General features: G+C 39.1%; 16 protein-coding genes and 3 long non-coding RNA genes across 22 annotated transcripts; 8 read left to right on the forward strand and 11 right to left on the reverse strand.

Moving 5' to 3' along the window:
- Positions 1-147,590: 147,590 nt before the first annotated feature.
- LOC109030696 (PIH1 domain-containing protein 1) lies at positions 147,591-156,251 on the reverse strand. Its single transcript, XM_019041784.2, has 7 exons — positions 156,012-156,251; positions 154,818-154,905; positions 152,932-153,117; positions 151,663-151,806; positions 150,564-150,871; positions 148,978-149,121; positions 147,591-148,328 (listed from the first exon to the last, which is right to left on the reverse strand). The coding sequence occupies exons 1-7, from the start codon at positions 156,072-156,074 to the stop codon at positions 148,299-148,301; spliced, it is 963 nt and encodes a 320-aa protein (XP_018897329.2). The 5' UTR covers positions 156,075-156,251; the 3' UTR covers positions 147,591-148,298.
- Positions 156,252-156,565: 314 nt separating this feature from the next.
- Positions 156,566-160,710, forward strand: Spase22-23 (Signal peptidase complex subunit Spase22-23). The gene is made up of 4 exons (XM_019041804.2): positions 156,566-156,890; positions 158,537-158,699; positions 159,172-159,275; positions 160,295-160,710. The coding sequence occupies exons 1-4, from the start codon at positions 156,748-156,750 to the stop codon at positions 160,422-160,424; spliced, it is 540 nt and encodes a 179-aa protein (XP_018897349.1). The 5' UTR covers positions 156,566-156,747; the 3' UTR covers positions 160,425-160,710.
- Positions 160,711-162,287: 1,577 nt separating this feature from the next.
- Positions 162,288-175,399, forward strand: Pex16 (peroxisomal biogenesis factor 16). The gene is made up of 6 exons (XM_019041546.2): positions 162,288-162,757; positions 164,200-164,446; positions 168,663-168,838; positions 169,427-169,536; positions 170,732-170,838; positions 171,614-175,399. The coding sequence occupies exons 1-6, from the start codon at positions 162,634-162,636 to the stop codon at positions 171,867-171,869; spliced, it is 1,020 nt and encodes a 339-aa protein (XP_018897091.2). The 5' UTR covers positions 162,288-162,633; the 3' UTR covers positions 171,870-175,399.
- Positions 165,254-167,914, reverse strand: Mpv17 (Mitochondrial inner membrane protein MPV17). The gene is made up of 4 exons (XM_019041550.2): positions 167,529-167,914; positions 166,663-166,766; positions 165,996-166,217; positions 165,254-165,572 (listed from the first exon to the last, which is right to left on the reverse strand). The coding sequence occupies exons 1-4, from the start codon at positions 167,608-167,610 to the stop codon at positions 165,408-165,410; spliced, it is 573 nt and encodes a 190-aa protein (XP_018897095.2). The 5' UTR covers positions 167,611-167,914; the 3' UTR covers positions 165,254-165,407.
- Positions 175,400-175,545: 146 nt separating the features above from the next.
- LOC109030546 (ras-like protein 1) lies at positions 175,546-298,094 on the reverse strand. The gene is made up of 7 exons (XM_019041547.2): positions 297,874-298,094; positions 205,993-206,172; positions 184,306-184,442; positions 181,118-181,279; positions 180,225-180,377; positions 179,576-179,735; positions 175,546-177,392 (listed from the first exon to the last, which is right to left on the reverse strand). Exons 2-7 carry the CDS (start codon positions 206,114-206,116, stop codon positions 177,136-177,138), a joined length of 993 nt encoding a protein of 330 aa, XP_018897092.1. The 5' UTR covers positions 206,117-206,172; positions 297,874-298,094; the 3' UTR covers positions 175,546-177,135.
- On the forward strand, positions 239,036-268,782 carry LOC109030547 (protein takeout). The gene is made up of 6 exons (XM_019041549.2): positions 239,036-239,225; positions 245,582-245,686; positions 261,250-261,397; positions 261,742-261,881; positions 265,858-266,010; positions 267,399-268,782. Exons 1-6 carry the CDS (start codon positions 239,129-239,131, stop codon positions 267,548-267,550), a joined length of 795 nt encoding a protein of 264 aa, XP_018897094.2. The 5' UTR covers positions 239,036-239,128; the 3' UTR covers positions 267,551-268,782.
- Positions 298,095-298,479: 385 nt separating the features above from the next.
- Positions 298,480-300,465, forward strand: LOC140224280 (uncharacterized). The gene is made up of 2 exons (XR_011899579.1): positions 298,480-299,732; positions 299,953-300,465. It is a non-coding gene; the product is annotated as an uncharacterized lncRNA (long non-coding RNA).
- Positions 300,466-302,692: 2,227 nt separating this feature from the next.
- LOC109030549 (uncharacterized) lies at positions 302,693-314,858 on the reverse strand. Its single transcript, XM_072298499.1, has 5 exons — positions 314,494-314,858; positions 313,447-313,638; positions 309,680-310,023; positions 307,536-307,924; positions 302,693-306,587 (listed from the first exon to the last, which is right to left on the reverse strand). Exons 1-5 carry the CDS (start codon positions 314,551-314,553, stop codon positions 305,578-305,580), a joined length of 1,995 nt encoding a protein of 664 aa, XP_072154600.1. The 5' UTR covers positions 314,554-314,858; the 3' UTR covers positions 302,693-305,577.
- A 4,860-nt stretch (positions 314,859-319,718) lies between these two features.
- On the reverse strand, positions 319,719-322,239 carry LOC140224281 (uncharacterized). The gene is made up of 2 exons (XM_072298500.1): positions 321,669-322,239; positions 319,719-320,926 (listed from the first exon to the last, which is right to left on the reverse strand). Exons 1-2 carry the CDS (start codon positions 322,070-322,072, stop codon positions 320,899-320,901), a joined length of 432 nt encoding a protein of 143 aa, XP_072154601.1. The 5' UTR covers positions 322,073-322,239; the 3' UTR covers positions 319,719-320,898.
- Positions 322,240-330,527: 8,288 nt separating this feature from the next.
- LOC109030593 (uncharacterized) lies at positions 330,528-336,108 on the reverse strand. Its single transcript, XR_002008729.2, has 2 exons — positions 333,555-336,108; positions 330,528-331,533 (listed from the first exon to the last, which is right to left on the reverse strand). It is a non-coding gene; the product is annotated as an uncharacterized lncRNA (long non-coding RNA).
- A 3,759-nt stretch (positions 336,109-339,867) lies between these two features.
- Positions 339,868-344,523, forward strand: dbe (KRR1 small subunit processome component homolog dbe). Its single transcript, XM_019041631.2, has 3 exons — positions 339,868-340,531; positions 342,091-342,318; positions 343,408-344,523. The coding sequence occupies exons 1-3, from the start codon at positions 340,010-340,012 to the stop codon at positions 343,657-343,659; spliced, it is 1,002 nt and encodes a 333-aa protein (XP_018897176.2). The 5' UTR covers positions 339,868-340,009; the 3' UTR covers positions 343,660-344,523.
- An 852-nt stretch (positions 344,524-345,375) lies between these two features.
- cnir (cornichon-like protein) lies at positions 345,376-350,897 on the reverse strand. Its single transcript, XM_019041633.2, has 5 exons — positions 350,663-350,897; positions 349,481-349,549; positions 349,009-349,121; positions 348,057-348,197; positions 345,376-346,892 (listed from the first exon to the last, which is right to left on the reverse strand). Exons 1-5 carry the CDS (start codon positions 350,732-350,734, stop codon positions 346,829-346,831), a joined length of 459 nt encoding a protein of 152 aa, XP_018897178.1. The 5' UTR covers positions 350,735-350,897; the 3' UTR covers positions 345,376-346,828.
- A 1,777-nt stretch (positions 350,898-352,674) lies between these two features.
- Positions 352,675-357,872, forward strand: LOC109030661 (protein D3). The gene is made up of 5 exons (XM_019041738.2): positions 352,675-353,098; positions 353,680-353,815; positions 354,261-354,404; positions 354,777-354,858; positions 357,711-357,872. Exons 1-5 carry the CDS (start codon positions 352,865-352,867, stop codon positions 357,817-357,819), a joined length of 705 nt encoding a protein of 234 aa, XP_018897283.2. The 5' UTR covers positions 352,675-352,864; the 3' UTR covers positions 357,820-357,872.
- A 3,196-nt stretch (positions 357,873-361,068) lies between these two features.
- Positions 361,069-382,870, reverse strand: SPARC (secreted protein, acidic, cysteine-rich). Of its 4 annotated transcripts, none has more exons than XM_019041734.2 (8): positions 382,766-382,870; positions 371,225-371,319; positions 369,872-370,085; positions 368,069-368,184; positions 366,071-366,217; positions 364,161-364,363; positions 363,046-363,193; positions 361,069-361,905 (listed from the first exon to the last, which is right to left on the reverse strand). In XM_019041734.2, the coding sequence occupies exons 2-8, from the start codon at positions 371,300-371,302 to the stop codon at positions 361,858-361,860; spliced, it is 954 nt and encodes a 317-aa protein (XP_018897279.2). In that variant the 5' UTR covers positions 371,303-371,319; positions 382,766-382,870; the 3' UTR covers positions 361,069-361,857. The 4 variants fall into 4 exon arrangements, with proteins under 4 accessions (XP_018897279.2, XP_018897282.2, XP_072154602.1 ...); XM_019041737.2 differs by having other exon boundaries at positions 361,783-361,905; positions 369,872-370,082; XM_072298501.1 differs by lacking the exon at positions 382,766-382,870 and adding an exon at positions 382,352-382,533 and having other exon boundaries at positions 361,783-361,905; positions 369,872-370,082.
- Positions 382,871-386,623: 3,753 nt separating this feature from the next.
- LOC109030715 (potassium channel subfamily K member 12) lies at positions 386,624-394,512 on the reverse strand. The gene is made up of 4 exons (XM_072297604.1): positions 394,497-394,512; positions 393,361-393,726; positions 392,365-392,590; positions 386,624-390,803 (listed from the first exon to the last, which is right to left on the reverse strand). Exons 1-4 carry the CDS (start codon positions 394,510-394,512, stop codon positions 390,440-390,442), a joined length of 972 nt encoding a protein of 323 aa, XP_072153705.1. The 3' UTR covers positions 386,624-390,439.
- Positions 394,513-449,773: 55,261 nt separating this feature from the next.
- Positions 449,774-473,303, forward strand: LOC109030675 (lambda-crystallin homolog). Its single transcript, XM_019041763.2, has 6 exons — positions 449,774-450,099; positions 464,924-465,111; positions 469,405-469,613; positions 470,709-470,866; positions 471,436-471,578; positions 471,953-473,303. Exons 1-6 carry the CDS (start codon positions 450,065-450,067, stop codon positions 472,171-472,173), a joined length of 954 nt encoding a protein of 317 aa, XP_018897308.1. The 5' UTR covers positions 449,774-450,064; the 3' UTR covers positions 472,174-473,303.
- On the reverse strand, positions 450,003-455,182 carry LOC140224282 (uncharacterized). The gene is made up of 3 exons (XR_011899580.1): positions 452,096-455,182; positions 451,505-451,736; positions 450,003-450,141 (listed from the first exon to the last, which is right to left on the reverse strand). It is a non-coding gene; the product is annotated as an uncharacterized lncRNA (long non-coding RNA).
- A 16,930-nt stretch (positions 473,304-490,233) lies between the features above and the next one.
- LOC109030500 (uncharacterized) lies at positions 490,234-504,017 on the reverse strand. The gene is made up of 4 exons (XM_019041494.2): positions 503,809-504,017; positions 498,214-498,397; positions 496,511-496,929; positions 490,234-492,947 (listed from the first exon to the last, which is right to left on the reverse strand). The coding sequence occupies exons 1-4, from the start codon at positions 503,821-503,823 to the stop codon at positions 491,871-491,873; spliced, it is 1,695 nt and encodes a 564-aa protein (XP_018897039.2). The 5' UTR covers positions 503,824-504,017; the 3' UTR covers positions 490,234-491,870.
- Positions 504,018-517,165: 13,148 nt separating this feature from the next.
- Positions 517,166-522,359, forward strand: LOC109030522 (uncharacterized). Its single transcript, XM_072297593.1, has 3 exons — positions 517,166-517,289; positions 520,305-520,469; positions 521,217-522,359. Exons 1-3 carry the CDS (start codon positions 517,277-517,279, stop codon positions 521,771-521,773), a joined length of 735 nt encoding a protein of 244 aa, XP_072153694.1. The 5' UTR covers positions 517,166-517,276; the 3' UTR covers positions 521,774-522,359.
- Positions 522,360-534,115: the final 11,756 nt, after the last annotated feature.

Here is a 534,115-nt window from a genome sequence, read left to right on the forward strand (position 1 = left end):
GGTCCCCAAAAGACAAATATGAAGTTTCAGCACCATAGCTGAAGTCTACACTTTCCCCCAAAGCGATGAAAATTTTGGGAGCAATTACATTGGTTTAAATGGGGAGAAAATAGGCCGATTCGCGGAATTACGTTTTTCGGTCGTAAAATGCGCCGAAATGATTTCAAACCTGACCATCTCTTGAAAAGTCGTCCAGGGGCCTATTTTGAATGAGGAAATTCCACTTTTGACCCAGAGATGGGGGGAGGGGGGGTCACGGCGCAGTTAGTTTAGAGGCGCTGCGCGCAGCAAAATGATAGCATTTGACAGTTTTTGATCAACCTCAAAACAGGCTCTCCGAAGCTGAGGAGGCTAGTATATCTCATAAATTGTAATAAAATAATGTACCAGAGTTGTTTTCATCCTTCAGAACTATTTTCGACCATTTACACAGTTGCCAAAATTTACTCGAAACTGGAAGGAAATTAGTGTATATCATGTTCTGCACTTGAGTGATTTTGGCAACAGTGTAAATGGTCGAAAATAGTTCTGAAGGGATGAAAACAACTCTGGTACATTATTTTATTACAATTTATGAGATATACTAGCCTCCTCAGCTTCGGAGAGCCTGTTTTGAGGTTGATCAAAAACTGTCAAATGCTATCATTTTGCTGCGCGCAGCGCCTCTAAACTAACTGCGCCGTGACCCCCCCTCCCCCCATCTCTGGGTCAAAAGTGGAATTTCCTCATTCAAAATAGGCCCCTGGACGACTTTTCAAGAGATGGTCAGGTTTGAAATCATTTCGGCGCATTTTACGACCGAAAAACGTAATTCCGCGAATCGGCCTATTTTCTCCCCATTTAAACCAATGTAATTGCTCCCAAAATTTTCATCGCTTTGGGGGAAAGTGTAGACTTCAGCTATGGTGCTGAAACTTCATATTTGTCTTTTGGGGACCAAAAGGAATGGGAAAAAGCCCGGGGAGCAAGGTTTTGAGATGGTTGTCTAAAAAACGGAACACCCTAACGCCTCATCGTTGATTACGATCTATTTACATAGGACGATATAAACTGAGTATCTAAAAGAAGCAGTGTAGTTATACATGCAACCAGGGGAAAACGACACTCCCAAGGAGGTGATTATATAATTAGAAAACTCACACTTCGTTTTCGATGTAAGAAACTCATAACCACATTTTCTTAATGTAAGAATATCCGCACCTAGTTTTACTCAAACCAAATCTAAAAATATTTACTCTCTAAATATTTGATGGAAAAATGTGAATTAATAGTTTTCTTCAGAAACAAAAATTAAGCGTGGATATTATGCAACAATGCAAACGAGACAAATGTTTGTCTAGTTTTAATGGCGAAATATAATGATATTGAAATTCGGAACTAGAGATTCTACCTACAAGACATATTTTCATTTTTAAGAAAAATTGAGCGTAGATTCACGAACGTAGATGAACGGATTGTGGTCGGGTCGCACAGTCAAAGGACAATCAAAAGTAAAATATGGGCAATATTTAGCTCAAGAGGAAGATCCACTCAGACGTTTATGATGTGAGTTATTTTCTCACATTTCTCACCAGTCGCTCGCCAGGGCCACGTTTAATCAAACGTCTTTTGCTACTCAGCTTTGATATCATCTTGAGATTAATTTATTTCCCGAAAATTTTCCCGCGCGATTCGGACAGAGAATAAATGTAGGAAATATAGCAAGGCAGTAAAGAAAGCGGGGGAGTTTGAATTTTTAACTTCGCCATGGAGACCCTTGTACTTAACCTTTCTATTGTACACAAAAGATAAAAGATAAAGTATAATACGTGATTAAAAATCTATAAACAATGTCGGCCATTTTTGCAGGCGTTCTTGAAGCATGTTCCTGATGAAAAATGAATTTTTAAGAAAATTTTTCCTTCAACCCTTTCATAAGAAAATTTTATATTTCAAGTCTGTGGCAGTGGTATATGGGATAATCCACCACAAGAAACATTGGTTTCTTAAAACGCCCTTTGGAGGCAGCAATATCCATCTGAACAGCAAGCTTCCCAAGTACAGCTGTGAACTATAGTTTCTCCTACTATGGACATAGGAAAGCTTGTAAAATATTTCCTTTCTTAATTTTGAATATCAATTGATAGAAAAAAAAGAAAAACATTCTGAAATCATTACAGACATTTTGTAGTGGAAATTCTGTTAACATTTTAAAGGAAAGGTTATTATTCGTCCATCTTTATGAGACCTACCGTATATGACGTCAGCAGATAGGTGCTGCTAGGGACTCTTAGAACTAACCTTTCAGGAGGATGAGGAAAGAGAGGGCCTGGACAAGGGAGGGGATGAAGGAAATCACGGTAAAAAGTATCTGACGGAACAGCGTCATTTATGAACGGCCAAAATATGACGGGGACGTATCATATTTTAATGGCAGCAAGGAGCCAATCTATCTCCATACCGTGTCCGCGGTGGCATCAATGACTGAGCTTACGGCTTCAGTCGAAGCAAACAATCGTAAGACCCGATCCAAATTTAAAGGTATCGCAGTACATCTCAGTCGGAGCGCCTTGCGAGAGCGCCTGATTTCGCAGCCGATACCACCCGGCAAACGCACCGCCCCTTGACCATTGACCCGCACGAGGACGGGTCCCACGAATTTTTGGACGGGAAGAAAAATAGGCAATTTATTTACGCGAAGATTTGTTATTTTTATTGGCCCGTATTACACGACAGCTCGGATACTACGGGGACTAATAGACCTAGCCGCTGCCTCCTTATGATGAATGGCGGCCGCCTCAGGATTTTCGCTCATTTGCATGCCGGTTGATGAATCCCCGGGCTATTCATTTCGCGGTCATTGTGACGCAGCAGATAATCTTCATTAGCCTTTATACGTAATACATATATAAGCCGGGAGTGTTCGCAAATGCGTGGCATTAGTTCCAATCCCGGATTAATGACTTGCTCACGGGAAGCATTCGATTAATCTCGAAGAGGCCTTGCCAAAATTAGAATACGCTCCTCCTTCCTGCCTCTTTCCGCGGATATCTCGAGGAGTAATATATGGACGTGTTCCATTATTGTGGGTGGATCTGGAATTCTATGAATTAAGATATGAACGTGGGTTGTTTTGGCACGGGACGCCATTCGAGAATTAGGGAACGTGCTTTGCAAGTTTTTTGACCTCACGCCATTAAAACGCACACGCAACGCAGTCTTTTGGCTTTACTTGCGGATTATTCAACGGCTCCTCCCCATTTCATCGGAAAATTGATGTGAGGATTATATTCTCCATCCCCGGATCATTAATTTTAATACGAAACTTCTCTGAAAATTTTTAAAAGAGCTCTTGGGCTCTAAGTCAACCCTCTTTATTTTGGATTTATTTGAACTGCTTTCTCTTCTCATTCCTCTTTTGCTTCTATGATTCTCAAGATTTTGCTACACTAAGTGATACCGATTCCACAACTTGCTCTTTAAATTGAACCTAATAACTCTACGGTCCCTCGTGGTTTTCCGTTGGTTGGTCTATCGTCTTACTTCCCTTGGTCATTTTAACCACCCAGTTCCATAGATACGATCGCTCTATTTTCTCCTTGCCTCCTTTGTCTATCGCTATTTCTATCTATTTCTGTAATCAACCATCTGACATAAATCAGTCTTTCTGACGGTATTTTAGACCTCCAGGCTCCACAGCTCCAACTTATCTTATTTTAAAGGCAAATTTTCGCGTCAATCCGATTGATTCGTCATAGATTCTATGAAATCGCTGACATCGGCACCATAAGTGGGGTTACAGACTCATCGGTCAGGACGGACCGATCACAGAGCTTCCCGCGCCAAATTCAACACAGACGATGTTTCGCGAGTGGATTTGGTCGACTTTTTCAACCAGTTCGGCAGGGTTACAAACCAGAGGAGAAAAATAATCTGCTGAAGTCAAGAACAAATACAGCCGTTAGATGAATTTTGGCCAACGTTTTCATCCATCCACTTTTCAACCCTGCTCGGGAGGTGAGTCGAGAATTTTGGATGTGGTCGTCATTGCATGAAAACCAAATGTTGTCACACGGAGGGAATTTCGTTTTGTTGTGACGGAGGTTGGCAGTAAGTTAAATATTTCAACCAAATCCACTCACGAAAATTCATCTGATGTCCTTTGTATTTCACGAGGCACAGGTTGGATCCCAACGATGACCCCGGTGAACACCAACCATCCGTTTGGCGAGCCTCGAAAACAAGGATCGAGCTCACGCAAAAATATGGATTCACCGGATTAGATTCAAACGATTTATCCGACCCAACGCAAAAATACGCTCTAAGACCCCGGGTCAAAGCCCTCGCGATACTCTCATCAAGAACCAACCAATGTCAGCGTGAGGACACAGCATCAGGCGTGTCGCGAATCCCAATGGCAGAGCAATTAGATAAATGAGTCCCGACTCTTAAGCCGAGCTCATTTCCATGGCTTTTGAAGACACGGCGTGGGCGAGACGTGAGGGGGGGGGGGGCTGGGGGCAGCCTCAGCTCCAGAGCGAGGGAGGGCGTCCGCGTTCGTCAAGACAAGCCCAAGCTCAACCCCTTTGAGGTCGGTCCGAGCCTGGAGCCCGGAGCTTACTTCGGCCACGGCCGTATCGTATTCATTAGCGCTGCTCCGCGCTCAATTGATGAGTCGGAAAGTCCGTCGCTCGGACGTGTAGCTGTACCCCCGCCCCCGAGGAGGCTGCGCTAATGGCCCTGTTGCCGCGCCCCGCGGAAAAGCTCGGCAAAAGTAACGACTTGGATCTGGGTTCATGGACTCCGATCGAAGACCCCGATAACATGAAATATGGTAATTCAAATCCTTCTCGGTCAAAAGTTAGTAAGTATACACCGAAAGAAAAATAAGATACGATTCAACATTCTGGATGTGAAAAAATGTGCGAGAACCTACAAAACGCTGAATTAACCGCTACAGCAGTTATTTCAGCAATGTCAAGAAGTTAAACTAACTGATGTGGTGGTCGATTCAGCGTTTTGTCAGTTGTCGCGCACTTTTTCACATCCAAAATGTTAAATCAGCATCCTTTCTTTTTCGGTGTTTGCGCCTCGTGTTTGCAGAAAGAGGTAAGAGATATCTTTTGGTCTTTCTCTCCTCTTTTTCACCATTTTTTCATCCTTTTCTTCCTCTCCTTCTAATCTTCATCAATAACGGAACGGCTCGATGCAACGAAGGTAAGAGCCACTACTTTTAAGTTGTACCCGGAAGTTTTTTGAAGGACTAAGTATCATAGTCAGGCGAACAAGCGTGGAATCACTCCTCCCCCCCTTCCAAAAAAAAAAGGAAAACCCAATGGATTGGGTCGGCTTTTGATCGAGCGAATATGGCGAAGAAGTGCCTTCCTTTTATGGTTTTGAGTGCAACTTCTTTAGCGAAATTGAATGTAAATTATTACTTCATTGAAAAGCTTACGCAAAGAAAAATAAAATCCACATTGCCACAACATTCAAATGGTACCCGCCGCGTGTGCTGAGGTACAGATTCTGGGGATCAGCACTCTCTCACTTTTCTCAGTGTATATTTTGTAGTGAAAGTTGTAAAATTATTGAAAATAGTACAGGTCTTATAATTCTCATGTGGCCGAGAAAATCTTATAGGGCAGAATTATTCTATCGTAAGATTTCCTAAACTCACGAAAAGAGATCTTTTTCGTAAAATTTGAAGTCATAATTTTATGCTGAAAAGTTGAAACTATTTGAAAAGTTTTCTGACTTTTTTGGAGCTTTGAAATGAGAATTGAGAAATTTCATTATACTTTACTGTGGAATTTTCAGCCGGCAACAGAGGTCCATCCCACAGAAAACGACGGGCCTGCCCGGCCGCCCACACAGAACACAGGGAAGCGATGCGTCGCATGAATTTGAAAACCGAGTGGCGCGCGCCCTCATGATGAATATTCAAGACTTGCTTCTTTTTCTTCCTCAAAAAACGCTCTTCATCTTTCGTCCAGTGTCCTCATGCCCGCCCCGCCGTCCAGCAACCCCTTTCAACACACTTGACACGTTAGCTCCAGAAATATGCCTTTAGAGATATGCAGTGAAATATTAGATTTTAGGTGCGGTATGCCTGAGGTCCACTGCCGTGCTAAGGAAGAACCCCGTATGAAAATTCGAGAGTTGCCACATTTCCCTTGATAAAACATGTATTTTTGACAAGATTCATGAATACTTTTCCTTGAAACTTTCAATCTTTTTAAATGAAATTCCGTACAAAATTCTCCGAAAATTTTGGAAAATATATGTAATATTCACAATTTCGACGAAGGGGACGCCCAGTGAGAGGGTGGCGACAGGAGGTGTTAAATAAGATGAAGGAGTGTCAACTCCCTGATGGATTGTGGGAAGACCGAGTTTTGTGGCGATTAGGCGTCGCAAAGCGCCAGAGAGCGCTATGAAAGCAACTCATGTATGTATGTACCTATATTCAACATTTTCCCGGTAAATTCGGTTTTTATTGGAGGAAACTTGGCAACGTCTGAAGGCTCATACGGCGTTCTTCCCTAGCACGGCAGTGCACTGAATTTGAGAAAAAAAATGACAAATTAATGAATACGATTCGTATGTGTTTCAGAGCGGAGCCATCAAATTTCACGCCCTACGTATAACTTTGTCTGTGTCAGTAGATTTGTAGAATAACATTAAATAAATGAATCGGAGGTTCTCTAAAAAAAAAACTTAAGCGTCCGATATGAATATTCGAGAAAAACTGTGAAAACTTTTTAAACCGACGCGTTCTAAATCTCGGAGGTCAGAAAAATGAATAGGTGAGAAGATTTCAATTTAAAATCGTATAGTCGTTGTTTCAGAAATTGTCTCACCATTTGAACGGATAAAGACAAAACAAATCGGTGCTTGAGTCTTTTTGAAAATGAAAATAATTAGATGTAATAACCAATTTCCATAATTAAAACAGAATTTATTTTGAATTCTCCAGGACGTATTTCCTAACCACGTCATGTGTTGTAATCGACGGAGTGTTTACATGCGTTAAATTAAACGGTGTTTACATTTGCGGCGCTATTCGAATTGGACGCTATCAACTGGGTTAGATAACGATTTGATATCATCCGGCTTATATCTCTAGTTACTGAAAAAGCAAGTCGCGCAGTGGCGTGGCGTGCTTTGAGATACATCGATTACTGTCATTGAAACGTATGGAAAAGGATCGATAGACGGGTGTTCGCAGCGAAATCCTACGATTCTTTAGCATGGCTCCAAATGGAGAAATATCGAAAGTCGATCACTCACACCTCGCTACAGAAGTCGCGGATAGGCCCGGATCAATTTCAAGCCTTCCAGCTCCTCGATTGTTGAATCGTTATCGAATGACCTTGATCGATGTATAGCATTGTTAAGATAGGGATTTATCGATCAGAAGCATTCGATAACGATTCAACAATCGACCCGCTGCTATGAATCATGGAAACTATGGGGTAAGATAGACCCAGCCATACGTTGAACTTTGCGATGCACTCAAGCTGCAGTGCGATATGCGCCTGTGGCGTGGAATCTAAGAAGGCATTTTGCATAAAACTGCAATCCCCCTTTTCCTGTTGCATCTTGTTCATTTCAGCGTTGCCATGATTTGACGCATATAATCTTTCAATTAATGAAGGTAATCACGGGTACCTCCCGTACAGAGTTGCAATGCAAAAAGCGCATCATGCATCACTGGAAAAAAAACACATTGGATCTAGAGTCCAGACTCTTTAAAAAATCGACAAGAAAAAATACTCTTGATTCAATCAGATTTAAGCTTAAATCAAGAACCAAGCCTCTTAATTTGAGCAGATTTCCTTTTGAATTAAGCTTAAATCTGATTGAATCAAGAGTCCTTTTTCTTGTCAATGTTTTCAAGAGTCTGGACTCTAGATCCAATGCGGTTTTTTTTCCAGTGATGTTTAATTTCCAACAAAGTTACCTCGGGAAGAATTGGATCCGTCGTTGTTTCTCAAGAACAGTTTGTTACTCTTTTCGGAATGGGCAATCGCTAAAAATCCACCAAAGATCATGAAATACTTGCATCGTTTTGCGATTAACTCCTTTGCACATTTAACTTAATTCACGATTACTGAATTAACTGTGATTAAGTCAATGTAATATGCCCATCAAGCTATTTATTTATTCATTTCTTTACGTATGTATCATGTCAGGGATAATATCAGGTCACGCCCCCCCCCCCCCCCCAGGATTTTGATAAAATGACGTTACCAGCTAACCCGCTCCCAATTTATTTTTTAGGATGCTGTGGAGAGTTTCCTGTTCGTCGGAAACTCGGAAATGGATTTCTCAACACAATTCAACAAAAATCGATTTACTAAAAATTGGACTGGTATATCCTTTCCCGTGGACGGGTACAACTGAATTGCACTATCTCCGATGGTTGCAGTGCTTATGACTAATTTTGTGTAAGAAGCGGCAACACTGCGTTGCACCGAGTAATTTGCATTAAACAGTGAAAACAGTCGAAGATTTTTGTGCCGCGACTTCTAATTTACCTCAACGCCGCGGCACGCAAACTTTGATCTGAGAGCCGCTTCCATCCGCGTTTGCCAGAATACTCCTAATTTCCAGGATTTCCCACAGTAATTTCCCACTTAAATCGTCGCCCGGCTGACAAAAGGGCGTAACTGAATGCATTGATGAGCCCGGAAAAGCATTGAATTGTGTGGATGACACGGTTCATTGCAGAATGTGGCTACGCCCTCATATCAAGAGGGCGACGAAATGTCCCTTGAAATTATAAACTCGATCGATGACTATATTTGACCGTGGTTTTCCAAAGGTTACATTTTTATGATTCAGATGGCGATTTGTGCATTTGCGTAAGAAATGGATTACATTTTGCGACGAGGAACCACTATTTCTGGCCCATTTCAGTAATAACTTACATGCCGTTTGTTTCTCCATGCAGGTATGTGCTTTTATGGGAGAGTCAGAGATGGTGGTTCCTTATTGCATAATGTAATCCAGATGAGTCTCGCTGTCTTGGAATTGTTTAGAGATAGTAATTTAAACGATGCAGCCTTTATGGGACACCTTGTGGCATTCTAATCATTTTAATCAATTAAAAGTGATTTTAATATCGTACAATCCCTTGAATATAGCACATCCACCATAAAGGAGTTTCTGTCCCTACTTGTGTGAGGCTCGCCATTTTGTGGTTCCTTTCTGGATTTCAATGAGAATTGCAGACTACATAATGGAGAACAATTATTTGATAAGTGAACATGTCACATGGACTGTTAGGCAGCCATTCATACGTCTCTCACCATACTACAAGAGGAGGGGATAAAAAAGGAAATCAGGAAAAGTGCGCCAGCTCTCTGTGAAAGCACATTATGTAACGATCAGTGGCGTGGCGTGAATTGCGATGTATCGATTGTTATGCCATTTAAACCTATGGTAAAGAATCGATTACTAAGGTGTTCACTGCGAACACCCTGTTTATCGATCCTTTTCCATAGGTTTAAATGGCAAAACAATCGATATATCGCAAAGCACGCCACGCCACTGGTAACGATAACGCACTTAGCCAGATTTTTGACCCCTTCTTTTGTAACGTAACTGAAAATTAAACCCTAGGGAGGTCCACCGGTGGATGACGGTGATCGACGGGGAAGGAGGGACGGGTTAAGCCAAGGATGACGGGACCTTTCCGAGGGCAAAAAGGTTGAAAACGCGTGCTTGAAATTTGACCACATCTACTGATATTTATCGATTTTCTATGTTTTTCCCCAAAAAAGGGGAAGACCACAACATATCGATAAAAGAAATTAATCATGCTCCTGACGCTGCAATCTACAGATTTTTATCGATTTTCTACGTTTTTCCTCCGAAAAAGGGGAGGGGGTACGCAAAGTATGACGTAATTTTTGGGGGGCCTAGCAGTGGATAACGGTTGGATACGATGAGGGAGGGAGGGGTCGAAAAATTGAAAAAAAAAAACTTAGTGACGTAACATATGGATGGCCCCTAATTGCATACACTGGTAAAAAAAAACCTCTTGATTCAAGAGTGCAGTTTCTTGTCGCCGGATTTAAGAGTCTGGACTCTTGTTTCAATGCAAAATCCGCTTGAATCAATGCAAAATCCGCTTGAAACAAGAGTTCAAGACTCTTAAATCCGGCGACAAGAAACTGCACTTAAGTCAATGCAATGCGGCATTGGTCCAAGAGGTTTTTTTTACCAGTGTATAAAATGTGTATGCAATGTGGGTATTACAGTTAGATATTCATAGCATCACCTTAATCAACCACGTATAATAATTACATTATCATCGGAGATAATTATGATATTTGTGCCCAACTTGGCAATATCGGAGGGAGGATAGGTCGGCAAGTGCCGATCAAGCGCTTCATCGGCGGATCTGCTTTTGCGAGCTATCTCCGGCCTCTGTCGGCGAGTCCATTAGACAGCGCGGCTTCGCACATCGGCACATCGTAGCTCTCACCTGTAAATTATTATTAATTTTTTGCAATCATGCATTCATGCACTCGTGACTCTCGCTTTTCCCTACGTGCCGGCCTCGTCGACGCAGCGCAACGCTATGCTCGTCTAGTCATAGTCGTGAGCATCCAAGATACTCCGCTCCAGTGCCGAGGCGTGAATTACCTACTATCGATGTTTTTCCATTTGAAACTATAGTAACAAATCGATTATTAAGGTATACGTTGCGAAAACTCTCGTGATCGATCTTTTCCCTTAAGATTAAAGGGTAGGATAGATGAGTGTAAAGCACGTAGCGTCACTGCTTGGATCAGCTCATCCCAGAATTCCCACAATACAACGCGTCAATATTAGAGTGGCTATACTGCTGTTTTACTGAAGAAAAAGTTATGAGAACATTTATTTTTCCTGGCTGTCTCCTCCAAAATTCCTTCAAAACGCTAAGAACGTACACTTAACCATATCCAAGGTGTTGCAATAGTTGCGTAGATTGCCTCTCTGTTCTAAACGGTACGGCGAAATGGATACAAATAAACGTGCTCCTAGGTCAAGAAATTGCCTACTCGTGAAAATTGAAGGCGTTTTGCGCGGTGAAACGCGTGACGCGTCAAACGTGTTGACATGTATGCTCTTGTTTTCAGATATCGATTCGCGAACAGAATGTTTTCATGGAAATAGCAAATTTCTCCTTACTTGATGAATCTAAATGTTGTTGAAGAGTAGTGAAAGCGAAGAAATTTGGGTCACTTTCTAGGAAATAGCAGTAGGTCCACCTCGTTCTCAAACATGGAGCTTGACAACATCATACGATGCACTTGGACATCCGTTCTACAGGCAAAACGGCACGGCGAAATGGATACAAATCAACGTGCTCCTAGGTCAAGAAATTGCCTACCTAGGAAATTGAAGGCGTTTTAAAGTATCGATTCTCAAACAATATCATTTCATCGAAAGAGCAAATTTCACCGCGCTTGACGAATCCAAAGGTTGTCGAAAAGCAGAGAAAGCGCAGAAATCGGGGTTAGAAAATAGGAGAAGTAATGCCAATTTCCTGTCTCAATACATTTCAAAGTAATGAATATTAGTAGCATATTTGTTCAAAAGTCAAGTTTCCTACACGTATGGGTATAGTGAGACTTTCCTTCTTAGATTAAGCACAGTGTCTTAATTGCACAACCTTTTCTCACAATTTATTTAATTAGAACAAGGCAAGTATAAGATTCTTACTTCACCACACCTCCGAAATACATAATGGTTTCCTCATCTCTTTCCTTTCTTCCTTTCTTTTTGCCTCATGGATAGAGTTTCACGTACGGGAATCGTTCACCTCACAGGCGTCTTTCTCCCATCCGGAACCATAATTCACCTCAGAGTTGAGAACTTGTGATCTATGCCCTGCCCAGCCTCGTAGCTTCGCAGCTCAGGTATACTCGGTCCTAGACAGCTAGACCACGATCAGTCTAATTACTGGAGATAATCCAGATTAATCGTTTTTCGCATTGTTGCCAAAACCAAGGGATCCTTAGACTTATTCTGCCGTCCTGAAGAAAAACACCCTATGAACATTTGCGAATTGCCAAATTTCCTTCGATAAAATGTTTATTTTTGAGGAAAGCTACGAACATTTTTTCTTGAAATTTACAGGAACTTCGGGTAAAATGCGAACAAAATTATCTGGAAAATTGTAAGAAAAATATTCACAAATCCTCCCGAGGATTCATGATTTACCAAAGGAAATTAGGCAACGTCTGATGGCTCATGCGCAGTGGCGTAGCGTGAATTGCGATGTATCGATTGTTCTGTCATTTAAACCTATGGTAAAGAATCGATTATTATAGTGTTCGCTGCGAACACCCTGTCTATCGATCCTTTCCCATAGGTTTAAATGGCATGACAATCGATATATCGCAAATCACGCCACGCCACTGCTCATACGGCGTTCTTTCTCATCGTGGCAGTATTCTGCACTGCAATTTTAAGTTTAGGGGTACGTAATCCCTTCCAGTCATATCGTTCTCCATCCGGCACGAGATAGGGTAAATTTAAACTCAGCGTGGAACCATCCTGTCCCAGGTCCAGATTTTGTTGGCTGCAGCTTCTTTCGCATCGTTAAACGTACCCTCAACGTCAGCTAATCAGAGAGCGAGGTCTGATCTCACGGACGGCTCCTATCTGCAAACCACACGAACCTCAACAAAAGGCCGGAAAACATAATTCGGAGCCTTATCATCAGACTCGTGACACAGAATTGCGATCAGTGTGAGGAGGCAGCCATTATCAGCTACAGTTCGTGGGAATAATGCCGTGATTCTCGAAAATTATGTTTTTAATATTGAGACTCTTGTATTATAGATGCAAACTCTGATGAATGCTAAAAAAAAGAAATGCACCAGTGGGTCAGTTGCGCTAGTTTTAGAATCGTATTTTGATGGTTGAAGCTTTGGAACAAGTGTCTTTTGGAGACTCAAACGCAAGGTAAGAAAAGTATAAGCCAGCCCTCTTAACGTAGCTCTTCCCTTGCAGTGCAAAGAATAAATATACATTAGGATTGACTTTGATAACAGTTCTGTCTTTCCATTTGAGTCTCTGTACTTTACGGAAAAAAGTATGTTTTAGCTTGTCATAGCTGGACCGTTACCGCTGAGGTCCAATTAACCACAGTTTACAAGACTGAATAAAATTCCATCTCTAATTTATTGGGGATGGATCTTAACTCAAGTTGTGGCTTGACGGCCATTAACTGTGACTGGGTGTCTATCGTTTCCGGCTGAATCCCAATACATAAGAGCTCCAGCCTTGATTAATTAGGAATGACCATTTCATACACTAGACGACTACCACTATCTCTGTTTTCAGTGTCGATAGTATGTAAAATGTAAAAATAATATCCTCGAGGTGGCAGTGATTTTCTAACGTATGTGCAGAAAACGACATCAGACCAGTACATCGTTTTTCATGTATCATACTGAACTGCATTTTGCGATAAGGAAGTACTATCTGTACTACTGTGCTAAGGAAGAACACCGTATGAGCCTTCAGACGTTGCCAAGTTTCCTCCGATAAAAACCGAATTTACTAGGAAAATTGCGAATATTAATTTCCAAAGTTTTCAGACAATTATGCACACAATTTAATCTAAAATATTTGAAAATTCCAAGGAAAAATACGCATGAATGCTGTCAAAAATACGTGTTTTATCAAGGAAAATGTTGCAACTCTCGAATGTTCATACGGCGTTCTTCCTTAGCACGGCAGTGTAGCTCACACTCATCCACTAAAGCACTTGCCTGCATGGAGAAACTAATAACGCATCTGCTGCTGCTAAAATGAGCCAAAAGTAGTAGTTCCTCATTACGAAATGTTGTCCACCCGTTTTGAGCACCTCCGACCAACTCTTCACCTAAAAACCAAAAATCGAGTTTACTGTGCTTTTCCATTGCACGAAAGAGCTACGGCCCCCAAAGTGGCAGCGCAGGCCGAAATTCACCAGCTTTAATTGCTCAACCCCCGAACCCCTAATCGGGGACCCAACGGCGGAGGACCGTTGGCCCGATCGCTTGGAGCCAGAAAGGGTTCGAGCCTCCCGTGCGCTGGAACCATTTACACGCTACCATCAATTATTCTCGGGGCCTGTTTTGATTTATGGCCCTTTACCAACACGTGGTATTTTCTGCTTTTAATGACCCTGCGCCCTGCGCTCCTCGCTCCGGAGAGCCCTGGCCCATCACAGATGTTCCGGACCAATCTTCCACGTCCCTGCGTGGTTCAGTCACGGATTTTATTGCCCCAACGCCCCGGTAGAATAAATAAATTGCCCTCTGAACTCGGCGTCGCCATATGGAACCGACTTGCCGGGAAAGTTCGACGCTGATCGAGTGGGAAATTGCTCCTGGGTGTTCAATTATTCGCCAAGTAGGAACGCGTTGTGTTACCAATAAGTCTAAGTAAAAACCGCTATACTCGGCGCAACCATATTGTCCCAACTTGGCCAACATTTGAACGCCGGAGAAGTGAATAGTTGTCTCCGTGTGCTCAATTTTCTTCAAGAAGAAGCGTATGTTCAATTAGTTTGGATAGCATTTTGGATGAAATTTTTCAGAATAAATCCGAAGCTCTTTTGCTTTTTTGAATACAGCACCCCTTGCCCTCAGTGCAAGATGTTCTATTCTGAAAACGATTTACACGTAATCACTATAATAACATAGTGCGACCTGGAAATAAAATAAATTAAAGCAAAAAATACGTTGATATGCATCAAAAAATATCATGACATGACAAACAAGCGCAACAATAAGGCCAACAGATTGGATTTTTATTCTACACAATAACACTGATATAAAGGCTGAAGGTGTTCCAAAACAAACAACTTTAAAAAACAGTTAATGAAGCGGTAAATGGGTGTTGGACTGAATATGATCATTGTTTTTCGCCCTTATTACTTCAACCTCTCATCTTTCATCAAGGAGAAATTAGCTCACCTATTATTATCAGTCTCGGAGTTTAAATCAAGTATCAATTTTTCTGAGTTATATTATAATTAGGATTTGACGTGAGATATTGTTTAATCGAGGATGCAGTGCAAGAATTTACGCCTTCCTCGGCAATGCAGCAGCCAAGAAGTACGGCTCGGTTGATCTATCAGCGGTGATAGACAAAGCGATAGATAAAGAAGACGTAGGAGGTTTGGAGTGATCCTATTGGTTGAAATTGACGGTTCCTGTAGACTAAGGGAAAAAATGATGGACTGACTACAGCGTCTCTTGTTGGTTGCCGTTAGTTAGTCTTTTACTCACCTACTTGGTCCATAACCACCGACTCCCTCCGGTAAGATCCCTCCATATCCATTTTGTCTATATCCTTGTCTATCAATTTAAAAAATCAGCCCGCAGCCACCTTGCCACTCGAAGAGTAACAAGTGAAGAACCTCACTCCTGAAAGTAGTAAAGTTGCCTCAACTGGCAACGTGGTAGTGCTGAGAGTACAAGTTGTCTTTAGAGAGCGGTCATTAAATCACAATGCATGTCCGCGATGATAATTTTATAGCTATTAAGCTCCACTTTATAACGATGCTTGGATGCAGTGCACCCATTAGAGCCAGGTATAATCTTGGCTTGTGGCTCTGGAATTATATCATTTCGTGAAACATTATACATTCACGTTTCACGCTGAGTTCAGACTCCGATACCGCTCGTAGATTCAGGGTCGAAATACGTAAATTTACCAGTTTTTCAGTTTATCTCTCGCACAGGTATGGGTGGGGAGTAATTGGGTACGGAGGATTATTAATCAAGTAAAATGTGTGGCGAGTACTCACAGGAACACGGAAAAAGCAATTTAGCACTGAGCCCTAACACATTAGATCAAATGGAGCCAACTCAAGGCAGTATGGTGCTGAGCCCTATAACTTTAGGGTCCAACTCTACAGCTTTATAGGGCCCAGCCTTACAGACTGTAGGGCTCAGCCCTGCTGCCTCTAGTTGGCTCCATTTGATCTAAAGTGATAGGGCTCAGCGCTAAGTTGTTTTTTCCGTGAAGTAAACGCTTGGATTTTCTCTGCATTTTTATATCATAATAACAATAAATTTTATCGCCCACATACACACCGACGAAATATGGAATGCATATCCTTTTTTCATCTGACTAAAAATATTTTTCATGATGTCACTTGAAAAATTTCCGCCACCGGAAAAATTACATCAAGCTAAAATTGCATTGATCATTAATACGTTTATTATTGGAATAACCTTGACTCCTCCTCCTCTATTCTTTTGTAAAAAAAAATGTTTTTCTCAACATCAAACAATTATTTGCTTGCACAAAAAAATGAAATGGCTCCATTTTCCAGTGCATATGTTTACATTTTCGCGAAAAATTGACTGCTTTTTCCAGTACTTTACCGAGATTTGAACAAAAGGACGAGGCATTAACAACACAAATGTAGCAGGCTGGTGGAAGCACTTAGAAACTGAGTATAATGTATCGTAAAAGCTTGTACATTTACGTGTTTAAATGTTTACCTCAGTGTTTTTACCTCTTGATTTTTATCACTACAATTCATCAAATTTACGCCGTAGCATTAAAATTTGTTGTTGTTATTTTGTCGGTATGGTTGAACAGATTATTCAGTGGATTCTGACTTGATAAATACTTTTTCTAGTGTGATTGAATTTTCGTTTTACGCATTAAATAATTGCATGGGAAAAAATTGGCCGATAACTGCCGAAAATGTGCGGCCTGTTGACTCTCAACGCGCTTTTGATAAGCTAATCGTAAGACCTCAATATTGAACATGTATTTTAATGAGATGAGATTGGTCCTGAAGTAGGGCGTACTCTACTGCAAGAATGATCGAAAAATCAAACATAGCCTCCTCGAAACATCCATTTCTGCATCAAATTTGTCAACTTCGTCCGCTCCAATCGGCCTCGCTTATCGGACAAGTAGACTTGTTCCGCTAACCTACTTAGAAATTTGAGAAATTACGTCTGATGATAATATAGTCTCCCCCACTTTCCGGAAGTTGTCGGCTCCACCAATGGAAAGTTTTTCATCGGTCTGACGGTAAATATTTAGTTTTTTTACTTCTAGAGCAAAATCATTCCGACGCCACTCATTAGCTTAATTAAGTAATTTATCAAATAGAGTGTCCTACTTAAATATTGGAAAAAAAACAGTTTTCGACGTTTTAAGATCACGTATACAGCAGCAGCAAGTAATTGCAATAGAAATATACGGGAAACTCTTGATAATTAAAAACTTCTTCATCACACTTAGTGAACAATGAAGAAGATGGAGATCGAAAAGTTCATTTAAGTTGAAAAAATTAGACTTTTATTATCGTTCTATAGTTTTGATACAATTTTAAAAATCTTGATTTTAAGATTTTTTTCCGTAAAATTCTCCCAGGAAGGTTTGTACAAAAGGATGAGATTTTCTTTTTCCTTATAAGAGGTAAGACTTTTGGGCATGTACCAGAACACATGGGAAAACTCATGGCTGATTGCAGGATGATATTTCAAGGATCATAAAAAAAAACAAAAAAATTAATTACACGGATTCAAATCTATATGTATGGAAATTTCGTATAAATTGACCAGTGGGACTTTGTGATTCCAATACAATCAAACAGTAGTTGGAGAATCCAAATACCTATGCATCAGTTAATTCTCATAACATGAAATAAAGCAATTATTTCTGCACCGAAAAACCATCTCCAGGACTAGCTTCTATAATGGCAACACCTTTATTTTGAATGGATACAGTCCCAGAATTGCAGGACTAAAACGGCAAAACAGAGCTTGTCCCTCCCAAAATCTAGGTTATGCCCTGTATCACCCTGGTAAAAATTGGCAGTAAAATCTGTGTTCCAAAATACCATAGACCTACAGCCGGCTGTAAGATTTCCAATAGCTTCTATAGCCGGCTACACAATTTCTTATAGCCTTTTATAGCCGATGGCGATTAACCAACAGCCACGCGACAAAGTGTATCCTAAACGTTACTAATTACGGATGCTAGGACTTAAAGAGTTTTTGGACTACTGCTCTCTTTTTGGGCCGTAGTATCTTCATTTATTTATCAGGAAAGCTCCGTACTTTTGATGGATGCCTGCCAATCCTAATATATTAGTGCGCCTTCAGTTTCGTATGATACTGTGCAATACCTCTGGTGTGAAATAGTTGCTTTAAGCGCCGTGGCGTGGCACGCTGCGGCGCGGCAGGCGGGCAGCTAGCGCGAAACGCGCATTGGCGCCTACAAACCTAACAGGGATACTTCACGCGTTGCGCAATGCGTGAAGTATCCCTGTTAGGTTTGTAGGCGCCAGTGCGTCGCCGCTCCGCTTCGTGTTTGGCTCTAACATTTAATCTGGCGGAGCCAGCGTTATTCAACTCATGATTTTGAAGTGTTTGCACATCCTGTATGGATTATTCTCATTTTAATCGATGAAAATAAATATGTATTAAAGGAAAATATAATGTGTGTTTTGTAAATGTTAAGGTGCTTCCGTATCAAACTTAATGATCTCCAAAGCACACGAATTTCTACACAATTTCTTATAGCCTTTCATAATCGATGGCGAAAAAGCAACAACCAGGCGATAAAGTGTAAAGCTCGGCTATAGGAAATATAGCCCGACTGCATAATTTTTTATCGCTTCGTATAGCCCGGCCGTATGATTTTCTCCACATTCTACAGCCAGCTATATGATTTTTTGTAGCCTTCTTTAGCCGGCTATACAAATTCCTATGGTATTTTGAAACGCAGCTCTTATCGCCAATTTTTACCAGGGCAGCTATACCAATTTAGGTAGGGACATTAACTTAGTAAGAATTCTTTGTACACTCAGCGATTCGAAACATCTCACCTTTGCACCGAAAAAAAGTGACGCTGATTTAACATTCTGAATGTAAAAAAGAGTGCGAGAACTCAAAAAACACTGAATAAACCGATACAGCAGTTACTCTAGCAAATGACAAGATGTTAAACTAACTGCTGTGGCGCTTAATTCAGTGTCCTGTGAGTTTACATCATGAATGTTATAAATCAGCATCACTTTTTTTTCGGTGTGGTTATAGTTTGCAAATATGGGTGGTAATAAATTGTTTCTGAACAACTAAAATCGTCCTATTGAGGTGTATGTTTTGTTAACTGTTCCTCTTCTTTTTTGCTTTAAAAAACTGTGTAAAATTTAACATTAGACGTTTTCACACCAGCTCGCCTAGAGGAAGCCCATGCTGATTCAATAAGCCAATACCGATTGACTGACTCACACAATTAGTCCGATTCAACTTGGGAGATAGATGAAAAACGGGGGAAAGGTTAACTTAATTATAGGTTTAAATAGTGAAGAGCAGAGATAGAAATATGAAACGAGAGATTTATGACTACTTTTTGAACGGGTTATAATTAGTGGTTCCCGTCTTTTGTTTCTGTTAGAGTTAATTTGCTTTCGAGTTTAATTGCTCTTTCCGAATCAGGGTTGCCAGAATCTTGGGAAACAATTGAATTCACGGCATCCAATCACGGAGGAAATGATACAATATTGCATCCTCTGAGACCTCTAATTCGGCGTAAATTTAATTTCGATGCCACCAGTCGAAGATGGTGCTGGATTAGCCCTACGCCTACCGTTTTATGTGCGTCTGCCCTGTCATAAAGATAATGGTCATTCAGCGGAAATATTAAGCTTGATTAGATTAGCGACGGCTAATCCAGATTCGGCAAAGGAACGCCCTCTATATTTTCTAGCTAGTTCAATTCCGTCGTAATCCGCTGATCAAAAAAGTTAATTTTTTGCTTCGATATCGTGGTGGTTTGAAACATTTTGCGATAAGGCACCGATTTTATTTTCATTTAGAAATATTTTAAATTAACTTTCTTTCTCTCGGTTTATACCTCCTCACAAATTATTCGTGCAGATAATTTCAAGAGGGAACAATATGGCAAATTGTAAGATACACAAATGACCACTCATAAATTCCTAATGCCAGACAGGCCGAAAACTCTCAATTAATATTATTCCTAATTTATGTATGCGGTTGTAACTGGATTTACAGGATTGATCCTACTCTCTGAAATTTTTGCTAACAATATGGTCCAGTCCTTAGATCTTGCTAGGGGAGGTGCAACCCCTGACCGCCTGGCAGTCCAACCCTCCCCCCGCCCGAAGTGCTTCGCGCCTCAGGGTTGTGTATAATCCGTTGTGTGTTTCCTCCGTAGATTTCTCTTAATTTTCACTATGTTTTGCTTTATACTAATGAATAAATCTTTTCAGATTCAGAGTATCTTTCTGTTACTGTGCTATGCTGGTAAAACTGAATGCAAAAATACGAAAGTCAGCAATTTTGTTTAAAATCAGTTTGCAACTTTCCTTTGAGAGATTCTTCCTCTCCAAAAATATTTTAATCGAAGACGCACAGTACTTTTTTTTCTAATCAAAACACCAGTATAAAATCAAACACTTTTCAATTTCATGCACGAAACGGCAACAGATTAGAGAAGGAAACACCAAAGTGATATTTTAAAATTGAAGAGGTAAAAAATGCGAAAATGAATCGACACTGCTGTAAGAGAGATCCTGCCTGTTCTCTTGTAAATTAGTGGAACAGAAAATAAACTCAAGAGAGATTTGTACGTTGATTAACTATTGGACAAACGAAGACAGCGATCGTCACCGACATTCTCATCCCTTTCGGATGCGTAGTGTCAAGCATTTTCCTTTCTTTCTTGTGCACGAAATGCGGTTGTAATCAATAAAAGATGGGAGGAGAAATCCAATATTTGAACTGACATTGCAGTGAGTGAGCTTTTGCCAGTACTCTTGCAAATCATTGAAACAGCAAATAAATTTGGGTGGAATTTTTAAGTTTATGTTGATTAACGATTTAAATAAGATTTACTTAGACAACGATCGACACCGATTTCTTCGTCCCTTTTCGTGCTTGGTGCTAAGCACCTTGTGGGGGGAGGGGGGGGGGGGGCACGATACGTTTGTAATCGATGAGTGATGCGAGGAGAAACCCAAGATTTCCACCTGTGCCGAACGTGTTGAAACTTGAACACCACGACCAACCCCATGGCCGCGGAGTCTCAGCGGCAAAAAATCCTGGGGCGGCGAAATCAGAGTAGGCAAGGAGTTGCGACCAGATTCGGGAGCACAGGTGAACTACATCATAATAGTAGCCAACTCTTGTGTCAATTGTCTTCCAACTGCAACACAGGCCTCACAAAAGACAAAACGAGGACAATAGCACGAAGAAGACGCTTTGTATTCCTCGCAGGTCGGATCAGGAGAGGGAGCGGGGGCTGCAGAGCAAGTGCAGGACCACAAAGGAACATTTGGGCTGTCGGGGTGCAGGAGGAGGGGTAGGAAGAAAAAAAATAAACGAAGGGGATACACATGCAGACGCGAGGGTGAGACGAAAAGGACCACGTCATGTTGTACCCACCTACCTGCACCCCAAACATGAACCCAGGGATGCATCATATAAATGGGGGATAGAGCTCAAGAAGGATTTGAGGAACGTCCTGCCTGCAGGAGCGCAGTGAAAAGAGACGAATAATGGACCAATCACGGGAGAAAGAGAGCGAGGTTTAATTTCTAGTGACCTGCAGTCTATTTTTTCTCCAAAATTGAATCCACCCGGGCACAAAAAGGGTCCGGATTAAGGGTCGGGGATGGCCAGGCCCGGGGCTGGAGCGAACATCTTACTACTCGTGACTCACCTCGCTTGTGGGGCTACGATTTGGTGGGAGGAGGAGTGAGGGGGCGGCGGGGGAGGGAGACGAAATACTACGAGCGAGTGTCGAGCGGCGTGTAGTATTACTACCCGACGCGCTCCTCAGATTTGGCGGGAAACGCCGAGGTAACTGTCCTTCGACCAGCGCCCGGTTGCCTGATGGACAGCGCGTCCAGCACGGCTATTTCCTCACGCGGTGTATAAATTAGCACATTGTGAGACTAATACGTGAGGTCAGTTTGCTTGCGATCGTTTGAGAGCGCCACTGTAGTTATACGCATTGGTGACAAAATCTGTTCACTGAAAAAAGCGTATGGTAGCATCCACTATAACCCACTTGCTTTTTTAGGCAGTGATACTGTTTTGTGAGAATAACCAGAATTATAGTATTGTTCACCAGAACTCTGGTGATATTGACCAAAATATGGTGAATGCTACCATAGAGTCTGGTGTTTATTTCCGTACTCCACGCGGGGGGCGCCACCGCTGCGTTTTGATTTCGAGGGTCACACCATTAGAGTTCGTACAGCTCGACGGGAGTCCTCGAGCTCATATGAAAATTAAAGGAATTGATGTTAAAATCCGAGAGTCATAAGCTCTAGCTATGGTATATTCTTCTTCCTTATGACACTATAACAGATTTGAGAAGTAATTTCTGGAACTTAATAACTTGATCCCAGCAATAAGTGGGGAAATCACGAGTGATCGCTCTCAGCAGTCGCAGATTTCTCTCTCCTGTCGTTAACCATGCTTAATGCGTGTTATTCGAGTAGATAACTAATCGCGCTTCCCGGTACGTTTGTTGCCTACTCGCCAAAATTGCAGGCAACTCAAGTTGACACATTTTGCCAATATGTTTACTCTAGTCTGTAAAATCTATCGAAGAAATGGAGCGACACGTATACTTGTGCGTTTCGAGCATCGTGCGTACAATTATTTTCGCTCCTCAGTACGATATTTGCATATATGTGGCGAAATTGAAGGCGGACTTCAAGTATGCAATATCTGCCAACAGATTTACGCATTCTTAAATTGGTTTATCGGTGTTCATGTAACGACATACGTAGGTTTTTACATCATATTTTTGCCACTCAGGACGACTTGAAATGGCGCATGGAATTCATTTAGTCACATAGTTGGAATGGTTTCAGAAAGGTAGCGCGTCTTAAAATTTCTCCGATCCACAGGGCAAATATTTGAAAATTCTAATAGAACTGAAACCATAAAACTTATTAGCTCAATATACTAAAAGGAGATGCGTAAGATACAGGGGTCGTTATCCCATCCGTCAGGGCTGGATTAAGGGTGGCGCATCAGGGGCGGCTGCACCAGGCGCCGTAAAAACAAGGGCGCTGAAATGAGAGAAGAGATAAAATAAAGATGAGGAAGAGGAGGTGAAAATTAATGGAAACAGGGTAGGCGGGAGAGCGGAAAAATCCGAAAAAGAGCTTAAAGTTGGAAAAAACGCCAGTTTGAAATAAGTTGACGAACACATTTATCTCTCTTCATGAATATTGACGAAGCCGATAGACAATGCGTAAACCTACAGGCAAACACCGACAATTTGATGAACGCCTTCAATTTCACCATATAGGCAACAATACCGAGTAGTCATCTACTCGAAAATCCTACATATGTCGTTGCCTAAACATCGATAAACCTATTAAAGAATATGCGTAAATCTGTTGGCAACTGTTGTATACTTGAAGTTCGCCTCCGATTTCGCTACATATAGGCAACAAACAATACTGAAAATCGTAACTAGTTGTATGTTCGAAACACACAGGTATAAATCTCTCCAATTTTCTGATTAAGTTCATACACGAGAGTAAACATATTGGCAAAATTTGTGAACTTCGGGTTCGCCTTCAATTTCAGCGTGAAGGCAACAAAAACGTACCGGGTAGTGCGAATAGCTATCTACTCGAATAACACGCACTAATCCCGCTCCTTCACCTTGGATACTTTGATTGAACAGGACTGTAAACTTTCCATCTTCAATGCAACTCCATAAGGAATTTCATTGTAATTTATGAGTATAGCCAACTATTAAACTGAAATTCCTATTGAATCATTCGTTTTTAGGCGAGAGTACCTCAGAATAATAATGAATTATTATTATTATGTTCTCGTATCTCAATTCACAGCTCGAGGCCGGCAGATATTTAGTCCTCCCCCGGCAATTCAATGCAAAGGAGAGTCCTTGAATTTAAAATTGAAGTAAAAATTTAAAATTGGGATTAAAACTTTAAAATTGGGATTAAAACTTTAAAATTGAAGTACAAAATTTAAAATTGGGACTAAAACTTTAAAATTGGAGTAAAAAAAACTTAAAATTGGGGTTAAAACTTTAAAATTGGAGTTAAAACTTTAAAATTGGGGTAGAAATTAAAAGTTGAAGTTTAAATTGCAGGTTAATCTATCGGTCGGTCTAATCGGTTATTATTATTATTATTATTATTTTTTTTTTTTCAGTTTATTGAAATCACATGTTGGACGGAAAGCTGCGTTCTTAATCATTAGTTGTCAATAATACGATTTTAATGTCAAATTGACCCGGAGTTATGGCAGTTTAAAGTCTGCAGTTCAAAGAACGTAGCTTCGAAAGAGAGCTATTTATAAAAGTTGCATCTCAGTTTGGAGCGTTCAGGGAACGAAGTTGTTGAAATATAAGGCACCATGGTCATTTATTGCCGCAAAAATGAACTACGTCGATGCTTACTCTTCAGGACACTGAAGAGTGATCTCTGTAAAAACATTGAAATCCAATCCTTCGGTTTAACTTGACAAAAACCACTCTACTAAAAGTCGTTCATTATAAACGTGATGCTTAAAGTTCAGAAGGTTCTGTTTTAACCGCGGGTGCGTTACAGGAGAGGAGGATGAAGTTCAGCACTCCACCAACGGGTCGAGGCGCCAATTCGAGAGTCGAAAAGTGGGGTACGTCAGTAAAGTCAGCAAATGTAGACCTGTGTTGAAGGTGCGTTACGGGGGCGGGGGGGGGGGGGGGGGTGTTAGCGAAGGATAGGATAATTCGGGTTTCATCAATTAATATTTTTTAAATGGTCCCCAAGGTCTGAGCTACCAAGTTCACAATATTACAATAAATTTAAAAAATAATAAAAACTGAAAAAAAAACAACATCGGAATACATGCGGCAACGCAGCCGTCGAGAGAGCTAAAATTGGCGAGATACGAGCTTTGAGTAACGAATACGAGGCTGCCCTTCACCTCCTCACCCCACTCCCCCCCCCCCCCACAGACCGGCGGGGGGAGGTGGGGTTTGCCGTGCCCCCACCATGCCCCCCATCGGAGCGAGATTGGAGGATGGGGTAGGTAGGAGGCTGTCGCTGCCCACATCGACCGGGGGGGGGGGGGGGATGCAGGGGGGCTTCGGAGGGGGGGATATTGGCGCGGCCGGCGTCGTCCGTACGCGAGGTCCGTCGACCTCTGCAACGAGTGCGCGAACTTGACTTCCACGCCCCGCGCCGCCCCGCGAGTGCGCGCAAACTTGACGGTAGTACGACGCATGTTGCTGCCCAATCGCGTGGTCGCCACTCGAACGACTCGCTCGCGCCTGGAGACGCATTTAAAGACCGCATCCACCTGGATGATTCCATCCGAAATAAAAACAAGCGGGAAAGTTCTAATACTGTCGTATTAGAAAAGCGCTCAGGTGTTAGTGAATGTATGCAGTGAAGAAAGGAAGTATAAACTCCGTCGACTTGGCTGGGAAATGGAAATAAAACATCAGCTGATAGCAAACAAAGGTTACCAAGGAAACCGTAAACGCGTTTTTTTCGTTTCCCGAAAATGATAGCCACCGTTGAGCTCATCAGGCGCGTTTTTTTAGGCTTCTTTTATTTTCAACGATCAATTTCGATAAGAATTACTCTACCGCTAAGGAAATTTCTTACGGACAAACGATCGTAACTACCCGCGCATTACGTTAAAAGCATAAAATACGGTTATCACAGCTTTATTTATTTTAAAACTGGACCCCCCCCCCCCCCCCCCAAAAAAAAGCGTACACATCGATGAGCTGGTGCGCCATTTAAACGAATTAGCACTAGTATACTAGTATTCTAGAGGCAAGTCTAAATCAAAAAGCGCTGCCTATCGGCTGAGCGCTTAATAGCCTGAATCTTGAGTTTATCGGCAGATGCGATTTTTAGATGTGCGCATAGGAGGCACTGAATTACTGATTTCCCTTAGAGGAGAGAATTGCTATTTTTTTAAATGCATTTTTTATCAATCGTAGACTAGAGTAGATAAATAGAATTCGCATAAAAACCGTCGGTCAGGTTGAGTTGTGTTGTGGACAGTCTGAGTTGGAGTCTAGATTCACACGCAATACGCAACACGAGACACAAATATGAAGAAATAGATAATCGCGCGGAGGATGTTTTTTGGCCTAAGTCGAGAATTGAAGGGTAAATTGCACTTTGCGTATAATCTTCACTCCCCTTTCGCCTTTGAGTCCATTATCCTGCTATCTTCGGGTCGAGAAGCGCCATTTTCCGTAACAGAACCTTACCTCGATTGTAGGGAGAGAAAATGATGATATTTGTCTGAAAAAGAAAGTAAAAAAAAAAAAGTGAACCGCACTTTCGATGTTGAGTATCTACCTAACTAATCTGTTTGATTAATTGAACTTTTTGTCAATCACAAAACACAAACACAATTCAGTAACAAGTGCAGTCTTCCAATCTGAAGTCATCTATGAAAGTGCAGACTGAAGTTGAAACTTATTCTTCTTATTTTTCATTTAACTTTTTCAAACCGTGAAGAATCAAAACGAAATTAGCAAAACAGAAAGAGAAAATTGCGCAAGAATCACATGGTTATATGGAACTTAAGTACCTGTTTATATTTTGATGCTTATTCAACTTTTACTTTTTTCAGTTTGATCAACGAATCTTGATATACCCGCATACATCAAAGTCTGCTGTCTTATTGAAGCTGTTGTCATTGGAGAAACTTCTGCTTTCATAAGAAAACAATTTTTCCCGTGAATACGAAAAAACCACCAGAGACACAACGTTGGAATGAAAATCATATTTTTAAAATTGCAACGAAAAAAGATAATAATTAATTTTTTACAAACGATGCGTCACGTAGGATGATAGTTTCGATTTTTAACGTCCTTTATCTTTGAATCGTAGGCCAAATTTTGAGGAAATGACACACGAAGTGTTCGCCAGTGTCAGAACTCTGTATCGATGATGGCTCGGCCTTAGTTTCCGTTGAGCCCAAGATCGCCTTCATCTATGAGTGATACCTAAAGCTAAACACCAAAGGATGCGGTGCGCGAGAAGCTAGACATGACTCAATATCGAGTGGTACAAGGAAGAACACTCTAATCTACCATCACTCTAATCCTTCATCATCTTTTTATTTCCCTTCAACATAATTTCCCTCTCCGTCTTTCTTCTTCTCTCTCGCCTTCTTCTACTTCTGTTTCTCTGTCTCCCTCTTTCTTTTACTCAGCCTTTTTTGCCTCTTTTCCGTCTCCATTTCCTCTTTCTTTTAATCTTCCTCCTCTCTCTCTCTCTTTCTCATCAAGTTTTTTTCTTCTTCTTTCCCTTTCTATTCTCTTTTTCTTCTAATGAATAAGGGACAATTTGGTCTATCTGTATCAAATAAATGATTTGTGCGTTATTATAACAAGCGCTTCAAAGTGAATTATAATCACTTCATAACTATCCACTTGTCGGATTATTACTTTCAAGAGTGGTCTTAGGATTTTACACGTGCTTCACACGTGTTTGAATAACGGCCGAGGAAAAAATCGTAAAAACTCGTGATGGTCCGACAGAAATTTTTAACTGTAAGTGTTGATAAAATTCAAGAATACGACCGTCGTAATATGCGCATGATTACATAAGTACGATGCAGAATTCTTTTGTAACTGCGACTCTAAAAATGTTGAACTATGAATTTAAGTAAAGCTACTAGATACATATTTCAATTTTCAGAATAATGCATCCTGCATTATTATGCATTATTTTTGTCTACAATTTCAATAGCAATTTTCGCTTTCTATTCCCGAAATTTTTCACGTGACATTTATCAGTTCAGTGAACAGAAACTTAGAAGGAAAAAATCAATTTTTTTCTGTGTTTCCTCATTTCAGTTGAACTTAAGATTGAACAGATATAGTTCTCAAAGAGGCTTCGTCGCAAAGGACGGTCGAAGTAAACGTTTTAAAACGAAGCAACGTCCTTACGAGAAAAATCGGTCATTTTTCTCAGTCTACCAGTCAAAATTAAGAGCAGAAATAATCGTTAAAAGTTTCTAAAAGTTCCCGACTAGCTTGCCGCTGACTTATAGTTCAAAAGTCTGAAGCACTCATTCCTTACATCACAGAGCGGTGCGTTACCTCATGACGACGACGTGGAGTAACAAAGATCAGTATGCAAAATCTGAAATTTTTTCCACGTTAACAAGACGCACCAATGTCGCCAGATTTTCGAAGTATCCCATGCTGCCATATTAAAAAATGCAACTTTTTCCCACGAAGTGATAGACCTGGATTGGGATCGCAAACAACCTGGGACATTTAACCGTACAATTACGCAAGAGGTTCCGTTTATCAGGTCGTTGGATGCCCTAGCGATAACCTCACCGAAACCATAAATACGAGCAGTAAAGGAGTAAAATACTTAAGATTCAACGGTGTAATTGATTGGCGGCTCTGTGCAATTTGCCCGCAGTAGCACATAGGTCATTAGCTTAATCACGCACTTCTGAAGCTAGTGAAAGTAAGAGAGCCGATGTATGAAAACAAAGTGAAATGAAGATTACACCGGTTGAACTTATATAACAAGTAGGTTGCAGACTTGTTGACTACAAATCGTTGCAATTTTACTACTGTTCGAAACTCACCTTTTTTTCAGGAGCCATGTGGCTCCTGAAAGCTCCTGGCCCATCAAGCTCGATTCTTAGGGGCCATTGAAGATTTTCTAGGGCCAAACTGACTGTTTGACTATATATCACGGCGTATTTAGTGAAAAGTTAAAATCCGGTGTCGTGCGTCGAAATTTCAAAAAATCACCAAACAGAAAAATTAGGAGATTTTTCGAGGGGAGAGGGCAATTTTTAGGGGCCACGTTGGTGCATAGAGTCTTCATTTTTTAGGCACCATGACCGATTTCTTGGGCGGGTTTGGCACGTTGGCGTAATGTCATAATGGATAATATACCAGTATTTCAAAAATTTCACCTATGCGAAAAACCTTTTCACCTTTCACCAAAAATGCGCTCAAGAGCTCAAGTGTTCGAAAATTAAACCCTGGGGTAAGTCTTATTCAAAATACGAACTAATATATCAGTCTTTTTAAAGGATTTACCTAAATATCCTTCGAGCGTGATACCCATGAAATCCAAAATTTCCTGTCTTTATTAAACCAATCTTATAAGTTCTTGCTCAGTGCATAAAAAACGCCACCTCAACTTCTTAGCACAAAAGGCACTAAGAATGTGCAGCAATGAGTCACGGTATGAGTGCGTTGTGCAATACAACGCAGCTGCATGTGCAATGGATTGCTTCCTCGAGACGGAAGAAAAGGAGTGTTTGACATGCCTCTGTGTAAAGTCACCCCGTGTTCTATTTTCGACAGTCAAATTGAATGACTTGATCGAGTAAGAGCGTAAGTCTCATAGGGTCCCTTAAGCTCTTGCGTTGTTTTTCAAAAAGAGCTTCGAGGGGGAATGCGAATGCCACTCTGTCGAAATTGAATTGCGGTGCAAGTGTGACGCAAGAGATATGCCGTATCGAGAATTCGAGAGGGATTAGTAGCGCAGTGAAAATCATATGCGGAGCGCCCCTCAGAACCCCCCCCCCCCCCTACCCGATCCCCTTGTTATAATTTTAAAGATGCCTCGTGCTACGTGAACGCGTGCGTATTTTATTCAAAACCGGGTCGTAGTTCTCCTCGGGGTGACAATAAGGTTAAGGTTGCGCCATAAGGTGAGCTCGATTTTGTAAGATCAGGGTTAAGTTCTTGCGGAGGAAAGGACATGCATGAAGAAAGGGTTGAATGTTGAATGTGAGGGTAAGTGCAGCGTGGCTTTTGAATGACGAAATGTTATCACCACCGTAAGGCTATTCTCAAATGGATCGTATTCGTTAGTGGTTCACTGTATATCGTTGGTTCATAGAACGACAGAACGTAACCTCAAAACAAAAACTGTGGGAACTAAGTTAGAAAAGCTGAAAAAGAGGACATTTCTAACGATTTCATTTTTCATTGCTATGTAAGCACTCATAAGAATCAAAAGTCAATTATAAAAATCCGTTCCCTTATATTACTCAATTGACTTTTAAGGCTATGCTTCTATGTTGAACGCCCGAGATCAGAAGAAAAATGAGGGAAGTTTTCCGTTCGAAATGCCCGAGATTTCCTCGGTACAAATTGAGTTTGCGAGAAAAAGCTTCGCAGCCTTGAGACGTTGTTACATTTTTTCAGAAAGTAAACGACACTCGAATTAAATCCTATCGCATTTAGAGTCCAGACTCTTAAAAAAATTAACACGGAAAAATTCTCTTGATTCAATAGGATTGTTGCTTGAATCGAAACCCAAAGCCTCTTAATCTAAGAAGATTTCCTTTTGATTCAAGCAAAAATCCTATAGAATCAAGAGTATTTTTTCTTGTCGAATTTGTATAGTCTGGAGTCTGGATCCAAGAGACTTTTTTCCAGTGCGTCGTCTCTTTTACAAAAAAACGTAACTATATATCCAGACTGCCGAGCTTCCCTCAGAATTTAAATTTGCACTGGAAAAATCTCGGCATTTCTAACTGAAAACTTCCCTCATTTTTCTTTTCCCTGGTAAAAATTGGCGATAAGAGCTGCGTTTCAAAATACCATAGGAATTCTTGTAGCCGGCTGAAGAAGGCTACAGAAAATCATATAGCTGGCTGTAGAATGCGGAGAAAATCACACGGCCGGGCTATACGAAGCGATAAAAAATTATGCAGCCGAGCTATAGTTCCTATAGCCGGGCTTTACACTTTATCGCCTGGCTGTTGTTTTTTCGCCATCGATTATAAAAGGCTATAAGAAATTGTGTAGAAATTCGTGTGCTTTGGAAATCATTAAGTTTGATACGGAACTACCTTAATATTTACAAAACACACATTATATTTTCCTTTAATACATATTTTTTTCATCAATTAAAATGAGAATAATCCATACAGGATGTGCAAACATTTCAAAATCATGAGTTGAATAACGCTGACTCCGCCAGATTAAATATTAGAGCCTAACACAAAGCGGAGCGGCGACGCACTGGCGCCTACAAACCTAACAGGGTTACTTCACGCATTGCGCAACGCGTGAAGTATCCCTGTTAGGTTTGTAGGCGCCAATGCGCGTTTCGCGCTGGCTGCCCGCCTGCCGCGCCGCAGCGTGCCACGCCACGGCGCTTAAAGCAACTATTTCACACCAGAGGTATTGCACGGTATCATACGAAACTGAAGGCGCTCTAATATATTAGGAATGACAGGCATCCATCAAAAGTACGGAGCTTTCCTCGCAAAATAAATCAAGATACTACGGCTTAAAAAGAGAGCATTGGTCCAAAAACTCACTAAGTCTTAGCATCCGTAATTAGTGACGTTTAGCATACACTTTATCGCCTGGCTGTGAGTTGCTTAATCGCCATCGGCTATAAAAGGCTATAAGAAATTGTGTAGCCGGCTATAGAAGCTATTGGAAATCATACAACCGGCCGTACGTCTATGGTATTTTGGAACACAGATTCTACTGCCAATTTTTACCAGGGTTGATCTCGTGCAAAAATCAGACAAATGTTTGGGAAAAATTGCACTGGTACATTCCTGTAAGAAATTGAATTTTTCGAGTGAATTTCGCAACCTCGGAATTGAGTTACGTTCCTTCAGTGGATGCTTTCAGCGAAAAAATGAGATGAGATACAAAGAGGAAGAGTGCTAAATATGAAAACCCAAAGGAAAACGGCTCGCAACTTTATCCCAGGTCACCAGCGACTGCAGCCTAGAATCAGGCGAAGATGGCACCAGGAACACGGGCTAATTTGAGGCAAAGGACGAGGACAGGAGAAAAGGGGAGGAGGCGTGAAGGAAAGGGGAGAGAGTAAATTGATGGGAGCAGGAACAGAGTGGAGTGCCGAGGTGAGTGACCCAGGATGAGCTGGACGACCCGCTCCGCTCGCGTTGCCGATGCTAACCTCATTCCCAAGCTCGAGGGTGGCTCCGGCTCCTCGCCGGGTATTTCGGCCAAGTTTGGTGGCCGCGAGACCAGGCCTCACGTCCAAGCTCGCGGCCTAAACCTCCACTCGCCAGGATTCGCTTTCCTGTCCTGTTTGTTTCCATCGCTTAGCGCTCTCTCTGCATCCACGCCGTTTTCATCTCGGATTGAGACGTCGCACACTCTCTCGATCCACGCGTTTAACTTGATTGCTTGCACTGCCGGGCTAAGGAAAAACGCCGTATGAGCCTCCGGACGTTTTCAAAAATCACCAATTTTTGGGCACATTTTTGAGTCTTCTACATGCCCGTGAACGTAGCCTCCCCCCCCCCCCCTCACCTACCACCCCGAAAAATAAAATATCCATCGTCAAGAAATTGCTCAGAATTTGCTCAGGTGAAAAAACAACTTTTTAGCAATTGCTCACCCCCCTCCCCAAATTTCAATTCAAAATTACCCAAACCCGAAAAAACGCCAGCCCCGCGACATCGTCCGATCGACTTTAAACCGGAGCAAACAATTGCTCATAAATTGCTCAATTGCTTACTAAAAATTAGGAATTGTTCACCCACCGCTTCCCCCAAAATTAAGTGCCACCTGGTACCCTTAAAAATGCCAGTCCCCCGATATCGTTCGATCGACATCGAACCGGTGTCAAACAATCGCTCGTGAATTGCTCACCAAAAATCAGGAATTGCTCACCAAAAATCAGGAATTGCTCACCCACCATTCCCCCCCAAAATGAGGGTACCGCCTGTTTCCCCAAAAATATCAGCCCCCCGGCATCGTCCTAATTTTTAGTGAGCAATTCTGATCAATTCATGAGGAACAGTTTTTTGACACCCGTTTGAAGACGATCGGACGATGTTGGGGGGCTGGCATTTTTGGGGGTACCAGGAGGCACCCTTATTTTGGAGGAAAATGGTGGGTGAAAAATTCCTAATTTTTCTCTCTCATTTGTCCCCCTCAATATTCAAGGTAAAAAACTCATAGACATTCCTTTGAGCGTTGATAGCATCATGCGCTCAACCGCTGACCTGACCTCATCAATAAACACATTATGAAGAACCTTATCATGATCACGCGTATAGGTGTTATTATTATTCAGCTACTAACAGCTAATGAGATAGAGTGTTCTTGGAATGAAGTTGTACAACTTGATTCCAGGCAACATTTTACGCCACGCCGCCAGTTCCCGCTCTCTGAAAAGCAATTTGTCGCAATTTGACTACATTTTGCAATTAGAAAATATGATATCTGGCTCAATTTAGAAACAACTTATGTGCCAATAGTTTCATGTATGAGCTAGAAATTGTAGTTTCTTATTGTTGTAAAATGTGTCCACTTCTCCAATTCACTGTTAATTTTTTTAACTCTTGGTTCTGGGCGATTGATTTGTAGATTTAAGATTAAAGGGCGAATTCTGTTGCAAACAGATAGATTCGTCTATCAAAAGCTCTCACGATAGGGACTTTCCATCCCACAGTGGTTACACGAGCCGAAAATTTCAGTATATGGAGGCTTTTTGGTTTGGTGGACTGAGCTCCTACCTGAGCGAACCGCTAGCTTCAGTTAACAAATTGAACTTCAATTCAGTTAATCAAAGGTTCAATTCAACGAGGCGAAGTCTCAGTCCACCAAACCTAAAACTTCGGTCGATAAGGAGCACTTTTCATGTTAACCAACATTTTCCGGCTCAAAGAAACTGAAGCTCAGTTCTGTCTAGTTTGCTCCCCAGTAGGCGCAGTACTGCATATTGTGCAAAAAATGCCCGCAGCTAAAGAAGTTAGAAAAGACCGTGGTTTTTTTCTATGTACACAGAAAGATTCGATCATTCTGAGTTCAATCATCCGCAACCACTCTGCGAATCCTTAAGTGTCCAAGCGTGTTGACGATGCCAATTAACGTCCGCAGAAAATCAGCGAGTTACGAGGTTTAATTATTCGTAGAACAAGAAATAGGACTCTGCCTAGGTTGATTCTATCAGGACAGAGGGCTAATTAGGCCGAATGGTAGATCAGTTACGTCGAAGCGCGCTTGGGGTAGAGCGCGCTATGCTAGAAATGTCTTTAACGAGGAGCGCGTAAATTCAGGAGTCGTTCGTGAATCCAGTCCAGACCTAGGTGAAATTTTTCCTCCTCGAATTTTTTCGTGCTTCGCCTAGCAATGCTGCCGTTTTGCCACCTGGCTTCCGCACATCAATCTTGATTTTTCGTGATTCGGATTATTATCTGAGGTGGTTTCTCAGCACTTTGCAGAACAGTCGATTGATAGTTTCGTGTTTTAAAACTTTCTTGAGAACTTCCGAGCACCATATCACGCTGTAGTACGGTAGACGGTTGGTATTTGTAAACAAAATTTGACTAGATCACAATTTGCATTAGCTTTGTAAGTACGCCCAGAGTGAATATTGCAAATCGAAAAGCAAAACGATCTGCAATGTTCCCTCGACGCGACGTATATTGGGAGTTATTTGGACCGCATTTAACAACAAGGAATTACTCTCCTGGCTTATTATAGAAACAGCATATGTGCCGTTAGTTTCCTCGTAGGGGTTCCGCATGGGTACTTTCGTGGATAAGTTAGAAATAGTGATTCCTGGTTGCAAAATGTAGCCCATTTCTTAGTGTTTTTTGGTCAAATTTTGTGTACAAATACCTGACGTTCTACATCTTGGAAAATTTGAAAAATGTCCTTAAATTCAGACATTTTCAATTGATCCATCGGCAGGTGGAACATCGTCCAAAGCGTGGAAGTTCCTTTCTTGAAACTTTTGCTAATTCTTTAAAAGCTTTAATGAAACATGCATGCGTAACGTAGCTTTTTACAAAAGATTTCCCTCTTCTTGACAGAACTTATGTATTTCTACTGTATTAGGCAGGGGCGGATCCAGCAATTTGGCAACACAGGATTTCTTCCATTTAAATCAAATAATCGATTTTTGGCCCTTCAAGACCTGGCCCTTTCAAGAATCGATACATTTCCATAGGTTAAAATGGAGAAAAAGCAATGTTGCCAATTTGCTGGATCCGCCAATGGTGTAAGGTCTGTCTAAGTAATACTGGAAACAGTCAGTAGCAAAGTGGATGTATGTAGCTATTTAATTTACCTCATTTTCACATAAATCCTTTTAGCGTAATTACGTATAATATTACTTACCGACAAGCTTTAAATGCGTATCCCTCAACTTCGACACTGTGCTCTTGTCTTAGCTAAGTTACCCTTCGGAAGCGCAAAATGAGACCGGTAAATATTTGACGGGATTGAAATTCTTTGGCGTAGTATGTTATTAACCGAGACGTAACTCTATTGCCTACTCCTTGTATTCTTAGAATTGGACGTATTTCTGCCAAACGGAACTATGTATATTATGACGTGAGCCCTGTTGCGCATGCATTCTTATGGGTATCAGAGCTCATTCCTTAATGCACATAGTTCCGTTTGACAGAAATACGTCCAATTTTCATTGCGGATCCTCTTCAGGATGCGTCTTGTCGTGGCTGAGTCACAGTCGTCGTTGGTCATCGTAGTAAAATCCAGTGCACTGCCCCTTCACGAATGGATCAATAACCTTGGCGTCTCTTCGACGTCTGCGGTGATGTACCGAAACGTAATATCTTCAAATCTATCCTTGTCGAAATATGCTATTGTGATAGGTTGACAACCCCCGTCTACTTCCAGCAGCACTCCTTCTTTCGTGTGCTGTGATATCAGGAAGAGGAAAGAGTGAGTTCCAACACACATGACAAATGAAGAACGAGAATAGGGGAAGTTATGGTCATTATGGGAGTTTGTTACTTTACACAGTGGGAGAGAATGATTTCTTCTTCACCTGTCATCGTGAGACTAAAATATAATGACTGATTTAACTATGTTTGACAAGACTAAAATTGGATACAAGGTAATTTGGTCCAAAAATATACGTATGTCCAAACGCTAAATTACTCGAGGATTAATGTCCAAATGTCAAATGATCCCAAGTTTTCAGCCCAAAAATCAAACTACCCGTGATTTTTGTCGAAGGCTCGAAGGAAAGCATGTAAAGGCCCAATAGCATCAATTAATCAATGAAAAATAAATGTCCCAGCTATCAAGCATTTCTGTTTAGGTGGACTCATAGCGCTTCCATGCTTTGCGATTTTGTTTATGTCGTTGTCAATGGATTTTAAAGAAACTCCTTTGATTACTTACTGGACTGTTAGACACTTTTTTTTTCTTATTTTTGTCGCTAATAAGCCAGCATCCAAAAGACACTGTCAACAGTTCTCTTGAAGCGAATGCAGTTTATGGCTAAACTCAATCTCGTGGAGACTTAAACGCTGCATAAGAAAGCAAGGCAGTCTCGTATTGCAAAATTATTCTCACCATGGATATGTTTGTGCGGGTGCTTTGCATGCGTTTCCTCTTGAAAGCAGATTAGAAATTCCCGGAGACTTAAACGCCAACATAAGAAAGAAGAGAGACTTAAGTTTAAAGGTTCCTACTGTGTCCCGGCATATATTTTCATGGCGTTCACCTACGAGGTGTATGCTTAACTCTAACGTGCAACTTGGACGCTGCTGTGCTAATGAAAAACGTCGTATAAACATTTGGATATTGCCAAATTTCCCTTTGAAAACATTCATTCTTAAAGGCGGTCATGTATATTCAACTCTGAAATTGGATACCGTAGAATGAAATTCTCTGAAAAATGTCCAAAAGTCCCCCTAGAAATGCGTACTTTATTGCAGGAAATTTGGCAACGCTTGTAGGTCCATACGGTGTTTTTCCTTAGCGCGGCAGAACATACTATGACTGCAGACGATGCTCGGTGAAAGACCCGACGAAAAACTCAAGAGGCGGACAAGCACACGAGGATGCGTTTCCCGTCGTGAGTTTTTGTGCACTCCAGGCACGGACTCCGAACTGCGCCTGCAAAACTCCGGGGGGAGGGACTGCGGGGGGAGGGGGAGTCCGCGAATCCCCTCCCCAGAGGAAGTTGAGCCCGACCGAAGAGGAGGATCGAAAGGTGAAGTTATAAAATGTAAACACCATTAAAAACTTCGACTTTATAAAGTGGTCGATGCGCGTATGTGTACGCGAGCGAGGGAAGGGAGGGCGGGAGGGGGAGGAAAAGAGAATGGGAGGAGGAGGAGGAGGATGAAAACACTGATGGAGCGGGAAACAGGAATCCCGGGTCCAACGTTGATCGGTGAGGCGTGGAGTCGATGACCCGGCCGCAAGTACGTTGGCTCCTCGGTTCTTCGGGATCTCCTCTTCCTACCATTCTTCCGAGGCGAGCCCGGGCAACTTGCAGGCTTCCAGCTCCCATGTACAGGGTCCACATAAAGCTGGCTGCGCCTCTGAGAAAGCTCCACCAGAACAGAGTTCCTCTCCAAGCTCAAATAATATCGACGGTCACCATCAAGCCTTGTCTAACGATAGATGACGAACAACGATTTGTGAGCTTTTTGTTTGATATGCAAGTTGAGGTAGTTTGACAAACGGTACTGATAAGTGGACCAAGTTTATCAGAAAGGAACCAACCAACATCAAGTTGAAACTGAGGAAAATAGGTTTTAAGTTTTATTCCTCCATAAGACTCAATGTAGAGAGTAAACACTAACTCCGCTTTTAACGAACTAAATTTTTTTCCAACTTTGATTTGCTGGCTGGAGAAAATACATATACATATGCAGCTAGAGGAACTCAAAAAAATTCTCAACTCAATTTGTTTGAAAATGTGGGCTGGTTCCTCTCTGATGAACTCGGTCCAAGTGGTGATGGAATGTTACTTTTTATCACCGGAAAATATTGACCTCTCGGAAACCAGAAATCTTAATGTGCAATGTGTGGTGTATAATGCACTTGACCTTAATCGTAGAATGTGAAGATTAATGCCGATCACAAAAATTTCAGAGTCAAATATTCTTGTTTTAGGGGGGAAATTTTACGATACTTGGAGCGCACGTCAAAAATCGAAAGCTTTGATACTTTACAGGAATTTCGAAACACGGTTTCGGAAAAGATCCCAGGTGTGAATGTGAAAGCCATCCAGGATGGATTTCTCATGATAGATAGTGAGCATTGGTCACCAATCAATCGAGGAGAGAATTTGATGCCGGAGCCTTTACATCACTTAAAAATCCCAAGTAATGTGAATGTGAGACGAAAACGGCACTATGAAAGGGCATGACACCCTGCAAAGAGAATAGATGCCACTCCGCAATAGTATGAGTCATTCCGTAAAGATCCGGTTACACGATCAATTTGAGCCATCAAATTGGGCCTCTCATTGGTCGCATCCTCACCGCAGGTCTTTTTCCACCAATCAGAGTTTCAGTTTGATGGCTCAATTTGATCGTGTAACTGAACTTTATGGAGAACAGATTCCGCTCCTAAGTCATATCACCTCGGTTTTTGGGCGCTTTACAGACCCCGGCACAGAATTTCACTCCGAAATTGATACCAAAGTGGGATTTTCCTCATAGTTTTGGTGGCAATACGATACCTGTAGAAAAATTAAAACACCTCTGATCACTGAATTTCAAGAGGGAAGATGGGCGTTCAGAGTGATGTATTGAATAATCGAAGAAAAGGATCTGATAAGAAAAAAATGAGACATCCCCAATTAATAAAGACCGAAGAAACTACAAGCTTTGCAGTTGAAAAACGGCTCATTTCGAGAGAAATATCCTCGTTGCCGTAAGAGGTGCGTGGTGCGTGGTGGTGGGCAGGACGCCGGGGTTTGAACTCGGGACTCCTGGCGAGAAGCCAAGAGCACTGACCGGGAACCGGGCTCGCTGGTCGTTCAGCTTGCAGCTCAGGTTCAAGCTTGAAAAGCTGCAAGCTGAACGGAGGGCAGAACCGGCCGGGGAGGGGGCGGGGGATTAGTCACCACCGAGCTCAAACGACTTTCATGAAAACAAACTTGACCTTGAGGGAGCGTGCGCATACAGGGTGTCCGATAACCCCGCTCACTTGCCTCCGATTTTCCGCCATTCGCTGTAGTGCAACTGCACTTGGAACGATTCGTGATTTCTCTTAGTTTTGCCGCTGATTTCCTCCATTCGAATCGAGAAAAAAAAACATAGAGAAAAAAAGGAGGTGTTCGCATCTTGAGGATTGTGTACCCTGTGACGTAGGTCGATAGAACCTGATCAGCAAAATCCGGAATTCGAAGTACGAAAAACGGAGCATAACGTCCGATTTTTTTGCTTAAAGCAACTCATGATATAATTTCAAACACTTTATGTAGTATGCATTTTTTCCATACACTACACCATTTCCAAAAAAATCGATGATAAACATCTCCACACCGACCTACGTCATCAAAAAAAATCCAAGATGCCCGAAATGCAAACACCTCCTTTTTTTCTCCATGAGAAAAAAAGTCAACTTGATTTGAGCTACTCAACGATTACTCGATTTTTTTGTGGTATGGAAAAATTCATCTTGAATGGGTTCCTAAACAAGTTCACGGGAAAAAAAGTATCGCAATTCCAACTATACTCCTGGCTGATTTTGGCGCCGCAGATATAAGAGTAGTTGCACCAGTCAAAGGTATAGTTGAGTCTCCCGAAAGTATGGTTAGATGCAACTACTCATTATATCTGGAACCTAAATCAGCCAGGAGTATAGTTGGTATTGTGATACTTTTTTTCAGCATTCTGAACTATTGAAAAACGTCAAATCTATGGCTAAACTGCAAAACTGCGTATCTTCATTGTGGTATTTCAAAATATCTGCTCCTATTTTATTTTATTTCTTTTTAAGAAAAACAAATCAACTGTGTAACTTGAAATTTCTATGGAATATTCTGCTAAGAAAGAAGAATAATCAAGGGAGATTCTATGGAATTAAGGTGACTATTTTCAAATAAAAAAATAAAATAAATATAACAGGAAGTCTACACGGTGCAAATAGAGATACGTGGTATCGCATGCACTTTGTCCATCGAAATATTTTCACTTTATATCTTAAAGAAAAAATAGCGACAGATTATCAAAACATCTCGTTATAGTCTGACAATACTAACTTCAATTGTTCCATGCCTAAGGGTTTCATGTGTGATTTTTCAACTATAAACATCTTTTCTTCGGAATAACAAACATGTCAGAGTACAATAAATGTCAATTAATCTGGCATTCGCCCAGGGTGTAAATTCCTTCATGTCCCTGCCTGAATGTGCGATCTGATACAGACGTTCTCATCGCATTGCAACCTCCTTTCTTTAACCGTTTCAACCCCGAGGTAAAAGCAAGGCTCCTGCATCGATTAATCTTAGGAAGCTCTCCAAAAATTTGAATTCGACAAGCGAAGACGTCAAAACTGAACAGAGGTATCCCGAGCCAAGATTCGTATCTGCAGGTGGCACGTTGGTCTAATTAAAACCAAAATCCAACACACGGCCATACAGGGGGAGTGACGAGGGTCGATAAAATATTAAAAAAGGCTGATTTCCAGTAGGTATGTTTATTTTTCGAATATTTAGATGACAATATGAGATGAATGATGCTCGCGTTGCGAGGATAGAAATCACGGTCTCGAGAGCGCAGATACCCCGATAAGATCAGGATATTTTGACGTTTAAACTTCTCCTCTTCCCTCTCGCATTCAGCAAAAACCGCGTATTTGGGTGGGGTTGTCGTTGGCGTTAGGAGGTTCTGGCTCGAAGGGTCAGTTCTCTCTTATTATTCCTTCGTCCCGGCTGGCATGGAGTTGGATCCTGCGATGGTGCCCCGTAATTATGAGTATACCTTCTTTATCGTGCGTTTCGATCTCTTGCGTGCGGCTCAGTGACGAGACGTTTAGTGTCACAGTTGCCACGTCTGGTGACATTTCGCCCCGAGATGCAATTTTCCGGTCGCTTGCCGAGGGCCTGTAACTCTATCGTCCGCACCCTTTTCGGCCGTCGAGATGATCGACGCCGATTTTTGGCCTGGGTCTCTGATGGGGATATCTTCGCGAATGTTTCAATTCGGTTCGACAGCGAGAGAACGATAAACATGTTGGAAATCCCGATCAAGTTTTACGCAACGAATTGAAGGGTTTTTCTCGAAAAAGTGCCGATTCTGCGCGGAAAAAATTAAATGTTGATTTAGCATTTATACTTTTTAAAAAATGTGCGACGGGTATCGAATGCTGATTTTACATTAAAATAGTGCTAACTCAACGTTGAATTCGTTCATTTTACCGTGGACGTAGTTAACAAAGCATTTTTTTTATTATAAAATCAACAGTTACATACTTTCTACATTTTTTTGACATTATAATAGCGAAAGCAACATTCAATTTTTTCCCGTGTGAAAACAAAATGTGCAGGAGACAAGAAACAAGTGGGAAAGCTCTGATACGTTCGTATTAAAGAAGTGCTCAGCTTTTTTCAATGAAGGCGCGTTTTTATTCTCCGAAGAAGATGAGCACCGTTGAGATGAAAGAATTCGCTTACCAAAATGTCAACTATCAAAATTAAGAAAAGTACACTTCCGCTGAAAAAATAAATTATAAAAAAACGATGACGTCGGAAGCATTAAATAAAGCTATCACAGATTAATCTATTCTAAATATGTCAGGCCCATCTTGCCATCATCATCTCCGCCATCTTGCTGTTGAGCTGGTGCGCCATTTGAACGCATTGCTGCCTGCCGACGGAGCAAATATACATTTTAGGATTAGGAGACATGAAAAACGACACAGGTGGCGGAAAAAATTCACACAGTGAAAATGCTCCCGGTGTTAAAGTTCGATCGTTGAGAGGATTTGCCGGCGCAAAAGTTACAGGACGTCCGCCGTCCTTTCTCCTGTAAAAATTGGATTTTAAATCTTCAGAATTGGTGCCATCTCGAAATAAACGAAATCGAGGCACTGAAGTTTTGTCAAAAATTGAGAAAATAGCTAATGCATGCATTAATGATGTTTATTTCTTTAAGAAAATTTTGAATACATCAACTAATTATACAAAAAAGCTTGAATAAATATCAAACTAGTCCAGTTAGTGTAAAAAATCTCCAAAAAAAACTTTCAACTTTTTTTTATTAGGTATATGTTTTTTTTTAAAATTAAAACCTCAATTTCGGAAAAAATTCGACCTGGCACCTCTTCAAAATAACGCTTCAATTAGAATGAGTTGAATACTACTTTGATTATACAGACAGATTTTTGGTTCACACGAAAGTTTTTCGTTCAGATAACCGAATTTTTTGGTTCAAATGACTAAAGTTTTCAGGAAAGGGGAAGGAAAGTTTTCAGGAATACTAAGTCTTGCGTGGTACATCTGACAAAGCTAGGCCTGATCTTCCATATGAACTGCGAATTTTGTTTTCTCCTCTGTGTGTGCATCAAAGCAATTTTCTCAAAAACTCACGCACTTGGTATCATAAAATAAATTAACAGCACCTTAACTCATCACCGGAAACGTTGAATCTCTCCATGCAATGCCGTTGATAAAAATCAAAGTTGGTGAAATGAAAGTAAAACAACACAAATTCTATAATGTGTACTAATTTTGTTGTAAAATTCATAGCAATAATGAGCTGTAACTTCAAAGAGGGTTTCGTGAACCCCTAAAAAATTATCCTCAGACCACGAGCTTCCCTCACAATCGCGCAACGTGAGGTTTTTTTTCCTCCAACACCAACAAGGCTGTTGCTACCCGGATTGATGGGTCTGGTCTAGGCTAGGAGCAGCTAACTACAACTAGCGTCCAACGCTCAGGTTTCCAATATTCGATATTTTGTCCGCCCCCAGGCGAGGAGAGGATAGAATATCCCGGTATCCATCCTCCGATGAAACTTAAACTTGCCGAGGGCAAAGCCATGGGGTGGAACGAACAAAAGGCAACAATGAAGCCTATCTTAGATGGTAAGATCAAGGAGCAGTATATTTCACAGAGTTAAGCTTACACGTTTTCAAGTCATTACACGGCATGGCTCAACAATGCAACAGTCTTGCGGATCATAGAATCGTGATCAAATCTGAAAGTTAAAGAGAGGATGGGTAAGAAATTCTATTCAAACGTTTAGTTTCTAATTTAGCTACGAACAAAGTTGTGACTCTCTGCACTCTCAGTTTGAAGAGTATTTTATTACATTTTTAACATTGTCAATATTTCGGTTCCTGGGAGTTTCACAATCAGGCTGATGAAAGCCAATCTTAACAATTAATAATAATAAAACGCAAGTGATTTACATAATCCAACAGTTGTTAATTTTTGGAGATTCACGCATCAGCCTGATAAAGTCATGATAGAAGAATAAGATAAAGTACTTAGTTATATCTTAATCAGAAGTTTGATTCTGGCTAGTATGGAAAAATCCATACAAAAAATCCATGGCTGATATCTCAGAAAAAATCGTTATATCTGAACATTCATTCCGAACTGATGGGTCAGTTTTTTTGTTAAATCCATGGCGGCGTATCGTCTTTTTTATTATCTTCGTACAAAAATTGCTGAGATGCATCCGAAAGTCCAATTTTCGTGAGTATTGCATCTCCCGAGGAGTATTATGATGTACTCTGTACCAGAAAAGGTTGCAGGGACCAGAATCATAATGTTTGCACATCAAAATCCAAAAAATTCTGAAATTAAGGGAGAAATTGATGAAAAAAAGTTTTAGAAATAGGATGCACATTTTCCTCATTGAACTGAAACTCAAGAACGAACACTGAGAAAAATATGGTAGATATTACTACATCTAACTGTGTCCAAGTATGGTAATGATAACACCAGACTATATGGTAGCATTTACCTTATCGTGGCAAGTATCATCAGAGTTCTGGCAAATACTACTATAACTCTGGATTTTTTCACTAAAACCATATCACCGTGTAAAAAATCAAGTAGACTTACAGCAGATGTTACCATATTTTTTTTCAGTGAATCTGTTGAAACGTATGTTTGCAATTAAAAAGAAAAACGATTGTCACGTTGGAGAACTTAAATAGGCACAAATCCCTTACATTTGCAACAATCGAGGGTGGAGCTACACATTAATATTCGAATGTCGGGCTTGTAAAAATACAATGCGAAGTCATCGCGTTTTTCGTCGTTTGAATGCATAAAATGTAGGTTGCGTGCTAGGTTTATTTTCCGTGCGACCCGTTAGCAGAGGGTATGTGAGAGGAAAAGAAGGAGAGAGAACGAGTTTTCTGTGGTATCCATAACCGGATTGGCATGCGAAATACGTTCGGAACCGTTATTTGGATGGGCCCTAACCTTATTTTATTCGAAGATTGAGATTGAAATCGCATTTCGTTTACTCCGAGAATTCTGTGTTTCAATCCAATCTTTTACACCAACCGAAGTTATTGGGCTCGATTTCTAAGTTATCAGCATTCCTTCCCGAGTTTTTCTCTTTTTTCGAGTCGAAATTCAAGATTCTACTTATTTTTAGTGATACCTTTTGGATGATAGGAATGGGTGGCTGCATAATCCACTAAATAAATAAACGCGTGCAAATAGAAGAACTAACGACTCAAGAGAAAAGCACGGGGCAGCTCTGTGGCTTGTGTGAGACTATGATGTTCATGCTTCATCTTGGCTGCATAAAAAATGACCTTATATGCAGTAGCACATATAAATAGGATGTTCTTGGATTTGAAGGGAGGGTCAAGTCATTCACCTATAATTATGATCCATTTTCTTCTTAATTTTGTTGGGGAACCATTGTTAAAATTGAGCTCACCATTTAATTTTAAGCGCTCAGCCAATGGGGTGCGCTTTTTGATTTCCAATTGCGTGGAATTCTAGTATACTAGAGGCAATGCGTTCAAGTGGCGCATCGGCTCAACAGCAAGATGGGGGACAGGGACCCGACTTATTTAGAATAGATGTATCTATTATACCTTTATGTACTGCTTCTGTTATCAAAGAGCGGAGGACGATAATCATTTTTCTGCAATTTATTTTCTTAACGGTAGTCTATTTTTCTCAAAATTGATAGTTGAATTAACGTAAAAACGCGGCGACATAGAAAACAACGCACCGCCTCTCTAGTACAAACGTCTCAGATCTTTCCCAGTTTTTTTTTTGTGACCTAGACCTCGGATCAGAAGAGGAAGTGCTTCCAGTGATCAGTATTACTACCAGCCCATTTCAATCGAAAATATGCCAGTAGATTTATTCAAGCTTTTCTTCAAAAATTCAACTTGAACTGAATTCAGACACAGGAAAAACATGAAAAAATTGATGAAAAACTGAAAACTGCAATTGCAAGCAATATTATCCATCAATATTGAAAAACTACCTGGCGATACTAGTCAACGACACATAAACAGAGTAGACACTAGATAATTTATTTTTTTATTTTTTTGTAATTAATGTCTTAGGGGGTCGTTGAATCCCCTACATCTTCAGGAGCTCAATGAAGATAAATATCGTCAGTAAATTCAAAGTGTCTCTACGCAGGCCCCCCGCATTGCGGGCCTCGAGGCCCCTTCATTACGCCACTAGGCCCGCGCAAAACTCACCGCAGAATTTTAAAACATTTTCCCTCATAGTTCATTAATCCCCCGCGCTAGCCATTACGTGACAAGCTGCCGAGGCGCACCTACCTCGCCTAGTATTCTGTCGAACCCGAATTTTCGGCAACTTAATGAGAGAGCGGATCATAGTTGCGGTATTATCGGCATGAAAAATAACGTCGGGGTGGCTGAACTCGCCCGATAGACTGACAGCTCGCGGAGTAGATTAGCTAGGAAGACACGGAGCCTTCGATGGTCGGGAAGAGAAGGGTTACCGGGACGTTGACGGAGATGGCATGGCCGCCTGCCTATCTCATCTTTCCGCCCATTTCGCCTTTGCGCCTATCGCCGGACACGTTATGACAGCCTCCGTCATAATTGAGCGACATGACACGGCCGAAATCTGCGAGGTTCCACAACAATAGACTCGCCAGGGTAGCCACGTGGCTGTCCAATTCGGAGCTTCCTGGAATTCCGATCACCGGGAAATTAACTTGCTTAGAGAGAGGGAAGACTTGAAGACATTTTTTCATGCTTCATGTTTTGCAGATATCAAAGATATGAGCTTGGCGGTTTTTTCTTCTTACTCGTCATAGTTTGTTTGAGAGAGACAATTTTCACGATTTGTTTGGTGATTGGCAATGACTAACCTCTGAATGAGCCAATTTTCTCCAATTTAAAAAATGGTCTGGTAAGCGTTCAACAGTTAGACAGCTTGGTGGCTAGGGGACATCCTTACTACATACTGGAATAAGTCTCAAACCCGGTTCATGTTCGCGCTTCTAGAGAGTATTAAGATTTTCTCCTCAAAATCTCTCCAAGGCAGTAAAGAAGATTCCTATGACGCTTCCTATGTCCAAGTCTTGGATTTAGCTACATTTGCGTTCAAAAGTGAGTCGACCGATTTAGGAAAGGAGAATAACATTTCCGCAAAAAACCTCAATATTATGGGTTCGCCAATTATTGATAGAGCTCTTTAAAAAAGCGTCTCTGAATTCTGGCAAATGTACTTGAAACAAATACGAAAAAGGAAGGAAAGAAAAACAAAATCGACTAAAATATACTTTTTTTAAGAGTTCAGAAATGTTTGGTGTAAAAAGGATACAGTAAGCACCTTTGATGATGGCTGTTTTTTTCAATCTTTACAGATGGGCTTCTTTTAACGTTTGTTAAAATACTCTCATTTTCCTCCGCTTGCTTTTTTTTAATTAAAAAATTTGAGTGTAAATGTGCAACACTTAAATTTTTCGAATTCGAGAATTTCTCCCAATATGCTCAGAAAAGGGAGCAAAGAAAGCTAGATAACAACACAGTTCACTGGAAAAAAAGTCGCTTGGATCTAGAGTCGAGACTCTTATAAAACATTGACAAGAAAAAATACTCTTGATTCAATCGGATTTTTGCTTGAATCGAGAACCAAGCCTCTTAATTTAAGCGGATTTCTTCTTGATTCAAGCAAAAATCCGATTGAATCAAGAGTATTTTCTCTTGTCAACGTTTTTAAGAGTCTGGACTCTAGATCCCAGCGACTGTTTTTTTCCAGTGTTCACTCAAAAATTAGAATTTTTTCTCTCGCGCAAAGTGTAGTTGCTTTACCTGGTTACGTATCCGTCATAAAGCTATGAAATATTATTCCTATGCAATTTTCTCAAAATGAGAAGTGATTTTATTCTCGATACTACACTGGAAAAAAAACACATTGGATCTAGAGTCCAGACTTTTAAAAACATCGACAAGAAAAAATACTATTGATTCCAATCAGATTTAAGCTTAAATCAAGAAGCAAACCTCTTAATTTGGGCGGATTTCCTTTTTATTTAAGCTTAAATCTGATTGAATCAAGAGTCCTTTTTCTTGTCGACGTTTTCAAGAGTCTGGACTCTGGATCCAATGTGTTTTTTTCTTCTTCCAGTTTAGATCGAGGGTGCGTTGTCATGGACTCCAACATGGCAACCTCGCAGCCTAAATTTCGGTGAGTTAAGAGCTCGCGAAAAACACATCAAGCGAGTTCTAGGCGCGGTGCCGATGCCACGGGCTAGAGCTATCCATTAGTGCTTACGTGCTTATGGCTTCCATCTCGCGGCTCCTTCGCGGTCGGAGCTCGATGGGTGGGGTAATTGGTTCCGAGTCCAAACTAAAGTAAGCTCGCTTTTTCGTTTTGGGGGAAAAATCTGGGCCCCGGCGAAATGAGTTCTTTGAAAAGCCACAAAATTTCACGCTTTGGAGGTGGCGAATTCGTAGCGCATGAAAGGGGTCGATGTGCTTTGTTGCTTGGACTCAAGATTTCACGGTCGGACCTGAACTCGGTCGCACATTATAAAACCGCGTATCTACGTATACAGTTTTGATTCGATTTACGCTGTTTTTTCACCGGACCGTTGGATTCTTGAAATTGTGATGCAGGTGAATACTCCAGGAGAGAATTTGGAGACTGGTGTCCTTGCAAATCGAGTCATTCAGGGCCAGAATTTGATCAAACTTGGGGTATGCTCACTCTGACCACTTTGCAGTAGGGGTTGGGTCGAGAAGTGGTCAGGGAGTATAGCCCCATAGTTCTATATTAACTAACTAATGATTGACACACCATAGACACCCTTTCCTCTTGTAAGAAAAACGAGGTTTTTTCCTATACTTGCGTTCAAGTCTCTGAGGTTTTTCGTGCTCAGTGCATTTCTCACTAAAGGTTAGGGTGACTATGGTGTCGGTACGGCACGGGTGGTGTTTTATCATTAGTTAGTCATTAGATTTAGTATAGAAATAAGAGGTACACTCCCTGATTGCCTCGCAGTCTAACCCCCCCGAAGTGCTTCTCACTTAAGGCGTTATACTTACGTTACGCGTTAGACTTATGATTTTATATTATAGAGTATAATATTAAAATGGCATATAGAACAAAATTTATATTGGGTCAGTTGCGCTCGTCATAGATTCGTGTTTTGAAGCTGACGCGACAAGTCTATTGTTTTCTACAAGATAGTACTGTTTTCTCTCATCTGCATAAAAGCGCGGCTAAATTTTTCAAGATCACTTGAGATTTCCATAGTTCTCAAAGGTTCTGTTGAATTGTTCAAAAATTTAAATTGTGATAACAGTTATTTTCCTCGTCGATATCATTATTGAAATGTCTGCACTGAAACGGAGAGATTCATAAGTTAATTCTAATAGTGGCGGTGTTATTAAAATTTAAAGAAACCGTATTTTGAGACACAAAATTTACATGGTTTGTTTTTCTTTTTTTTCTGCTAGAGAAATGGCTTATGTTTCTTTAGTATTCTACCTTGAGCTCTAGTGCGCCTATTTATTGCCCCTCACTAGAGGATAGGCACATCCATGCTGAAGGCTATTCTGCAGGCATACAGACCGATTTTTGGAGACCGTTTTTGCAGATGCCCTCTTCATTTCGTGAAAATTTGTCACCATTACCAGAATTCGATCCCAAGACCTATTTTGACCAACCATTAGCTGGATCGTATTTAGCAAAAAAGGACCATTAAAGTGTGATAAAAATTTTGTTCCTTCATAATTATCTAGAAAATCTTTCATAATAGCGAGTAGTTTTTGCTTTCTACCAAAAAATTCTTAATTTTAAAGGAAAATAATCGTGTAAATTTTAATACCGCACAAATATTGAACATTTTTTAAAGAAAAGATGAAGTTTCACGATTTTGTAAATACAGTAATCGTGCTGGTTCCTTTTTCTTAAATTCAATCCAGTTATGAGAATGGCAACAAAGCAGAGGAAAGACAGTGGTTTGCAGTCTTTCACGGTCCAGTGTCTTTCGCGGTTTGACCGATTCTCACACATGGTCGGTGTAAACTGCAATTTTTACAGTCCTCAATTATTTGAATTCGTATTCGACTCATCCTCATTTTCCTTTTTTCCAGTATGCATGGCGGTCACAGAGTATCATAAATTACCTTCATAGCTGCTGTCTTTCAAGGTTCGTCTTCATTTTAGCGAGGAGTAATTGGACGCTTTGGTTTATTTTGCATCCTGCGGAACAAGTATTCGGTCCGCGGTGTCAGCGAAACCTCAACGTAACATCCGTTGAATTGTAATCCTCGATTTTTTGCGGATCGGTCGATTCCTTACGGTTTCCGGTCCTCGCTTTTTTTCGATTTCCGTTCCCGTATTCGCGATGCGGTCTTCCTGCCGAAGACCGAACCCTCCGGTGGGGAGAGGATCTGCAGATATGGTGAGCTTCGAAACAGTTACAGATAATTGTGAACTGACAGTTGTGGGAATTGAAAACAGATTGTTAGCATCATCAATAATTACAAGTTTGGGAAAAATCACCCTGTTTAGTATAGCAAGTCGGGTCCAGCAAAATTTTCAGATTGATTAAAGGAAATACACTTATAACGTAGGGATGTGACCGCCCACGGGAAAATGACCGAAATCTACGAACATTGGATCGTATAAGTTATTCATTTTTGGGACTAAAATGCCAAAGAAAAAAGGTGAAATTACACCAAAGTCACGGCAGTTTGAAGTCAGCTATTCAAGAAACTTAAATGTGCGAATGATATTTCAAAATAATAAGTATATATTTTTTTCTTTCATTCTAAATTTTATTAAAATGGTACCACACCAATCCGAGTTTAATTTAAGGAACAAAAATTCAGTTCAGAAAACATTACCATTGTTTTTTTCTTGCTTGAGTTAAAATATGTTCATTAATTTGGAGAGGAAGAATTTTCTCTTGGGTCGGTAAAAGCTATTATTTGAAAAAGGAAATGATAAATGTTAAAAATAACCATTTGTTATTCGTCGATAAGTACAGATGGAACAAACATTATAAAATCAAAACGTAGAAAGGAAAGAAGATGATGAAAATATTTTATCCTCCATTAAACCGAGAAACCGCAAGTCTAATTAATATTTGTAGTGTAAAATAGTTGCTTCAAGCTGCATTTCTATTTTTCTTGGCTGATACTGGCAAGATTTCTCTCTTGGAGATTAAAATTGTTTTTCGCATAATTTCTTTTCTCGATAAGTCGCAACGGAGGAAGATGCGAGTTTCCCCTATTTATACCGTGAGCATGCGGATTTTTCCGAGGAAGGTGAAATATTATAATATTCTACCTAAACCGACCTGAAATCCAATAAATAGGCGCGGAGCCGTGACAAGTGTTGCACCAAACGGCGCATCTCTTTGCGGGAAAACTGTGCTCATATGAGCTTTTTCCCTCTGTGTTAAGAATTTCACATTTATGCTGATTTTTAACGCACGTTGGTCACATCACCAACTTTCTGAATAAATAGGAGACGCTGAGTGGTTGTGATCCTTAAATCCCCAAACGAAGTGACAAAAAAAAGGAACTATCAGTTGTACGAACCAAACGCAGGCTCGAAAAAACGCGGGAAGAGGGTCAAAAACCCATTTACGTTCGGCCTGCGTTTTAGTCTTATCTCACCTGAGCACACGTTCGTTTTAAAACACCACTATAATCGGGCGATTTATAGTCCGAACGAGTTCTTTTCAATTTTTGTGTACATTCGTATCACGCACGCATTATGACGGCTCCTCTCCTTCCTTAATGGACAGGTTCTCTCGGTCGTTTTTCTTAGTCGTGCGTTCGAGTCACTCAAGTCTCCGATATATCTGCCGCGCTCAACTCACGACTCGAGAGGATCGATTTGGCGAGCACTGCCGCGCCAAGTAAAAACGCCTTATGAACATTCGGATGATGCCAAATCATCGATTGAATTTGAATTTTCTCGAAATTTGTTTTTCTCAATATTTTCAGAGTTTTGTAAGTGTAGCTGGCTAATATAGTCAAAGCAAGCTTTTTGTTTAACGCCTATAGGCAGTAAGTCAATGATTCCAACTTGGTATTAAATTTCGGATATTTTTCCTAATTTTTAATGAGAAAATGCGCTTAAAACGTTGATAAAACACACAAAAAAAATTGCTGATTCAACATTTTGGATGTAAAAAAAGTGCGACCCTTCACAAAACGCTGAGTTAACCGCCACAGTGGTTAGCTTTACATCTTGACATTGCAATAGCTATTGTTGTGACGGTTAATTCAGCGTTTTGTGAGTTGTCGCACACTTTTTTACATCCAGAATGTTAAGTCAGCATCCTTTTTTTTATGAAGGTCTTTGTCACATGTTCGATCAATTCAATGACTATTTTCAGAGTTTAGCACTGAATGAACATTTTGTCTCAGTATTCACCGATACTTTGTAAAGCACAGATTATTTAAAAGCGATCAAATATGACGCGACAAATTTGGCTTACTCAAATTCAAAGAAAATTGGAGCTTCGATCGGGGTTTCCTTCCCAAGAACAAAAACACTCAGAAATCTTCATCAAAACGTGCAAGACTTGATAGGCCCTTAAGGCACTTTCTGATCAAGCAATTTATAAATTCCTAGGTTTGACCAATAGAGTGAGAGAAATGAAATTGCACTTGTTAAATTTCAAAATTTCGAGGCAAAATATAAATAATTTTTTTCGAATAGTAAGTAGTTCATCTAAGAAAATTTGAAAACTTTAGAATGCACATCCGCCGTTCTTTCCATAAACACGCAGAGCAGGCCTCACTGTCAACATTTGCTTTTCAGCGGAGTAGGGAGGGGGAAACGAGACATTAGAGAAGAGTAGGGAGGAGATGGAGTGAAACCAAGACATTTCAGTTGGGTAATTTTCCCTGCGAGCGATTATTAATGCACTGCTACTGGAAACCAAGTCGAGATCTTGCCTCGACGAGAAAAAAAAATAAAGACTCAAGCACCGAAAATACTTCAGCAAAGAATTTATCCTAACTGAAACGGATTCTGTGGCTCACGAGTTTCTCTCTTCTACAGAATTATTCATCGCCACTTTTAGAGAAAGAAGGGCGGAGGGGGGGGGGGGGTTGGCGAATTGCCGGGGCTCTCCATCATGACGTATCGTTATTACTCGAAAAAGTGAAGGCCAGCACGGAACTGGGGAGCCCATTTTTTCCGAGAAAGCAGCCAGCGAAGTGGGGCTGAAGGAAGAGAGAAAATAATAAAAATTTACCACAATACGCGAGTGAAAAGAGGAACGAAAAAGGCGCGAGAGAGATTTTGAGGGGAGATTATACGCGCGAGCGCAATTTACTCGGAATAATTTGCCCCGGTCGTCAGCTAGTCATGACCACACCTAACATAAATATAATCTGCCAATGCACAGATTTGTAACAAACTAGTAGCAGCAGCGATGATGCCAAATCTGAAGTGAAATGTGAAGTGTACTCCCATAAGTTTTACTAGGCACGGTGGACAGCGTTCCTAAAAGTTACAGATAAGCACCGACCAAGAACTTATTCCTAGAATTATGATTCAACAAGACGCATATATGATAATTTAGACCACAAAACATGTATTTTAGAGACCCTCGCACTACTATCTTTCCTATGGTGTATATCTCTATAGTGATTGACCTTTGAAACTGATCGAACAATTCCGTAATTTTTCCTTCTTTCTCCAGCTCAGTCCAGAATTTTCGAGGCGGTTGGACTGATGGTTAGACCGAAGATTAGCGGATGGGGGATAGGAGCTAGGTTGGAATTTCACAGGACCCCTGATCATATGAGCCTTATAATATTAAAATATGACACGTTCTTCATTATGACGGCTCATCAGGCCTTGTCCACAAGAAGACAGTTCGTGGAACTTACTCGACGAACTGCTCAGTTTGCCAAAACTTGTTCCACAAAACGGGGGATGTTGTTCACACGACTCAAGTTAAAAAAAAGTAAAAGCGAAGTTCTGAGTTTGGGGCAAGTTCCGGGACTTGGCGGAGTAAGTTTTGCCTAGACTAGCTACTTCTGTTCGCTTCGCCCACCTCCGTACTTAGCCAGGGGCTGCGTCCCCTGGACCCCCGGTCACTCGCTTCGAGAGTGCGCGGAAAACTTTAAAGAGCGGATATTGAAATTTTCGGATTTTTGGTATCATCTGGACATCAACAGCTTTCGTTTGCAGTAAAAATCAAGGAAATCTTCAGAATCAAGGATCACAAGGTTTCGACCCTTACAGTTTTATTTATGTAGACATGACTTGTCCCGGGAATCGCGCTCGTATGGACATTTGGACAGGTATTTACGAAGAGTCTAATTCCATAACTGTACCAATCGCAAAAACTGCATCAGATCCGGACGATCCGGAAAAAAAAAATTCACTTGGGACGTTACCAAGAGCATCGGCAACGTTGTGGCAAAGACACGATGAAAACGGAAAGGTTCGCGGATCTCATCAGAGCCTGAGACGAGGTTGGAATGGCTTCGCGCGCGCGCATTTACACGCTGCGCCGGTGGCTACCGGTCGCACAGAAGCGCGCTGAGCGGCAAACCGCAGAGCCAGTATCTCTATCTACGCTACACTCTACTCGCATTCGTTCCAGGTACAAGGAGTTACGCGTTACGCACCGTCGATGCTAGCTGAAAGCCCCGCGAAAGAAGAGGTGAAAAGTTTATGCGAGTTTGGCAACAGGAACGGTCTTGATGCCTCATGATTTACAGCTATCGGTTGAAAACTCGCTAAATTATGAATTATGTTACCCGCGCTACGTTCAAGTGCGCTGGAGGCTGTATATCCACCTACGACCGCGGACTACTTGCCTTAAAAATACGCACGAACAGGGTGGATATGAAGTAAATTGACCAGAAAGATAGTCCCTATGGGGTTGGTTTTCGGCCACATCACAGATACTTTTGACGCACGAATTATCAGATTCAATTCTCTCCGGTGCGCACTGAGAGAATTTAGTGGTTATGATAAATATAAATATTCTTAAGTTCCTCGTGGAGAAAAATAAATTGTTATTATTCAATGATCAAAGCGGATTCTAAGTCTTACATACTTTTCCAGTCGTTATTACAATGTTACTCTTTTAGTAACAAATATTTTGATTCCGGTAACAGTACTGAATTGTCACCGGGATCAAGATTAACTTTACCGCAAAAGGGGCATTGTAACTCAACTAGAACAGAAATTTGGGCCAGGAATCCACTGTTAGCAATGTAATAGCAATGATATAATTTTCTTCATGGTTTATGAACTATTCATTAATGATGCTTATAACCAGTAAGAGTAGTATTTTTACAATGCAAGTATCCCTGAGTCCCCATGAAATTCTGAAAAATAATCGGAACTAACGAAAATTTTACCCCGGTCTCTCCTTACAACTGCAACTAAACATAGGTATCCGTAAACGCTTACAATGACTTCAAACTTAAATTAAAATTCTTTAATTAAAAAGTTCAATGAATTTCAGTTTTTCGAACTAACGCATTGCCACTAGTATACTAGAATTCTATAGGCAGGTCGAAATCAAAAAAGCGCTCCCTATCGGCTGAGCGCTTACTTGTAGTATAGCACTGTTTCAATAACTTCATGCCCACCCTGTACCTATATTTTTATGCTAATCTCTTTTCTATAGCCTTGCGCGGCCCGATCCGGTACAATCTCAATTTGTTTCATAATTAAATACAGAAATTTTCATTTTTATTTTACCCTCCGTTTCTGCGTACGCGTAATCCGATGATTCATGACCCATTTCAGCCACTCCGCAACAAGATAATTAAGCGTAGCACGTGCGCTCCTTGCAGTGTCCAATGCTCAGTAATTCTATGCAGAGTTTTAAGCGTTCAGCAGATAGGGAGCGCTCTGTTATTTCGACCTGCCGATAGAATGCAAAGATGATGAAGGTACGCTACTCACCTGTACTTCATGAAAGTTTTGTCATTTCGTTGCATGTATTTTAATCTGACTTTGTTCAAAAATAGAGTAAAGTACTTTTTTATGATTTCTGTCTCGGCATTCTTGAATACTGATGAGATACTGATAATGATGCTGCAAAATAAAATCCATAGAATAATTTGAAATTAGAGTTGAATCACACTCATTCCTATGCGATGATTCACCTAGGCTGATCTGTCAATAACATTAAAATAATTAAGTTGGTCGGACCAGTTTTTTTGAATTTCTGGTTCTTGCTCCCTTTGCGGTTCAACATAGGATTCAGTTCGGAGAGGGTTTGCTTAAATTATCATAGACCTGAGAATTTTCCTCAAAAAAGAAGAAAAAAAGCCATTTTAAGAAAAAAAAAAACAAGAAAAACTCCCGAGCAATGATTTTATATGACTTTTGATGGTCCGCGTTTTTCTAGTTTCCCCTAAAACTAGTTCTCTGGCATGAAAACGATACAGTCATGGAAGTAATCAATAAACCGACAGGCTGTATATGTGGTCCCCAGAAGATTCACTAGAAGCATGGTGACACTTTCTGGAGTCAAGTCGTGATTACTAGATTTCCTGGAGATCATTCATTGTCAGCCAGTCTTATAACCGCTACCATCCATTTTTATCCGTGCAATGAATATCGATGGCTAAAACCGGGACAATGCTACCACTGATTGCGATGTTGCAAATTTTCTCTTGAGTTTTACTTTTTTAAACGAGAAAAGCGATTAGTACTTTTTTAAATTATCTGTACATTCAGTCTTTTAGGAATATTTGAAAAAATTAAAATAAAAAATCAAGTAGATGCTTTGGACAATCTTCTTAAAAAAGGTAAACACCATTGGGGACTTTTTCGCAGTTGAGGCGCTTGGAGGACAAGGCGCATAAGCGCAATTTTTGAAAAAAATTGAGGTGTTGGTGATTTCAAGTAAAGCTGGTCCTGATGCATATTCTGAGAAATATTTGCTCCCAAATTCCAATTTTTAAGCATCGAAAAGTCAGTTTGAAATTTCATTCCTCCATAAGGATCCATGTAATTTCGAAACTTTCAAACACGTATTTTTCGAAATAGCAAAAACTGCACTTTTGCGTCTTGTCCTCAAGCTCTTCAATTAAGATATGCATTTTTCAACTTCAGCACTGCAGCACTTATTGAATGTTGAGAATTGGTGGTTATCGATCCACGTTTGCAAATGTACTATGTCATAAATGTATCTGTCAGAGTGGCCATGATGCATGAGTCCGGAGACTTTAACGAGCGGATAAGAAAGCAAAACGCATAATGCAACTATTCGTGCTCAGTTGTTGTCCGTATTGCGTCCTGCAAAATTAAGGCGCTTTGACTTTCCATGATTTTGTCCATCTTGTACCCTGCTCTCCTCTTTATTGCCATTCAGTTTTTTTAACAGCCGATTTGCCTGCAGTATGGCACTCAGGTAAGCAAAAGAAAATCGATTTCATAATGTCCACTTAAATTTCAAGTTTTTAAAATCTAATGAAAGTAACCAAAACATCTCCTTGAAATGTGCTACGAATATTCTTCAATGAGTGAATTCACAGAAAATTTTGAGAGTATTTGTTGCTTAGTGCTCTAGTTAAATTTTACAGAAAATTTCTAGAGGATGTTTCGGTTGCTTTCATTATATTTTTTTTTAAAAAAAAAAAAAACTTGAATTTTAACCGGATATTTTAAATTGATTTGCATTTGCTTTCGCCTGAGTACTACATTGCAGGCAAATTGCAATGACATGACACTCGAAAGTAAGAAGGACGAGAGAGGATGAAAGATGGAAAAAATCACGGCAAGTCAAAGCGCCTTCAGTTTTTGAGACGCAATGCGGACAACCACAGAGCACGAATAGTTGCATCCATCGTTTTGCTTTCTTATCCGCTCGTTAAAGTCTCCGAACTCATCACGGTCACTCGCCCAGACCGATTTTCATCCATTCTCTACGTTGAACACAAGGGTATTTCTTTTAAAATATAGTTTGACAAACTTCTCAAAATATCTTTTGTTAGGCTGCTCTTAAATCAGAGAAATATTTGATTCATAGAAGCAAGAAAATTACTCATTGTAGTGCTCGAAAATTTCTCATTGCCTCGACGGAAATATTCGTTGCGCCAAGAATGTGACTCGTTGCGCAAAATAAAAATTCAAGCACAAAATCTTACTTTCCATGACATTTTGTTTCTTGTGATGAAATTATTCGATTATGTCTCATGCTTTTATAATCGGTATAGGTTATCTGTGAATTCAGCCTGTCAGAAATATTCAAAGAAAATGTCAAGTGGACGCATTGGTTAATTTTCTTTGAAAAAAGACGGAACAGTATCAGAGATTTTTCCACAATGACAATACGCATTTTTTGACTTTAGCTTTTGTTATGTTCAGGCGAATAAAATAATCTGCAAGTGTTCGTGTCAAAAGATCCGGTTTCTGCCTGAACTGGCAATGAGAGTCGCATCCTGAATTTTCGCCAAACGGGTTCGATTGACCTCAATTTCTCTCTTGAACCAGTGATTCACCTGAAGAGAGATTTTTTGTAATGCGGCAACAGAGTGGTTGTTAATGGTCATGCAACGAATGCCGACGACACGGCGCGGCGCTTGGCTCGCTGGTGGCGCCAAGGCGGCGTAATGTCACGGGACAATCCGAACGGCGCGGCGGCACGGTGGCGCGACGCCGCTCCTCGGCGCCTTGGCGCCGCGGGGTTATGCAGCCCGCGTTTCAATACAACCAACTCCAGTTTTCTTATCCAAGGCCAACGGAAGATCTCACTGCAAACCTTTACTGCCGTGCTAAGGAAGAACGCCGTATGAACATTCGAGAGTTGCCAAATTTCTTTCAATAAAATTGTTATTTTTGAGAAAAGTTATGAATATTTTTCCTTGAAATTTTCAGGAACTTTAGGTGAAATTGCAAACAACAATACTTGAAAAATTAAAATAAAAATATTCATATTTTTACCAGGAAATTCGTGTTTTACAAATGGAAATTTGGCAATGCCTGAAGGTTCATACGGCGTTTTTCCTTAGCACGGCAGTTTAGATGGATCCTCAGCTATTGTGCAATGCATTCTGGTACGACGATATATTCATTCTTAAACCTCTAGTTGGATTATTTTGGGAAAGTCGAATTTCAGTCTGCAGATAAATCCTTAAGGAATTCTCGTGCCGAAAATCATCTTCCAAAATGTTAAAACAAAGCTGAAAGCACTGTCCCCAATCAACCTATCTTAGTAACAATACCAGAACATAGGTGAAAATTTTCTATTTCGTATCTATGCTTTCTTTTCCTCGTTTATTCTTGGTTTTCTCGAGATTAACATCGTAAGTTTTTAGTTTATATGCCCGTAGGAGGGCCTGTTCTGCGGGCAAAGAGAACTTGAATGGAGCTCTATAAATTCTCATAGTTAGTCCTACCTTTCAGCTCCCGATGAATTGCCAAATTTTCGGGGAAAAAGCAAGTCATAATTTAGAGTTAAACATAGTCCAACTTTCAAAGTCGAAAAAAAGTCTGACTTTACAGACTTACCGGATTTTTTCTGCCTCACCATTTTTCCTTGTAAATTAAAATACAATTCTCATAGTATAACCATTGCCTCCTCCGATTTCTATAATATTCTCTTTTATATTAATCAAATTTGAAATCAATTAAATCCACACTGTCCCAAAAATCTATTTCTCATATATATCAAAGAGAATTGGCAACTTGGCCTCAATAATCCGGACGTTCGCGAAGCTGATTTATGATGACCCTAAATATGATCGATATCTCGAAAACCGCTCCTCCGTTTTTATTATTTATTCATTTTTAATTTAAACCCTTTTTTTCGAGTTGGCCCACCTAATAGTGGAGAGAAGAGAAGCCGGAGGAGTCCACTCAGAGGGGACAGGCGGGGCTGATAAATCAAAAACACGGTCTCCCGCTGAGCAAAATCCGGCAAGGGAATATGATTAATTTGTCGCTAGGTATCAAAACGAGCAAGACGAAATCTCGATGACCGTCTCATGGTTGGCAAAATCGACAAAAACAATGTAGGGTTTTGGTCGAGGAGCGTCAAAAGGACTTTATGGAGAGGCGGGGCAGGTGTAAAGTGTCTTTTTATGATTGCAGGGGGAAGATGGCGCTTCGAGAATTATCATTATTATTCATAAAGTGAAAATCAATTGACAGAGTGTATTAAAACCGTCCGAACGCTGTTGTGTTTTGATCGCGGAGAGCACCACTTATCAGTACGGTCCTGCGTTATAAAAAAGAAGAATAAAAACGTGGCCCGGTTGAGACAATGTTTCTTCCCTTTTCTTATTTATTCCGTCATCAATTTGTAAATTTATCACTTCATTTATTGTATTTTAATACCAGTCCGCGAGAGGCGAGGATTTTGGGGACTCTCGCCGATGACATTTTTTCAACATAATGTCAACTCACGGATTTTATCAGCCTTGCACCCTCTCGCTCCTCAGGTGCAAGGACGGACAAGCATAGGAATAAAATAATACCCCGATAAAATTTTACGAGGTTTTTTCTTCTGCTCAGCGTTTCCCTTTTTTCTTCTTCCTCTTTTTCGAGACTTTCTCGTGCAGTACACGAAATGAAAAGGGAGAAATATTAATGAAGGGTTTCGATATTTTTACGATTTTTGGGCAGCTACGTGCCCGACACGCATGTCAAAATTACCCTACGCGATCGTGGACCCGGCGAGGAATAACGTGCGTAGAAGGTTCAAAAATGATACCCTCCTCAAAATTAAGGAAAAAGGGGACCATAATTTCTTCGACGCAGCTTCGCCCTCGCTCTCTGAGACGTCGTGATAAATTTATACCTGCGGAGTGTTCTAATCGTGCATCTTTTACCTGATTTTGTCGCTCTCTTGAGAAAAGAACGTAACTCTAATTTCTAATAAACCAAGAAAACCATGGAGTTGCATTTATATCAAGTCTCATCCAGAGGTTCAGACCGGTTTTTTGCCGTTCGAGCTATGATTGGAGGCGCTTACAGGCGAGCGTCGCGTTCGAAGCTGAAATCCGTTAAAAATTCGTCGGAGGAGTTATTACGGCAGCGTTTTGGATGGAATTAAAATAAAGAGGATCTAGGAGAAATGGTGGAGTTAGAGTGGACCCTCATTAGACTAAAACGCTTTTAAGGATAAGAGAACCAGACAAGTAATGAAATGAAGGACTTTTTTTTCCACCTTCCTCGCACACTGTCTCTCTGTATTTTTATTTGCTCCCTTCTTAAGAGTTATACCCATCTTCTGTGCTTATGCTCTGCCGTTATTATATCGTGCCTAAATCTGCTGTCAAAATGATGTCGATAGACGAGGGGGAAGTTAAACATTTCTGGCGCCTGCAGAGCTTAGAAAGAGGAATAAATAAGACAAATACTGTCATTTGGAGCATATGCTATTATTATGAAAAAAAGGGGTTAAAGTATTACATGTGCTGATCTATTTTTTTTAACAGCAGGACCTCACAGAAGCATCGGCCGCAAATGCTCACATAACATATCATAGTAAATATGTACATTAAAAAAAAAAAGTAAGGTCGTATGATCATGTGAAGAACAATTGAACAATACAGGGATCAAAAAATGTTCCCTTCAATAATAATGTAACTTGCGATACTAAGCACTGAGTCAGTATCCAAATTACTATATTTTTAAAGGTTTGGATGGAATATTAAACCAACGCCTATTGGATATAGCAACTCCATGAGCTTTCACTAGCATTTCAAAGCTTTGATTCTTTTTTCACATCAAAGAAGATTATACTGAAATCTCCGATTGTGCATAAAAAACTGATTCAACTAGATTTAAACCAATTGCACAGTGGCGAGGCGTAAATGGTCGAGTTTCGATATTTCCCAATTTGACGCTATGGTAAAGAATCTATTATTAAGGTGTTCACTTCGAACACCCTGTTTATGGATCATTTGCCGTAGGTTTAAATGTTAGATCAATCGATATTTTGCAAAGCACGCCACGCCATTGATTGCACGTTTCCTAATTTCCATCCAGATTTTTACTCAGGGCCGGATTTACCAACTTGCTGCCCATGGGCCACCTGTATTATCACGCCCCCTTCTCATTTGTTTTGAAACATGAATAGATCGTATTCGACAGTGGTTCGATGTGTCGTTTGGTTCAAAATAATAGAAAAAACCTCAAATAAAAATTTTTGGATTTAATTTGGAATAGCTGAAAATGAGAAAATTCTTAACAACTTCACTTTAAATTGCCATTTGGTACTCGAGAGAATAAAAATTCGATCACATAAGACCCGTTACCTCAGATTTCTAAATCAACTTTTGAGGCTGCGGTTACATATTGAACCAATCGATATCAATATAATCTCACCTGTGTATTCTATCAAACACGATCTATAAAAACCATCAAGTGAACGAGCCGGTGGAGGAGGGGTGCATGAGAAGCGTTTACTCGTGTTGGGCACATTTTTGTGAAAGCCCTGTCAACGCTGACAAAAGTTCAGTTCCGTAAACCCATCCCTGTTTGGACAAGGCCTTCCATTTATAAAAACGAACGAAAAAATTATGAAAGAACAAACATAAATGTGGTTAAAAATTTCAACTTCCACCGCCGCGGCGACCGCACTGTGTTGGCGCAACGCGTGAAGTATTCATGCAGTCTTGTAGGCACTATGCGTTTCAAGCCGACTGCTGCTGACCGCAGTGTGTTTGACGCAATGCGTGAAGTATTCATGCAGTCTTGTAGGCGCTATGCGTTTCATGCCGACCGCCGCGCCGCTCCGTTTCAGGTCAAATTGCGTGTTTGGTTTCTCTCTTAACTCAACTAATTAAAGGTGTTGTCTCTTGTATCGCCGAAAGACGACAAAATTAGAAATTACTATACATTTACTCTCAGGAAATGATAGATTTTGTCGCCTTTTCTCGTTTGTAATTTATTTTCTGAATCCGATTTTTTTCTCTCTTTTTTTGATATCTACATTCAAAAAGATTGCAAAATTTGCCGCCCCCTAAATTTGCGCCATGGGCCGGCCCATGTGGCCACCCCTAATCCGGCCCTGTTTTTACTTATTTTTATTTTATAGGGAACTAAACTACACAACGCCTTGAAACTTTCTTTGAATCCCCTTTTGTTTATAAATTATATACCTACTCAAAAAATTTTGAAGAGAGATGTCGCTGGGCTTTCTTCGAAGATACGAGAAGAAATTTGGCAACACATGCTTATTTAGACTGATTTTGGTTCATAACGTATCCGTATTATAACCATAGACATCTATGAATCAACAAACTCATTACTTAACACATACAACGTGAATCTTAATCTAATGAAGACTGAAGAGGAACGTGTTGAGGGATTTTTCGTGAAAAAAAAAACCCTACAATCATAAACTTGACTATCTGCCAAACGCCACCCATCACTAGCCATTAAATGTGCCCTGCTATCCATAGAATATCAACATTATTCGTATAATGTGTAGTATCAAGAGTGACTTCGTCTCCACAAGATCTACGCGAGTATTTTAATTGTCGAAGCTTCAGACCGCAGATATATAATCTCCGATACGGATCGATAGAGTCGGCGAATCATTAGCTCGATTCCTCATTTTTGATTGGACAGCTTTCCCGATCGTCCGGGGAGAAAATTGACCAATAATCAATGACGGATCGATCTGGGTCGATTCATTTTCTCGGATGGATATGCCTTGTAAAATCTATAATCAACGGTCAATGATTGTTGTTTACCTTATCGAACGTATGCTGCGGCCCCCCTGCCCCGCTGTCCGGCGAGGATCATCATTCAGTATTTACTTTTCACGCAAACTAGTCCGAGCTTGGATTGATATTATGATACCTCACGTTCTTTATTGCCTATCATTACTGGTCTTGATCGCTGTTATTCCAACGAATAATTATAGCGCGATTTTGCTCCCATTGGAGCGAACTCTTCGCGCGGTTCTCCGTGTTCCCATGCTTCTCTTTTTCTAGTTTTTTCTTCACCATTAATAACGAAAAGGGGCAGGGAAATCTAGCTTCTAGCCCTCCCAGACGTCCGAAAGTGTCTGTACAAATCCCTCCCACGGAATCTGCCGATGGAAAACACTTTTGCCTCAACAGATTCAAGAATTTCCATGGAAAAATCGAAAGAATTATTGTTAGCTTATAGAAGCTGGCTTTAAGAACATATTACAAATTTTGCATTCAAGATGGTTCTTTAAGTGATGAGGTGGCTTCATGAGAAGGAGTCGGAATGTCAATCTAATATTTTGCTTTAAAAATGAGTTTGGGCTCTTTCACAGTACATACAGAACACATTTCATAATTCAAGGATCCCTGCTTTTGAATAGCCTATTTTAAAAGATTTTGGACGGTTCATGGCACTGAGAAGTATACTACGAATGAGGACAAAGTTATAGAGGGGTGACATCGCAGCAATTTGATCAGCGAATTACAGTGCATTCATTTTACTTCAGACTGCCTATTCTCCGTCTTTTGACAACAAATGGTATACTCGTGAGACAAGTTTATCTCCTAACTATGGTTACGGTTTTTTCTGAGAGAATAGCCCAATCAAAACTAGAAAACTCAATAAATCAAACCAAGTTTCCTAAACGTCAAACCAAGTTTGATAAACATCAAACCAATGCCTAAAATCACATCAAACGCTAGATCAGTTGAATTTTATCATTCCAAAACTTTTGGAACGGCTGGAGCGATCGCTCACTAAGTGGAATGTACGGCAATTTTAGCAATAATATTATGCTAATTTTACATCAACGTGCAACGGCTAATACTTATCAAACTAATCTTAATAGCAGCTCAAAGTCAATTGCAAAAGTTCTTTTACACCATAATATGTAAATTAATTTGATTTAAAGTTTGAGTAAACGTTTAGGGTGATAAATTAATTTATCGTTTTCGTTACTTCGTTAGAGATAGGTCCTACGATGTGCTTTATGTAACATTTTTTTTCTCCCCCCCCCCCTTTTAAGATTTTTTATGCCGAAAAAAAAACATCATTGCATCAAAAACTTTTAAGAGCTAAACTCGTGAACATTTTGCAAAGAATTTAGTTAAAAGGAGTCATCCAAAAGAAAAGTAAAATAAGAAAAAGAAATCCACAATATTTGACTCGGACACTAAATATCCGAAGAGACGACCAACCAAACCAAAGGAGTATCCGCCCTAATCATCCAATTTAAAAATTATCTTTTAGTCTGATACAAAGAAATTCCGATCGGTCATCTGGAGCGCACCGCTACTAGACAGTCACCGTGATGTGATATGACAAGCCATCACCATTACCATAATAACCATCATTCGCAATTTTTACTCGAATCTTGGTCGGTATCGGCCAGTAATAACCAGGGCTCAGTCATGGTGAAATCGATTAAAATATCCTTTACATGCTCCGAGCCCATCGTCAATGGCGGAGCACGGTGACAGTCACAAAAAAATCCCTTGGATGAACCTCCTCCCGTAGCGGCCGTGACCAATAAATAATACGCCGTGACATAATTGACCACGAAAATATTTGTCACGAATTTTGAAATATAGGATTGAGGGTGACTAAAGAATCCCAGGTAGACCCTCGTGGAGGAATTAAAGTATTGCGCGAGGTAAATCTGGCAGATACCTATATTTACGGCGATTTAAGTGGGTCCCGAGTCTTTTCTTTTATTTTTTTTTTATAATATTAAGATTATTACCTCCACCTTCTCTTTTCATGTTAATAATTTAGCCTATGAACTGTATGCTTCACCTTTCGCTTTTTACCTCGTTCATAACTGATCAAAAATTAGGATTCCTCGAAAATATTTCATTTCAAATGTATTCATTTTTTGCCCTGGGGGTCTTGCGGTATTATTAGAAAAGAAAAAAAAGAAGAAAAAAAGCCAAATGCTCATAGAATACAGCGAGGACATCTCCTATGATCCAATATGTATTGCGCACGGTTGCCGTGTTAAAAACCTATCCATTGGGGGGAAGGGCTTTACGCCTCTGCGTATAATTTTAATAACCTTCAGTGGAATTCTTGTACTAACGAAAAAACGTGTTGCAACAGGTTCTAATTGTTTGAAGCACGAATAGTATAATCGTTGAGATGAAGGAAAATTTTGGCGCTCACACTGTGAGGATTAAAATGAAATATATGCTCAACATTTTCTTTCCGATTAGTGTAAGAAGTAAAAGAGGGTGCGACTCCGAGAAATCTAGGTCCTTTTTTCCATGATCCTATTTTCACCGCACCATTGTCGGTCAAGGTAAGTTTGAGGCCCCTAAAATGTATTCCAAACTCCACGCAGTTGCTTGAGTCTCTCTCTCTTCTCCATCCATGGTTCCAATGGAAACCTCGACAGTCCCCAGAGACGGGGGAAAGTCAAGGGTTGATCGAACCCCACGACCACAGACGTTACGATCGACCTTGAGGGAAGGGATACAAAGAAAGAGAAGAAAAAGTCAATTAAAGGAGTGACCAGATGGTATCACGGTCTCTCGAGACGGTAATGTGCCGCGCTGCCGGTAGATCTCACCGAAAAGCACCAACTCACCGACAGCGTCATCGGTTTTTTCAGCTCTGAAATGGCAGCATCGGCTGGGTTGGGGTTGTTTTGGCTTCGGCTGGTCTGGTACTCCCATCAGGGGTCTCAGATTAGGCTGCCCCACCCCTTCTTCGAGTCTGATGTATCTTCGATCGAGGAGTGAGCGAGGATGATAAACCACTCGCTCAGGTTACTTAATCTGATTCCGGATACAACTTATGGCCGGGATGGGTGTGTTCACTGCTCATCCAACGGGAACTGAACATAATCGAGGGAGCTTAAAGTTTTCGAAATCAGGATGCGGCGTGTGACTCGAAAGTATACAAAATGTACCTGCAGGTCATAGAGAAAAAAAGGAGGTGTTTGCATCTTGAGGTTTATTTAACCTGTGACGTAGGTCGGTACAACCTGGCCGGCGAAATCCGGAATTCGAAATATGAAAAACGGACCATTATGTCCGATTTTTTTTCAATCAACTCATGATATTATTTCAAGCACTTTTTATAGAATAACTCTTTTCCTTAAATTACACCATTTCCAAGAAAATCGACAGGATAAACCTCGCTGTACCGACCTACGTCATCAAATCATCAAAACAATTCCAAGATGCCCGAAATGCAAACACCTCCTTTTTTTTCTCTATGCCTGCAGGTTGGCCCTGTATGGCATAGTATACCCCACATCGATATCAATATACTGAGGGTTGAAACCGAAGACAAATCGACGCTCCTCTGACGTAAGGGCGTATCCTGATTTCCACATGTTTACATATTAAGCCACGCTTCCCGGGGATTATGCGGAAATCAAAAGTACGCCCTTACGTCAGACGGGCGACGAAATAACTCCCGTTAGGCCCTCCTCTATAGCGTGTTATAATTATTTACCGAAAATCCATTAAGGGCAGCAAAGCTCAGCTTGCCTTCTCTCCCTCATTACAATGACCAGTAGAGCAGTGTTAAAGTACTACTTAAACATTCGAATGTCTCACAGATATTTTAATGGAGAGTGGAACAATGTCCTATAACTCTCCAAAAAAATCAACGCGTGTTAAAAAGCATAAAGGAGCATGTTCATACTATTTCAACAACCTTGGCTTTCAAATCAAGGAATTGCCGTTGAGTTTTCGCTGACTCGCAATTGCATTTCATGATTTTTGATTCATAACCATCGTTAAGGCACAGAGGATAAAAACCTGCAATCTTCCAAATTTTAAAAGTAAAGTTATGATAGTTTATTATTGCTTTGTATGTTAAAGCCTTTGGGAAATAGATCATCTTGTAGGACTAAATCCAGTAAAACCCTCGTATTTAAATGATTGTTTGAAGTGATACAACTTGATACAACTATATACTTTTTATGATACTTTTAGTTTTAAGACCAAGAATAATCTATTTAATCATAGCCTATCATCAGGCATCATTACGAATATTATCATTTGCTGTTGGTTATAGTCCTGATAAGGACAAAACAGTTTTCTCGCGACTTTCCAGCAATCACCTAAGTCTAAGGGTCCGTTCAGTATTACGTAACGCACTTTTTCCGATATTTTGCCCCCCTCCCCCCTTGTAACGCAGCCTAATGTAACGTTAGCATGCCCCCCTCCCCACTTTAAAAATCAAGAAGACGCTGAGAAAACAACTTGAAAAAAATTCGAGTTTTTATTTTTTTATTTTTTTTTTGAGATATTTTACTGAAATACGACGGGATGAGCAACTTCGTCGGCTTACGCGCCGAAAATATTAATTCCTCTGGATTTTCAATTTTTCCACGTTTTCTTCCAAGTCTCCCCCCCCCCCCCGGCTCGGATTTGTTACGTAACGCTGTGCTTGACCCCCCTCTCCCCCCCTTAAGTGCGTTACGTAATACTTGGACGACCCTTAGGTTAGAGATTGCTCTAAGGTGTCCCGATTTCAAAGGAAACTAAGATGCCCTAAACTTGAATTTTAAACCTGAAGTGGAAGAATTTGTCTTTCACCCGCCTTAGAGTGCAAGATTTAACGGTCGGTGAAACAAAAGGAACCTGATTGAGGTGCAACAGACAAGTATTCCCAGTTTAGTGTCTCCGAGGGCGTTGCCTTACTGAAATTCCTGTCGGATCCCCGTGCATCACTCAATCAGAACTCGATTCCAAATCATCGTGCGAATCGATAACTTCGAGCAGCTCCACCGAACGCAGAGCGATAATCGAAGAGCGATTCATGTTGCACTTCCTTACAAGGATCGTTGGAAGAAGTCATTGATTTCGTGGCGTGAATCAAACACGACGAATCGAATTGACGCTGCAGTCAATGAACACACTCTACCGAGAGTAATCCAGGAGGGAATGTCATTCACCCGTCCGACGAGACGTCGTTGAATTTCAATAAGGGAGAGAGATCTTTAGGGGCCCAAGCCGGAACAGACGCATAGAAGTCAGATTTGAGGACCAGGGGCCGAATTTTGTTGGCTTTTTTTCCATCAAAATGCAATTTACGTTGATGAGCTGAAAATGCACCGCCGGCAAGGCCCTAAAATAGACTATCAGTACACAGTATATTTTCTTCTCATGCATACACTTTTTCTTTCCTTTTTTCCTCCCTTCCCCTTCATAGTTTTTTGAGGAGTAATCATGGAGAAGCATACGTAAGCAGAGACTTATAACCTCAACCTAGTTATAGCCTCAACGTCTGTCAAAGAAAGTGACTCAAAGAGATGTGAAGAAAAATTGGAAGTAGTAAAGGAGAAGAAGAAAAAAACATATTTTGGAGTATCTTATTATAGCTAATCTACGAAACAATTACATATAATTCCTTATTAAAAAGAATAAATAAAAACTGGATAAAAAAATTGGCTCTGGTAAAGAAAGCTGCGAACTTTTCGTTTAAAATCTGCCATAAACTGCGCTTGTACCTGAAAAAAATGATCCCCAAGGAACCTATACGTATGAGGACGAGTAGTTTATTTTCTCTCCAATTATTTGAATGGGCTCTGAAGCAGATATTTTTTCACACTAAAACCGTATACCTACCCGATCAATGAAAGCCAAGAGAATTTTTTGTCCTTCTTTTGATATTATGTCAGAACGTCAAAAATACATCGAACTTTAACCAGTAAGACACTCGAATTTGTTTCTCTTCAGCCCTAACTTCAAATTTGAGTATTCCCCAAATCAAGAGGAACATATCTGTGGAATGAGCTTTCCAGGATACTGGTGGATGAGATATGAGAACCTGCGTTTTGACTGAATTTTGTTGGGAAGAAAACGAGCGTACTTACGTCCATTGTGTAGCTTTAGAAGCCCAGCACAATTTGGCAACTTCGGATTTACCTCTTGTTCTTGCAGCAAAAGGACAGAGGACAGACCCCCTTCAGATGCAAGAATGTTAATCTTTACAATGAGCGGTCCCCATTCACTGACAGTGCAATTTGCTTGCCAATTCAGTACCTAATGTCATTCAAACATGAGTGCGAAACTCATCAATGCTTCGTTCACATTACCCAAAAAGTAAACTTGTTTCGATGACTGTAGATGCTGCATATTCTTTAATTAAATTTATACGATGAGAGATGAATGAATCGCCGAAATTCATTCATTGCGGTGTTATTCCTTAAGGGATTGCTGCCTTATTTGGCGAATGTTGATCCAACTGATCCTGATCCATCACTGAGTAGTGTATCGGTGTGCCTAAAATTTTTGTATAAATTCTTCATGTAATTAGTATCATGCATTTGCTCAGAGGGTTGCATACTCTGATGTAGATTTAGGAGCAGTGAGTGAACGTCCTCCCATCATGGTTCATATCACATAAAAGCAATCATTAACGAGGAAAATCAACCTCTTCCTTAAAAACTTTTGATATCGTCTCTCATTCTTACATCTTATTGAAAAGGTTCCGTAAAATTTTCGTAAGAAAAAGAGTGGTCCTTTTCTTCCGAGGAGAAACTTTTATTTGAAAATGTGAGTGATTACCTACAAATCAAGCATTAAACCATATTATCATTTCTGTGCTGAAAAAAAAACACAGAATGAACATTAAGCGAAACCTACCTTTGCAATATCAATTCGTCAAAAAGCCATGAATACTTTTCCTGAAGATGTTCATTCATCACAATAGAAAAGTCTCTGTGTAAAGTCAAATAAATGAGGGGAAAAAGGTGCAAATTCCACTTTCCGATAATTCAGAGCATTACATTTCCAAGTTTCTAGGGAAAATCACATTACCATGACTAATAAACAAATAAGTCGGAAAATTATCTAATTTCTTTTACGGGCAGCACGAAATAAAATTCAACTGTTTTCTTTGAATTCAACTGGTTAACACTCAATTCCTGTGCGAAAACAGGTAATTTTCCTTTAACCCTTCAAACGCAATTGACGTTATTTTGTTTCATTGAACTTTATAAATACCTAGATATTGATCTAAGCTTACTTTAGACGATGCCGATGTCAACTGCGTCTTTGAGATAAGTCGACTTATTTTTCAACAGGGAACTAGATCAAATAGCACAAGAAACCCACGCCGCTCTGTGTAAGGTCAATTAAATAAAAAAAAAGGTGCAAATTCCAGTTTCAGATAATTCGATCGAAGAATTTCAAAGCGTCCATGATCCTGATGCTCAGCTACTTGGCAGAGGTTGTTCAGTATAAAGGTTTATTTCAGCAGGGCTCCGAGATATGCGGCTCTGACGGTTTCGCTCAAACGCTGTAACTACCACTCATCGATTAGCTCAGCGATGAGATGAGCGGGTGCTGGCATCGTTGAAATTCCTCATCGATAGCTGTAAAAGTGCCGACACTGGATTTACGACTGGGCAAATCATCCGAGCGGTCTTTTCTCTCTGTGCTACAAGAACTTATCTGAGGCATCCCAAGTCATTAGCGCCTCATTGCCAAGCCAATCGAGTGGAAGCTACCATCCAGACAATAACGACAGACGCTGTCAGAAAGTTTTCCGGGAGGTGGTAGACCTCCGTCTTATGAGCCGTTTCTTCTATGTCCCAAGCAGTTTTGAATTTTTCGATGCAAGGTTTCGATATATTTACAACAGAAGTATTGGAAGATGCCAGGATATCATTTGGAGCCTATTTAATGTACATATGTGTTACTTTTTGTTAATGTAAGATCCTCCAAACGAGGTAGCAACCGAATTATATATTCTAAACTTCAGACTCCAAGAAAAGCCGCGATTTCTCATTTGAAAATTATTTGATTCTTTTGGGTAGTCCTGATATAAGAATCCAACAGATAGCCTATATTTGAAACATTTAAGTTCACTTGAATTAAAGGTAAAAATTTAAAAGCACTATCGAATTTTTCTGCAACCATGTTTGAATTTCATGCGATAGCCAATTTGAAAAAAATTGACATGTCATATTGCTCAAATGCAGACCCTAGTCTTTAAGCATGACGTATTATCTTCCTTTATACTAAGAAAAATAGATAAGTCACCAGGGCCGGATTTAGGGGGTGGTCACATAGGCCGCGGCCAATGGCGGCAAATATAGGGGGCAGCAAAAGGGGGCGGCAAATGTTGTAATTTTTTCAAATGTATGTATCAAGAAAAAAATCTGATTCAGAAAAAAAATTACAAACGAGAAAAGGCGAACAAATTGCTCATTTCCTGAGAGTTAAAGTATAGTAATTTCTAATTTGTTCGTCTTTCGCTGATACAAGAGATACCGCCTTTCATTAGTCTAGTCAAGAGAGAAACCAAACACGCAATTTGGCCTGGAGCGGCGCGGCGCGGCGAAGAGAGCAATGCTGACGAGGACTTGAGATGGAAAGGAGAGGCCCTCGGCAGGTCGGTCAGCATGACATGAAACACATATTAGCGCCTACAAGACTCCATGAATACTTCACGCATTGCGTCAAACGGAATGCGGTCAGCAGCGGTTGGCGTGAAACTCGAAACAGGTAGGCGTGATAGTGCCTGCTAGACTGCATGAATACTTCACGCATTGCGTAAAAAAACAGTGCGGTCAGCGTGAAACGCATGGCGCCTACAAGACTGTATGGATACTGCACGCATTGCGCCAAACACAGTGCGGTTGGCGCGGTGGTGGAAATTAAAATCATTAAACCACATTCATGTTCATTCTTTCATAATTTTTTCGTTCTTTTCTTATAAATGAAAGGCCTCGTCCACACAGAGATAGGTTTACGGAACTTAATTTTCGCGCCAAGTTCCGTGAAATTTTGCTAGTGGTTGAGAGGGCTTTCACAAAAACGGTGTCCAACACGAGTAAACGCGTCTTATGCACCCCTCCTCCTCCGGCACGTTCACTCGATGGTTTGTATCGATGTTTCAAAACGAATGAGAAGGAACGGCAAAATACAGGCGGCCCATGGGCGGCAAGTAGATAAATCCGGCCCTGTAAGTCACATGAACCATGATGGTGTGTCCCATTTCGACTGCAGTAGACAGTGCCTCTCGGTTCGTGTAAACTGAACTTCAATAAGAGTACTTTAGCATGATGTATAGACTGTAGGAAGAGCTCGGTTGCACCCTCTGAGTGTGTATACGAGGTCTGTTAGATTAGAAACCGGATTTTGGTCATAACTAGCCTACTGTGCGTCCAAATTTAGTTTTCTTGATCTTTTCTGATAGCTGAAAATATACTTAAGAACGCTACGTCCACAGATTTGAGAAATCTGAATTAGCTTCGTTGGTATGTGGCTTCAAGTACGGCAACCTCATAGGTGTTTTGCGATTTTTATGTTTGACCGAACTTGTCTCTCTTTTTTCGGTCTTGCACTACATTTTTCAATCCACAAGGATGATTGGAGTTTCGTCTCCGTATCTTAGCCGTACACTCAAGTATTATCACCGAAAATTATCCTATCCAAAAATGTAGGATCATTGTTAGCACGTTCAAGCAGCTATAGGGAAATTAACATTTGGTTGGATTTTGTTCAACGGACAACAATCAAGGGGCAAGTGTACCTGAAACTCGATGCATGTCTACATATTCTATCAAAATTGTATGTACAGAGCCTTCAGAAATATTACACTGTTCAGCAAGCTCGAAACGACCATTTTCGAGACTTTTGCCCGCACTTCTTCCACGTGACAAATGTTAGTTGCCGTTGATGGTCGATTCCCATGCTCCTCATCTTCAACGAACTCCTGACCAGTTTTGAATCGTTTAACCCACTCAAAATAGTGAGAACAACTCATATAATGATCTTGGTAAACTTTACTTAGCATACCAAAAGTTTCGGTACAAGGTATACCGAGCTTAAAACAAAATGTAATGTTAAATCTTTGCTCTGTCAGTGATCGCATAATGAAAATCGCAAAACGCACCTGACTTCCTCGTATTCAAGATGACACAGAATAAACACTGATCAACATAAACAAAATCTGTGAACGTAGCGTTCTTTAGTATGTTATCAGCTATCAGAAAAGTCCAAGAAAACCTAATTCGGACGCACAGCAAGCTAGTTATGACCAAAATCCGGTTTCTAATCTAACAGACCTCGTATAGTTATCGAAACCGAAAAATGTGGTTACCAAAATAAAGCGTATGGCCACCAAAACTGAGAATACAATTACTAAAATCGAAGAAACCCTCACATAAACCGAATTTACAACATGCTGGAACTTTTTATCTCGGACAAGTCTTATCGTATGTTTCACGCTGAAAAAAAATATCGGACTAAGGAATGTTCGGTGTTCCATATCACCCCAACTATTCGATTTGTGTAACCGAACATTCGATTCCTATGATCGAACTTTGTTGGTCAGTCTACTTTATCGTTAAAGATCGGCTACACGCAGCGAAAGTTCAGTTTGACGAACCGACTTTGTAGGGATGATATGGAACACCGAACGTTGCTTCATACGACCGAACTTTTTTTCAGTGTGCTTCTTTTCCCTGCCCCTTCTTTGGTAGAACCACCATCGCTTACAAACATTCAGTAAACATTCACAACACGCAATTCTTGATACGGTGCTCATAACATACGCATGAATGGGATAATTGAGGTGCTTATAGGACAAGGTGGATAAGTGCAGTTTTTGTTTTTCCGAGAAATACATGTTTAAAGTTTCGAAATCACAAGGATCCTCACGCGGGAAAGAAAATCCAAACTGACTTTTTTGATGCTTAGTAATTGAAATTTGGGAGGACTTTGTCCCAAAATATGCATTACGACTAGATTTACTCCACCATTAATATGTAATTGTTTCAAAATCTGCACTTAAGCGCCTTAGCCTCTAGGCCTCTCAATAATTGTTGTTTGAAAATCTCTCTGAAAGTTTATCATCAGACAATATGGTTAAAATTCAACGAAATAAACTCATATTGAACGTGTTCTACCGTATCAGAATCAAGCGATAGGATGGATCCCTACCATGACTCAATGGTCCATAATACGCCAGTGGATGCCTCCAGCTTGAGAAAATATTTACCGGTCACCGATGACCAATCCATCACTGGCACTACTAACAGACGACCGGAACGTGACGCTGGAGGTGTAAAAATGACTTCCACAATCCAGTCAGATCCGCTCTAACCTTTCGACTCTGTCCCCGCGGACGATGCATTTAAATTCCCTCAAATGAGCTGCATGCTATTATCGCCTTAATTGAACGGCCGCTCCGCGTCGGGTATTGTCGTATCATTTTCCAATTTCCAACATTTGATTTCGATAAACAGTAAATAATGCGAGGTCATTAGCTTAATTAGATTAGAGGCTCCGTGCAAACCGGTCCAAAGTGCGGCCGGTACTCTAGCTCGACCTCTCGGCGACTGTCCAGAGATGAATAGCTGACTCAAATAACCCGAGAAAGATACCACTCCGTGTGATGCACATGCACTTCAAAGAGGCCGCCCCAGGTTCCCAGCGTCAGTTTCGATGGTGTGCTATCAGATTGAATTTTTATTCACTACCTGTTATGTCTCGTCGGACGGAGGAATTTTACAACTCTCGGTCTAGCATTTATTTTTAGTCGCTTTTTCTCCGGAGAGCAGCAGCGTGATGGAAATAGCCTCCCATTCGACTTTGGAACTAATGGCATATGAGCTCTAATATCCCGCCATAGTATTAATTAGACTCGTTTACACGATAAGGAGTTATCTGTGTATCGATCTACAACTTTGAGGAATGCTATCAAATGTTTTTTTTTTTTTTTTTTTTTTTTTTTTTTTTTTAAAAACGTAACTTTGACTTTATAGTCATGATAGCATTGAAAGAATACTCGAATACTTCACGTTTGAAAGATGGAATATTTATTAAATGTGTCGAATTCACGCTTAATTTGAAACACGATGAAATTAAAAATGTTTAGGAAAAGTGGTATCAGCCTAATTTTGATACGTGATGATGGATGAGTAACGAGTTGCGCGATTGGAGGAATAAAATTCAGTTTTAAGGGGGCTTTAGACAGTCGAAGTGACAGTGTTAGCTGCCATTACAATTCTATATTGGGTATCCGATGACCTTTATTGGGTGAAAAGTATACTCGAATTAAAGAAAACAATGGTAAATGGACCCGGGTAGATTGTAAGATGAAGTTATATTCGAAGTCTTGATAACAGTTACCATACTGTTATATAAAATCTGTCACACGTGAATAAACCGTCCATGGGGTGGATAGTCGCACCCTGCACAATTTCATTTGTATATATTGCATGTTACGCTTGGGTCTTGTTCTCCTTTTCTATATTGAGATTATATTCGCTCCTTCGTCCTTCCAGTTATTTGTCCTCATTCCCATGTCTTTTTCCCTTTTCCTTCCAGTTATTGGTGACCCTAACTTGATGATGGTTCAGTGACTCTGGTTATGTCATATCTGCCAGATGTGGTGGACTTTGATAACATACATGCGAAAATATTAAAATAATTTTTCGTTACTCTTTTGCAGGGCCGGATTTACCTGCCGCCCATGGGCCCCTGTATTTTGCCGCCCATGTGCCGCCTGTATTTTGCCGCCCATGGGCCGCCTCCTTCTCATTCATTTTGAAATCAATAAAAACCATCAAGTGAACGTGCCGGAGGGAGAAGGGAGGGGTGCATAAGACGCGTTTACTCGTGTTGCACACATTTTTTGCGAAAGCCCTGTCAACACTACTAGCAAAAGTTCACGGACCTTTGCGCGAAAGTTAAGTTCCGTCAACCTATCTCTGTGTGGATAAGGCCTTCCATTTATAAGAAATAAACGTAAAAATTATGCAAGAACAAACATAAATGTGGTTTAATAATAATTTTAACCTCCGTTGCGGCGCCGCGCTGACCGCGCTGTGTTTGACGCAATGCGTAAAGTATTCCTACAGTCTGGTAGGCGCTATGCGTTTCACGTCAACCGCTGCGCTGCTGACCGCACTGTATTTGACGCAATGCGTGAAGTATTCATGCAGTTTTGCAGGTGCTAATATGTGTTAAATGCCGACCGCCGCGCTGCGCTGAGGACTTCTCCTTTTCATCTCAAGTCCTCATCATCATTGCTCTCTGCGCCGTGTCGCTCCATGCCAAATTGCGTGTTTTCTTGTGTCACCGAAAACCGAAAGACGCTTTTCTCGTTTGTAATTTTTTTTCTGAATCCGATTTTTTTTATACCTATATTTTAAAAAATTGCAAAATTTGCCGCTATTTAAATTTGCCGCCATGGGCCGTGGCCCATGTGGCCACCCCCTTAATCCGGCCCCGCTCTTTTGCGGTAATCTTTTAGGTGAGACGCGTTTCAGAGCTCAGAGCGCCATCATCAGTCGGCAGCGAACTAAAGCCCCCCCCCCCCCCCTCCACAAAGTTTCTACATGCAAAAGTTTTAGACTTACTAGGCTCTCTCCGTGCACCGGTGACACATGACCCTGCCCCCCAAAAAATGTTGAATCCTCAAAGGCAACAAGGCTACACTCCAGGAGAGTCCCTTCATACTGAGAGTCAAGACAATGTGAATCCATTTCTGATTGGTTCCCGTATTTTAGGCCTTCGCACAGTGTCACAAACGAGAATAAATATTACATTTTCACCGATTGCAAAGAATATAATCTGGAATGGACCAGGGAATTACGGGTTCGGCAAGGAACAAACGGAATGAGAGAAGGAACGGAGAAAGAAATTTGAGAATGAGCCGATCAAAGATTACGAAAAACGTTCAATTTGTGTAATCTTTATTCCCGTTCGAGACTCCATGAGGGGGTGTTGTCTTCACTCTCAGTATAAAGGGACTCTACACTCCAGGAGTTTCGCGATCACCTTGGCCATGCTTGGCCTCAGTCACAACTCACAACTTGCCTAATTAGTGCTCAATTAGCGAGTTGGAATGGTTGACACTCCGCGTCAGACGCATCCCAATTTTCTCGCTTACGACCCGATGCCCGTCCAAGTGGCGGCGATTCGGAGGCGAGGAGCCGGCGTCAGGTGTAAACAGAGGTGTCGGTCCACCGCGTGCCGTCGCCGCTGCGTCTTGAAAGGTGGCAATTTGGCGGGCGGCATCTCTATCTGCGAACGGTCCACTCGATCCGAGATGTTCATCCTGGACGGGGAGCTGGTTTGGGGAGCACGGAATGATAAGTCCGATTCGGAGTCCCACGGTGAAATAATTGGCGCTAATTTCTCCGGAAACGCCCAACGGTTTTGACAGGTGAATGCTTGAGAACGATTCATTGGTCGGCTTCCGAATCGAGGTGCGCTGATTTACTAAATTGGGCGTGATTTGGTTTCCTGGCTGTTTTCAAACACTCGTCGACTGTCTCTTTTCTTTGTATTTTTATTTTTCTTCGTCTCTAGTTTATTTTTAAAAGCATCTCTTCGGCTCACTGTAAAAGAACGAACAGATTAGGTCAATATTTCTATACTCTGATACAATTATATGAGTGTATAGAGATCAACAACAGAGGCTGCTTTCTGTACGAGGAAAAAAATCTTTGATTCTAACTAAGCACCATTCTACATTTCTGATACAATTATGCGAGTAGGGATAAAAAACAGGAGCTGCTTTCTGGATGGGGGAAAAAGCTTTGGTTCTCATGCTGCCCAAGTAAAAACGCCGTGACAGGATTAGATGTATATTTTAGAATTTTGGAATATTTTTCCTTGACATTTTCAGACTTTTTAGACTGAATTGCGAACGAAAATCTGTAAAAAATCGGAGGAAAAATGTTTACAGGTTTTCCTGAAAATTTGTGATTTATCGAAGGAAATTTGGCAACGCCTAATGGCACATACGGCGTTCTACTTAGCACGGCAGTATGAGGCACCAAAGTTTTCGGCCGAAGCAATTAAAAACCAAACCTAGCCTCGAGTGCCTAAATGTTATGTTACCTTCACTAAAGCTTGTTTTTTTTTTTGCTAAATATTAGATTATAAGACACATTAAGTGATTTTCAGGAAGTGTAAGGTACAAAGGTAATAAGGACGGCACAACACCAGGAACGATATCTACCTTAATCTCACAACGTCGCGTCGTTTATTGGCTCTATCAGAGCTCATGGAGCGATGTAATCACGTGCCCCTCGGAGAGATAACTATTCGCGCTCCCAGGTACGTTTATTGCCTACTCAGCGAAATTGAAGGCGAACAGAGAATGGCTAATGTCTGCCGACTAGTTTACGCGTGGCCAATTGATTTCGCAAATTTCATGGAATTAGATTAATTTGTATGGAGTAGATTGTAGCGCTATCATGTTGCAAAGATGATGAGCCTGACTTACCTTAATATATTAGATATATTATGAATTGGGAATGATAGTGCTTGTCATGAAAATCGAAACAACATTCACAGGAAATTTCCTCCTGTCCAGTCCATAAAAAAGGGCAATTTGATTTTGTGCACTGATGAACACAATGCATGATCTAGGCCAGTGGCGATTTTGGAAGTTAGCAACGTGTCCGTTTAAATGTATGTAAAACAATCGATTTTTGGTGAGGTTATCTGCCTCACCTAAAATCAACATATTCGATGGATATAAATTGAGAAAAAACAGTGTTGCTAACTTCCAAAATCGCGACTGATCTTGAACACACCTGATGGCGCTTACGCACTGTGTTATGAATCTCCGTTCTTTTTTACCACGCGCAGGAATAAATTTAACATCGTAACAACAAACAAAATAAAATTATTATACCGTCATGATATTCTCTAAACTCGAGGAAGTAAATGTCTCAAATTAAGAATGGGATTTACAAATCCTTAAAACAACAAACCCTAGAGGGCTTCGATATTATATCGGAAGTTCATACTCCAGTGGACGGGCTTCTTTATGGCTGCAATTACTTTCAATTGGCTCTGAACAACACTTAATCGATTTGGAGAATCAATCCGGGTACACGATCTCCCCGGCCCGCTGGGTGGCGCCAGAGGCTCGGGATCGACCGGCTGGAAAATCTGTTGCGGTAATTACACTTATCATAAATCTACTTACACCCACAGCAGCGGGTCAGTACGCCAAGGAATGCCCTCTTGATGTTGCTAAATTGTTTCAGATATTATTGGCGAGCACTATGAGTCCTTCTTATGGGATTGTATCAATAGTAAAGAAACAATCAAGTTTATGGGGCCTGCAGAAATAAGACTGATTTTAATATTGTGAAAGTAAATGATAATGAGACATCACGTAGGATTAAAATAACAGGTAGATGCCCAAAGGATCGATTTTTGGCTCTAAAATTTGGAGAGCTCGAAAATGTATTTCATGCGTAGCTTTACATTTTTACTATCTTTACTTGAAGGCTCTGGTCCAATTTTGAAGTTCTGTCAGACAAGATATAGGTAGTATTCAGTGTCGGAAAAAGGTTCTCTCTCCCTTCCTGTTTTTTCCCCTTGGGAAGTTGTTGAATAAACTCACTTTTTTTGCTTGTTTTTGCATCAGCTTGACTATGGGTCCAAAATTATCTGTTTTGCTTCTTTGCGTATGTTACTTGTATTAAATTACAAGGAATAACATTCATCAAAGTTATCAAGAGGCAACTGCGTGCTCAGAATCATCTCACAGCAAATGTATCGGAGAACCATTTTCTTAGCACAAATCAATTTTCTGCAAAAAAAGAAAGAAACTCGATGTTTACACGGAATACAAGCTTTATGGCATGATATCACTTCGAAAATATTCCAAAATAAAAAATTAATGATGAACAATTAAAATTTTAGGTAGGCATGCCTTGAAGATATGAGGGCCTTTACCAATTTTAGGGTAAACATTTTATTTTTTGGCGCCTATCGGTACTCGTAGAGTACGAAAGGTACAGAACTGATCCTTAAAAAAGAGGAAATTTCAAATGAAATGTATTAGCACTATTTTTTCCTGAAATTCGTCTAAGATAATTCTGATAAAAAAAGGGATGCACCTGATACAGATGAAAACACAATACCAACATATCATTGCGCCCATTTAAAAAACTATGACCGCAAACTCCCTAATTATAAAATACTTGTGCACACACAATATATACCAGAGCCCGAGTCCACCTAAATGATCATCATTATTTCATCACAGCATTGATGCCTTTTATAAAAGGTTCCTATCACTTCAATCACTCAAATTCAGGATATTTTTAAATGATGATTCGAACTGTTCTCGTCCCATCCGAATAATCAGGCTCTAAAGTTTATGCATCCATCAAAAAGGATTCAGCGCTCAGCCTTGACCCTGTAAAACCTTTCCTCCTTTCTTATACAAGGCATCACGGTAATGAACGATTGGAAAGCAAACAAAAGGGTGAGTGAAAAGAAAGAGATCACGAGCTCAGAACTCAAAATCCGAGTCATTGTCCAACTTGCACGTGTTCGACCAGCATGCGAGGGTATTACGCCTGCCCCCCTCCCCCCTGTTCGGACCCGGGGGAAATGGGGAGGGGGCAGTGGCCAATCACCGTCCGATTGTTCCATCTGAGTAACAAAACCATTTTCTTCTTCCTCCTATTCTTCCATGTGGATTTACATATTTACTGAAATGACGACTTATAGGGTGCACCTCTCTGGATTAACCCTCATCTCCCGTCCCTTTCCGCCCACTATACGTCCTCTACCTGGGGATTATTACTCCTCTCGACTTGTTTACCTCCGCTTTATTGACCCAATTTATTCTTCGAGTGGTTTTATCTTGATTACGATCGTTTTGGAGAAGGTTAGCGGGTTGAATCCTTTCTTTTTGTTTTTGATTCAGCGCATTGGGATGGTTACTCAGCACTCGGCATTTAGGACTCTTCATCTGCCACTGCATCGCTACCTTTTTTCATTTTTTTATAATTAATGTTGTAGTCGTTGGAAAAGAACCGATTCAGTGCCTATCACTATGTTCGACAAAACCAAATCGAATTTGACGCGAAGCTGCACGGTTTGAATCATACTATTTCTTGAAATTATTTCACCTAAAACTTCACTATACTGCCTTGCTAAGAGGAAGAACGCCGTATGAACATTCGAGAGTTACCATATTCCCTTCGATAAAATGTTTATTTTTGAGGAAAATTATGAATATGTTTCTGATAAATTTTAAAGAACTTCAGGTAAAATTGCAAACAAAATTATCTGAAAAATTGGACGAAAAATACCTAGAAATTTTCCCGGAAATTCGTGATTTACCGAAGGAAATTTAGCAACGCCTAAAGGTTCATAGGGCGTTATTCCTTAGCACGGCAGTATGTACCAATATCAATCATATCATCACTTCGCCGAAAATTTTAAATATGACAATGTCATCAATCGATGGAGAAACTGCAGAAATGTGTATCTCGGTTTGTGGCGTTGCGAACTTTCTGTCGTACTTCATTTTCCGCACGAAAAACTACTAAACACTGGAAAAAAAAACACATTGGATCTAGAGTCCAGACTCTTGAAAACATTGACAAGAAAAAATACTCTTGATTCAATCGGATTTTCGCTTGAATCAAAACGAAATCCGCTTAAATTAAGAGGCCTGGTTCTTGATTTAAGCTAGATTCTGATTGAATCAAGAGTGCTTTTTCTTGTCGATGTTTTTAAGAGTCTGGACTCTAATCCAATGTGTTTTTTTTTTTTTTCAGTGAACGTCATTTCAATGTAAAAAGCAGTTAGAGAAAATTTCAATCCATGATGTTCACTCAGTATCCTTTTGGAAAATAAAGATGTTGAACCACCACAACCGAGTTACGTATTTTCGCAGTTCTCTCCGTCGCAATGCCTTTCGAAGGAGAAACTTTTTAATAGGGGAAACTTTTGGACAAGAGAACCTCTTAACAGACGTGGACAACATTTCTCCTTTTTTCAACCAACTTTGGAGAGTTGGACCTGAGGTTCGGGCCTTAATAGCCACGAAAGGACCATGTCCAATTGGTACCGTGTAGGTTGGTCAATAAGTACCATAAATGAACGAGGTAAATTCAGAAAGACCAAAGCGCTCTGAGATGTTGCAACAGCGGCACACAACTTTTCCTTCCAACAACTTATAAATATACCTGCGGGTTATTTATCCTTACCACGGATTGGAGCAACAGGCCGCAGGGATCATACAGAAGATGCCGCCAAATTGCACGGTTTTAGAGCATTCCTTCAAATTCAAACGTGGCTCGGTACTTAATGCACTCTCGCCTTTAAATTTGGGGTGGAAATTGGATCCGCAGCTTACTCCTGTACGTACCACTTTAGGGCCTGCACCTAAACAAGTTTTGGACGCAATTTTCAGTGACTGTGTTAAGGGTTGCAGAAAATCGTGCGGTTGTAGAAAAACAGGCCTGAAATGTTCAAACGTTTGCTTGCATTGCAACGGCATCTCGTGTGATAACTCGCTTGTGCTTAATACAGACGAGTAAGGAGAAGAAGAAAAGGTCAATATGGATGACGTGAGGGCAACACTAGAATTGAGCGGCAATAAGGCGGAAGAAGAAGGAGAAGAAGATAAACAAGAAAAAGAGATGGAAAAGAAGAGAGAAAAAGTTGTAATCAATTACGCACTTAGGCCAAAAAGACGACGATTATTGTAAGACTTTTCTCTAAGTTTTACAGCTGGACATTCCTTCAAAAAAGTTATTGGGCAACCACTTGCTCTCGAATAAGTAATTGTAATTAATTAGAATACACTGCTTTACAATGATTATTAAGTGAAACATATCGAAAATATTATTTGTGATTAATATACTGATCATTTGTTCTTTAGCACGGTTTTATAATTGACTCTATTCAAGCTCAAAGTAGTACATGAACACCTTACGCTTAAAAAGATAATCGTTCAAAAAATCTGAGTACCCCCCCCCCCCCCCCCCCGCTTACAACCATCTGTACTGGAGCTGGAGGTATCGAAGTGAAAAAGTGAACATTTAAAAATGTGTTTTATTGCTTTACTAGAGACAAATCGAAGTGAAAAAGAGGAATCATTTAATTATAAAATAATGCTCTATTTCTATTTTTCAGCCCCCCCCCCCCCCCAACTCTCAATGCACAATTTCTGTTTTCTGGATGGGAGAATCCCGACTCTCCTCCCTCTTCAGATGCATTACGCGATAATTGAACGCTTCCTGCTACCAGTAAACGTAAAAGTACTTACATACTGAGTAAGTACCCAGTACTTGATTTGTTAGGCCCGGGCGGAAGAGCTTCGATATATCGTATTTCGTAGATCTACTGTGAGTCTAAAATGATCGATGTTAATCATTTCTGATGTGAAATTCAACGCTCTTTCAGAATCCGCCATGAACATTTACATGAAAGCAGCCGTTTCAAAGAAAAATGGGCATTTTCGGGAAAAAAACTGAAATTTCCGTAAATGCCCGTTTTTTCGGCGGCCATTTTGAGGGGTTCAAAGTCGTTTTACAAAAAAATTCATAGAAGTCATTTTTATTGGAAATTTTATGAACTTTTATTCACTAGATAACTCATTTTTCGCTAAAACCAATTCTTTTTGAGATATTTACGAAAAACCGAGGAAAGGTCGATTTTTTGGCGGTTTTGGGGGGGCGGGGGGTCGAGCGTACAGGGGATTCTTGGGGACTTTTTGCTGGGAGTCCCTGGCACCCCAATGAACAACTTGGGCACATAAAACCTTATATATAAATTTTTTTTTCTATTTTTCCTATAATGCCTGGACTAAGTCTCCTTAATTTGACCTCAACCAATATAATGCAACGCAGAAACTCAAAGTATATGAAGAGAATCTGTGACGTTTGCTCCAGCTCCGCCATAAAGTGCGTGCATATCGATCGAGGATGCCGCAGTGTTTGAATTCCTCGATTTATTCAATTTCCCGCTACAAAGTTGAATTATTCGTGCAATTTGACAGCGTCGGACCCATCGACAATTGCACAGCAATGCCAACGGAGCTGGCATCCGATTTACGGCCAAATTCCTATACGGGATCGATACATACCACGACGGCGATGCATGCCGTCGAGGACGGTATTTTGAACTTCACCGCGGGAAAAATACCGATGGACGGTTTCCAACTAAGTTACATCAGAAACCACCATCGGAGCCACCAGATTCACCGATTATTTGCTTGATTTCGGCTGCGACATTTGAACTGTTACACTTTGAACCTTTGTTTGTCAGAGTGCACAAATTCTGACAAAGCTATAAACTTATTTTTCCTCCTATCTCTCTTATTTCCCCTTTTCATCTGCTTTTTTTCACGTTCCACAATGGTGGCCATGTACAGTCTTCGTGGGAGCACTGGAAAAAAAAAACACATTGGATCTAGAGTCCAGACTATTGAAAACATTGACAAGAAAAAGGACTCTTGATTCAAGCAGATTTAAGCTTTAATCAAAAGGAAATCCGCTCAAATTAAGAAGCTTGGTTCTTGATTTCAGCTTAAATCTGATTGAATCAAGAGTATTTTTTCTTGTCGATGTTTTGAAGAGTCTGGACTCTAGATCCAATGTTTTTTTTCCAGTGGGTGGAAGAAGGCTTCCGCTATAACTCGAGTAAAAATGTATATTTTGCGCATAAATTTAAATGGTACAGTCTATGGGTCCTTAAAGACTGGTCTCCTATTGAATTAAATTAAAATCGAACAACGCGTTTCTTAATAGAGACCATTTTGTTGAAATGCGATTAGGTATAGACACTTTTTTATACATTACTGTCACTGCACGGAGTATGTTTTCTTGCCTACTTCGAAAATTGAAGGCGACATTGCAGTGTGTGCGATGACCATACACGTCATTGCTTCACCTGAATTTCTAATCACAAAACATTACATGTTTGAGGTGAACTTAAAGCAACAGCGGAGTTTAAAATTCAGTTGAAGCCGCTTTGACGGATTAAGACTCACTTTTCTTCCCAGATAAAACACTGGAACAATTGAAAATGGGCATTTTATCATTAGTACTCTTCCCAATTATTCTAAAAAGATTTTGATCGAAAAACTACGAAAACGCCGATGATTGAAACATATGAGTCACATTGAGCCTCGGTTAAAATATCACGAAATCAGTTTTAAGAGTTCCCATTTTAGAAATGCTTGAGGTTATTGGCGTTCAATCAAGTCTTTACCTGTCACTGCTCTGATTTTTATCTGGCCCAAAACTAAAGGAAAACGCTGATGATTGCATTACAAAAGTCACGTCAAATCGTGGTTAAAAATTATCCTAATTTTGGTCTCCAGTGTTTCCTTGACAAAATTGATCGGGGTCATTAACGTTCAGTTGAGTCTCTACCCATCGATGTTCCGATTTTCGTCAGGAAAAAGTGGCGAATCCACGAGTCCAGTAAAACGGGTTCGGCCGACTCCGTTATCTAGATTTTGCCATATAGTTATTTTAAGGTGAATCTTTACTGGATGCTATTAGATATCGAAAAGAAGAAAAAGAAATAAAAAAGAGGAAACGGATGGAAGAACCATAATTCAGCTAAAATACTGAAAAAGTCTCTCATGAAAACCTAATTTAAAGTCAAAATCACTTGAATGAGACGTGTGGTTGGACGTGGTACCTTCTGCAGGCCCGCCACATTCGGACCCCGAACCCCCCCCCCCCTCCGTGCTTGGGGCCCGGACCTTAAAACTGGTACCAGGACCCGAGATGGGATGTGGCGAGCCTGCATAAAAGCTATTTCCATTTAAATCTTCCGTCACATTCATACGGCGGCGCAATGATACAACTATTTGAACTCTCCGGAATGCGTGAGGTATCACGCCGCATTTGAAGGCGTTTTCAAAACAGCCAAGTTCCGATACCCGGATTATCGTTTTGCATAGTTCATATTCTTTTGTTATATTCCGTACCACTCGTTTACTTTTAATCCTCGTAGAAAAACCACCCATTTGCTAAATACAATTCTAGCTGGAGCGCACTTCAGCTATGCATTCACCAGCAGCAAAATGTCAAAGGAAATTGACACGCCCAGCGTGCATGGAGGATTATGGAGGCATTTCAATTGCAATCTTCCGTCGCATTCTAAGGCGCAATGATACAACTATTTGAACTCTCCGGAATGCGTGAGGTACCACGCCGCATTTGAAGGCGTTTTCAAAAAACAGCCAAGTTCCGATACCCGGATTATCGTTTTGCATAGTTTCATATTCTTTTTTTATATTCCGTACCACTCGTTTATTTTTTAAATAAACTCCGTGCTTGGGGCCCGGACCTTAAAACTGGTACCAGGGCCCGAGATGGAGTGTGGCGGGCCTGACCTTCTGAGTCCAATGTATTGGGAAAGTGCGGTTTGTACCTCAATGTTCGTTAACGCCTTGTTTGGTGTACATACATTTGCATCGTGTTCCATAGAATATGAAACGTGATTTTACCACTGAAAGAGGGAATACATAATTTTGTGAACGTATATCCATTCAAAATTGATGAAAACAAGGTAACGTTCAATACCAACTACCAGAAATCTCTTTCAATTCCTAATGTTTCTTGGGAAAACTTGAAAAAACTGCCGTAGAAAAAATCTGATAGATAAAATTATGTCCTTGCCTGATTTTGGTGCCAATTAAAAGAGATTATGAGACATGCATATTTTTGATAAATTAGTATTTAACTCTCCTTACATACTAATAAACTCTGGACTAGAATTAAACTATAATATTTTTGATCGGTGCCAAAATTAGGTAGGAAGATGGCTATGTGTACTTTCCGTGATAGCTAGATAGACAATGCCTCAAGGTTTAGGTCCATAAAAAATATTATTTTCAGGAGAAAAGAAAAAATCCATTTAATGGATCACCTCTGCATACTAATTAATAATTCTCTACATCTCGATCGACAAAACGAGGTATGTTGCTTACTGTTGCACATTTCTACCGACCAACAAAGTAGCAGATCATGACGTAATGTCATTATTTAAGGCAACGCTGGAAATATCTGAAGCCGAGCCGGTATGCAAGAAATGTATTGGAACATTATAGTCAATGTGAAAGAACGCAAACTACTTGAAGGTAATGACTTGATGTTTACGGAATGAAAGCTACGTTCAAGATTCTATGTTTTCCTCGTTCTGAGAGTGCTCTCATGTCGATAATTTAAAACGCTGGCCTCGATGTAAGTGCAGTATTTTTCTCTTTCTATTCGAGATATAGATTATAATGTTCCCAATGTTATAGACATATGTAAACACTATGTTAACGTGAGTACCCAGAGTGCAGGTTATTTAATTGATTTATTTAATGCGTCCTCAGATATGAATTCACCTTGAGAAAAAACATACCACAAGCAAAAATAATCAAATTTCTATTCAAGAAAGAAATAAGGAGATGCAAAGGAAGCGGGGAAAATATTCAAATGACGATAGCGCATGCATATTTTCTTCTTTGATATTGTTTCAGTTATAATTCCATTTAAATATTATGTATGATGGCTTATCTTGCCTACTACATCTACAAAAGCATGTTACGAAAACATGCAATTTTACGATACTATTTTGACATTTTCATTGGATGTAATTAGGTCTATAGGAAAAATCAGCAGTGTTTTTCCATCAATTTATCGGGGTATGATGAATGGCCAAACCAAGGTGGAAAACACTCACCAAATTTCTTGTACTAATAGTAAATTTAACAGTTGCTGAGGAAAGCAAACTTGGTGCAATATGGCACGGCTTTCAGAGGGACAATTTTGTCAAGGTGTGTAAAAAATTTAAAACTGAGTTTTGCTCTTCGCTATTTGTCAAAAAATTGCGATTGGTATGTATGTCTGCATGTGTAATTGCAGTGTATCGTCGTAATTTTGATGTTGAATGGATAAATAATAAAAAATCTGAAGACATTTTTCTGAGAACAGTATTTTTGCGATTATATTTAAAAAATAAAGAAGCGCTCTATATCAGCTGACCGCTTAAAAATAATTGAAGCATTCAGGTGTGTAAGTTTTTGTACAAGCACACTCATAATATTACCAACAGTTGTCTGCATTCGCTTGAAACTTCGACCCTCGAGCTGGCTCTTCAGCTTTCTTATCTTATTTGGACGTATTTCTGTCAAACGGAATTATGTGCATCATGACGTGAGCCCTGTTATGCATATATTCTTATGGGTCTTAGGGCTCATGTCCCAATGCACATAGTTCCGTTTGACAGAAATACGTTCATTTTACAGGCTGTAAAGTAAGTTGGCAACGTGTAGTGAGCAAACATAATGCGCCTCTAGAGAGCAAAACAAATATTGATCCACAGTATTTTTACCAAAGTGGCAGAGCTAAGAGAATAGTTTTTAGACTATTTTTTTATCGAGTGCAAAGAGTGCTGCCCTTTTCAGCTGCCGTGACTAAAATCAGCGATAAACCTGCCAAGATTGATAAGTAGCGCTATTTTCGTGCCTGGAGCTTTTATCGCAGCTTTTTACGCAGCATCCACTCGAAACTTTGCATGTATCGACATGTTAAGTGCAGTGTACTCGTCTACTCATTTTTTTGAGGACTCCTCTGCAATGGAAATAATTCCTCTTGTTTTTCTCTTCAGAGTATCTCTGTGCATACATAATCATTTAAGTCAGTATTAATCTCTGAATACTAAACACTCCGATAACTGTACTGCATTTTTCTGAGCTCATCTGTGCGTCTCATTAAAATATGCCCAAAGAGCTGAGAATTTTGTTGGGTCATCGATAACGCAAAAAGGGCACCCCTTGACCAATGAGAAGGAATATCGATAACCAATGTTATTTGACTCAAGTTGTTAAAAAACTGACTGCGTCGCAAAATTCTTGAGGCCAAGGTTTCCAATAATTTCAGCTACTTTGCGCGCGCAATAAAAGGCATACGGTACATTCGAATATCGATATTGAAAATTGATAAATTTAATTAAGAAATTTAATTAACAGCAGTTTACCAAATTTTAATTGGAATGTGGATAACAGGCCTTTGGGTCCGTTCTCTGTCGAGGGTGCAGGGTGTCTATCTAAAAAACAATTACATATTCACCATGGTCAATAATTGAACCGCGTTAAGCAGAATGAAACCAAGCCACATCCGTTATTGCCTTTAATCGAGCAATTTAATTTTTCACATGAAAACGGTTGTGCGGGTTTTAGTACAAATTTCAGTAAATTTTCTGTATGATACGGAGCAAATTCTTTAAATTTTCAGAAGAATCCGCACAAATGTCTTCTTGTAAAAAGTCAAATCGGCAATGACTGATGTGGTTTGGTTCCTTTCTGCTAAACCCGCTCCAATTGTAAATTAACATTGGCATTTTCTTTAAACTATATAACTCTGAACGGTTCAGTTTTACTTCAATCTCCCTGAGATTCAAAAATTTTGACGGAGCGGCGGCAGTCGGAACGGCCGTTTATGCAGTTTGAGCAATTCGTAACGTTATCACTTTACTTTGTCGCCGATTATTACATAATCACTGATAATCTATGCCATTTATCTAAAACGCCACCGAAATCCAATCATATTTGGAAGCAAGCACAACATCCTCTCTGTTAACTGTAACTCTAAGTAGGCGCATTGCCCAGGCTGAAAAATTACTTGTCCCATTGACGGAATACAAAATTCACGGAAGCCATGAATCATACTACAATCTACGTTATTCCGGACGTGTAGTATTCTGGTGAATCGGCAAGACCCTGGGTGATTGATCTCCCTCAATTCTGCGGAGGAGGAGTATAAATTTCACATCGAGAAATTAGTAGGTTTTAGAGATCCGGAAAAAATTCGAGGAAGCCATGAATCATACAATACAATGTTTCTTGACGCGTGCTATTGATTCCGGTCAATCAAACGCTCTTTCAGGAAATCACGAATAAAGGCATCAAGTCTGTCGTTTTTTTTTCCAATCGAACTCATAATTTGTTTCTTGTCTCTTAATACCTCCCTTTGGTACACTCATTATAATTACAGATTTAGGAAATGAGTATTAGGCATTGCCGAGAAAAGAATTCAAGAGCAGATGACACATCGTGTGAGCAATTCGCGTAAAATAAGCAACTTCTTCGCTCCTCCCCCTCGTTTTCAGCAGCATATATTTTGGTTAAAATAGTTTCGTCAAAATAAGTAAAATTCAAAAGAATTAAGAAATTACTACTATGAAAAAACAAAGTATTGTCGTCCATGCCTGAAAGCATGTCAGATCTCAGAGCGTCAGACCTCTCTTCAACAGAGTAACATTTGCCCTAGACATGAAAAATAATCAAACTCTTGGGTGAAGCAGTTCTTTGTAACGATTCATCTGACGAAACAATGTAAGCAGGGTTCCAATTAGTGTCGTCAGAGGAAATAGATAGAAAAAATACCCGGAAAAATGGGAGGAGGAAATAAGAAAGGAACACATAAGCCGGTCAGGAAAGAGCGTAGACATGTTGCTTTTTATTTTCAATAACCATGACCTGGTATGGAAAAATGGCATGTAAAAGTTCCTTCAAACTGTGGGGTAGACTCAAAGCGCCATCGCTATGCACGAATAGTTATCGATATTATCTCTTTTATCGCCTGCTTTTCAAGGAACGTTTTACAGGCTTTAAACAAGATAAAGTCTTCAAATCGTCAACGCAGGGTTTCCTCTGTGAAAGTAATATTATAGTCATATCTTACTCCTCATTGAACATGTGTCCCCCCAGAATTTAAAGAAAATACCGGTTTCATTTCAATACCCATACTCGCTCATTTTTATAATTGATGAGAGAAAGTTGCAGTAAAAAGTTAGAGATTTGCAACCGTACAGATGGAATTTCGTTCGGTAAACATGCGCTTATTACAACTTAAAATTAAGTTGAGGAGTGAGTATTTCTTCGGATATGACGTAACGTTTAAAAAATTTCGTCTTACTCCTTTCTGAACTCGTATCTATCAGAATGAGTGGTGCGAGAGAGAGGGATGGGAATAAGAAGAAGATTGAAAATCGTTCCGCAACATTTTTGCTATTTGATTTGCAGTATATTTTTTTGAAAAGAAAATAAAATGTAAAAAAAAAATTGACGTCATTATAAATTATCTCACTAACAATAAGTACCAAACTTATGATATTTTGCCCTGTTACCGCTTTCCAGACATAACGTATTTTCCGAATGGCTCTTGCGCCTTTTAATTTCAAATAAAATAAAAACCAAGTGCCATTGAATTGCGGCGCGGTGTCCATTAAACACAGTAGCCGAGAATAATTAAGAGTGCACAAATGTGTGATTTCCGAGTATGAGTGAGAGCTTGTAGTATGTAAACGCTCTAGAAAACCCATCGAAGGAGATAAAGAAATCACTGATAGTGAAAAAACGCAGCAAAGTTCAGCGATTGGCGTTATCAGGGGAAATAAACCCGAAGAGATAGAGGGAAGATGGAGTAGCGACTCGTCGTACACTACGCGATGTGAGTGCATGTTGGCGGGAATTCGTCGCTGATAAAACAGAACTGACCATGCTCGTGTAAAAGCCACTTTGCGCCCTCGTACAAAATGAGCCTATCTATAGGCAGAGAGGAGGGAATGAAGTAGTGCCTTTTTTTTGTTCAACGGTCATTTTTTTCACCATTTGGCGGTTGAGATATACTAATTCGATGAAATGCCCGAATTTTCCATGAAATGGAAAATTTTACAAATAATCGACTAACATTTTACACTCTTAGAGTGCACTATGTATTTAAAAGAGACATGCTATTTTCTGACTACAAAACTATGATGATTTTCTTTTTCAAGCTTTTATTGATTCTACATGTCTGCTGAAGTACTTAAAAAAACACGAATTTGGGGTCCGAGGATCATCCTCCTCTGTATCTATTTTCCCTTTCCTTCTCCTGTACCTCCTATTAAGAGTGCAGGACGTAATTCCGTAACCATATCACATTGCATTACCACCAAAATGTCTAAATTTTTATGAATACACCAGAAAAAACTGCGTCAAAATCTCAAAAAAAAAACAAAAAACAAAAAAAAAAAAAAACTTGTGCGCTCATTGTACACATGCATCAAAAGCTTTAACGGAAGGGTCTAAAAATAATAACACGGTGGAAGTACCTGCATCGCTTTGCAGTGATGGTAAAATACGGAATTAAAAGTCGTCTGGCAAAGTTTCCTGCAAATTTTTGTCAAAATACGTTATTTTCAATTCATCGAGAAAATACTTCATCAATATAATGCTAACAGTTTCGATAAATGTTTTTTCGCCTTAATGCAAGACAATATTTCATAAAGCAAAGGAGGATTCTGCAAGGCAACTTGTGATACAAATATTTTAACTCTGGTGTGAGCAAGTAAGTATCGCTCGAAACTGAAGGCGTTTTCGACTAGTGACAACTGTTTGACGTGGCTCACAACAACTTCAGCGCGTAACTCGTATGCGGATCGTATAAACCCGTATCCATTTATTTCCAGGCGAATCAGATTCACCAAGATACAAGACATTGGAGACATTTGGAAAAGTCTCAAATATTATCTTATGAAACGTTAAAAATTCCTCCGACCTCAGAAATTTATTTTCACAAACTCTCTGAAAAATAACAGTAAAAACGCAGCTCGTGTGAAAGATAACAAAAAACCAATTTCATGGAATCGAAATTTGAAGAAAACTGAATACTTTGAATACAAATCGATTTCGATAACAAAGAAGAATTTCAGTTTCATTTTGTTGCGTCATTGTTATTAATTGCAATGTTTTTCAAATCATTTGCCCTCTTTTGGAGGTTATTAAAGACAAACTTTAGCGGGAGATAACAATTTAGAAATAGACTTACGCATCGTTAAAATGATGTCGCACCTGATGTACACGTGCTTTATTTTTTCTTCTTCTTCTTTTTAAATTAATTATAGTTTGCTATGATTTATTTACTGTATTTTTGCACTTCATTGCTGCCAACCTATGTAAGTAATTGTGGTTATTTTTAACACTTATAAAAACATCACCCTTTCCTGTTCAGAATTCACAGAAGCTACTTCTGATCAGGGTCCATTTGTGTGGCTGTCAGTTTTCCTTCTAGTCTTTTCCGTTTGTGCACTAAAAATAGCCTCGTCGTATTGCATCATGCCACCTTATCCAGTTTTGCGTATTACGTAATATCTTCGGTAAATATTTTTACACGAGATGCCAGTATCCGGTAGCAATTTTTCGTACGTAGAGCGATATTATTAGCACCAATGGCACATGCTTGCCAGCTTATTGCTTTGGAAAGACAAGAGTGCGTGGGAAACGGATAATTACTGAGATTAGGCAGCATTTGAATCAAAAGATTCCACGATAATCATGTGCTGTATACAATTATTGTCCTTAAGCGCATGGCGCAAAGTAGTTAAATGTTTACGAAAATTAAGCACGTGATAGCAATTTTTCCATCTTTATCTTCGAAAATGTTCGAATTTGACAGACTTGTTAAAAGTCTCAGATAATGCAGAAAAGTTTTTATTTCATTATCATTTTCAATACTGTCAAATTGTTTTGCCGGTCACCGCTTCCTGTTTTGATTTTGCCTTATTTCCAGCTGAAGATATCTTTGAGAGCAGGTCAAGCACACGAGAAGGGTGCCTTTAAGTCAACGTCATGAACACAGGAAAAGGTCCAGAACCGAGCGAAGTCTGTAAAAAGTAAAAATTGACATTCCAATTTCCTGCAGAAAGTTTTTATACAGAGCGCTATAGTGAATTTTTCGCGGCTTGTAGGTATCTAATAATTTTGATTCATCTCTCTCTACATCCTAGCAAGGGTGAAAGAGGAACTTCATATTTCTTTGACCAAATCATTTTTTCCGGAAAAATTTATCGTATTTATTTGTATTCTTTTATAATTGTACGTATTCGATGCTGATGGAATCAATTTTTCAGTCATTTGAGAATCTCGGTTTCGACGGTGTAATGAATGTATCCAATGCAACTGAAATTTTGACATCGCGGCAACAAGCCACAGTGACGTAATTTTCTCTCTTGCTTTCCTTGAGAAAGACGAAAGTGAAGCCACCATTTAAGACTCTTAATTAGAGAAAAATCTACTTGTAACCGTCAATTGAGCAGTTTGTTTCCACAAGAACCTAAGCACGAAAAGCGATTTAACTCTGGAGGTCGTATAAGATAAGGAAAACCAAGGCTCACCGTTGTCTAGTAGTCCGGCGCCTCCAAAAATAACCCGGGCAATTAAGAGATAAGCTTCATCTACTTGGGGAGGGGGGGGGGGACTGTGCGGAAAGGCGGGAGAGAATACTCGTAAAATCAAATAAATTGTTGTAACGGCCGGACATTGCTTCAGCGTCCACTAAGCCGTCTGCGATGTCGGCTCGCCGACGAAAAAATTCAAGAAGAAGAAAAGTGAGATAATAAAGCGATGTGATTAACTGCCTACCGTTGGAGCTATGATAACAGGGCCAATTTGTATATAATGTTTAAGTCTTGACGGGGGAGCTCTGAATTCGAAATATTTGAAAGTGACGAAAATAAAATTTTACCGCCAACCGCGATCTTATCGGAGGCATGGGGAGATCAAAGCTCTGGTATTCGTCTAGGCATACCTTGTCTCGGTCACCACTCACAGAGAAGGGGGAAGGGGATCCTCGTAAAGAATTACTGACTATTGTTCTTTGTAAATGACACCTGCTTTCCATGGAGCTACAGATGCAGACAAGAAGCTTTTAGCCTAGCGCGGCTCCAGATAGACCCAAAAATTTTGAGTGCTTAAAATACCTTGATCTGTCTTTGTTCCACCGATGCGGTGATAGGACGCCATCAGGTGGCATATCGAACAAATTCATTTTTTATGAGCGCGCTTGTTTATGGCATCGGCTAGGATGGAGACCTTCAAAATTATTGTCGATGTCGTCCGCGACAAAGCCTGATATTGAGAAAACTGGAACGATGGTATGCAGAACCTAGTTTTGGTGGCATCCAAAATTGAATTTTTCTCCGTCTAATGGATATTCTGTAAGCTTGGAGATTACTGATGATATTCATGATTTATTTGAATTTGTTCTATTATTTGATGCAGGCAGTGTCAAAACTGCTAAAATACCGAGGGGAAAAACACCAGGGAATAATGGAGCTACAGAGTTTAGAAGTACTCATATTCAAGGAGTATTTCAAAATCAAAGACAAGTCCAAAGTTGATTGATGAAAAGTAAACCCTATTCACAATTCTTTGAGATGAATTAAAAACAAGATATCATAACTCTGAACTTACCTTAAAATGATTGATACACTTAATTTTTTTCAAAGTTCCAAATTGAATGAGGATTCCACTCAGGCTTCCAGTGAACGATTGCTTTTAAAGCGGGACTAAGCGTCCTGAAATGAAAACTTGAAGTCATAAAACTCAAATTGAATTTGTCATAAGCGATTTTATGCCGACACATTATTTCATATTTACACACACAGAATATATGTTAAATAATATATTTTAAATGTTATTTTCGCGCACCCATCACCAACTAGCTAAAACTACACGTGGTCTGATATTAAAAGTTTTCATAATTTTTTTAATGTTCTGCAGTTTTCCTCCTTCATTTGCAGTGCACCTGAAACATTAACTCAATTTTTCCCTCTGGAATGTGGTGTAGTTAATTCATTCAATGAACTGATACTTCGAAACGCACTGCAATACGAGAACATACGGAGAAACCGAATGCTGACAGAAACAAGGCGCTCCTTCAAACGAAAAAATACCGCATTTATCAACGAATAATTGCATCTCTCTCTACTTAACACAGAAAGTGAAATAAGTAGAACGCATACGTATTTGATTGTTTCTCTTAGCTTTCGTACAAACGTCGGATAATGATCACGACTCATCCACTGAGGTTTTGGAACCCACTAACTCTGAGCCAAATTGTGAGTGGTCCAACGCGTTAGTCATCATACTTGCAAGTTGCAACGTTTGACTGACATCGGTGAAATAAAAGTACACCAAATCAGCAGGACTTTTCTTCATCCCCGGTTGTTTCAGGGTAACCTGCGGTTGCAGTCGATGACCAAAAATATGATCGATCAACCGAGTCCTTTCAAATTAACAACTTAATCTTGAGAAATACTGTAAAAAATACAGAGGATAAAAAAATCCCCAAAACTGGGACCTTTCGAAAAAATAACAACCTCGGTTCTGCGGTTGCAGTCGATTTAACCAAAATTTTATCGATCAACCGGGCCCTTTTGGCTCATCTGATAGAGAAAGTGACACAAAATGACTCGGCGTTTAACTAAGGCTGTGGACCTTACCATCTCACTTATATTTACCATTATGGTAAACAGACGATTAACTTACTAAAAACGTAATTTGCTTTATTAGTAAACGACTTATAAACAATCCGGTAACTTTGCCATATACTCAGTAATTCACCTCAGTCGATAAAGAAATATTGCGTTTAACCGAGGTCATAAATACCGGCTATTGTTGCCGAGATCTCTAGTTATACCATTCCTGAATGGTAATTACCAGAAAAACTGGATCAAATAGACCCGAATTCTTGTAATTTACTTTCTGGAAATATATCGAATTATTATTCAGTGCAACATGATCCTACACCACCCATAGATAAAAAAAAAACCATTAACACGCAAAATTTTTACTGTGTATAAAAATGACTGTGACTGTGTAATAATTAAGACACCCACAATGAACGACAGAGTTCATCAACGCAGGGCGAACTTGTCAGTATTGCTGCAGTATTCTCATCCGTAAGATCCTGCAACATAGATTCACGGATTATTCTCACGCTTGCCCCCTGCGGGGGTGGGGGTGTGGGGGGCGGACTTACTGAAGGCCTTTTTTTTTCAATTACCCTTCCGCTCCTCCTCCGTTCCACCCACATCATCCACTCGTGGCAAGACCGGAAAAGGTTCTGTCTCCCATGGTAAAATGGGCGGAAAAGCCCTCTAGATGCTGCAAAGATTCTTCGTCTCTCAGATGAAAGAACGTATCTACGTTTCTACGTTGTAAAATTTGAACTTGTAAATAGTATTGTTTGAAGTTAATTGTTTGCACTGGAAATTTTACGAATTTTTCCTCTCATTACGTGCAAAAACCAGCTAAATTCTGTACAGAAATCGCGTAGTTGTGCTCTTTTAAAAAGACCTGACATTTTTGAGTGAACTTTGCAACCTTTCAGTAGAGTCACCTTCTTTCGTCTAATTTACGACGGGTTGTTCAGGAATTTAAAATTTCTTTCCATATCGTCGGACGTCTGATGTAACGAAGTATCTCCAGTGGCGTGGCGTGCTTTGCGATATATCGATTAATCTGCCATTTAAACCTGTGGTAAAGGATCGATAAACAGGGTGTTCGCAGTGAACACCTTAATAATCGATTCTTTACCATAGCTTCAAATGGAGAAATATCGATAATCGATCATTCACGCCACGCCACTGACATGAGCCCCGGAAAGCATAGAGTTATATGAACAGCAGGGCTTACGTGAAATTTAGATGCGCTCTTACGTAAAAAGAGCGACAATAAGACGTGTCTTCCCCACCCCTGTATACGGGGAATCGTATTTGAAGAAGGATTTTCTTTCAAAGATCGTTACAAAATTGAGCAACTTTCCATATTTTCAGCATGTTCATCTCAAGCGTTCTCTTGGCAATAGACAAAACGAGTATCAGTTAGTGTCGATCCCATAGTTGGATCCTTGTATTTCAGAATCATTCTTTTTATTTAATTTCAAAAAGGAAACTAAACGCGCGAAAAGTCGCGAAAGTTTCATAAGATTTTCTATTTTGGATGAATTTGGTAAAAATGTCATGAAATAATACTGATTTGAAAAACTAATATATGGCAAGAATTCCGCAACGAATGAAATCGATCTGCGTGTTTCTTTTCACTTGCACTATTGGCTAATGACAAGTCGCAAAACCCCAGTCTTTAGACGAGGGACATTATTTTTGTTTCAGCATTATGATCTAATATTTTTCGTCGCAAACCTGGTCGAAAGACGCGACAAAATTGAAAATGTATCGCATCTTGGACTAACATTAAGTAAATTGTGCACAAGGGAATGTGTATACAGGGCTCAAGGTAATTTTTGTGGGACTGCAAGTATACTTAGTTCGTTGTAGGGTCACTTCCGAATTTTGATGATGGTACCCTCTAAATCGTTGACCCCACTCATAAAAATAAGATTGCACTAAAGAAAAAAATTCTAAAAAAATTTTTAAGGGTTGCGCACGGCCAAAAACTACCCCCCGGAATAGGGCAAAATGCAGAATTTTGCCCATTTTGACGATTTTTTTAAACAACATTGTAATTGAGCTAGGGTTCTGAAAATTTCACAGTAAGAGCATATGTTAGGGTACTTTAAAGAAAAAATTTTGTTCATGTTATCATGCGTTCCCAATTTTTGCTAAAAATCCTCAAAATCGGCTAAAAACGCGATAATTTCAAGATTTTGTATTTTTGTCTCATGACGATTTTTTCAGCTGACAAAGTCAAATTAATCATGAAACGTAACATTAATTGCATCTTTATACTCATTTTGACCAAAATTCATACTTTACTTTATTAACCCCTCCCCCTCCCCCTTCTTTATAACCGTAAATTCAGCGTTTCCTAAGTTGCGATAGGTGCATGTGATTTTTTTCTTTTTTCCATCAAAGATAATACTTTTATTCATATTCTTACATTTTAAATGTCGACGTAATGTTTCATTAAAGTGGTACTAACTTATATACAATGAGAGAGCATGATGTGAACTTGTTTTTTTAAAAAAAAAAAATAAATAATAACTTGTATTTTCGAGAAAAAAAATTAATTTTACCAAAATAAATGGGAATGGACTCAAGCGCCAAACAATTAGAAACAGCATCATTCCTTTCTTCTAAAATACTTTCACAGAAGCTCCGTAGAAAAAGAAGAAACACCGACTCAATATTACTTCAAAACACGAGGTGAATCTTCCAAAAAAAAGTGGCAAGGTGCCTAAACAGTAGAGGAAATGCATGATTACTTGTTTATTTCTTCTGTGCAAAAGATCAATTCTTAGCGGTTTTCGTTGGACCAAGAGCTGAGCTGACCACCACCAATTTTTTTTTTTTTTTTTTTTTTTTTTTTTTTTTAATTTTTTGTTAGCACAGCACACACGCTTTGCATGTATCAGCGTGAAAAGAAACATTAACAATGAACGCAAGAAGCAGACTTTACTGCAATCAAAACTAAGTTGAACGTAATTATTAACACGGAGGGATGATTCTTATAATTAACCGAAGAAATTATATATTCCAATCAAAAGAACCTGGCTGACCCTCCTCTTTTTGAAAACCCAGAGACTTGAAAAGGGAAGGAGTGTTGAGCAGTGCGTGGTCTGCAGACGGAGAACACAGGCCGGGGCGATAAAAATTGATCAGTCTGACGAGTGGCTTGGCTGCTCGGTGTCTCCGTCCGGTCTAATCACCCATAATTTACTGCTTTTAAATTGATTGTCTTAAATCTTTTTGTGGATCGAGAGTCCCAACCCGAGACTGTTGAGCCGGAACGATCACGGAAAGAAATAAATACATGTTCTGGCTCCGGCCGGAAACATCCCCTAGGTGGAGAGGGATGGCTGGGGGTTGGTGCGGGGGTGGGACGGGAAAGCTGTAACATGCCATGTTGCCGAGCAAAAAGAAGTCCTCTCGGTAATCCTCTATGATCTCGGGAGGTATATCTTCTGCTTTTGCTGCAGACCAATGTTATTATAGTTTCGGTTACTTGAATCCGAATTTTGTTTCTTGTACTGAAGGCTTTGGTAGCCGAAATTTAATATCTAGATTTTGGCTTTTTAAATTCACTTACATGGTTTCAATTAAACCGTAATCGTAATTAGTGAAAGCCTTTTTGAAATCAACAGCCTGGGGGAGAGGTATACTCTTAATTTCAATCAAATTGTTTCATGGATGGTTTTAGACTGATATTGATGCACGAGATGAAAGCGATCTTTGCAATCAAACTTTCATTTAAAAAATCACACAGTTCATTGACACAAAAACATTTTTCGCTGCAGTTAAATTTTCAAAAAGAAGAAACAAAAAAAATTGGTGCTGATGAATTCATCAACATCAATTTTTAAATGCGTAAAGAATGAAATCAATTCCATAAAATGAAAGCTAGATTTGTCACCATCTCCAGAATCGGTATTTATTGTAAATGAATTTGTACGCTTAAGGAATAAAACAAATTAGAAAGACGACAATATGATTGATATTAATTTGCTTGTCCAAAATGAAAAAACAATAAATTTGCAACACATCACCTAAGATATTTTTATTTTTCAATTCTTACCTTTGCTTCCAGCTTTGTCACACTTGTTAGCTGCATTTTAAAGTTAAAACTTCATGTCCCACAACGTCGTGGTCCAGAAATTGTATTTTTTTTAGCCTTGTAAATATTCTTTTATAACCGTTCTCTGTAATTTTCTCCTTGAGTACCTTCTTCTGAAGGCGCACAAGCAAAACTTAAGAGCCAAGGACGATTTCAGGGGTAGGTGCATCATGAGGTGATTCTTATTAACACTTTTCTCAACCCAACCCGACAATCTTGCAGCGGCTGTCGACACGTTGAGAAGTCAAGAGACTCCTGACCCGACCTAGCGCCGCGCAGCCCAGACGGATTCGGACATAATTAGAGACCGATCACCTGATGTGATTCCTCTGCGCCCAGAACTGCGATGTGTAGCAGGAGGTCTATAAGGCGATTATAGTCCGATGCGGAAGGAAGATAAGCTGATACCACCGCAAAAACAGCGTCCTCCCTCTTTATTTCCACCCTGGCCGGAGCATTTACAACATTTTGGGGGTAAGAGGGTGTGACCTCCATTCATTATAGACGGGGCGTGGGGCTGTCCTCTAATTGATTATTCTAGTACACCTTTCATTCCACGTGTGCTTTATTGTCATTTATTATCCACATCTCTTTAAATCGTTTTTACCACGGAGATTTGTCGTCACGTTGATGTAGGGTTCAAAAGCCAAAGAGTAAAAGTGGATCTTGCCATTGTTTTGCACAGACTTCGAAGGTGAGAGCTCCCTGCTCCTGAGCTCCAGAGATCTTTCACGGAAAAAAAAAGAATGGACCACTAGACAAGGTACGAATTTCAGCATTCTGCTACATGTTTCTTAACCAAAATTTTACGTAGAACACGATGCGCACAACGAAAATTACTGAAATCAACTCCTTACGAAGATATTCAAAAATTCTTGATACGTGAATTAAAACCACCCGCTCATGAAAACTCAATGCTCTACGTGTTTCACATCGCGCGCTAAACGTTTATCATGACAGTCTCTGCGATATACAAATCTGGCAACCTCAATCTTGACATTTTGGCTCAGCTGTTGCAAATTGCTTATAGTTTGAACAACACACGGTGGGAAATGAACATTACTCGATTGAGAAACTTGCTAAAACCGTTGTAGTGCGTGATTTGAATCACGTTGAGCTTTGAGTTTCTTGTGAGCGGGCAGTTCAAATTCCTCGTAACCAATGTGAAATAAAAACGTTAATATCTTCGTTAGGAGTTTAATTCAGTAATTTTCGTTGTGTAAATCGTGTTCTACGTGAAATTTTGGTTGAGAAACATGTATCAGAATCCTTTAATTCGTACCTTGTCTAGTGGTCCATTGCTGATTCAGCAATTCAATACTAAAAACAGTGAGTGCAATGTTTCAACACAGATTTTACAACAAAAAAATGCTTCTTTAACCACATTGTAAACTAATTTAACCACGGGGGTGGTTAAAGTAGCATTTTTTTGTTGTAAAATCTGCGTTGAAACATTGCACTCACTGTTTTATGCAATTGAATTGCTGAATCAGCAATTCTTTTTTTTCCGTATGGCTCGTATCAAGTGATCATTGTAGCTGAATTAAATCCTTTTTGCCTTTTGATTGATAAAAAGGCGACTGGCACGAGTAGACATTTCCAGCGCTTCAGTGGCGTGGCGTGCTTTGCGATATATCGATTGACCTGCCATTTAAATACATGGAAAATGATCGATAAACAGGGTGTTTGCAACGAACACCTTAATAACCGATTTTTCACCCTCAATTGGAGAAATATCGATAATCGATCATTCACGCCTCGCCACTGTAGCACTCACATAAGGAAACATAAGTGAATGATTTCCGTCAAAAACTGCAAAAACTGGAAATTCGAATTTTCTAATTATTATTGGCTGTATTATACAGGCTTGTAAGAAACACAGAAATATACACTTCGAAAATATGCCGAAACACTTCAAATTTCACTCCAAAATTTCTGACATCATACTTGGGCCCAAAATCAGGGAGACTTGAAATTATACTTTCCATACTAGAATTCTACATACAGTGGCGGATCCAGCAAATTGGCAACATTGTCTTTTCTCAATGTAAACCTATAGAAATGTATCGATACTTGGAGGGGACAGGTGCTCCGACAAGAATCGATTATTTAGCATAGGTTTAAATGGAGGAAATCCGGTGTTGCCAAATTGCTGGATCCGCCTCTGTCTACATACCAAATCTTTTATTTTAAACCGCAAAATGTTTTCGTCTATACCTCTGATTACAACGTTTTCCTCGGGGTCTTACTTATTCGTCATCTCTGACAACCTTGGTTCTCGATATGAGAGCACCGAGCGAATCTACGGGAAATTCACGGAGATAGGCGTAGAGGGTGCTTGCAGAAGAAGAAAGGCTGGGACGACGGGGAGGGGTGGGTGGGGGGCAAAGTGCAAGTGCACGGGGGAGGCCGGCCCACCGGGTACAGGTTCCCGTGGGTTTAATGGCCGGCACCGGGGAACAATGACTATGGGTACTCTGGAAAGGCAGCGCATGACCGATAATTGGGAGCTTTCCAAGTCTAGACGTCAGGGAGACGGCACTTGAGGGGGCAAGAGGGAGGGGGAGGGCAGATAAATGCATCGTGACGGATAAAGATTCAGATTAGCGTGGCTAGGTGCATCTCCGGGAGATCCGAGCTGACCTGTTCCAGGCTCGCTCTGACAAATTGGCCTTCTGTAGGGGTGTGGGGTGCCTAGCTTGCGGCGTTTTCAGATTGTGAGACTTGCGCTATTTTCGATAGATCACTCCACTGCCGTCTAAAAAAATGCCGTAGCTCCATTCACGCATTTTCAATTTCTTCCTGACACAATGCTGTTTAACAAAAAACTTAACAGATTTCCACAATTCGTTTTTTCAATACAGCTCCGCCACACCATGAAGAACTAAAAATTAAAAAAATAAACCCTTGTGGCAATTGCATTTTTGTTGCAATAGAGCAGTAGGTGCTGGAGAAAATGAGTGGAAATGAGCAAAGTTACGGTCTTCTCTTTTTGCTGTGGACGGTAGTTCAATACTGGGCTGTTTAAAACCTAGGAGTCAGATTCGGAGTACAACTCGATGGCCCAACTGCGAAACCACGTATCTGCATTGCGGAAAAGTTAAGTTCCGTAAACCTATCTCTGTGTGGACAAGGCCTTCCATTTATAAGGAATGAACGAAAAAATTATGAGAGAACAAACAAAAATGTTGTTTAATAATTTTAATGTCCGCCGCCGCGCCGCGCCGCGCCGCGTTGACCGCACTGCGTTTCACGCAATGCGTGAAGTATTCGTGCAGTCTTGTAGGCGCTATGCGCTTCGTGCTGACCGCATTGTGTTAGACGCAATGCGTGAAGTATTCATGCAGTCTTGTAGGCGCTAATATGTGTTACATGCCGACCGCCGCGCGCTGCGCCGAGGGCTTCTCCTTTACATCTCAAGTCCTCGTGGTCATCATGCCTCTCTGCAGACCAAATCGCATGTTTAGTCTCTCTCGTAACTTGACTAATAAAGGTGCAGTCTCTTGTACCACCGAAAGACGACAAAATTAGCAATTACTATACTCTCACGAAAAAGAGATTTTGTCGCCTTTTCTCGTTGGTAATTTTTTTTCTGAATCTGATTTTTGTCATACCTGCATTTAAAAAATTGCAAAATTCGCCGCCCCCTAAATTCGCCGCCATGGGCCGCGGCCCATGTGGCCACCCTCTTAATCCGGCCCTGCTTAATTTATAGGAAAATCAATCACCGTAATTCCATGAAACCGAAAGTTTGATTTATCTTCAATATATGAAGAATATTTTTCGTAACTTTACTTCCCAGCGAAGAAATTTACTTATTTTCTATAAAAGCAGAGAGAAAATTTTGAAATGCCGCACCTGCGATACGTTTTTTCGGGGGTAGTAAAAGCATTATAACTATTTGTTCATGAGAATGGCTCATATTAATGGGGTTACTTAATTTGATATCATACAGATGGGAAACCAAGAAGTACTTATCTTGCCAGTGTAACTTTGCATTAAATACTCGTAATGGGATTAAACCTCACGAGAAATGTCTTTCATTTTGTTTCTTTTCAGAAGTTAAGCCGGGATTAGAATAATTCAATCTTCAACCTATGCATTTTTCATGTTAATGAGCTTGAACCGAACTCATGACTTTCTTTTTCTCCCTGTGTTAGGCCTCACCATTTTAAATACATTAAAAACACTATTTTTTTTAAGTCAAGAAATGCATTAACGCTCATCTTGAAAAGTTGCCCGAGTGTACAAAAAGCCTCTATGCGGTTTGTTAAAAGTCCGCTATTTTTCACTGATTTCACACTAACGAGACTGACTATCTGCTGAGCCAATTTAGTTTTTCTGCTTTTCTTATTATAAATAGAAAAATCATTGAGTCCGAAATGTCCTTTCATTTACCTGATCCTAATCAGAGGCTATTGTAAAAAAATCGGGAAAGTGCCTCATTTACATGCTAGGGAACATGTGTTTCTGTTCTTGTTAGTTGATAAACTTGCAATGAGAGGGAAGTATCTTCAACGAACTATTATTTTGTTTTATAATATGACTCATATCGTCGTTTTCTTCACGAAAGAGCGTAACTAAATTTCAGTGTTGCCAAATTTACCCCCACAAATTGCATTTACCAGGAGAATCTTGAGTACTTCTAACTGAAAATTACCGATTTTTCTTCTGATCTTAGACAAAAATCCGAAACAATTTCGGAAGAAAATCATGTGGATACATTTTCGTAAAAAATTAAAATGTTCGACTCAACTTTGTAACTTCGGAATGAAGTTACGTTCCTTTGTGCGGAAAACGACGAGATCCACTATTACTCATCACCCATCGCTAGATATTGTCAATGCTGATAGTCATTTTCGTGGAACTCCGTCCAAGTTATCATCTTTTGGGTAGATTAATTCACGCAAGCTCAAGTCAGACCTAGATAGATAAGCGCTGGAAACTTGCCCAGCCTTGGTAACGATAAACCACGTTTGTTCGATGGGAAAATCGTATAGTTAAGTTGTTTTTCCTCTCGTTGTTTCGAAACGAACAGAGAGATGAGATTTTTTGCCCGGAACTCATAATGAGCGGGAGTATCGATTAGTGGGGAGCTGGTCCATTGGATTGTGATCCCGGACAAACGGCTCTCGGCAGGAGTCAACTCATCGAGTGCTAAGACGTTCCGGAAATGGGCAGACACGGCTTATAGGGTTGTGAGCCCGGGGAGGGAGGGAGGGACGGGGGATGAACGCCTTTTGTGTCGATGCCTGCTCGAAAAACGGGCATGAACGATTTGTGGTACAATTCAATCCTCCATCCACAAATTGATGCAGAAGGAAGTGCAGCAGCTTATTAGGTTATTTAGGGTGTCCTTGGATTAAACCGGCATACAGGATGATCCGGGGTTAAGCGGACGGACTGCAAGAGCGTGTTCTGTGGGTCAAAATAAGACTTTTTTGTTGTTTAAAGTTGTTTCCAAAAGTGCTCCCAGTCGGAGCTACGCCCCTCCCCTCCCCTCCCCCCCCCAAAAAAAAAAACAAAAAATTCGGAAAATAAATAATTTTTTCCGAATTGTGGCAATGGTCGTGAACCAAATTTCATTAAAATGTGTACTCCCCTGTATTTTATGCCCTGGATTTAGATATGGACAGAGTTTTTCAGAAAGGAGCCAACCCACATTTTGGAAAAAATGGAGTTACGAGTGATATTGAGCTCAACTAGTTGTATATTTCTTTCTTTTAAAAATTCTTAGTCCAAAACAAATATTTAGTTTCTGAAAAAAAGGGGATAAAATTAATTTTTTACATTGAGTCTTAAGGAGAGACGAAACTTTAAACCTTTTTTTCTTAGTTTTAACTTGATGTGGGTTTGTTCGTTTCTGATAAACTCGATCCATATGACCGAAGGAAAATCGAAATTTCAATTTAAAAAGGAGGTTTGGAGGTGTTTTGGCTCTTGCAGTCTGGCCGTTTAACCTTGGAACACTCTGTACACTTCTGGAGCGTGTTCTGCAGGTCAGAATGGGACTTTTTCCCTCATAAAAGTGTTTTATCCAAAAGTGCTCCAGTTGGAGTTGCGACGGGGTGGTTTTAAAAAAGTATGCTGTTATAGGTTGACATAGGTAACATAAGAACGGTGGCTAAGGATGGAGAACAGTTTGAGAGGAGTGAAAGCGATCGAGTATGTAGGAGTAGGAGTGCTAAATCAATGCCGCCTAAAACCACTCAAGAGTCCATAAGAGACTTCATTCTTTTATGACTTTTCTTCTCGAAGCCCATTGAGAGTCTTCACACTTTTGCACTAATAATTCTTGAGAGTTCATGTGCCTCTCCTCTCAAATAGTATACGACGATACGAGATCATTCGATACAGATGAGGCATGCCGGTTTCACAACTTCACTCGAAATCAAAGCTGCTATCATGTATATCAGCTTTTTATTCAAACTAAATAATATAAGAGGCGCCAAATATTTATCATTGCTTTTAAAGGTACAAGGGCTTTTCTTGTGCGTTATTTTTGAGGAACGGTCACACATGACGCTGGCTCTTGAGTTTTTCGCGAAGTTGTGATTGATTGCCCGGAGCAAATATCTTTGTCACAGTCTAATATTCAAAAGTGGGAGGCACAAAAATGCAAATTTTTTATGTAGACTTATGCTTCCTCGATGTATACTTTTTTTTTATTTTATTTACTTTTTTTGATCCCACTCCGTCAAAAGCAACGCTCCTTTTCGTCAAACTAAAGTTTTCAACAGACCCATTCCGTTCCATACCTTAAACGTCACGACGTTTCGCCTATATACACGCATTAGACCTACGTGGCATTTGCCCACAACGTCAGACTTTTTGACAAAGAGAAATTCCCTGCTAAAGTCCAATTTTAAGCACCAAAAAGTAAGTTTGAGCTTTCTATCCACCGTAAGGCTCCATCATGTAATTTTAAAACTTCAAACAAGTATTTCTTGAAATTAAAAAAACTAAACGTATCCCACTTGTCCTCCAAGCCCCTCAAATGACGCTCACATACCCTCAAAAAAGACGGAGTTGACGGTCTTGCCCGAATTCGTTGTGCGTGCAACTCCACTTCCACGCCAAATTTTAAGATAATCGCCCCTCTTTTTTATGATTTTCCTTTTTCCCTTTCTTGACTAAAACAGGATACAAAGGATACACTTCCTGACCCGTGACCAGCTAATGCGACAGAGAACTAAAGCTTATTCTGATCCCATTCATTGACCCCTATTGTCCCTTTTTCCCCTACCTCTTTTACCGCGACTTAGCTGTTGAAAATTGACTACCGGTTCGTGTCTAAGGTAATAAAACGGACCTTTCCTTTCTCTCTTCTTTTTAAAAAATGAAGATCGCGTCGTTTTTTTTTTTGTTTAGGTTTACCAGTGACTGAAACTTGCTCTGGCGAGAAGGTGATGTAAATGTCGTTAAGGTTTTACAAGCTAACCAAATTATAACCCAAACCAAAAGGCAAATAGTAAGACCGAATCTCGCCAGAACACCAACGTTGTTTTTTTATACCTCTGATTCTGAAAATAAATGTAAGACCGCAAAATTGAATCTATGAGACATCGTATTTAATCTTTGAGATCCAAACTATCATCGATTCATTAGGAAAATAAAAAGAATAAATATGTAGCTCGCGGCATAAGCACTTGAATCTATCCGGTGCTTGCGGTTTGGAATCTTTGTTTTTACATTATGTTTTCCGCAAAAATTAATGTTGAATGGTAACTAATACCACAAAAAATTTGAATAAATCTATTTTCAGTTGAATGCTGGTTGGCTAAATTTGACATTTACGGATGTTTTGTGACATTTTCCGTTTTTTCGAAGCTTTGAAATTGACAAATATAAAGTCACTGTATTTCACTTGAACGTATCCAAAAGAGAAAAGTTAGAGAAGTTAATTTGTTCATTTTTGATTTTCATAAATTGTTTTCTACGCAGAATGTTGCAAAAAAATCAGAATAGGTTGAGAATTTTTATTTAAATTTTTATTACATTTTTTATCATCATTTTATAATTTTTTTACAACAGACTTTTTTGACACCTGGTTTATTTTGCATTGTCGTGTCAAACTTGAATGTAATTTTGAGTTACCTACTCTGTTATACTATGACAAATTAGCATTTGGCAAAATGTAGTTATGAATTTTAAAACTAATCGACGTCTCTGAATAAAGTCTCAGTTTCCAAAGAACTAATCAAACTGAATCAAGCTGGTGCTCCATCTAACAATCGGATATTTGGGACTAAATCTAACCTCCTTAACTTCGGAGACTTAAACGCAGCGCGAGAAAAAACAACCATTCAAATTCGAAAGGCTCTCGTTTTTCAAGTTAACGTTAGAATGGCAGTGAATTAGAATTACGTCTTCAACAAACGAGTCAAATTATGCCTTCTTCTTGGTAAACAAAAGTTAAGAGAGTGAGGTTGTAGCTTTCTTTGAATACAGCCACTATCGAAAAGAATATAAGAAATTAGTAATAAAAAAGTTGATATTTTAGGAAATAAGAGAAAAAGTAAATAGTTATTTCACACTATGAATATTTTAATTAAAATCATGTTCAATATTGAAAATTTCATCGGGCAGCGGCCATGAGATAGTTACCAATTTGGATTTTGAATAATAACTCTTATTTGAACCAAACTGTTGTCAGGCTGGAAAATCTAACCTAAACTAGTCCTAGATTTCTGTCAGTATATTATCATGGGCTAGTGAACCCTGGTCTTCTAATTGTTTGAACAGCCACTATGAGATTGTCAGTTTGTGTCGGAAAGTGTTGAAAAAAACAAAGCGCGATGCCCCCCCCCCCCCCCCTGCCCCGCCCGAACCGCCCTTGACTATTGAATTTTTTTTTGTGCAGCTTCCAAAGTAGCCATCACGAATGTGAAAGTATGTACTGGCAGTTACTTAATTTCTGATTATAACTGGACGATTTCAAGAAATTTTAGTAGCCAGCACTAAATTTCTGTCAGTGAGAATAATGCGTCTGCAGGCTGATCACTAAAATTAATGGACGAATCAATATACAAAATGACAAAGATCAAATGAAGCGATTTTGTTGGTTGAAACGGGTGGTTCTTTCAGACTACGGGGCAAATGATTGACTAACAAAATGGTCTCTCGTGAGTTGCTATTAATATTGGACCACATTTTGCGATAAGGAACCACTATTTCTGGCTCATTGTAGAAACAATATATATGCCATCGGTTTCCCATTGCAGTAAAGTGCCTTTATGGAAGAGCCAGAATTAGTGGTTCCTTGTTGCAAAATGTAATCCAATGAGTCTATCACTCACCTCCTTTGACAATTGCAACAACCCACTTTTACCAATATAGGATCTCTCAATTTTCTATTTGTCTATCATTTTCAATAATAAGCCGCCTGCGGGCTGATTGTTGAAATTGATAGACAACGCTATCAACAAAGAGGACATAATAAGTATGCAGAAATCCTATTGGTTAATTTGGGTGGTTTTTATATGTAGATGAAGGACTAACCAAAGGGTCTCTCGTGAGTTGCCGTTAGTTAATCTATCACCTAACTCTTTCGTCCATCCCAACCTCTTGCTTCATCAATAGGATCCCTCCATATCCTTTTTGTCTTCTTTGTCTATCGCTTTGTCTATCAATTTCAACAATCAGCCCGCTGGCTACGTTAACCAGCCGCGTGATAGGCACAATCAGAAATCTAGCACAGACCTTCAGATTTCCCGAGGATCATTCGTAATCACACTGAAAAAAAATTCTCGGCGTTTCTACCAAGGTCCGTTGGTACCTTTACCATCTCACGTTTTTTACCAATTATTGGTACTTTTACCAAGACAGACTGGTAAGCTTACCTAAAAACCGGTATTTTTACCGTTTTTTTTAAGGTAAGAATACCACTTTTATTGGTAATCAATTCTCGGTAACTTTGCCATTTTATCTCGGTAATTCTACCACAGTCGATAAAAAATATTGGCGTTTTTACCGGGGTCCAGTAAAATTACCGAGAAAGTCAATAATTTTACCGAGATTTCTCGGTAAAATTAGGTACCAATACCATAAATGGTAATTTTACAAAGAAAAAACTGGGATCAAATAGAACCTCGAATTCTTAGTAATTTTACCCTTTTCTTAGTAAATACACCGAGATTTTTTTTTCAGTGATCAGCCCGCTGGCTACGTTAACCAGCCGCGTGATAGACACAATCAGAAATCTAGCACAGACCTTCAGATTTCCCGAAGATCATCCGTAATCAGGAATTCAGTAACGTCTAGTACCCTTCCCTATCCTTGCCGCAGTAACATCGAGCGGGTTGAAAAGAACCTAATTCCCGTACAAGCGAGCAACCGTGCTCCCGGATAACCTCGAGAAAAGGCTACGACCTTGGGATGACCGACCTGCCACTGCTACCCGTGTTACAGCTTTTGGTCCTTGCCCCCCCCCCCCCCCCCCCCGCGTCCCCGACGCGCGGAGCGACGCCCGACCCCGAACCGAATCCCCGGCTCGGAGCACCCCGCACCCCCAGACAAGACGTGACGTAATAAGAACGTGACCGCGAACCGCAGGGGTAAGCCACCGTCTACCAGACACTCCACCTTCTTCTTCCTCCTCCCCGTCCCCAACCCCCCGCTCATCTTTCCTTCTTTTTCTTCTTTTTATCCGTTCCGACATCATTTTAGAGTATTTACTCAGGCTACCGTGGAGCCGATCCCGGGTAAGTACACCCCAAACACGTCCCTCCGACGTAAGGGCGTATCTCTACTTTCGAGTGAGCCCTGCTGTCCGTATACCGCTCTGCTTTCCAGAGCTCATGTGGGGATGGAGGTACGTCCTTGACGAATAGACGTGCTGCTCCTGAGCCCCGAGCAGAGGTCTGCCTCTGGGAATCGAATCCCGACGGCTCTGAAGCGTAAACGCATGATGGGATCATCGAGCAGTCATGCTTGTATTTCTCCAGTCAGCATGGAATCGACTTGGAGGAGGCGACGCTAGTGGGTTTCAGAACGTCTATCTCTAGTTTGGAACAAGTCGACGTAACGATGCATACAGAGTTAGAAAAAATACCAAAAAAAACCAAGAAAAAATAGGAAAAAAGAAAGAAAAAATAGGAAAAAAGAAGAAAAAACACATGATCTGATGAAAATTTTCTAAATCGGAAGAAAAAATGTATTTTCATCGTTTTACCATACGTAGAGACCTGCACAACTTGTTGATGAAATGGACCACTAGACAGGGTACGAATTTAAGCATTCTGATACATGTTTCTTAATGAGAATTTCACGTAGAACACGATTCACGCAACGAAAATTACTGAAACCAACTCCTCACGGAGATATTAACATTTTTATTCCACATTGGTTACGAGGAATTTGAACTGCCCGCTCACAAGAAACTCAAAGCTCTACGTGAGTCAAATCGCGCACTTCAACGGTTTCAGCAAGCTTCTCAATCGAGCAATGTTCATTTCCTACCATGTGCTCTTCAAACTATAAGTAACTTGCTATGGCTGAGCCAAAGCGACAAGATTGAGGTTGCCAGATTTTTTTTATAGCAGAGACGTTCATGATAAACGTATAGCGCGCGATGTGAATCACGTAGAGCATTGAGTTTTCATGAGCGGGTGGTTTCAATTCACGCACCAAGAATCATTAAATATCTTCGGAAGGAGTTGATTTCGGTAATTTTCGTTGTGCGTATCGTGTTCTACGTGAAATTTTGGTTGAGAAACATGTATCAGAATACTGAAATTCGTACCTTGTCTAGTGGTCCATTGAGAATTATCAGTCCTTCAGTTCTCTCAAAGATTTTATTTGAATCAATTTATTGAGAGCTCTCTGATTGAAAGAACAACGATTGCAGTGGCGCGGTGAGTTTTGCGATGCATCGATTGATGACGCATTTAAATCTATGGAAAAGGATCGATTATCAGGGTGTTACCAATGAACACTTTAATAACCGATTCTTCGCCATAGCTTCAAATAGAATAATATCGGTAGGCGATGATGCACGTTTCGCCGTTTCACAATTGGTCTATATTTTGCTGTTTGAAACCACTATTTTGGCTCAATTTTTGAGAAACATACAGGGTGATCCAAAAGTTCTGCGCCAACAGCATTACGCATCACCTCTCTAATACTTTTGAACATAAATCAAGGTGGAAACTTGAAATTTTATGAGTGGTCTTAGGTCGAAGAAAACGACTTTTGGGACCCTGTAACAGTTTTGAGGGGTCCACTTGAAAAGGGACAAGACTAGGGGCGGATCCAGCAATTTGGCAACGACGGATTCCCTCCATTTAAACCTATGTCAAATAATCGATTTTCGTCGGGGCGCCTGGCCCCTCCAAGAATCGATACATTATCATAGGTTTCAATGGAGAAAAACAGTGTTGCCAATATGCTGGATCCGCCAATGAACAAGCACTCTTGGGGTTATAAGGGGGGTGCAAGATTTTTGGATCAATCTGAATACATATTCTACATTTTACAGATATCATATTGATACTCTAGACCTGACTAGTTTCTGCCGAAAATGAACGAAATTTTATCTCGAGAAGTTGTTGTTCTTTTTCTCTTGACTTTTCAAGAGAAAAGTGAAATTGTCGAAACTATGACTTCTTAATGGTTAAAGAGTAACCAAATCCCGCTGGTCATTTGTTTCGTCTACACAAAGACCGTCAACGGGACCATTGAGTTAATACTTACTGTTGTCTCTGAAAACAATGAGCGTCAAAATAACGCGCACCACCCAAACAAATCAAAGATGAAAGATTGAGCCAACGAGACGCAGCATCCAGAGGGACCTAAGACTGCTCGATCGAAGAATAACAGTCCAAGACGGCTTTGGCGCCACCTACCCCAGTTCTTACACAATTAGTGTCAAAATAAAAAAAAAGGAGAATATTAAAGGAGGGAACGAGGAAGAAGGCTTTCGCGATCCCCTGATTAGTGATCGGGCAATAGCGTTAGCCACCGTCCGCTAGCCCGTTTTCGTTCGAGAAAAATTATCCGGTTTCTTTACGGCTTCGGCCTACGGTCCTCTTTCTTCTTTTTTCTCCTGGGGCCTGGAGGCCAACGCAACGGCTAATGAAGCCGCGCTTCGAATTCAGGTAGCGACCAAAAACACTTTGCTACCGACTACCGATCCGCTTTGATGAGTCTGCGAGATGATAGCCGGCCACCACCCCCTCCCCCCAGCGCCCTCTGTGGGTAATATTGGCTTCATCTCGATTCAATTGCGTATGCGGTTCATTGCTTTCTGTTATTCTTCGCGAGAAAGCATTCTTAATCTCATATTCAATTTGCGAATCGCTCGCGATTTTCCCCTTGAAGAATCTCCAGCCTGTTGTAATCATAGACGGTTATTGTTCCCGAGTTCACTCGAGCGAATGATAAAAGTCGAGCAGGAGGGCATTACCATCACGACTGCAAGTATCGTCTGCAACAATTACTCTCAATTCTCAATTTCGCCGTGAGAACGAATGAACTTCTCAAATCATGATTGTAGAGGAGCAACATAGTGCGATGCAAAAATTTACGAGAGACACGATTAAATGGTGCTAGGTCATTTTTCTTAATTTTTTTTTCCTACATCAGGTTTTCTTAATACTTTTTTCCTATTCGTTTTTTGTCCCATTACAGTAAGTCCTACGATTGAGATTTCCCACTGGCTTTTTTCCTAAGGGCGTTTGTCCTAATAACCCAATAATAATTGAAACGTAAACATGAGTAGAGTAGAGGGAAATATTTCAGAAAGAGTAAAGTTTTCTCAGCGAGCCGAATATAAGCATAAGCGCGTGAACAGGAGACATCACACGCTGAGCCTTCTATACCCTCAATATAAGGAGGAGGATGAAGCTCCACTACTTACGGGCATGCGGCCACAACTTCAACTTGTGAGGTACCTATGTTGTTTTTTTACTTTCTCGATCCCCTAGTTTTAAAATTGAATTTAGGACAAATGCCCCTAGGAAAAAAGCCAGTAAGACATCTCACTCGTAGGACTAACTGTGATGGGACAAAAAACCAGTAGGAAAAAAGTATTAGGAAAAATTGCAGTAGGAAAACATGTTTTAGGAAAAATGACTTGCCACCCGATTACATATACCCCTGGATTTCTCTAGAATCCAATCTTTAGCAGCTTATCTGAAGTTTTAAAGTTGAGACTCGCTACATGAAGTTTAGACTACACTTTGCGATGATTGAACATTATTTCCAGCTCTTTTTAAAGACAAACGTATTCGTGTATTAGCCTCCTTCAGCACATAGGTGCTTTTACAGATGAGCCAGGAACAGTAGCTCCCGATTGTAGAATTTTGTTCATTTACGGATCACTCTATGCTTGTTATCATTCTAGTTTCTAACCGTGTACGCAGAGATACAACTAAAATACAGGAGAGGTAGAGCCAAAAGAGCAATCCAAAAGAGCTTGGTCTCTTCTCACTTGACAAACATTTTACAACGACAGCGTTCACACTTTCAGCAATACCTTTGAAATTCCCACTCTGAGAAAATGCGTATATGGCTGCGACCCTCATGAGCTTTGGAAAGTTCCTAATCGTGCCAATTCCTCATTTCTATCCTTCTGCTCTTGCGTTTAAGTCTCTGAAAGTATCTGCGCAACACAGCATTTATAAACCACCAAAAATACATTTTATCCTAGCTGCCACTTCCTATCTTTCTGCTCTTGCGTTCAAGTCTTTTGTAGTATTTTCACATCATAGCTTTTATAAATCGAACATATATTAAGTATGACTAACCGACGACGTGTTTGTGCTTATGCGTTCCCTAGAAGCTTGCGGAGTCAAACTATGCACGTCTATGCACTTACGGTTATGGCACTTATCTTTGTGCACTTACGGTTTTCACATTTGTCTCGTCTTTATACAATTGAGATGAGTTTTGCTGTTTCGGCTATTTCAGTGATTTCATCTAAAAGAGATAAGGAGAATTTTGAAGGAAGCTCGATTTAGAAAATTTGACACTTACTGCTCTCTTCACTATCAGGGCAAAGTATTCCTGCGGTAATAAACTTGACGATACTTGTAAGAAGACGGAGGGATGCCGCGGAGGAAGAGGTGGTGGGCGGGCAAAGCGTCGAGAGCGAGGGGGGGGGGGGGGCGATAAAAATTGAGACCACCTGAGAGCTGGAGAGGAGCGCAGAGCGTGAGGCTCTCCGATCAGAGATCACGATATCAATAAAACCACCCCCTGTTCTCACCCCCCTCCCCACCGGGCGACCCCCGTTGTCGTGGCGTACAAGATTGTAATTGGGCTCAAATAACTCTTTTCAGTGACGGTCGCATACCCCGCTCTGCAGCCGATGAGGGATCCGCCCCTGATCACGAAAAGCCTTGCACCGCTGACTAATTTGAGCTGGATGCAGAATCGATCCCTAATTGGTCGGAGATCGATAGATTCCCTTGATTTATAGAGCAGGTACCGACTCCTGGTGTATACTATTGAAATGTATCGATCGGGAACTATTGCCGGATGATCTTGCGCGGAAAACCTGCCGACCCTACTCACGCGTCGCAGACTCACTATGTATCTCACGAGTAGCTAATTACGGATATAGATCATGGTAAATTGATTCTTCGGTGCATTCCAATGTCTAGCTTTTTTGGAGGGACTTAAAGCAAATTTTCAGGAACAGCAACCGGTTCTCTTTTCTTCTAACACACTGAAAAAAAAATTCTCGGCGTTTTTACCAAGGTCCGTTGGTACCTTTACTATCTCACTTTTTTTTTACCAATTTTTGGTAATTTTACAAAGACAGACTGGTAAGCTTACCTAAAAACCGGTATTTTTACTGTTTTTTTCAGGTAAGAATACCACTTTTATTGGTAATCAATTCCCGGTAATTTTGCCATTTTATCTCAGTAATTCTACCACAGTCAATAAAAAATATTGGCGTTTTTACCGGGGTCCAGTAAAATTACCGAGAAATCTCGGTAAAATTACCAATTCCATAAATCGTAATTTTACTAAGAAAAAACTGGGATCAAATAGAACCCTGAATTCTTCGTAATTTTACCCTTTTCTTAGTAAATACACCGAGATTTTTTTTCAGTGCACGAAAAATTTCACACGAAATGCTATTCGTCGGAAATTTAGCAACGCCTAACGGCCCATACGTCTTTCTTCCTCAGCACGGCAGTTCGGGCCCCGGCATCCGAAGTGTTCGGTCTTAGATGCCGAACTTCGGAGCAGGTAACCAATGCTTCCGTCACCCATTCTAAAATTCGTATTCTTCACAAGAAAAAAAAAAAAAAAAAAAAAAAAAAAAAAAAAAAAACTTTGGTTACCCGAAACTAATTTCAATTTCTACGACCAAAAACTTCGGAGTTCATATGCGCAAGAGTTTGGTCCTTGAACTTATTCTCTGTGCAGAGCCCCGATTGTAGAGATAAGTAAAACTCTATCCCTTGATTTTTTCGATAGATCAGCCCGATTCGGTCGTGTGACGTCAGCGGCCCACGAGACCCCACGGCGAAGCGGAGATTCGATACGGGGTAGCCCGCTCCGTGGGGCGAGGGCAAGGGCCGAGGAGAATTCGAGCCGGCGGCTCGATTATCGAATCGATCGAATGACCTTGATCGATAAAAAGCATCGCTAAGATAGGGCTCTCGATCGAGATCATTCGATAGGGATCCGACAATCGACCCGCTGAGGATAAAGTTGCGGAGGAAGTGCAAACAGGTGTACGCGCGTCGCATAATAGCCATAGAGCACGACAAGTGTGTAAGCCTCCGGAGGGTGAAGACCCCCATCCCCCCCCCCCCCGGCCGGGCCCCGGAAGGAGGGGAAGGACGCGAGTAACAAGTGTAAAGAGCGTTGCCTTTCAAAGCGAAACTGCAACAATGAGCGGGGGGTGCCGGGAGAGCGAGAGGGGTCCGAGGATCGATTTTCAACTAATCCCGAAGAGCCCTAATTTCAAATCTGCTCGCCCCCCGAGAGGAGCTCGTGAGGCTTATGCTTTTTGTGCGATTTATTACGTTTCGATATGAGCGGGGCGCGTTGAACGGTCGCCGATCGATCTTTACTGCTGAGAGAGGGCAGGGAGGATGCATAGGGTGACCAAGAAATGCGGTTCGATGCAGTGTGGATCATCCTCCAAGGGTCACCGAAATCGTCCTCACGTGAAAGTACCTCACTGGAAAAAAACACATTGGATCTAGAGTCCAGACTCCTAAAAGTATCGACAAGAAAAAGTACTCTTGATTCAATCAGAATCTAGCTTAAATCAAGAACCAAGCCTCTTAATTTAAGCGGATTTCGTTTTGATTCAAGCAAAAATCCGATTAAATCAAGAGTATTTTTTCTTGTCAATGTTTTCAAGAGTCTGGACTCTAGATCCAATGTGTTTTTTTTCCAGTGATTGGCAGACTCTCCAAGTTTCAACGTTTCGAATTTTCATTCGTCTGATTTGAGCATAACATTTTTTTCTATTGTCTCTCGAAGAATTTTAGATACACACTTCATTCAGATTATCCACGACTCGCCACTCTATCAGGTTCAGACGGAAACGTAAAGATGCAGACGCACTTTGCAGCCTCAACTCATTTGATTTTCTTATCGAGCAAGGTTGAGGGTTTAAAAAGGTTTCAACCGTCCTGTATTCGTCTGAAAGAGAATCAGAAAAGGAGTCCCCGTTCACCCAACTCGAAGGAGTGTACCCTTCGCGTGGATTAGTGCAGTGTTGGCTTTGCAAGGAAAGCCTATAAGCCCTCGATTCAGGTGGAATAACATACCTCGAGAACTTTTCTAATTCTGGCCGAGAAAAGAAATCCTGAGCCAACCTCTCACTGTCAATTAGGCCACTACAATTGGTCTAGTTCCGAACACTGATCCCTTGAATAATATTTTACACCAGGATAATTTCCCCTTTTAGAGCGCAAAATCCGTTGAGGCTGTGATTATTCAAGGATTCGTCTTACATCTCTCCTTTTAAACCCCGACACTTGCCCGCTCTTTCTAATCGCAGTCATGCGAGCGAACATTCAATAGAAATGCTCTTCGATCCTTCTTCTTTCTCCTTTTTTTCGCCCGCCCTTTTTTCGATTATGCCAGCGAAAGGTAAGGCTCAGAAAATTCGAGGAGAAAGGATTTTATGTAAAATAAATTGGTCACATTAAGCCGTTTGTGTGCGACGGTGTTTGACTGCTCTCGTGGAAATCGTAATCCTTTGCTTTCAAGAGGAACTACAAAGGCTCGGCATCACCATGTTGCATCGGTGTTGATTACTTGGGCAAACCTCAGATGAGACCGCGAACTGATGACAATTTTTAGGCACACTGATCCTTTTTAGGCCCCAAGGCACTGGCTATTAGATCTTTTGGAGCGTTAAATACTCTCTATGTCCCCCCCGCCATCTCCCCTCACTTGATTTAAAATAACGTCTTGTTTTTTTTTTTTTTTTTTTTTTTTTTTTTTTTTTTTATAAGGAAGGTAGCACAAATTGTCATCAACACTCCATTTCAATAGAAAAATTAAAAACAAATAATGGAAAAAGTAAACCCCCGCTTAGTAAAGCTTACCCCCGGTTGAACGTATTTACTGTACCTTCATATTGTTTCTTTTTTTTAAATATATATATATGTTAAGGTTTTAGTCGTAAATGATATGCGTTACTTGATAAGGTGGGCAAACTTTAATCCATTTGCTGCAGTTAATTTAGTTGAAGCCAGAGTTTTCTTGTAAGGGTGCCCAGTTTTGGTTTCAACGGTCAAACACTTGGGGATTCAAAACCAAACTATTCCCGTTTCCGCTGACGCAAGTTTGAATTTTCAAATATCCGGTGCGACCATTTTTCTCATAATTATAATTAACACAAGCAAAAGTAAGAGATACTTCATGTGATAGATTATATGATCCTGATGTATTGAAGGGGAACAAATAATAAAAATCGTGAACTACTTTTCTACCCGGTCGTTTAAGTCTCTGGTCATTTAAAAACCACGGCTGCGATAGTTGACATCAACTGTGAATGCGCGTCAATGCCGTTATTTTAATACTTTCAAATAAAGAGTGTCATGTAAAGGAAGAAAAGGAATAGGTTGCTAGAAACATGGTGGTTACATGCCTAAACTCTTGGTAACACCGACAACGATTCTGGGGAATAGTCAAAATCCTGTACCTCGAAAATTTCTCACGCATCTTGGAGACTGCTCCTGAGCATCTGAATCTTGGCGCATGGAAAAATATCCTCTTCCTAACATGCACTGGAAAAAAAAAATATATTGGATCTAGAGTCCAGACTCTTAAAGACATCGATAAGAAAAAATACTCTTGATTCAATCGGATTTAAGCTTAAATCAAGAACCCAGCCTCTTAATTTGAGCGGATTTCCTCTTGATTTAAGCTTAAATCTGATTGAATCAAGAGTATTTTTTCTTGTCAATATTTTCCAGAGTCTGGAGTCTAAATCCATTTTGTTTTTTTTCCCCAGTGTGGGTACATGCTTTCAATCAAGACGGTAGGGGTGAAACGTTAGTGCAGATGTAAATCTTCTGTATTCGGAAACTGGCGGGACGCATGAAACTGCCGCCATCAGAACAAATTGCAGGTAATGATATTCCCCAACAATTGTGATAGCAACCGAATTGGAAAAAAAAAAAAAAAAAAAAAAATCAATCCTGAATTTCTCACGCTTGCTTTTTCCAGGATTTTCTCATCTCCGGAACCGAAAGAAATCTATGGTTAGTTGTTAAGTATTTCGGTATGAAACACCGCCCTAGCTAAAAGATACAGAAGAAAAAGATAAGTCTGTGCTTTTTCCTAAAAATAGGGGACAATTTAGAATAGCCGAGTACCCGTAGATGTTTCGTGGTGCTTCAGAGTAGCTGCCTCGAAAAACGGAGGAGCCAAAATTCCTGCGGTCATAATTTTCGAGGGCATGGAAAATCGGATGACGTGGTCATTGTCTTCTCTCCCGAGCCAGAGTGTGACAGGACTGTCTCCTCTATCAGCTTCGATCCTCGCCTGTAGCACGGATCAGGCACTCGGCGCGCCGGCCAGATTAAGAAAAAACTACACCTAAAAAAAGGAATTAAAAAAAACCAGTCGTTGGGTTGCACGTAGGCCGGGGAGCGGCGGCTGGGGGGCAGCGGGGGGTTAAGATGCTCAACTCCAGTAGCCGGGATGATTTTTTTTCCTCTTCCCCTCCCGCCGGGTTTTTTATCTCCTCCATCGCGAGTAGGTAGGCTGCGGGTATATATTTACTTTTTATTACGAAAAGCGGGGTCGGGTGGGGCGGCGGGGAGGGGGGAGGGGGAAGGCGAGCCCCTTGTAAAGGAATATATTCAGGTGCGTGGCGTATTCGTATAAAACGCGACCGGGATGTATATCTTGTAATATTATGATGCTTCGCGCGGGCAGGCGAGCCCCGGAGCCGAACCGGTTTCCGAGTGGGCCGGCGGTGCCGGTTCGCGCCGGGTTTTCCGGGTCGGTGGACGGTGGATTCGTGGGTGATGCTGCGATTTGGTGGCGGTGGACCCCGGGCTCTGAAATGAACGTTTTATTTGTTTCCATTAAGCCGGAGAGATGAGATGGACTCAGCGTCACTTCGACCACGGGTTGAAGGGTACCAAGCCTCCACCGACAGGTAAACAGATCGCTCGCGTCAAGCGTCCGGACGACTTTCCCGTCCCGAAAGTTGCCTCGCACTTTTGTCGAGACGTTTTCAGCTTTCAGGATTCGAAAAGTCGAACAAGATTAGGGTCAAACAAGAAAATTTCGTGATTTTAATGCCTGACAACATTTTGGGGGAGTGATGATGTTGAAAAGGTAGATTTTATTTAAAATCGGATGAGGATGGTCTGTGGATCTCTGGGTATAGTTCCAACTTAAGGCGAAGGTGAAACTACCAAACCACGTATCTCGTTAGCGGTGTCTAAAAATCTCTGCTTCTATTTTATTTCTTTGAAGGAGAACATATCAATGATCATTACGTAACATAACACATTATTGAACCACGTTTCGCAGAAAGGAATCACGCCACATCAGCTACTGCCAAATTTAATTAGGCAATTTAAATGTTTGCAAGAGAACGTTTACGTGGATTCTTTTAAAAATTTCAAAGGATTTGCTTCACACTATCCAAAAAATTCACTGAAATTTGCACAAAAATCCGCACAGCCGTTTTCATGTAAAAAATTAAAGGCGGTAACTGAAGTAGCTTGGTTCCTTTCTACTCAACGCGGCCCAATTTAATTTTGGATCTGCACGCGCACTGAGATTCGAATTCAATCCAAAATTCAAAATAAAAACGCGGTTACAACTCGGCCCTAAATATGATTTCACCGGAAGACGTCAGACACTGAGCAGCAGAATGAGATGAATCCAAACGCCTCCAGATCATTTCCAAACTGTAAATTGAAAAACGCACAGTTATCAATTATTCCGAGCGAGTTAGTAATGGTTTCGCTCTGCCTCTCACCGTAATTTGTTCTTATTTATATTTCTCGTTTGTTTCCCGCAGCTTGGCTTTTGTGTGCCTTTGGGCCGCAAATTATGGCTTGACCCATTTCTCCTCGTTTCCTATCAATAGGAATCCCTAATGAGCCGCTTGTGAGCCGTTGCCGACACGACGGGAGCGAACTCGCAAAAGAAAAGGAAGCCAACGTGTTTTGATGTTTTTCGGCTGCTCCTGGTGCTCTTCCACCGTGTGTCCGACTATTCATCTTCCTTTGAAGGAATCAATTTGTACGGGCCCCGATTTCGCGCAGTGGGCTTCTAGCTGGAATACGGATCACTTACAAGTTCAAACTGTTGAAAATTGTCCGTGTACTTCCGTGCGGCCGGATTTCGTATTTATATGGACTCTGTAAAAATCAGAGACATCACACTCTAGAGACTCCACGTATCCACTTCAAGCTATGTATAATCACATTGGTGAAAAACTGGGTCTAAAGAACCAGTAGCAGTAGCACTAAGCAAATAAGGCGTGCCTGTTTTGAGAGTCTTGAAAAAGCATATGTGGATGATCGAAATACAAAACGACGTATCTTCATCGAGGTGTTTCAAAATTTCCGCTCCAATTTTATTTTTTTGAAAAGGAACGAGCAAACTTTATACCACTTGAAATTTTTACACAATTATATTCTGCCTGCAGAGAAAAGGAAGTTTGCAAACCCTCCACTCTTGCTGGAACTACAATCCCAAATGACTCACTCAAAAATGCTAGTCGTATAATCTTGTATCTCCGCCCTCGGTTTGCTCTAAATTTTATTGAATATTCGGTGGGAAAGAGGACTCAATAATGATTCACGACAGTGCATACGCAATTACTGTGAGGAAAAAACAGAATTTATCCATGTAGATTACTGAATAATCCATTCAGAAATGTTGTTAGTTGGTATTCTATACAAAGTCACCTTAACGCGAAGGTCGTTAGACTAATTTTTTCTAACATACCACTGATTTTTGGAATTACGATATTGCATTCTAAGGAGTATTTTCATTATTATTTTTATTTGAGCGTAATTTGTCTTCATTTTTTAACTTTGGCCCTTGAGGCCCGTGAATGCAAAGTTTTCTCGGTATACGGTGTGATATAACTCAAAATTTTTGAGCTTGTGGCAAGCTTTGAAATTAGGTATTCCCATGGATTTTTGAAAGATTCGTTTAAAGATTTCTTGGTCAGAAAATAGCCGGGTGGGCCCACTGTGTTATAAACCAACGGAAGACGGGTGTGAAACGTTCGCAAACCTGAGCTACCCGCAGCTCCCAAAGAGTGGTGAGAAATCATTATTATTCTCCATGAAACGGTGTGAAATGGACTGATATCATCGTCGAGCTGGCAACGCTGATGCGGTTTGAGCCCACGGAAGTAGGAGATAGTTTTTCCTTTTCCTACCTGAGTTTCCTGTTTGTTAATTAAATATAACCGAGGTTGCATTGATTTCTGTGCGGTAGAGGATAGGTTCGAAAAGTAAGCTGGGATGGAAAAAAAATCGTTCGAAATCATGGGAAATAAGTATGCCGGTTCAGCCGCATCAAAGGTGCTTGCTCTTGTGCGTTTCAATAGATGTGTACTCCATATTTAATAAGGGCCGACCGAGGTAAATAATAATCGAGCCTTTTTTATAATTTTGCTCTGGTTTTTGGCGGGAAAACGCGGTGCAGCTAACATAAGAGGGCTTAAAGAAATCATGACAAACAATAACTTTGCAAATGGCGTCATCAGTCATAATTTTTCAATATGAATTCTCATTCCTGCAATTATAAGTTGTGGATGAATTTAATTCCCATGAATAGAGTAAAGGATTACCATAAATTATGGCAAAATAAACGATATTTACACAGTTTGTAAAATTATAGAGATCGCAAACACCGGCCTCGCCGTTTGGACGCGTTAGGTGCGGCTGATCAAGTTGCTTACTCTCTCGCAAAACTATTTTTTGAGCCTTCATAAAACGCCCTACTTTAGGAGAGTATGCAACCCCGCACGACATGTGCCGCACACGCGTAAATCGTTTGAATTTATGGCTCACTGAGTTTCTCCGAGACCCACCCATATTTCATCAATAATTTTTTCCCCGCTCTCTCTATAAAACTAATACAAAAAGTACAAAAAACTTACGGTGGTATTCGTAGCGATACAGCCAACGAGTAACGTCATAAAAGGCGAACAACGATAATCTTCAAAGTAAACCAAACGCGCTTCTGTTTGAAATATAATTCAAAGCTGATTGATACGTTCGAGGTGCAGCTATAGAAAAGCGAGCGCAATATTTTAGGGATATAGGGATTTCAAAATTTTCAATGATCAACTTTTTTGTGACCATCAACAGAAAAAGGGACTTTATTGGTTCGCAAAACAGTAAAATTTAGTTCTTAAAACCAAAGCATAAAAGCATGTTCTTTTAACATTTACTGGACGATACACGCCCAAAAATTTCAAATCAAACCAACATTAAATAAATTGAAATTTGTAATTTAGGCCGATTTAATAAATAAATAAATAATAATAAAAAAAACCAGAATGCTTATAGAGCATAAAATTTCCAGAATGGGTACAAAGCATTTTCATGCCTTAATAACTCAATTCCTTCCTTTTCGATTTCTTTTATGTGCACCCTGCCTTGTGTGTTTCTGTGCAGATTCTAAAATTACACTACAAAATCCAATCGGCAGAACTTTCAAACAACCTTCTTCGTCGAATTTCAGTATCAAACGAGCCGACTAGAGGGGGTGCGCTGCCATGCTATGGAAGAACGCCGTATGTTTATTAGAGTTGCAAAATTTCCCCACTTAATTTTTTTTTAAATGCATATATTTTTTCTTGGAATTTTCAGATATTTTAGATGAATTCGCGAACAAAATTGTCTGACAAATCTGAGGAATGATATTCACAATTTTCTAAGGAAATACGTTTTTCATCGAGGGAAATAATCCAACGTCTGGAAGCTCTAAGGGGTTTTTTCCATAACACGGCAGTATGTATGTGCATGAAAAATATACACTGTGATCGACCGATGCGAGAGGAAGCAACCAGCGAAGCCCTATTGTTTCGCAGCAATTAATACCTTTCTCTTGTTCGGTTTGCAAATCACGTACCTTTGTAAGAAGCCGGTCCAAGTGCCGATATTCGCAGAGTTTATGCAGGTGGGATAGAGGTGCATACGTTCAAGAAGCACGCAAAGTACCAGGTACCTATACCAAAGTATTTGCCGACTTCCGGTCACTCTGTGTATTCGACGCCGACAACTTATGATGCAGAATAGCGCTGCAACAACAAACAGTGCCGCTCATTGTACTTTCACGGTTTTCATTTGTGACGGCAAGATGACAGAGCTTTTAAGTTGTTGCGCGTATTACCATCGGCGTTGTGAAATGAACGGTGATTGCAAAATTGTCGCCTGAAAAAATGCAAAATAGTAGCTCAAAACTTATCGTACCCTCTTACATATACTTTAATATTGATTGGGAAGTTAGAAATTGCGTAATTTCGGTCTATGACCTTATCAATTACCTGTCATGCACTAAATTTTTTGTTGTTCACGAATTTTTTGCCGTAATTTAATTTACAGCTGGAAGTCCAATGATTTTTTATTCGTAAATGTTTTGAAAGTCTTGTTTTCTTCTAATAATAATATCGATGACCGAAGTGCGAAACCACACATCTCCGTTTATGACGCTCAGGTTTTCTGTCTTACTTTATTTTTTCTTCGGAAAACTATTTAACGTAAGTGTTTGAGAACTTCCTCAATTTCTCCTCTCTATTATAGGAACATTAGGTATACAATGTCAAGCTATTAGGTTGACTTGTTTCCCTGCGAAAAAATGAAATGAAACCGGAAATTTTGAAACACCGCAAAGGAGATACGTGGTTTTCCACGTTGGTCATCAATTTAGACACTCTAAAAACGGATTTTATCCACTTTTGTAGGAAATTTTACTATGAACAGGTTTTTTTTTTTAAACTCGCCAAAAACTCAATGTTGAAGAAACGTATTTTTACCTCTTCCACCCAGCAGATGCTTTGACGGCGTGTTACTCAAGTATTTAGCACCTTGACTCGCATTTGAATCAGTGAGAACGAAAACACACCAACTCTTTAACTCCAAAATGCTCGATTTTCATTAAAGACAGTCAATTTTCATGTAGGTCATTGAAGTTGGCGCATCAGTTCCAGCTTGGACCTTTGAAAGGTCCTTTAGTACTTGTCCTTCGGCACCAAAAATCTTCTTCTTAGACTAACTTATTAATTTACTGTGCAGTTTTACGTGAGTCTTAATTATTTTCATTTTTTCGAGTTGGTGTGTTTTCGTTCTCACTGATTCATTTGTGCTTACCGAAATTTCCGTGCTTACGTCATTTAGGCACCACTCCTCTTTAATTGTCATAGGACGCTGGCCTCGCGTATAGCTAATCCACGTTTAAATGTGTCTGAAAAACAATCGCAGTATTCACCTTAGAATGCAGAGGAATTGTAGTTTTTATTTCCAGCGGCGGATTCGAGGTATTGGTGGTAAGAATGGAAGCTCGGATTAGATTACTACAGTGGATGCAATACAACCCCGTAGACTCTTATCTCCTTGCGTACGAGGATAGCGCGACACCGTGGCAAACACAGGTGTTCGTCCAGGAGCAAAGGTGAACTTCGAGGGGACACAGTGTTGCCATTTTCTTCGATATAAGCTTCGACTTCGTTGGAGGACGAATGGCCGTATTCATAATTGTTCCTTGACGGGTCATTTCCTTGGGGAGGTCCCATTAAATTTGCATTGTAGTCCGAGAGAGTTCAAAGAGGCTTTAAAACTAGCTTCATTTTATTTTTCAATTGCAAGATTTTATATAGAGACATTGCATGGTGGCTTAAAATGGAAGACATTTGAAAAATTAGGAATTCTCATAAAATATTTCATAAAATAACTAGGCTAAAATTTATGAAAAATACGAACTATTCATTCAGGAGCTGGGTATGCAAAGCGTACTAAAAACATTTAATGGTGCAGCAAACCTCTTTTTTTTCTTTTAAATTTAAATTGAGGTGTTCCTTTCCTTTTTCTGTGATCCAAACATAGGTTTTACGATTGAATGAAATGATGGCACCAAAGAATTTAGAATAGAGTTTTGATGATTCTTTGGCGTTGGTTTGATGATCGGTACAGTTTGAAACACATATTTCATAAATTTCTGAAATTTTCAGAAATATTGAATCATAAAATTTAACGGCGTTAAAAATCATGAAATTTTATCAGTTGCACCGGTTAGTGAGTATTGCCAATAGAAAAGAGGCTTATTCCAGTTTTGGCTGACAAGAGTTCTAAAAATCGCACGAATTATCACACAGCTAAATCGTACGTATTAATCGTGCAGCAAAATTACCTTAAAATCTTATAGAACCTCAATTGAGGGGCTTGGAGGACAAGGCGCGCGAGTGCAGTTTTTACTAATTCAAGGAATACATATTTGAAGTTTCGTAATTTTATAGGCCCTCATGACAGAAAGAAAGTTCAATCTGACTTTTTGATGCTTAAAAATTGGAATTTGGGAGCAAATTCTTTACAGAATATGAGTCAGGGCTAGTTTTACTTGCAATTACTATAATATCTTAATGTTTCCAAAAACTGCACTCAACCGCTTGTACTCCAAGCCCCTCAATTGATCATTGACGAAATCCACTCGACACTTAAAAGAATTTCGCGTGAAGCTGGTGCAGACTGGTGATGCAAGCCTCGGATCACAATAAGTGGTGTAGTTGGTGTTATACATGACACCACTGGAGGACTAAGATAAGGATGATCGTAAGTGCAGACGAGGGTAAATATATTTACTCATAGTATTCCGTATTCCAGCGTGAGTAAATATACGGTAGAGCGTAAACTCCACGTGGAGTGATCCACGATTACACGTTACAATTGATGACTCTTGGATGGGTAAACAGGGATATAGAAGAAACAGGAGGTGCCTTGAAAAGAGCTCGGCTCCAATCGCAACGGGACCACAGGTGAAGGTCCAAAGATCAGCATCAACTTGCAAGAAAACGTAAAACCTGTCGCTCAGACTCATCAGAAAGAATGTTATAGATGCTTTTGAAAAAAAAAAAAACCTTTAGAAACGTATTTAAAAAGTCAATTTCTTAAACTGTTAAAAAGTTAAGAGTAAACTTCAGTGCCGTAGTCTATTTAGCGCCCAAAAACCGTACAAGATATGAATGGCAATTTAAAATGACGTGGCAGCCAAAATTGAAGGAATCAAGCAACCATAGATTCCTGAGCATAAAACACCAAGAAAATCTAAGCAGAATCGTGCTTTCCTGGCGTATTGTGTACATGTATTAAATTAGTCCAGAGCGATTCCTTCAACCTCATCGACCTCTAATGGGGTACGGACTGACAGTATTAAATGCAGTAGCTCTGAACCAGACAAAATGCCTTCAGATTTCAGGTAGGCAATACCGCATTACTCCCGAGTTGAAATAGTCGCATCCCTCGATATATACACTAGTCCAGACTCATTCATCAATCCCACTAGGGCACGGATCAAACGTATTGAAAGTAGCGGCTCTGAGTCAGACAAAGTGCCTTCCGATTTCGTGTAGGCAATACCACATTACTCCCGAGTTGATATAGTCGTATCCCTCGAATTATATGCCAGTCCAGATTCATTCTTCATCGCTACTAGGGCACTAATCGAATGTATTCAAAGCAGCGGCTCTGAGCCGGACAAAGTGCCTTCAGATTTTGTGTAGGCAATACCGCATTACTCCCGAGTTGATATAGTCGCATCCCTCGAATTATATACCAGTCCAGATTCATTCTTCATCGCTACTGGGGCACTGATCGAATGTTTTCAAAGCAGCGGCTCTGAGCCGGACAAAGTACCTTCAGATTTTGTGTAGGCAATACCGCATTACTCCCGAGTTAAAATAGTCGCATCCCTCGAATTGGACATAAGTCTAGAGTAACTCTTAATTCGCCGGCCTCTGATATAGTACAGATTGAGGGTATTCAGAGCAGCATGCAGCTTGGAGTCAGACAAAGTGCCTTCAAGTTCTGTGTAGGCAATGCAGCATCGCTTTCGAGTCGGTAAACCCGCATTACTCGCATTCGATCAATCCGGACTCGAATTGTCGAAGGCCAAGGTTGAGTAGACACCTTTTTCTTTTTTGAGAGGGAAGAGGAGGAAGGGTCGATGTGTTTCTACTTACCTACAGTTACAGAAAGTTAATAAAGCATCGCATCTTGGCTGTCATATAAAAATTCCTTTGACTTGATTCAGTGGCTGAAAAATAGCTGTTTACTCTCAAGTCAAAATAATTTGATCTGGTCTATTATGAAACACATAATCATAATTACTTTGAGTATCCTGACTCCCAAAATTTGTTTTTTTCTTTCTTGCTTTTTTCTTTTTACCATAACTTTGTAAGTACAGTTGTAGATCAAAAGGGCCGATTTTCATGATTTTTGGCAATGATAATCATGCGATTGGCCCTGCTGTGTTCAAATTTTCGATTAATGACCGAGGCCGCGCTGTACACGCGTACGCGCAAACGCTTACGGAGGGTTTGACTGCGTAGCAGCCCCCGGGGGAGGGGGGGGGGGGTTACCATAAACACTTCCGGTCGAGACGTGATTCTGGGCCGGGTTGGGAGTGAAGTCGAGAAAAAGCGCGGGAACGGAGTTTCCACGGAGCGGACTTGAGCGGCGAGTACGTGCTATTGCCGTTACCGCCGGAACCGAACCCAAGGACAAATCACCGGCCTCGACGGAAATGACCGTAACATCCTTGGAAGGTAAGTCACTTCTGCAAGTACTCGCCCAGGACCAGGTCTCAAACCCTCCGCGGCCATAAAAAAATATTTCTCTGCAGTCGGAGCCCCTCTCTCGGTTTCGTTCTCCTGAACCTCAACCTCTCGCGATACGACCTCCCAACGACCTTTGGTTGGCGGATTGCTGCTCGCGTAACATTCGAGAGCGTTTTTTTTCTTCTTCTCCTCCTCTCTCCTCGGTTTTATTTTCCGGCCGCTGATTTATGAATTTCTCTAGGACGCACGTTCCGGGCTTGCAGCATGAGTGTAATTGCACTTGGATCAACTACCTCGCGAGACAGTCGTAAAAACAGAAGTCCTCTGTTTCGAGAAGAGAAAAAGGAAACGAGCGCTTACGCTTTCATCTGTTGTCGCGTTGGTCGGAGGTCTCTGGTCTACTGTTATGTTGCCGGATCTCTGCACTATCTCTGGTTGTGGTGGTGATTTTTACGATGGAATTTTAAAATAAATTTTGTCAAAATTGAAGTTTAAGGACACGCTGGAAAAAAAGTCGCTTGGATCTTGAGTCCAGACTCTTGAAAACAATGACAAGAAAATGTACTCATGATTCTATCGGATTTTTGCTTGGATCAACAGGAAATCCGCTTAAATTAAGAGGATTGGCTCTCGATTTAAGCAAAGATCTGATTGAATCAAGAGTATTTTTTCTTGTCATTGTTTTCAAGAGTCTGGACTCTAAATCCGAGCAACTTTTTTTCCAGTGAAACGCGACGAGACTTCTATAGTGCCTAACGCTTGAACAAAGATCAAGGTTTCTCGAGAAAGTCAAAATCCACAAACAGGAAAGTTCTCACGTAGATTCCTATGCCAAAATACAACTACCTATATTACTACTGAATGTCTATCTAAGTTGCGTATTGATGATTAAGGTCGAAAAATCCGTACTTTCATGGCAACGCATAAAAATGGCCGATTACCTGAGTTTAATTTTCTAAGAGAAAACTAACCAAAATATCTCCCTGAAATGTTCTGTGAATATTTTGGAATGAGTGATGAATATTTTAGAATTATTGGTGGATATTTTTGTAAAAAAAAAATGAGGCAAATTTGTAAGGTCACAATCGGAAGTACGAATTTTTCGACTTTCAGCATGACCCTTCCCTCTCCTCTTCTACCCCAAAAAAATATTAATTTCCCATCATCAGCGTGACTTGATCATGAGCTAAGTTTGCATCGCCGGCAAACCATATTGATCTCCCGCTCACCTGCCTTGTCGCCCAGTGAAGAGGATCAACTCGATACCTGTACTCCAAAGCCATACGTCTCAAATGCAACGTTCCAAAATTTCCGCATATGATTTATATTTTAGAGAGAAAACCTACTTACACTACTGCTTGAAATTAACTTTCACTGTTCATCTCCAATCCATGTTCATCGAATTTCAGGACGGTTTTGGAGTTATGTCGACGCGTGTTCATAGGCGGTTCTACACTACACCCTCAAACTTGTGGGTGCCGAGCTCAGAACTGCATGTAGCGCGCGTGAATGAGGGGTATAAGGGGACACACACCCCCAGCAATGAGGCTTCCGGGGGTCCTTACCCAAAACATTTCTAGAATAGAACTCACAGATACTATTTTAAACCACTTGATTTAAGCAAAAATCCGATTGAATCAAGAGTATTTTTCCTTGTCAATGTTTTCAAGAGTCTGGACTCTGGATCCAAGCGACTTTTTTTCCAGTGAATAAAAATGCATTTTTGGGTTTTTGCAGTGTTGACGCCTCCCCTAAATTTTCCACTTGCGGTTCCACGTGAGCTCACGCGGAACCCCCTCATGCAAGTGTTCACTTCCTCACTTGCTACTGACTATCCCAAGTACTTAGCAGTGATCGTGACAAATAACGATTTTTTTGGTTGATTAAACGCGATTATATTGCTGACAGTGTATCACGATATTATCGAATAAAAAATTGCGATTTATGGCAATTAAATTGCTATGCATCGCAATTTTTTGTCCGATAAAATCGCGATCAGTTTTCGTCGATAAAATAGAGATTAAATCAACATATGATTTTTGTTTCGATAATATCGCGAAAAAATCACGATAAATTGCCGGGAGATAAAATCGCGATTTTAATGCAAAAAAATCGAGGATAATTGCTCAGATGTTGATGATCCTTGCGATTTTATCGCCGATAAAATCGCAATATATCGCGATTTTTCCGTTGAAAAATGCTTCCGTTGAAAAATGCTTGGGTAAGTCTGTTAAGTTCTGGATCGCGGTGCATCGGAGGAATCGGCAATGGTGCATGTGCCTACTTCCAATCATGTCGCTGCCCTGTTTTTATGGCTGCTTGTTGCCTTGTAGTCGTTCTTCGGTTCGTCCTTGAAGTCCCTTGACATTGGCTTGAAGTAACTGCATTCGATCTGAAGGTCGAGAGAGCCGGCTTACTCGCGACAGCTGCAGGAGTGATTGACGCATGCACCAGAAATGGAATGACACGGCCATTGGGTCGATTATTGCATCGTTGTCCAATGACCAAGTTCGATAAATCCCTACTTCAGCAATGTCATCTATCGCAATAGTGAGGCGTGAATGATCGATTATCCATACTTCCCCATTTGAAGCTGTGGTAAAGATTCGATTGTTAACGCCTTGTCTCCACGGGACGTTTCATGGGATTTGTCCCAGGGAGAAATGTCACCTGCGAAGTTGGGAAAAATATTGAGTTAGTTAATGTTAATCCCAGTGCCAACTAAGAGTCATTGCGGAGTCCCGGGAACGACTTAAATAGAAGAGGAAGACAATTTGTCGTGTTGTTTAACGAGAAAACAGCGCAGAAGTTTCATTCCTGCGATTCGAACTTGGGAAAAATCCCGTGAAACGTCCCGTGGAGACAAGGCGTAAGGTGTTCGTTGCGAGGCACCCTGTTTATCGCTCTTTTTCCATAGGTTTAAATGGCAGATTAATCGATACTCCGCAAGGCACGCCAAGCCACTGATCGAATTCTTCGAGATCATTCGACCTAAATTCAACGATCAAAGCGCGGTGATGACTCTCGAACGATGCGATGGTAACATTAATTTTAGTTCGTATAATGTACATTAAAAACAGTCTATACAAACCGAAGGGAAGTTGTCTCGCAGAGAATCGATTATTTATGATGGATGTGAATGGTGGGTGCGCCAAATTGCGAGAATTACCATGAATGCAGCACGTTGAAGAAGGAACAGTAGCGCAGGCACAGTTCTATGGCAGGGCCGGATTTACCTACATGTCGCACATGGGCCGCATGTATTTTTCCGCCCCACTTCATTTGTTTTGAAACATCAATGGATCGTATTCGACAGTGGTTCGATGTATCGTTTGGTTCAAAACAATAGAAAATAACCTCAAACAAAAATTTAGGATTTAATTTGGAAAAGCTAAAAATAAAAAAAATTCCTAACAAGTTCACTTTTCATTGCCATTTGGTACTCGAGAGAATAAAAATTCGATCACACAGATTCCTAAATTGACTTTTGAGGCTATGGTTACATATACATATTGAACCAATCGATATCAATATAATCTCACCTGTGTGATCTGTCGAATACGATCTATAAAAACCATCAGGTACGTGCCGGTGGGGAGGGGTTTGTAAAGACGCGTTTACTCGTGTTGGGCACATTTTTTGTAAAATCCCTGTCAACACTAACAAAAGTTCAGTTCCGTAAACCCATCCCTGTTTGGACAAGGTTTTCCACTTATAAAAAACGAACGAAAAATTTATGAAAGAACAAACATAAATGTGGTTAAAAATTTTAACTTCTACCGTCGCGCCGACCGCACTGTGTTGGCGCAATGCGTGAGGTCTTCATGCAGTCTTGTAGGCGCCATGCGTTTCACGCCGACCGCTGCTGACCAAGTGACCACACTGTTTGGCGCAATGCGTGAAGTATTCATGTAGTCTTGTAGGCGCTATGCGTTTCAAGCCGACTGCTGCTGACCGCAGTGTGTTTGCCGCAATGCGTTAAGTATTCATGCAGTCTTGTAGGCACTATGTGTTTCATGCTGACCGCCGCGACGCTCCGTTCCAGGTCAAATTGCGTGTTTGGTTTCTCTTTTAACTCGACTAATTAAAGGTGCTGTCTCTTGTATCACCGAAAGACGACAAAATTAGAAATGACTATACTTTTACTCTCCGGATATGAGATATTTTGTCGCCTTTTCTCGTTTGTAATTTATTTTCTGAATCCGATTGTTTTCTCTCATTTTTTGATACCTACATACAAAATTGCAAAATTTGCCGCCCCCTAAATTTTGCCGCCATGGGCCGCGGCCCATGTTGCCACCCCCTTAATCCGGTCCTGTTCTATGGTATGTTTGTCCAATAAAAAGAAAACTAGTGTCGTTTTCTACATGCATATAAAATTCGGGGGGTGCGACTATTTCAACTTGAAAGTAATGAGGTATTGCCTACACAAAATCTGAAGGCACTTTGTATGACTCAGAGCCGCTGCTTTTAGTTTCAAATGGACTCCATTTTGCAATATGAAACTGTAAATTCTGGCTCTTCTGGAAGAACACTTACGTGCATAGGGCGGAAAGGAATGGCACATACGTTGTTCTTAAAGCAGGCTAGAATTTATGGTTCCAAATTGCAAAATGTAGTCCAATTTCAATATGCAAGGTAAAGGAATCGGTCTCACAGAGAAAAAAAAGGAGGTGTTTGCATCTCGGGCATCTTTGATTTTTTTGATGACGTGGGTCGGTGTGGACGAGTTTTATCATCGATATCTTGGAAATAGTGTAGTTTATGGGAAAAAGTCATTCTATACAAAGTGTTTGAAATTATATCATGATTTGAATTGAGCAAAAAATCGGACGTTATGGTCCGTTTTTCATATTTCGAATTCCGGATTTCGCTGGCCATACTGTACTGACCAACATCACGGGGTAAACAATCCTCAAGATGCAAACACCTCTTTTTCTCTCTATGAATCGTTCAGACGAGAGACGTGTTCGGGCTTCGTGTCTTAACTTTTCTCCCGAATCTGAGCGACATTCCATGGGCAGTACGAAACGGAGCATTGCGAGTTCACGCCTCGCGACATCGCGCCTTCAATTTTGCAGATGCCGCACGGACATCCATTAAGCACGAATAGTTGCATCTCTGCGCCGTCGTCAACGCAAGTCCTTTTCCTTGCTTTATTTCCATATTTTGATGTTCGATTCCATTTGTCTTGTTTGTGATGGTGCTTCAGCTATGTGAGCAACATAGCATAGAGACGTAATTGGGCCTTTTTAACTTTTATACCGAATCTGAGCGACATCTGAATGCCAGTGGCGTGGTGCGCTTTGCGTTATATCGAATGATCCGTCATTTAAACTTATGGAAAAGGATCGATAAACAGGGCGTTCGCAGCGAACACCTTAATAATCAATTCTTTACCATAGGTTTAATTTACATATCAATCGATATATCGCAATTCACGCCACGCCACTGCTTAATGCCAGCATCATACATAGATATAACACAGATAATACTTCAAAAATTATTAAAAGCCTGGGTGGTTCCTCTACTCCTTATGTGTGCTCAGTCTTTCATTGCTTACTTTTCTTACTATGCGTTTAAGTCTCCAAAAATATAGTCGAATCAACGTAACACAGATAATACTTAAAAAAATATTAAAAGCCTGGGTGGTTCTTCTACTCCTTATGTGTGCTCAGTCTTTCATTGCTTACTTTTCTTACTATGCGTTTAAGTCTCCAAAAATACAGTCGAATCAACGTATCTTAATTAAGGGATTCGGCTTGACTTGGAACTATGCGTATTGAGACAGTCTTATTGGGCATCTAAGGGTTAATATCGTAATCCTAAATTTCTTCGGGACAAGAAACCTTAGGAGCAGAGGCTAATTCGGTAGTGCAATTATTTTCGTCAAGTCGAGTGAAAAATTGGAAATTTTAGTTTGTAGGTAAAAGGATTGTTTTTAGCTGGTATCCCAAGAAGTGAATTGCGGGTGGTTCAGATGATTCATATACCAACCGGCAAAAGACACAACATTGTAAAATGTAAAATTTTGCGCGAAAAACATGGCAGATGAAAACTTGAAATCACTTTTCGTAGGACTTCGCATCCTGAACTGCTAACCTCAGACCAGCATGACTGCAGTTCTGCAGTTTGACACTTTTTCAACGTTGTTATGATCCTCCTTACAGCGATGCCAACTATTCAGTTTTCGCAGTTTTTTGGCACTAGAGTCCGTGTTAAATAAAGTTACACGCTTTTAGAGTGAAACAGAATATCAGCTGTATTTAGTTTAGCAATGAGAGTAGATACAAGATCCAAGATGACGGAGACGGATCTTTTGTTTCACTCCAAAAGCGCGAGATCTTATTTGGAATGGGTTCAAGGGTTCTGTTTCCCGAAGAACATATCAATAATATTTGTAATTGAGGTTTTCACGAGCAGAACAAGTAATTATTTTTTTCGAATTTAATTTATTTGTTTAAAAACGAGATGACTCATGTTTTATAACATTTATGATTAACTTATTTTGAAAGCTGAATTAAATAAATAAACAAGAAGAAATATCCAACATGAATATGTTGGAAAAGCGTGCCGAATAACTGAAATGATGAGCACATACCTACTATTTTCATGTCATTACTATTTGTATCAATTGGTACATTTTGATAAATCTGGGAGAAAATATTGATTCATGAACGTTAAATGAAAATTAATTTTAAAGATTCCGTCCGGTTGTCTTGTTTTTTTTTTTTTTTTTTTGATTTTTTAAGCTGATATGCGGCGAACTACCACGCATCGAAATTAATATATAAAAACAAAATACTATGAACTGTACAAAACAATTATTCCAATAACGGAACTTGGCTAATTTGAAAACGCCTTCAAATGCGGCGTGATACCTCACGCATTCCGGAGAGTTCAAATAGTTGTATCATTGCGCCTTAGAAATGCGACGGAAGATTGCAGTTGAAATAGCCTCCATGCACCCTGGGCGTGTCGTTTTCCTTTGACATTTTTGCAGTGGTGAATGCATAGCTGAAGTGCGCTCCAGCTAGAATTGTATTTAGCAAATGGGTGGTTTTTATAGGAGGATTATAATTAAACAAGTAATTAGAAATGGAAACAAAAGAATATGAACTATGAAAACGATAATTCGGGTATCGGAACTTGGCTAATTTGAAAACGCCTTCAAATGCGGCGTGATACCTCACGCATTCCGGAGAGTTAAAATAGTTGTATCATTGCGCCTTAGAAATGCGACGGAAGATTGCAATTGAAATAGCCTCCATGCATCCTGGGCGTGTCAATTTCCTTTGACATTTTTGCAGTGGTGAATGCATAGCTGAAGTGCGCTCCAGCTAGAATTGTATACAGCAAATTGGTGGTTTTTATAGGAGGGTTATAATTAAACAAGTGGTTAAGAATAAAAGGAAACAAACTTTATTCGAATTTAAAAAGAAAAAAAAGCTGGAATAAATGAGCCAGAACATGAAGGTACAACATCAAGAGAGCTTTTGTTTGGCGGAATAAGGGACAAACTTCTTAAATTATACATATTTTACTGGTGCGATTGAAAACTTTATTGATTTTCTCGTAGATGGTAACTAAAATCTTATGAACTTTTCTTACGACATATGAAATTGTGTATATTGTATTCCAGCTACAACCAAGTTCTGAAACATTAAGAGCACTTCTGTTTTTCTAGAAATGAAGTGTCAAGTTACGACAGAGCAAACTTTCCTGAGAGTAAAAAGTATGGTTTTTATTGTATTCTGATAGGTACACTCTCAAAATCGAGGTACTTATAATAAGAAATTCTTGTGAGAAAAAAGTATAAAAGAAAATAAACTTTAAAAAGAATACAAACATAGATCAATCAGCAGACGAGCTAAGAATATTCTTGCAGGACTTGCACCTATTAAATAAATAGTTTTTTATGTGTTACTTTCTTGTTTTATTTTTGCTTATGAACAGCCTGCCTCTACAAGTCCTAACATTCCACTGTTTAAAAAATTCAAAGAGCAGTGGCCCAGTATAAATGAAACAAATTATACGTCTATAATGACGGATAGGAAATTGTGTAAAATTTTTGACGGTGATCGCGAGAGTATTGTGGCATTTGTTGAAAGCACTTTAACCAACCTTCAACCGCAGGAAGACTATAAAGGATTTTTACAGCTAACAGCGTTGTTTTTGGGAAAACAATTTCCTACTGGATTCAATGTGCGCGCTCCTGGAGCGTACCTACCATCGAGCCAGGTGGATGGCTGAAAATTGTTTTATTCAAAAATCAATTTGAACTTCCTTCTTCAGAATCAGAGAGTATCCAAGCATTACATATTACATACATTAACATACATTTACGTATACAGACTTTTATCTAACCCAGTTATTAACGGGACATGGGAACTTTCGACACTATCTCTACAGATTTAAACTGGCCCAAAGCCCAAATTGCATTTTCTGCACCAAGGAGGTTATTGACTCGAGTCCAAGTTATCGGAGGGTGGGCTGAAAATTATTCCATATTCCATTCCCTGCTGACTGCAAGTTACCGTGGAATTTTATCGAAAGGCACATCTATGGTGTGCCCACGGGAGTAAAATATCCACAAGTTGAGTCAGTCCCCACTGCATTGGAGCATTGTGAGGAGTTGAAGTCATAAATTCATCATTTTCTCTCTGATATTTATTCTTATAATTTTGCTTTTTCTTTTTATGTTAAACGTATCTCATTAGAATAATGCTTCCTTGTTTTAAGTGTAAAGAAAAGGTCAGTTCACTTGAAGAGCTGTTCTCGCATTTTAAAGACAAAAGAACCGGGCACAATATGTCAAAACATGACTCTGTTACTTGTCCCATTGATTCATGCAGGCGTTGTTTCACCAGTAGAAATTCTTTTCTGTAACATTTTAAGCAAAAGCATCCACGGTTTCGTACTTCTGCAGCCACTCTAAGTGAACAGTCTCGTGATGTCGAGATGGTAAATGTTGAAAACAAAACTGTTAGTGAATTCTTCCAATCTTTTTTTAATTCTAAAATGCTGACACTAAGATTGTAATATGCAATTTTCTTTGCCAGGAATTATTGTAAAACATGTTCGTTTTTTTTGCACGACCTGCAATATATAAAAGCTCAAGAATTCTGCTTTTTCCTATTTTTTATTTTTATGTAAGTATATAATTTCAAGGTTCGGGCTGAAGTTTGCACCTATAAGTGTTATGGCGATGTGCCGAATTTGCGGAATTGTCTTTTTTCAGATTCATGGAACAATCTTCAAAGGAAAAACGTCCAAGGTTGTCAAATGTGATACCTACACTATTAAAATAGGAAATGAGATTTTTTAAGTTTTCTCACTCACGCCAGTATTCTGAGATTTAGACGAATTTCAGTGCCCGCGAAAGTTGGTATTTTAGGCTGAATCTTATCCGAAAACGAAGAGCAAGCCGAAGAAAGTTCCATCCTTAGCTCAAAAACAACTCTTCGCTGATCAGAACAAATTCGCAACACTTAGCGATGACAAGGACGAAACTCCAGAAGATGACAACGACATCACACTGAGCTCGGTCGACGAAGTTTTCATTAACCCGGGTAGCCTCAATCCAATTGTCAATTCAGCAATAAATAGAATTAAGAAAAGTAAGGCGATAGCCGCAGCTAACAAAATTAAAGCTCCTGGAGCTCCTTCCCGAGTCAGGACGCAGCCTAGGCTGATAAAGCTAATCCAAGCGCTTCCCTTGAGGCAACAACACGCTCTTCCGACATTGCCGAAACACCTAGCAGGGCCGTGTCACAAGGTTCGGGTGAACACCGGGAGAGCAAAGCCCAGGAGATCGCTTCCACCTCCACCGACCCCTCCGTCAGCAAAGAACCTGCCAATCAGGCCTCTAACGCCCAGACAGGACTGGTCCTTGGGCTTCAAAATCCCGAAAATGAGTGCTCCTCCAAAACAGCCAACGCTCCCTAGCCTCATTGTGCAAAACTCAGAGGCTTGGACACCCCCCAGGCTGCCAACACCACCTCCTGACGACGCCGATTTCAGCCCTCCTTCCTCACCCGAGCAAGAGATTCCTCACTTCACAGACCCTCCCACTCACGGAAGGATCTCTGGCCACCTGGAGAAAGCACTTTTAAAGGGTTGGGACTGTAAGGCAAAGCCAATGATGTAAATTGTATATTTTAAAGAAAATTTTGTATGCTTAAGGAAAGGAACGGAACTCGAGCCCGTGGTTTTTTGAAAATTGGAAATCCAGCGTCATATCGACTTCAAATAATTTGATCTTCGTTGATAAGGAGTCATTCTCATGCTTAGCGGAGAGTGATGTTAAAGGCACAGCTGCAGCAATAATGAGGAAATTGATGACAGATGAACTTGCAAACAATTTTTGCCTTGGCAAAGCTCCAAATAAATTGAAATTTGAAGGGGAGGAGATCTGTAACGGGGAAATTTTCCCCCCCTTTTTAAGTTTAAGTTTGTAGATAGTCGAAAAAAAAACGAGGAGTAAGTCCCGAGCCAACAGGGAGCGCTGCGGCAACTCTGTCAATTTTGGGACATTTTCCATTATTTGTAAAGTTTTAAAAAAAATGCAATTTAAATTCAGATTGTATAGATCGATCAGAGAAGTCAAGGCAAAGCCAATGATGTAAATTTTATATTTTTAAGAAAATTTTGTATGCTTAAGGAAAGGAACGGAACTCGAGCCCGTGGTTTTTTTGAAAATTTGGAAAACAGTGGGGTCCCCGGCCGTGCCCGGCCCGATGACAGCTATTCTGATCTAGCAGACTGTTAGCGAGTAATCGGGTGCGTCGATCGAGGTGCGGCGAGATGAACCTGCATTTCTCCTCTAACTTAGTGATTCTGGCTGTATTGTGGCTTTATTGTGTGTGAGGGTGAACAAGCCTATTACCTTCGGACAACACTGACTGGTAACGTATCGAAGTATTGGAACCTGCGCGCAATTAGACCGGCTGCACAACTAGAAGCGTGTTATTCCCTTTTGGGAGAACTACCAACAACGGTTTCACAACGTTACCCCTCGTTTTCTCTTCGTGAGTTAGTCAGTAGCACTGAAGTCGCAATGACATCGTATAGTGCCGCTAGATCCTCGATCTACGCTTAAAACACTCAGTTTAGTAAGTAAATGGAACAACTTGGTACCGGGTTTTGTTTATTCCTTTTTCTTTATTTGCAGCCTTTTCCCCAAATTAAGTTGTTCTTTTATTATGTGTATTTTGGCTGATTAAGTTGTTTCTCATTCTTTATTGTGTCTGCGGATGGAGTAAATAGGCGGTACGGTGGATAAGGCTTTACCGAAGATTAACTCCAGCTTTGGACCTCTTAAGGTTTCGGTTGCGTGGGACGTGGTGCCCGAGCTGAGGTGCATTACCCCTGCAAACGTGATCTAAGAGTAGCGGCCTTTCCTCGGTGGAAAGCGCGGAGCGAGGTGCGCGAGTTGAGCTGCATCTCTCTGCGAGTTCTCCTGAGAAAAGTAGTAGACCTTACCTTTGGTTGGTAAAACTAATCTTAGAGATGCAATTTATTTTTCATACCTTCCGAACCATTTCCCCTCGAGTTTCGATCAGAATGCTTGTAGAATTTTAAGAATTAATTATATGTGGAAATTATTGACAAATCTCAAATTAAATAAATACTTGTAAGTTGGAAAACACGCTTTCAACCTTTGACGAAAGTAGTGAAGTAGTGGTGCGCGAGCTGAGCAGCATCAGACGGAACTCTGCTAAATTCCCTCTCCAGTTAAAATTTTCTCTCTCTCAATTTCGATTTCACTCATTATTATTTTTTCTATGGCGCCCGAATCCAGGCATCCCACTGAAGTTATCCGGCACCTCAAGTAACGTTGGCATATCTTATACCAGAGGACGTATGTGCCTCTGATGTCCTCGACCTGCTTCGCAGAGAAGGGGGATTTGCCTCGTTACAGGGACCTCCAGAGCCTGATGGGAAAAATCTCCCAGTAGAAGCGGAACAAGCTCATCAGAGCCATCAAATGGCGACAGGAAAAGGAGGCTAAAAAGGCCAGTCGCTACGATTTCCAAAGACATTAGTTTTTAATATATAGTGAATTTAATTAATTCTGGCGCTTCTACGATGCTCATTTTCTTTTTAGCCAGAATTGGGGTCATTATAAGTCACGAGAAAATAAGGTCTCTACTTATTACCTATTAGACTACGAGGTAGCTTCAGTTTCTTTCCGTTTTAAAAGCCAGTAGTTATTGAATGTGTCTTAATATTATGTTTATGAGAATATGTTTCCACCGCGTATTATGCTATATCTGTTCTTTTTTCTGATGATATTCCCAAATTTTTCTGTCCATTCTTTTTCTTATATATGTATTGTGAACTATTTGACCTTGCCTTCTAAACGTTTAAAAGGTTTTGTGTTATTAAGTACACTGGAAACACTCGGTACTGACCGTAGACGAGATGGTGGAGTTGTATAATACCGTATTATGCAACTCCACTGGGACCTAGGACCCATACGACATTTAGAATACTTGCGCATTTGACGCGGTCACTTCAGCGATCGTTGTAGCCTTAATCGAACATCGAAGCTACACCAAATATGTTGAGTCACTGCAAACACCGTTTTTCAAATTCTACCTAGAGCTTCGGCGAACAGGAGTGACGCGTCAAATTAAGAAGCAGCGGTTTCAACTGTTGAGGCAAACATTCCCCTCTAAAGAACTCAAAGGTGGAATTAAAATTACAGAGATTGATTGCACTTGAAACGTTTCATTTGGAGCAGCAAACAATCTGATGAAAGAGGCTCCATCATTGACAGAGACTGGGCTTTGCGACTCATGTCAATTTTCAAGAACAACAACTTCGCCGGTGCTTGACATACCGCTGAAGAAAACAAATCCGGGGGGCTTCAGTAAATTTCCAGAGGATGTCTATTGCCATTTCCAGCCGTGCAATCTTAATTGTAGAAATAAAGATTGCAAATTTGCTGTTGTTACCACCAGAACTCCGGGGTCTCATCTACTCCTGAACGTGGATGATTTCTGCGAATACGGAATAGCCAGGAAGTGGAAACGCAAAACAACATGTTCCCTTGGAGATATTCCGAAACAACTAATCGTTCACTGCATCAGGTAAAAATAATCATTATTTCATGATGAGATTAATGAGTAACTCTTGATAATACTAGCGCAGGATTAGCCCTTGTGGGCTACTTGAAGTGGTAAAAAAAAAAAAAAAAACGGTTTACAAAATATTTGTCAAAGGTCAATTGCATGCGTAAGGGATTTGCAATTTAAGTACTTTTTCTTGCTAGAATATCGCGGAAAACACGATGCTGCCACTAGTTTTCTATGAAATTGATTCAAAATCACAAAAAGAGCTCTGAAAGTTGAGGCCATAATGGGCATGTTCAATGCTGCCTTAAAAGTCCATCTCTATATCAAGACCATCTCTCTACGTAAAGATAGGGAGCAAATGTATTAGCTAGGAAGTTCCGTTTCATATCACCAGCGGCTCCCAACCAAGGAGGTCTGTGGGAAGCGTGCGTCAAAAGTATGAAATCCCACCTGAAACGCACGTTGGGAAACAACGTTCTCTACTTGACGCAGTTTGAGACGTTGGTCCTTTATAGAGACTTTCATGAATAGCAGGCCTCTGACCCCGCTGTCCAGCGACCCAAATGACCTTAGGGCCCTAACACCGGCGTACTTTCAGATAGGCGGACCAATCACGGGCCCTCCTGAACCTGACTGGACAGGCCAGCGCACCACCGCTCTCAAACATTGGCAACAGGTTCAAGAATTCACGGAGCACGTATGGTCCAAATGTCACCTAGAGTACCTGCAAACACTCCAACGCCGCCTGAAATGGAACGGTAGCGACAGACCAAACTTGGCGAAGGGCGACTTAGTTAGAAGGGCGACGGGCCCCCCTCGGTCGCCTGGGAAACCAAAATTTTAGTATCAATCCAATCTTTGCCTCTTTTCGTGTGTCCAAAATCTTCATCAAGAAAATTCGATCTTAAATCATGTTTTGTCCTTTTCCGTCTATTCTTCTTCTGCTAAATAAAAGGTAAAAATTCCAAAACTCAAGTAGTTTCAAGTTAGCTCTGCTACACGACCCTTCAGCCCCTCCCTTCCAATGGAAGTATTGTCGGGTGTTGGAAACTTACCCCAGCCAGGACGGGGTCGTGAGAAACGTAAAGGTTAAGACACCCACAACGGAACTCGTCCGTCCGGTGTTAAAGCTTTATCCACTTCCAGACTCCAACTACTAATTTTGTTTTTCTTTCCTGTAGGATGGAGCCGGCTGACGCACCTTAAGCTCAGTGCAGGACGATGTCAATCTCAATGGCCTGACTTAAGAGCCTCATCTCGCGTCAAGGGCTCCCTCTCAAATGAAAACCAACGGCCTCGCTTCTGCAGCTCCTTCCCGAGTCAGGACCCAGCCTACGCTGATAAAGCTAATTCAAGCGCTTCCCCTGAGGCAGCAACACGCTCTTCCGACATTGCCGAAAGACCTAGTAGGGCCGAGCCAGACAGTCCGGATAAACACCTGGAGAGCAAAGCCCAGGAGATCGCTTCCACCTCCACCGTCCCCGCCGTCGGCAAAGAAACTGCCAATCAAGCCTCTAACGCCCAGACAGGACTGGTCCTTGGGCTTCAAAATCCCGAAAATGAGTGCTCCTCCAAAACAGCCAACGCTCCCTGGCCTAATTGTGCAAAACTCAGGGGCTCGGACACCCCCGATGCTGCCGACACCGCCTCCTAACGACGCCGAATTCAGCCCTCCTTCCTCGCCCGAGCAAGAGATCCCTCCCTTCGCACACACCACCCCCCCCCCCCCCCCCCCAATCACTGAAGGATTTCTGGCCACCTGGAAGAAGCACTTTAAAAGGGTTGGGACCACCAGAGCCTGATGGGAAAAATCTCCCAGCGCAAGCGGAACAAGCTCATCAGAGCTATCAAATGGCGACAGGAAAAGGAAGCTAAAAAGGCCAGTCGCTCCGATTTCCAAAGACATTAGTTCTTAATATGTAGGAAATTCAATTAATTCTGGTGCTTGTACGATGCTCATTTTCTTTTAAGCCAGAATTGGGGTCATTATAAATCACGAGAAAATAAGGTCTCTACTTATTACCTATTAGACTACGAGGTAGCTTCAGTTTCTTTCCGTTTTAAAAGCCACTAATAATTGAATTAGTCTTGATGTTATGTTTATGAGAGTATGTTTCCACCGCGTATTATGCTATATCTGTTATTTTTTCTGATAATATTCCCAAATTTTTCGGTCCATTCTTTTTCTTATATATGTATTGTGAACTATTTGACCTTGGCTTCTAAACGTTTAGAAGGTTTTGTGCTACTAAGTACACTGGAAACACTCGGTACTGACCGTAGACGAGATGGTGGAGTTGCATAATACCTTATTATGCAACTCCACTGGGACCTAGGACCCATACGACATTTAGAATACTTGCGCATTTGAAGCGGTCACTTCAACGATCGTTGTAGCCTTAATCGAACATCCCAGCTACAGCAAATATGTTTTTCAAATTCTGCCTCGAGCTTGGGCGAACAGGAGTGACGTGTTAAATTAAGAGGCAACGTTTTGAACTGTTAAGGCGCAAACATTTCCCTCTAAAGAACTCAAAGGTGGAATGAAAATTACCGAGATTGATTGCACTTGCAACGTTTCATTTGGAGCAGCAAACAAACTGATGAAAGAGGCTCCATCATTGACAGAGACTGGGCTTTGCGACTCATGTCAATTTTCAAGAACAACAACTTCGCCGGTGCTTGACTTCCCGCTGAAGAAAACAAATCCGGGGGACTTCAGCAAATTTGCAGAGGATGTCTATTGCCATTTCCAGCCGTGCACTCTTAAATGTAGAAATAAAGATTGCAAATTTGCTGTTGTTACCACCAGAACTGCGGGGTCTCATCTACTCCTGAACGTAGATGATTTCTGCGAATATGGAATAGCCAGGAAGTAAGAAGCAACGTTTTGAACTGTTAAGGCAAACATTCCCCTCTAAAGAACTCAAAGGTGGAATGAAAATTACCGAGATTGATTGCACTTGCAACGTTTCATTTGGAGCAGCAAACAATCTGATGAAAGAGGCTCCATCATTGACAGAGACTGGGCTTTGCGACTCATGTCAATTTTCAAGAACAACAACTTCGCCAGTGCTTGACTTCCCGCTGAAGAAAACAAATCCGGGGGGCTTCAGTAAATTTGCAGAGGATGTCTATTGCCATTTCCAGCCGTGCACTCTTAATTGTAGAAATAAAGATTGCAAATTTGCTGTTGTTACCACCAGAACTGCGGGGTCTCATCTACTTCTGAACGTGGATGATTTCTGCGAATACGGAATAGCCAGGAAATGGAAACGCAAAACAACATGTTCCCTTGGAGATATTCCGAAACAACTAATCGTTCACTGCATCAGGTAAAAATAATAATTATTTCATGATGAATTCATGAATAACTCTTGATAATACTAGCGCAGGATTAGCCCTTGTGGGCTACTTGAAGTGGTAAAAAAAAAAAAAAAAAAAAACGGTTTACAAAATATTTGTCAAAGGTCAATTGCATGCGTAAGGGATTTGCAATTTGAGTATTTTTTTTTTGCCTAAAATATCGCGAAAAACACGATGCTGCTACTAGTTTTCTATGAAATTAATTCAAAATCACAAAAAGAGCTCTGAAAGTTGAGGCCGTAATGGGCGTGTTCAACACTGCCTCAAAAGTCCATCTTAATACAGGCTTTTAATAGAGGTTGGTCCTTAATAGAGGCTCTCATGAATAGCAGGCCTCTGACTTCGCTGTCCAGCGACCCAAATGACCTAGGTGCCCTAACACAGGTGCCACACACCCTGAACCTGACTGGACAGGCCAGCGCACTACCGCTCTCAAACCCACAACGGAACTTGTCCGCCCGGTGCCAAAGCTTTATCCCCTTCCAAACTCCAACTATTAATTTTGTCTTTATTTCCTATACAATGGAGCCGGCTGATGTACTTCAATGCTCGGTGGAGGACGATACCAATCTCAATGACCTGACTCAAGAACCTCATCTTGCTTCAAGGGCTCCCTCTCAAATCAAAATCAAAGGCCTCGCTTCTGAAGCTCCTTCCCAAGTCAGGACGCAGCCTAGGCTGGTAAAGGTAATCCAAGCGCTTCCCTTGAGGCAACAACACGCTCTTCCGACATTGCTGAAACACCTAGCAGGGCCGAGCCAGACGGTCCGGGTGAACACCTGGAGAGCAAAGCCCAGGAGTTCGCTTCCACCTCCACCGTCCCCGCCGTCAGCAAAGAAACTGCCAATCAGGCCTCTAACGCCCAGACAGGGGTCCTTGGGCTTCAAAATCCCGAAAATGAGTGCTCCTCCAAAACAACCAACGCTACCTGGCCTCATTGTGCAAAACTCAGGGGCTCGGACACCCCCCAGGCTGCCAACGCCACCTCCTGATGATGCCGAATTCAGCCCTGCTTCCTCACCCGAGCAAGAGCTCCCTCACTTCACAGACCCTCCCACTCTCTAAAAGATTCCTGGCCACCTGGAGAAAGCACTTTCAAAGGGTTGAGACCTCCAGAGCCTGATGAGAAAAATCTCCCAGAGCAAGTGGAACAAGCTCATCAGAGACATCAAATGGCGACAGGAAAAGGAGGTTAAAAAGGCTAGTTGCTCCAATTTCCAAAGACAGTTCTTAATTTGTTGTTAACTTATTTAATTCTGGTGCTTGTAACGATGCTCATTTTCAAAGTTGCCAAAGCTACCTAATTGTGTTCATAGTAAAACTACTTCTTTACTTGTTCAAACTATACTTATAATTAAATTAGGTTGATATCGTTCTTGTCAGTTTCGCGACGCGTCGATGGTGATAATAATGTTTTAATTTCCATTTCGTTGTAATTTTAGTTCGTTTTTCGTTTTTAATCATCTGATGATGGCTGTGAAAGCCGAAATGGCCATTGTGTTTTAGTTTAAGGTTTGACAACCAAAATCTCAAATCGGGCAAAAAAGAAAAAGCCCAACTGAATAAAACAGTGGAGAATATCATGCCACTCTTACCTATCAGAAACAAACTTGATGTAGTTGAAGGTATGTATGCTACAGCGTTAAAAACATCAGGAAAATTCAATACCATAAAAGAACAGCTCACTTTTCATGAAAAGCTGAGCCATACAATTCTAGAGGGAAACACCAACGGAACGAAAAGAATTCAGGAATTGGTAAAAGATGCAGATTTTACAGCAGAGTCATTTTGCGAGTGCTGGGCATTATTCTTCTGGTGCGGGTCTGACATCATACATAAGACAACGAAATTAGATACATACACTGAGGAAAGTCTTACATCCGCTTTAAACAAGACTCGAACCATCCAGAGATACAGAGATCAGTCAGTGGAGTAGCGCTTTTGTTAATACAGATTACACTTTCAAATACAAATCCCATAGAACTTAATTTGTTTAACAGGATGAATTTTCATCACTCAAGGAACAGCTGGCGAAAGAAAAGAAATTGACACAATCTCTCATGAAACGGCTTGCTGCCAAAGAAAAAGAATTTTACGGAGCTCTTGCCGCCAAAGAAATAGATATTAGCGAAGCAAATAAGAGGATCATAAGTCGTAATTTTTACGCATTTCAGCAGATTATTTTCAGTAAATAATATTACTCGTGTAAAGTTTATGAGTCGTCGCCTCTAGCCAGTAATACCTAACTGTTTTAATGATATTTTATTCCATTTGTGTATTTCTATTCAACAAATTTTTAAGAAATTATTTTTTCAGTTTTTGAGTCTATGGCATGTAAATTACGAAAAATAACATACAATAATGTAGAAGATTTTTCTTAGAGCTTCCCTCCCACATTTGCCTAGATGATCACAGGGGTGCACATTTGGACATTTTGCATTCACGACCAGTTTCCGTTTTCTCATGCAATTGGAGCTATAATTGTCAGGACCTACAAATAAAAAAATGAAATTAAGTTGAGTCAAACAAAGAGCAGATATGAGGGGAACAAAGAAAGAAAGAAAAGAACTTTAAATTTATGTACATGACTGCAACAACAGTAATTTGTAGTTCGCAATTTCAATTGAGAATACTATGGCATAGAGATTGATTGATTGCTGTTATTGACCCAACCAAAGCAATTTCTTTCAACTAAAATATTTTTAATATTTGAATGTATGGAGCCAAGTAATAAGTCACTAAGCGAGATACTGTTTAGAACACTGTATTATAAATTATCTCTTTTAAGTCTTCCATAGATTTGAATTCGCACAGTAGCAAGTTCAGAAATCAACTCCAAATCAAGAACTTTACAAGCTTGCTTGAAATCGATGAGATGGAACAGAACTCATACAAATGATATAATTTGCGTTTTTCCTACTTGTTTGATGTGAATTAGGTATAGATAAATACATCACATATAAATCTTGATTATTGAATTTCTCGATACCAGCATTACTCCTTACTCAAAATTTTGAGGAGAAAATAAGAGAATTCAAATAATATTATTCAAGCTGAAATTGTGTAGTTGTGGAGGACGAGCTTCCATAAAATAGTTCTGCAAGGAGGTGGAATAAAGAAAAGTTCTATTGTAATCTTACCTGACATTTTGTGTTAAATTGACACCGACACTCGTTTGCTACCACATTGGATTTGAAGAAGGTATCGGCTAAAACTGATCCTTTTTTGGAGTTGACAAGAAGTCTATCCTCTCCAATATTGAGCGAGATTTCAGTGCTGTCAACCTGAGAGCAATTTACACCATCATTAGAACAAAAACGTATTTTTCTCTGGCACAGAAAACAGGAGGAGCACATTTTATACTAGTCAACACGTATTACTAGTTCCAAGGCTTGGATAACATGTTGCATGATGGTTTCAAGAAACAGTGGAAGTACTAATTGAGAACCAATAAAGTCCTCAATTACTGTTTTGCATTTTCATGATACACTAACAAATTTCACTTACTTATGTATTTAGCTTAAATACAACTGCTAAATACAGAGAAGTAATTGAAAGTTTTAAGTTTATCATTAAAATGCATACAGTAGCTGGGGACTGTTTCGGTCCTCAAATATTACAGTGTTCAAAAACAGTGAGCATATTTGCCCACACACAATTTCAGGCCTTGGTCTTGGACCAATGAAAATTTAATTACTGTAGAACAAATTGATCGGTACCATCAACAGACCTGAGGTATTTTTACCATAATGCTTGGACTAAATTTAGACTTAGACCTCAAAATTGTTCTGAAAAACAATTTAGTCAAAATGAGTCCGAGATATTATAAAACCTATGTCCTAGTCTCTCAATGACAGTGGATTTCACCAAAGAAATTAACACCTAGCTGAATTTCGCATGAAAAATCAAAACCAACGATTTTGGGAAAATGACAGTGGAAACAGAGTAGTCTTTTTTGGAATTTTTCATGTGAACTCATTGCTCTTCAAACCTGTTGCTCCGCAGTGAAAATTGGACCGCGTTTAGGAGAAAGGAACCGAGCCACGTCAGCTGTTGCCAAATTTAACTGAGTAATTTAATTTTTTACAAGAGAACTTGTGTGCAGATTCCTTTAAAATTTGTATGGAATTTGCTTTGTACCTACAGTGCAGAAAATTCACTGAAATTTGCACAAAAATCAGCAAAACAGTTTTCATGTAAAAAATTAAATTGCCCAATTAAATGTGGCAATAGCTGACGAGGCTTGGTTTCTTTCTGCTTAACGTGGTCCAATTGTTCCACAATCACATTGATCCCTTCAGGATCTATCATTCTTCAGCACATTTATTGCACTTAAAATAAAATAAGTTTAATTTCCACAGTAAAATATATTTTCAGCAATTTTAAAGTAGTCACAGAAGTTATTTAGAACTTCAAAATTGTTAGGACCAAAAATTATTCACTTGACAAGTATTTTCCCAGTTTTATTGGTAACTTGATTTACTAGCTATTGTTTTCATGCTCATAAAATTTGCTAAATTCATTCCCTTAGAATGATTTAACAAGGAAAACACAATTACATGAAAATAAATGATATGTCAGTTTTTCTGGTGCCTAACTATTTAACTTTGTTCTTTCTTCCGATTTGTAAACATTAAAAAAAAAAAAAAAAAAAAAAAAAAAAAAAAAAAAAAAACCAATTGTTATTAAGTAATACGGACACCTTCATTTTTGTTTTTTAACTTACAATTTTAGAAAAATAAGCTTCCACAATGTAATATTTTTTGCCCTCCACTTCTAGTTCCAATATTCTAAAATTTGTTCGGGATTCCTTTTGGGGAATAGGTTGGTCTATGCTTCGCATCAAGTTGAAACCTTCAGTTGACTGAGAGGGTGAGATTTCTCGGCCAGACCTCTTCTTGTCCACAGAGGTAGTTGGAGGGATTTCTTCTATGAGACATTTCTGTTTTTTCTCCTGTTTTTCTGTCTGGGTCTGCCTTATTCTGTGGTACTGTAAATTTCCGAGGAACTTCCTGTTTTGTAAAATGGTGTAGTCTGAAAAAGAAAATGAAATAAAATTAAATTCTAAATACTCTAAGCACAGCAAAAATATTTTTCAGGGAAATAATAAGCGCATTCAGTGTTTTAATGGAGCAATATTTTTTAAGAAAGGTGGTAAGGTCATGCCAGCGAGCCACAGAGGCATCATGCAGCTAAACGTACATTTAAAAAATTTTTATGGCTAGCCTTGAGAATATTTTAGAAAAATTTTTGAGCCTTGCTTATCAGATGCTGTTTAAAATACTCTCTGATGCAGCTATGCAAAAAAGATAGAGTTTTTGGGCGATTGAATTCTTCATCCCAAATTGGGAACAGTAAAATTTTCAACTCTAAATAAACTGTTTAAAAGGGCATTGCAATAATGCAGCACTAGCAATGCTTTACCGTCGAATACCGAGAATAATTTTCCGCAGAAATTTCGCATTTATTTCCATGTCTGCCTTACACTCAAAAATAAGGTTGGTTCAATTTTGGTTTAGGATTAATAGGAGCACAGGAAATACTAAAGCTCGCAAGCTCTTTTTCTTGAAAGGCAAGGAAATCCAGGAGTATATGAGGAAATTATTTGATAAAAGCTTTTAATTATTTATGATTTTTCTTTAAAAACAAAAATGAAAAAAAAAATCAGAAAAGGAAGCTGATTTTTAGAATTCAATTTGATTATGTTTTTTAAGCTTAAGTTCATCATCTTCAGCACACAAGAAAAATATTCTCCGACACAAATTTTGCTTTACACTCATTCATAAATATAATTCTACAGAATGGTAAAATAAAATTATTCTCACCATTGTTTAGTTCAATATTGAACTTGTTTTCTACACCTTCTATCGCGATCATCAAAAACAAAAAATTAAAGGACTTGCTGTCCTGAATTTTTTTAAAAAATTTTGAATTAATAGCTATGTCATATGCAGTAGCAGAGCCTCCAGCTGAAAAAAAAAATGTTACAGAAGAGATTAAGGTATGAAATTTTTTTAAACTTGTAGATAGACTTAAGATTTCCTTCAATGGTTCAATGAATTTTAAACAAGAAACATTTCTGAACGATTCACACTAAATATAATAAGTATTAACTGGCATCTTTCACTTAGGCAGATTTAACTAGAATGTAAATTTCTCTGCAATTATGTATCAATACCACACTGTTGATCAGGTAGTGTTCACTTATTTTTGCAAATGTTGCACATGAAATTACATGTACCACAGCCACCAAGGAAGGCTATATGCATGTATGTATATACATTAAAAAAGTCTGATTCTATGAACAACTAAGACATACGACCACTATTTGTTCATTCTTAAGGGGGCTAGTGGTATGCACAGATGCTAAATAGTAAGTTTTCCTGATTCTCAGCTTCTAATTTTTGATCAGCTTCAAAAGATTCCTTTGGGAGGAAAATGTGAAATTATTACTTAAATATTGATGATAAAAAATGTCTGTTCCAATAAAACTGAACGAACTTTTCCAATTCATAAGTATAACAGTTTGAAAATTTTCATAAGACTTGTAGGAAAATACCTATACATATTTTCTGAGTACTTCTTAGAATTTTAGTTCCAATTTTTCAATCGAAACTAATTTAATTCACACATATACACACTGTCAAGATAAAAAAATTGCTATAAGTCAACATTTTTGTAGAAATGTACACAATCAAATCTGAAAAAATTCGTGAGAGCAATAGCTTTTGTCGACTAAGTAACTGTATAACTAAGTATAACTGTGTAACTAAAATAATTGCTTGGTTGCAAATTTATATTAATATGCCATTCTACCAAGGAAAACAACTTACATTAGATTTTAATATCATTTCTTTAAATATTTTATGAACTTTTTCCGGAGCACAGCAAGTAAATGAAGAAGTTCCGCTGGATTTCTTGTAAAAAATGAAGACTCAACTTGGGAGAAATTTGAAATTTTGATAATTTAGTCGGTATACCTGATTGTTGTGCTTTAACATCAATTGGTTACTGACACAATCTAATTAATTACTATTTTAAAGGACTGCAAATGAATACAATTAGAAAAGCAAAACTTGTGAGAAGTAACTTACATTTGTCCACCTCCTCATGTGGGTCCCCTATACTCATGGGGATTTTGAAGTCTGGAATCTCTTCCGATTGAATGATTTCTGCCAGTTCATCTTCAGAGATGTCTCTTGGCGCAGGAAGTTCTTCCGTGTGGCAGACATTGATAAAAACTTTTCGATTGTCACGTACTCTGAATTTGACACAAAAACCTATGAAGAAAAATATGAGTAGTGAATTAAATGACTTCTTGGAAAGTTCAAGCAAATAGGTACTGCAGACGAATCAGCATAAACAGAACTACTCACTTTTACATGGCACTGGATGAGCTAGGGTTGATTTGGCACAGGTTTCATTTTCCAGTATGTTTTCCTGGAATTGACATTTGAGGGGAATGACAGATTTACTTACCCTATTTAATTGCATAAACCTGATGAGATGGAACCACATAAGAGGGTACCGTGGTGAAAGCCCACATTTTCCAGCACACGGAAAAATTTTACTTGAACCAGGAGATTCAGTGACCATTATTTACTACTTGATATGATATTCTTTACAACCTCCTGAGAACACCATTTTGTAAATAAAATTTACAGTTCGCCAATGAAAGGAAAGAGAACTTAAGGGTGAGTTTTTCGACATTTTCGCTTGTGTTTTCGTACGGAGGTATGGTAATACCACTGTGTCAGATCTACCGATGAGCCTTTCATTCAGCAGCTGACATTGTGCTTTGCTGCACACTGTTATCCTTGAGGTGAATTCTGATTGTACTTTCAACTGTTGTATCATTCGATTGCAGGAGTGTGGCATTGTGGTATCAGCTTCATCTCCCTAGCGGCACTTTTCTAGCGTTTTTCTTATGGGAAGGTTAACTGTCTTTTTGGGCCCTAAGCACTGTATGTATTGAGATGTCCATACACTCCAGTATCTAGGTACTCTAAGGCTAAGTAATGAGAGCTGCTTGATCAAAGATCTGATGTGGCAACAGTAATAATCATTATAATGATTCAAGTACTTATTGCTACTGATCAATTGGACTAAGTTAAGCAGAAAGGAACGAACCCACATTTTGGAAAAAATTGAGTTATAAGTGGTTTTGAACTCAACCACTGCTCTACTTACTATCTATCGCCAAAAATTCAAAATTTTTATTGGAGCAAATTTTGCAGAAATTGAACTTGAGGTTTATCTTTTACATTGAGTCTCATGCAGGAGCCAAACTTTAAACCTCTTTTTTCCGGTTCGATCCCGATGTGGCTTGGTTCCTTTCTGTTCAACTCCGTCCAATTCTTCTTCAGCCTTGTTTTCCTTGATGCACACGGAAAGTTCATTTCTTTGAGTTTATTGTCCTCGTTGGACATAAATAATATCATATCATGTGTGGAATTAGTGACAAAATTTAGCTAGCATTGCATTCTTTCATTTTGCATCAATCAGACATCACTTTTCTGCCGGGTTACAGGACAGAGCTGTAAGTGCAGTCTGGTATGAGCCTTGAGACTCATACTGCCGTGCTAAGGAAGAACACCGTACGAGCCATTAGACTTCGCCCCTCCTTTGGAAAATCACGAATTTTCAGAAATTCTTTTGAATATCTTTTGGCAATTTTTGAATGCTCATATGGCATTATCAGTTGCCATGGCAGCATAAGTCCATGTGCTAGCTAACTATGGCCTATACAGAAATGCACTTAGGGCCCTCTTATCATGGCAGTCTTGTTTCTGAATACGTGAAAAGCTTAGATTTTTGTCAGACCATGTAGCTTCCATACTGCAACTGGTTCTTCAACTCTAACCCAGCTTCCCATATGTTAAGAAAATGATCCTCCTCACTTGTTTAGGTAATTAATGCTAAAGTTCAATGTGACAATCACCTGGACCAATCACAAGATGAAGATCTCATGAAAACGTACCTGGATTTGGTTTAACTAGTTTGAATGGTGAACTTTCTTGATTTGAGAAAAGATTCAGAGGATCATCAGGCACATTTAGTAGGTCTTCCTGGAATTTGAAAAAGAACAAATGTTTAGGGTAGGTACTTCCAGTTTGTTGCAAATGGGTGATTTGGTTTTTCTGGGATGCATCATTCTTGAAACTGTATTACTGATTAACCTTTGTCAAAGAAAGAGTGAAATATGTATTAATTGCAATTTCAATGAAGACAACCCTTTAGAAGGATTTCATGTAAATGTCCGAGGCACTACTTTCGATGCTAAAACTAAAATAGTATCTAAATCTAAATTCTGGGCAAAGATTGCTGAAAACCAACTTGGTTCAACAGTGATGTTGTACTTAGTTGATATCTGATTGTAACATTAAACACAATGTTCATGCCTCATCCCTACTTAAAAACTTTTGAAAAATTACACAGATTTTCTGGAAAGTTACCGGTAATTTTTCCAAATGATTTCAAATGAAAGCATAGAAAATTCCGATACCACATTTTCATTCAATCTGTTTTCTTTTCCATTTTCCACTTAGAGAAATTAAGCATTGTCAGAGTCTCTGAATCATTTCAACAAGGGTGCAGAAAGTTCTTCGTTTTCAAATTTTTTGAGGTTGCATTCACATAAAGCTAGCATGCTTCACTGTTTCCTTCGCATGCAAAGTGCGCTTCACCATTCCATCAGCAGAAAAGTGCGTGTTCCACTATTTCCTTTGCATAAAAGCGCGCACTTAAATATTTTCTTTACTTCGGAGGGCACATTATTCAGATTCTATCTCAAAAAGTTATGCTCTTAGCTGGTTCAAGCCTCCTGCCTTCACATATGTTCCAAAATCGGCAGATCAAGCACTCTCTAAACCCCTGCAGTAATGAGTTGTAGCGGATGCGCTGCATTATGTCTATTGGACACTAGACCAGCCTACACAGGTCAGTAATTCCCAAGGACGAGTTTAGGAACTCTACTGCGCAATGATGTAGTATTGGGTGCCTGCAATGTATTTCTTATGGGAGCACCTGATGTGCCGTAGCATTGGGTGCTACCAAGTTATGGCCGGGCAGGGGAGTGGATTTCAAAAAGATGCGCAAAGACTAACCTGTGTAGATTGGTCTTGATTGGACATTGGAAACCATGCTTTAATAGCTAATGCACTGAGGTACTTACATTTAACATGAGATTTCTTTCCAAGATAGACGAGTCTATCTCCAAGAGTTGTTTCGAACTCATTTTAGAGAAAGTGAAATGAAGTGACTAACAAGATTAAAACGATATGTGATGGTGAGAAAGAACAGATAGCTGCGGCGAGGATACAAAGTCCGAGGTCCGAGGATTGATTAAAATTAAATATTAAATGTGCAATGTGCTTTACTGGTGTTACTTGAGAAACCGCGTGTTGTTTACAACAAGCCGCATCCACTGTTACCAAATTGACTCAAATTATATTATTTTATTCAAATAGTTCCAAATGCGGCCACTAGCGGCTCATTTGAATTAACGCATGGATTTCGGACGAAATACTGGAATATTACTGTGATTAATTGAAATAAATTATACAATAATCGTTCTAAGCTACAATTAAAGATTAATGACCATTTCTAGACATAAAACAAACTTACTTCAATTCTATTGTTTCAGCAAGGTTTCAGCGTGACAGTCGCCAAATGAGCGACGTGTTCTTTGAATTATTGTTGACGTGGGAAAATTGATTATTATTTCCCAGTAGAGGTTAGGTTTTTCCTTGTTTTCCCTTTTCCGACTTTAGAAGTCGGTGAAATTTAGGTATTTTCTATTAAAAACTTAGTATAAGTGATATTCGCTCTGAAAAATCTGTCTCCGCACGAGTTCATTGGCTGAACCAGATGTGTTTGAACCGTGAATCGCATTATTAGTCAAATTAAATATGCATTCTTTCCTAAGCCGGGGTAACGCGATAATCGCGTACTCATTGAGTGTTTTAGCATTATTAACTTTCTTCTGCTTCCTCTCAACAGAATTCCTAGATTACCGAGCAAAAGCTAAAATCAGCACACCGAAGATACTTGTGTAAGTATGAATTTCTCCAGTATTTATGTAAATAACTTTGCTTGATGCATCACCATCATAACTAGGTATGACGGTATCGAATCTCTAAACATCTGCAGTCTTTGAACCCATTTAATGTTTGGTAAATGATCAGGCTACCGTAATGTTCAGAATAGAGACCCTCTACCTGTAGTATGACCGCACGCTTTGTATCCAAACTTTTATTGCAAGTCTAACCGTAGACCTATGAGGAGCTAGCATATGTAATCAAAGCTGAAGTGTCAGCGTAGCTTGGTGGACTTCAGCATCTCAACGGTGCAAGTCTGCAATTACATTACTCGGTTTGCGACGTTGCAGACTTCCTGTCATACTTTATTTTTTGAATGGGAAACTACTCAATGGCAATTCTTTAAAACTGCAGTTGTTTTTCTTCTCTGTGCGAAGCAAATTCTGCAGAAACTTCAAGGAATGATGTCAATTTGTTACATAGAGGCGTAGATTTTCAGACACCGCAAACAAAATATGTGATTGCGGACTTACGCCGCCGATTTGCTTTTTATCAGGCATGTGTCCTGTCAAGTCGACGAGTATTCATCTGAGATTCTGTCCTGAGCTCCGAAGGTAGGGCTAACAATAAATCCTGCCGAATTTCCATCGAAAACTGTCGGGTGCGCAGTTGGGAGCATCTGTGTTCCCTTTTTGCAGACTCCTGGCGCTCCGCACCCGGAGAAGGATTTTCTGTCAGCCCTCGCCTTCCGGCAGAGATCTGTCCTGTGCTCCGTAGGTAGGACTGATAAAAAATCCTCCAGGCCAAGACGGAATCTTTTAAACTGAAACGCCTTTTTTTAAAAAGGAAAATCTGCACAATTTCTCCTCTTTTTTTTTATAGAACAAGGACTTCTAAGTAAAACGACCATAAGGAATACAAAAAATACTAAGTACTAAGAAATGTCAAAATTACTCTTTGTAAAGGTTTAAACCTTTACGAAAACATTTGCGCCTGCCTGGACAGCAGGCGCAAGTTTACACAAGGTAAAAGAAAACACACAGAACGTAGTAAGATTTGAAGTAGACTATCATACTTTTATCCACCAGCTGAATGAACCTCATATAGCCTTTCAGACAAATATTGTTGATGTTAGCGATGGAAAATGGAGCAATGTTCGTCGAGCAGTTTGACCCATTGTTTTCCGATCGAGTGGATTTGACCATCCTGGGTTCTTTAAATGATCTGCGATTTGTATTTTTTTCTCTAAGTACAGGAAAATTCACCAAGTAAACAAAGTTTACAATTAATAGTTAATTCGGTATCCTTCTCTCTCTAAGCATCTTGGTTGTGCTAAGAAGGCGCTAAAAACTAACATATATAGCGTAATAAAACAACTACATCAAACTGAACACAGACAGCGTCATCAGCAAACAGTAAATATACCTACTTGCATTTTAACTCATTCAGAGATTGATGAAGCTGGCGATGAGTGCAAAGTAGATTGCTATAATCTCTTCATATTTATTCACCTTATGTCTAATCATTGCATCCCAGCATGTCTAAGCATCTCAGAGGAAACTTAAGTACTTAAGGAACTAATATATTAGATAATTATCCAGAGGGAATTGTGAAAATCTTGTTTTGTAAAATAATAGCTAATTTTTCTTCTTTGTTTCAGAAAAAATGTTCCTGATTATAGTGCATCCAGGAGAGAAAACGATTTAGGGTACCTGACGTTTGATCTTCAAGCTGATCTGACACCTTTATTCAATTGGAATGTAAAACAGTTATTTTTATATCTCTCAGCGGAGTATTCTACACCAAACAATGCTTTAAATCAGGTATTCTTTTTACTCTGTCCTCTGCCTCCCGCTCCCCCTCCCTTACTCTACAATTGTTTGAGTTCTAGATAAATGCAAGATTTTACATCAAATGGTTTCCAATACTTTATTAAGGCTTCAAAATTTGTTCTGAGAGTAATTCATCCCACGAAATACATGCCCACTAATAAGTGTGATCAAGCTCAATAACTACACTAAAACTTGAAAAAACACAGAGCACAATAATTGTGATGTTTCATTTTGCCCTTTTTTTTAAATGGTATTACATGACATTTTTGGTGATTATTCTTATAGAGGCATTAAAAGTTTAAAAGTTAAAGTTCTTAATGCTTCACTCTTAAAAGTTGTTCAATAATGGTGATCATTCACCCTTCAAAATGAGTAAAATATGACGAGAAATCTGCAGTGTTACAATCTGAGATACGTTGTTTTCTTATTTCATTTTCATTCATTTTTTTTTGTTTGTTTTCAGGTAGTACTATGGGACAAAATTATTCTCAGAGGTGAAAATGCGCTCCTTGATTTTAAAAATATGAACATAAAATATTACTTTTGGGATGATGGTCATGGACTGAAGTAAGTTTTCATTGCAATACACTCAATTTTAAAAGTCAACTTTCTCACGACTTTCTCATTATTTATTAAGGAGTATTTTTGGTATCATGATGCATAGCAAAGTAAATAATTTTTTTAGAAGGAGAGGTTCTAAAGACTTTTATTGGAACCGCAAAGAGTCTAACCTTACTGAGCAAAAGCTAAGACCTTTTTTCTCAGTTCAAAGTCCATCATATCATATTTTTGAGAGGGACCCTAAGGCATTGTAAACAAATTGATAAGAGAATTTGAATTGATAGGAGTCTACATCAAGTCTGCAAGAGAAATAAACAAGAAACTTTAACTGCGCCTCAGTGATGCAAGAGATACAGATATGTGATTAGACTTTTAAAGGTGTATTCACTCAAAAATCCTAGCATCCGCAGACACTTCTTTCCTCGTTGTCAGCAACCAGGTTTGCCGAGAAAAATGTTATATCCACCCTAAATATGCAAACAGTCTACAAACTGTTATCAATTACTCCTTTCTGTGATTTCTGCTGTTTCGAGTAAAGAATTTGTGTCCTTTTCATAAGAAAGAAAGTAAAATCAGTATGGACTTGGTAAAAGGTCCAACAAATTTTGCAAGATTGTTTGCATATTTAGTTAAAGTTTTCTTACATTGCTCTTAAGGCAAGCCTGTTTGGCAATAAGAAAAAAGTGCCTATAGACATGCAGTAGGATATTTAAATTGAAAATGTGTCCTACGGACTATACAAATTGTGCATTCATGAGTGGAATTTCGACTTTTTTGACAAGCCCATTGTCCTCAAGAGATGATTTCACTGTTGAAAAGTCCGATCACCCATCTGCTGTATCTCCTGGACACAACTGACTCATTGAGCCAAAGCAGGCTCAAATTCAAATACATACTTACAGCTGGAATGATGTCAATCAAACATTTTATATCCTTGTCAAATTTAGTATTTCTCTCTTTTCTGCCTTTTTTTTTGAAATTTGTGTTATATTTTATGTTAATTCTGATTTCTTCTCCATTTTCAGAGGAAATCCCAACGTTACCCTAACCTTGTCATGGAACATCATACCCAATGCTGGGAGACTGCCCATTATTCAGTCAATTGGATCTCACTCATTTAAGTTCCCGTCTGAGTACACAACTGACAGACTTTAATTTGTTACTCTTTTCTTTCTCTCTTTTGTCTCAATCTTCAACTTCCCCTGTAATTACCTCCCTATCCTAATATTTTTTCAGTTAGATAATTTTCTTCTTTTATAAGGTGTTTTTTTATAATTCTAGGTGTGTCTTTTGTTTTAATTTCTCCAACTTGTAAACTAGGCATTTCAATATTTCTATGAGTGAATTTTTTTTTAGTGTAAATCTTTTGACTTTTTGAGTGTATGAATTGTGGATGAATCTTGTTCTGCTGAGGAAACGTAAATAAACAGTGATGAAAGTATTTATCAAAGTCATTCTTTCCCCTGCACATGATTCTCATTTGAAATCAAATCTTCCAGATTTCCAACATTCTCTAATAATTAAAACCATTTTATACAAGTTTTTTTAAAGAATAACAAGTGATATCTTATTAGAACTGGTTAAAATAGTTATAAAAACACAATTCTCTCAAGTTTGTGGGGCCAAGGCGCACAAGTACAGTTTCTGCTATTTCGAGAAATATGTGTTTGAAGTTTCGAAATCACATGGATCCTTATAGCAGAAAGAAAGTTCAAACTGACTTTTTGATGCTTAAAAACAGGAATTTGCTACTGGATTATTCACAGATTATGCATTAAGACTAGTAACTAAAATCATTAAGTAATATCTCAATTTTTTCAAGAATTGCACTTATCCTCTAAACCCCTCAATTCTAATTCCATATTATTTTTTCAAAATAGCGTTTTAGTGGTTGTAGATCTCATGTCTTTAAATTTTGTAAGCTGATTATTGAAATTGTATGCCAGTAAAGTGAAAACAGGGCCTTGTCTTGCCTTGTTGTGGTGAAGTAGTTTCATTGTCTCATTGGAAACAGCAATGGCTGAAGTAAAAATTAATTAGTAACCCATAGCAAGAAGTAAATTCGAATTATATGTTATACGCCAGAACTTTTCACTGTTCCACAAAATGAGGCTAGTTCCTTACTAAAAATTAAAAATTGGTCAAAGGTCCAAAATTACATATGCAATTCCCAGGTTATTCTGAATGTATTTTCAGTGGAATTGGGTATTCTCTCAATAACATTCAGTTCCTTCTTTCAAAGCTGCAAACAAAATTTTATCAGAAATGCATGTATTAAGTTCTTTATTAATTTCCTGAATGAGTTTGAGCTTGTAAAATTGCTCATTACCCATACATTTAATGAATAAGTTGGACATAGTGCTCCTCTCTAATAGACGTTTTTGCGGAACTAATCGCCAGCCCCAAGTTTTCGGATCGGTAGGTACAACATCTAGTATTCCATCAATCTGAAGAAGAAATGAGACGAAACTGTTCAGCAGCCCTGAAATCACATATCTCTGCTGGCGACGTTTAAGACTTCCTGTTATGCTCTATTTTTTCTTTGGAAAACTTGTCAACGAAATTTTTTGAAAGCTTCCTTGATTTTTTTTCTCTGTCAGCAGAATATTATCTGAACAAAAAAACTAAAGGATGCCTTATATTTCTTGAAAAATCAAAATAGAAGCAGAAATTTTGAAACTTTGCAATTGAGATACAGGGTTTCGCACTTCGGCTATCGACATATGGGTCCCTGGGGCTGAAATCCATGGGGCACCCAGAGTGACCTGCGGGAACCTTCAGGGTTTCCAGATAGTTTGGCAGAACTAATCATTTTAACGATTTGAACTGCGCGCTGCACATTAATTTGCATGTTTTTCAATGTCTTTGATGTTTTTCCATAAGTACCCACTTGCATGCCCAGAGGTTGTCTCATTGGCCGTCGAATGGTCGTACTGATACATGATTGGCTTCTCTGAAGAACGTGCTACGATTTACGAGTACCCATTTCCTTGTTTTTTTTTTTGTCTCCGGCTCACTTCCGTCCATAACCTCAAATTGTGTTGCCAAATAAAGAAGTGCGAAATTGTTTTCAAATTTCTCTGTTTTTCATGTAGAATGTTGACTTGACAATTTGTCTACCGTGACTTAGCGTAATTTAAATTCCTGACTAAGTGGCTACATAGCGATACTGTTTCCTTTCCATCATCTCACCAGGAAGTCTCTGCTCGGCTTGTAATGCACAGCCAACTTTAAGCTCCTCCGCAATGACAGGATTCTTGCAAGCTCCTAACGCGGTCAAAATCTAAGCTACATCTATTCAACTCATGTCCAGCATCTGAATGTTTCTAAAGATCGACAACCTCCTCACTAATTGTATACCATAATGGCTGAGTCTAATTCTACCCTCGAAAAGTTCTTCAAGAGCTACCGAGACTATGTCAGTCAGAATCCGCAGCTGACATCAGATATTGAAACATCAGTGAAGTGGATCTCGTACATTCTTGCAGGTAAATTTTTCACACCTCATCGATTTTCTCTCTAAACTACTCCTCTCTGGTCTCAGCAAATAATCTGCTTACAATGAAAGTACTTTACAGCACCAGCTTGAGTTCTAGACAGCTCCACTTCTGTAAGTATCATGATTATGTTCATCCTATGACTTACTGAGTCGTAGATTATCACACATTTATACCTGTACCTGGTCTAATTTTTCATTCAGTTTCTCCATCTCAAATAAGGATACCTGCTTTATCTATCAGGAGATAAATTTGGAGGAAATTGATATGTGCCATTGACCACTGAAGAAAAGGATGATAATTCTAAAAATCTAGGGTAGAGTCCACACCAACAAAACTAATGCACTTTTGGAGTGAGGAAATGTCATGTTGAAGTTCGTATTTAAACCTATGCTAAACTGAGGATGGCTAATCTTTAGTTGTTCTCCAAAAGTGTGTAATCTTACATTCTCAACGCAAACGTTTTCCTTTCAAGAGAGTTGACAAGATTGTCATTGGCCCTTCGATCACCACGGACATTTGGTTATTCGTTGTTGCAATGTGCATCTGTTGGACCCCTCAACATAAGTAGTTCAGTCTAGACTCTGCATGTGGCTCTTTTAATGAGGTAGTACGTCTGCAACCCTGATTGCTTATAGCATTAAAAAATTTGTGGAAGCAGCAATAGCGATCTGGATGACAGCCAAATACTCAGGTGCAAGGCATTTGCTTATATGCTTGTAGTTAATTACTTACATAAGGGCAGGTTGTAACCCCTTAAGCTGTCTCACCTCTCCTGCCTTTGGTCAAGTCTTATGCATAGTCGGTATTGTGCTACTTAAGTCTATGGTCAGACTGCCTGGCAGGAAGTCTCCCCTCTCTGCACAGTATTCATTTTAAAGTTATGAAAGAGACTCTCTTTTAAATCAAATCGGATTGAAATGTTAATAAGGGCATAATCTTCCTCATGTCCCAAATGAGGATAAATTTATGTTTATCACTTTCCATTGCGTATCTCTGAGAAGAAATAATTCCAACTCACCTTATTTTTCATCTGTGCTGCTGGTCAGATCTATTCTCAGTGATAAGCCAGCTAGACCATCTAATTGAAGGGTCTGCATAAGTACATGGGGGTTTTAACTACTACTCGTGGCATGAATTATTTTGGAGCTTGCATTCTGGGAGCAACAAATCTGTGATGTAGCTTGCGCATACTTAAACACAGAAATTTTTTTCTCAGAATTTCAAATTTTTGCAATAATTTTTTGAAAAAAGAAAACACTGATAAAAATTTGCAAGATCATGTCACATAGGAAAGTTATTTTTGAAAAACCTTATTCTAGCTTTAAAAGCATCAAATATCAATTTTCCATAACCTTATTTAGACTTAGTTAAAAAACAAAAAAAAAAAAAAAGCTATGTTAGAAATTGATAATTTTTTCTTTCTTTTTCAGCTCGTATTGATGATTCAAGCGTTTGGTCAGAACTGGTATATTCGCTATCAAATCTACTTGTTCTCTTCAATGATCGGATCATAGCAAAATCTCGTAACCTAGCTAGTCCTACCATCACTAGTGCGGAAACTTTGAAGACATGGTTAACAGTGTTGGAGTACTCGGAAGTTTTCATTGAACTGTCTTGTTACAAAGTGCTTGGCAAAAGGGGCAAGTGGGCCATCATCTTAAGCACACAGATATTAAAGTAAGTTTTTATGTTTAAATACAACTGCTACTTTGATATTATTTTTCAGCAGAATGGAAAAATCCATTGATAAGTTCAAGTTATTTCTTTGTTTCGGTATTTGTTAAATCTTACGTTCATGCATGGAATACAACTTGCAGTTTTATTTATTTTATTTCCAAGTTATTGAAATTTTTAAACGTCGCAAATTGATTAAAAAGCTTTAATCAAAATACTCCAGAAATCTTTAACACTCCATATCATTAATTAGGTCTTCATAAGTTTAGAGAATTAAACAATTTATTGACAAAGAGGATATGAAAAGACCCTCAAAGCTCAGAAAAGTGCCACCTTTTCAGGCTACCTGCCAATTTAAAATGGTGGTGTAAAGAGACCTGCAGTTTGTCAAAAAAAAAAATTGTTTTTCCATGTTCTATCAAACGACGTGCCATAAAAAGGAGGTCTTAGTATGAAATTTTCCAAATTTCGGTGGCTTGCCCCTGTCAGGGATCCCCTACGAGAGTTGAGAATCGTAATCCCTCAAAAAGTTTCCTCCTTAATTGTATAAACAAAAATTCAAACTGAAACGCTTTACTGTACGGGTCAAGGAAGTTTTTTGCCCATCCCAATTAGTATGCCAAGGCGTAAATCGACCACTATTTCACCTTTTAATTTTTCATAGCTTAGAATCTTTCATTCATTAAATAATTGTTCCACTGCAGGGTTTTTCTTTAACTTATTTCAAAATCATAATTTTTTTGTTGCAATTTCTGTCTGTTCAAAATGAAAAATACCTAGTGAGGTAAAGGAAAAAATAAGAAATTTCAATTCAAAAAATTAAACCTATAATCAATGTATCATTCAAACAGCTAATAAAATAACTTATAATCTAAAAAGTAAAAAAAGGCTCAAGTGGAAAAAGGGGGAAAAGATTAAAACCATCTTTTAAGGAACAATAATAGCAAATATACTTTTGCTGTATCTAGTCAGGTAGGATGACGGGAGGCTCATTAGAAGAACTAGGTTTATCTGCATTGAGTTTCCAAGACAAGTACATGTTCCAAGAGACTGCTACCATCTGGACGACAGGTACTCGGTAGGCTAAAGGCACAATGGAAAAGTTTGTGAGTTGAACCCATGGCCACAGCTAGAACATAAAAAAAATCACAAATGAGCTTTTTCTTTTGCAGCAATGGAAGTCAGACACTGAATCTGAATTTATTAGGATTGATTTTTTTGAAGTGAGAGAGACTGCTCGGAAGCTCTTAATGTGATAGATATTGCTTGCTAAGATTATATGGCAACAACCATCAGTTTACCTGTAGATACTTACATCCAACAAATTGTAAGACCAATTATCCTCCCAAGCATAGATTCTCTCCAAGTATACTTATCTGACAAGTCATGAAAATTACCATCGACAAAATCGAAATTACTTAAATGAAATTGTCTCAAAATCGCTTTCGGCTGATTTGTCTGAGTGTTGGATGATGAATTAATTTTTGAATAGGGAGCTATGAAGGAAATTGATATGAGAAACAACTTGAACTGCAGTTAGGAACCAACTCACCATATAATTAGCCATCAAGATGTCAAAATAATTTGTCTTCAATTTATTTTTGGTCTCCTCCAATGACTTCCCCTGCGCAGTATTCACAAGAGATACAACTATGGCTAGAAAACAAGGAGCAAAACAACACTGGTCTATGGATACCTTGATAACCAATTTCTTGAATCCTCCTCTTCCAATCTGTTTCTCTAAAAGTCCAAACCAAGTTTGAAGAGTTGGTCCCTGCGAAACAAAGGAGACTCGTCAAAAAATGTAAGGGTTAAATGGAAATCATATTTAAGAACCCTATCAAACTTGTTTCAATTTGGGGCCGTATCACCGAGAAACGGTCCTCTGTGAAAAAAATGAATTATCCATCCCTTCAGCTTAGTTAGAAAAAACGGTTCCTTTATGAGTTTTTTTCCTAGCTTCATGAAAAAGAAAGCAGAGAGTAGCCAAAAGTAATTTGAAATAATTACTAATTCATATCTTCTTAGGCTTTTGTTTTCTCAGCAGGTGGACATTTTGTACTGACTCTAATTTGACATTAAAATTCTCATTTTATAGGGGAGCATGATCAATGCTGTAATTCTTCACTTCTCATTTTGTAAAACAGAAACTACCAGAAAATTTAACCAAAAATAGACTTTATCATTTTATTATCATAATTATTGGAGAACCCTCTTACAATAAACAGTCCAACACTCCCATAACGAACGGTCCGCTCTATATCACACGGCTTCTTTTCTATGACTGCTTGAGAAATGAGGTCTCCAAATCCCATAAGAGCACCTGAAAAAAAAAAATTAATTTAAGTAAGCCAACTCATAATGAGTCCTGTCAAATCAAGCATAAGAAGTTCAATTGCATACTGCATCAGTTCAACATCAAATAAACCGATAGATTATTAACATTTTACATGTTGCTAAAGATGAATGTGTGAATTAAAGTTTTCTCATCAATTTATTGAAATTTTGCGGATATACCTATATTTGCAAATGCTGTTCATAAATGCCATGAAATACTTGACAAGGAATTATAAAAATCTTATCAAAGGCAATACGTCAATGGCTCAAGTAAAAAAATACGTACCTCCAGCTGCAACACTACAAATATCCGTTCTTTTTTCATTTTTTTTTAAAAGAAAAAAAAAGAAATTTTTATCTCTTAAAAAAAAATTGCTCTGTAAATCTCCCTCCCTAATTCAGAAATTATGGAAAATGTCAGGTAGGTATTGTGGTCGACTTTCTTATGAAAAATGATACATAATTCGAGATTTTAAATTTTTGCAATGGAAATATATAATTTTTGATTGCAGTCATCAATATTGTGATGTCTAAGTATGCACCAGCAAATAATGAAGAAGTATTGATACTTATTTTTCCTATCTAAAATTGAGAGTGGAAAAAATGTTCAAAATGAAGTGTCTAGAACCTGCGACTGAGCAGGGAGTGAGTGAATCATGAAAGTCTTAGAAATTAAGTCAATCCCCTAACATAGGTCTCAAAGCGTACTTCACCAAGGATCGGTTATATAAGATTATGTAAGACTTACTTGCTTGAACTGCTTGAGTCTTTAGAGGATGATTTGTCAATATAGTCTTGTAAGCATTGTATATTGATTTGAAAACAGCCATACTTTCGGATTGATCACTTACTGACAGAAACTGCTCCCGAAATCCAAATATCTGTCTATCCCAGTGACATAACAATCTTCCAGTATCAAATTTCAGCTTAGGTAACTTTCGTTCAATTATCCACAGTTTTTTTCCATCTTTACACGAAGGTTAATTTTGCGGGCCGCCCGCAGATACAATTTAGTAGAGATCCACTAATCCACTATGCTGCCACAGCAGTTATTTATGGTCTTGACTGATAAAAACTCACGATAAATTGCTGATAAGGAGACCGTGAAAATGTGGGCATGTTCACATTCTTTACATCAATCTCGAAAAGTTAGGTTATGTTGATACGCGGTTACAAGGTTGCCAAGCGTACACAGATATTTAAATCCTCGCTTTTGAACTCAAAATTAAACAGCCCTCACCATAAGGACACTGTATTTTGCCTATAAACTAGTTAATTGGTGATATGTTGTGCCAATAATTTTTGGAATACTCTTCGAAGCACGTAAAATTATTCACTGTTCAGTCGAGAAGCGAGAAATATGAATGAAATTTAGCAACTACGTGGAGGCAGTGGTATGCGGCTTCCTTCAGCCAATCCCAGTCGTCGACGATAAAAGGCGCCAAACACCATTCGTTTGAATTCAATACCTGGTGCCTCGATGACCCGTATCCGTATGTCTGCCGGTCGGTGTGGCGATAATAAGGTTTTACCGTGCTCCTGCATTTGCCCCGTCATTGAACTTAGTGCGTCAATTTACTCAGTAAATCTCTGTTTTTATTTTTCAAAGTCGTTGCACTGCAAATTTATCACGCAATTATTACTGAATTTTAAATCTTAAGTTCAACTGCTTTATTCTAACCATCAAACAGTAGAAACACATTACCCTTTTTCTCCTCATGATAATTTTGTGAGTTTTATTTTCATCGTCTAGGTGAAAATAGAAAGCTGTTGCTCACTTTCTATGACTAATTTTTTACCCGGATAAGAAGCTTCTGATGGTAAACATATGTGTCTATGTGTGAGTGTACTTTACTATTCAATGTTCTTTTGTCATTTTCAGATGTTTGGCCAGACTGAGGCTCCTATTAGCCCATAAAGAAAACATCGTTGAAAGTCCACTGATTCGTCCTCTGAACAGGAACAATCTAGGAACAGAGCAAACTAACAGAAGAGTAGAAAAGAAAGACGCAGGTTTCAGACTGAAATCTGGGAAAGTAATTAGGAGTTTAAGCTCAGGTGAAATGAAGCAAAAATACTCTCAGCTAATTACTTTTAAGCAACGCCTGGATTGTTGAATCTTTATCAAATGACCTTCATCGATAAGAAGCAATGCTAAAATAGAAATTTGTTGATCAAGGGCATTCAAGAATGATTCAACAGTCAACCCGAAATTGTCACTTAGAACAACCCCAACGTCTTATCCGAACTAATCCAATTTTATCTGAACTTTATAACTTTATTTTTCCTTTAAGTGCTACATCAGATAAAAGTGAAAAATGCAAACCCTTAAATTTTTTTTGTCAAACGTAAATTTCATGTCAACTATTGGCTCAACATTTCTTGTAATTAACACCCTTTAACCCTTATGTGTTAAAGAAAAATTGATTATTTTGGGTCCCAGAACTGAAAGAAGCAATCTTAGCTTGGCTATGATCAATGAAAGGAAGGAATTAACTGATATTCATAAGTTTTGAATTACAGAGTTATTGCAACTATATGTAAGAAGAAATATTAATCATCTATAAAGAATCAAATTCTATCTTTATGTTTGGATTTCTCTGTTTTTCTTTTATCGAAAAATTCCTTCTTTTTCTTTTTATTCAGCGGCAGATCCACGAAATGCACATTTTTCAGGACCTAGACCTGTTGTCAATGGAGGAATACCGCAGAGCTCAAATGCGGTATTGTATGAAGACAAAGCTTTATTAGGGGAGGTATGTATGTTTAATGTCAAAGAATGCACTTTAAAATTTAGGTATGATGTACAAAAACACATAAATTGACTGTGGTGTCCTAAAAGCTTTACTTCTTCTTAATTTCTTGAAGAGCACTCCTAGATATTTTTCCTCAAAATTCATAGAGTTCATTTCTGAAATGTCTCAGATAAATTAAAAAAAATAAAATAAATAATAATAATAAATCAATAAAAAAAAATCATTTATCCTCTTCAGAAGGGAAATGTGATAGTGAATCTGAAATGTCACAAAATGAAGTACGTGATTTTGAAATATCACCACCATTATCTAGGTAATCTTCGTGCTATATGTAGTAGCGATAATTTATGTATAACTAAAGATTCGTTTGTGGGCAGGTGTTGGTTTGATTTTGATTCATGGTCACAAAATTAATCTTTGTCTAGTTGCCATCTTTGCAGATGAAAGTTTGTGAGCAAACTTGGAAATTTTAAAAAATGAAATAATTGAGAAGATCAAATGCTTTTAGTAGATCAGAAAGTAAGTTTCCACCAGGAAGCTTCTCAAAAGATGTTATCAATATTGTCTATCAGGCAAATAGTAGCAGAAGTGAAGAAGAACGAAAGAAAAAATCAGCCCTTTTTTTCAAAATGCTGACTTGCTCTGAATAAGTGGGTATTGTCTCCTCTCTTTTAAAGTGTATCAGAGGCAAAAAAAAACCTTTTTTAATCCATATTCACACTGATGCTCAAGGTTACAAAGAAAAGAAATGCTAGAATAGGATGACTAGCTATTTTGTTGTTTGAGTCCTCGGTAATTTAATTCTTGCAAGTCGGCAACTTTATTTCTCCTTCATTTGAAACCATTGTAAATCATCAATCCTATGGGGCAGCCTTCTGAAGTTATATCGATTGTTTTGCATACTGTCAAATGGAGGAATGCCAGTTTTATTATTACAGTAAGACCTCGATTTATCGGATATCACAGGACCGGAGGCCAAATCCGTTAAATCGCGGAATCCGTTAAATCGCGATCCGATAATTCGAGGTCTTACTGTATTTTGAAAGAATTGCTGAGAAGCACATTTTTCTGGTGCAGTAGGTAGTATCAATCAACATGAGCAACAATGGCAGGCACCATATTCATTTTCTTATCTATCGATTAAATTTTTACGTTTGTATTCAAGACAATTGATCTCAATTTTTCTCTCTTTCAGATTCTGTACATACTCAAACCAATAGTCCACCTCAGCACTCTTATTGCGGTTGGCAATAAAAAATCTTGGAAGCCGTATATAACTTCTTTCGTTTTTGATGCTTTAAGGTGAGTGTTTAAGTATGAGAATAAGTTTGTAGTTTCCATGAGATAGTCAGTTAGATAATATGACGCTGTTTGGAAATTATTTTGGAACTCTTGGAGGTTTCTCCATTTGAAGTTTTCATAATGAACAGTTATCTTCATTATTGCTTGAAATTCTGAATGAATACATATTATTCAGTTAAAAAGTCATATTCATTAAGCATGATGCTTTCAACTCCAAAGAAATTATTTTGTCAATCCTCAAAGCCTATAAACTTTGTGTTGAGGTAGTCATTTTTAACCTATTCAATCCTTGTTAGACACATCGCAGCTGGCACCTCTAGCCCAGGTTAGAAGTTTAAATCATGCAAAAATAATCTCAACTCTTCACTAATTTTTTAGGAACCAAGCCAATATTGAATTTGAATTAGCTTAGAAAAGACATAAGGGTTGGAAGAAAAAAAACAGCTAATGACTAAAATACAAAATAAGAAGCAAAATCAAGTTTAATTTTGACAATGAAAGGTGTGAACAGCAATTTTTGAGAATTTTAATTAAAGCTGTTGGTCAGTTTTTATTTACACAAACAAAACGTAAGCGGAGACTTACGGCCCGAGATAGGCATTTTGAATTTTTAGCCGTAATGTCTAAAACTTTCCGCCAGTGAACCAAAAGTTGTTTTAAAGCCAAGTAAAATCCACTGATTGTATTGATTCTTCTGTAAAATCTCTTATCAGGCAAAATCTTCAGTCGTAAAATGTCCAGCCATTCCATTTAAATCCTGCCATTTCTTTTTCAGTATCTACTTAATCAGATCGTCAACCGACCCACGTCAACTAACAGTCAACCAAAAAGTGGAGCTCTCACAACGAACGATATCACTGCTCATGTATCTGCTGCGCTCTCCGTTCTACGACAAGTATACGAAAGCAAGACTCAACCGACTCCTACTAAGCCTCGCTAACTCGATCCCTCTCTTCAGCACTCTCCTCAGGCCTCTCGCTGAGTACATTCCCAAATGGCAGGAAACCTACTTCTACATGTGGTCAAATTAGTCTGTTCCATTCAGGTATTGGGTTCAATTTTGGAGCTAACTAGTTAGCTTTCTTCCCTCCAGTGATGCTTCCGTTGGAATGTTCCTTTATTAGAACTGTTATACAATATCCGAAATGAGGTTCTTCAGGACACCTTAGAGTCCCTTTATACTGAGAGTCAAGACAATGTGAATCCATTTCTGATTGGTTCCCGTATTTTAGGCCTTCACAGTGTCACAAACGGGAATAAAGATTACATTTTCACCGATCGCAAAGATTATAATCTGGAATGGACCAGGGAATTACGGGTTCGGCAAGGAATAAACGGAATGAGAGAAGGAATGGAGAAAGGAATTTTAGAATGGGCCGATCAAAGATTACAAAAAACGTTCAATTTCTGTAATCTTTATTGCCGTTTGTGACTCCATGAGGGGGTGTTGTCTTGACTCTCAGTATAAAGGGACTCTAGGACACCTCAGAAAGAAACCTTTTCCTGCCAAAAATCTGTATCTTTGAACTCTGCTCGTTTTTTTTACCTCATTGTGAGTTGCAAAATATATTGTTTTGCTAACTTATCTCGCAATCGTAGGCAGTTTACCGACCCTGGTTTTGCTCTTTTTCACTAAATTTTGAATACCCCTAGAACTCATTATTCACGAGGATTGAACATTTTGAGTGTCGTGCTGTGCAAAGTAACATTTTGGTCTCTCTGAGACAGCCGGAAAGTAGTTGGATCTCGAATTATTTGTCCTGTGAAACGTTTATAGATTTTAGTTGGGGTGGAAAATTGAAAATAAGCATTTGAAATGACTTTAGAGTGACGGTTGGTTTCTCTATTCTCTGTCTAATAGGACAATCACTTTTGGTTCTGGATCTGCACTCAATGACTCAAAAGGTTTACCTTGATAACGCCAACATTGATGGTGCAAGTCCATTGTAGATGGATTAAGGTCAAACTGTTTTAGTTGAGCTAAAACCGACAGACTGATTTTGTTAAAAAAAATCAGTCCTATTAGTGGGTTTTTTCAGCATGACATCTTTGTTGTTCAAGTGTAAATGAGAAAATAGCCACTCAAAGCTATTTACAGTCATTTTATTAGAAATATGGTTATAGTAAAGCTGTTCATGTGTTATCCAATAATCTCTGTAACTCGGCAACTTTTTAATGTCCATTAGAAGATTGTAAGTTGGGCCAACTTACTGTCTTACGATAGATAAGATAATTAGGCCATATTATACTAAAATAATCATGTGGAGTTTTGCAGTGGCTTCTCGTCGTAAAATGACTCACAGACTCTTTCTGAACTGTCGGAGGCTGTGGATTATTCCACCAGATGGTACCCAAGCGTTCATCTGGTAGGACATAATCTCCTGACAAGTATTCGTCTTCAATTTATAGGGATAAATACCGAGACTCGTACATAAAATACTCGTAAAATACTCGTACTACTGAGTTTCAAAATTTCATTTTCTAGATCATGATCTTCTTTTCGAATCACAATATCCTCTTCCAGAACTACCTTTCGTGAGGGTTATATTCCAAGAAAACCTTGCGACTGGCGGAACCTTGTTCTTATGAGATAACAGGGTTTAAGGAAAAATCTTTGTTAATCCTACCTATTTCTTTGCTCTAAAAAACCCTTCCAGTATCGTCCATCTCATTCTATTGCAGAGATCCTTCTGCAGTTTGATGGACGTTAGGAGTGTTTTGGACTCTCGAAAAATTTAAAATTCGAATATTATCTCATGATGGCGTAAGCTTTCTAGCAAGTTTCTAGGGTACTAACCTCTTTTTCTTTTTCCAAACATTCCATTTTTTTGTTTTTTAATTTTGTAATGATTCATTAATTTTTAAAGTAATTTTAACAGTGGGGTACAAGAAGTAAAGGACCACCGTGCTGGTAAGGGTTAAGGTAAATCACCTACATCTTTTCTCAAAACATGTTTTACATGTTAATTGGTTTTGAACCTGCATTGGTGTTGTTAGGGAATGGTTAAGGGAAATAAAAACTTACCAAAAGATAAATAGAAGAAGAGATAGTTGTTAATACTCCAACAAATATAATCAATTGAAATTGGAAAGGGAGTGGGAGTTATTGCTTATTAGTTAATGAGCAATATGCAGATTGAACATGGTAGTTTTTTTCGAAACATTGTAAGGCTCATTGATGCTGACCAACCAATGCTTTTTTCTATTAAAAGAAGATAATAGAACTTCTTATGTGCTTGAAATTTACCTACTCACCCAAGAAGCACTAAGCATTCTTTAAAGTGTTCGGAATTCTTTTACTGTCAAAAATGTTTTGAATTATGATCATGAATAGCATTGTTTATTTTAGCATTTTTAAACTAATTACATACATGGACTTTAAGTTATGAAGACATTTTATTCCAAATTCTTTTGACAAGGCAATGCAAGATTTTTCCCATCTTAAGAGTATAAGAAACAGGTAACTTTTATATTGAGAGAATAGCTAAAATTTTTCATGCCTAAGTAATAACATGTTTGATCATTATATTTAGTCATATATGGAGTAATTTTTTGTATTATTCTTTTGATACATTTTTCCGTAGGCATGACGAACCAGAAGGGGGGGGGGGGGGGCTTTCAAACGCCATGCGAATCAAACTTGCATTTAGGAGGTACTTTTCATATCGTATCTCATTGTTTCAAAAGGAGCAATGCCTTACAGTAGAATCTTCAGAGGGGTACTGCTACATCAAAAATTCTGAATCTCTACACTGTGGTCTCTTATGATTTTTGGTAATCTTGCTTTTTACAAGAAACCTTTTTATCTATCCCCTTAGTTAGCATCATACAAAAATGGAAATACAATCTAAAATTTTGTTCAGATGTTTGTGCTAGGAATACCTAATTATGCATCTCATTTTTCTTTTGAATTCCTGTGATGTTGGGTTTCATATACCTAATTTTTATTATCTTGATGGTCTCTTTTTAATATCTCTGTCTTTAAGCTTTGCACCCATTTCCTTTTAAAATCTACCTATTTCAAAAGAAGATCATGAAATGACTTCTCCAGAATTTTTTGAACGCTGCAATTAATAGAAAAAGTTTTTTTATTGGTGGGAACTGAATATTTTGGAAACTTGTGACATCATTATAAAGTCACAGATTGATGGTTGCACCCGAAACGGACCTTTAACTTTGCATGATATTTTTTCTGATCTTCTGTGTACGGTCTCTTGTTTTAACACATTCAGTGTCCCTGATGCTATGTAACAACATCTCTCTGTAATTTTTACATCCTCATGATTTGTCGGGTTTTCCTAATTTACAAAGTGCATTGAAACTGCAAATATAGTTTCAATTCTTAAAGGGTGCGTAAGCTTTATTAAACCTGCAGTTACAAGTCCACAGGACAAAACTGCTATCAACGGTGATTTTTTTTTTTATACTCATCTATGAATGTTTTACAAACATAGTTTTCATTATTTGTTGAATTTTAGATTTTTAATCAAATGGTTTTTTTGTAAATATGTATCTGACTAAAATTAAGAAAGTAAATATCTCTGGTTTTTTGGTAATGTAAGTGAATGAATTTTTTTCCGTTTTTTTTTTTTTTTTTGCACTCATTACACATAATAGTGCAAATGTTGTTTGACTGAAAAATCTCCCAATGGTCATTGATTTCAAGGATTTTGGAAAAAAAACAGGAATAAAAAATAATAGAAAACATTTTAAATGAAATCCTTAAAGTTTTTATTTGACAAATTACCAATTTTCATTTTATGTACAAGCACATACAAAATTTTGTTCTAACATATTTATAAAAAATATATGATTTCCGCTCAACTTTTTAAAGGTTACACATCATTATTGAATGATAAAATGACATTGTTACCCCTTCAATAAAGTTCTGGTTACTCCTAAAGTCAACCTAGATTTCTCTATTTCAACGGAAAGGGATAGTTTGAAACGAGTTCAGTGTAGTGCCACTAGTAGGGTATACGTTCAGAGTGGATATACCATGTTCACTAATTTCTTAAATTGCTCCATCACTCCTGTTATTAAATTTTTGGAATTTCTCTAATTTCTGCAGAAATAATTTTAGTCATGTCATTTTGCAACGTAATCAGAAAACATTGATAGCTGTAAATGTACCCTTTGTTTAAAGAGCCGAAAAAGACATACGTATCAGATTTTCTGTCGGTACTTTAATTTAAATCTCATTCTCCTAGCCCATTTTTAAATGATCTGAAGCTACTCAGTATCTCAAAGACCCCCTATCGACTGACGCAAGTTTGGAGGGCACACTACATGATTCTCTCATAAACATGTCTGTTAATAAGACCAATCCACACAGGTCAGTTATTGTAGTAGATGAGTATGGAAAGGGAAACCCTCCTGCAAAGTAGTGGTGGGAAATTCGAAGGCAATGCTTTTCTTGTGAAATTATTTTGGGATGAGCTAATTGTGTGTCATATCATATGACTGTATCATGTCTATGTGCGAAACCATGTATTCCCGTTTTTCCTCGGAACAAACTTCCTGTCTCACTTCATTTTCCTGTGGAAAACTAATTAGTGTTTTTTCTCGAGATCTTCCTTGTTTTTTTTCCCCCCGTTAGCATAATATCCTATACGAATTTCAGGCTACAAGACTGGCTTGTTCCTCTTCAGAAAAATTAAATAGCGGAAATTTTTAAACTTTGCAGTGGTTTCCGCACCTAGGTCATTGATATGAGCTGTAGTGAGGTGGGGAAATGAAGTTGAGAATCTGAGGAAGATACGTAGTGACAGACTCAAGTAGAATAATCTGGGACGGCCACTTTTTTTTCTGAGAATGCCCTCCGGGACTTCCTCGAGATTAATGCTGTTAGATTCTAAGCCCATGCAGAACATGTCAACCCAGCCACGAGAGAAATATTTAAAGTAAGACAGGAATTACATCACATTTTATCAATGTTCTCAAGTAGGTAAATTAACCTACTATACTCTCTGATGTTATTCGTAATCATTTATTCTACTCTAAAGTTTAGCAAAAATTCCAAATGGTGTAATTGAATAGTTCTTTCAACAGACGCACCTAGCTTAGCTCATCTGGCGGTACTGACAATTCCTTTCTTAGGTACTTGCTCCATTAAAAAAAAAAGAACAAAAAAACAAAAAAAAAAATCTTGAAAAGTTATCGAATGGAATAGAGCTCAGGTTTGTCAGCACTTGGAGGCAAGATCATATCAAGCCCTGGTGCTAAAACTTTATCATCAGACTCTGGTCTCGGAAAGATTAGTTTTGGCAGTTTCCTTATCACTTTGATTTGTCCCTCTCAGTAACTAGCATTATTTCCCCTCATGGAAATACTCATCCGGCGATCATTGTGTCGGGTGAGTATGGTGGGTGTTTGCGCAATGAGTGGTGGGTGGCGTAGTCTGCTCGGCCGTGGGATCAGGTTCCCGTCAGTAGATGCGCGACCTCTGAAGGGCAATTCTAGGAGCTCTGACTCAGTTTCTTTCTCTCCGTTTTTTGCTACAACTCCTTTCTCCTCCTCCTCCTCGTCCAGCTCCACCTCTGTCCATCTTCGCCCTAGTAACATACACATATTTCTTAGTCAGGTAGCATAGTTATCGACCCTGAACTGCAAATCTTTAGATCAAATTGCAAACTAACTTCTCTGAAAAATTGGAAGAAAATATTCAAAAATTTCTAAGGAAGTGTGTGTTTTATCAAGGCATATTTGGCAATAGCCGAAGGTTCGTAAGGCATTTGTCCAGTTTTTATCCCTAAATCAATAGCATAAACATAGATTTATTATAAATGTTGGTTTGATTAATCTTATCAAAAATTAAAATAAAGATAATTCAAATTGACAAATCAAAAGTTCAAAACTATAAATCCTCCTCATCGCAGAGCGTGGATGACGGTGATGAATTTGTACAGCTTGTCAGTTGGAGTGGCGCACAGTGGATCGAGTCAATTAGAGAGGTCGTACATAAAATTGTTGACTAAAACTGCAAATTTTGATGTTTATTTCGTCAGATTTCAAATTTTGAGGGGTGTCACTAACAGAAAGTTTTACAAGAAAACCAATGGAACCACTTTTAAAACCTCAAAGTTTTGTTAAAACAGAGTTACAAGCTTTTAAAGTTTCCAAATTATGGCCGACCTGTACCGTTGAGTCGATCCACTTGGAAATAACGAAATCGTAGGCAGTTCGCCTTCAAATTTGGCGATGCAACCCAACCCTACGCCGAAGTTAATTAAGTTGCATCCACCGATTGGTTGTATTCTGATTGTTTCTGCGTATCCTGAGGACCTAATTGGTACCTACATTTGAGGAATTATCAATGAACTGACAGACACTCACAGCCATGCAAAGCAAAAACGCTGTATGAACTTTCGAATGTTGCCAAATGTTTTTCGATAAAGTACTATTCTTAAGGAAAGTTATGAATATTGTTTTTTGAAAGTTTCAGATGATTTTGATCAAATTGCGAACGAATGTCTCTGAAAACTTGGGAGAAAATATCTAAAACTTCTCCACGAAATCTGTGTTTTATCCAAAGATTTTTAGCAACAGCCGAATGTTCATATGCAGGGTTGCGAAATTGAATCAAATTTCCTGACTTTTTGAAAAAATTGAAAAAAATGTTGGCGCTGAATTTTCTTGACCTCACCCTGGCATTCACAAAAAAAGAGAAGAAGTTTAATTTAAAAACAGTGATGCAAACGTTGAAGCAAATGTTTGTAGGTATGATCAGTTGACCCTGGTAAAAATTGGCGATAGGAGCTGCGTTTCAAAATACCATAGGAATTCTTATAGCCGGCTAAAGAAGGCAATAGAAAATCATATAGCTGGCTGTAGAAAGCGTAGCAAATCATATAGCCGGGCCATACGAAGCGATAAAAAAGTATGCAGCCGGGCTATAGTTCCTATCACCGGGCTTTACACTTTATCGCCATCGGCTATAAAAGGCTATAAGAAACTGTAGAAATTCGTGTGCTTTGGAAATCATTGTTTGATACGGAACCACCATAATATTCACAAAACACACATTATATTTTCCTTTAATACATCTTTTTTTTCATCAATTAAAATGAGAATAATCCATACAGGATGTGCAAACATTTCAAAATCATAAGTTAAAAAACGCTGACTCCGCAAGATTATATTGGAGCCTAACACAGAGCGGAGCGGCGTGCTGCCAGCGATAAGCGCGCGCCAGCGCCTACAAACCTAACAGGGATACTTCACGCATGGCGCAATGCGTGAAGTATCCCTGTTAGGTTTGTAGGCGCTTTTCGCGCTGGCTGCCCGCCCGCCGCGCCGCAGCGTGCCACGGCGCTTGAAGCAACTATTTCACACCAGAAGTATTGCGCAGTATCATACGAAATTGAAGGCGCTCCAATATATTAGAAATGGCAGGCATCCTTCATAAGTACGGAGCTTTCCGCGCAAAATAAATCAAGATACTACGGCCCAAAAATAGAGCGGTAATCCAAAAACAGTCCTAGCATCCGTATAATTAGTAACATTTAGCATACACTTTATCGCCTAGCTGTTGCTCAATCGTCATCGGCTATAGAAGGCTATAAGAAATTGTGCAGCCGGCTATAGAAGCTATTGAAAATCTTACAGCCGGCTGTAGGTCTATGGTATTTTGGAACACAGATTCTACAGCCAATTTTTACCAGGGGAAGTCTGATAATAACTCGAATACGACCGACAGCATTATGATATAGAATCTTACATGAAATAATATACAAACCAAAAATAACGGATATGAAGGGACGTCCATTTGGAGTGCTAGCTTGATGTGGCGTCAAGGGCAATTCCGGGCTATTCATCTCACTTGATGACCGTTTGATTTTAGGAAATTTTGTGTGCACTCGCCAAAACTGACAAACATCTCTAAAGACACACCATACCTGGAATGAACGTCAAGACATTACAATTAGCTCTCGTAGGTAAAAATTTTGAATTGAAGGAGTTGAATTATATGACTGATTTTCTAGTTTTTTATGAGGTACACATCCAAAGATGAGAATTCAGGATACTTGTTTATTATTTTTTTATTTTTGATGTTTGAAAAAGATTGCAATAATATGCTGCTGCAGTTGCAGATAAATTGGATGAAATGAAGTTGATGCTTTCTACTTTCACACCTAACATCAGTAGCAAGGTAGTCTTGAAAATCATATGAACTTCCGGGAAAAAATCTAACTCATATAAATGCTCATAGAAGAAAATCACCTCCCTCGTCGGGTCCTAAAGTCTCAACACTCTTTTGCCCTTTCATCAAATGGTTTTATTATAGCGATATAGTTCAATCCCGTTCAGCATCGCATACGGAAGTTCATTCGCGTTGAATAGGTACTTTCTATAGATTAGATTACTCGCAAAATTAGGTGACCTACCTGCTCTATACTTTCCCTGACGGAAATTTCATGGAAACACACACATCCTATTTCACGGCTCCGTCGCTGACCATCCTCTAGACTGACCATCCTGTCTCCTGATTGGTCAGCCTTGTTGCCTACTAGAACAACTGGGACCTCTGACAGAGCCTCCTGGAATTAGAAAATTTATCAAATGAAGGTCTACGCCGGGTAAAAAGAGATGGTGTCAATTTCCAAAGTCGTTGCTTTTACAAAATGAAAAAAAGTAGAAAAAATTGTCAATATCTTTACAGTGCTTTTTCATTGCTTTTTCCAACAAGGAAGAACGGTGTAAAAAATACCTAAGGTGACGCGTTAAGTTTAACGGTGTCGGGCTACAGCACATAAAATGAAGCTACCTGATTTATATAGATGGTAAGATTTTAGAAAAACCTGTTGTGTGGTTTTTTCCTCTGTTATATCTTTCATTTCAAACCAGTAAAATAAATAGAATTTAGATTTAGGACATTTCAGAAAATTTCTCCGTGCCAGCAAGTGTTCTCTAATATTTTCATCAATTTTTTATCATTTTTCCTTCTGTTATATGAAACGTGAAAGAAGAAATTGTGTACATATGGCATCGAGACCGAGGACTGATTAGTTCTTTCAAAGGTACTTATTGAATTCCTAGGATTGCTGATTCTGAAATGTCTCATCAAAATAAGAGTTCAATAATTTTAAGTTGCATAAAACAGTTGCGAGTAATTTATGAAAACTCTTAAGAAAATTTGACTGCGGAAATAGAAATAACAATCCAAGTACCTAATTATTGGTAATTATTTTTGTCGAGAATCTCTGCATGAATTTTCATGACATTAAGTACTTTTTTTCACGAGTACTCCCACGGCAGGAGGTCAAAAACCTCTACTTACTTTTGTTGAATTTGTAACCAAACGACGTCTCCGTTTGTTGTAGTTAATGAGAAATTTCAACCTATTACATTCATCAAATGAGCACTTGTCGGTTACGGAATACATCAAGATAAATGCCTCTGCCCACCGAATGTTCGGCTCTAAAGTCAGACATTCTGCCTCCTGAAACAAAATGAATCGAATACTAAACATTATGCCATAGTTAAACACTTTAGAAAGGCTCAGAAATATACCTAATCGAAATGACGAAAAACCACCACTTTTGTAGCAAAACTTAATCGCCTAATTCAATCTAAATTGTACTAGAAACGTATACGTAACGGGGTACGGTGGCCGCATTTTTCCAGGTATATCCCCTTTCCCTTTCTTACATCCATATGAAAAAATAAATATAGTCATAGTCAACCAACTTTAAAAAGCTACACACAGTTTTTCTGAAAAGTTTCCACGAATTTACCTGAATGATCTCAAATAATTTAAAGTATCGAAACGACGCGATATCTTTGTTCGTTCTATTTTTTTAATGTAATAAAAAACAAAATAAAACAAAAAATCCGAGTTTCTACTATGAGGATACACATTTTCCCTCTAATTATGGTAAAAACTGGAGCAAAAAGTCATAAATGATGAAACGCAGTCCTATAGCAGTGCTACAACAGTCTTGTCTCATGCAGGCGCTGATACGCGCTTCACGCCAACTGACCGACTGCACTGCGTTTGGCGCATGCGAGAAGTATCCATGCAGTCTTGTAGGCGCTTATATGGACGTCAAGACGACCGCACTGTTTGGCGCAATGCGTGAAGTATTCCGAAAGTCTTGCAGGCGCTAATATACGCTTAACGCCGGCCGCACCGTGTTCGGCGCGATTATTCGAACTCGTGCTAGAATAATCGCGGCATCGAATAATAGAGCTTAAAAAGCTCATGTTGTGTTTCGACTCCGTATTAGTATTCCGACGTTGCCTCGTTCCGCCCGATTAAATATTTTTACCGAGGAAACTTAGGAAAGTTCTTTATACCCACGACCATTATCCAATCTTTTCACTTCATTTATCATCAGAAGGGGAGACGTCGATGGATTGTCAACATACTAACCTGAACTAGCGTTAACATAAAAATGCGTTTATTTTCCAACTGTTTCCTGGTTTGCCAAACTTCTACCTCAAATTAACTTTATTATAAATTCGCGCATTTCTGTAGCAGATGTTAATGTTTCTATTCGCGCAATCCTGGTGCCTTTTCCGCGCAATCTTTCTTAGACCTTTCCTGCAATTCTGGATTACCGCTGAATAATTAAATCAACGACGATGAAGAACACTCAACCCATCAATTTACTACCCAGGCATTTCGTGTAATTGCAGATCAATTAAGTATTGTCCAACTTATGTAGTTTGCGCGGATTATATCACTCTTGTGTGCTCTGATATTCCAGAGTAAAAATTGCAAGCGTGTGTACGTTCGGGCCGTCCATAGATGACTTCAGGCACAACTTTCGGTTTATTCCACCTCCCATTCCACGCATACTGCCGTGATAGCGAAGAGAGCAGTAAGTGCAAAAATGAAGTTTTGAGAAAACGGGCTCAGAAGCGCTTGACCGGAAAATTTTATTGGGAGAAGTCTCTGTTCTCTGTCAAATTGCCTCCGAAAGACTCTTAGACATCATTTGAATAATTAAAAATTAACCAATTTTCAGGCCCGCCACAAAGGGGGGGATACTGGGTCCCTGGTACCGGGGCCCGGGCTCCGGAGGGGGCCGTGTTACCCGTGAAAAACCACTACGAATTCACATGCAGCCGTTGTTTCGTAGGAAAAAGTGAAAAATTTACCCTAAAAATTTCGCAAAAGGTGAATAGATTTTCAGCAACACGCTGGGACACTGTAGAATTCTTCTTAAATTTTCTAAGAAGTATACTTCCTGGAAAATTTCCATCTATTTTCAAGATTTTCAGTACAGAGGGATATTTTTAGTAACTGCGTTTCATTTTCTTCCGTCATCAGATGCTAAGAGTCTCCAGTCTGGGCATCCTCGACTTCAATGGCTCATGGCTCAACTCCCTTGCCATAGACAAACGAAGGGGGAGTCCAGGGGGGCCTGGCCCTCCTAGAACTGAAAATAGTATCTTATGCCCCCCCCCAAAAAAATGAAAATTTTCCAGATGTTTTGAATGCAACAATTCGCAAGTATTTTGTGCTGAAAGTAGAAAAAAAAACATAATTATTCCGCAGAAATTGATGGAAAAATTCTTTATGGAAGCTTCAAAATGCATCCGATTAGTCGTATAAACTCTAAAATTTCTCGGCGGATGCCCCTCGGACCCCCCCCCCCCCTCCGTGCTTGGGGCCCGGACCTTAAAACTGGCAGCAGGGCCCGCGATGGGATGTGGCGAGCCTGCATGAAGGCTATTTCCATTTAAATCTTCCGTCACATTCATACGGCGCAATGATACAACTATTTGAACTCTCCGGAATGCGTGAGGTATCACGCCGCATTTGAAGGCGTTTTCAAATCAGCCAAGTTCCGATACCCGGATTATCGTTTTGCATGGTTCATATTCTTTTGTTATATTCCGTACCACTCGTTTATTTTAAATCCTCGTAGAAAAACCACCCACTTGCTAAAAACCATTCTAGCTGGAGCGCACTTCAGCTATGCATTCACCACTGCAACAATGTCAAAGGAAATCGACACGCCCAGCGTGCATGGAGGCTATTTCCATTTAAATCTTCCGTCACATTCTTACGGCGCAAGGATACAACTATTTGAACTCTCCGGAATGCGTGAGGTATCACGCCGCATTTGAAGGCGTTTTCAAAACAGGCAAGTTCCGTTATCTACTACAAAGTAATTCAATGTCGGACCTTATTAAGCAGAAAGGAACCAAGCTACATCAGATATTGCCGAATTTAACTGGGCAATTTAATTTTTTCCATGAAAATGGTTGTGCAAATTTATCTGCGAATTTCAGTGAATTTTCTGCGTAGCACACAGCAAATTCTTTAAATTTTTCAAAGGAATCCGCCCAAACGTTCTTTCTTAACGCACGTTAAAATTAAATTGCCTAGTTAAATTTGGCAGTGATAATGTGGCTTGGTTCCTTTCTACTAAACGCGGTCCAATTCATGATGTATTTGATTTTCCAACTAAAAATATATAAAAGCATTATGAAAATATGGGAAATGGGACTTACGTGCGGCTGACCAGCTGTGTCCAAAATTTCAAAATATACCATCTCGTTGTCAATGACTGTTGAGTAGGAATAGGTTTTCTCCAGCGTGGGGTCATATTCTCCAATGAATCGTTTTGTTATGAACCTAACCACCAGTGCTGTAACAATACGAAAGGACGGAGGTAGGTAATTAAGCAAGTTCCTCGAAAATATAAGTGCCAGCTGTTAGGATCATAGACATAGCAAGAGCAATTCCTAGGGGACAACTAGGTCCCGAACTATTTAAGGACAGTCTGAATCTTCAAAAAGGAACCCTTGGATTTCTCTTAGTAGGTGCATTTCAGAGCTGTCCCGATGCAAGTTTCAGCTGTGTAAAAACTCCATCAATAATCTTTAAACACTTTCTCAAAACTTTTTCTTTATCTAACCATGTTTTTACCACAGCTAAGAAGTATCTAGATTTTCTATAGAAGAGGAAGTGGCAATATATGTTATTTATCTATACGTCAAAGTGTACTTCTTACACGTACACTTCAAAGAGGACGGCAGGAGGGTGCGGGGGCTTGGTTCAGAAAATTTTTCGAAATTTTGAAGAACATACTGGGCAGTATGAGTCAATTTCGTCACGAATAATTACCAAATATACGCGTTCTTCCTTCTTTTTCCTCCATTCCCTTCTTTTAATCTTTCTCCCCTTTTTCTTCGTTCTTTTTACGACCAAAAGATGGAGGCACACAGCACACCCCCCCCCCCCCACGCCCCCCCCCTTGACTTCATATATGCATTACTCAAATAATTAGACTTTATGAAGTGCGAGGTATGGTTTGTTGTCTCGCCGTCTCTTTTCAAACCCTGATTCTTTGATTGAATCAATTTCCTGAACTAGGAGCTTCATGTGAGCGACTTCGATGATCGTTAAAATTGCGGATGACATCTTTGTTCGAAAACGTCACGAACAATTTGTTCCGAGTTTCGCTCCGAGATTCACTTTTCATTCTTCTACCTCCGTTGGGATCGCAAAATAAATGATGCCATCTGTTGGTGACAACTTGAAATTATATGAACGTGAAAAGGCAAAGAGCCGAAGGAAGCTTTAACCGAACGTACGTATTCCGCACAGTATGCTGCCGGGCCAAGGAAAAACGCCGTATGAGCCTCCAGACGTTGCCAAGTTTCCTCTGGAAAATCACTTATTTTCAGGAAATTTTCGGAATATTTTCCCGCCAATTTCTCGGATAATTTTGTTTGTAATTTGATCCATAGTGTCTGAAAATTTCAAGGAAAAATATTCATAATTTTCCTCAGAATTAAATATTTTATCCAACGAAATTTGACAACTCTCGAATGTTCATACGGCGTTCTTCCTTAACACGGCAGTATGGTGACTTACCAACTTCTGCAATGCCAAGAAGTCGTTAGTGCCTACGTGACATATTTCAGCAGAAGAAATAGAAGGGGTGAAAGAGACGGAGAAAAACTCCGGAACTAAACGAAGACGCTTTGTCGCTCATCAATCGGAGGAAATTATTTTACGAGAGGTATATTTTTTTAAAAGGCCGAAATCAAGTGGTGAATATTTGTTTCCAACGCGCACATTTCTGAACAAAATGAATGCCTCTTAAAATTTATATTATTATGCAGCTTGATTGGACCTCAGCTTTATCTTACGTCCTTATCTTTTAAAAATCGCCAGGACACCATTTTTCATTTATATTATGTAGGTATTTTAACGTCCTGATTTTTTACTCTTTCAGTTTTATTTTATTCTTCTATCATATTTCCTCTGAAATAAATGAAGGGCAAGTACATTGAAGAGGCTTAGTGACATCATATTTAAAAAAAAGGAAAAAAAGACCGAATTATTTATTTATTGGAGAAAACAATGAAAGCCCAAAGTATAACATTTAAAAAATGGAATAGGAATTCTTATGACTTAGCTCAATTTTTTGGTTCACATAACAAAACCAAAATTTTTAGGCCATGAGACCCACATATTTTTCTTTCAAAAACGTTTTTCCTGAGAGCACTAAAACGTTACCATGCTCATTCAACAAACTTTTAAAAGCCTCTGGAATTAATCATTCTTCTTAACGAAGGCTTTTAATTTTTTGGTCACTAAAATATCTGTAAATATAACACACTCCAGCATGAGCGGCAATATTGCAGAGGATCACGATAAATCTGCCTTGCGTGTTGCTTGTCAGTAACATTGAAGGCGCGACATCATCTTATCGCTTGTCGAATGCTGCGTGTAGGTTACTGTCGTAGCTCCGTGTAATTTTAGACTACACGGAAATAGCGGAAGATGAGAAGTCGTCAAAATGTATGTTTTCTTAAAAATAATCGTGGCGTCTTTTAGGCACAAGAAATCACCTCGATTCTCGTAAACTTAATTTCTTTCCCATTTCCAAGGAGGCAATCAAATAAATCCTATACCTCCCTCACTTTTTTTTGGTATATTGCTCGACGACAAGGCAAATGGAGCCCTCACTTGGGTGGGAGATATTTGATTTAATCAGCTATTACTGTGTGACATCTCACGAGAAACGCGATGTTGTCACTATGATTTTTGGTTGGAGCCACTTTCAAACTGAAAAAAAAAATCTCTTAAAGTTGAGACCGTGACCGTGGTAGAGAACTTGGAACACCCTTGTCATGTAGGAGAGTCACTTTTTTAATCAGTAAAATTCTCCACGCAAAGGTCTCTCGCAAGTTTCGCCAATTAGTCGCTTGGGCTTACGAAAAGGCTTAACTACATTCATTAACGTGTTTGCAAGTTTAGCATAACTGTTTTTGCCCCTCCATTTATATCCATTGAAAATATCGATTTTAGATGAGGCGGCTGTCAAATCAAGAATCGATTGTTTTTCATGCATTTAAATGGAAGACAAATGCCAACTTTCAAGAATCGCCGCTGACTTTCCTTGGAGATGAGCCCGGGTAAGCATGAAAGTTTATGAATGACATGGTTCATCTTGGAGTTAAGTTACGCACTTATGTCAGGAAGCCGACGAAATGACGCACCTGGATTTCCACTGGTTCGCGTATCGCTTCATGGTTCTAGTTTTAACGCTCACGTCCCCTATCATTGCTCCGTAACGCTGAAGAGAAACGCTGTATGAGCCCTCAAACGTTGCCAAAATCCCTCTGATAAAACATGAATTTTCAGGTAAATCCGTGAATATTTTTCCTTAAATTTTTTACATCATTTTATTTGCGACCAGATCTAAATTATCTGAAAATTTCGAGAGAAATTGTTCGTAATTTTTCCAAAAGAAATTAAACATTTTATTGGATGCATTTTGGCAATGCTCAAATGTTATAAAAAGTTTTTCCTCAGCACGGCAGCGCACGTTAGCTGGTGAATTTTAATGCGGAGAAGAGGGGGTGGGGGTGTAAGTGCAAAAGTACAATGATGGAGAGTGAGGAAAAAGGCAAAGAACCTTAGTACCTGTTCAATGCAGAAATTTCACCGCACGAATCTTCAGACGCTGCCATAATCCCTTTCATAAAACATGAATTTTCGGGCAAATCTCTGAATATGTTACCTCAAATTTTTCACATCATTGTATTTGCGATCAGATCTAAAGTATCTGAAAATTTCGAGAGAAAATATTCGTAATTTTTTTTTAAAAAAGTAAACATTTTTTCGGATGAATTTTGGCAACGCTCGAATGTTCATAAAGCGTTTTTCCGCAGCACAGCAGCGCACGTTACCTGGTGCATTTTAGTGCAGAGAGGAGGGAGTGAAAGTACAATCACTGGGAAAAAAACACATTGGATCTAGAGTCCGGACTCTTGAAAACATTGACAAGAAAATGGACTCTTGATTCAATCGGATTTAAGCTTAAATCAAAAGGAAATCCGCTCAAATTAAGAGGCTTGGTTCTTGATTTAAGCTTAAATCTGCTCGAATCAAGAGTATTTTTTCTTGTCGATGTTTTTAAAAGTCTGGACTCTAGATCCAATGTGTTTTTTTCCAGTGAGTGATGGAGCGCGAGGAAAAAGGCAAAGAGCCTCGGTATTCAATGCAGAGATTGCACCGTATGAACCTTCAGACCTTGCCAAATTTCTTCTGATGAAACATGAATTTTCAAGTAAATCCGTGAATATTTTTCCTAAAATTTTTCATATCATTTTTTCGCCATCGGATCTAAATTATCCGAAAATTTCGAGAGAAAATATTCGTAATTTTTCCAAATGAAATAAAACATTTTATCGAAGGAATTTTGGCAACGCTCAAATGTTTATACATCGTTTTTCCGCAGCACAGCAAGCGCACGTTACCTGGTGCATTTTAGTGCAGAGAGGATGGAGTGTAAGCACAATGATGGAGGTAAGGATGAGGAAAAAGGCAAAGAGTCTCGGTATTCAATGCAGAGATTGCACCGCACGAACCTACAGACGTTGCCAAATATCCTCGGATATAATATGATTTTTCAGGGAAATATGTGAATTTTTTACCTCAAATTTTTCACACAATTTCATTGGCGATCAGATCTAAATTATCTGAAAATTTCGAGAGAAAATATTCGTAATTTTTCAAAAAAAAGTAAACATTTTATCGGACGAATTTTGGCAACGCTTGAATTTTCATACATCGTTTTTCCGCAGTACAGCAGCGCACGTTACCTGGTGCATTTTAGTGCAGAGAGGATGGAGTGTAAGTACAACGATGGAGGTAAGGATGAGGAAAAGGCCAAGAGCCGCGCTATTCAATCCAGAGATTACTCCTGGGATTTACAGATTTTCCGTCCACTGCGCTGGGTTTTTTTTTTATTTTCCTTTCAACCTTACTTCGTCGTTCTCTTTCAATCTCCTTTCGCTTGCAGTGTGACTAGACCGGACCGGAATAATAATTACTTGACCCTTTCACCGGTACATTGTTGCATGACCGCGCGGGAATACATATACTGAATCGATTGTGTACAGGTTATCGTAGGGGTTAAATAGCAAGAATACAGGAACGAACAAACGACAAGGATTTTCTTCCTCCCGGAATTTTTCTAATTGTACTCCAGTCGGGGCAGTCAAAAAAAAGGGGTGTTCGCATTTCGGGCATCTTAGATTTTTTTGATAACGCACAGTGGACCGAGTCAATAGGAGAAGTCGGACAAAATCTGGCAACTTTGAAAGCTTACATTATCGAAAATACGAAGCAAAAAAGTTTAAAAGTGGCCTCATATTGGTTTTTTCATGAAATCAACTTTCAGAAGCACCCCTTGAAATCGAATTTGTGACGAAATAAACATCAAAGTCTGTTTTAGTTCAAACATGTCCGACCTCTCCTATTAGCTTGTTCTACTACGTGCATGACGTAGGTCGGTACGGACGATTTTTATCATGGATTTTCTTGAAAATGGTGTAGTTTAAGGAAGAAAGTCATTCTTAACGAAGTGTTTGAAATCACATCATGAGTTAATCCAAGCAAAAAGAAAAAAAAAATCGGAAGTTATGATCCGTTTTTCATACTTTGAATTCCGGATTTTGCTGAATATTGAGCCCAGGCCGATTTACATTTTTAGCGCCCTAGGCTAAACCTAGGGTGGCGCCCCTAAAAGTAGGCGCTCTCGTGGGGGCGGGGGGGGGGTGGTCCCCCAGACGCCCCTCCCCTCCAGATCAGAAGAAGGATGTTAGGAGTCCGGAAAATGTTCAAATTCACCTTTAAAAAAACACCTTTGTCAACCACAATTTGTAGAATCTGTGTCCCAAAATACCATAGACTTACGGCCGGCTGTAAGATTTCCAATAGCTTCTATAGCCGGCAACACGATTTCTTATAGCCTTTTATAGCCGATGGCGACTAAGCAACAGCCTGGCGATAAAGTGTATGCTAAACGTTACTAATTACGGATGCTAGGACTTAGTGAGTTTTTGGACTACCGCTCTCTTTTTGGGCCGTAGTATCTTGATTTATTTTGCGAGGAAAGCTCCGTACTTTTGAAGGATGCCTGCCATTCCTAACATGTTGGAGCGCCTGCAATTTTGTATGATACTGTTCAATACCTCTGGTGTGAAATAGTTGCTTCAAGCGCCGTGGTACGCTGCGGCGCGGCGCGGCGCACTTCACGCATTGCGCAATGCGTGAAGTATCCCTGTTAGGTTTGAAGGCGCCAGTGCGCCGCCGCTTCGCTTTGTGTTAGGCTCTAATATTTAAGCTCGTGGAGTCAACGTTTTCCAACTCATAACTTTGAAATGTTTGCACACTCTGTATGGATTATTCTCATTTTAATTGATGAAAAAAAATATGTAGTAAAGGAAAATATAATGTGTGTTTTGTGAATATTAAGGTGATTCCGTACAAACTTAAGGATTTACAAAGCACACGAATTTCTACACAATTTCTTATAGCCTTTTATAATCGATGGCGAAAAAGCAACAGCCAGGCGATTAAGTGTAAAGCCCGACTATAGGAACTATAGCCCGCCTGTATATTTTTTTATCGCTTCGTATAGCCCGGCCGTATGATTTTCTCCGCATCCTACAGCCAGATATATGATTTTCTGTTGCCTTCTTTAGCCGGCTATAAGAATTCCTATGGTATTTTGAAACGCAGCTCTTATCTCCAATTTTTACCAGGGTTTTGAATACATTCTCAAAAATTTTGCGCCCCTCAAAATGTTGCGCCCTAGGCTATAGCCTATGTAGCCTATTGGTAAATCGGCCCTGTTGACGCCGTGTCGTACTGACCTACGTCACGGGGTAAACAATCCTCAAGATGCAAACACCTTTTTTTTCTCTCTATGCAGTCGGGGCTACAACTCTGCTAATGTCGGTCGCTTACATTTCTAGGAGGAGTACCTGAAGAAAATTCATTCTTGAGCTGCTCAGAATTTCAGTAAGCATTTCGTATAGGAGGAAAAACAAAACAAAAAGTCTGAGCCCCCAGAAAGAGCCATGCACAAATTCGCCCGTTTTTGGGCCCTCGAAATTGGGGTCGGTGTGAGGTTTTTTTTCATCTATAGGGTGACCCTTTACACATAATAAAATTTCAGATTGAGTATACGCACCGTTTTTGAGATATGGGGGGGCAAAGTCCCCGATTTTTACTCATATTTGCAGGTATTTTATAGTCGAACTTCGGCTGCTACAAGGTACCGGATGTAGATATTGAAGCGCGGTTTGCGGTGATTTGTCAAGCTATTTCTGGATTATTTTTTCACATCTTTTACAAACCCGCAAATGGTTTTTCGGGGGGGGGGGGGGGGGAGCTTTATTCATATTATCATGACCGTTCGTATACGTCTTACTGGCATTAATTGCTTCGTTCTCGACTCCTCTCCACGCCGTAATCATGATGGTATTTTCTGTTAGGAATCTTTCTTCTTCTTTATATTTGACCAATTCTAATGTTGTCTCCCCCTTTCTCCCTTTTTAACCTCCCCCCCCCCCCAATTCTAAACACTCCCTCTCAAGTGTATATTCCTGTGCGGCAGATATGAAGGTGTTATTTGTGGGGAATTATTTTTCTGTCTTTATGGTTCATAAACTTTGACCCCACCTATTTCCTCCTTCCCCCCCTTTACCCCTGTTTCACCCCCCCCCCCCAATTTCCACCGTACCTTACTCGAAGTTGTCTGCTCCCTCCGCAGCAGAAATGAGGATGTTTCCAGCGAAGAATTTTTTACTTTTTTAAACTCAATACAAGGGAGACACCCCCCACCCTTTTTTCTCTTTCCCATCCCCCCTCACTAGTTCATATTTCCTACCTTATTCCCTCTTTCCACTGCCCCCCCCCTCTTTTCTCTTTTTTACATGCTTGAATACTTTTTTTTGTGAGAGTATAATAGTTATCGGATAGTGTAATAGTTACCGGAAACATCCTCATTTCTGCTGCAGAGGGAGCAGACAACTTCGAGTAAGGTACGGTGGAAATGGGGGGGGGGGGTGAAACAGGGGTAAAGGGGGGAAGGAGGAAATAGGTGGGGTCAAAGTTTATCAACCATAAAGACAGAAAATAATTCCCCACAAATAACACCTTCATATCTGCCGCACAGGAATATACACTTGAGAGGGAGTGTTTAGAATTGGGGGGGGGGGGGTTTAAAAAGGGAAAAAGGGGGAGACAACATTAGAATTGGTCAAATATAAAGAAGAAGAAAGATTCCTAACAGAAAATACCATCATGATTACGGCGTGGAGAGGAGTCGAGAACGAAGCAATTAATGCCAGTAAGACGTATACGAACGGTCATGATAGTATGAATAAAGCTCCCCCCCCCCCCCCCCGAAAAACCATTTGCGGGTTTGTAAAAGATGTGAAAAAATAATCCAGAAATAGCTTGACAAATCACCGCAAACCGCGCTTCAATATCTACATCCGGTACCTTGTAGCAGCCGAAGTTCGACTATAAAATACCTGCAAATATGAGTAAAAATCGGGGACTTTGCCCCCCCATATTTCAAAAACGGTGCGTATACTCAATCTGAAATTTTATTATGTGTAAAGGGTCACCCTATAGATGAAAAAAATACCTCACACCGACCCCAATTCGAGGGCCCGAAAACGGGCGAATTTTAGCCCTTTTTGTGCAAGGCTCTTTCTCCCCAACAGACTTTCGTGTGAGGAACACTCTGGCACATGGACCGCCACGTGAAGAAAGGGGAGTTCTTCGCTAGTTGAAAATTGATTCAGGAGAAAAGGAGGGGGTTGAGGTTTAAGTTTCCGCTCTCAACTGCACTTTGCTCCACGAGGCACGCAAACTTACCCCCGGCAATTCCCGACATAGTGTTACAGTGAAACGAGCTTAGTAAGTACAATGGCATTGAAATCTGCTCGAGAACTCAGTCAGTCTGTAACTCCAAGGGAGGAAATTAGAGGGCTCAGCAATAAGAAAGTTGCGCGGGCTTCGCGTGGGAATCTGTGTGCTTTCCTCAATGTCAAGGTTGCCAGATTGTATGATAAAGTGTGGCTATTATACATGGGTTTGAATGGGAGAAAATGCCGATTTTTTAGGCACTACCTAGCAACAATGCTCTACTTGCTCTTTTCATATGAGTTCTAGGCAGGGTTTTGATCAACATGCTTACTGTTCATTAGTACTTACTATGAAGTTTGGTCACAGCTCTTTCGTTAATATGCTCTGATAATGTCGGTTTTCCAGAATTCGCCTTCAGTGACTATTTCATGCATTAAATTATTTTTTTTTTTTTCAACAAAAAACGGCGAAAAATTCTTAGATACTCGGAAAATTCAGCGGAAAAAAATGCAATTTTTTCGGATTAGTATGCACAAAAAGGATCCAATCCTCCATATTCTTTGACAGTTCAGTATTGCAGAATTTTCCTCACTTCTTCAGAATTTTCCTCATAGTTCTAAAAAATGTTTGTATTTTTTCTAGTATTTTCACTGTTAAGTATACCACTTAGTACTGTCTTTTTATTTGTTTTACTTTTTGTGTGTGAATTTTACATATTTGTGCCAAAAATGAGAATGTATGTACACCAAAACACGCTAGGTGTAAGTTTCTTTTTTAAAATTTATTAACTTTAATGAATTTCTGGTTTAAAATTTTGAAAAAACTTAAACCTAGCGTGTTTTGGTGTACACATACATTCTCATCGATGATAATAGCACGCAAGATGCGTTTTCCTAGTTATATTTGTGACATTTGAAATTTGAAAAAATAAGAAGAAATATAAATTTATGTGCGAAGTACTAGGGTATAATCAGGCCTGAAAATAACAAAATTCCCACGCCCGAGCGACAATGTCGCTCTACACCGTAATCGAATCTGATTGATTCACCAAATTCCGGATTCTTGTTCACTTCACGGGCTCGAGATAGAAGATGCGACCGTTCAGCGGGTGTGTTGAATAATTAGCGCCGCTTGTTGACGTAACGTTATGTAATAATACATCAGGATGCGTGTTTTCAGTCTTCGAGTTGAGCTACCAACTGATCCGCCATTATGAGAAGTCCGCAAATGAATCCGCGTATTCTACCCAAAAATATGGACCGAAAACAAAGCTAAAAGGTCGGCGAACTTACAAGTAATATCATCATTGATGTTACGGATCGTTTTGGCGGTGTGTTCGAAGATTTATGCTTCAGGAGGGACAATTTAGAAGGCTGGAGCTACCCGCTTTTGACTATGCATGAGTCTTTTGTCGAACATGGTGATAGTTAATTTTCCCTTGGAAAGTCCTTGCCATGTCCTCATGGAATTTTTGATGGCTAGTATTCGTCTCCGTAATATTTTCCGTTGATCTTTTTGTTACCTACTCAATTATGTAGGGTCAGACATCATCAGAAAACCTTAGCGCCCTGTGTGAAACATTACAGAATAGTGTCCTCATAACTGCCTTCGGTAATAACGCCTGGACGCAACTATTCGCGCTTAGTGGACGTACAGGTTGCATGTGAAATAAATGAAGGCGTTTGCTACCCTCGCAGCACCGCTCGACGCTATTGCTTGCGTTCTTCTGATATTTTTGGTGGCTGTATTGTCGGCAATTGTTCGGCGAATGGAAGTCGGTTGGACCAATTACACCCTTGCGATTATCATCAGTCATTATTGGTGGAAAATGATGGTTGCTACCAATAAGCAAGTTTAAAAGTCCAAAATGTAACTTGTGCTTAACTCTTGCCGTCTTGATTCTCCCATTTTCTTCACCTGTGAAAGGGGCGTTAGACAAGCTTCTGTCGTAGTCTAAAAGTGCGTAAACTTACTCGGACCGCGTTAAGCAGAAAGGAGCCAAACCACATTATGGCCACCGTCAGATTCTATTGGGCACTTTAATTTTTACATGAAAACGGATGTAAATATTTTTTTGCAGTGAATGTTCTGCATAGTGCGAAGCAAGTTCCTTAAAATTTTCAAAGGAGTCCGAACTAACATTCTCTTATCAAAAATTTAATCGCCCAGTTAAATTCGGCAATAGCTGATGTGGCTTAGTTGCTTTCTGCCAGACGCGGTGAATTCGGCGTGGACTCTGTTGGCGCTCATGCTTAGCTTTAAAATCACCGCATGTGCCAGCGTGCCTACCATACTGCCGTGCTAAGGAAGAACGCCGTATGAACATTCGAGAGTTGCCAAATTTCCTTCTATAAAATTTTTATTTATGAGGAAAATTATGAATATTTTTCCTTGACATTTTCAGAACTTCAGGTGAAAGTTGCGAACAAAATTATCTGAAAAATTAGAAGAAAAATATTTTTAAGTTTACTTGGAATTCGTGTTTTATCCGAGGAAATTTGGCAACGCCTGAAGGTTCATACGGCGTTCTTCTTTAGCACGGCAGCATACAGCTCAGGCGAACATAGCCCCTAGGAATTGGCCACCCCGAGGATCGACCACCAAAGTTCGGCGGCGGCACTGCCGGATGCGATTCGCGCGAATAACCGCGGTTCGCCGAAGGAAGAAGAGCCGACAAAATAAACGGACATCTCGCGGATGACCCTCGCATGTGTGCGTAGAACCAGTTCACCCGTTCACCTTCAAACCTGGACGCTCGGGCTCCATAGCACCGGACTCCGGATAATCTCACCCACCTACTATACATACGACAAACCGACCGCAGCTGAGAACTTTGTTGCTGCGCTGGAACTTTCCGGAGCCACCGAAACAATCGCGGTAGTGGATGGAACGGAACATCGAGAGGGTCTCTATGTGACGTCATCAATCGGAAGGAAACTGAGTCACCGCAGTGTGTCAATTGACCTTTTTTTAGTAGTTACGGCACACGGTGGATCGAGTCAATCAGAGAGGTCGGACATGAAATTTTTTGACTAAAACTGCAAATTTAAGTGTTTAATTCATTACATATTAAATTTTGAGGAGTGCTTCTGAAAAGAAATTTCACAAAGAATCAATGGAGCCATTTTTAAAATTTCAAGGTTTTGATTTAACTGAATTTGAAGCTTTTAAAGTTTCCAAATTTTGTCCGACCTCTCCCATTGATTCAATCCACTGTGCGGCATGTCGATGGCCAAAGTGCGAAATCATGTATCTCCTTTGGGGTGTTTCAAAATCTCCGCTTTTTTTCTCTTTCTTCGTAAAGAAATAAGCCAACGTTATAGCTTGAAATTTTTACAGAATATTCCTCTAACGGAGAAGAAACATCAAAAAAGATTTCAAGAAATTACGTTAACTAGTTTTCCAAAGAGAAAATAAAGTGTGATAAGAAGTCTGCAGCGTCGCAAATGGAGATATGTGGTTTCGCACTTTGGCCATCGATATCAGCATTACCTCTGACGAGGGAGCTTGCGTTCATAAACTTGCGAGGGGTATGTCATACCCCTCTTCTCCCTTGTAACGCTTTTGTGACATCAATCTTTGTACTTTAACACGTAAAATCAAAATAGTGCGACGTTCCCCTCGACCTTCCTTCCTCATAGAGCGTCACGGAATTTCTCTGGCATCGTAATTTGCTAGTTTTTAGAGGGGTTTACTTTAATTTTTGGTCCTCAGATCTTTCGCCTCTTCAATCTTTCCTCTCTCTCCAACAACAATTATTCTCAGTCGAGCAAGCACTTTTTTTAAGTACACCTACACAAAACTTGTCATGACTAACAATTAGTAATGCATGGGCCTCTAAACAGCCGAACTTTCCGCCATTATTCGTGCAGGTGTTTTATCTTTCTTTATGTTTTCCATACATTATACTCATTTTCGTAGACTATTCACTTTTTCTGTGTGAATCTTCAATACTGTCTTTAAGCTACCTCAAGCACTATTTTTCTTTCTCATTGCATGTCAAGTCTTCGCTCACGCTAGGAGTGATATGATTTTTTTAATTTATCTGTAGGTGCCATTTTTTGGATTAATAGTTTGGCAGGATCTGATATTCAGTTCACAGCAAAAACAGGCCTTGGGCTAAGTTATTCTAATAGTGAAGCTACTTTTTCCGATTATTGAATTCCGGTAGAAGAACTCTTCTTTTTTTCGAACAAGAATAAGTTTGAAAAAAAAGTGCATTTATTACAAGCCATTATGAGGTCTTTTTTATCAGACTTATTTATTCGTTGAGTAATTGAGGAAGCTGGTTTATGATTTTTTTAAAGTTCCGCAGAGGGTATATGTTTAGAGAGCCTTATGTTATTAAAGTCTAGATCAATGCAACTCATTCCAGATGTTAATTACGATGAAAAGGTATAGAAGCATGGGGGAAAATGAAAACTCTGTATGAATATTTTGATTTTCAAAGATGAGTGCATATGATATGATATGACATAATAAACGGTTGTCGCCATCATTAGTTTTCGTCCTTGCAACTAATTTTTTGACGCTGGATGGATTCCTTTAGTATTTTTTGCACTTTAAAGTATTTTTCGTGCCTACATACGAAAATTAAAATTTTGATGACCAAAAATTTATTTTGTATACAGTAGACTCTGGATTATCCGGATTAATTGGTGCCGGGCCCGATCCGGATGAAAAAGAAATCCGGATAATAATAGTAAACACAAACACCACCAACCAACACCACAGTATTCTTATTATGTATACATCATGTACATACCAACACGAATTTAAAAGGTTAACGCCAAACTGAACGACTCAATGGTGATTGTGAATGGTAGCCGACAACGATAAATTACAATACAACGATTAAAGCGCGCAATGCGTGAAGTATTCATGCAGTCTTGTAGCCGCTAATGTGCGTTTTAGGCTAACTGGATAGCATTTTGCAATTCGGAACTATAGGCAGAACGGTAGGTTTTCAGGAGAGCAACTTTTGCAAAAACCATTGGCGTTTTTCATCAAAACGATCAATGTTGCGGTTTGATGGTTCATTTTATAGCTATGGAGTTCCTTTAACACCCTGTGTTGACAGATTCGTCAAAAACATCACACTGTTGCCAATAATTACAAAAAAAGGCTATAGTTCCTTATTGCAAAATGAAGAATCCGGGGAAGCTCATTTTGCAATTAGGAACTATAGATTGTTTTAGCACTGACTGCATAGGGGAGACGACCCTGGTGTCACTATTACAAACTGGAGGGTTAACCCCAACAGAGAAAACACCCCTTCCTTCCATCATACGAGGAAGGGGGGAGGTGCATTGTCCCTGCGGAAAGATATTCTACAAAAAACAGGGTGTGCCAAAAATATGGATACCTACCGACTTGCTAATATTTCGAGAATGGTGGCAAATATTAACATGCAATTTGGACGGGAGGGTTTATAGATTTGATTGACATGAATCGATCAAAAAATGAAAGCATGAATCGATCGACACCGACTCGATCGACAAATTATTGAAAAACCGGTGTTATGATTCCGACATGACCGACATGAATCGATCGAAAAGTTAGAACATGAACCGATTGACGTGATTTGATCGGCACTGATTCGATTGACGACCGTGAATCGATCAAAAACCAGCGAATCGATCCGCAAATCCGTGAATCGATTGACAACCCCGTGATTCGTTCGAAAAATCCGTGAATTGATCGATAAACCCTTGAATAGGTCAACAAACCCGTGAATCGTGAAATTTTGAAAATTCGAAAATCCAAGATTAAGGATGTGGCCTATAATGCTATCTCGGCTCCTGTTCGATCGATCATGCTGATTTTCGGGGTCAGGGGGTATTTATGGACGGGAAACTCGAATTTCTGGTCAAATTTTGAAAATTCAAAAATCCAAGATGGCGGATGTGGCCTAAAATGATATCTCGGCTCCTGTTCGATGGATCTTGCTGATTTTTGGTATCCGGGGGTATTTTTGGACGGGAAACTCGAATTTCTGGTCAAATTTTGAAAATTTAAAAATCCAAGATGGCGGATGTGGCCTAAAATGCTATCCCGGCTCGTGCTCCATCTATCGCGGTGAATCTTGGTACCAGGTAGTATTTTTGGATGGGAAACTCGAATTTCTGATCGAATTTTGAAAATTCGAAAATCCAAGATGGTGGATGTGGCCGAAAATGACCTTACTTGAGTAAGTATCCCCTGGGGGATCTTTCATTCCTCGGACACACGTTTAAAGGGGAGCTCAGAAGACGCAACCTCAAACTTGTTTTTCGTGGATTGAAATGCGAAAAATATCGGAGAAAATTATTGTGGCTTATGCGTAGTAAATACTTCAAAAAACGCAAAAATCAAAAATCACTGAACAAGCTCAATGTCAAAATTTGAAAAATTTCAATTTTTCGAAACTCGGCTAGGAATTTGAGTTTCCCGGCCAAAAATACCCCCTATACAACCAAGATTCACCACGATAGGTCGAGCAGCCCGAGATAGCATTTTAGGCCACATCCGCCATCTTGGATTTTCAAATTTTCAAAATTTGACCAGAAATTCGAGTTTCCCGTCCAAAATCCCTAATAGCACAGTTACACAATGGAATGTTTTTAAAATGTTTCAAATTATGTCAATCTCGGATCAGTCATTGACATATGTTTCCAACAAATTTTCAAAACGAATACATGAAATGGGCAAGTTGGCCGTGTCTTTGAAACGTATTGAAAACAAATCGAAAATGTTTCTAATTGCGGTCATTCAAACTTTTTTAAAAATAAGTTGGAAACGTTTCAAACTTATTTCAAAAAGGCATAAATAACCCACCCGAAAAATGTGTAAGAATTGTGTCAGCTATGTGTTGTCAATATATTGCAGTCCGTTCAATAAACTATATCAGAAAGGTTTCAAAAACATTTCAAAACCATTGCCACAGCTAAGCCTATGATTGAAACATATTTACGGAACATTTCTGCCACAATTTATATGAAAATCAATGAACCTTTATTGACATCTATCGGAAAAAATTTGTAATTGTGTCAATTTCTTTTTTAACGACCCAGGCACAGATTCATATTAGATTTGTGTACGATATGTTGGGAAAGGAGATCAACTAAATATTTTGGAAACATTTCTAAAACATATTTAAAACGTTGCTGCAGAAATTCTTGGAAGTTCGAAGTTTCTGAGAAATAAACCTGACATATTTCTGACACAATTTAGCAACGTTTCCAAGATCCTTCAAAAACATGTTTCAGAAACAACTGGCAGATATTTCGTATTTTTAATCTGATAAGGTACAGCTATATGTTGAATCTATGTATGAAACGTGACGGAATGGTATTTGAAACGCCTTCAGATTTTCGTGTACGAATTTCCCTCATTGCTCTCCAGTTGAAATACTCGTATCACTCTCATTTAATTGATCCGCGGCGATCGTACGTCATAACCATTTATAAAATTAATTTAAACGCATAAGGGTAAGGAAATTTATTTCAGAAATGTGTCAGGAATATATCAGTTAAACAAAACAGTGCCTTGATTGTCATTAAAACCTGGTGAACACAAGTTGAAAACATTTCTCAGACCTTTCTAAAAATTTTCCTAGATCAAACTGAACCCACCAGAGAGCGTTGACGTTTCATTTTCCAATTTTACCAAATTTTGGTTTATTTTTTTGTCTCAAGGTTTACTTTTTGGCTATTTAATTATGCAGAGTTAAAAATAGTTTTAAATTCTTGGTATGCATCGCATTTATCTCCATAAGAGCTTATAAGTTATGGATTATCTAAAATATTGAAACCGTACATCATGCTTTGCGTATACTTTTCTAAAGTGAGGACGTCCTAATCCCTCTGATAGTTTAATACTGATGGAGTGAACCCATAGTTCCATACTCTCCTTAGGCATAGTCTGTAATCAGGCCGCCCAGGCACTTGATTTGATAGCTATAATGCCTCCACGACATTTGCTAAAACAGATGTCTGAAAATTTTTTTACGGTTAAGAAGTAGTGACATGCGGATGTATTCAACACAGAGTGGGCTCGTGTTTAACACTACATGGACTGTAGTGATTATACCGAAAATGTGTCATAAACATTTAGAAAATCAGAGGAAAATCTGAGTTAAAGGCTCATTGTTTTACAAATGTGTCAGAAATGTGTCAAAAATGCACTGCCAACGGAGACCTTTGCCCATTGTGTCATTGAAATATGTAAAAAATGAATTCGAAACATTTCGGTGACACAATCTGCAAATGTTTCACAGACACATAAAATGTGGTGACATGGGAATGTGTTGAACACAGAGTGGCTTCGTGTTTGACACTTCATTCGGGTTTTTAAAGTATCACGTGAAACATTTCAGAAATGAGGCTTGGTGTCATTGACACGTTTTAAAAACATCTCTAAGACTAGGTGTGCTATTACGGTACCTCCTGGTACCAAAAATCAGCAAGATCGATCAAACAAGAGCCGAGATAGCATTTTAGGCCACATCCGCCATCTTGGATTTTTGAATTTTCAAAATTTGACCAGAAATTCGAGTTTCCCGTCGAAAAATACCCCCGGTTACCAAAAATCAGCAAGATCCATCGAACAGGAGCCGAGATAGCATTTTAGGCCACATCCGCCATCTTGGATTTCTGAATTTTCAAAATTTGACCAGAAATTCGAGTTTCCCGTCGAACAATACCCTCTTGTACCCAAAATCAGCAAGATCGGTCGAACAGGAGCCGAGAATGCCGAGAAAGCAGTATGCCGTCCTGTCTATAGTTCCGAATTGCAAAATGGGAAATCCGAGTTTCGCATTACGCAATAGGGAACCATAGTATAGGTCCCAATTGCAAAATGAACTTCGCGTGATCCTGCGACGGCAAATTTTTGCGGGGTCGCTGAAGCGGGATAAAAATTGTTTTTGAGGATTTTCTTTTTCTCAATAGTAAGTAAATACCCTCCTGATACGGAATTCATCATAAAAAAAAAATCGAAAATTTGACCCTAGTTCCTCATTGCATATAGCTGTCCAACTAACCGACTGCACTGTGTTTGGCGTAATGTGAGAAGTATTTATGCAATCTAGTAAGCGCTAATGCGTTCCACGCCGACCTCACTGTTTGGCGCAATGCGTGAAGTATTCCTTCAGCCTTGCAGGCGCCAATATGCCTTGCGACCGCTTCTCCGCGGATCCGCTCACTTATCGGAATGCGTACGTATAGTTACATGGTTGCAAAATCGATCCGGATAATACGAAGCCGGATAATCCAGAGTCTACTGTAATTATATTCTATAGGTATTAGCCTTTGTGGCGGTATTGTTTAAAAGAGAATGAGGATTCTGCAGATACATTTCTGCATTGACTTCGTGTAACGAAGAATTGAAAATCTGGAAAGATTCCCATTACAAAACTATCTGCTATTTCTTTTTTTATGTTTATAGCCAAGGACCTCCTCAACTTCGTCTCAAAAATCTTAAACCTTGCAACCTGAGGTGTTTCCACAAAGCTATCTCTAAAAGAATACACGCTTTCAGGAAACTTTACTGAGTAGATGCCTGGCTAATTATTTATGTATATTGCGAGAGGAAAAATTAAACCTCAATATTCTCGACGACTAATTAACTTGCTTTGTCGCGGTAATATCTTTGAAAGAGGAGCGTAGCATATTCGCTCAGCCTCGCACCTAGGTCGTTTTCACTCCACACTTAGTGACCAGTCTCTACGACACCGCGCGCAGTTATGATGCTGAAAACCTCTTTTGTGATGCGGAGTATAAAATGTGGAGTAAAATTGGTGCTTCACACGGAAATGCAACTCTTTCTTTTCCTCCTACCTTTTTTACTCAATTTTTGTAGAGTTGACCAATGACCAAATGAATGAAGTTAAAAAATAACGGTTCCGATCAAAACCCCGCTCAAATGCAGCATGGTGAAAAAAAGAAAAAAAAAAATGACAAGTGCTTAGCTGCACATGGAATTGCGTTTAAATTCCACACAAAATTATAATTGCAATCCCACCTATAATAGTTACCCTACCTATGTCGTCAATTCTTTCGTTCACGATAACTATCGTTAGATTTACGTTAGCCTATTCAAATTCTGTAATTTTGTCCATGTTGGTCTTATAAAGAACTGTATAGATTTTTGGTTAAATCGCACTTACCGTTTACTTATAAACGGTAATTAACGTAAGTGCCGTAATTACGCTGTTTTCCACTAATCTGTTTTTATGAAAGTTCCATGCCTTGGTTTTCTTGGTAAACTTTGTTTTCTAGTGGCTGATGTTTTTTTTTTTTCAATTTCTTTTTTTTCATTTTTTTTTTTTTTTTAATAAATCATTGCTTTATGTTAGTTCTAATTTTTTTTGCCAGCATTTATTCTACCCCCCCCCCCCCCCAGCTCATTTTGCTCCATCACCCTCTCCGACTCCCCTCAACTCATTTTTCTGTCGATTTTATCATTTTTTTTATGGCATGTCTTGCTCCCCTACCACCATTTTTTCGGGGTTATAGATATTTTAGCGGCCTCTAGACCCGTGACTCCAGTCACGGGCATTTCGTTAGTTATCAATAAACAGCAAGAATCTGCTTTGTAAGCGGTTTAAATATGCTTAACTAAGAAGGTCAAATCCTGATGAGTTTACGAACTCTGAATGGGTACTCTCCCCCTAAAATGAAGGTCTAATAGTCGATTCAAGAAAAATAAACATGAAATTTTCAGAATTTTCATATCAAATTACGAACAAAGTCATCTGAAAAATCGGTGGGAGAAAATTCACGAATTTTCCTGAAAAGTCGTGATTTTTCGAACGAAAACTTCGCAACCCCTGATGGCTCATACGGTGTCCATCCATAGCAAGGAAAAATTGATCGAACATTATGAACGATTAATTGCACTGCTGTGAACTCGTAACTCGTGAGATGGCATCTAGTTTCAGTTAATCTACTCACTGATTAAAAAAAACTATCGAGATGATACTTGAACCCGACCTCTTCGATGCTCCTGACACTCTTCCGACGACAATTTCAGCGGCGATGTTCCGTTTCGCGCTGTTGTGCAAAGGCTACCGGCACCAGCTGAAGAAGGGCACGTCTTGAGGTCCAATTACACTCCATAATTTATGGGAGTGTCGCTGAAATCAATGGGACCCCATTTATTTTTTGTACCCTCCCCCCTTCCTCTCCCCAATCCGCACCGGAGACCCGGGTCCTGTGTTTGTCTCCGGGGCTGTTTTGTCTTGTCGATTGTCCACGCCAATTGGAGTGTTCGTCAGGTCGAATACGAAAGTGAATTTCCTCTGTCTATTAGCAGATATAGATTCGCTCCAAAGTGGCGGGATGCTTGAAAGGCGTAAAGGATACATTGTACTTTATATCATCCAGGTCGTAAAATTGAAAAATAAAACCGTCTTAGTTTCATTCGGTCAAGTATATTTTGTTACATCATGTCTGCTTCAAGTTCCTCAAGTACTTTTTGCGAATATTTATTCATTACGCAAGGTTGTACTCATAATGCGAATGGACCACTAGACAAGGTACGAACTTAAGCAATCTGATACATGTTCCTAAACCAGAATTTCACGTAGAACACGATTCTTGCATCAAAAATTAATGAAATTAACTCCTAACGAAGATATTAACGTTTTTATTTCACATTGGTTACGAGGAATTTGAAATGCCCGCTCACAAGAAACTCAAAGCTCTACGTTAGTCAAATCGCGCACTACAACGGTTTCAGCAAGCTTCTCAATCGAGCAATGTTCATTTCCCACCATAAGTTGTTCAAACTATAAGCAATTTGCTACAGCTGAGCCAAAGCGTCAAGATTGAGGTCGCCAGATTTTTATATCGCAGAGACTGTCATGATACCTAATGTTTAGCGCGCGATGTGAATCACGTAGAGAATTGAGTTTTAATGAGCGGGTGGTTTGAATTCACGCATCAAGAATCATTTAATATCTTTGGCAGGAAATGATTTCGGTAATTTTCGTTGTGCGCATCGTGTTCTATGTAAAATTTTGGTTAAGTAACATGTATCAGAATGCTGAAATTCGTATCTTGTCTAGTGGTCCATTCTATGTGCACGATAGGGTCTAAGTGAATATTCCATCCTCTAACTATGAATTGGAAATGATATTTTGTTTGTTTTTATTCCTCACTTACTATTGTTTACGATAACTCGGAAGTTATTAAATTTCGGTCTCAGCTTTGTGCTATCGAAAAATTCGGGCTTACGCATCTTTAAACTCATGTTTTTTGAAAAAAAGATTCACCTTTAATGGTCAAAAATTTAATTTGGCTGGATCCGGAATTCAATTATCCTAAGTCTTATTTTTCTTTGTCAAGGACGCCTAGACTTTATTCAATTTGTGGCCAACGAACATCGCGCGGAACGGAATGCCTCTTTGTACGCAATCGGAGCTTCATTTTTTAGTGGTCGTTTTATTTTGCTAATTTGTTGCTTTATTTACATCATATTTCCATGTTAATGCCGTGCGGCGACGCGACGGTACGCGACGTACGGACGTACGAAATGCTAATGAGGCGAGAAAAACTGGCGCACGGTAAACTGTCATAGCTCATGTTCTTTGGCCTACCTCAAAAATTGAAGGCGAAAACGTGCGTATTGCCTTCATTCTAATTAAATTTCAAGTTTACCTCATTTTTCCGAGTCGGAAGACGCAACTGAAGGAGCCACTATCTCTGGTTACTTTAAGAAACGGCTTAAGTGTCGTTTGTTTCCATAAGCAGATAGATGATTTTATGGATGAGGAGAAACAGTAGTTCCTCAGTGAAAATTCTAGTTTTATTTTCTCATGTCTAGCTAAATTTGGACCAAATTTTGCAATTTGGAACTGTAATGTCTGGATCATTGTTAAAAACACTAATTTGCAGAAGGAAACTAATGGTGTATGCGTTGTTACTGAACTAAGACGGAAATCGTAGCTCTTTGATTCCTTCGTAGGTAATATATTCCACCCTTTAAAGTATAATTTGAATGATTGGAAATTTTCCGAAGAAACTGACCTGATTTGCCAACACCAGACTGTCCGAGGACCATGACTTTGAGAGGCTTTTGTTTCGGGCAGAGGCTGATTTTGCAGAAGGAAGACTTTGGTGACGTCACTGTTGCCATCAGTTGGAGCTTCATCACCTCGGTACATTCGCCGTTGCCTCCATCCTTGCCCAGACCGCTTATTAACCCCACTGAAATCGAAAAGAGAAATAAAACGTGAGTGAATGACCCAGTAGCAGTTACAATGACATACATTAAAAGTAGTCATCATAATTGAGAAAAATTTTTCTCGCCGTTAAAAAAACCCTGAAGTATCCGCCAAAAACCATCAAGCCTTCTCACAAAGTTTCTAAAACTTGGAAACTCAAGAGCCTCAATAAAACAAACAATATACTGAAAAATAAATATACATCCAAAATTAATAACATCATAAAATCCAAAAATTTTCATTAGAAACATAAAAAAGTATATGAAAGTCGGAACGAGAGCCAAAACTTAAACATTTAGTCAGACCTCAACATTTGTGCGAGGTGTCGAGATGGCGAAAGTGTGAAACCACGTATCTCCGTTCGGGACATTGCAGACTTCCTGTCATTCTTTCCTCTTTGGAGAAATAGTCAACGCAATTTCTTGAAAACCTCCTCGATTTTCCTTTCCTGTTAGGGGAATATTCTGCGAAAATTTCAAGCTCTAAATACTAAGGAGTGGGAATTTTGAAACTATCCAATGGAGATACGTGGCTTCGTACATAGGCTATTTACCTACATACAGCAGGCTGACATGACCAGTCAAATATGACTGGAGGATGAAACATGCCTTGGGTCTACATCTAGTAAACTAACAATGAACGCTAATTATATACCCCGAAAACTAGTTTTTGACGCAAAACCTAGTTTCGATAATTAAGATGTCTTGTTAATTGCTCAAAAATTATATCAGATGCAAATCAAATACTTAAATAAATTTCCACGGAAGAATTAAATTTCCTCAAGTTTTAATTAGAGCTCCAATGAATGAAATTAAAACGAAAAGAGCTCTTTTAGGATTCGAATAATTCGATTTAAAGGTATTGATGGTAAAACTAGGGTACTTTTGTTTGCAACGTTGAAGTATTTTTGTCATATTTAATCATGTTTTTGAAGAACAACCCACCCAAAATTTTACTTCATCTCACTTCTTTACACCTCTTAAGAGTTTGTTAAATGCAGTCTGTAATATACTTTCTTAAATTATGAATTAGTGGTGAAAACCTGAAAATGCCGCAATTGAGGTCCTGTTTTGTAGTCTTACGGTTTTATTTGGATTTAAAATAAAGCATCCATAGCGTTAATGCAACTCCAAAGGATTTAATCCACTCAAACAATCAGCTTTGACTAAATGCGATTTTGCTAAAATAGCTTCCTTAGTTTAAGCCCAAGTCTCTAAGAAAATTGAACGGAGGCCAATATTGGGTTGGGATACAATTGCGATTGGAAAGTACTTATTCTTATTTTTCAAAATTATTCGAAAATGTATCATTAAAAATTTCAGATGGCTAGTCCGAGTCTTATTGTAACGTGCGCAAAGTTCACTCTGAACAGCCCCCATGATCGAATTTTGAAGTTGTTCAAGTTAATGCCTGGAACAAGGAATCGTTTATCAATTGCAAAAGCTTGTAAAAAGCGTCTGTGACGGTCTGAAAGCTCTCTAATCGTGATCAATGTGACGGTGGAAGTAATTTGCATTCTGTCATGCTCGAAATCCCCGAGCGCTCCACCCTTCCGAGAAAAGCTACGGGGATGTTTCCTAAACTGAGATTAAAAATTGACCTGAATACTTCAAGATCGAGGAAAACGACAACTTAGACCCGGTTGTCGAATTTCTATTTTCGAGCGTATATTTCACGGAGAACTTATTTATTGATGTAGTTTATCTTTGGGGGTCATTTACCTCTGAACATGTCACGCAAACAAAACATTAGCTTGACGACCTAGTGTTGTGTCGCCGGCTTCAATTCACATGTATTAGACTGATTGATCTATCCATCGTGAGTGTTAAAATGAGGCTTCGGGAAGGGTCGTCTATGGAATCTATTGGGTGTACAATATTAATCGAAAGAAGCTATCTATTAGGGATACACAGGGTGGGAAAGAAACAATACTCGATTGATGAGTAGTCTGCTAAAGCCGTTGTAGTACGAGATATTTAACTCGCGTAGAGCATTGTTCTTATTCTTGCATGTGACCGGGCAATGCATATTTCCCGTAACCAATGTACGATAAAAACGTTAATATCTACAATCAGCTAGTAGTTCATTTCAGTAGTTTTCGTTGCGCGAATCGTGTTCTACGTAAAATTCTGGTGAAGAATCATGTATTAGTGAGTACTTAAATTCGTACCTCGCTGAATGGTCCATTTCACCTAAAAAAGCGAATCGAACGTAGAGAACTTTCCTAACTTCTCTCGGAAAAAATATTTTATCTGGAGAAACTACGCAACGTCAGAATGCTCATACAGCGTCGCAACACAAAATGCGCCTTTCAAGCCCCATTATTCGATGCCGAAATTATTCCAACACTGTGCAGCCGGCGTCAAACGCATATTAGCGCCTGCAAGGCTGTGGGAATACTGTACGCATCGCGCCAAACAGTGCGTTGGCGCAAAGCGCATATTAGCGCCTACAAGACTGCATGAATACTTCTCGCATTGCGCCAAATGCAGTGCAGTCGGTCAGTCGGCGGGAAACGCATATTGTAGCGTCATTCATTCTTGACTCTCTGCTCCGGTTTTTACGATACTTAAAAATATTGTAACGATTCAGATAATTGGATGATATTTAATTTAGTTTTCATTATTCTTGAAAGGAAAATAAATAGAACGAACGAAAATATTGCGTCGAAATTATCGACGCTTTTATTTGAGAACATTTAGGAAAATTTGCGTGAACTTCTCAGAAAAACTGTACGTAAGTTTTTAAAAATTTTGATTAAAAATCAAACATAAAATTGGTGCATAACGTCGCAATCAGAGATAGATATGCTTTCTTTGGCGTGCACCCTTCAGATATTGAATCCACCCATCTCTTGAAGAACTGACACATGGCTGTTCTGTGATTTTTTACGTGTTCTTTCTCAGACCGGTAGCGGCCACAGCCCTGTTATATTAAAGAGCTCGGAAGAATGGCACATTTGTTTGCATGAAGCTATGGCGGGGTAAGTTCAGAGAGGAGACATCATTTTGCAATTTTTTTTCTCAAAGGCACCTTAAGTCGGTCACCGGACATATTTATGTTCCTACTTTCTATTGCTACCGCTTTAAATTCTCTTGGTTAAAATCCTCTCCATCGAATCAAACCCATTCAAAGGTATTTTGCTTGCCTGTGGAATCCAAATGATGGAGCATGACAAATAGACACACCACCGCACAGCTGTTCCAGCATGACATAATTTGAAGTGCATCCGAAATGGAATTAAGATCCGCCAGAAGGAACTAATTTGTTTCTTTACCTAAATTTTCCACTGCGAGGAATGACATCAATCTGTTTGTTCGCAAATCGTGTCTATTCATGGATTCCGCTCAAGTCTGATTTATAGGTGCGCGCCTCCTGTCATCCGATTATTAAAAATGAGATCCGAGTCAAGAGTCAGGAGTCAGGAGTCAGTTGCGAGACTTATGCAAAAAAGGTTTTGTCATTTTTTACCGCCTTCATAATTTACCGTGTCTCAAATTGACGCACCTTCTCAGAGAAGATATTGAAGAAGCAGAAGAAAAATATATTATAAAACATTTGCATTGTAGATTTTGATTTTTGCGGCTTCGCGGATTCACAGGCATTTATGAATGTCAATCAACATATGCACGCGAGGATCTTGATCGGGAGAACAACATCCTGTCACGGGAAAATCTAGGAATAATCCAAAAGATATTGCGACGGGGAATCTATATGACAAGGTTGCCAGGTAATGCAATAATATTTGGATATTCTACATAGGTTAAGATGGGAATAATGCTGATTTTTAGCACCATCTGGCAACGATGCTATATGATGACACTTACAACCTTTGCAACGTCTCAAAGTTTAAACACGAATTTATTCATTCATTTTTTGGTTGTTTACCGTCCACGATCTTAGCAAGATATCAGACAAGGACGCGACTTTTCCACCTATGGATAGCCACAACTATGACATTCTTTAATAGAACGAAGTAAAAGCTTTTTAATGTTGTTTATGTTTTTGTAACTTCATATGTAATTGAAAGAAAGCAAACAAACTACATTTTATTTTTTATTTTTATTTTTTAGGTTGCCGAAGAAGGTCCTTGACTGGGTTCCTCCTGGGAGAAGACGCAGAGGGCGCCCAATGAAAGGTTGGAGGGAAGAGATTGAAGCGGAAATGTTGAGAGTGCTCAATCCCCCAAGATTTGTGGTTTGAAAGAGAGCAGTGGAGGTTACAGGAGTCGTAGAGCGCGAGGGAGTGCTGTAAAGCGACTTATATGTATGTATGTATTTTTATTTTTTAATTTTTTTATTTTTTTGGAAAAAAAGTAAATAAATACATGGGTAGAACCAGAAAATGTTTACGAGGACCAGCAGAGTACCTCATCTAAAATGCCTGTGAGACGGCGCAGAAAAAATTTCCCCACGAGGGAACCCTCCAGCTCTAAAAATGGCTTCAGAGGACTTCCTAAGCTCCAAAAAGTGGCCGGGAAAATTTTGGAAAATAGAATCGTCTTTAGGTGCAATTTTGAGCCATTCTTGACAAAAATTTGTTGAAAGCCAAATTGAAAGATAAAAACGTCACGCATATTTTTAGCATAGGTAACCCCTCACATTTTTTGAAGGAATCTAGTAGAATTCTGAGGCCGGGCCCGGTTTTTCGTTTAAAAATTCCACATGGACTTTCATATCATTTAGTTGCGAATCAGTCACGAAACTAGCGGCGTTGCAAAGCTCATAAGTTGTTTACAAATAATGGCATAGTATTGATTAATTGATTCATTTTTCATGAAGGAGAGGATGAGAATTTTACGAAGCCTTTCAAACCTCAAGAATTATATGCGCCACACGCGCAGTTAAACTTGAGTTCCACGCTTCCTCTTTTGACAGGCACCTCTGAGGTACCTCTAGACCCCCCTCTGGGCGCCTGACAAGACTTATTACAGTTTAATCCACGCGAACCAGGAAAAGAATCCAATCGACCGCAACTTCCTCGGTGCGAATAATACACATACGCATGGATTCGTGCTTTCCGAACGCCGACATCCATCAAGGAACCGGTGATTTGCGAGTGTATCCAGGATTCTTCCAGGATATTGGATCCGGCCGCGTTGAGCGTCGAGTTGTTCGTCAAACTAATTCAAGGCGACGCACAGTGCGTTGAATGGTGACAAAAATCCCCCTAAAAATAAAAGTCGAAATTTTCCAAAAATTATGTGGTGAACGTTAAGTGGTATATCTGGCAACACTATTGTCAGCGATAGTATCGATTTTTATCGGTACCTAGTGCCCGCACAGGTGGTCGATATCAGCCAGTTCTGAGCTCCTGATTAGAAGCCGTTTGCAGATGATAACAATGAGGAGCATTCTGATCAACAGGCTGCAGTGCCATTTTATCCTTCCTGGAAGCTTTATTCCTACTGGTAAGCACTTTCTATTTTTGATTTTTCCAATTTTTAAATCCTTTTTTTTGTGGCAAATATTGCATTTTGAAATACTGCTCATTTTTAACCCTTTTTTCCACTTTCATGGAGTGGCAAAAAAAAGCTTTGACAGTATTTGAACTTTTGTGAACGTGGATACATTCAGTAGTATGTGTACTTTCAGAAAATCAACGTTTCATCTGCCCGATGTTGCCCATTTGGACGGAAATCATGATTTTCCAGGGAAATTTGGCCATTTTTCAGGTGTTTTTGGGCTTTTATTCGACTTTGATTCATAGTTCACCAATTAATCTCAAATTTTTAAGACATTTTTCACAGACACAAAAAGATAATACTGAAAATGATGTAAAGAAATGGTAAAATTCATTTTTAAGTATGACATGATGCCAGCTCGCTTTAAAAATAGCACATTTCTTTCATATTTGTATCCACGTATATGTATGCATATATATGAACTTATTCCGATTACATGAACCTAGTTTCCAAAAAATATGGATGTAAATATTTTAAATGGCATGTAACATAGGGGAACTTTGAAATTGAAGCAGCTCAGTGTCGCCAAATTTAATGAAAACTTCCATTTTCGCAATGCTCGTTTTTACGTTCTTTTAAAGTTTCATGAAGTGGCAAGAAAAAGCATTGACAGTACTAGAACTTTTGTGCACGTGGATACATTCAGTGGTATGTGTACTTTCAGAAAATCAACGATTCTTCTGCCCGATGTTGACCGTTCGAACGGAAATCATGATTTTCTAGAAAATTTGCCCATTTTTCAGGTGTTTTTGGGCTTTCATTCGACTTTGATTCATAGTTCACAAATTAACATTCAATTTTCAAGACATTTTGCACTGACACAAAGAGATAATACTAGAAATGGTGTCAAGAAATGGTAAAATTCATTTTTAAGTATCACATGATGCCAGCTCGCTCTAAAAAATAGCACATTATTTGTATCCACGTTTATGTATGCATATTAATGAACTTATTCCGATTAAATGGACCTAGTTTCCAAAAACTATTGATATGATTATATAAAATGGCATGTAAAATAGGGGAAATGTGAAATTGAAGTAGCTCAGTGTTGCCTAATTTCATGAAAACTTCCATTTTCGCAGGGCTCGTTTCTACGTTCTTTTGAAGTTTCATGAAGTGGCAAAAGAACTATTGGCAACTATTGGAAATATTTCAATGTGGACATATTCAGTGGTATGTGCACTTTCAAAAATTAAAAGTCCAGCTGCCCGTAGCCCCCCGTTTGGACAGAAATCATGATCATTTGTAAGAATTTCACCATTATTCGGGGTTTTCTGCCTCTCGTTTGGTTCTTGAGCCTTGCGAAAATGGAAGTTTTCATGAAATTTGGCAACACTGAGCTACTTCCATTTCAAATTTCCCTATTTTACCTGCCATTTAATATATTCATGCCAATATTTTTTGGGAACTGGGTTCATGTAATCGGAATAGTTCATATGTAAGCATCCATGTACGTGGATACAAATATTAAAGAAATGTGCTATTTTTTAGAGCGAGCTGGCATCATGTGACACTTCAAAATGAATTTTACCATTCGTTTACTTCATTTTCAGTATTATCTATTTGTGTCAGTGCAAAATGTCTCGAAAATTGAAGGTTAATTCGTGAACTCTGAATCAAAGTCGAAAAATGGCAAAATTTTTCTAGAAAATCATTATTTCCGTCCGAACGGGCAACATCGGGCAGATGAACCGTTGATTTTCTGAAAGTACACATACCACTGAATATATCCACGTGCACAAAAGTTCAAATACTGTCAATGCTTTTTCGTGCCACCCCATGAAAGTGGAAAAAAGGGTTAAAAATGAGCAGTCTTTCAAAATGCAACATTCGCCACGAAAAAAAAAGGATTTAAAAATTGAAAAAACCAAAAATAAATAGTGCTTACCAGTAGGAATAAAGCTAACAGGAAGTAAAACGTAGAATTTATGAGAAATAAAATTAGAATAATTAAATTAGCTCGCATTTCAATAAAAAAAAAAAAAAAATATTTTACGCTCTGTAAGGTTTAAAAACCCGAAATGAAAAATAACAAAAAATGGCAACACAGCAACGTTGAACTATTTTTTCTCTCGGTAAATTGATGTGTTTTGAAAATAAGCACTTGCTAATTTTTTTTGGTGCGAACTTGAGCTTGATATCCTATTTTTTTCAAGGAGATATCAAGCTGAAACGGTTTTATCCAATTTTCCCTCAAAACGGGGCCCAAAACCCCCCTCAAAATGTTCCTATCAAAAAGTTCTGTTTGTCACAAGATAGTACGTACCAAGAAGTGCAACTCACCAAATTTTCATGAAATTTCAACAATTTTTAACTGAGATATCGATTTTTGACACTCGTCCCCACGTAATCAACGCACTGTGCCAATTCACCCTTATCCCCGTCCTTTTTCCCATCTTTCTTCTCATGAATGGACGTATTTTTGCCTAACGGAATTTTAAGCATTATGACAAGAGCCCTGTTATGCATTTGTATGCTCTGCTCTCTATACACTCAATTAATTCAGACCTGATACTTAGGTCACGTTGATTTTGGTTTTTTGTCAAGATATAATATATCGACGGTGAAACTACCAAACCACGTATCTCGTTTGCGGTGTTTAAAAATGTACGCTTACATTTTATTTTTTTGAAGTAGACCAAATCAATATCATTCCTTGAAATTTTCACGGAATTTTCTCCGCACAAAGAGGAAAAATCACAGAAATTTTCAAGACTGGATGTTAAATAGTTTTTCATTTAAAAAATAAAGTATGACAGGAAGTCTGCGACGTCGCAAACCGAGATACGTGGTTTGGTAGTTTCACCGTCGATATGTGCGGCAAACGGTATGATAAATTTTATGAAATTACGGTGAATGTCTCAAATCGTCATTTCCCTAACGAAAGAACGTAACTATATTTCAATGCTGCCAAATTTCCCCTCGCATACTGCATATAAACCAGGAGAATCTTGGGCATTTCTGACTTAAAATTTCACTGATTTTTCCCAGATTCCGAGCAAAAATCAAAATCTCTTTGGATGAAGATTGAACCGGTAGATTTTTGTGAAATAAATTAATTGTTTGGGTCAATTTGGCAACCTTGGAATGGAGTTACGTTCCTTGAGACGACAAAATATCTTCTATCGTCCGTATTACGCAGCATCAAGTAACGGAGACATGCGCGAAGACACTATTAATTTCCCCTTTTTATCTGCCTCTATAGATCCTAGATGTCTGATACTTCTCAATCATTTGCTCAAGCATTTCATTAAAATGCACTTAATTATAGTTCAAGGTATCCGCTCCTCATGGGTAGGAGCAAAAAATCTACAGTATAGACAGTAGAAAACTGTCCTGCGCAGTTACCCTGGTAAAAATTGGCAGTAGAATCTGTGTTCCAAAATACCATAGACCTACAGCCGGCTGTAAGATTTCCAATAGCTTCTATAGCCGGCTACACAATTTTTTATAACCTTTTATAGCCGATGGCGATTAAGCAACAGCCAGGCGATAAAGTGTATGCTACACGTTACTAATTACGGATGCTAGGCCTTAGTGAGTTTTTGGAATACTTCTCTCTTTTTGGGCCGTAGTATCTTGATTTATTTTGCGAGGAAAGCTCCGTACTTCTGATGGATGCCTGCCATTACTAATATATTAGAGCGCCTTCAGTTTCGTATGATGCTGTGCAATATCTCTGGTCTGAAATAGTTGCTTCAAGCGCCGTAGCACGCTGCGGCGCGGCAGGCGGGCAGCCAGCGCGAAACGCGCACTGGCGCCTACAAACCTAACAGGGATACTTCACGCGTTGCGCAATGCGTGAAGTATCCCTGTTAGGTTGGTAGGCGCCAGTGCGTCGCCGCTCCACTTTATGTTAGGCTCTAATATTTAATCTGGCGGAGTCAGCGTTATTCAACTCATGATTTTGGAATGTTTGCATATCCTGTATGGATTATTCTCATTTTAATTCATGAAAAAAAATATGTATTAAGGGAAAATATGATGTGTGTTTTGTAAATATTAAGGGGGTTCCGTATCAAACTTAATGATTTCCAAAGCACACGAATTTCTACACAATTTCTTATAGCCTTTTATAATCGATGGCGAAAAAGCAACAGCCAGGCGATGAAGTGTAAAGCCCGGCGATAGGAACTATAGCCCGGCTGCATAATTTTAGCGGCTCTGGTGCTTGCACTAGAGCTGCTATTCCGGACGGTCCCAGCTGGGGAGTATCAATGCAGCATGTTACATTGTAGAGACCGCGCGTTGGTTGATGGGAATCGGCGCCATTTTCGGCTATGTTCCTTGTCATGACTTTATTTTATTGCATACTGTTTTATTGTTAGTCAATGCTATGTTGTGTATTGTATTTTTGGAATCATGGTGATACAGTCAACAATTCAAAACTTGTTTGTGCTTTTATCTCGTGATGGAAAAAATGTACTTTACGTTCAAAATTTGAAAATTTGAATTTTAAAGTTTTCGCGGTTAAGGAAGCTTTAACCACTGGGTTGGAGCTTCCTAGTTATATTACTTGATATCAGCTGATAGCAAACAAAGGTTACCAGGGAAACCGTAAACGTCTAACAACTATCGTGGCCATTGGGGCGATTATTGAAATGATATCGACTGTATGTCGCCGCTTACGACAGGACATAGCCCTATCTTAACTGTGTAATATATCGCAATTCGATATTGTTTTGATTTTTAAAAGGAGCAATTCATTCATACAGTTCCGATTAGTTTTGGCGAACGGGCCCTTAACCTACGGCACTCGGCTCATGGGAATTTTTTAACTTGTCCTGGACGGACTCGTCTGTAGCGCCTCGTTCTTCGTCCTCCATTCCTCAATTCCGGCGAGGAATACGTCTCTACCCTTAACTCAATATAAATATACAAATTGATAAGTGAGTGCTTTAGTCTCCTGAAAACAGAATTGCGAAACTTAAAATTGGAGAAAAATGATGAATAAATGAAAAAATGGAACCAATTGATGGGATATGTCGCATGCCATTCTGACACAAAATATGGCGTCTATCGAATCACCTTAACTAAATAAAATAACCAAATTTTCAACTCTCAAACTATCAACTATCAACTATCAAATTTCAAACTATCAAAATTTCCAACAATGACAAAAATGATTGTAATATACCTATAATGTAATGAAATATACACGCTCTAATCATTTAATTTGTATTACCTTTATGTTATGTACCTACATGTTATACTATTTTTATAATAAATTTTGCCAACATGCTTTTCAATTCAGTCTACAACATTTCATTCCGACGTGGCAATAATGATTTATAATGCCCCTAATCCATTAAAATGAATTACAATAGTAATGCCGCATTATAATGTCGTATTATACATCGCAACGATTCATGTCCCACTGATTATTGATTATTGTAAGATGAATTCTGTTTTCTCTGATTGTATGTTTCATACGTGCGAAGCAAGTACGGGTCACTAGAAACGTGGTTCGTACGGGTGGCTGATGAAATTGATCTTCGAATACCTTTTGATGAGCTAGGGAAATGAAACCATCTGCATCTCATGGACAATAAATAGTTGCCGTAATTAAGGTCATCCCGTGATTAAGGTGCCGTGATTTAAGTCATAAATTCTTCATCTAATTCTTGATTCATCTCCAAAATGTCTGCTAAAGCTTTCATGCGCTTCTCCTTGTATGCATGAATGAGCAAATTGGGTATCGAACAAGCGGACACTTTTTGAAAATTTAGATGATTCTGGACAATATCGTACAGAAGTCCACGAGCTGCAGATAGAGCCATTACCTCTAGCTCATCAAAAGTTATTCGAAGATCATTCAACAACCTCTTTGACAAGTTGCAAAAACTTTTCGTTAACAATAGTGTCACACGGTACTAGGAATATTTACTATTTAACGAACCTTATATTTCCCTGACTCAGTCCTAAATTATAGAAGTATGCGTTACTTTTCCAGCAATCCAAAAAAACAATTATACAAAAAACCAATACCTACACTTTCAGATATAAAAATGCAAATTTTTTTGCAGCCTCGCTAAACGACTTATCAACCAGAGATTTTTTAGGAAGCGGACCTCCAAAGAGCTTTCAAAATTAAAAGTATACAACAAGTGATAATGCCATGTATTCGCCATATCAAAGCCCAATACACATTTATACACCGGCTACGTAAATCTGCTAAGTTACAAAACATGAATCGACAGTTGTCGGATTGTACATCAATGACAAAATGTGTCTAGGCCCTCATTCTTGACTACAACTACTGCCCCCAGAGCCGCTCTCCGACGCCAATGCGTTGGAGCTTCCTGCTTGTTTTATTGCTTCGTACAGCCCGGCCGTATGCTTTTCTCCGCATTCTACAGCCAGCTATATGATTTTCTGTAGCCTTCTTTAGCCGGCTATAATAATTCCTATGGTATTTTGAAACGCAGCTATTATCGCCAATTTTTACAAGGGTAGTGCCTCTGCAATCTGCAATGTAGCAGTGACTACAAAAGATTTTGTTAACACACCTCAGAAGTTTAAAAATAACAAAGTGATTACCCCTCACATTTTTACACTGAAAACTGCCCTAAAAATCAATTATAGATTCATTAGTAGTATTAAGAAGTATTTTCGAGTTTTGGAAGTACATTACCATGCATTACATACCCTACAGTGGTACTCTATTCGGACGAAGGTTTTACTGAACTTCAAACTTTACGCTTTTCTAAATGTGACAAGGAGATGGATCGTAAAACTATTAAATCTTAAGTGAGGCATTCCTCTAAGAAAGGTGCATGTCCAAGACGGCTAGCAGTACTGTGCTAAAATAGTTAAACTGCTCCTCGGACCACTGAAAAACAAACATTTTGCGTGGGTTTTTTATAGCCTATCAACTTCAAGACAAAATGTTTAGCCAGTATTCAAGAAATTCGTATCTATTATACTTGGTATGGTAATACTGTTTCCCTGTTTTAAGTATCAATGAAAAAGTTCAGTTATTTCAATAATGATGAGTTATTGTCTTGACGATGACAACAGAACCCAATTGTCTTAATGTGGTTGGTATTCCAAGAGGCACGAATGAATACTTATAGTAACCGTGGAATTTATTAAATATTCAGAACCAAGAAAAAAGTTCCACAAGACTGTAATAGTATTCTACAGAAGGCACATTTTAAAAATAAGAGCCTGTAAAAGATTATATAGAGTACTGCGACGAGGTATGGTTATGGAGAGAAAACTTGACATTTACAGTACAAGTCCTTGATACAATTATTCGTGCTCAACGAATGCCCGTGTTGCATAAGCAAATAATTGAAGGCGTTTGGGTTTCTTTGTCCGTCCAGCAGTGAAGCAGCAATGAGGGATGTACGCGTTCTAGTAAGTAGCCCGATTGATCAATTTACTGCTTAACAATAAAAATATAACGTGTTCTTAACTCAAGTATATACTGCGCCCGCAACTGAAAGCAGCATCCTACAAAATTGTAATTCACGCTGTTTTTTTGGGAGGGGTGGGTATAATTTTTTTAAATTTTTAACATTTAAATCATGAATGCAAAAAAATAAAATGAATCAATGACGTTGTCTCGTTCTTTTCACTTTCGGAGACGCACTCGGCCACAATCTCCATCCACGCCGCCATGCAAAGTTCAAACATCGTCAAGTGGACTTGAACTTCAATGGCTTAATGCACCGTGTTTCAAATTATGCAGTGACCTTGTTGATAAACACCCTTGAACGTGATTATTAATAAACGCGTAATGGATTCAGCACCCCGTAACACAATCAATGAATACAGCTCCCTCGATTACACATCATCCCCTTGTGGGTGGGTATTACGTTAGTGATTGAATCGATAGAACTTATTCCTCTTCGATGGAGAAAGTTTTCAATTTAAAAAAGGAAATGAGGCAAGTTTCGGGTTAGAATTTTTTTCAAAAATATGTTCTTACTTTTAAACCTGTAAAAAAGAACTTTCTGCTCGTTGAAAGTTGTCGGCAGAGTAGGAATAATTCAAGAAAAAAGAACCAATGTCACACTTCGGGAAAAACTTGGTTAGAAGGAGTGTTGAATGTATTTAGCCGTGCATTCTCTCCTCTCAAAATGTAAAGTCGAAAGTATATCTTTTGAATGTAATTATAGGAGTTGAAACTTAATCCCTAACATGGGGTCTTAAAGAGAGACTAAACTTGAAACTTATCTTATTTTGCTTTCAACTTGATGTAGCTCAGTTCTTTTCAAGAAAAGTCGGTCCAGCTCTACATTGATTCTCATCGAAACTTTTATTGGCAACATTTTCATTGAAAACAATAATCATTTCCCATTCTCAGAGTTAAAAAAAAAATTGAATTCGGGCAAAAAGGATTATATGGTCGTATTTCTGCCAAACGGAATCATGTGCATTAAGACATGAGCCCTGAGACCTATAAGAATATATGCATAACAGAGCTCCCGTCAAAATGCACATAATTCCGTTTGGCAGAAATACGTCCATATTCATCTGGAATTTTTCTTTAGTTGGCTTCTCTCTGTTTACTCGGAAAAGAGTCAAACTAAATCACGGACGGAAAGCGAGTGATCCGTTGGTATGTAACTATATAAACGTGAATTACGATTTATCAAAAAGAATCATCTGCAAATTCATTTTGATGCTTTTTTCTAATTTTTTGAGAATTCTGCAAACTATAACTAACGAACAGGCCTCTTGTTTCCTAGAACACTTAGTCTTCTTTGCTTAGAACCGCCCATTGTATTATCCTGCGATTATTTCATTTTGTTGAATTAACATTTTTTAAAACGAATTATATTCATCGAGATCAAATGTGCGGGCCCCAAACTTGAACAAAGCTTAAATGAGTTCTCAGTGGTCTTCCTGCTGTAATTGCTTGCGCACCCATCAATTTGCCTAATTTTATTTACTACAAAGAAGGTTCCGCCAATTACCGCTGGGATATCGGTAAGGGATCATGTTTTTCAAAGAATAAAATGCGGTAGAGGTCGAGCTTCCTGGTCGCAAAATTGCAGCCAAACGCACGTGCGATTGACCATGTCCAGAATACTGGCGGTGGCTTTAAAGGGCACAGTATATTTATTCACTCCGTATTGCCAATTTTTCAATTCAACCGCACGCATTACTTGATGATACATTTTGTAGTTCCGTATTGCAAAATGTAGCCCCATTGTACTTTAGAAAAGGAAAAATCGAGGAGAAAAATATGAACGAGCTACACCTTGAAAATACACCTATGAAATACACCTTTCCCCTATCCAAATATAGAGCGTAAATATCCTTATGTAACTTTTAGACCTGCTTTTTAGAAATTTTAGGATAGGAAAATTCCTTTCTGCACGAAAATACATTGGTATGCCAATGACGGTTCATTGACAGAGAAAAATTCTCAAGATTTAGTCTGAGAAATGAGAAATTAGGGTATTTTAGAATGGAGATAATACTATGATCCCACAACGATCCTCGCAAATTTTGATGATGTACGTGCCAGGTTTTGAGTTTTGACTACTCATGTTCTCTAATCAAATTTGATAGTATTTTTACTGTGCGTTTTGATTATTATCCGTTTGATCGGTCAGCAAAATAATCGCAATTATTCGAGGCATCGTCGCACCCTCATTGAATCACTGTTGCCAGATAGTGCTCAAAAGTGAGCACTTTCCCCATTCAAACCCATATAAAATATCCAAAGTTGATTGCACAATCTAGCAACCTTGCGTTGAATGCGTTCAACTTGGCTGCATGGTGGAGCAGTAGCGTAGCGTACTTTGTAATACATCGATGTACCTATCATTTAAACCTATGGAAAAGGATCGATAAAGAGGGTGTTCGCAACGAACATCTGAATAATCGATTCTTTACCATGGCTTCAAATGGAGAAATATCGATAATCGATCATTCACGCCTCGCCACTGCAGTAGAGGCAAACACAAGTTCAAGTTTGGGCTCCGGAAAGGAACTCATGTGGTGGCAGCCGTCCGGCGGTTGACAGGAGATGATATGTGCGTTGACACCTATACTAGTACAAGTACATACCAGTGCCCAGCGCGTCTGTTTCCTCTACTGTTCAGCGGGTCATTGAAGATTTATTACCACGACACGACGCGGATCAACGAGTGGACTTTAATAGCCCTAAAAGTTGGAGAAGTGTTGGTCAGTTCAATGAAGTCGCTGGTCAAAGCTAGAGTACCAGTGGCGTGGCGTGCTTTGCGATAAATCGATTGTTGTGACATTTAAACCTATGGCAAAGAATCGATTATAAAGGTGTTCGCTGCGAACACCCTGTTCATCGATCCTTTTCCATAGGTTTAAATGGCATAACAATCGATATATCGCAAAACACGCCACGCCACTGTAGAGTACCTACTATAGGAAAAGTACGGAAATGTCGAAATATGGAGCTCTTAGGGTCCAAAGGAGCAGAAAACCTTTGAAAACGAAAAATGTCACCGCCAATCTGCAGATTCCAATATCAAACCAAAATGACCAAGAATGTTCATAAATGAGCGTTCTTGAGCAAAAATGAGTGAATTTATGCAAACACTATGTCAAATACGTGCTTTACCAACCTCTTTTTTGTAACAATTGTAATAATGAGTCACTGTGGATAAATTGAAATCATAGATTGGTTACTATTTTGGGCCCTAGGAGTTCCATCATCTAACCAAAAAATTACCGCATATCCGTAGGTACTCTTCCTATGTAGATACTCTATTCAAAGCTCCAACTAACTTACTTTTACTGCAGGTTACGAACAAAACTTCGTATGAATACACATTACATCTGTCTCCCACCCCCGCATTATACCTCATTGATGCTGTGCTAAGGAAGAACGCCGAATGAGCTTTCAGACGTTGCCTAATGTCCTCCAAGAAACCGCACTTTACCGGGAAAAATGTGAGCAATTTTTTCAAATATTTCGGAGAATTTTGTTTGCATTAATTCACTTCAATGTGAAATAACTTCAAATTTTAAGGAAACATGCATAACTCTCTTCAAAAATAATTATTTTATCAGGAGATTTATGGCAACGTCAAAAAGCTCTTACGACGTTTTCCCTTAGCACCGCAGATTCCTTGACTATCCGCCGGACTGTGCCCTGAAGTACAGTACCCTTCAGTGACGAGTTGTAATTATAGTTGTTTCATAGTCAACTCCGTTCATTTTAACCCAACATTAATTTTGAAAAAAAAAATTTAAAAAGTAAACTGCCTTTAAATTTAATGAAATATGCCCAGGCTGGCATGTCCGTTCATAAGATGCGGCGGCTACTTACCAAGTGCAAGAAATGGAGATGTTTCAGTTATAAGTTCATTGGTTACAGTTCAACAGCCTTGCTTTTAAAACTTTCATAATACCGATTACTCTAATTTATTATCGGGATAACCTGTCCCGCCCAAAAATAATCATGTTTTTCAAAGATTGAGTCATCTCGAAAGTCTCTGTCCTCTGCGTTCACGAAGTCATCACAAATACGTCATAATAAATATTCAATGTGCTGCATGCGCAATTTTCGACGACAACTGTCGTGATTGTGGAAAATTGAACTCCCGTTCTCTTACGCTGAGATGGAAGTATTTAAAGGGTGGACATGAAATACATGACATGTTTTTCCGCATAATTCCATCTTTATAGCTCTGCGATGTCTAAACATATGCGTTAAGCACAATGATTGGCATAATCAAGGCTATGCTCAGATGATTTTGAAATTGCGTTTATATCCTGGGTTACAATGTTCCTATCGAGAAAAACTTGGGGCGTTAATTTCAAACACAGGCACCAGATAGTGTGAGGAAATAGTCGACTTTGATAATGGAGTTTCCAGGGAAGTTTTTACTGCTACACCCAAGTGGCAGCAGGCTACATCTATTTGAGGCGAGCCTCATAATATCATGTATCTACTGTGATCAATCTATTCCCATTTTTAACTCCTAGACAGAATGTTGTTAATTTCCTTTCATGCATATGTATGTATATGCAAGAAATCGTGTAAAAAATCTGAACATGATACTATCACACGTGGAGGTATTTACACACAGACTACTGTAGGTTGTAACATCATTCACAGGCATGTATATTGATTACAAAGAGATTCGCTTCCAACCATCCTCAAGAGGAGGTTTTAAAATCAACCGATTAAAAAATAATTATCGCGTGGTAAGGTCGATACGTCATATGGTAAAGGGTAAAACGTTAAATTTTAGTTTTAAAATAAATCTGGTCAGTTTGGCTGCAAACCTCAGTTTAGTATATATTGAAAGTAGACAAATGAAAGGAAATCATTATTAAATCTGGCCGTTAAGGGAAGGGTTGGGACCTTGGTGCCACACAAAGTCAAAAGAAATATGTTGATACCTCTTTGTTAGTAAATCATCTGAAAATGTTCCGTGAAATTGGAATTGGTTTGAGGTTTGCAGCGCAAAGAGTATTTCAGGTATTTTCAGGATTAGTGACGTGTAATTGGACTGTGCTAAGCCGAAAGAAACCAAGCCACATCAGCTTTTCCTAAATTTAATTGGACGGTTTAATTTTTTACTTAAAAATGGTTGTGCCGACTTTTTTGTGTGCAGATTTCAGTGAATTTTCTGCATAGCCTGTAGCAAATTCCTTAAAATTTTCACAAAAAAAAAAAAAAAAAAAAAAAAAAAATCCGCACAATCGTTCTTTTGTGAAAAATTAAATTTTTCAGTTTTTGGCATTAACTGACGTGGCTTGGTTCCTTCTTGCAAAACGCGGTCCAATTTCTGCACTTGACATATTTGCGACTTAAAAGATTTTGGATTATGATGCGAATTCTAACGTCTTATTTTTGCACAGAGATGAGCTAATTCGCCAGCGACACATTATTTGGAAATACCCGTTTCCCATATCAAACTTTAGCTCCAAAATCCTAACCTATCTTGACAGGAATCACTCCTCCAAAAAAATTGCCCCAGACCACCGGTGTGCATTTTCCAGTAGGTGCTCACACACATAATAAGCTTCCTCAAAGCAGAATAAATTTGATCTTGGTGCTCTAAAACTCGCTGAAAGATTTCGCGATAGTGCTTGTCTGATTTTTATGCGGGAGGCATCGTTAGAATCTTACGTGATGTTGCCCAGGAAGACGTGATTTATCATTTGTTGTATTTGGGAACCAAGGACCTTGAGCTTGAAGTACCCACACCCGGGCAACCACTTTTACGGCTGTAATAGTTCCTTCCGAGAAACGGATGAGCCAGCGTTGCCAATGGAAAGGATTGGTTACTTTCTATATGTTTAGGGTCTCTTAATATCAATGATGGGCCACTTTAGTTTGGCAGTAGGTATGCTTCAAGACATCTGTAAGCACTGCTGTCGGCGGTGATAATTATATCTTAATAATTAATTTTTTGGCACCAGTTCTCCTTTTTTCTGGATTTGGATGGTGACTGATGTAAAATATTCAAGATTATAAAAAACACTATAAGGGTGATTTCACGATAATAGGAATAGTCGTGTCGCCGTGGGTTTTGAACGACGTAGGGCAAAACGATTGAAAACCAAATTAATTGATCAATAGATGATGTCCTGAACTATCATGCTAAAAATATGATGAATTATTATTAATAATATGAGACTTTAAAGGCCGAAAATGTCCGGTCGGTTACGCGTCGCCAACCCCGATTTTGAAGCAAAAGAGCAATTTGCGGTAACAAATCAGTACTGATCATGAACTCATTGGCAATATTTGCTGAAAAGAGACTCTAGTGTTCAAGAAAATCGCCAGTTTGAACTGAAATGTTTATTATTGAGCGAGAAAAGTCATAAGAAAGAGGTGTCACCACATTTGGCAACAAATTTTTGCAGTTGTATAAAGTGCAGTGTTTATCTCCCCAGATGGAGTCAGGAGTTTCAAAACTGCCATCAAATTGTTCGCTGAAGTCTTCTTGACAAAACTGTTACTAATAAGTCAGTTTTTTTTTACAATGAAAACTTTAATTATTATGAAAACCAGTGATTTTTACGTGTGTAGCACTAATTCCTCACTACGCAAAAACCTCAATTTAATAGTATTAAACTAAAACGAAGTCTCCAAAGTTTAGAAAACTTTTAAGGCAGCATTAATTCCACCTCATAACTCAAGAATTGCCAAGTTTCATCTGTTGTATCATCTTTAATCTCACATTTTTGAGTGTCGGTTACGCTGTGTCTGTTACGTAACCGACACAATTTGGCAGGGCCGCCATGTTTGCGTGGACCTCCAGCAGTCCCGCGGGAAGCGCTGATACCTGATTCAATGGCTTGTTTATCAATCACTTTAACTTTGCACTGAATCAAAATAGAGCGTGCCAAAGCTGGAAAAAGGAAGTTTAATACCTTTAAAATGAGGTAATGAAATCATGTTAAAATTGGTGCACTTTTATTTCTAAGGTATTTCACATTTTAACTATTCCTGTTATTGTGAAATCACCCATAAGCCCAGCAGACTTGGACTTACACTCTTCAGAGTTAAAAATGTTCAATCTAATGGCATTTTTGGAATTTTTTGACCTTGATTTCCCTGTAGAATAGCATGGCCTTAGCATTTTCCTACCATCCTATTCCAAAATCAAATGAACAAAAAATGTCTTGCTTGTGCTAGTAAACACGGATCATGGGAGCTATAAAACATGAATAAACATAAATGTTTCACAACCAAATGAATAATGTTCGTCATGAGTGTTTTTAGTCTTTCAAAATGATTTTTGCTGTGCAACATTCATTCTTTTTATAATTTTGTCGCACTCGATTCTGCTCCTGAAGGATAGATATTCTGTGGTTGAAACATCTCGTTTACTAGAGTCGAAAAAAACGCATTTCCATTGCAACATTTAAACATCTCCGATTATATTTCAATGTTTTATTTAAATAATATAATAAAATAAATGAATGAACAAATAAATGAAAAAAACTGAAATATCTCCATGAAATTTTCTGTGATTATTTTTAAATGAAGGAGGAGAATTTACCAAGATGTTTACACAAATTTTAATTTATTTTATTTTTGGGAAAAAATAGCAACAATAATAGTAGAACATGAGCGAAGACTAGTAATACCGCTATCGGAGCTACACGTTTTTTGACATGAGCTATTTTCATGTTGTTTTGTGATTCATCTTTATTTGTTTACTTTCATACCTGAAATGTTTCATTTTTAATACATGATAAATTCAATGGTAAAATCTTTTGTTACACATTTTGCAAAATAGTTAAACCTTGGAGCAGAACAGATAAAAGGCACTGTCCCCCTCCTCATTACTCAAAACGGCAAGTTTCGGCAAGACAGAGTCTCGTGAAAGTTCAAAATCCGCGAGTCTCTTTCCCCGAGGAAGCGCGATATTCAACACGAAAATATTCCTAAATATAGGTCGCCGCATTGGCGCCAGACAAAGCGTCTTTTGCCGTCGAATGTTGAACTTTAAGGTATTAAAATGCATGCATATTGGCGAGTACAATGAGAGTAGATCCGAAGGAGAGCGAAGGAGACACACGTGCGGGCGGTAAAATATTTTAATTTTTAATAGTCTGATTAGCTCCGCCATACGCGACACGACATGACGCTCCGCGCCGCGCCGCGCCGCACAGTGGGACGAAATGGGTAAAACCTCGGACATGGGGTGTTCTCATGTTTTGCATAAAGATGTGATGGAATGTGTTCCTAAGGATCCATTTTATATGAATCTAGTGTTGGTTTGATGATTTTTTCAAATGCTTTTGCTCCCTGGACTCCTGAAGTTGACATTTTCTGTAACGGCCGATTTTGCTCTGTTTTCTAAGGTCGGTTTCCATACCTGCCTCTTCGAGTGACGATAATTGACACAAATATGAATGCTTGGATCTTATTCTAGAGTGTATGAAGAATATATTTCACTATTAAAAAGTTAAATTTACTCAATTGTATACGTTGTAATGTCTGATCAAAGATGACCCTTCCGAAAATAAGAAAATAAATGTTTGAATAGACTTTTAAAAATTTCGCCGCATTTCGCCGTCCAATCATGCATAAGGCGTGTTCCAGTGATCCCCCAGGATGAGGAATCCGTCGTATTTGGCTGCCGCCAGCTGCCGCTTTGAGAGTTACATCGATTTTTATCTGAAAAAGTGAGGGCGGAATTCGCTGTTTCTCTACATCTTACTTGATTATCTTGGCGTCTTAATATACTCAGTCGGATTTTCATTTTAAAACATGATGTACTTACAGTATTTTCATCGTAGAATTCAATTTTGACCTTACTTTTGCCCATTTTTTGGCCAAAATTCATCATTTGATAGGTTCGCGAACTCGCGATCGAGGCGGGGAAACAGAGCTGTTTTTGCTTTTATCTTATATGATTGTTTGGCATTTTAAGGAGAAAATAAAAATGTTGAATGTTCTATCGGTACCTTTGAATGAATTATTCATTATAGAAGGGGTTACATCCCCTGACCACTTCGCAGCCCAACCTCCCGAAGCGCTTGGCGCTTCAGGCGTGGTATATATAAAATCCTTTACAAAGCGTTGGAAGTGTCCCAGCTGATTCTGAGATATCGTGATTCGTGATATGAGATGGACCGATTTACCGTGCAATTTAATCTCGTTGTTAGTGTTGATCTTTAATTTTCCGTGTTTCGTGTTGTTCCGTGTTCCGTGTTTTCTGTTTGTTTAGATATAATTCCTCAAATAAGAAGAAATCAAAAGTTCTCGATCCTTAGGACATCCACCGCGAGCTTTTGATTTCAGATCTTCATGAAGATAGCGGTGTCGATCTTGATGAAAGAGGGTACTACCACAATTAATCGGGGTATTACCACAATGAATTGGGGTATCACCACAATTAATTGGAATTGTCCATATCATCCAACAGTTGGGACTAAACCCCTATCTCTTTTTTTCAGTGTAAAAGGTAACGGTAATACCATATTTTTTTCATAATCGATATAGAAATATGAGCATTCATTACATTGAGAGATCACATAGTATCGATAAAAATTGCTTCCTCAATGAAAATATCACAGGAAATCAATAGCTGCAACATGAATTGTCAATCGGAACAGATAAAATCTCTGCGTAAATTTTCTTTATGTGCATTCCGATCGATTATTAAATAAATCCTTCAAAAGCACGTATGCATGAGAAAAAAATAACAAAATTAAGCTCAAAAATTGGTTCTAAGATGAAAGTATGATCGTGCATCAACGATTCAAACACGTGTTTTTTACCAGAACGAGTTAATTCTATCTTCGAGTAACTTTTCTTTTCACATTTCTACCTGAAGTTAAGAAAAAAAAAAAAAAACCAAAGTAGTGTAATTACGTTAACATACAAACAATTCTAATGTCAAAAATGAATTCTACGTTCAAAATACCACGATTGCACCAAATTTCAACACGAAATTCCGACAAGAATGAGTAAAATTTATCTTTGAGCAACTTATCTTTTTATGTTTCCGCTGAAAGTTAGAAAACCCACAAAAATCGTACGTTTGCGTTAACATATCAAGAAAAGTAAGGTCAGAAATGAATTCTACGATCAAAATACCACAAGCCTGCGAAGTTTCAACACGAAATGTCCACAGGAACGAGTGAAATTTATCTTTGAGTAACTTATGTTTTCACGTGTCTACTGAAAGTTAAAAAGAACCCTCAAAATTATGTGTTTCCGTCAATAAATCAAGTAAAGTAAGGTCAAAAATGAATTCTACGATCAAAATACCATAAGATGCCCAAGTTTCATCACGAAATGCCCATTGGAACGAGTGGAATAGTCGAAACAAGTTCGGGAGCAAAGCGATGACCGGGCATTCCTATGCTTCGCTCCACCGTGCGCCGGCCGGCCGGCCAGCCGCATTTCCGCATGCCGCTTTCAAGGATAGCTCATCGCAAGTGCACATTATACTCCTTCAAAGTGGCGCTACCACTGATGCTGAAGCAATGTCAATGTCGTCCCGGCTGACAATTATTGCGGGACAATTTGCCTGATCGCGCTCCGTTAGCGCGGGGGGAGGGGAGAAAATAAGAGTGGAAGAACAATCTTGAAACATGGCGGACGAAGGGATGAAGGGGGGGGGGGTTACTTCAAAAATGCTGACAATCGGTTCTCGTTTTACTTCGTGAGAGTTGAACATTTCGACTGATTTTTTTACCTGATGTTCGAGTTCATCATGGTCATTTGGGCCATAAATCGCCAAAATTTTGCTCAGCTACTTCATCGATGGCAACGTCCAGTAAAAAATAGATCGAAATCAGAGATCTTAATCTAAGAGGCTATGAAAAAAAAAAAAAAAATCACAGTATTTATAATAGTTCAAGTTGCAATACATATCGCGCTGTATTGCATCACACCTGTGGAAAGTTAGACATTTCCATAGCATCAAAAGGTTGTGTATGTTGCCTATCTACAGAGTGAAGGGGCTCCTCTTATTGACATTAATTGCAATACAGGTTGAATAAGTCGCAATTTACCTTTGCATTGAAAAATGCCTGCTTAACCCCCCCCCCCAAAAAAAAATGAATCATTAAAATCGGCATTTAGCGGGATAAAATGATTTATAAATATTGCAATTTCATGGCTATACCTGAGCTTGCAGTTTTACGCATGAGAGTACAACTTTACTTAGTCTATTATCATTTCACCGTGTCACACGGTGATATCGAGTCAATCAGAACGGTTAGACATGAAATTATTGACAAAAACCGTAAATTTTGATGTTTAATTCGTCACAATTTAAAGTTTAAGGGGTGCTTATAGAAGGAAATTTTACGATGAAATCAATGAGACCTCTTTTAAAATCTAAAAGTTTTGATTTAACGAAGTTATAGGCTTTTAAAGTCCCCAAATTCTGTTCGATCTCTCCTCTTGACTCGATTCACTGTGCGGCAATCGGATCCATCGGAATGGGTAACCTCATTACTTAACTTTGTTTTCCAAAGTGCGATATCTGAACTGATGGTTTTTTTTTTTTTTTTTTTTTTTTTTTTTTTTTTTTTTTTTACAATATTTTACAATATTAAGAAATAACTGATGTATTGGAACATAGAACAAGGCGGTTGGATTCATTTTATACATTTAAGATACTCTGAAGATATTCAATTATATCAACATACAATTTTGTGATTTAAGCGACTGACTAATCATAGTGGAAAACTAAGGGGTACGCATCGCGGTCCAATTTTCCGAGCCATGATTTTCCAAAATCGGCCGCGGAAGTTAGCATCTTCGCAGATCTTGGTCCATGGGTCGAAAGCAATGGAGTCCTGAAAGCACTGCTTCGAATTCGAGGAAAAGGAGATTTTCACCGGCTGAAGATTTGCCCAAATAGTTTCTTCTTTATTCACCGCACGTGCAACACGTGACGACTGACGAGTAAATTGCCTCCCAGATTTATTTCCACCGACGTGTGCAGACGAAAGGAAGGGTAGCACCGCCGTGCGAAGGAAGAACGCCGTATGAACCTTCATGCGTTGCCAAATTTCTTTTCAGTAAAATACGAATTTTCCGGAAAACTTATGAAAATTTTCCGTCCACTCTCTCAGAGAATTTTCCTCGCAATGTGATCTAAAGTATCAGGGAATTTCAAGTAGAAATATTCATTATCCTTCTCAAAAATCAATATTTTAGGAGAGGAAATTTGGCAACCCTCGGATGTTCTTACGGTGTTCTTCCTCAGCACGACAGAGCAGGACAAAGGTCGGACAAACACGAGAGAAACGAAAAGCAACAAGGTTGCGGACTCATTGTAACGCCATTTTCGCGAGCTATCCAGATTCAGAAATAATTGGCTCATCCAGCTTTCTTTTTTTTCCCGCGACGGATTGCATAACGCTCGGGCACACTCATTCTACAATTTTCCGACTTACACTGGTTTTTAGCTCCCTTTTTTGCTCATACTAGATCCGGTTGGCTAATTTGTAAAAATCCATTCGCTTCGTTGATGCACTCGTTCATTACAAAAATAAGGCTCAGGCTAGTTTTCTTCTTTTCGAACGTTTTTGATCTGGAAAAAGTGAATTCATCACGCACAAGTATTCTACCGTGCTAAGGAAAAACGCCGCAAGATCATTCGAGGATTGTCAGATTTCTCATGATAAAACATTTATTTTGGAGGAAATTTATGAGTATCTTTCCTTGAAATTTTAAGATACTTAGGATTGAATTCCGAATGAAATCCTCCAAAAATCGGGAGTAAAATATTCACAAATTTTCTTAAAAATTCGTATTTATCAAAGGAAATTTGGCAACGCCTGGAGGCTCATCCGGCGTTCTTCCTTAGTACGACAGTCTGGGCTCTCTAGATTCTTCAGCGTAGGATTTGCGAATATGATGAAATGTGTTTTAAAACGTCTCGTTCGCCCTCTTACCATTATCCACCGAGAATTCGATACTAATGGACATGAGACATCGAAACCAAAATTAGTATTTGAGGAAACTTTACCAAATCCCTCTCGCTAAACCAGCTAATTTATTATTGAAAATACGTAAAGGGGGAATTTATCATGAGAATCTGAAATAAACCCAAATTGCAAAAATAACAGGAATTTCGTTATTTTAAGTTTTTGTTGCATGTTTCTGTGCATTTTAAAAAGGGCGTATTTTTCTAAAATGGAGCATTTTAATGTGGATGTTCAGAGTCAGTTAGCTGATTTGTTATTCAGCTGAACCAAAACAAAGGATCGCAAAAAAGCGCAGACAACTTCAAAATTATATTCGGTTAATATTCATGCAGATGCATATTAATTTTCACCGCAATTAGTCCCGTCTATTTTTGTGGCGAAAGAAAAATCTAGCAGGATTCACCGTAGCTTTTTTTCAATTGCCTCTCTTAAAATTAGCTTAATGAGTTACCGTGGGTACCTCACGAAAAGGTGCAAAAAAGCAACACGCTGTGTCGCAAAAAATAGCCCTAAGTTTACCCCGTTTTCCTCATTCAGCTAAACTTCTCCTCAAAGATTAGTTGTCGGAAGTTGCCAATTTCTCCGATAACTCCAAATTTTCCCGAATTTTTCTAGAGACCCAAGATCAGAGGCAAGGGAGTTTTCACCTTGTTGGCAGCGGCGAAACCATGGTGTTAATTGGAACTGTCAGCAAAGGTTAAGTCATCCGACGTGGTACATAGGGTCACCGCCCCCAGAGAGTCCACCTCCAAAGTCGGATTTGACAAGATTAAACTATATACAGGCAACAGAAGTTGGATGATAAAATGTCTATGAAGTCTAAAAGGAAAATTCAATGATCAATGAGCTTGAGCTCATCAATAGGGTTTTATTAGAAAAATGTTTAAAAAAACAATCAGTGCGCTCCAGCGAATTCAACCAAAGAGTTTGCCATTACATACAATATTCTCTCACGTCTATTTTATAGGTGTTGAATCTTTCAGCTTGTTTTCAGGCTCATTTTATTTTAACTAAAGGGTGCACGCTCCCAGACAGGTTCGCGGTCCAAATCCCCGAAAGCGCCTCGCATCTCAGAAATTATGCATTACTCGCTACTCCTATTATTTTATATTATAGAGTATGATTTATAAGTTGTTTTCATTAAATGAAAAGGTGTTTTTACTCTTTTTTAAAATGTAGCATTATTTTTGAAGCTTAAAAAGTTTACGTAGAACAGCTCACAGAGAACATATTTCTTATTCGTTTCTTCTTTCTCAGACCCTAACTCTTTTAGTCTAATTATAGCCATTGAACTACATCCAGAATTTTATTTTTGAGAGGGCTCATTAGGTTCAAGATTATTTTACTGTAGGTAAGATAGTTGTAAATTGGACTCATATATTGAAAGAAAGCAAAATTTTAGGAGGAAATCAATACGAATAATACGAAGAGCAGTGGAGGTTAGGAGTCGCAGAGCGCGAGGGAGTGCTTTAAAGCGACCTATATATGTATATTAATACGAAAAATAAACACGTACAATAATATGAAAAAAATCGCAAACATGTGCTAGTTAGGCAAAATTCACAAAGTCGCGTATCTTTTAGTGACTTTGCCGGATCATGAGAGACATTTTACACGTATTGAGTGATATATTCTTACAAATTCGCCGAGGCTGGATTTGATTTTCACCGGCATTAAATTGGCTTTAGAAAAAATCATGTCAAAAACACAAACCAGATTTTTTTTGCGCGTTAGTTGCACAAGCTGGTTTTTAAAATTTCTAAAGGAAAACACCCAGATCTGTATTCAATGCTGTGCCAATTAACAAAACTGCACACGAATGACTTTTAAACAGATTTTGAGAAAAATTAGTAGAACATTGGAGGGAATGTTGTAGAATAGCACATTTACTTGATGCAATCATAGCAGTTAATGCTTGCATACTGACTGTTTTCAAACAATGTGCCTAATTTTTCATTGAAGGAATCACATCGTGCAAGTACTTCAGCGAATTGAGACATTTGAATTACTTTAATCAAATCAGGACCGCAAGAAAGTATTACAAAGAGATAAAAGGGAGACCACCGAATTTTCATACGTGCGATAATAAACCGATTGAATTTTAAGTATAATTTGAAAATATTCAAAAACATAACGTTAAACTACTCTAAGAGCCGCACAGATACATTCACTACAACACAAGTTTCGCACAAGAATATTTAAAAAAAAAAAAAAACAACAACAACAACAACAACATACACACAGAGAGCACTTTTTATGTATTTTTCCATGGAATGATTGAAAATGCATCAAGCATGATTAGAAGTGAGAGATAAGACATACCATCAGATTTTAAGGATTTGCTATTTTCTGCTTTGGGAAACTGACAGTAAAATAAATCGTGCTGCAGCTCATGCTTAAAACATACCTATGAGGATCTTTCAAAATTAGAATGTGTGCACTAATTAGTCAAACCTGATGATCAGATCCTCACGTGTTACAACGACTCAACGACGTATGATCATAACCACCAGGCGACTCTTTCGAAAGTCGTTTGAAAACTTCAACACCCAATACTTAAAGTCAATTTTCCATGTTCTTCCTTGAGCAAAGAGCTAAATGCCGACGCATTTTTTACCCCTAATTACTAGTTTGATGATAGGCTGTACCTCGATGGAGCTGCACCAGTGTGCCATTAAAGATTATTCTCAACAACCTATCTGCTCTCCGACGCATTGTTCAAAACTTGTATCTCATCTCGTTGAAGGTAGAGGAAATTTCAATTGTCACGGCTCAATCCGAAAATTTAATAGACAGTAGATTCGCGCAAATTTCGAGAAGGTCCCGCAGATTTATCGAATAGCATGATCTGCGTATGAGTCAAAAGGAATGGACGAAGAATTTTGTTGAGGGCTCTACATGATCAATTTTTCTTGGTGATCATGACTATCATTCTGTTCTCGGTAAATGTGGACAACGTGCAGGAGGTTGTCCGGATTTTCCCTAAGGGATGAGAAAACAACTTCGTGAAATCGAAACTTACAGTTCCAATCTATGGAAATTCTGATGGCAACATACCTAACAGGAAAGAAGTCACAGTTTTAACTATACTTCCTATAATACCTGAAACTTGATTTAATATTCATTCCTCATTAAGGAACTTATCGACGGTGAAAATTCGCGACCACACATCTCGATTTGCAACGTTGCAGTTCACCTGTCACTCGTTATTTTTAATTTATAAATGGGAAAATATATTTTGTGCCTTTTGCCGCTGACAATGAATCTACGACGACACACGGTGGATCGAGTCAGTACGGGAGATCGGACGAAATTTGGAAACTTCAAACGATTATCACTCCTTTTGTGCAAAACTTTAAGGTTCTAAAAGTGGTTTCATTAGTTTCCTCGTAGAATTTTCTTCTGTAAGCAGCCCTTGAAATTTAAAATATGATGACAAAATAAGCATCAAAATTCGCAATTTTAGTCTAAAATTTCATGTCCGACTTATCTAACCGACTTGATTCACTGTGTGACAGCTCAAAACGGCCTACTTTTAGTGTTTTATTTGTAGCTAAGATTTCCCCATGGTTTTCATTATTCTCTTTCGTGTCCAAATCAGACTACTGGTTAGGGTCGGCGCTAAGGTTTCCTCATAGTGAACGCGTAAATCACAACTTGAGGACAACAATCTAGAAGCAGGCGGACAAACTCAATTTTCAGAATGGATGAATCAGAATCAGAAAGATATGGAAACATTCCGTACGTATCTGGGGAAATGTCACTTGCTTCGGAGGAAAAGAAAAGGAACCTTGTACCCTCAAGCGGAAATGATTTGCAAATGATTCTATAATGTACCCGAGAGAAAAAAAAAGCGTCGTGGGGCAATGATGAAGCAACATTTTTGACGGAAGAGACACATACAGCTCGGTTCACATTAAATATTTACGCAGGTTCACTTTCAATAACATTTCACGAGAGAATTCGCAATAAATTTGTGTACTTTGTAAGGATAAATGCCCCAAAACGCGTTTCAAAAACTCCTTCATTACCTAAGTTGTGAATTTTAATTTGAAAGAAAATTATTTATCTAGCATCAGAGTATAATTAGGGTTTCGACTAATTTATGTATTATTGGACGATTAGTTTCCATCTGAAGCGTCAAAATGAAGGCGTCTGAGGGCTTTTGAAAGGTCGCAGATTAAGTTCTGCACACAATGAATAGTCCCTTAATAAGTCGCTTGGAAATTATTAAAATTCCTACAAAATTTTTCACTGATTAAATGCCAGGATATGTATGAAAAAAAGGGGGGGGGGAAATGGGCATTAGGCACTTTTAAATCACGATGTTTACAATTTGTCGAAGGGTGGCACGCGGCTTTCGAGTGGCACCTCATGCCATTCTCGAAGCAACGGCATCTTACTGTTGGGTAGTCGGTTTTACAGTTACATCCCCGCTACATTTGTGATGCCCATGCACTTATCACCGACGAATAATTTTCTGGCCGCCTTTCGGATGCTTAAGGTTGCGTCAAACACATCATTGGTGATGAGGCGTTCTAGAAATACAATAAAAATGAACGATACCTACAATATTTAGCTTGCAAATGTGCGACGCAACTATTCGACCAACCAAGCGTGACACAGTTTCACTCGAAATTGAAGACGAAATTAACGCATCAACTCACTACGCCAATTCCTGCAACGGCTAAAGTCACTGGATTTCAAAGAATAATAATCAAAAAAATAAACGTGATCTATACTCAGCGTAAGGTGTATGGCAACTATTCAACCACCCGAGCGTAGCACAGTATCACTGGAAATTGAAGGCGAACTGCACGCATCAAGTCACTAAGGAAATTTCCGCAACGACAGAGTCACCAAGTTTAAAAGACTAACGGTGAAATAAACGCGACTTATATTTAGCGTGCAAACTGCAAAAGTACGATGCAACTATTCGATCACTCAAGCGTGGCACGGTATCATTCGAAATTGAAGGCGACTTTAACGCACTGACACATTGGACCAATTCTTGCAAAAAAGTCGCGAATGACCGATTCAGTTGAAGTTGCATTCCCAGCAGCGCGTAAAGTTAACAGCAGGCTATAATCTGCGGATCACCGGACACATTTTCCACATCCAGGATCAGTGGTGTGACGTGCTTTTCTGTAAATCGATTGATCTGCCATTTAGACCTACGGAAAAGGATCGATAAACAGGGGGTTTGCAACAAACACCTTCATGATCGATAATTTATCACAGCTTCAAATGGAGAATATCTATAATTGATCATTCACGCCTCGCCAATGTCCAGGATACTATCTTAGCATTCAATTTTTTTCGGTGTTTTGTTGATTTGGTTCTATATCATTCTATTAGTCTCTTGATACTATATTTGCCGTGGCATGCCATTTCCAAAATCTTCCACACATTCTTGTTTTTAGCGAGGAATGAATGTGGTTTTGCGCTGTACAGAAAGGAAGTTTAGAGTCACTTCGATCGGGCCTCAACCGCAGATAAATTACTAAGAGTAATGACACGCAAAAATTATCCCCCGAGTTCTCAGACATTTGCGGTGAGAGCTCGCTGTGGAAAACGGAAATGAATTAGCGGTGCGCGGGGGAGGTGAAACAATTTCGACCACTTTTTTGTTTATTCGGGTATCCGACTGGAATCAAGTCCAACTCAAATGCCGCCACCAAACAGTGATGCCATTCCAAAACACAATTTTTGGATTTGTATTTTGAGAGCCTCCTTACAATTGTTGAATCAAAGGCTTTTTTGGGCTTTGGAAGTTTTTCCCCGTTGTAAAAGATGATAGCATGTGCGGATCGCATCGTTTTAGATTTGAAGAATGATTGATTTCAATAGTTCAGGTTTCGGAATTGCAGTTTTTTCCGCGGAAATGTCTAAAATTCTCTTGTCGATTTTCTTGCCGAATCATTGTTGGTAAATTTGAAAAATTTACAATTAAAATTTTTTTTTTCGGGCGTTACCCATTCTTTAAGAAACTAAACGGCAAATTTTCTCGATTTTTGAGCTTGTCCCTAAAGAACGGTTCAATTTGTTTTTATTTATTCTATATGACGCCATATATTTTAACGGTTCTGTGAATAAAAAATATCATGTATCTCTTTTTTTTCTCCTTTCCATGTCAATATACTTAAAACAAAAGATCTGAGGCAACTTTTCAGCTTTTTAGATTGTTGTGTAGGGGAAAGTATTCCATGTATCATTCCTTAGAGTTTTGCGATATTCGCAGTTTCGTGCAGGAACCTCCAAGTTTGTTTAACTCCAACACATACTCAGTGGCTCTGGATTCCCGGATATTTACCCGCATTTTCGGGCCAAACTGGCAACAACGATCATCTCGTAATGACAAGGTAAATAAACCCAATCAAAAAACGTTCATTGAGGATTGGCAATGCGTGTAACATGCAATTTACCGCGAACCCACCAAATATCAAACGCAAATTATCGCTCAAATAAATACTCTTACCTACCCATGAAAACGGACACTTCGCAAAAACCAAGCACTTCTGACGCCAATCTCATAAGCTCCAGATCATCGCAACATTTCCGATTTAAATTTCTGGATTCATAAACCAGCAAACGCGGACAGTACAGGACACATACAGTGTGCCAAAAATTCGTGACTTGCGATTTTTTTTTTTCGTTTGTCGAGTGCGCCTACCTCAAATTCGAACAAATTTCAAAAAATGTGCGTTCGGAAATCAGTGTTTTAATCATTACCCGAAACGTGCAACTTTTCAATGATTCTTTATTGATATAAAAAAGGCTGAGTGAAAAACAATTCGCGCAACTTTTAAGGATAATTTGTTGAGTGTTGAGTTTGTGAGTTTGAGAATCAACTCAAATTTCCGGAAATTCGAACGATCTTCGGAAGCTCTCCAGCCAAGAGGACTCGATCCGAAGCGTGACGAATTTGGTGTACGACGGGTGGTCTAACCGGACTAGTGGAGGGGCGCGTCGGAGCAGGATTTTTCTTTTGGCCGCCGTTTTCCTTTTCCGCGGAGGACGCGAGTATATAACGCGAGGTTGGTGTCGGGTGCTTTCAGTAATTCACCCGTCTTCTTGCTCCTCGGCTTTTCTGATCCGTTGCCGGCAACCTATGCAGAGACCAAACATGTATCCGATCAGTGTTGTTGGTGCTGTTGTAGTTTGTTGTGCTGTGCTAAGCGGTGTTGTCGCCGGACCCGTTCCGAAAGGTGAGTTCCCCGCCAAATTCAACCCTGATTTTGGATTTTTTTAATGGTGCCTTCCCTCTAAAAATGAGTAGCTTCGAGTTACATGAATCGCATTTACGAAAAAGGATAACCAGCGCAATTACAATGTTGTAAAAAATGTTTTTTCTTCATAATTATCTAAAAAAATTTCTAGAATTGCTAAAAAGTTCCAAATTTGGTCAAAAAATCGTTTTTGCTTCACTTTTTTTTTCAATCATTGACTTCCAAATGGATCGCATTCGACAAAAAGGAACCAACGTGATTATACATGTTGTAAAAATGTTGCTTCTTCATAATTATCTAAAAAATCTCCCAGAATAGCGAAAAGTTTTGGCTTCCCATCAAAAAATTGTTTACTTTAAAGGAAAATAATTTTGTAAAATGTACTAATACTTATATTAAGAATTTTTAAAAGAAAAGAAGCATTTGCATGATTTTGAAAACACTGTAATCTCGCTGGTTCCTTTTGGCTTAGTGCGCTCCCCATATGAAGAAGTTTATTTTTTCTATATGAATAATACAGCTGATTGAGGGCTTAACCCTCCATGGGATGAATTAATTTCCGGTGTTGGATTCTGGCGGCCACGAATTTATGTTGTAGCTTTCATAAAAATAGAATTCCAAATCTTTCCCACAGAATTTCCAAATTTCGGTGATAAATTTTTCAAAAAAAGAAAACATTCATTAGAATTTGCATGATGCCACAGAGAAGTAGTTAAATTTTTAAAAAAAATTAAAAAGTGGGTTGTTACAAAATAGTAATACTATGCTATAGAGGGTTTTATGGTGCGCAGTTCCATCGCAGTGTACACAATTTTTTACATTTTAGTTAATTTTTACAAAAAAAAAAAAACAAAAAATTGAAACGACATTTCGATCTATTTCTTCACAGTTCAGTTGCTAGGCACTGAACGGAATTCTTAGAAAATTGGAAGAAATATTGAGTGGTTTAGAAAAGAAATAATTCAAACTTGCAATGTCTCAAACGGAGTATTTAGGTGAACATTGGTCGTCGATATCTAATTCAAGTGAGTGGCATTTGATCGATTAGTGCAATAAGAAATATCTCGGTGCACCTGAGAAAAAGAGATATTCGACTCTTTATTTTTCCACTAGACTTGGTGCATAATCATAAAAAAATAAAAATAAAAAATAAATACTGAATAATATTTTAACCCTTTTTTTACATAAAATCAATTCTTTTTCTCAACTTTGAATTTTTGACATTAGCAAAAATATCAATAATTGAACTCAATTTTTTTAAAAAAAAATGTATTAGTTTTTCCACGATAAGTTAGGTCGCTTTTCTATACGTTACTTCAACTTCTTTTTAATAGAAAATACTTTTGTGTATCTTTTTTTCTGGCAGAGATAAGAATATATGAGCGAGATGTAGAATTTCTTAGGTGATGCATTTTTATCAACATTTTGGTGTATTCTTTTAAAATGACCCTGCTAAGTGTCATCATAATAAACAAATAAAATGATTATTTTTATGACAGGCGGAAAGTCCGACCATCGTCAACCGAACTTAATCATTTGAACCGAAATGAGTCAATTTTATGTAGTATCAGAGTATAAATTGTCCATTAAATTTGAACTTAATAATTTAGGATTGCATGAATAGCCAATCCATATTTTTTATAATGAGTATAGAGTAGTTTCAAACTCAGTGTATCATGGCGTGGAAACATCCAGTATATAATCTTATGAGCATTCAAAATAGCTTTCATGTGCTCTTGATTATATTTGATTGAGGTTGTACTCATGTTAAATAATTTTGAAAGAATCAGAACCACAGTAAAATATATGAATTCAGCAATTAAAATGTAAAATTGTTTATTTAATATTTATTCTATGGTTTATGTGTTTTCTTTTCGTTCTTTTTAAAACAAAAATTACAGAAATTGCATTAAAAAAAAAAAAAAAATATTTCAAAAGTGAACTTTTTACTATCTTACTTTACTTAGTAAAAAGTTCACTTTTGAAATAAAATATGTTTTTTTTTAATCAAATGAAGTATATGAATTTAGCGATTAAAATATAAAATTGTTTATTTAGTTATTATTTATATTAGGTATATGTTTTACGTGTTTTCTTTCCGTTCTTCATAAAACAAAAATTACAAAAATTTCATTCGATTTAAAAAAAAAATTCAAAAGTGAAATTTTTACTAAGTAAGTTAACATAGGAAACGAATATCATAGCATGAAAATTTAGCATACGTCGTGATTATTACTCTCTTATTTATGATTGATCCACTCAAAATCCAACTTCTCATTAGATTACGGACGTGAAAGCCGCAAGTTCAAATATGTGTACCCTTCACGGCCTCCAGAGCGGTCATGGTCACAGCGCACGGGAATAATGAACCGTGCTTCTCATAAACAGTCAAAAGTGCAAGAACTCCTATCCATCCAAAAGAGCTCCTCTCAGAATAGATACTTGCACACACGACGCCATTCACACCGTCGCAAGTGTGTGGACGGATCTGTTTACTCGCCCATTAAACGATTTTAGCACAAAATTTAGCGCTTGCACACATCCCACCCGACCGATAGCGTGAAATCTTAGGAACTTTTACAAAGCACGGACACTGAAATTTGTCAACGATCTTAATGAATTAATTGTCATCGCTCGTGACCAAATAAACCTCAGAGGTAAAGAAAGCTTGATTAATCATTGAATCTCGCTTATGAGATTGCAGTTTTAAAGCGGTTTGTCGTATTAGTTTTATCATAGAATGCTGAATCACTTGCTGTCTGCATGCCGGCGGAAATGTATTGCTTCAGTTGCGCGTGTGTAGAGTGCAATGATTTGTAAATTTTTGTTTAGACCTGTTCTATGAGGAGGGACGTGGGGTGGGGGGGGGGGTATTTAATACCAACCGGTTCTTTGTTTTGAAGAATTTGAGAGACAAAAATTAAAAAAACGAAGGTGAAACAATCATGGATTGTTCTTGGCCTTACGACTCCAAAGGCGCTTGCGTAGAAAATTTGACTTTGATATACACTACTAGTCAGCCAAGAATGCAAACCTGTTCAAGCTGCATTTAGGATAAAATAGACTGAATTAGACGTATTTATGCGAGAAAGTACAATGTGAAAATTAATGAAACCAAAAGGAACTATGTGCGCAGAATTTGCGTGTTCCGTAGTTCCTTTTGATTTTATCAATTTGCATATGATACGTCAAAATCAACAGGAAGGAAAGTCATATTTTGGATGAAAATGAGCTAGTAGTAGTTTTGAGCTTAAATTTGAAAAATGCGCAGTCAAAAAAATATATTTTAATCTTAAAAACAGGCATTGAACTCTATCTGTATTATTACGAGTCGAAAGGAGGAATAAAACTTAAAACCTTTTCCTTTCGGTTTGAATTATATGTAACTCGGTTTCTTTCTGTTTAACTCGGTTCGAATGGACGGAGCCAGCGTCGATTTTCCTCTTGAGCGTCTCATTGGTATTCAAGACACCTCTAAATTTTCCCGATACGAAAGGCAAAAGAAAGCAAAAATGGAGAGAGTAGAGGGATTAGAAAAACATGTCCTCAGCTGAATATATTATGTCTTTTTCGCGATGGAAGATTTTCGCCACTTTGGTTTCTTAAAGGACACTCCACTCGAAGAGTAAATATATTTGGAGAGAGTGAAAAGAAGGCCTAAGTGTCAATTTTTATCTCCGGTGAATGAAGAAGGTAAATGACCTGCTGTAAATTCGAGGAAAATGATTTGAGGGACTTGGAGGACAAGGCGTATAAGTGCAGTTTTAAAAAAAGTGTGATATTCATGAACTCAACAAAAACTGTTTTGAAAGTATTTTTTGTGAAAAATTCACAACTAAAATCTAACTTTAGAGCATCAAAAAGTGAGTTTAAACTCATTTTTCTGGCATGAGGCTCCTTGTTATTTTGAAACTTTAAAAACGTATTTATTGAAGCAGAAAAAACTGCACTTATCGCCTTGTCCAAGCCCCTCATTTTAAAGTTTAGAAGTTAAATTTAGTCTTCCTACGGAGAAGTTTAAAGTGATTTTACTGAGTTGTAAATTCAATTTGGAAGAAATTTTAAGTTAGTGAAACTTGTGAAACGTTGCTCTTTTTGGAAGAAGACTTTGTCAAATGCACTAAAATCTCAAATATGTAACTTTTTGCCTCTATTCGCGTTTAAATCAACGTTAGAGGGAAAGTTGAAACTTTGTGCCTCGAGAATGGAAAGCGAACACAATTTATTCTGCATTTTCCCACTAACGGTTGTGAACGCGTCGAGGTGGAAGAAGCGCAGATACCTTTGATAAATGATTCCCAATTAATCAACAAATTGAAGCTGCAGTTTCAGAGAACCACTCTTGTATATTATGCCGGCCGGCTTTTTGTTTCTTTATTTTTCTGCGTATATTTTCCACTTACGTACATTAGATAAGTCTCGAAACGTAGTTTCGACATTTTATGGTTATATATACTTTATAGTTTCTTCTCCTTTCCTCCCTTCTCTGTCTTTTGAGTTAAAATTGGCAACAAAATGTATTAATTTCACTACATTTATAGCAATACTTCAACTACTTATACTTTATACTTATACCTAAACTTATACTTTTAATAATTTAACGAAGGGATAATTTTTCAAGACTTACAATTTGATTAACGATTGTCTCTTCAAATCATTTTTAACAAAGTCAGATGTGCTTTGATTTGAATTATTTATCTATTCGATCACCTTCATTTCTTCGAACTTAATATGAACGGCAGCCGAGCGGTTTTTTGCAAGGAAGGCTAAAGGACATTCTCCTAGAACTTGTCGCATAAATTGCAATTAATCCTAGCATTGAGCAGTTTAAAAATGGCAGTAATTCAATAACACGCTCTTGATCCTCTTTTAACACATAAGGCCGTGTCGGTTATGGAGAAAATAAACCAGCCTTTTGCACGGCGAGGGGGAGGGGGGAGGAGGAATACTGAAAAATTGCTGAGATGCTAACAGTTATCCGGCCCATGTATCAAGAGCAAATACTTGCATTGCACTACAACGCAGTTTCATGGTTAATCACTGTCAATCATAATAATGTCCCTGAAGAGTATGATGTCATAATGTGATCAGGATAAGAGACTTTGCTTACTAGAAGTGTCAAACCAATGTTCAAAATAGATAGAAATACTGTTTCTCTGTTCGGCGCATTTTAATATCATCTTAAAACGCTCGCGTTACACACGATTCAATTTTTACACGATAATTTATCTTCACATTTTAATATTCCTATCCAAACCATCCTCTCTAATTTTTTTAAAAATTTTAAACTACATTATGAACATAGGTTCCTTTATATGACGATGTATTTTTTGAAATTTAATGATTAAATCATTTTATGACATCATGTCAATCAGTGAAAAAAACCTTTTGGTCAGCGCTACACATCTGCAATTGAACCCAATTTTCCTCGTAATAATTCATTACTATTCATCTTCCATCTAAAAATAGGTCTGACTTTTCTTTCATTTTACAAGGAACTGTCGAATTCATCGATACTTGCCACGGAAGTTTTTTTTTGTTTTTTTTGTTTTTTTTTGGGGGGGGGAGGGGTGATATTTTAGAAGTGTAAGTACATCCTAATCGACATGTTTCAAACATTCGATCATTGCATATTTTCTCAAAGAAATAATATTTTTGAACTTTCCATCATGAAATATTTGGAAAACCTTATCAGAGGGTCGAATAAATAACCCAAAATTACTTCAAATGACAATGATTAGTTGTCCTCTAATTTTTCTGGAAATTTGCAACGTAGCAAAGACACTTGCTTTTTTAATTTCATCATCGATACCCTGCGTAGTTACGCAACGCACTGAATACTGAAATTACGACACATACGTATACTTTGTAACGATCTTACTGAGGAAAATACCTTCGATATTTCCGTTCAACCAACTGCTCCTCATCAACTACACACAGTAGACATTCATTATCAATGCACGCAGTGCAGTAGGTACTCGCAATACGTTACTTAAAGACGAGGAAAGAAAGGGATCGTTTCGAAATCAGAAATAATGCAGCGGATTATTTTTACAGTCTCCATTATATTACGGCACATAAGGTTCTACAACATGGGATTTTAAAGTCCATATGTAGCAATTTAGCTACTTTATATACTTATCATTTTATTCATTTTATATGATAAATAAGTTACCGAGAATATATTTTTAAAGTCAGACTGTTCATTTTCTCGGCGTGCAGACACAGGAGTCGGGTAAATAAATAAATATACAAAAATTCCTCGGTGAAAATACTGTAACTATTAATAATTGTCACATTGATTAATGTATTTTATTCCATTTTGATTGTTACAGATAAACCAGTGAAACAAAATTTCAAAATATGCAAAAAAGCCGAGCCTAAGCTAGAAGCATGTGTGATCGACGCTGTCAAAGTAGCGCTACCCCTCATTTCAAAAGGTAAGAAAACATATTGGTCTGTACAGAAAACAATTTAAAAGATGAGAATCTTAATCTTAATTTGAAAAATAGAATGAAATTGTGAATCAACCACTGTACTAATTGCGAGGGGCGTTGGTTCATTTGAAAGGTGTTGTTCTCAATGCTTCGGGAAAACTATAAATTATTTTCTGGGGTTCGTCCCCGATTTTTAAATCCCTAAAAACTCATAAATTGGATGAGGGGAAGTGGGGGTTTTTTGTTTTTTGTTTTTCGGAAAAGTTTTGTTGCTACGCATCTTACTTTACTGTTTGCTGTCTTTTTATCAGCTGTTTTCATTCAACAATCATCATTAAGTGAGGTTACTTCCAACACTCAACTGCCATCAACTTACATTTTTCTTTTCCCGCGTTTTTTTTTTTTTTTTTTACGGTTTTTCATGATTGGTTCCATCTTTTTCCTATTGCCAATTTTTCCTCATTAAGTCAATAACCTCCAAGTTTTTTTTCTCATTTCCGATCAGAACTTTTCACGCTGTTTCTTTTCAATGTGTATAAATATGTTTATTATTAATTTCCATTTTCATTTCATCCTTTTTCTTCTGATTTATTTTTTTTAATTTAAAAATTGAACTTTTCAGTTATGATTTTGTTAAAATAATAATAATTTTTACTAATTTTAATTTTAAATTTAACAGTTGTTATGAGTGAAATTTTCAATGACCGAGGCGGTCGTCCTCCAAAACGTGGTCGCGTTTTCCAGAATTCTTCGCATGTTCGTTTAGTGAAGCAAGAACTTAACTCTGTTATTAGTATAGAAAATCAAAGTTTCATTTCTTCATTTCGGAAGTATAAAATTGATGATCAGAACTTTGATGAAAATTTTGTTACCAAATTTTCAGTCGGTTCAATGAATATAATTTGTCATCATTGTGATGCTCGCCATTTTCAGGGTGAAATGTCCAATGGTCATTTTAATAACTGCTGCCAAAATGGCTTAATTTCTTTACCGAGTATTCGGACAAATACCGATTTGAAATCATTATTTTTATATTCTCCAAATTTCATAAAGCATATCAGAAATTATAATAGTGCTGTTGCTTTTGCCTCTTTCTCTGCAAATCGAATTGATATTCCGGGTGGTGGACCTTATTGCTTTAAAGTTCAAGGATCCATATATAGGTAAGTTTATTTAATATTTACCGTTACGTAACGTACTTTTTTCAGTTTCTCAGTCCGTCCCTCCCTCCTGCCCACCCCTTAACGCATCGGAATGCAGCTGCATTCCGGATGCACACGAAGACTTGGGAAAAACCATTTTTATCAAACAAGTTAAGCTAGGAACATACATGGGTAATAAACAACTGACTTATATGTGGAATAGTAAGATAACGAAACAAGAAAAAGATAACATACCAGCAAATACGGAAACCAGAAAGCAGACTGAACATGGAAAAAACGAAGAAGAAAAAGCGGAAAAATTAGATGAAGTTAAAACAGGAGCAGAAAAAGAAGAAGAACCAGAAGGAACAGCTACTGAAGAAGAAAAAGAAGAAGCAAAAAAAGAAAAGACAAAAGGACGAAAGAAGAAGAGCAAAGTTGTAGGAAATATAGGAAGAAAAGCAGGACAGAAATGGCAAAAGAAGAATCAACAATTTAATCGAAAAAAAAGCAAAGTATTTAAAAAATAAAAAAAGATCTTCTTTAAAATTAGTTTGAAAACAAATGTAAAACCTAAAAAATAATTTTGTATGAAGATTAAAACAAAATTTTAGTTTAAAGTTTACTAAATAAAATTACAATTTTTGAAAACATTTGTTATATTTATTCTCTCAAAGAAATAATTAGACCCGATTCAAAGACAAAACAGAAAATTAAATGAAAATAAATAAATAAAAAAAAAAAAAAACATGTGAAAGTGAAAAGTGTACAGGAAAAATAAGGGGCTGCGAAGCAGCCCCATAAGCCCCTAGTTAGCATATATATACTGATTTAGTGGCTGCGCCATGGCGCGATTGTGAAGAAACACATAAACTTGTCTCTGATTTAGCCATGCATGATGGTAAAATGCGTCTAACAGTAAGTGTTTCTTGCACCTATTCTTTTGTCGTGTTTAATGAGTCCTTACTTGATTTATGACCTGCCAATAACTAAATTTTGACGAGATATCACATTTAACTCACAAAAATTTGACACATGAGGTAATGTTATTTTTTTTGTTTTTGATTTGAACCACCAATTGTGAGTTCAATATTACATCGAATGACGTAGTCACTAAATCACTCTATTGAAAATCCAATCTGACTTATGAAGCTAAACGCCATTTACGAAGATCCTAAAGCTTTTTCGATCTAAAAATTGCAACACTTAGCCTCGCAAAATGGTAACTGTTGAATGCTGTGATTGATAGTTTTTAGTCAAAGTTACTAAAATTGAACCGATTATTTTCCAAATACGTAAGTGCCAAAATAGCGAGTGAGAGAAAAACAAGAAACCCCGTTTTATTCGCTTTGTTGACAATATTCGAATCCCAAAAAAGTGTATGTTCTTATTGGGGGCTTTTTTAAAACCAGACATGATTGATTTTACCAGAGAGAGGGGAAAAAACATCCCCTCTACCATTAAAATAGAGATTGGCGCTTACCTATTTGGAATATAATCGGTTCAATGGGCCTGTTGCATGCAAGAGATACAGCCGCGCGAATAGACTTTTTAGAGGTTAAATGACATGAAAATTACGATGGTCACATTAAAAAAGTCTGAAATACACTCCTTACTGCGCAATTTGCGTTGTTAGGAACGCGCATTTTCAAATTTCCCGCGTCTGGGGGCAGTTTTCTAATCACCGGAAACGAGCAAACGGCGGGCTCGGTGATTTCCGGAAGATGCCGAGTCGTTGTTGTTGTTGTTATTTTTTCCTTCAGTTTGTTTACAAACCCAAGGTGATCTCCTATAGTGGTCCATATACGCTTTATGCGGTAACCAAATCGATCAACTTTTAAATATCCAACGCAATCCCTCTACATTTCATTTCACGATGTCACGAGCTCCGATTTTTAGGTTATGTTGTCAGTTTTAGTTGACCGGAAATAGCCGCGAGTTGCCGTTAATTGTTTCCGTTAGAAAACTGCCCCCAGACGCGGGAAATTTGAAAAAGCGCGTTCCTAACAACACAAATTGCGCAGTAAGGAGTGTATTTCAGACTTTTTTAATGTGACCATCGTAATTTTCGTGTCATTTAACCTCTAAAAAGTCTATTCGCACGGCTGTATCTCTTGCTTGCAACAGGCCCATTGAGAGTAAGATTCGTGTTGACTCCCGAGTCCCGAGCATAACTTTCATAATAAGGAAAGCAATTGGACTGCATTTTGCAATCTGGAACTATAGATTCTGGCTAATCTGAAAAAAAAACACTTATGTGCATAGGGAAACCAATGGCACATACGTTGTTTTTAAACCGGGCCAGAATTTATAGTTCCAAATTGCAAAATGCAGTCCAATTAGTGCGGGGCCTGGAGAGTTTTTCCCTACCTCAAATTCTTATAAAAAATTGGTCCTTCTGTCCGATATCATCGATTGAAAAATCCATCGTGAAAATTTCTTTTAGATAAATCCCAGACGAAAAGGCGACGAGACGAGGAAAGAATCTCTGCTAATCTTTTCCGATGAGAGGCAGACGCCGCCGTTCTTTCGCTGTCAAATAATTTAGGTTAAGCACATCGAAGGGTGCCCAAGTTCACGGTCTTCAATTTCAGTGGCGAGGCGTGAATGATCGATAATCGATATTTCCCTACTTGAAGCTATAGTAAAGAATCGATTATTAAGGTGTTCTTTGCGGACACCCTATTTATCGATCATTTCTCGTAGGTTTAAATGGTAGCTCAATCGATATATCGCAAAGCACGCTACGCCGCAGGTTCATTTGCAAACCGAGTTTGAATTTTCTGCCCGACTGGATCGGCTCCCGCAAGCATTAGTGGCATCTCGCTTCGATAAACCATTCAAAATTTTCGAACACCGGGAAAATAATTACAACTGAGAGACAAAACGCCCTTGAGTTTACTGTTATACTGTGCACTTCAATTGGATAGCATTTTGCAATTCGGAACTATAGGCAGAACGGTAGGTTTTCAGGAGAGCAACTTTTGCAAAAACCATTGGCGTTTTTCATCAAAACGATCAATGTTGCGGTTTGATGGTTCATTTTATAGCTATGGAGTTCCTTTAACACCCTGTGTTGACAGATTCGTCAAAAACATCACACTGTTGCCAATAATTACAAAAAAAGGCTATAGTTCCTTATTGCAAAATGAAGAATCCGGGGAAGCTCATTTTGCAATTAGGAACTATAGATTGTTTTAGCACTGACTGCATAGGGGAGACGACCCTGGTGTCACTATTACAAACTGGAGGGTTAACCCCAACAGAGAAAACACCCCTTCCTTCCATCATACGAGGAAGGGGGGAGGTGCATTGTCCCTGCGGAAAGATATTCTACAAAAAACAGGGTGTGCCAAAAATATGGATACCTACCGACTTGCTAATATTTCGAGAATGGTGGCAAATATTAACATGCAATTTGGACGGGAGGGTTTATAGATTTGATTGACATGAATCGATCAAAAAATGAAAGCATGAATCGATCAACACCGACTCGATCGACAAATTATTGAAAAACCGGTGTCATGATTCCGACATGACCGACATGAATCGATCGAAAAGTTAGAACATGAACCGATTGACGTGATTTGATCGGCACTGATTCGATTGACGACCGTGAATCGATCAAAAACCAGCGAATCGATCCGCAAATCCGTGAATCGATTGACAACCCCGTGATTCGTTCGAAAAATCCGTGAATTGATCGATAAACCCTTGAATAGGTCAACAAACCCGTGAATCGTGAAATTTTGAAAATTCGAAAATCCAAGATTAAGGATGTGGCCTATAATGCTATCTCGGCTCCTGTTCGATCGATCATGCTGATTTTCGGGGTAGGGGGTATTTTTGGACGGGAAACTCGAATTTCTGGTCAAATTTTGAAAATTCAAAAATCCAAGATGGCGGATGTGGCCTAAAATGCTATCTCGGCTCCTGTTCGATCGATCTTGCTGATTTTTGTTATCCGGGGGTATTTTTGGACGGGAAACTCGAATTTCTGGTCAAATTTTGAAAATTCAAAAATCCAAGATGGCGGATGTGGCCTAAAATGCTATCCCGGCTCGTGCTCCATCTATCGCGGTGAATCTTGGTACCAGGTAGTATTTTTGGATGGGAAACTCGAATTTCTGATCGAATTTTGAAAATTCGAAAATCCAAGATGGTGGATGTGGCCGAAAATGACCTTACTTGAGTAAGTATCCCCTGGGGGATCTTTCATTCCTCGGACACACGTTTAAAGGGGAGCTCAGAAGACGCAACCTCAAACTTGTTTTTCGTGGATTGAAATGCGAAAAATATCGGAGAAATTATTTGTGGCTTATGCGTAGTAAATACTTCAAAAAACGCAAAAATCAAAAATCACTGAACAAGCTCAATGTCAAAATTTGAAAAATTTCAATTTTTCGAAACTCGGCTAGGAATTTGAGTTTCCCGGCCAAAAATACCCCCTATACAACCAAGATTCACCACGATAGGTCGAGCAGCCCGAGATAGCATTTTAGGCCACATCCGCCATCTCGGATTTTCAAATTTTCAAAATTTGACCAGAAATTCAAGTTTCCCGTCCAAAATCCCTAATAGCACAGTTACACAATGGAATGTTTTTAAAATGTTTCAAATTATGTCAATCTCGGATCAGTCATTGACATATGTTTCCAACAAATTTTCAAAACGAATACATGAAATGGGCAAGTTGGCCGTGTCTTTGAAACGTATTGAAAACAAATCGAAAATGTTTCTAATTGCGGTCATTCAAACTTTTTTAAAAATAAGTTGGAAACGTTTCAAACTTATTTCAAAAAGGCATAAATAACCCACCCAAAAAATGTGTAAGAATTGTGTCAGCTATGTGTTGTCAATATATTGCAGTCCGTTCAATAAACTATATCAGAAAGGTTTCAAAAACATTTCAAAACCATTGCCACAGCTAAGCCTATGATTGAAACATATTTACGGAACATTTCTGCCACAATTTATATGAAAATCAATGAACCTTTATTGACATCTATCGGAAAAAATTTGTAATTGTGTCAATTTTTTTTTAACGACCCAGGCACAGATTCATATTAGATTTGTGTACGATATGTTGGGAAAGGAGATCAACTAAATATTTTGGAAACATTTCTAAAACATATTTAAAACGTTGCTGCAGAAATTCTTGGAAGTTCGAAGTTTCTGAGAAATAAACCTGACATATTTCTGACACAATTTAGCAACGTTTCCAAGATCCTTCAAAAACATGTTTCAGAAACAACTGGCAGATATTTCGTATTTTTAATCTGATAAGGTACAGCTATATGTTGAATCTATGTATGAAACGTGACGGAATGGTATTTGAAACGCCTTCAGATTTTCGTGTACGAATTTCCCTCATTGCTCTCCAGTTGAAATACTCGTATCACTCTCATTTAATTGATCCGCGGCGATCGTACGTCATAACCATTTATAAAATTAATTTAAACGCATAAGGGTAAGGAAATTTATTTCAGAAATGTGTCAGGAATATATCAGTTAAACAAAACAGTGCCTTGATTGTCATTAAAACCTGGTGAACACAAGTTGAAAACATTTCTCAGACCTTTCTAAAAATTTTCCTAGATCAAACTGAACCCACCAGAGAGCGTTGACGTTTCATTTTCCAATTTTACCAAATTTTGGTTTATTTTTTTGTCTCAAGGTTTACTTTTTGGCTATTTAATTATGCAGAGTTAAAAATAGTTTTAAATTCTTGGTATGCATCGCATTTATCTCCATAAGAGCTTATAAGTTATGGATTATCTAAAATATTGAAACCGTACATCATGCTTTGCGTATACTTTTCTAAAGTGAGGACGTCCTAATCCCTCTGATAGTTTAATACTGATGGAGTGAACCCATAGTTCCATACTCTCCTTAGGCATAGTCTGTAATCAGGCCGCCCAGGCACTTGATTTGATAGCTATAATGCCTCCACGACATTTGCTAAAACAGATGTCTGAAAATTTTTTTACGGTTAAGAAGTAGTGACATGCGGATGTATTCAACACAGAGTGGGCTCGTGTTTAACACTACATGGACTGTAGTGATTATACCGAAAATGTGTCATAAACATTTAGAAAATCAGAGGAAAATCTGAGTTAAAGGCTCATTGTTTTACAAATGTGTCAGAAATGTGTCAAAAATGCACTGCCAACGGAGACCTTTGCCCATTGTGTCATTGAAATATGTAAAAAATGAATTCGAAACATTTCGGTGACACAATCTGCAAATGTTTCACAGACACATAAAATGTGGTGACATGGGAATGTGTTGAACACAGAGTGGCTTCGTGTTTGACACTTCATTCGGGTTTTTAAAGTATCACGTGAAACATTTCAGAAATGAGGCTTGGTGTCATTGACACGTTTTAAAAACATCTCTAAGACTAGGTGTGCTATTACGGTACCTCCTGGTACCAAAAATCAGCAAGATCGATCAAACAAGAGCCGAGATAGCATTTTAGGCCACATCCGCCATCTTGGATTTTTGAATTTTCAAAATTTGACCAGAAATTCGAGTTTCCCGTCGAAAAATACCCCCGGATACCAAAAATCAGCAAGATCCATCGAACAGGAGCCGAGATAGCATTTTAGGCCACATCCGCCATCTTGGATTTTTGAATTTTCAAAATTTGACCAGAAATTCGAGTTTCCCGTCGAAAAATACCCCCGGATACCAAAAATCAGCAAGATCCATCGAACAGGAGCCGAGATAGCATTTTAGGCCACATCCGCCATCTTGGATTTTTGAATTTTCAAAATTTGACCAGAAATTCGAGTTTCCCGTCGAAAAATACCCCCGGATACCAAAAATCAGCAAGATCGGTCGAACAGGAGCCGAGAATGCCGAGAAAGCATTATGCCGTCCTGTCTATAGTTCCGAATTGCAAAATGGGAAATCCGAGTTTCGCATTACGCAATAGGGAACCATAGTATAGGTCCCAATTGCAAAATGAACTTCGCGTGATCCTGCGACGGCAAATTTTTGCGGGGTCGCTGAAGCGGGATAAAAATTGTTTTTGAGGATTTTCTTTTTCTCAATAGTAAGTAAATACCCTCCTGATACGGAATTCATCATAAAAAAAAAATCGAAAATTTGACCCTAGTTCCTTATTGCATAAAGCTGTCCAATTGTCCTTTGAACCTCACAGGAATATGGTGCTCACAAATGAATGTATGAGGATGAGACTATATTTTAACATGTGAGAGTTGCTTTTGCCTACATTTTTAAATGAGGGCGTACCCTAGTAGCATGATTCACTTTCCCCTTCCTAACAAACGTATAAGGAATTAATACCGGTTATATAATCACCATTTTAACTAAAGTTTATATATCGTGTATATAAGTTTTATATAAAATGCCCATGAAAATAATTATTCATATTTTCAGAAGATAACGTTTATATAAAATTTATATAATTGAGGAAGGGTTTTTATAAATTTTCTTTATACGCATAGTATCCTTTTGCTTAATTTGCTTATTATAACTGTTATATAAATGACCTGAATGACTTTAACGTAAACCTATCTCATTTTCATGAATGATGATGATGATCTCATTTCAATGAACACCCTCGACTCTCAGACTGCGTGGGATAGGTATTATTAGAGGTACTAATGGCTCCGAGACGAGTTAAAAGGGGATATCTCGGCACACAATCCGAGGAGCCCTGTTACCTCAGTTGGTAGCGTGTCTGGCTCATAACCCTGCCCAGTTAGACAGCAATATTTTAAAAATATTGAAATTTAATATATTTTTAAAATGTTTTTCATGTATTTTTAAAATATTTTCAAAAGTACTTTTGAAATACAATCAATGAATATTTTTAAAACATTTTAAAAAGATATTAAAAATATAAAAAATTAAAATTTTTAAAATAATATTTTATAATATTTTTAAAGTATATCATAATTATTTTTGTTAATATTTTAAAAATATTATTAAATATTATTTTAAAAATTTTGATTTTTTTTCAAATGTTTAAATTAATATTATAAAAATTTAAAAGAAAAAAGGAAATGATAATAATAATAAATAAATAACATAAATACATCGACATAAATTCAAACTAGAAAAAGGCCCAAATAATTAAAACTGGAAAAAGACGCAATTATAAAGTTAAAAAATAGAGAGAGAGAGAGAGTTAAAAAAATGAGAGTTAAAAAAAATAGAGAGAGTTAGAAAAAATGATAGTTAAAAATCATGATAGTTAAAAAAAAGAGAGAGCTAAAAAAATGAGAGAGAGTTAAAAAAAATGAAAATGAAAAAATTACATCATGAAATAAAAAACAATAAATAAATAAATAATAAATAATAAAGTCTGGTAAAATATCATAAGAATCCGTCAATAAACAAAATATTACGGACTCAGAGGCCTGCGATAGTTAAGAGATTGAATTTAGGGGCCCATTCATATCAAGCCTGGCTGGTCTGGTGGTAAAGTACTGGACTTCGGATTGCAACTCCATCCCGAGGTGTGGGTTCTAATCCCGACTAGGACGCCGCGGATTTAAGGTAAGTCACAACTCTACGATGATCCACCACCTGGTAGTAACGCATATGAAAACTTGCACACTTCATAACTAGAGTGCGCTACCAGCCAGGAAGAATAATGAAAATTCATTTTATACACTCTTTGAATTTGGTTATATAACTTTTATACTAAGGGTTACATAATAAAATAAGTTTTTTAGTAAACTTTTAACTAAAAAACTTTACATCCATTACATAAACAATGAATATTCTTTAGCTTGTGGTTATTTACGGTTTATACTTTTAAAAACAAATTTTTTATATAACTCTGCTACTAGGGTAGCACTGGAATTTCGAGCCTTAAGAAAATGACCCTCAATTAATAGCAGGAGAATCAGTTCTGCCTCATTTCACTTAAGAGTAAACAAAAATTAACCTATGATGTTGCAATAGTTGCATCCTCGGAGATTGACCCAGGAGTCCAACGTTTATGTAAGCTTTTAATGACGTGCTACACTTAAAATAATGAGTCATACAGCAGTTATCCAAAGCTATCAGATAACCAGAAAAAGTAGTCTGCGAAGGGACTTTACAAAAAATTAAGGCCAGAGGCATTTAAAACTAACAATTTTCAAACCCTAACTTGACAGATTAAGATTTTAAATGGCTTCTCCTCAATTTCAATTCCGCACATTTGTCAACTAGGGACTTTAGTTTGATTTCCTACACAATTGTATTTTCACAAAAAATATTATACTCATCGGAATGGGAAACAATCAAAGAAACCCTTCTTGCGATGATGAGGGTGCGCGAAGCAATTATTGTTCCTGTGGGGAGAAGTGTGCGAGCTGTCGCACCTCACCGCACCAACGAATTCCACCGTAAAACTAAACTACGGAAACCCCAAGACACCGGGGGTAAATAGGTTACGATGCGTTTGAGAGTGCAAATAATGCAAATGAATTCTGCAGAAAGGAGGGGTGGGAGGTGTACACGGGGGTGAGGTCGCCTGCTCACGTGAGCTTTCGCCACTTAAGTTAATTAGTGAATGCTGTGGCGAAGGAGTCGAGAGGGTGAATTGTTCCAGTCGCGCGTTTCTGGGGAAAACTGCGTGCTATTTCGCGGAAGGAAATGGGTCATGTCACTCTGGTATCTCGCGTGGAGAGTGGTTGATGTTTACAAGAATTCAGGGCACAAATTTCGTTCGCCACCAGTGATTCCTCCACGCTTGATCCACCTGTTGACCACATCTTCTGCGTCATTGAAGAGAAATGATCCAGTGGCGTGGCGTGAATTGCGATATATCGATCGTTATGCCATTTAAACCTATGGTAAAGAATCGATTATTGAGGTGTTCGCTGCGAACACCCTGTTCATCTATCCTTTTCCATAGGTTTAAATGACATAATAATCGATATATCGCAAAGCATGCCACGCCACTAGAAACGATCCTCTCAAGCATACTGCCGTGCAGAGGAAGAACGCCGTATAAACCTTCGTGCGTTTTCAAATTTCTTTTAGTTTAATAGGAATTTTCCGTCCACTTTCTCGGAGAATTTTTTTCGCTTTGTGATCTAAAGTGTCAGGAAATATCAAGTAGGCATATTCATTATTCGTCTCAAAAATCATATTTTAGGAGGGGAAATTTGGCAACTCACGGATATTTGTACGGCGTTTTCACTCAGCGCGGTAGAATAGCGGTTCCCCTGAATTAAGTTCCCCCACGCTGGGATAAGATACATACCTTAAGTCACGTTCGAAAGGAAGGGACGAAGGTTGAATGGGGCGCTTGTGATGTTTCGCCGTTTGCTCTATTTTTATTTTTTGGAAATATGATCAAACAAAATGGTAATCTGATTTGTATCAAAGGTAGCATTAAAAAAAGTAACCATCATGCAATATTGAATCATTAAAGTTCCCTGAGATACTCTCAAAAATGACGCCTTGGTTTTTTTTTCGCACCTCATTTTTAATATGCATAAAAGATTATAATTCTTAATTTCAACTGTCGCCCAAAAGAACATGCTAATAATCTGAGAGAAAATTGAGATCTTGAAAAAAATCAATGTATATGGTGAGTTTTCTGTATTTCATTGATTTTTTCCGTATAAACATCGAGCACCTCGTGTCCGGTTCCTGTCACTCTGCTGGTGTCAATAGTAATGATAGGGTGAATCAATAACTCTACTTAGAAAACTTCCGTCAAAATATGTATGACATTTGATCGCTATTCTGGTGAAAGGATGTGCTGCCTGTCAATCATATTCCACTAGATCGAAATGTGGAGTTGGAAAAGCATAACGTTGTTCATCAAGTCACAACTAAATGCATCCACGGACTGTTATGTATGAAAACTTCGACGTGGAGGTATGCAATCCGGCAGACATGTGCGATGCCAGGGAAAAACTTGTTTGAATAAGCTAATGGTGACGTGAAGCCATGATACTGATTGAATAAGTGATGCGCAATGATTTTTGTGTGTGCAACTATCCGAGAATTTGCACGCAAAATTTATTGGAAACCGATGCATCATCTGACATTGATGCAAGTGACAGACACTTTTGACATACAACGAATAAACGGCGTATTAGAAATTTATTTGACAAAATCCTCGTATTTTTGAGTGAGAAGGGGATGATTCTTAAAATGTTGACAGTGCTCAATCGTATCTTCCTCACCAAAAAGTGATCGTAAATAATGACAAAAATTCACGAGTTCTAGGTTTTTTGGCGCGTAATACGTAGTATACCGCCTTTGCGATCGTTTCGAACCCTGCTCGATACAATAACCGAGTCCCTTAGTTCCTTACCGAAAAGTGACTACCGCGAACTTCTGAGATTTTCCAAAGCGTGTAAAAAGTTTATTTATCCGTCAATAATTATGATTTAAAGTTGTTTCTCATTCTGGGGCTCTCTAGTTTATGTGCAGTGAATACCAAGAGTCTACGTTACTTGGTTTTCTTAAAAAAAAGCCTAAGAGTACGACGCGCTGATTTAAAATATGCATATATAAGCAGAATCAAGCGAACTGATTCGAGGATGGCTGAGCAGGTCGGCACTCTCGGAATGAGAATTTAACTCCTCCGTTTTGTTCAAAACGTTGCTTTGACAGATCTCCAAACCTCTGTTATACTTTTCAAAAGTTGGTGCCCGTGCTCTGATAGTGCTGTTCATCTGACAACAATGTCAGTGTCAGCTGATAATAATATTTTTATCATATGAGGTTAATAAAAAATTTTCAGTCAGTCTTTGACATCCTGAATAATTGTCTTGGTATTTATTTACTAATTTTACAGAATTATATTTTATTTCTTATTAAAACTAAGAAATACAGTGCAATCTGTGTAAGTGCAATCTGTAATGAGCCTCGAGACTCATTAGACCATTAGCTAAACGTGGCTCATACAGGAATCCACTTACCCCTCTCTTCCCCACGCTCCTGATCACTGCGTCGGCGTCTCGACGAACAATAGCTAATGACGGTCGCCAAGGTAGGCCGGGATCCTCAGCCCCTCGCCCAATTACTTACGCTTCATTAACCATTTCACCGTCACGCTAGGATTCGCCCAATTTTCAAAAAAAATTGTTTCGCAAGTTTTTAGCAATTTTTTCCTTACTCTCCGTTGAAACACGAATTAAAAGAGGTCTCATTCATAAAAATCGGCCAAATAGAACAGAAGTTACAGTATTCGAAATCCGAAGAAATCAACAAAACTTCTCCAAACAAAAAATAAAATGAAGGGGGGAAAAAAAGAAATGTATAAATTACAATTTAATATGATTGACCTCAGAATGTGACAAGCAATTCAATTATAAAAAGGAGAAAAAATTGAGTGAAATTACAAAAAATTAGCCTCTTGCAAGGGGCTTCCTTGTATGAGTTTTGACCTGAAGACAAGTAAAGCCCGTTACATTATTAAAACGAAATTGACTCCATAGTTTAATGCCTTAGTTTCTTGAATACGATTATTTTAAGCTCTCGAAAATTTATACCAGCAATTTTACCCATGGGGTGATTTCCTGAGAGCTGATAATATCACGAATTTCTCATAGAGCCCTTCAAAAATGGCTTGCTTTTTGGGCAGCCGATTCGGCCATCAAACCGGGGTTTAAATGGAAGCTGATAATAACACAAAGCTCTGAGAAAAATTTTGAGATGAGTATAGGAACGGTTTGTAAATTACGAGGAGAGGCGGGCATTCTGTTCAGCATATCGATACATAAGTATTTTCACACGTAGAATTTAATTTTCACGTCAGGGAGTCGACATATTTTGATTTTTTCGATTTTATACGGAAAATTGATGGTTTTTCGGGATTGAAATTACTTACAATTGTTTCATGAAAAATGAATGCACCCAAAATGACTATAGCATTTTGACTTTCACATACGTGCACTCACTAAATCGATTGGTAAATTCAAAGAGTGGGTACATCGACCTGGTATATCAAGTTTCTGCAATTTTTCACGGCAAATCGGTAGATTTTCGGGATGTGGATTGCTTACTTTCAATTCATGAATGAATAAAGCATGGACATGGTTGAGCTTCTTTGCATGAAAAGACGTTTAAAATAACAAAATCAAGACATATTTAATACAATTGCATTTATATCGAGTCAATTTCTTTTCAATAATATAACGGGATTTATAATACCGGTGATTTGGGTATTTTAGCCCCAAAATACCTTTAAATCGACTTTATCTTCTAGGAGTTCGACAGAATTTTTCCTTTCTTCGCTTAAATTTTTCCGTAGCACTTTTCTTCAAGAATCTGATAAGATTTTGCTTGAGGCAGATCAAAAAACTTAAATTTGTTCGAATAGCTTTCTAGATTCACAATACACGGTCTCGTCAAGGTGCGTCGTTGACCTTGCACTGTTGGATCGTGAATTCTCTTGTTGTGCTGCTTGCCTTTTTTGAAATCTCTGTAAATGAAAACTAAAGGGGTTGATATGTGCGAGTTAATGACGCGCCTTATCAACACATTGTGTTGGAGTTCACTGGTTTTTATTTGCTCTAAGAGCGCGTCATGAGTTTTTGCCTTGTATCATTAATTTTTTTCTCCTTTGATAAAGTGATCTTCGCAAGTTTATGAGAAATATCACCTTTTTCGTAGCGGAAGAATGCGAGGGAGACGAGAGAGGGGGGGGGGGATTTCTGCCGTCAGTTAAAAAATAAATGATAAAATAGTAAAAAACCATTTCCTGACGAAAGATGCGAAACATTCAAACCGGAAAGGACGCTGATGCAAAAGCACCGATGTTTTCCCCGCTTTTGAATCTTAATTAGGCACTTTGTATGCTCAAAACGCAATAAAATTAATTCATGCAATATGTCCGATCTTAACAATCGATGCACCGATATCAACTGATTTTTTTACATCTTCAAAAAAAGGGATCCTGTTAGTGTAAAAAACCCAAGTTATAATAATTAATTGGTTTATTCTTTCACAAATCAATACTTCCTCCAAATCTACATTCTATATTGATATAGAATAGCTAATTTTCGATCAAATTGTTTGTTCCCGCACGAGTTGTTAAATATTTTTCATCCTCAAGTTTTCCCTGAATGCCACCCCAAACAGGTAACTGATGACTGAAAATAATGAATAAAAAGAAAGGACAAACAAAGGAAAGTAGGTATTATGATACGACTCTAAACTTTGTTCAATCAAAATGTAGAAACTTGAAAATTGAAATTGGGACGGTCTTATTTTTACATGACCGTAATTAGGTATAGCATATTCATGATTTTGAAGGCAATTTTGGCATACGCGTCATGAATGTGCGATAAAAATTAACCAGCAAATTCATGCCTTTACTTTATGTTTCATTTTTCAATAGGTCAAAGGGGTTTATAAAAAGTGATGCCTAAACTTCATGATTTTTTATTCAAACTTGGTTGAAACTTTACACCGTTTTGAATTATGTTACAGGAATCCCGAAATACCAAGTACCTGCCATCGACCCGTTGGAACTGACCTCGCTCGACATCGGGAAAGGAAAAGGTCCAGTCAGTATCGATCTCAAGTTCAGAAACCTTAAAATTTGGGGTTTGAAACATGCCATGCCAAAATCATTCTCGTAAGTATAAATAACTTTATTCACATCATTTTTCACTCCTCCTAATTTTCATCGAGAAAATCTAAAGAAGGAATACCAGTATTATACAAAATGTAGCATTGAAGTCACTCATTTGTGTAAACTGTGTGAGAATCCTAAATATCTTAGAGAATTAGAAGACTTAGACAAAGACTCAACTTAGAAATGTTTCGGGTAACTCGAGCTTTAAAGCTCCTCTTAGTTCGTAAAAACAATGAAGGACCTTTTTCACCCGGAAAATATAAAGTAGATACCCGTATTTTCTCTTGATATTTTTTCCCTCTGATATTTTTCCGTTGTTTAACATTTTATTTGTTCTTCCACAGAGCTTTAGACATCGATAAGTACACATACCAAGCTAAGTTCGACGTACCTGGAGCTTTGACCATTGTCGGCCAGTACTCTGCAGATGGCAAAGTTCTCGTTTTGCCCATCAACGGAAAAGGACCCTGCAACATCACCTTGTGTAAGTTTTCAATCGAACTAAACAAAGCTTCGTCTTATACTTTTTTTTTAATACTATATTTTTAATTTTTATAATGTGTCATTGATTTATCAAAAAGCAATGCCTGTTTCTCCATACGCGCACTGCAGGATAGCACTATTTCCCCCAAAAAATCCGAGTGGGAATTATTACTTTTATTTTAATTTAATCATAATGATTGATGGAGGATTGAAGAGGGAAACAGTGTCAGCCAGCAGCCAGCATCGAAATCGGCATAAATATAATTTACTGCGAGGCAAGACGTATACACTGTAGACGGTGCAAGGTATCATTCTACAAGCACCTAGACAACTACTGCTACACGAAGAATGTATTCTGGTCTACCTTGAAAATAGAAGGCGAAATAGCGATGTGCATAACCTCCATGCTCCCTTCATGTCAAGTCTAGTGCTGAATGTATAGCAGTCAGAGAAGCCCATGCAAAAAAAATGGAGTTATGTTAGAGCTCCTTCGAGGCGTAAATTCAAAAATTTCCTAATTAAAAAAAAAATGAATTACTCATACTTTATTGAAAATCGTTTGTAAACGAAACTGCTAGTTGTTAATCTCTCAGGAGTTTCTTTAACGTTGAAAAAATATGCAAAAAAACCGCGGGCACTTTTTTCAGTTATATTCTGCTTCTCTGGGGTGATGAAACACGCCTCAAACGTCGGGTAAAAAACCGGTGACTTGTGAATGAATTACGAGCCGTGCGAGAGCGTAAGGAGAACTGGGTCAGTGGTCGCTTCATTCATGTCAGCTCCGCAGCGCGGCGGCGCGGGATTGCCTTGAACTTCGCGGCTCGAGAACGCTGCGATGCAGCTAACGAGGAAGTTCTCGAAGTATGCTCGGCAGACGGTTTCACGAAGGTCTCGGTCGTGCATTACCGTCCTGAAGAACGCCGTTTGATCCTTTAAACGTTGCCAGATTCCCTCTAGAAAAACATGAGCTTCCTGTGAGACCTGGGATCATTTTTTCCTTAATTTTGCATATAATTTTACTCTCAATTTATCTAAAGTATCTAAAAATCTCAAGAAAGTATATTCATAATATGCTTAAAAAAATGATCATTTCAGTAGAGGAAATTTGGCACCAATTAAATGCGTTTATACGGCGCTTTTTTTTTAGTAACAGCATCGCTCGATATTGCACCACTCTGCGCGACGTCATCCAGACCATATTAAATATTGATATGCAGATCTCCAAGCAAGTGGTTTCCTTTGAAACCCGTTTCAGCTCAGCTGAGGGTCATTGGACTGTATTAATCTGAAAGGAAGCCAGGCTGTCAGTTCTTTTGTGAAATTTATTTAAAAAGTCTGAAAAACGCGGTCAATGATCTTATTTTGAAATATAGCCCCTGCGAGAGCAACGATTTAACCAGCGATGTTCAGGTATAATTTTGCAAATGCCATGATAAAGTCACTGCCATTTCTAGATGCATTACCGGTATCCTAAAATCTTCTAAACAAGAAGGTGTATGGTACCACAACATGAAATTCCGCATTTTTAGACAATCGTATCTGAGGCACGAGAAAAAAAGAGGACCAAGGCACCAAAACATGTATTTCCTTATCAGAATTTCAAGCAGAACACGATAAACATGCTCCACGTGCTCAAATAGTTTCAAATCGAGCGGAGCATAAGACAGAAATTTATGCGTTTGATGTACATCAACTTTGATAGTTAGCTTTTTACAACGCAGACTTTTTACGATGATTAAATTGCATTTCTTTCAACGTAGAATAAGATCAAATGACTGACAAGCTGGCGAAAAGTTTAAATACGATTATAACAATTTTGATCGTGGCATTTAAAATCCTCCGTTATGGAAGAATATTTTGTGCCGAGGAATTCAATATAAACAAAAATAGTTAGACGGGTGAAAATTCTATTTACATTTTATTTTTTCAGCCTCAAGAAACCTTTCGCATTTTTTAAAACTCCTTTGATTTCGCTGCTTGCTGAATATAAAAATATGTATAGTTCCTTTTTGAAATTGTGCTGGCATAATTTCAATTTAAAGCCAAAGGCGTCGAGTGCCGCCTCCTTAATGAAATATAATTTCATTTACAATGAACGCGCGGGTTGCATTCAGAGAAAATGAAGGGGCACACGCTTTAGTTTCCCTCGTCCTCACGAAATTGCGCTGTTAACTTTATCATGTTTCAATAACCTCCTAATTTTTAGAGATCTCCGCGACGAGTAATTGACGTCTGAGAAATGTTTATGTCATCTGGCTGAAGTCTCAACCACTAAAACACGATTTTATGACTTTTTGCCTCGAAATTTAAGCAGACTGATAATTCCCGAGACAGAGAGACCCGCCCCGATCGCTTTCTAAACTGTGGCGGATGGAAGCTTTTACTTTTGGGACTCCAACATTCAACTGTTGACTATTAGGTGGATGTTGAGCAACGTGTTGAGTATTTCGTTTTACAAATACACCGAAGTTTGGCGAACTTGTTTAGCTGATAACATCTTCCGAAGCTCATCATCCACCAAGTTGGTAAGTCAACAGTGAAAAAAAGGTTGATGATTGTTTCTTCCTTGTAATTTTTCACAAGGAAAATTTAATTAAATCTTCGAAGGTTAAAGTTTTCACCTGTCGCCAAGAAGCCGGTGGAGGGTACATCTTTGTCTCTTGATAATTCTATTGCATTTTTCGCGATAGAAAAGTGCGTCATCAAACGGAACAGAACTTCAAACTTACAACCCACTTGGTCACGAATCGATTTGATACAAACCCGCCAAACTCCCTTGATCAAACACCTGTCGTTATTTTTGAAATATCTCGAAACGCGGACGAATACTTCGAGCCGGTGTTTTTCAAGATATCGGCGCTTTTCATTACAACGGCATGATGGAGTGACCCGCGCGCAATAACGTAAAATCGAAGTGTTTAACAAAGATAAGGCAGGAAATTAATTAGCCAGCAAACAAACTTCGAAACCCACCTGACTAATATTAAGTAGGGTGCACCACCCCGCCTCCCCTTGCTCGTCAAAAGCTCGTTATAACCTTACTCTTCAAGTGCGTTTTAAGTTAACAGAAGTCGGCTTTCGCTCTTAGATAAGCTGCAGATCGATGGCGGGACTAGAGATAAATTAATCTAGATTTTTGATGTTCTGAATTTCTCGTTAAATTTTAGTTTTGACACGTAAACTCAATGCTCAATTCTCTATTGAATTTTCCCATAAAAACTCTTAAAATTCTGTCGCATCCAACTGAAGGTTTAATCCATTAAAGTTCGTGCATAGGATTATTTTGTTAACATCGTAACTTTGTTCTGTAAAAAAATGAATATTTGAAAATCTTGTCATTTTGGTAAAGTGGAGGTTGACATAGAATCATCTTTGCAGTTTCATACTCTACTTGAATCAAAACACATAAAAATCCTAATATTTATTTGATCTTTGACTTTTTAAGACATAAACATTGAACAAATTTCCAAAGGAAATCGAACAAAAGTTCAAAAGGAAATTGAAAAAAATTTCCAAAGGAAATTGAAAAAAATTTCCAAATGAAATTGAAAAAGATTTTCGAAGAAAATTAAAAAAAAAAAATTCCAAGAAAGGAAGATTCCTAAAACCGTAAAACTGGTAGATATAACAGTAACCTGTTTACCACTGAATATTAAGTTGATTTCATTATAGCTTTAGAATTCTGTGAAAAACTATGACGTAGGGTTTTGATTATAGTAAACGCAGAAGCTGCCCGATGACGTCTGTAAATTAATTTCAGATTTCAACAATTTGGAAGTTAAATTAAGTACCTGAAAGCAAACACGTAGCGCTGATGTAACCAATGGCTGAAGCTATTAATTGAGGTCCATTATTTTCCGAGTCGGAAATGAGTCGCTAAAACGCCGAAGACGATCTACTACGCTCCATTATCACCAAATTATTTTTCGTGTTATTAATTCCCACTCATCGCCTTGTTATTCCTCATTTTTGTGCAGACGACCCGGAGGTTGAAGTTTTCTTGAAAGGCAAAGGCCACTCAAAAGGAGACAAGAAGTACATGCAGTTGACCAAGGCTCAGTTCAAGATCTTGAACATCAAGAAAATGAAGATCAAGTTGGAAAACCTCTTCAACGGAAACAAAGAATTGGGTAAGCTTTCTTGACCGCAAATTGCACCAATCCTTTTGGGCTGGTTGCCTTGCAGACCATATTATAAAACTGCCACGTTTAGGAAGAACGCCATTTGAGCCACCAGACGTTGCCAAGTTTCCTTCGATAAAAACTGAAATTACTTGGAAAATTGTGAATATTATTTTTCAAAAGTCTCGGACAGTTTCGTCCGTAATTTAATCAAAAATATCTGAGAATTTCAAGGAAAAATATGCATGAATGTTGTCAAAAATACGTGTTTCATCAAGGGGACTTTGGAAACTCTTGAATGTTCACACAGCATTCCTCCTAAGCACGGCATAATAAGGTTTGAAGATTTTTCCGTCTTTCTTCCTTTTTTGTTATCACCTCTCATTCCTTCTTCTTCCTCTCATTTTTCGGGGTCCACGATTACCGGGGAAATTTCCTCGGCGGGAATCCCAAACCACTTAGCTGGCTCCTTGTCTTTCTGTGCGAACTTTCAGAGGATTTTCTCGAGGATTGTATCAATGCATAGTGGCGTGCCATGCCACGCGATGAATCGATTGATCGGGCATTTGAATCTATGAAAAATGATCGATTATTAGTGCGTTCGCAACGAGCACCTGAATAATTTATTCATTTCCACAGCTCCAAATGGGGATACATCGATATTCGATGATTCACCTCTCAAAACTGTTTGTATCGATGATTACTGCGGTGGAAATAATTTTCCTTTAACGTCATGACCATTGATGTATTTAAATAAACACGTCATTTAAAAAATTCCTGGAACGAATTGAATGCTGTATAGATCTTGTTGATATTCGATGCAAAAATGTTTTGACACACTGGAATTCGGTGGAATTAACTCTCTGCAAATCCGTCAGATCGTCAGTTTTTCACCTCTCCTGCTCGTTTCAGCAAAGATTAGACTTCGCCTTTGATTTTTAATTTCTACCGGCATGTCCAGCTGAGCGTAATCAACCAATTTTGGATTCGGAAGGAGGTGCCGAGAAAAATGTATTAATCTCACATAGAGATATACACTGCCGTGCTGAGGAAAAACGTCATATGAGCGTTCGAGTGTTGCCAAATTTCCTTTCAGAAATTTTTGAAGGAAGCTATGAATATATTTCCCTGGAATTTTCCGACTTTTTAGATCCAGTTTCGAACGGAATCCTCTGAAAAAGTCGAAAAGAAATATGAAGGGAAATAATTATACATTTTTCAAAAAAAATTGTGATTTCTCGAAGGAAGTTTGACAACGATAGCTCATACGGCGTTTTCCTCAGCACGACAGTGTTGGTATCTATGATCGGCCAAAAATTATGAAATATTTTCATAACAGCTAATTTTCCAGCACTAAAATAGTGTGTGGGCTAATAATGTGCGCTTTGATGTTTCAGGAGAGAACATGAACCAGTTCCTGAACGAAAACTGGCCCGATATCCTGAAGGAGCTCCAACCCGCCATCGAAGAAGCTCTATCCCTCTTCCTGAAGGAGTTGGGCTCCCGGATCCTCAACAACGTTCCTTACACCGAGTTTTTCCATTGGTAAAATCTCGCCTCAAGTTCCTGAAACCTCGCCCCGATTCGTTTTAGAGTCGGCCGTTCCCACCAGGGTGCGCTCCTTGTCACTTTGGCTCCGATCTCACCCATCGAACAACTAATGCTGACGGAAGTATCTCGTCCCTCAAAATTCAAGACTCATGACTCATGAGTCTCTGTTCTCTCTATTCTCATGCCGAATGGTACTTTTTTCTTGAACTACCCACGTGCCTTCGGACCATCAAGAAGATAATTTCCAATATTCTATTATTGCATTTGTACGCCAAAAGAGAGAGGTTAATGTATTTCGACACTCGGACGTTTAATTGAGCTGCAAACCACAGGCTGATCGTTTTTGATGTGGTGAATATTTTGGTCCGTAGGGATTTATTTTTAAATAATACTCGAATTCCTCTTCGTCCAATTTTATTGAGGGATCATAATATTTCTCCGCGGAACAACATTTGCCTAATTGACTTCGACCAGACAGCTGAATTAAGTGTCTAACAGTGTTTATTAAAAGCTGATCTGTGATTTCTAAAGCGAGTTATCTTTTTCCATTCTAAGCAATATCATGTTACAGCTTTGATCGATGTTGTAAATTCCACTTAAATGGGTCACGATTTTGGTTAAACTTGGTACATATCAAGGTTGTAATGATTCAAGTCTCCCACCAGACTTAATTATGTTTTGAGAAAGTTGGTTGAATATTCGTATTATATTAAACATGAATCTATCGTATACAAATTAATTAAATAGAAATAATTTTTAAGAGGGAGTTAAGCGCTAAAAATTCGACCAAGGATAATCTGAAATTATGAAATTTGAAAGTCTGTGATGAATTTATGCTTGAACTAAAGCAAAAAGACTTAAGATCGGTGAATTACTAGTATGCTCAGAAGTATCGAATTATCAAGTTTCGATTTATCTTTGTAATTTAAGTTAAAAACCAACAAGCTTTTCTTTTGACGTAAAGTTATGGAGGTTTTACAGTTTCATCAGTAATTTTTAATGACTGTGTCCCCTTAAATCTGTTTATATTCACTTTTTTGTATTTTGTGCCCATTTGAAACTTCCTTTCTGGGCGAGCACACTATTTATACCTCTTTTGTTAAAATTTTATGCTTAAAGTTAAAAAGGAAAAATGAAATATTTTAATAATTTATTTATTTTAAAAGTGTTAAGTGTAATTTATTTGTTAAGTTATTTCAATTAAAAGTATTTTCAAAACATTAAATACAATTTTCATTATTTTATATCTTTCCCACAAGTAAATTTTAAGTCCAAGTTAGGACGAAATCCAATTTAAAGTCACGGTGCAAATTCGTTATTACAGAAAATTTACTCTAAAACCTTTTTGATGAGGTACAAAAAACAGAAAATTACGCCTATGACATTTTTGCAGCAAAAATAATGAGACGTATGGCCAAAATCCGACCACTTCGGTCTCATTTATGAGAAGAGGCTCTGTAAGTAGTGTTATTAAGCATTCTGTAAAAATACTAAGATGATACGAAGACATATCTAAGTGAAAATGAAGTCATTGACTCAGACAAAAATGTGCAGACATGCCTTACACGATTAGAATGGGAAAGAAAGAAAAAGTTAGTAGTGCAAGGAAAAAACTAGTTTAAGGATGGGACCTATCCGGGTAGCTTAAATACTTAGCTTTACCTTCAATCAGTAGGGGCCCCGGATGAGCCTACTTTGGGCCTGCCCCTATGGCTTTAGGGTTAAGCAATTTAAGCTACCCGGGTAGGTTCCGGCCCTAAATTCGTTTTTTCCGTGTGATGAAAGAGGTAGAATGATAAGAAGAGGAGGAAGGAGAGACCTAAACAGGAAATCTGGGGCTCTCTCAGGAATATCTAAGCTTCTATAATAGTAGACATTTTGAGTCAACAAAGTTTAGCATCAGAACTGCAGGGTTCTCCTTACTTTGACAGTTTTGATAAGTTGGAGAACTCACTGCTCATTGTATCGGAGCGAAGTGTATTTTAAGTTTGCGAGTTTGATATTAATAGGAACATGGGAAGGCAGAATGTCCGGGTCCGCCCCCTTATATCCGATAATTAAGATGACTCGCGCATCAGCTATAGGGAATAAAGGGACCTAAAAAGAGGATTTTGAACTTATTTTCAGTACTGCGAAACATAATGAAAGAATGGAATAGGGAATTTTGTATTGCTTTTGTATATAAACGCATGTCAATTTAAAGGCAGTTATGCAACTATATGATACTGAAGGGAATTATGGTGCACAAAAATCCTATACACTGAATTCATCTAAACTTAATTTATCTGCACATACCTCCTCCTGGCATAAAATATCGGTTAAACTGCCGTGCTAAGAAAAAACACCGTATCAACCCTCAGCCGTCGCCATATTTTTTTTTTTCAATAAATTATGTGCTGGAAAAATTGTGAATATTTTTCTTCCAATTTTTTTAACAATTTCGTTCGCGATTTACTCTAAAATATCTGAGAACATCAAGAAAAAATACGCATATCTCTACTTAAAAATACTTACTTCATCGGGCAGTATATTTTGTCACAGTATACTATCACGGCAGTATAGCAATGGGAACTTTACCTCTGTGACCATTCAATTTCTATTAATTCTTGCCGCCAATCGTATATCTTAAGTATTCAACTGGCGAATCCTCTCCGCAAACCGTAACTCAAAGTTCGAGGCTGGAAGTCACGGCGCAAGGCTTCAGCTATCGCAATTCTGCGGATTTTTGCAAAACGACGCGACTCCATCAGCATTGCGCGCCGCACATTGGATCGAGTCATATAGGAGAGGTCGGAAAAAATGTGGAAACTTTAAAAGCTTTTAACTCCATTTTACAAAATTTTAAGTTCTACAAGTGGTTTCATTGGTTTCCTCGTGAAATTTTCTCACAAGAAGCTCTCCTTAAAATTTAACATGTGAATGAAATAAACATTAAAATTTGCAGTTTCATTAAAAAAATGTATGCCCGACCTCTCTGATTGACTCGATCCACTGTGGCGCGCCGCGCAGGACGTGACGTAGGATTTCGAAGATCTGGCGTTTGGCGGGGAATCCAATGCGGCTTCCTCAATTTATTTGATTCGTTGCTCGCATCCGAGATTACCCACCTCGAGCCGTTTTCGTGGTCCCACTGCCGGGTCAAGGGAAGGATAATTGCTCCTTGCTCGTCCGTCATCATGAGCATGACAAGTGCGGCTCGGATCAGAAATCCGATTTTTACTTCTTCCCGGAGCGGTTTGCCAAAAATCCTGCCAGCTCCGCGGGGAAAAAAACGTTCCGCGCACGTTAAAATTGCGAGCCACTCGCTCAAGATCAAGATCCAAACGTAGGCATGCCACCCTGAGAAAGAAGAACGCCGTATGAGTCTTTAGACGTTGCCAAATTTCCTCCAATAAAAAACGAATTTATTGGGAAATTTTAAACAGTTTTCTTCAAAATTTTCGAACGGTTTTGTTCGCACTTCACTCTAAATATCTTCAAATTTAAAGGTAAAATATGCATTACATTCCTCGACGGTAAATATTTTATTGAGGAAGATTTGGCAACATCTGAATGCTCATACGGCGTTTTTCATTAGTGCGGCAGCAGGCTCTTTCAAGAGGACCTGAGCAAAACTTTGGAAGCTGTACGTAAATGCTACAGATTCATTCTGACTTGACTTTTATACAGGCATACCCCTTCTTTTGAAAAATTTATTGATTCCGGAATAACGAGGGCTAACAAACAGTACAATAATAAAACAAATTGCACAGCATGCTCATTTCTTACTCCATGCAACACGCACATCCGTTGAACGCAAGCGAGTTGACTATTCGCGCCGAACACAGTGCGGTCAGCGTAAGACGCATATCAGCGCCTACGAGACGGCAGGAATACTTCACGCATTGCATCAAACAGTGCTGTGTGAGGTCGGTCAGTGCGCGGCGCATATCAGCGCCTACAAGAGTGTAGGAATACTTCACACATTGCATGTTCACTACTGCAGATGTCACAACCGGAGTCGTATCAAATCTATCGCTGGGGACTAAAATATTAGGAGGAAACAAGAGAATCTTGAATGTTATGGATGAGGAGTCGAATTCGCTCCGTAAAAGCGGCGATAACTTTGCAGACAGAGTTGATTTATGATCTGTAAAAGATGAGTTTACTCCACGAAAAGAGTAAATTCCGCTCCGATGAAAAGTGAGAGCGCCTTCAATTTTTGAAAAGTATGCACCATGCTTAATCGCGGACCGCGAATAGTTGCATCAAAGCGCCGCAATCAACTCAGTCTAGCTTTCGTGAAAGGGAAGCACCTTCAATCTTTGAGCTCATATTACTTCGATCGTCTGTGAGTGAAATAGGCTACGGAGTGAAGTGGACTTTGAATTGGACGTATTTCTACCAAACGAAACTATGTGCATTATGACGTGAGTCATTTTATGCATATATTTTTATGGGTCTCAAGGCTCATGTCTTAATGCACATAGTTCTGTTTGGCAGAAATACGTCCAATTATTCTCCTCCCTCCCTTTGTAATAACAGTATAAGTTTGGTTAAAATTCACCGTCGGAAGTCGCAGTTCTGAGTTTTTTTCACATTTTTGACCCAGAACAAAACGAGTTTCCTCATTTTAAATTAATTCAACATCTCTGTTATTCCGTTAGCGCTGGCAAACCGTAAACTTTCCTGCAACCCGCTGAACGATTTCATCAAGTTCACAGTCAAGGCCACCATCGTGTGTTTCCAAACATCAATATTTTCCAAGAGCCCCCACCGACACGGCACACCGGCGGCGCTTTGGCATTTCGGTGCAAAATTCGGAAGCTTATTCTCCGATGAGGATGAACTCGATTGAATCCTCATTAAAACGCCCACTCAGGCCGGGCCTCAACCCCGAAAAATTCCGATTAGCGGCGGTACCTCACGACCCCAGCCGCACGATACCATGTTTTCCGCGATAATCCATAGATGACATTTAAACGTAACATTATACCGGGTAGTGACTTTGTCGTCCAAGGTTGCGAGCCCGCTCCTCAAACATATCTGATCGTCCATAATTCATTTTCTCCCGCCGTTGTCTCAGCTACTTCCTCATCCTGCTGGTCTCCATAAAAAAACATCGTATCCGCACGGAATTCCAGTAGTAATTTAGACGTTTTTTGTCGACCAAATAGAATCAACTAATTTCACATTCGCGTTATAGATCACTTTTAGATAGAAATTCTTCGTCTGGTCTGAGTGGCTTCGCTTATTTACATTCGGGATAAAGAGAGGACGACGCAGTATGCTTAATCCGACAGAGGACTTGCGGAACTTTTATTGATAGTCGTTGGAACTTTGAGCCGCCTCTGATGACAGGATAAGCCTGATGTTGTGTCTCATTAGCGGCTGAGCTTTCGCACGTGCGTGAAATTCTGAATGTGACTTCGACGCGGATGCATATTTGTATTTTTCTCGGTTTCTTCGCACCGTTTGCAGAATCATCTGGTTTTGTTTCTAATCATAAAGGATTTTTCTCAATTCTAATTTCATTTGTGGATGAAAAGGACGCATCTCGAAACTGTCATTGACTTTAAAATGGCAACCTCAGAATAGAAGTGCCTCAAACTTTGCAAAACTGCGTTCTTGTATTATGATAGGGGGATCGTTTTAAGCTACGAGTGTGACGTAGTCACAAAAAAGGAGCTTGGAGCCTTAAAATCAAAAATTTAAATTAATACGCCCTCGCACCAGCTCTGCAAGTGCTGAGAATTTTATTTTCGTAGCTTTGCAAGAGTCTAATACAATTTACTTTCCTCCATAGGGAACACTCTATTTTGATCTATTTGAAGATTTTTTTGAAGACAGTATTTTTATTTGGTGAGCTGCAAGTGAACGTCGTTCAGAGAATAGTTTTTGCACGTTCTTATTTTTCATAAAATCTTTGCGACCTTACTTCAGCTCTAAAGCTCAAGTAAGGATGCAAATGGACTACTCTGAGTCCAATTGAATTTTTTTTTTTTTTTACATTATTTCGAATCCCAAAGCAACTTAACGGTAGATGCGCTCACCGCACAGGCGCCTGCACATTAAAAAGCCACACTTTTTTTAACAACACAGGATTAAACCCTGCTCCTCAGTATTTGATCTACCTAAGATAGACGCTCTACTTTTTGGTCGTAATGTCCTTTACTGCCGTGCTAAGGAACAACGCCGTACGAGCCACTAGACGTTGCCAAATTTCCTTTGACAAATCAGGAATTTTTACGAAAATTTGTGAATATTTCTCCTCCGCTTTTTCAGAGGATTTTGCTCGTAATTTGATCTAAAAAGTCTGAAAATTGCAAGGAAAACATTCATAACATTCTTCAAAAATAAGAATTTTCTGATTGGAAATTTGGCGACATTCGAACGTTCATACGGTGTTTTCACCTTGTTTTCACGGCAGTTTAGTCCTCAGTTTTTACGGCTTTTACCTCTCGGCCACGACGATAAAAGCAGAATAAAAGCCGACCGCAAAAATTCAGTGAACCGAGTTTACGTCTCGTCCCCCGTGGTCTACCGCCTCCCCGATATCGCCGAAATGAATGCTCATTGAATCGCGGCAAACAAAACGCGGCACGAACGGGCACTCGAAATGATGGTACGTATCTCGTGGCGTCTCGCGGTTTCCCGCTAATGAACGGGTTCGCGGGTTCGGGAGGAAGTCGGCCGTGTGGAAAGATAGAGGCCTGTCGCTCCCCCTCGCAAAGGTCAGTCCCCTATCACTTTTCACGCCTGTCCCTGCCCGGCTCGAGCCATCCTTTAACTTCCTCCGCTCCTCCGGGATTCCACTTCGACGCAAAACGACGCAAACGATCGCGATGTGCTCTCTTTCGACTGGGTACCAATCAATCCGATTCAAATTAAATGGTTCAGTCATAGGAAGAACCCACTCTGATTATAATTGAGGACTTTTTCGGTAAAATAGCGTATAAAGCTTGAAAATCCGCCAAGATTGTACAGTTTTTTTTAGCGTTTGTGGCAGTTGAAATTCATTTACAGTCGCTTTACTTCCGTACAATGGTGAGGAAAGACTCACAGCAGATTCAGGGAAAAATTCGTAGTAGAACTGTCGGATAAGTGACTTTTTTAAATTTTATTTCATTGTTCCTTTATTGAGATAAGTGACTTACAACTGGACGTCTTTATGCTAAAAAGAACTATGTGCATAGGATTTGCGTGTAACATAGTTCCTTTTAGCATAAATACGTCCAACTAAAAAAACTACGTTGCACAATTCCAGCAGCATTGGAAGTCTCATGCGCCTTTTACCGAAAAATGCATCAATTTAAAAACTTGTATCTCTGGAAAAATGGTTTCAGGGTCAGACGCATTTTTTAAAATATTTTCTCTTCTTCTGACCACCCATTATAGGGTTAAATTGGTGGAATCTATTCAATACCAGATATGATCTATATCTCTGCAAGTGTACAGAGGTAGATTTTCACGCCACCTTCTAGTCAAATATTCCCAATTCAGAAGAATTCCAGTATTCCATGTCAAAAAAGCAAAAACTTCTGTTTTCTGTCAGTTATGTTCTATGGTTGCTCGATGTCATGCCTCAAAATCACGTTTAAAGTATGGAAAATTATCCACTCCGATCAGTTTTTTCTCCCAATTTATATGCTATTTATCCCTTTCTCGTTGGGTTGTTTTCGAACTGATCGATGCAGTTGTTCATTTGCGCTGTACATATGAAAATCGGTGATGGATTTTCAAAAACCACGTATCTTAACTGCGACGTCCCAGTACATTTCATGTAATGTTATTTTACTTTAGTTTATTCGTGATTCAATTTTGATTTTTTTATTGTTTTTTGTTTCCCTTTTTCAAAAGGAACCTTTTCTCTTGATATTACATCTGAAAATTTTCATAGAATGAAAGAAAGTTAGATCAAATTCCGAGAAGTTAAATTCCTTATTTTTCTCTTGAAAAATAAAATCTGACACGAAATTTGCAACGTTGCAAATCAAAATTTATACTTCGACCCCCCTCTTTCCTCCCCCCCCCAAAAAAAAAATCATAACCATATTTTCTCGAATATGCATTGACCGGTCGCTCATACTCCTCCGCGTTGTTGCCTGAGCGTGCTCACATTAATAACCCGGGTGTCAGCTATCCATATTTCTTGACCGCGGGTGTCATTCGCCCCACCTCCGCCTTACATTAAAAGCTCTCGAAACTTTTTTCCCTCGGCGATGACGTCACAACTGCGGGCGGCATGAAACGACGACGACGCAAGGCGTCAACGACCTTTTCGACGGAGCCGTTGTTTGGGCATGGATTTGTGGCCACGTCCTCCTTCATTCTCATTCCTCCACCGCCGACCGCAGCGGCGGCGCGGTTTTGAAATTCGCGATTCCCACCCCCCTCCCTCCCGTCGCGGGGGATGAGACGAAGAGGGGAGGCGTCCGTGCTACGCCGTCCGTTCGGCACTTAATCATCTTGACAGGGACGCCGATGAAAGTCAAAAGGGTTGCGAGCCGCCCCCCCCCCCCCCCTTCGAAGCGCGAAGGTGTCTGGAGGAGGCGAGCGCCGATCTGCATCGGAGGGAAACTCATCGTGATTTCGAAAGTTTTGTGCCGTTGGCTTTAGAAGAAAACTTCTGATTATTTTCACTTTCACTGAATGAAAATTTTCTTGAGATATTATTTTGACTTGACAATTTTTTTTCTTTTTTTTTTCAAACTTACCTTTTTTTAGACTAACTTAAACTTAACGATAATGTGATAACTTAAACTTAACGAAACTACTCGATAACGATCATGATTTCGAAAGTTTTGTGCCGCTGGCTTTAGAAAAGAAACTACTTACTTTCACTTTCACTGAATAAAAATTTTCTTGAGATACTAGTATAATTCTGACTTGTCGATAATTTTTTTTTTTTGACTTACCTTTTTTTAGACTAACTTAAACTTAACGATAACAAAACAACGGTCCTTTTGCTTTAAAAAAACTGACTTTACGTTGCGGCGGATTTGATTCAAAAACACCAAATTTTGTCGACAAGAATGACGCTTTTAATCAAAATAATATCTAAAGAAAAATTGTTTTCAGTGTTGATCTAAGGCTGATTTTAAATTTGATAGAATGCTACAGTACAGTGGTCATACGACAATATAATGACGTAATACGTGGGTGAACTTTTCTTATTGCTGTTGAAACATGATAAAAGTTCACTTTCAAAAGTACTAGTTATTATTGTCAAAGGTAATTTTTCCGCACTGTATATCTTGGTGAGTGTCGGAGGTCGGAAAATCGGGTGTTGGATAATTGGGGTTTAACTATACATTAAACTAAAAAGATATTCAGCCCTAAAAAGTGTTTACAAAAGATCTCTGGTTGATTTGGATGAGGGTTAAATAAACTGAAATATCATGGACGTAAAGGAAAGGAGAGGACGCGCGTTGATGACGGCGCAGCGATACAACTATTCGTGCTTGATGGATATCCGTGTTGCATCTGCAAAATTGAAGGCGTCATGGCGCGAGGCATGAACTCGCAATGCTCCGCTATATGCTGCCATTGAGATGTCTCTCAGAGTCGGTAGCAAAGTTAAAAAGCCCAATTACGTCTCTCCTATCCTCTGCTGTGTTGCTCACATAGCTCTTGAAGCACCACTACAAACAAGACAAACGTAACGAACACAATATGGATATAAAGCAAGGAAAAGAACTTGCGTTGACGACGGCGCAGAGATACAACTATTCGTGCTTCACGGATGTCCGTGTCGCATCTGCAAAATTGAAGGCGCGAGGCGTTAACTCGCAATTTTCCGATCTATCTTACCAGTGAGGTGTCGCTCAGATGCGGGATAAAAGTTAGAGAACAGGCCCGAATAAGTGTTCCCTATCTTCAGCTGTGTTGCGACATGACGCTTCATTTTTCCTTTTTTTTTTCAATATGATATCTGCTTCTTTTTTAAGGTGTTCTCGTAAATCTGTACCTGAAGCTTTGATGTAACGGCACTAGAACTTTCCTAGAAGAGATAATCAGGTCAATTTGACCCGGCTTGGGATTTTTGGGGGTTGCCAAAAATGTTTTCCCTTGCACTCGATTTCGCCCCCCCCCCCCTCAATTTTACGACGTATTTGTTGACCTTTATGTCTAGCTTTTATGTACCGACTCCATACGACCCACGGCAAACAATCGTTCAAAAATCAATCCAAGAATCGATGTTCCGCAGATTCACGCAGATATTTCGCGAGAATAATTGTTTCCTTCCTTCTCATCTATTCCTTCGTCTTGTTGCGCGCTACTGTGAAAACACTCGTTGAAGTATCCCCCCACGCATAAAACAAACATTGCAAAATTTGATTTTTTCACGCATTGGTCGTCCAGGGCTATTGATATTGATCTTCGTAGTTGTAGGACAGTGCGACGCAAAGAAGGGTCTCATTGTTCACAAACTGAAATGGATGGATAAATGTCCATTTTCCAGCACGCAATTCAGGGATCATGAAAACTAGAGACCGGTAGCGGGGTTTTTTAATGCTTCCTTTTGTTAAACATTGAATTAACTCGGGGCTGAGTTCATCACAGTAGTATAGCCCCCTTTCCTCTCCCCCTCCACATATCTTTGCGAGGTTTCCCTGCCATTTTAGGTATTCGATAAAATACGAACACCGCAATCGAACAAAATAATGTCCTTCTTTCCTTACTCCGCAATAGAGTTTCGAACACCTTCATTATGTTGTTTTTGCTCGGGAGCCGCATGCAAAAGCCACTGCGAAAGGACGCATTTTCTCGTCTATGATATAAACTAAAGTTGAAATTGAATAAAATTAATTAAGTTGAAATTTTGAGGGAATGACTTTTAATTGAGTATCAAATCAATGGTTAGTTTAGATCAATAATTTTCCTTTGATAATTTGAAAACATTGCATCTAGGTACGATTTGAATCTTCATGATAAGATTTGTTATTTAAATTATTATTTTTAAAGATTGAGGTGTGTTGCTGCAGACGGTAAAAACTGGTAAAAATTTCGCTTTTGAATAGAACGCCTCTCATTGATGCAAAACGCTCTTATGCGCGGTTTCCAAACATTTCGTGATTGCCCAAGTACAATTTTTTCTCGAGATTTGTAATTATATTTTGATTTTACATTTTGAACATTTAATTTCAGGAATCCGTATTTAAAAATTTACGTACAGAGGGTTCAACATAACAAATACTATTTTCAGACCAGTTAGAGAATCAATGTTGACAAAAGTTGACAATCAATGTAAATAAATTTTGCCTAAAGGCAATCAACGTCCTCACGTGAAGATCTTTACGATTCCTCTGCAAAGAGTTACGTGATTAAAATTTTATTTGTATCATGTTGACGTTTAACGAACGAGGAAAGAATTGTTTTCACTACTGCTTGTGAAATAATTTGCAATTTCAAACACTCAGAATCTCCTCATCGTGATGTAAGGTCGGATCTCTTGACTTTTTTATACACTACTCTTTCAGAGAAAGGAAATTACAAAAAGGGGAAAGAATAAAGTAAAAGTAAATAATGGGATTATTTCCCTTTGAATTTCAAGAACATGACTTACGACCTTTTGGTTCTCGCCTACTGAATTAAAATGTTGTCAATAATAAAACTTACATTTGAAGTGAGGCTGTGTTAAGAGTCACCGAACCCATCTCAGGTGTACGAGTCGTTAATAAGTTTGATGCCCCCTTTTCGTGATTTCATTTCACAAAGTTGGTTTATTATTATCCTTTTTAGGGAAATATTTTCCTTCTGCCTCTAATATTGGTAATGATATGGGCGGTGCTTCTCAAAAGAAAATTCAGTGTGACATCAGCTGTTGCCAAATGAAATTAGACAGTGTATTTTTTTACAGAGGGACGGTTAAGCTAATTTTTTGAAAAATTTAGAGAGTTTGCTTTGGAATTCTAAGCAAACTCCCTGAAATTTTCAAATGAATTGATGAATACTGGAAATCAATTAAATTTTGAAAGAAATCGATCGGTACAACTATTCCCTTGTCTATAGGGACTACATTTTGCAAAAAGGAATCAAGAGCTTTCCAATGTTGCTAGGATTGTGCAAGTTACATCCTTTGCAATAGAAGATTACTGAAATCATGCAAAAAAATATTTTACATAGGTAATTTTCTAATTGAATTTATAGTTTTTTTAGGAGTAAAGATAAACCTTGTTTGGATTATCAGTTTATATTGCAAGGTAAAAAAAGTTGCACAATCTCAGCGACATTGGAATGCTCTTGGTTCCTTTTTGCAAAATGCAATCCAGCATATAATGCACTGTCTGATGTAACTTGGCAACGTCTGGTGTCTTTTAGTTCCCTTTCGAGAAACACTGGGCATATGAAGTGCTGCAAAAGCTTAATCAGTGAGTTGTTTGCGTTGACAATCGCCTTTTTCAAGGGCAGTCCGGTGGTCCAGATCCGCGGTAGAGGAAGAAGAGAAAAACTAGTTTTTTGCGTCGCGGCTTTAGAGACATTTTGGATCGACGTGAATCCCCGCCTACGAAAAACCAACGAAGAAAATGGTGGAAAACGACCAGAACGGTGTCCTTGAGACATGGTGTAATCCTGCAGATGACCACTACTAATGGGACTGTAGGGTACAAGAACTCTGATGCCAAGTGTCATTTCCTTCTGTACTTACTCTGTACTTTATTGAATGAATCATAATTTTTTGAAATTGCTAAAAAATTAGTTTTATCATCGGAAAAGAAAAAAAGGAAATAGCTATATCTCGCTTATTAAAAAGTTTTATGAAAAAAACCCAAAAAAATCCCGGTCCACGTTTGTATCACTTATAAATTTTACAGATAGTTTAATTACTTATAGTATAGTTACACATTTAGCTTCAACAACTAGAGGTTTATGTGTTTTGTTGAAAAATGGGCAGTTAATTTATGTGATTTTCTTCTTTTATTTTTTTTTTTTTTTTTTTTTTAATCTTCGTCCTCTCTATTCTAATAAAATCATTTTTAAGACGCTCAATGGACGGGGTGACGAAGGGAATTAAGACGGCCGATGGGCTGGAGTCAGGAAGGGGAGTTCAAAGTCCTTTTTTGATTTGCTGTTAGTTGTCGATGAGGTATGTCTTTTCTAATGCTTAATTTACTTTAGACAATTTCAATTTGTTTCGTTCGGGCGATTTTGACGATCCTTTGACTTTCGCCCTCTTTGGGGGCGCGCAGCACCCGGGGGTTGGGCCGCGTAGCGGCCAGGGGACGGATCGCCTAGTATCAAGTAAAGGAAAGAAATCAATATACGCAAACATTTGGCAACACTGCAGTCAACTTGATTCCGTTTGCTTAAATTGAAGCACTCGCTTCAACTTTTTTCAACTGAGGTCCCCCTTCTTTTCCATATATTTTCCAAATGTAAATAAATCATATAACCGTGATAGTAGCAGCTGAGTATCCTTTTTAATTTCTACAGATATTAGTTTCTCCAAAAGGAAATTTGCATCCATGATGAGCAGCTTGGTCCGGAAATGAAGTAATCATAAGTCTTTGAGGAAAGTTGCTCAGTAAAGGTAAATTTAATAGAGGAGTGGGTGAAAGTTTTGATCAACTTCAAGTTTTCAAACTTCCGTGCGCAGTGCAGCTCATTTTATGTAATTGAAAATGTTTCGAAGGACTATTGATAATTGAGTTTAAAAAACAGGCAAATTGTGGCGTGACGAAAATAATAACAAGAAATCAACAGGCTAGAGTTAAATGCTAGTCTAATTGTACATGATCGCTCGCTAGGCACGGATCCAATCTCACCCTCACATTATTAGGGCTCATAATTAGAAATTTTGCTGCGTCTTAAATTGGGGATCGGGAAGAAGGGGAGAGGGAGGTCAGATCTAGCTTGACAGATGACGAGGGAACAGGTGTAGGTATAATATTTCGAAGCCCAGCGAGAGGTAGTTTATGGATGGCAAGTTTACTTACTGAAACGATAGTTGTTAACATGAATATTTTATTTAACTGTAAAATTAAAAAGGGAAAATTAAAAATTAAATTAAATTAAACAAGGGAAATTAAAAAATTAAGATTCATGGTCTACTTAGACAACAGTCCATTGGCAGGACTTTACCTTATTTGCACAGCATCCTGTAGCGGCCTAAGGAAGAAATTTAGTGTGTCATTGAAATAAATTCGATGGCCATAGAGCGAAACCGTTTCCGACATTGCAGATCCTGTCATACTTCATGGTTTCCTTGAAAAACTAGTCAATACGTAATTCATCGGAAACTTCCTTGATATATTTCTCACCCATTAACAGAATATCCTGTAAAAATTTCAAGCTATAAAGTTAGCTTGTCTCTTCCCGAAAAAATAAAATAAAAGCGGACACTATGAAACATCGCGATAGAAATACGTGGTTTGCACTTTGGTCATTGCTTCAGGAAATCCACAACCCGCCATTCAAACTTAGATCTATTTTAATTGAAGAAAATAAGTATTTTTTCCGACATTTATTGTGTGATCCTTCATCTTGATTGCTTGACATTTATCGTTAATTTCACTATTTTAAAGTATTTTAACTCCATGAGAAGTTCGTCCATGAATAATTTCGGTCCCTTATTTTAAGCTCGCTTGTTTTCATGCAAAGCGTCAGAAATAAATTCTCATTTTACTCCTCGGTAGGACTCGGAATCTCGAAAGACGCTCTCTCATGACGCGCCTTCAAGAATGTCTTTGAGCAACTATTCAGCCTCTTACGTTGTGTGGGATAGTATCAGCGGATGGCAAGGCGCTTCGTCTTCTGAGTGGCGCAGTGTAGCACTGCGCTTTGCTGCTGCGTCTCAGAGAGTCCAAGCCGCTCGTAAATGATTAATTATCTCATCAAACAAATATTGTTTGCAGAAACGAAAATTACAGGCGCGAACACCGGTTGGGAGAAGTGATCGACTGAGTTGATGCCAAGTCGGTTTGAAACGTTCCTTTTTTAAGGTTGCCCTGTGATTGCCCTGTATGTGTGTGAGGGTGGATGTTTGTGTGTGTGTGCTGATTATTGAATGTGGAATACCGTAAGGAAAAACTTGGTAAAATTTGCTGATGCAATTGTCAATTGTATAGTTGTGTGATGGAATACCAGTATTTTCGTGCATTTATAACAATATGTTAGTGTGTTTGTATCAGTATAGTTATAAAAAATTGCTCACCGAATACATGATCTGGATTGAAAAATAGCTCTCCAAAGCTTTTGGAATCTCTGAACTTCTTTTGTCGAGTTTTTTCGCTGAAGTAAAAGGGGGGATAAAAGGAATTTTTCTATAATTTCGTGGTAAAATACGAAACATATTCTCTATAAAATTGCAGGTATCAAAAATAATTTCACATAGGTGATCTACATTATAACAACAGATTTACTGGTAGGGGACATTTTTGTGCAAATCCAATTTCCAATCATTTGAAGGGGAGGGGGAATCCGATCAGATTTTTTTAAAAACATCAAAGCACTGATTGTGAGACCACTGGATAGCATCAACAGCTGTTACAAAAATTGACAAAAAAAAAGAATTATTTTGATTGTACCAACGAATGATTGAAATCAATTGCGAGGTTTATTTTTTAAAACAATCCACTCAAATGAGGGCATTACAAGAAAATTCATCTAATGTGCTCTTAAACCAAGTGATTCTTCCCTACTAATGCGATAGGTTTTGGTTGGTTCCTTCCTTTTAGGTGAGATCTGTTTTTTTTTTTAAATACAAACGACTGTGGATGTTCTTCGCACGCAGTATTAATAGTATCCGGCGATAACTTGAGCACCGCAGGAATCTGAGCAACTAATTAACGAGTATCCTTCTCACGCGACAGGCTCAATTTTTTTCATTTTTTTAGGTGTCTAGCTTTTCGTGTAAAGGTCCTTTTTTGTATGCAGCATGTTTTCTTGCATCCTCCAAGCTATAACCCTGCAACTTTTTTTTAGGATGAGCCAATGCGAGGATAATAACCACTCGATCCGGCTACGTTTCTCTCAGTCATATATTTTTGGCCATCCTCCAAATCGGTCTCTACATTTTCCGAAACCCTCTCCTCCCCCTCCCTCTGGCCAGATGGTCTCCGCCCACGTCTCTGGGACCAGGTACGGTAGGTACACATTACTTACTCTCACTCTCCATTTTATAGTTCGTTACTTTCGGCTTGTTCTGTCGCGCTGTGGAAAAACGACGGATTTGCGTAGGGATTGGGTGGGAGGTACGCGGTTCTGCATTAGTCGTGCGAGAGTCTGTTTTCGTCTTTCCCTGGCCTCCCGGCTCGACGCTCCGTCGCTCCCGTCACACAGTGGATCGAGTCAATTAGAGAGATCGGACATGAAATTTTTGACTAAAACTGCAATTTTTTATGTCCATTTCGTCACATTTTCGACTGTAAGGGGTGCATCTTGAAGAAAATTTCACGAGAAAACCAATGGAACCACTTTTAGAACTTCAAAGTCTTGTATAAACGGAGTTATAAGCGTTTAAAGTTTCCAAATTTTGTCCGACCTCTCCTACTGACTCGATCCACTGTGCGTCAGTGCGGAAAAGTGGGCTGGACGTCACTCGGTTGTCATTTCAAAGCGACGTTGCCACTCCGCGGAAAAATATCCGATTTTCCCCTATTACAACCTGCGCATGGTGGGTGGATTTTTTCTGAAAAATTGATAACGTTGTGCGGGTGATGTGCTCCAGCTCTGTCTCGCCCTCGGTGTGCAATGGAGTTGACGTCATTAGGACAGCAGACCAATCAGAAAGGAGTGCTGAATACCTCGACCTTCGGATGGCCAATCAAATGTCTACTTTTAACCTGTCGCTATTTCGCGGTTTGGGGAAGATGTACTGGCCTTGAAATCCAAGAATTAGTCCATGAGGCTAAGTCGAGACACGTGACGCGGTGAATTTAAGGCCTCTATGCTTGAAAGTAAAATCATTAGAGACGTTTTGGAAAAAATATTGTTAAATATTGAGAGTGATCGTAATATTTTTACTTTCGCCCTGCGCCATGTCCAACGCACATCATAATTATGTGGAAAAATTCACACCCAACATCCCAAACCTGCAGGTGCGTATATCAAGCCAAAATTATGCAGATAAGCCCTCTAAGGATAAGGCCATCACTTCTCCGAACTAAAATGTATTATACGTACCAAGTTACTTACCGTATTAATTTAGGATTATACATACATACTACTTTTTATGGTTGGTTTTGTCCATTTTTTTATTAATTGTCTAAATAAAGCGTGTTATTTATTTTTAAGCGGGGCGAAAATTAGGTTTCATTACTCATCATTACTCTCAAATTTTACAGAATCATCCATGTTTTCATGGTATTTATGGAAAATCGCAGCAATTGGATAGATGGAGAAAATAAAATAAACCCTGAAATTATTAAATAATATTTCACAGAGTCTAAAAGCGTTACACGGAATGAAAAAAAATATTTCATGAAATTCTTTTCAAATAGTATGTCAGAAAGCGTTCAACATCGTAAACACACAAACAATTTCATTAGCCATACGCACTGTAGCTTTATTGAGATTCAGAGACACTTTTATCACACTCATACATTTTTTTTCAGTATTGCTATTTTTGAGGTTCAACCGGAAATATCGATTCAGAAATCGCACGATCGCGGAAGCAACCTAATCGTCAACAAAAATATAAAAGAACTAGGAACAATCAAAAGTTTGCTTATAATGTTTCCATCAAAACATTTTGTTTATTAACACTTCAAACTGTTGCAACTGTAAAGCGTCCATTCGCAATTTATTTTGTTTGTGTTTATTGGAAGCGCTTGTCGTAAATGCCACGCAGTTCTGAGCTTTCGCTTCAAATTTAAAAGCTTTTGCCGACTTAATTTCATTTTTCCTCTTGACCGAGCAGAAAAACAATTTGCTCCTCGTAAAATAGACCCGAGCTGTCGCTAGTCCATGCAGACAGCGAGGAGCTTTGAGAGGTAAAAGGATATTTGACCAGTGTTGCAAATTGCCTATCAATACTTTTAAGGCGCCGAGTTTCTGAGTTCTTTATTTTACTTTTACTTTCTAATCAGCCCCTGTACTGCCGTGCCAAGGAAGAACGCCGTATGAGCCTTCAGACATTGCTAAGTTTCCTTCGATAAAAGCTTATAATACTGCGAAATTGCGAATATTTTTTTCCAAACTTTTCAGAAAATTTAGTACGCAATTTAATCTAAAACATCTGAAAATGTCAAAGAAAAATGTGCATGAATGTCGTAAAAAATACGTGTTTTATCAAGGGAAATTTGGCAACTCTCGAATGTTCATACGCCGATTTTCCTTAGCACGGCAGTGTAGGTCTTGGACAAAAAGAAAAAAATTGATTTAACAATATATCTTCATCAAACTTTTTCCATTTTCTGGTTTAGCGGTTTACAGTTTGGTAATACGTGATGGAATCTTAGATGAGAACGAACGTCAGTTAAAGCAATAAGTATTAATCAAGTTGATTTATCTTTCACATATTTATTTTTTAAAATGTTTCAATTGCTTGTAATGAAGCGAGGTATGTATTTTAATAATGAGAGGCCAATGACAGAAAAATTGACGTAATCGAAGTCAACAATTCCAAATGACCCTCCAGTTGAAAGCTTCGTTATCTAGACTGAAAATCTCAGTTGGCCAAATGAACTAAAATTAGATATGCTGAATAATACCTTGTAATGAAAGAAGTATTTGGCATAATTTGTAGCTTGAGTTTAGAGCTGGTTTTAGAAATGCAGTAATGCGAAGTTTCTCTTTAACCACATACTAAGCATTATTTCATGCTGAGCACTGAGCAGTGTAAACTTTGCAATGTTGAATCACTAAAATCAACCTAAAACTCCGGCTGAAAATTTTACCATAAGCGTGACTCGTCATGAGCTTTTAGTTTAGTCGTATATCGATGGAATTCCCGAGTACCCGAGGGACTAAAATGGCCGTTTTTAGCTAGGCCCTTTACAAGTTTAATTTGATTAAATTAGTGAGGACACTGTTCACTAATCCCTCCGCAAAGCGAGCAATAACTTCATTACAGACATTTTTGTTAACCCTTTCAGAGCAGGAAAGACAGCCGTGCTTAGAAAAAACGTCGTATGAGCCTTTGGACGTTGTAAAATATATTTTGTTAAATAATAATTTTCTGGAACCTTATGGATATTTTTCCGCACTCTCACTTGCAATCTCTGAAAATTTTTAAGGCAAAATGTTCATAGCTCTCCTTGAATGTACCGCGTTAATCAGGGAGGAACCAAGCCTTTAACTGGGCAATGTAATTTTTTACAAGAGAAAGTTTGTGCGGATTCTTGTTCAAATTTCCGTGAATTTTCTGCACAGTTCGAAGCAAATGCCTTCAAATTTTCAAAGGAATTCGTACAAACTCTCTCTTGTAAAAAATTAAATTGCCCAGTTAAATTTGCCAATAGCTGATGTGGCTTGGTTCCTTTCTGCCAAACGCGGTCGCCAAATATGACTATGTCATTATAGGGAATCTCAGTAACATTTGGGTGTTCTTAGGACGTTTTTAAAAAATCACGGCGGAAAAGACGACACCTACTCCGTGGGGACTTCGGGAGGCCGCTCATAACCGTAAAAATGAACGGGATACTCTGGATCGACTGACGGAGGGTAATGAATTGATTCCCGAGTTCATTTTACACGTTCTTCTCTTTCGCATTTTCCCGCCGACGCGACGGCTTTTGAGTGCGCCTCCCATTTATTTTGATTGATTTCGCTGCGGAGGCTCACACCCGTTTTCACCAGTGGCGAGACGTGAATGATCGATTATCGATATTTCCCCCATTGGAAGCTACGGTCAAGAATCGATTATTAAGGTGATCGCTGCTAACACCCGGCTTATCGATCCTTTACCATAGGTTTGAATGGCAGATCAATCGATACATCGCAAAGCACGCCACGCCACTGGCTTTCACAGTTTACGAGTGTCGATGATGCTTTTCAGCCCAGGCAAAGAGGAAAAGTCGTGCGCTAACGTCAAGTCCCCATTTTCCCGCCGAGAGACAACTCGCTGCCCATTCTTGACACAGCTTCCCAGCCTTTAGTTGCGCAGCATCTTCGTCGACATGTAATGGGGAATTGACCCGAGGCTTGCTAAAAACGCGGGTCGCATTGGGTGGGTACATTCGAGCTTTAAATAACGGTTCACAAATACATCTCCGAAAAAATATCAGACATCAACTTGAAAAAAAAAAATAAAAAAAAAAGTTTTAGAGATTTTTTTTTTTTACAACTACCCTTAGAAATCTCAAGCTGGGTCAAACTGACCACCTTTTCTCTTTTTGGGGAATTATGAGGCCAATACCTACAAGCCTTTTGTATGCCCACATATAAATTCTAAAAAAATAACCGGACAAAAAAAAACTTAAAAATTAAAGAAAAATAATCGAGTTTCGACACAGCTGAAGATAGGAGAGACATGTTTCGGCCTCATTTTTTTAACTTTACTCCCTAATTTAAACGAAACATCATTGGCAGCGTAGAATCGAGTACCGAGAGTTTACGCTCCGTGACATCGCGCCTTCAATTTTGCAGATGCAACACGGACATCCATGAAGCACGAATAGATGTATCTCTGCGCCGTCGTCAACTCAAGTCCTTTTCCTTGCTTTATATCCATATTGTGTTCGTTCCGTTTGTCTTGTTTGTAGTGGTGCTTCAAAAGCTATGTGAGCAACACAGCAGAGAATAGGAGAGACGTAATTGGGCTTTTTAACTTTGCTACCGAATCTGAGAGACATCTCAATGGCAGCATATAGCGGAGCATTGCGAGTTCATACCTCGCGCCATGACGCCTTCAATTTTGCAAATGCAACACGGATATCCATCAAGCACGAATAGTTGTATCTCTGCGCCGTCATCAGTAGCCGTCTTTATCTTTGATCTATTTCCACGTTGGGTTGGTTCCGTTTGTCTTATATTTTAGAGAAATTTCCTTCGATACTTTGAAAGAACATTTTCCTAAATTTGTGAGTGTCTGTTAAAAAATTTAAATCCAACACTCTACAGTTTTTTTTAAAAAAAAAAAAAAAAAAAAAAAAAAAAAAAAAAAAAAAAAAAAAAAAATAGAAAAAAATATTCGATGCAAATTAAATAGCGATAAAGGTGATGAACCATACTGACTATACTCTAATCGTCGCTGTATGAAATCCTCAAAAACAAGCCTTCCCATCCTCATTTTCCCACAAAAGACCTTCATTCCCCGTGATGATTCTAAAATGTTCCTTTCTATAGCCGACCTAACAACAGCAGAAATGGAAAATTGACGAGTAGGCGAGAGGGGTAAGGAAGTGATGCTTCTCCCAGCAGAAACCGTCGACCATCACGCCTTACCCTACCCGGGGGTGGCGTAGTAAGCGCACTGCGCCGAAAAAAAAGCTATCAAAAACGAGACGGCTGAAAATTCCGTCAGTTTCCATGACCGTGAGTCGACGAGAGCAGAAGATCTGTGTGCAGGGAACCGAAAACATCCGAGAACGAGACTTCCTTGTCCTGAGTCGGGTGTTTTAATCTCCGTCACTAACACCGGCCCAATATCCGGTCGAGTTTGGGCCGTGGCCCTAACTTAAAGTGACACTCGATGATTGATACGGCGCGCCTTCATCAACTCGACCGGCAACCCGCAACACTCGCGCGTGCCCACTCAAAGACTGAATTAAAAGGTAAGAATTGAACTTGAGAGACATTATTTATTCCGCGCGCTAGCCTGTTTATAAGAGCTGACTCCCACGTTTTCAAGGTACGGAATTCTTTTACTTCAGGCGAGAGACATGGAACATTGTTGATGTTGACTGACTACGAATGCAATGACCTGAATTTATAAGAAAGAGCCTAACAAAAACGTATATTTTCTCTCTGTATATTGCAAGCACAATGGAACTCACTCTATCACTAACGATGCTGTCGTGCTAAATAAGAACGTCCTATGAGCATTCGAGTGCTGCCAAAATTTCCTCTCAGAAAAAATGTATTTTTAAAGAAAATTATGAATAGTTTTCCTTTCTCTTTTCAGACACTCTAGATCTAATTACGAATAAAATTCTCCGATAAATTATTGGAAGAAAAACATTTCCAAATTTTCCCGAAAATTCATGATTTGCTAGAGGAACTTTGACAACACCTGAACGCTTATACGGCGTTTTACCTTAGTACGGCAGAATGGGTTAAATATTTTAAATGGCAAGTTATGCACCCTTTGTAAGGCGCCTCTTGTAAGGAGCAAGTTTGATTATCGAGAAAAAGGTAATCTCACTGAGTGGGAACTGTCCTTCAACGATTCTTATCTCCTGAGTGTCATCTAAAAATATGCAAGTGAAAAATTCGTTTATTTACGATAACGGCTCAAATGCGTGCTCAAATGAAATATTCATTGACATTTTATTAGTCGAACCCTTCCTGTGCAACTTACGTCTGACCACAGTTCTCTGCACACTACTGTAAATGAAAACAACCACAACGAATAAAAACGTTTCTTCAAACCCATGTCAACAGAATCCCAGAACATCCACGGCCTGATCCTCAGCGTCGTCCATTTGACGTGCATTTGTTTATGATAAGAGGGATAGAGGCAAATCTCCGGGCAGTTTGCCATCAAAAACCGCTGAAGCAATTATGTGACAATAAGTTATGGGGCATATAAAACCACGAGGTTCAAAACAATCTGGTTTAGGGGAAACTAAATTCGTGAGTTTCCGACCAAACAATGATGATGATATACCTGCCGATGAATGCGGGTCATCATGATGGGGACATAGGTGTATTTGACGCGCAATTTTTTCTCCGTGTTTCTGCGCGGGGGTGTCACGTTTTGAAAAAGAAGGGAACGAGGAAAAACATGCATATAATTAGTATATGCATACATATTTTTGTTAAAAAAATACCTAAGTGTCGTTTTTACTTTGCAGATAGACTGACCAAATACGTTGCATATTGATTAATTTAATTGGTTAAAATTACTAAGAAAAAACAATCATTAGTTTCTTCTGTCTTGCTACATCCGAGTTTCACGTTGAGTGACTAGTGAAAATGTGTGTCTTCCTGACATATGGGAGAAAGGTGGAAGAAACCACGGGTGTCACTACCGCGGTGGGGATGACATCATTAAACGAATTTTTCAAAGCGCGATATCTCGATTGATATTGAACGTAGAAAGTTGCTTTTTGGACGAATCTTATTATTGTTAGCTAATCTACAAAAAATAAACATCAAAACACGATTCTATGACCAGCACAACTGACCCATTGACAATTTCTTAATTGAGGGGCTTGGATTACAAGGCGTATAGTGCAGTTTTTGCTGTTTCTAGTACGTGTTTGAAGTTTCGAAATTACACGGATCACTATGATGGAAAAACAGTTCAACCTGAATTTTTTATGCTTAAAAATTGGAATTTGGGAGCGAATTTTTCACAGAATGTGCGTCAAGGCTAGTTTTACTTCAAATCGTTACTACCTCAATTTTTTCAAAAACAGCACTTATGCGTCTTGTCTTCCAAGCCCCTCAATTGTTACCAACAGTTTCCCTGGAGGATGGAAAAGAGAGAAAATTTTCCTCAAAACTTTACAAATGATCCTGAAATAGATATGTTAAGAATTAAAAGGCAATCTTCAGCCTAAAAATTTCATAATCCGTTTCCGCCCCGAGCCTCCGTGCAATTTCAATTTTTAAATGGTTCTCCCCGGAAACCCCACTGAACCTTCCCTTCTGCGGCGCCCTTCAATCAGTCGCCCTTACGAGGACAACACACCCGTGATAGCTGTCAATGAATCCGAAACCGCCACTCACGATCAGACAGACGCAGCCTGATAAAGTACAACAAATTGCGGCGCAACCTGCCCCTCGCCTACACTGGAGCGCGAGATAAAGGGGCCAGTGGCGTGGCGTGCTTTGCGATATATCGATTGGTCCGTCATTTAAACCTATGGAGAAGGGTCGATTCACAGGGCATCGTAATAATCGATTCTTTTTCACAGCTACCAATGGGGACATATCGATAATCGATCATCCAACCTCCCCCATCCCGACACTGGAGCGAGATGAAGAGGCCAGTGGCGTGGCGTGCTTTGCGATGTATCGATTGGTCCGTCATTTAAACCTATGGAGAAGGATCGGTTATCAGGGCATCGTAATAATCGATTCTTCTTCACAGCTTCCAATGGGGACTATCGATAGTCGATCATTCACGCCTCGCCACTGGAAGAGGCGCTGAACCACGACTGCACTCACTCTGCGCGGGGTGTCACGGAGCGTGTGAGAAGCTGCAGGTGGAAAATTCATTCTCATGAAAGGCGCGCCCGACTGATAATGATGTATGATGACGCCGCGCCGCGCTTGACGGACACAGACGCCTGGTGCCTCAATATTGAAAAACGTCGTAAGAGCATTCGAATGTTGCCGAATTGCCTCTCAGAAAAAATTCATCCATGAAGATAATGGAGATGTTGCATGTGTGAGGAATTTGCGATTATGACTGTTGATTATTATGTAAAAGTTCGCGAGAAACACGATGGTGCCACTGGTTTTCTCTGAAATCAACTCCCAAGCTCAAAAAAAGCTCTCAAGTTGAGGCCAAAATGGAGGGGATATCCCACCCTACCCTGAGAGTCCACCTCTACATCAAGACAAACTCTCCATGCAAAGATAGGGAGCAAATACATTGATAGGGCTGCCACTTTATTTGGGGACTCCAAAACTGGAAACATGGCAACCCTGCTAATGTATTTGCTCCCTATCTTTGCATGGAGTGTTTGTCTTGATGTAGAGGTGGACTCTCAGGATAGCGTGGGATATCCCCTCCATTTTGGCCTCAACTTGAGAGCTTTTTTTGAGCTTGGGAGTTGAATTCAGAGAAAACCAGTGGCACCATCGTGTTTCTCGCGAACTTTTACATAAGAATCAACAGTCAAATCGCAAATCCCTCACACATGCAACATCTCCATTATGGATGTTTTCTCTTCAAATTTTTAGACACTTTAGATCAAATTACAAACGAAATTCTCTGGAAAATCGGAAGAAAAATACTCCCAAATTTCCCCAAAAATGCGTGATTTGTGAAAGGAGATTTGGCAACGTCTGAAAGGTCATACGATATTTTTCCTCAGGGCGGCAGCGTGTCACTTCGGTACGCCATTGTTGTTGCACACAGAGCTCCTGAATTTAATTCTGTGCCTAATTCTGACAGGAGTTTCAGCAGGTTGGATTTCTCTTCATGCTAAAAATGATACGGCCTGTCAAAATCGGGACACCATTATGGGGATATAATTCCGCTACGGGCAGTATCATGTCCTGATATGGAAAAACCTGGAGAATCAATCAGAAGGATGGTGCCCGACCAATAATAGACTGTTTTAGTAGCCACACTATTGTTTTAATATCGAAGATTGATAGTTCCAATGTAAACAATGACAAAATGTCAAGTCTAAATTCTATGTTGATTGGTTATGGTGTCAGTTCATTGTCATTTATAAATCATAAAATTGTTTTTGACTCATCAAACAGAGAAATTTCGATTGCGCGGAACAATTTGGCACAGTCGATCACCTCGATGAAAATGCGACGGAAATTACAACCCTATATTTACATTTCATACAGCAACATGTGAACAAATGATAAAGCCATCTACTCAGTCTGAAGTCGATGTATCTTGCCTTGCATAACACGATGGTACATTGACTTTACCCACCTTAAAAGTGCGGTAAAAGGCTTTTTCCACCTTTGCCTCGCCATAAACGTATACAGGGTGGCCTGTTGCAAAACGTGTGCATCATTTAGTGGTGAATTTAATTTTCAAGAAAACATACTTTTTTTCTCCATGGCAATGGATGAATTTAATCACCGCATGTATTTTAAAGTTAATACTGGAGGCTGGATAAATTTAAGTTTAACGAGCCCGATCTTTTACATGCATTTCTGAGAATGATGGCTAAGTCATAATGGCCCAATGCAAGTATAAGACGTCGTGAGACTTTTCATTACAAATACTCGAAAAAATTATACATTCCTGCCCATGAGAATATTGAGAGGAAGAAAGAAGTTGCAAATCCGAATTTTTTAACGAAGCTGTAAGGTCCGTGATGGAGCGGTGCTAATATTCGCCTTCAAGTACCAGTGTAGATAAATTCACCTCCGGAGGATTAAATTAGCAAGTGATCTGAATAGGAAAGAAAATGGAATCCTATTCAAGTAAAATCTATTCGTAAGGGTCGACCCAACGGTTCTATACATGGTTATCCAAAAGTCACTGACCACCCCTGTAACTTTTTTCCAAATTGAGATAGAAGTTTGAAACTTTGGGAATGTTCCTCGGTCTAAAGTAGCAACTTTTTGGTCCCCCCAAAATTTTGGGGGGCGGCCCCCCTTAAGGGGGGCGGGGGCTAACTTTTTTTTTTTCAAATGGCAACCCCCCCTTTGTGATACCTCATTCGAAAGATAATAAAAAAAGAAAATTTTTGGCGCAAACCGCAGGTCAAAATGTTCATTTTTGACAAAATGGCGGCCGGTCAAAGTTCTAAATGGCGGAAATTTGGCATCTCCGTTGTTTATTGACGGATTGGTGTGAAACTCGGAATTCTAGGGTTTTTTGAGGTGAGAAAAACGATTCTGGCATTGGTTTTCCAGAAAAGTCAGTCTTTTGCAAAATGGCGGCGGTCAAAATGGCGGCCTAGAGCGGGAAGTGGATATTTAGGCTGCATATCGTTGGATTTGCATGAAACTTGGTATCCGGGGGTATTTCGGCACGAGAAGAACGAATCTTTCATTGGATATCTGAAATTTTGACAAATTCCAAAATGGCGGCGGAAAAATTGCGGGAAATCAGTTTTACGGCTGTTTACCGATGGATTAGCATGAAAATATTTGATATTTCAAGAATCTAATGAAAGATTCCTTTTAATCCAGCCAAAAACCGCCAGGATATCGAATTTCATGCAAATCCATCGGTAAACAGCCGTAAAACTGATTTCCCGCAATTTTTCCGCCGCCATTTTGGAATTTGTCAAAATTTCAGATATCCAATGAAAGATTCGTTCTTCTCGTGCCGAAATACCCCCGGATACCAAGTTTCATGCAAATCCAACGATATGCAGCCTAAATATCCACTTCCCGCTCTAGGCCGCCATTTTGACCGCCGCCATTTTGCAAAAGACTGACTTTTCTGGAAAACCAATGCCAGAATCGTTTTTCTCACCTCAAAAAACCCTAGAATTCCGAGTTTCACACCAATCCGTCAATAAACAACGGAGATGCCAAATTTCCGCCATTTAGAACTTTGACCGGCCGCCATTTTGTCAAAAATGAACATTTTGACCTGCGGTTTGCGCCAAAAATTTTCTTTTTTTATTATCTTTCGAATGAGGTATCACAAAGGGGGGGTTGCCATTTGAAAAAAAAAAGTTAGCCCCCGCCCCCCTTAAGGGGGGCCGCCCCCCAAAATTTTGGGGGGACCAAAAAGTTGCTACTTTAGACCGAGGAACATTCCCAAAGTTTCAAACTTCTATCTCAATTTGGAAAAAAGTTACAGGGGTGGTCAGTGACTTTTGGATAACCCTGTATGTTCAGCGATACGTAATTTTCTGCATCGATGTGAGAATATGAGTGTGTCGCGCGAATGGCTCCAAAACCGCACACATATACCACTAAGATAGTTGAAACGTTGAATTGGCTCATATTACCAGATATGAGACGGTTGACTGTCATCCTCCTCCTATTTATCCCTTGTTTCCTCTCTCCACCTTCTCATCCTGTTTTCTTGAGTAAAGGGTAAATCCAGGATTTACCTAGGGTTTTACGAATCAATTTCCGAGTGGTGCCCCGCGCTCCGCATGAAGTGATGGCTTGTCTGACAACCAAAGCTGTTGTATTTGAGTCGCCTTGCTTACTACTTCAGTAAACTATGAGCAGTAATTCTCCCATCCATCATCCCCCTCCCTCGGGAAATTGAGAGGCTATTCTATCTTCCACAGCTAAAACGCAGTAACTCCACTTCAACTTCTTCAATTTTTTTCTGACAAAATACTTCTTCACAAATTTATCGGTGATCGTTTTTTCTTGATATTTTTTGAATGACCGTTTCATACTATTAAGAGTTCTACAATGAATAAATAAATTTAAAAGGCTAACAGCTATTCTAGCAATGGATTTGTTTTTTGTGGAAATTATCGAGGTTCCCTAGAACTTTCGTCGTCACCTAAGCTAGAATGATCGATGTCTACAATACAGCCGTGCTAAGGAAAAATGCCGAAAGAGCCCCCAGACGTTGCCAAGTTTCCTTTGCTAAAATAGAATTTACTGGGAAATTTATAAATATTTTAAGCCCAATTTTTCAGACAATATTGTTTGCAGTTTAATGTAATTTACCTGAAAATTCCAAGGTAAAATTTGTATAACTTCCTTCAAAAATAAACATTTTATCAGGTAAATTTGGCAAGTCACGTATATGGTATTTTCCCTTAGCACGTCAGAAAAAGTAAACGGGCGAGATCATTTATGGATCATGAGGCCATTTTAGTTCGACTAGAGTGCAGCGAACTTTGATTAATATATTCTGCAGACGCGCAACGTTGAAGTCAGACAAAACTTTGAAACTTTAAAAGCTCGTAACTCCATTCATATAAAACTTTGAGGCTCAAACTTGAGGCTTTGAGGCAGTTCCATTGGTTTCCCCGTGAAATTCCTTCCGGAAACACCCATTAAAATTTAAAATTTGATGGAATAAACATCTAAATTTGCAGTTTTAGTAAAAAATTTGATGTTCGATCTCTCTGATTGACTCGATCCACTTTGCGGCATTCGTAAGGCATTTGGGTGGAGCGCTTAAAGTTTCAGCGAAAAAATAGATGGGGGTAATATCGGTTTCATCAGCCTGTAATCTATAGGGAAAGGTATTCGAGGAGGCTGTTTGACGGTGAAGTTCAAAATCCTTTAATATGAAACGCACATGTGGTTTCCGTGCAGAAAGGAAAACGCAGCACGCTCAGAACACCTGTATTGACAAGAGAGTTGAAGTTTGTATTGAGTGGTGTCGATCATTAGTCCGGGTTTTCGCACGAAAAATTGGTTTTTAAAAAAGGATTGCCAAAGTCAATGAGAGTCTACTTCCCAATTTTACTTTGAGCACGGTTGGAGGGGGGGGGGGATATAAGATGTATTGTTTCAACCCAAGTTTTTTTCTAAAAATTAAAGTAATATTTTGATTGAAGTAAATAATTTTATGCAGTCTCATGATATGTTCGATTACGCATGAGCTTTTTTGTTTTCTTCTTTCTTTTAAGGTTAGTCTCCCCTCTCTTCCTGTCCTTTTAGCTTGTCTTAACCATGAGTTACAAACATCAAGGTATTTAGGATTCTACATTCACAGTACTTTCTTCGAGATTAGGGGGATTCTATGTAAAAATACCACATGGTTTGAGATTTTCGGAATTTATTAGGAAAATGTTTCAATTTTTCTTTCCCCTCTCCAAATTTTGTAAAAGCGAATCTCTTATTTGTACCTTTTTCAGTGTTTAGAGCCCATGGTTAACAACACCTCCGCCTATCTGCTCTACCGCACTACCATTTCTGCCACGTATGAATTGAAAATGCCAAAATGTAGAAATGATACTAGATATTCATCTAAGGAAAAAACAGATACATTATTTTTCCGGTTAATTTAATATGAAAGGGAGCCTAGTTGGCGTAAGTGTTTTCCTTTCTTTGATTATATTTACTTTAAATTTTTCATTGATAAATTGAACCTCCCTATGAATTGGTAAAAATTGGATATACTCTTTCGCGTATGAAACAAATTTTACCTGTTCCTTATTTCTTTGTTGTGCATTCTTCAATTTGTAATTTTTGTGGACAGCTTGCTTGATTGACGCCAAATATCATTGAATAGGTAATAATCGATTGTTTAGTTATTACTTATTACACAGGTAGTTTGTCACTACAACTTGATGTCCAGTGACTAGCTTAGAATTTTTTCTGTAGCTACAAATCTTATCTTCCGTGTCGGAAGTCATCAAAATTCTTTCCCGAAAATTCACATCGCAGATGTTATGTTATGCGTGTTTTATATCCGAACAAACATCGAAAGTGTCGGCATCGACAGAAATCGTGTGGATCGCAGAAAAATAAAACAAACAAACAAACAAAATTGTGCGTTTGCCAAAAAAATGAAGACGCCTCGAAACATTCGGATATAATCACTCAAAAAGAACTATCTGCAAATAATTCGCAAATATATCAATATTCAAATAATCATAAAGCACGCAAATATCTTGCACATTATTCCTTTTGATGTAATCCATTAGCACATAGTACTTTTTAGCGTTCATCCAAATTGAAATTGAAGCTCTTAAAAGCTCTTACCTTTACTCCTCTTGAAAACACCTCAGTAGAAACAAATCTCAGCCGTTACCGGTGGCCCTTTTCAGAGGTGAAAAATCGATGTCATTGATCGAGTTCGAAATTACGATACTTTCGGAAGTTACGAGTCCCGCGGTGAAGGTGAAAAATGTCGGCGTGGCTCAGCGCGAGATGTGTCACAGGAGTACTGAAAGCCCCGCAACGGAATTTGAAGGGAACTGAAATAGCGCGAGACCAGGTGCTCGACGCGCATGCCCCACGCCCGACGGGCGATGGCGCGGAAAACGTCCCTTCGTTCGAGAGTCGAATCGTTCCGGTGTCGTGCGCTAATCGGCTTCGGAATAGATTGAAACGAGAAAAATTGTGAAATATTAAAAAAAATTTAATGAAATTTTGCGAGGCTGTGAGGGTGATAAAGGGCCGAGAGCGCAAAAGGCATTAAGATCTCGGGTCCCCTTGATCTTTATTTTTTTACACAGTTTGATCTACCGTTCTACTTGACCGATTTCTATGATTTTTGCAGTAACCGACAGGAGATATAGTCCCTTAATAAGTCCACTTACTTCAGATTTTGGAAAAATGACCCCGGATTTTGTATATTACGTGATAAAGTTGTAGATTCTCCCTTTTAAACAATTTAAATTTTCATTTCTTAGGAAAAGTTAGAAAATAGTAAAAGTTAAAGAATATTTCATAAAAGTTGGAAAATAGTAAAAATAAAATAATATTTCGTAAAGGTTACAATACATTTCATACATTTGCTGCGATCATAATGGATGAAACGTTAGCGGAGATCTGGAAACACCGCAACCAAGAAATGCCCTTTCTATATCTTTTCGATTAGGTACATTTTTAGAGCATGATTTGGGATGCAACTATTACAACTTATACGTAGCTAAAATTGCATACCCACCGAAATGTAGGAGAATTAAGAACTCACGGGTTTTGGATATTACGTGATGAAGTTGTGGATTCTTCCCTTTAAAATATTCAGATTTTCATTTTTTGTCACAGTTCGTTCTGAAGATCTACCGGACTGATTTTCATTACTTAACAGTAGTTGATTACTTTCATTACTTTGACGGGCTATTGATAGGAGATAGTCCCCATAGATGAACCCGCTCTATTTAGATTAACCGTACGAGGTCTCGCAAAGCCGGCCTTAAAGGGCTCGAACTCTCAAAGCGCTCTCCAAGGGTTAGGCCGCATAGTGCCTAAGGGCGAACCTCCGATTATAATAAATATATAACGTTCTATGGCGGAGACATCATGAGGTCGGAGCCTTCTTTACGCCGCGCCGGTTGCGTTATAGGGAGCAGAGAGAACTCTAAAATTTGGGTGTGACACTGATTCTTTGATGATTGGAGATGGAAAATCGTAGCAATTTTCCTCCTAAAATTTATCACATTAGGGATACCGTGTGGCAAGTGGTGCAAATGACGACTCTTGTTTCCTCTCTCAGTTCTGCCCCCTAAAATATATCAGGAATGTTGAAAACCTCATAACGAATGCCTTCTTGTCTGTTCTTTATTCTCCGTACATTCTTAGTCCAGTGATTAGGAAGTTCAAATTTTTTTTTATTTTCCGTTCCGATTCAACATTTTGGTTCATCTACCCACAATCTAGCATAAGCCACATTCCTGATAATGCAGCTGATGGACTCCAATGATTACAGCCGGTTGGTCAAATTGATTCACGTGGTCTCACGACCGGTGACGTCATCAAGGCTATAAAACCCCGAGCCGCCTGAAATTCGAAATCAACCATATAGAAACGTTTCGGTGCGCTATACTTCGCTCTTGCGTCTGTTATATTCAACGTGACACTCCGACCCATGATATTCTAAATTTCGCGCTTATAAAGTTACGGTCTTACATTTTATCATGTTTACATGTGCCCTTCCCACTTTCCACTATTTTTGGATCCGAATGTACCGTGATTGGAATGGCATGCGCCACTATTGCAGGGTGACGGTTTCCATGTCTTCTTTCAGTTATAGTTTATGAAGTCACCGAGGTCAGTAAACTATAACTAAGAGAAAGCAGTAACATTTTAATTATAAAATTCGCTTTCTGCAAAAAGGTTGCCCAGAAATCTGAAGATACTTACGCTGATTTTGTCTTTATCCACGATGTTGGTGCCGTTGTTCGTGGAAAAATGTAGACTATATACAAAGGTGTAGTTGTGATCGTGATGTAGTTTTGTTGTTGTGGAGCGGTTTTGTAGTACCATAGAAATAAAATGCTGCTGAGAACAGCAAATACAGCAAATAAGGAGCAGCTTTCTCTAATGCAATGAAGAAGTAGATGCTTGGCAGCAAAGAAAAATCAAACAAGGACAAAATAGTGACGTACTTTTGGCGGTTCATGTGCAGCTCTTGCGAAATTCACTTTGTGGTAACATAAGAGCACAGAATCGTAAACTCATAACTACCAATCAAAGGTATTAGCAGAACTCAACAAAACCAGCACAGTAATTCATTGTAGCATGTTGTTTGATCTAATCGAGACATTTCTTTAAACATTGTGCAAATTGTATTGTGATTTTATTTGCAGGAACACGGAAAAAGAAAGAAATAAACAACCCCTTAAATAAGTTGTAGGTTTCTCTTATTATCTCATTGACGTCTATTTTAAGCTAAACCGGAAAGATTCATTAATCAACCTAAAATTTAAGCTCCAATGATTTTTGAAACAAGCTCTATCTGTTGGGCCTGGTTTTAAGCATCATTTATTGCAATTCCGTCTGCGTGAAAATTTACGAAGGTATTTTACAAGACATGTTTTGCAGCCACAGAGCGCCAGAAAGCGCTGTGAAAGCGGTTTTTATGCATGTATGTAATTTTTAAGCACCCCGTTTTTTTTTTTTTTTTTTTTTTTTTTTTTAAATTTATTAACTTAGCCTCCTTGCGCCGGAATAATGCATATGTTTTTACAATAGTTGACTTAAGACTAAAGAACTTAAGGCTAGGACCAATTTTCTATTATGAGTACATTTCAACTGGAGACTAACGATATGTCTATCAGCCGTAAAATTTCCTACCAAAACCAGTATCATTCAGGCTCTGAAAAAAAGTAGTTCAGTTATTAATTTCCAAAATATTATTTGCAGCCTTGCATTGACTGGAAGTTAAATTTAATGAAGGGTAGGTAATAGATTCGTGTCTGAGTGAGGTGCACTGCACTTAAATAACTGGGCAGTGCACTGTGCAGCCATTAATGTGGCGCCGCGCTGCGGTCATTCAAGATCCAGTTTTACGCGCATCTACCGTTCCGTTCATGAATGAAAGAGCTTGTGAATGAAAGTTTGCACGGCCATGCAGGCGCCACGCTGCCCCGCGCCGCGTATGACTATTCATGTTACAATGTACCCCGTTAGTTAGTCTGAACGGCGTCGCTCGACGAACCCTGCATAGATCTTAGAAAAAATGGATAATAGCAAACTCACTAACGCGGTCATAGTCATAATTTTAAAGCTTCAAAAGTTTTATACGGGTCTTATGGCAGTAGTCGCAACTGCAAGCGGGAAGTGAGGGGGGGGGGGAGGAGCGGTAAAATTTGCAAGAGATATAGGAAATAATTAAATCAGTGAGAACGAAAACACACCAACTCGAAAAAATGAAAATAATCAAGACACTTACAAAACAGCACAAAGGATGAAGAAGTTAGCATAAAAAAAAGATTTTTGGTGCCGAAGGACAAGCACCTAAGGACATTTTAAAATTGTATAAGCTGGAGCAGATGCGCCAACCTCAATGACCTTGATGAAAATTGACTGCCTTCAATGAAAATTGAGCATTTTCGAGTTACCGAGTTAGTGTGTTTTCGTTCTCACTGATTCAATTTGAGGCCGGGCCGTACGGCTGAATCGAGTCTAACAGAATGGTACCAAAAAGCCACATCAAGCAATATGATTATTCTTCTACCTTGAAGAGTGAAATCAGCGTTTGTGATTTACATCAGCATGTGTAGATCCAGTTTTTTCGCTCGAATGAAAAACAAAGTCAATGCATAGGTCGAATCGCAAAATTGAAAACGAATCTAATTCGTTTGAGAAATTGACGGTAATTATCTTAGGGGTAGTTTACCCCTACTGTGTATAATGCAACGAACTTAATTTTTTTATAAATATAAATCACACAGTTTTAATTATTATGAATGTACTGAAATTAGTCAACGCCCTTTTTGTCTTGAATTGGCTTTGGCGCTTTTAAGAGAGAGAAGCTTTAATTAATAAAATATATTTACGTTAAATATACGCTTCATCTCCATTATAAATTGAATTTGCCGATATAGAATGCGCCCATTGTAAGCTACCTTAAATTCTGATTCGATAACAAGGAATGGGTTGCTTATCCTCATACCTTGTGGATGGATCCGTTTAATGTCCTTATTTTTATGCGGAAGAATTCTCGGTAAACTTGAGGCATTGGGTGCAGAATGGATATTTCCTGAGTACGGTGTTTCAGAATCTGCAGTGCTAATTTACATTTTAAAAACGAATCTATAGGGTAATTTTTCTGAAATGTTACATTTTCAGCATTGTAAAAGCATAAATAATAATTAGTAGAGGTTACAACACATATTGCATACATTTGCTTCAACCATAATGTATGAAACGATAGCGGAGATTTGGAAACACCGCAACCAAGAAATGCCCTCTCTGCATCATTTCAATTAAATTTCTCAGAGCAGGAGTTGTGATGCGACTGTTTCAACTTTTACGTAGCTGAAATAGTATACTCACCGAAATGAAGGAGAATTATAAAACTCACAGGTACCAGAGGAATTCACATAAACGATCAAAGAAATTTTAGGACATATTATTTAAGTAGCTTGTTTATTTTAAGCAATTGTACAGACCAAACAGAAAATTCTGTCGAGCATCAAAATATTTGGTATTATGATTCAGGAAACCAAATTTACAACCTCAGCAACCCTGGATCAACCCACGTCGTGTTCAATAATCGCAGGGTTGAATACCTACCTATACAAATAGCCGGGCATCCGGTGCCATACTCAGATAATGCGAAATATCTGGGTATGGCATTGGATTCTAGGCTTACCTGGAAGAGACATATTAAAAACATGAGCAAGATACGCGAACACATACTGGCCGGAAGGATTTTAGAGGGACTGAAGCTCTCCCCAAATCAGTTTGGATTCCGTAAAGGATACTCTACTATTAAGGCCTTACGCAGACTAAAAATGAATTGAACAAGAGAGACCCGATACACAGAAGAGAACTGATGTGCGTACTTGGCACCCTAGGGTTTCAACTTGGAAAATTTTTTAACATGGGATGTCACATAACAACCGTATGCGAAAAAGCGAGGAGAGTGGCCAGGGCTTACACATGTTTGTTACCAAATGTCAGAGGTCCTTCCCTTAAGAAAAAATCGATGATAAACGCAATCCTCTCGATTATTTTCTATGGGATTCAGATCTGGCATGAAGGTATGAAGCTAAAAAAGAACGTCAAAAATTGTCAGACAAACGACAAACGCTGAGGCCTCTCAAATTATCTCTCTGCAGCGGGTATCGGACGTGCTTTAATTTTGCCTGTGAGCTTATGGAAGTCTTCAATAGTAGATCCCTGGAGAGGGATGATAAAAAGGGGTAATGAAGGGCAAGTTAACTTATTCAATATTTTAGAGAGTAGATTAATGCAGTACACGGACATGTGAACTTCCACACCACACAATATCTAACTGGACATGGATTTTTTGGTATGACAAAAGTAACTTTATGATTATTCTTCCATCACTCCTACCGTGGATGGAGCGTAAACACGGAGATACGGACTATTACCTGTCGCAATTCTTTTCAGGCCACGGATGTTTCAACAACTTTCTTTACAGATTTAAGTTAATCCCCTCCCCGATTTGTGCTCTTCCCTCTTCCCACTATTTTTGGTCCAAAAGTACCGTGATTGAAATGGCATGCAACCATATTAGCAGGGTGACGGTTCCCATGTCCTCTTTTAGTTATAGTTTAGTAAGTCACAGAGGTCAATAAACTATACCTATGAGAGAAAGCAGTAACATTTTAATTATACAAGTATAGCTTTCTGCAAAATGGTTGCCCGGAAATCTGAATTATGGTTATCTCTTTTTCCGAATCTGAAGATTCCCTCTCCAGTAAGAGCCTCTTACAAAGACCCCTAAAACGCAGAATTTGTTCTGCCTATATTAGCCATTCAAATTTTGACACCAGGTATCCTGTCCTACTCAAATTGCATACCCACCGAAATGAAGGAGCATTAAAAAGTCACAGCTCCTAGAGAAATTCAATATGATATTGAGACCAATCATGACTTACGGTTGTTAGCTGTGGGGAACAGCAGCAAAAACTAACATCCAGAAAATGTATAGGAGGCATGGACAAATTGATTTCTTTTTGTCTCGACTCCTATCGGGACACGGAGTCTTCGGAAACTTTTTGCACAGATTCAAGAAAAGATCAACCCCGCATTGCCCACACTACTTAACAGAAAATGACACACCAGACCATACATTTTACAACTGCATTCAAATACAAAAAGCAAAACGAGAAATGGAAATAACGAATTCCACCAATCAACAGAAGATGTAATTAAAATGCCAACACTATTTAATAATTTCTAAATGTTCCTATTGTTGCAAACTTCCATTTTATGAAAACATATTAAACATCTATTGTCAGCACCAACAAGTACAATTTCGCCGCAACTTTTGTAGGAAAAAAATGCTGCCAACTCTCAAAACCAAAATTAAAGGCAAAACATACGAAGTATATCCAAAGATTCCACATGTCCTTAGACAATCCACAAATTACAGCAATAACTCACTGTCTACACCAATGCATCAGTAGAATCTACCAAAAAACCTTACTGGTGGAACAGAGAGATCGGGAAGACAAAGAGAAAATGCGATAAAAGTAGCCGGAAAGTAATGAAACTACGAAAGAAGATTGAAGATACGAAACAAGTAGATATACAATAGGTAGAACTAAAGAGAGAATTTAAAAGGAGAATTGCGGTATCTAAGAATGAATCTTGCAACGATATAATTAAAGATCTTGATCGAGATATTTGGGGAAAAGCCTACCAAATATTCAGAACTGAATAAATTAAAAAGACTGTCAGGACATGATACAAACACATTGACTAAACAAGAACTTGCGATTGACAAACTTTTTCCAGATTACGGATATGTTAAATGGAAACAAATACCGACCCCACGCAGAAAACATACCGCTGATAACGAGCGAAGAACTACAGCAGGCAATAAAAAAACAGAAAAACTACAAAGCATCTGGTCGTGTGCAATCAAATTCTCGAGGTCCATTCCATCTTGACCCCCACCCGGTCTGGGTGCTTCTCCATCCCTCATAGCGAGTCCCATCTCTAGTGTGACTAATCTTGTGAAACTTGTAAAACTCTCTCATTCAAAATTTCCTAATACAAATTTTCGGCCTCTCAAACGTTCGTTCCTTCAATCAGCTCTCCCAAATTCAGCTCTCCTCCCAATTTTCAACATTTTCTTTATTAATATTTATTTTTTATGCAAACCCAAGTATAAACTACAACAACCGCAACAAATAAACTTTCTCTCTTTTTTTCAATGTCAACACGTTAGTCCTGCATTTTTACAATCCCTCGGAGAGTGCCTGTTTGTCACACGGTACTAAAAACATGCGAGAGTCTCCCGCAGGAAAATGGTGACAATCAGGAGACCGGACCAGAAACTAAGTGCAGTGTCTTTGCATTAGAAATACTTTTGCTCCCACACAGATAACTCACGGAATAGTTCCTTGTCTTCGTAACACTCAGACCAATCACAATAGTCGCTGGCATTGAAGCGTTATCCTTGGAACTTTTATACTTCAAAGCTTTCTCTCTCAGCGCATCGATGAGTTTACGACCTGTTGGTTGATGCGAAAGCGACTTCTCTGTAGTGGTCGTCACAGCTACAGACTTCTCAAGTAGCTGTTGATGATTATAGGCTAAAACCTGCTTTAATACTTCCAGTGCTGACGATCTATCGTATCGAACTCCAAGGATGATAACAACCCCGTCTTTTTTTCTTGTCAGTGTAACATCCCTTGTAGATCCCTCCATCGTATAGTCCGTTTTCACTTCCCTGAAGGCCCCTTCAATAATCGTGGGGAAAATAAAAAGTGGTGCCTGGAGCTCTGCCTCATTCCTGGGGAAATTCCTTTCAAAAATCCGCGCCGTGCAGTTGAGGAAGGCCCTAAAATGAGCCTCATTTCCGGTCAAATTCAACAGTGCTTCAACGTAGTCTTTCACCACCCGCCCGCTGATGTTGAACTTCTTCCGGAAGAACATCTCCTTGTACAAGAGCTTCTGCAGAGCCTCCTTCATCTCGAGGTTGGGGGAGGAAACCCCGATTATGAAATTTTCGGACACTCCTGTAGGGGTGAGGTAGCCGTTTTCTAGCAAGAACTGTACCATTAAGTCGTTGTCCGTCGGGCTGTATTTGTAGTAGGGAGCAAAAAGCCCCCGGAATTTAAGCGAGTTGAGACGCATATACTTCTTGTCCAGAGCAGCGGGGAGCCCTGTGCTCAAGGCTCCTTCCAAAAATGCCCCGAAAAGGTCGTAGTCAAATAGTTCGCGTAGTTGTTCCATAACGGGCGGGGTTCTCCAATAGCGTTTGAATTTTCCCTTCTTGAAAAAAGTCATCACGGAACGAGTATTGAAATGTCTCTTCATGCTCCCTGTAAATTACCAGAATATTAGATTTGTCAGTTAAGAACAAGACACAATTAATACAGTGGCGTGACTCAAACTTGTTTAGGGGTTGAAGAGAATCTCGGAAGCGAGGGGATCCAAAAGTTTAAGCTCCGACATTTTTAGTGCAACTTCATTGTTTGGTCGTCCGCGAAAACGTGTGCAGAAGAGTTTTAAATCGACATTTTTATAAATTTTACAACTTTGTATGAGGTCTTCTAACCCCAGTCTTCCGTACCCGGGCTCGGGCAGTCTTGACATGTGGACTACATTTTGCAATTAGGAACTATAGATTCCGGCCCGGTTTAAAAACAACGTTTGTGCCATTAATTTCCCTATGCACATAAGTGTTTTTCAGATGAGCCAGAATTTATAGGTCCAAATTGCAAAATGCAGTCCATATGTCGGTTGTAGTGCAAATCGGAGGAGAGAAAACCAAAAGGAGAATAAGTTAAAGATGAAGAAGAAGAAGGAGAGGGAGAAGGAATATAGGAGGAAGAAGAAAAGGGAGTGGACGGTGAAAAAGTAAGAAAAAAGAAAGAAGAATTTCTTTTCCATTGTCTTTCTCTTCCTCTTTTTCCGCATCTTTCTCTCTTTCCTCTTTCTCTCTTTTCTCTTCTTCTCTTTCTCTTTTTCTTCTTTCTCTTTTTATTTTTCTTCTTTCTTTTTCCCTTTTTTTCCTTTCACGCATACTTTCTCTTTTTCTTCTTTCTTTTTCTCTTTCCCTTTCTCTTTTTCTTCTTCTTCTTTCTTTTTCTTTTTCTCTCTCTCTTTTTCTTCTTCTTCTTTAGACTCTTTCTCTTTTTCTTCCTCTTTTTCTTTCTTTCTCTCTCTCTCTCTCTTTTTTTTATCTTTACCTCCGACACATTCGAGACTCCTAGACCAGAGTTCGCCAGAATAGGCAGGCCAACAAAGATTTCGAAAAAGCCACAAACCTTGAGCACGATACCCGCCGTACCAAAGCGCGATTCTCTCCAAGTGGTGGAGCTGCCCTCGACTCATGGCGATGTCCCGGAGCTCGGTTTCGGTGAGGCCGAAAAACGGGGCGAGATCAGGCTCGTCGAGAGCGGAGGCGGCCGTGAGGTTGGCGTAGACGACGGTGCTCCCTATCCGCGTGACGCCCGTCGACAGGGAGTGGCTCACGAACTCGTCACCCTCCAGCAGGGCCGTCAAGAAGCGGCCCACCACGTCCAGGATCCGCTTGTCCGTCGAGGTGCCCGGCATCCCAGGGTACGAGCAGCCCGGTTGGAGGGTCCGCGTTCCGGGTGCGTCGAACCCGTCGATAAGCACCACGCATTTTCGCTCGAAGTGCCAAGATAAGTACCTGGACATGAAGACACGAGCTGTAAAAAATTTCTGTCTTATCGGTAGATCCTATACGGTAAAAAGAATGGTATGGTTATTGGATATATCGATGATAAGACCTCTAAACCACGTATCTCGTTTGCGGTGTTTAAAAATATTTAATCAAGTTTGGGTTATTTTAGGGGAGAACAAATCAACATCATTCCTTGAAGTTTTCTTACAGATCGTTTCGGCACAGAGAAGGAAAATCATGGAAGTTGTTTAGAATTGACGGTGAGTAGTTTTCCGTTCATGGAATAAAGTTTGACAAGAACGAGGTATTTAACCGAAACTAGTCTGCAAGGATACTATGTAAAAAAATGAAGCTCACTTTTTCCTCTCAATGTGTAAAATTGATTGGTGTCATGAAGTGAACGGTGTCCAAAAGTGAACAATTCCGGAAGTGCAACCCTCAAAAGTAAAAAATGCATATAGCCTTACAGAGCAGACGGGGAGTGTTGAAACTCACTCCAAAAGCGCAATTCACCTTAATATGGAATTTATGCGAGGAACTTTAGGCCGGCTGAGAGAATTGTTCTTTAAACATTTCGCATTTAAGCGTCGCGTAGAAAGTATTTTTCCAAATGGAGGAAAAATCCCACCCAAAGGCGGGTCGCCTAGATAAAAGGCAACTCTACAAATCTTTCTCAAATACCTTTTTTTACAATTTCGGGGACTAGTAACGTTGTAATATATTGAAACAAGCAAAGCATCATTCGGAAAATTGACGATTTACCATAAAAGTTAGTAATTGTTACTTCGTCGGCGCGATAGGCAACGCCAGGTGTTACGTGGTACATAAATAAGCAAAGCATCCTCAATTAGTATCACATGCAACGCGAACACTAAGCAAATATCATTATAACGCCTGGATGCAACTAATCGAGCTCTACGGATGTCCGTTTTGCGTACGCACGGATCTGAAGGCGTTTCGGCTCTCCACAGGCAATCGCCGCTTCACCCTCTGCGTATAGCGCAACGCAACGGCGCGGCGCGGCGCGGTGGGTTGTACAGTGAGGATCCGTATTGACCGAGTGTCTCCAATTCTCTACGTTTGCACTACGAAGATATGTCGTAGGCATCGAATAGCTTTAATCCACGAGTATAATGCCTAGAACAGCTCTATAATAAAACTGAAACTTAACCCTCTATGGCATAGCGTTACGAATTCGTAACTACGTATTTTCGGGGTTTATAAAAATTGAATCTTTCCCCTACGCCATATCTTGCAAAATTGCATTAGTTTTTTTTTTTTTTTTTTTTTTTTTTTTTTGAAAAATTGATACCCTTAACTTTAAAATTTTGAAAAAAAAAAAAAAAAAAAAAAAAAAAAAATTGGTACTCACTTTTTTTATGCAAGCTACAAAGTAGGCAAGTGTCACCTAGAATCTAAGATCCAAAGTTCAGTTACGTCATATGAGGGTTAAAATATGCTCATATATGTGTGCAACTATTCGTGCGTAGTGGATGTTTTTGCGATTAAAACAAAAGAATTTGGGGCGCACTGTCATTTTAGACCCTCGCTCTATACGAACCGCCGTCCAGCTGATTCCGATGATTGATGCATTTTATTGACGTTTTTTTTTTTGGGGGGGGGGGGGGAACGACAAAATATAGATGCTAAACAAAAACTTGAGATCACGGCTGGAGGGTTTTCCGAAAAATGTTGAGAAAATTTTGAAATTTTGAATCCAAAATGGGCATCATAAAAGGAATGAAACTTAGTGAGGCTGACCTGGTCATCCTGCGACCCATGAGTATGAAATGCTCAGGATTAAAATTAGACTGGAAGAGTAACTTAAAGCAGCTGTAGTACTCCTGAGGAGCCCTCGAGGCCAAGATTCGACTTCTAAGCAGATACTTGTATTTGAGGAGCATACGGACGATCATATCCCGGAAGGTCCGACCGAACACCAAGTAGCTCGAATGGCAGACTAGATGTTTCAGGTTCAAATAAAGGACGGGGTGTTGCGCAAAATGACGATCGTAGAATTCTTCCTCCCGCCGAATCTTGACTCTCTCGAAGAAGGATACATTTTGAGTGGTGTTAGGTTGAATTATGGTCCCATTCCGGTCTGCCTAAAACAAATCTATTTCAAATTTTTGAAAAACAGCGCTCAGTTAGAGGGGTTCAACTACAATCAACTTAATTTCATTCCGCGTAGCCAAGAGCACTCCAATGTCGCTAACCTTGCAAACATAAACGATCATCTAAACTAGTTTCACCTCTACTCCCAATAAACTATGAATTCAAGACGAAAATTACCGTCGCAAAGTTTACTTTTTGCAAAGAATGTACCTAAGTTGCACAATCCTAGCAACATTGAAATGCTCTTAGTTCCTTTTTGCAAAATGCGATCCAATTGGTTGTTGCTGCAAAAAAATAGTTTCCCACAACCTGCTATACAATGCTCCAGTGACCATGTAAGTTGGCCCGAGCACTAACTTTTCGGGAAGAAAGCCTTTCCCCTACCTGGTTTCTCACTTAATATCCGCCCGAGTTTCGCATATCTTCCGTTTCTCCTCATCGCAGCTTCCATCAAACCGCAATTGCCCGGAAACTAGGACCGCACATCTTATCTGATAAAATCGTTCGCCCTTTAGACCGATTCTGGGGGTTAGGCTAGACTAGTCGATGAGTCAACTGTTGATCTAATTTCATTACGTGAACGTAGAAGAAAAACGGGGTAAAAAATCACTAATGTGTGATCAATTTTCAAGGACAATTCTGTAATTTCTCCTACGATTTTAAATAGATTAAAACGCGTAATATCCAAAATCTAAGCTCAGATTCGGATTCCTCGTGAAAAACTGATGCGATTTCATGCATCAAATTTTAGAATAGCGTGAAGGAAAGAGGTTTAATGACGTAAAAAAACACTAATGTGTGATCAATTTTCAAGGACAATTCTGTAATTTCTCCTACGATTTTAAATAGATTAAAACGCGTAATATCGAAAATCTAAGCTCAGATTCGGATTCCTCGTGAAAAATTGATGAGATTTTATGCATCATATGTTAGAATAGCGTGAAGGAAAGAGGTTTAATGACGTAAAAAAACACTAATGTGTGATCAATTTTCAAGGACAATTCTGTAAATTCTCTTACGATTTTAAATAGATTAAAACGCGTAATATCCAAAATCTAAGCTCAGATTCGGATTCCTCGTGAAAAATTGATGAGATTTCATGTATCATATGTTAAAATAGCGTGAAGGAAAAAGGTTTAACGACGCGTATAGATTCTGTCGTACTTCCCTTTGAACTACGCCGCCGCCGCGCCGCGCCGGTCGCCCGAGATGCAACCGAACGGGGAGGCGCCAGCGCTAAGCGTTCGGTTTCGTCCCGAGGAATTTCTCACGATAAATTCTTCTTCTTCCTCCTCCGCTGACCCACTGAGCACTACCCATGTTGCCACGTTGGATTCATATGCTCGAATTAGTATGTCTACGTTACGTCTCTTTCCTTCACGCTATGCTCGGGTATGATACATGAAATTGTATCAATTTTTAACGAGGAATCCGAATCTGAACTTCGATTTTGGGTATCACGCGTTTTAAGTCAAATTTTCCAAATTCGAAAATCTGAAATGACTGACGTGGCTTAAAATGCCATCTCGGCTCCTGTTCGATGGATTTTCCTGAAATTCGGTGTCAGGGTATGATACATGAAATCGCATCGATTTTTTACGAGGAATCCGAATCTGAACTTCGATTTTGGGTATCACGCGTTTTAAGTAAAATTTTTCAACTTCAAAAATCCGAAATGACTGAAGTGGCTTAAAATGCCATCTCGGCTCCTGTTTGATGGATTCTCCTGAAATTCGGTGTCAGGGTATGATACATGAAATCGCATCGATTTTTTACGAGGAATCCGAATCTGAGCTTCGATTTTGGGGATCACGCGTTTTAAATCAAAATCTGTCAAAATTCAAAAAATTCAAAATTCGAAAATCCGAAATGGCTTAAAATGCTATCTCGGCCCCTGTTCGATGGATTTTTCTGAAATTCGGTGTCAGGAGGTATTTTTCGACAGGAAACTCGAATTTTTAGTCCATTTTTTAAAATTCTCAAATTCAAGATGGCGGACGTGGGCTAAAATGCTATCTCGGTTTCTGTTTGTTCGAGTCTTGTGAAACGCGGTATCACACGGTATTTTTCAACGGAAAACTCGAATTTTTAGTCAACTTTTTAAAATTCTCAACTCCAAAATGTTGGATGTGGCCTAAAATGAGCCCCAGTTCTGGCCTCCGTTTCTGTTCGTTAGAGCTTTGTGAACCGCGGGATCAGGGGTACTTTTCGACGGGAAACTCGAATTTTTAGTCGATTTTTGAAAATTCTCAAATCCAAGATGGCGGACGTGGCCTAAAATGCTATGTCGGCTCCTGTTCGATGGATTTTTTTGAAACTCGGTGTCTGAGGGTATTTTTCGACCGGAAACTCGAATTTTTACTATGTTTAAAAATTCTCAAATCCAAGATGGCGGACGTGGCCTAAAATGCTATGTCGGCTCCTGTTCGATGGATTTATGGCGACCCCTTACTACATGCCTACTCTTGTATTTCTGTACAGCCGCAAATTTAGGGTCAAGGGTTGCCTGACCGTCCATGGACCAGGTGGAGTTTTTGTCCTGAAAATTTACCTTTGAATGGCAATTCTCTTTATATTTTGTCTATGGTTTTTATGCCCCCCCCTTTCTCGCGGACTTTCTTTTCACTTTTCTTGCCTCCTTTTGCCTTCCATTTCCCCCCTTCTTCCTTGCTTTCACTGCCCAACCTTGTTTCCTTTTGCTTTTTTCCCCTTGTCCTTTCTTCCCTTTTTTTCTTTTTCCTTTTCTCCCCCTTTTTTTCCCTCTCTTCTTCTTTCGTGGCGCCCCCCAAAGGCTGGCGCCCGTGTGCGCCGCACGCCCTGCACACGCCCTAAGTCCGGGCCTGCGCGTAGCTCAATATTTTCTCAGGATTTATTTTTTCAACAGGGAACGAAACATCATAAAGCCTTGGCATTTTCCTCGCGTTTTCCTCAGAATTAAACGGGTAAACTCACATTGTTTTAGTATACAGGAACAACATGTTTAGTTTTCTGTTGGAAATACAACGCATATAATAAGTGATGAAGTAACGTAATGCAGTTAGGGGAGTCCCAGTTTGATACGTTCAATCATTCTGCAATCGTCAATCATGTTCAGATGAGATCGGATTTGTCATTGCTTGATGAATTTTAGAGCTACATTAAATCACAGCTGCCTTAAAATTACGTACTAAGAATTAAAAAAAAAGGCATAAATGAATGAGACCATTGGCGGATCCAGCAAGTTGGCAACGTTGTCTTTTCTCCATTTAAACCTATGGAAATGTATCGATTCCTGGAGGGACCAGGTGCTCCGACAAGAATCGATTATTTAGCATAGGTTTAAATGGAGGAAATCCGGTGTTGCCTAATTGCTGAATCCGCCTCTGAATGAGACAATTATTTGTGAAAACATTTGGAGGCGTAAATATACCAACCTGGAGTTCGAGGAAAAGTTGAAGCATAGACAGGATAGTTGACTTGCCAAAACCTTGCGGGGCAAGCACCATCAAATGTTTTGGCTCCCTCATGAAATATTTAATGAACATTGTTTTGTCCGTAAAATAGGGAGAGTAGACTATTTCAGAGAAGTTACTCTCCATAACACGAATCAACTGCTGTTTACTTGTCTGGAAACATTAAAGCGAACGGCAAAGTTTTGAAATCTTGCAGTTTTAGCCGCTCCGATAAAAAAAAAATAAAAAAAAATAAAGAAAAAATTGTCGTGACTTTAATCAAGAACCCCACAATATTGACAGCGGTGGAATGAATAATTTATGTGAGCGACAGAAATGAATGGGACTGCTGCAAGTAACTACATATATTGCCTATAGCTTTCAAGCCTCTCACATTGTCTAATCAAGATATTGAAGGCGCACTATGGCTAGTTCATGAGCGCCGCGTTTTGCGTCTAACGATACCTCTCTCTTGAAAAACATTCAATAGGGAAAAAGTCAGACGAAAATGGAATTCTGCCTGGGTTCGAAGACGCTTCATCCTCTCTAATTGTTTAGTCGTCAATTTTTATTGCTCCGTTCTTTTTCTAGCGCCCATAAAAGCTGCGGTGGCTGCATGCGATGCACCCTCTGCAAGCTTTCTCAAGCCCAGCCTTGAGAAGTGACTTCATGCATAAAACTCACACTGGAGAAAGAAACACATTGGATCTAGAGTCCATACTCTTGAAAACATTGACAAGAAAAAATACTCTTGAGTCAATCGGATTTTTGCTTAAATCAAAACGAAAGCCGCTTAAATTAAGAGGCTTGGTTCTTGATTTAAGCTAGATTCTGATTGAATCAAGAGTACTTTTTCTTGTCAATGTTTTCAAGAGTCTGGACTCTAGATCCAATGTGTTTTTTTTTTTTTTTTTTTCAGTGCCTTCGTAATGAATTGTCACCTCCGCTTATCGAGAGACACACAATGCTCGGGTTGGAAGTTAAACTATCGAAACTGCGTTTGCAAAACAGGACAAGCCCAGAACTTACATCAAACACAGCAGCCAGGACACAGAAGCAAGTAAATCGACCCATCGTCGATGATTTCATCCCGCGATGTTAGATCTTGGATTATTAATTTGGAGCGCGAAATGAAGAAAAGCGTAAAATGATTTAAAGAGCATTCATATTTTAGAATGATACCGCACGACGTCTTTAAAAAATGTACAGAAATTACGCACAAAAAACTTGCAGCGAAGAAAAAGTGCAACGTGCCGCACATGAGACACGGGTCTCGATGGAAGGACCCAAAATGACGTGTCGTCGAAGCTTATATACTTGAGTAGATAACATCAAAATATAAAGTTTTGGAGTTGTATAATCGCAGTATCAAGAGATAATTAACAGTTAATGCTCATTGTACACTGGTGATATGAAACAAGTTAACTGAAAATGAGTCATAATTTGAATTTTGGTAGAGAGAGACTATATTGAGTGCGACAGAAACAGAGAATGAGACAAAGAAAATTCCTGGTACCTAAATTAATCCTCTGATGTGTCCTGAAATTTAGACCTTTTCTGAACGGGTATTTTCAGGTTTTCAGATTTTTGGACCCCAAGGCACAGTCTGTAGAGAACATTTCATCCTCCTAAATATAGTCTCCTCATTGAAAAGGAGTCTAGTGGCGGGTAAACCCCTCATGCCCTACAAAACGGCATCCAGGGGAGCTACCCTCGGTATTATTTGAAACTGTGATTCCATTCAAGGTAAATCTACCTGAAAGTGAACAAGCATCAAGATATCGAACAAATTTCGTCGTAAAATACTGGTTTCCCTTAAATGTTTTGGATTAGACAAATCCATCACGTCTTGAGGAAGGTTTCAGGACATTTTGTCAACGATTTTTTGTCCGCGCACTCCTTTTTTGTCCAGTAGTTTACGCCCACACGTAAAATAAGCAACAGTGACTTGGTCCAATTGTTATATTTTAGTCGGTTTGTAAAATTAGAGTCCCTTTAATAACCCAGAGTTAAGACAACTCACTTTGGTTGGGCCAGGATTGGACTGAAAGTGGCCTAAAAAAAAATCCAATTCTGATTGGTTCTCGCTCATGGAGGCCGAAACGAGTGCACCAAGATGGCGGTACCTCGAATGTGAACCAAGAATAATGAAAAATATTACCTAATTGTGGTTTATCAAGAGTAAATTGTTATTTCCATCGGTCCAAAATGAAAATATATTACGAAATTATTCACAAACCAATCCCATTTTCTTTTTAATTGATCAAATTGTTGATGTTGTTTTTGTGTTTTTTCTACAGTGGTTAATTTACATTTTAGAGAGGAAACTGTTAGGGTAAATTCTCTGAAATGTTACATTTTCAGCATTGTAAAAGCATGAAGAATAATTATTAGAGGTTACAACACATATTACATACATTTGCTTCAATCATAATGGATGAAACGATAGCGAAGATTTGGAAACACCGCAACCAAGAAATGTCCTCTCTGCATCATTTCAATTAAATTTCTCAGAGCAGGAGTTGGGATGCGATTGTTTCAACTTTTACGTAGCTGAAATAGTATACTCACTGAAATGAAGGAGAATTAAAAACTCACAGGTATCAGAGAAATTCACATAAACGATCAAAGCAATTTTAGGACTTTTAATTTCCATAGCTTATTTATTTTAAACAATTGTATAGACCAAACAGAAAGTTCCGTCGAGCATCAAAATATTTGGTATTATGATTCAGAAAACCAAATTTACAACCTCAGCAACCCTGAATCAACCCACGCCATGTTCAAAATCGCAGGGTTGAAAACCTTCCTATACAAATCGTCGGGGATCCGGTGCCGTGCTCAGATAATGCGAATATCTGGGTATGACATTGGATTCTAGGCTTACCTGGAGAAACATATTAAAAACAAAAGACAAAAACTAAATCTAAAATTCTCAAAAATGTACTGGTTGCTGGGTAGAAATCAAACCCCCTGAACTTCCAACAGAGAATTGATCTACAAGCATGTCCTTCGGCCAGTCTGGTCGTATGGATGTGAACACTGGGGATGTGCCAAGAAGTCCCATAGGTATCTTATTGAGGCCTTTCAGGCCAAGGTACTGAGGGTGATCTCGGGGGCTCCCTGGTTTGTTACAAATGAACAAATTAGACACGCCCTTCAAGTGGGAGTCGGTTCAAGAGTACATTGAGAGGGCAGCAGAGAGACATGCTCTGAGGTTGGGTGTGCACTCTAACCCTCTCACAGATGGACTAACGGAGGAACCCTTGAATAGGCGACTGAAGAGGCAAAAGCCTTGTGACCTGGTCGCTGGGGCATCCACCTAAAACAAACCTCCGCTCAATAGCAATTAGAAAATAAGAGCCAACCGGTTATGGGGGGTTGGCAACGTAGCATCGGATTAAGGGGAAAAAGACAGGTAGTGACTCACAAGTCCAGAAATTTCGCCCGATAAATTTCGTGAGCAAGATATGCGAACACATACTGGCCGGAAGGATTTTCGGAGGGACTGGAGCTCTCCCCAAATCAGTTTGGATTCCGTAAAGGATAACTCTACTATTAAGGCCTTACGCAGACTAAAAATGAATTGAGCAAGAGAGACCCGATACACAGAAGAGAACTAATGTGCGTACTTGGCACCCTAAGGTTTCAACTTGGAAAATGTTTTAACATGGGATGTCACATACAACTGTCTGTTAAAAAGCGAGGAGAGTGGCCAGAGGTTGCAAATGTTTGCTACCTAATGTCAGAGGTCCTTCCTTCTTTAAGAAAAAAATTTATAACAAATGCAATCCTCTCAATTATTTTCTGTGGGATTCAGATCTGGCATGAAGGTATGAAGCTAAAAAAAGAACGTCAAAATTGTCAGACAAACACTGAGGCCTCTTAAGTTATCTCTTTGCAGCGGGTATCGGACGTGTTCTGATTTTGCCTATGTGCTGATGGAGGTCTTCAATTGTAGATCCCTGGAGAGGGGTGATAAAAAGAGGTAATAAAGGGCAAGATAACTTATTCAATATTTGAGAGAGTAGATGAATGCAGTACACGGACACGTGAACTTCCACACCACACAATTTCTCACTGGACACGGAACCGCTCGACTTTCGGGGTTCCGGTCAATACCAGGCACATGCTCACAGGAATCGGCTGGGACCTACAAATACGAGGAACACTGTCTAAATATACTAGCTCACTCTGTCAAGTGGCAATACTAAGGAACAACAGGAAAGATCAGTACTCTGAGCAAGTGAGAGTTTCCGTGGAGAGACGGTTTGATTTTGTTCCGAATATAAATAAGATATCTGAATTCATCGAAAAAAAAAAGCAGTATTAGTAGCAAATCACTAGAGAGGGGTGATAAAAAGAGGTAATAAAGGGTGAGATAACTTATTCAATATTTGAGAGAGTAGATGAATACAGTACACGGACATGTGACTTTCCACACCACACAATATCTAACTGGACATGGATTTTTTGTGGACTGACAAAAGTAACTTTATGATTATTCTTCCATCACTCCTACCGTGGATGGAAAGAAAACATTGGAGATACGGACTATTTCCTTGTCGCAATTCTTTTCAGGCCACGGATGTTTCAACAACTGTCTTTACAGATTTAAGCTAATACCCTCCCCGATTTTGCTTTTCCCACTTCCCACTATTTTTGGGTCCAAAAGTACCGTGATTGGAGTGGCATGCGCCCATATTAGCAGGATGACGGTTCCCATGTCCTCTTTCAGTTAGTATATAGAGTCACAGAGGTCAATAAACTATAACTATGAGAGGAAAACAGTAAAATTTTAATTATAAAATTAGCTTTCTGCAAAATGGTTGCCCAGAAATCTGAATTATGGTTATCTCTTTTTCCGAATCTGAAGGTTCCCTCTCCGGCAAGAGCCTCTTACTAAGACCCATAAAACGCATAATTTGTTCTGCCTATATTAGCCATTCAAAATTTTGACACCAGGTATCCTGTCCTACTCAAATTGCATACCCACCGAAATGAAGGAGCATTAAAAACTCACAGCTCCTAGAGAAATTCAAAATGATCCTGAAACCGATCTGGACTTACGGTTGTTAGGTGTGGGGAAAAGCAGCAAAAACTAACATCCAGAAAATTTATAGGAGGCAATGGACAAATTGATTTCTTTTTGTCTCGATTCCTTTCGGGAGACGGAGCCTTCGGGAACTTTTTGCACAGATTCAAGAAAAGCTCAACCCCGCACTGCCCACACTACTTAACAGAAAAAGACACACCAGACCATACATTTCAAAGCAAAACGAGAGAATGGAAATAACGAATTCCACCAAATCAACAGAACGAATAATTAACATGCCAACACTATTTAATAATTTCTAAATGTTCCTATTGTTGCAAACTTCCATTTTATGAAAACATATTAAACATCTATTGTCAGCATCAACAAGTACAATTTCGCCGCAACTTTTGTAGGAAAAAAATGCTACCAACTCTCAAAACCAAAATTAGAGGAAAAACATACGAAGTATATCCAAAGATGCCACATGTCCTTAGACAATCCACAAATTACAGCAATAACTCACTGTCACACCAATGCATCAGTAGAATCTACCAAAAAACCTTACTGGTGGAACAGAGAGATCGGGAAGACAAAGAGAAAATGCGATAAAAGTAGCCGGACAGTAATGAAACTACGAAAGAAGAATGAAGATACGAAACAAGAAGATATAGGTACAATAGGTAGAATTGAAGTAAGAATTTAAAAGGAGAATTGCGGTATCTAAGAATGAATCTTGCAACGATATAATTAAAGATCTTGATCGAGATATTTGGGGAAAAGCCTACCAAATATTCAGAACTGAATAAATTAAAAAGACCGTCAGGACATGATACAAACACATTGACTGAACAAGAACTTCTAGATGCGATTGACTAACTTTTTCCAGATTACGGATATGTTAAATGGAAACAAATACCGACCCCACGCAGAAAAACATACCGCTGATAACGAGTGAAGAACTACAACAGGCAATAAAAAAACAGAAAAACTACAAAGCACCTGGTCGTGTGCAGTCCAATTCTCGAGGTCCATTCCATCTTGACCCCGACCCGGTCTGGGTGCCTCTCCAGCCCTTATACACGTCCCGTCTCTAATGTGACTTATCTTGTAAAACTTGTAAAACTCACTCGCCTATTCAAAATTCTCCAATATAACTTTTCGGCCTCTCAAACTTTTGTTTCTTCAACAGCTCTCCCAAATGCAGCTCTCCTTCCAATTTTCAACATTTTCTTTATTAATATTTATTTTTTATTCAAATCCAAGTCTAAACTACGACAACCGCAAAAAATAAACTTTCTCTCTTTTTTCAACGTCAACATGTTAGTCCTGCATTTTTACAACCTCTCGGAGAGTACCTGTTTGTCACACGGTACTGAAAACATGCGAGCGTGACTCCGCAGGATAATGGTGACAATCAGGAGACCGGACCAGGAACTAAGTGCAGTGTCTTTGCATTAGAAATACTTTTGCTCCCACACAGATAACTCACGGAATAGTTCCTTGTCTTCGTAACACTCAGACCAATCACAAAAGTCGCTGGAATTGAAGTGTTATCCTTGGAACTTTTATACTTCAAAGCTTTCTCTCTCAGCGCATCGATGAGTTTACGACCTGTTGGTTGATGCGAAAGCGACTTCTCTGTATTGGTCGTCACAGGCACAGACTTCTCAAGTAGCTGTTGATGATTATAGGCTAAAACCTGCTTTAATACTTCCAGTGCTGACAATCTATCGTATCGAACTCCAAGGATGATAACAACCCCGTCTTTTTTTCTTGTCAGTGTAACATCCCTTGTAGATCCCTCCATCGTATAGTCCGTTTTCACTTCCCTGAAGGCCCCTTCAATAATCGTGGGGAAAATAAAAAGTGGTGCCTGGAGCTCTGCCTCATTCCCAGGGAAATTCCTTTCAAATATTCGTGCGTGCAGTTGAGGAAGGCCCTAAAATGAGCCTCATCTCGGTCAAATTCAGCAGTGCTTCAACGTAGTCTTTCACCACCCGCCCGCTGATGTTGAACTTCTTCCGGAAGAACATCTCTTGTATAAGAGCTTCTGCAGAGCCTCCTTCATCTCGAGGTTGGGGGAGGAAACCCCGATTATGAAACTTCCGGAGACTCCTGTAGGGGGTGAGGTAGCCGTTTTCTAGCAAGAACTGTACCATTAAGTCGTTGTCCGTTGGGCTGTATTTGTAGTAGGGGGCAAAAAGCCCCCGAAATTTAAGCGAGTTGAGACGCATATACTTCTTGTTCAGAGGCAGCGGGGGAGCCCTGTGCTCAGGGCCACTTCCAAAAATGCCCCGAAAAGGTCGTAGTCAAATAGTTCCCGAAGTTGTTCCATAACGGGCGGAGTTCTCCAATAGCGTTTGAATTTTCCCTTCTTGAAAAAAGTCTTTACGGAACTAGCATTGAAATGTGTCTGCATGCTCCCTGTAAATTAACAGAATTTTGAATTTGTCAGTGGGCAACAAGACATGTTATACAGTGGCGTGACGAATACAATTTTAGGAGTTGAAGAGAATCTCGGAAGGGAGGGGATCCGAAATTTTAAGCTCCGGCATTCTTAGTGCAGCTCAATCTTGAGGTTGTCCGTGAAAACGTGCGCAGAAGAGTTTCAAATTGAAATTTTTACAAATTTTACAACTTTATATGAGGTCCTCTGTCCCTAGTCTTCCAAATCCGGGCACTGCCACTCCTAACATAAATCGGTTATGGTACAAATCGGAGGAAAGAGAACCAAAAGGAGAAGTTGGGAATGAAGAAGAAGAAGGAAAATAGGAGAAAGAAGAAAAGGGGGAAAGAGGATGAAGAGGAAGAAAAAAGCAAGATGTGGAGGAAGAAGAATTTCTTCTTCTTTCTCTTTTTCTTCTTCTTTTTCTTTCTCTTTTTCTTCTTCTTCCTTCTCTCAACTTTTTTCCTTCTTTCTCTCACTCTTTTTCTTCTTATTCTTTTTTCTCTTCCTCTTTTTCTTCTTATTCTTTTTTCTCTTCCTCTTTTTCTTCTTATTCTTCTTTCTCTTTCTCTTTTTCTTCATCGTGATCTTTCTCTTCCTCTTTCTCTCTCTTTTCTTTCTTTCTTTTTTTTTCATCTTTATCCTCGACACATTCGGGACTCCCAGACCAGAGTTCGCCAGAATAGGCAGGCCAATAAAGATTTCGAAAAAGCCACAAACCTTGAGCACGATACCCGCCGTACCAAAGCGCGAGTCTCTCCATTCTCCAAGAGGGGTAGCTGTCCTCGACTCATAGCGATGTCCCGGAGCTCGGTTGCGGTGAGGCCGAAGAACGGAGCGAGATCAGGCTCGTCGAGGGCGGAGGCAGCTGTGAGGTTGGCGTAGACGACGGTACTCCCTATCCGCGAGACGCCCGTCGACAGGGAGTGCCTCACGAACTCGTCACCCTCCAGCAGGGCCGTCAAGAAACGGCCCACCACGTCCAGGATCCGCTTGTCCGTCGAGGTGCCCGGCATCCCAGGGTACGAGCAGCCAGGTAGGAGGGTCCGCGTTCCGGGTGCGTCGAACCCGTCGATCAGCACCACGCATTTTCGCTCGAAGTGCCAGGATAGGTACCTGGACATGGAGACACGAGCTGTAAAAAATTTCTGTCCTATCGGTAGATGCTACACGGAAAAAAAGAATGGTATAGTTAATGGATATATCGATGGTACCTCTAAACCACGTATCTCGTTTTCGGAGTTTAAAAATCTCCAATCCTGTTAGGGGTTTTTTAGGGGAGAACAAATTAAGTAGTTTTCCGCTCATGGAATATGGTGTGACACGAATGAGGTGTGACAGGAATGAGGTATTTCACCTAAACTAGTCTCCAAGAATACCATGTGAAAAAATGGAGCTCTCTTTTTCCTCTCAATGTATAAACTTTATTGCTGTCATGAAGCGAACGGTATCCAAAAGTGCAAAATTCTGAAAGTGCAACCCTCAAAAATGAAAAATGCATAGCCCAACACGGCAAAAGGAGAGTGTCGAGACTCACTTCAAAAGCGCAAATCGGCTTAATTGGGAATTTATGCGAGAAACTTCAGGCCGGCTAAGAGAATTGTCCTTTAAAAATTTCGCACTTAAACGTCGAAAGTATTTTTCTAAAAGGAGGAAAAATCCCACCAAAAACCGACTCTTTAATTTAGATAAAAGTAAACTCTACGCATCTTCCTGAAATACATTTTTCACGATTTCGAGGACCGGCAACGTTGCACAAGCAAAGTGTCATTCGGAAAATTGACGATTTTATACTATAAAAGTTAGTAATAGTTTACTTCATCGGCGCAATTGGCTCCGCTAGGTGTTACAGAAACAAGCAAAGCATTCCCAATTATTATAGTATCACTTGCAACGCGAACACTTAGCGAATTTCATTATAACGCCTGGATACAACTATTCGAGCTCTGCGGATGTCCGTTTTGTATACGCACGGATCTGAAGGCGTTTCGGCTCTCCACAGGCACTCGCCGCTTCACCCTCTGCGTAGCGCAACGCAACGGCGCGGCGCGGCGCGGCGGGTTTTACAGCATTGATGACAGAGTGCCTCCAATTCTACGTTTACACTACGACGATACGTCATAGGCACGAATAATTGCACCACAAGTATAATGCTAAGCACAGCTCTAGGTATATTAAAACTGAAACTCAAAATACTCTCTCATCCTACGCATATGCGCAACTATTCGTGCGTAGTGAATGTCTTTGTAGTGGAAACGAAGAATGGGTCAGTTGCGCAGTTGCGCTGGTCTCAGAATCGTGTTTTGATGCTCGATTCTTGTAGATCCACTAAAAATAATGAGATTCGTCCAAACAACAACTTTTTACGTTCGATATTAACCAAGTTACCGCGCTTTGAAAAATTCGATTTTTGCCGTCATCCACCGCGGTAGTGAAACCCTTGGTTTCTTCCACCTTGCTTTCATTTGTCAACTAGACACACATTCGCCCTGGTAACTCAAAGCAAAACACGAATATACTAGGGCCCACGAACGATGATCCCTGAGCCGCGGGTATTTCTTGCAAACCCTGGCAACAGCGACACCCCGGCCCGGAACGAGTCTCGAGTTCGGGGACAATGCCGAGCCGAGCCACAATCGAACCCTAATTACTTACGCGTAATTTCCAATTTCACCCTCCCGCTAGAGAAAAACCAAAATTTGTTGAAAGTTGTGTAACATTTTTTTAGCAAGTGTTTCGCTTACTCTCCTTTAAAACACGAGTAAAAAGAGGCCTCGTTTATAAAAATCGGTCAAATAGCAGCAAAGTTACAGTTCGAGATACGATGTTATATATAAAAATTGGACTTCGCTTCAAAAAGGGAAAAGAAGGAAAAAGTAAAAATTGTATATAAAAATTATATATGATTTATCTCAGAATTTTACGAGCAATTCAACCATGTAATGGACGAAGAGATTGGGGCAAAATTACAAGAAATTGATCTTTTACGAGAGGGCTTCCTATGAAGAATTTTGACCGAAGAGAGGGGTAGAATAGCAGCAGTTCGCATACAATAGCTTTTCGCGTTCACAATACCCGGTCTCGTCGATGTGCGTGCTCGACCTTGCAGCGTTGTCATTTATATGGTCCATGCGTTTATTCGCCCGATTTTTCAGGGATCATCATTCGTGGGCCCTACTATAAAAGCAAGGTGGAAAGAAACAATGGTGTCACTTCCACGGTGGATGACGTCATAAACCGACTTTTTCAAGGCGCGATATCTCGGTCAATATTGAACGTAGAAATTTGCTGTTTGGACGGATCTTATAATTTCCTGTGATCAGAGCAACTGACCCATTAAAGGCGCTCTGTCAGTTAAACTCCAGTTATACAAACCGCCACCTAGCTGATTCCAACGGTTGATGTACTTCGATGGATACTTATGGGGAAAAACGACAAAATTTAGATGCTTAAAAAAAAAACCTGATATCACGTGTGGAAGGTTTTCCGAAAAATGTCGAGAAAATTTTGAAATTTTTTATCCAATATGGGCACCATAAAAGGAATGAAACTTAGTGGAAGCTGACCTGGTCATCCTGCGACCCATGAGTACGAAATTCTCAGGATTAAAATTAGACTGGTAGAGTACTTAAAGCAGCTGTAGTACTCCTGAGGAGCCCTCGAGGCCAAGATTCTACTTCTAAGTAGATACCTACTTGTGTTCGAGGAGCATGCGGACGATCATATCCCGGAAGGTCCGACCGAATACCAAGTAGCTCGAATGATAGGCTAGATTTTTCAGGTTCAAATAATTCCCAGATAGCACAAAAATATTTAAAATATTTTTAAAATATTTTAATGTTCCCTCCATGTAAATATTTTAAAAATATTCTCTCGAAAATATTTTGAAAATATTTTAAAAATATATTAAAAATATATTAAAAATATTTTACCATTTTACCTATTAGTACCATGCGCCCTCTATCAACGATTGACGGCACTACTTGCTGCTGTATACACGTCTGTATAGTCAGCGCACTCTGTCAAGTAGATGTGGAAGTACAGTTACTGACCGTAATTGTCATACTTCTGCACATGTATTACATTTGAAACATGAATTACACAAGTATACAAGTATTGAATAGTATGAACCACTTACCTGAAGTCCTGCGACGTTTAGCAGCGTAAAATATCCGGACGCCCTCGTGTGGACTTGAACCTGGACCGCGCGCACCGCACCGTAGCCCAACACTTTGTCGCTGCGCCGCGCCACAGGGCACAGATGATGAGCGGGGTTAAAATCACGCCTGTTAGGGCTGCATGCATTAGACAGCATGCAGTGCGCGGCTCAACTTTCATCATAGCTTTGATTAACGCCGTGTTTTCTCAGGCTTTTTCCTATTATTTATTTTTTTTCATGTTATTTGTTTTTTTCGTATTATTGGCGCGTATACGTAGTATACCGCCTTTGCGATCGTTTCGACCCCCCACTCGATACAATAACCGCGTCCCTTAGTTTCTTACCGGAGAGTGACTACCGCGAACTTCTGAGATTTTCCAAAGCGTGTAAAAAGTTTACTAATCCGTCAATAATTATGATTTAAAGTTGTTTCACATTCTGGGGCTTTCTAGTTTTTGTACAATGAACACCGAGAGTCTACGTTACTTGTTTTTTTTTTTAAAAAAAACCTAAGAATGCTCAGCGCTGATTTAAAATATGCATTTATAAGCAGAAGCAAGCTAACTGATTCGAGGATGGCTGAGCAGACCGGCACTCTTCGAATGAGAATTTTACTCCTCCGTCTTGTTCAAAACGTTGCTTCGACGGATGTCCACACCCCTGTTATGCTTTTCAAAATTTGGTACCACTGCTCTGATAGCCTGGGCCAGCCAATGCACCCGTAAGTGCAATCTGTGATGAGCCTCGAGACTCTTTAGACCATTTGCTAAACGTGGCTCATACAGGAATCCACTTAGCCCTCTCTTCCCCACGCTCCTGATCACTGCGTTCGCGTCTCGAAGAACAATGGTCTTGGGCCGCCTTGGGTCTCGACCGCGCCGAGACTCTTTCCCGATTATTACGGTTGATTAACCATTTCACCGTCACGCTAGGATTCATCCAATTTTCAAACAAAATTGTTTCGCGTGTATTTAGCAATTTTTTCCTTACTCTCCGTTAAAACACGAATAAAAAGAGGCCTCATTCATAAAAATCGGCCGCATAGAAGAGAAGTTACAGTATTCGAAATCCGAAGAAATCGACGAAACCTCGATTTTTCCATATAAAAAATAAAATGAAGGGAAACAAATAAATATATAAATTACAATTAAATATAATTGACCTCAGAATTTTTCGGGATTAAAATTACTTACATATTTTATTGTTTCATGAAAAATAAATGCACCCAAAATGACTATAGCGTATTGACTTTTACATATGTGCACTCACAAAATTGATTCGTAAATTCAACGAGTGGGTACATCGACCTGGTATATCAAGTTTCTGCGATTATTTACGGCAAATCGGTAGATTTTCGGAATGTAGATTGCTTACTTTCAATTCATGAATGAGTGAAGCATGGACATGGTTGAACTTCCTTGCATGGAAAGACGTTTAAAATAACAAAATCAAGACATATTTAATGCAATTGCATTTATATCGAGTCAATTTCTTTTCAATAATATAACGGGATTTATACTACCGATGATTTGGGTATTTTAACCCCAAAATACCTTTAAATCGACTTTATCTTCTAGGAGTTCGACAGAATTTTTCCTTTCTTCGCATAAATTATTCCGTAGCACTTTTCTTCAAGAATCTGATAAGATTTTGCTTGAGGCAGATCAAAAAACTTAAATTCGTTCGAATAGCTTTCTAGATTCACAATACACGGTCTCGTCAAGGTGCGTCGTTGACCTTGCAGTGTTGGATCGTGAATTCTCTTGTTGTGCTGCTTGCCTATTTTGAAATCTCTGTAAATGAAAACTAAAGGGGTTGATATGTGCGAGTTAATGACGCGCCTTATCAACACATTGTGTTGGAGTTCACTGCTTGTTTTTTTTTTCGTGTTATTTTTTTTTCGATATCACGTAATAGGTACTTACACTAAATTTACACCGGCCGTGCCGTAATGGCATGCGAACTCTAGCGTCAGAAATAACTTACGACCCGGGAACTTATGAAAGAAGCCGCTAAACTTTAATATCTTCCGAATAAATTCCCAAATTGTTCTTTTATTGACACTGAAAGAGTTTATTCAAGTGTTTTTGTTTTGGTTTGATAAAAAAAGCACGTTAACAGTGAGAATCGGCAGCTATATCCAGACCAGGAGTTCTAGAAAACGACGGAAGTCCGGTAGCGTTTTATAATCTTTAAAACGTCATATCTCCGTTAATAATACGTTTTGAAACATGAGACACCAAAAGGCGAGGCCTTTGAATCTTGAAGAATCATCATGCCAAATTTCAACATGATCCCTTGAGTAGTTTTTTTGCTACGGGGCGAAAAGTTAAAAAGCAGCGAAAATCGGCGATTCCTAATATTTTCTGTACCTATAGTGTACCGTCTGCCGACGGTTATCGGGTTATCGCCCCGCGTGTGTGTGGTTGCTGCAGAGTCGTTTGAAGGCGTTTTCTGGTCTTACTCTGGGAGGTTTTATTTAGTTGTTCTCCTTATATTTATATTTTTAGCTTGGTGGGGAGATCTACCGATCTCCGTGATATATACTGTATTTTAGCCTTTGTTTTTATCGATTGAAAATGTCCAAGAATTTGGACGAAACGTACTCTCGGTTTTAATTTTTAATTTTGAATGTAAAAGCCTTCTTTCCCCAGATGTGTTTTTCAGTGTATTTATTTTGGGCTACGTTAGATTCACCTTTACTTACATGTATATCGACGGTGAAAGTCGGCAATCACATAACTCGTTTGCGGTGTCTGAAAATCTCCGCCTCTACATCCTTTTTCTAAAGGAGAACAAATTGACATTATTTCTTGAAGTTTTTGCAGAATTTTCTTTGCATTGATAAGAAAAATCATGACAGTTTTAAAGGGTTTCCGTTGAGTAGTTTTCCATTTAAAAAATGAAGTATGTCAGGAATTCTGCGACGTCGCAAACCGAGTTATGTGATTGCCGACTTACACCGTCGATATGTATGTAGGACATCGAAACGTCTGCGAAACATGTACTTAACTTTCAAATGGTAATAAATTTACTTAAATTTGAGTAGTATTATCTTGACTGGATAGCTCCTGCACCGTGCATTTGTAAAGGTAACAATAATTTATTTATATATACACACATAATTTTATTAGGTCCTTTTAGATGCGTATGTTAAGTTTGAAACCCCTACATTGATCCCAGGACTTCTCACAAGTGCCGTCTCATTTCTTCTTTTTTTTTAATGAAGAATTTAGTTTTTTAATTAGTAGAAAAATATGTTGCAAAGCAGAAATGTGCTCTATACATATGAAATTTGGCCGCTAGGATAAATTTTCACGTCTCACACCTCTGAAAAAAGATCCGAGGTGCATATGAGAACTAAACATTCATATTTTGAATCCAAGGAGTAGGGGGGAGGTTTCATGGTGCTCTTGGGATTGAGGCTCTGTGCTCTGCGCAATTATTGTATTTTTATTACTTTCCATCCAACTCAAATAGGTCCTCCATAATCACGAAGGCGCAGTTGTCTTGAACAATTTTAGAAAATAATTGACAATAGATTTTTCATCTCATAGAAACTAAAGAAGGTCCTTCTTACCTTTCCCGAAATTTATTGCATTTTTTTTTAAAAAAAATAAAGTCATATATTGTTTTGATGGTGCCAGCAAGGAGCCTTGGGATCTACTTTAGAGTTTCATACTTTACACACATACTAAAAGGTCGTAATAGAATATGGGGAAAACATCGAAAAAACTCCGCACCTAATCATATCCTCAACATGCGCTTCGGCTGATTGTACAGAGAAAGACAAGGACTGTCAATTCCACACAAATTTATTACATTTTGTGAGAATCTAAAGATCAAAAAATTGAAAAAGCCATTATTAAAATTGTACACAAAATTCTGGGAGCCATGACTTCGTAAAAAATTAACCGATTTGCAATTTCCTGAAAGAAATTTTTCTGAAAGATTTTTTGACAAAAATAGAGTTCCAAATTTTTTTAGGGGGGGGGGCAGGAAGGGGCGCCCCCCCCCCCCCCCCCCAATTGACCGATCAAACTGGTAGTTACATACGTGCAGGTTCATGCAACTTTGATTAAAATAATTAAAAGAGAAGTTACAAATATGTGATTCTATGCAACTTTGGTAAAAGCCCTAATAGAAAAGAGATGTTACATGAAAAGCATGCGCAAGTTCATTTCATTGAAAAAAAAGAAAATATTAGTCTTAACAGAGAGTAGGTATTAGAAGAACAACGTTTTTGCCAGCATGAATCAAATTATAGGTGAATATTAGCCATGTTTATTTTTATTAGCCACAATCGGTTGCTTAAAATTACATACATGTAACTTGTCATTTTCGCCACTAGAGTTAGTTGCATAAGATAACATGTCACATGTGTGTTATTCGGTTTTAAATCAATTTATTAAAACCCCATTATGCATCTAATATTTCCTGTTGTCACCTAAAAAAAGTATGACGTGTGCTGCAAATACCTATTTTTCATTGTCATACGACCACTTTTACCAACCTAAATCCTGCGCCGAAAATGCATCGCCAGAGCCGACCTACGCAGATCTAGGTTGCCAAAACAAACAGGATTTTTAACCTAATTTAGTAATACTGGAGTGGGTCCTGACACTTTTATCCAATAGAATTCAACCTTGGGCTTGCGTAGATATGCATTCAGAAACATTGTTAAATACGTTAAATTACATATATGTGTATGTATGCAACAGAGGGTTAACGTTTCTGAACAGAAGGAAAAAAGAACTTGTTCTGGGCCACTGGGTCAGTTGCGCTAGTCACAAAATCTTGTTTTAACGCTTGATTCTCATAGCTTAGCTAACAATAATAAGACCTGACCAAACAAAAACTTTCTACTTTCAATAGTTACCTAAATATCGCGCCTTGAAAAGTCAGATTTCTGATGTCATCTACTGCAGTAGTGACACCCTTGGTTTCTTTCACCTTGCCATCATCAGTCAGTGTGACGTATATTTGCACTCGTTACTCAACGTGAAACTCGGATGAAAGCATGGTGGAAGAAACCAAGAGTATCACTTCTGCGGTGGATGACATCAAAAACCTGACTTTTCATTTACCTCGGTTAATATTGAATGTAGAAAGTTGCTGTTCGGATGGATCTTGTTCTTTTTAGGTAATCTACAACGATCTAGCATCAAAGCACGATTCTGAGACCAGCGCAACTAACCCATTCTTAAAAGAGGTGCATATACCTTTTGAGAAATATTGCGTGTATAGGTTTGATTCTTCCCGCCTTCATTTAGCACTCATGTACTTACATTTGGTGATGTTTTCAGGGTCGGAGCCATAGCCGCTCCCCACACCGTATGCAGCAGGAATGATAAATGTAGTACCTAATAATATCGTACAGTATTCAACATACACTTTTGTCACTTGAAATGAAGCAGAAGAACCATTTAATAATTTTGTATTAATATAATATTATTGCATTATATTATATTGTTATAATATTGTAGTAAATATTTAATTTTAAATATTAAATTACATAAAATTCTGTTACTAAAATTCTAGTTCCATTACAAAGTCCTTTTTTTGGTATTTAGGTTCCTCAAGAGCATTATTATGGCACCAACTTTTATTTTCAGGAATGATTTGGAATTCCTGATGGTTTTAATTCGTTCAAAAATTCTATGGGATATTGAATGTTCTATTCATTTGTTGCGTTTGTTATTTTGTTGTAACTTAGATATTTTCTAGTTTCTCCTTCTAAAAATTCCAATATTTTTTTATTTATTTTATTAACGTCTTCGTTCTTGGGAGATAAAATTACAGTAGAAGTTAATTTTTCTACTTCTTTGTTAGAAAAAAGTTTATGTCATTGAGGTCATAATGGGGGTAGTTGCATGGAATTTTTGTAAAAAAAATTGGATTTTTCTAGAAAAGTTTGAGGTCAACTGAGTATTGAGGTAATTTTTAAAAAAAATTTCCGGTCACCAAAACTTTGAGAAAAAGCTCTTCAAAGTCAAAAGCTCCATTAATTAAATTCACACCATACATTTCTATTTAATTTGCTGATCAAAACATATTCTTGCCAATTCCGAAAAGCCAAGTGCTGCTGCTGTTACTTCTGGCATTAATATCTTCGTCTGTTAATTCCTCTTCACCTTGCTGCACCTTGTTTCGCTCCTTCTGTTCGTGGTTTCAGATCTTTAATACTAGGGATGGTCATCAAGTAGCACTTTGTTATCCTTTTAATTACGAACTCTTCAGTTGTGAATTTTTACCTACCTTGTCTTTACCAACATTTTTTGGCATGGTATCACAATTTGAACACACCGCATTCGAGTGGTTTTCATCTTCGATTAATGCGCAATTCGTCCAACTGAAATGGTCGGTGATTTAGTATCTTGGAGGAATCGTTGATTGACAACATCTTTCCTTTCTTGGTGTCCAGACCTTTAAATCAAAAACGAAAACTTAAAAAAAAAAAACCATCAATGCGTCCTTAAGACTCAAGACAACGAATCACCAAAGAACGAAGATTGGATTTTATGATCAAGGGTCAGTGAACGCAAGTCATGCAAATACAGACAGATGGATTTGACAGTCAGGTTGATCTACAAAGACTGGATACCCAAAACCAAGGGACGGGGGCTGGAATACCTAACCCTAGTATTCTTCTCCGATAAGACAGTGACCGGGGCTTTCAGAAACAAACATTCGCAGATCAGGTAGTGGAATTAGGACTGGCGCTGGCTTGAGGAATAGGGCAGAGAGACAGGGCGTGAGTTCATTCAAATGCAAAACTGGTAGTGGGAAGTATCAAAATTAACAGGAAGATGCGAAGGGCAGAGGAGATGGTTCATGTTTATTTGATTCTCAAGGTAAAAGGTATCCAAATGGGCAGTTAATTGTACGCGGTGAGGAGAGAGACTGGACATTGGTTCATTTAAATGAGATGCTTGGGGTGCAAGGTATACACATAGGCAGGTACAAGAGGAGAACAAAGAGATCTGACGTTGATGCATTTTAATGCAATGCTAGGGGTGAAAAGTATCCAAAGAGGCAGGCACATGTGGAGGGTACAGGGACATGACATGTGTTCATTCATATGCGGTGGGCGATGTGAGAGGTATACAAATGGGCCTGGGCATTACATCGGGGGGTTTAGGGGCGGAGTTATCTTCTTTCTTCTTCTATACTATAAGCTCCAAGACCTCCTAATTTTGCGAAACTGGTTACGCTTAGTTCCAGCGTTCTACCGGGCCGATTTTCATGATTTTTGCGGCAATCGACGGGCAATTGTCTCTAGATAAGCCAACTCTTTTCGGATTTTCAAAATATGGCCCAGGTTTTTTTATATTACGTGGTAAAGTTGCGAATTCTCCCATTTAAACAATGTAAATTTATACTTTTTGTCATAGTTCGTTTGAGCGTTCTACCGGGCCGATTTCCATGATTTTTGCGTAAATCGACAGGTAATAGGCCCTAGATGAGCCCGCTGTAATCAGATTTTGGAAAAAGGACCCAGGTTTTTTTAAAATCACGTTATAAAAGTGAGTGAGTTTACAGAATGCTCCGGTACTGCTACCGCTATGCGCGGGAGGATGCGCAGTGGTCGAGGAGGTTGCGCAGTAGCTGTGTAGCCTGCGCATCAGCTCTACACTTATGTACACAAGATTCGCGCCGATTAATTCTCGTCGGGCGATGGCCGAGTCGTCTAAGACGTGAAATGCGTAGGCTTGGAACTCGGTGTGGGTTCGATCCCCGACTCAAGAAAAACTTGATTATTACCTGACTATCATTGTTCATTGTTTTACTGCAATATTTCATCAAGCAGTCATTCCAAAACGCGTCCTTTTAATTTTAAAGTAATTTTAAGTAAAGTTTAAAATTAAAGTATACCTCATATCGCAATTTTTTAGGGGAAAAATAAAGCCAACACTGATAGGAGGGTAAAAATGGGGCCGCGAAGCGGCCCATTGATGGCGCGGAGCACCTTCAGGGGGTTGGGCCGCGTAGCGGCCAGGGGGCGTAGCCCCCTAGTTACCTACTATTGCGCTGAACTGTCGTCCGAGTAAATCGAAGCGTGATCCGGTAACCATGTTATCACCATCTCATGATCGGCGCGGCGCGGCGCGCGGTATTGCCAGAACTTGCAAAAATACGTGACATCTTACCCAAGCTATACGGCGTTTTTCATTCTCGGTGATTAATATTGGCATCGATCGTTATTCTTTTCATCACCGGTGGGTTTAGCTTTGGATTTTGGTGAAAATTTTTCGTTCATATGTAGCTGAGTATACCTAGTCCTTAGATTGAGCAATTCCTAAGAAAAAATCAAAAAGTTTAAAGGAAAATCGAGCTCAGCTTTAAGAGATCAATGAGTGAAGAAAAGCGTCTTATTGTTGCTCCAGCGAAAACAAGTACCATGCCATCCCAGCAGAACGGTAAGTTTTAATAATGGTTTTACCTACCGCACGAAGTCTTTAAAAAATATATAGAAACTACCCACAAAAAAACTTGAAGCAAAGAAAAAGCGCAACGTGCCGCACATGAGACACGGGTATCGATGGAAGGACCCGAAGTGACGTGTGTCGTCGAAGCTTATATAGTCGAATAGATAACATCAAAATATAACGCTTCGGAGTTGTATAATCGCAGTATTAAGAGATAATTAACAGTTAATGCTCATTGTACACTGGTGATATGAAACAAGTTAACTGAGAATGAGTCATAATTTGAATTTTGGTAGAGCGAGACTATACATATTGAGTGCGACTGAAACAGAGAATGAGACGAAGGAAATTCCTGGTACCTACCTATAGCTTAATCCCCTGATGTGTCCTGAAATGTAGACGTTCTCTGAACGGGTATTTTCAGGTTTTCGGATTTTTGGACCCCTAGGCACAGTCTGTAGAGAACATTCATCCTCCTAAATATAGTCTCCTCATTGAAAAGGAGTCTAGTGGCGGGTAAACCCCCCATGCCCTACAAAACGGCATCCAGGGGAGCCACTCTCGGTATTATTTGCAACTGTGATTCCATTCAAGGTAAATCTACCTTGAAAGTGAACAATAAGCATCAAGATATCGAACAAATTTTGTCATAAAATACTGGTTTCCCTTAAATGTTTTGGATGGGACAAATCCATCACGTCTTGAGGAAGGTTTCAGGACATTTTTGTCAGGACGTTACACGTACACCTCGCTGCAGCACAATAAAAGCATAAGATGTAAAAGAAAAAATTAAAGTGCTTTGGAAATCATTAAATTTGACACGGAACCACCAATATTTAAAAAACACACATTATATTATTTTTCTCCTTTGATAAATTGATGCATATTTTTTCCCATCAATTTAAATGAGAATAATCAATGCAGAGTGTGCTAACATTTCAAAATCATGAGTTAAAAAACGCTGACTATGCGATTTAAATATTACAAGCCGAGCAGAGCGGAGCGGCGTGCTGCCAGCGCGAGAGGCTCACTGGCGCTTACAAACCTAAGTGGATACCTACTTCAAGCATTGTGCAATGCGTGCACTGTGGCGCCTACAAACCTAAGTGGATACTTCAAGCATTGTGCAATGCGTGCACTGACGCCTACAAACCTAAGTGGAAACTTCATGCATTGCACAATGCTTGAAGTATCCACTTAGGTTTGTAGGCGCCAATGCGCGTTTCGCGCTGGCCGCATTTCATAACAGAGATGTTGCACATAGTATTTATACGAAATTGAACGTATTGAGAATAACAGGCATCCTTTAAAAGTACAGATCTTTCCTCGCAAAATAAATCAAGATACTTATTGTACACAGGAAAAATCTAAGAGCCTTTAGCTGAGGCAACTATAGAAGTTTATCCGGTTCAGGTATAACAACGTGGGAATTTCTTGAAAGATAATTAAGTCTTGTTACACCAAAGAGGTGTAGAGAGTTTTAGTGAATTTTGTCTCATAGAATTGATGCTCCCCCATTTTTACCAAAACTCTCAACTATATATTATTCCTCCGTTGGACCAAACAGACAAAAAAAAAACAAAAAAAAAAAAAAAAAAAAAAAACAAGCAAACCCTCATTCTTCCAAGACATTATATATTCTAATCCAAAAACGTCGTGAGCAATTATCGTTTGTATTTACATGTGGGCCAATTAATTTTGAGTCTCAACTGGCACGTGGACCAAAACTCCCGTGCCGAAAAAACGCGTGGACGTAAATTACTGGAAAAAACAGGTGCGCGGACAATAAATGGTTGACGAAATGTCCTAACCCTTAAGAAAATTTCTAGCTGTCTTTTTCCAGAAAATATATTTTGTGAACCCAAAAATAGCTGAATGTTCAGCTGCAGAATTATTGCATTCAATTATAGTCGAATCCAATGGGAAATTTTTGATCTAGAAGATTTGCTCTAATCCGGATTTACAGAGGAGCTGTTGTTTGGCAATGCCACGAAAATGTGCCCTCGAGAATCTGATTTTTGTATTTTGTATTTGTAACCTCGGTGTTTTACATTCATCAGTTGCGTAAGAGTTGCTATTATTTAGAAGCCACTACATTTTTTTTATATATATAACTAATTACTAGGTAGTACTCTTTATATTTTACCGGTAAAAATTGAACTCTGATCATAACCCATAGCAGAGTTTTTAAAAATAGAAATTCGATTAGAAAAATTTCTTTTGAATAAATTGCTATTTAATATTCAGAAATAAGGCAACATTTTTTCTTCTTCTTTTTTTCTATAATTTAATTGCACTTAATATGGCTTAGAAAAATCTCTATTTTTACGTGTGAACATAGATTCTTTAGCGAATAAAAGGAGGTCATATAATCGCAGCAGATGCAGTTGCATGGAGTTGGTTCCCTCCCTGTTGAACGCAGCTCGTCTTAGAAATAAATGATTGACTTGAGGTATTAATTCGACAATACCTGGAAAGAAATAACTCTTAACCTATTGTAAGAGGAAAAATAATTATTATTTTAGCCGCCGCCCGTTCATAGCATTGTACTGCCCGTGAACGCGGTTTAACATTTAAAGAGCCTCGCCAAAAAGTGGTGTTTTTTCGCCCCTTTTTTTATACCCGAGTTGGTCAACCGGACAGTGCTCAAATGAAAGCCTATGGTAAGGCAAACTTCCATGCAAAGTTTCAACTTGAAGTGACCCCTGGTTTAGGCTGTACAGCGTTGCCAATTTTCCAGTTTCATGTGCTAAAATCAAGGATATTGGACTATTAGTCCGGTGCATAAGTAGACTAGTACACCCAAGTTGGTCAACGAGACAGGGCTCAAACGAAAGCTCATGGTAAGGCAAACTTCCAGGAAAAGTTTCAACTTGAAGTGAAACCTCGTTTAGGCTGTACAGCGTTGCCAATTTTCCATTTTTATGCGCTATACTCACGAAATACTGAATCGTCATGGTTCAACAGACTATTATACCCGAGTTGGTCAACGAGACAAGGCTCAAACGAAAGCTTATGGTAAGGCAAACTTCCAGGAAAAGTTTCAACTTGAAGTGAAACCTCGTTTAGGCTGTACAGCGTTGCCAATTTTCCATTTTTATGCGCTATACTCACGAAATACTGAATCGTCATGGTTCAACAGACTAGTATACCCGAGTTGGTCAACGAGACAAGGCTCAAACGAAAGCTTATGGTAAGGCAAACTTCCAGGAAAAGTTTCAACTTGAAGTGAAACCTCGTTTAGGCTGTACAGCGTTGCCAATTTTCCATTTTTATGTGCCAAAATGAAGGAATTCGGGACTAATAGTCCAATGCATCATAATTAAACAGACTAGTGCATCGGTCTACGAGCTGAATACTACCCTGAGATCGAATAGAAGCGCAACTAAAGGCCATCGTGAACTTTTCGAAGCAGTGTTGCCAATTTATTATTAATTTTTTTAACATAAAATTAGGGTTTTTCCGAGATTTTTGGCGGAAAACGTACCTTCATGGGCTATAACTTTGATGAGTATGGGCTAAACATTACGACTCGATAGTAAATGAACGCTACAGACGGAGAAAATTGAATTCCGAACGCAATGTTGCCAAGTATATTTTAATTTCTTACAAAAATTAAAGATTTTCTCACGTGAATGCTTCGATAACGTAATTTCCAAGGCATTCATGTCATTCTGATGACTGAATATCACCATGGCATAGTACATGATTTCTGTTCAAGGCAAAAATGGAAAGTTCAGAGTAACGTTGCCAAATTGTGTACATTTATTTTACGACGAGACGCCGATATTTTTGAGCTTTTCGTGCGAATAATCGTGCTTTCAGGTTCCTTCACCATACAAGGTAGGCAAACTATTACCATACAATACTATCGGATTGATTTTTAAAAGAGAAGACGAATTTTTAAGTCTATATTACCATTTTAAGGCATTTTTACGATAAAATGATGAGTTTTTCAGCTCCAATTTGAAGATATTTTTGAGAAGCAAAACGTGATTTTAGTGGTTTTCTCTTTTTGGGAGGCGTCTCGTCGTAAAATAAATGTACACAATTTGGCAACGTTACTCTGAACTTTCCATTTTTGCCTTGAACAGAAATCATGTACTATGCCATGGTGATATTCAGTCATCAGAATGACATGAATGCCTTGGAAATTACGTTATCGAAGCATTCACGTGAGAAAATCTTTAATTTTTGTAAGAAATTAAAATATACTTGGCAACATTGCGTTCGGAATTCAATTTTCTCCGTCTGTAGCGTTCATTTACTATCGAGTCGTAATGTTTAGCCCATACTCATCAAAGTTATAGCCCATGAAGGTACGTTTTCCGCCAAAAATCTCGGAAAAACCCTAATTTTATGTTAAAAAAATTAATAATAAATTGGCAACACTGCTTCGAAAAGTTCACGATGGCCTTTAGTTGCGCTTCTATTCGATCTCAGGGTAGTATTCAGCTCGTAGACCGATGCACTAGTCTGTTTAATTATGATGCATTGGACTATTAGTCCCGAATTCCTTCATTTTGGCACATAAAAATGGAAAATTGGCAACGCTGTACAGCCTAAACGAGGTTTCACTTCAAGTTGAAACTTTTCCCGGAAGTTTGCCTTACCATAAGCTTTCGTTTGAGCCTTGTCTCGTTGACCAACTCGGGTATACTAGTCTGTTGAACCATGACGATTCAGTATTTCGTGAGTATAGCGCATAAAAATGGAAAATTGGCAACGCTGTACAGCCTAAACGAGGTTTCACTTCAAGTTGAAACTTTTCCTGGAAGTTTGCCTTACCATGAGCTTTCGTTTGAGCCCTGTCCCGTTGACCAACTTGGGTGTACTAGTCTACTTATGCACCGGACTAATAGTCCAATCTCCTTGATTTTAGCACATGAAAACTGGAAAATTGCATCGCTGTACAGCCTAAAACCAGGGGCAGGCCCGCCACAAGGGGGGGGGAATACTGGGTCCTTGGTACCGGGGCCCGGGTCCTGGAGGGGCCCGTGACGCAGGTGACAAACCACTACGAATTCATGTGTAAACCCTTGTCTCGTAGGGAAAAGTGAAAAAATTACCCTAAAAATTCCGCAAAAGGTGAATAAAGTTTCAAAAACACGCTAGGGCACTATAAAATTTTTCTTACTTTTTTAGAGATTTTCAAGATTTTGAGTATATGTAGAATGATATTTTCAGTAACTGTGTTTCATTTTCTTCCGTTGTCGGATGCTAAGAGGCTCCTTTCTGGGCATCCTCGACTTCAATGGCTTAACTCCCTTGCCATAGACGTACGAAAGGGGAGTCCAGGGGGGCCCGGCTCCCCATAGAATTGAAAATTATTATCTGCCCCCTCAAAAAAAAATTTATAGATGTTTTGAATGCAACAATTCGAAAGTTTTTGGTGCTGAAAGTAAACAAAAAGGCGTAATTATTCTGCAGAAATTGATGGAAAATCTCCATCATAAGAGCTTCATAATGCGTCCAAATAGATTTAAAATTTCAAAAATTTCCCGGGGGAGGCCCCCCAGACCCCCCCCCCCCCCCTGTGCTAGGGGCCCGGGCCAGATAAATTGGTACCAGGCCCGAGATGGGATATGGCGGGCCTGACCAGGTGTCACTTCAGTTTGAAACTTTGCATGGAAGTTTGCCTTACCATAGGCTTTCATTGAGCACAGTCCGTTGACCAACTCGGTATAAAAAAAAAAGGGCGAAACATGGCGAGGCTCTTTATAGACGCTATTAGTGCGACGTCATCATAGGGATTCTCCATTATATCGAATTGGATCCAAACAATAACATTGGCATAACCTCTTTCAATGCTACCAGTGCGAAAAAAATCGATATATATCGCTTTTCTGTGACGTTGCACTAATAGCGTCTATTGAGCGATGTACCAGCACTGCCAACTTTTCGTACGCAGGCTGTATATTGACTTCTCGGCTTATGAGCCTAAAAACTGTCCGAAAAGCTGAAAAAATAAATTATTTTCAGTTTTTTAATCGAGGTTTGTTTTAAAATCTAAAAACCAAATAGGAAACACTCTTATTAAGAAATTAAAGATCGCAAAATTGCGTATTTTCGCATGCTTAGACTGCTTAACTTGTAAATAAAGTAGCTGTTGCCGGTTGAGATTTAATTATTTTACTCATAATTAGTGCTCTCTGAACTAATTTTAAAATTAGGGCGATATATGGATTATTGCATAAATTCTAAATTTTTGCAAAATGAGCTTCCTAGTAGTACTGGACAAGCAACGAGGTTTATTTCTTGATCATATTATTTCCAGTTTTATAGATGTGGATTAAGTGGATAATCAGGCAACAGCCACATTTGCCAATTCAGCATTGTCAACATAGCCATAACCTCAACTTTCGCTCGTGGAAGTATAATTGCCATACAACGTGGTTTGTTTCAATTAATTCAATTTTTAATCCTTTTTATGAGTGTTTTTGAAAAGTGTTATATGTGCAGTTAACGTGAAAATGTCCAGTGACACGGTTATTGATAATGCTTGGTCTATGAAAATTCCAGAATTCAAGCCTGAAGACAACCCTCATGGCCTCCTTGAAGAGAGCAGTTTCAGTATTCTATTTCCAAAGTACAGAGAACAGTATCTCAGGAAATGTTGGCCTCTTGTAGAAAAAGCTTTAGAAGCTCACAATATCAAGTGTGAAATGGATGTGTTGGAGGGTAGTTTAACCGTCAAAACAACGCGGAAGACATGGGATCCATACATAATTCTCAAAGCGCGTGACATGATCAAACTTCTCTCTCGTAGTGTACCATTTGAACAGGCTGTGAAAATTTTGCAGGATGAAATAGGTTGTGATATAATTAAAATTAAATCCTTTGTACGGAACAAAGAAAAATTTATCAAGAGGCGGCAGCGAATCATCGGTCCAAATGGTTGTACGCTAAAGTCAATAGAGCTTCTAACAAATTGTTATGTTTTAGTACAAGGTCAAACAGTATCTGCGCTAGGACCTCACAAAGGACTATTGCAGGTTTGTGCTTATAATTCATAGATCAATCAATTCTTTGTCCATGCCTATTCTTAGTAGTTCTTGATTTATGCCACTTTACGCCAACTCTGTGTTAGTGACTGGATCTGACAAAACTGGGTCAGTCTGCTTTTGCAGAAACAGGTATCTTTTAACCCAAACTAGAATTTTGCCACTGATTATTTAACTGAACTCTGCCAACCATAAACACACATTGCAGATCCAAGTGTGAAGAAGAGCCAAATGTAGTTGGACCGCGTTTAGCTGAATGTAGTTGGACCGCGTTTAGCCGAAAGGAACTAAGCCACATCAGCTATCGCCAAATTTTATTGGGCAATTCTGTTTTTTACAAGAGAACGTTTAAGCGTCTGGCTAGAGTCTGGAGGAGAGAACATAACAGCAATGAACATGTCCGAGAGATAACGGGCGTTGAGGGGACAATTGTGCACGATATCATGACCAAGCAATTAGTATTGTATGGGCATGTGCAGAGGATGGCTGATACTAGGTCGCCAAAGAAGGTGTTGGAGTGGGTCCCTCCAGGTCGGAGACCGACAGGGCTTCCAGCCAATCGGTGGGCAGAGGGCTTCCGTGAAGAGATAGAGCCAGCTTCCAAGGGATCTCTACCATGATAGATTCCTGTGGCGAGTAGACGTCGCAGAGTGCCCTAGAAAAGCATAGCCCTAGAGCGCAGTAAGAGCAACTCATACATACATTCGTTTAAGCGGATTTCTTTGAAAATTTAAAGAAAGTTGCTTCATACTACGCAGAATATTTACTGAAATTTGCACGAAAATCAGCACAACTGTCCTCATGTAAAAAATTAAGTAGCACACTTAAATTTGACAATATCTGATGTGGCTTGGTTCCTTTCTGGTCAGTGCGTTCCAGTTCATTTGTACCATTATCACGGCAAAATCCTGCCCCATTTCAAAAAAAGAGAATTGGCAGTTATGATTTTTTCTGACCAAGAGGTGGAAATCGGTACTGGTATCATTTGAATTCTTGATCTAGAGATCGTTAATAATGTTATTCCTTTTGGAGACCTGCACAAGAATACAAATCAAACAACGGTTAACTCACTTACATGTAAAATGTTTATAATCAGTGAGCCAGCGCTGCCTCCAGCATTGCGCTGAGAATGCCCAAGGGACAGCAGGCAAAGCACATTCGCTAGGTATCAAAATTTGACAAGCAAGTGAGTGAAATGTTGTTTGATCTTGAGATCGTTGTACAAGCTCTCTAAATGTGAGCATTTTCCATAGCGAAGCCACCCACCCCTTTTGTAGTATTAGTTATCTTCTTTTAACTCTACAGTAGGTTGTGGCAGTCAGCAGACTCCTGTGGAGTGTAATCTGGTGTTTTTTCACGTGTTTCAACACATTCCTTACCTACAACAGCTCACACAAAACAGTCCCTCAACTTTGTTGACTTACATAAATGTAGAAAAAATATCTCAGCGCAAGCAGTCCCTGTGTCCTACCATCTGCGGCTAGATTTATTGTGCATACTAAATTGAAACTCTTTATATTTAATGAGGAAATTACTGGTTTATGTTACAGGTACGAAAAATTGTGGAGGACACTATGAAAAATGTCCATCCTATCTACAATATTAAAGCCCTTATGATAAAGAAAGAGCTGATGAAGGACCCTAAGCTGAAAAATGAAGACTGGACACGCTTTTTACCAAAGTTCCAGTCCAAAAATACAAGTAAGCGAAAACAGCCCAAAGTCAAGAAGCAAAAGAAGCAATACACTCCATTCCCGCCCCCGCAGCCTGAAAGCAAGGTAATGATCTGTCCGGTAACTTTGGTTCTCGAATATTTAATGGTAAAAAATGTATAATGATCTGTGTTCTATCATCTCGATTTCGATACTTCATCAGTTCATGAAGTTAAAAATAGAATCTTGATTCGTATAATGTGAGGAAGACGTTTCTAAGGAAGTATCATGTTTGTGAAAAGCGCTTTCTTGCATTCTTTGGTCTGGTACCTCATCTTTGGATCTGTCTGTCTCTGTAAACATTATTCTTAAGTTTTGAGGAATAAATATGTGGCCAAGTCCAAATACAGAGCAGCTGCGTTCTTTCATGAAAAATCTGCTGGAATCGAGATGTACCAGGAAAGAGCACTAATCAAATCTAATCGTGGGCTGCAAAACTCTGCTTGTTTTACCTCTGGTATTTTACCCTTTTCATAAGGGAGAAAGACTGGTAGAGATTGGTATCTCTTGCTGTTTATACCCTGCCTAGGTGGGGACAGTAGCACCTGTAAAATGATTTTCATTTGCTTTTAAGCACAATAAAAAAGTAGGGGAATTAAGTGCCCTTGCCATGAAGCCGTTTTGAACTACAGTATATATTTGAAAGTAGCATACTCAGTGTGTCTTTTTAAAGCAGGTAAACTGCTCGTAATGATAAAACTAGAATATAATCTTTCTGGAAATGCACTATTTGTATTATGATATCAAATCAGGTAAGCATTAAAGTGTTAAAATTACAGCAAAGCTTGGATGGTCTGTCTTAGCTCAGTGCTTCTTTCAGCCGTTAAATAAGTATATTCTTAAAGTTCATTGCACAAGTGAGAATGAGCAGGGTCAAAGTGTGAAAGCAAGTGAACAAAAAATTCATTGACCTTCAACCAAATTTTCTCAAAATCTAAGCCTGCCAGAAAGTAAGTAGACAGGTGTAAAAATGGCTGAAAAGGTAATAGTAAGTGACAACCTAAACCTGCAACTCAAGTTTTCCAGAGGTGCAATTAGGATTTTAAAATTTCAGGAGTCTGCACATAATTCAACTGTACTTTAAAATTTGAAAATTGAGGCCCTGCCAAAATGAGGTATAGTTCTCTCTTCTAATATTGTTTTTTTCTCTTTCAGGTGGATAAAATGCTGGCATCTGGTGAGTACTTCCTTAAAGAGGACGAGAGGAAGTACAAGAAAGCAAGTGAAAAGAAGGAGAAAGAAATCGAAGCAGACAAGCGACGACAGGCAAAGAGGAATCAGGCATTCGTCCCACCGGAGGAGGCACCAGCTCAGAAACGGAAGAAGGAAAGTAGTGATGTGGATCTGGATGCACTAAAGGCCAAAGTGAACAAAGCACAAAAGAAGAAAAAGTTCAAAGCAGCATGAAGAAATTTTGCATAATAAACTTTATCAAAAATACTTCAGCTTTACCTTAAAATATCAGGTGATATGATGTTCTCCAGACTCACTAACTGAGCTGATTATCCCTGATGCTTCATTGAGTCATTAATATGAATTCTTCAGTTATAAAATGGAATGCACTGTCAACGGAGTTTTTCCTTTCATCTTCTCAGTTAATCTTCTACTCTCTCCAATGGATTTCATAGGGTTTAAAGCCTGCAATCCTTTACCATGAGATTGAGTAAAATTTTGGATGATCGGCCATGATTTATTTCTTCAGTTTTAGATTTAAAATACTGTTTCATTGGCAGTTTTTCACTTTTGCATTGTTAAAACTCCCTGGCTGCTCCTAACTTAGACAGTATTTAAATGAAAGTCTTTCAAATTTTAAAACTAGTTTTTGAATGATGAATATAAGTAACTTGCAAAATTGTTGTGAAGATGGTGTTGTTTTTCTCTTATTTAATTTCTTTTGAACTGAAGTAAGTAGATTAGGAATTAATTTAGTGAATCTCAGATTTCTCATGTTGATTTCAGCTTGCTTGAACATGTATACACATGAAAACTTTTACATTATCGTCAAAATCTAGCATTACCCTTAATGGAAAACACTGAGAAGAATTCGTCAAAGGCTTTATTTCATGAGACTTAAGAAAGAGGAATTGGTCTTGCACCTAATTTTTTTGAGTAAGTGTTGCAAAAAAGAGAAAGGAAAATTTGTTGTGTTATTTATTTCACCACTTTTCCATTTTCTTTTTCTATGTGTGAAAGTACAACATCAATATTTTTATAATTTTATTGTGGTTGACTTAATTTCTATTGTAAATACATTTGTAAATGATCAATCAATATGGAAGTTTTTTTTTTCGCTAATGCTCTCACTTTTTCATAATATAATGTAATTGACAACAAAATGTCTCATAAAGTTGAGAGAATCAACTGTCTGGAAGCTTTTGTATGATTTGAAAGGTAGATTGCATGCAAAAAAGGTTTTTTAAGATATAACAAAATTTGACTAGCATGTGTGTATGTGATGTTGGGTAATGGTTAAAAGTCTGAAGCAATTTCGTCATAGGAACTGCAAATGGAGTCACTGATGAAATTAAAAATGCCTGAAATTTTACAGCACTAGCTGTGTAAGCTGCACAATTCTTAGGTGATGTGTTGACAGTGAAAATTTCAGCTATTGCGCTGTGCCGATTAAAAATAGTATTGGTGATTCCATTTGTAGCCCCCAAAATAATTAGTAATTTAAAAGCACACCTTACTAATGGATCTACCTCTGTTGAGTTATAAATTTCAACTCAAGTGATAAGAAAAAAATGAGAGATACCTTCACATTCATAATCTTTTAGGCTTAAAAACTGTTAAGTCCAAATGTTTTTTCTCCTGAAAAATGCAAACAACACGATATGATGATTTTGTGCAAACATCTGAATGAAAAATGCAAATCTACTGAAAAATTAATTTAATTAGTACATTGTGTTGACCTTTTCACAAAACCCAACATGTTCCAGTAAGTCGTAGAGGCCTTTTCGGAAAATGCATAGGATTAGAGCTATTTGAACCCTGTTATTTTGTCATATTCATAACTTGTGCTCTATGATGCAGATAACAAGTCAAATAAGTTAAATGATAATGTGAAGTGCAAGAGAAAATTTTACACTTGCGACAGATTTGGAAGTAAAGAAATTCAAGATCTTTTGTTTTTTCGAAAAAAACTTTATCAACCTTTTCAATCAAACAAAATACAAAAACCAAGGTGAAAAAGTACATTTTAGGTTAAAAACCATCAATTCTCAACATCTGAGAAACTTATTGAACACACATCAGTACACACAAAACTCTCCTCTTAAGACTTACATTTTTTGTAAGCATGACTGCATTTGACCCATTCAAGTTCAAATAAATTGTTTAATCAATTTTCTAAGCGCTGAATTCTGTGTCCAGATAGGCTCAAATAAATGTTAAGACAGAAATTCTGATCAATGTGAAAATCAAACCAGTGGTATAATATTTTTGAGAACTCTGTACCAAAACATTTTAATGATGAAATATCGACAAAATTTTAATGATTTTTTCTGAAGGTTAACACTATCTAGATCAGAACCCTTTTGTCAGAATTAGTGACAGTTAAGAATTTCGGGCCAAAATGGTCTCTTTTCTGCATTAGAAGTCAAATAAATATAGTTCCTGAAGTAAGAGATTTTGTGAATCACTTTAATTTGGCTCAGATTGCTTCAAGAGAGAATTTTCCTCTTCTCTGAGAGGATTCACCGGCGAGAATTTTTTTTAGTAAATCATCAATATGATGGCAAGTTAAAGTAAAGTTTTAATATACGCACTGAATATTAGAATAAATGAAGATTATTTGGTTGGAACGATCGGAAGTACCAATCCTGAGACTTCATACAAATCAACAAGAAGATTGGTAGATTTACTGACAACATTGAAACTATGCCTTTAGCAAAATTTTCATCAGGACTGAAAAAGAGGGCTGGACAATTTTATTTACAAAACTAGGCATCATGCTGCATTTGTTTTAATTTTGTACAACATGTGCTAAAATTTATTAGGCCAATTGAGTGTGCAGGAATAAAACAGTCTACAGCATGACAATAATTTATTAGGGTTGTTTTTATTTTTAAAATTTTCACCGGAAAAATCTAAAAAAACGTATCGAAAAAAATTGAATATTTTCTAGTACATTGCAAACACATGGACTCCACACCGCTTATTGAAAGTTTGAGAAAGTACCTACTAATACAAATTTTGTAGACCTCTTGAGGCAACTAAAATGATAAAATATAAAGATAAAAGGAAACAAAAATTTTAAAAACACAATAAATATTTAGTTTTTATATTCACCATTTTTTCTGAAAGGTTACAGGTCGGATTGTATGAAACATAACCATGTTGGAGATAGACGTTTCAAATAATGATAATATTTAAAATTTGAGGTAAAGATCGATCAGTTTACAAAATTGTGTGAAGGCATAGCCATGTTGTCTGCATACTCATAACAAATTAGTAAATTAACTTGTTGAGGCAGAAAAAGAGAGTGCAAAATTGACTAAAGCTTAAGAGTAATAACATTAGCTTAGGAGGTAAAAAATTAATATTAACATGAGATACAGTGGTGAAGTCTTCAATTTTAATGATCAGATGGTAGACCGTCTTTCTCCAGAGGGTTGTCTTTGATTAGAGAAAGAATTAGACTGGAAATAAAAACAAACAGATATTAGCACAATCTGAAGGTTGATAATTAATTAGGAGCTTACAAGGCAAAGCGGATATGTACTAAAATTAAGATGAAAAACAATTAATTTTCAGGGTTGATGATGCTTCTTTACCGCTGCTTGGTTCTAATGCGTATTTAAGTATTACTTCTATTAAATATCAAATTATTAATCAATTATTAATAGTCCAACTCATAACCCTAAATCACCTAATAAAATAAATCAATATAATTTTTGTATAATTCAATAGATAAGAGATTTAAAATTATCTATAGTTGAAATATGAGTCCAGACAATTTTTTTATTACAGTTTTACCACAATTTACTTACAAACATCAGTTTTTTCGAGTATATTGAGCAAAAATTCAATCACTTGTTGGGTAAAAGCAATGCACTTATTTTTTCCAAAATCTTAGTGTACAAGGCTGCAATTCATATCCTCACCAATGGAAAGTCTACAAGTAGGTATTACAAGTACAAAATTTCATCAATATGGTAGCCCTCCAGAGCAAAAATATAGAGTAAAATGAATTGACTTGTCCATGGTTTAGAGGGTGCGTAAACCAGGGGACCAGTAACTTAAATCTGGGCATTGAAAGGGTTGAGTGGTGAGGACTGATCATGAGTGATAAATGACAATGAAACCATCCATCAAATTTTAGACAAAAAATGGTAAAAATTGAACTCAAGTTTCCAACGAATTATCTACATTCAAATTCCAATGATCAAGACTGATTACTGCACCTTCTTAATTTGAGCGTACCTTTTAAAGGATTGTATGTTTCACTTGAAGGAATAAAACCATAGGGGAAAAAAAGGAGGTGTTTGCATCTTGAGGTTTATTTGCCCTGTGACTTGGGTTGGTACAACCTGGCCAGCAAAATCCGGAATTCAAAGTATGAAAAACGGACCATAATATCTCATTTTTTTGCTTAAATCAACTCATGATATTTCAAGCACTTTTTATAGAATGACTTTTTTCCATAAATTACACCATTTCCAAGAAAATCAATGACAAAAGCCGCTGTGCCGACCTGCGTCATCAAAAAATTTCCAAGATGCCCGAAATGCAAACACCTACTTTTTTTCTCTGTGGAATAAAAAATCTTAAGCACAATTATTCAAACTCTGATTGACACTTACCAGTATAAATAACAGAAGAAAGCAATTAAATACCATCCTATTGATATCAGGCAGTCTCGCATGTATTTTCTAAGCTGTCCATGGTTGTGAATCTCAGTTGGGTCATAAACACCGGTATTACCAGGAGGAACGGAGTAAAACCTAAAAATGAAAAAATTAAATTTACAGGGTTTATTTAACGAGTAAAATTTGGAGTCTGCATTCAAACTGATAACTTCTGAAAGTATCCATCTAAAATTACCTGACACCTAGATATGTCCTTCTTGAGATTAGTATATTTACTTTCATCCGTTGGGCAAAAAAAGGGCAAGGAATAAAGCTTCAATAAGAAGAGACAGGTATCAGGCACCATGCACTTCTGGCAGTAATGCTTCATTATAACTGTGTTGAGCCATACAGCAGGCAGGGCTGCAAAAAGTTCCAAGTGATCAAACATTTCATGCAGACCTGAGACTTCTCCGGACTTTTAATAATATTTGCTTTGAAACTTTAAATAATGCTCCCACTTTGGAGAAGTACTCTTTCAAAAGTCATCAGCTAAGTTGTCATTTGTTCACTTTCAATTTGCAGGCGTTTTCGCATCACTACTATCCACATGAAAACATCCGACTCTCGCAGGAGCGAGAACACACGCTTGGATAGGTATTTTAATATTTCAAACCTTGTAACACTTTAATTTTTAGTCACACAGAAATCACAACCACATTAAAGTCGCAGATCATAACTGAGTTTTCATTATGATACGATTATGAGACAGATGTTTCCAAAGTGGATAGTGTCGAATGATGCTTTGTGCAGAGGCGTAAATTTGTTGCTTGCGCCTGAAAATCAAGAGTAAACAAATGTCAACTTATCTGATGACACCTCTAACTTGTATTTTTTTTCTTCTTCTACTTTTGCTGTTCCCTTTACCGTCTTTGAGTAGGTATGCGTTAGCAGAGTAAGAACTTACTCATAAGAAATCCATGCTAAAACCGGAATGTTTGCTAACGCCAGCCACCAACATTGGAACAAGATGAATAACACGAAGATCACCACATGAGCTGCTAACTTTGGTATCACCCACTGAAACATGAGAATCATAGAAAAAAAAATCAATAGGTATTCTAGTTAAGACAAGGACTGCTTACTTTCGACATAAATTTCACTCAGTTTTCCTCTCTATAGTTCAGGTTGGGCACATGGTTTAGAGTTGACATGTTAGCCATTTAAACAATTTTCAAAGCGATGCAATTGTGTTTTAGAGAGGTGAATTTTTTTTTTTTTAAATTCTACAAACCAACTTACATAGAAAAAGAAAAAAAGAATGAGGGTAAAAACTATATGATGGGTGGACTAAAGATTTGCCGTACATCAAATTTGAAGAAGAAAAAATCCACCATTTACAGAAAGACTAAAAAAACCGGAGAACTGATTATACTTACAATATTTAACTGTGCACAGCATTGTTGGGCATTTAGGTAGTCAGATTCTAAGTCTGATAAGGTTATGACCTGAGATGATTGAATTAAGGAGAAAAATTAAAAACTTATACATGATGATTCTATTTGAAGCAGTTGGCGAGTCAAAACTTCTGGATGAATTTAAGGAGCCACAGTAAAAAAAGCTCTAACTTTGCCTTTCGTTGGCCGAGTCAAAATAGTTAATACTCTACCTACAACTTCCATTCCTGAAGACTTACTTTCTTGAAAATATATTTTATGTATGGTGTATAAATTATTTTATTTCATGCAATGAAGCAACTGTCTTTCGTTTCGCCCATGGCAGACACTTGCCGGCCTAAATCCACCAAAATTGACTTCAATTTCTCTGATGATGGGCAGATCCTAATTCTAGGGACAAGAAAGCCTACACAGCTCATTGGACATCACTGGCAGACAACCATTATCACCAAGCTCTTGAGCTTATTGACGGTGGATCAAGGATGGTACGTCGCTCCTTCTTGCAGACCATGTTAGTAGTATGCTACATCCCTGTAATTGGCCTCCTGAATAGTGGCAGAAATTTTCTAGTGTCTGCGGTCTATGGTCCTTGAAAATTCTTGTGATAAAATGAAAGACAGCAAATAATTTCTTCTGAATTTACTAGAGCATACCTACAGTTTAAAAATTAAATAGAGCTTTGGAAAAAGTTATTGGAGCAGATACAAATGACGAAAGTTTCTACTTTGCTGACACTAAGGTATCAATACTGTTAATTCTTCTTCTTCCATGGAATTAAGAAGCGAGCAAAGTATAGGTACTGATTATCTCATCCAGTTGAGAGCCAATAGGTAATTTAAATTATTATCTGGCTGAAACGCAACCAAACTTGAAAATTGACTTGAGTGCTGCAAAGTTCCCATTATTTTGCATCAGTTGTAAGGACTTTGCATGTTTTTACTGACCAGTAACCTGGTCTCATCAATACTCCTATGATTCATCATGACAGTGCTCGTTGCATAATCTGCGCAATGCCTGCATTAGGTCTGTGCACTATTAAAAGCAACTAATAAGAGCTCTCTAAAATTAGTACATATAATGCATGCAAATACTAATGAATATGATAAGAACGATAATACTTGAAAATAATGTGTGAAAATAAACGGTAGTGAGAAAAAAGGATACGAAGTAAACAAGTAGGAACAGAATTGCTCCTGTGTCTATTAAGGAAAAGAGGAACAAAAGAGTTTCACTCATTATTTAGAAGGGCAAAAAGACGTGGACTAGAATGATAAACACTTCGGGTGAAATAAATTAGTGATAAGAATAGACAAATTCACGGAACAATTTGCCGAAAAAGTCCAAACTTTGAGCGGAGAAAAAACATAACCCTAATTATGAATGTAAACAATCTTTACACGTATGGACGGGAAGGGAGGATAATGCTACCTGTCGGCAGAGTTTGGTACTTGAAAACTCGTAGTTAGTGAGTTATCTGACAGAGTGCGTTTTTTAACTTAAGAATAATTTAAATATTTGGCGGGTCGATGATATACGTAGAAAAAAAAGGAAAAAGCGGTAACATGCACTGTGAAATGGTAGTACATAGAATTTATTCGGCTCGAAAGCAACCATAAAAACGTCAATATCTTAGCTGGGAGTCTATTTCAGTAATTTTCTATGCGCGAATCGTGATCTTCGAGAAATTCTGATGAAGAATCATGTATCAGAGTGCTTAAAATTGTACCTTGTTTAATGGTCATTTAATTTAAAAAAGCGAACTTAAAGAACTTTCCTTACTTTTCTCGTTATCGGGAAAAACGAGGCAACGTTGGAATGCTCACACGGCGTCAAAACGCAACATGTGCCTTTTAAGCCCCTGTATTCGACACCGCGATAATTCAAACATGAATTCGAATAATCGCGCAGAACACAGTGCGGCCGGCACTAAACACATATCAGCGCCTGCACGACTGGATGAATACTTCACGCATTGCGCCAAACAGTGCGATCGGCGCGATGCGCACATTAGCGCCTACCAGACTGCATGAATACTTCTCGCATTGCGCCAAACGCAGTGCAGTCGGTCAGTAGTTGGCGTGAGCCGCATATTAGCGCTTACAAGACTGTAGGCCTACTTTACGCATAGCGCGCAGAGCACGGTGCGCACTCTAATCGTTGTAACTTTACGGTGTCAGACCCACCACCCACACTGCTGTGGACACCAAACCCAACCAGTGTACAACGCGAGCCTGCAATCCTCGAAGGATCGTGGAGATTTTCCTGCTTCCTGTTAACTTTCCAAAATTAAATTTTCTCTCATTGCACCTCATCCACTGGTCCTTCAGACGAAACAAACATGGAAATTTGTCAGTTTTAGTTGCAAATTTCATGCCCGAGTTCGCCCATTGGCTCCTTCTCCCGTGGGTCGTTGTCTCACAATTATTTTGATGTTCTTCTTCTTCTTCTTCCGTGTCCGATAGCACCAATAAGATTAAATTAGATTTTCCCTGACCAATAATTTGCAACATAGATTGCTTCGTCATTTACACTGAAAATATCGTCCCTTGTGCAGGTTTTAGTCATGTTAGGGCAGATTTTGATGTTTTTAGCCATGGAGAATCCTGTGGCCGCGAGCATCAAGTTTGCTCGCCGCGCGCCATCGCGCCTTCAATTTTGCAGATACAGCAGAGACATCCATCAAGCATGAATAGTCGTATCTCTGCGCCGTCATTTCCCATGCTCTCTTTTTACATTGTGTTTAAGGACCCCTAAAATTCCTTTCACATTTTTTGAAAACGGTAATTTATTTTTACCTACCCCTTGTAGCACGCTTTGAGCTTAGGGGAACTTAACGGATTCCTCAACTTTAAACTATGAGAGGTATCTTAATTTAGGCCTCCATTTTTACGAGTGCAAATTTATGAGTAAAGATTTGGGTTGAATTCATTTTTAAAGGTTCTCTCTATTGTCAACGTTTCGTGTTTAATGCATCGTACTTGATTTTATCCGTCTATTTCCATCTGTGTCCGACTTATTTTCATCTTTGATTTTCATTCGATTTAATTTAAATATAATCCTTCTCTGAGCCAGTCAAAAATGAAGGTTAAACCAACTGTGAAGAAAAAAAAGAAAGAAAAAGCAGTAGAAAAAGCATTACTGTAATCAAATCACAAATCAGTGGCAAGGGCATGATGCAGCGACTGAGTTGATCAGAGAGCTGGTATTGTGATAGTGAACCTTAATTTACGGAGACGGCTAGGCATTGACTAAGAAACAAACGAAAAGAGAAAACAAATCTGGAAACATCGCTTTGGAGGGGAATTGTATATCTGTCTATTGTGTATCAGTTGTATTTGTTATATCTGTAGTAAACAAAGGCTTAGAATGTTTTTCCTAAAGTGTAAGATAGGATTAAACTTCAACGCGGATGACAGTGTTCATTTTTTATTATTCTTATTAATGTTTAAAATTAGGTTAGTGTATAGTCAATGGTCAGTGTTTTCAAAAAATGGTTCAAATCCTTCGTGGAACAGGACTCTAAGTGATATGCTCGAGAGATTGAACAAAGATGATGTGGTGCACGAACTTATGTCGAACCAAACCATTTTTCCTTTAGAGGTATTTGCACTTCCTTATAATTGCTCTCATGCGAGGCCCTCGACTTCAACACTTTCAATATAAAACCCTGACAGTGCCAACCTCTCAGTTTAAATCCTAAATCGATGACTTCACTCCAAAAACACATTTTTGCATTTCGATGATAAAAATTGAGAGACGTGTATCCCGATTGCTATTTTAGTAAATGTTTAGCTATTTTTCTAAAATTATAAGTGGAGATAAAAAACGACTGAGAGGTAATGCTTGGACTTTGCACAGGATTCCCTGCGTAGGGTGAAGAAAAACAGAAAAATTGCAAAGAAATCATGAGTTTCCTTTTGAATACATGAAATACCGTTGTTTTCCCCACGAAAAAACGTAACTGCATTGCACCGTTGCCAGACCCCTTTTTACTTTTATTATATTTTGTCGCAAACTGACTTAAGGTTTATATCAGTAATTTTCAAGAAGAGGAGCCCCTTCAACTAATAGATATGCAACATACACTACAAGCTGACGCAGGAGACATTATTTCACCATTTAATTGCAATGTATATTGCAACATATGCTAATTAGATTATGAGAGTTTTTTCTGATGACAGGTACACTACGTACACGACAATATCAGCTATACGGTTGACTTCGGAAACGAGATCCCTGAAGCGGCCATGACTGAAAAACCGTATGTTGGATGGCCAAGTCCAAGTCCATTCGGCATGTACACTCTAGTGTGCGTAGGTAAAACATAGTTCTCTCACTATTTATTCTCAAATAGCATGACGAGCTCCCGGTTCGAGGACTGATTAAACAACTTGTTTTTTACCCCCTTCATGCCTTTACGCCCCTTTGTGGTGAAGTGTGATTTGATATAAATCCATTGATCTACCATTTAAACCCATGGAAAAGGGTCGATAAACAGGGTGTTCGCATCGAACAACTTAATAATCCATCTTTACCATAGCTTCAAATGGGGAGTATCGATAGTATATCACTCACACTTTTCCACTGATAATCCTTTTCCTTACCGAATTGTCTCAAAATCGAGTTGGTCTCGTAATGTTGGATTTGCTCGCGGTATTCCGTCAATTCTTGACGAAACCATCTAAACTCTTGGAATAAGTCATTGGCACGCGATAATTTTTGATAGTCATTGATTTGATTTTTATGTTTTTCGTTCCCACAGGTCCTGATGTGCCAACATTGCTCAAAGCACCAAAATATCGAAGTTTCTTGCATTGGCACGTAGGAAACATTCAAAACGATAATACGGTTGGGGGCGAAACCAGAGTGGAATATGTTGGTATTGTCAAACCTAATTATGGACCTGGTAAGCTACGCTCGTCTTCAGAGTCAAATTGTCGTCATATATTATTGAAACGATTGGTTTTTTTAATTTATTATACATTAGTTAATTTTTGATTTTGCTGAATTTTAATATGAAATTTAGTGGGTGCAACCTAAGTTCCTCCATGTAACGGTTGATGACATTTTTTGCTTCAGATAAAGAGGAAACAAAATATCTCGTAAAGTAACTATATTTTAAAATTATTTGTTTTTATTCTCAAATCAGAGAAAAATTACGAAGCAAACGTTTTATTGAATAAATTTCAAGCAAAATGGTCGCCATGATAATCATGATAATCTGAAAACATATTTTCCTTGAGATTCCTAAATGATTCTAATTTCTCTGTCCAAGCAGGAAAACATCGCATAGTTTTCATATTGTACAGGCAAAATCAAGATGCGGAGTTATATTACGTAGGGGACGTCATGACAGAAGAGTGAGTAAGCTTCTTATGATTTCACATAGGAATAAAAGTGATAAACAGGCTCCAAATTTGGTAAAAAAATCGCTTTTGCTTCACCTTTTTTTTCAATCATTGACTTTCAAATGGATCGCATTCAATTTAAAGGAACCAACGCGATTAGAATGTTGTAAAAATGTTGCTTCCTCGTTATTTTCTAAAAAATCTTCTAGAGTAGCAAATTTATTGTTTGCCTCCCTTCAAAAAATTGTCAATTTTAAAGGAAAATAATCGTGTACATTTTAATACTGTAGTACTGTTCATATATTAAGTTTTTTTCAAAAGGAAAGAGGAAGTTGCAAAATTTTAAAAAGACCGAATAAATGTTAAATGCTTTCCAAACGTCAGTAAAGATCAAGCATACCTGCAGGGTATCTCCATAGAGTACATAGAGTCGTATTGTTAATGGAAGAGCTGGCGCCATGTTCTGCTCGACGAGTTCCGAGTCCGGTAGGTGCCGAGTTCGGGTCACTTTTTCGATACATGTTCGATCCAAAATGGCGGTGTGGAATACGTGGTGATTCCTATCTTCTTTGTTTACATCGGATGGCCGGGTACCCTAGGGTGCGTCAAAAAAAATGAAAGTCTGAAATGTTCCGCTCCCCAGGCGGCAATCGATGACGTTTGGTAAAAAAACATGTTTGCCAAAATTTGGGCCAATTTCAATCATTTTAAATGGTGCCAAAGGTCAATTTTGTGATGAAATTATGATATTTTGGTTTAGACCTCGATTTCGTACAAAAAACTCGATTTTACGCTGAAATCGTGCGTTTACGAGAAATATGTCAAAGAACTCGACTTGTAGAGGATGAAATTTTACACTAGGAGGACGTCTTTGTAACCGATAAAAATCAAATTGAACTAGAAAAACTCAACTCGGTATTTATTTTTTTGGTCCTCAGAATTTCCGAGGTCTTACTAAGTAGAGGTTTAAAAGACTCATTTTTCACGAAAATAAGTCGAAAGAGGGTATAAATGAACTGTAGGCAAGTGTTGAGGATGCAAATGTCATCAGAACTTCCTCAGTTTCAAAAAAAGTTCCAACTATTTTGCACAATCCTCCAAAAAGTGTACGACTCGAGAAGCAGGATCGTGCTATAATAGTAGGGGGAAAGTGCGGTTTGACCGGGAAAAATTGCGTAACAAACTTTCCCTATGTAATCGTCATCAGTAGGTCCCCCTGAACAACTTCCTAAAAGTTAAAAATGGCCCGACCCCGGAATATCCCTCAAAAAAGTTAAAATTGAAAATGGCGGCCGTAATAAGAGGGTCCGGGAAATCGGTATTTTAAAATGCTCATCCTGTCTCATCATGTGAGGTATCATTTCCTATGTAATTTTGGTCGTAGATTTCATAAATAAATTCCGCAAGGCCCTCCGGCCAAAGGGGGCGCTCCAAATCAAAGATGGCGGCCAAATGTGAAAGGCAGGAGGTTGCATTTTTTTAAATATTCACCGAAGGAACAAGGAAAGTGAAGTGTCTTTATTTTCATGTATTTATGGCCAAGAAACTTAAATTTGATGTTATAAATGTATTTAATAAAGGAAATTAAAGGAAACATACGACCACCGAGAGAAACGTAAGCTCAGAAGAGGCCTTGCGGAATTCATTTATGAAATCTACGACCAAAATTACATAGGAAATGCTACCTCACATGATGAGACAGAATGAGCATTTTAAAATACCGATTTCCCGGACCCTCTTATTACGGCCGCCATTTTCAATTTTAACTTTTTTGAGGGATATTCCGGGGTCGGGCCATTTTTAACTTTTAGGAAGTTGTTCAGGGGGACCTACTGATGACGATTACATAGGGAAAGTTTGTTACGCAATTTTTCCCGGTCAAACCGCACTTTCCCCCTACTATTATAGCACGATCCTGCTTCTCGAGTCGTACACTTTTTGGAGGATTGTGCAAAATAGTTGGAACTTTTTTTGAAACTGAGGAAGTTCTGATGACATTTGCATCCTCAACACTTGCCTACAGTTCATTTATACCCTCTTTCGACTTATTTTCGTGAAAAATGAGTCTTTTAAACCTCTACTTAGTAAGACCTCGGAAATTCTGAGGACCAAAAAAATAAATACCGAGTTGAGTTTTTCTAGTTCAATTTGATTTTTATCGGTTACAAAGACGTCCTCCTAGTGTAAAATTTCATCCTCTACAAGTCGAGTTCTTTGACATATTTCTCGTAAACGCACGATTTCAGCGTAAAATCGAGTTTTTTGTACGAAATCGAGGTCTAAACCAAAATATCATAATTTCATCACAAAATTGACCTTTGGCACCATTTAAAATGATTGAAATTGGCCCAAATTTTGGCAAACATGTTTTTTTACCAAACGTCATCGATTGCCGCCTGGGGAGCGGAACATTTCAGACTTTCATTTTTTTTGACGCACCCTAGGGTACCCGTGTATCGCAAACAATCGATTATGTATCGAAAAAGTGACCCGGCGTCACACAGGAGTCTCGGAATTCGGAACCTGGAAAATGCTTAAAAGTGGCGCCGGCTCACCCACTTACATTACGACTCTGTGTACTCTACGGGTATCTCGAATCAAAATACGGCCTCTTACCTGATCCCCCTGAAGAATCAGCGAATCTATCGCCAGAAAACATCCAATTGTTATGAATATTCATGCAGTGAGCTAGGAAGCGAAAACTTCTCCCAAATTGTTTACAAATACTAACATAGCTCATTTTTTATATTCGAGCTGATGAGTCTCCAACTTTTAATTGGCCGCCTGAGAATACCCCTTGCGTTCGCATTCTGAGCTTCAGCATCTTCGCGCGTCACTTTCATGTTAATGTTCCTTCCTTCTAGTGGCGACATGGATGAACGAGAATTTTTTGAACCGAGAGTGATGGCAAAAGAGAATCAAATGGGTAAACCGATTGGAGTCAATTATTTCTGGGTCACAACTGCCGACTAAGAAGATGATGATTCAAACATGACCATGATCTGGATAATAAGAGCATATGGAGTGCGAGGAAGAATGAGACCGGTATGGCTCCTCTGATAATTGTGAAAAAAAGAATTACCTATATTAAGACAGATTTTACTTTCAAATCTACGCTGCTTAGTAAATAGGCCTGCACCACAGAAAAAATCAGTAGTATCAGTTGGTGGCTGTAATTAAAGAGTGGAAAATTCAAAACGTGGTGAGCGTCATCAGGTGCCGCTAAAGGTTCCTCCGACGCACAGTAGAACGATTCTTTGGAATAAGTTGGACATGACATTTTTGATAAAAATTGTAAAATTTTACGTTTATCTTGTCACAATCTCAAGTTCAAGGGGTGCTTAATATAGAAAATTTTACGAAAAGAACCAATGAAACTATACGTTCAAAACATCAAAATGTCATATTCTTGAAGATATAAGCTTTTAGAGTTTTTAAATCATGTCCGAACTCTCCAATTGACTCGATCCAATGTGCGACGTCTCACCTGAAAGAAATTCCTTGAGAAAAAATCGTCAACTGCATTAATTCTCGACTTTTCTCTATAAAATACACGCGCGAAAAACACGCGAGAAAAATAAACGGCTATCACGAGTAACATTGTCTTTAAAATAACCAACAACCCGTGATTACATTTCATTACTTAACAAGAAATTCTCTCGTTAAAACAACCATTTCTTGCCGTTATAGGCGAAGAAAAAATATCTCAAGAACTTTTTCCCTTATTCTTAGATAAAAAAAAATTATCACGATGGCACTGATGGCAGTGATGATGTTCAAATTTTTGAAAGGTTATATCTGGTCTTATTGAGAAATATTTCAAAGCATTTTAGGCCAACCGCGGGTGAGATTTAAACGCAAAAGCTGAATGACTTAGCATAATGTTGTTGAAACGAAGACACTTCATGCTGAGCAGTTTTGATGAAATATGTAGAAACTTTTAACAGCAAGTCATGCACAACTTCCATGATTATATGTTGGAATATGAAGGCATGTAATTAAGAAAACTATTAAACTCTCTCAATTTTCCATCATTCATTCTTATCAGACAGTTTTTAAGCAACGTATCCTCTTACCACGACGGTGGATCGATTTTCTCATACATATAAGTTCCCGCTGGAATAATTGTATCGTTTTTCATTCAGAAAATACCATTAATCGGCCGTGAACTGAGAATAAAGCTTAAAAATTTTTATGTCAAGAAATTCGCTGTTTTTCCAGACGAAAGATTGTAAAAACATTTCAATCAATAGCTAAATTATCATTCGCAAATTGTATTTTTACGAGAGAATGGCGGGCGTTTTTACTTAAAAATTGTATTGGTTTTTTCCCTGATTACACGTAAACATCCAGCAAAATATTGGCTACAGCGCAAGGTTGCACAGTCAGACTCCTGTAAAAAATCTGTCTCCATGGGATTTTATGATCAATTTTGCAACCTTAAAATGCATTGCGTTCTTCATTGTAGAAAACGATGCGTTATTATTCTCCGTGTATCAAGTTTTCAGTGGAAAAGTAATCACCATTCTTGCTGGAAATTTTTTGCAATGATACAGTGTGAAATTTATACACACACATGCAGTGTAGCAAACTTTGAAACCCTTATTTATATTGAAAAATACAATTATCATCATTTTAGAGAGAGTTTACACACGGTATTCAAGTTACGTTCATCTAGCATCGTTACAAGTAGGTATGTTCAGAATCTCCCGAATTATTATCATCTAGATGCTGAAGTACCTAACCGCTGAAAAGGTGAATTCAGCAAGTCGGGAATTCTCTGTACTTTTTCAACTTCCACGATGTTAAATCAACAGAAGAAAGTCCCCATACAATGGGCCTGTTGCATGCAAGAGATACAGCCGCGCGAATAGACTTTTTAGAGGTTAAATGACACGAAAATTACGATGGTCACATTAAAAAAGTCTGAAATACACTCCTTACTGCGCAATTTGCGTTGTTAGGAACGCGCTTTTTCAAATTTCCCGCGTCTGGGGGCAGTTTTCTAATCACCGGAAACGAGCAAACGGCGGGCTCGGTGATTTCCGGAAGATGCCGAGTCGTTGTTGTTGTTGTTATTTTTTCCTTCAGTTTGTTTACAAACCCAACGTGATCTCCTACAGTGGTCCATATACGCTTTATGCGGTAACCAAATCGATCAACTTTTAAATATCCAACGCAATCCTTCTACATTTCATTTCACGATGTCACGAGCTCCGATTTTTAGGTTATGTTGTCAGTTTTAGTTGACCGGAAATAGCCGCGAGTTGCCGTTAATTGTTTCCGTTAGAAAACTGCCCCCAGACGCGGGAAATTTGAAAAAGCGCGTTCCTAACAACACAAATTGCGCAGTAAGGAGTGTATTTCAGACTTTTTTAATGTGACCATCGTAATTTTCGTGTCATTTAACCTCTAAAAAGTCTATTCGCACGGCTGTATCTCTTGCATGCAACAGGCCATTACATAGACGGTAGGTACGTTTGTCTATTTTCATTCTCGGCGTGTTTCTCTTGTGTATAACCCCTAAAGATATTTTGCTAGTGTGAATGTCCTGACGGTGAACCTCCCATCATTCCAAATGATTCATGAATTCTTTAGTTCACTGAGATTATTATTTGCTCAACGAGAGTAGAGCAATATTGAGCTGGTATTGCGTTTTAATAGCTATTTCTGCCAAAATTGGCTCAGATACTTTCACCTGTGCCTGTGATTGAACGAGGATGGTTCAAATGTTTCTAGGACTCTATGAAGATTCTAAGCAGTTGCAATAGAATCGTATATTTTATCGTAATTTTTATAGAAAATTTAAAAAAAAAAAAAAAAACTTTTAAGAAATTCACAAATGACTTTGAATGTGCGATTTCGGATATCAGTGATTAAATGCACTGATGCGCATATGTTACGAATCCTCACAGCGTTTTTAGGTTTTGAAAAAAACGAATGAATGATTTCTAACAATAATTTTTATCTGAAATCTGAATCACTATATATTTTAATAACAGATGGAGCGTGGCATCTGTAGTCGAAATTTTGACCCAGAGATGGAAGCGTCATGCGACCTTGATAATAACGTTCAGATACGACTATTCCGGCGTAGTGGATGCTCTAGTTGCCTGCCTCTAAAATGAAGGAGCTTCGGTCTACTTTTTTACCGGACGATGTGAGCATCGTGTCAGTGAAGGATCTGAAGATTTAGAGAGGAATTGAAAAAAAAGTACAAACTTTGAGGGCAAAGCCTAGTAAAAAACGAATTTATACAAAAAGAGTAAGGCAATGTGTATACATAAGACATGTCAACTATGTTTACAAGCTTATTTTAGGAACAAATATCTTTGAATAATCTCGGGTTTTCGGGAATTTCCTTTACTTGAAGACCTATTATACACACACACATTATAAATTTTCATAAGGACACAGGTCTGACGGTTTAATTTTATTTTTTTTTTTTTTTTTAAATTTTTACGATTCGATATTACTAACCAGTCAATTTTTCATTACAAGACATAGTTCCACAACTTATAGAGAATTTTTACTCCGAATATTCATTACACTTTCATCCATAAAATGAAATCTTAAGGATGGTAGTGCTGCACTTACCAATTAGACCCTCAGTTTGTTGTTAAAATCATAACGGTGTTGTATTGTTTGACTTTTGTGTTATGTTTGACTAGAATACTTAAGTCGCAGATGAAATGAGAAAAAATAACATTTCATCCGCCCAATTTAGGAAGTAGATCTTACGATAAAAAAGGGAAAAAATCAGACCATCTTGTGTCAGAAATGACTATTTTTAGGTCTCAGTAGTTATAACTACCACGTTGTATACAAACTGCAATACTTTATTTGAACCGTAAACTAAACACAAACAAAAATTAAAATATAATTTTATCTGAAGCCTAAATTTTCTAGAGACAAAAAAACGGAGTAATTTTTAAATAAATGCATCCATTCAAGAAAAATCCTGTTTATTTCACATTTTTGGCACAGTCAAAAAATAAAAAAAAAAAATCTTCACTCGTCGTCGCCTCGGACTTCTTCGCACCGATCCTCCAGCTCATCCTGTAAAGTTAAGTAGATTTTGTTACCGTCATATTTTTGAAATTGAAACTTGACTTCAAATCGGAAAAATCAGAAACATTTATAAAAGTTAAAAAATATGCAAAAATATGCATACAGACACAAAAGGGCCTTTGGATATTATAAAAGAAACCGAAGAAGTTTTGAATGCTTGCGAAGAATTAAGACGGTTCATCTTCACCCACAGTCACTTTTTGGGCTCGGTACCTATCTTCATAAATCATCAAAATCATTGTAATTTTTAAATTTTACTTTACTTCAAAAGTCTAGTCTTGGCGCCTCAAAATTTTTGTGAGAATCCACGACCGACATGAAGAATGTCTCTCTGTCAGCGTACTTCAAAACATCTGCTAATCTATTTTATCAATTTATTTTTTATCCTTATTTTTATTTTTATTTATTTTTAGCAGAATTCGCCATTAAAAATCAAAATCTCATCTCAGCCTCATCACTACTTCTAAATCGGACATGTGTCTTATTATAGGGAATTACACTTCACCGAAAAAAGTAACGTCGATTTAAAAAAAAGTGATTCCCGATGTAAAAAAAAAGTGTGCGGAGAACTTATAAAATCGACGGTGAAACTACCAAACCACGTTATCTCGTTTGCGGTGTTTAAAAATCGACGCCCACATTTTATTTTTTTGAAGTAGACCAAATCAATATCATTCCTTGAAATTTCACGGAATTTCTCCGCACAAAGAGGAAAAATCACGGAAATTTTCAAGACTGGACGTTAATTAGTTTTTCATTTAGAAAAATAATGTATGACAGGAAAGTCTGCGACGTCGCAAACCGAGATACGTGGATTTGGCAGTTTCACCGTCGAAATGCTGAATAACCCCGCCGCAGCAGTTAGTTGGACATCTTGGCATTGCTAAAGTAACTGCTGCAGCGGATAATTCGGATCTTACAAGTTCTCGCACAATTTTTTTTACATGTAGAGTCTTAAATCAACTTCACTTTTTTCCGGTGTTTAATTCACATAGCTCGAGCTTTTCGGAGCAAAATAGGCTCCGGGGTGAAATACACTCCTTTCATCCCGAAATTTCTGATTGTGTAAGATATAAGGTTTATTCACTCTATACTTGCGCTTGACATATGCTCTAAGAGGTTACTTACAGGATCCAACTCCAAACATTTTCCCCATTCTGCCAGCGTGATCAGATGATTATCGTCGGCGTCGCACTTGTTCAAAAATGGTGCGATGCAATGCTCCAGGGCCATCAGAGGAGCTTTGATCGGGAATAGCTCGTGACGGGATACGCCGCTAAAGAGGACAAAAAAAAAAAAAAAAAAAAAAATATATTTATTTGCCATATCACACGGAGAAAAATCTATGGCTTTATAAACCAATCAAAGGTTCAAATGGAACACCCCTAATAGTCGTAAATGAACTAATTATTATCGGTCTGTGAACCATACTAAAGTAACTCGTTACCATCGGTACATAAGTCATAACTTAGGCAAATGGGCTACTATTATTATGTTGCCTTTACTCCCGTTAGGTAGTGGTATTCCTTATGGAGACCCACTAATTGGGTGTGTGATAAGCCATAGCTTTTTTCTCAGTGCACATTTGAAAGGAAATGAAAAAACATATATTTTTCCACCTTCAATTTTACAGTTGGATATTCCAAACGTTGAATTTTTCAAAATATAGGTGGATTGATCTTGAAGGGCTTTGTAAGTTACTTTAAAGGGGGGGGGGGGGGGGCTAAGTATTACTGCTGCGTTCGATGACACCTCTGTGGATAGGTCTTTAGTTCTATTGCCGCTATCAAAGTTTATCAAGCGAAAATAGTGTTTTTCAAATAGATTGCGCTCCGCGATAGGCATGTTGCCTATGCAGCAAAGCTGAAGGCGAACTTCTGATAAACGATATGTAGCAACATGCAGCAGCGATTCTTGAAAGTTTCTCCTCCATTTAAATGCATGTAAAACAATCGACTCTTAGTGAGGCAACTTGTCTCATCTAAAATCGATATTTTCAGTGGATTTATTTGAAGGAAAAAGAATGTTGCCAACTTTCCTCCTGTGGAGTTTTTATCTACAATAGCGCTAATTTCAGTCGAGTGACGCTAAATTTGACGACTTAAGCTAAAAGAGACCAGTCGCAGAGCGCCCTAGCGCGCCTCAAACGAACACCAATACATACATAAATCCCCAGAATGCACTGCGCAAAAGCTGAAAATCCTCCTTAAAACACAATATCTTTAGGAATGAGGTTTAGGTACCTGTCATGAGGATGGGAGTCCAGGTCACACCATTTCCAAATGGCGGCGTTGTTCCATTTGCGCGTCATGTTGGTCTCGGCGTCCCGTTCCATCTCGATGTAGTGAGGGCTCAGTTCCTCCCTTCCGGCCAAGTCCCTCATGATCGTGTACAGCCAGTCGCGCATGCGCCTAGGGAAATCGTCCATCTGATCCTTCGTGCACTCCTGTAACATCACAGAGCCCAATTAGCAGCTAGAAGTTGGTCATCCAATAAGATGCTACCTTGATTGCCCTCGCACTTGAATTTTGCATTCGTAGGATGTAAAATTAACTACAAGGGCAGTAAAGGCAGCATTTTGGGATCACCAGACACATTTTTGACATCCGAGGTGCTAATACAGCATATTTTTTTCAGTGCAACTTCACGAGAGTATAAGTCGGCTTGATGAGCATGATCGGCAGGATTTTTCAATCATTTTTGTAAGGAAAATTTTTAGTTCAAATTTTTGACTCAGGTAAGTAAATAAATTTAACCAAAGAATATGATCCTCGTCAGGTCTCGGGAGTCTAAATACACACAGTAAGTTGACTTGGAAATCCAACCTCATGTCCCCTCTCCTTGGTGCAGTAAGTGAACTAATTAAAATTTGGAGCAAACATGAGAACACTTTCAGTGTCAGTCAGCATGGTGTACGGCAAGGATACATGGTAACGATAATGTGAAGGTCATAAATGAGGACGCCTAAAAGCCGCAATTATTTATCATGGCACACATCTGAGTCGGTGGATCTTCCCACTCAACCAATGGCATCATCAAACTGCATTTCTTAATGAAGAACCTAGTTGAATTATGGCAGTTTCCGGGTAACGTTCCTAAATAACTTCAATATAGATATGGTTTTAAGGCCACACTGGTGGTATAGGAATGCTTTAAAATAGTTAATCAAGTTTCAGATCTTCGTTGAAAAGCTAGTCTGAAAACTTTTCCGAGGAAAGGCTTAAACTTAAAATATTTACTTTTAAGTTGCATCACTCTATAAAAGTCGTGCTTTTTGAAGTTGGTGCAGTATTTTGGGAAATAAAGTGACTTCCAGATTTGAGCTCCGAGCTCAAACCTACCCTTAAAAAAATTTTACGTCTTGAATCCATTTTTGAGAAGTGTGTAAACATTCTTTAAGATACGTTTACAAGTCTACTTTGTACCTTGGTGAAGTAAAAATTTTGAAAATTACAAACGTTAGAGATTATTTTACTATGGAAAAATGATATGATATTCAGGAAAAGCCAGATATTTTTAGATTCAAATGAAGAGGTTCACTGAAAAGTAACTTCGAAATTTCACATATTTTGTAAGAATTCTAGCAAATCTTTAGTTAAAATCTAGTGAATATTTGTTAGCATAAGGAGCAAAGTATCGATGGTCATTAGATTCACAAGACTTTCCCCACTATTATAATCAACATGGTCAGTTAAGATAACTGATATGTTCGCCAATTTAGTGCAATAATTTTAGGCACTCTGATCAAATTTCTGACATCGATGAAAATTGAAAATCTTCAAGTCTTGTTCAGCCTCTTTTAAATATATGTAAAATTTATTTATGAAGACGAAACGATCGTTTCAAGAACACTGCAATCATTTTTCCCCCTTTAACTTTGGCACAAATTGCCTAAAACAAATAGTCAATTGACAAGTGCAGCAGGAATTGATCTTGAATTTCTTCATAGAGTAAGAATACAAGTTCCATGAGAATTAAAATACTCGTATTTATTTTTAAAATTTCACCGATAATTCATGCCCTTATATCAAGAAAATATGGACATGCATACTCTAATTATTAGTTTCTCCGAACTAAACTATTTGCATGTCCCTACACGCATTAAAAAAATTAGCTTTATTTTTTAAAAATCAATTAAGTGTATTTCCCTTACCGGCATTTGTCGACATTCTCCGTAATATTCAATGTGAACGTGTTTGAACTCGGGGTTGGTGCAGTTTTTAGACTCCTCGTCACACCAGCAGCGCATTCTGTAGACCTCGCAGTCTGAGCCCCACGTTTCATTGTGGTTGGTGCAAACCTGAAAGGAGATGGATGGAAAAAGTAGAAAATTCATCAAAAGAAACTTAAGTTACTGGACAAACTCGATAGTAATTGCAAAGAAAGTTGCAGTTCGACGGTGAAACTGCTGAAATACGTATCTTGGTTTGCGGCGTTGCAGACTTCCTCTCTTACATTATTTTCTACATGAAAAACTACTGAAGGGGGGGTAGTCAAGTTTAAGTTTAGATAGTTTAAGTTCGATTCTTGTATTTATAGTAGGGTTAATAACATTGCTTAATGCTTATAACCCTATCTGATCCATGCTTGTATCCAGTCAAACGAGAAAAGCTCTTACCCTCCGCGAAATGAGGTTCTCTTTTGTTACACTACACGTAGCTTCATGGATCAATAGGAATTCCTATTAAACACGTCAAGACGAAGATTCTTCGTTGATACAATTGAAAATTTCCTGGTTTTAAACAGTAGGTATATTCCAGTTATTTCAAAAAGACGTCGTATCGCTGTGAAGAGACTTTCGGTTAGTACAACGTGGTTTCCTGTCGCGGCAAACGTCGCCACATTATTTTTAGTCCTATTTTCATTTTTTTGTTTTTACCGAAAAAAAACCACGGTCCCTGATTCAAAATCGTAGCTATCAAGAAAGTTATTTTGGTTTTTAATGGGGAAAATTAGAAGGGAGTCATAAATAATGACGCGTCGTCTAAGTGTCGCAGCGATTTTAGCGTTCGTCCCGCCAGCGAGGGTCGGCAGGGCGGTGAAGCGATCTTCGCAGTTTGACGCGCCTTCAATCCGGCGGAGCTGCAACATGCTTACACCCGTGGTCAAATAGTTGCATGTCACGCCTGCCGTAAACGAACTCAAATATCGATGGTTACACGCGAAAAGGAGCTTATTTACCTCGATTGCAACGTTGCAAACCACAGTTAATGCTTTCATTTCAATCAATATTTTTTATAAGTTACGCACAGATTTTCTTTAAAAATTTACAATAATTTTAGGAACGATTTTAATTGAAATCACGGGAAATTTTGTCGCCACATTATTTTTAGTCCTAGTCTCCTTTTTATTTGTTTCCTTCGAAAAAAAAAACTATGGTCCCTGATTCTTAATCGTAGCTATTAGGATTGTTTTTTTGTTTGTTACGGTGAAAATTAGAAGGGAGTCATAAATAATGACGCGTCGTGTAAGTGTCGCAGTGATTTTAGCGTTCGTCCCGCCAGCGAGGGTCGGCAGGGTGGTGAAGAGATCTTCGCAGTTTGACGCGCCTTCAATCCGGTGGAGCTGCAACCTGCTTACACCTGTGGTCAAATAGTTGCATGTCACGCCTGCCGTAAACGAACTCAAATATTGATGGTTCCACGCGAAAAGGAGCTTATTTACCTCGATTGCAACGTTGCAAACCACAGTTAATGCTCCAATTTCAATCAATATTTTTAAAAAGATACGCACAGATTTGCTGAAGAATTCACAAGAATTTTTCGAACGATTTTAATTGAAATCACGGAAAAAACAGGATCATTTTTCACAGTTAATTGTCAAATTCGATTACCAAATGTAGGTACATTTATTCTACTAAACCGGCAATCCTGTTCAACTTACAACGATTTCAATGCTGTGAGGTGGGTGCAGGACGCACTCAAGGGGAGAACATGGGGGGGGGGGGGGGCTGATTATTTTCCAGTTACTTAAAGCAAACGGAGTTCCCGTGCGTTAGTAATCTTCGGTTGCGCAAGCCTTTCGTTTGCTGCCGTATGAAATGAACCTTGTTCGAGAGACAAGTCAGGCCGGAAAAGGCATGATTAATTAAGGCGGCGAATTAAAATGAAATTTAGGCTCAGCTGAAAGAAGTGACGTTTTGAAAACCTACCTTCCTCCTGATTTCGACTTCACGAGGGCACTCGGGAATGCATACACATTTAGCATCGCCTTCATCCGTCACTTGGCATACTCGCCCTGCTCCACAGTGTTTACCCGCGCATGGATCTGGAACAGGAAACGCACGTCGAATTATAAAAACGGATTTTTTCTCATTTTTCTTTCGCTCGTTGAGGCAATGGTGTTCATCATTTTTCTCTGATGGTAAACTCACGTTTGGAAGCAAGTTCACCAGTATACAGTCAGAATTGGAGACATGGAGCTTCTCAGTTGTGAATTACCAAAGTCATATTTCCACCGATTTACATATGTGAGACGACTATGTATGAAACTAAACATGCGAGGCAAAAATCGTTATTTGACAACAAGCCTCGAATTTCCGAAACATGTTAAGGTGATTCAAAGGACGCCATATTTTGCGTCAGAACCACATATGATATATAGCATCGATTAGTTCCATTTTCTCAGCGACTTGTCTTTTTTTTCGAATTTTGAGATGGCAATTCTGTCGTCAGGAGATTGAAGAATTCACTTACCAATTTTGACAAACAAATTCAACTAAATAAAGGCGTGGTTTTTTTTAGAAAAAAAATATCGCACTCAATATTGATATCGAAGCTGCACTCGAATGCGATATTTTCCCTCTAAAAAAACCACGCCTAAATTACGATGAGTTTGTTTGACGAAATTGGTAAGGGAATTCTTTAGTCTCCAGACAACAGAATTGCGATCTCAAAATTCGAGAAAAATGACGAGTAGTTGGAAAAATGGAACCAATGTATATATGCGATAAATCTCATGTCGTTTTGACACAAAATATGGCGTCCATCGAATCACCTTAAGAGCTTTCGCCCATCAAGACACTATGTGATGAATTATTTGAGCTCCTTTGTAATTCGATGTTAGCAAAGCGACAATCGTGAATCGCGATTAGAACAGAATTGTACGTATCAACCGCCTCTTTGTCGGTCTACTTTTTGGACCATATTATATTTCGTTCTTATCATTTCCGCTGAACGATGAAGTTTTTTGTTGCTGACCCATATAACTTTGTTAGTTACAGCTAAAAACCATCCTTAGGGTACTAAGGAATCGATGTGATTTTGTTTTACATTGTGACACTTAAAGGCCTGGTTTCAACATGGAGAAAATGATATTTCTGATTTAACAACTTTGTGGTTTAAAGAAGTGTCCGACTTGTTCCAATGTAGATTTTACAACAACAAAAAATCCACTTCGCCCACACCCGTGGTTAAATTAGCTTTCCACTATTGTAAAATGTTCATTTGAAACACGTTGGACATATTTTTTAACAATTTAATGGGTCCGTTGCGCTGGTCACAGAATCGTGTTTTGATGCTTGATTCTTGCAGATTAGCTAAAAATATTAAGATCTGTCCAGACCGCAACCTTCTACGTTCAGTATTAACCGAGTCATCAACCGTGGTATTGACACCCTTGCTTTCTTCCACCTTGCTTTCATGCGAGTTTCACGCTGAGTAACCAGTGCTAATATGTGTATCCCTGACTGATAAAACCAAGGTGGAAGAAACCAAAGGTGTAACTACTGCGGTGGATGACGTCAAAAACCCGAATTTTCAAAGATCAATATCTCGATTAATATTGAATGTAGAAAGTTGCGGTTTGGACTGATCTCATTATTTGTAGCTGATCTACAAGAATCAAGCATCAAAACACGATTCTGCGACCAGCGCAACTGACCCATTGTTAAAGCAGCAATCCATTTGTTTCCGTGAAATGGAGTTTTGTTTGGACAGGAACAGGGTGGACTTACTCATATAGATCTCTCCCAAGCCGTTGTGGGTGATCTCAGAGTGAGATCTGTGAAGCTCGGCGTACTTTTTCTCGACCAGCTCAGCCTTTTCATCCTCCACCATCATGGCGTAGACATCTTCCTTCTCCACTGCTACAGCCCCTCCAGCCGGCGATTCTGTTGTCGTTGTCTTGTGGTGATGATGACGGACTTTCTTACGTTTCGGCTCTTTCTTCTAAAATCAAAAACATCGTGTCCTTTGACTCTGATCCTCACAGAGGCGAATCCAGCGATTTGGCAACACCGAATTCCATTTAAACCTATGCAAAATAATCGATTCTTGTCGGAACACCTGACCTCTCCAAAAATCGATACATTTTCATAGGTTTAAATGGAGGAAATTCGGTGTTGCCAAATTGTTGGATCCGCCAATGCCTCAGTATAATAGAAAAAAACTATACTACAAAATTCAGATCAACACCAGGGTACCTACTGTACGGGAAAAGTACGGATAAACCGAAAAATCACAGATTTCGGAGGGAAAGTACGGAAAAGGTACGGATTTTCGGTAAAGACGTGCGGAAATTCGAAATTTTTATGACAAACTCTAGAAAATAGCGTTCGCCGTATGCGGTTTCTAAACATAATCCATTTATCAACATCCCGGTTCGATTCCTCGTGTTTTTCGTTTTGTTCTTTCGTCATTCCACTTTTCCACTTTTCCAATTCAAATATAGTTAAAAATGCGTGTGAGGTAAGAAAAAAGCAAGAATTTTTGAAATCGCCTAAAGGTATTTTCAGGAAAGTACGGAAAAAGCAAGGAAAAGGCACTGAAAAAGCAAGGAATTTGAATGGCATGCGGTACCAGTATAGACACCCTGAACGCTTAGCGTACATATTCTCTAGAGCTAACATCTAACTTCCGGGGTTTTTGATCCAAGAATAAGTATCTTAATTGGAACGAGTTTATCAGAAAAGAACCAACCCACGTTAAGTTGAGACTGAGAAAAAGATGTTTGAAGTTTTATTCCTACATAAGGCTCAATGTAGAAAATAAACTTTAACTCCTCTTTTCACACTCTAATTCCTGTTTCCCAACTTCCAATTTTTGGCAGGAGAAAATATACGGCTAGTGGAATTCGAAAACATCCTGAACTCAATTTTTTAAAAAATGAGGGTTTGTTCCTTTCTGATAAACTTGGTCCAATTGTATGTATTTCATTTTAATTTTTTCATATCTTTCACGTATGCGCCTTTCCAATACGTTTACAAAATAAAACAACCATAACTTCATTTTAGAAAGAACTTCATTTGATTTCTAGAGCATTACACATCCAAACGTTCGTGCTTTAAGTATTAAAAAGTTATTCTCACCTTTTCTTCAGCAGAGGCAGCATTGATAAGGATCACAGAGATAGCAATAAGAATGCAGATGTTCAGATAGGACCTCATGATGCTGAGATGTCCTCCTGGAACACAAAATTGACTCTTGAAAGATTTCAACAAAAAAGGAGGAAAAAAGATATGAAGAAAAAAAGCTGTGAACAATGTATTCAGAATAATACAAAGAGGATATATGTAGAAAAATAGGACAAATGAAATGAAAATGATATATACAGTTCCATGACTTAATTTTGCGGTCTGATCTCACCTTGTATCGACGGTGCCACGCACCTTAAATCAAGAACTGCAGGATATCACTTTGCTGAAGACATACGTCTTTTCACACGGTGGTCAATGTAATCCACTTAATATCCGCCATTATGGTGATGAAAACAGCGCTGCAGGCTGATTGCTGAAATTCACAGACAAAGCGATAGACCAAGAGGACATAGGGATGTGGAGGGATTCTATTGGTGGAGGTGGATGGTTGCAATGGACAATGTGGGTAAATAATAGACTAACTAAAGACAACCCTCGATAGACACTATAGTTATCCATTGTTGCGTACATTTAGCAACAATCAGAACTATTGAATAAATATTCACTTTCATAATAACAATATTCATAATAATGCTGTGGATATGACTTTATTCACACGGGATTATAGCATTACAATGCGTATGTATGTAGAACTCTGTTACCACGGAGACAAACTAAAGATGCTGATCGTCGTTAAATAAAATTAACTAACTAACTAACTAACTATCAGGTTTGAAGCTTAAATAGCTTTGACATCCATCATTTTCTCCTTTAGCCTAGGAACCAACCATTTCAACCAATAGGATCGCTCCACACCCCCATATGTTTTTTGTCTATCACTTTGTCTATCGATTTCAACAATAGCCCGCAGCATCGTACTAAGCTGTGAAAAGTCGTCGCGGCTTGCAAAAAGGCGTTGAATTTGAGTTTTAAGTGAGCAGTGGAATACATTAAAACGGCACCTCTAAAAATATGTTCACGCCCTTTTGCTGATAACGTGACGAATTGTTGAACACCCCCGGTGACAAAATCGGCGACGGCACTGTCATAAGCATTTAGCCAGAGGCGAGAGGTTACGGGGTCAGAGCCCTTCGCTGATCCCATCGCCATAATGAGAAGAGATAACAGCCCTTAAGATTTAACTACCTCGCACCAGATATTTCGGTACGTCACACTTTCACCCCGGATCTTGCACCCCTCTGCTTTCACTGAAGCCTCGTTCACGGCGCGACATGCGGAGGCGTCATATATTTTGATTATAAATTGGGTCGTGTTCAACGGCGGGGCCAACTTTTCTTTTACAAGGCATGAATTTGCTCCTTATTGAGAGTGGTGTGGAAAATTTCCTACGAGCGCCTGCGTTGAAACTTTTTATGAACATTTGATTTATTTTAATGGGCTTGGTGTTATTTTTAGCTCCTCTAGGTAACACATTAAAAAGACTACAATACAACAGCACGTCGTGAAAAAGTGATTGCTTTTATTTGATACCTATTTTTATTATCGTCGAGGTATACTTTCTTCCTATCTTCGGTTTATGAGTAATCTCATAATTCGTGACTGGATCTGCTGTATGAAATGTACTAGACAAAAATGTGTCTTAACTTTTTTGATATACACGGAGGAAAAAAATCTTGAAACTTGGCAGCAAGTTTGACCCTCAAATTTCAAAAATCAGAGGAGACATTAGTCCACAAATTTCAAGCTAAAAATTCTGGAAAAAACCGTGATTTACGTGCGAGTGTTTGCAAAAATAAGCTAAGGAAAATTTTCTCCCGAATGATGAGGTCCCTTTTCACGGATCCGGTTACATTTATATTTGATAACTAGAATGTATTACTACAACCTATCTTAACGAGCGAAATCAATAGGATTAAATAATAATTCAAAATATAGAAACAGGACCGTAATCACTATTGCTTTCGGATGATTCAACAGAAAAGATAATTTAAAAGAATTTTATAGACTTTCTTCCATTAACCACGCCATTTTTAAGAAAATCGATGACAAAATGGGTGTACGCACTTTACATCATTAACCACTTTCCCAGATGCTCAAAATACAAACTTTTTCTTTTTTCACTTTTCATGATTGATAGAATTTATATTGAAAAATAATAATTATATTTCTATATTTCTATATTACTATATGTCGCAACTGGCCTACAAGCCGAGGTTCGGTAATCCAGTGCACGATAATCTGGACTTCATTTTTCAATTAGGAACCATAATTTCTGACTCAGTTTAGAAACAACGCACGTACCGTACCTTATGCCCATAAGTGTTTTTACAGATGAGCCAGAAATTATAGTTCCGAATTGCAAAATGTACTCCATCTGATGCTCTTATTTGATAAGAGAAAATTTTCGTGTGAGCCACTGACGCGAGCTCTGCCGTGCTAAGGAATAACGCCGTATGAACCTTCAGAAGTTGCCAAATTTCCTTCGATAAAAACCGAATTTACTGGGAAAATTGTGAATATTTTTTTCCAAAATTTTCAGGCAGTTTTGTACGCAATGTAATATAAAATATCTGAAAATTTCAAGGAAAAACATACACGATAGTCGGCAAAAATATTTGTTTTATCGAGGGAAATTTGGCAACTCCCCAATGTTCATACGGCGTTCTTCCTTAGCACGGCAGAGCTCTTCGAAGCGTTCCTTAAATGCGGACATATTTATGCTAAAAGGAACTATATCTCACGCAAACCCTATGAACATAGTTCTTTTTAGCATAAATACGTCCAAATGTATGAGCTCCTCCGCGATTTGTTTAAAGAGGACGGAATATTCATCAAATTTAATGAAGTTGGTCCATTGCCCGAGGACGAGAGTCTGTCTTGAAACAGATTCCATTTGTGATCGGCTTCATCGAGGTCTGGACCTACGGAAAATCGATCCGTGGATTTATTTTTAGACGAAGCGTGGTTTAACGCTTTTGGGTTTAAAAATAACACCCTTCTGAGGGGAGAAAATGGCAGATCGGCTAATAAAAAAGCCGAGCCAAAAGAGAGCGGAATTTTGCGCAGTTAAAAAAACACATGCACAGGATTTCTAAAAGGTCCATTTGTGGCTAGAGATCGGTACCAAAATACTATAGAAGTCTGGAGTCTGAAACTATTCTTTCAACGATACGAGTCTACGTCTATTGGAACAAGTAAGAAGAAGAAGAAGGAAAGAAAACACACTGAGAAGTGGCCCAAACTGTATGTAACAAGGTGGAGAAATGGTGCTAGTTTGTACTGTATCTCAGTTAGTACCTCAGTTTTGTACTGGTACGATCATTAGAGCAAAAAAAAAAAAAAAAAAAAAAAAAAAAAAAAAACTTTTTGACTCTAATTGAATAATTTTTGGAATTTCTTGGCCTTGTTTTCCCCACAAAATGGTGTGGACCCAGCACCATTTCTCCACCTTGTTTATTGGAACATTTGGATCGTATTTAGAAAAAAAAATCGGCGCGATAACAGTGTTTTCAAAATTATGTGATTTCTCCTTTTCTTTTGAAAGAACTTACTTTGTGCACAGTATTAAAATGTACACAATTATTTTTCTTCGAAATTAACAATTTTTTGGTGGGAAGTCAAAAATATTTGCTATTCTCGGAGATTTTTTAGATGATCACGAAGAAGCAACATTTTCACAACACTGTAATTGAGCTGGTTCCTTTTTGCTGAATGCGATCCATTTTAACATTAAGCCAAGGATGGTTCATTTTTGCCCGCATAAATATCAAGACAAACTCCTCAGAAATAATAGTAAATAATATATTATATAAATTAATAGTAGATTTAGTCAACCTTACTGAGAAGAAAATCGTCCTCTATTTTCCCAGAGTAGTTGCTCGGTTCCCCATCTTTTCAAAAATTAACTTATTCAACTATTTTAAAATAGAGGGACGCCCTTGTATTCTGGATATTCAATTATTAATTTGGGAACGAATGCCTGGATTTATTTGGAAATCGGAGCGCAAATTTCGTCCAGGAGGGCTGTAACTTACGTTAATACAATCTGAAGACTCAAAGAGCGTTCGAGTATCAGGTTACGCACGTATAAGGGGATGGAAGTCTATATTTACGTTACGATACGTTATAAAAGAATGCAGAGGGCTGTAATCGCAGCGTTTCTAATCAATCTTTACGAAGTGCGAATTTTTGCAGGAGAAGTTATTTAGGTCACTTCTGCTTGAAGATCGATGGAGCGACAATGAAATTGCTCTGCTCTGAATTTGAGTTTCAGGTGGGTTAAAAGCGGAAAAAAGGCCTCTACGAAAAAAAAATTAGGGATACTTGAATGCTTTTTTAGCAGTATATAACATGCTGATAACATTCATAGCACCAGCCTTTCGAATGCTTAACGCAATTTTTAGTCATAGTAAAACCAATGAATTCTTAAGGCATAAGGATGACGAAAAACAGAAAAACACCAGCATTGCATCTGAAAATTTGTGTAAAATGTACGATTATGACTCTCACAGTGGAGCCCATTTTGCCCCCAAAAATGCAAAGTGATATGCATAAGAAGAGAGATTCATTTCGTAAGAGTGGAGATATGACTTTGTAAAAATGGTTAATTTCGTTCCACACTCATATTACTACGGTTGTTGATGAGCAAAATAAGCTCCAGAGTATAATGTGGGGTGCATCTCACAGATTTTTATCAGTGATGCATAGGTATCTTTATTTGCAAAGGAATGGATTTTCTGGTATACACCCCTCAGATTTTGAATAACAGTTGTTAGTTGTGGTTTTGGCCAAACGGTCTGTGACCCCAAAAAGTGCTTAATTTAACTCGTTGAAGGAGATGTTTTTGCCATTTCAAGATATCCTCGATATTTTATACGAAATATTGCCCCAGGGTGGAACTGGGTGTCAGGCAAGCGGATGAATTAAATTAGGCGGTGTTTCAGCCAATTCAGTCAGGTCACCCTTCTCCGTCTTCTAGAGCACGCTTGTCCCTCCCGGCCTCCCGGCATGGCCATGAACCATGTGAGAATAAAGAAGTCCCCAGGGAAGAGTACTCCCCCCAATAGTCTACACTGTAGGTGTTCAGAATTTTCCTTAATTTAATATGGACGTATTTTTGCCCAACGAAACTATGTACATTATATGAGCCATGTTATGCATATATGCTTATGGGTCTTAGGGCTCACGCTTTAATGCACATAGTTCCGTTTGACAGAAATACGTCCATGTTTTTTTGCCGATCGCTTTTCCGAGAATCTTCTTCAGAATCCATCCAAGGGATGAGATTCAAATTCAAAGGGATGAAGCGCACGCAAACATACATAGGACCTGAGCATACTAGCTGAAAAACCGACTGACTCAAAATAATAATAATACGAGAAAACTCTCGTTAAAGCCGCAGCATAATTCCTCCAGGGCCGGATTAAGGGGGTGGCCACATGGACCGCGGCCCATGGCGGCAAATTTAGGGGGCGGCAAATTTTGCAATTTTTTTTAAAATGTAGGTATAAAAAAATTGTATTTAGGAAAAAAATTACAAACGAGAAAAGGCGACAAAGTCTCTCATTTTCTGAGGTATAGTAATTTCTAATTTTGTCGTCTTTCGCGGTGATACAAGATACAGCACCTTTAATTTGTCGAGTTAAGAGAGAAACCAAACTCGCAATTTGGCCCGGAGCGGCGCGGCGCGGCGCGGCGCAGAGAGCAATGATGACGAGAACTTTAGATGAAAAGGAGAAGCCCTCAGCGCGGCGGTCGGCAGCGGCATGTAACACATATTAGCACCTACAAGACTGCATGAATACTTCACACATTGCGTCAAACATAGTGCGGTCAGTAGCACTTAGCAGTCGACGTGAAACGCATAGCGCCTACAAGACTGCATGAATACTTCACGCATTACGTCAAGAACAGTGCAGTCAGCGTGAAACGCATAGCGCCTACTAGACTTCATGAATACTTCACGCATTGCGTCAAACACAGTCCGTTCGGGGTGGCGCGGTGGAAGTTAAAATTATTAAACCACATTTATATTTGTTCTTGCATAATTTTCACGTTCATTTCTTACAAATAGAAGGCCTTGTTCACACAGAGATAGGTTTGCGGAACCTTTTCGCGCAAAGTTCCGAAAACTTTTGCTAGTAGTGTTGATAGGACTTTCGCAAAAAATGTGTCCAACACGAGTAAACGCGTGTTATGCACCCCTCCCCCTCCGGCACATTCAATTGATGGTTTTTATTGATGTTTCAAAACGAATAAGAAGGGGCGGCAAAATACAGGCGGCCCATGGGCGGTAAGTTGGTAAATCCGGCCCTGAATTCCTCCAGTTATGGGTGGTCCATCCGATATTCTCTTCTAAGTATACCAGTGACTCTGTTATGAAAATGCAACTTTTCATTTATGGGGAGGGAGAAACTTCAAATAAGTCCGCATTCAGAGCTTAAAGTTTAAATGTTTGGTTTAAATTGAACTAAATTTTGCAATAAGAAACTATTATAGGCCATTCTTAGAAGCACCTATTCGCATTAGGAAACTTAAATTACTCAAGATTTTTCTAAAATGATCCTCAAATAGGAGATCCTCATTGCAAAACGTATAGTCTAACTGTCGCTTAGAGCAACCGGGGATCAGAGCTTTACCAATGCACCGTTGCGAATTTGTGCAAAATAATGTCCTTTCCTCGATGAAAATAAGTTCCACCTAAATGTGAGGCGAGGCAATCTTATGCCTTTCATCTCTTGATGGAACCTCCTTCCACTCTCTGACCCCTGCATTTGTATCACAAGAGACCAGACTTGCAAAGTTTCAATCTATCATCAGTCCTTTGTTGGGTATGATTTCAAGTCAATAAATGTTTTGGCAACGCTGTGACAGATAAGTGTGGGACTCTTCGATCATTGTAATCATCAATAAAGCGTATCTAATTCGTTCACTCGTTCGTTGGAACGTTTAGCTCACTGACAGTCAGTCCCAAGAATCTTTGTCCTTATCCACGGATACTTTCCGTCCGAGGCTAGTAATCTAGGGCGATGGCAATTTCATAAGAAGCCAGCGATTCAGGCAATTTTCTCATATTCTTCAATTTATAATGGAGAAATAATAAGATTTTGTATTTATATGCAGAGAAAGGCTGCTTGTATGGAGCAAAAGCTGATAAAAAGCTGTGAAAAATACGTGTGATGGAAATGGGACGAAAATATAAGAAACTGTTCAGGAACACTGGGAACAGGATACAAGAATTTGTTAGAAAGATCGTTTGGACCATGTCTTTTAAAATCTTGCCATATTAGCTTTCATGTTGCCTCACCTCTCACAATTTTTCATTTTCTTCCACGTAGGAAAAGTAAATAATATAATGCCTTGAAACTCCTTATGAATTTTCCCTAAATTCCTGGTCTTATTTTATATAATCCGAGGGGAATAAACCAAGTTTACACCTGAAAATTCATACAGAATATTATGCTAATAGAGAGAACGAATCAAAGGTTTTTAAAAGAAATTACGCTGACCAGTTTTCCAAAGAAAAAATGAAGTATGACATGAAGTCTGCAATGTCGCAAACGAAGATACGTGTTTTTGCACGTTAGCTATCGATGTGCTGAAGAAAACACTGAAATCTCAAATTACATCAAAAGCTTCGGTTACCCTATATGCTGATCTGATAAATGCGTAATGATCAAAAAAAGGGTCACAATATGTGAGATGTGAGGGCCTCGAATAGGGGTGGTTTACAAATCGGTCAATTTTATTCCTAAAATAGCGATACTTTGAGGTCTATTCAATTGGAACAAATTGGTCTAAAACTGCCCCTCTATTGGGCCTCAGGCTACGAATAATCCGCTTCTCCCTTTGCCTGTAAGTTGGTCCAGCTTCAATGATCAACGGCTATCTCATTCCATGACCGCATGAAATGCCACTACTGGCCTGCGCAGACAAGCTACTTCCGACTACGATAGTCGGAAAGGATGAAAGAAGATAAAAGGGAGGAAGGAGGGAAGTGAGGCAATGCCTCCGATAAGTAAATCTCCAATGAGAATGAATGACGACCTAAATTAGCTAATATCGTCGTTGCCAGATCACGCTGGGGGTTAAGCAGCCCATGAGGAGAATTCAATGGGTAGGGGCAGTAGCGATTTTGCAAAATTTCAACACTGTTTTTTCTCCAATTAAAGCCGTTAAAAATATCGATATTAGGTGAGACAAGCTGCCTCACAGAGAATAGATTGTTATACATACATTTATATGGAGGAAAAACAGTGTTGCCAACTTTTTAGAATCGCCGTAGGGAGCAGTAAGAGGCTCACTGACATATGGTGGCAAACAAAACTACTAACTCACCAAAAAAGAGGGACAAAGAAAATTATTAAACCCGTTGCACTTAACGAATTCCAAGATTTTTTCCCACGATTTGATACCAAATTTGGCCCCTCGCAATTGGGGGAGCTTTCTGGAAAGCTGCCCTTCTAATAGGAACTAGTAAATGGCGTTGAATTGTGGTCGATATGAAACCGTTTGATCGAAACGGAGGTTCGCACGAAGCCTGACGAAAAGGTTGATTTTAGAGATCAAAATCGTAAAACTTACATTTTTAAAATGTAAAACGGCATGTTTTAATGTTAGACAATGAAATTTTGCCATGCTTCAATTCCAAAACCATGCAACCTTGAAGTTCAGCCAAAACAAAGGCCAGTCTAATCAGAGGTATGAATTTTTGTTATAAGTCACGCAAATTCACTTTAAGAGCCTTGTTTTGAGGAGGATTTTTTGGTCGTATTATTATGATGCTTCAGCTGAGAGAAGAATGTAGGATGATTTCGACACAGTAAACCGAAATTGGTATGATGTATCAATGTATTGGTACTGCACAGCAGACTTTTTGGAATTTCACTCGAACTTATTGAAGTACTTATTCCTATTTAATTGATACTGCATCAATAAGTTGCAGTGCAACACCGGTATAAGTTTCCTATATAGTACCAATGAATTGCTGCATAACACCAATCTTTTGATTAGTTGTGTTGAAATCATTAAACCTATCTTTTTCTTTTTCTTCTATTTTCAGTATCTACAAGTGAACTAAATGGCCAATCACTCAAAATACCGTGATATTCCTTCCCTCTTAGAAATTCGAATCTTCCTGATCCTTTTAAAGAGCCTTTCGATAAAAAAATATCAAGGAGTGCCTAAAATATTCATAGTACCATCTCACACATACATGATGTCTTCAAAACTTTTCACATTCTTCTCACGCCGAAACCCGGAAAATAAAAAATAATAAAAGTAATAAAGGGAATAAAATTTACATTTCCCGGGGAATATCTGGCGGTGACAGAATATTCATGTATTTCATCAAATTTATTCCGGCTCCTTGACATTTTTCACCTCGCTGGCTGAACCTACATCCCGCACGAGCGCTAATCTCAAGAAATGTTTACCCGCTCCCTCGATTGTTTACAAATTGTACCGCGGCGTCTCACTCCTACGCCTGTATTTTTAGGCCGCGGAAATGCCTCCGAAACGCGATCGATTAGACACTCTATCGACTCCGTGCATTTGATTCGAGGGGATAAAATCGAACAGTTCGGTCTATCGTTTGGAATCGATCGTCCGACTCATCGAGCAAACTGGAGCTCGTTCTTTTTTATTGTTTACGGTTACGGGTCCATTCCGCCGTGCTAAGGAAGAAAGCCGTAAGCGCCATCAGGCGTTGCCAAATTTATTTTAAAAACAACACATTTTCAGGAAAATTCGTGCATATTTCTCCTCCAATTTTTCGGGAAATTTTGTCCGAAATTTGATCTATAAAGTCTGAAAATTTCAAGAAAAAATATTCATAACTTTCTTCAAAAATTGATATTTTCTCAGAGGAAATTTGGCAACATTCGAATGCTCATACGGGGTTTTTCCTCAGCACGGCAGCATTCTGCGTTTGCTAACCCTTGCGATATCGGAATCGTTGCTACGTAGGCGATCGACATTAAAAAATCCGTGCGGGGCTCGATGCGGAAACGTTAGTGTATTTTGCCATAAAGCCAACACCGCTCTAAAAGTATGCATATGTATTTGCGCTACCACTCACACTTTGCATGAATCTGAGCGGGATGGACCCAGCAGCCCCCCTCCCTCCTCCCTCGCGAGGTTTTTTTCGTTTCGGGCGGTGTTAAAACTGTGGGCAACGGAAAAGCCATTGATGACCCTTTTTTTCATCCCTTCTGAGTAGGAACGGATTTTAAAGTTTTCCCCGGCCTGGTCGTTACCGAAACCGAGTTTTTCCTACGGCCTCCTGAACATATTGTCGCCCCTCTGACGTAAGTGCGTATCTCAAATCCTGCGTGAGCCCCATTTTACATATTCGTCCATGTTTTTTAAGGATCATGCGGAAATCGAAGTACACCCTTACTGCCGTGCTAGGGAATAAGGCCGTATGAGCATTCAGGCGTTGCCATATTTCCTTCAAAAACAAACTATAATTTACTGAAAAAATCCTGAATGTGTTAAAACTATTTTTTTCAGACAGTTATGTGGCCAATTTAATTTAAATTATCTGAAAATTCCAAAGAATAATATTCATGAATTTCTTCAAAAACAATTATTTTCTGAGGGAAAATTTGGCAACATTCGAATGCTCATACGGCGTTTTTCCTCAGCACGGCAACTTACGCGATGAGTCACATTTTGAATGAAAAAAAAAAAAAACAAAAAACAGGTTAATTAGTTAATAATTCATTATAAATTTAGAGCTTTATATTTGAATTAGTGGCTAACCTCAGCTCAGTCTGCAAGCTCCTAAAGCAAATTTCTGTGTATTTATTATTATTTTTTTTTTTATTAATTTTAATTTTTATTTTTCATTTTCAAATTTTTCTTACTATACAGTTAAAATTTTTCCTTAATCAAAACTAAGTAAACCAAAATTTACTCGGCATTTTTTATGTTAACAAGTGAAGTTTTTGCAGTTAATGTTTAAAATGGACTAGAATCGATTCCTGAACAGCGCCTTGTGCACAACCTTTAAATTTGTAGGGCGAGAAAGAATTTAATATGCCAAGGCTTTGACCAAATGGATGCTAAGTATAGTGCATGAGATCTTAGTCTTACGGCAGAGCTATGTATACCTACTTATTGCAGAGCGAAGTTGTCACTGTACTTGGGAGTTCACTCGTTATCCTGCTCTGCAATGTGGAGATTAGATAGGGATCCCTCTTTGACGGCCTCTGAGCAACCCAACCTCTACCTTGCTTATACAATTCGAAAATTTGAAGACGTTGTATCCGTGCGGCAGATCATTCCCTTTCCAAAGTCTGAAAATTTTGAAAATCGACCAGCTAGATCTTTAAATATAACTATGCAGTTAGGAAGTCGAGGAGCTGAAAGCAAGAAACTTTAAACCTATACTTTTCAAAAATAAATGTGCCTCTTTTAAACTTTACATGTTTTTGGTTCCTTTTTTTGCCGAAATTATAAGTTCCGAAAAACTCAAAAATCATATAACATTAACTAAAAACCAAGAAGCAACAAACATCATGCACTTACCACTCAGTCCGACTCAGAGGCAGCTAGCGGAAGAGCACCAACTAATCCAAGTCTTGGTGAGCATCAACAATCAACACAGACCCGGCGTAGCCCCCCTGAGCCCCCCCCCCCCCCCCCGATCTTCGGGAATGCCTCACGGCGTGGGGGCAAGGATAAACACAGAGGGGCCGGGGCATTACACTTGGAGCCCCCCCCCCTCCCCCATTCGGCAGCATCTACAATCCTCGGCGTATCTTTTATCTCAGCCCCCCACCCCCCCCCACCATTTCTTGTCCGCGCAAAGAATATTCCTTACCAGGAGTGCGCGGTACGTTTTCCGCAGGGTTCTAGCTCCGACTTCCAAGAGGCCCTGAAAACATAGAGCATGCGATGCATGCGATGCTGCTTCAAATGCAGCGCCCTCTATCGGTGGGATTTTGCACTATACGGCGTGGACTTTAATGCTGCCGTGGTGAGGAAAAACGTTGTATGAACCTCCAGGCGCCTTTGACAACACACGAATGGTAAACTTCTGAATATCTTTCTTCCAATTTTTCAGATAATTTTGTTCGCAACTTCAATTTATGTTCCTGCAAATTTTAAGGAAAAATGTTCATGACTTTCCTCGAAAGTTAAAAGTTTAGCGAAGGAAATTTGGTAACCCTCGGATGCTCATACGGCATTCTTCCTTAGCACGGTACCATGTCTTAGAGTACTTTAGTGGTGATTGGTAAACCTGATTTTTATTTATTTATTTATTTTTTTTTTAAAAAAAAAGTACCTGAATTCTTTGCGCCTAGAGGGGCTAGAGGCGTAGTTATGGATCTTGCGTAGCAATGACATTCGCTTAGCGCCATAAGAACTGCATAAAAACTTAATACATACGTCTCCCCGGTTATTATAAATGCATTGAGAAAAAAGTTTGGCAACAGATACTTTTTTTCTTAGAGTGTCATATCTATAATCTTTTCCGTCTATTATGTGGCTTACAAACTTACTCCTTTGTCCATCCCTTATCTTATACTCATTTTCTCCCTCAATTCACGATCTTCTACCTACATAGGTAATCTTAGACTTTTTCAATGTAATTTTGGGCAACTCCACGTGTATGTCTGGCGAGTTTTTTGACAAACCTCAAATTATTTTCAAAATAAAAAACTGCAGGTACCCTAAACTTTCCACACAATCAAAACCCCTGTAATGGAAAACTTTTTCCACCAATAATTTCACACGAAAACTTTTTCTTATTCTTATTAAAAGATTATTCCTTTTATAAAATGACGATTGTGCACTAAAAAAAAAAAAAATTGGCAACAGGTAATTTTTTATAAAGATACTCTCTTTTTCTGCCCCTGCAATGCTGCTGATTGCACAGAAATCTGGGTGACAGAAATGTACGAGGCCTACATTATCGTTATATTGCAGCTAATTAAGAAAGATGGAAGAGGGGTATGAGCTTAGCTTTTGACAATGAATATGTATAACAGTGTAATTGGGCTGAAAAAGAGGACAAGTGGGAATGCACCCTACTTGAGAGCATTAGAACGGTCCAGCATTGCCAAACGGCGGTAAGAAATTTCTCAAATTCACCAAACAGGAATTTAAAATAATCTCTCAGATACTATAATAATAAGCACGGTATTTCGATGGAGCATGAAACGTGGTGCCACATCTTAAATTAAAAAAAAAAAAAAATTAGGCACACATCTTTGGTTTGACATGGATTTGCCGGTATGGCTCATGAATTTCTGTGCATTCTGGAACGCTCAATAAGCACATGAGGGCGAGGGTTTACAGAGAACACTTGGTCGCAACGTTAATCTTTAAATGTGACTTACAACTCTTTTAACGCGCTTTTCGAGTCATTTGACTTCAATATGGGACAAGCATGTAATAATGTCAATACTGAAGGAGCACACACTCAGTTGTACCTAGAAGAATGAAACAAAGGGAATCAAAGAAGGGAGACTCAGTTCAATTCTCCCTTTAAAAACTCATAAACTGACAAAAATTGATCAAACTTTGAAACCTTCATCGTCAGAGCCGCAAAATATTCACTTGCATAGTGGCAGCATCTCCAAAGGTTTGTGGTGTTGGGTCGCCCGAAAGAATTATTTAATTATATAGCCTTGCAAAACGTAAAACATATTTAGATGATTTTTTCGAATGCCCTATGAAGCCATTGAAACACACAGTGGTGATTTTTAAGTCGATATAATAAGTATTCCTCCTTTTAAACGTATGTATAGCAATCGATCCTATGAGTGGGACCTCGTCCAGAATCGATATTTCTAAAAGAATTAATTGGAGGAAATAACGGTATTGCCAACATGCAAGAATCTTCACCGAAAATATGAGTGTACTTACTTCATAAGGCAATATTTTCTACGGTATTGAGACATTATAGTTTATTGTCTCAATGGGACGTACCTTTGTTCTATATGCATGGCCCATGTGAAAAAAAACTCTTGGAGGCTATATCAATGGCCGAGGTGCAAAACCACGTATTTTCATTTAGACTCTTAAACTCCTTGCCGTACATATTTTTTTCTTTGAAAACCTAGTCACAATTATTTCTTGACACCTATCTTGATTTTTCTTCTCTGTCGGGAAAATGTTCTGCACGAATTACAAGCTGTAAAGTTGACTTGATTCTCTTTGAAAAAATAAAAAAAGGGGAGGAAATGTTAAAACACCGCAATGGAGATACGTGGTTTCGGATTAGCCATTGATACACTGAAAAAAAAAAAAAAAAAAAAAAAAAAAAAAAAAAAAAAAAAACATTGGATCTAGAGTCCAGACTCTTAGAAACATCGACAAGAAAAAATACTCCTGATTCAATCAGATTTAAGCTTAAATCAAAAAGAAATCCGCTCAAATTAAGAGGCTAGATTCTTGATTTAAGCTTAAATCTGATTGAATCAAGAGTATTTTTTCTTGTCGATGTTTTTAAGAGTCTGGACTCTGGGTCCAATGTGTTTTTTTTTCCAGTGTATTATTATTCGGATTTTTGTGACATTTTCTGCGTGATCCGGATACAATTCGTAATATGATTTCATGAAAATAAATAAGGCTTTTCAATGTGACATTGCTGCAGTTGAAGTAATTAGTCAACCATGCGTGGTCTCAAGTCGCGCGGAGACAATACAGCCTCGTCGCGAGATCAAGAGAGTCTCCGAGAGCTGAAACTCCTTCTTTCAGCGTCTCTTCATTTTTAGGACAGCTTTTGTAAGTAGCTACCCGAATCTCTTCCTCTATCCAATCTCTTTACAACATCGCATCTCACTAGGTCTTTGTTCTCCTCATTTTCGTGCCACATTACCACTGTATGCAGCAGTGGCGTGGCGTACTTTGCGATGTATCGATCGGTCTGTCGTTTTAACCCATGGAAAAGGATCGATAACGGGGTGCTCGCAGCGAGCATCTTAATAATCGATTTTTTACCACAGCTTCAAATGGGGAAATATCGATAATCGATTATTTTCGCCTCGCCACTGCTGTATAGGGTGCTTATTCCCATATATTTATCTGCAGCCTCCGCTTCATCCCTTTATTCATAGCAGGAGCGTTCTCGCACTCACTTTTCATCATGTCAGATTATTCAAAAAAAAAAAAAGAAAAAAACTCAGCGCTCTTGATGAAAGACACGTCATATCGGTCGGTTGAATCCTGGTATGCTCCGCTGTGCAAAAGAAAACGGTAGATATAAGAATTCAGTCCGTGCCAAATTTCTGATTTTAATTTTCTTGAAAATTTGTACGTTTATTTCTTTGAAATTGTATAGGATTATCTAACTTGAAACTCATTGTAATGCGCTTGGAGGTATATCAAAGCTGTAAGCTCAAAAGTACGTGATGCGGTTGCGATTAGGGGATACAAAAATATCAAGACATAATTGTTTCCTTAAAATTTTTATTCAATTGACTTGCGGTATTGACAATTTTCAATAAAATTTAAATACAGTATATACATAACATCGGGAATTATTTTAAATTAAGTAATTTACACTTACTAGAAAGGAGGTTTTGAAATGACATGCAAAAATTGCTCTGTTACTGTAACATTTTTCTCCTGTAAACTTGATTTAATTACAGTTTTCATTATTTGCTGGTATTCAATCATTTCTGTCATTTGAATGTATCAATCAAAATAAAGTTGTCGAAAGGATCCATAAATCAACAAATATATTACCAAAAGCGGTGTAAGGTTAGATTTTCAAACAATGACACCTATCCTACATTTGATACGAGAATTGACTACTAACCAACCTTAGATGTCAAAGAAGTTGCAGAACTGACTATGCAGGTGCTTCATCGATCGACAGAGAAGACTGAATATATTCAGCATGATAAGTGCAGTTTCTTCGTCCGTTAGAGGAAATTACATGGTAAATCAGGTGAATCGGAAGAAATAAGTGTTGCATGGAGTCAGTTTCCATTTGCGTAGAACAATGCATATAAAGGCCGATGGCATTATGGTGCAGAAGATCATCAGTGATGACCTATTTCAGATTTATCAGAAGTCTGAACTAAAAAAACGCTGAAAATCTCAAACAACCTTACATTCAGCCTACAATCAGACTTTTTTACATTATGAATTGATTTTTACATTTTTAATTGAGAGCAATAATTCCATTTTTCTGTATTTCAGTCTACATTAAATGTTGTTGTATTTCAGGATCATGACATTTTTTTCACAAAGCTGTCACAAAACAATTCAATGTTATCTGAAATATAATGATGATACTTTACATACCGTACTAAGCAGGCAGTTGTCAATACTGACTTGTTATTTAAGTGGCAAATAAAGTTTAAAATCACGCTTCAGATTTTTACCGAAAATTGACGACTCGCTCAATATCGACAACATTGGAAAGGAGGTGGCATGTTTTGAAAATAATTAGCTCAATTTAACTTTGGGTTATGAAGCTGTTATGACAGCACTTGCCCGTTTGTGCAACATCGACAGGGAGAATAGGAAGAAGTTGAAAAATGACAGGCCAAGAAAATACGCCCATAATCATTTATATATTTTGCTATGCCATAAAGGTATTTAAGGTGAATCCAGGGTTCGATTAGGGATAATTCAAGATTAGAGATAGCGCCACCAGTCACCACTGAGAATTTCACTTTCCTTCTACGATTACTGAAATAATATTCCTCAAATTACAAAAAGCAGATCCACAAGATGTAGATTATTTTTTGCTTGATTTTTTGAGCCAAAAATATTGGCAATTAGAATTACAAGTGCAGAGAAAGTACGGCTGAAACTTTCAGCTCAGAGGCGGCGGCCGAGCGCACAACCGACTCCCTCATGTTCTGTCTCTCTCTCTCCCATTGCCGCAATGGGCATTACTTTCCGCCGTAGTTACGACTTTATTTTTAGGAATTTTGAGAAGATTTTTTTACTGAATGTTCCTCAAGTATGTTGCTACATCCCCTGGATCTCCAATCTTGAATAAGTATTACGGTTTTTATTATTTTGGCAAATATATACGGCTATTCTGAGCAGCGCGACGTGGTGCGGCCAAATCGCGAAGTTCTGAGCCTGGATTCACCTTAATTTGGTAAATGAGCAATCATTTGAGGACACTTTGGAAAATTAGCATCGGCTGCCAACATTCTGTTCTCGTTGAGCGAATAATCTTAAAACTGCTAATACCTATAATAATATTTGGCCGCTCTTGAAGTTCTTAATGAACCGTATTTTGTTCGAATATCTGTTTGGCACTTTTCAAGGATCCTGAGTTTATTTATTTTTGGCTATTTCGAACCAATCAATGAAACGTTTCTTTACTTTGTCTAATTAGGTCACATGCGTAAACATGACCGATAGACGAGCTGAGTATAACGTAGATATTCTCTCTTTTCGCTCCTGAAGCATGGCTTGGGTATCCTATATGTTTTTCGGGAAATGCAATGCTTGTCTCTATTTGATACTTTTACAACGTGTTCTCCAAATTTATAATATTCCAAATCAAAATAATTGTAGAGATTTTACACTGAACTAGAAAAAAATAATCCTATCTGATGCTATTGTAATTCTCAAATACTGAATTTTTAGAGATGCCTTTGCTCGCTGCGCTGTCTTGGTGGTGGAACCTCCAGCTTTTCGATAAAAGCAAAGAGGGGAAAAATTGATTCCGAGAATATCTATATCCTAAAGCTTCTCGCTTCTTGTTGTCGTTCTTACATGCGAATTGCGATTGGCTCAGTACGCGACAGGGGCGGCTAACAATAAGATTGTGTATCAGCGTTCTTTCTCGAGTGTCAACGTACTACAAGTTTTTCGAGTTCGACTTTTACGATTCTCTTTACGAGCCAACGTATTGCAAGAAGTCATGAATGGAGAAAGATCTCAACTTACGAGCGACTGGCATTTGGTTATGGATGCCTCCAAGGGGCAGAAAAGAAGCGGGGGTGTGAAGCTTTTATTTTCATTTCCAATGGATTTGAGGACATAAAATGATTGACAAGTATTTACATAGTTATTGACATGGCTAAAGAAACAAATTTACTTCGAAAAAAAAAAAAAAAATTATGTATATTGGAATTCACAGATTCTCTCGTTATCGCGCGAATAAAATCCTTCGCCCCTAAAAATGAGGGGAAGGGATTTTAGATTTCATATTTCTCTTGGAGGTGAAGCGTCCAAATGGAAAGGGAGAGACAAAAGTCAATTTTCATGTCTCTTGGAACGTTTAATGCGTCTGTAGAGAAATTTTGGACAAAGAATGTACAAATACATTCACCTAAGGAAGAGCGCCGCATGAAAATTCGAGAGGTGCCAAATTTCAATGGATTAAACAAGTATCTTAGAGGATAATTATGCATATTTTATCTTGAAATTTTTAAATATATTAGATTAAATTGCGAAAAAAATTGTCTGAAAAATTTGAAGAAAAGTATTCGAAATTTTCCCAATACATTTGGTTTTCACTGAAGGAAATTTGGCAACGTCTGAAGGCTCATACGACGCTCTTCCTTAGCACGCCAGTCTGCAGCTTGATTGTTGAAATTTTATGTTTGTCGGGTAGACATAGATGACCTAGGGTTAAAAGGCGAAGCAAGAATTATCGGCTATGTCTTATTGCTGCTTTATCGTGCCGTTATCAGGTGGAATGGTCGACATACGGTCGGAAACTTAACAGCGGACTGATTACTGAAATTGATGGACAAAGCTATAGACAAAGAAGACATAGTGAGTATGGAGCGATCCTATTGGTTAAAACGGGTGGTTTCTATAGACAAAGGGAGAAAATGATAGACTAACTGTCGGGTCTCTCGTGGGTTGCCGGTAGTGAGTCTATTACCCACCTACTTTTTCCATGGCAACCACCCGTTTCCGCCAATAGGATCTCTCCATGTCTCTCTTGTCTCCTTTGTCTATAGCTTTGTCTATCAATTTCAATAATCGGCCCGCTGGTGCCTTCAGGTTGTCGTGAGTTCCTCCTGACATAGGCGCGACAAAGCAGCGATAAGGTATAGCCGACCAATCACGCTCCGCCTTTTAACCTATGTCATCTATGTCTACCCGGCTAACACAAGATTTCAACAATCAGGCTGCTGGTACTCTCCCCATATAGGTGCTCTATTACAGAAGCATTAATCTTGAGGCTCAAGTAGTGAAATCGAAGTCGGTGGGTGTGATAACGGAGATGGACTTTTGATCCTCGAACAAAATACGGTGTCCACCCTACTTCTCGCCGAACTTGTGCGAGACGATGGCGAGGGGGCCGACGGTGCCGGGGCCGAAGTGGGTGCTCCGGTCGTAGCCGCCCCCGCCGCGGGACATCTGGGCCGTCTCGTAGAGCTGCTTCTGCATGACGGCCAGGTTCACCTTGTTCCCGCAGACGAGGCCCTTCATCGAGATCATCTCCCCGGAGAGCCGCCGCCCCGGTTCGCCGCCCCCCGAGTCCGAGTCCACGTCGTCGCCCTCCTCGTTGTTGTTCGAGATGGAGCTCGGAGCCCCTCCCGCGCCGCCCTTCCGTGTTCGCCGGATCGTCTTCGGCACCGTCAGGCTCGAGCGTCGACGTCGTTCTCGCTGCTCCCGCTGGAACCTGGAATCAGAAAAAAGTTTGTTGAAATTGATAGACAAAGCTATAGACGAAGAAAACACAAGGGATACTGAGGGATCCTATTGGTGGAAACGGATAGTTGCAATAGACTTAGGAGGTAGGTAATAGACTGACGGCAACCGACGAAAGACCCTACACTGGAAAAAAAACACATTGGATCTAGAGTCCAGACTCTTGAAAACATTGACAAGAAAAAATACTCCTGATTCAATCGGATTTTTGCTTGAATCAAAACAAAATCGGCTTAAATTAAGAGGCTTGGTTTTTGATTGAATCAAGATTACTTTTTCTTGTCAATGTTTTAAGAGTCTGGACTCTAGATCCAATGTGTTTTTTTCCAGTGTGTAGTAAGTCCTTCATTCTCTTCCTAAGTCTAAAGGAACTAAGTCTAAGTCATTTCAATTTGCAATGAGCGAGCGAAATTCATGGGCAATTTATAAAGAAACCCTCGATTAATTTTCCTTTAGAGCCATGAAATATGAGCCGAGACGCGGAACATTGCAATCAGACTCTGATAACTTGACCGGCATGACTTTAGCTCCATTGATGTCTACTTAAATTCGGCCATTTTTATAAAAGCCCATCTGTTTAGCGGAGGAGCTAGAGTTAAATTTAGACTCACCAAGACTTAGCCTAGGGTATAATTATACATTTGTATACAATAATCAGTGCTTAGTGGAATATTAAAATTGAATACCCTCGGCGGAGGTATCAAGGGAATAAAATATTTTTCTTTGACATTTTTGGAGATACGACCGTATTTCTCAGCTTTGTTCAAGTGGAAATTGCAATCGCAGTAAATGAATCGTAATAAGGGAGAATTAAGCATATTGAACAGGATACGGAGCTAAATGCGGCTTTAGATGCGGTCTCAGACAGTGCTTTCTTTCTGGGTTTTTGTCATAGCGAGTGCAGTTGTGCACCCTGCCAATCTTGGATGAGACCTTATTTAGCATAATACGTTTCCAGCTGTACATTATCGGTTATTGGCATCTTTCCCACACCCTGTATGTAGACAGGACTGACTAGCTGAAAGCTATCTTTTTCAACATTTGGATCCGCATCACGCATCAAGGCTCCAAGAGAAGAAACGTCCTAATTACAACTCTGCCGTGCTGAGCAAGAACGCCGTAAATTCATCAAGATTTTCCCTCGTTTTTCGGAACTTTACACTTTATTTAAACTGTTTTACCCATGCATCTCAAATTTTCAGGTATGCTCTTGATAGTATTTGCGAAAAAATTCTGTAATAACATTGTCCTAATGTACACAAATTTTTCTGCTAGGATACATTGTTTCTAAAAAATGTAAAATGGCGTTTATGGCGTTTTTCCGTTGCACGGTAGAACTATGTCCAAACATAAAAGGTCCGCACTTATTCTGTATTTTGGGTGCGATCGACTAATTAACAGGAATATTAAGAGGCAGCACTAAAGAGACATAGGTCAGTAAATCGATGACTGGTCAAAAATTGATGGATCTAAAATGAATCTATTGAATGGTTGAACTGAGCAATTCTTTCGTTTATTTATTTGAAACCAACCTGATGGAATGACGTCGAAGCATTCGGTCTCCTTTGTCTGTCTCTCGATCAAAGCAGTGGCAGTCCAAGTGCCAAATCAGCCAGTTTAAGAACTGCTTTATGATGATACTCAACACGTTAAAAAGTGAGTAGGTGCAACAGCTGCCGAGGCTGATAACAATGAAGCTTAAAACACTGTACAGTGGCTCGTTTGCATGTCCCTCTCCGGAGACATAATCTCCTAACCCTGTAAAATACACAACACTTTCACTATTATTTAGTTTACGATTCAGTGTTAAAAACCTGCACTTGTTAAAAAAAGGCTATACATATCCGTATCAACATTAAGGGCAGAAATTTTGCGTTCGGATAAAGCTCATTAATTGTTGATACTTCTAAAAATGCAAATATCACACAGCCCACATTGCCAACACTGTTAAAAATCGTGGTTTGAAAGTCTGTGCCGAAGTCTATGCGGCTAGCGCCCAAAAACCCGGATTGATATTAGCACCGTAAGAGTGAATGGCACTCCACAAAAAGAGGAAACTTTGCTCCGTAATTGTAAGTAACTTCGTACAGAGTATAGATTCCGCTCCGCATTCATATCAGTCGAAATTATTGTTTTTGGGCGCTATATAGAATCGGCACAGAATTTCAGTCCAAAATGTTTAACAGTTCAGTACGATTCGGAACAACACAATACAGCTTGTTGATTGTTGAAATTGATAAACAAAGCGATAGACAAAGAAGACAAAAGGGGTATAGAGGGACCCTATTGGCGGACGCGGGTGGTTGCAATGGACAAAGAAGGTAACAGACTAACTAACGACAACCCACAAGATACCCTACAGTTATATAAAATTTTCTCCCTTGGTTCAAAACAACCACCCATTTCGACCAATAGGATCGCTCCGTACTCCCTACGTCTTCTCTGTTTTTCGTTTTGTCTACCAATTTCAAAAAACAGCCCGCTGAACGGTTTTTGATGAAGCTAACTCAGCAAGTCGATGCACCTACCTATCGTAGAGAAGGAGACAAAGCAATAGTAGACGGCCTCGAAGTAGGACCAGTTCTCGTGCGTGGAGTAGAGCCAGCCGCCGAAGGAGCCAACTACGGCGGACATGGTGGCGAGGCAGACGAGAACCCAATAGACGGAGGGCTTCCACTCCTCGAGGTCCTGGTGGATGTCCATGTCGTGGATCTCGGTGCCCTTCCGCTTGCGGAGGTCGCGGATGTAGAGGAGCCGCAGGATGTAGGCCAGCAACGTGATGACCCGCTCCAGGAAGAGGTTGAAGAAGAGGATACCGCCGGAGCAGGCCAGGAACCCGTACAAGATCACTAGCACCCGCCCGGCCGTCGTCAGGGGGACTGTTCCACCCCAACCTACAAAAAAAGAAAAATTGGAACCTAGTTGGAGGCGGAAAATATGACAGAGCCCTGACAGCAAACCGAGAAACGGGTTTTTTAATTTTTTTTAAAAAAAAAAAAAAGCGCGAATTTAAAAAAAATTAATTTAAGGTAGAAGTTTGGCAAAACAGGAAACAGGTGGAAAATTTTTATGTTAACGCTAGTTTAGGTTAATTTTGTTAACAAGTCATTGATGTCTTACCTTCTGATGATAAATGAAGTGAAAAGATTGAATACTGGTCGTGAGTGTAAATAAAGCTCCTATTTTTTCTCGGAAAAAATATTTAATCGGGAGAAACGAGGCAGCGTTGGAGTGCTAATAAGGCGCGGCGTCAAAACGCAGGATGGACCTTTTAAGCTCCTTTATTCGATGCCTCGAATATTCTAACACAAATTCGAATAATCGCGTTTGACGCGTTTGACCCAGTGCGGCCGGTGTTGAACGTATATTAGCGCCTGCTAGACTGGATGAATACTTCACGCATTGCGCCAAACAGTGCGATCGGCGCGGGGCGCATATCAGCGCCTACGAGGCTGCATGAATACTTCTCGCATTGCGCCGAACGCAGTGCAGTCGGTCCGCTGGCGTGAAGCGCATATTAGCGCTTACAAGCGGTAATCGTGACCTTTCGCCATCAAGTCGAAGCGATACCCACTGTTGTAAGCGCTTTGAGCAACTATCCCCCCACGGAATTATTGCAAAATATCAGACAAAAATGGAGGCAAACTAACGTATGCAAACTGACCGGTATCGTTTATCATTGTACAGAGTCCCCATCATATCGGCTCCTGTTCGATCAATTTTAGTGAAACGAGGTACCACGCAGAGACAATTTTTGACAAGAAACTTGAATTTCGACTCTTTTTAAAATTCGAAAATCCAAGACGGTAGATATGACCTAAAATACTATTTTGGCTCCCGTTTGATTAATTTTTGTAAAACTTGGTACCTGATAGCATTATTTGACGGGAAACTTGTATTTTATTTCAGATTTTCAAAATTTGGAAATCCAAGATTTCAGATGTGCCCTGAAATGACATCTCTGCTCCTCTTCGATCGATTATCATGAAACTTGGTGTCAGGTAGCATTGCTTGACCGCTACCTTGAATTTTAACTGTAATTTGCAAAATTCAAACATCCAAGATGGTGGACATTGCCTAAAATGATAACTTGCTCCTGTTCAATCAATGTTTGTGGTTCTTGGTGGTATGGGAAATTTTTTGACGGGGAACTTGAATTTTAACTGTAATTTTCGGAATTTGATAATCCAAGTTAGTGGACGTGGAATAAAATACTACCTAGGCTCATGCTCAATCGATTATTATGAGACTTGGTCCTTGGGGGTATTTTCTCTTGGAAGTTATTCCAGTTCTCGGCCAATACTGCCGCCCTAGTAAAAACGCCGTATCTCCAATCAACACTTTTTCAATTCTTTCCTGACAAACAGCTATTTTACAAAGAACCCAACGCATTTTAATCCTTCAGTTTTTCGATACAGCTCCACCATATCGTTAGGAACTAAAAATGAAAAAAAAATGAAGCCTCGTGGTAATTGAATTTTCTTGTAATAGAGCAGTACGTGCTGTAAAAGAGGAAACAATTTTGAGTGGTTTTAAATCAAGGATTTTCCGTTTGATTAGAAAATTCGAGATCATTAAAAATCATAAAGTAAGTGTTGGTCTTTTAAATCAATCATGATAAGATCTTCGATCTGTAATGAAAGTTAATTCACCTTTAACAAAGCTGTTGGCGTTTTTCCTTTGGACGGCAGAATCAGTGGCGTGGCGTGCTTTGCGATTTATCGATTGATCTGTCATTTAAACCTATGAAAAAAGATCGATTATCAGGGTGTTCGCAGCGAACACCTTAGTAATCGATTCTATACCATAGCTTCAAAAGGCGAGATATCGATAATCGATCATTCACGCCACGCCACTGAGCAGAATACCAAAATCGCCCGAACGGCAACATCGTTGAAAGGGTGAATACACAAAATTCAGATAAGCAGAAGCAGAAGCAAGGAGGGATGGTCGTGGGAGGGGGGAGGGGGTGGCGGCAATTTAAGGAACTTGACATGCCCGAGCCATGCCCGTCTCAGCCAGCTTAAATGAGTCACGTAACGAGTGAGGACTAAGTAATCTGCACTGAACGGCTTCCTTGATGAGCGCCATATTTCAGCCTATTACAGCCCCACCGAAGTAAAGGCCTTGCCTTAAATTTCAGGCGCAAGGAGTTAGCCCAAAACTGGGGTCATTATCGAGGTAGGCTAATGCAATTGCGCACTCGTAAATATTCTTGTGCGCCTGGAATATAATTAGCTGCGATGAAATGAAAGCTTCAACAGAGAGCCTGCTCGGCTGGTTTGCATGTGATTTTGCGAAATCTTTCGTAGAAACCATCGAGTTTAAGAAAAACTCACAAAGTCGTACCAAGTTAGATTTAAGAATAGAAAGCTTGAAGATTTATTCTTCCATAAGACTTATTTGTGTTAAGAACAAAATTTAAAGATTAATTCCATGTTCAAAATACTTTTCCTCTGCTTTGTAATTTTTACACAGCTTGTTGATTTTTTTGGCTTGCTGAACTGATTATTCCCTCTGAATAAAATTGATTTTGTAAGTGAGACACACACACATCGCAACCAGGATGACGTAAAATTTTATTTACACCTCTTGTCATGACTATTTCTTATGTTTTATTGTTAAGTTTCTGTCAAATTCAACGGTCAAAGTCATGAAAGTCTCATTCAAACCAAAGGTAATGATAAATTAAATTTTAATTTTAATTTTTAACCCTCGACATTTCCGAGTAAAAAAATCGTACACTATTGTTCTTAAGTACATAGGTAACATGGCAACACATAAGAGTGACAACTTGCATAGTCAGATAGAGATTTCGAAAGGGATAAAAAATATACTCAGTCGGTTTTTTTATTTATTTTTTTTTTATTATTTTTGAGTCGTTATGCAGTCTATGAGCGTCAACTACGTTACGGAGCATTCAGCCAAAAAAACAAAAACAAAGAGAGGATTCTCCTTTGAACGCCTCTACACCTTGCATTATCTGGGGATGCGTCAAGGAAATCCCTTTCAAGCTCAGTAGATTTAAAAGTCCTTCTCCTCATTCACGTAGAGACGACCGTTATCCTCCCGAAGTAAAATGCACGGGCTCACTCGGAGAAACCGTCGAGAGGAGAGGGAAGAGAGGCAAAAAGTTTAGCTTCCACCTCACTTAGGTCTCCGCGCTCACCGGAACTCTTGTCATTCAAAAGGTGATTCATGGGTCGCAGGAGGGGGGAGGGCGGGAGGAGGGTGCGATGCGGGGAGGCGTGCTGAAAAAATGAAGGCGGCTCGTCGCTCGCGGAGCCCATGCTAATTTTCACGCGCCGAGAAGATGAATGAGGTATCTCGGTCCACTCGGCGAATGACGTCACGCGAGCGGGCTCGGGTCCGTAGACGAGCGAAGACGGCACACAGTTGCAAAGGATACTTCGAAATTAAAATTGACGGAACGTGGAGGACTCGAGGCTTGAATTGCGGACGAATATATTACCAACGAAGCTCTGTTGCTTTTTTTTTTTGGCGGATTTTCCTATAGCTCGATGCCACCTGAAATTGCCGAATGAAACCCGCAGAACATAGGCGGGTCAAAGGGGAGGGGCGTGGAGCCCCCTCCCCCCGTTCACCCGAAAAAAAGGACGAAGAAGAAGGGGGGAAAAGAAGGAAGTAGCTGAGGAAAGAAGAAAGAGGGACGCTTGTATTAGGTAATTTTTCAGGACGAAATTGATTCCAGCATGTTAGATGCTTTCAAATTTCGAAAATATTCTGGGGGAAGCCAGGGGGGGTCTCGGTCCGCTCATGCCGCAGAACCTTGAGGGTTAAGTAATCTGGAGGAAAAAAAACAAAACAAAAAAAAACACTTCAGCAGAGAGTATGTCGCTATTTTACCTTGCACCGTAATGTAATTTTGTATTTCCCTGCATTTACGTGTACTATCGGGAACTAACAATGGAGCGACGCGCCGCAAAATACGCACCAATTTTGTTTATAGTCAATTTTAAAAAGTTGGCAGAGTCATATTATACAATTTAATTACTGCAGTTAATTAATTACAATTTAATTTAAGTATTCGTAAGCCAACACTGCGCAATAAATTCTAAATATTTCTTGATCGCTCACGGAAAATTGTGCGAAATTTTGCGCCGTACAAGCAGTTAATTTTACTGAGGAAAGAAATTTTGGAGAGATGTAAGTCAAATCACGCTGTGGCTTTACCATCGATTGATTTCTTTTTTCACGCTGGCTTTTTTCAGTCATGCATCTTTAGAACTCTGGATTCACTCACCCTGGTCGATCTACTTAGCCCCATTATGACACCATAATTCGACGATCAACATTTAAGCAGAACCTCTCTTGATTATACTGAATAATAGTTAAAAGTAAGCTCAAACTTTTTAATCTGGCTGATTAAAAAAAAACAATTTTCTGTCCTCAGTTTGCTTTGCTCTTCAAGAAACGGCAAATTCGTAGGTTTGGTTTCGGATATTTTTGGGAATTGATTTTTCGATAAGGACGAAAACACGTACTCTTGATGGTTTGTAGAGCTGCTCTTATCTTTTGGGAAAGCTGTGTGACTTTTTCGATTATCTTTTCTTCTAAAGTATCGGTGAGATTTTCTGTCATAAAAAATTACAAGCTCAAAGCACAGAGGAAAGTTTTCATGGGTCAGAAGTTTTAATCTGCAAAACCAATGGTTAATAATGCGATTCGTTTATAACCTTGATATTCTCATAGATGAAAAAAGAGTGGACTGAATTGAAACTGAGCAAATAACTTGGAAATGAAATTTTAAGATGATATCTTCGTCGCTTCTTTATTTTTCAAGGCATGCTATCAGATATCTTTAGCGCATGAATTCATTTTCATTGATACAAAATGTGCAAGCCTCTCATAAGATAAGAGAGGGAACATTTTTTGTAAGGACGTTTGCGTTTTGTATTGTGCATTTTCCTGCCACCAAGTTACACCTACAGCTTCAAAAAGTTGCCTTTATATTGAAAACCTGAATATATTTTTCCTTCGCAATTTCTCTCTCTCTCTTTCTTGCCCCCTTCCCTTCGCCCAATTTCAACCTTTAGATGCCTAGGCTAGGTCAAATTGACCCACAGCTTGCTAAAAACACGTGTCCTACGGGTTATATGGGACCTGCAAATACGAGCTTCAGATATGGGTCTTCAAATACATCGCAGAAAGAAAATCAGAGATAAAATTGAAAAAAAAAAAATCGAGTGACAACATAGCCGAAGATAAGAGCGACGTGATCGGACATTATTTTTCTATTTTGTCGCCAGAATCAGCGCTTGACACCCCATTGGCAGCATAGACAAAATCATTGCAAAATCACACCTCGCGCCATCACGCCGTCGATTTTCCAGATGCAACAGGCACTTATCAAGCACTGATAGTTGTAACTCATCGCCGTCATGTTAAGGTATCTCTTATGTTTAAAATTTAGAGAAAAGTTAAGATTATTTCTGTTAAAAATTTACTCTAATGTGACGTAATCTATAGTTATTTTGAAGTAAAAAAAAATAGTTCAAAGGTCCTTCAAGCGCCCTCAAAGGTGCAAGTCTTAGAATTGGTTTTATGGCGGGAGTTTTATCGTGTTGGGGAGGATTTTTTTTTACGACTACCCCTAGGAGTCACATTGACCTGATTACCTCTCTGGGGAGTTACGAATGGGACATGAGGAGGGAGGTCAAGAAAGCGCCAGTATGTTACCAATAAGGTGAACATTTAAAAAAAATGTATTTTATTTTACCTTCAAAAACATAAAAATAACGTAGGTTACACCTCAAAAACTATCAATGCAAATAAATACGCGTCTATTTGACTCGACCTCGGATTTTGCGTTCAAAAAGTATTGGGAATCTAAGGGATAAATACGAAGTCGTGCACTTTTGCATGGGTCGAAATATTGACCCTTAGGAAATACTGCGCACACACAGTATAGACATCCTTATAATTAATGTGTTAATGTCCTTTTGGCAACGCAGCATTTGTGTGGAAACAAGGTCATCTGGGTAAACAAAGTGATCAACATTGAAAGGGACAGCCATGCAAAGGACTCTTATCAAACAGAATGTTTATCCTCTTGCAGGAGGGAGAGAGGTTTGCTTGCTATGCCAAAACCGCGTTTTCTCAGCAAAAAGCTTATGAAATTATGTGGTTTCCATCGAGTAAAACAGGTATGCAGCATGAAGATTAAACCAGATTGCACCGCAGTGCAGCGATATGATTTTCGCGAAAACGCCTTCAAAAGAGAGAATACCTTAAGCAATGCTAACCGTTGCTCACTCAATCATACGTGTAGTTTGCAGATGGATTCAGCGACTGAGTAATTCAATAAAAAATGATTTAATCAAAATTAACTTTTATCTTTGAATATATTAGCCAGATTAGACACAGCCACTGAAATGCGAGCTCTGATTTTTTTAATTTTTACGACTTGGTAAAGATTGGTAAATAATGGGGCAAAAATCTTCTTGCTGGAGAAAAAATCGCATATAATTTCACTTGTAAAGGACATTTATTGATAAGTCATCCATTGAAAGGAATATCTGTTCATAAGTCGAAAGGGTACAACGTAATTAAAACAAGCGGGCAAATTTTAATATGTTCGTATTAGATTAGCTCGTAGCGGTTTTTACTTATAACAAAAATATGCGCGTAATTTTTTCAATACGTTTTTAATTTATGCTCCGCAGATTTTAATATAATCACGTCGAATGAAACCAGCATTTCAGGCGAATTTGTCGTTTCCTAGACAAAAAAAAATAACTGCATTTCAATGTTGCACAGTTGCAAATGATAAATTATACTTTTGCTGGCAAACTCTATCGAGAATTTCTACCTAATTTTTCTTTTTTTAGCTGATAAATACAAAAATCAGCAAAAGTTTGGACAGGAATCACGCGCAATTATAGTCTTGGCAAAATAGAACTCTCTGATTAAATCTTGCAACTTTGGAACAGAATTAACCTTCTTCCAATTGGGGAACGACGAATTGTATCGCTTTGAAATGGTCGTATTTATGCTAAAAGGAACTATGTGTATAGGATTTGCGTGAGACATAGTTTCTTTTGGCATGAATACATTCAAATGAGGCGACGAGGCCCCAGGAAGGGCAGATTTCTTGCAGGTTGCAATACGAGGGATAAATCAAATCATCGACAAAAGCTCACCTCCAAAGGGCTCAGCGGGGTCGCCACGTATAATACAACCTTTGTGCCAGGCACACAAGCTCCTCATTGTGGTGGCTGAATATCAATAGCTATCATGGATAACAGGTTGAATACCTAAACATCTTAGCACACTCATGTCCCGGTCGAACTTTCCGATTAGCTCCAAGGGTACTGTGTTGAGTACATCGAATTTTGATCAATATAAACTACTCCTGATGAAATGCAAGGTAAGTGAAACGTACTGCCTTGATAGCGAAGAGAGCAGTAAGTGCATGCTGGGATGAACCTCGAGACGCATAAAAGCATGTGCTAACCATGGCTCATACAGCAATGCAGTTACTGCTCTCTTTGCTATCATGGCAGCGTAGGTATGGTTCTCTAGAGTCCCTTTATACTGAGAGTCAAGACAATTCGGCTCATGGATGTCACAAACGGGAATAAAGATTACAGAAATTGAACGTTTTTCGTAATCTTTGATCGGCCCATTCTTAAATGCCTTTCTCCGTTCCTCCTCTCATTCCGTTTGTTCCTTGCCGAACCCGTAATTCCCTGGTCCATTTCAGATTATAATCTTTGCAATTGGTGAAAATGTAATCTTTATTCCCGTTTGTGACACTGTGGAGGCCTAAAATACGGGAACCAATCAGAAATGGATTCAAATTGTCTTGACTCTCAGTATAAAGGGACTCTATGGTTCTCCCGATCCTTCCGGCCAGAACTCGGCTTTTAATTGGCTCCCGCCGCTAGAGCTCTGGCGCGAGATTTGAATTTCAAAAACTTTGCAGACGCTTTGCTTACGGAATGTCATACTCAGTCACTTTCAAGATCCAGTGATGGCCTAGACATGTGTCTTGCGTCTGAGGGCCGATTTCGGCAAAAAATGAGGATTTTCGGCATTCAATCGCAAACCCGAGAAACTCACATTTTCCGTCAAAATCTGCTCTCAGACCTACACCTGCAGGCTGATTATTGAAATCGATAGACAAAGCTATAGACAAAAAAGTCATAGGGAGTATGGAGCGATCCTATTGGTTGAAATGGATGGTTCCTATACTGAGGGAGAAAATTATGGACTAACTACAGGGTCTCTCATGGGTTGCCTTTATTTAGTCTATTACCTACCTTCTTTGTCGATTGTAACCACCCACTTCCACCAATAGGATCCCTCAATATCTCTTCTGTCTTCTTTGTATGTAGCTTTCTCTAGCAATTATAATAATCGGCCCGCCGTACCAGTGTTAGACTCAAATAGAGACCAAAAATTACCAAATCATAATGCAATCCATAAAATACAGACCTTTAATGAGTAATAAATCGTAGAGTCGAGGAAAGTCAGCGTGGGCACCAAAACCGTCCTTATCGATACTCCTTGGCGCACAGCGCCTTCTTTTCGAGGACGCTCTACCCGCGCGACACGGACGCGGAGCGGGAGGCGGGAAAGTTGGCGCAATCGTGCGTCCGATCGGGGAATTGAATCGGGAGGAAAGATAATTGCAAAGTTGAAACTTTCGGGGGCTCGCCGGTGCCGGTTCCGATTTATCACTTGACAATAACTCGATGCCCGTTTAACTTAACGCGGCGGATAATTAATCATGCTCCGAGATGCAGCGCAGCAATGGCGGCGGCGGCAGCCTCGTTTATTCCGAATTGAGTTGTAAGTAATTAGTGATTACGTCCCGTTCAGCGATGGGCCTTTAATATCACTCATCCCTCCTGCCGTGCTAAGGAAAACGCCGTATGAGCATTCAGATGTTGCCGCATGTCCTTCAATAAAAGATAAATTCACCGGGAAAATTGTGAGTCTATATTTTGTCTAATTTTTCAAGCCATTTTGTTCGCAATTTGATTTAAAATTTCTGGAAATGTCTAAGAAAAATATGAATAAATTTCCTCAAAAATATATGTTTTATCCAGGGAAATTTGGCAACTCTCGAATGTTCATACGACGTTATTCCTTAGCATAGCAGCATGGTGGTGGCATTCCCTCCCCATTGAGGATCGGGTAATCCTCCATGCTGTGCTGCTGTGCTGCTGTGCTGCTGTGCTAAGGAAAAACGTCCTGTGAGCTTTCGGACATTGTCAAGTGTCCTCATGCAGTGTTCGAAACTCACAGGCACCAACGCGCAAATGCGCTAAAAATCGGCATGCGCCTAAAAATAAGCTCTGGCCAAATGGCGCCTAAAAATGAAGACTCTGCGCCAACATGGCCCCTAAAAATTGCCCCCTAAAAATTTGGATATCCATGGGAAAGTCACATAAAGAAAGAAAAACAAATGTACTTGAATTGAAAAAACTCAGAATGCTTCTACAGCGATACTTCGCATTTAGTTTCTCACTACATCCAGAATGTTAAATTGACTTAATTTTTTTTTCGGTGCTCTGATGCAGTGTTCGAAACTCACAGGCACCAACGCGCCAAATGCGCCTAAAAAATCGGCCATGGCGCCTAAAAATGAAGACTCTGCGCCAACATGGCGCCTAAAAATGAAGACTCTGCGCCAACATGGCCCCTAAAAATTGCCCCCTAAAAATTTGGATATCCATGGGAAGTCACATAAAGAAAGAAAAACAAATGTACTTGAATTGAAAAAACTCAGAATTGTCAGCACTGCAAGTGAAAGCTTTGTTTATTCTTTACGATTTCATTCTTAGTGCCCTTGTCTTCTCCACAAAAATATCTTGCATCTAACTTTTCACTAAATGCGCCGTAATATATAGGTAAAAAGTTAATTTAGCCCCTAACAAATCTTCGATGGCGCCTACAAATCGGGCTTGATGCGCCACATGGCTTCTAAAACTCGAAGGTGAGTTTCGAACACGGTATCTCATGAAAGATTTTCTCTTCAAGTAAGTTAGGTATATTTTTCCGTGACATTTTCAGATATTACACATTATACTGCGAGGAACATTCTATAAAAAAATTAGATGAAAAATATTCAGAATTCATCCAGCAAGTTCGGTTATTATCAAAGGGAATATGGCAACGGCTGGAGGCTTATCCAGAGTTTTCCCTTAGCACGGCAGTATGGGAAGAACTCAGTATGAGTTTTTTGACGTTTCCAAATTTCCTTTCATAAAACTTGAAGTTCCTCGGCGATTTCTGAACACTCTTCTTTTATACTCATGGATAAAGTGCAAAACCACTTATCTCCGTTTTACGACCTTGCAGCCTCCTCGTCATACTTTCTTTTCCCAAAGGAAAACTGGTCATCAAAATTGCGTGTGAACTTAGATTTTTAAAGTAAACTCTCCGTATAACTTCCCGCAAACAATAAGGACAATAATTAATGAGGAAAATTTGGCACCATTCCAATGTTCATGAGATGTTCTTCCTTTTACAAGGCGGTAATCTCCCTCAGCCGATAAAAAGACAAGGCTATAGGGAATTCGTTAAGGCAGTTCTACCCCACAGGAACGGAGCAATTGAGCACTTGCAAGATCCTGGTCTCTTGGTAATGGAGTTTCGACATGTGTCAGGGATATTCGATTTAAGTTACTAACTCTCCTGCGTAAAATTTCACGATAGTGTCGCCGATTTTGTTCGGAATAAACTTCCAAGCTTCGAGAGCTTTTTACTCCATTCCAATGTTGCAAAATTGACCCAGTCCATTCAATATTTTACAGGAACACTACTGAAAAATTTGAACGTTATGTTTTTCTGATTTTTCCGTGTAATCAAGAGATCGAGTGAAATTTCAAATAGGAATTTTTCACAGTTCTCTTATAAAAATACAATTTGCGGGTGGAAACTTTGCAACGTTGAAATGTAATTACAATCTTTCGTCAGAGGAGCGACAATGGGTGGGGGGGGGGGGGGGGGGGGGGGGGGGGGGGGGGGGGGGGGGGGGGGGGGGTGGGGGGGGGGGGGGGGGTGGGGGGGGGGGGGGGGGGGGGGGGGGGGGGGGGGGGGGGGGGGGGGGGGGGGGGGGGGGGGGGGTGGGGGGGGGGGTGGGGGGGGGGGGGGGGGGGGGGGTGGGGGGGGGGGGGGGGGGGGGGGGGGGGGGGGGGGGGGGGGGGGGGGGGGGGGGGGGGGGGGGGGGGGGTGGGGGGGGGGGGGGGGGGGGGGGGGGGGGGGGGGGGGGGGGGGGGGGGGGGGGGGGGGGGGGGGGGGGGGGGGGGGGGGGGGGGGGGGGGGGGGGGGGGGTGGGGGGGGGGGGGGGGGGGGGGGGGGGGGGGGGGGGGGGGGGGGGGGGGGGGGGGGGGGGGGGGGGGGGGGGGGGGGGGGGGGGGGGGGGGGGGGGGGGGGGGGGGGGGGGGGGGGGGGGGGGGGGGGGGGGGGGGGGGGGGGGGGGGGGGGGGGGGGGGGGGGGGTGGGGGGGGGGGGGGGGGGGGGGGGGGGGGGGGGTGGGGGGGGGGGGGGGGGGGGGGGGGTGGGGGGGGGGGGGGGGGGGGGGGGGGGGGGGGGGGGGGGGGGGGGGGGGGGGGGGGGGGGGGGGGGTGGGGGGGGGGGGGGGGGGGGGGGGGGGGGGGGGGGGGGGGGGGGGGGGGGGGGGGGGTGGGGGGGGGGGGGGGGGGGGGGGGGGGGGGGGGGGGGGGGGGGGGGGGGGTGGGGGGGGGGGGGGGGGGGGGGGGGGGGGGGGGGGGGGGGGGGTGGGGGGGGGGGGGGGGGGGGTGGGGGGGGGGGGGGGGGGGGGGGGGGGGGGGGGGGTGGGGGGGGGGGGGGGGGGGGGGGGGGGGGGGGGGGGGGGGGGGGGGTGGGGGGGGGGGGGGGGGATGTGGATGAATTTTTATTCATAAATGACTTTCAGTTTGATTCTGGTTTTCTGATTCTTCGAATTCTCGTGGCGTTGGTCATAGGTCGGTGATTTCCTCATTTTTGCTTTAAATATTTAATTTATAAATCATGCGATTGTACTTTGAATTTAAGTAAAAAGTTTCAATATTAATGACTAAGGAACAATATCGCCTACCTGCTTACTCACGATTTCGGATGAAGAAAAAACTTCACTATTTGTGTAATTTTGAGGCTATTTAGCAATTTTTCTTTTACAATCCTCATCTTTTAACATCCTCATCTTGGCGCTCTCCTGCAGAATTGGAACAATTAAAAACATCAGCTTGCGTTTTCTATACTGCAGAATGCGATTAAGTTAATTGCCTATACTCATTTTCGCCAAAAATCTTAGTTGGGCGGTTTTGTTTCCAGCCATGGATATGAAACGACATTGGTCTGAGTACGTAAATCTACAAATGGATCGCATGTAGCAACAAGGAACCAGCGCAATTACTGTGTAATACAAATTTTTCTTTTTCATAATTATCTACAAAAAAACCCAGCAAATATTTTTGGCTTCCCACCAAAAAATGATTAATTTTAAATAAAAAAAAATGCCGAAATATTAATGCTACACATATTTTCAGTATTTTTAAAAGAAATGAAGAAGTTGCACGATTTTGAAAACACTATAATCTCGCTGGTTCTTTTTCGCAAAATGCAATCCAAATGATCGACGCCATTTGTTTCGAGGGACAACGCCAATTTGTAAACTCTCGTCCCAATCCTGTTTATTCAAATGAATTGGCATTGCTAGACTGCAAACTCTAATTCGAGGTGAATTCTAGTTCGGTTTTCGGTTATCCGGTGGAGCACCGAGGAAATACATCAAGTGAGCCCCGGGGCACGATTTTAGGCCGACAGTCTTGGATGAGGATTTATCTGGCCGGGAGCTCCTTAATCCGGCGCTTACCCTTCCCTCACCGCCTTATTAGTAAAACCCGCGTATCCACGTGGGTTTCCATTGCAGTTACGTGTTTTTTGCTGAGTACGACTGCAACCCCTCTCCACTTCCACGACCCTCGTTTGAGGTATCTCTGAGTTCTCCGACTCCCTCTTGGGGTGCGGAACGGAGCCTTCAAACCTCTGATACCTTGTAACCTCAAAAGTAGCCCTCTTCAGTATGGTGGCTTTCACCGTGACGTTTAGTCATTTGGCTCCATGATTTTAATCAAAAAGCTTTCAACATCTTGACTCGCCTCCAACAAGTTCAGGTTGAGACCATATGCTGTTGACATTATTGATATGAACGTTTCATTGTTGCCGGTGATGAGGGGATGCTCATTGAGAGCTAGAATATCGGTATTTTTGGCAATTATTTTCTTTAAAGGACATTTTAAAGAAACTATGCGGCTAAAACTGCTAGTAATCTACAATCTGTTTAAAATTTTTCTTTGAAACTTTTTACGACGTTCTATTTTACCTACTGAGCAAGCGAACATAAGTAGATTGTCTGCCCCTTACAGGTCAAGATTGTTTGAAAGCACCTCCTAAATGAGATTTCTTGCGAATCACTTGTGTCCCGGTACTATTGCAAATACAGGAATGATTGCCATAGTACCGCGAGTTACAAAATTCCTTCAATTCTTAGTGTATGCAATTTGATCTGCACGAGTGCTATTTGTTTTGTATCGTTACTGTATAAGCCGTCAGGTTCCTCAAATATCCATCTCTTGTCCAAGTTTTTTCTAGGCTTATGCTTTACCAACCGCGGGTCAAGTAAGACAAGGCAGCTCATTGTTTGTGATTATCAAATTTTGGCACCTGAAATTTTGTGCTTCACAAAATAAGCCACAAAATTCCTCAAAAATCGGATTCTAACAAAGTTTTGAGAGAAAAAATGGGGGAAGGGGAGTATAGTAAATGGGAATTCGTATTTATCGCAATCCCTTAGATTTCCAACCGGGGTCTCATAAGACCCAGCCCAGTTCCAATGGTTATTCTTGCGTTTCCCGATATTTTAAGTTGATAGAAATTATTAGTAATGCCAAATAAGTGAGTTTTGTGAGTGAAAACAAATTTTTAGAATCATAAATGTGATTCATAGCCATCCAGGGTCTATTATAGAGTGCGATTCTGTGTGATCCAAAAAGATACGCATCAGCCCGATCAGGTGCAATTGAGTTGAGGCCCCTCACCTTGCAGGAGAAATATATTCGGCAAAGTGGTACGGAGCCCCGAAGAAGTGAAAAAAAATCCAGTAGAACCTGTGAACGATGTGTATTTTAAATGGATCGCGTTATGAGTAGAAAGGAACTAAGCCACATCAGCGATTGTCATTTAGTTTGGCAATTTCATTTTTTACATGAAAACGATTGTGCGGATTTTTGTGCAAATTGAAGTAAATTTTCTGCATAGTGCAATGCAAATTCCTTAAAATTTTCAAAAGAATTGCAAACGTTCTCTTATAATATTTAAACTGCCCTGTTAACTTTGGCAATAGCACATGAGGCGTGGTTCCTTTCTGCTTAGCGTGGTCCAAATGGACGTATTTATGCTGAAAGGAACAATGTCGTACGCAAAACCAATGTACATAGTTCCTTTTTACATAAACACGTCCAAATATGGGTCAGAAAGGGCCCAATTGGCAATTTGTACGTACAAAAACAGTCGGTGAAGCTAGGGTTAATAAATTATGGTGACATTGACTGTATATCAGTAAAAACAGTTGATTAGAGCTCACCAATGGTGGAGACGAGGGTGAAGACAAAATGGAGCTGCCGGAGATATCCCACCGGGTCCGTTTATTGATGACCCCGAGGGCGGTGGCGTTCCCGTACTCGTAGAGGAGCTGGTCCAGCCGCGCGGGACTTACAGACGCGTTGACGAGGTGGGCCCGGAACTCGTGGTAGAGGGCCCAGTAGCGGCGGGCGATCTCCGCCTCGGCCTCCGACTCGGTCTGGTGGAAGAGCATGGCGCCCCCGAACATGTACAACAGGAGCACGACGCCCAACAGCAGGATCCGCGCGTTGTCCTCGCTCAGGTTGAGCGAGCTGCAGACGCCCACCATCACGCACGCTGCCCGCACATCCTCACGAAGGGGCGCCCCTCGATGCCGGGAGGGCGTTGGGAAATGAGGCGCCGGGCCTCGGAAATTTTGGGCGTTTGCTCATGACGAAGACGAAGAAAGTCATTGGTTTGGTCGCGAGATGAGGAGGCGTCAAAATACATTACACTACTTGGGGAGGAGAGGCGTCAAAATACATTACACTACTTGGGGTGGAGAGGCGTCAAAATACATTACACTACTTGGGGTGGAAAGGCGCCAAAATACATTACACTACTTGGGGTGGAGAGGCGCCCTTAGCGCTAGAAAGGAAGAAAGTCATTGGTTTGGTCGCGAGACGAAGAGGCGTCAAAATACATTACACTGCCTGGGATGGAACGGCGCCCTTATCGCGAGAGAAGAAGAAAGTCATTAGTTTGGTCGCGATATGAAGAGGCGTCAAAATACATTACACTGCTTGGGGTGGAAGGGCGCCCTTAGCGCTTGAAAGGCGTCACCTTTGCAGAGTAAAAGATACGATTTTTCGAGGTATTGATTACCAGTCGAGCACTATCTATGGCTTAACGCGATTGCGCCGGGTTTATATTGCAAAATGGCAGCGTTAAGTGTCTAAGGTGCGCGAAATATCGACTACATGCTCAAGTAAAATGAGGAACAGATGATTTGATGTTTTTATGTCCTATTATAAACATTCAGATTACATCCCAAAAGGCTGAAGTACATAGTTTTCTTCTTTCCTGGATACTCGAGCCATACGAGGATATGGATATTTTTTACCCATTTTCTTTATTTTGTTGTCCTCTAAATCTCAAAGAGATTTCAAAATCCATTGGAAATGGTGACGTGACGTTGAGCTTTGATTGTAAATGTGATGATTGCGCCTGAATAAACGTATTTGCAGCACCTTGATCACATATCTGAAAGCTTAGGAAGATGACGTGATGACGTCCAGAAGTTGACGTGATTCAAAATTATGATAAAAGGGCGAATGAATTCATTATTTTAAATTGAAAATTTTAATAGTAAATCTAAGAATAATTTATGGACATCATTCATTTCATTTTGTGGTAAGTCTGTATGGGAATAAAACGTCAAAATCGGGATTTTTCTTGTTCTGGCCGAAACAACACTTCAAAGTCGTCCTCTCATTTTTGCAACTTCACGCACTTTTATATTTGTTTTCCCCCACAAGGTATTCATGTCCCAATCCGTATCCGTTCCAAAAATTGAGCTCCTGAAACAGATAAAGAAAACGATAGCTTTATTCGAAGGGCAAATTGATTCAGAGAAAAAACACCATTATTCTAAAAGGAGAACTAAATCGCGTTCTTTTTAAATGGAGAGGATGTCTGAGAAACTTATTTTAAGTACAAAAGAGGTTTTCCTTCTCAGATGAAGCCAGACTAGTATAGCCAAAAAATACACAACATCGCGACCAAAGTTCAAACATCCAAGCTTCAAAGTTTGAAGTAAGGGGTTATAAGACATTTCGTCAACGATTTTTTGTCCGCGCACCTGTTTTTCCAGTAATTTACGTCCACGCGTTTTTTCGGTACGGGAGTTTTGGTCCACGTGCCAGTTGAAACCCAAAGTTAATTGGCCCACATGTAAATTCAAACGACAATTGCTCGCAACGTTTTTGGATGAAAATGTATAATGTTTTGGAAGAATGAGGGTTTGCTTGTTTTTGTGTTTTATCTGTTTGGTCCAACGGAGAATAATATACAATAGTTGGGAGTTTTGGTAAAAATGGGGGAGCGTCAATTTCACGAGACAAAATTCACTAAAACTCTCTACACCGCTTTGGTGTAACAAGACTTAATTATCATTCAAGAAATTCCCACCTTGTTATACCCGAAGCGGATAAACCTCTATATTTGCCTCAGCTAAAGGCTCTTAGATTTTTCCTGTGTACGAAAAGTATCTTGATTTATTTTGCGAGGAAAGATCTGTACTTTTAAAGGAAGCCTGTCATTCTTAATACGTTCAATTTCGTATAATACTGTGCAACACCTCTGTAGTGAAATAGTTGCTTCAGGCGCCGCCGCACGGCGGGCGGGAGGCCAACGCGGAACCCGCATTGGCGCCTACAAACCTAAGTGGATACTTCAAGCATTGTGCAATGTGCGAAGTATCCACTTAGGTTTGTAGGCGCCAGTGAGCCTCTCGCGCTGGCAGCACGCCGCTCCGCTCTGTTAGGCTTTAATATTTCTACTCGCATAGTCAGCGTTTTATAACTCATGATTTTGAAATGTTTGCACACTCTGCATTGATTATTCTCATTTAAATTGACGGTAAAAAATATGTATCAATTTATCAAATGAGAATAATAATATAATAATGTGTGTTTTTTTAAATATAGGTGGTTCCGTGTCAAATTTAATGATTTCCAAAGCACTTAAATTTTTTCTTTTACACGTTGTGCTTGTACTGTGCTGCAGCGAGGTGCACGCGCAACCAAATGCTCAAAATTTGACGTATTTGACTCTAAAAGATCGATATGCAAATGGGTTAAAACTAAAGATTGCGTGCTTCTTGGTTTTTTCCCTCTTTTATTCATTTTTGAAGTTTCTGTCGGCACAATTGCGGCTCATTGAGATTAATGTCGCGCTTAGAAAAGGTTTTACAAATATTTATCACGTTTTAAAAATATAAATGTTTTCAAAATGAAGTAATAATTTCGTAAAGAAAAAATTAAAAAAATAAAAAAAGTACCTATACATGTATAAGGTATATTGTACATCGAATATTTTAAGGATGGAAATAAAACCAAATATTCACCAATGACAATTTAAAAAGATGATTCAAAAGGAGAAAGTAATACCATTTCATTTAGAAAATGAGCAACCATAACAACACCTCTTTTTCTCTCAATTTCTCATTTCCATATTGTCAATATTATTTTACATACCGACTAAAATATAACGCTTGGACCAAGGCACTGTTGCTTATTTTACGTGCGGGCGTAAACTACTGGACAAAAAAGGTGTGCGGACAAAAAATCGTGGACAAAATGTCCTGAAACCAAGTAAGGACTAAACGATGCAGTTTACCATTCAATTTAATGTCAAAATCAATTTTCGCGCATTCGCGGAGAGAGAAACCAACCAAGAAAAATGTATAATTGATCCCTATTGAATGACCCACATTGCAATACATATATTAATAATTAAAAATAAAACCGCACTTTTATTTTTGCGTCCTAAAATCTTCCATGTACAAATCCTTTATGTCCAAGCTGAAAACTTGTCATACAGGGCTATAGCTGAAGTGATTTTCATGTACATGTATGTGCTATCGTGAAACATTCACAATGCCTGATTTTAAGCGCTCAGCCGATAGGCGGCGCTTTTTGATTTCGATTTGCCACTAGAGCTCTAGTATAGTAGGGCGCTCAAGCGGTCAAATGGCGCACCAACTCATCGATGCACGGAACGTCATTTAGGAAAATTTATTTTTTGATTACCTCATAATAGCTCTGTGAATACGATTAAATGCAAATTAGCGTGAGAAATAAATAACAGTCCTAAAACTCTCTTCGCTATGCGGTTTATAGTTATTCTATAATTACTTTCGAAAGTTCAAGATGCGCGTTCTGATTTCCGAAAACTTTTCCACCGGTGATAACTTTATTCGGAGACCTTAGTAGAATTCGCTTACATCTAGGTTATGTGTCTTTGACTTGTTTGTCTTTGGCTCTGGCGACGGTAGGTAGTTGTTACGCGTTTACGGTTTCCTTGGTAACCTTTGTTTGCTATCAGCTGATGTCGAGTAGTATGACTATAGGAAGCTCCAACCACGGCATTCTTCGAAAAAAGCGCGAAAACTTATAGATTTGAATTTTCAAATTTTAAGAAAAAAAAAAATTCTATTTAAGAAAGCTTTAATTTAGTTTCTGTAATTTAGTTTTTAATAAAAATTCTGAAATAAAGTAAATATATATTGGTTTAAAAGTTGAATATTTCTTCACTTCAGGCAGACCCTCAATGCTGAGCGCTTCTCTAATACCAACGTATTAGAGCTTTCCCGCTTGTTTTAGTCTGGAATTAAAAAGCTGCTGCATTAAACCCGTCCCTTCTCCATTTTTCTCACCCAGAAATGGGCCTACGAGTAGCTTTTTACGATGCGACGGTAAAAAGGTAAAATTGACATTTTCTCAATTTCACAAACGATGCTGATCCAGCATCCTGACTGAACTTCAAGTACGTGACTATTAGATTCACGATTCTCGGTAACGAAAAAAGAAATCTGAGAGGTTTCGGGAATAAATTCCTCCTCCCTAACCGGGAAGAAAGGCTATAAAAGAAGATCGGGCCAGAGAGAACGGAGGAAAAGTTTTTAAGCGGATTAGTATCAATTCTCCCCGCTGTCTCCCCTCTTTCACTGCACATTTGACTACGGGCCTGGATAATGTGGTGATATTATCAACAGGACATATCTGCAGTCTCCATGCCAAAATTCACGGCACTGCATCCGCCCTCTAATTATCTCCGTTCCCCGTTATATGCAAGTTCCGTCGTATAAGTATGTGAGTGAATTGCCAAAAGCCATCTAGCTCTGGTTTCACGTAAATCGCAGTGTCACACAAACTTCACCAACGACGCGACGCACAATGGGCCCAGTCAATGAGGGTAGTAGGACAAAATGGTGAAACTTTAAAAGCACACCTATCGACGGTGTAAGTCGGCAATGGAGATGTTGCATGTGTGAGGGATTTGCGATTTGACAAATGATTCTTATGTACCTAAAAGTTCGCGAGAAAAACGATGGTGCCACTGGTTTTCTCTCAAGTCAACTCCCTAGCTCAAAAAAGCTCTCAAGTTGAGGTCAAAGTGTAGGGGATATCCCACGCAATCCTGAGAGTCCACCTCTACATCGAGACAAACTCTCCATGCAAAGATGTGGAGCAAAGACATTGACAGGGCTGCCACCTTATTTGGGAACTCTTAAACTGAAATCACGGCAATTCCTGTCAATGTATTTGCCCCCTATCTTTGCATGGATAGTTTGTCTTGATGTAGAGGTGGACTCTCGGGATAGCGTGGGATATCCCCTCCATTTTGGCTTCAACTTGAGAGTTTTTTATGAGTTTGGGAGTTGATTACAGGGAAAACTAGTGGCACAATCTTGTTTCTCGCGAAATTTTACTAAAGAATCAGCAACCAAATCGCAAATTCCTCACACATGCAACATCTCCATTTAATAACTCGGTTTCATACTTCCGCTGTCATACTTCATTTTTTAAACGGAAAACTACTCAACGGCAATTCTTTAAAACTGCCGTGATTTTTTTTCTCTGTGCAAAGAAAATTCTGCAAAAACTTCAAGGAATGATGTCAACTTGTTCTCCTTTAAAAAAATAACATAGAGGAGGAGATTTTCATACCCCGCAAACAAGTTTTGTGATTGCTGACTTACACCGTCGATATGATTCCTTTAACACAAAGCTTTGAAGTTTTAGAAGAGGTTACATTGGTTTCCTTCCTAAATATTCAAAAAGAATCCCTTGAAATTTTAAATTGAACAAAGTAAACATCAAAATTTGCTATTTGGGTAAAAAAAATCATGACCGACAGCTCTCATTGACTCGGTCCACTGTGTGACGCAGCGATTTCGTTTCATTGCTGCTCGTCATTTCAATAAAACGGCGCAGAAGTTAATCAGGAAATTTTACAACTTTTGCTCCGGAAAATTGGTCAGCCCCCTCCCGTGTTCTGGATGTTAGGCATGCAATGCTTTTTCTTCACGCTTGAAGTTTAATGTGTGAGCTTTTCATGATGCATCGACAGAGACTGATATTGCGGTTGAAGCCTCATTTCACAGCCAATGGCTGGAACGTCGGTTTGAGGCTGAAGAAATGGAATGTTCGCGTGTGTCAATGTAACAATAGTTTTCTCTGGCCGATTCGGAGGGCTTAGAGCATTTCTTGCCTCTCCCCAAATTTAAAATATTATTTAAATAAATATGTGATCGGCCCGGAGAAAATCAGCCTTAGCGCCAAAATATAACTACGGTCGTTTTTATTCATATCAATGGATGTTGAGTTGAGTCTCAAAATCCAATTTTTCGACCCTAGAAAAAAAAAAAGAAAAAAAAAAAAACTTTCCTTAGATTGGCCGCCGTGGACTACAGCCCCTTTTGCACTCTTACACGAAATGAACTCGACGCGCGACGTTCCCTTTGGACGTTGCATTCTACAACACAAAATGAAGTGTTTTTACTTAAATTGCGGTGTTCGGCTCAATTTGAGAGCGATAAAAAATGGACCACGTTAATCTGAAAAAAATCTAGCCATGTCAGTTATTGTCAAATGTAACTGAGCGATTTAATTTCTGCATGAAAACGGTTGTGCGGATTTTTGTGCTAATTTCAGAGAATTTTCTAAAAAGTACAAAGCAACTTGTTCAACATTTTTAAGGAATCCGCACAAGCATTATGTTATAAAAAATTAAGTTCCTCAGTTTAAATTGGCGATAGCTGATGTGGCTTGATTCCTTTCTGCTAAATGTCCAAATATTCGAACACAGCCGTCCTGGTAAACATCGCATACACACCTTCCAGTTGGTTATTTTTACGCAAAATTACGAGACGATGTGCCTTATATCACCCTCTGTCCAACTGCGTACGATGAGTAAATTCAAACGCAACGGAGGTCGAGTTGCATACTCACCCACGTGAAGGCGAATGATGCACGCGCATCAGAGCAGAGCATAAAGAGAACGAAATGTAATGTATGTTCACTTTAATTGAATGTGAAATGTTCCTTTATATTTCTGCGATTTCCAACTTCACACCATTTTAATACTAAAAAATTGCAAGTGTTTATGTTTCTTCATTCTTTGAAGACCTTACTCGTCAGCAAGTGTTGGGGATTTTTTCGAAATAATCATTAGTCGAATCAATTTGATTTCATTTTCTTTGAGAATCCAATTTCATCGAATTAAGTCATGACGAAAAATCGAAAATTACCCACAAAAGCTCTAAACTCGCACTCCTTTTCTTAAAAAAAGGTGCTAAAATTTGATCCAAAAATTGGCTCATATGCTAATTTAATAAATTCGGGTAGCGAAAATCGGAATTTTTATTTTGAGGGGAATCATCGATTCACACGATTAATCGAACCCCATATAATCAATGCGATTCAATAGATTTTTTTCAGTTAGAAAACCGATTTTTCAAGAAAATCGATTGAAAATTCCTAAGTTTACAGCTACCTTGTAGCTCGGCTTCTTGAAAGTATGCGGACTGAACGGCTTATATATTAAACCATTTGAAAAAAGGTTTCTTTTGTAGGTCGTTCCAAAAGATGAGAAGATGAATATGATGTTGTTGGGAGTTTATAGGAGGCAGTTTTCTCAAGCGGGAAACAGTAAAGTAAACAAAGCAGTGACACCAAACTGTCAAAACTAAAAGGCCTATTCCTTGTTCTGAATATACAAAGGGTCTCGAACTTCATCAGAAACTTTCAAACCTACCCTCGATGAACTATGAGGGAAGTCATCCGTAATAATAATGAGTGGCATCGTGTCCATTATCTGAGATAATACCCTGATAAATCCCTAAAGCAAAATGACAGAATATGGAAGAATTTATGTTTGAGGGGGGAAAAATGTATAGCTTCTTTGGATGCACATGTGTTATAGTGCAACAGTAGTGTATTCCTTGCACAGAAAGACTAACAATCTAGTTGATGAACTTTAGTCAATCCAAGCGTTTAGTTCCCTGATAGTGCCAATACGGTGATTTGTCACGATTTCTGACGTGGTCGAACTGGCGTGCGATATATCGCATCGATTACGTAAAAAATCTACGCATATTTTTAATTTTTAGTAAAACAAGATGATAGCCTGTGACCATAAGCCTACAAAATAATTCTAAACCAAAAAAATTGGAGAAATTCAGGGAAATGAGATAAGGCCTAATTCTGTTTGAAAAAAAAAACCTCGTATTGGATACAATTGGCGATGCGATATATCGCACGCCAATTTGACCTGGCCAGAAACCGTGATCACCTTTTAGTATATTTGCTGCAATCGCCAATATTTTAAATATACCTTGGACGGGCTCTTTATTTCTATAATTGATAGCACTTTCATGTCGATATTATTGATAACATTAAACCCTCTTTTCTCAAAAATAAAATGTCTCGCCCATCACCTCTGTTTAATTTGTCGCTTCCTCAGCAAACTGAAAACAATCAGGGAATTCCTCTATGGTGGTACATTTATTCACTTTTATTTGTTTGTTTTCTCGTGGTCACCAATCCAAAACAGTGGCGTGGCGTGCTTTGTGATACATCGATTGATCTGTCATTTAAACCTATGGCAAAGGATCGATTAACAGGATGTTCGCAACGAACACCTTAATAATCGATTCTTCACCATAGTTTCAAATGGGGAGATTTCGATAGTATTTCACGCCTCGCCACCGGTCCGAAACGATCCGAACCCAAACTGCCGAGCGGTTTTGTGCCGGAAAACTAAATCTGAAAAATGTGGGCTCAATGGAAACAAACGTGAAATAAAACCAATTGCTGGGTCAGCGAAGCAGCAAACACTAAATGATGAGAATATAAAACAAAGTTAAGAACTAAGATCACATGGGGGAGAAGTCCTGGAGCGAGGCAGACGATTAAATCATGACAGCATTTAGCAAAAGCCGCATTTTCCCCGTCGTTTCGCTGTTGTCGAATTTCATGACCCTGCGTTAGTGTTACAATGTTATATAGATACATTCTACTATCTTCAGAACTATCATAGCTGGCGCAGCTTTAAAAGTTACGCTGCGTTGAACTCAACTTAAAGGAAATCAGTTTCGTAATTTTGTCTTTTACATGAATGTAATCAAGCTACAAATTTCCCGGAAGTTTATATACTCTACTGTATTTTACATTTAAGAACAATGTGTAACTATGTCTGTTCTTGTTAAAAGAACATAATAACTAATATTTATATAAAAAAAAATCTTCATTCATTTATTTTTTTAAGAAAAAGTCGAGTATATATACGGTAGAAATGAGTGTATTTTACAGCATTGATGAGGGATAATATAGGTTAATTTTTTGAAGAGGGAAGATTATTAATTTTCCAAAGTTTTAAGACGTAATTTGTGAATCTCCAAAAAACTGCCGACTGACTGATCATTGATTTCTTACCATTTCTTCTTCTTATTGTTCTTTATTATCGCCGTTCATAGAATAACTGTAGTTCCTGCTTTCTTACTCAGAGAGAGAGCACTAAGTGCGCGTCTAAATGTTGCGGTACTGCCCCAACTTGAGTTGCAGTACTACCACAATTAGTTGGAAATTTCCATATATTCCAACAAATTATGGTAGTGCCACAATTTTAGGGGATAGCCTCTAACACTTTTTTGGTGAAAATGGCCAAATTATTAGTGTTCATGTGAACTCTTTTAATGGTAGCTGTAAAAAATAATAGTTGTATTTTTATCATCTATATAATAATTTAACTTTATGTTATAGCAAAATTATCAGTTATAGGTAATAATACTACTATCATTGGTTACGGCTTCTTTTACCTAAGAGTTCATGTATGGAACACATTTAATAAGATCATATCAATAATTGCTGTTACTGAAAGAAGTAACGGTATGGTATAGATTACTTCAGAAAGCGCGTTTAATTTTTTGGTTTTGTTGAGTGGGAATAGGTAACTCACGTGAAAAATGTTTGCTCCTCCAGCGAGTATTCAATTACTTGGAAAATTACTCGCTCAGCACTCAACTAGGCTTCCAAAGAATAGTTCTAAAGACATTGGTAAGAAAACCTTGAAGTAACGATATATGGGACGCAAATAGACGTATTTTAATGTCCAAGTATCATTGTCACGAATTACAGTGGCTTTACCTACATTAAATTCTGCAAAAGTTCAGAAATTTCACAACAGAGGATAGCTTTCTCTCGAAAACTTTTATGTGTGTAAAACTTCATATGTGACAAGGCAGTTTGGAATCGTCCCGCGTTGCTGGCCAAAGGTAACTGTTTTTCAGACGATAATTTCTTTCCTCTTGAACTATATTTACACTGTAATGTGCGGACATCCCCCGAGACAACCATTTATAGTTCAAACTAGCTCTCTCAATCCGCATCCGGTCAACCGCCGTAAGCAACAATGGTGCACCATGTCGTGGCGAATGATGCAGCGCAAATGGCATCCGTTGCTTCAGATAATGATGAATTTGTTTTCCACAGATAGAGTGTTTTATTGCCGCATGACCGCCGTAATGTGCTGGTTGATTTAATGCAGCGCTCTTGAATAAAATTCGTCGACGTGCGCACAGAATTTATCCTACCGCTCATTCATTAAGGTGAATCCAGGCTCGAACTTCGCGATTTGGCGCACCACGTCGCGCTTACCTTTACTTTCGCATAAAAAAAAAAAAAACAAAAAATCAAGCAAAAAATAATCTATCTTGTGGATCTGCTTTTTGTAATTTGAGGAATATTATTTCAGATGGTGCTCTTTTTTCAACTGTGCGGAACTAAATCGATACTTTCATCTGTGAGCAATTTATCTCTGAATTATTAAAAAAACGTTTTTTCTTAACTTTTTGTCATCATACAACACTGTTACTTTATATTACCTTTACTTTCGCATAAAAAAAAAAAAAAAAAAAAAAAAAAAAAAAAAAAAAAAACTTACTGAAGAACTAAAACGCAAAAAAAGAAAAAAACCTGGCCACTGAAAAAATACCAAGTAATTTCAGGGGAGTTTCAGGAAGTTATTCCTCAGTATATCGTCCTATACTGTTGGACTTTGAAAACACTCGATGTGCTTTTAAGCGAGGAAAGTAAAAGCTTTCTCATACACGGGGAAACTAATTTGAAAGAAATCAAAAAATCTGTATCGTACATAATGTTTAACAATCGTCAAATACGTTATTTCGAAGAGATTAATTTTATACCACAAAGTGCGCACTGATATCTGCAAATGTAAGAAATATATGCGAATCTTTAGTTGATCGGTAGTATGTTCGATTCAATACGTGCTATATTAAATTCTGCCAAAATATAATCATTTTGATATCCAAGAAGGTGACTTGTTTTATGGAGAAAAAAAATCAATGGCCCCGTGGATTCTCAGACCCATTTGGCACCGTGCGTTACTGGAATAGAGAGAACGACTGTTGAATTAGCCACTATTTCAGGCTCATTTTATTGTCTCTTTTTCCTCAATTTCATCTCCTTATTTACCGGGGGAAACGGAGGTGGAGAACCGAGAGGAAATCCACCCGCTGCGGGGAACAGGGCTCCGTTGTCTTATTGAGCTGAAAACGCAGATGTAGTACTTAAATGCAACCCTAAAAAATTACGCTCGGTAATTTCCGAAATTGAATTGAATCTATTGAATTTTTGAAATAACGGTTGTTTTTTGGGCAAGGGAGGATATTATGATAACGACACTCAACCGAAGTGCTTTAGTTCTTTGTGTGAAAAAAAAAATAAATAAAAAAAATTGAATAGCTACTTTGTGCGCTGAAACTTCCTAATGATACTTGGAGCTCCCAAACTAGTCGTAAAAGTGTCGAAGCTGATCCAAGGACTCGCATAAATGTTATCAACCCCATGAAAACCACAATGGGTCAGTTATTGCGCTGGTCCCAGAATCGTGTTTTCGTGTTTGATTCTTGTGGATTAGCTAGAGATAATAAGATCTGTCCAAACGGCAACTTCCTACGTTAAATATTAGCCGAGATATCGCGCTTTGAAAAATTTGGTTTATCCATCCACTGCGGTAGTGACACCCTTGGTTTCTTCCATCTTTCTTTCATCCGAGTTTCACGTATTGCATATCTCTCTGAGCTTAAATGGGCCAGTCGCGCTGGTATCGAAATCGTGTTTTGGTGCTTGATTCTTGAAAATTAGCTAAAAATAAGAAGATATGTCCAAACAGCAACTTTCTAAGTTTGATATTAACCGAGATATTGTCCTTTAAAAACTCGGGTTTTTGACGTCATCCACCGCGGTAGTGCATAACATGGCATGTACTACCGCGGTGGATGACGTAATAAATCGAGTTTTTCAAGACGCGATATCTCGGTTAATATTTAACGCAGAAAGTTGCTGTTTGGACGGATCTTATTATTTTTAGTTGATCTGCAAAAATTAAGCACCAAAACACGATTCGGTGACCAGCGCAACTGACCATTTGCGGCAAAATTATAAATTGAGCTTAGAATGATTTTGTGCTTAACTTCCTGCGTTAACCAACACTCGAGAGAAAAAGTCGCTTGTATCTAGAGTCCAGACTTTTAAAAACATTGACAAGAAAAAATACTCTTGATTCAATCGGATTTTTGCTTAAATTAAGAATTAAGTCTCTTAATTTGAGCGGATTTTCTTTTGATTCAAGCAAAAATCCGATTGAATCAAGAGTATTTTTTCTTGTCGTTGTTTTCAAGAGTCTGGACGCTAGATCCAAGCGACTTTTTTTCCAGTGAAACTTTTTTATTTCGTTTTCTCTCAATGCACATGCATGAAGAGTTAAAACACATTATATTTTGAGCTTGAGCAATACGCCCAGCCACGAAATAAATCAATAAATATCAACTGCGGAGTCAAAGCTTGATCAATCCGGGGGCAAGGGTGAAATAACCGAGAGAAATGAAATACGACGCCGCGTTAAAGTCGGATTTTTTTACTCGCCGCGCCCCTTGAAACTTGGGCGCTGGGGGACCGTTTAAGAGATTTTCGCGCGCAAAGATGCCATCTCCTCCATTCCTCTCTCACCGGCTTATCCGCGCCCGCGATAGTCCGGATTCTTTCAATTTATCAAAAGTGTAAATAAATCATTAGAGTGGGGGAGTTGCGCAGGTCCCCTCTCATTTCCGGGACTCTTCAAACTCGTCTTCCTCCAGCTTTCCCGCGCGCGGGGACTTCCTGACGGACAGGGAAAAAGATAACGCCTCGGCGAGAAAAACTCGAGAACTGAAAAAAAGAGGAGTCTGGAAGTTGGTGACCGGGTCTTGATAACGTCAATCATCCCTTCGCGTCTCGTGAGCTTTTTCATTTTTTCAAATCCTCCGGTTCAAACGGACCGTTCTTTGAATACAGGTCAATTTGACCCACATTCTGAGGATGACCTGACTTGACACTGAAAAAAAAGCACTGGAAAAAAAAACACATTGGATCTAGAGTCCAGAATCTTGAAAACATTGACAAGAAAAAATACTCTTGATTCAATCAGATTTTTGCTTAAATCAAAAGGAGATCCGCTCAAAGTAAGAGGTTTGGTGCTTGATTTAAGCTTAAATCTGATTGCATCAAGAGTATTTTTTTCTTGTCGATGTTTTTGAGAGTCTGGAATCTAGATCCAATGTGTTTTTTTTTCCAGTGCAGCATGATACTTTTTGAATTTGCTTTATTTTGATTTTAGCTGAATTTTCTTGATACAAGCAAAATAACGCTTGGGTTAAGCGAAAAAGTAGTTTCTATAAACAGCCAAATTCTTGATTTAAGAAAAAATACTTCTTGGTGGCAAATTTAAGAACTTTTTTTTCAGTGAGATTTTTGGAGTCCTTTTTCACCGCGGAAGCTAAGATATGCCCCAACTTGCCGGGAGTTCGGTATCACAGATCATTTCGGAGATTGACTCGGCTTATATATTTTTTCATTCTGTTTAATTTCTCATTTCGTCCTTCATTTTAACTTTAATTATCTCTTCAGAAAACTCTAATGTCTACAAAGTTGTATGATATGATGAGAGTCTAATTAGGGAAGGTTCTGAAACTTTATTAATTTCATAATGTAGGGATTCAAGGACTTTGCGTATTTTTGTGAAATACGCTCTGCGTTTGTTTCTTGCCAGTTATGATAATACTTATTTCAAATGAGTAGAGAGAAAAAATCAAAAGAAATGGTAAATACTCGTACGAAAGGTTGAAAGAAAATCTTCGTTGGACCAAGGTTCAAAAGAGGAGGGTCAGTTACAAATCGTGTAAAGTCGTGTAAAATCGAAGTCAAATCGTGTAAAAATACACCAGTGCAAAACTGAGTTCTCCTTCAAATCAGTGGTTATGCAATTTTAGTTTCTTTGGTGTTGAAATAGTTGTCTCACACCCTTAGATCTTGGCAGGGCGTTTTAGGTAACACGGTAAAAAATAAGACCAGTTTTGAGTGTCCTGGGAGACCCTCTTCCATCCCTGAGAAAAATGCAGGATTCCGTGTTTAGGCCGATTTGGCCGAAAAGTAGAAAAGTCCTTTGGGAAACACCAACTGGATATCGGTTTGTATTCGGATGTAGGTAATTTCACCTTCCAAACCACAGAAAAATTAAAACTATTTGACAAAAACATACACAACTTGAAAGATCTATAACTCTCTATGGCATAGCGTTACAAATTCGTAAAAACGTATATTTTGAGTTTATAAAATGGAACCTTTCCTCTGTGGCATGATTTTGCAAATTTTCATTAGTTTTTTTTTTCTTTTAATGACTGATTCCCAAAAATAAAAATTTTGAAAAATAATTTGGTACCCTATGTTTTTTATGCAAGCTACAAAATAGATTAGTGTCCTTCAGGATTTGAGATCCAAAATTAATGCATGTCATAGAAGGTTAATAAACTGAAATTATCTGGGTTCAGGCAGTTGACAAACCGCCTAGTTCGATCATCGGCCTGTAACATTTATTTATTCGTTAATTCAGTGGACGAATGAATCCAATGGATTCTTTCAAAGGGAGGGTTCCACGACAGAGATCCAAGTTCACATCGTCTGGTGAGTGGACAAATCCTTGTTTTTCAGAAAAGCAGTGGCTTATTCGCTCTTAAGAGCATGTTAAAGTCTGACAGCTGGCCCGAGCCGTGCGCCCATTATTGATCCCTTTCCTAGCTGCTTTCAGACTTTAGGTTTGGATAAAACTCTCGATAAGGTCTCGAATTTCAAACAGAGGCGCCTCAAAGTCGTCATTAGTAACCGCTCACAGGACGAGGCATCTAAGGGTAAAAAACCTCCAAATTTGGATATTCCTTCCACTGCTTAGAGGACTAATGGGGGTGTTCCCATGTTCCTCTTGGCCCTTCGACCTTCAGACCACTCAGGGCATTGGTCCCGTAGGAGCGTACACATGCATGTTTACTAGGTTACGATCCATGTTTTGTCTGTTCTCTGCCCTCCGTATGTTTGTCTTTTCGTCCACTTTTTCTCGTTTTTATTTCCTCTCACTTTCCTGGTTCACTCACCCGCTAAATCAAAAATTTATAAAGAGAGAACTCATCTAGAAGTTACTTGGACTATATTTTGCAATAGGACTACTATTTCTGGCTCATTTCGCACACAGCATTTACGGACTAAATTTTGCAATCTGGGACTGCAATTTCTGGCTCATCATAGAAACAACGTATTTACCATAAATTCCCCTATGTACAAAAGTTTTTTCACGGATGAGCCAGAAATTGCAGCTCCTTGTTGCAAAATGAAGTCCATGGGCAGGTAGTTTCCGCATGCAGATAAGTTGTTTGACTGTGGGAGGTATATTAACTAACGGAGATAGTTTTATCAGGGAATTGCATTTCTTTGGTGTGATACGTCACCGTAAACACAGGACTGAAAGCTGAAGAAAGATATTTTACATGCATTTTTCTAGCTGAATGTCAATTCTTTGCCAAAACGCAAGAGACTGGCATCGTGATTTTTACGTTCCTGGAATTCTTACACGCTTCAAATAGTACATTTTGATTTTTAGATCCAAAACGGTAATTTACCTCACTGAGTATATTCACTCCATAAAAAGAGAAAACCCCAATTACTGTCGTTAAATAAAGACCCGCGCCATAGCCAGAAACCGTTGAGTTATAGAATAGCAAAGTAAGACTGATTCAGATTCTACGATAGAGCCGTTTTCTGCACGTTTTCGTCGGCACTTAAAAACACTTCTATTTGTGAAAATTTCTATCTGTCGTGTTAGGGGATCGCCAAATGATTGAATTTGAACAAAAGTTTGTACCTTCTTTTGCCACAAAACTAAATTAAGGGAATTCAAAATTGATCCGTTGGGATAAGAGTGTGACTCCCGGTCAAAAACTTCAATCCTAATTTTTCGAACCAACTTGAAAAAATCGCTTCCTAAAAAATTGGCCTCGACGCACTGACGGAATGACGACCCACTTCCATCGGACGGTCACGTTTCGTCGTCCTTTTGCGTAAGGGCGTATCTTAATTTTCTCGTGAGCCCTGTTCTCCGTATAAATCGATGCTTTCTGGGGTCCATGCGGGAATAGAGATACGCCATTGTTGCCGTTACGTCAGAGGAGCGACGGTTCGTATCCTGAGGATGCGGAGATTATTCCGCGATTACCGGGTCTAAAATCGTTAAGTCGAGGGCCTGTCAGTTCTATTCTGGAGTCAGGACTTCCATTCGAAGTGACAGACCTAATTTTTGTTTCTCCTTCCTCCGGGGAGAAGTTGGACATGTGAGGGGGCAATTTTGCGGAAACAGGACGAGACGTCGTAAGGGGATGACCGGAAGGATTCACTGGGAGAGAAGCCAAGCATCAACCCAGTCAACATCTCCCTCAAATTATATTCAAGCGGGGTTGCGAGGTTTTGAGATACTGCCCACGCGCAAGATAGTGGCGCGGCGTGCTACGCGATATATCGATCAATCCGCCATTTAAACCTATAGAAAAGGATCGATAGACAGGTTGTTCGCAACGGGCACCTGAATAATCGATTCTTTGCTATGGTTTCAAATGGGGAAATATCGATGATCGACCATTCATGCTTCAAGATGGACCACATGGAGCGAAAGAGATTTGGACCGAACTCAGCAAAACCGAGCCAAGTGCATGCGCTTGTTTATAAAATCATCGAAGCGAACAAGGAAATCAGTGACAGACGTCATTTCTGTAACAAGCAATAAGCAGTCGGCTCCTTGTGATCTAAGACTTTGGTCCATTCGGGTTTCTAAACGAAACTAAGGCGTGGAAAAAGTTGTTGAACATTCTTCTTCTTTTATTGACAATTTTGGCACAACTCTGTTTGCTAGGCGCTGAAGACTTAGAGAGCATATATAAATCAACAATAAATATAAAATATTTGTCAAAACAATTGAAACAAGAACAGCAATAAAAATATTAAATTATTCTCAGAAGGAGATTAACAGCTTTATGCCGATTTTCAGGAGAAGAGAGTCAGATCTGTGACCATATAAACTGATATCAACGTGGCTAATGTTACAACTAATGTCAGTTATCAACAGATCAAAAATTAGTGCAAAAGTACTCAAAAACAAAATAAAATATTCTTCGAATTTACCCTAAAACATTTGAAATTGTATTTCTTTTGGTAATTTCCCATAAAAATAAAGCAAATTTTGAGCAAGATCTTGTCAATCTTCGAATACTAATATTTCTCGGGGTGATGAGTGGACTTAAAAAACAAAGATTCATACAGGACTTATTAGATTTATAAAAAGTCAGACGAAAGGCAATGTATTTTTGTGGCGATATAATACTCTTCAATCCAATATTTTTTATCAGCTGGAATATGAGGCTTGTTTAGGGGTGATGCTTTGATTTACAAGAAGTCTCAACTGAATCTATGTACAAGGAAGCTGACAGGCACTTGAAAAGGAAACTTTTACCCCATTTTTCCGGGAGCAAATTTGGCAACCTAGGGAATCTACCCGTCCTGGAGTGGCAACCAGTCAAGCTCAATTAAATCAACGGTCGTGAAAATTAGAGCTGTGATGGGGGAAGCAGCGAGAAAAACGGAACGACTAGGTTTATTTGTAGTTTATTCGAAGCCAATTCTATATAAATCATCCCCCTCTGAACATCGGGACGTCTTTGCCTAATGGTCGAAGAAATTGCATACTCAAGAGAAGTAAAACTCCGCCGATGGCACCCCCCCCCCTTTTTTTCACCAACTTTCCTTCTCTTTCCTTGATCTCCGCACTCCTCTCTTTTATCCTCTCCGTTTCACTTCCACATTATTAATATTCTTATTAGCTTTATGAGTAACTCAAATTTTTTAATAAAATTTCTTATTCCATTCATTTGCCTCTCCTTTTATCTTTTTGAAAATTAAATTAATTACAGAGGCCTAAAGTGCGAATGCTTAAATGAAACATCTTCCCGGCTTTATTTGGCGAGTAAGGCATGGGAAAGTCAAAAGGAAACGAAAAAGAAAGTCAGTAAGGGAGGACGGAAAGATAATCATGTAATCTAGAGAACGCGTTTTACGTGTACGGAACATAATAACAAAAATAAGGAAAAAAATGATAAAAATTTGCCCTTACATGCAGGATTCGATTAGCCATATAAATAAAACCCCAACATCAAATCACGCGTGTATAGAAAGTTTTGTTCATTTTTTCCTCATTTTGGTTCTGTTTAGTTACGAAAAGAGAAAAATTAGGCGACCATCACTGTTGCAATGAAAAGTAGATCAATAAATAAGTGATTGCCGCATAGACGCTAGCGTCTGCGGTTATCACGCGCCAAACTCTTAAATATAGAGGTACCGACTTCCTCATGAGGGTGAAATGGACCGAATCCAAGCGGAGAAGGACGAACCCACATAACATTAAAGCTGAGTCTTACTCCTCTACGCGACTCCGCGTGTATAAAATAAATGTTAACTTTCAATGGTACGAACTAAATATTTTTTCTTGACTTGGAATTTTCGACAGAAGAAAATTTATGATCATCCTCAGCTCAAAAGTTTTCTCACATTAATATTTTTACCTAAAGAGTAAGTTCGCCTCATAGATAGACTTGTTCCGAACAACTATCCGGGAGGAGCCCGAGATTCCCAGCACACAACCTCGGATTTGCTCTTTAAATACTGCTGATACCTAAATTTTACATAACAGTTAGCCAGACCTCGTATTTTACGGCTATATTGACAAGTAATGAGAGTGAATATTCTTTAAAAGTTTCCTTCGATAAAAACTGTAAATCAAAGCGTATTCTTTTTTCAGTTCCTCTGACTGCCTAGGAATGCTGCACTCACATTTATTACTCATATTTTAATATTTGAAGGCAATAATGAAATCTCAATGATGACATTACATTTGCGTGGGGTTTCGGCCGGTTGAAATTTCCGTGGGAGTTCGGCCGGTTCAAAGCGGCTCGCAGAAAATGAATGAGATTTGGCAGCTGCGCCATTTAAATTGAACTGTCCAGTCTCGATACGGGCGAATAAGAAGAAGGAAAAGAAAAAAAACAGGAACAGTAAAATTGAGTTTGAAAATTGAACTATTCAATTGACTGGGATTAGAGGATGATAGCCAAATTCCTTCGTTCGATTATACTGAAAAAAAATGTTGATAATTTCATTGTTCAAATCGATGAACTCTTCCCTCCTTTCTTGAAAAGCGGGCATGCCCAAAGTAATTCGGTGCATTTTGACAGCAGATAATAAGGCGTCTTCTTTAAGTTTCTTAATGAGGAGATGAAAATTTGGGGTTTTTCGTCCAACAAGTTTGTTAAACCTTGAATTCCACCCTTCAATTGGGTTCTGTTCAAAGAAGTTAGCAGTTATCAAAATACACGAATTACTTTGGGTACGCCCGCTTTGCAAGAAAGGAGGAAAGAGTTCATCGATTTGAACAATTAAATAATTATAAAAATTTTCCTTCAGTATAATCAAACGAAGTATTCAAAACTTTGTCTGAAGAATTTGGCTATCATCCTCTAATCCCGGTAAATTGAATAATTTAATTTTCAAATTCAATTTTACTGTTCCTGTTTTCTTTTTTTTTTCTTTTTTTTTTCTTATTCACCCGTATCAAGACTGGACAGTTCAATTTAAATGGCGCAGCTGCCAAATACCTTCCTTATCCCCGGGGGGCCCCACATGGGGGGGGGGGGGGGGGGGGGGGGGGGGGGGCGGGGGGGGGGGGGGGGGGGGGGGGGGGGGGGGGGGGGGGGGGAGGGGCGGGGGGGGGGGGGGGGGGGGTGCGGGGGGGCGGCGGCGAGGGGGGGTGGGGGGCTGGCGGAGGGCGGAGCGCCGCGGGGTGCGGGGGCGGGGGCGGAGCCGGCGCGCGGGTGCCGCCGGGCGGGCGCCCCGGGGGGGGCGGGGGGCGGCCGAGTGCCCCGGTGGCGGGGGCGGCGGGGGGGGCCCGCGGGGGCCCCCCGCCGCCGGGGCGCTAGCGTGGACGCGGGGGCGTCGCGAGCGCGCCCGCTCGCCGCGCGCGGGGAGCCGACGGCAGTGCGGCGCGGCGCGGGCGGCGGCGCGGTGGCGCGCGGGCCGGGCGGCGGCCCGGCGCGGGGGGCAGGCGCCCGGGGCGAGGGGAGGGGTTGGTCGCGAGTGCGCGGCGCTGTGGGTGCCGCCCGGCGCCCGGCCGGCTCCGGCAGGGGTGCCCCGTGGTGGCGAGGCGGGGGCGCGGGTGGGGCCCGCCGCGTGGGCGGCCCGCCAGCGGGGGGCTGCGCGCGCCGCGGCGGGGGGGATAGGGCGCGACGGGCCGGGCGCAAGTTGCCCCCGCCAGCCGGCCGAGCGGCGCGGTGGGGCCGGCGGGGGGGGTGGCGCCCCCGGAGGCCCCGGGGCGAGGGCCCTGCCTCGATGCCGAGCCAGCGGGGCCCACGCGGCCCGGGGCTCTTCGTACGTAGGGCCTCCGCTCCCGAGACCGCTAGCCGCCCCCTGCCCGGCGGGCCCGGGCACCCGATGGCCGGCGCCCCCGCCCGGAGCGGCGCGCGGGCCCGGGCCGAGGCCCGCCGCGGCCACCCGGCGGCGGCCGCCCGCCGTTGGTTGCCCCAGGCCCCCGGCGGCTTGGCTCCTGCTCGCCGCGAGCAACGGCGCCCGCTGCGCGCCGCAGTCCGCCTGGGGCCCCCCACGAGGCACCGCCCGGCCGCCGCCCAGCGCTAGGTCCCGCCCGGCCCCCGGCCCCCGGCAGTCGAGGGCTCGACGCGCACCCGCCCGAGGCCCCACCGCCTAGCCAGGCGGCCGGCCGCGCACCGCCGCAACAGGGCGCCCCGGCACACGCCGGAGTAGCTCGGTGCTGCGGGGAGCCCTCGACGCCCCAGACGCCCCCATCGCCCACGAGGGCTGCGCGCGACCACCCGCGCGGCGGCCCCCCAGCGTATCCGGGGCCGGGCCGCGCCCGGGGCGCTGCCCAGGCCGAAGGCCCCGGCCCAGCCCGCCCCCCACGCATGCCGCGGGTTAGGGCCGGCCCTGAGCCGGCCGACGAGGGGGCGGCCCGGGCCCGTACTCGTGCCCGCCATCGGGGGGGGGCACCAGCTGCCCCGAGCCCTGGGCCCGCGATTAGTTGCCGCGCCCGGGCCCGCCCGCATGGACGCACGCTGCACGTTTAGGCCCTCTGAGCCACGGCGGCTCTCGGGGACGCTGCGGTGCCCTTGCGCCCCGGGCCGGCGCCGCCCGCGAGTGCCTTGGGCCGCGGGCGGTGGCGCCCCGGACCCGCTTGCCCTGCCCGACGCCGGCGCCGCGGGGGACTACGCGGCGGGCGCGCCAACCGCGCCAAGCCGTGTCCCGCGCCCCTCCGCGGCGCTTTGAACTGGCCGAAATCCAACGGGATCCCCGAAAATACTTGCATTAGCCTGTGCATCATACATGCCACGTCAATGTATGGACGATGCACGTTCGGCCAAAAAAAAATCGGTATGCCTTCATTTTCGTAATTTCAATGAGCAACTAAAGTTTTTTTCGTTTTATTTCACCGTAAGATTCCTATTTTTTGTTACCAGATACTTTGGTTATTTGAGCCGAAAACTTTGGTGTCCACATAGACACTGAACATCAGTATCCTCGCCCGAAAATTTGCTCCGTAAGTGCCTTAATAATCTCCAAACATTCCTAATGAAGCTGATGTTTTCCGTAAATACCATAAAATGTTTCTTAAGGATTTGGAATGCTCCTTTGAAACCCCGCTGGATGAAGGTATAACAGCATATTTTTACCGTATTTTATGAGCTCATCAATAATTCATTCTTTGCTCCGCGGATTAACCCGAGCGGAGAATCAATTTAGGGTCGCACAGAATCGTCATACAATTTTCGTTTTCGGCTACAATTATTCCCCATCCTCGCCGTGTGCGTGGGACTCAAGTTTCGATGAATCGAAGCGCGATTTATAACTGATGAAACCGCGGTTGAAATCGCAACTACCGCTATCTGACGTTTAATCGAGGGAGCTTAAATGAAAGCCCCCCCCCCCTCCCCGGTCGCGCCTCATTCTCGATTATCGATATTTCTCCATTTGAAGCTATTGTAAATAATCGATTATTAAGGTGTTCGCTGCGAACACCCTGTCTATCGATCCTTTTCCATGGGTTTAAATGGAAGATTAATCGATATACCGCTAAGCACGCCGCGCCGCTGGCCTCATTCTCATTCGCGATGTGGGGTCTTTGAGGCACCACTCTCCTCCTAAATGACTTGCTTTGCCGAGCTTTTAAAGCTCAGGCTTTTCATAGAATAAAAAATCACTCGTCTTCATTCCATTCAAATTTGCCCCCGACCCACTCCCTGGCTTCTCGCCCCTTTCATTACTCCTTACAGTAGCTTGACTTCTCCACTTCTGCTGTTTCTTTCCCTCTCATACAGTTTTGACATTGAATGAAAGACGACATAGGCTTTTCATGATGAAGGATGCAGAGTATTCGCTGTTTTGCTCTGTTTCCCGCGTAGCAGCTCAAATTTCACGATCATGATGTTTTAAATCAGTGGCGCAGTGGGGGGGGGGGGGGTGTTCCAGACCACCTAGCTTCATTAATTGTACCTTTTTTCCCCTTTTGGAGGGCAGACATAAAATCTTATCAGAGACTTAAAAAAAAAAATAATGTAAATGGACCTCCCCTCTCCCTCAAAGAATCCCTAGCTACACCACACGGTGGATCGAGTCAAACAGAGAGGTCGGACATGTAATTTTTTACTAAAATTGCAAATTTTGATGTTTTTTCGTCTCATTTCAAACTTTAAGGGGTGCTTCATGCAGAAAATTTCACGAGGAAACCAATGGAGCCCCTTTTAGAACCTTAAAGTTTCGTATAAACGGAGTTATAAGCGTTTAAAGTTTTCAACTTCGGTCCGACCTTTTCCTATAGACTCGATCCACTGTGCGCCAGTGGTTTAAATACTAAAAGAGCTGAAATCATTTAAAACTCGAAATTGGACCGTGTTAAGCAGCAAGGAACTCAAATCAAAAACTGAGCTATTAGCCGATTTTCACTACAATGATATGCGAACTCAGGCCATGCCTGCTAAAAAAACGGTGTGCAAGAGGATGCTAATATTTATAAAAAATGTACCTTAACGAGGTGAATTGATTTGAATGGCGAATTAGGGTGAATGTGGTGGTTTGATTTTCTTCTACTATGAGTAGCCAAAAACAATAATTTTGTGGATAGTAACTAAGCCACTTCAGATATTGTTAAATTTAATCGGGCATTTTAATATTATACATGAAACCGGTATAGTGCGGATGTTTGTGCAAATATTGGTGAATTTTATGCATGGTACGAAGCAAATTCCTTGAATTTTTAAAGGAATCTGCAGAGAAGTTATCTTGTAAAAAAAAAAAAATTGCCAAGTTAAAGAGCCGTATGCAAAAACGACATTTTTCGCCCCCCCCCCCTAAAACCTATTCAAACTTCGTCTATCAGTTACTAATACTGGAGCGCTTCTTTTCCCAAATTTTCAGACCCCCAAAAAATTTTGGGGGGCGCTAGGGGGGGTGGAAGTTCAAACACCTGTGAACCCTCGATATCTTTCGAACGAAACAAGATAATTGAGGCCCGGTTTGGACGAAAAATCGTCTAAAATTGCATACTTTAAGATTCCTAAAGGTCAAAATCCCAAAATTAAATTTGTAATTTAACTTATGTGCTTTTTAGCGGCTCTGGTGCTTGCACTAGAGCTGCTATTCCGGACGGTCCCAGCTGGGGAGTATCAATGCAGCATGTTACATTGTAGAGACCGCGCGTTGGTTGATGGGAATCGGCGCCATTTTCGGCTATGTTCCTTGTCATGACTTTATTTTATTGCATACTGTTTTATTGTTAGTCAATGCTATGTTGTGTATTGTATTTTTGGAATCATGGTGATACAGTCAACAATTCAAAACTTGTTTGTGCTTTTATCTCGTGATGGAAAAAATGTACTTTACGTTCAAAATTTGAAAATTTGAATTTTAAAGTTTTCGCGGTTAAGGAAGCTTTAACCACTGGGTTGGAGCTTCCTAGTCATTTACTCGATATCAGCTGATAGCAAACAAAGGTTACCAGGGAAACCGTAAACGTCTAACAACTATCGTGGCCATTGGGGCGATTATTGAAATGATATCGACTTTATGTCGCCGCTTACGACAGGACATAGCCCTATCTTAACTGTGTAATATATCGCAATTCGATATTGTTTTGATTTTTAAAAGGAGCAATTCATTCATACAGTTCCGATTAGTTTTGGCGAACGGGCCCTTAGCCTGCTTAGTACGTATAATCCCAAAACGCAGGAAAATAGATTGTAGGAAAATATTTGCATCGGAAAATCGTAACAATTTTCCCCTAGATGTCTTCCATTCCGGGTACATATTTATTGAAAACGGCGACTTTTTCAACAGTCCTATTTTTATCTACAACATCTAAGTGGCCCTTCATAATCATTTAATTTTGGCCCCTGGCCAGAAAAAGGTTCGGAAATTGCAGTGATTTTGCCGAAAATGCTGAAGTAAGTAAATTTGGGCATTTTTTTTCCTTCTTCAAACTCTGTGGAGAAGCACTTCTCCTCCAGTACATCTATTTTTTTACTTATCTCTCGCAAGGTACATTTACAGAAGGTGTGTTCCAGTATTAACAGTTCAGATTCGTTGTTTTTTTATTATAACGCTTATTTCGGAAAGCAATTATTACATTGTTCAATTCTACTGACTTTCAACACTCGATTATACTCCCGGCAAATTCTGCAGCAGCGTTTCAAATGTTGACTCTAATGCTTCCAACAGCCATCCGATGTCTAAGAGTTTATTCCTAGATTTAGGGATTTTCCGGAATTTCCAGGGATTTAGGGATTTTTCAGGAAATCTAGGGATTTTTTTTTGATGAGGTAAAGTTACCAAAAATCAACTTTTTAACCTCAATTCTAGCTTCGACAATCGAAAACATTTTTTCATCTATATTTTGTAGGCCTTTTTGGCAACACTATTTTCCCCGCAAATAAGCCGGAAATTAAAACGATTGCGTCCTTCGATGTACTTGACATTCAACTGCATTCAACCTGTTAATAATAAGAAATCAACTAATATTCTTTCATTTTATTGGTCTGGATTAGCACTGCTTTCAGAGAGCGCCAAAATTCAAACGAGCCAATCAGATTTAAATATTGCAAATCGCTACATCGAATGACATCATGATTCTTCATAAAAAAATGGCGCTTTTTGCAAAATCTAGGGATTTTTTAAGTATATTTGAGCAAATCTGGGGATTTAGGGATTTTTAGCGAAATCTAGGCATTTTTTTTCTTCCCCGCTAGGGATTTAATATCGGAAGACTGGCTTCCAGTATCGTAGCGTTGATCGTCGCTGATGTCGAAATGGAACCTAATGCCGGACTTACTGTAACACCTCCATTCCTCAATTCCGGTGAGGAATACGTCTCTACCCTTAACTCAATATAAATATACAAATTGATAAGTGAGTGCTTTAGTCTCCTGAAAACAGAATTGCGAAACTTAAAATTGGAGAAAAATGATGAGTAAATGAAAAAATGGAACCAATTGATGGGATATGTCGCATGCCATTCTGACACAAAATATGGCGTCTATCGAATCACCTTAACTAAATAAAATAACCAAATTTTCAACTCTCAAACTATCAACTATCAACTATCAAAATTCAAACTATCAAAATTTCCAACAATGACAAAAATGATTGTAATATACCTATAATGTAATGAAATATACACGCTCTAATCATTTAATTTGTATTACCTTTATGTTATGTACCTACATGTTATACTATTTTTATAATAAATTTTGCCAACATGCTTTTCAATTCAGTCTACAACATTTCATTCCGACGTGGCAATAATGATTTATAATGCCCCTAAACATTAAAATGAATTACAATAGTAATGCCGCATTATAATGTCGTATTATACATCGCAACGATTCATGTCCTACTGATTATTGATTATTGTAAGATGAATTCTGTTTTCTCTGATTGTATGTTTCATACGTGCGAAGCAAGTACGGGTCACTAGAAACGTGGTTCGTACGGGTGGCTGATGAAATTGATCTTCGAATACCTTTTGATGAGCTAGGGAAATGGAACCATCTGCATCTCATGGACAATAAATAGTTGCCGTAATTAAGGTCATCCCGTGATTAAGGTGCCGTGATTTAAGTCATAAATTCTTCATCTAATTCTTGATTCATCTCCAAAATGTCTGCTAAAGCTTTCATGCGCTTCTCCTTGTATGCATGAATGAGCAAATTGGGTATCGAACAAGCGGACACTTTTTGAAAATTTAGATGATTCTGGACAATATCGTACAGAAGTCCACGAGCTGCAGATAGAACCATTACCTCTAGCTCATCAAAAGTTATTCGAAGATCATTCAACAACCTCTTTGACAAGTTGCAAAAACTTTTCGTTAACAATAGTGTCACACGGTACTAGGAATATTTACTATTTAACGAACCTTATATTTCCCTGACTCAGTCCTAAATTATAGAAGTATGCGTTACTTTTCCAGCAATCCAAAAAAACAATTATACAAAAAACCAATACCTACACTTTCAGATATAAAAATGCAAATTTTTTGCAGCCTCGCTAAACGACTTATCAACCAGAGATTTTTTAGGAAGCGGACCTCCAAAGAGCTTTCAAAATTAAAAGTATACAACAAGTGATAATGCCATGTATTCGCCATATCAAAGCCCAATACACATTTATACACCGGCTACGTAAATCTGCTAAGTTACAAAACATGAATCGACAGTTGTCGGATTGTACATCAATGACAAAATGTGTCTAGGCCCTCATTCTTGACTACAACTACTGCCCCCAGAGCCGCTCTCCGACGCCAATGCGTTGGAGCTTCCTGCTTGTTTTCAGTTCTTGAGGAAAAACAATTTCTTTTAAACAGATTAAACTGAAATTTTTCACATTTTTTGATTTAAACCAAAACCAGTTTTTTTTAAATTGTTCGTCTTTTTCCGCATCCAACGAGTGGTCGTATAAGCTGGGGAACCGAAACGGTTCCGGAGTTATGATCGATTGAAGTTTCCGCTCAACGCGCGCCGACCGATTTTCGCGCGCCAAAAAGTCGGATTTGACTGTTATTAAATCAGATTAATGTTCAAACTGAGCAAAATGCATTATTAGGGACTCTTGAGGGTCGCTGAGTCCAGAAATTACAGATACTTTTAAAAAATTCACGTTTTTAAAATTACAGCTCCGTAGCGCTATTTAGAGGCCCACTGAGCGCCGACCGGCCGCTCAGTGGTCCAGTACGGAGCTGTAATTTTAAAAACGTGAATTTTTTGGAAAGTATCTGTAATTTCTGAACTCAGCGACCCTCAAGAGTCCCTAATAATGCATTTTGCTCAGTTTGAATAGTCAATCTGATTAATAACAGTCAAATCCGACTTTTTGGCGCGCGAAAATCGGTCGGCGCGCGTTGAGCGGAAACTTCAATCGATCATAACTCCGGAACCGTTCGGTTCCCCAGCTTATACGACCACTCGTTGGATGCGGAAAAAGACGAACAATTTAAAAAACTGGTTTTGGTTTAAATCAAAAAAATGTGAAATTTTCAGTTTAATCTGTGGGTCATTCCACGTCAACGCAACCAAGCTCGGAACCCGACCCCCTCCGATTTGGCTGAAAATTGGTAAACGGGGTCTTTACATCATTCTAAGAAACTAACTTGAAGGGTTTTCCCATCCGACGCCCCGTTCGCGAGATATCGACCCCCAAAGATGGGGTGAATTTTAGCGATATTCAAAAAAGCCCGTTTTAGCGATTCTCATTTTCTCGACTTCCCTCTCTTTGACTCTCTGTAGCGAGACTCTGTATCAATCGATCATACTTTGAAAGAGTGTTTCTAGACCAATTTTTCATGTAAATTCTGAATATGCCATCAAAGTTGAGCTAAAAATTATTTAAATGACCGTAATTTAGAGTTTTTTAAAATTTACGATTTTTTCGCCATTCAATGTTCAAACTGCATTATCTAAAAAACAGTCTCTCCGATTTTCGATTTTTTTTTTATACTTCAAGCTTAGGATATATACTTTTGGTTAATATACTTTTTTCAATTGCCATCGGACGGTTAAGGGCCTAAAAAAATTCAAATAGGCCAAAAAAGGCCAAAAATTGGTAAAAAAGGACGATTTTTCACACGTTAATCCAAATATTTAGATAATGAACTCTTCAATTATCGATATTTTTTCCCACTTTACCCTCTGACATGTATAAAAACGGACTATCAACGCTTTCCATACATGCACCGATCGATTAACGGCCTGATGGAAACTGGGAACCGACCGAAAATCCTCGAAATTGACGCAAAAAGACGATTTTTCACACCGTAACCGATGCATTCCATGGATTGTAACTGCAAATTCCAATTTTCTCTCTCCATTTCAACCTTAAGGTGTATACTTTCGAGTAATGAACCCTTACTAACGCGCATCGATGGGGCACGGATCCAAACGGAAATGAAAACCGGCCGGAAATGCTCAAAAATGACGGGAAAAGGCGATTTGTTGCATAGTCAGGGGAGCATGTGTTCGAAAATTACGTCCCGTTTGCACGTTTGTGATGCAAGTTTACTCTCTTCATTTTGGTCCCTAGGATGAGAAAATCTTTGGTGGACTCTCCGATTTTGATGCCAAGGCCCCAAAAACAAGATGGCGGCCAAAGTGGAGGCTGAAATTGAAATTTTGGTAAAACGGCACAAAACGTCAAGAGAGGTGTCGATTCTCATGTTTTTTGGATCGTAGATTCCAGAAAAATTGTCATACAGACCCATCGACCCACGGAAATGACCAAAATCCAAGATGGCGGCCGATTTTGGCTCTTCCCAAGTAGCATTTTCAAGGGATAAATCGCGATTTGTTGAGATTTTGTCGGCGATAACATCGCTAAGATCATCAGCATTTGAGCGATTATCCTCGATCTTGTCGCAATAAAATCGCGATTTTATCGCCCGGCAATTTATCGCGATATTATTGCAACAAAAATCGCGATATATGGCGATTCAATCTCGATTTTATCGTCGAAAATTGATCGCGATTTTATTGAACAAAAAATTGCGATGCATAGCGATTTAACCGCCATAAATCGCAATTTTTTATTCGATAATATTGCGGTAAATTGCCACAAATATAATCGCGATAATCAACCGATAAAATCGCTATTCATCGCGATTACTGGTACTTGGGTTTATTAGCTAAAACGTCAAATGCGGAGCGAAGAGAGGAGTGAAAACTCTATTATTGTTTTCGAGGTCATATATTCCAAAAAAAATAGGAGAAAAAAACATTTCATGCCAAATGGTGCTGATTTGGACCATGCAAAGGCCGAACTCGGCAGTCATTTTGATTAGAGTGTTCCCGAACACTCTAATCGAAATCATTTTCCGGGTCAATTTCTATAATTAGCATTATTGGTTTTTTTTAGGACCGGTACCCCTGCAGAATATGGGTAAATTTGTTCTCAAATACGCAATAAAACTATTTCGATGTGTTTTGAGCCACTTAATCTGAAAATTGCGTTTATTCTTCCCGATCACCCCTCGGTTTTCCGAAAAACTAACCAGGATAATGATAATTTTTTCGGGCGGAATCGGCTTTTCCAGAGAATTGTAGGGTGATGGAAAAGAACGGAGGTTTCCGGATTCAGCCCCTGAAAATACGTAGGAATTACCTTATCTCATCCGGGAGACATGGTTGTAATTTTTTTGCTTGTTAAACAGTGCTATTACCGGGGAGTACCTGATACTCCCAATTTCGATAATAATTAATATACGTATTACACATACATACAAAGCCGCTTTTATAGCGCTCTCTGGCGCTCTGCGACACCTAGCCGCCAAAGTTCCCGATCCTCCCAAGGCCTTTCAGGGAGTTCACATACCCTCATTTTTTCTAAAACCCTATGTCGCCACCCTTTCACTGGGTATCCCCTATGTCTCCTCCCAGGAGAAACCCAATCAAGCATCTTTTACGGCAGTCCTTCGTCCGTCATTCTATTGACATGGCCATACCAGTCAAGCTGTCTGATCATGCTGTCGAAGACGATGTCATTTTCGACTCCCATGATCTGACGCACTCTTTCATTGCGGACCCGATCGCTTCTAAAAATTCCTACTGCGACCTCCTCCAGAAATCCATTTCCGTTGCTCTTAGCATCCCCTGTGTCCGTTCCTTCAGCTGCCAAACTTCACTGTCATATGTAAGAATACTTTTGTCTTCAACGTTGTAAATTTTCCTCTTGTTCTCTTTGGAAATCTGCGGATCCCAAAGGATTCCATTGAATATAGCTGTAGCCTTCCTTGCTAGGATGTTTCTTTCCTTGATCCCTTTATCCGTTCTTCCATCCTGGGTCAACGGAACCCCCAAGGACCTATAGTGCGCCTTTGATCTGCTGCCCATCCTCCAACCCAATGCTTTGCTGATCACCAATAGTTTTATTGCGTATTTGAGAACTTTACCCATATTCTGCAGGGGTACCGGTCCTAAAAAAACCAATAATGCTAATTACAGAAATTGACCCGGAAAATGATTTCGATTAGAGTGTTCCTGTTCCTGAACACTCTATTCCTAAACACTCTGGAAAAGCCGATTCCGCCCGAAAAAAATTATCATTATCCTGGTTAGTTTTTCGGAAAACCGAGGGGTGATCGGGAGGAATAAATGCAATTTTCAGATTAAGTGGCTCAAAACACATCGAAATAGTTTTATTGCGTATTTGAGAACAAATTTACCCATATTCTGCAGGGGTACCGGTCCTAAAAAAAACCAATAATGCTAATTATAGAAATTGACCCGGAAAATGATTTCGATTAGAGTGTTCGGGAACACTCTAATCAAAATGACTGCCGAGTTCGGCCTTTGCATGGTCCAAATCAGCACCATATGGCATGAAATGTTTTTTTCTCCTATTTTTTTGGAATCTGTGACTTCCTAGAGTGTATACTCCTCTCTTTGCTCCGCATTTGACGTTTTAGCCACTAAAGAGCCAAAATCGGCCGCCATCTTGGATTTTGGTCATTTCCGTGGGTCGATGGGTCTGTATGACAATTTTTCTGGAATCTACGATCCAAAAAACATGAGAATCGACACCTCTCTTGACGTTTTGTGCCGTTTTACCAAAATTTCAATTTCAGCCTCCACTTTGGCCGCCATCTTGTTTTTGGGGCCTTGGCATCAAAATCGGAGAGTCCACCAAAGATTTTCTCATCCTAGGGACCAAAATGAAGAGAGTAAACTTGCATCACAAACGTGCAAACGGGACGTAATTTTCGAACACATGCTCCCCTGACTATGCAACAAATCGCCTTTTCCCGTCATTTTTGAGCATTTCCGGCCGGTTTTCATTTCCGTTTGGATCCGTGCCCCATCGATGCGCGTTAGTAAGGGTTCATTACTCGAAAGTATACACCTTAAGGTTGAAATGGAGAGAGAAAATTGGAATTTGCAGTTACAATCCATGGAATGCATCGGTTACGGTGTGAAAAATCGTCTTTTTGCGTCAATTTCGAGGATTTTCGGTCGGTTCCCAGTTTCCATCAGGCCGTTAATCGATCGGTGCATGTATGGAAAGCGTTGATAGTCCATTTTTATACATGTCAGAGGGTAAAGTGGGAAAAAATATCGATCATTGAAGAGTTCATTATCTAAATATTTGGATTAACGTGTGAAAAATCGTCCTTTTTTACCAATTTTTGGCCTTTTTTGGCCTATTTGAATTTTTTTAGGCCCTTAACCGTCCGATGGCAATTGAAAAAAGTATATTAACCAAAAGTATATATCCTAAGCTTGAAGTATTAAAAAAAAATCGAAAATCGGAGAGACTGTTTTTTAGATAATGCAGTTTGAACATTGAATGGCGAAAAAATCGTAAATTTTAAAAAACTCTAAATTACGGCCATTTAAATAATTTTTAGCTCAATTTTGATGGCATATTCAGAATTTACATGAAAAATTGGTCTAGAAACACTCTTCCAAAGTATGATCGATTGATACAGAGTCTCGTTACAGAAAGTCAAAGAGAGGGAAGTCGAGAAAATGAGAATCGCTAAAACGGGCTTTTTTGAATATCGCTAAAATTCACCCCATCTTTGGGGGTCGATATCTCGCGAACGGGGCGTCGGATGGGAAAACCCTTCAAGTTAGTTTCTTAGAATGATGTAAAGACCCCGTTTACCAATTTTCAGCCAAATCGGAGGGGGTCGGGTTCCGAGCTTGGTTGCGTTGACGTGGAATGACCCCTGTTTAAAAGAAATTGTTTTTCCTCAAAAACTGAAAAAAAGCACATAAGTTAAGTTAAAAATTTAATTTTGGAATTTTGACCTTTAGAATCTTAAAGTATCCAATTTTAGACGATGATTCGTCCAAACCGGGCCTCAATATCTTGTTTCGTTCGAAAGATATCGAGGTTCACAGGTTTTGACTTCCACCCCCCCTAGCGCCCCCCCAAAATTTTTTGGGGGTCTGAAAATTTGGGGAACGAAGCGCTCCAGTATTAGTAACTGATAGACGAAGTTTGAATAAGTTTTAGTGGGGGGGGGGCGAAAAATGTCGTTTTTGCATACGGCTCTTTGGCAGGAGTTGGTGGGGCTTGGTACCTTTTTCCTAAACGCGGTTCAATTTTTCATTGAATGGATAACTGAGTCGAAGCCATCGTGGGTGGATTTAGGATGGAGCTGAGGGGTCACTCCTCTCGGAAATCAAATTGGCCCTCCCCAAGAAATGTGAGAGATTTTGTTAAGTAAGCATGTGGCATATTTTTAATTTTTGAAATTCGTATTCATGTTCATTTGTCGGTGTAAATAGCTCAAAATTGCTCCTAAGACGGCTCAGTTTTTTCAAAAATTACCAACGGAAGCCATGGATCTTTTTTCGAAGATAAGGACCCCCCCCCCCCCCCTGAACTCCCATTCATGGGGAGAGTCCAAGAGATTCCTATTCTTGGCAAGGTGTCTTTTAGTGCTCCCTAGACCCCCGTGATAACGTGTCTTTCTGTCCTGCCCCTCCTTCCCCCTCAACACAAAAAGTTCGAGGCTCTACCCTTAAAAGCCGTACAAGCAGCTCTCTTGCGATAACCGGAACGATATCGGTAGTTTTTGAAAAATAATGCGTGAGTCTCTCAATTAGCTCTTTTAACTTCAACCAAACTTATTCGTGATCCTTCTTTCATACTGTCTTTTTGATGGACGTACTTCAAATTGAGCGTCAAATTTTCAAACAAGATACTCAAGGTAAAAAAAAAGGCAAAAAAAAAAAAAAAAATTAAAGGTTAACGAAAGTCAAACATGCCATCGGCCGAATAAAATTAAAAACGACTGTTCTTGTATCAGTCTGAAAATCTCATCTGAAGTTTTCATAGGTGTTTTTTTTTCTTAGACTGGTGTGCCATGGTAAGTTCTGCTAATATTATTGCGCTCTATGATAGCTTTTCATCGATATTTTAGAGGAATCATTGAACTTACCATAAAATTTCAAAATTCATTGAACCTCTCTATTGATTTTTTATCCCTTTACTTAAATTTTTTTGAACAGAATACGAATTAGCTGTGGTGTTATATCAGTGATGAAGGGTTTAAAGTAATAACATTTCGAACGGAACAGGGACGTTAAACTGATTACTGTATTATTCCAATAAAAGTTTAATATTACACTGGAAAAAAACACATTGGATCTTGAGTCCAGACGCTTGAAAACATCGACAAGAAAAAATACTCTTGATTCAATCGGATTTTTGCTTGAATCAAAACGAAATCCGCTTAAATTGAGGGGCTTGGTTCTTGATTTAAGCTAGATTCTTATTGAATCAATAGTACTTTTTCTTGTCAATGTTTTTAGATTCTGGACTCTAGATCCAAATGTGTTTTTTTTTTCCAGTTCAATGAAAATAAGCGAACTGAACTAAACCTATTTTAATAAAGTACAATCTCGAATACAAATTCCAGAATGTATTTTTTTGTCTTTTAAAGAAAAATAGGCATTATTGTGAAGACTTTTCCAAAAAATAAAAAAGAACAAATATATATAAAAAAACTAAATAAGTTTATTTTTTACCATTTAAAACTGGAGAAAGTACCTTCGAACCCTTCGACATCCCTCGACACTTTTGAATTTCCTCTAAGAAAATTAGCACAAAAAAGGGTTTCCGTAATTTATATCGTTTTAATTTTCATTCCATCGCGCAAAAAATCCTTACCTGCACTTAATCACACGTCCCGGAGGATCATCAACTCCACGCCGACGAACACCGGAGATCCTCGGTCAAAACTCCTCACCACCCCCGTAAAACTCCCACATCCATGACGAACCGCAAATGAGGAAAATTAAAACGAACAAGGAAAGAGGAACCCCACGTCCACGAGGGGAAACTAGGTCGGAATCATCGCTAGGCACACGTTAGGATGAGTCATTCTCGGGCCGTGAACTCCCTTAATTTACCCTCTCTGTTTGTTTTCGCTCCCCGCGGGGGTGCCGTGGTTCCGGACGTGGCGCCACGCGAGATACCCGCGAACCGCGCCGAGAGATACTTTGACTCGGCCACGAGGCTGTGCGACTGCGACTGATACTGAGACTGAGACGCCGAGGGGACAACCTCATCATCCCCGTCAAGGAAGCGCTGAGTTCTCCCCCGCCGCCGCCTCCGATAAGAATCGATCTTCGGGACTCGTTCGCTAGAGAGTCCTCGAGTCTTCCCTCACAAAGAATCGATCTTCGGGACTCGCTCGCTTGAGAGCCCTCGAGACTCCCTCACAAAGAATCGATCGCATCGGGACTCGTTTGCTTAAGAGTCCCAGAGACTTCCCTCACAAAGAATCGATTTTTGGGACTCGTTCATTTGAGAGTCATCGAGTCTTCCCTCACAAAGAATCGATCTTTGGGACTCGCTCGCTTGAGAGTCATCGAGTCCTCCCTCACAAAGAATCGAACTTTGGGACTCGTTCGCTTGAAAGTCCTCCAGTCTTCCCTCACAAAAAAATCGATCTTTGGGACTCGCTCGCTTGAGAGTCCTCGAGACTTTCCTCACAAAGAATCGATCTTCGGGACTAGGTCGGCTAGGACTAGGAGGTCTTTTAGTCTGCTCTCATAAGGAATCGATTTCCGTGGGACGTTAATTTTGAGTCCATACGAGGAATTGATCTTCGTGGCTCTTTTGTTTGAGAGTCCTCGAGTCTTCCCTATCACAAGGAATCAATCTTCGGGACTAAGCTCGTTTGAAGGTTCTTTGGTCTGCTTTTACGAGGAATCGATTTTTGTGGCACGTTAGTCTAAGAGGTCCTTATGAGGAATCGATCTTCGTGTAGTGGCGACTTCGCAAGTTGGCAGCACTGCTTTCCGTCTGTTTACATGAATTAAAAATATCGATTTTAAGTTAGGCAAGTTGCCTCCCCAAGAATCGATCGTTTTACAGATATTTAAATGGGGGAAAAACGATTTTATCAACTTTTAAGAATGCCACTATCTTCGTGACTCAGCTCGTCGTTTCCCGGACGAAGGAACGTAACTACAATCCAAAGTTGTCAAATTGACTAAAACAATTTTATTTTCTCAAAAATATACATGTATATGGGCAATGTTTGTCTAAAAGTCTGACTTTCAGATTAGATCAAAGGACTAGTCGGTGAAATTTTTGGTTAGAAAAGCTCAAACTTCTTCTGGTAAAAATGCAATCTACGAGGGAAAATTTGGCAACATTGGAATGTAGTTATGTTCTTTCATGAGGAAGCGGACGATTTGTTGGAGAGTCATCGGGCCTTCTCTCGCGAGGACTTGGTATTCATGCTTCGTCCATGCTGGAGTTTTACGTCGATCTCCGTAACGTCATTTTGCATACTCACGAGAAATCGATCTCCGTAACTCGTATACATATGTATTGCGGATGAACGTATAGCTCAATGAAGTCTGTTAAATGTATTGATATTTATATAATGTTCTGCTCTCCTCCTGAAATATGGGCGAAGCAGACTACATGAGCTATCGATATTTTCCCATATGAAATTGTGGTAAAGAATCGATTACTTAGGTGTTCGTCGCAAATGCCCTGATAATCAATCACATTTCATTTCAGAGGTGTAACTATGATTGATCAATCGATGTATCGCAAAGCTGAACATGCCACTAGTAGCTACACTCTTACACTCTCAACGAACTATATTAATTACGAATAAGGCTTCGTCATTTCATGGACACTTCAGGAAACATTTTTCTTGAGAGTCAAAACGCCTTCTTTTCCGTGCGTATGCAACACGGACATCCATGGAGCTCGAATAGCTGCATCCATGCTTTATATATGTATATCCATGCTAAAAGGACGTTTGTATTCGTCGCATTCTACACTAACCGTGGGCGCTCCTCTTGTTATACTTAAATAAACTCAAGTAGAAAGTAAACAGACCCGTTACAACTAACCGTGCCAATTTTTCATTTCCTAGTGATTTCCTTGATGAAAACCTAGACCAAAATGCCTCGGTTTTTCTGATTATGAAATTTTTAAAGTTTCACTATTCAGATTCCCACAGCTTCTTAGTAATTAAATTAATTGTCATATACAATCATTCGATCGTTTTCTTAATCAGAAAAAATTAGACGGTATTTTAACTCGTTGAGAATAATGAGCATGAAGTTCATAAAAAAAGATGCAGCTGAGGAATAATTAAGGTTGATTTCGTATTTTTGTTGATGATCTGAACTTTGATTAAAACTTTGACGAGCTACTTATACAGTATCAGTAATCACCGGTCTCTCAATTTTTGTTGGGGCCTTCAGAATTTTCTATTATTTCCAGATCATTCCAGATATTTGATAATTCGGTTCATTCTTATTTACTTTCTGCCATTGGAGTCGGATTGTTTGAGAATTGAAATCATTCAACATGGCCAGATGAATGGATAGACTTGGTGATGAAAGTGGCAAAATTGCATGAGACTCACTATGAGCAAATAAAAAAGTCTGAAATTCACTTTCTCATCGCATAATTAGTGAAGTATGTATCCCACGTTTCCCAATTTCCCGCTTTCACGGGCCCATTTTCTTCGCCATGGTAACCAGACTCACCCACAAAAGTTGTAAAAATGCCTAACAACTCTCTGAAAAAAACTTGGTTGGATCATGAAAATGTGCGATACAGACTACATAAATGTGCATTTAGAGGTAGATGTCAGGTGTTTTTGCGAGCTCTTCGTGATTTTTGGTGGTTGCGCTTTTCAAAAGTTTTTTTTATTTTTAACTCTTGCTTGCAGGAGACTCATTCTATGAGCTTTTCAATGACTTCTATATGTTAAAAGCTGTATAAGTACTCAGTACCTTATTTCAATAGAGAAAATTGAAGAAATAGAACGAAAAAGAGAATATAAGTTGTATTAATAGTGCTAAAACTATGTGGGAACATTACAAGTAAAGTCTTTGGAAACAATTAAGTAATTTTAAAAGAAAGAAACAAATCATAAGGGAAGCAAACGTAAGTTCAATGTTTTTTTCTGTTTCTTTGGTGAGGGGCCGCTCCTAAACTACGTAATGTTCTAGGGGGGAGGAAGGGATTGAGGGGAGCGTTACTCCATTTTGATTTATGTGTTAAAGGATAGGAACCTACGTCACAAAAGCGTTACAAGGCAAGGGGGGTAGGGGGTTCAATAATACCAAAAAAGCTCTATACGAAATTCAGCAACGGCCTCTGACGAGATACAAATATGAACAACTACATAATTCACAAACATGATACAGTTGGCAGGCTTTCAATTGTAATAAATTTAGTCTTTTCAAAAGAGAATTTCTCGCAGTACAGGTGCAATGTTTGAAAAGATATAAATTTAAAAAAAAATTGTAATCAAATTAATCGGGAAGGCGGGGCAGAAGAGGAGGAATACAAACTAAAATACTGGTAGGTTCTCCTTCCAAAAACTTTACATTTTGCCTTGAGTAAGTTACATTGTTGCCTCATCATCGCGAATCATTTATCACTAAACAACTTCCGTATTGCCGGAGTGTAACCTCCCATAAAACCTCTAGCTATATATATTGCACCGTGCCAGGCGATTATCAGCACTGCTGCCAAATTCATCTTAAAAACTATTGCTATTTATTACGTCGTTTGCAAAATGGTCAAAACAAATCTAGTCAACATAAAATCCTCAAAATATGGATTCAGGACAAGCTTACTACAGTGTAAGGATTTTAAAGAGCACCCACTCATTAGAATGAGATAAATTGGTGCAGGAAAAATGTCATATAAACAATCGAGCATTGCTCCACTTCCTCTGATGAAACACGGATATCCTGAAAAACTCATAAGTTTTTCCATTCCCAATTTTTTTGGAGGATTTTCAATACATTGCAGTAAATTTTATTCTCAATTCAATTAGCAGAGATCTGGAAGTTTGACAGCATTGGAGTAATCATATGGCGTTCTTCCTCATAGCATAGATCTGTATTGACCTCCACCTGACGATACGATGATTGATGAACGTTACGTCAAGCAGTTTGCAGAGAAAGTTTGTCAAATTAGATCTGATTTCAATGAATTCTGTCGCTCAGGTACGATTAAGTCACCAATCAATGCTTATGTTTTGTGGACAGTGTAATCAATGAGAATTCCAAATGAACTAACGAACCTAGCCAAATCCTGGATACAAAAGAAACAGAAGCCATTTGATTGACGAAGAAATGCTTGGGAAAATAGAGCCACAATAACATTTTTACTTTGTCGAAGTACGACTAACTTAAAGGGGGATCGTGGGATCATTATGACCCAAGTAGCATTTTTCAATGTAAAAGTTGCAACAAGTCGAAACAATGTTGGTATTTGTTGCAACAAAGTTGCAACTTTCGGTAAACTTTTGGTCGATAAGTGCCGATTTTCGGCGATCTGATCGGAAGACAAAGTTGCAACCTGCTGAGATTGCAAAATTGCTGAACCAAAGTTGTTTAAAATCTAAAGATAGGCAACCAGCAATACTTTGAAGTTGAAACATGTTTCAACTTAATTGCAACTAGTTCCAACAATGATTCCTCCTTCGGGGGAGAGAATAGGCAATCTGCACATCAATCTATTAGTTGCAAGAATCAAACGATTATTGCAAGTGGTTGCAACCTCTGCTACTTGCGGGGAGTTTTCAGCGGGCAACCATGTTCAATTATACTCCAACAGATGAACTACCCACTGAAGCCCTCTTTATCAAACAAATCTTGTTTTGACCCAGAACTCACAGTTGAAGATGGTGGTCCTTACTTTCAGGTGTGTTTGGGGGGATAATTTTTAACCACGACCATGGAATACAATCATATGGGTTAATCAATCTCGAGACTGGTTTTTAAATACACTCAACACTGCCAACAGCACTTGAATACAAATTTCGATCTATATGAACGTTATGCAAAGTAATTTTGTATCGCCCCTATCGACCGTGTTTCTATGAATTAGGAGAGTGAGTGGATGAAACACCCAATGTGTTTCCTGAATCAAAGCGTATACCTGTATGTGTTAAAATAACCAACAGAATGTTCAAGTAACTAACTAATGTGTAGATATCCTAGCCGTCCGTCCGAACTTAAATGTAGGTTTTTTGTCACCAACTTACGCGGCTGATTGGCATAGCGCAATCGGTATGACGCTCATACGACTAATATTACAGGGTAAAATAATTTTCGACAATATCCGCACTCCAAAAATGCAGTCCCTGCAGCCGAGATTTTCGGTTTTGGCTGCCAAAATTCGGCAGAATTGTCATGAGCTCGGCCATTTTATTGGCATTACTGCCTAACTGTGATAGCCGGAACTGGAAATTTCGATTCTAAAGGCAGATTTGCGTCTCAGGACAAAAGGTCCAAAAAATCGACCTATGTATTTACCTAATGATTTTCAAATGTGCACGCTCCTGACGTCAGGCAGTTAACTCTGGAACGCCCCGTATACAGCTCCAGGGGCCAAATTCTGTCGGAAAAAGCTAGCCTACTTAAATACTCTTAACATGAGTGGTGACCTCACTTAAGTCCGTAATACTTCTAATTAGCCGTCGGAGCAATTTTAACGCATCGGCGGACGTTGCATTTCAATACTGAAGTGCTGACAAAATTCAGCCCGTTTCCAAAACAAACTTTTTTGTTAAAGGTATGTTCAAGTATAGTATGTAACATTTTAAGTCATTTTTTATTTATATTAACTTCACTGAAAAAATCACATCGGATCTGGAGTCCAGACTCTTAAGAACATCGACAAGAAAAAGTACTCTTGATTCAATCAGAATCTAGCTTAAATCAAGAACCAAGCCTCTTAATTTAAGCGGATTTCGTTTTGATTCAAGCAAAAAACTGGTTGAATCGAGAGTATTTTTTCTTGTCAATGATTTCAAGAGTCTGGGCTCTAGATCCAATGTGTTTTTTTTTCCCTTTGTTGCGACGTCCGCCATCTTTAGATCCTAAGAGTTCCATGAAGATCAATATTGGGAGCGTTGTTCGGAATCGATAGCCACATGACGACACTCTCTTTATCAAATGCCTCTACCCCCCAGTCGCTTGCATTGTACTTGAGCGTCCCCTCAATATTTTTTTTTTTTTTTTTTTTGGGGGGGGGGGGCTAAATCTTAAGATTACTTCTCGGCGAACAATCTGATAGTCGCGCGATGGATCCGGTCAGTTATTAGCGCGTCGTCGGATGAGCAGATGTCAATACCCAATTCCGTCTCATCACCGATAAGTTGTTCCCCCCTTCCTCTCGGCCGTGCTGTACGGCGCACAGTGGAGCTTGTCAATCAGACGGGTCGGACGTGACATTTGTTACTAAAACCGCAAATTTTGATGTTTGTATCGTCACGTTCTAACTTATAACGGGTGCTTCTAGAAGCAAATTTTACGAGAAAACCAGTGGTGCCACTTCTAGAACCTCAAAGTTTCGTGTAAACGGAGTTATGAGCGTTTAAAGTTTCCGAATTTTGTCCGACCTCTCCTATCGACTCGATCCACTGTGCGGCGCGACGCAACTCGCGTTAATTCAATAGCAAGAGCAAGGTAACGACTAACGAGTGATCGCGACAGCGGGCAGTCGTTCGTCATCGTTCGCACGTTCAGCGACGCTTGTGAATTTTGTGTTCGCGAAATTTTCTCCGATCCACCGTCCGGACCGTGACGTCATGTCCTCGGCAGGGAAAATTGGAATTATCGGCAGGTCAGTACTCGGATTTCCCTCAATTTTGTGCAGAGCATGGATCTGTAATTCAACAAATCCAATGGGTTATTCAGAACTCTAAAAAATTACTCAGTAACTCTTTTAGTTTGTAGAATCGCAAGACAAGGTCTGATATAGAGGAAAACGTCGAGTGTTTCCTCTTCAAAATCTTACATAGAAAACAATTCACACAACGGGAAACTTTGAAATCGACTCCTGAAGTCTTGAAAGAGATATTAACAAGGCTCTGAAACACAGATCAAATAGAAGTTCGATTATTTAATAACGACACTTATAGTTTTGTTATTTGACCTGCATACGTGAATAGAATACATTTATACCTTGTTCACGAGTTGATTTTTAAACTTTCCTTTGCGTGACTCGTTTTCCTTGTGGAACTTTGACGGAAAAAACTAACACGCTGAGCTTTAATTCATGCCTTGTCTAGAGGCCCATTGGGCGACATTCATCCAGCCTGAGTGCATCAGATATTGCCTGATTTTCTCTCGGATTTTATTTTTTTATAACGTAGCTGAACGACATTCTGCCTCAAAAAATTGTGAGTGTAATTTTTATTTTCTAGGGCTGATTCACGTAAAGTTTTAAAGCATTAAAGTGCTAAGTTTTTTTGTCGCGAAATGGAACATAAAATGAGGATAGGAAAGTTCAGTAAAAGAAACAACCCTCCCTTGGTCACACATGCAGCTCGCAAATTAACTCGTAAAAAAAGTGTGTGAGGTGAAAAAGTGTAGTTTTTAACAGTCTAAAGGAAGCACGTCAACAAGTACGTATAAAAACCTATAAAAAGGCGTGTATAATCAGAGTTCCAGAGTTTTACGCATAAAAGCTTTATAAAATAAAAAAAAACGTAAAAAGACTGGAGAATAAACTGGATTTTCTACTATGTTTTAGGTGAAGTATGTCCTACACAGTATTATTCTTTTTGGCCTATTCAAGTACTACTTTTTATGAGAATTTTTTCTCTGTGGTATTTTTTCCCATAAATTTTATGTTGCGTGCTACTATAGGATCATCAGTTTCTCACATTTTCTGCTGACAAAATTAAAAATTACAGTCAATGAAACTGATTTTTTGCGATTAATGAAACGATTTCTCAATTTATATATATCAGTGTTGAATTCAGTTACTACTCGTGAGAATATTTCACTTTCTTCGTTGATAACGGATCCTGAAGGCGGTATTTCTGAATATCGCAATTTCCATTCTAGTGAGATGTTTTAAAAATATACTAACAATAAGTATGATGACCATTAACTGGAAAAACCATACCTTTAGTTACTCAAATATTAATGTGGTAAAACTAAAAAAAAAAAAAACAGGAAAAGGATATGTTAAATAATCGATGATCTGAATATGTTTACTAATGAAAAATAGTTAAACTTACCATTCATATTTCTGCGCTGGCGATAAATTATGTATAAATGATACCAAGCGTGAAAAAATTTCCCCTTCAATCACGAAATGCATAAAATATTTTGTCTTTCTTTTTCTCAAAACTGAAGTGTCAGGTTAAAAATACCATTTGAAATCCTATCGTAGTCAATGCGAAAATGTCGAGTCGAATATTCCCGGCTTGAAGGATCTAATGCCGTCTTGCGTAATCGTGAAGATTTGGTCTGAAAAAGACAAGAAAATTGTATGCGATAAAGGGACTACATCACTTTAGAGAGACACGGTAACATAGCATTGCGCATTTTTGTCCCGTTTTCAAAACAATCAGGAATCTCACAAAAAACTATAACTACCTAAAGTATTAGAGCAGAATGTCAATGTTTTTTGAGTGAAAAAATTCTTTTGTACATTTTGATTTTTTTTCTTTGGACGAGATTGTTTCAAAATTGGGTGAAGCAATTGACGAAAAATATACTATTATACAGCCGCCATTCATAAAATACAAAGCAAAACCGAAGTTAAAAGAATTAACCACTTTACTGTAATAGAGAAAATATTCCATGAAATAGCACCATAAAATTACCATACTGTGAATGTTGCCTGTTCTCGGCTACTTCATCCTGTTGTCACAATGCAGTAAGTGGTCCAGTTATGGCGGGTTGTTGCTCCCGTATTGCCTCTTTAGAAGTTAAAAATTGCTTTCTCATCGATATTTGGTGAAGTTACTGGTTCTTACTGATTTGCGACAAACGTTTAACTTTCGAAAGAGATCATGAAACTGCAAATCACCGGAGCGTGACAAAAGATTAGATTCTTTGAACTGGGACTTTTGACTTCTGCTCGTGATCAATTATGTTACAAATGCCCAGAATCTCGTGCAGATGCTTTCGTGTAATCACGAAACTAATGATATGATATGATTATAAGTCGTGTAAACAAACTGTTGACAGTCCGAGTTAAACGTGTGTGAGATTTAAAGATATCTCTAAAATTTGCTCTTTAATGTCTTTACTCCAAAGCATGATATCTCAGAGATTACGAGGCGGTTACGTCATTTAGGCCATAATCGCTGTCAGCGGAGCCAAAATTAGATCAAAATTAAGGATCGAAAGTCAACTTTTCAATTACCGAGAGAGGGAGATATAAGGCATGTTTCTTTCAGTATAGGCACGTTTTTAAATGTAACTTGTTTAAATAAAAAGAAATGAAAAAGATCACGGATGAAATACGGGTAGACAGGGATGAAACCTGATTTTCTGCCATTTTAAATGCATACAAATACAGTCAATTTTTGAACTTCTTTGAGATCAACGCAATGAAGCCTTTGGCGGCCGAGCCAAGTAGAATTGTATTACTCGTGTCCATAATTTGCCTATCGAGGTGCTATAATTACATTTAGTCACTTTCCTCAGAATTATTAGAACTGCAGTACTCTTTCGGGTTGTTGATTCGTTCACGGAAAAAATTTTTAGGGTTTATCGCCTAAAACGGTGATACTCTCCAAATTTGTTGGATGATATGGACATTATTTCCAATTAATTTTGGTGGTACTGCAACTCAAGTTGGGGTAGTACTATAACACTTTGGTCGGTCACCTAATTTATTAGGGTACCACCACAACTAATTGGAAATGTCCAAGTTAGAACTAAACCCCTTCCTCTTTTTTTTCTCCATGTTGATTTTTCCTAGGTATCAGCAATAAACGGCAATGCACTTCTTACGATGTTAGGGAGAAGTAAAAGTGGATAGCTATGAACAAAAAATTTAGTTTCAATAATTTTGGCAGAGGGTCGAAGACATTTATTTTCAGATCTAAAATAGTCAGAAATCGGTAGTTTCAAGGATAATGTTATGGGGATTGTTGACAGTGCTATTAGTAGCAAGTGTTGCAACGATCTTCATAGTTTCCTCTCATCAGTGCGGATTCGCTCAAAATAATTAGAAAGCAATAAGAGGATCGAGTCGAGAGAGTGGAGCTTATTTACATTTTGTGATTAACCTCGTTGATGCTTGACGGTTAAGTGTGTGCTGAAATTTTAGCAAACTTTTTATGTAAAGCTCTGTCCATTTTATAAGCTCAGCCTGGTGTTTGCACAGCTTAGGCAAATGAGCGGTGACAGGTAAGGAGCTTCAGCCAAATATTAGTGCTTTTAGACGTATGTTTTCCTTTCGGCGAAATTGATCAAGGATTTAAAAAAGTATATTCGTGAATAAAAAGTACTCACAAATAGATAGCATTAACACAAATCAACCTGATTAAAATGTAAGCACCGAAGTTGAAAGTTTCGGATGGGATTATTTTGAGTAAAACATGTTTAAAGAAGTCACTAGAGGCACTCACTGATCTTTTAGTTTATTTTATTCGACGCGATTGTGGTTGGTTAGAAGAATCTGGTGGATTTTTATATTGTCATTTGTCTGCCTATAAAAATGCCGTTCATCGGACAGAAAAATTAAATAAATTTTCACTCAAACCTTTCACCCGCTTTAGTTCAAATTAAAAATATTATTCACAAATAAACCACGTATATGGTAATATTGTGTTATTGACTTTACACTTCCAACTTTGCTCTCTTTTCATTCAGCTGCTTTTTAAGTTTGTAAGTTAGAGTATCCCCTAAAATTGATGGGAATCCAAATTATTAATTTTATTACCAAAAATTAATCTCGATTTGCCAAAAAAAAAAAAAAAAAAAAAAAAAAAAAAAATTAAATAAAGTCTAGATTTATCAACAGGATAAAATGCTATAAAAATCGTTGTTTTCCTGTTCAAATAGCTACTTCTGCGCGCGAGTAAATGCAAGTTCATCTCGAGTAACTTTCACTGGAATTCACATCTCAACTAACTTCATAATCTTTGCTGTTCCGGCTGAAGATTGTCGCGCCAGCACGTTCCAGAGCCTATAAAAAAGAGCTTTAACACGATCTTCTATGAAAACGTCAAGAGCTACTCGTCTGATCACGGTTGCTTTAGTGATAATAAAGAATAGGAAAGAATGAAAGTCCCACAGAAAAAAAATGGCTCAGTGCCTATAGAGCATCACTTTAAAGGCAGTACATAGATGTTTAGTAGGTACTTATCAGTCCTGCAAGGATTAAGCTCAGAGTGGATTTGGAGCAAACTGCATATCCAAAATCGTCTGGATAATGTTTTTTTCAGATCCAGCTTAAAGCTGTTCTTCCGTGTGGAAAGAATGCTGAAAAACAATTTGCAAAAGTTTTAAGTTCGTTTTTAGGTTGAAAAGCTTTGTAAAAAGTGTCTCTAATCTCAACATAAGTGGCATAATGTTCTATCCTTTGAGTAATTATTTGCGTACATCACATAATATTCGATGTCATTTCGAATTTCAAGGTAGCGGAAAAGGTCATGCGTAGATATGCGAATTAAAATTCAGTTTTGTATCGAAGCGGGCGCACAATGGTCGTATATTAAGCTGGTTGAATGTTTCAGACGCATATTACACGGAAAAATAAGCACAGGAAAACTCAACTGGAAATACATTGAATCCTTAATACTTTTCAAGGCCTTAGCTTCTACATTATGCGTGCTAAGCAATCTAACTCTAACTGGGCTTGACGTATCATTATGTAGAGCCATTATATTGCATATCAACAAGTGGGGCCAAGTTTTGATTAAATATAATGATCAAGATGATGATATAATGCTGATAAAATTACTGGTGAAAATGCAGGACTGTTGCACACAAGAGACACAGGCAACTGAGGCCAAGTTTTGATTAAATATAATGATCAAGATGATGATATAATGCTGATAAAATTACTGGTGAAAATGCAGGACTGTTGCACACAAGAGACACAGGCAACTGAGCACTTTTGTCATGAGTAAAATTGTACAAAAATCACGTTAAGCACATCAGAAACGTCTTTGTCTTTTTTGAATTTAAAAAGTTAGCAGACATTTATTAATAGTTACGAGAAATCAGGTTTGCTTGGATTGAATTGTATGCACACTCAAGAATCTTCGGAGTGAGATTCTGTGCCCTACTTTTAATGCGCCAGACCTCACGGATCGATTTTTTGGGCCATTGTTCCATAAAAGTTTTTCTGAAAATGCTTGTTTCGACGGTATAGCCCATCAGAGTTGAAGATTGTCCCCCCAAATTTGCCCATAACTCTGGCGATAAACGTCAAATGTCAATGAAAATTGAGTTATAGCGTTAACTTCTAGCGTAATTGTCATTTTTTGTGGCTTCAAATCCATACGATCTCGGGGAAAGGCGGGTAGGTAACATCTGTACCATTGAAATGGCTGTAAATTTTGCACCGATGAAAATATTTGAAATCCGTCTCTGCCACGTGAAAGCTCAAAAAAATTTTATAGAAAAGGTTTTGATAGGAAAGGATAGTATATGATCCATGCGTAAATAAACAAAAAGCTTCATTTTTCGCAATTTCTTTCAAGTGCGCTTGTTTTCTTATTTTTTCTTCCAGAGAGACACAAAAAACCTACCCAAATAAACAAACACGACTCAAATTTTTCCTCCTGATTGATTTCTATTGTATTCAGACACGTGTTTTTTCCTAAATCTTTCGTGTTGCAAAAAAAAAGTAATTGAAGTAAAGAGAAGAGATACGTGAGAAATATAGCTAACAGCAAGTGCGATGGTTTATTTAATTAAATTAAGCTTCCTTACAGCCCTCTGAGGGCAAACCAACAGTGGCGTGGCGTGCTCGGCGATATATCGATTGTTATGCTATTTAAACCTATAGAAAAGGATCGATAAACAGAGTGTTCGCAGCGAACACCTTAATAATCGATTCTTTACCATAGGTTTAAAAGGCATAACAATCGATATATCGCCGAGCACGCCACGCCACTGCAAACAAATAATAACGAGCGACAACAAGGAGTAGATGTTTTGGCATTTCAATGGCCTGAGGTTTTACCTCCTAACAGTATACTGAGTTCGTTGTATATTGTGTGTGCGATAGCCCCGATTATATGGCGTAAAATAAGATAAAAGGACTGAAAATTATAGGATTTGGTGGCATCAACTATTTAAAATTTAATCCTTGATTTTTTCATAATTACAGATTTTTCCAAGAAGCCTTCGGTTTTCATCAGAACAATAAATAAAAATTACGCGACAACAAGGCAACATTCCTGATAAAAGCGCATTGACCCTCATGCACCTTGCATCGATTAAAGAATTTGTTTCCCATCATTCACTTTGCAGTGGTTTTATATTCTGTCTTGTTTTAATGTGTATTACAAAGAGACCGTGGTTCAAATACAAATAGAGCGTTTATTGAAATCAAAACTTTTCGTCAATGAAAGCAACAACGGTCAAATTCTAAAGGGAAAATTGCAAGGAAAAGGTTTTTTTTTTTTTTTTTTTTTTTTTTTTTTTTTTTTTTAAAGTAATTTGAGGTCTTTAATCTATTTGAGGATTCTGCAACCTTGGATGAGCATCAGCTACGAGTTAGTGCACATCAATGCTCCAGGCTTTCAAATTTTCAAGGATTAAGGCCGAGTGGAATCTGTTTCTCCAGATCTACTTGTCAGTTCCGTGAAAATTTGTCACCACCACCTGGATTCGAACACGAGACTTATTGTCCTAGAGTCAGGCGCACTCATCACTAGGTCAACCTGGCCGGCAAGGAGTGATTAATCCAAAAATTAGTTTTGTGGGTTCAGATGGAATAGAAAGCCGGCTCTCTTTAAAAAGAAAAAAAAAATGATTTCATTTTTACATCCTTTGTGGGAAAAGATGCTAAAATTGATTGGCTCGGAATTTCCAGTGACTCATGCTTACTTGCCGAAATCCAACCTTTCAATTTTGCGTTATTTTCCTCTTAATGGCAGTCTCATAATTCCAAGTTCATTTGTAAGCACATTAAAATGTTTAGTCTGATTCCGGAGTTTTCTAAAAATGACTTGGAGACTTTTTACAGGCTCGTATGCGAGTATTCTTGAGGCTGTACGCTAATCCATGTGAATGTTTGGGTATGAAAAAATCACTTAGGGTTTTCTTCTTTTATTTAAAAATTTTCTCCGACCTTAACAACTTTTCGCTGGGAGGATTGCAAAATCAAAAACACCGATTGTTATCAAAATTAAGTTGGGGCATAGTTTTCATTCAGGAACATTTGGACCACATTAAACAAAAAGGAACCAAGCCACAGCATCTATTGCCAAATTTAACTAGGCAATTTAATGTTTTACGAGAGAACGTTTGTGTGGATTCCTTTGAAAATTTTAAGGAATTTGCTCTGTATTATGGAGAAAATCCACTGAAATTTGCACGAAAATCCGCACAACCGTTCTTGTGTAAAAAATTGAATTGCCCGATTAAATTTGGCAATAGCTGATGTGGCTTTTGGTTCCTTTCTGTTCAACGCGGTCCATTTCATCTGATCCATGCGTTTCAGGCTTCGTGCAGACATATTAAAGAAATCCAAACAACTATGACTGAAGTACGTTACGTGATTTCCAAGTGGATTATAAACTTATGACGTGATTTAAATTTCATTTCGACCGTCAGTCTTGATCTCAAAAGAACTTAATCGCTAATTAAAACGCTTTCGATTCTTAGTTATTGTACTTACGTTATCAACAGTTGTATTAAAATAACTCAGCAGCCACTTCAAAAGGAAATCACAACTTGAGGATGGATATAATCTTCAAAATGTTTACCACTCCAATAAATAAGCCTTGTTGAGGGTCTTATACAGTCTTGTTCTCCTTGTAATGGATGTTGTGCGTGATAAAAAAAATAGAGGGAAATGATCAGTTTACATCCACTTCATAATTTACTACTCGTGGATTTTTTATGTTGTTCAATATGATTATATAATTGAAAAAAACCAAAGAGAGCTTCAGAAGTAAATATATTTTGCAATATTTTGCTCATATTTGCAGACATTTTTGAATTTTAATGTATTTTTCAAGATAGGTGAATTACATTGGTTGAGAAAACATCAGAATTTCCGGGACGTTAAAGCTTTGATCTTTTGTTATCACCTTAAACATACAAACATCACCTGAATATGGTAAAATTCAGTTCAGATGCGACTATTTCAACACGCGGGATCTATTTTTGCCTTATCATTCAAATGAAGGCTCTTTAAAAGGACGGAGAGGAATCAAAACCGAAGGCAACTAAATTGCTCTGGATTTAAGCTAAATATTTTCTTTTTTTTGGGGGGGGAGGGGGGAGGGTGTGTCACACCCCACACCCACGGGTCAAGCTGAGGACGAAATCCTTTTTGCGACCTTACATTGGCTCGCAAAATTGATGGACCTCAGCGGAAACTGTGGTGAAGAATCGATTCCTAATAGTTCGTTGCGAACACCCTGTTTATCGATCCTTATCCATAGGTTTAAAAGGCAGATTAATAGATATATCGCAAAGTACGCCACGCCACCGATGGACCTGTCGTGAGGTGAACGTCATACAGGAGCTGGATTTGCTCTGTGATTGAGTGTGCACCCGCATTTGCATCAAAACCCTCATTCTCGGATGCAAAAGTAATTAAACTTTGTGATTAATTACCTGCGATGATTCTTTCATTCCGGTGTTGGTGTTTTTCCGAACTTTCAGGTCTTAAAAATCTTGAAAAGACTCCAACGCCAGAATGAACAAATCATCGCAGGTAATAAATCATCAATCCGGAAAAATGAGCAAATCAATCTTAAACTTTCTGACTAAGCCGGAGACCTTCTCGAAGGATATTTAATTATGCAATCACAAAACCTGAAGTTAATTTTGAGTAAATTTTCATTTTCAATGAATGTTTTTAACCTCGCCATTTACCGTTAAGATCCAGCAACGTTGGAATAATTGGGCAAATTTAACAAAAATTAGCTATATTACATTTTATGTTGCCTCATTTCTTCTTGTTTTTCATTTTTTTAAAATAAAAAACGAAATAAGTTGAGATTAAAACTTTTATTAGATTTACTGTTACCTATAAAGGATATATTTATTCTTTCAATCCGAATAGCGCCTAGTTTCCTGTTGAGTAAAATAAAACCGGAAGGAGAGGGAGGAAAACTTAGATGAATACGGACACAAAAAGCTCGATTAATTTTTGCGCAACCAAATTTTCAATCTCAGAAATCGAACTTCGACTCACAATCAGCTGACCGAAATTCGGTGTCGATGACCGGATACTTCCAGTTACCATCAATGACAAACTTTGTTCAATAAGAGCTAACGTTCAGTATTTGTAACTTTTTTCTGTTTTTGTTTTTTGGAGAATACTTAAAAAAAAGTATGGTAATATCTACTATTAGTCTACTTGATTTTTACACAGTGATGCTATTTGGTGAAAATAACAAGAATTATAGTAGTGTTCAGTATGGTAAATGCAACCATAGAACCTGGTGTTTATTACCATACTCGTATCACTGTGTCAGAGTATGGTAAAATCTACCATATATTTTTTAAATGAAAATCAATTGATTTAATTCGAGTATAAGTCACTCTTCGGGCAAGGTACGCTGAAGCCGAACTTTTCTACGCAAAAAGAAAATCTAGAAAGATGTGACGGTATTATCAGAGCGACTTTTTTGCACGGTATTACGTCCTCCTTCATTTTTTTCTCTATGTTTACCTTTGATCAGTCGGAAATGTAACCAAAACATCGTCGATCACACCCACTTTATCAGAGCAGATGACGTCCCACGGCCTCTCAAAGTACACCTGTCGCGGTTCTCGCAGCTTAATTTGATACTCGAATAACAAGCGAAACAAAATCGCGTATTACGTCACGATTACTCCAAATAATTACATGCAAACTATCAAATTAGCTTATCGGTCGCAACTACGTGATAAATGAGGTTGATTTTTACCAGGAGGGGTTCGACTGATAAACAACCAGGGCCAATGAATCTACGTTTCTCCTTTTTCAATGAATATGACGTCACGACACTTTTGCTACGCTCTTTGACCGAAAATGGCAATTAATGAATTATTTTCGCAGATATTGATCATGTCTTGTTTTTTTTCGTCGTGAGTTTCGATAAAAAGGTAAAAATCAAGTACTCGGACGTTAGCCTTGACCTACTCCAACCAACAGCTCTCATTTCATGCGACTTTGAAAACGTGACCATGCAACACTCGTATCGGGGCTGCCTGCTCCACCAGGATGAATCACAATCGGAGGGATGCACAACTTTGAATTAATTGCAGCACTCCAAGTAGCAGTAATCGCGATAAGTTGCGATTTGATCGGAGAACGTATCGTAATTTTATCGACGCTGATCTATTGCAAATGTATCGAACACAAAATATCGTGATAAATTGAGATGAAATTCCAATTTTATCGAACGCGATTTTATAGAGATAAAATTTCGACAAGAATGCTCAGATGTTGATAATTCTATCAATTTCATCGCCAAAAAATCAAAAAAAAAATCGGAACTTAATTTCAAAATATCGCGATTTCTCCGTTCCGAGATCCAAAAGGCTGCCTTAAAAAATTCTCAAAATGTCGTAATAATTACCATATGTATGCATCCTTCCTTATATTTTCCTCTTTTCCTTCGTTCGTTCTTTCTTTCTTTCTCACCTTTTCAGTTCTCCTTTTTTTTAGGCAAACGGGGGGGGGGGGGGGGAGACTATACGCTCCTTACTATCCCCTTTTGGATCCACCTATACAGTACCCATCGAATTTTAACATTTTCTTTTACTTACATTATTTTAGTTGCCGTGGGATCTTTGCGTGAAAAAAAACTGTCCAATCAAACCTAAAATTGTTTAAACACAGTTCCCCCAATTATTAAGAGAAGATGAAACCTAAGCCAGGGTGGTACATCTAGATGTCGCACTGATTCTACTCGATGACTCGTGTGGAATATTTTCAAAAATAACGAAAACATCACTGTGCGTTTATAGTTTTCTTGGTTGTTAGTTTCAGAACTTGAATAGCACGTGCTAGAAAGTACGATGGTTAAATATGCTGCGAAGACCTTGAATATATAATGAAAAATTGTGAATGCAGCATTTCTGATACAAGCAGTTAATGCTTATCGCTCTGCATAGTGCTTATCGCTTTGCGGCCCTGTGACAATTGGCCGGTAAAATTCAGAGTCAAGATTTTTACCGGCATAATTTTGTACTCGCATCTTGTTGAACATTCGATTGGAAAAAAATTTACCTTAACCTCATCCATGCTATTGCAAAATCATAGGGCATTGACAGAGATAATTGTTAAATCACACTCAATCTCATGAATTATTGCATGAACAATGAACTTTGAATTTCCATGATGCACATTTTCTCTTCGTGTTTTTCAGCTTAAAATTCATTGATTGATTACGGTGATCGATATATTTTGATTTATTATTCATTACCATAAATATTTTTGCAATTTCATATGCTCTTCCAATGAAAAAAAAAGCTGAAGATATAGCCGGTTTCTTCTCATATCTTTTTTACGAGACCCTTTTATAAAATTTTATCACGTCGTTTTTTTCTTCGTTTTAAAATCAATTATGTCAGAATCATTGAGACTGAAAAGTTCACTAGATCATGAACGTTCAGTATGATGTCCCACTTTGCGAAAATGAATGTTAATTTCCTTTTTTAGAGATTCCTGTTTTTAAACCCATATTCATCACATTAAGAATGGAAATAATAATTAAAACCTAGTTTCATTTTGGCCTAGCTTCTCATAAAGCTGCTGTAGTACCTAGAGGCTGGTACTGCAGTACCAATAGGTTTATTCAAATTTTGGAAACAGTATTAAAGGAAAATTTTTATTTTTTGTGTAGGTATTTGCCTTCTTATCACGAGGAGAAGGGCACACTTTTGGTACAATTATTTTCCAAAGAGATTCCTACTTTTTGCCTCTTAATAATCGCTTAAATACATATATTTTGAAACTTTAAAAGTTTTATATTGGATTTTCATACGTTCAGTATGAATTCGACAGTTGAATGTATTTAAAATTCAGACATATCTTAAAGTAAGGACTAGATATCCAACGAGTCTTTGGTCACGTCACTTGGTGCTTTACACGCCTTAATGAATGTTAATTTGAACCATGGACAACGAGAGTATTAGATGGAGTATTCTGATGAGAATAAAACGTTCCAAAGTTGGCTCAAGAGAAAATTATGATTAAAAATCAAACAGCCACATCGCAGATACATAATGATCAAAAATCTCTCTTTTGTGCGAAATAAGTTTGGTTAGATTTGCTGAGAGGGGCTGGATGGTATTAACTAAGCTCTAATATTTTGTCATGGGAACGGAGTTCCCCATGATATTACAATCGTTCCGTTGCTATCGCTATGGGATTCCCTATACCTCTGCGACCTTGAGCGTTTCGCCCAGTCTCCGATTTTTGGTTGATTTTCCGATGTATCAAAAACCGTTGTATTTTTTAGCCAATCATGTCTCTACGTCAAGTTGTGTTGATTGCTAAAATTCGCTTTCAGCGAGTTTTTTTCCACCTTGAGATGTCGTGTCTGACTGGTAAATCTGCGCAGAACCACGAAGTTCCGTTTTTAGGCAAATTCTTTTTTTTGGGAGGTTCTGATTGGTTATTTTTCGCCATCAGTTTTCTGTTCGTTGGTGCAAAAGATCGCCTACCTCGTTGCTCTTGAGAAGCCGCCATTATCCCACCTCAAATTTGAAAAATAGAAGTAAAGAAATAATAACCATCGTACAAGGTGGAAAATTGTTCTGGAGGACTCGTTACGGATAAAGAAGTCAAAATCAGAGCTCGATTGATTGATTTAATTCATGGATACGCAAATATTGCCTTAGCTCAACTGCCGCGATCGGAATGCATGCTGGGATGAACCTCGAGACGCATTAAAACAGTGCGAACCATGGCTCCTACAGCAATGCGCTTCATATCCCAAAAGCAGTTAAGGTCTCCTGTGATAAGTCCCGTCCATTGCCCGAGTCGTTTGTATGCTATTTTTACTCCCGCTCACGTGGCCCCGTTATAGCCTAGTTGACTAAACCGCCTCGTATTTTTGATTAGGTGCGGGCACCCGGCGATCGGGAGTTCGATACCCGACGATGGGAACTACTTTTTAATGGTTGTATTGAATGTTTTAGACTAATCATCAAAAAATAATTAATAGTAGATGATAAATGTACGAACATTTTCTCGTGAGTTAATATGTTAAACAAAAATACTGGAATATACCTCCTTCATATAATCAGCCACATGTTCCCCCAAATTAATGACGTTATTTTTTTTTTTCAATAAAGTTAATTTGCATTCAACGTTCGTAAGTTAAGCAAAAAGTACCTATTGATACAAATAGAAAGACATGAAAATAGTATGTCTAACATTTCAGTTGTTTTTTTTTTTATTTTTTTTTTTATTTTTTTTTTTATTTTTTTTTTTTTCAATAAAACAAATTGACTGGGACTAGAATCATCGTATCTCTGAAGACAAAAGCTAAGTTTTTTGATACAGAAATACTAATATATTCATCCTTTATATAATCAGGGAGATTTTGACCCAAATATTGATGTATATTTTCTCTGTTCGCCCAAATTAATGATGGTATTTTCTTTTTTCAATAAAATTAATTTACATTCCACGTTCTTAAAGCAATATTTTCTCCAAAATTCAGCAAAAAATAACAATTTATACCTACGCAAAAAGTAAATAAATAAATAAAGCAATGACATGAAAGTAGTATAGGTAGTACACATCTAACATTTCGGTTACATCTATTTGAATGAAAAAAATGGCAACTTAGGAAGCACATAGGTCACTTATCGACGGTGAAACTACCAAACCACGTATCTCGGTTTGCGACGTCGCAGACTTCCTGTCATACTTTATTTTTTAAATGAAAAGCTACTTAACGTCCAGTCTTGAAAATTTCCGTGATTTTTCCTCTTCGTGCGGAGAAAATTCTGTGAAAATTTCAAGGAATGATATTGATTTGGTCTACTTCAAAAAAATAAAATGTGAGCGGAGATTTTTAAACACTGCAAACGAGATACGTGGTTTGGTAGTTTCACCGTCGTTATGATGCGTATTCGGGCATATGCGTAGAGTAAAAATATCATACTTTACGCCGAAAAAACGAAACTGAAAGTTAAATGCGTTAACTTCCAAAAACCATACATAATCCAACGAAAATAAATAATTGGTAAATAACAGCTTTCTTGTATGCAAAGAAAAAAAATTAAAAATGTTAAAAAAGAGATGTCGACACAAAATTACATAGCCCCTTCAATTCTGAAGATACTACAAACGAACTGTACCTTAAAATTTTCATATCCCAGAAGCAAAAGTTCCCATGACGAATATTGCTATCGCTAGCGATTGCAAAAACCAACTTGTTGTATATTCTCTGTGTGATCTTCATTAAGACGCGATAATTTGCAGTATTTGTCACTCATTTTAATGTACATATGTAGAAATTAATTGAAATAATTACTGACAGATTTTGATAATGTTTCAGCGGCTTGATAGGTCGAAGTTGGGCCATGCTTTATGCAGCCAAGGGATATGAGATTGTGATCTACGACATCAATTTGGACCTTGTTAATCAATCATTGGAAATTCTGAACCAGCAGTTGCACCAATTCGAAAAACAGGGAATTTTGCGAGGCTCTACAAATGCGGACCAGCAATTCTCCTTGATGAGAGGTATTCATTTACATTGTTACTTTCTGATATTTTCCTCTCTTTTAAGCGCTCAGCCGATAAGTAGCGCTTTTTGCTATCAATCTGCCTCTAGAATTCTAATATACCAGTGACAATGTGTTCGAAAGCGCACCAGCTCAACAACAAGGTAGCGGAGAGGGACTTAACGTATTTTGAGCGATAAATCTGTATAATACCTCCATGTAATGCTTTTGATGTCAAAGCACGAAGGACGATACTTTTTTTCTATAATTTATTTTTTTAAGGTAGTGTACTTTTCTAAAAATTGATGGTTGAAATTTTGGTGAGCGAGTTTTTTCAACTCAGCGGTGCTCATCTTCTTCAGGAAATTAAAAACGCGCCTACATCGAAAAAAACGGGCGTTCTGCTTTCACGAACGTATCACAGCTTTTTAGCTTGTTTTTTCATGAAATCATGTATATGTTGTATCGTCGGAAAACTGAGATTTTTTTAAGTGCTCTTAGGTAAACCTAAGTCTATACACGTCATCAACGGATCACAGTGCTCCCATAGAAATTTTAAAACCATTTTGCGCTACCCAAAACGAAAAGAAAAAAATAGAAAAAAAACATGTCTAATCCGTCCCAATGAGACTGCTTACGCACATATAATTACAATCTAGTGTGATACAGCAAGCGACGCAGTATGTAGGTAGTATGTAATTTTTTGCAAAAAAAGCATTTACTCTTATATTAGTTTCTAAACATGCAGTGTGATTATTCCCCCTCCCCCTCTTCCACTCTTTAACTATGAAGAGTACACGAGTATATGTTTACCATTTGTTCATTTCTTAAAGGCACTTTTGTGCTGAATTCATTCACTGAATCATGAAATTTACCACTACTCAGAAATTTTGATAAATACCGCAGTCTTTCGAAAAAGAAATTAAAATATGCTGACGTTAAGTTTACAACTTGACATAACTCAAATGCAATCCAATTTTTGAAGGGATCTAAGATAGAATTGGAATTCTTGAGTATCTTCTAACTTCGAGCGCCAATCGGGCGCTGAGGTAATTCATTTGCGTTCTACAGAACGAAAATAAACATGCATTTAGCCTTTATCAGGATAGAAACCTAAGTGGCGATCAATGAAACCACCTTTGACTTTCACCCAATTTAGACGCGCGACTCACGAGAAAACACATAGTTTAATGATCACGTTTTCTCTCAAGCAAATAGGCTCTACAGGTTTGCCTATTCCCTTATGATCATTAAACTCTTCTGGAATGAGTCTTACATTTATTTATCACTTCAATTTTTACATTTCCTCCGGGCATTTAAGGAGCAATACCAATTGTAAAAATTGACGATAAAACCCCATATTAACAGTGAAACTGCAGGAACGTATATCTCCGTTTGCAACGTTGCATACTACTTGTCATACTATATTTTTTCATACAGGGTTGTTCAAAAGTCACGCACCACTGGCCATAACTTTAAGTTCTAATTACATGATATCGATTTGCGGTTCAAGACGTTTTTCCTCATATTGAGGGGGAAAGTTTTTAAGGAACTTTCTAGTTTTCGATCCCCTCGGGGAAAAGAGGGCGGGGGGCGACTCAAAAATTTCAAATGGTCACCCCTCTCATGGTCAGTGGTGCGTGACTTTTGAATAACCATGTATTAGTAAAATACTGAACGTATGGGAACTGGGAACGTAACTCTTACATCTCCTCCTTCAAACATCGGCAGGCTCATTTGGTTTTACTACTGTGATTCTTGCGTGATTTCGTTAATTTTCATTCACATTAGAGATGAAGCTAATTAAGGTAAAAAATATGGCCTATTCATTGAACAGCATTCTCTCATTTAAATGAGTTCAATATTTTTTTTTTAAGTTTTTTCCTTGGTTACTTGGATTATTCATTCGGATCAACTCTTACTCTAAAATATAAAATCATTGGAAACACTCTTAACGCAGAACGTCAAAGGCGCAAAACTCTTCGGCAATTGATAGACTGGACCGCGAGGTGGTCAGGGGGGCCACGGGGCGGATCCCCATGTTTATAAAAGAAAACTTAAAATTTTATCCATTCGACCCTGAAAAATTATGCTCATGAGCCGAATACACATTCATGACCTCTGAAGGTCTAAAAGAGGGAGGAGTGAAGTTATGAAATTAAAATCATAGCCATGGTATTTTCTTTAATTCACATGAACTCCTTAACCCTTCAATCTGCGTAAAAATATTTTAGAGGGAATGTGTGCCGTCATGAATTTTCGTTGTATCCTAGTTGCCTAATCAAAGAAGCATATTCATTAAAAATTACAAAATCTAGCGTTTCCAGTCAAATTGTCGTCATCCTACAACTTTTTTGAAATCCAGATTTTGTTCTCTTCTTGAGCTTTTGAATAAAGTTGTGAAATACCCAAGAATTTTTTAGCGCATTAAAAATAAGTCATATCTGTATTATATTTATCCCAAATGATAGGCAAACATAATTATAAAAAGCAGAAAGGAGTGCCTCGGGTTGTTTTCCTCTGACCTACCAGACGCGTCACGGGAAATTTCTGAAGTTGCATGTCTCGATCGCCCTCAATTTTAGGCGTGCGATTGCGAGTTGACGAAATTGTTACATAAAATTATGCGATTTAGCAGCACGATTCGGTGACGTCCTCCTGCGCGAGAGCTGAGATAACGGCCGGAAGTGAGTTCAAACAAATAAATCAATTGTTCATGTGGTAGCGACCTCTCTTTTCTCGCAAACAGGGCAACGAGCTCAAAACATCTAATTTTGTTTGAAAATATTGCGGAAAAAGGCAGACGAACAGCCCAAAGGAAGAAGGGTATAGCTACATTCAGAAGCTGAAAGGGACCGCTAGACGTTACTTGCCTATTCTCGTCACCCGTAGTAAACGTTTCGTCGTTAAAATCAAAATTATTCAAAATTTGCTCCATAAATTTTTTCTCTTGGAAAAAGTTACGATTATACTTGCGACTCACTACAGGAAAAAGAAACCTTATGTCATTAACTCAAAATCAAGTAATTTATATCCATTAATTAAACAGTATTTACATCATACATGGGGGAAGGGGGGGCGAAAATGTCAAACCATATTGGATTCCTGAAGTTTCGAATTTGCACTTTAAAAAACGTACTGTAGGGAACAAATCTGCTTAGAATTTCAAGCAGGTCCGGGGTACGAATCGTCAAAGTATATTCCAACTTTATCTCCTCTTTTTGCTAAAAAATAAGGGGCTAAATCGCTCCCATTTCATTCCTCGAAGACACGATAGAGAGTTTTCCGTCGAATTGTCCAGACCAGTTTTTTCGACCCAACTCAACTAAAATAAATGCGTTGACAATTGTATCTCCGTGGAAAGAGGTCTCTTTTCCTGTTAGCGGTAACGGGACTTGACTCGTACCTTAAGTAAAATGTATTCCCTTTACTTATCTTAATAAACACCGAAAAAAAAGGGAAGTTGATATAACGTTCTGGATGTAAAAATAGTGCGCGAGAACTCACAAAATGCTGAATTACCCGCTACAGCAGTTAGTATTACATCTTGACATTGCTGAAGAAACTGCTGTAGCGGTTAATTCAGCATTTTGTAAGTTCTCGCACACTTTTTTAACATCCAGAACGTTATATCAACTTCCCTTTTTTTTCGGTGAAATTATTTATTTAGCCCTAAAATTGAAAACTGATGAGACATTGTGGCAATTAATACACCACGGATATTTATACGCGAATAAGCTTCCTTGATGCACAATTCATCAAAGATTCAAAATCAACCGAAGAGGAATCATACTTAGCTTTACTTACATACTTAACCATACTTAAACTTTAATGTCCTCTGTCTGCAAGGGGTTAGCAACCTGTTGGAGACATTTATTGATACTACCATAGTAAAATTTTATGCAGTCAAAACTATGTTACATGGTCACGAAGCTCATCTGTCCCTTATGTTCCAGCGCAGCAGATGCCAAAATTTGAATTATACTTCTACAGAATAATTAAAAAATCCTGAATCCCGGTTTGTGCTGTTGCAAACTTACACTACACTCTTGTTTTATTTCAACGACGGAGGAATCGCCACGTCTCCAATTCGTAAAAATGTTTCTTTGCCGACAAAAATATTTTATTGCCATTTTTGAAAAAAATATCATTTCTCTATAAATTTCTTTTAGTTGTTCACTTTTTAATCTTATTCTTTCCCTTTGTACACGGCTATTATTTTGGTTCAAATTGAACGCTGACAGTTGGAATAGCGTGATCGAATGCAGATGTATTTCATATTACCGATAACTTGTCTAATTTCTGCCCTCAGGGACTGATGTACTGTCAGAGTGCACGAAAAACGCTAAACTTGTTCAGGAATGCGTGCCGGAAAATTTGGAGCTGAAAAAGAAAGTTTTCTCCAAAGTAGATGAGGTGGTCGGCCCGAACACAATTCTTGCCAGTTCAACCTCAACGTTTCTACCGTCCCAATTTTCTTCACACATCGTCCATAGGAATCAAGTCATAGTCGCTCACCCCGTATGTATCTCAACATTTTACTCCCAAAACTGACAGAATCAACAATTTCACTTGTGCAAAGCTTTTGTCTATAAGCTCCAAATTTTGTGGAATGAGAAAGTGTCATGTCAACTTTGTCATTGTCAAACTTTAAAACATGAGCTAGGAATATGAGCTGATTCGTTCCACTTTTTCTTCGAGGCATCGACCAAAAAAATGCATAAAGCACATATTTTGAGTATATTTCAAATCACCTATTGTCATCCACGATAAAGTAAGAGCTAAGAAAAAGGAGGATTCACTTTCAAATGAAGCCAGAGCAATTTTTAGAGCGTTCAACTTGATAAGTTTAAAAGATTGTAACTGTTGGCATTCATTTCGTCAATGGTTGATATCATTTTAAACTTTATTTCTTTCCCTTTTATTTATACTGCGAAATTTTGAAGAGGAGTTTTTAAAATAGGAAATAAAAAAGCAGCCAGGGCGTTTTTCTGGGTGACGTTTTCCAACTTTTTTCCCTCTAGGATGCTCATAAAAATGTTTCTATCTCATTCCATCGGCCTGTAATGCACGCATATGATGATGAGCCGTCTTTGAAAATTATATCGACGGCGTGAGTCCACAATCACATATTGCGGTGTCAGAATATCTCCACCTCTAAGTTATATTTTTAACGGAGAGAAAATTGACATTATTCCTTGAAGCAGAATTTTCTTCGCACAGAGAAGAAAAATCACGGCAGTTTTAAAATATTGCCGTTGAGTAGTTTACCGTTTAAAAAACAAAGTATGACAGGAAGTCTGCGACGTTGCAAACCGAGTTATGTGATCGCCGACTTACACCGTCGATATGCATAGAAAACCTTTTGCGAATTTAGATAGCTGTTTTTGAGGAAAGAAATTTACTCCTTGTGCATTGAAGTGCTTCAATCTTATCAGATTTGGATAAATGCTGTATAAGGTTTCCGATATGTGTGGAGAAGTGCTTTCGAAGTTGGTGCAACTGAGATAGCATAACCATTGGAATGAAGGAGCGCTTTGTTTCTTGTGCGTGTTTTCTCTAATTACGCCTCGCCGTTTCCATGTTAGCTCACCTGTTCACTAACTGTGTTTGCAGGTAAACCCACCTTATTTCGTGCCCCTTGTAGAATTGGTACCCGCTGAGTGGACCGACAGCTTGGTGGTAACGACGACCAGAGAATTGATGGAAGAAATTGGACAGAGCCCTGTCACCCTCACCAAAGAAGTACCCGGTTTCGCCCTCAACAGAATTCAGTAATGATACAAATAAATTAACTATTCCCCCAATGTAAAACTAACTGCCTAAGTTCTCCCTTTTTTTATGGACGCCTGCAAACATTATGATGGCTCCAATTATTTAGGGAGAAAAAAAAATCCAGCCGGACGATTGTAGATACAATACGCATTTTAACATGTATTCAATTGAGAAAAAAAAGGTATTTTACTCACATGAAATGATTTTTTAGTCGAAATCGAACGAAAACGGCAGATCCACTGGAATGGTTTTAATTTGATCAATTTTCCCCCCAAAACTGTCCCTCTTGATAGATTCTCCTTACTTAATTTCGTTAACAATAGGAACTTAAAAAGAGGCAACTTACAATTGGAATAGAAGGAAAAAAGTTGTTTTTGATTAATTTTTACACATTTTTTTTAAAAAAAATTTAATTCTTATTATTTTTAAAATAATAAGAAAAATAAACGATTACGAGAATATTTTATGTGAACGAGTCACTTTTTTTCTTTCAATTTATATTATTTTTAATTATTCGTATTTTCTCATTTTGGCATGGTTGCTGAATATACTTTTCTCTCTTTTCCAGGTATGCCATTTTAAATGAATGTTGGCATTTGGTATCAGATGGCATACTCTCCGTCCAAGATGTTGACAGAGTCATGTCTGAAGGTCTTGGGATGCGGTACGCATTTTTAGGTCCTTTGGAAACTGCTCATTTAAATGCTGAAGGTGAGAGGCTTTAATTATCAACTAACCTATTGCCAATGTTTAACACTGAACATAATTTGAGCCAATGCTCCGAGCAAATAGTCGTTAAAAAAAAGAAAAAAAAGAAAAAAAAGAAAAAAAAGAAAAGAAAGAAAAGAAAAAAAAACCCAGGTGATTTTATAATATATCAGGATCAGATATACACCAGCGTGAAATTGTGGAAATTCCGAGCAACAAATGACAAGAGCAACAATGTCGGAAGTCTGGTAATTAAGTGTCAGAGGTAAAAGTTTTCCATACCTGTTACCAAAAAACCAGAGAGAGGTCTTCATCCGTACTTTGGTTTTGTGCTACGGTTCCTAATTACTGATTTTTAACTGTACTTCATTTTACAGGGTTTTCAAATTACAGTCAACGGTATGCAGATTCAATGTTTGCGGTTTGTCAGACATTCAAACCTATTCCAAAACTGGAGGGTGAACAAGCAGAGCAAATTGCGAAGGAATTAGAACGAAGCATCCCGATCGGCCACCTTCCCGAAAAAAGACTTTGGCGCGACAATTGTCTGACGAAGCTGGCTCAACTCAAAAAACAGATCAAATCCGAAAGTAACTAGAAGCGGAAGCAGTTAAGGGAATAACCTCTGAGATTGATGCAGTGGTCTCATACCACCACAGCAATCAATTCATATTTACTTTTGGCTAAAACCATGCATATTTATAATGGTATCTTCAGGTTTTGAAATCAAGTCAAGAACTTTACCGGCTCAAGATTCCGATGGGAAAGACATTTAGGATTGTGCGAGCTCGTTTTTTATCGATTTGCAAGAATAAAAAAGAAATCGCGATGCGAGTCATATTCGAATAGACATTTGCTAGGTAGAACTATTCGAAAGCATTCTTGGCAAATCTGGTCAAAGAGATAAGAATTTGTTTATTACAGTCATCAAAATGTTTTTGTCCATTCAAGCTCATGCCGAGAATAGTAATTTTTGTAACGCATCCAACCAAGATAGACTATATCTTATTAATACTGCTTTTTTCTTCTCTCCTCTTTCCCTTTGTTTTCTTTTTAGATTTCTGAGTATGATAAGGGGAAAGCCCATGATCTAATGACTGTTACGCGATCTAAGATGATCATTGACATTGTTTTGTCACACCTAATTAAAATTAAACTGTTAGTGAACGCACCTCATTGATCAAACATTTACCATGAGTTATGGTTTCTCATGAGGCGTAGTTAATTTTTTGTTGCAATGCAGCCGAAAAAAGTCTCAACATAGATTTTTGTGCTGCCTTTCTGCCGTTTATGGCTCACAATTAATTGTGTAAAAATTAATCTAATAACGGTGACGTACTCATCGCTCGCTTTCGGATCACAAAACTGAACATTCTGTGCAAGTTTGTGAGGAAGGGGTGGAGAAATAAAGAGAAAACGTTCACATACCCATCACAACGATCCCTTATAGATTGAAAATATACCGTCTCGATTGTGTGGGTACGATATAACTTTGAATTTTATGCTATGAATTGTTGTCGTTCGTAAACCGATTGTCACACATATCTGATGGATTTTCTACATCTGAGTTGTTGAAAAAGTTTACCTGCCGGTAGCTTGGCTCATTGTAAAATTGAACATGATTTATTTTGTAAGTTTTAGACTTTTGTGTATCAAATCTAAGTATAAGTACTCTGATACCAAAGACGAATGTAAATATAGTAAAAATAAAAAAAGTTTAAAAATTGATTATTGTGAAATATATGCATCTTAACTTTCCCTCTCAGCGGTTACCGATTCACATGCCGTAGCACAATATTGTACTTAGAATATAATCTATCTACTTTCGCTACAAAACGAATTTTTCCATGTTCTGCTGTGGTGCGGAAAAATGTCGTTAGGACATTCAGGCATCGCCTTTCTTCCCGCGAAACATGAATTTTTGACTAAAATTATTTTTATTTTACTTTACTTTCAGGTGTACTAAAATAGGTTGTTGAAAATATTCTTTGCGGAAATAAAAGGCACGTCAAAAATGACCATAGTTTTTTCCAATCGAGCACAGATTTCCCAAAAAATTGACAAATTTTCTCCAGAAAATTTCGATCATTATTAGAACGACCGAACTTATTTAGTGTCGGTTTCCAAATTTTTAGCAAATTGACCCAATCAATTCATTTTGAGGCATTGCACTGATAGATATTGATCATATCTCGCACAGTAATATGGATGAAATTCCGGCAACTAGGCTCGATGTCTACTTAGCTATGCTCTGTTTTTTACTCACCTAAGATTCGGAGTCAAAGTTCATACTTATTTCGTGAGTGGAGTTTTTTTAAAATGCTCTGTGCAATTAAGCCGTGTTTTTTGTGTTTCAAAAGCGCTCTGGACCGTATTTTTTTCTTCCTTTTTTTGGCAGTGACACCTATCAGCTTGATAGCCTAACGCCGTTGCAGTCGCCATGGAGTTTTTCTAGCTGCAATTATGTAAAGAGTACACGACAGGAATTCTGAACATCTTTTACCGCGATTTTTAGCCCACGGGTGATATATCAAGAAGGAATTTGGTAAGAAGTGTATGAGTCTGGCAACACTGAGAGAATCTGCGTCAATGCTATTTTTTAATTCACTAGGTGTTCCTCTAATTTTGTCTAATTCGAGATAAAAATTACGCGAAGTATCATACTTGACTAAAATATTTTTACGCGTTCCTTTTTCCTTTCTTTTTTTCCGAGGGAAAAAGGAATATTTTAGATATTTAACCCTTGTCTGGCGGACTTGGGTCCTGTAAGCCTGTCAAGATTTCCTTTTTTTGGTGTACCATTTTTTATCCACTATAGTTCCCATATGCGTCACACGTGCTACCAGGGTACTCCAGGGGGTCTTTTAAAAGCCTTACAATTTTGGAATCAAAATGAAAACGCCGTAACATGCAATAATTTTGGAATCAAAATGAGAACGCCGTAACATGCAATAATTTTGGAATCAAAATGAAAACGCCGTAACATGCAATATTTTGGAAATTTGTCCATTTGCTCAGATAAATTTTGAGCATCACTATCTCATCATCGGCAAGACTAAAATTGTAAAAAGAATAAAATCTCAGTTATTTCCGAGAGATTATGACAATGCCGGTGTAGATAAAAACATAGAAATAGGAATGTCACAAAAACTCCTATCAATTTGATGGGTGGGTAACTTGTTACCCGGTCCAGAAAGGTCCCTGGCCCTGATAACATTCCTTCTGAAATAAGTTAAATCATTTATGATAGCAAACTTATACCCCTGCACTGAAAATTCGTTCGGGTTGAGGTATGTGGATGAAAGATGGCTCTGACCTCAAGCAACTATTTTAACACTCCAGTGATCAGATTGCATACCCAACGAAATGAAGGAACTTTGTGATTGCGGTGATCTTTAGCGACGTTTCAATATACCAAAAAAATGATATGCCTCCGTGACCCAAGTAGCAGTGATCGAGAAAAAATATATTTTATCGGTTGATTATCGCGATTATATCGGTGGCAATTTATCGCGATATTACCGAATAAAACGCAATTTTTTGTTCGATAAAATCGCGATAAATTTTCGTCGATAAAATCGAGATTAAATCGCCATGTATCGCGATTTTCGTTTCGATTATATCGCGATAAATTGCCGGGCGATAAAATCGCGATTTTATCGCAACAAGATCAAAGATAATCGCTCAGATGTTGATGATCCTAGCGATTTTATTGCCAATAAAATCGCAATACATCGCGATTTTTTCGTTGAAAAATGCTACTTGGGGATAGGGCAGTCGTAAGGGTGGCAAAATCTCGATGTCCCAGGAGCGGTAAGCTCGTGACTCTAACAATCGGGTTGTTAGGGGGTGTGCGAGGTGAGTACTTGCTTGATCGACTTGTGGGAGCTGTGAGGTTCGATCAGAGATATACCTCTGCTCAATGTTTAAATTAAATATCCTGGGACATCCTTTATTTGAGGGAGGCTATGACGTGCTGCCAAGACAAAGAGTCTAAGGCATTTCTACATCAAGAGTTCGAATCGTAAGTGCATTTCTGCCAGTGGCGTGGCGTGAATTACTATATATCGATTGTTATGCCATTTAAATCTAGGGTGAAGAATCGATTATGAAGATGTTCGCTGCGAACACCCTGTTTATCGATCCTTTTCCATAGGTTTAAATGGCATAACAATCGCTATATCGCAAAGCACGCCACGCCACTGATTTCTGCCGTTGACGTCATATCTCTCTGCTACGAAGTCCTTAACACCAACCGATTGCGGTGAACGCACGGGTCACAAGACGGAATGTTGGAGTTTTTTAGCCAACGTGCATAAAAAGTTCAGCTTAAAGCTGAAATCTCATTAGAGAGGGAAAAAGCTCACACGCAAGCACAATTTTCCCTCAAAGAGATACGCTGTTTGGAGCAACAACACTAGTTACGTCCATTCAGGAAGGCAACTGCAGACGCGTTTGTGTGTGAGCTTTTTCCCTCTCTGATGAGATTTACGCTTTAAGCTTTAAGCTCACTATTTACGCACGTTGGCTAAAAAACTCCAACATCCCATCAAAGTCCTTAACTCTATTTATTTCATGCAACGTAGAGCAGCGGCCGGCTCCAAATACAAACCAGTTCTCACTAAGATGGTCCATGCCAGGGAAAGCCGGGAAAGCAATTCAGTAGACAAACAGGCCTAAATTTTCTTTTTTCTTGTTTTTTTGAAAGACTTAGGTAGGAGAATTGGACCGCGTTTAAAAGAAATTAACCAAGTCACATCAGCCAATGCCAAATTTAACGAGGCAATTTAATTTTTCACAATAGAACGTTTGTGCGGCTTCCTATGAAAATGTTATGGAATTTGCCTCGCAAGAAAATTTAAGAAAAATTCAACAAAATTTCAAAGAAAAAAGTGGAAAAAATTCACTGAAATTTGTGCAAAAATCGGGCCAGAGACCTTTCTGGACCTCACTCACGAACAAGCTCTTTTAACTTCAGCTCATCCTGAGAGAAAGGAACAATTTCCTCCTCAATAGGGAGTTGGTGCCAGGAGATTAAGGGATTGCAGCCAGGAACAGACTACATCTTAGAGCCCTGCCTCGGAAAATTGCTCGCTACTGAGATTTGGGGGATTATTATTTTACTTCGCATTATTTCCTATGCTTTGCCTCATTAGTCTAACTCCAATCTCCCAACAGGTTTTCCCAACACCGATTTGAATTTATTGTGTGACTTAAAAATCAAATAGTAACAGGGCCCTCAACAAAAAAATACACGGAGGAATATTTGAACGAACAATCCACTTTAATGCAAAATTAGTAAACTTAAAGTAAAATAAAATAAAAAATAAACAGATAATGAAGATTATACAAAGATTAAAAATAGGAGAAAAGCGATCAAAAGAATGATCGGCAATTTTGATCACGGAACAACGAAACTTTGAATAATTGGCCCAAATAATGTATATTGGTTTTTAACATCAAAATCAGACATTTTGTTGCTCTGAACACTAGAGTATCATGGACAGAATGTTTGCTGTAGTCGTTCAGCATTTTTCATTCGTTGTCCTCCAAATGTTCTGCCTCGAAAATAATCATGAGCTCATAGAAATCTGCACGTACTTTATTCCTTTGAAATTGATGTAAGAAACGAATTAAGAAATTTTAAGACAACAGAAATTTTCCCATCATCGATTTTAGTATTTTTACTTTTTTTTTGGGGGGGGGGGGTGGCTTTTTATTTCTTACACACACATACGCCTTTGGACATGTCTAGATAGAGGTCAGACCCGGCGAAGGCCTCCCTATTATATAAATTCTAGGGCAAAGACTTATGTTCTACCTATTAATAAATAAAAAGGACACGAAAACTTGCTGTAGTTGAACTTTTTTTATCTGTTTTTTAAACAAAATTATCTCTTAAATGGATGCCTTTTCTGAATTATCCATATTAAACTCATCTCATTTGGATGCCAGCCGGCACCCTCTTCTTATACATTAACAGTTTGCGAACTACTAGAAAACACAAAACTAAGATAAAGGTACAATTGCTTAAAGTATCGTTTAATGAAAACTAAAGAACCACGAACGCCCCGAAATTCCATAGCAAATTAAATATTTGACTTTAAAGTTAACACTTTAGAAAACATAATATTGAAAAAAAAAAACACAAATACACGTGCTTAAATCATCTCAAATTATAGTTCTCTTTGGACCGTAATATGCGTTTTTAGCCTTTTGGCTTAACAATCAACTTATTTGCTCGTAACTTCCTTCTTTGGATCCTTAGGATTGTTTTCGTCTAAAAATTAAGATGTAAGTTTACAATCCAACTTGTCAAAAATCTTTCTCCTGAATAATTAGTCATTTTGCGGAAAGGCCACTTTTTTCTTACATGATTATATTTAATAGGATCCCACGCTAAAATATATATAAAAAAAAACATTCCTCTTTTTTTATTATTAAAGTTTTTATTTTGTAAACTTCCAAAGGAGTTTTATACAATATCTTTACAATAAGGTAAATCAGTATACAGGAAACAACAGAGAAGTTTCTTACTTCTTGAATGAGAAGGTAACTAAGGTGAGTAAAAGTAGCAAACTACTACTAAATAGCCCTCCCTGTCCCTAATAATCACATTAACACATATAAATGAGTATAAAACTCATTATTACAGATAGAAAATTTATAGGTACATAGAAGAATTAAAAATACAAGTCTAATCGAGGAGTGGCCAACTCCCAGGGTTTTCGTCTTTTTAATCTTCTAATTTCATTACTATTATCTAGCAACGCAATTGCTTCTTCATTAGTGTGTCTGTGTAGACGAGCCTCATACCGAGAGGAAAGAGGTGTGTGAAAAAACGGCCAAAAATGCCTCAAGGCATTTTCGAATTTTGATCACTTGGGGTGATACAGTAGCTTCCGAGACACCCAAAACCGGTCGCCGTTTTGCTTAGAAGCGCCGGGTGGCGACGTTGCCATTTTTTAAAGTGGAAACCTTTAAAAATTCATATCTCCGCCGCTTCTCAACCGATTTCAATGAACTTTTTTTTAAAATGTTCCTCTTAAATAGAGCTTTCTAGTGATGTATATAGTTTCTTGGGGTTTACTTGGCTTTAAGTGGCACTTACGCGGTTTTAGCAGTTTTTGATAGACACAAAAATTTAGTTTTTATTTTGCCACGATCGTGGAATCGACGGAATCTAAACAAAAACCAATCTAAATGAAAGTTCAGATTCTCACCTTTCTAACGAGCACAAGATCATCCCGGGGAAACGTTTAGTTTCCGAGATATGACCGCTCAAAGTTGGTCACATGCGCTTTTGCGCAATGTGAATGCGTGTTATCACTGAGTCATTCGCGAACTAGGGGTCTCTTACGTTCAATTTACGTTGAAATAATTACACAGAGCAGTAAGGTGTACAACACGAGCCGTATTTTCACCTTCGGCTGCCGATGTGCGACGTTGCCATTTTTTGAAGTGAAAACTCTTAAAGATGCATAACTCCGCTGCATTTCAACCGATTTCAATGAACTTTTTTTTAAAATGTTCCTCTTAAATAGAGCTATCGAATGGCATTTAGGTTTCTGGATTTTATTTACCTCAGGGAAGCACTTAGGTCGTTTATATGGTTCTTTGCAGAGATTTTTCATACAAAAAATAGTGTTGCTATTTATATTTTTTTTTCTCGGCGGATTGTGGGAGGGTTTAAAATGGCAAAATTTAAAGAAAGAACTTTCAAAAATAGGGATTCTTTTAATCACTATTCTTACGTGTACAAATATTGAAAGCGACGCTCTCATTGTACAGGAGAAGGTGGTGTTGCTAATTTACCAAGATTTTTACATTATACTTTAAGCGATGGTGATCTTCCGATCTAGTTTGAATGTTAAAAAAAATCGGGGGAAATACAGACCCCCTCCTGAAAAAAAAGAAGAAAAAAATAGCAACACTATTTTTTGTATGAAAAATCTCTGCAAAGAACCATATAAACGACCTAAGTGCTTCCCTAAGGTAAATAAAATCCAGAAACCTAAATGCCATTCGATAGCTCTATTTAAGAGGAACATTTTAAAAAAAAGTTCATTGAAATCGGTTGAAATGCAGCGGAGTTATGCATCTTTAAGAGTTTTCACTTCAAAAAATGGCAACGTCGCACATCGGCAGCCGAAGGTGAAAATACGGCTCGTGTTGTACACCTTACTGCTCTGTGTAATTATTTCAACGTAAATTGAACGTAAGAGACCCCTAGTTCGCGAATGACTCAGTGATAACACGCATTCACATTGCGCAAAAGCGCATGTGACCAACTTTGAGCGGTCATATCTCGGAAACTAAACGTTTCCCCGGGATGATCTTGTGCTCGTTAGAAAGGTGAGAATCTGAACTTTCATTTAGATTGGTTTTTGTTTAGATTCCGTCGATTCCACGATCGTGGCAAAATAAAAACTAAATTTTTGTGTCTATCAAAAACTGCTAAAACCGCGTAAGTGCCACTTAAAGCCAAGTAAACCCCAAGAAACTATATACATCACTAGAAAGCTCTATTTAAGAGGAACATTTTAAAAAAAAGTTCATTGAAATCGGTTGAGAAGCGGCGGAGATATGAATTTTTAAAGGTTTCCACTTTAAAAAATGGCAACGTCGCCACCCGGCGCTTCTAAGCAAAACGGCGACCGGTTTTGGGTGTCTCGGAAGCTACTGTATCACCCCAAGTGATCAAAATGGCATTTTTGGCCGTTTTTTCACACACCTCTTTTAGTGATGAAGTCTCCCACAGACTCAATACCGAGATCTCTATGGATGTCTTTGTTTCGCTGATATCTGTGTGCCCCACATATTTTGCGGAGTATTTTATTTTGGAGTGTTTGGATCATCTTGATGTTCGTGGGTGCAGCCGTTCCCCATATCTGGCATCCATATGCCCAGACAGGTCTAATAAGCTGCTTATAATTAATAAGCAACTTATTGCCAAGGGATAATGGTGAACGACTGTTTACCAACCAATGTAAGCGACTAAATTTCCAGTTGCATTCCTGCCGTTTTAATTTTATGTGGTGTTTCCACTTAAGTTTACAATCAAGATTGAGGCCCAGATATTTAGCAAAGTTTGATATGGGAATGGTAACAACTCCGTATTGTAAAAATAAATTGGTATTGATTACACGATTTGAAAAGATCATTAAAACGAATTTAGTGGGGTTCATAACTATGTCCTTCTCTTGGCACCAGTCGTATATTCTGGTTAAATTTTCTTGAAGAATGTCAAGTGCTACTTCTTGAGATAAGTTGGACGCCGCGTATGCTGTATCGTCCGCGTATTTGGCTAACATAGGGTCCCGTACTCCGGGGGGTATATCTGAGGTAAGATGATACAGCAAGGGACCCAGTACCGAGCCCTGTGGAAGATTCCTCCTTAAGAAAAAATATATCTATAAATATTTTTTCTTTTCAAATGTTTTCTCCCATATTAAGTTTCATCCCCACTGTTGAATTGTCAAAAAAAGTAAGAAATGCCATTAATGCAATCAACAATACGGTAACGTCCATTAATTGGACGTCATGCATTTAAAGGAAACTTATCGAGCACTAACGACTGATTTTAGATGGCTATCTTCGACATTTGTAAAAAAAAAAAAACAATGGAGCGCAAATGGGTTGATCAAAGATTACAAAAAAACGTCCAATTTGTGTAATCTTTATTCCCGTTTGTGACATCCATGAGCCGCGTTGTCTTAACTCTCTCTATAAAGGGACTCTACAGATAACTATTCGATTGCGTAGAAAAAAATACGGGATTAGTCGAGGTAAGAACAACGAGAATAACGCAAAGGTAACGGAGGGTTTCCTCTTATCTCACACAACATATAACTTGATCCATTGTAATTAGGCTACCGCAACCCTATCTACATTGTAGTGATGTCATGGCTATCCAACCAGACTTAACTCTGACTAAACGAGAAAGAGAAAATTGAACGTGAATGAATAATTAAAACAAATGAAATCAAAACTTGGAAATAAGAATATTATCACAAGGATTGAGTTGAAAATACGACTTTCATTTTGACTCGCAAATATCCCTCACAACAACTTGATGATGAAAAAAATGTACCCCGTAGAGGTTCTTAGTTATGGTTCCAAAAATATGCTAGAGCCAAAATAGGGGTCGGGGGGGGGGGGGGGACCACGTTGCGCTGCTGAAATTTGATTCCGAAATCAGCGAGTATTTTGATTGTATGCCAGCTATGTCAAATTCTTACACTCATAGGCTCAGACAACCGGCAGCGCATTTCTGCAGTTAGCAAAGTGTGTGAAACCAAAAGCTATCTTTTGAGATTATAAATCGAGGGCTAACAATCGAAATCAACTTTCGTAGGATCGCTCTTGGAGAATATTTCTCATTAAAAGTCTTTAAAACTGCTATTGATCTAGATTAAATATTAAGGCTCCGCTAATTTTAATAATTTCATATTATAGAGGTTACACATTTTATTTATCTACACAAGGAAATTAAAATATATAAAGAATAGTTATCCAAATTAAACAGTACAACAAAACCACCGCCAAGAAATAATTCAAAACCAAAATAACAAATACTTTCTATAAATCTAAACCGAATCCATAAAACACGCTTAAGGCATTTAACCATTCTAGTTGCTCAATAATGCTCAAAAGTGCATCTTACAATGATACCTTTGAAGATTTTTATGCCCGGAACTGAGATTCATCTCAAACTTTACAGAGTGTGATGAAAATTCTCAAATTTTTAAAGTTAAAACACCTGAGGAACATTTTAACGGCGAAACCGGCAATAATGCGTATCGTGGTTGCAGAGTGTTTCGAAATCTCCGCTTCTATTTATTTTTTTAAAAGGAGTCCGAGCCAACATCATAGCTTGAAGTTTTCACTGAATATTCTTTATGAAGTGAAGGAAAATCACTCAAATTTTCAAAGAATGACGTTCAGTAGTTTTTCATGCAAAAAAGTAAGTATGTCAGGAAGTCTGCAACGCCCATGGGCGTGTGGGAGGGAGGAAGAGCGCCCCCCCCCCCCCTCGAATTGAAAATAGTATCAGCTGCTCCTCCCCAGAAATTCTGGATGGTGAGAAAAAGCCTTTGTCAAGGATGATGAATTGAAATACGGAAATGCCGTGAAAGCAAAAATGAATGCGTTTTATATCGGCTGAGTTCTTTTTAATTTTTTCATAATCTCTGGTGCACCCTTATTAAATGAACATACACTGCTAGTGAATTGATTTCTTTCCAAATATCCCTTTAGATCTGCGTGATTATCTCTTTTAATGTGCGTAGTCTTAAATGAAAACACCGGGTTCATTCAGTCATTATCCTCTAAAGTTCTCAGCACTGAAGCCTTAAAATGCGTCCAAGTAGATTGAAAATGTCAAAACTTTCCGGGGTTAGGGGGTCGGAGTGGTCGGACGCAGAGGCGGATCCAGCAATTTGGCAACACCGGATTTCCTCCATTTAAACCTGTGTTAAATAATCGATTCTTGTCGGAGCACTTGGTCCCTCCAAGGATCGATATATGTCCATAAGTTTAAACGGAGAAAAGACAGAGCTGCCAACTTGCTGGATCCGCTAAAGGTCGGACCTCCCTTAGGAAAATGACCGACGTACGCATATGGCAACGCCGCAAACCGAGATACGCATTTTTGCACTTTCACCATCGATTCAGAGCGGAAAATACTGAGAAATTCAATATATTTTATGATTTTTTACACTAAAAACGTTGAAAACCTGAGAGCCATTCGCCAAAAACATATTTAACTTCGAAAATGGTCAGCATTTGATGATCTACCCGGGCGTTTGATGAAATATACCTGCTTTGGCTATTTGCCTGCGAAATATATAACAAAGACGTATGAAATTTAAAAAAAAACAAAAAACAAAAAAATCTCTACTTGAAATTCACCCAAAACCGCTAAAGAAGCTGAATTTACACTAATACCTTGATGACAAAAACCATACAAGAAGAGTACTTCCTACGTTAAGTTTATAATCGGAATTAACCAGCTCATGAGCTCACTACATGCGCATGACTTCGCGGAAAATACTGAGAAATTCAATACATTTTATGATTTTTTACACTAAAAACGTTGAAAACCTGAGAGCCATTCGCCAAAAACATATTTAACTTCGAAAATGGTCAGCATTTGATGATCTACCCGGGCGTTTGATGAAATATACCTGCTTTGGCTATTTGCTTGCGAAACATATAACAAAGACGTATGAAATTTAAAAAAAAACAAAAAACAAAAAATCTCTACTTGAAATTCACCCAAAACCGCTAAAGAAGCTGAATTTACACTAATACCTTGATGACAAAAACTATACAAGAAGAGTACCTCCTACGTTAACCTTATGATTGGAATTAACCAGCTCACTTTACACGCATGACATGGACGTGAGGGCACAGTTACCGGCGGCAAGACCACCACCAGTAGTGGAAGCGGCACAAAGACAGCAAGATCCGCCCCTTTTGCGCCCTTTCCCGCAACAATCTTCAACGAATTGTTCGCCCACGCATAACGTTATACCAGCACAGATTATACATGTACCCCCTATAATTCCACCGTATTCAGGACACCCACAGCAGAGAACCTTGGCTGTGCGGCTCTGGAGGAAACCGCCCTTGCTCTTGTCAGCAGCCGGCGTTGCGACGTCCGTGCTCGGTTTGCTGGAGTCCTTGTTACGGGGGCTGGGGACACCGGCCGCGACCGACCCATCGGAGGTACCTGGTTTTTTAACGCAGCAACAGACTTTGCGCTTACGTGCCCCAGCAGAATCTTTCCTGCAACGAGAAACACGGCGTAGATCAACGTACCGAAAGATGGGAAAACCTGTTTTTCGGACCCAGAGACAAGAGACCCTCCACTGGCCTCCTAGTGACAGGTGGAAGCTTTTACTTTCGGGGTTTCAACAATGCCTTATGGACAATTATTAGGGAGCGAATACAGTCATCACCCTAATTTCGGCTGTTGACTTACCTACATGGTCGATGATGAGCTTCGAATGACGTCATGAGCCAAACAAGTTTCCCAAACGTCGGCCATTTTCGGCTTGTTTGCAAACGTTGTTGAACATCAACCACGTAGGTAAGTCAACAGTAGAATGCTGAGGTCCCAGAAGTAAAAGCTTCCACAATGGCCGAGATACTGTTCGGACCGAATGTTTCAAAGGCCGCTTATTGGTTCAGAAGAATGCGCCCTCAGTCGGGCACACGACCGTTACGTTACGTTGGCGCACGTTAAGGTCACGCGTGAGGACTGAGGAGAGCCTCTCGATCCTCATTCAAGCCCTGTTCAAGCCCTTCGTGCAGAGACAATGCTGAATACACAAACAGGGTTACCAAGACAGAGGGACGAAAATTACCATCTCCGTATTCTCCGTGCAGCCGTGCTTGAAGTTCCCTCGCATAATGGCAACCCCATCACTCGATTCAGGTCCACCTAGAGTACCCATATAGAGAGAGTATGAACATGGCGGTTATTTTAGGGTCAGGTCATGGAGCTTTCAGGGCCCAAAAGGGCAGCCAATCCATAGATTCAAATTATTCAGAGTGGTTTTTAATTACAATTGTTACGATCCGTTGTTTGTAAAGCATGTATTTGACTTAGTTTTCGCATGGATCCACTCATTTTTGTGGGAGAACGCTCATTTATGAACATTCTTGGCGTTCTTGGTTTGATATCGGAATCTGAGGATTGGCAGTGACATTTTTGATGGCAGGAGGTCGGCTGCCCTTTTGAACCCTAAGAACTCCCATATTTCGACATTTCTATAATGTCCCTTTACAGAGTACTCTATTCAGCCTCGTCTCTGTATGGATAAGAAAAAATACTGAAAAATGTGCCTCGAGGTGCATGTAACAAGGTGGTAAAAAATTGCTGGATCCGCACTACCTTGCTACAAAAAGCAAGGCGAAAAAGTTCAAAAATTGTAATCGGAGGCACAAACTGAACTCAACAAATTTTAAGCTCCTCAGTATAGATAGAGTATAATACGCAGAGAGTATTGTCGCCTCAATCTTTGCGGCTCAGAAAATGTGTATTTATCTTATTAGTTTGCATATTTTAGGGTATTGTAAAGCCCATAGGCTCCTAATTTTGGTCTAAACTAAACGAAAAATTGGTGAAGAGTTTAAGACGTGATGAGGACTTTTTGATTTTAAACCCCTGAAGTAAAATCTTAGCAAACTTCTAATTTGAAAGATGAGAACTCGGATCGAACAGAGGTGGGGTCAAAAAGTAAGCAAAATCGATCTCTCTCCATTTAAACCCACGTGTTCAATGATCGATTCTTTTCACAGCATCTGGCTCCTGAGAATCGATTCAAGTATTGAGATTTTTATTGAGACAAAACAATGTTACCAACTATTACACTGAAAAAAAATTATCGGCGTTTTTACCAAGGTCCGTTGGTACCTTTACCATCTCACTTTTTTTACCAATATTGGTAATTTTACCAAGACAGACTGGTAAGCTTACCTAAAAACCGGTATCATTACTGTTTTTTTCAGAGAAGAATACCACTTCTATTGGTAATCAATTCCCGGTAACTTTGCCATTTCATCTCGGTAATTCTACCACAGTCGATAAAAAATATTGGCGTTTTTACCAAGGTCCAGTAAAATTACCGAGGAAGTTCAATAATTTTTCCGAGATTCCTCGGTAAAATTACCGATTCCATAAACGGTAACTTTACCAAGAAAAAACTGGGATCAAATAGAACCCTGAGCTCTTGGTAATTTTACCCTTCTCTTAGTAAATACAACGAGATTTTTTTTTCAGTGTAGGATTCGCCGAAGCGATCTACAAGATTCGGGTTAAAATCCGTCAAAATTTTAGATTCTTACAGACGGGGATGTCCAGGGGAGTCGTGGGGGTCTGTTGAGAAACCCATTCTGGTTTTCTTTCTGCGCATCCCTTCTGGTTGTGAGTTCTTTCGCTGGAGGGAGCCCTGGCGCCTGGGTGACCGCGAAAACGAAAGGGAGCGACCCACGGAAGAGAGTGCTTTGCCCGATCTCGACCCGAACTGTTTTAATCGATCCATCATATTATTGTTGTTGTTTTCGTTAATGTTGTTGCTTCCCGATTTTTTGCCTGCCACGAAGTTATAGGCTGAGGATAATGCCCGGGTGAGTCCTGAGGATTTTTGAGGAGTGCGAGATGGGGATGCCGGGTCCCGAGTCACCAAGGCGTGAGTCTCACCATCCGAGAACCAAGCCCCGGATCTTTCGACCGGTTCCACGTCGGAGGAATCCACCTGATAACCCATGTTACAATATGCATTAGTGTATAACTAGCTACAGGTAATGAGACATTCAGCAGGAAAATCATGGAATTAAGTTACTGATACCAAAGCACGGAAGGTTAAATAAAAACAGATGAGCAAACGCCAAAAAAATAGTTTTTCTAATCCTCAGGGAACCACTGAAAGACACTAACTTCCCTTTTTTGGGCATGATTCATTGTGTTGTGCGACAGCTTAAGTTACGGCTCATTGTCGATATCAGTGTAATTGAACCTAAAAACTCCGAACTTCAAAGCGGAGATTTTTTTCGTCTTTCTAGAAGATCTTATAAACGCTCTTTCATTCGTCGACATTTCATCTAAATTCAAACTCTGGTGTATTTAATTAGAGTTCTCTTAAATGTTTCCCACTTATTTTTTGTTAAATTCCCACTGTAAGTTTGCGATGTAATTCCCCATGTTACAAGATACATTAGTATATACCTAGCCACAGGTAATGGGACATTCAGCAGAAAAATCATGGAATTAAGTTACTGATACCAAATATGGAAGGGTTATAGATAAAAATGGATGCACGAACGCCAAAAAAATTATTTTTCTACTTTTCAGGGAACCACTGTTGGCTAGATTTTGAGATACAGGCGTGACGTTTCGAAAATACGAAATTCGGATGCCTCAAGGTGATATCGGAGCACAGAGACTATATTTTTAAGCACTTTTGGAACATCGCATTAGAGAAAGGTGTGTGCAATCGGTGTCAGTCATCATCTTTTGTTGTTTTTTACGCTAGGCGTTTCAAGTTTTAATAAATTGTTTACTTACCACCACGTCCCGTTTAGAATTGCCTTGTATCAAGTCAGGACGGTTGATCAGAGACGGAACTGCACTCACTTTGCAGTAGAGTAGTGTCTGGAATACGAAAATGAAATAAACAGTGAAAAGGAAATTAAATAAACGAATCAAAATTGAGGATGTCATCGTGTACACTGTAAAGCTCTAGGTATGTTTCATGAATTGATATTACGTTTAAACCTTGAAAACATGTTAAACGCTCGTAATATGTCTGAAATCAATCATTTGCAGGTATTATAGAGGAAATAGGGGCCTTAAAAATAAAAAAAAAAGCTACTCAACATTTTATAAAACAACCGACATGTATTTTATTTTTGTCGTGACGACTGGATTTAATGACGCAAACGGAATTAAAAAATAAATCGTAGTTCATCCACATAAAGCACCTATCTTCATACGATTTCCACGTAAGTTGTAATTTTTGGTTTCTTTCATTGTCCATTAGCAGCCTATCCTATAGGTTTTAAAAAAAAACATCACACGTATGATTCTTTTGACTTACATTGTTGAATTGCTCCTCTCCGAGAGAAATTTCTTGGCAAAGTTTTTATTATTTGTCAATGAAATTAATTGAGAAGTTCATTAATTAATGAATATTATACATTCAAAAGTGTCATGTTAAAATATACAAAACTTACCTAAAATATAAACTGTGTACCAAAAAGAATTGTGAAAAAATTCGAATGTTCTTGAGACATTCTTTTACAGTATGGCAGTATTTCTCACTTCTTGGCAAAACATGTTAACAAAAAGAAGACCCCCCTCCCTCTTATTTTAATTTTTTTTTAAAAAAAAAAATAATGCGTTTTTCTCCCAAATGTTTTAATTTTAGACAGATTTTAAAAGATTTCATTTTTCCATACTTTCTTTGGTCTATGTGATAAACTGCTTGAAAAATTGTGTTTACTTACCAAGAAAATTAGGATCCTGCGAGAAAGCATCGTAGCCTACCACGCTGGGACAATGATAACTCTCTTCACCGAAAATCTAACCCGGATTTAAAATTTAAAACGCGTTCGCCGTGCAGCCGCCGCTGCGGAATCAAAAAACTTTATGCAGAACTTCGGCTAGAAGATAGCTGATATAAAATGAAGATAAGCCATTCTACTCAATTTTTCTAAGATGTTGAGAAAACTTTTTTAAAATCAAATCGCTCTAAATGAAACTGATAAGGATTTTTGAGTTTCCGAGTCTCAAATTTAACAGTCGGTTTTTGTAGCTATGTCGAGATGATATGCACATTTTTCGTGCGTGTGACTGTCGACACAAAGAGAGCGAATGACTGGATTGTAGGTGTTAAATGATGGGCAAGTGACTTAAATTTTTGCTCCGAAAAAGCATTTGACGTGCGTGACTGAAAAAACAATAAAAAACTCAGAAGAAAATGGTATAAGCGTACAGTGCCTGCCAGAAAAAATGTCTTTTATTCCTTTTTTCTCTCTTTTTCCCTTATTTTCTTTTTTCCCTTATTTCATTTTTTCCCTTATTTTCTTTTTTTCTTTTTGGTAGAGCGAAATGTGGTTTTAAAATTTCTATGGAAGCACTGAGATCCGTAGATAATGTGTGCACACTTGGGTCTACCTTAAGAGCGCTGAAAAAAACTCAGTTTTCCGACGATAAAAAATAGAAATGATTTCATGGGAAAAAATGGGAAAGTAAACAATTCTCTAATATGTTCGTATTAGCAACGTTTGGCTACTTTCAACGTAGGCGCGTTTCTAAGTTCCCCAAAGAAGATGATCGCCGTTGAGTCGAAAGAACTCGCTCACCAAAATTTCAACCATCAATTTTCAGAAAAGTATACACTATCGTTAAACAAATAAATTATTTAGAAATAGGTTATCGTTCTTTGCTCTTTGATATCAGAAGCACTAAATAAAGATATACAAATGATACATTTATTCCAAACTAGGGGACTACGCCCCAATCAGCTAGAATTGTATTTAGCAAATGGGTGGTTTTTATGTGAGGATTATAACTAAACAAGTGGTTAAAAATGGAAACAAAATAATATGAACTATGCAAAACGAATATTCCGATAACGGAACTTGGCTGTTTTGAAAACGTTTTCAAATGCGGCGTGATACCTCACGCATTCCGGAGAGTTCAAATAGTTGTATCATTGCGCCGTAAGAATGTGACGGAAGATTTAAATGGAAATAGCCTCCATGCACGCTGGGCGTGTCGATTTCCTTTGACATGTTTGCGCTGGTGAATGCATAGCTGAAGTGCGCTCCAGCTAGAATTGTATTTAGCAAATGGGTGGTTGTTCTACGAGGATTAAAAATAAACGAGTGGTACGGAATATAACAAAAGAATATGAACTATGCAAAATGATAATCCGGGTATCGGAACTTGGCTGATTTGAAAACGCCTTCAAATGCGGCATGATACCTCACGCATTCCGGAGAGTTCAAATAGTTGTATCATTGCGCCGTATGAATGTGACGGAAGATTTAAATGGAAATAGCCTTCATGATCGTACAATAAGTATAAGATTCATTACTCGCGTTTTCTTTGAGGTCAATTGAGCAGATATTAAACAAAATACGATTGATTGCATTGTACAAACTGATTATTTTTATTACATTAACATCACAATTCCAGTATAAAAGTATAAAATAGATAGTGAAATTTTTGGAGACATTCTTTTAGCAGGTACTATGTGGCCTAAATTATTTACACGTTTTATACACTTCATTAAGATACGTCAACACTCAAAACCTGTGACTTAATCCAAGGAATCGAAAAAAAATTCGATCAGTAGAGGAGGGCACGTCCTGGATTTTTTGCGCACAAAACTGTAACTTTAGTTTTCAGAATAGTGCTACTTTTTTGTAAGTGTAATGACTAACATGTCGGTAACTTTAGTGAGGTTCAGTTATACATTCGAGTAGTTGACTTAAAACGCACGTCCCTGTCACTCTAAAAATGCAAAAAAAAATCACTAGTTTACCACATTACTCCGCTCCTTTCGGTTTTTTAATCCCAAGGGATAAAAATTTTCCTGCAAAATACGTATCAGTCAGTATATAGCTGTTTTATAAAAACCTCTACTTTGACTATTTTGAATTCTTCAACTTTTCAAAACGGCCAGTCTTGAAAATTTTAGAGGAAATATTGAGCTTCTAGGTTCAACATTTAGATGGTAATAATATTCACAAAACTTTAAGTACCCTAATAGCCTGCTTTATCACCCCTTTTTTGAAGTCCTCTAGTTGAGCGAAACCTAAATATTCTTCGCAAGAAAAAGCCTTAAACAGTTTCCCTCTGAGCGTCAATACTAAGTTTGGTTCTCTATAAATGAAATTAGTAAGATGGATTGTATTAACAGATACCAGCGGGCTGATTTTTTAAATCGATGGACAAAGCTTTGGACAAAGAAGACAAATGGGATATGGAGGGATCCTACTGGTGGAAGTGGGTGGTAGCAATGGATACAGATGGTATATTATATGTAGACTACTGAAGGCAGCCTACGAGAGACCCTGTAGTTAGTCTATTTTCTCCCTTAATCTATTGGAACCAACCATTTCAACCAATAGGATCGCTCTGCACTCCCTATGTCTCTGTGTCCCTATGTCTTCTTTGTCAATCGCTTTGTCTATGAATCTCAACAATCAGCCCGCAAAGTACATGTTTAGTGCTAACTGGAAGAGATGATAAAACTGGCTCTTAGAAACGAGAAGCATGGTAGAAACAGAATGGAGCGACTTTATCACGTCAAGAGGTGCATATTTCTTTTTTAGTTTCTTTTTTAGCAGGGGTGCTGTCTCGAACAGCCGCCACCAACATCTCCTTTTCTATGGCCTCCAAGACAAAAATAGAAAATAGATCCTTCATTGCTATCATGGTAATGGTGGAAGCTTTTACTTTCGGGACGTCTACATTCAACTGTTGACTTATGTACCCACTAGGTGGATCTTGAACAACGTGTTGGTTATTTCATTTCGCAAACATACCGTGGTTTGGCGAACTTGTTCGGCACACTCTCATAACATCACTCAAAGTTCATCATTCACCTAGTAGATACGTCAGCAGCCGAAAAAAGGATGATGACTGTTGCTCCTGTCTCATTATCCATAAAAAAGTGTTGACCCCCCTGAAGTAAAAGTTTCCATCTATCGTCAGGAGGCCAGTAGAGGGTCTCTCCTCGTCTATGGCAACATCCCAACCAAAGCGAACCCATATCAACTGGTGGCCTCCATCTCATCAGGCGCCTCGGTGACCGGTCTCAGATCCCCGACGGCAGTCGAGGGGCTCGTGCCGAGGATCAAGAGATTCCTCACGGGCGTGCTGCTAGGGGGCGCCACTGTCGTCGTGGAGGTGCTGGAGGCCGCGACTTGGATCGTCGAGCTATCCCTGCCGGCCGCCGTCGACGCGTAAAACTTCTGCTGCCGTCGCTGCTCCCTTTGCTCCCGCGCCTCCCGCAGGGCGGCCGGGACATAGGGTCGCCTCACCTGTCCAGCCCGCGCCCTCAACGCCCGAACCGCCTGGGGTGTCGCCTCAGCGCCGTCCGCACTCGCCGAAGACTGTGACGAGTACTGAACGTTCGGAGACAGCTGGGGTATGACGCCGTAAGGACCGACCCCCGGCGTGGCTAAGAAGGGAGGGTAAGGCGGTGGGGGTGGAGGTGGGTATCTTTGCGGGTAGTTGGAGTAAGGGTAAGGGACCGGCGGTGGGCGGTAGTAGGCCTGGTAGGGGGCGGGGTAGTCCTGGAAGTAGGGGTTGAGTCTACGGTGGACGTAGTGCATGATGAACTCCATGAGCTCGTCCCGCAGTGACTGGACGATGGTCGTGGGGTAGGGTGTGGCGGCGGGTGGGGGCGGTGGTGGTGGAGGTGCTGGGGTGACGGGGTAGTTAGGGCGGTAGTCCTCGGGTTCCGGGATCGGGGGGCGAGGTCGGTAGGGGATGGCGGCGGCGGGGTAGGCGGGGGGCGTTGGCGGGTTGCGGTAGACGATGGTGCGGTCGATGTCGTCGGCGGTGATGTAGCCGGCGCGGTTCTCGCGGGTTCGGGGCTCGAGGAGCTCGTAGCGGAGTTCCTCGGTGGCCCGCTCGGCGTGGGCGTTCTCCTGGATGGCCGTGCTGGCGTCCATGTGCTTGTCGTAGTAGGCGTTCATGTGCTCGTTGCCGTAGACGTGGGGTCCGTCCTCCTCGCGCTCGTTCAGGCGGCGGCTCAGCTGCCGCCGGAGGGAGCTACCGCCCCGGGGGGCGTCGTCAACCGGTCGCCGCGTCACCACGATCTTCCGCGGGTAGACAACCGGTACCTGAAAAAGAGCACACGGATAGAAGCATATCCTTGATGAAAGTGCCCCTAATAATTCACATGGAGCTAGAAGTCGTTCTGTTGTTTGATTCTCTCTTAACAAAACATTAAAATAAGCGAGAAAAGTAGATAACGACGGATACAGTAAGGCTGATGCTTAAGGCCGTCCATTTTATTATCATGACACTCTTAATCCATCCTTCCCACGTCTAACTCATTGGGCCACTGAAATAAATAACATGCTCTTTTAGCACCTAGGATGTAAAAAATGTGTCTGGTCATCCCAAGATGCTGCCTTTACTACCCCTGCAGTTAAAGTTAATCCTCTGAATGCAAATTCAACTGCGTGGGCAATCAATGCAGCATCTCAGGATCACCAGACACATTTTGGACATCTTAGGTGCTAAAACAGCATACCACTTTTTTTAGTGGCTAACTGATAAGTTTTCAGGAATTCATGAGAGGAAGTCGACCAGCACTACGCACTGAAAGCCCCTTCAATGTTTTGAATATGCAGCCAAGACTGTCCCGGAGTCCGAATAGTTGTATCCAGGAATTTCATCAACGTTGCGGGGCGCGGTGCTACACAATGGACCGACTCAATAGGAGGGTTATAGGACATTTTGTCAACGATTTTTTGTCCGCGCACCTGTTTTTCCAGTGATTTACGTCCACGCGTTTTTTCGGCACAAGAGTTTTGATCCACGTGCCAGTTGAGACCAAAAGTTTATTGGCCCACATGTAAATACAAACGACAATTGCTCACGACGTTCTTGGATGAAAATATATAATGTCTTGGAAGAATGAGGGTTTGCTTGTTTTTTTGTTTTGTCTGTTTGGTCCAACGGAGAATAATATATAGTTGAGAGTTTTGGTAAAAATGGGGGAGCGTCAATTCCATGAGACAAAATTCACTAAAACTCTCTACATTTCTTTGCTGCAACAGGACTTAATTATCTTTCAAGAAATTCCCACCTTGATATACCTGAAGCGGATAAACCTCTATATTTGCCTCAGCTAAAGGCTCTTAGATTTTTCCTGTGTACGATAAGTATCTTGATTTATTTTGCGAGGAAAGATTGTAGGATGCCTGTCATTCTTAATACGTTCGATTTCGTATAATACTGTGCAACACCTCTGTAGTGAAATAGTTGCTTCAGGCGCCGCCGCACGGCAGGCGGGCGGCCAGTGCGAACCGCGCACTGGCGCCTACAAACCTAAGTGGAAACTTCAAGCATTGTGCAATGCGTGAAGTATCCACTTAGGTTTGTAGGCGCCAGTGAGCCTCTCGCTCTGGCAGCACGCCGCGCCACGCCGCTCCGCTCTGTTAGGCTTTAATATTTATACTCGCATAGTCAGCGTTTTTTAACCCATGATTTTGAAATGTTTGCACACTCTGCATTGATTGTTCTCATTTAAATTGATGGGGAAAAAATAAGTATCAATTTATCAAAGGAGAATAATAATATAATGTGTGTTTTTTAAATATTGGTGGTTCCGTGTCAAATTCAATGATTTCCAAAGCACTTTAATTTTTTCTTTAACATTTTTTGCTTTTATTGTGCTGCAGAGAGGAGTACGCGCAATCAAACGCTCAAAATTTGACGTATTTGACTGTAAAAGATCGATGTACAAATGGGTTAAAACTAAAAATTGCGTGATTCTTGGTTTTTTTCCCTCTTTTATTCACTTTTGCAGTTTCTGTCGGCACAATTGCGGCTCATTGAGATTAATTTCACCTGGAAAAGGTTTTACAAATATTTGTCACGTTTTAAAAATATAAATGTTTTCAAAATGAAGTAATAATTTCGTAAAGAAAAAATAAAAAAAAAATAGAAAAAAAATACCTATACACATTATAAGGTATATTGTACATTCAATATTTTAAGGATAGAAATAAAACCAAATATTCACTAATGACAATTTAAAAAGATGATTCAAAAGGAGAAAGTAATAACATTTCATTTAGAAAATAAGCAACCATAGCAACACCTCCTTCTCTTTCAATTTCTCATTTCCTTATTTTCAATATAATTTTACATACCGACTAAAATATAACGCTTGGACCAAGTCACTGTTGCTTATTTTACGTGTGGGCGTAAACTACTGGACAAAAAAGGTGCGCGGACAAAAAATCGTTCACAAAATGTCCTGAAACCAATAGGAGAGGTCGGACAAAATTTGGAAACACTAAACGCTTATAACTCCGTTTATACACAACTTTGAGGTCTAAAAGTGGTTCATTGGTTTCCTCGGGGATTTTTCTTCTTGAGACGTACCCCTTAAAGTCCAAGATGTGACGAAATAAACACCAAAATTTGCAGTTTTAGTCAAAAATTTCATGTCCGATCTCACCAATTGACTCGATCCACTGTGCGCCAGTACCAGCGTTACGGAATGAAAGCGCGATGCACATGCGGTTGCTTTGTATACAATGGTTAATTCCACCTAATGTGGTTTTTATACTTAATATGGTTTATCTTTACCGAAAAATATTGCATTTTTGGCTTGAAGAACAGATTCATTTCCAATATATTTGGAATCATAATTTGCTGCTCTTTACGCTTCAAATACTATACTTTAGCGGTTTGGTAACAAGCAATGACTAGTTAAAAGGAATGCGACAAACCTCAATCACAGTTTTTCATTCAACTCCTTACAAAATTGAACCGATTATTTTTCAAATTACGTAAGAGCCAAAATTTTGAATGCGAGAAATATAAGACAACCCGTTTCATTCGCTTTGATTTTTTGGAATTCGAAGAATTTCCAAAAAAATGTATGTTCTTTTCGAGCGGGCTGCTTTGAAATCAGACCAGTGGCGTGGCGTGAATTGCGATGTATCGATTGTTCTGCCATTTAAACATATGGTAAAAAATTGATTATTAAGGTGTTCGCTGCGAACACCCTGTTTATCGATCCTTTTCCATAGGTTTAAATGACAGTTCAATCGATGTATCGCAAAGCATGCCACGCCACTGAATCAGACATGTCGATTATACCACAGAAAACAAAAAACAACAACCCCTCTACCACTAAAATACAGATTGGCGCCATTGGCGGATTCAGCAATTTGGCAACACCGGATTTCCTCCATTTAAACCAATGGAATAGTATCGATTCTTGGAGGGGCCAGGTGCTCCGACGAGAATCGATTATTTAGCATAGGTTTAAATGGAGGAAATGCGGTGTTGCCAAATTGCTGGATCCGCCTCTGATTGGCGCTTACGTGATCAGCGGGGCGATTATCAAAACTGATGGACAAAGCGATAGACAAAGAAGACATAAGGAGTATGGAGCGATCTTATTGGTTGACATGATTGGTTCTTATAGACTAAGGAAGAAAATGATGGACTACCTGTCGGGTCTTTAGTGGGTTGCCGTTAGTTAGTCCATTACCTACCTCCTATGTCCATTGCCACCACCTGCTTCCACCAATAGGATCCCTCCAAATCTCTTTTGTCGTCTTTGTCTATAGCCTTGTCTATCAGTTTCAATAATCGGCCCGCTGGCAAATAATCGGTTCAAAATCAGAATACCATGAAGATGCGCTGAAGACCTTACCGGGGGGCTTTTGAATCGCTTGTCGTCCTCCAAATCCGGGTTGACGAAGAGGTCCTCATTGTGACCGCCCTCGACCTCGTTCTGAACGGAGGAGGTCTCGTAGGCGGGGGAGGCGGTGGTGAACTCGCGAGCCCCGAACTGGAGGTCGGACTTCTTGGGGATGTACTGGATGAAGGAGCCCTTGGTCGGCGCCACCAGGGCCGAGTCCCGGAGGACGAGGATGGGGCGTCGCTCCGAGGGGTCTGCCAGGGGGGAGCGAGAGGGCGCCACTGTGGCCGCCCCAAAGCTCGAGAGCAGCGCCTCTCGCTCGGCCGAGGAGGCGCCTGTCGTCTCGGCCGTCTGCACGAACCCTGTGTTGTTCGATGAGGAGTACGAGACCTTCTTCAGGTCGCCCGATGAGTCTACGTAGCCGAACATCCCTGCGAATAAGATTTTTTTTTTTCTTTTTAAATTTAAATGATAGGTCTTTTTAGGAGGGTTTTGCTGCCGTCCACATGAAAAACTCCATTCAAGATTTTGCATTTTTCCTTCACTCTTTTTGTTCTCTTACGAAAAAGCCGATAATAATTCTGCTCGATTTGCTCAGTTTCAGTTCTCTTACTCATCAAATCTTTCGGCATGCTAACGTCTTAGTGCTACCAACAATTATATTTTCATTTTTTCTTGTTTCATGATAAAAACAAATTGTGAAGTTTAGGGCAGTCTTTAAATGACGATATAAAGTTCCATGGTTAGTTTACAATATAAAAAATGAACAGAATAAGAAAAGATTTGAGTTCTTAGTAGCACGCCAGTATTCAAGAATTCTAGAGGATGCGTGCCCGTTGATTTTAATGTGATAAAAAATTTGACCAGGAAAACATTTAAAAATCTACAACGGAGTTAAGACGTTTTTATTTGCACTGTTTTATTTTCTATTAGATAGATTCTCAAAAACGGTCTTTTCTTCGATTTTTGGAATTTCCATTGGCTTTAAACGACTTGATTATTAAAGAAATTTAAAGACCGAAAATATTCTAGACTTTTTGAAAAAGAAAGAAAATATAAAATTTCACAAAACGAGTCATTTAGACTGATTATTTTCCTTCGAAGAGTAAGTAGAGAAAACCCTTTCATTTGTGATTAGAGATAATTCGGTCGAGACAGTCACAGATTTAAGAGCAACTGTATAGTTGGTAATTTTTTCACTATCTGTTGATGCGTGCGTCCCTCGCAAAAACTATGAGGCTCTCAATCTGGCACTAATTCATTAATTTCTCAGCCATTTTGTACAAAATGATTTGTTAATTTCAGGATCTAATCTATGATATGCCCCAAACACATCAATCACCTTCAAAGATCGTCGGGTCGATGATATTTGAAAGGCAATAACAGTTAACAGATTTATCGATTAGAACCCTCGAAGATCCTAGTTTGTGCGTGGGACGGGCGCCTCCCTTCGTAGGTCCTCTGATATCAGAAGTCTACAATGTACGAATGACGAGGTTCGTGCATCTCTGAAGAAGTGACAAAATTAAAAGTGCCTCCAATTTTTGAACATGCAACACGCACATCCGTAGAACACGAATAGTTGTATCAAGGCGCTTTAATTAGCTCAATCTAGCCTTAGTGAAGCGGACACTCTTCGGAAAACACAAATCGGTGGAAATATCTTTGCAGATCAAAATTTATTTTCTTTGTGCGAATTTAAATAATCCGTTTACCTTTGACATTGCCTCGCACGTCCCGTGTTTCGATTTTAAAGCTGCCGTCAGCCGCCTCGTAGCCAAAAGTGTAGGATCCATCATCGTTGACTCGGTTTACTTGCTTCAGAATTGCTACTTCAGTTTGATCCTCCTCTGTTCGCCCACCTCCAACCAACGAGACAACCAGCACTGTTGTTACCACCTGCAACAAATGTAAAAAGGTATTGCCAATAAGAATTCTTTTGTCTAAATGTAACTCTTTAGAAGTTTGTATACATAGAAAAAGAAGCGCACTCATTACAATTTAAAAGCTATGTACGCAGATTTTTTATAGCAAGGGACAAAACAAAAGAAAAGATAGGATGAAATTGCTAAGCTGATGAGGCAACCCGATAATACTGACAATCATGGAAGTATGCCTGTTGTTTTCAATCTGTCCTTTCTCTCTTTAAAAAATGATAAAAAACTAAGACGGAGAAGTTTAGACGGGTAATTTGATGTTAAAGATAAATAAAGCGAAAAAGCTAATTGGAAAATATTTAATAAAAAAAAGTTATATAAACGGGTGAAGCATAATACTGCCGTGTTAAGGAGGAACGCCATATTGTCAAATTGTCTCGGATAAAAAATGTGCTTTTGAAGGGAGTTAGGTACATTTGCCCTTGACATTTTCAGATATTTTAGATTATTAAGAACGAAATTCTCTAAAAAATTTGGGAAAACATATTTACAATTTTCCCGGTAAATTCATTTTTTATTGCAGGTAATGTAGAACCGCCTGAAATTTTTCCTTCGCACTATAGAATATTTTTAGAATTTTGTCACAAATTTTGTGGGAGATAATAGTAGGCAACTGATGACGACTGATTCCTTAGGAGGATTAAATGTTCCGGTTGGTCTTAAAGACCCTGCTATTTATTTTGGCATACTTTTAGTAAAAATTAATAAGTAGAGAAATAATTATAAGAATCGTACACCACTACTCTAATACACGCGTATTTTAAAACTAGAACTTTAGACAAACAAAAACATTTATTTCTGTTAAGTAATAATAGAACATTTTTCTCTCATCCACGGGTCTTTAAATGAGACTCTACTTCTGAAAGAGAAATTAAATCAGAAGGAAGATATGTTGAAGATTTTTGCAACATCGCAACCGAAATACATTTTCTATGTGTCTCCGCTCAGTATTCTGATGGAGACCATTGAGTTTCCTGTCGGCTGTTGTTCAAAGCTTCACCGTCACGAAGCCGAAGTCCGAGTCTCTTAAAGCGCCTTCAGTTTGAGAGGATGCAACTTTCAAGGCAGGATACCCGCTCATGGAGCGTGGACTCCTGCAGCTTGAGTACGGCTGCGCACAGGACCTAAAATTCTCACGGCGCCGGTCGCAATCAAGAGGTCCCACGGCAATTGAGTAATTTTGAAAAATTGCTCCACACTTCTCGGCAAATAACTGAGTGAGTTGTTAAGATTATTTGTCTTCGCAGGTTTCCCAACTGAGCCATTACTCAGGGAAGATACATCCTTTTCATTACGATGGTGAATGGTGTTTATTGGAGCCGTGCTTGCCTTGCCTTCTTGCCTTGGCGACTTTGTCAAATAGTGACAATATTTGAAGCCAAAATACACCGTTAATTTATGTATATAATTAGTGTTTTGAGAAATTTAAAGAGGGGATCTGCTCCCTTAAGAATTAGAAACCATTGACTGGAATGTTGAGCTGATGAAAGTTATAAGAAAAAGTATGCTTATTGTTAAAAATTAAATTATGATGCAATGCGGCTTATCAAAGGTATAAAGTCACTCTGAAACAAGCATTGTTCTGAAAAGCGCATCCAAAACTAACATGCGGGTTTAATAGGACCATTAAGATAAGCTAACGTTGATAATTCATTCCTAAAAATATTTCTGACGAATCTCAAATGTGAATTTAATACTTTCTTTGGTTTTGTCAATAAATAGTATACAAAATCAATCAAGAAAATTTCCTTAAAACAGATCATGTTTTACCTTCAATATGTAATTTTTTGGTACATAATATATCGTTATTTGTGGTATGTTTTTTTCTGAACTCTCCCTCTGAGTCCAAAATAAGATCGCATTTTATTTTTGGTATTCCAGAAGTCCTTAAAAATGGCGATAAATTGTGGAGAGAATCATCAGAACTTCAAACTATAGATGAGATCGAAATAATTAGAAAAAATGTTTCACGGAATCGCCTTTCTATTACGATTATGTCACTTGATAGTTTTCAAATCATTCCTCTAGTGACCAATTTTCATCTTTGCAATTAACAAAGCTGAAAAATAAGGTCATGGAATAGTAACAATGAAACACGTTCACGGCTGAGGAGACGCGATTTTCATACATTAATTTTCATCTCGGAGTCACCATTTCATACGACTGGTACATTAACTCCATTTCCTCGTCATTGGTGCATCAGTCCAATAATATTCAAGGAAAAATCGATACTTTCCCACTTTTCGCTCAATGGATGGAGGAGTGTCAAAATACGAATATCGTTAAAAGCTCAATGATGGGTTCATAGTTCTTTCTCTGTATACAGATTTTCTTTTGTAATAAATCTACATTTAGTAGTACCCCACATCTTTTCTTTATGCATGTTTTAGCACAGGGTTGATACGATCGCAAAGGTCATCGGAAAATGAACAGAATGCTACATCAATCTTTTAAAGATGCTTTAAGTTAATACATGATTTCACCTATTTCTATTTTTTTACTCTTCTCCTTCATAACTAAAGCTTGGACCTCTGCTCTTGCCATTTATGTACCAGTTGCTGACTGTACCATTATGGTAGTCAGCAGCCTCCGGCAATTTGCAAGCGACACGCGCTTTGACTCATAAAAGTGCAATAATTCTCATCTTAATAGAGAACTTTTAAACCACGAACCTGGATTGAAGCGCCTTCAAATCCGGTGACACTTTCTGCTTTCTCAGGCAGTTAGTTTAGTTGCCTATCCGAATATCCTAAGCAATAGCCTATCTATTGCATGATGATGACGACTCAAATGAAGTAATATATTTAAAAAGTAAAATACTCAAATATCGTTGACCGTCGAATATTATCACATATATCTTCAATCTGTTTGAGGAGAATCATTTGGGCTTTTGGTGGCTCTGGGTGATGAGCGAGTATGTTATTATGTCATTACTGTACAATGCAATCTTGAGCTCCTATGTGACACTATTTTGTGTTATTGTAGGTCAACCGAAGTTGGATGATGAGGGGGGTATAGTAGTCGACCCCATCCCCCAAAAAGAAAAAAAAAATCAATATTTCGTAGGCCTAAAGTCTCCCAGCCCCCATGAGGAGGTAAATGGGAAGGGAGAGGTACTGATTTTGAAAGTCAAGGTACCCGATCTTTAAAATTGAAACAAGCAAAATTAGACAGTGCAAAAAGTTCAATCTGGAATCCTTGAAGTTTAAAATTGGTCGACTTCATAAGATGGACCGAGTATGGCCCGAGTGATAAGTTCGGCTGTACAAACCGTAGTATAATGCATTGTTTCATATCTGCCTTTTAGTCGGTTCTGATAACCATACAGTCAGTTGATTTAGTGAAACTTTTAAACTGAACCAAAGTGTAAAGAGAGTTTAGGGTCATAAAGGAGGAGTGTACAGCTGCCAAAACCTAGATTAGTATGGCCAATTTGAAGTATCGCACTACGGTTCACGGGAACAATTTTTGTCTAGAAATGCATAAAAATATGACACCTAATAGAAGGCCATAGTGTCTAGCTCCACTTAATATAGGTACTATGTTCACATAATTTATAACTGAAAGAGACAGTATCTTTCGCAATTTGATTCTCAGAGACCAGAGAGTTCAGATCTACCGTGCTAGCGAAGATAGTAGTAAGTGCATGCCGGGATGGACCTCGAGACGCATAAAAGTATGTGCTAACCATGGCTCACACAGAAATGCACTTACTGCTCTCTTTGCTACCACGGCAGAGATGCTATCCCAGTGAAAAAGCTAGACATTTTTCATGGAAGAGAGATCTACGGTCAAAACTTTCTCATGACATGAGGGAGGGGTCAAAAGGTTACGAACTCCTGAAAAATGGCGTTCTTTTGGAAATACTCTTTGGTCAAGAGATGAGAGTCTGGACCTCTTTGACCCCTTCTCCTGGCTACGCCATTGTGTCAACCTGAGTATCCTGAGAAATGTCTTATTAGAATGAGATATTGAGGGGAGGGAGAGGACACAGGGTTATTCCCTAAAGAGAGAGTTTTTTATTCATCTTTAAACCGATTCAATCCAATTTAATCGTTATGGAAATTCTGTTGGATGTGCACGTTACCAGTCAAAAGTACCCCCTGCAGACGAGAGAGGTATGCTTTGTGAACTTAAAAAGTTGAATGACAACCTTGACTCTCAAGGGCATGGGTGGCTTATTCCCCTATCTAAACCCATCGGATGGACCCAAATGTATAAAGGCTGTGAAAGTTTGACCCCTTTGGACGATTATCGTCTTTTACCGCAGAGGATATAGAGGATACGTTCGTTTAGTGATCAATAAATATAGTATTTCTTGGAACCGCAAGATTTTATGATTGGGTGAGCATTGCTCACGAAGGAGTGACTCTTAAGGAGTTATCTTTTAGCTCAGGCAAAAAAAGGGCACGCGGTTGTTGGATGACATGGAAATGTCCAATTAATTGTGGTAGTACCCCAATAAAGTAGGTTACTAACCCAACATGATGCGGTGCTGCCCCAACTGGAGTTGCGGGACTACCATAATTAATTGGAAATGTCCATATTATCCAGCAAACTGTGTTAGTACCACAATTTTATGGGGCTAAACTACAAAACGTTTTCTCTGTAAATTGTTTACATTTTTTAAGCAATGTGGAATTCCATGAATATTCTGCTACTTTGGCCTTTGAAGCATGATGATTTGGTGATTACCAAGAAACACGGAAAAGAAGCTACCACTGAAGTAACTGTGGCGTCATCAAACGCTATCGAACGGTTAAATACAGAAACTATCTGGGTTTCATTTAACTCCATAACCTATTTTTCTCTAAAACAAGCGGATTTACAATTAAGTCTGTGAGAATGAAAACATACCAACTCGAAAATTTAAAAACGCCCAATTTTTACAAAAGCCATTGAAGATCCATTCTGCAGCCATTCCATTAGCCATTTCCGTCCATCTTCATCAACTTGGGCCTTGAAAGTTTCCAAAAGTAACTATCTTTTGGCACCTAAAGGCTTTATCTTAGACCAAATTTTCCATCTACTGCGCACTTTTCTGTGTCTCTTGAACATTTTCATATTTCCGGGTTGGTATGTTTTTATTCTCACTAGTTCATTTGAATGAGGAGGAGCGATGTCTGCTATTTCTGCGGGTTGAACTCCACTCTTGTGAAACGGAATCATCTTTTGAGCGATCACTCAAGCGGTGAAGATTACTCCTGAATCATATTTTCCGGCTTTTTTGGGGCGAAAAATAAGTTCCAAAGTGGAATGTACTCCGCATTACACTCCGAGATGTCAAAAACAGAGTACTTCTCTTGCGAGGGCATTAGCGTGTAATAGCGTCACCATCAACGTTAATGGACAGGGAAAATGAGCATTTCTCACCGTAAAAAAGAACATGCTGGCGGAGCGGTGACGTTTAATCCATTTAAATCCAAACGAGCACTTGTTTTTTCGCGCAAAATTTCACTGGATAACTAACGAGAGCACACCGCTAACGTACCATGCGTTACGCACAAGACACACCGTCACTGGAACCGATAACGCTGAAGTCGTCGAATATCGCGTTAGCCACTGCCTCGGAGATCAGCGGAACATCATTGTGCGACTGCATTTTTCAATCGCCCCCCGGGAGGTATATATAGACTCGCCCGGGGGGTGGGCCCCCCAGTGGTGGGGGGAGGAGGGGGGCGGGGGCCGCACCGAACTTTTTCATCATATCGGCCAGAAATTGGCACGTTGGGAATCCGGGGACCGGCTACCGTTTGTCGACTGGTAACAAAAGACTCGGAGTTCCCACGGGCGGGCGTTGTCAAGTCGTTGGACGATGCCAACACACGCACTCGACGTTTTGCGTGTATTTAGGAAAGTCGTTTGACTTTCCCGTGGAGGAAAAGTGGGATGAAACACTGACAAAAAAGTTCGGTCGTATGTACCAAAGTTCGGTGTTCCATATCATCCCAACTAATTCGGTTTGTCAAACTGGATTTTCGGTTTATCAAACCGGACTTGTGCATTGAATTCAATTGACGAACAAAGTTTGGTTATATCTGCTGAACGTTTAGATACACGAACCGAAAGTTCAGTTTGACAAACCGAATATTTGGGATGATATGGAACACCGAACGTTATAGGTTCACCAGACCTGTTTTTTTTCAGCGCAGGAGTTGCGATTTCAAGGTAGAATGTGTATGTCATTCCAATGTGCCAGAGTCAGTAAATTCATTTCTTATTTTTTTTTTCAAGCATGATTTTGGGAAAAGAGCTATTAAAGAAGGAGGAGATGGGCATGATTTAAAGTTAAAAAATTCTTAAAATTGTAGAAAATCATGATTAAACTTCAAACCGTGGCGGAGGATTAGAATTTAGGCACATTGAAACTACCTCTCGGTTCTGCCTCCGGTAAGAAATGGAAAATTAAAAACTAAGAATAATGTTGTCTAGATTGAAAAACTTTTGTGACCTTCGTCGCAGGAGATAAATGTTTTCCATTGAGAAATTATCTCCAAAATTTGGCTTTTTTGTCATAATTTTTGGTGCAAGAATGAGCGATGCAGTCAAACGATCTTTGCAGAGATCAATGGCATTAGCAGGACAAGGAATTTCACATGTTTTTACTTACAGGGAAAAAAAACACATTTGATTTAGAGTCCAGACTCATAAAAACATCGACAAGAAAAAATATTCTTGATTCAATCAGATTTAAGCTTAAATCAAAAACCAAGCCTCTTAATTTGAGCGGATTTTCTTTTGATTTAAGCTTAGATCTGATTGAATCAAGAGTATTTTTTCTTGTCAATGTTTTCAAGAGTCTGGACTCTAGATCCAGTGTGTTTTCTTTCCAGTGCTTTCATATTTTAAGCTCACATAATCAGTCACTCACAATCAGTTGTGAGTATTACAAAATGTATTAGAATGATTGATGAACCTAGTATTCAGATGGATTCAAAAACCATGCGAAGTGTCCGAATGTCACGTTTATCTGTAAAAAATGAACAGAAATATCGTAAATTGAAAAACACGGTGGATATTGGTGATGATATTCTACGAACTTATTGGTAGTGCATACCTGGGGGTTTCTTCCACCTTAGTTTAAGGCTCCGTCACAGAAATCTCAGGTCGTTATCCGGACTGTATTCCACTTTGGAACCCATCTTGAGCCCTGAAAACCTGAGTGACATGAATTAGGTATAGTCAATCTGCTATGTAAACGCAAAGGTGACTCCATCAAAAGAGTTGATTCCGAAGCGTGGCGTGTACTCCTTGGGAAAAGTATGCACCGCTTCCCACTTATTACACTTCAGTTGTTTGGGAGCAAGCTAGGTCTCAAATGGATCGCATTCAGCGAAAAGGAACCAGAGCGATTAAAGTGTTTTCAAAATCGTACAACGTCTTATTTTATTTCAAAAATACTTCATACATGTACGGTATTAAAATTTACACAATTATATTTCTTTAATATTAGCAATTTCTGGTGGAAGGAAAACCTATTTGCTATTCTGGGATATTTTTTCAGATAATTTGAAGAAGCAAACTTTTTTCAGCACTGTAATCACGCTGGTTCCTTTTGGCTAAATGCGATTCAAATGTACATTAAATTCCACTCCGACCCTCTATACACATGTCATCTTTTTATCATGAAATTTTGATAACATTAAGATGAAAAAATTGATAAATCCTCAATTTCCTCAAAATTGAAATGAAAGGTGTCAATTTTTCCTGTATGGAAGTAATGCATTGAGTTGAGAATCAAGTGGTCTTCCGAAAAATGATGACTTCTTAACTTAAATCAAGGCATTATTAGTGAATGATAACTGAAAAATCACCATAAGTACCTTTATCGCCAGGGCCGGATTAAGGAGGTGGCCACATGGGCCGCGGCCCTGGGCGGCAAATCTAGGGGGCGGCAAATTTTGCACTTTTTTTTTAAATGTAGGTATAAAATAAAATCGGATTTAGAAAAACAAAATGACAAACGAGAAAAGGCTACAAAATCTCTCATTTCCTGAAAGTATAGTAATTTCTAAATTTCTCGTCTTTCAGTGATACAAGAGACAGCACCTTTAATTAGTCGAGTTAAGAGAGAAACCAAACATGCAATTTGGCCTGGAACGGCGCGGCGCAGAGAGCAATGATGACGAGGACTTGAAATGAAAAGGAGAAGCCCTTGGCGCGGCAATCGGCATGTAACACATATTAACGCCTACAAGACTGCACGAATACTTCACGCATTACATCAAACACAGTGCGGTTATTGTGGTCAGCTGGAATCGGATAGCGCCTACAAGAATGCATGAATACTTCAAGCATTGCGCTAAACACAGTGCGGTCAGCGTGAATCACATTGCGCCAAACACGGTGCGGTCGGTGGGGCGCGGCGGCTGAAGTTAAAATCATTAAACCAAATTTTGCGTTTGTTCTTTCATAATTTTTTCGTTCATTTCTTGTGAATGGAAGGCCTTGTCCATTAGAGATAGGTTTACGAAACTTGAGTTTCGCGCAAAGTTCCGTGACCTTTTGCTAGTAGTGTTGACAGGGCTTTCCTAAAAAATGTGTTCAACACGAGTAAATGCGTCTTATGCACCCCTCCCCCGCTGGCACGTTCACTTGATGGTTTTTATTGATGTTTCAAAACGAATGAGAAAGGGACGCTAAAATACAGGCGGCCCATGGGTGGCAAGTAGGAAAATTCGGCCCTGTTTATTACCTTATTGGGTACACCGAAAAAGAAAAGGATGATGACTTAACATTCTGGATGTAAAAAAAGTGTGCGACAACTCACAAAACGCTGAATTGACCTCCGCAGCAGTTAGTTTTGCATCTTAACATTGCTAAGGTAACTGCTGTAGCGGTTAATTCAGCGTTGTGCGAGTTCTCGCACACTTTTTAACATTCAGAATTTTTAGTCAGCATCATATTTTTTTCGGTGTACCTAATAAGTACACGGATGGTAAACATGTGAAGTTATCATTCACCAACAATACCTTGGATAAAGTCAACAAAATAAATATCATGGTCTTGTAAAATCGAAAATTTAAAGAATCTCGAAATTTTTCAGTATACCAGAACCCCCATCCTAGTTTGAAATATTTTCTTTAGGCCTCATTCTTTACTACCACCATCTGCGACCCCTAAAAACGAATCAAACGCGCAATGTACGGCTTGGTCCAAACTATTCTTGTAACTTTGCCCCAGCTCCTCTGATCTAGTTTAGGTATGACGTGTCAATCAGCCAACTCGTCCTATGAATGATTCAAGCTATGATGAGTGGACCGAGACCCCGCGGTACTAAAGAGGGGCCGGGGGGGGGGGGGGGTCTGAAGGTCTCGTGCTCTACGTCTCCTTCGCGTCTAGTTCAGTGTCCTGTGAAATGAAGGCGTGCGGCGTACGCAAAACAGAAGCCCGGCGCCCGGCGGGCACGGCACACACCGCGGCACGCCACGCAAGAGCACGTGGGAACTAGGGCCTCCCCCCTACAATTTCAGCCGAGCCGGCGCGATCACACTCACTGCGAGCGCTGCAAATTCGTCGAGGAACCTTGTAAAAATATGGGAGAATGATTATATTTCTGCGAGTTTTCATACTTTTTTTCTAATACGTATCGTCGCGATCTCACAGGAGCTTTTTATCTGTAGTGAATTTGCAGTTGCCATGCAGTTGCAGTGGGCCCACCCTTTAATGGCAGTGGGAGGATAGGGGAATTTAGCGGCTGGGATTCCTCCTTTTAAATTTTTCAAAATTGTAACGCAGAAATTCCGGAAAATTGCGAGGAAAAATTACTTTGGTTGAAAATGTTATTATTTTCTTACATGGAAGGCTCTCGCATAAGCTTGGGCCTATAATTCCCTCCCCTCCTCCCTTGCAGAACCCCGTATAGTCTGTCCGAGATGGGAAGAACCGTGGAAAGTCGGAATAATTTGCACTATTTTGCAGGGTGGGGGTGTCTCGACCCTCGTCAACTGTCACTCTTCGGGGTTTCGCGCACGCCGCAGCCACCGCACAGGAGGCTTTGGGCCTCGGAGCAGCGGTTTTCCCCGGGATTTGAACATGGAGCCAAAAATTTCTGTTCTAGGCGCCGAGCGGCGCGACGCGGCAAGCGATTCATGAGGAGCCAGCCCTCTGTGCGGTGCGCCACGATACAGGGTTGGTTCAGTGTCTTCATCTTACAATAGCTCGAACGCTACCCTTGCTTCTACATGGTGCAATTAAATCCGACTTTCCACGGTTCTATCCATCTCGGACAGACTTTAGGTGAGGCTCAGATCCCCCCCCCCCCCCGAGTGGCTTGCATAATTCTCGAGCAGCCCCTTGACGGCAATTAATTTACAACTTTCGGAACCCTCCATCCAGTCACTGCAGTATGAGCGGCAAGGGTTCGATGACATACATGAGAAAAAGCTTTCCATTACCTCAAATTCCTTTTTTTCTGTTTCTTGAGCTTTCTATAGTTCATCAGGGCAAGAATGGCAAAACTGTCGACAGCCATACTGCTACAGACAAAAGAACGAGGTATATTCAGTAAAGACGCAACAAACTCAATTTTTATCGCCTATAAAGAGCAGTTAATTACTTCACACTAATTAGGTTAGGAACAAGTTCATTTGAATGGTGGATTATCATACAAATGGGACAGCGAGCTGGGAAGGGGGATGTTGGGAAATGTGGCGCGTGCATTTTGACTTGGGAGCCACTGCTACAGATTTCTCATGTAGATACCGCTGCTGGCTTTAGAATCGAGGCTTTGAATCTGCCTACTGCAGTATTGAATGATGCAATGGTCATTGCTCGAGGTGCCTCGCCGATTTGCCAACTTCACAGGTTCAAATGACTGGAGTTCGTGTCAAAGAGAATGACAACGAGAACCCGTGCTGGATCCTTCAATTTTGGATAACGCATTTTGGGGAGGATTCACAGACTGAAGTTCAGGCGAATACGACAGTGCTCCCTTTTTCCGGAACTAGTGCCAAATTTCGGAACTTTTGAGATTCCCCTAGTTTTCTCCCGGAACTTTTAAAATTCCCAAAATTTTCCGGATCTTGCATTTTCCGGAACTTTCTCAGAATTTCTGAAAAACTTAAAAACTAATCCCGGAACTTTTGACGGTCATGGAGTGGGATAAATCGGAACAAAAAAGTTCCGAGTCCCGGAATTTCTAACGGACATGGAATGGTAGCACTTGAATACGATGGCTCCGTCTTAAGCAAATGTTGATGTTATAATGTTAAAAGTTGAATTTGTTGTATATGATATGGTCTAAATTATACATGATTGATCCCGTATAAAAGGAGGTATCCTCAAGTATATTATTAAAAAGTATATTAAAAAGCTATAAGTCCGTTTGTCGGATTACAATATATTTCAATGCTCCAAATTGATTGAACATTAGGATAAAAATTTTAGAATTCAACAAGATATTGTTTGTAAATGTTACTATTAAGTGTAAAATTTTGTATGGGCATTTTTTGATGACTAATACGAGGTCTGTTAGATTAGAAACCGCATTTTGGTCATAACTAGCCCACAATGCGTCCAAATTACGTTTTCTTGAGCTTTTCTTATAGCTGAAAATATATTAAAGAACGCTACGTTCACAAATTTGAAAAATCATAATTAGCTTTGTTGGTATGTGGCTTGAAGTTAGGCAACCTCAAGGGTGTTTTGCGATTTTTATGTTTGACCGAACTTGTCTCTCTTTTTTCGGTCTTGCACTACATTTTTCAACCCACAAGGACGATTGGAGTTTCGTCTCCATATCGTAGCCGTACACTTAAGTATTGTCACCGAAAATTATCCTATCCAAAAATGTAGGATCATTGTTAGAACGTTCAAGCAGCTAAAGGAAAATTGACATTTGGTTGGATTTTCGTTCAACGGACAACAATCAATGGGCAAGTGTATCTGAAACTCGATGCGTGTCTACATATTCTATCAAAATTGTATGTGCAGAGCCTTCAGAAATATTACTCTGTTCAACAAGCTCGAAACGACTATTTTCGAGCACTTTTGCTCGCACTTCTTCCACGTGACAAATGTCAGTTGCCGTTGAGGGTCGATTCCCATGCTCCTCATCTTTGACGAACTTCTGACCAGTTTTGAATAGTTTAACCCACTCAAAACAGTGGGAGCATCTCATACAATGATCTTGGTAAACTTTACTTAGCATACCAAAAGTTTCGGTACAGAGTATACCGAGTTTAAAACAAAATTAAATGTTGAGTCTTTGCTCTATCAGTGATCGCATGCTGAAAATCGCAAAACGCACCTGACCTACTCGTATTCAAGATGACACAGAATAAACACTGATCAAAATAAACAAAATCTGTGAACGTGGCGTTCTTAAGTATATTTCCAGCTATCAGAAAAGCTCAAGAAAACCTAATTCGGACGCATTGTGGGATAGTTATGACCAAAATCCGGTTTCTAATCTAACAGACCTCGTAGTTTGACTTTGAACTTTGGCTTTTAACATGACGTCAGTTGAAGAGCCCAAGTATTCATCTCTGAAATATGAAAAGGATTTCCCGCAGATATTTTCGCTCGACCCACACATATTTTGTGAGCGTCTACATGCTCATATCATGTTTTTGAAATCTCACAGGGGGAAAAATTGGATCTCGCGCAGCAGACTTGCCGACGAGAGTGATCTTTACTGAATCACTGAATGAGGTTGAGTACATCATTCAAAAATTTTCGCTGAGTACCTTCCCTACGGTAGAATAGAATTTCAAGCCTCTTTTCTGAAAGCGCTCCTTACAAATAGTTTGTAGTCAAATAAAAAGTCTTGCCTTACACGCAAAATACGCTATAATACTCTGCTTACCAAAAAGTATAAATAGAAGCGGATCCAGCAACTTGGCAACACCGGATTACGGATAATCGATTCTTGTCGGAGCACGTGACCCCTCCAAGGATCGATACATTTCCATAAGTTTCAATGGAGAAAAATAATGTTGCCAATTTGCTGGATCCGCCAATTCGTGCAAGTCTTTATAGAGGAGGAGCCTGTGGTGGTGACCGTAACTTGAACAATTATTCGTCAATTTATTTTTATGTCCATGACGTTAACATTTTTAACGTGTCAAAAAGCGGACTCTAGAATATTTTTCTAAATTAATATTTCCCTTTCCTTTCATCTTAAAATATTGCTAGGCAGCGTTTAAAAAGATACCTTCACCGACCAGTGAAAGTTTCAATCAAACGTGTTCGCAAAATGGCAATTATTCAACATTTGCACATTTTTATTGGTAAATCATTTTGAGAAATAATACTTTTGGGCACCAAAATATCACTCAGATGAAAGTGAATATGATTAAACTTTGGAATCGCTCTGTGACACGTTTTTGGAAAAAAAATCAGCTTCCAACTCAGCACACAGCTGCATAAGTGCGTATTTTTGTTTTTGAAAATCAAGTCTTCTTAATCTTTTGCCCATTTTGTACACATGTAATCTACTCCACATTTTCCCCTCCATTATGTCGATTCACATTTTACATTTAAACTCTGGTATTTTCCGCGCTGTTGTGGTGCAATATTAAATATACATAATTGCAACATCCTGGTTACACATTTGGCTCATACCATACCTACACTTTTTTTTTACAAAAATACGACAATCAACTACACTTTTTTCATACCCTATGTGAGCCTCAATTTGCAACTACCACGACAAGGTTTCCTTTTTTTTCACTCCTGAAGTTTTAGTGCTTCAAATGCAGACCTATTTTTACGAAATGTACGAAAAGCACATACCTAACTATTTTTCCCTCAATACATTTCCCCAAAAGCTGCTATAACGAACTACGCTCGCTTCACCTACATAGATGAGACGTGTCTAGTCCATAATAGAACTGTAGAATGTTTGCGCATGACTGAATTTTTTCTATTGGAACTATCGTTCGTCTCTGGTTTTACCCGAATGAAACAACGTTATACTTGTTTCTGCTCTTGAGACCCACTTTTTTCTTCAATGTTGTATACGTTAAACACTTGATTCGCCTTCAAAGTTTGTTTTTGGAAAAAAAACCATTGTGTATGTTTGCTACTCAGTTATGTATTAAAAACCATAATGCAAATTCTGAACGTAACAGTCTGGAGTTTTCTTGCTCTAAGTATTATTTTTAGTTGTGATTGTCTGCGAAAAGACCCAGGTATGTTTGACTCGACTCTTCATAAATTATTTTGCTATTTTCCTTATTTGTGAAAATTTCACATCATTTGCGGCATTTTTCAGGGAGTAGGAGTGAGAAGAAAAAACATTCCAAAATGTTACCATAAAGTAGGGTTTTTTTTTTTTTTTTTTTTTTTTAGCAAATGTGTTGTTCATGTGAAAGATTAGACGTCATAGCCTAACGGATCACTCTCTTTTATTCGAGCTTTTCTGGCTGTTGCATAAAGCGCACTGCTGCAAAAAAAGGGATGCCTACATCTGACATGAGAGTACTATTTGGTTGAAAATTCGGTCCCTTTGATTGTCCAAAAATGTAATCGTGATCAATTTCTTGAGCTATCAGAATCAATGAACTTGTGAATAACAGAAAATTCGTCCTGGTAGATGGATTTATGAATTCTGCTCGAGTCAGAAAAAAGCTGATTGACACGTAGCATTAAATACCTTTGGGTATTCGTTATATCCAGTTTGCATCGGGCGTAAACGTATGATGAGTAGAAGAACGAAAATTCGTAAAACTTTTTCTTGAAATATTTGCTTTTAGGAAGGACTATAAAAAGAACATTAAAAATGCATACACAAAATAATGCAGGAATTAACCCTAGTCTGCCTGAGCCTCTGAACCAACGAGAAAGCCTGAGCGGGGTCAATTTGACCCCAGCTGAAAATCAATTAGTTAGCTATGTTTTTTTCATGTTCTTAGTTAATATCAGTGCACTAACCTTACAGGTCTTAACCATAAAGCATATCTAAGTTTTAAAAAAACACGGCGCAGGGTATGCAACCATTTTATGATACACATGTTGCCATGTTGTTCTCAGCATGAGAAAAAAAAGCATAGGGCTACTAAATACTGAAAATGAAAAAAAAATCTGAAAAATTTTGCTTGTTTTATAAGTTTCTGAAAAAAATTAAAAGAGAAAAATGAATACACCTTCAAAGTAAGCTTTTGTGATGCTAAATGGTAAAATATATGTTATAAGGATATCTGACCCCGCTCAGGCTTTCTAGGGGTACTCGTGAATTTTTTGATCTCTCATGCACATTTTTTTCCCCCCTTCAAAATCGTGTTCCTAGATGTTTTTGTAGAGCTATTTGTGAAGGACAAAAAATTTCGTGCATACCACGAGAAATGGCAAAGAGTTGAAACTCCCGTGGGGTCAATCTGACCCCACTCAAGCAGACTAGGGTTAAAGGAAATAGATGAAACATTAAGTAACTGTAGAAGGGGAAGGGACGCTTTTTGCTATCTTTCTTTGAGATGGTTGATCTTTTGCCTTTTTTGTTAAGTTTTATGTACATATGTATGTAATGCCCTAGATGACACTCGTGTTGGAAAAGATCTGCAATATAATGTAATTTCATAAAATGCATTGTATTGAGGTCACGTTCCTTGTAACATCACGATGTTATGTGCGAGGCATTTTAGAAATCAAGTGGAATTATTCTCCTTTTCCTTAAAATTACATTCTTAATTCACTGAGGATGCTATGCTATACCAATTTTCAGGAATTGCGTATATCTAATTTTTAGATGCTGAATCAAACCCCTCCAGAGCTGCGCGATTGAGAGCACCATGGGTATGTAAGTATTATTAGCCTCTTTGCAAAATCTCCTTCAACTGGTTTGGCTTTCAGGATTATAATATAATATGTAGCAGTGGCGTGGCGTAAATGATCGATTATCGATATCTCGCCATTTGGAGCTGTGGTGAAGAATCGATTACTAAGGTGTTCGCTGCGAACACCCCGATAATCGATCTTTTTTCATAGGTTTGAGTGGCGTATCAATCGATATATCGCAAAACACGCCACGCCACTGATATGTAGACGTTGCAACTTTATACATCCGATATGATCTTCCAGTGATGTTTATTCATTACTATGCGAGTGCACCCCCTGGCCGTTGGCAAGCCCTTCTCTAGTATTCAAAACTAAACGTTATATTTTAAAATTTAAGGAGAGCTGGCTCACCTAGAAGTTATCACTCCCAAGGAGTGTACAGAATTTTGACACTCGATGTGCTTCGATGCTGTCATACATTTAATGTATTCGAGTGGTGTCCACTGACTTGTCAGCGCTTTTTAAGATAAAGAAGGTGGAGGAACTGAGGGTCAAAAAGTCTAAGTAGGTTGAATTTTCTAAAATTACTGCTTCAAATTGTTCGGACGCAGTGTTATCTTAATTTCATACAGTCCTAATTCAACCCGCATCAGAAATAATCAGTTTTCACAAAGAAACAGCTTCAAAATAATTTTTTACCCCTTTACTCAGCAGTTAAAATATTACTCGATCATTCCTAAGATTTTTAATCATTTTCTTTCTTTAATTTCAGACGAAAAGGAATCATTACGAACACGATGGTGTCGAATACTCTCCGGAACTTGGAGAGTCCTTTCGAGACAGATTTCGATGAGATTGGGAATTGTAAGACTCTCGAAAGGTAAACTTGTGTTCTTTCATCTACATTTTCCAACTGCCGTTTATCGTGTAGCATGTATTGAAGAAATTCGTGTTTAATGGGAGAACTTACTAACATATCATATTTGACAGATACCTGTTATGAATAAAAATCTTCAAAAATGTATTCTAAAATAATATGGACGGAGTTAAACAGAGAGGGACCAAGCCACATCGGGATATAACTGAGAAAAAGAGGTTTAAAGTTTGGCTCATGCATAAGACTCATTGTAAAAGATAAACTTCAAGTTCAATTCCTGCAAAATTTGCTCCAAAAAAAAACTTTGAATTTTTGGCGGTAAATAGTAGAACAGTGGTTGAGTTCAAAACCAATCATAACTTTTTTTTAACTCTTAACTTCAACATTTTTCCAAAATGTGGGTTGGTTATTCCTTTCTGTTTAACTCGGTCCTTATAGTTGTCAATTTGCCTGAAATGTAGCCACTGTTTCCGTGTGGATTTATAGCGCTGATTCCAAAAATGACCTCCAATTTTTAGGTCACCTCGATTTTCCCCGGAAAAATCGTAATTTGCCCTAAAAATCAAGCTTTTACAGAGAAAAATAATCTTTCCGGGGAAATAAACCTATATAAACCTAGAGAACCGAAGAAAAATAAACCTATATAAACTTGTGCACGATTGAGGAAAACTATGGTCAAATCCGAATTTAGCAGCCAAAGTTATGTAAGTAACCGTGTGTTGCATGCCTCCTTCAGTATCCTCTCTGTTTCTAATATCAGGGTTTTTTTTCCGGACGAGTGCATATTTCCGCCCATGTGACAACATTAAATGTAGGTAAAGCTCATCCGATTCTTTTGCGTCAGAAAGGATGGGGACAGATTTTTTTCTCAGGTATCACGTTCAGTTATTTCTACTCAATTTTTGCCGATGAAGCTGGAAATGACCATCGTTCTCTTCGAAAATCTATCTTGCAAAATCGATTTTTCATAAAAACTATTTTTTTTTAACTGATAGTATCGAAATGACATGCATATTTTCATTTTTGGGACGAAGATACCAAAATGTGGAGGAGTACTCAAGGGATTGAAACATTGAAAACTTTCAGTGACATTTTCGTAATTTTGGACATAACAAATTTGACGTGAAAAATATATCCTTGGCCGTGGGGCATGAAACAGTCAGAACATGTGTTTTTAGATAAACCATTACTATCAGTACTTTGAAACTATGCCTAATCGAGACGATTCATCTTCAATTTTTAATTAAAAAATAGTAACTAAAGTCACCTTCAGATCACCTTCAATTTGTCAAAAATCCTGCTGTAAAGTTACTTTGCGAACACTCTATAGCGTGCGTCATTTTTGAAACGGAATACCGCACTCAAATGGGGAAAAAATACGCCGCGATACACTCATTAGCCCATATTATTTACAGCGCACTAATATCATCGATGATAAACCGAAAAGCACATGAGTAGATATTATATTTTGAAAATCTACCAATTTTCATAATTGAATCAGCGAGAACGAAAACGCACCAACTCGGAAAAATGAAAATTATGAAGACCCACATAAAACTACACAGTAGGTGAAGAAGTTCGTTTAAGAAAAATACTTTTGCTTTCGAAAGACAAGTACTTATGGACACTTTAAAGATCCAAGTTGGGACAGATGCACTAACTTCAATGACCTGTATGTAAATTAACTGTCTTCAATGGAAGTTGAGCATTTTCGCGTTACCGAGTTGGTGTGTTTTCGTTCTCACTGACTCAATTGGACTATTTATGCTGTAAGGAACCAGAAACGGGTGGGAAAAAAGGAGTATGCTCGTTAGTTGAGGGCCGTAAGAATGAATGGGAACTATAAAGCGCCAGTGACGTCAGTGGTGACTACAGAAACAACCTTTTGCGGATCTGAGTCTGTAACTCATGAGCTCCGTTCACAACGCTCTTGTCACAAGCGCCCACGGCTGATGAGTTAGAATATTTTGGCGCTTAGTTCCTTTTGCTCTATAATAACTTTCATCAAATAACTTTTTTCTCAAAAGAATCACGCCCACTTTTACATCTCACGAAGCTATAACACTAGAACAACTCATCTTCCCCAATTTCTCTGATTATTTACGATCATTTTCTGCTCTAGTGTTTGCTGGCCTCAATTTTATCGAGCCTCCCAGTCAACAAGCGTCACCGTCACCCCCTTCCTCACCTAAGAGGGAAGAAAGGAAAAGAAACCGTCGAAACTTGAAAGAAATAAACGACCGATTAATGTCATATTTTGGTGAGAGTCTATGACAAAAACATGCATCGATTCATTCACTTAAAGCCGACTTCACAAGCTGGAAATAGAGTCCCAAAAATGGGTCATCGATGTCGCTGTTGAATGTTGACTCTCAAAACTCATTTTCAGCTATTGTTCATTTTATTCCAAAAATGTTTTGATTTGCACTTCACAACTTTTCACAATATTACGAGCAACTTTAAAACTCAGGCCGCCATTTTATGAACGGAAGTATAATGATGAACAACTATCCCCGATCTCACCGATGGCTGAAAATTGCGTGTTGTGGCCCACTTTTCAGGACGCCACTCAACGGTGCATCAGTGGCCTCCATTTTCAGCTCCCATTTTCAACGTGCGAAGTTGGCGTCACAGCTCTTTTATTCTCGTAACGTTTCAAATGTAATGGAGAAAAAAGAAACCAACACGGAAAAAAAAATGGCTGATTCAACTATTCAATTTCTAAAAACAGTGGCACTCACTGTTGCACATTGCAACATTGCACTAATGTTTCAACGCAGATTTTACAACAAAAAAATGCTACTTTAACCACATTGTAAACTAATTTAACCACGGGGGTGGTTAAAGTAGCATTTTTTTGTTGTAAAATCTGCGTTGAAAGATTGCACTCACTGTTTTTAGCAATTGAATTGTTGAATCAGCAATTTTTTTTTCCGTGAATCATTTAGCTGGATACTCTACACGCATGATTTTTGTGGTAAATGTATAGTTCAGCTGATATCACTGGAAACAAAAAACACATTGGATCTAAAGTCCATACTCTTGAAAACATTGACAAGAAAAAGGACTCTTGATTCAATCAGATTTAAGCTTAAATCAAAAGGAAATCCACTCAAATTAGGAGGCTTGGTTCTTGATTTTAGCTTAAATCTGATTGAATCAAGAGTATTTTTTCTTGTCGATGTTTTTAAGAGTCTGGACTCTACATCCAATGTGTTTTTTTTTTCCAGTGATAGGTAATGAGTAGTTTACAGTTTTAACAGACGGCTAACTCCGTCATTGTTTTATTAAATGAATAGCCCTTACAGATTTTTAATTTTGTGTGAATTGTATTAAGTGGCATTTATATCCGTGGACCTTTGTTAAGTTATAGATTCCCATTTCATCATTGGGTATTCTATACATTCGGAGTTCTTCTTGATCTAGTGATGTTTTTATAACTTGTGTTGACAGTTAAAATGTATCACTAAAATGGTGTCTTACAGTGTCGGAAATTTTCTTTGGGAGATCTATAACCAGAAACGTTGAATGGCAAGAAAGGGGTCTAGGGGTAAACACTCTCAAGAAATAATGGTAAATGACATTTTTTAAGGTTAAATTCCTGTTCATTCAAGAAAAACACAAATGTATGCCTCCTAGACCCGTCCTCTATGGGTACGCTATGGTACTTTCTAAATAAATTCCGAGGATCTCTGCTCAATAGTTATATGACCCACTGTCTATTTGTTAACTTCTAGTTCTGTTCATGAAGCTCGTTCAGATCTCCTTTTTAGTATGCCAGTTCATTAGAGTTATAATTTTTACTTTTTTTCAAAACAAAAGTTTCGCTGCGGGCTGATTATTGAAATTGATAGACAAAGCTATAGATAAAAGGGATATAAAGTGATCGTATTGATGGAGGCATAGGTGGCTGCAATGGACAAAGGAGGTAAGTAGTAGACATACTAACAGCAACCCACTAGAGACCCTATAGTTAGTCCATCATTTTCTCCCTGAATCTATAACAACCACCGGTTTCAACCAATAGAATCGCTCCTCATTCCCTTTGTCTTCTATGTCTAATAATTTGTCTATAATTTCAATAATCAACCAGCCGGAATCCTTTACAGATGAGTTTATTGTTTTATCTGATGATGCGAAAACCACACATTTGCAAGCAGATGAATGGGGTGAACTCATCTAAAACAAGATACCTCAAGGCAATGGGCGGTCAACCACCAGTTTGTGAGATTGAAGGTCGTTCAGTTATTCGACCTCATTCTCCTGAGCCGGTAATGCGTCGTATTGTTGCGAATTTCTGGATACGACTATTCGCACGCTTGGTGGCTGCCTGTGTTGCATACATCAATGAATGAAGGCGCAATGACTTCCTTTTACTACGATGCGCGCGGCGCTTGTGAACTGTCAGGCCACACGGTGTTTGCGACTCATTAGACATCGATGACTGAAGTGAATTTATTCAATTACTTATTAAATTGTATTTATTTTTTCTGTGATTTTTTTTCAACAATTGAAGGACATTTTCGAGTAATTAGCAAAATATGAAACATAATCGGAGATTTTTAAACGGTGCAATGACGCATGTCAATCAGTAGTTTCGTATTTTCCGATTTCAGTCGTTGACATATTGCCTTCAATGCGGTCAAAATTAGAGTAATAAGAGAGACATGTGTCTTTACTGAAAGATTATCCAACAATAAGTAAAGATACTCGAAAATACACTCATTTAAATATGTTTTAATTTTTTGTTTGAATGAATGGATTGAAAGAGCGTCAAGTCGTGTTTTAAAGTAGAGAAGCATCCTTACTTGAATTGCATATCGCAAAAAGGAACCAAGGGCATGTGCAACTTACATTCTTCGCTATAAAATCACTGACAACATGCAAAAAAATAAATTTACAAGGGTAATTTTTGCACTGAATTTATAGTTTATTGGAGAGAGTAAAGATAAGCCTTATTTAGGTGACAGTTTATATTTGCAAGGTTAAAAAAAACTGATGTTTTTAATACTCTCCAATTCCGTATGGGAGCGCTGTGATGTATACAAAAGTTGGACAGTCTTAGTGACATTGGAATGATCGTGGTTTCTTTTTGTAAAATGCAATCCCTTTAATCAAAAGGAAATATGCCAGCGAAATAATTTTCAGTCCGATATGCTTAACAATGTCCTGTGTAATTACAAATTACGAGTGGGAATTATGCAACACCGGATTATAATTACACTTTTTTTGCCTGTAAAACGAAGTTATGGAAAGGATTGAATTTACTTTTCAGTGACCGTCCCTAAAGAACGACAACTTCTTCTTGACTTGTTCGACTACAACGAGCTCAACCGCGCTCGTGCCCGGTCTCCGACGGAATCAAAGAATTTCCTGGATAAATTCTATGTCACAGAGGAGGACTACCAGTCAAATGACCCCCTTCCTCGAGACCGAACACGTAAGCAATACACAATTTTAACCATTCATCGACTATATTCTGTAACGATAAGCTTAAAAAACGCATATTTCTCACGCAGATGTGAAATTAGAGGATGTATTTCAGACTTTTCCGGTGCGCTCATCGTGATTTTTAAGCCATTTTCTACAGGAAATACCTTTTCTTTTTGCTCTAGATGAAGTTTGCGACAAGATCATTCATATTGTCATTTTAAAAAGAATTATTCCCGTAAAGGATCCATATTGACCAGTGCTTCGAGGATTCTGTGACGGAAAAAATATACATTTTTTTCTTATTATATTAAATCTTTATTTGTCATAATGGTACAGGTTACAGGTGTCTTATAACTAATCAATTACAAGAATAATATTTAACTAAAACTTATTCTGCTTTTTCATTTTTATTCCTCCCTAATCGCCTAAGTGGCTATGAGATACGTTGTTCTCTCTTCCTGACAAATTTAGGAGCGACACCCGTTATCGGTTTATCTCCTAATCCATACAGTCTGTTGATAAGAATTCCCTAATAAAAAGAGATTGCAAGAGTCGATAAAAATATTTGTATTCCTCCCTAATCGCCTAAGTGGCCATGAGAAGTTGTCATCTCTTCTTGACAAAATTTAGGAGCGACACACCCGTTATCGGCTTATCTCCTATTACATACGTTCTGTTGATAAGAATTACCTAAAAAAAAATTGCAGGAGTCAACAAAAAAAATATTAGCAAGCTTGTTTATTGACATTTTCAGCTGAAGAAAAACTGAGACACACCTGCGAGAACAAATGCTCTCACATCTACGGATACCTCTACAAATCCATTCCCTCGGATCCGACCGATCCCGATGGCAGAAACGCCCAGTATACACAAAGAGCAATTGTACCCATCACCGTCGGTGAGATACAGACCACTAGTGAAGGGTATTTCCCATTTATGCGCCGACGCGTAAAAAAACCCCCGTCAGCAGATAGTCTATGCCATTGCAAAACGACGCCAGAATTTTGCGATGCCCTGAAAGAGCACGGAATCGAATGCTCAGAGTTCGAAACGCTCAAGAATACCTCTTCGGTGGACGCCATGAGGTACCTGAACGACAAGAAGGACGAGTTGAATAAGAAAGAGGGAAGGGTGGTAATCGACGTTTTCAACCATAAGACTTTGATCCTTTGCGTGAATATGGAGATGATGAAGAAGTTTGATGACCCCATTTATCACGGAGCGTCCGACCAGGTCATCAGGAACGAGATGAGGGGCACCCTTATCGACTCACCAGCGGATTCAGATTACTGGATGGATAATGAATTTTAGGAAGGATCATTGATAACATTAAGGATAATAAACCAACTGTAAAATTAATGAAATATCATAGAATTATTTTTAGTTGTACAAACTTGTTGATTGCATAAAATTTTTAAAAATGGGCCAGTTGCGCTGATAACAGAATCGTGTTTTGATGCTAGATTCTTGTAGATTAGCTAAAAATAAGAAGATCAATCCAAACAGCAACTTTCTACGTTGAATATTAATCGCGATATGGTCCTTTGAAAAGTCGGGTTTTTGACGTCATCCACCGCGGTAGTGCATAACATGGTATTTGACGCGGTGGATGACGTCATAAATCGAGTTTTTCAAGGCGCGATATCTCGGTTAATATTGAATATAGAAAGTTGCTGTTTGGACGGATCTTATTACTTTTAGTTGATCTGCAAGAATATAGCACTAAAACCGGATTCTGTGACCAGCGCAACTGACCCATTATCATCAGGTGATTTTAAAGGTGAAGGTTTTTTTGGGTTTTAGGATCGCATATCAATATTATAATTAGCTTTATTATGCATTTTAATACCATTGTTCTAATTTTAAGGTACTGAGCTATTAAAGTCAATTATTTATACGTGGATGTGTACGTTTCTCTCATCATTATTCAATACGCTATTACTAGGAAAGATCCGTGCTCGTGTAATGATAGTACTCACTGTTGTGTATTGATACGCCTTTAAATTGGGCAAATTTTGTACATCTGGGCTGCAAAACTTAGTTAGAAATTGGACCATACCAACAGTAAACGTACTATTTTTCTAAGGTTTTTTTTTTTTAATTTGCCGAGAAGCATTATCTCTTCGACTCCCAATTTTTAGTGTTTTTGTGAATCATCAGAGGATAACTTTGGATGATATTCCGCAGAGATTTCATGTCCGACGCCATCAAATGTGAACGTTTGGTTAATAGTGTTGACAAACGTATTAAAAAAACAAACTAAATCAAGCAATAATATGGGAACTAACTCAGATGGGAGATCGAATAGTACAAATTATATGCATCATTATTAATGGTATATCGACGGTGAAACTACCAAACCACGTATCTCGTTTGCGGTGTTTAAAAATCTACGCTCACATTTTATTTTTTTGAAGTAGACCAAATCAATATCATTCCTTGAAATTTTCACGATATCTTCTCCGCACAAAGAGGGAAAATCACAGAAATTTTCAAGACTGGATGTTAAGTAGTTTTTTATTTAAAAAATAAAGTATGACAGGAAGTCTGCGACGTCGCAAACCGAGATACGTGGTTTGGTAGTTTCACCGTCGATATGTATTAGCTTGCCTATAACTTTTTTTTCCAATCGATAAATAGACGTCGACTTTATGGAGTTACAATCAAGCATGGTCATCTAAAACCCTTCAATTTTTTAAGATGCAACAAGCATATCATCGATGTAATCTTCACGAGCGTTCGTTTTCTCTCTCTCTATCTCTCCCTCTTTCTCCTTCCCTCCCCCCTTTCCTCTCAATAGGCTACTTTTCTTCATTTTTGCTCACTATTGACAAAGAATGATTTTCTATTAAATGAAGAGGTCGGAAGTTTTCGATGTAATACGGACATAATATCTCCTCTCATTTTACAGATTTACAAGTTCTAAAGTTTTAACAAATTACATGAAGAGCCTTTGCATCTTTGAACGAACTATGTCACCAATGACAGATTAAATTTTATATAGATCATAAGAAACGGCTAGTCTTCTGAGGATTAATGAAAAATATGTAGATTAAATACTCAGGAGAAATGTACATTTCTACCTCAATAAAAACGAGAGTGTAAACTTCAAGCACGTGTTTTTATAATAAGCAAAACTTGCAGAATGGTGTACTTCTGTAACATTTTGGGAGACATTATAATTTAGTTTTTGCTACCGTCTCTTCTGCTGAAATTTCAGGACATACACTCGAAAACTCTCCTTGAATTGATCTCCTCTTGGTATTACCATGAATGTAGGAATATAAATGTACACAGAAGCTCTCCTACAGATTTGAAGCTACATATTTTAAATGTTCAGTTTTTAGAAAAATTTTCTTTGAATACGCACAGCCGAAAATCTTGCATGTTGGATTGAAAATTGATGTAAAATTTACTTGAAAAACAAGCTATGACCAAAATTAGCTTCAAAGTTTTGTCGATTCTAAAAATCGTTAATATTGGCACACAGTGAACTGCAAGGTATACAGTAAACAAACTAGTAATTAAAAGTAAAATATTCTTTGTAAGTTAGCAAAGTATATCGATGAAAAACTCGCAAAATTCCAAGGTGACATTTTTATGTAAAAAAGATTTTCACGCATGTATATTTCAACGGATTAGGAGATTACCCTCTTGGAATTAACTAGTATTTGTTACTTTATTTAAACTTTCAGTGCGGCGCGGCGATTAGATCACGTGACAATTTTTCTCATTCAATGGAATACTAATGGTTTATAGACGTAATTTTTGGCCCAAAAGAAAGACCAAACTTTCGAGACAATTTCCAAATAATAAGTTCACTGAGTTCATAAAATACAAATCACAATCAGTTATGTTCTATTAGTAGGTATCAAATTGTGTGCGAGGTGCTAGAGTTACGAAAAGTTATGGTTACTTTCGTTTCCTTAATATCCTTCAATTTTGTAGGATGCAACAAACATGTCACCTATGTAACCGCCATGCACTCACTCTTGGCAGGCAGTCGTTCTCTTCATTCTGTATTAGCTCAGACCTAGGGAGGAGGCTACGAACGTAGTAATAAATAAATGATTTTTACCCAGTCTTTGGTTTTAAGATTGAAACAGTACAATTTTGAATCTTGAACGGAGAATTTAAAGATAAAAAAAACATTCAATTGAATAATTAATTACCATTTTCCTTCTCTCTTTTTCATACGGAGTAGATCATCTTTCTATCCCGTAAATTGAAACCGAACAATTACAGTAGCCCAAATTGGACTGCATTTTGCAATTTGGACCTATAAATTCTCGCTCATCTGAAAAAACATTTATGTGCGTAGGAAAATTAATGACACATACGTTGTTTTTAAACCGGGCCGAAATTTATAGTTCCTAATTGCAAAAAGTAGTCTAATTGATGATCACAAGATGATTTCAATAGTGTTAAGGCTACTAAACGATGCCCTCATATATGTAATCACGGATTGGAGCTCAACTAAAGAAGAACATTACGTATATCCTATTTTCGTCAAAAAGAAAATCCCGCTGGTGAGAATTATAAGGTTTCACTCGTTTGACATTTTTAGAGCCATTCCGCCTGCGCTGCATGTACACATTAACGGACGGCCGCACAGTGTATCGAGTAGATCGGAGAGGTCGGACATGAAACTTCTGACTAAAACTGAAAATGTTTATGTTTATTTCAAAAATGTTGAAATATTATGGAGTACTCCTCGTAGAAAATTTCACGAGAAAACCAACGAAACCACTATTAGACTCTCTAAAGTTGTGTATAAATGGAGTCATGAGCTTTGAAAGATTCCAAATTTTGTTCGACCTCTCCAATTCACTCGACCCACTGTGGGCAGATTCACGCTAGACGGTCGCCGGATTAATGCGTGAGCGGAGAAGAACTCTTACTTTTACGAATGAGCTCATAATCAGCGGACGCGCAATTTGTCGGGTCTCCGGAAACTCCTGATCCGGGGGAAGCAGAGCGCGAGTCCAAGTAGTTCCACATGAGGAACTTTTTCAGTTCCGTTTTTGTAAACCAATCTCACCGGCAGAAAACCTCCAAAGACGTTGGCACTTGCTTTCTGTTGTAGCCTCACCAATCTTTCTAGGAAAAATACGTAAGTAGGGTTGAGGGATGATCCCACGGAAGGGGGTCTAGACTCCTCAATTGGAGGTATTTCTGTCAAACGGAACTATGTGCATTATGACGTGAGCCCTGTAATGCATGTATTCTTATGGGTCTCGGGGCTCATGTCTTAAAGCACATAGTTCTGTTCGATAGAAATACGTCCAATTTATGACCTTAAATTTGTCTATCAAGGTAAAATCCTTTTGTGGTTTCTAAAATTTTTCCCTTTCGTCACCTTTTGGCCAAAGTATTGCAAGCGCCATGCGACGTTTAAAAATTTCCAATAAAATATTTTTTTACAGAGAGATTGTTAGTTGAATCGTTTGACAATTTTACTGAATATTATTGGCAAAACAAAGGAAATTCAGTGAAATCTTCGGACAGCCTCGTTGAACAATTTCTATGTAAAAATATAAAATGGTGGCGGAAATTTTTAAACATCGCATGGCGCTTGTGATACCATGGCTGGAAGGTGACGCTTTGATCTTGCCTCGATGATTTTTTTTCACCACAGAATTTCCCGCCACTCAAGGAACATATAATTTGATCGGAAAGAATTTAGCGTTCTACACCTGGCTTTGACTTTTATAATTTAGTCATGAAAAAAAGAGGCAATTTAAAATTTTAATCTGTAATCGTCAGATCATAAAAAAGCTGGTTCAGATAAACAAAAATATAGATAAATAAGAAAAAGGTTATTTTGTGCTTGATCGCAATCTCCTCTATCGACACATGCTGAACGACTAGTATTTTATTATTTAGGACACTGAACACAATAGTTTTCCCGAAAAAATTTACGCAACTTATACTTAACGGCGCAACGAGTCCAAACAGTTTCTTCGAAAATTTTGCCTCTATAGACGTAAATTCCCTCTGTAGGGACAATCTCAAAATGTAGTTTTCACAATCATGACACATTCTGATACTAACACGTACAATAGGAATTTTACTGTCTCGGATATTTGCTCACCGATAAAATGAGGTAAAACAAACGGCTCATACACGGAAAAAACACATTTGAGTCGAGTCCTAAAACTTTTCATTAAGATTTAGGGTCCGGCCCTACAGCTTTAGAGTCCAGAATTCGGTTGTAGGTCTCATTGTCAGCCCTGCTGCGTGTAATTGGTGTTATTTTACCCTTAGTGTCAGTGCATAGTTGTTTTTTCCGCGTGTATAATATCCGATCAAAGATCGGATCACGTTCAATCACAAAAATAAGGCTCAAAAATAAGGAATTTCGTCGAGGAGACCCAGATTTTGGCACATTTTCGCCGCTTTTCACGACGCCGCGCGCCGTCGCTTCATAACATTTCCGCGAGCGAATTCCTCGCGAGAAACTGTGTGTTGGAAACGTCACTGGGACAGACAGACGGAACTAGGTGGCTCGTTTGACGGGAGGCATACGTGCCACAGATAGGATCCCAACGCTACCGTGTTAAAGAAAAAACATCGTATAAGAATTCAAAGATTGCCACATTTTCATTAATACGTTATGAATTTTCCAAAAGAATCACGGATATCTTTTCTTGAAATTCTAAAGAGCACACGAGCATATTGCTATCAAAATCCTCCAGAAGTGTTAAACAAGACGACGGTTCCAACGTTAAGACGTTCGAGAGCGTTCACCGTCGCACCTCGTCAATATGTACAAGTGGTTTTGCGCGGACGGAAGAGAGCGATGCAAGACGCTGTTGAACTAAAGGTGGAGCTTAAGGTAGGAAACGTACATATATACAAGAACTGTCTTGTCATCATAGAGTAAAATATAGGGGTCATTGGTGAAGGGGTACTTTCTACCCAAAGATTTTTCTAGAACTATGACGACAAAAAATTTGCACGAGCCTTGAAAGAATCATTTAAAAAAGTACGTTGCAGAGTTTTAAAGCGTAAAGATATTAATTTCTCAAAGACAAGCCTACAGGCATTACATAAAGTGGACAAAATAGGTGGAAAAAGGTAGAAATGATACATAAAGAAAATTGAGAAACTATAGGTAATGCTTCCCGCCACGAAAAATGGCGCCGATTCCTATGGAGCAGTGCCGAGCCTTTACCAATGGATACATTAGTAACATACCAAATGCAAAACTACGGGAAAGAGAATACACTACTAACGTGGTGAACGCTCAAAAATGCGCCTTAGTATCAGTTCATTTCATTGCGAAGATAGGGACTCATACTGCCGTTAAATGCAAAAACACCGTAACTCCGTTGTAGATTTTTCAATTTTTTCGTGATAAAATGTTTTATCCTGGTGAAATTAACTAGCACGCATCCTTTAGAATTCTTGAATACTGGCATACTACTGAGAATTCAAACTGAAAAAATGGAGCAGAGTGGATATCGGCTTATTTTGTAAGAGAACAGAATTTGCAGAAAAGGCTTAATTTTTCGGAGGAGATTAGACAACGTTTGAATCGGGATAACCTCTTTTACACGACAGTGCGGCCCATACGCTTTTCTTCAAATAATCCGTCCAATCGGGACTCATCCGTCATGGACCGACGTCCGAGTTTCGGCCTGGTTATGTCGGATGGACGGTGGTCGGCCACTGGATGATTATCGAGCGATGATGCAACTCGCACGTGACGGTCAACGACTGATGACTGATGACTGGTGACTGATGACCGACGCGCGTCACGCCTCACGGACTCACCGGCCACCATCGTGTAGCAGCTGTACCTCGGCCGCTTTTCTAGGGTAAACAACGCTCCAGAGCAGTCGGAAAGAAATAAATAACCTGAATACACGATACAAAGGCACGCGAGCAGTTTGAACAAGGAAAATGATTTTTTCAAGGACCCAAAATTTTCTTTGGACGGAAGAATTCATATTTGCTTTTGATGATTGATGTGCTTGACCCAACAATTTTGACCGACGGCAGCCGGACTTTGTAAAATATCACAAATGTAGGGATCTGATTGGTAAATCATCGATCTTGTCGGCTGTTTCACCTCAAAAATATCATTGGAAAAACAGTTTCTTGGATCAAGGGTCCAGACTCATGAAAAATTTGACAGGAGAAAATACTCTTGATTCATTTGGATTTTTGCTTGAACCAGGAGCAAAGCCTCTTAATTTAAGCAGATTTCCTTTGGATGCAAGCAAAACTCGGATGAAATCAGGAGTATTTTTCCTCGTCAAATTTTTTAAGAGTCTGGATTCTGGACATAAGATACTTCTTTCCCAATGGTTGGTATCATGGCCGTATTTACCCACTTGCCGCCCATGGGCCGCCTGTATTTTGCCGCCCTCTCCTCATTCATTTTGAAATATCCATAAAAACCATCAAGTGAACGTGCCGGAGGAAGAAAGGTGCATAAGACGCGTTCACTCGTGTTGGACACATTTTTTGCGTAAGCCCTATCAATACTACTAGCAAAAGTTCACGGAACTTCGCGCAAAAGTTCAGTTCCGTAAACCTATCTTTGTGGTGACAAGGCCTTTCATTTGTAAGAAATGAGTTAAAAATTAAGAAAGGGCGAACATAAATGTGCTTTAATAATTTTAACTTCCGCCGCCGTGCCGCGCTGACCACTTTGTGTTTGGCGCAATGCGTGAAGTATTCATGTAGTCTTGTAGGCACTGTGCGCCTCACGCCGCGCCGACCGTTGTTGACCGTACTGTGTTTGACGCAATGCGTGAAGTATTCATGCAGTCTCGTAGGCGCTAATATGTGCTACATGCCGACCGCCGCGTCGCGGACTTCTCCTTTTCATCTCAAGTCCTCGTCATCATTTCTCTTTGCGCCGCGCCGCTCCAGGCCAAATTACGTATTTGGTTCCTCTCTTAAGTCAACTAATTAAAGGTGCGCAGTCTTTTGTATCACCGAAATACGACAAAATTAGAAATTAATGAACTCTCAGGAAATGAGAGATTTTGTCACCTTTTCTTGTTTGTATTTTTTTTCTGAATCCGATTTTGTTGTACGTGCATTTAAAAAAATTGCAAAATTTGCCGCCCCCTAATTTTGCCGCCATGGGCCGCGGCCCCCTAATCCGGCCCTGGTTGGTATTTTGTAAGGTACTTGGGTGCATTTGGACGTATTTCTGTCAAATGGAACTAAGCGCCATCAAGGGAGGAAGGTAGAGAGGGACTTGGATTGAACCGGGCATCGGGCTCATTCGTTCCTATACTCACAATGCTTTTCCATGGCGCTTAGTTCTGTTTGACAGAACGCGCTATCCGGGATTCTAAATTCCTCAAAAGGAACTCAAATTGGCGCTAAGTTCCGTTTGGCAGAAAGACGTCCATTTGGACGTATTTCTGTCAAACGGAACTATGTGCATTAAGACATGAGCCCTGGGACCCATAAGAATGTATGTGTAACGGGGCTCACGTCATAATGCACATAGTTCCGTTTGATAGAAATACGTCCATTTAACATGTCTACAGGCTTTTCTTACAGCTTTTAGGGTAACCTCTTGTCATAATATTGGCGAATGAATAATTTGGACTACTGAATTATCAAAAAAAAAAACAAAAAAAATCAACAAACAAGATTATAGTTTTTTTTTCTTTTTTGGGGGTTTTATTTTTACATTTTTATCTTTTCACATACATAACCTCCAAAAGTTCAAGTCAAATTTCCAGTTCAAGAATTAATAATTTTAGAGTTTTAGGGACTGAATATCGAGTTGATCGTAAAGACTAATCCGAGAAGGAAGTAATGAAAGGCGAGTACGATTCAAGAAACTTCGTGAGACAAAAGAACTTTGATATTAGTCACCGCCCGGCCACCGTGGATTCGGGGGGTTCCCGGTTCGACAGCAGGAGCGCCTTTAAACCGAACTTTTCACTCTCGCACTGGCAAGCGCACCGTAACCTCATGAGCCGCGAACTCGGAACTCCCGCACACCATCCGCGGCTCACGAGTTATCGACGTTTACACGGACCGGAGATCGGATAGTTCGATTGAGATGGAGCGGCGCATGCGCTTGTCAGAGGTAATTCTATTGTTAATATTGTGAAGTTGGGAGTGTGGCGGCTAATGTCATAAGTTGAAGTAGCCTCACCGCCGCGCCGCCGTCAGTGACGTAACAATCGCTCCGGCCGCCGCTCCGTTCCGGGGGGGGGGGGGGGTTGTGCTGGTTGTGGGTGGACGGATCGGTGCGGCGGCACGGTGGGTGTAAGGCGATCGGTGAATTACCTTTGGCCTCGTGTAATTACGGACCGGTAAATTTATCCTCTTGTTCTCGATTTGACCGAGTGTTTTTTACCCTTTGTGGCGGTAAAAAAATGAAAGATGGACAGTGAGCTTTTCTCGAGAGGCATTTCGATGCCCAAACACGCGCGGGTAAAATGAAATTGCTGATTTAACAATTTTTTGGTTACAAGGAGTATCTGCTTGCTTCAATTGAGATTTTACAATAAAAAAAAAAAAAAAAAAAAATGCTAATTCAACCACCCCCGTGGTTATTGTAAAATGTACATTCGAAAGATGTTGGATATATTTTTTTATTAATTCATTTGCTAAAATCCATTTTGTTCCGCGAAGTGCGAAACAACGTATATCCGTTTGCGACGTTGCAGACTTCCGGTCACATTTCATTTTTTCTTTCAAAAACTACATGGGTAGAAAGAAAACTCAACACAAAAGTTTGGTTAATGCCACGCGCGGAAGTAAAATACAAAATAATTCAAAGCTTTCGGTTGGCTCTGGGGTTCCCCAGTATTTCCATTGTTTTATGCGCTAATTTCACCGCAAACTGTGCCAAAATCAACACAAAATTTCGGGAGATTTGTGTTTCACCTTCTATAATGGCATCCTTTCGTGGTGCCGCGGTTTTATAGTGCTTGCTCTATGATTCGGAGGTCCTGGGTTCGATTTTTGGCCAGGTGAGGTGATCCGAGTTTGATCAACGGTTAACTCAGCGGCTAGCTTGATTAGGGGCGGAGGAGGGATGGGGCTCTAGGGACGGTGAAGCGCAGGACTCCCTCGTGGAATATTTAAAGTGTAAAAAAGGAGGAAAAAAAACTTACCTTTTTTTTAAAAAAATTAACTTAAAGTAACACAAGAACACAAATATTTTTATAAGTGAGTCAACATATTTTTTTGACAACTTCCTTGATTTATCCTCTTTGTTAGCAGAATATCCTTTAGGGATTTCAAGTTATTAAATAGGCTTGTTCCTCTTCGAAAATATAAATAGGAGTGGAAATTTTGAAACATCGCGTTAGAGATACGTGGTTATCATGCAAACAGAATGTGCAGCTGAAGGATGTCTGTAATTCATCCCAACATTAAAACACGCACCTACACTAAACAATAAAAATGCGAGAGGAGACTAGCTTGAGTCCCCAAATCAGGTGGTATGAGTTAGAATTACCGTTTTTATGCTTTGAAGCCAATTTACAATTTCAGCCGTAAAATCTGAATGACGTCTCAGTTCACCGTCTTTGAGGACAAATAGGTATAATTAGACCGCCATATAACGGCGCACCTATACGTGTTACTGTATTCCTTCAATCCCTTGCTCGGAAACCGAAAAATATTTTAAGAGTTCACGTGGAAAATTGGGCGATTACATGAAAAAGCTATTAAATAAGATTCATTGCGGAGTATTATGAGTCATGATGCAAAAACGCGTGGTTCAGTTTTCAGCACGACTCGTTTGCCAAAGGTATTGCTGCCTACCCGAGTCTTAAAATGGTGATTTTGTTCTCTCAGGCGAAAAGCAATATTCATGACCAGTGGTTCAAAGACCCAGCTATTCACATCTAGGAGTTTGATGTTGGGAAGCTCTGAGTATTTTTCTCGATTTTCTTTTTAAATTGCTTGGTTTTAAATTCGACCACTTTCTTGAGAATAGTTTTCTTTGGCCTAGTCAGAAAACACGCGAATAAATTATAATGTAAACATTCCTTTGATAAATTTTTTCAATCAAGAGTTTAAACTCCCCCAAAGTTTCATTTCAAAATATGAAATAGGTAAAATTTAAAAAGGGTTTAACTGGACTGTTGGTACACCCTGTATAGTTCGTGCAACTACCAAGAGACTTAAACGCAAGGATAGAAAAGTAAACGAGATAATTTTGAGAATATTTTCAAGGGAGAGTGTCCGGACAAAAATTCTGTCATCTTACTATAAATCCTGGAAAGACTACTTCACTGTACTCGCTTATACAGTGCTTTAATTAAAAGAGCTATCTTGACGCATCTCCATCTCCAAGGAAAAATCAATTTTCTCGTATGTTACACCTTCATAATTTTTCCTTGATCCGTAGTTTTTTCAATGTCCCTAAATACAGTAATCGAAACAGCAGAGGCCAACGAAACTATACGTGCTCGAACCATTTTTCCAGTCAATCAGTTATACCGTTACTCAACCAACTAGTGTCCCCACTCCTTTCCGCTTTAGCGTGGGCATTATACTAACAGTCTGTTCGCAGCGCCGATTTTGATCAGCGACCGTGAAATTTTCCGAGGTCATGTGTCAAAACTGATCTTGCTACGCACGAGGTTAACATCAAAACACGCTTTTCCAAAATCCAATACTCATTGTCACACTGTTCAAACGACTGCAGTGTTTTAGGAGTAATCGAAAGTTCGAAAAATCAATATGATGGGTGTCATAATCCGTGTTATTTCTAGCGATCCACCAGGGTAGTTTCCTTATGACTTTTGGCTATGGGTAGTTAATAACCTCAGAATGAGCACGTTTTCTGTTCATGTGTCTAATGCGAGTACAGTGGAGTAGTTTTTCCAGGATTTATAGTAAGAAGACAAAATTTTTGTCCGGACACTCTCCCTTGAAAATATTCTCAAAATTATCTCGTTTACTTTTCTATCCTTGCGTTTAAGTCTCTTGGTAGTTGCACGAACTATACAGGGTGTACCAAGAGTCCAGTTAAACCCCTTTTAAATTTTACCTATTTTATGTTTTGAAATGAAACTTTGTGGAGGTTTAAAATCTTGATTGACAAATTTATCAAAGGAATGTTTACATTATAATTTATTCGCGTGTTGCGTGTTTTCTGACTGTGCCAAAGAAAATTATTCTCAAGAATATGCGGTCGAATTCAAAACCAAGCAATTAAAAAAAATTGAGAAAAATACTCTGAGCTTAAAACTAAATTTTTTATATAAGGTTACGAATCGCCCCACAGAGGGAGCATACCTCCTGTTGTGGGCTGGGCTGCGCAGCGGCCAGGAGAGGAGCTCCCAGTTAATAATACCCCGATCGCCTTGAGACATACCAAACTGAACTGTGAATTTTTTCGCGTCGAAGCAATTTCAAATTGCTCCGGTTTGCGGCGCGCGGCGGCCGGCCGGGACAGAAGTAGTCAGTGGATGGCCAATCACCGGTCATCATCCATCGATGAGGCCACTGGTGACCATAGACGCTCTTGCCCAATGCCCCAGATGAATAACCATCGTGCCCGCGCCGCGTCCGCCGGCTCTTGATACCATAAATGCCACGTTGTGCCAAAGGTAAGGCCAGCGTTGCAAAAACTCAAAGAATGATTTCTATTAGTATTATTTCCAGCTTATATTGACCCAATGACACAATGACTTGAAGCAATGGCAT

The sequence above is a fragment of the Bemisia tabaci genome, chromosome 3 (genome assembly GCF_918797505.1).
Source record: "Bemisia tabaci chromosome 3, PGI_BMITA_v3".
In the NCBI taxonomy this organism is placed as follows: domain Eukaryota; kingdom Metazoa; phylum Arthropoda; class Insecta; order Hemiptera; family Aleyrodidae; genus Bemisia; species Bemisia tabaci.

Excerpts from the sequence above, each read along its gene's own strand:
- LOC109030696 (XM_019041784.2), bottom strand. The coding sequence starts at position 156,074 with ATGAGTTCGAAACAACTCTTGGAGATAGACTCGTCTATCTTGGAAAGA. Across the intron at positions 150,872-151,662 it reads CAATATTGAACTAAACAATG|ACTACACCATTTTACAAAAC; the intron begins GTGAGAATAATT and ends TTTCTTTTTCAG. Across the intron at positions 148,329-148,977 it reads AATTTAACACAAAATGTCAG|GTCCTGACAATTATAGCTCC; the intron begins GTAAGATTACAA and ends TTTTATTTGTAG.
- Spase22-23 (XM_019041804.2), top strand. The coding sequence starts at position 156,748 with ATGCATTCTTTCCTAAGCCGGGGTAACGCGATAATCGCGTACTCATTG. Across the intron at positions 156,891-158,536 it reads AGCACACCGAAGATACTTGT|AAAAAATGTTCCTGATTATA; the intron begins GTAAGTATGAAT and ends TCTTTGTTTCAG. Across the intron at positions 159,276-160,294 it reads GATGATGGTCATGGACTGAA|AGGAAATCCCAACGTTACCC; the intron begins GTAAGTTTTCAT and ends CTCCATTTTCAG.
- Pex16 (XM_019041546.2), top strand. The coding sequence starts at position 162,634 with ATGGCTGAGTCTAATTCTACCCTCGAAAAGTTCTTCAAGAGCTACCGA. Across the intron at positions 168,839-169,426 it reads AATTAGGAGTTTAAGCTCAG|CGGCAGATCCACGAAATGCA; the intron begins GTGAAATGAAGC and ends CTTTTTATTCAG. Across the intron at positions 169,537-170,731 it reads ACAAAGCTTTATTAGGGGAG|ATTCTGTACATACTCAAACC; the intron begins GTATGTATGTTT and ends TCTCTCTTTCAG.
- Mpv17 (XM_019041550.2), bottom strand. The coding sequence starts at position 167,610 with ATGGCTGTTTTCAAATCAATATACAATGCTTACAAGACTATATTGACA. Across the intron at positions 166,767-167,528 it reads GACTCAAGCAGTTCAAGCAA|GTGCTCTTATGGGATTTGGA; the intron begins GTAAGTCTTACA and ends TTTTTTTTTCAG. Across the intron at positions 165,573-165,995 it reads TCTTGATGGCTAATTATATG|CTGTGGCCATGGGTTCAACT; the intron begins GTGAGTTGGTTC and ends TTTATGTTCTAG.
- LOC109030546 (XM_019041547.2), bottom strand. The coding sequence starts at position 206,116 with ATGAAGCTCCAACTGATGGCAACAGTGACGTCACCAAAGTCTTCCTTC. Across the intron at positions 180,378-181,117 it reads TGGTTACAAATTCAACAAAA|GAGGCTCTGTCAGAGGTCCC; the intron begins GTAAGTAGAGGT and ends TTCTAATTCCAG. Across the intron at positions 179,736-180,224 it reads TCAGGGAAAGTATAGAGCAG|GTATGGTGTGTCTTTAGAGA; the intron begins GTAGGTCACCTA and ends CGTTCATTCCAG.
- LOC109030547 (XM_019041549.2), top strand. The coding sequence starts at position 239,129 with ATGCAGAGACCAAACATGTATCCGATCAGTGTTGTTGGTGCTGTTGTA. Across the intron at positions 239,226-245,581 it reads CGCCGGACCCGTTCCGAAAG|ATAAACCAGTGAAACAAAAT; the intron begins GTGAGTTCCCCG and ends TGATTGTTACAG. Across the intron at positions 261,398-261,741 it reads GCCATGCCAAAATCATTCTC|AGCTTTAGACATCGATAAGT; the intron begins GTAAGTATAAAT and ends GTTCTTCCACAG.
- LOC109030549 (XM_072298499.1), bottom strand. The coding sequence starts at position 314,553 with ATGAAATCATCGACGATGGGTCGATTTACTTGCTTCTGTGTCCTGGCT. Across the intron at positions 307,925-309,679 it reads ATGGGTCGCAGGATGACCAG|GTACTTATCTTGGCACTTCG; the intron begins GTCAGCCTCACT and ends CTTCATGTCCAG. Across the intron at positions 306,588-307,535 it reads CGGCGGGTATCGTGCTCAAG|GGAGCATGAAGAGACATTTC; the intron begins GTTTGTGGCTTT and ends GGTAATTTACAG.
- LOC140224281 (XM_072298500.1), bottom strand. The coding sequence starts at position 322,072 with ATGTCCAGGTACCTATCCTGGCACTTCGAGCGAAAATGCGTGGTGCTG. Across the intron at positions 320,927-321,668 it reads CGGCGGGTATCGTGCTCAAG|GGAGCATGCAGACACATTTC; the intron begins GTTTGTGGCTTT and ends GTTAATTTACAG.
- dbe (XM_019041631.2), top strand. The coding sequence starts at position 340,010 with ATGTCCAGTGACACGGTTATTGATAATGCTTGGTCTATGAAAATTCCA. Across the intron at positions 340,532-342,090 it reads CTCACAAAGGACTATTGCAG|GTACGAAAAATTGTGGAGGA; the intron begins GTTTGTGCTTAT and ends TTTATGTTACAG. Across the intron at positions 342,319-343,407 it reads CCCCGCAGCCTGAAAGCAAG|GTGGATAAAATGCTGGCATC; the intron begins GTAATGATCTGT and ends TTTCTCTTTCAG.
- cnir (XM_019041633.2), bottom strand. The coding sequence starts at position 350,734 with ATGAGTGAAACTCTTTTGTTCCTCTTTTCCTTAATAGACACAGGAGCA. Across the intron at positions 349,550-350,662 it reads TGTTCCTACTTGTTTACTTC|GTCATAACCTTATCAGACTT; the intron begins GTATCCTTTTTT and ends CAATCATCTCAG. Across the intron at positions 349,122-349,480 it reads GCTGTGCACAGTTAAATATT|TGGGTGATACCAAAGTTAGC; the intron begins GTAAGTATAATC and ends CTCATGTTTCAG.
- LOC109030661 (XM_019041738.2), top strand. The coding sequence starts at position 352,865 with ATGTTTTTCCTAAAGTGTAAGATAGGATTAAACTTCAACGCGGATGAC. Across the intron at positions 353,816-354,260 it reads GTACACTCTAGTGTGCGTAG|GTCCTGATGTGCCAACATTG; the intron begins GTAAAACATAGT and ends TCGTTCCCACAG. Across the intron at positions 354,405-354,776 it reads CAAACCTAATTATGGACCTG|GAAAACATCGCATAGTTTTC; the intron begins GTAAGCTACGCT and ends CTGTCCAAGCAG.
- SPARC (XM_019041734.2), bottom strand. The coding sequence starts at position 371,302 with ATGAGGTCCTATCTGAACATCTGCATTCTTATTGCTATCTCTGTGATC. Across the intron at positions 364,364-366,070 it reads GAGAATGTCGACAAATGCCG|GAGTGCACGAAGGATCAGAT; the intron begins GTAAGGGAAATA and ends GTGATGTTACAG. Across the intron at positions 361,906-363,045 it reads AATGTTTGGAGTTGGATCCT|GATGAGCTGGAGGATCGGTG; the intron begins GTAAGTAACCTC and ends TTAACTTTACAG.
- LOC109030715 (XM_072297604.1), bottom strand. Across the intron at positions 392,591-393,360 it reads TGTCTCCTTCTCTACGATAG|GGTTAGGAGATTATGTCTCC; the intron begins GTAGGTGCATCG and ends TGTATTTTACAG. Across the intron at positions 390,804-392,364 it reads CTTCGACGTCATTCCATCAG|GTTCCAGCGGGAGCAGCGAG; the intron begins GTTGGTTTCAAA and ends TTCTGATTCCAG.
- LOC109030675 (XM_019041763.2), top strand. The coding sequence starts at position 450,065 with ATGTCCTCGGCAGGGAAAATTGGAATTATCGGCAG. Across the intron at positions 465,112-469,404 it reads GCAATTCTCCTTGATGAGAG|GGACTGATGTACTGTCAGAG; the intron begins GTATTCATTTAC and ends TTCTGCCCTCAG. Across the intron at positions 471,579-471,952 it reads TGCTCATTTAAATGCTGAAG|GGTTTTCAAATTACAGTCAA; the intron begins GTGAGAGGCTTT and ends TTCATTTTACAG.
- LOC109030500 (XM_019041494.2), bottom strand. Across the intron at positions 496,930-498,213 it reads CGTGCGAGGCAATGTCAAAG|GGATGTTCGGCTACGTAGAC; the intron begins GTAAACGGATTA and ends TCTTATTCGCAG. Across the intron at positions 492,948-496,510 it reads AGCGATTCAAAAGCCCCCCG|GTACCGGTTGTCTACCCGCG; the intron begins GTAAGGTCTTCA and ends GCTCTTTTTCAG.
- LOC109030522 (XM_072297593.1), top strand. Across the intron at positions 520,470-521,216 it reads CCTTCCTCGAGACCGAACAC|CTGAAGAAAAACTGAGACAC; the intron begins GTAAGCAATACA and ends TGACATTTTCAG.